Raw genomic sequence first — 472,894 nt, forward strand, 5'->3', positions numbered from 1 at the left:
GAAATGGGCACCTAAGTAAAGCTAATAATGCGTGTACGAATCAATATTCATATGTTTTCAAAGAAGTTAGGAATTGCTCCTGTGATTTTATTTAAGAAATCTAGAAGCTAAATACACAGTGACAACAGAAGCCGCGCGCTATATCAGTCGAAGTGCAGAAACGTAAAGAGTTGTCCCGGTTCGTTATCGAGAAGAGGAATCGATCGAGGTTGTGCAGGTTGCGAGCCGCCGGCACAAGGTGAGGCTTGGGTCGGGGACGGGCATGCGCCGAGACGCGCGGCGTTGGGCGGGGCGCGTGTGGGACAGACGCGCCGCGATGGTGGGCCGCGACAGCCGCTCGGAGAGCGCGGCGCGCCCCTGGGCGCCGCGGCATGAGTAGCGCGCCCGTCAGGCCCGGCCCGTGCGCCAGCCATGGCGCAGGCCGCGCCCGCGCCCCATCGCACCCACTCCTTCGCCAAGAAGACCTTCCACAAGCCCACCTACTGCCATCACTGCTCGGACCTACTGTGGGGCCTCATCGGGCAGGGATACGGCTGCGAAGGTACGCGCCGCGCTTGCGCCCCGCGCGCATCGATACCGGCTCCGCGCGCTCGCCGGCACGACCAGCGCGTTATGCAACCCGGGGCCCGCGGCTCTTCCGGCCCGAGGGCGGAGCGCCGGCCCCGGCTTGCCTTGCACTTGATCGTTTCGAGGACGTCGGAAGTGGGTCGTTCTGGAGCACGCGAGAGTCGGGACGGAAGCGAGCTCCGGAGAGCCGGGTCTAGTTCGCGTCCGGTTCTCGTTAGACGGATCCGCATCGGTCGAGAATCGAGCGTTACGGTGACGAAAATGAGTGAACGTTTTGGAAAATATCGATCGATCTGTTTTGTAAGAGGTTTTTTTTCCGAGAGCATTCCCGGGGCGGGGGGGCCGGGGCGCGGCGCTGCATCCCCCGCTCGTGTACCCTTAGCTGTATCTAGATGTTGCCTTATGTGGTAAGTGACGATCAGAACCGTTTCTTCGGCTGCATCACATCGACCAAACTGTTCCAGGCGACGTTAATACTCTCGACTACTAATAGGTCTAATTAAAAGATATTTCTTTCTGCGCATGTTGTTTTGCTTTACTACGATCAGAGTATATCAAACGGCACAAATTAATTTAGTCAATGAGAAATAACTATTTCGACGAATCGTAAAGATTTTATATGTACACCCAGACCTCATAGACATTCTGATATTCCCCATTTAAATGGCTAATACCTAGATAGCATATGTATAAATATTTTACATATAAACCAAAAAATATGTACAAATAATGAAGATCATTAAAATTAATCGCCGTTTTCCTTATTTTGAAACCGCATTATCACATTTATCCTGGTGATAATAAAAATGAATGAAAATGTAAACAAAATGGACGATAAATTCGTTTCCAATGTTTGAGGACGAAGAAAAACATCTTTATTAAAAAATATTTAGTTCGTGAGAAATATTCGATATATAATAATTTTAGTTCGTGATACATTTATTCTCCTCATAAATAATAGTGTTTTTTTTTTTATTAATTTATTAATAACCTCTTTAATTTTGTTATTTAACAGCATTCCGTGTTTCTCTGTTAACGTTACTATGCTCATGTTCAAATATCCTTAAGATAGAACTCGTAAATTCACATAAGATATCCGACTAAAATCGCATAGAAAAATTCAAATCGTCCATTTTGTTAAGACGTGTTTTCTAGCGTCGTTCGCATTATCAAAAGAGGTTTTACGTGTTTTCATTATTTCAATGTTGGTATTTATTTCCCTTAAGATACCTACACTAGTAGGTGAAAGTTTGCTATTCCGTAATATTGGGTTCTGGTGAGCTCCAAATATTTTTGAAAACACATGAAATATGTTGCCGACCGGTCATGCTCGATACAATGTCAGCATGACACGAGCGACAGATTAGTTCAAGATGACTTCTCAATCTACCATTGTTAATTTTAAAATTATTATTATTATTATTTTATTTAAAAAATCGATTTCAAACAATTGAAATAAAAATCGATTTCAAACGAGTGAAATGAGGTATCATATTAGTTGAAGTTAAGGTTGCACATTATGGCGAGGCTTAGGGAAGGCCTGAGTCTAGCATTGGCTGTCTTTGGACTAATATATAGTTGATATATAGATGATAATATATAGTAAATTAAGCAACTATTAAAAATAACTCAAAAAATACTGATTTAATTTTGAGAAAAATTTGAAGGGGACTACATGACTAGAATCAGCATTCAAATGAAAACTAGCACATCTAAAGAGAATCAATCGAATTTATAATCGCCTCTTTTTTTAAAGTTGGTTAACAAAACAGTTTGACCATCGGTGTGTTTACCTACCAACCTGTCATTATAGACATCGTCTTTAAAGCATTATAAAAAGCTTACTTCAATGATAAATATCTTCAGTAGAAATTTGCGATTACGCACCGAGAAATTTTATCAAAATTCATACTTTTTCTATGTGAGTTTTTAAATTGTTCAAATTTTCCGATTAACACAATATATAACTTTTAGTGAATGTCAAAGCATCCCTATTAGATGTGACACTGGAATACCCAGTATTCTAATAATTTATAAGCGTATTCTTGGGATATGCAATATCTCAATATAATAATAGATATACAAGGGCAATAAAAAAAAACGGAAAATTCGCTAAATTGAGTGCTCCTTAACAACATGAGTCCACAAAACGCCCAAATATCACGCAGAGTTGCAGCTAGAAGAAAACCAATAAGCAAAGTTTATTCGATAAAACAAATTGTAAGGTTAATTATTATCTAAAAGATAGTACGAAGTAGGGATGAGTACTTCGTTCCAGAACGTTGATTTTTATTGTATTTCAGTAATAATATTGTGTTTCTGTTTTTTCTTTTGCATATTTCATTATTATTATTTTTTTCCTACCTACCAAACGATGACCGGTATATTTCATACAAAATTCTTAATCGGCTTGTAAATATTAAGAACTTAAAACAATAACTTAAAGGAGGATATAATCTCTAAAATAACCTTAAATGTACAATGCAGGTATGCCTAATGACGAGTAAGAAGAAAGTATGTTCATTAACTAATCATTCGGTTAAAAAACAGACTAGATTCTGTTAACGAACGCACACAAGACAGTGTTGTAAAGTACAGTAAAGTCGTTTTCTATACAAAACATCTATTAGAAAAATTTCTGAATTTTTAGAAACGGCATAGACCTTATAAAATTTTAAAAACATGCAAAATGAACATCCTTTTTGTAATGCCGGCATACGAGGAATCTTCGTCTTGAAAACTAGTTTTTTATGCATTTTACTTTGAAATAAACGGATGTAAATATATTTGAATCACAACTAAAAATAAACCTTACTTTTCTACCTCACGAAGTAATTCACGAAAAATTTTAAATAATTATCAAAGGTGTTATCGTCGAGATTAAAACATTAATAACTCGTCCAAAATTTAGAAAAAAATGGTGTGCTATTCCATACTTTAAGCGAGATCATACTCAAATTTTTCTGAACATCAAATACGGAATGTTGCCAACGCATAAAGCGCTTTTCTTTTACGGTCGTCTCCCATAACTAAATTGGGGCTTGGGTTTTATTTATGAGAAGGTTGCAACCCAGACTGCAATTGTCAATCAAATGACATTTCATTAATTTTAATTTAATTTAATTTTAATTTGCGTAATTACTGGTGGTAGGATAATTAATTTTAATTTGCGTAATTGCTGGTGGTAGGACCTCTTGTGAGTCCGCACGGGTAGGTACCACCACCCCGCCTATTTCTGCCGTGAAGCAGTAATGCGTTTCGGTTTGAAGGGTGGGGTAGCCGTTGTAACTATAGTTGAGACCTTAGAACTTATCTCATGGACTTTGAGCTCGTCTACCCATCTACGCAATAAAAGAATAAAAAAATTAATACCATAGAGGACTAAGGAGTACCATCTCAATGTATTAAAAAGTGTCCGCTGAAAAGGATCCAATCAAGGTGGCGCCACAGTAGCAAGCGGAATGATTTTTAAACCAGCGCAATAAGCTACAACACTTCACTTCAATCTAGCACACCTCACTCTGTTTGAAACTGCTATCATTCATATCATTTCCACTTTTTACACTAGCGCTATTTCGGTGAGTCTATGATCAATAGATTGCTGTTTACAATTGGACACTTTTTCAACTCGTCCACTGTACAAAATGGTGCTCCTTACCTTTACCCTCCATATTTAAAACAAAGAATTGTCCAACTACTGCAACTATTTTCTTCAATCTTCCGTGACTGAAAATTTTGAATACATAATTAACTTCCACGATCAAAAGTCAGTTTATTGAGGGTAAGTTTATTGGTATCGAACATTGATTATAGATTTAAAATAGGATTCGTATTTTTTTACTTTATCGGACTGATTAAGAACATTCCCGAGCGATTCATGACATTCATAGCATGCCGAAAATTTTCAACTCAAGTTTAATCAGTAATTTTTGCACACTAACACTAAAATAACAAAATAAAACAAATCGGACAACTTTTCTCAACAAAAATCCGTATTTTCTGTTCATGGGTTACAATTTAAAATAAAAAACCAAATAAGCTGTCTGTAAAAAAGAAACCTGTCAACAGAGTGGCATTGATGGATTTATTTCGCACAAAAACACTAAATGATAAAATTACTTTCGACAAGAAACGACTGTTGCTTCTTTCACATGATGTTTTGTAATGTTTTAGGTTAGGAGAGGGACATAGACTACCTTTAATCCCGAAAAAAAACCTCTATCCTACGGGACGCAGTTTTATTATCTCTTGACCAATTAATTAATATTTTAGAAAAAAAAATTAAAGCTATTCCTAAATAATACGCTCGTACTAAATATATTTAGTTGTACAATACCAATCACAAATTTGAACCATATGTCTATTATATATAAGGGTTAATACAAAAAAGAGCTGTTTAATAGCACTATAATTTAAGCACTAAGAGATATTTGCCTGTCTATAATAAAGGTAAGTTGTTAGTGTAGGAGCTATAAATAACTTGAATGACAAGGTAAAATGGGCTCTGTATATCGGTGTTCGTAGCCTTCGCGTAGCCTTCACGTAGCAAGGTCTACGGTTAAAGTAGGGCGTAGCGAGTTTATGCAGACGCGTAGCAAAGTGTTTGCGTAGCTAATGCTACGTGGACCTCAACAACTTTTTTAATATACAAAATATTGGAAGTTCAACTTTTCAGTTTTGGTATTGAAGTTGTTACAAATGGATTAGCTTTTGCTAGTCAAGTTAACACACGGTGCAATGAAATTGGAATGCTATTCGTAAATAAAAAATTACATTAAAACACGTTACGTCTCAGCTGACAAAGCGTTTCAAAGCTATACGATACGCGACTTCGTATTGATTTTAGAATTTCAACGCTATCTCGACACGCGTCCGCTCGACAATGAGCAGTGTAGACTAGTGGAGACAATACGACAAGAACAATAGCCCGGTCCGACGCCTCGCACCAGCCAAGTGGGGCGAGATAAAGCGCTTTGAAATGGGCATTTCCACAGACAATGCACTTTAGAATTTAAACTGACGTTTGGGGATGTATAGCTCGGACTGTTTTGCCCGTTTTACTATGAAGTAATGTGCGCTTTTGATTCGAAGGTTAGACAGTCGTTATAATCAATAAATAATAATAAATGACTGGAAAGAAATCCGGCCCTAAATTAGAATTCCTTGTGTTATGGTTACCAGAGACTGAGGTACGTACTTATTACATCTATATCTATACTAATATTATAAAGAGGAAAGATTTGTTTGTTTGTTTGTTTCGAATAGGCTCCGAAACTACTGGACCGATTTGAAAAATTCTTTTTCCATTAGAAGCCGACATTGTCCCTGATGAACATAGGCTACTTTTTTTAATTTTTATTTTATTTTTATTTTTTGGTTTCATGTGTGTTTTAATGTTTCCGAAGCGAAGCGAGGGCGGGTCGCTAGTTAAATATATATATAGATAATACTCGTAAACATCCAGACAAAGAGAAAAGAAACCTCATCACAAGAATGTTTGCCTGATGTGGAAATCGAACCCACGACTCTCGGCGTAACAGTCAGGGGCACTAATTACTGCACTACCGAATCAGTTAAATGCTATAGGTGATTGATATACATCACGGAGGGTAGGATTGCACATTAAAATCTACCCTTGGCTGTTATTTCATTGACCTAAAATAATAATATTTAACGTTCTTTATAAATTAAATAAAGTCTCATAAATATATCTCTATGACATAACAAACGATAAATAAAAAAATCACGCTTAGCAAAGAACTGTATAAATTCTCAACAAAAAATTTAATGTGCGTATTATTGAGCTAATGACTGTTGACAGTTTCTTTATATAATTTAAAAAAATCCAGACAAACCTTCCAATTCAGTAGCTTTAGCTTTACCTGTACAGAACTAAGGAGTACATCTCAGTGTATTAAAAAGCGTCCACTGAAAGGGACCCTATTAAAGTGGCGCCACAGTAGCAAGGGGAAAGATACTAAAAATAGTTCCATAAATTAACACACTTCACTCTGTTTAAAGCTTTTCATATCATTTGCACTTCCTACACTAATACTATTTCGGTGAGTCTTGATGGTGGTGATGAACTTGCTGTTTCTATGTATATGGACACATTTTTCAACTTGTCCCCTATACAAGATGGTGCTCCTTAATTTTATCCTCCATAAACAAAAATTGGAAGTGTGGTAATGTCACAGATAATATATTACGAAAAAAAAAACACTATCCCATCTCTATAGCATTGTCAACTTTTGACATAATGGCGCTAGGAGAAGACTAGGTACCACTGAAGTAATGCTAGGTACGCACACTGACGCTTCGCATCCCTAGTTGGCTTGGAAGCTATACATTACACATTGAAAAGAACTAGCCGTCAACGTGACAATTAAGTGGCGCATAGACAATGGGTGTCCGGCTGTCCATGGCGTCGCGGCGAGTATGTGGAACATAGTCGAGATAACAGCCTTCCAACGGACATTGTATTGTCAATGTAACAATGTCGTGCCTACCCGAGAAATGTGGGGGCGACTTGTAGACAATTGAATTCTCTTTGATGAACATTAACGGTCTCAGTAACGTAAAGAGCGTTGTTGTAACAATATAAGATCTTATTTTGTTTGTCATTTTTTTTATTGCTTAAGTGATTACCGGAGCCCATAGATATCTAAAATGTAAATTCCGCCACCAACCTTCAGATATGGGTTCTAAGGTCTCGGTATAGTCACAACGGCTGCCCCACCCTTCAAACCGAAACGCATTACTGCTTCACGACTGAAATAGGCAGGCTGGTGATACCTACCAGTGTGGACTTACAAGAGATCCTGCCACCAGTAAATGTCATTTCATAATTTTTTTTGTCTTTTCAAAACCAAAGTACTTAAAGTCATAACTATTGCGTTTCAACAACATGATAGTTTAATTCAATCAAATCCGAATATTGTCAATCTGAATATGCAGTTGCTGAAACACTTTGTTTGTTCAATTGGTTTTCGTGCAATCTATGTAACTTATGGTTTAAAAAAAAATCTTTATATGAACAGTCATATAAATAAAAATAATTTTTAAAATTATAATAATTTACTTATATTGTACTAAACTATATTATATTCTATATCATATATTATTACTTGTAGTACTTGTAGTGTGGTATGGTACGTGTAGTTATGGAGGGTTACCTCTACCCTCCATACTTGTAGTGCAATGTACCTACACAGTATAAGCATAATACTTGCAGTAATGAATTGTTCTTATGCTGCTGTGTTTTTTTTACCGGATTTGATTGAATTTATCTTTATATTTTACTAGTACTCAACAACGATCTAAAATCGAACATAATAACACACTAAAATAATGACGTCACATGATTCAGATACATTTAATATTCGAATCCAATGATTTTTGTTGAGTTTTCCATAGATATTTAAAAAAACTATTTATTTCCCGTTTCTCATTTAACTCGTATTAATCGATGTTCTTTTATTTTGTCAACCACAAACAAACAAACAAAATTCGATTGACAAACAAAAGATAAAAGTATTTTACTGATAATACAAAGTCAATTTATAAAATAATATTTTTTTGGTATTACAGTTAATTATATAATAAATTATATTATAGAATACTTACGGTTTATTTTCTATGAATAATTCGTCATCCTTTAAAAAACAATGTAGGGTATCTAACACATTACTAAACGAAACATCATTTATTGAATTCTCAAAGGTTCACAGGTTGATGTTCTAAAAATAAACCTCCATGGTCTTGTTGGGACGGTAAATGTATAAATACATTCGTATATCGGCAGAGGCGAGGCACCATCCAGGGTTGCCATGTAGGTCGTCGATGACGTCACGCGCTGGTGACCTACTTCCTTGGCCATTGAGAGACGCGCGTCAATGGTGCCTCCCCCCGCGACCTGCATCGACCCCCCTGGAAACATGAACCAAAGGAGGGCACGAAATATAATAACACTATAGATAACGGTGTATAGAAAAAAAAAAACTTCTGTCGGGATTAGATCCTTTGCTATGCTCTATATAAGCTCTGTGGTAACATGGAGGTTTTATTTTCTTATTTTATTGTTTATAGAAAAAACAGTACAATGTTTTTCGCTTCATATTACGTCCTACGGGCACTACAATGTTGCTTTTACTATTTATATAAATTTAAAACTAATTGATAAATTATCTATCCTTTTTGTCACACTCGAGGAGCTAATCGGAGGCATTTAAATGAAATAAAATCAATGGACATGCAAAATAACAGGTACTACGTTGACCTAATTAAATATCAATTTAATTCATGATGTACATGCATGTGACTAGGAGATGTATGGAACTGGTAGTGCAAGGTAGAGGGAGAAGAGGTCGACCGAAGAAGACATGGATGGAGTGTGTGAATGACGATATGAGAGAGAGAGAGAAGAGTGAGTGTTTAAATGACGGCTGATAGAAGAGAATGGAATAGAAAAATTAGTTGTGCCGACCCCATCTAGTGGGATAAGGTGGAGAAAAAGAAGAAGTACATTTATTGTTGGGTGGTGGTGGTACTTACCTGCGCAGACTCACAAGAGGTCCTACCACCAGTGAGAATCTACTATCTTTCTTCCACGATCGCGGTGTAAAGGCGGTAGTGCCATGAACCGCCACACGGGGCCCTTTTTTTTGTTTTTACCATCAACCCGCCAACAGCTTACAAATTTTGCATCTGTTACATTTTTGAAAAGCTTATTCGATATTGAAGAAAAAAAATGTTTTATAAAATGTAATTCCAACATTCCTATAATAATAAGTATTATCTCGTTAATTTATCAGAGTTTTTATAATAGTTCTGCGGGAGTGGGTACAATTAAAAATTAATACACCACGCGTCGCGTTTGAGAAAACAAAATGGCGTAAAAAATGGCGCTAATATTGATTGATATATTCAAACCAAGCTAGACCTGTGAGCCTCAATAGTATTATTACACATTCAAAGCCACTGCACAATTCATATTCAACACACAAAACAGTGCAGTGTGACGTTTCCAGCCAGTGACTGCATTTTAACAAAGGAGTACGGCTCGGTGCCGTCTTTGTTGTCTTTGTTCATTCACTGGCTACAAAGGAGTTCTCTCGCGCAGAACTTGTATATTAGAAGGCCACATATGTATACGTCACGATTAGCGTCCTTTTAGTTGTTCTGGACATAGTTTTCTTTTGAATTTGAAGATTCGATCGTCTAATCAGACAAAAAATGTATTTAATTAAACTCAAATTTAGTGGTGGTAGGACGTTTTGTGAGCGCGCTCCGGTAGATACCAACCTACTTACTTTTGCTTTAAAGCAGTAATGCGTTTCGATTTTAAATGTGGGGCAGCCGTTATACCATAAAAACTGGGAATTAGAACTGATGTGTCAAGGTAGGTGGCGGCATTTACGTTGTTGTAGTCTATGGCTTCAAGTGATCACTTTACACCAGGTGATTCGCAATTTAAAAAAAACGTCTTACACAAAAATGTTTCAGATTTTTCAAATTATTCTTAATCGAAAATCTGATATTTAAGCAATGTTTACAAAACTTCAAGAATCTTTTTGTCAAGGTTTCCTTTTAATTTATATACGGTTGCAGTAGGTCGGACCAACTCGTGGCCTATCTAATATTAAATGATCACAGAAACTCATAGACTAAACATCGCGAATCTGGCCACCCTGTGACGTAGCCAAAATGTTGATTTCCAGCTCATTACATAGTAGTTGTCCCATCCTTAACGCCGCAACTAATCTGTATGGTAGCTGTGTACAATTTGTGCGAACTTGCAATATCAGTGAATATCTCTACTGGCCTATACTCCGACGAATTCTGTAATCGCTTTCACCGACAGGAAGGTACGGTTTTTTTCCTACCTCTTCAAGTACCTCCTATTACTCTGTACTATATCTTTTTTTCTGTGTGTACATAAAGAAATAAATAAAAATAAAATAAATAAATACCTCGAGGGGCTATACTATATTCTCCGGGCGAGTAGGTGAGCTCACGGGGCTCAAACCTGACGACGTTGCTAACACCAACCCTAATAAGAGCAGTGCTTCACAGAGAGGTACAGGTGAGGTGTTATTCTAGATAGCACATCAATAATCGCCTAATAACGCACACGTACGTAAGTCCTTCTAAAACACCGGGTTTAGGTTACGCTTTTGCCGAATTCAAAAATAAATTATCGGTCAAGTGCGTGTAGTGAGTGCGTGCGTGCCGCCCACACACGAAGCGCTTAATTATAAAACGGGTAACAAACGTTCGCGAAACTGGTCCACATTGTAGTGTTTATGTTTAGGATGACCTATTAAAATAGGTTATTGGGATTATCGTGCTTTAATTTTCACTAAATGATGACCGAACTTTGCTCGTTATTTTTCTTTTTTTTTGATAACGCATCGTTTTGTGTCTTTAAAGCGGTTATTTGCCCTCAATTAAGAAAAATAGTATTATTATTCACCAATAGATGTCGGGAAGAGTCATAAAGTTGACTATCGATAAAGTTGATTTTTTAAAACACGATTAAGATAGCATTTTCTGAAAATAAATCGTAGCTAGATCGATTTATCGCCCCCGAAATCCCCTGTATACTAAATTTTATGAAAATCGTTGGAGCCGTTTTCGAGATTCAGATTATATAAATACAAAAATTGCTCGTTTAAAGGTATAAGATAAGATATGGATGTTTAGTGTGGTATGGACAGGAGATGTATGGAAATGGTAGTGCAAGGTAGAGGGGGAAGAGGTCGACAGAAGAAGACATGGATGGAGTGTGTGAATGACGATATGAGAGAGAGAGGAGTAAGTGTTGAGATGACGGCTGATAGAAGCGAATGGAAGAGAAACAATTTGCTCTGCCGACCCCACCTATTGGGATAAGGTGGAGAAAAAGAAGATGGTATAAATAAGCCTCTGCCAATCCGATATGTATACATTGTTTCACGAGTAGGAAACTATCGTCTAGAAAATTAACGAATCTTTAAAAAAAAGTTATGGTATTTAGCTTAATTTTACAAATAATACTTCAAACAGACGCTCACAAAATTATTTGATTTCTTAATTATTAGACCGCGACACGCTAAAAAGAATCACTAAATTCATATGATATCCAATCGACAAGACAATATTTTATTGTACACAGATTCAGTCGATGTGTTCAGCATAAAACATAGCTTTCAATCCAAACTAAGCCTTAATTTCGCAATACCGCAAAACATATAATCCAATATCAACAATGTAAAAATAAATAATAAGAAAACAGATTGAGGACGACAGACCTTCCCGGATTCACAGTCAATGTTTGGCAGTTGCTCATCTAGGTCGAATAAAAGCACAATAGTTCTATTTATAACGACTATATCTTTAAACTGTGATATTCCTTCACGCATGCACCGAAATAAAACTCTAGCGGCGATGAAGAACTCTCTAAATAATATGATCTCCCGTAGTCTATTATTACGTGGTAGTATTTGAATAATGAAGAAATTTATTAAACTACAGACAAACGAATAAAATGATCTTTTTTTTATCTAATAGTATTTGAAAAAAATAATATTTTTTAGTGTAAATGTTTAATTTAGGATTATAGAATAAATTAGAATTATAGAATCAAAAATGGATAATTGTAAAAGAAACATCGAAAGAATAAATAGAAAATTGGTATTATTATATAGTAGTACCGTTGCAATGGATAGATGGAGATATAACCTCAGGCAAGATGCCGGTCGTAAAACTTATGCCAAATCCCTATGCAACATGATAACAGGGCATGCAGAGCCGACCCCACATAATACGGGATAATAATAATAATAAGAAGACGAACTTGAATAATGAAAACACACATTGATGCTATAATTGATATATAGGGGTAAATGTTAGTAAGTACCGATGGTGTGGCGAATATCGTGTACTGTCTCATATACCTGTAAGCTACTAGCAAATCTCTAAGCTATGTGTTTTTATATTCAGTAATAGTAGTCAGGCCGCAGAATTCGTTCCATCTAATCACATAAAAAAGATGTGTATTTTCCCCATATGATGCTGAATTCGACGACAATAATAAATCCAATATTTCGTTTTCTTTATTATATATTATATAAGGCGTTCTTATTTTCACATTGGGATATATATATCAAATAGAATTGTCAGTGCTTGTTGATGTAGATTTCTCATCAATAGAGGTTTTCACTCTTAAAATATTGTTCCGAATGCAACTTTCAAAATACATTAATATGACGCTATCGAAATTGGCGATCGTGCTCCATGCTCCCCCATTTCACAGATAAGTCGATGGACCTTTGCACGGCGCGCGCATTTCTGTGTAAGAACCCCGCTGACGTCATAGCTGACACATTTCCATGGAGCGTTGCACTCGTGACCCGGCCACTGTAAATCCTTTGACATTTAACAAGGCCTCTCTCTCCTCCCTACTTCCTATGAGTAGGATCGGATCCATTGACGCAAACCAGTCATACAAAAATACGGTTCTTTTGTCAGCCAGAAAGAACAGCCAAATATTTTGAAGTTTTCTTGCGACGTGGATTCTTAAAGCGCATCAGATAAGCCTTTATCAAACTGTAATAATAATTAGTGGAAATAATGCCCTAGAGTCTCCGGAATGGGCGAACAAACAGACATACGCCATTTTGTACTTTACCATAATGCTTTTTTTAATTCTAGCTCATGCTTTAGCTATTATCGTATTCAGGTTAAAATTCGCCAAACAAGAAAAAATTGTGCTAGAAAATGTCCGCTTAAACATACATTTAACAAGCCGACTGTGTTACGTGGTTCAAAAAGCTCCATGCGCGTCTATTCTCTTATGCGGCAGTCAAAAACGCATTCTTTCGCACATTTCTATGAGTATGGTCATATTCAGAAACGGACTTTTGTGAGGCTTACCAAGTCTTATACGCACTGTAAAGTAGTCTCAATCTTGCCTCGAAAAGACCTCATCGGTACTGGTTGGAAATACGCCCCCAAAAAAGTCCCGGTAGTCAACATTTTAAGTGTCATCTCAATGAATATTGATATGAAACGGGCAAGAGAAATAGCAACTAGCCTTTCTCCCTTCCGATGCAACCGTAGCTAGTATAAAATTATTCAAGGCGGAGCGTGCGCGACTCGTGACGTCATTCAACTTCTCAACTTGAATGGCGGCAGCCCTGTATTGTATCAATTCAAAAAACGCGACCTAGTTTCAAATCGAATCACTCTTGTCAGCTTTTGTGTTTTAAATTCAGAAATGATATATTTTTAGCAAGGAGCTTTGGTATCTTGATAGCAAGGAGCTTTGGTATCTTGATAGCAAGGAGCTTTGGTATCTTGATGGCAAAGAATATCAAGGAAAAAAGCCGCTTTGTGGGAACGTTTTTTTTTTAAATGTCCGCTACCCGCTCTGAAACACAAGCTTGAGGTTTTTTTTTTTTTATTGCTTAGATTAGTGGACGAGCTCACAGCCCACCTGGTGTTAAGTGGTTACTGGAGCCCATAGACATCTACAACGTAAATGCGCCACCCACCTTGAGATATAAGTTCTAAGGTCTCAATTATAGTTACAACGGCTGCCCCACCCTTCAAACCGAAACGCATTACTGCTTCACGGCAGAAATAGGCAGGGTGGTGGTACCTACCCGTGCGGACTCATAAGAGGTCCTACCACCAGTAAAAATTGCTTTCCATTGGTTTCCATTGCTTTGGTGCAGCAACTGTTCTGACCTTGAAACTGGACTTCACAATTCTTTAGTAGTAGTAGAAGTAGAACTGGACGGTATTATATAGTAGTACCCATCCGAACCCTACTACTACAAGTACCGAGTATTGTGTTTCAGTAAGCGAATGTCATTAAGTTCACCATACAAAAGAAGAATATTTTTCATAATGTTTAAAACACAAAATTAATTTATGATTTAACATGATACTGTGAAAAGTCTCCCTATATTTTACAAACTCGCCTAAACAGCGAATCAAATTAATCTTTGTGTTCCCCTCGGTACCGGTCAGGATATTAGAGCGAAATTATAAAATTATTGTATTGTCGTCGGTACTTGGTGCGTGAGTAAATTGTGAAGTCAATCGGAGGTCTTGAAGTCTGTGAAAATTACGTTCAAATATTTCGTTACATATACCAAGTACCAAGTACCAAACTAATGACAGCGCGTAAGTTTAAATTTGACCAATAAAATTGGAAAGCTTTCTATTATCGTATAGTACAAGATGATATCGCATAGAATTAAACAATCGTATTCTATACTATATGGATTCAGAAAACGCTCCGAAATAATAATATTATAATGTATTAATAATAGTATGGTATTGTGTGTTATTAAGAATTTTTAGTCTCTGTGCCATACCAAACATAATTTTGACTTTTAATTGAAAATACGTTTAAGGAATAACATTTCTGAACAAACTATGTCAGCTTCGATCGTAATTCGAATATATATTATGTCGGCGGTGTTCGTCAGGGATGGCTAAGCGGTAGTTTCCGTTATCACTCGTATTTGGTTGAACTCAGTTTATAAAAAGTCAATAAAACCTTTTGAATAATAATTATTGAAACTCAACACACACAACTTTCACAATGACAGGATAAACCGACAGTTTCGTTGCACATACCGACAGACCGACTGACTGACTGACTGACTGTCAGAGATTCACTGACTGAGATGGACGGAATGACTGTCTGACACCGAATGCCACGACTCTGTCCACGTACCGCCATTTTATACTGTGGCGTTATGGAGTCTACCCTTCATTTTGTGATATTTATCAAAACAACATTTCATCATTTAAAATAATAATCAAAACCACCGTCTTAATATTACTAAAAGTCGTTGTCCACGACAACTAAAAGTCGTTATCCACGACATATATAATAATATATTAAAACGACATTTAATCTATTTGTGGATTAGTCAATGCAGCTATCGAGTTCGAAGTGATTCTTAGGACAGGATCCGTTACCGCTGACCTGATTCTGGGTCGTGCTGTAAATATGCCAGTCTTGACGTCAATGGAACCCCGTAGTTAGAAATTACTAGAATTATTGAAAAAACTAAAGCGTTCGTTTTTCCTTTTTTTTTTTTTTTTTTTATTGCTTTGCTGTGTGGACGAGCTCACAGCCCACCTGATGTTAAGTGGTTACTGGAGCCCATAGACATCTACAACGTAAATGCGCCACACACCTTGAGATATAGTTCTAAGGTCTCATATAGTCACAACGGCTGCCCCACCCTTCAAACCGAAACGCATTACTGCTTCACGGCAGAAATAGGCGGGGCGGTGGTACCTACCCGTGCGGACTCACAAGAGGTCCTACCACCAGTAATTACGCAAATTATAATTTTGCGGGTTTCATTTTTATTACACGATGTTATTCCTTCACCGTGGAAGTCAATCGTGAACATTTGTTGAGTACGTATTTCATTAGAAAAATTGGTACCCGCCTGCGGGATTCGAACACCGGTGCATCGCTTCAACACGAATGCACCGGACATCTTATCCGTTAGGCCACGACGACCACAGTCAATCGTGAACATTTGTTGAGTACGTATTTCATTAGAAAAATTGGTACCCGCCTGCGGGATTCGAACACCGGTGCATCGCTTCAACACGAATGCACCGGACATCTTATCCGTTAGGCCACGACGACCACAAACCTCCTACCTAAGGTTAGATGATTATACCAGCGTAACCTGACTGGTAGGTGAGCTTACGGGGCTCTAAGCTGAGGACGTTGCTAACACTAGTCCTAGCAAAAGCAGTGCTTCGCAGAATGTACCATCGGATCGGAAACGCTCAGTGTGTCTGAGAAGATCCGGCGAGAAACTCAGTGGGCTGTCTCTTTGGATTAATTTACTCAGCGAGCCCTTCGTAGCAAGCGACGGGTTCGACGAAAAGGGTGACCTGTGCTTGAGGTACCTAGATAGAAGCGCCGATAGAACTTAGACACTTTGTAAAAGCGGATATGTGTGAGAAGGATATTAATACAACGATGACGTATTATTGGCTTGAATAGACAAAGAGGACATGCTGCGCCGATCCCAAGCCACTGTGTGGATCCAACTGCCTAGACAAGAAAAATCAAATGCTTACAATAATTGAAGTGAAAATATTCGCGTTTCCCTATGCCCGGACCGGATCATCGTTCCAGATAGTCGGAGTAAAGTGTGTCACGTATGACGTCACAGGACGGCCCCTTGCACAAGACTGAACGCACTGAATAACGCGGATTACGACTGATTAGACACCCAAACTAAATAGGTCATTGAACTGCGGCTTTTATGTAATAAAAATATAAAATTAGGTTACAAAAATATGGCATTTAAAAAATATTAATGTCTTTTTTTTTTAATAAAAGTGATCTTATTTAAGTCATTGACTCGGAGTCTGGATATTGGCTTCTGAAATCTAAGTTTCTGGTTTATGTCATTTCATCCGGCCTAGTCGAAATTATAAAAATGTCGAGCGCGCTCTAAATAAGACCTCTTTTGTAATAATTGACCACAACTGTTGTTCTATTTTGACATAAGCACTTTCTAATCTACGTCAGAGTATGCAGGATACATTTTCCTATTATAACGCAAATATAAAGAATATCGCAGTATCTAGCTGTTGAAGAAAAATACTATCCTAGTTTTAACATTGAAACGGCGCGATTATTGTCAAAGAAATTAAAAATTTGTTCAGTAGATCCCGATAAAGCAACGGGTATCCTTTATGCCATAATATCACAGTGGATACTGCTCGTTTCTTCGAAGTACGAATGGTGGTGGGGCGAACTGTGAGTTGTACCAACATCCTGCCTATTCCTACCGTAAGACTAGAAGGCTAGTTAAGAACTATTTGTTCTGGTCTGAAAGGTGTAATATCAGTTGCACTTGAGACTTCGCTTCAAGATGAGCGGCTGCATTTCCTTCGTGATAACTCTGCTATTTCACTTTAATTGGACCATGATCTCGTTTGCTCATATATGCGATGAAAATTAAATAAGATTTTTTTTTATTGTTTAGATGGGTAGACGAGCTCACAGCCCACCTGGTGTTAAGTGATTACTGGAGCCCATAGACATCTACAACGTAAATGCCCCACCCACTTTGAGATATAAGTTCTAAGGTCTCAGTATAGCAACAACGGCTGCCCCACTCTTCAAATCGAAGCGCATTACTGCTTCACGGCAGAAATAGGCAGGGCCATGGTACCTACCCGCACGGACTCGCAAGAGGTCCTACCACCAGTAATTACGCAAATTATAATTTTGCGGGTTTGATTTTTATTACACGATATTATTCCTTCGCCGTAGAAGTCAATCGTGTACATTTGTTGAGTACGTATTTCATTAGAAAAATTGGTACCCGCCTGGGATTCGAACATCGGTGCATCGCTCCACATGAACGCACCGCACGCCACGACGGCTTATAATAAGGCGACGGGCTCGTACCATGTGTCTCATTCGGTTACCCTGGCATAACCGTCTAAGGTTACAATCTTGGGTGGGAGAAAAAAAAACCACATGTGTTTTGTTATAGGCGTTACGTGACGTATTCCTTTAGTGTTTAACAGATACACGAAAGAAAAAAAACTTATGTGTTTTGTTATAGGCGCCACGTATTCGTTTAGTGTTTACCGGACGCACGGCTGCAGCGCAGGTGTCGCCCGGTCGCGCTGGTGTCCGTTTGATCTGCGCCCACGCACGCTCCGAAATTTATTACGATACACCTTCATTTAACGGCCCAACTATTAATGTCTTTTATTTTCTTTAAGAAACTGGTGTTTAATGAACGTCACACATAGTTTTTCGTTCGCTATCCAAAACATCTGAATTTTTTTGTCGATTATTTCGGTAATTTCATTGTAGGGAACGCGCGTATCGCGAAACGCGTTGCGGTATTTTTTTTAAATCAATTTAAAACTTATTTTTGTGTGATTTGATTTCATGTCATAAAAATTAAAGAGTCTATTAAGGAAGACAGGATGTGATAGACAGAGGACTACATTAAATTACATGATACTTCACTTGCGCTTCTCTATAAATTCTATACTCTATATATCTAAACTCGCATGATGAGTATGGGACATAGCTTGTAATTTCCGTTGAAAGAAAAAGAATTAAAATTATTAGTATCTCAAAAATTTATTGCCAAGTTTAAAATAATACGTCAATTTATACGTTACGATTTTTTTTTTGGGATTATTTTTTGACGTCGTCTCATGTAAACACTACACGCCTCTCCTACTCACGGCAGACCAACGAATTGATGAGTTCTAATTTTATCTTCCATGCCGGTTTTTTTAATTATGTAATTTATTTCATTTCGCTTTTAATCGTGCCTTGTAAAATGTGCATTTGAATTTTCAATTAACTGTTTGCTTTGCTCCACATGTAGTAAATCTGATTGTTTCAGAATATCTTGTGAGTCCGCGCGGGTAGGTACCACCGCCCTGGCCTATTTCTGCCGTGAAGCAGTAATACGTTTCGGTCTGAAGGGTAGGGCAGCCGTTGTAACTATATCGAGATCTTAGAACTTATATCTCAAGGTGGGTGGCGCATTTACGTTGTAGATGTCTATGGGTTCCTGTAACCACTTAACACCAGGTGGGATGTGAGCTCGTCCATCCAACTAAGCAATAAAAAAGAAATAAAAAAAAATCAGTGGAGTCGTTTTTGAAATTTTCCAGGCTTCTTACATGGTACCATAATGGCGCGTGAGTCGCTTTGAGACGAATAAAACGAATTCACTAGCCGATAGTGAGCCGCAGACGGTTTTCCTTCGGTTTACCTTCCGCTAACATTGAAACTGTTTCTAAATAGAATTCAAAAAGCGCCTACACCTCTTCCAATTTAATTTAGTAAATATTTGCATGTAGAACCGATACTGCAACTAAAAGATTGTAGTAAACTACTGAATCGCGGATTATAAAGCGAGGTTACTATAGTAGTTACGTCAGCGTAACACTAATAGGTCCACGGTGGGCATGACGCGGAAGTTCAAAAACTAATTAAATATAGGATTTAAAATTCGATACTTTTTTAAGTACGGGTACGATAGGGTACTAATTGGAAATGTCGATGATTTACTCGAGATGTATTAGCAGTATATCGATGAAATCAATTTTGTGAGAAATTCGTTACGTAAGCCCGAAAAATGTGTCCTGGACAGTTGATTTAATAATATTTTTTTAATTTATTTTTTATATAAGTTTAGGTAATCTTCATTCCCCAAATACAGGTCAAAGGTTTATTCGACGGGTCATTACTGTTTTTTCCTCCTTCAATTTTTAATTGATTTTAAATTTATTTGAAACCGTAAAGCTTTTTTTTTTTAATTGCTTTGATGGGTGGACGATCTCACAGCCCACCTGGTATTAAGTGGTTACTAGAGCCCATAGACATCTACAACGTAAATGCGCCACCCACCTTGAGATATAAGTTCTAAGGTCTCAAGTATAGTTACAACGGCTGCCCCACCCTTCAAACCGAAACGCATTACTGCTTCACGGCAGAAATAGGCAGGGTGGTGGTACCCACCCACGCGGACTCACAAGAGGTCCTAGCACCAGTAATATACGAAATATTGTATTCTGTGCTTAATAATAACGTTTAGATTTCATTAATTTCGCTTATGACATTTCTGGTAGCTATATTAACCGAAAAAATATTGAGTTTGCTTTTGTTTTAATTCCCATTACACACTAAAAGATTCCAAGTTAGGATATCTCGTGTTTTATGAGTGCCATAGACACGAATGTAGATACATTTTTTACTGGTGGTAGGACCTCTTGAGTCCGCACGCGTAGGTACCACCACCCTGCCTATTTCTGCCGTGAAGCAGTGATACGTTTCGGTTTGAAGGGTGGGGCAGCCGTTGTAACTATACTTGAGACCTTAGAACTTATATCTCAAGGTGGGTGGCGCATTTACGTTGTAGATTTATATGGACTCCAGTAACCACTTAACACCAGGTTGGCTGTGAGCTCGTCCACCCATCTAAGCAATTTAAAAAATACATAAGGGACAAGCCTAAGCACAACAGTGACCGAATATCAAATAGTTTTCACAAAGATAATAATTTTAAGCTCAGCTTGATACATAGTTGACGAAGTTTATTGATTGAATTCCACAAATCTTATGATTTTTTTATTATCATTTAACAGTTACTACATAGAACCGAACGGGCTAGTGTTATTACAATGAGAACCAAAAAAAGTGTTAAATTACTACCGGATCACAGATTTAAGTAGCAAAACAGGAACATTTAGTTCGATAGGGCATTTAAAAGTCAATTATCTAGTATATGCATTTAAATTGGAATGAATTGGTCAAAATTCAACTTTAATTAGATCTATACTAGTGTTCGTCCAATGATTGTAAGTACATTAGAGCGGAAATATATAAAATTTAAGCCATTATAGTTATTTATTGCCCATATTCACATTTTATTTCTTTATTTTATTTATTTATTACACGTAAAATTTACATTGGCCTAAAATTTATAATGGCCTAAGGCATTCTCTACCAGTCAACCAAAGGTAGTGCAAAGTAAATAGTGGTAGGTGCAATGAAATTTATATTATGTTACAAATGTTTTCGGTAGGCAGCGGCTTGGCTCTGCCCCTGGCGTTGCTGAAGTCCATGGGCGACGGTAACCACTCACCATCAGGTGGGCCGTATGCCCGTCTGCCTACAAGGGCAATAAAAAAATACATACACAAATACTTTAATACTAGGATATTAAAAAATGTATTATATTTTCTAAATTTTTCCTCTATTTCGGAGCTCGCTCTATTTAAGTCAACGAAATGCTTTCAGTTTCAACTCAAACCACTAAAATATTCAGAACGTTCGTGTTCCAATAGGGGAATTTTGGGGAATTGCGTTTTCGAACCAGGAACATTTATAATACACAATGCCCATGAATTTATAAGGTGGATCATTGTAATAACACGAAAGTTGAGGCCAATTGAGGGCTTTCTGTGCGCACAGTAAACTTTGACGGTTAGCTTGTAGAATCCGGGAGTAAGTCGGGCGCTGCGCTATTGGGCCGAGCGGGATGACGTCAATGCCGACCTCCCGCCTCGCCCCGCGCCCCTCGCCCCGCGCCCCGACGAAGGCCGCGCCGCCACACGCCTCTGAAAAATAATACGATTTTCTAAAACTACACTTTCATTTCGCAAAAAGAATATATGGGTACTATGTATTGAATTAATCAATGTTTTTCTTGTATAAAATTGTAAAAGTTGATAGCGCATTGTGTGAAAGCAAAGGATAATAGTACTTTGGATTTTCAAATAACTTAAACACATCGATTTATTTCGATAGAGACGTCCACTCGGTGTTGCAAATGATTCACCGGCAAAACAAATTCAAAAGTTGCCATTTAAAATTCTTTCGTGCTTAAATTAATACAGTGTTTCGATAAAAATCGCAAGTAAGAGACAATAGTACCTAAAACCCTTAGAACGCAATTTTGAAAACTAATAATAGGCAACCTTATCGCTCCAAGTCTTCCCAAAGAAAGGGGGTATAGCAAGGAGCAAATTATTTCTTTAAATAAATCATCTGTTAAGTGAAAAATTAACCCGAATAGCAATTTCTGTCGATACGTATTGGTAAACAATCCAATTAATCTCAATTACGGGAAGTCAAGCTTCTAAATAAAAAATATATTCATTATGTATGTAGAACAAACATAGGCGTTTATTCGATTTCTTCAAATTCAAATTGAGGCAAAGGAATCCTTAATTTTTGACACTTGCAACTTACAGTCAACATAAGACAAGACAAAAAATATAAGACAGTGAATAAAGAAAAGAAGATTGAGCGGTACCTGTGTGCTAATTATTTTAAAACTACACGAAATCTTCAGAGATCCGATATTTGCAACATATGTATTTAAATAAATAAAATACATACACGTAGAAAAATATAATAACAAAAACATTTAAAGAACTTAAATACATGTGATGAAATGACGCGTATAGGTAACAATTTTAAAGGTAAAAATATAAGACCGATTTTCTAAGATCAAGAATATTCAGAGGAATGACTCTTGAGTATTTATGTAGACTTATCTTGAAAATACGCGCGATCTATTTTTTTAAAATATCTTTTAAGACAGCTATCGCCATCCAAATAACCACTACAATAACTTAGCATTTAAGCCAAAATTACAACGGCAACATGTGAATTAAATTTGGATTTTCAATATTCCCTTCACAGTTTCAATATTCCTATTAAACTTTCTTATTGAAAATTAATCTCATAATTCAAAATCTCAATCATTAATCTATTTATAATAATTAATATGCTTTTTTCAATAATCTTTTTGTCTAAGCGGAACGATTTCAAAACCATTTTGTTTGAATAACTTCATATTTATAACAGAATTAATTGCAGAAATAAGTAGATCATTCATATTTGTTCTTCAAGGATCTTTTTGTCTGAGCGGAACGATTGCAAAACCATTTCGTTTGAATAACTTAATATTTATAACAGAATAATTAATTAACAGAATTAACTGCAGAAATAAGTAGATTAACAGCATTTTATGTTATTAATCAGGTGATGATGAAATGTCAACCAACAATTCTTTCAGCATCGCCTAAAGTCTGAAATACCGTAAATGCACGGACATTTTGACCAAATTGATTTGAGGCAGTTTGCTCATAAAAATCACGTGAACCCTTGACAGATGACATGACATAGTCAAAGTCTCTCTCACAAAATAATTGACCACATTCTCAATAAGATTGTCTCTGGACTATATTAAAAACTAAATACTGGTTAGACCTTTGAGTTCGTTCATCCACTTCTGTACAAAAATAACTTAATTACGATTATAGAGAGAAAACAATATAAATTTTAAAAGATAAATAAATTAAACGGAATGTTTTTGAAATCGATTTTAAAGAATTACCCTCAAATTGGTATATTATCGCATGATTAACGCTTCACTTCGATTGGAGGCGCTTCGTCAGCAATATCGGCAGCGGTCTCCGGATGATGCGGCGGCGCTAGGATTCTGTGCTGCGTCCTATAGGCCGACGGATCTTCTAGGGAATGGTGCCGAAACGCATCTAAAACAACAGACAAGAATTCACGATTATCATTGAACGAACTTCGATTGTCATTCATTCTAGGACAAAATTTTGATACTCGTAATAGTAGATGGTATTGATTAACCTCACCCATTGATGCTAGATACACGATCATATAGCCTATCTTAAACTCATTAATTTATTAAAAATACGTCTTAGATATATTCGCCAGCAAAAACATGTCAACATAGTGGTAGTAGATTTTAATTCGTTAAACAATAAATAAATAAATTTATAAATAAATATAATAAATTCGTTAAACAATAATCTGTAATTGTGATTGAAGGAATGCTTATAAATTATACCCACTGTGTTTCTCGCCGGATCTTCTCGGTAGGTCGTGATTCCGATCGGTGGTAGATTCAGCGAAGCAGTGCTCTTGCTTGTGGTAGTGTTAGCAATTCTCTCAGGTTGAACCCGTGAGCTCACCTACCAGTACGAGCGTAGCTAAAATAGCCACTTTTAGACTACCAACGATTAGGTAGGAAAAAAATATAAGCTATTTATGCTATGTCATCACAAATTTTCAAAATTACCTCCGTATGTAACACGTAAACGATTGTCGGATATTTGATAGACTTATTATAAATTGGCTCTAAATTATAACAATCACAAAAGCTTTTTAAAACCCTTTTATCATGATGTACAAGCTTAAAGCGCATTTTTACTACGTACGTACTACAGTAATTTATACTGAGAGCGTCAAACTAAACCACTTTAATACATAAATCAAAATTAATTGCACCATTAAAAGTGGAAACGTCTAAAGGTCCAAAAATAACAGTTCGGATGAAGCGCATACGACGAATGCGAGGGATAAACATTCATATGTAAACATTGTAATGTATTAAGGTGTTGTAAGTGTGAAAGATTAAGGTTGCCAGCCCTGATTGTATTGTTTATAAAAAAAAACTTTAACTACTAATGAAATATTTAAAAAATTAGATAATTAAATATCTAAAGCTAGACCATCAAGATAGCGCTGGCACCATAATGCATTTTGAATACTTTGGATCACGGTAGATAACATGATTTTAGAAACGTCAGATATAACTCTTTAATAAATAGAACAGTAACTATACATACATATTCGGTGGTTGTTTAATCGACTTGTAGTCTATGGAATAGATAGTGACGTAAAAAATACGAGTTTAAAAAAAAAGTTTACTAATATCTTTGGTTTTCTGGAATCGATTAAATCGAGAAAAAATAATTTTATGATTTACTCTCGTATTTTATATTTTGATGAAATTATTTGCGATGTTCTGAATGCTTTACAACTTTCTTGGTCGTGGGTGACGACGACTGACTGTGACCACGAAAGACAATGAAAAAGCCGAAAGTAAACAGTTAACAGTAACAGTTAACAGTTAACAGTTAACAGTAGTTTTGATTATGTTTAGTAAGTAACACCATTACTTATAGAGTGACGAAAAGGAGTAGTACAATAGACAAATTCGCATAAAATTCTGAGGTATTAGCATTCAAAAATTTTCAACAGGTTTGTGAAAAGGGATTCTCTGTCTCTTCTCCGTAACGTAAAGGTTTATATAGATTGTATTTCTATTTCTTTCTTTCACGCTCCCTCTCAAAAATATATTTCAAACGTTGACATTGCACAATAGTTTATGATAGTGCAGTCTAGTGATCTCTTATCTATATCTATACTTCTATACTAATATTATAAAGAGGAAAGATTTGTTTGTTTGTTTGTTTCGAATAGGCTCCGAAACTACTGGACCGATTTGAAAAATTATTTTTCCATTAGAAGCCGACATTGTCCCTGATGAACATAGGCTACTTTTTTTAATTTTTTTTTAATATTTTTTTTTTGGTTTCATGTGTGTTTTAATGTTTCCGAAGCGAAGCGAGGGCGGGTCGCTAGTAATTTATAAACAGATTTTAATTTTGTTTTTATAAATCTCGTGTTAATTTTTCGCTGTCTTGATAGTGATAGAGTGTATATTGGGCATATATTGTGCTATATATATCTGCAGAAGAGCATTGTCTACGTTTTGAAAGGTGTGACAGTCATGTAACGGAATTCAGAACGTGGTCCCAGGTCATAAGATGAGTGGCGGATCTACATTTACTCCAACGACCACTTAATACCAGGTTCCACACGTCCTAGTCTTGTCTCCATCTACATTAATTATTAATAATATGTAGGCTATGTAGGTATGTGTATATTATGTACGTTAAAAACAAAAAAAAACACGCCTAAACAACAAAATGAATTAACAATTAATTTCATCTTTCTTATCCTTTTGATACTGACGAGAATGTTAGAGCGAATTAATATAATCACTGCATTTTCATCGATTCTTGATGCGTGTGCAAATTTCCAAATTTATTGGAAATCTTAAACAATGAAAAACTGGGATTTCAAGATTCATAAATAGGCTTAAGATATAAATTCTAAGGTCTCAAGTATAGTTACAACGGCTGCCCCACCCTTCAAACCGAAACGCATTACTGCTTCACGACAGAAATTGGCAGGGTGGTGGCACTAACCCGTGCGGACTCAGAAGAGGTCCTACCACCAGTAATTACGCAAATTATAATTTTATCGAAATAAATCTTATCGAAATAATAAATAAATCGACAGATAACCGACAACCCTGCCGCACATGTCCGAGTTTGGTTACGGATATGTACGTGTGTACGCATGTCTACACGAGTCTAAGTTTAGCCGTGTCTATTCGGAGCCGCTCTTACTCATTTCGTTAATTGGCTGACTGTGTTCGGGATATGCTGTTGTTATGGATATTTTAAGAATTAACGTAAACAACGGTTTGTCTTTTACGTACCTAAATCAAATTCAGTGAACGAGATACAGGGTTTTGCGGTTTGATGTTCATTTAAAGTCTATCGAGAAACTTGGTGTCAGGTTAAGGTCAACGGTAAAAGACCTCGTGGACGCCGTGTCCTTAGTGCGAGCTTTTTAACGTTCTCGATAGCGTTAAAGTTAACTTAAACATATATGCAGTTGGAGCAGCGCCCCTAGCGACAAACGTAGGCAAACTTTCCAACTCCATTCAAATTTGAGTTAACTTTTACACTAACGAGAACGTTAAAAAACTGGCACTAGCACACTGAGTGAAGAACCTTACCAAAACCACACTGAATGAGTGCGCCAAGCCTCAGTTCGTGAACCATGGAGAACAGCTGTCAAGGCTATAATAAATAAGGATTCCACATGACCACGACTGGCCTGCTAATAGTAACCGACTATAATGCTATAGATACTATTTACATTTACATGTTGATGAATTCGTAGCGAAGTTAATTCGATTTACGAATAAAAGACAATGCTTATATTATACTGAGCTTAATTAAATAAAAACAATGCTTAATTACATTACAATAATGATCGATTTTTGTAACAAAACCGGTCCCGGCTCATAGGTATGGTGCTGGTAGCACGGAAATAAATATAATATGCATTTTTTTGTTGCACAGATTGGTGGGCGAGCTCACAACCCATCTGATGTTAAGTGGTTACCGGAGCCCATAAATATCTACAACGTAAATGCCGCCACCCGCCTTGAGATATGGTTTCTAAGGTCTCACTATAATTGCAACTACTGCCCCACCCTTCAAACCGAAACGCATTACTGCTTCACGGTAGAAATACACAGGGTGGTGGTATCTACCTGTGCGGACTCACAAGATGTCCTTCCACCAGTAAAGGCCCAGTGCATTCGATAATAATCATTCGTTCTATTGCTATGAAACTTGTACAGTAATTAAAATTTGTGACCTTTAAGAAAAGCATAGTCTGTCATAGTTCCATCAACAGACAACAGGTAACGCGAGTGTAGTTTTAACAAATACCTGAATTTCATATTTGCTCATAGCGACACGAGCCAAAAAGTACAGTCGTAACGAAAACACATAAGCATTATCATAATATACGTGCTGAGTAATATACCACACGTTATTATTTCGGGATTACGTCTCTCGTGTTTCCTATAAAACCTATAGCTTCCTGCCTTCACCATATAAATCGCGTGGCAGGAAATTTCAGACTGCCTCTAAGGTATTTATGTTAGTTTGAGATTACTTCACCTCATATACTATGTGGCTAATGAGCGCTGCAGGAAGCGTGAGCTAGTTGCATCCGGGAAGTTACAAGGACGGAACGAAACGCGTCGCCTGTATTAACATTTATGACAGGAAATCGACGAACAGAAGGAGCGAAGGAAGGAGCACTTAATTTTGCAAAGTCGAATGCAGGAAATTGCTTCTTTTAAGCTAATAAAAAAAGTAGCTAAGCTATGCAATTCTTTTTATTGCTTAGATGAGTGGACGAGCTCACGACCCACCTGGTGATAAGTGGTTATCGGAGCCCATAGACATCCTTGACATGCTCCATACCTTGAGATATGAGTTCTAAGGTCTTAGTATAGTTACAACGGCTGCCCCCCCTTCAAACTGAAACTCATTACTGCTTCACGGCAGAAATAGGCAGGGTGGTTGTACCTACCTGTGCGATGACTTACAAGATGTCCTACCACCAGTGATTACGCAAATTATAATTTTGCTTAGATTTGTTCTACACGATGTTATTCCTTCACCGTGAAAGTCAATTGTGTAAATTTTTAAGTACGTATTTCATTAGAAAAATTGGATTTTGTATGCGGGATTCGAACACCGGTGTATCGCTAGATATGAATACACCGAACGTCTTATCCTTTAGGCCAAGAGGACTTCAAAATTTAATTTTGCTGAGAAGTAAATTTTTTATTACATTGTTCATATTTGTATGTATGGTTTTTGTATACGTATATGCTTTGTGTATGTGTGTATGTGTATATGTACATATTTCAATTGATTAGTAGGTACACCGCGTGTAATTCGTTTCCAAATGATTCTTATCCACCTGATGGTTCTGTGGAAGAGATCGCTCTTAGCGATAAGACTGCCAATTGTACTTTTTTTTTGGTTATGTTTCGCATTGTTTTTTTTTTTGATGTACAAAAAGAAATACCCTCTCTCTGAAAATTGTAGAATGATGTTCCATTTATATTATAACTTAAGATTCACCTTTCTTCGAGCAAACTTTGTTAATAGCCCTTAAAGGCGGACCGTGAATTGAGAATTTTTGCAAAAATCTTAACCGACTTTCGTCATTGACTGTCCAAAATCGTTTCCTGCGTCGTATTAATATTTCCTCTTGAAATGCAGTCAGACATCTGGTTTTCGGAGTAGGTCGGCGGCTATAAGACCGCGGAGGTGCCGCGCTGGCTACCAGTATCACCTCGGCCGAGGTTATTTCAATCACGTCACGTGATCTCACACCAATCGACTTCGCGTTTACAATGCAACCAATATTATTCAGTTTGGTTCATTACGACGCTAACTATAGGTGCATTCGGGACTTTATTCTTGAGCACATACCAGATATAGTCGGCACCATATGTTTATTTAACACGGGCTGTGAAGAGGCGAGCGTGACTTTTAAAAGAATTTTCTTCCAGTCAACAACAAAAGGAGCGAGGTATACTTTTTAATACGCTTTTTTATTAGCTTCAGACGTATGTATGTTTGTAACGGAATCTTTGAACATGATTTTGACCCCCTTCAAAACGTCGGATTAACTCGAAATTTGGTATACTTATTAAGGACCGATGACAATTCAATATATATATAAAAAAAACCTTATACCATGCACCCCACGCTTTTTTTTTTACAATATAATCATTTTTTCTTACACTATTTTTAATTCAAATTTACTAAAATTTATTATCAATTTTTTAGTTGGATTTTCTATAAAAGCGTATGTGCGTTAGTTTTTTTAAACTATTATTTATTTTCCTTTGTCGTGTCGTATCACTCTTGTCAGTGGTCGTCACTCAGTATAATTGCTGTGGGCAAATGTTATGCGCCCCACGAGCAATCGCCACTTCTCCCGGTTTGTGGTGAGCCTGGTACACTCATTCAAAAAACCGCCAACTGCCGACTTGACTTGGACGGTCCATCGCATGGACAACCTTCCACGCGTTCTGGTGCCTTCCACTTTACCCTGAACGACAAGGCGCTCTATGGAATCATTTCCTCGCCGGGAGACAGGTCCAAAATATGATAGTATGACGAATACTAATATTATTAATAATACTGTCGCTAACTTAGCGTGTATTTTAATTTTTTAGAATCTATACTTAATATTATAAAGCTGAAGAGTTTGTTTGTTTGAACGCGCTAACATGTATTGAGGAAGGCTATAGGCTAACACCACGGTAGGACCAATACAAGTGGAGCACCAATAAATAATGTTTCAAAATAGGGGTTTAAATAGCTCCATAACATTCTATAATACAAAAATATTTTACTTTTTATTTATTTATTTTTATTGCTTATATGTGTGGACGAGCTCACAGCCCTCCTGGTGTTAAGTGGTTACTGGAGCCCATAGACATCTACAACGTAAATGTGCCACACACCTTGAGATATAGTTCTAAGGTCTCAGTATAGTCACAACGGCTGCCCCACCCTTCAAACCGAAACGCATTACTGCTTCACGGCAGAAATAGGCGGGGCGGTGGTACCTACCCGTGCGGACTCACAAGAGGTCCTACCACCAGTAAAAATACAATTTCTACATAAATGAAGTGGAGGGTAAAATTTTGCGTTATCCCAAAGTACCTATTCCACACGGACGGATTCGCGGGCAAAAGCTAGTATTATATAAACAAATTTGGCCATAAGCGATTAGGTCGATGTCAACATTTCCTATTTGCTATTTTGGCATGGAATTATTGCTGACGTCCCAGAAGCGTTTCCAAATTCACCAGAATAAATAAGCGAGCACAGGCTCAACCAGAAAGAGTGAGATTTGTTAACATCCGCCCAGACCCCGAATGAGATCCAACAGTTCAAAGGTAGCTGCTTCGCAAACGCATCTACCCACGAATCCAAAATGCAACCCTCTAAGAAGATCCGCCTAAAAACTCAGCGGGCTGATGATATATGCTACGTTTCACATCGGACTCTTTTTTTTTTTACCTAAGCCGTTAGGCTTGAGAGGCTATTTTAGCGTAACCTTAACTAGTAGATGAGCTCACGGGGCTCAAACCGGAGTGATGCTAACACTGACCCTAGCAAGAGCAGTGCTTCGCAGAATCTACAACCGGATCGGAAACGCGACCCACTGAGAAGATTCGGCGAGAAACTCAGTGGGCTGTGTCTCGATGGGTAAACTCTTTGATGAGAGAGTACGTTTACCACTGTGTGGCTTGGTATGCGTAATCCCAGTGTTAGAGTTGCAGGCTTCTAGTAAAAATGTCAACGGATCGAGTGAATACGTAAAGATGTGGTTTCTTATATATTAGGTACCAAGCTCTATTTCAAGTCTACTGCATCCGTTGCCTATCAATATCAAGAAATAGCCCCTAGATTATTATATTTGAATCGTAAAAGATCTCAGTCGCTCGATACATTAATAGGTCCGGAAACCTACGAGCGCCTTAGCGGGTGCTTCGATTTCTGGTTATTTTTAGGTATAACGCACTCGTGTCAATAAACGCACGGTTTGCTTGTCGAGGGGGCTTTAAAACGGAACTGTGGCCGGAAATAAAGATTAAGTGTGAACTCAAGAAAAGTATTCAAGCAAATCGCGATCGTATGATCATTGGCACCTTTTTATGTTAATTATAATTATCAATTAGCTATACTTTGCTATACGTACAATATTTTCTTAGTTAAAGTATCGATAAAAATTAATTTGCCTTTAATAGAAGTGTTTTGTGGCAAAGAAACTAAATCTATCTATACTAACATATAAATCTACAGTGGTTTTTACGGATGTTCCGTTATAACTACTGAACCGTGCATCCGATTGACTTGAAACTTGGTATCCATGTAGAAAATACATGTACTTAATGGATAGGCTAATATTTATATGAATGTTGGACTCCCTAATCATAATGACAATAAATAATAATGTTAATTTTAAATGCGCAGCGAAGCGGGCGAGTACGGCTAGTACTAAATAATAATAAATTTAGATTTGTTTCGATGATGCTGTCAATTAATATTTTAGATGAAAACGTAAACAATTTTTTTTAATAACATTAAAATTCTAATGTGGTAACAGTAAGCAAACGAAACCGCATAAAACAAAATACTACCGTAAATAAAATACACACTAGCAAATACAATGTTTCACAGACATTGAATCCACCAAGCTCGGCATTCGCTTAAGAGCCTCCTCATCTCGTATGGATCGCGTCGGTGATACAGTACGCATGCGCGTCTTTATCGACTCACGCCGCGGAGAACTCCAAACGACCGAACCTACTCTTCAAATTACTGAGATGAATTCATAATAATTGCATTGAGAATACGAAAACAGAAAACACATTAATTTAGATACTTTTTCGGGATTGCGAGATGCTTGATGTGAATTTGTTTCGATACTTTTTTTTTCTATTTGTAATTATTATTTTTTATTGCCCTTGTAGGCAGACGAGCATACGGCTCACCTGATGGTGAGTGGTTACCGTCGTCCATGGACTTCAGCAATGCCAGGGGCAGAGCCAAGCCGCTGCCTATCAGTTTGTAACCTTTCCAAAAAGCCTGTAAATGTTAGACTGTGTTTAGTTTCTCGTAACCGTCTGAACTATGAGCACAAAATAATAATTATTTACGAACATTCAATCGTCAAAGCATTTACTGCCTGTGTCTATTCGACAATTAGCGCAACTTAAACAAAAACAATAATTTTCAGAACACAATAAAATAGAATCTAACACGATTCCGTTTTATTTCTGCAAAAGGCTAGTCACGAAAACGCTTCGAACTAATTTCGTTCTCAAATAAATTAGCAATGACAATGACAATGATTACGTACAATAAAAGAGTGTAGAAATTCACTTATGCACAATTATTCGCGTGAGGCGGCTACTTTCAAATAATTCATGCTACAAGATCTTCATTTGACAATTACTAATTTTTTTTATAGTATCGCTTATCAAATATGGGGTGTTTGACTCTTGCTAATTATCTTATGCTAATCACAATTGTGATTAAGTAAAAATAATAATTTAAGTATTAGGTGTAACTCAGCTCAGTAGACTGTGTCACTAATATTGCTGATGACAATAAAGACTTGTTGTTGTCTATGCTAAAAAACGATCTTTAATTCAATGACTTCCCTATTTATGTGCATATGTTATTGGTTTTTTTGTTTAAATCTAAAAGAAATGAGTAACGTATAGTAATTTCATTAAACTAATGAAATCGTATTCTTGATATCAGGAAAATTCTCATCAGCGAATAAGAATTTGTCTGAAACCTCCGAATTTGCCACGCCGCGTAACAGTATCATAGATTAATAATTTATTTGTACATACAATGAGATCACTCGCCTAAGCCGACGTGTAAATACTCTGAAACGTTCCGATTTTCCTTACAACGTAAATAATTTCCGGGAAGACCAATAACATGTTTCGGTTTTTTCTAAACACTTAGGTAGATACGTTTGTTTCGCCAAACGATTTCTAATGGCTTCGAAGCAAAAATCCGAATCGTAATTCGGTCTGAAACCATGCGCTAAACTTATTAATGATTAGTTTAGTAACTAAAACCACGGACCAATGTGCTTAGCGCGAGTATTTTAACGTTTTCGATAGCGTAAAAGTTAACTCAAATTTGTACGCAGTTGAAACAGCGCCCCTAGCGACAAACGTAGACAAACGTTGGAGCTCTATACAAATTAAAATTAACTTTTACGCTATCGAGAAAGTTAAAAAACTCGCACTAAGCACACAGGTGCTAGTGTCTCAATTTATATGGTTAATAATCTGAAACCTGTAAGTGACATTCTCGGGCCATTACCAACTCCTTGCATATCATTTGCACTCAACTATTATCCTAATCCTGCCTCATATTGAAAGTGTCCATACCAAACCATCGTAGCATGGTAAGTGGTTACCGTAGCCAAAAAATATTATTCCTTCTCGTAGAACAGGTGATAGGACACGAGTATGATATGAACGGTATGGCTACCGGACAATGGAATTGTCTTTTCTGGGCCCATAAAATTTTATTTCTAAATTTAATCTGAAACGTCATCTCAATTATTATTTACAATATAAATATGAGATAAGCATGTAATTTGTATTTAACCAATGCACACAACGATAAGTATAATAATAAGCGTAATGTATAATAATAATAAGCGCACGAGGTACATAACACAATTTGTTTTCAATGATACTTATCAAATTTAATCTTAAAAGTTCTTATTTTGGAAATATATTTGGAACTGATTTATTTTGAAGCATAACAAGAGTGAACCATTTAATACCTCTAACATAGCAATTAAAGGGCAATATAATAATTTTTGTGTCATAAGTATTGTCATTCCACATATGGTGAGAGACACGATTTAAATTGGAAATGTCCAAAAATTTGTTTCCATACTTCATGACATTACAAGCTTAAGTTGGATGTTCAGTATTACAAATTAATTATACTTTAGAAATTTCTATTGGCTTTAATAAAACCACTGATTCGACAGATGGCAACAGTCAATGTAGTTTTCGGTAACCATGAAGTACAATGGTTTGAAAAACAAAAACAACCTCATTTGGACATTATTACAAGCATTTGATGGCCCAAAATAACTAAATCCGTCGAGCCGTAGTCTATCTAATAAACATGTACACAATGATCGAAATTTGATGACAATCATTGATTTGTTTTGTTATTGGCCTCTTGAAGTAATCAAAAACTGAATGTTTCCAAAAATTTTAATGGTAACACTAAAGTTCGTCAATAGCTACTGGAGAGAAAACAATAAAAAAAACAAAATAAATCAATAGACAAACAGTGGAGAAATAGTACCTACGGAGCTGTTCGTGACTGTTATAGAACAATTAATTGTGAACTATGTTTTGAAGAAGATTTCATTTAATAGCTAATTTAAACATGATCTATACCTTAGACCTCAAAACAAAAATAAGAAGAGCCAGTATTAGATTCTGCGAAACACTGCCCTCGCTAGGACTAGTGTTATCAAATTCTCTCAGGTTGAACCCGTGAGCTCGCCTACCCGCCCGCGCGTAGCTGGAATAGTCCTTTACGCCAGCGAATAGGTAGGGATTAAACAGCCGGTTAATTACCACCACTTTTTCAAATAAAATACGTATTTAATTCCACTAATGTCTTCCACGATAAAGAAATAGCGTCGCATATTAAATAAAAAACCTGCCTGTATTCATGAAAAGCCTTTTCTACCACGGAGCAACATGCGTTTTGGTTTGAAGGGTGGAACAGCCAATATACCATAAAACTGCGACTTTGACCTCATATGGTGGGTGTAGGCATTCAGATTGTGATGACTAATAGGAAAAATGATATTTAAAAAATCGGTTGTCTATAAAGTCGGTTTACTGACGATAGTTGAACATGACAACGTCATAAGAAAATACTGATGGAATGGTTTCATTTTTCAATTTCAATTTTAATGTTATTTGTTTGATAGATATTTTGTATGGACAATTGACACCACATTCACTTTTCACTGAACTTCATACTTGACGAAAACATGTAAATGTATTATTGTATAGCAGCTGTCCACGCGGATGCATCGCTCACTCAAGTAGGAGAGAGACATATGTACCTCTTTGTCGCTCGTTGCGCGCTCTCGCTTGCAATTCAAGCCTTAAATGGAACGCCTCAAAGCGAGGTAACGCCGCATGAGTCATGTTTTTTCGTGCATGCAGTCGGGTCCATGGAATTATAAGACGTTGTCACGTCAAAACACCTTAAATAAGAACATACCATAAAATAAGTCTTAAAATGAAAACGCAACAGGACTTTCATTAATGGAACACGGTATTGCGCCAGTTTAATCATGCTCAAGCCGTTTATGTGGCACTCTGTATACGTATTCCCGATCGTTCAGTTGAATGTGCAATTGTGCACACCAAATATTTGTAACTATCGATTGTAAACAGAGCACCGTTTTGGTACCTAGAATAATGCCACTACAGTTCTTCCTGTGCGTGTCGCGACTGAGAGATTTTCAAACGAATATGCGACGATTTCTGAATACTTTAGCAGCGTACCGCGATCCTCATCTAGATTTAGTTGTAGCAAAAAGTATTTTGTCGTCCTCCGCGAGCTAGATATGCTTTCCAGTTTGAAAGGTGAAACAGCCAAGTTAATACAATATAATAATATGCAGATTCTGACGTTTACGGGTTCCGGTAAGGAAAGCGTGCCAATTAAAATGAAAAATGACTACTACTATAACCTCAAGATGAGTTATACCTACATTATACCTATATTTCGGAACCGAACTCTCTAGTTATTAAACCCTAACCTCAAACCTAAGAGGACTTGATGCAAACCAGAACGAATGGTTAAAACGATTCTACATAATCAGGTCCGAGATTTTAAAAAAAACAATTGTTTTAACTCAAACTATAACTGCTACATATAGTCGATAGTTATTTCTCAAACATCTTTTCTAGATAATATATTTGATAATATTATTATGTTTGATGCCTTCGAAGTCTTCCTACCTCGTGGGAAAATAGTATTATTAGTTTTAATGCCGATGGTAATATAACATATGTTAAGACAACATTTTTGATTATCATTAAATTAACTGATCGTTTTTAACCTTGGTTTTTAGTATTTGGTATTCTGATCGTCGCTTACTTTAAGAATAATTTGTTTAAAGGTTATAAATTAGGTAGATTTTACTAAATAATTAATAAAAAAATTAAAAATATATGATTCTATTAAATATTATGTAACTAATTGTATCCGTGGCTCCAGTCGCGTCATTTGGAATAATAAATTTATGAATTTTTACTCAAAATGGAAGATCACCTTTTCTCAGATACGCTTTCTTGTATCAAATATGGCTTCATTTTCATATTACTGATGCAGTTTGCAGTATCTGCGACACGAAATATAGACCAACCGGTTTTCAAAATCATTCATAAGCTTTTAGTCGAAATGTTTTATGAAAATCAATACAGTAAGATTTGTGTGAATCTCGGACAAGTATGTACCTATATATATATAAGAAGCAAATAGACAGAAATAAATAAACCGGTAATTTGTGGTCAGGTCTAGGGTCTAATGAATAATACACTGTCAGATTTTTAAATACCTATAATACCAATAGACAAAATCATGTTACAGTTGTTATTGTTAATGATAAATTGGCCGACAGTTGAGTGTGATTTTTTATTTATCGTTAAGACGCCATTTCTTAGCGGCGACCCGCGATTTAGTTGTGCCAGGATAAGTCATAAGCTCTTGTCTGAATTTGATGGCGAAAATAATTAACCGACAATTAAACAAACAGAAAATACCTCTTGCACTCGAGGTGTGATGATTACCACTTTGTTTGGTGAGCGAGTGTCATCTCTAGAGTATAAATGGATATTAAAAATATGTCTCATTTGATAGTGTTTTGTTTTATATTTTGTACAAATTTCAAAAGCACAAGTTTTTTATATTAATCTAATATTGTCTATGTTCTTATAACATTAAGTAAATAGTTTTCTTAATTCAATGTAGAAAAGCTAGACAATGGACGTTACATTTCCAGTACTGCACGTCGCTACAAGACACGATTTTATTGTATCCGTAGACAAAAGATAATTTGACGTTTTCGATTTTTGTTACAGTGTGCAACTTCATTGTGCACGAGCGATGCGTGGGGCAAGTGGTAACACCATGCTGTGGAGTGGCACCGAGCCTGATCAAGGTAATTTATTACAGCAGCACTCGATTATGTTATCGAGTTTTTTAACTTCTCGACCGCGTAAAAGTTAACTCACACTTGTATGGAGTTGGAACAGCGCCCCTAGTGACAAACGAAGGGAAGCATACAGCACAGCAAAAAGAAGCCAAAGCATAATAAAGCACACAAATCTATATAAAACTATATAAAAATGAAATACTGTTCGTTAGTCTTGCTAAAACTCGAGAACGGCTGGACCGATTTGGCTAATTTTGGTCTTGAATTATTCGTGGAAGTCCAGAAAAAGTTTAAAAGGTAGATAAATATGAAAATGCTCGAAATGAAATAAAAATAACAATTTTTGTTTTTCCTTTGATGTGTCACCCGTCGGACGGATTCCTTTTGTTTGTTTTAAGTTTATTTTATACAAAATGTTAGGTCTTTTATTTATCGATTGAGGCACTACGAAGTCTGCCGGGTCAGCTAGTCAGCTCGTAAGCAGGTCAGCTATTTGTGCAAAAATTCAAGACCAAAATTACCCTCTCGAGTTTTAACGACACTAACGAACAGCAGTGGTTTCAATTCGTTTGAAGATTGCTACTCGTAGCTCTAATTCGTAAGGCATTTAAACATTCAAATCAAATCAAACTTTATTAGCTAAAACACGGTTTACAAAGTTGTTGATAGTAATTTTATAGAACAGCGTGTTTCTACCAGGTCGGCGTGCAAATATTATTCAAAATTATTTACATTAAATGCAGTCAGTAAATATATTAATTAATTAAAATATCAAACAATTGTATTTTATTCAGAACCCGGTGGCTCATTGCTGGTCGGAGCAGACACATCACAAGCGCAAGTTCTGTACGGTGTGTCGCAAACGTCTCGATGAACTGCCAGCCTTACATTGTATGAGTAAGTGTCTTTAAATAATTTATTACATTCTAATTAGTTTTATGTTTACGTTTAGTTTCTTAAAACCCGTTTTTTTCTTTATGGCTTACATGGTGCTAAGTGGTTGCCGGAGCCCATAGACATCTACAACGTAAATGCCGTCATCCACCTTGAGATATGAGTTCTAAGATCTCAGATATAGTTACAACGGCTGCCCCACCCTTCAAACCGAAACGCATTACTGCTTCACAGCAGAAATAGGCGAGGTGATGGTACTCACAAGTGCGGACTCACAAGTGGTCCTACCACCAGTAACTTTACATTGCATGTTTACTTGTTTTGTTGATCTGTCAGTGCGGATCATGCTTCACTTCATTGTAACATGCCATTTTGTAGAACCTAAATGTGATGGTACTCTGTGGCTCAAGTGCTAAATGACCAAGCGGGTCCGCTAAAACTGCTTCCAGTTGATCAATTACAAAATTTCGTTCAGTATGCGAGTACTACGTGCATGCGGAGTGCGTGGACTTCGCAGCCGCGGACTGCAAGGAGAACGCAACGTACTGTGCGGGCAGCGAGCCGCGACACGTGCACCACTGGCGCGAGGGCAACCTGCCGGCCAACTCCAAGTGTGCCGCGTGCCGCCGCGCCTGCTGCTCCACCGAGTGCCTCACCGGCTACCGCTGCGAGTGGTGCGGTACCACAGTACGTACATCCCTTCTATCTCAACACTCACACAACACAATTACATCTAGTTTCAGTGAAATAGACCTAAGTCTGATTCTTCGGTTATAGTGTCACGCGGGATGTCGGGCGCTCATCTTGGAAGAATGCAACTTCGGCATGCTTCAACCAATTTTCCTGCCTCCATCGGCAGTATCCATCCCGCGCACCGAGGTGCCAATGGAGGCCATCATCGGGGTACACGTGCGCCCCCCGCCCTCGCAGAGAGACTTCGGCTGCCGTAAGTGTCTGCTTCACAGCGTTGCGGTACCGTCCGCGCCGCATCGCTTTCTTCCTTCGACATGTGCCTCGCAATTCGCAGCCGGCTTCATTCCTAGGTTAGCTTGCATCGTAGGTCTCGATCTATTACGATTGCTCGACCAAGCCACACACGGTCTCGATATGACAGCCGCACCAAAAGGCCCCGGTTGCACATTTTGGATTTAGCACAGAGAAGCGCGACGGCGGCGACACGCCCTCACTGCGGAGTGACGTAACGAAGCAGGATTGCGCCGCGGTGGCGGATCGTGCGTGGCTGTATCTCGTGTCGTTCTCGTTCTGTACCTTGTCGATCATGTCCGCGTAGAGTATCGCATCATAGCGAGTAGGGAGCGGTAGTATAGAGTTGGGGTAGAGCGAATCGCTTGGCACATGCGCACGTGTGCGGGATAAAGCGTGCGGCGGCGGAGCGTGAGCGTGTGTGTTGGGGCAGCGCGCGGCGCAGCGGGCGGCTGGGGCCCGGCGCGGCTGGTCACGCTGGCGCGGCGCCTGCTGCCCGCCGCCTGCACTCCGCACGGTGGCGCCTCGCCCCCCTACTCCCGAGGTAACGCGCACCCTCCTCACCGACACCCTGCCCTCGCCATGCACGATCGCCTGCCGCTCCGTTTTGCCGAACTGCACTATCGACCGCCCGATCTCTCGTCACTACCAATCCTCTGCCAACTGACATAGGTGCAATTCGCAGTTGTCGACACAATTTAATGTAGTTCGGCAGAATAAAACATTTCGATGCTTTATCTGTTTGCTTCATATGTATTTTTCTCGATCGCGAAACACCATCAACAATAATTCTGCCAAATCATAACTGACTGATGTGATGATGATTCTTCTTTCTAATTTCTATCCGATACATACACTATTTGCATGACATAACTATGTATGTATTTTCTGAATATATATTTACAACGAGACTACCTATAACTATTGCACTATAACCGTTCATTTTATAGAGCTACACTAACGAAATACATTTCTTTCAAAACGATTCATGAAACTGCAAGAATACTTTCTTAAAAATCTAAAAAATAATACAACTGTCTACTTCCCGATTAATAATTTCTCATAATATTCATAACTCTGTTCTTAGCAACCGCCGGTTTAGTGACGAATCACATAAAAAATCACGAAATTAACGTAAGCTATTCTCTTCTGTTACGTAAACATGAAAATCTCTTGGAGTTTGATGAATTGATATATTTCTTCACACTTTTCACATTGAGCTAAATCGACTGGAACTGACCAAACACAAGCCAATGTATGGCGTACCGCCCAAGAGTACTCATGATGCAGTATTCCAACGGCACAAAGGTAACATACATATAGGTACTGTCGTGACGAACATAATATCTCCATACGCTATATGTATATATGCTGCGAGCTTTGATCAGGTTGTCCCAACTGGAGCTTTAAGTTTTAGGTTTTAGCTGGAGTTAACTATATCGGATGTTTGAAGTGTGTAGTTAAGGCAACGGTCGACGTGTGCGTTTTTATCGAAGGACCGAATGTTACAACCATCATTTTCGAACTTAACTGACAGTTTTGACTGATATTTTCAAGGAGTCAGCTGATTTTTTCGTGTTCGTCTTTTGTTTTGAGAGTTCCCTTCAAAATCTTAAACACGATTATAATGTTAATGATTTATGATGATGTTATTATTCAAACAGGTGTCAGTCCTTCGATTCTATTAGATAACAGTAGATTAAAGTGATCGTAAGACAAAGTTGTGTGCGTCGGCAATAGCTCTTGTGTTGTATAAGTAAAATGAAATATCTATTGAACTTTATTATTCACTTGCGATACTCCAAAAGACAAATGATTTATAAATGTTTGACAAACAAAACTTTGTCTAGCGGAATACTATACTAAATGTGTTTAAACAATTGAATATAAATAAGGAGAGATTAATGCGACTCACAATAAAATCGTAGAAGATTTCCATTTAGACTTGGAAGTCTTTAAACGCAATATTAATAAGCTTAAAGGCTTATAGCTACCCTAATAAACGCGGGAGTATAAGTACCCCAAAATAGATCCAACCAAATATTATTTGACAACGAGATTCAAGAGCTTGGGATGACTGGTACTCCCCGGGGTAGCGGGGTGTATGTGAGCGATGTGGGGTGTTGCAGCGCGCAGCGTCAGCGAGGAGTTCAGCTCGGGCTGCGAGGGACGTTCGGGCTCCGGTGGGGGCTCCACTGGCGCGCCAGCCGACCAGGAACATCGGCCGGACCACAAGCAACACCGTGATCGAACACCAGATGACAGAGATGAAGGTGACCATCAACATTTTGTTTTATAAGTGACATTTTATACTTACTATCTGTCATCGGACAGGCCGTGGTTAGTACAGCATGTTGCAGACTGATATTACTAAATATTCTGCCAGCAGGGTGTCAAACAAGATGTCATACATAACATTTTTGGTACGTTGGTATATCAGGACCATTATGATAAAATTCCAAAGTAAACTCAAGGAATCACATAACAAAAACAACACAAAATATTTTCGATACTCAGTCGTAACAACATTTAAACTAATTAAGATCATAAGGTTTGAGCCGGTTAAACTCGTATTTTGGTTTGTAGATTTTCATTATGGCCGTAAAGAATAGAAGTTGTAACAATTTCAGAACTAGGTACATCATTTGGATCGTTCACCGAACAAAGACAAGGGCTCAGCGTAAGCCCTTCCCTTTTTCTTGGAAAATGTTAACAACGTCGTCGTTAAACCTTTAATTGAGATATGGAAGGAAGAAAAAAGAGAAAGGAGATCACCTTCTGAACTTATTATTTTTTGTTTACAGAAGTAGTTAAGGTGTATGATGGCGAAGCGGCGTGGTCACGTCGCCTCTACCGCCCAGTGGTCGTGGGCAGGAACTGGAATGAACGCGAGCTAGTGTCGGCCGCCCTGAGGGCGTTCCACGTGGCTCGCAACCCTGACCAGTTCGAACTGACGGACGCGCTGGCCGGCGACGAACCACCGCTCAAAGATCCAACGCCACTCGCCCATGTCACCAGGCTTCCAAACAAACGACCCGCGCTATTCTTACGCTTCAAGTAAGTTTTTTTTTATGATTGAAGGATTACTGGTGGCCCTGAGACCTTTCAAGTTTACTTCAAGTGAGTAACTCGGCAGCTAAACTACCTTGAATAGAAGCTCAAGTTATTAATTATCAAAGCAGAATTCTACTCGAATGAACGCAAACTCAATCTAATTTCTGGTGATAACATTTACCGCGTAACATTAGGTTTTTAAATGACCCCAGTTCACCATGGTGTTTCCCGAGCGCTATAGCGAGCGATGCTATAGCATACCTTTCTTCGCATGAGGTTCCAAATAATACTGAGCAGTAAGTGGGAATGAGTTGCTCGCTCCGGGCATTTCAATATTGCAATAATTGTAACATTATAGTACCTCTTGTAAAAATGAACATTTAAAAAAAAAATATATAAAAAAAAAAGACATGCCCGCTGAGTTTCTTGCCAGTTCTTTTCAGATTTGATCAGTCTATATAAGTGACGGTAAACAGTTAAGATGAAAAGGTGCAATTCAAACTTAGCGTTATTCTCTGTGTAGATTTTTACAAAATTCTTTCATCAAAGACCACGCAATTATTTAATTATCTTAGAATACAATGAGTATAATTGCTGAATATAAATTTGATAAGAGAAATTTCTAGTCTAGATGCCACCCATCGCTACGATTATACACTCTATGACTACCAAACAAAATGCATGATAGTACAAGTCGAGTTTACAATTCGATCAAATGTAGGTACTGGTGGTAGAACCTCTTGTGGGTCTGCATGGGTAGGTACCACCGCCCTGCCTATTTCTGCCGTGAAGCAGTAAGTAATGCGTTTCGGTTTGAAGGGTGGGGCAGCCGTTATAACTATACAAGCTCACAGCCCACCTGGTGTGAAGTGGTTACTGGAGCCCATAGATATCTACAACGTAAATACCGCCATCCACCTTGTCACCATACTGAGACCTTAGAACTTATATCTCAAGGCGCATTTACGTTGTAGATGACTATGGGCTCCAGTAGCCACTTAACACCAGGTGGATTGTGAGCTCGTACACCCATCTAAGCAATAAAAAAAATGTAGGAGGAAGCCTGAAAGAGATGACCACACAGATATTCAATGAATACGGTCTCTCAGGGAGTCGGAGTTCGGCGGTGGCGAAGTACGCGTGTACCCGGGACGCATCGCGGGCGCTGGGGAGACCTTCGTGACGGTGTCGTGCTGCGGAGACGACACCGTCTCGGACCTCATGGCGGCCGCTCTGGAGCGCTTCGGCCTCAACCCATGCACCGCCTCCGACTACCGCTGTTCCGAGATACTGCTCGATCGCGGCGGTGAGAACTGCAACTGTTCGTGTTATTTTTATATATTTATACTTTATATTTGTAGCATTAAAAATTTTATTAACAATTTTATTTATATTAAAAACTGATTTACATTTGATTCACTGGAACAATGCGCACAAGATTAACGTAGGCTGTAATGCTCCATATACATAATTGCCTTCAGCTCATAAGAGTCATACCAATTATTATCAAGAGGATATTAAGAGGCGCCTATTGTCTTTCCGGTAACAATCTAATACTTAAAAATCAAGCTTTTTACAAAAAAAACTAGTACCTAGTCGGTTCTGTAACATCGTCTAGGCTATTTCTGCCGCTAATCTGCTCCTTTGAAATTTAAGCTTAACAGACCGTAAATCGTGACCAAAATGTCTTGTGAGTCCGTACGGATAGGTATTCGTACTACCACCACCCCGCCTATTTCTGCCGCGAAGCAGTAATGCGTTTTGGTTTAAAGGGTAGGGCAGCCGTTGTAACTATACTGAGACCTTAGAACTCATATCTTTTTTTTTTATTGCTTAGATGGGTAGACGAGCTCATAGCCCACCTAGTCTTAGTGGTTACTGGAGCCCATAGTCCCAGGAGCCCAGCGTAAATGCGCCACCCACCTTGAGATATGAGTTCTAAGGTCTCAGTATGGTGACAAGGTGGGTGGCGGTATTTACGTTGTAGATATCTATGGGCTCCAGTAACCACTTAACACCAGGTGGGCTGTGAGCTTGTCCACCCAATTAAGCTATAAATAAATAAATAAAGTTCCTATTAAAAAACTTTTAACAAACGCCATGAAATCTAATGGCGCCTTCAAACGTTGCATGACGACAGTATCGGAGCGCGTTCTGGAAGAGGAAGAGCGTCCGTGGCGCATCGTGGTCCGGCTGGCGCGCGAGTCGGTGCGGCGCATGGAGCTCGCGCGGTTCTACCTGCAGCCGCGCCGCGACCCGCACGGCCCCACCCTCGCGCTCTTCGTGGCCTCGCTGCCGCCCGGCCTCTCCGAGCGCAACTACGAGAACATCTTAGTCGAATTCCTAGGCACAGGTAAGCACGAACAGACTATAACTCAATACATCAAATTCTAACTTTTTTTTTTAATAATGCCTCAGGAGCTATGACCCTAGGATTGGCTGGAAGGACGTAACATCGTCTGCAATTGGTGGAAATATAATCCTACATCTAAAACAAGTGTGATAGTCATATGTAGTAAAAGACTCCGTATTATTGAACTAAAAGAAGCATGATCCATCAAAGACTTCCCAAATTGAATAAAGAAAGAACCGAGATTGACCGAGATTGAGGAGCACGGCATAATATAGTATTCAAAAATAACAATAATAATTGCAAGAAAAAAAATCCGGTACGAATAAATTTCATAATTTTAAACGATGTATCCTTAGGATAAAAATACCGAGGATAAGTTAATAAATATAAGACAAATTAATAAGGATAAATTAATTTAAAAATACCTTTTATGATAATTAAAATATGCTAAATAAAATTGAATTTATACAACTGACCTCAACCTGGCACAATCATAATGCTCATCTACGCTCGGATCTCGATAGGTATATTACATGATAATATATTAGTGTATAGTATGATAGAAATAAAAAGACAAAAAGAGAGAGAGAGAGAGAGAGAGTCGCATGAATAACGACTATTTGTAACGTGACGATACCTGTCATTTGACTTTTACCACAAGAAGCGTTAAAAAAAATTTTTAATTAAATTTTTTTTTTACAGAAAATAAGTTTACATCGATAGGGCCGATCTACTACGAGTACGGTTCGATGGTGATAACGTATGAGGACGCGAGCAAGGCGGTGCGCGCGTTGTATGCTCTCAGAGAGGCCAAATATGAAGATAAGCATTTATTAGGTAAGAACTTTTTGATACTCGTCTCATTTCTATTGTTCCTATCTTCGTTGCCCCATAAAATTCTAATTTACAACCCAATGGTTAACTCGTAGAGAATGCGCTATTTAGTTACATTCACTAATTTGTACAATATTGTGCATTAAATTTATATTTTCCGTTCTTTATATTTTCATGATCTTTTGTGCGTAAACATCTTCTCCTACGTGAGTGTTCACGGATAACAATCTACTTACTAATCTATTTAACGTCAGCGGCAAGGGTGACAGTTGGATATAAATAGACGCAGGCGACGGGGCAAAGCAAAAGCCGCCGTCGCCCAAAACATGTCTTGTCCCCCGGACTCTTCAAACACCGGTCACCGTGTGTCAAAAAAAAATCCAAGAATATATTTCCAAGAAAAGTCTCCAAAAAAACATTGAAACCAAATAAACTTATTCAAGCATCTGAACAAACGTGTCGTTTCCCAGTTATGCTCCTGCCCAGCATCGAGCCCACGATGGTGCCAGAAGGCGTGAAACCCCTGCTGGTCTTTGTCAACGTGAAGTCGGGTGGATGTCAGGGCCTGGAGCTCATCTCCTCCTTTAGGAAACTCCTCAACCCTTACCAGGTGTTCGACCTTGAAAATGGAGGTCCTTTGCCTGGGTAAGTTGAAAGATATCTAGTCCCTCATTACATTAATCAAACTACATAAATCATACATGACCGTAACTATATTTTAATTAATTTTCGTTGTTATTTGTCTCAATAATACCAGCTTACTTGATTATAATAACTTTTTTTTATTGCTTAGATGGGTGGAAGAGCTTACAGCCCACCTGGTGTTAAGTGGTTACTGGAGCCCATAGACATCTACGACGTAAATGCGCCAACCACCTTGAGATATCAGTTCTAAGGTCTCAGTATAGTTACAACGACTGCCCCGCCCTTCAAACCGAAACGCGTTACTGCTTCACGGCAGAAATTGCAGGGTGGTGGTACCTACCTACGCGGACTCACAAGAGGTCCTACCACCAGTAATTACGCAAATTGTAACTATTCACAAATCATTTTTTTTATTTATCATTAAATTAATAAAATCCGTTTATCAGGCTGTACGTGTTTCGTCACATTCCCAACTACAAGATCCTGGTGTGCGGCGGTGATGGCACCATAGGCTGGGTGCTGCAGTGCCTCGACAATGTCGGCCAGGACTCGCAGTGTTCAAATCCACCATGCGCTATTGTTCCACTTGGCACCGGTAATTTGTGATCAATTCATAAATGACTAGACGTACTGGCCCGCTTCGCTGGGCATTAAAATTAACGTTATTATTTATTGTCATTCTTATTAGGGAGTCCAACGCTCATATAAATATTAATATCTCCTCCAACGCTCATATAAATAAGCCTATCCATTAAGTACATGTATTCTCTACACGGATACCAAGTTTCAAGTCAATCGGATGCATGGTTCAGTAGCTATAACGGAACACCCGTAAAAACCACTGTAGATTTATATATTAGTATAGATACAATTAAAATTAAAATAAAAAGCTGGCAAAAGCGGGATGAGACAATCGAGGATAGTGCTCAGTGGCGAGCAATTGGAGAGGCCTAAGTCCAACAGTGGATTACTATAGGCTGATTATGATAACGATGATTATGAATTAAAATCCCTCCAATCAAGGGTCCCGATGATTTTGACGTGTTATTGGCACTGGTAACACACGAGACAAATACAATTACAAAATCCCGCGATTCAGTTATCAGTAATCACTCGACCAACAAAGCGACCAATTGTCAAGATTTTTTACGATTTTATTATCTGTATTAAACAAAATCACACTATTTTCTTGCATGAATGCATGAACTTTAAAACCTGAGGTTGGGGTGTCAGTTGTATTATTAACAGCGCCCCACCTTTTAAAGCATGGCTACTTCGGTAGAATTAGGGAGGATCTCTGAAAACCAATTAAATACTAAGGCCACGTTCAGATGACAAGTGTTCAACGCGCGTTAAGCGCTTGTCGTGTGAACGTGCCCTCAGCGTAGCGCTAGCGCAGCGTTCAACACGCACTTTATTAAAACGCGCGTTAGCATGTGTACAGCCCAAATAAAATGTGTATAGTTGTAAACGGGCGTTATCAAAAAACGCGTTGAGCGCTTATGTAAGCATGCCCTAAGGCCATTAGCTCATTTCGCGTTTACAACATTTTTGACCTAAGTCCTTATTGTTAAAAGGGCGCTGGTGTAAACCGCATTTTTTCTCTCAGGTAATGATCTAGCTCGTGTTTTACGATGGGGCTCCGGGTACACAGGCTGCGAAGACCCTCTATCCTTGTTGCGTGATGTTATTGATGCCGAAGAGATCCGTCTCGATCGCTGGACCGTCGTCTTCCATCCCGAGGACAAGCAAGACGAACCAAAAGAACTATCCAAACAGCTTCCTGGTAAGTGCAGGCATGATCATAAGTCCAACTAAATGTCTTCAATGCGGGAAGTCATCATTTGAAAGGCTGAAAAGTGATTTGAGAAAGTAGGTACTGTAAATTTTGTCCCCTGAAATAGCATCGTGTAACAAAATAAAAGCCGCAAACATTACAATTTGCGTAATTACTGGTGGTGGGACGTCTTGTGAACCCGTACGGGTAGGTACCACCGCCCTGCCTATTTCTGCTGTGAAGCAGTAATACGTCTGTTTGAAGGATGGGGCAGCCTTAGTGCTTTAAAACTGAGATTTAGAGCGCATGTCTCAAGGTGGGTGACGGCATTAACGTGGTTAAAACCAAGTGAACCCTGCGCTCCTCCATCCATCTAAGCAATATTAAAATAAAATATTTGTATATTATTTATCCTACTAACAATAAGTACTAATCTCCTGAGATCTAAACTAAATTAGACAAAATAATAATATACAAAAAGTAATTTGAAAACCTATAGACTAAAACTATTCTTGGATTTAACAAAATGTACCACCCCTTCCACTTGTATTCTATATATAAGTCCTTCGTGTACCTAAACTATAATAAGCCACGTATCGAATGATTACATCATAACATTGCAGCATCTGTGACCACAGGATCTCAGAGCGAGGACAACTCGCAGATCCTGGTAATGAACAACTATTTCGGGATAGGCATCGATGCAGACTTATGTCTCGATTTCCATAACGCACGTGAGGAAAACCCGAACAAGTTCAACAGCAGGTACGTCGATTCAAAACTAAGTATTTAGAGCAGAGGCGGATTATCCGTAAGGCAAACTAGGCACGTACTTAGGGGCGTGTAGTTACAAGGGGCGCGCGAGTTCAGATTTTTTAAATAAATAGAGAAAATAACATATCGACGATTAAGAACTAAATGCTGATCTATAATCTAAATCTATAATAGATTATTCTTAATTGGCTTATTTCCCAGAGCAGAGAGGTATCATGAATTTCGATGTTCGTTCTGTCGTCCCTCTTGATTTCTTCACAGTTATAACGTCATATTTCATAAGCGTAAGCACAAGGGTCCTGGTCTACTAAAGTCTAGGGTTTGATGATACCACGTCATCGTAATGGCAAAAACAACTAGTTAAAATTTATAGTATTATGATGGCCATTTATGGCCGGTACAGGAGCGCCGATAAAGTGATTGCCTAGAGCATTCTGGACCTTTAATCCGCCACTGATTTAGTAGAAGTAACCCATTATGTTCTAGAAGGTCCGTAAATACGCCAAAGGATTATCTTTCGAGTTATTTTTATTCTAGAAAACGGTTGGCCGAATTGACTAATTTTAATTATACCGTCACGCCGTAACTATGAATAAAGAAACGTTAATATTTCAGGCTGAGAAACAAAGGTGTTTACGTGAAGATGGGCTTGCGTAAGATGGTGGGTCGTAAGATGTGCAAAGATCTGCACAAAGCGGTCAAACTTGAAGTGGACGGTCGACCTGTGGAACTGCCAGCTGTCGAGGGAATCATCATACTTAACATACTTAGGTAAAACGCTATTATGGAAAAAAAATGGATTTGGTTGGCTGACGCTTTTTATCGTACATCTTCAAATACAATTCGTAGAAACGTCTTGGTGGGGATTTGGCAACCACATACCTAAGTATATTATCACGTATATCCTTTCTGTCTATCTACACTGAGTACTGTTGGTAAGACGAATAAGAGCCCAGACGTGAATGTTCACCGTGTAGTCAACTCATAATTCGGAATTATGCTTTCTGCTTTAAATGGAAAATCGGCCACATGACAAGAAAATACGTGCGCAATGATCTTGGTAATCAAGCACTTGGTTAAATGTAGACTCAAGGCAAAAGTCAATTGAAGAACGGTTACAAAAGTATTTGGGCCAGTCGCAGATTGATTAGATGGTTGAAACTAATCTCCTCAACGTTACACCTGGAAAGTTCATCATAACACTGGCATATAACACATAGGTATAATCAAGCAGATACTAATTGATGACTTCGCTACAGGATTGATAGGCGTTTGATGTTTCCTTCAGTTCTAATCGTAGACATCATTAAATTACTTTTACGTTTTGATCTCGGGTATTTTACTGTCATTATTTTATTTCCGACGTAATCATGATCATGAAAACTGTAAAGCATTTGAAACATCGTAATTCGTAAAAGTACTTTTAATTACTTTGTACGTATTTTGAATCTACACACTCTTAAGCCGATGTCGGATACACTAAAAGGCGTGGTGTGGTATAAGGAAACGTTAAGGAACCTATTTTATGAAATTACATTTGGAAAAATGTCTGGTGCAGTTGGGGGTCTGGCGCAAACCCGTGGGGTCCGGAGAAGGACGACCAGTTCAACAAGCCGAACCACTGGGACGGCATGCTCGAGGTGGTCGGCGTCACCGGGGTAGTGCACCTTGGACAGATCCAATCCGGTCTACGCGGGGCGATGCGGATAGCGCAGGTATGTACCAGCGTGCTTTTCTTCCTCTCAGGAGGCACCGGAGTCCGACATAACCCGGTCCGTTACCCCCCTCGAGCGGGTATTCGTAAATGGATTACAAAGCGCTATAAAAAAAAAGGTATGTACCAGCGTATCATTTGGTTCTTAGCATATCATTTGGTCCCCTCTAGTTCTTTTTTTTATTTTATTTTATTGCCCTTGTAGGCAGACGAGCACACGGCCCACCTGATGGTGAGTGGTTACCATCGCCCATGGACTTCAGCAATACTAGGGGCAGAGCCAAGCCGCTGCCTACCGTTCTTTGAAGGCGCCTGAGTCTGACATAGCAAGGCCCGCTATTTTCATCTATAAATCCGTTACTTTTCTAGCGTTGTTTAGTGTCAACCAAATTGCTTATTAACGAAACCATTTCAGGGCGGACACATTAAAATCAACCTCAAAAGCGAGATTCCGGTGCAGGTGGATGGCGAACCGTGGGTGGCAGCGCCTAGCGAAGTAGTGGTCCTCAAGTCAGCTTTAAAGGTATCCATCTCAGTCTGGATTATCCAGTACCGTATGCTCCTGCGAGTTGTTACCTAAGTTTCGCAATGAGGTCTAATTCAGTCATTAGCGAAACAGCTGCTCTTGAGTTATTAGGTCTCCTCTGGAAGCGGTGATCAGCTACTAGCAAATCGCTTCCCTTCTGACTGAGCCTTTGCTCTCCCACCTGTTCTGGTGAAACTGGAAAGGCCTACGGGCCACCAGTAATCCTTCCTTTCAAAAAAAAAATCAGTCTAAAGTCAACAGTATCGAATTTGATTATTCATTCCCCGCTAAGCTATTAGTAGATATTATAATATCTGAAAAAGTTCTGTATCTGCCAAAAAAGTCATATCAAAATTGTAATGTAGTCCGAATAAACAGACGAAGACAGACGAAGAAACAAACCACTACACGAATTCAGTTTTTTTTTTTATTTATTTAGATACTTGCAACGACTCGCGGAGCATACCTACTCTAGTTTATCTCGCAACAATAATGCATGTTTTCGCTTGCAGATGTTTATTTATTGTATTATTTATTAGAATCCAAATCACTTTTGAACGGTATGCGTTTACATATCATTAAGTCAGTCCGTTACGTTCTGAAAACAATTTAATGACTTATTGACCACGCAAACGCAGCAAAACCGAAAATACTTTTTTTTATAAAATATAAATTGGCTTGATAGGATGATTTTAATGCCAGCACAGGCGAGAGACTTCATTTGTTTTTTTAATTACTTTAATTTTTTTTAATCCCAATCTCACCGAACGCCCGAGCACTCGAAACTCCACTCAGCACCAGTAAACCATTAGTACGCATGAGGTCGTCCTACTGAACGCCTAGGGTTCCGTAGTACGGCTTCAGTCCGCCACCGGTCCACGGAACCCGGCGCACGACACGCTCAACCCCACCGCAGGGTCGTCACTCCCCTCGGGTCAACGCGGTTGACGTCATTCGTACGCTTTCAAACTATTAGCCCGGCAGCACATTCCCAAAACTGGCAAAAATTCTGACACGCAGAGTAAGAAGGCCTTCTACTGAAAGTCGTTGTCGGAATTTTAAAATTATTCGAAGACCCGCTCCTAAGCATATTTAAATGGATCTTTCGCACCAAAAAATCTGAAGAAGACTAATTAGGGTTGTCAGATGAGAAGAAAATAATCTGGACATTTTTGTTAAATAAGTTATTGCTGGAAAAATACTTCAAGTAAAAATAACGAAAAATAATAATAAAGGAAGGATAAATAATTTACTCTTGGTTATTAATAAATTATTAATTTGGTAGTTAATAAATTCCCTTTTACTTAAATACGATCAATGGAATTGTATTCGGATAATTTTATTAGTAAAATAACTAGCGGATCTAGTGTTGCCAACTTAGTGAATTTAAAACTAAGCCCGATCGTTTCGACCTTCCTTTTAATATGATAGAGTACCAATATTATATTTAACACTGAATATTCATTTGTAACTTGTAGTGTTTATGGTAAATGAGAAGTTTTACTCAAAAAAGAGTATCTCAATCCAGATCTTTTCTTGTATAAACGTAAAGTTGAAAAGAAACATCTAAAATCCGGCAAAAATACTATTTGCATGATGGATGCAATTAGACATAATTCTAAAAATAATAATATACTACACGTGCTGTACTGAGAATTCAAATTCTAAAACATTGCAGTTCGAAGTTACGGAAAGATAAGAGAACATGTTTCGTTCGTAAAAGGCGATTCGATCTAGAAATTTTAGGTGCATTTGAATGCGTATGGCGTTCTATATATTGCATATTTTACTACTTGAAGAGTGGGCAACACTGATCGGTTGGTTAGAAAGAAATTCCCAACAAAGTGCGAGGTTTGAAAGGTCTTGATAAAAAAACAGGCGATTTCTTGCAATGTGCGGCCGGCCTTAACCCTTGAATTCGCCACATCGCTATTTCAAAGTGCGTTTAAGTAACGACATTAAATAGCAACCTTTTTTCTTATTTAATAATTTCATGTTGTATCATCTATAATTTTGTTTTCGAGAAAAAGAATATTGTATTCGGCAGTTTATGATAACTACGGTTATCTAATTGTTACAAGATTAGACTAAATAGGCGAATTCAAAGGTTATGCTTTCGTGGCTCAATCTTTCCACTCGGCATCGGCACGTTTCTACTAGTTTCGGAATGAGGGTAGGGCGGAGGTGGGTTGGGGTGGGGTGCGGGTGCGCGGGCGCCGCTGAGTGTGTGTGGTGTGGCAGGCCACGATGCTGAAGAAAACGAAGCGCGGGTCGGGCGGCGCGGGCTCGGCGGCCCCGTGACGCCCGCGCCCCGCCCCGCTAGCGAGCCGCGCCCCTTCCGCAGGCCACGATGCTGAAGAAGCGTGCGGCGGTGCGGCGTCGCAACACGGAGCCGGCGATGCCGCCGCGCGCCCGCCCGCCTGCACCGCCGCCGCCCGACTCCTGAATCTGGCTGAGCGAGCGGCTCATCTGAGGGCCGCGCCCGCCTCGGGCTCAAGGCCGGCGCGCGCCCCGCCGCTCGCTGTCCGAACGAACGGACGAACCGCGTGCACTGTACATACATTTAACTACAAAATGCTATTATTACTACAAATTACTTATAATAAAATAATAAATTTATAGTCATAGTCGTTGTTTTATTTTTTTTTGTCTAAACTTTCTCGTGTAAAAATATAAACACTGAACTTATACGTATTCGGTACTTTTCGTTTATTCTTTTTTACCGCGGCAAAGACCCGCCAGTCTATATAGTTCGAATGAGCGTTCGTAATGGTGACGACATAGATAATTAATTGTTAGATTTAAACTTATTAAAAATGAAAAACAAAAATAGTAAATACTCGTTCAAAAAACTCACGTTAGTGTGACATCATTTTTAATTTACTTTGCTTTAGTGTTTTATCTGCATATGCGGAGCTATCTGCTGAATAGTTCGTTTTCTTCGGGAATCATTTTAAATCGGTATCTATTAAGTCATTAAAAGATTAAAACGCATAAACGCATCGCAACGCATATTGGTCATCAAAATTGTTTTTCATTCAGGTAGGCCTTTGTAGGCACTTTCAAATCGTCATAACGTTACCAACAATAGGCAAAAGTAACTGGTCACTTCATTGCTTGACCGATTTTAGTTTCTCTCCTCCAAACGGGATACTCAACTTCGGTAGAACCATACTATCTCACGACCATACTGCCAAACAATCCCAAACTTCACAGTTGAACAGACAATGAAACGCAAATTGAATTTTTATTATTTATTATACGCTTTCCCATGCTTAATTCTAATTTACATAACTCGACATTAAAAACATAAGGTACGGCATCTATAATTGTATTTTTACCGTTTTAAAGTCGTACTGCTGATACATGTGATACAATTTAATGACAAACATTCTTCAAAGAATATTACATTGATCTGAAGAACACGAGTCGAAACTTCCAGAAAAATAAAACATACCACAGTACATATAGAGGCGATATAAAAACAGAATGATCCGACTTGTGCTTCTGATGTCGGGATAACCTAACTTCACTCTTCTTACCTACAAAACAATCAGTGTCTTTAAGACATCTTCGGACTAGTTACAAAATACAAGGAACATCAAATCTATAATATAGTTCACTGGTTCATTTAGATCAATATGTAATTCGCTTAACTTTAATCATACCTTTTTATAACAATATATTACTATTATTATGTCGCCCTGGAACATTAGAGTGAATGATCTAATTGTGTTCTCAAAGGCTCTGAAACCTCGATTTTATAGTGACATCTAGATTTTTAGTAAGCAAATTTTTGTATAAACAATGTGCAGTTTTAAACATACATAGATATTGTTAAATACAGTAATGTGAATCGGTACGGAAGTTTTATTAAAAAAAAAAAATTGTAATTTATATATTAGTTTTAGTGTTAGCACCAAAAATAAATAAATAAATATTTATTATGTACTTTGTAAACAAACGCATACAATAATCAGAAAATACATTTAGAGCTATATTATGCATTACATAAATAATGTTTCATTCCACAATAAATTCCCTAATGTCAAAAAGATAATATGACATTAACATCAACTGACACTTGACATTTACAAAACTCAATGTCAACAATCACGTGTTTACAACAGTGATTCAGTTTTGGAAGTTTTTTATCTTAACTGGAATCTTTCTAAGTCGTGATGACTGTTAACATTAGCCAGTGCGGTTCTAGATTTTTTTTTCTCACTAGATTAAGACGGCATTTAAGGACACTGTCCACATAACGCTAGCAGCTGGTCACTTGTATAAATAGTAAATATTCACAATGTATTACCAAACGTAGGCATAGTCATTATGGATATCTTTTTGAAATTGTAAAATATGTTATTATGAAAATAAAGATTATTATTATTAATGAATGTTTTTACTTCACATAGATCATTATTATTATTTCACATTTTCACATCACATTAATAAGTAAGACTAGTCAAATCAAATTAGTCATAGTCGAGCCGATCCTTAAAATATTTCAAAAGGTAAATAAATGAGAAATTTACAAATATGTAATTTATAGATGCAAACATCTTGACTAAAAACAGTATATATTTTGTTGAAAGTTGATTAACCAAATTACGTCTACAACTTAGAAATATAAGTGATTGTCAGAATACAATAGTTAAAATAGAAAGTTATACTCATTTGTGTCATAAAAGATTAACTTTAAAAAAAACTTTCCTATACTTTGAATTGTGTGTCACATAAGCTTCTCGAAGATAGTTTTTTGCTAGCCAAATATCAAGCTGTCTGTTTAATGAGATGGTATGTCCTTTTTCTTTATATTTTTTATTGGCTACATACAGTTTTCGCTGTAGTTTTTTGCCCTGTAGCGATGAAGTCAATTGCATTATTTTTTGAGTTTAACAACAAGGATACCACTGGTTTTCGAAGTTCATTTTATATATTTTCTGCAAAATAGAGTATTTCATATATGTAGCTGCAATGAGGAATCTATAATTACGAGAAAATTATGTATTTCCTAATAAAAAACAGCGACTTTATGAGGATTGTAACGTGAATATCTCTCGTGTCCCCACATGTAAGTAAATTCACCAGACGAGATACTGCAGATTCGATTGCGAACTTTTGTGTGAAATGCCCACAGCTCTACGCGCGCAAATATCCTACGTATTTTTAATAATGTATGTGTGTTAATCTGATTGTTTGAATGATGAGTGCGGTCGTAGGTAAGAGTTGAAAATGAAAAAAAAAAAATTTAATCGAGCGCGTCAGATTTTCTTAGGGGTCTTAAGTGAACCTAAAAAAAGCTCTCATGCAATAATCTGACGATTTCGATGTGACGCAAACTCGCGGCCATTATTATATAATCAAAAAAATTCGCCATTTTGAAATACTCAAGCGCGTCAGATTAAGATATATATGGTTCATCTTTATGTCCTAGACGTGCTGTCTCATCGTCTGACGATTATCTAGAGGGATTTGCAGACAAAAAAACAAATTTTTTTTTTTTTTAAATCATTAATCTTCATTATGTAATTGAAAAGCTCAGGAAACAGCATGCACATAAAAAAGTTTGTTTTTTAAGTAAAATCCTTGTATTTGCAAGAAAATAATTTAAAAAAACATGTTCAAAAAAAACGCGGAGAGGGGAACATCATAGGCATTACGCAGCTGCACGCATTCAACTTTATCAACAAATTTTTGTTACATCGGCTTGTCGAAATCCTTAGATTATATATTATATTTTCCGTTATCCTTCAATGATTTCCTTCAAAATAAAAAAAATGGGCCACGCTCGAGAATGTCCAGATAACGTTTTTTTTTTATCTTTGTAGTCCTCCCCTTTCTTTACGTCACTCTCAAATTGTTAGATTAGTGGAATATACACTTTTAAGCATGTAATTAACTCACCCTACCTTAATCTGACGCGCTCGAGAATTTCTAATGATCAACTTTTTTTTACTAATCTGATCCATTATCCTGGACGTGCAGCCTTATTTATGAGGTTCATATTTGGTGGAGGTATTTAGCCGGAAACAAGTTATCCCCCTGCATATTAATCTGCCGCGCTTTAGTAAATCCCGAAATCCCCGCTTGGGCTCCCCTACTACGTAGGAAACTCCTATAAACCATCTCAGTAGTAAATCCAGCCGTTTGGTTGACTATAATGACGAAAGAATAACAACGTTGTCAAGTAAAAATAAACACTCATCATAAATAATAATTTGCGTAATCACTAGTGGCAGAGCGTCATGTGAACCCCCGCCCGGGTACCACCACCGGGTAAGACCTCAAGGTGGGTGACAGCATCCACACTATGTCTATAGGCTCGGGTAACCATTTAACACCTGATGGGTCGTAACTTCATTCACCCGTCCATTCAATTAAAGAAACGGAACAATTATTTATTCGACCCAAGAATGAGGAATCAAAGTAGTACGGGACTAAATGATACACAAGGTTAAGAAAACAATAACAGTAAAACAAAACTAGCTGCTTACAGGGGGACACTTTTCAACTTGTCCCCTATAGAAGATTGTGCTCCTTACTTCTACCCTCCATAGTAGGAACTCCTTTCTGTTAGAAATTCTGACAGGTTGACAGTCGTAGCAGTTCCATTTTTGGAACTGGTAAGGCTAAGGTATCAGACCATACGATCTAATCTTTTGTACATTCTGTTTTATGAAAAATGATGTGGAGCGCAATTAATTGAAGTTGAATATGGAATAAAATATAGCCTCAGTAAAATGAGGTTATTTACTGGAACTTTTTGGAACATCCCAAGAAACTACATCCAGCGGTGATAGGTTGACAGTAGTAGTTCTTTGCCAACTGGAAAGGTAAAGGTATCATACCATACAGCCTAATCGTTTATATTCTTGTTTATGAAAAATGATAATATGGAGTGAAATGAAACGAAGTTGATTAATTTGAAACATTAATCAATTGGCATGAAATTAAATGAGATGATATGGGATAAAATACAATCTCAGTAAAATGGTGGCCTGTTACTAAGCTTTTTTCAGTGGACTTTTTGGAGGATCCCGAGAAGTTACGTTCAGCGGCTTTGTTTCATTTTCCCACATTTGTGCACTTTCACAGATACTAAACAGTTAATAAACCACCGTTATTACACATTTAAACCTAAAGAAACACTAAATAGACAAATTAAAACATATCACACAACTTTGCTCCTCGCGTTCCCGCCAAAAAGTCCTGATAGGTTGACAGCTGCCTGCGCACATAGAGGCGCTTTTTCACAAAAAACGCAATGGAGTCATCGCTCTGACTAGGCACAAAATAAATTCATGTTACAATTTGCACACTGACCAGTGTTTGACTTTTAAGATGTAATAAGCATTTCGTTGCAATTAAAAATACTTAAACAGTCGCAAATGCAAATTTTATTTCATTTTGAAAATATACCCTTTAATTCGTCATACACATAATAAATACTCTTGAAATAAATTAGGTACTTTGCAATGTTATAAATAATAAATATAATAACAATATGTACAAGAATAGTGTCCTACAACATAGTACAAGGTAAGTTGCGTTTTAGTTTAAGGTTTGTTTTAAGGTTTTTTTTTTTTACTGCTTAGATGGGTGGACGAGCTCACAGCCCACCGGGTGTTAAGTGGTTACTGGAACCCATAGACATCTACAACGTAAATGCGCCACCCACCTTGAGATATAAATTCTAAGGTCTCAAGTATAGTTACAACGGCTGCCCCACCCTTCAAACCGAAACGCATTACTGCTTCACGGCAGAAATAGGCAGGGTGGTGGTATCTATCCGCGCCTACTCACAAGAGGTCCTACTACCAGTTGAGACCAGTTTCGGCTCACTGGGAATTCATAATACACTATTTACACATTTTATTTTAATTTAAGCGCTTCCTATACAATAAACACTGGGTTTTGTATTCACCCTAAATTCTACTAAATTCTATACATAGGCCGTGCTGTGTCAGATAAAATCATCGTAAAAATAGAATAATCTTACAATTTATTTTGACTCCATCAAACAAAAACCCTCCAGACCGAGTTAAAACGGCTGGAAGTCTTAGAGCAAACAAATCATTTTGAATAATGCTTACTCATAAAATGTTAATTTGTATATGAATAGAAAAGACGTTTTTTTCGGGCGATCATGGTCACCCTAACTCACAAATTAACACAATATGGTGACAAACTTTTATATATCACTTAGAGAATATCGACTGGTTTAATGGCAATTATTAAAAAAAAAAAAAAAAGAAGAAATAAAAATTCTTTCGCGAAGCAGGAGGAACAATTTCGTCCAATGGACCTCTTTACCTACTGACAGTGATCACAAACATTTTTGTATTAAGTACGGTTTACAAAAAATGTATAAAGGAGAAAAAAAAATACTAACTTGTTAAATAAATTATTTTTATTATAATAAATTATTTATTTAGATTTCATATTATAACAGTTATAAAAATCCAGTTACAATCACTAGCTCGGCAGAAATAAAAAAATGAAAATTGAAAAATCAGAATCCGATTCCTTTGTATCGGAGTTACTGCTTGCCTTACTACTCAAAGCCAACACGCAAACAAGAACAAACCTTACAGTCTCATGTAAAAGGTTTACAATCCCTGAGGCCGGCGGTCATTGCATGTGTGCGAGCGAGACTCGTTATATTCACGCGGGAGTGACAAAGACAGGTAACAACAGGTTAACGTACGAAATCCTTCCTGCTCCGCGCTTGTAACAATCTCTTTAAGAATATTCGGATCGTGACGTCACTGTCGCTTGCCTAATTACACACACACGCAAACCGTTCACTGTACACTTGCTGCGGATTTGCAGTGCCTCAATTCTTTATTTGCATTCGTAAACTATTCTATAGTACGAGCCTAGTTAGTTGGTCGCCACGAGAGCGGGGGGAGGGAACGCATCGGAAGATGAGTGCCCGGAGCTAAGGCGAGTCGCTGTCGCCGTCCGTGTCTCCGTCCGACAGCGCGGCGCTTACCTCATCTCTCGCTGCGTTTCTCAGGGCCTATGTGTAGGCGTGCGTGGGCAGCAGCGGCGCGTGCGACTCGGCCGTGTAGGTGCGCACGCGGCTGAAGGCGAAGGGCGGGTACCGGCCGGGCGCCAGCTCGAACTGCGTCCACTGGTCGAGGCGCGCGCGCACCGAGTGGTGGCGCCACTGCAGCTGGAAGTTGCGCCGGCTGCGGACGTCGCACAGCTCCAGCTCCTGTCGCAAGCCACACGTACCGTCAGGATAAACAACATTATAACAAAAAACGGCTTTCAGCGGCTTGGCTCTGCCCCTGGCATTGCTGACGTCCATGAGCGACGGTGACCACTTACCATCAGGTGGGCCGTATGCTCGTCTGCCTACAAAGGCAACAAAAAAAAACTACAGAAAAAAATACAAACTTCATTAGAAAATCCAAGCAAAATAATCAATTTCATCATCACTTTTTTTATTCTGTTTATAGTATTATTTATTTTTTTAGTTTAGTATATTATTTTATTTCATTATTATTTTTTATTATATTATTATTTAGATTATTATATTAGAGCGAAGTTATAACATTATTGTAATGTTATCAGTACTTAAAACATTTGCAAATTGACACTTTAAACGGACGTATCGAAGTCGATTGAAAATAACGTTCAATATTCCGCTACGTTTTTTTTTTTTTTTTTATTGCCTCTGTAGGCAGACGAGCATACGGCCCACCTGATGGTGAGTGGTTACCGTCGCCCATGGACTTCAGCACTGCCAGGGGCAGAGCCAAGCCGCTGCCTACCGCTTAATACTCTCCACAAGCCTCGTTTGAAGAAGGACATGTCATAGCGCTCGGGAAACACCGTGGAGGGGAGCTCATTCCATAGCCGGATGGTACGTGGCAAAAAAGATCTTTGGAAACGCACTGTGGATGACCGCAGTGGCTCCAGGTAGTATGGATGAACTCTACTCCGGTGGCGGGCGGTGCGATGGTAAAAACGAGACGTTGGTATCATCTCGAACAATTCCTCAGAGCACTCCCCATGGAACATGCGGTACAAAATACAGAGGGAACCGAAGTCCCTCCGCAGACCCAGAAGCTCCAAACGATCCGTGAGAATGGGATTATCGACAATCCGAACGTCCAAACGTACAAACTAACGTACACATTAAGCCAATAAAACCTTTATAATGAATGTATACTCATTTATAGTAATTGCATTCGCACTTCAAGAAAAAAGAATTACAAGTACAACCAACGCTAGATGGCGCGCGAGTATAGTAGAATTATTTTGTCCGTGCAGTTTCGGTCATAAAACATAGCCCGGCTAGGGCGGTGAGCATGCTGCGCAGGCGCAACGCCATTATCGATAAAAACAAATGAGTCATCGAAGGCAGGTACACGGCGGCGGGGCAGTATACGAAGGGTGGTGAGACATTGTTATGTTATGAGTCATTTGTTGTACCTACCTGCAAATTATAGTACATATGTCGAAGAGAAAACTATTTTTGTGCATTCGCTCTCTGAACTTCTTTAGTGACACAATGGCTAGTCCTTTGTACCAAAACGGCAGAATTCAAAATAATAATTTCACGTGTTGTTATCAACAATGTGTTAAAATTTTTCACTGAAATGAAAATAGATCCCGAAAAGTTACAAAGTGTTAATTTCTGCCGTCCTAGTTAATTTGCTGCGGCGATATGTGGTGTAAGTGTTCGGTTAGTGATTTTTACTTTCATTTTTATCACTAACCCACAAAGTGACAAAACTAAATACACTATCGATAACGCTTATCGACGACAATAATGCGCATCACTATGCCCGTCCATAAGGCTCGTGAGTGGAAGAGAGAGCGAGATAATCGCTTAACCGCTCCGATTTTTACGTCCCTAACTTCACGGAAAAAATAATTTAACTATAGTAAACGGTAGGCAGCGGCTTGGCTCTGCCCCTGGCATTGCTGAAGTCCATGGGCGACGGTAACCACTCGCCATCAGGGGGGTCGTCTGCCTACAAAGGCAATAAAAAAAATAAAAATTATTTGTCCGTGTTTCAAGTTTCAAGTCAATGGGATGCCTGGTTCAGTAGTTATAACGGAACATCCATAAAAACCACTGTGGATTTATATATTAGTATATGAGTCAACTATTATCAAAGCCGGCAATCTGACTTTTGGACAATTATTGGTAAATCAGAAAAACGAATTATTGACTTTGTATTCCATTGGCAGTCACAAAACTCTTCGGAACGACATCTTAGATAAATAACAGGTTAACTATTAACCTTTATTTAATGCAGGTTTTGTACCGTATTCTTTGAAGGAGACGATTATATTCAAATCAATCCGTATTGAAATATCAAAACATTTTTTTGTCCAAATGCACAGATTGCCACCTTTGTTAATAGACGACTCATATATAGATTACAGTTTTCTGAGTGTCGAGACTCTCACCAGGTGGAACGTCTGTTCGTGCTCGAGCTCCTTCCTGCGCGCTCGGAACCTCGTGTTCGAAGCCATCACCTGCTTCTTCTCGCTGGTCTTCTTTATAACGATCACAACCTAAAGTCAAACGCGTTACTTTAATGAACGTTCTGTTTCCCTTTCGCTTCAGTTATTAAGAAGTATAATATATATTTATTTTATTTACTTATTAGGCACACATTACAAGCTAAAAAAAGATACACAATGAATAACAATAAGTCAAAAATCTGACCGTAACATAAGCCATGTGCGCACGACTAGTCAAAACAAATATGCCTTACAACTATAGACCAAAACAACACGACAACGAAAACTAATCTATCTTATAATGTAGGGAAATAATTCTACTCGCATATAATATGGAATACAGAAATACATACATTATAAATCTTTTATATGTTAATGCATTACATACTGGAATTGAACTCCCTGCCTCTCCCTCTAGCTTATATGGCAGCCATTTTGTTTTTTTTTTTCTAAGAAGATCTCTTCCACAGTATATACTGAGCTGCAGATATTTTATATTTTTGGAACGAAGTTCGTTATGGGACGATGCGGAGGGGTACCCTAACCGGGAAAAAACGTCCGTAACGTAAGATTTTTATTATTTATGTTGATAACTTTGTAAAGTAGTTTTTTTTATCAATAAAAAATCATAATAAAAAATTTATACCCGAATAATTATTTTCTTTATACCTCCAATAGAACTTAAAATTGATATTTTTATAAAAACTTCGTTCCTATCCGGTGTCCCACGACACCACACTTTTATTTATTATTATATAAGGTTTTCAGCTGTTGCTTATAAATGCAGTCGGATACCTTTTGACCAATCAGCCTATAATGTCCCATCATGATCCCGGAACCGGATTTGACATGTCGGTTCTTCAGCAGGCCCACGCACGTCACCGGCTCCTCCGCTGTCGTCCACATCAGCACCACGCCTTCGGGGAAGAATCTGTTAATGACAAATACAAAGTGAAATAGAACATTAAACTGTTAATATTTTTTCTGAAATTCAAGAGTGCGAGATGTGTAGTGCTGTTATTTAGGTGGGTGGCGCATTTACGTTGTAGATTTCTATGGGCTCCAGTAACCACTTAACACCAGGTGGGCTGTGAGCTCGTCCACCCAACTAAGCAATAAAAAAAGCCACATCACCACATATAACTCCTTTTTTAAACACGCTCTTATTATTGACTTGTAGATAATGTATATTTGTTCGTATATCTGGGAATGTATCAACGTCATTTTTATCGACTTAAGATGCCCAATTAATTTGAAAATTTGCACGGGCGTTAAGGGCCCTTAATAAAAACGATAAAATTTATTGTTATTTCGGTTTGCTATTTAAGTCTGTATTTTTAGTTTTTAAACTGCATTTATTATTCCCAGTCAACGTTTTATTTACATTGTTAAAGACCCAGGACAAAATCACATTGAGATTGTTTGAGGTGAGAAGGTGAAACCTACTCACACGGCACGCGGAAAGGCAAAATACGAAGATCTCAAAATTTATGGAAAAGTTCAAGTTATGGCGGGTTTTTTTTATTGCATAGATCGGTGGACAAGCTCACAGCCCATTTGGTGTTGTATGGGTATCTTGAGATATAAGTTCTAAGGTCTCAGTATAGTTACAACGGCTGCCCCACTCTTCAAACCGAAACGCATTACTGCTTCACAGCAGAAATAGGCGGGGTGGTGGTATCCCCCGCGCGGACTCACAAGAGGCCCTACCACCAGTAATTACGCAAATTATATTTTTTCTTCTTTAGGAAGGACCAGCGGGCAAAAGAAGAAGAAAGAGGACGACCAAGGAGCAGATGGATCGACGAAATAATAGCAGCAACTGGAATATAATGGAGAAACAAAGCCAAGGATAGGGAAGAGTGGAGCAAGCTGGAGGAGGTCTATACCCGAATTGGGGTTCCAAACACAAGTTTATATTTAATTTTGTAATTTTTATTTGATAAGGTGTTTTTTATTTTTTTTTCTTTCTTTTTTTTTTGGAAATGAAATGGGCTTATTATTATTATTATTATATTTTTTCTTCTTAGGTCCTTCGCCTTGTTCAATTGAAAATGAAACTTATGTATATTTAAGATAACAATCAAATGAGCCTCACCTGAGGTACCTGTAGTAGTAAATAAGATACCAAGGCCTGTAGAACTGGTCCTGGAAGGAGTTCTCCCCGTGGCGCAGGTACGTGGTCTTGCTGATGTAGCAGCCGTTGAGTCGCAGCCGGGGACGCGCGATGTACATGTCGCGCCAGCTCGACCAGCCGTTAGCGCGGGGGGTGCCGCACTCTATACCCCATGTTCTGTGGGGGGTCGAGGGTTGCTAAGGTTAACTAAGGAACGCGAGTAGTGAAGTTGTGTGATTTGTTTTATTTTATCTATTCAGTGTTTCTTCAAGTTTAAATGTGTAATAACGGTGGCATATTAACTGTTTAGTATCTGTGAAAGTGCACAAATGTGGGAAAATGCAACAAAGCCGCTGAACTGAACGTGACTTCTCGAGATCCTCCAAAAATTCCACTGAAAAAGCCTCAGTAAATTAACAACACCATTTTATTTCATCCCATATCATCTCATCTCATTTCATTTAATTTCATGCCAATTATAAAAATCTTATTACTTCACGCTGGCTAATCCACAAACCGTGCCGGAGGCAAAAAAGAAAAAAGAAAAAGAAATAGATTTGAGAGGACATAAATAAACGTTACGCCCTTCGTACATTGGGCGTGCATTGGTTTGAAGATCTTCTTCTTTTCCTATTACCCTCTGCTGGGGTGTAGGGCTCGAATCAAGGGCTTGGTTTGAAGATTTTGTTATGATGGATAGGATGGCTTTGTTAATGCTATAGAAGGAGTGATATATTTTGGTCGTATTATGTTCTCTCTCCTCCTTTTGTCATAAAAGTGGGTTTGGTACATTCCATAAACATTAACGACTCAGAGCAGAGAGCTTATCTTATTAAGGCCGGATGATTACCCTTAACATCCTAATTTGCAATTAAATTTATACTGGACTATAATTAAAATTATAAAGTAACAAAGTTACCCTACTGACATCATCCTGTACAAATGTTTTGAGATACATTGCTCTTTACATACTAAGCACATAACAACGCGAATGGCGTCACTACCTTAGACATATGGTCGAAGTTACAATCGACTCAATACAATTCGCGAACTAACCCACAGACATAGCCCACTGAGTTTCTCGCCGGATCTAATTTTTAATTTAATTTTTTTTATTGCGTAGATGTGTGGACGAGCTCACAGCCCACCAAGTGGTTACTGGAACCCATAGACATCTACAACGAAAATGCGCCACACACCTTGAGATATAAGTTCTAAGATCTCAGTATAGTTACAGCGGCTGCTCCACCCTTCAAACCGAAACGCATTACTGCTTCACGGCAGAAATAGGCGGGGCGGTGGTACCTACCCGTGCGGACTCACAAGAGATCCTACCACCAGTAATTATTAAAAAAAATATCGTAGAACTTGATCGATTAATTAGATACTTTTTTTATTGTTTAGATGGCTGAACGAGCTCACAGCTCACCTGGTGTTAAATGGTTACTGGAGCCCATAGACATCTACGACGTAAATGGGCCACCCACCTTGAGATATAAGTTCTAAGATCTCAGTATAGTTACAACGGCTGCTCCACCCTTCAAACCGAAACGCATTACTGCTTCACGGCAGAAATAGGCGGGGCGGTGGTACCTACCCGTGCGGACTCACAAGAGGTCCTACCACCAGTAATTACGCAAATTATAATTTTGCGGGTTTGATTTTTATTACACGATGTTATTCCTTCACCGTGGTAGTCAATCGTGAACAATTGTCAGGTACGTATTTCATTAGAAAAATAGGTACCCGCCTGCGGGATTCGAACATCGTTGCATCACTATATACGAATGCACCGGACTTCCTTCTCAGTGGGTCGCGTTTCCGATCCGGTAGTAGATTCTGCGAAGCTCTTGCTAGAGCTAGTGTTAGTAAATTCTTTAGATGGGCGGACGAGCTCACAGCTTATCTGTGTTAAATGATTACCGGAGCCCATAGACATCTACAACGTAAATGCCGCCACCCACCTTGAGATATGAGTTCTAAGGTCTCACTATAGTTACAACGGCTACCCCACCCTTCAAACCGCATTACTGCTTCACGGCAGAAATAGTCAGGGCGGTGGAACCACCCGAGATCCCACCACCAGTAAGCCCATGAGCTAGTTAAAATAGACCCTTAGAGCGAATAAGTAGGGAAACCCAGTTCGAATAGTCGTTCACGGCAAAAATTGACTTAACGATATGAGAGTGAGCTTCGTTGGTAGCGAATAACAGAGCAGTAGGTATTGACCTGACGCAGATGGAGCGCCAGAGGTCGGGCTCCCGGGCGGCCACGTACCAGCCGCGGCACACGCCGGCCGCCGCCTCCAGCGCGCCCGCGTCCAGCTCCGAGCTCACCACCCAGCGCAGCACCACCAGCAACACCTCGTACGGGAGCCACGATATGTGCGCCGACTGCACACGTTGAGGTCACGTTCAAAAGCTTTACTACTGGTGGTAGCACCTCTTGAGAGTCTCTGCTTATTTCTGCCGTGAAGCAGTAATGCGTTTCGGTTTGAAGGGTGGGGCAGCCGTTGTAACTATGCTGAGACCCTTAGAACTTATATCTCAAGGTGGGTGGCGCATTTACGTTGTAGATGTCTATGCGCTCCAGTAACCACTTAACACCAGGTGGGCTGTGAGCTCGTCCACCCATCTAAGCAATAAAAAAAAAGTGGGGCCGATGCGAGACATCAATGCCGTCAAGATGACGAAACCGCTACCCGTCAGGGCGTAGCTTGAATAGCCTCATAGACTATCAGCGAATAGGGGTAGGGGAGAAAAAAAAAGTGCCGAAACAACACACAAGCTAACCGACGTCTGCTAAGTCATCAAAAGTACAAGCCGTAATGAAAATGGTTATTAACTGATTTACTTTAGGTTCATAATTGTATGTTATATATTACTTTTAGTTCTATATAGATAATCTTTAGTTTCATAAATTTATGAATTTGAAACCTTTAATTGTGGTCTTTTTGAGAATTTTTCTGTCTATAACTCAATAAAATTGTCTGTTAAATGATGCACAAAAGAAATGGTGACCAAACGTTACAAGTAGCCTACATGTTTTCTTATCGATTTCACGAAAATAATTACGAAATTATTTATTGGAACAAATTTAACTGAATATTTGAAATGTAAGATTTTCAATTCCATTCTTCTGTCCTTTTCTGTGACAGATGAGTTTCCTTGAATTTCGAATAGATCAAAGCGAGACAGACAGAGAATGACAAATGAAACGACATCTGTGGTCCAGTACTTGACATCTAGTATAATATAATGTTTAGGATAAATTTCCCAAAGTTTGAGAATATCAATACGCACCACCGTGGGTAGTTTCGGTTCACACAGCAACCCCCTCCTAGCCAGAATTCGTTGCAGCCTCGCGAGTAGTTCCTCCCCCTCCACGACCTCCTCCTCCTCATCCTCGGAGGGAGGAGCCTTGTCCGCGCAAACCTCTTCCTCCACCTCTGAATCTAACGAAGCGCCCACACAAATCCAATGTTATGACTAGTATCATGAATAAGATGTAGCGATAGCTAAAATTAATAAATACATATATATTAGATCTTTCAAAAAATTGATGAGAAATGCCTAAGACACAACTCAGTAATGTGTATAAAAAGAGCCCTAAGCACAGCAGTGGACATGTCTGAGTTATTGATGATGGACCATTCAAGGGTGCAGTTTCTCAAGGGATCCAATATTATTATTTCTATTAATTACAATTATTGGATTACCATCAAAAGAGTTGGTGATTAGCATGCAGATTGCCTTATTAATATATTATTGAGGTTTGGTTAATGATTTTTTTTTATTGCTTAGATGGGTGGACGAGCTTGATACGATATAAAAGTAGTAAAAATTGCATACATTGTTTCAGTATAACTATGAGCTGAGTCGAAGTAACAAATGGCTATTAACATAACAAGCCTCCAGATGTACTAACTCATCATTACTTAAATAAGTAGTATAATTAAAACTCTTTTTAGGACTTAATCTAGCGTTTACTACTCTAGTTTCACTATTTCCCACATTTTAATACTGCACAGTTTTTATGGTCGCATAGAGTATATTATTTATGGTTACTATGCTCTAAGTCAAAATAAGCTTATTCTTAAGCTTGGTTGTCTTTCAACAGTAGCAACAACAATTTAAAAAAAAATTATAACTGAAGCGGAGTAGATAATTAGGTTAGAGGGAGCTGCCCTTGCGAGCTTACAACATTCCCCGACTAAATCAAAACTATGGTTGATGTTGAACTATGGTTGATCGTTGGTCGTCGACTATCGCCTCGACGACCCGTCGGTCGGGCGTCCTCGGGGTGGCGCCGCGTGTCTGGTTGTAGTGTTGACCGCGGGAACTCCCCTACTCTGACCGGGTTTTGACCCCGGACGGAGATCGGAGGTCGGGTGTAAGAGTACAGAGGAGTCGTTTAGTGGGTGGGCTCTAAAATTCCTTGGGCCCGCGGTCTGCTTCCAACACCTTGCAGATCGTTGAGTCCCACATACCCCGCCCCCTAGGCGCGGGGACCTCGTAGGAGGTTCAGCCCCAGCCCGAAAAAAAAAAATGGTTGATGGTTTCATCAAGCTTGGCATTACCTTCCGGCGTATCTCCCCTGAGCTCACTTCCCTCGTACAGCCGCGTCTCGACGTCCGGTACGATCTGTATGGCTCGCTTGTAATGTTGTATAGCTTCATACAACTTCCCCCCGCGCTCGAATTCAACGCCACGGAGGAATAGTTGCTTAGCCTACAAAGCAAAAACGACATGTAGCTTCCAAACAAAGGTATCAAATATTCTTCCTTAATAAAACCAAAAGAATTTCTATTTAAGTGTAGAGTATGGTGCTATATGTAAATTAAGTGTAAAATTTTATATTGTGGAATTATCTCGTTTTCTATGAAAGTATAAAAGAAAAACAAAAAAGGGATCCACATAATAGTTGAAAAAGTAATGTAATTTAGAAGCTAACAATTATATTTCTACTCTGCATTTTCTTAATGTTTTTCTGAGCATTAATTCTTAGTATTATTTTGTTTTGTTATAATATATTGGTGAAAAATATGATTGCCCAAATTGCTAATAATGAGATCAGAATTAACCTTATCCTCATCAGTGAGTGGTTCTGCAAATGATTCTTCAAGCTTTGATCCTTTCTGTGTTGTCGGTGTTGATTCGAGTTCTCTCTGCCACTGTTGCCGGAAGACTGAAAGCTCATCCTCACCGTGATTTGTATTCTGAAAAAAAAAATCAATATTTTATTAGGTATCAAAGAATCTGTATGCACTTAATGAACTGTACTATTTATTCCAAGTACTATTTTAGCTCAATTTTAGTTCTCTGATCTACTGATTTAATTCCCTGATTCCTAAATCCTATCTCAAATACTAGCAGCAGAACATATTTCAAATCTCATTTTGCCTTTTTCTTCTACAAATTATTTATTTTTGTTTGAAAAGTAGAAGATAAGACTCCAATCCCATGGCCATAGAATCACTATAAATGAACCAAAATTATCCATTCTTCTTGTTTATTGGCAGATGAACATTATTTTAGTCGTTGTTATATAATATTTAAGTACTTAAGTTATTTGGTAATGAAATGAGAAATATTTACTTGCGCATTGTCTTGTAAACTCAAATTGTCAAGAGTATTGCAAGCTTCAAGCACATTATTAGAATGAGACGAAGAAGAGTCTTCTTGCTCCTCGCCTTCACACTCGCTGCTAGTCTCACCATGTCCTGATGCCTGCAATAGAGGTTGGCACAAAGTTATTTATTGAACACCCGCTGACTCGGCAGACCTCGTAGTGCCTCAATCGAAAAATAAAAGACCTAAACTTTTGTATAAAATAAACAGCAACTCATTTTTATATATAAAGAAGAAGAAGATTCTTAAGCACATTTAAGGTACAATACAAGTTACTGCAATTAAATTTAAGGAATACTACATTTGTTATATATACAAAACCAATTCAATCATGTCCCAAACAGACAATGTGTGCCTCTCATTCTAATGGAAACTTTTTGGTGGAGACTATTTTCTAAGAGATAATTTTCTAGTAAGTTTTATTATTGTTCTTATTGTTCTTCAAGATGTTCATGGGTGATCATAACCAACATTTTATTAGCAATGTATTTTAATATTATGTGTAGCTTGGTTGATTCGGTTGTTTAAAAAATATGTATATTAGGAAATATTATTTAATTCAAAAAGATATTTCATTTAGTTACATATAAGTGTTAGATGATTGAGTGCCTCTGAGAGCAGCTAACAAACTATAAAAAGTCATGAACACAGAATATTTTCATTCAACTATTTATTTCAACTACTTATCATATACATACATATTATCATAGACATCTACAACGCAAATGCCGCCACCTATCTTGTGTGGTAGTACCTACCTGTGCGGACTCACAAGACATCCTACCACCAGTAATTACCCAAATTATAATTTTGCAGGTTTGATTTTTGTTACATGATGTTATTTCTTCACCGTGTAAGATAATCGTGAACGTTTGTGAAGTACATATTTCAATAGAAAAATTGGTACCCACTTGCAGGATTCGAACACCATTGCATCACAATATACAAATGCACCGTACGTCTTATCCTTTAGGCCACAATGACTTAAAAAGTACATATAAATATATAAAATTTTCTTGACATTGCAAAATTCAGTTTAAGCGAATAATACACCTGTTAGAATTTCATTATTATTCTGAAACTATTGACATTGTATTAATCATAAAAGAAAAGGTATCATGTTTGAAAGTAAATAAATTAACCATTTCATTGCCATTCCGTATGTTCAAAATACAGTGAACATAATGAAATATTTTCAAAGTGTCTCAAACATGTTATTTGCTTCTAGTAACAAATTTTCATGGTAAATTTCATGTTAAACTAATACTATCCATTAAAACAAATACAAAAAAGATCACTATTTATTCGATTGGTCAGAATAAAAATTTGGCTCTAACCAATAAAATGCGGGAATAATATAATCTATATTATTCTCAGCTGATATTTTAATTTAATTTCTTTCATAAAATAAATACTGGAACGAGGTTGAAAATATTATTCAATAACTTTTTTAACCAAACTGAACACACATTAAAAACTGTATATGTTAAATCTCCAAAAACATTTAGGTCAAAATTACTATGACAGAATCTTAAAATAAATATTTTGGTGCTGTTTTGGTAGTGCGCTGTAATCTTACCATTTTCACTGATTTATGTGCCTTATTGTACCAACAATTGCAACTACAATTGTGACATAGGTAATATATTAAATTTTAATATACAAATATATTATGTACGTGGTTTTTTTTACGATATTGCTCAATTTTTTTCTCATTAGAGAAAAAGTTCACAATCGCATCGACCCTGAAATGAAATAGCGTTTCAAAGTTGACTTAGCAAAACAAAAAAGTTTTAGGACTGAAAAGTGAGTAAGAATGATTAGAATGTACTATAGTTCAAGTGAGAAAAAAATAAGATATGCGCAAAATCTGAAATGTAGAAAGATATTAGCGTTGACAGCTTTGAGTCTGACCAATAAGAGCAATAGGTAATAGGGTGATTAGGGGTTGAGAGGTGAATGGGGAAAAAACCAGGAAATTTTTCGACACTCAATATTAGTTTGAGGAGATTGGGAAACCTCAAATCGGTCGGACGTGCTTTTTGTTAATTTTCCATTTTATTTTGATTTTCATGTTAATTTTCTTTTTTCTTTTGTTTCTTTTTTAATATTTAGATCAGATAAGTTGTAGTTTGTATATATTTTAGTAGTTAGTTAGTATTAAAGTTTAAATTTTATTTATTCTGTGTAAATTTCATACTATTGGTAAGCTTTATTTTCTTCTCTTTTCCTTCATGACATGATGGACCCCCCGGGTGATCCTGGGGGGACAGCCCCCGATATAGGTCATGTAGTGACAATTTCAAATAATGACGATGGTAGTACCATGGATACAGATGGTTCAGTTTCCCAGATATCTAGTGGCCGTAAAAGAGTGTCAGCTCTGCCCAGAATCTGCAGGCACTGTAATAAAAGACGACGAAAACACCGTGGTGATAAGAAAGATATTAAGGAAAGTGATTGCCAATGTGTAGAAATTAGTAAACAAATACTTTCCAAAGTCGATTCCGGCAATAATTCTTCTATAGTAGTAGAGACCACACAAAACAATAACACAGACTCTCCACCACAACCACAGCCCCCTGTTGCAAGGCTGTTATGTAACTCATCCGATGCTGCTCCTTATGTTGTTCACATTCAAAAACAATTTTCATCTCCCGACGATAATATTACTTTACATCCAGTTACATTTGGACGCTTTCTCAAAAGAAATTCTATTAAAAATATTGTGAATGGAAGTTTAAAAAGGATAGGCCGGAATAGATTATCCATTTCTTTTTCTAAGCATCAAGATGCAAATGACTTTGTTGAAAACAAAAATTTTGAATGTGAAAAATATAAGGCTTTTATTCCATCATTTTCTGTGAGCAGAATAGGAATAGTAAGAGGAGTTCCAGCTGAGTGGTCCGAAGAGGAAATAAAAGATAATGTTTCTGTTCCTATTGGCTGCGGTCCAATCATAAAAATTAGGAGAATAAAACGGAAGATGATGATTGATGGACAAAACCATCTTAAATGTACTGAGTCTGTAGTATTTACTTTTGATGGTCAAATTTTGCCTAAACGTGTTTATATGTGCTACACTGCTCTTACTGTAGACTTGTATATATATCCTACTATTCAATGCTACAATTGTTGTCGGTTTGGGCATGTCAAATCTCAATGCAGATCTAAACCAAGATGTTTTAGATGTGGTCAAGGACATAGTGGTGATAACTGCTCCATTCAAGAAGATTTTATATCTTGTTGTCTATGTAAGGGGTCCCATATTGCAACCGATAAAAAATGCTTAGAATATGAAAGACAAAGAGCTATAAAGGAATCAATGGCTAAGAGCTGTATTTCCTATTCAGAAGCTTCAAAGCTACATCCATTTGTCTCTCAAATTTCTTATGCAGATGCATTGCTCTCATCACCTAACATCACTCCTAATACTTTTCCAACCCAGCATCAACATCCTACATCTAAAGCTATGAACAGTAGTACTTCATATAAAAAAACTGTTTTTGTTAAACCAAAGCCTCCACCTACACTTAGCAAAGGGTATGACAAATCAGCTCACCAAGAAATTTTAAGGGATTTTAATATTCCCCAACCCTCCAATGGATGTGCATTAAGTAACAAAGACAGTGAAAACCCATCGGAAACCCCAGTACTTAATTTAATTATCTCTCTTATAAAATCTCTTAGTCAATCGAATGAATTTATACCGTCCAACGCTGCCTTATTAGTCTCTGCAATTACTCAAATTTATAAACCAAATAATGGACAAAGTTCTTCAATGGAATTGTCAAAGCATCACTCCTAAAAAAAGTGATCTTATTTATTTATTAAATAAATATAAACCTTATATCTGTGCTCTTCAAGAGACATGGTTGAAACCAGGATCTTTATTTAAGATTCGTGGTTATTCATGTCTCAGGGAAGATCGTGTGGATGGGCATGGCGGAGTAGCCATGCTTGTGAAACACCCCCTTTCTTTTTCTCTCTTCTCTACTCCTTCTCACAGTAATAATTTTTCTATTATTGCTGCTTTAGTCGAAAATATCTGTTATGTATCTGTTATGTATCTATTTATATACCTCATCCTTCTTCTGCAATCTTGAATGAAATTAAAGATATCATTTACATTCTTCCAAAGCCTTTTGTGATCCTTGGCGATTTTAACTGTCGCCATGAATCCTGGGGTTACTTATCTTCTAATAGTTATGGTAACACATTAATAAATATATTTGATTCAGTGAATTTGTGTATATTAAATGATGGTCGCCCTACTCGACGTTCTCATCCTGACGAGGGCCCAAGTTGTCCAGATTTAACAGTCTCTACACCTAATCTTGCTTCTTCTTTGTCTTGGGATCCATTGCGATCTACTTTTGGTAGTGATCACTTCCCATTATTATTATCATTTCCAACCGGCAATAACAACAATAAAGTATTACATAAAACATATTCTCCTCGTCTAAAATATAAGCTTAATGATGCTGATTGGGATTTATATAGAGATCTAATAAAAAACAAAATTATTACACTTCCAAAAATTAATCCAGGTACAGAATCTCAGTGTGCAGATTCTTTGGCAAGAACATTTATTGAGGTCGCCAATGAAATTTTTCCTATTAAAAATAGCTCTTTGGGTTTTATTCCTTCTCCTCCTTGGTGGGATAATGAATGCACTCAGGCAGTAAAGAGAAGAAAATATGCTGAAATTACATACTGTGAATGTTCCACTGATGAGAATTTTGAAATTCTTACAAAGATAATGTCAGAAACCTCAAAATTTCTAAAGAAAAAGAAATTTGATGGCTGGAAAATCTTCTGCTATTCAATATCACCTGATGTAAAACCATCTCTTGTCTGGCAAAATATAAGGAGGTTTAGATCTGCATTCAAATATTCATCTCCAAAATCAATACCTTCTCATTTAGTTAATAGCTTTTTAGATAAATTAGCTCCTCCTTTCGTTCCCGAAGACTTAACAATTCCCTACCCTGTAAAAAATATAAATAATCATAACTATTTTGGTCTAAACAGTATATTTTCTCTCACTGAATTAAAAGGTGTATTGTCACATGTTAAGGATTCTGCTCCTGGACTGGACGGTATACCTTATTCCTTTATTTCTCATTTAAATGATGATGCTTTATTTTATTATTTATCTCTTATAAATTCCATAGTGACATCTGGTAACATCCCTTCCACGTGGAAACGCCAGGAAATAATTCCCGTTCTGAAACCTGATAGGTGCTCTTCAGACCATTCTGCCTATCGCCCAATCGCACTTTCTTCTGTTTTGATGAAAATTACAGAACATCTTATAAAAAATCGTTTAGAATGGTTTGTTGAGCATAACGGTCTATTATGTGAATCCCAGTTTGGTTTCAGACGTGGGAAAAGTACTTTTGATAGTTTAAGCATATTCGTTTCTGATATTCAATTATCATTCTCAAATAATAAATGAGTAATAGCTGCGTTCTTAGATATTAATTGTGCGTATGATAACGTAGTGATAAGTATTTTAAAGAGTAAGCTTTTACAACTTAATATACCACTGCTATTAACAAAGTTTATCATAAACATGCTTTCCGAAAGATACATAGTCCTGAAACTAGATGACGGGAAGTCAATTACTCGACTTGTTTCAAAGGGCCTTCCTCAGGGATCAGTACTTAGTCCAATATTATATAATATTTATACTCAAGATATATTAGCCCGGTTATATTAGCCCGGGTCCGATCGTCGTAAAGGGCTGCCCGCTTGAAGCTGTTGATGAATATTTATACCTCGGGCAGACGCTGCAGATGGGTAAACACAGCTTGGAGAGGGAAGTCAAGAGAAGGATCCAACTGGGCTGGGCGGCGTTCGGCAAACTGCGTGGAGTCTTTTCATCGCACATACCACAGTGCCTTAAAACGAAAGTTTTTAACCAGTGCGTCCTGCCGGTAATGACTTACGGAGCCGAAACGTGGACACTCACAGTAAGGTTGGTCCGTCAGCTCAAAGTCGCTCAGCGAGCCATGGAAAGAGCCATGCTCGGAGTTTCTCTGAAGGATAAAATCCGGAATGAGATTATTCGACAGAGAACTAAAGTCATCGACATAGCTCAAAGAGTCAGCAAGCTGAAGTGGCAGTGGGCTGGCCATATATGCCGTAGGACTGACGATCGCTGGAGCAGACGGGTGCTCGAGTGGAGACCGCGCAGCGGAAGACGTAACGTGGGACGCCCCCTGGCTAGATGGTGCGATGACCTCCGCACGGTGGCCGGCAAGAAGTGGATGAGGAGAGCAGCAGACCGGGCTCAGTGGTGTAGATTGGGAGAGGCCTATGTCCAGCAGTGGACGACTGTGGGCTGTTGATGATGATGATGATGATGATACTCAAGATTTAAAATCATCACTTAATAGTGTAAATGTCCTTCAGTATGCTGATGATCTTTTAATTTACTGTTGTGATAAATCTATTGAAAAAGCTAGTTCGTCTATAACACAATCGATGATAAATTTAAAAACTTGGTTGGACCTAAATGGCCTTGATCTATCACCTGCAAAAAGTACAATAGTTTTATTCACGAGATCAAGAAGGCCTCCTCCTATCTCTATATTTTATGAGGGTAATCAGATTCCAGTCAAAGCTAATGTTAAGTTTTTGGGAATTGTCTTAGATTCGAAACTGACTGGTATCCCACATTGTGATTACCTAAATACTAAATGTGAACGTGCTCTTAATATTTTAAGATGTTTGTCAGGCGTTAGGTGGGGTGCTCACCCTTTTTGCATGAAATTGTTATATAATGCACTTATAAGAAGTATGTTAGATTATGGTACATTCTTGCTAGAGCCTGGGAGTGTTAAAGCATTTAAAAAACTAGATCTCATACAGTCCAAAGCTTTACGAATAGTTTCTGGTGCTATGCGGTCAAGCCCTATCAATGCTCTTCAAGTAGAATGTGGTGATCCTCCACTACATCTACGTCGTCAATATTTAGCAGACAAATTTATATTCCGATCTTTTCAGTTTCTTAACCACTCTCTTTATAACAAACTTCAGCAACTTTCTCATTGTATAGATACATCTGCATATTGGAGACATAAAAAACCACCTTGTCTAATCAATAGTATTAAGAAATTTATTAGCATAAAAGCTCCTATTCATCGATCCATTAATTACCCTCTTTTCAATACTAGCTTTGAAGCATTAATGTCTCTTCCAGAAATCCATTTTAACTTTGATTTAAACAAGCACGATATTTGTACAAAATTTTCATTTAATCTTCTTAAAAATACTGTTTGGGTTGATTACCATCATATTTTCACAGACGCGTCTAAACACTCCTCTTCTGATCCTGTTGGTGTAGGTGTCTATCATGCTCAATTTAAAATATCACAGAAAATCAAACTCCCTCCGGAAACATCAGTGTTTACTGGGGAATGTTACGGTATTTTTAAGGCTATTGAATATATTATTCTATTTAAACTTCCAAAAACAATAATTTTCTCTGATTCAAAAAGTGCCTTACAGTCTCTGAATAGGTTCCCATTTAAATCAAAAAATATTTCTTCTGTTGTCATAGAAATAAGAAATCTATTAAATAAATGCAATCATTTTGGTCTTTCTGTGCTCTTTGTATGGATCCCTAGCCATAGTGACATTGCTGGTAATATAAAAGCAGACCAACTAGCTAATGAAGCCGTGGAAGATGGTGACATTTTCCCTTATAAAGTTTATTGCCAGGATCTAGGCGCTCTTCCTGTAGTTCACCTTCAGGATCGCTGGAATAGACTATGGACTGAAACTGGTCAATCAAAAGGCAGGAGATATTTTAACCTTCAGCCAATTATTTCATTAAAGCCATGGTTTTTCCGTGTCAAATGCAATAAGCTAGTATGTTCTTCTATCATAAGAATGCGTTTGGGTCATGTTTGCACTCCTGTTCATCTTAATAGATTAGGCATTATATCTACTGACATATGTGAATGTGAATCCGATAAATGTGATCTAAATCACATTTTCTTTTCATGTCCTCTATACGACCGCTCCTCATTCCTGAATGATCTAATATCTCTTAATGTTCCTTTTCCTCCCTGTATATCCTGTATAATTATGTATCCATGTATATTTTATAAAATATTGTCATCTTTCATCCTTCAGAACCATATTAAAGTTTAAATATTTGATTTGTAAGTGTATATATGTATATTTATGAAATTTTTATTGTCCGTTTCAAACTTCTTCCTACTTATCTGATCGTTTCTCATGTTTCGTATCCTATTTTAACTTGGTTTCCCAATCTTTTAATTTACGTCATTGGCAAAAAGTAAACGCTATTGCCAAAAGAAGAAGAAAAAAAAAAAAAAAAAATATTAGTTTTTTAATCGTTACAAAATCTTCCATTTTTAAAAAATCTATTGTATTTGGGGATGATGGGAACGTCTCAGGTACAAATAACAACGAAAAAGGGGTCAACTGAGATGAGTTAAATGGGAATGACCTACGTATAAGTAGGTACAGGCTTGTAGGGTTGTCTATGTAGTTAGAACAATCTTTTTTAAATGTGTTGGTAAGAATCTGGTTTATTCATGATGTTTTTGTCTAGAAATTTTATTGAAAATTATCAATGCAGTGTTATTTTATTGTTTGGCAAATATTCATATTTATCAGTTACGTATTGTTTTCTATTTTTAGATATGCCTCGCGTGTACGTATCAAAGAGTGCAAAGCCTTATAAGAGATATGATTCCTTAATATTTAAAACAGCAATAAAAGCCTATGAAATTGGGAATAAGTCTTTAGTTGAAATAGCTAAGCAATTTAACATAAGTATAGTCCCCGGCACGTAACTTGACAAGAGTCGTAAGGATGCGCAGAAGTCGTTTTTTAGGTCTCTTTGGTTGTCAAGCGGGACGCGGGGAAAGACGTAGCACCGTTCCAAGCGCACGATTGATGAGTCAGTCGACCCTCCCCTCCCGCACCGCGTTCACGTTCACTTTGCTCCATGATTACACATGCGCCTACTAAATTGTAGGAGCCCTTTGTTTATATTGAGTTTTTGTTACGAGTTGTTATTATTGTTTTAAATTTAGTTTTTGTTACGAGTGTTATTCTTTTAAATTTGTTTGCAATGCCAGGACCAAATACCAATGACCATATAGTCGATTCAGTCACTGAGTGTTTTATTATTTACGCCATGCCAGTGACGACAGCGACTCTTCGTTATGTCAACGATGAGGAGCCAACTCCTTCCACCAGCTCAGGTGCTACCATAATTTTAATCCAAGGGGTAGCACTATTAGAAAATGATAATGACGACGGCGACACATAATTTTTAATATTAAGTCGAGGGGTGAAAGGCTATTTGGTTTAAGCGACATTTTTGCAACTTTACACGAGAGCCATTTAAAGTTTAAAATTTTGGAAAAAATATCCTAACAAAAAAACTTCTTCAGCAATTTGAATGGAGTAAACTTAATTGAAATTCAATTAAAAACATCAAGTTGTTGATGCTAATACCGAATAAAACGGACCTTTAATTACAAAGATAAACGTCGCTTAATACAAATTGCTTTAAGCCCTTATTTTTCAGAGTATGGAATAAAGATTTAAGTGACTTCATAACCACAATTGGCTACAGGGAAAAAAAAATAAGCGACGCTGCAATTTATTTTCAGAGTAAGCCAAAAAGCATGAAGTGACTTAGCCCAAAATTAATAGTAGCAAGCTATTTATCTCAACTACCAATTTAGATTAAAATGACTGACAGGCGAATTTACTTATGTGACATATAATATTGAAAATTTACCGTTTGATGTTACATATCGCAATCACTGAAAATCTCAGGTGCTTATATTGAATAAATAAAGAAATACACAAAACACAACAACAGTTAAAGTATTTATTTAGAAAAATAATTAAGTATATCAGTCTCAATGTGGGAACATCAATTATATTTATTTATTTTTTAGTCTTAATCAACAACATCAGTTAAACTATTAATATTTTGTATAATAATCAAGTAAAATCAGTCTGACTGTAGGAAAATCATCTATAATTATAATAATATAATAAATAATTATAGTTGATTTTCCTACATTCAGACTGATTTTACTTGATTTAATAAATAATTATAGTTGATTTTCCTACATTCAGACTGATTTTACTTGATTAATATACAACATATTAATTAACAACATCAGTTAAAGTATTCATATTTCGTATAATAATCAAGTAAAATCAATCTGAGTGTAGGAAAATCAACTATAATTAATTCATTATACATGATTTTCCTACATTCAGACTGATTTTACTTGATTATTATCACATCAGTTAAAGTATTAATACGTATTAGTATTTTGTACATTATAAAGTATTATTACTTTTACTGATGTGATATTAATCAAGTAAATTCAGTCTGAATGTAGGAAAATCAACTATAATTAGGTATTATTTATTCAGTATTACTTGAGATCGGCTGTCATAAAACTTACTAAGAGTATAATTAATCACAACCAATATTGTTTAATTATAACTTAAACTAATAAAAACAAAATAAAAAATATCAAATCAATAAACAAAACTTGTAGTAATTATAAAATACAGCCAATGCTTGATAATAATCATAATGCAATAAGAAAGAACGTATTTAATAATCATTTTCTTCGACTGTATCTTCTGCATCAGTATCCAGTAGAACATCTTTGGAATTGCAGTGTTGTAGATTTATGTATTCTTTATGAAATATCTTGGGTATAACCCACACACAATTTCTTTAGGTCCATGTATTTGGCTTTGGTAATCGGCAAACTTGAATTATATCTACGATTGATAGCTCTAGGTTTCGCAATAATTTGTATAATCTCTTCAGATGCATTATCTTTCATTGAAAATTTTACTTTCATTTGATTTGGATGAGATTTTTTAAATGTTGCTGTACGGATTTTACTAATTTTACCTACAAGGTTACCCTTAAAATATTTTTCAGACATATCATCAAAATTTAAGAAATCCTCGTGTGTCAGATTTTCAACATTATAAGGTACTGGTTCTTTTCTTGCTAGCTGGCTTATTGTAGCCCATTGCGAAGGGGCCCATACAGTAATATTTCTTACGGATTGTTCGATTGTAGAGTGTATGCTGTCTACCGACATTTCCGTGTGGCCAGGGAGAAGGTAATTCATTTGAATTGCTTGTAAATTGTTCGATTGCAACAAAGCATTATGTATTGTTGGAAGGACTATTTTATTTTTGTTTTGTCCAGGGCAAGAATCTGAATACAAGATAAAAGATGTAATGGTACCTCGAGAATCCACATTCTCTATGTATTTCTGTATAATAGTAGCAATTTCATTTGCGCCCCTCTTTGCTTCAGATTCTCCCCAGATAAAACAAAAACCATTCCTTGTGATGCTTTCATAAAAACATAAATTATAAACAGCATACTTTCTAGAATAAAATAGTAACATGTTATTGCCATGAGGCGTATTGAGAACTTTCTGGAGGTCAAAAGATGTGCACAGAATGGAAGGATTTTCATTACCTAACTGTCGATGACATTCTAACTGCTTCTTTGATGCCTTCTTTTCCTCTAAATGATCTTGAAATTCGGCACAATCCTCTGGCTTCTGTCCTTCAAAACGTAGGCATTTTATGCATTTATCCTTCTTAGGCACATGAAACCCAATGTTAAAATCAGTAGTGAATATTTGACGGAATACTTTTTCACTTACAACATCGACTCCTTTACTAATGAGGTCTTCTTTATAACAGCGGTATAATTTTTTTATATTTTTAAATTCAACAGGCAGATATAGTTTTGTGCTATCCTTTCGGCAGTAGTGCGATGGTATTGCAGGTAACCTTTTGATAAAAGATTTTACTGATTCTTTGATTGCGTTAGATGTTTTGTTGGGGGGAATGCATTTTCCTCTTCCATCTTCTTTCGCCATACCAAGTTCCTGTGTTGTTAATGTATAATAAATGTATCTTTGAGTGACATCAAGAGTACTCATGAGGAACTTTAAACAAACTTGTCGCCGACCCTCTCCATCATTTATGAAATAACAGAATGTGTTATTCCTGTAATTAGAGTCTTTGGATCTCTTCCTTTTTATGGATTGCTTAGAGGACATAGATATTATCCACTGCTTTTTTCTTTCCGGAGATAATTCCCAAAAATGTTTAAATATGGCACTCCTTTTTTCTGAGGTTATTTCTTGACACTTGTAGGGACAGTTTTTTTCTAAGCAAGGATTCGGTTTCATATTTATTCACGTCACTCCTCGATGCACTCTGGAGTTCGACTGAAGCGCCTGCGCGCGGCAGTCCGGTTGAAAGATCACGATTTTTAACTCCTGGGAGATGAAATAAATATGGTATCATGCGACATGAATGAAATGTATCATATTAAAATTTAATGATTGAAAGACCGACCCGTATTTTTATTTATACCGAAAAAATGTTTCATATTGCATTACTTCATTTTATTGTCTGTATTAAGCGACATGCATTTAATAAAATAATAGGACCAAAATGTTTTAACGGCTAAGCAAAATATCTGAAACAAAAGAACTACTTGATTTAAGTAGCACCCTGCATGGAAAATAGATGCAGCTGAAAGAGCTTAAGCGACACTCCATGTCGTATTTGGGTGACGGACAAATGGTTTAAGAGACATCACACCATGTAATTGGTAGAAGTCAAAATGATTTAAGTTACTGCTTAATAAAAAATTGAAACAGGAAACACGCTTTAACTCTTATTGGATTATTTTTCTGAGAAAAGGTAACTGGTTTATGTCTCGTCTCTTAATATCATTGTATGGTTTAAATACATTACTAAAAAAAATATTCAAAATCAACGTTGGATAATACACTGCCACTTTGGAAACAACCCAAAAATAGTATTGTTTCAAACGCCAAAAAAGTGCTCTGATTTTAATAAATCCGGCATCATTCGACGGAGAAAAATTCGCTGATTCCGTATATGTATATAACTCAATATCACCCTAGATGTCGCTTAAACCAAATAGCCTTTCACCCCTCGAAGTATATTTTTTAAATAAACTTCTTAACTTTCAATTGTATTTTATTTATAACACCTAACACACTTCACGAATTCCTCTCTTTTCTTTAACTTTCTTCTAAACACAAAGGCTTAAAAACAAATTACGGCAAATAAAAAATTAAATTAAATTATATGTGGCAATAAAAGTGACCGTTTTTTGTTGCAATGTGCACCATGCGCGACATTACCCCCACTACACCAAAACCTTGCCAACTTACGTGCCGCTTACTATAAGTCGGTTTTGCAAAAACATGTAACAAGAACAATGAAATCTCAAGGTGGACAAACATGTCTAAGTAATACATAATAAAATATATTAATATTTGTCCAGAGTGGGGGTATCCACCTGATTAATCCATGGAATAACCGACACACCTAATCTCTTAACCCAGATAAAAATATCAACCCCTAAGTACTTACTAAGAATGAAGAAATATAAACCGTATATAAGAAAGCCTGCTCGTTCGAATTTAGGTGCTTACTCTCCCTTAAACTGAATCCTTTGGAACTACAATAATTTCCACGGTAGCGCGGTCTCCGTCAACACTCTAACTGAACTAATTTTAAGAGATGAAATAGATATTTTTTATAATTGTCTCACAACTTACAGGAAAAATCTGTCGCGGATAATTTCCCAAATAAATAAAAAATAATCTTAAGTAATTAAATGTAATCAAGTTTTAGTTATATATTTTATATTTTTGTTGTAAATGCAGTGTCGATTGCACCTGTAATTGAGGTAACATCTGTCATGTACTTTTGTCAGTTTTTCATTGTTTTTTATTGATGATCACTTTGTCAGTGCAACTAAATAAATTAAAACCAAGTAGTGACAGCCCTAGCAAAGGGGACGGCCCATTTCAGGCCCAAAGCGGACAATAGATTAGAGAAAAAATACTTAGTGCATTAATTTTGTCATAAATAAATATGCATTTACTTTCTTCCAAATAAGCGCCACTACAGTTTACAATAAGTAGTTTAAAAAAAGTAACTATTGAAAAAAACAAGAATTTTATTTTTGCGGGAAAAATATTGCCAGCTTCAAAACCTTTTACGTATTAAGTAAACATTTTAAGTACATATATAAAAAAAACATATAATTAAATCATTTTAAATATTATCATTAATCAATCGATTTTAATCGATTTTAAGCACATAAAATAACATCAAAGACGTACCCATTGGACTTTAACTTGTTACTATACTTGAGACCTTAGAACTTATATCTCAAGGTGGGTGGCGCATTTACGTTGTAGATGTTTGTGGGCTCCAGTAACCACTTAACACCAGGGTGGCTGTGGGATCGTCCACCCATCTAAGCAATAAAAAAAAACTTGTATTGTTATTTAAATATGTACAACTAAAACAAAAACATTAAAAATAAAATATAATGTGTACTCGTAAAAAAAAGATTAAGAAATAAATCCAATATCGATTATTTAAAAAAATGATCGATATATGAATTTCATGTAATTATTTTTCTTTATACTGACAACACTGATTTTAATCTGACTGACTGAGACTTCGCTTGCTGCTTCAGCTGCTTGTGCTTGCGTTCAAAATGGATGTGTTTTGATTTTTCTTCGATTTATTTTGCTTTTATCAATAACGTTTCATACTACGGCTGAAAACCATTGTGTGAATTGTGGTTTTAACCTGACCGAGATTTAAAACCGTGTATATGCTCTCCTGTGCTATTTTTAGATGATTTACTAATTGTGTATGAAGATGAAGAAAAAATAGAATAATATAGATATTTAAAGAAGTATGTGTGTTTTTTATACCCTAATAACCACAATTGGATAAAAATACATTAGGAACATCTTAAACATTAAAAAAAGAAAAGTTCTTGAGGTATTTATATAGAAAATTAACCTCAAAACGAGTTTTTTATTTTTATTATATTTTTTATAATAGTGGCGTCAATTTCAATTTATTTTTTAGATATCTAGTACATTTAAGAATTTGAATCAGTCCATTTTTAAAGTAATACTTGATGTCCACCTTGGGCCTAGCGCACTATGGAGAGTGGGCATTCCCCTTTCCCTATTAACACTAATTTCGTCCCCATTAACCGCAATTTCTGGGTAAATAGGGATAACACCTATTTTTGCTTTTTTTGCTTAAACTGGAATGCTAACTGTATAGCTTTAAATTGGATAACAAAATACCCTCAAGACTCAATCATTTTGATCCTGACATAGCATTTTAAACATTAACAACTATCTTAAAATTGTTCATCAAGTTGGAATTTGTCTCTTCTTCTCAGTCGTACACTCCTGGCGGAGTAGTCGTGGTTACATATGTCTGCTGGGTTGCGGCTTTTGAGAGACTTCTCCATCTCTCTTTTTGTGGCGGTACGTTTACATTCAGAAAGGGAACACTTCGTAGATGACTTAATCAAGTCTGTCCACCTTTTGAAGTCGTCGTGGCCTAAAGGATAAGACGTCTGGTGTATTCGTGTTGAAGCGATGCTGATGTTGATTCGTGTTCGAATCCGAGAGGAGTACCAATTTTCCTAATGAAATACGTACTCAACAAATGTTCACGATTGACTTCCACGGTGAAGAAATAACATCGTGTAATAAAAATGAAAATCTTAGTAAATGGCCACCATTTTACTGAGATTATATTTCATCTCATCTCATTTCATTTAAATTCATCCCAGTTGATTAATGTCTCAAATTAATCATCGTCATTTCATTTCACTCCATATTATAATTTTTCATAAAAATAAGAATATAAATTAAAATAAGACATGACTTAAAGGTCTTAGTTACCAGGTCATAAAATACTTTTAAAAAAAAGAAGCTAAATTACAAGACTGGCGGGAACGCGAGGAGTGAAGTTGTGTGATTTGTTTTATTTTGTCTATTTAATGTTTCTTCAGGATTAAATGTGTAACAACGGTGGTTTATTGACTGTTTAATATCTGTGAAAGTGTACAAATGTGGGAAAACGAAACAAAGTCGCTGGACGTAACTTCTCGGGATCCTCAAAAATTTCAGTCAATGACCACCATTATACTGAGATTATATTTCATCCCATACCATCTCATCTCATTTTATTTAATTTCATCCCAGTTGATTAATGTCTCAAATTAATCATCTTCATTTCATTTCACTCCATATTCTTATTTTTCATATTTTTCATAAAAATAAGAATATAATTTAAAATAAGACATGACTTGAAGGTCTTAGTTATCAGGTCTTAAATTCCCTTTAAAAAAAAAATTACGTAGAACATTTCATTGTGATAAAACCATAGATTATACACTTAATATATTTGAGAGATAAAACAATCAACTAAATTGCTCTAAAACGTTGGTCTCAGTAAAATGTAATAAAGTATTGCAAATAAATTAAAATAATACATTCCAATTTCTGTAACAGACATAACAGGAAAAATCAGGAGTCAAGATGGTAATTATCACTTAACCAAATATTTTCAGTACATACTCGCAACAATAATTTCCCTAAAATTTAAACGTATAAGGAATAATCACCTAAGTACTACACCAAGCAAAATATACAATCAATTCATAAATGTTTTTTAAAACAAATTATATGAAGTAAATCCAAGTCGCACTATTTTCAGATGCAGTTTATGCTATTATTTAGCCGTCAAGGCAAATTGAGGCTTCAGAAGTGGTACGTGGCTCATCCAGATAAGCTAAAGAAGAAAATAACTAGAGAATTGATTACCACAGTGCTAGCTCGAAAACCCAAAATGTGTTCTTTCCTTGAATGGAAAGATGTTAAAGTTGTGTATAAAAGGTATTTTAAAAATCTTTTTCATAATACAAGGGGTTTCTACAAGCCTGTTAGATGTCTCAGTGACGTGATTCGGCTATTTTTTTAGAATCACTTTATTGCATAATATTAGAAATTTAGCAAAACATTTAGTACAAAACAATTTTCTTTTTCTGGTCGTTCCCTCAATGCTGAGGATCGTGACTGTATGTCAATCTTCTCCACTCGGTCCGGTTCTGCGCCATATGTACCGCTCCCCATATCTGGCCTCCAGTCACCTCCTTGAGTTGGTCAACCCATCTAGCTGGCGCTCTTCCTCTAGCGCGCTTCCCCTCCATTTGTCCGAGAATTGTGAGTTTCTCTAGGCTGTGCAATGAGGATCGCATTATGTGCCCAAAGAAACTCCGGATCCTTTCCTGGCACATAGTCAGCAGGCGCTTGTTGACCTTCAGCTCTTCGAGGATGGATACATTGGTTCTCATAGCTGTCCAAGGAATGCGTAGCAGCTTTCTCCAGCAATACATTTCAAACGCCTCAATCTTTTTGCGTTCCTTTTTCCTGAGACATCAAGTCTCCACAAAACAATAACAAGCTTAAAACGTTTTTTTTATTTTATTAAATGATGTAGCACTCTTTGAAGATCATTCAATCCCGCTTATGGTTTGTAATACTTAGACACCAATCAAATTTTGTTTTTCAAGGGTTATCCTTACTATTGTGGTTTTCTCTTGCTGCCTATCAAAAGAATAAAATTAAATCTCTAGGAGACCTTACTGCTGCAGTGCCAACAATTTATTTTACGGCTGTTTGTTCCTAGGTAGATGCATGACCAGTGGTGACTGTATTTCATCAAGCAAGCAGCTTATATTAAATAATTACATTTTATTACTAAAAAAAATTCTACAATTTGCATAAATTCTAATTACAATAATACTAATTAATTTAGTTAGTTATTGGAATAATTTACATATGACATGAAATTATCCCAAATTAACATTGGAAAGAAAAGTATAGAATGAATTAAATGTTTACAGATATGCATCACTATATTTCTGCTGTGCTATGGAACAAGAAGACAATGAGCTGCTGACCTTGGAGTTGATCCATCGCTATGTAGAACTGCTGGACAAGTATTTTGGCAGTGTAAGTATGTTGAAAAGGGTCAACAACCTCTTTAGAGATTTTTTTTCACATCCTAACAAAAACTATGATTAATATAAAAAAATCTCGAATATATCGATGTGGCTTAATAGGGCAACAATATAAACTCCTTAGCTTCGAAAGACACATTGTCAACATTGACTGCATAGTCTCAAATAATTTTATCAGCTCCTTCAGAAAGTCCAACTTTCCTAAGTTAGTGACTGCTTCTTAAAACTGTGGTATAAAATCAGTAGTTCCTCACTTCTGTCTACTCAAATAATACATGACCAGATTTCTTTCTTTATACCTATGAGATCACTTGCCATGTAAGAGTTCATTGATTTGCCACCAGTGATGAATTCTATTTTTATTTGTTCATGGTCTATTAAATATAAATATAAGTAATTAATATGCTAGTTGTGGTATTTAGGTACTTAGAACCTCAGATATTTATTAGTTGATTTGTTTTATATAATTATACCAAGACCATAATAAATCAGAAAATTGCAGTACAGACTTTCAGTAGGCAGCGGCTTGGCTCTGCTCCTGGCATTGCTGAAGTCCATGGGCGACGGTAACCACTTACCATCAGGTGGGCCGTACGCTCGTCTGCCTACAAAGGCAATAAAAAAAAAAAAAAAACAGACTGCTGAAAACACAAAGATATTGTGTTACCAGAAGGTCATTAATCTAAAGATCTGGAGCAATGCAATATACAAATGATGATCCCTGTGGGAATAGGCCTTCAATAGCAACGAAACAGTTTGCAATTAATAAACCTCTAATTTAAAGGTTTGTGAACTGGACATCATCTTTAACTTTGAGAAAGCTTACTTCATACTTGATGAACTGGTTCTTGGTGGAGAGCTACAGGAAACCAGCAAGAAGAATGTCCTGAAAGCCATCGCTGCCCAGGATCTTCTGCAGGAGGTCAGTAGCCAGGATAATGAACTTGTTTGATTGATAATACTTGAGCATGGTGTGTATAAGATCAGATTAAGGTCTCAATACGGGGTCCAGTAAATACTTTTGCTCATTTCATTTGATGCTTATTTTGAATATTGATAAAGGATTAAATATTAGGAAAAGAGTTTTGGACCGAAATATATCAGGTGTAAGTAGGTTTAGCAAAAATCTTATTTTCTATGAAAAATAAATTTCAGTGAAATAATGAAATGGTCAATTGTCATACATATCATAATTATTATTGCTTTGTAAAAATGTTAATTGCTACAAATAAAAGTAGATTATTAAAACAGTAAATGTGGACCAGTATAGGAGAATAGCCTTAGTGGTGCCTTCTATTTTTTTTAGATTATAAAAGCACTTTATTAGTTAGGATGCACTTTAAACAAAGTACTTGAAATAAAGTATGCGGACCACTTAACTTAAATAAAAAATTAGCATAGTAAATAATTAATACAATATGGAAGCTTAACTAGTGCCTGCAAATGAAAATAAATATATTTAGTAGGATAAATAATATTATAAATATGCTTTCTAACAGAATTAGTAAAAATGAAGGTACATCTAAAAAACTATTATTAAAATTTATTTCTAATTAATCAAAACTCAGATGCTGATATCGGCAGCACCTTTGATTGTCTTTAAGCAATTTCCCTTAGGGGCATCTATTAGTTACGTTAACTCGGAGTGAGAAGAGAGGTTTTTTTTTGTTAACACAGCATGTGCCTTGGAGGATAGTTGATCTAAATCTTATTTAAAACTGTGATTGAAAGTTTGATGTTACCTTTTAAATTCACAATTAAGTAAATTGTTCTGTATTTCCATGGCTTGATAATATAAAGCAAATTACATGTGCTTTCATATGGTTCAAATTATTTCAACAATAGCAGAAAGGACTTTGATTAAAAGTCAAGACACGTAGTTAATGGTTGCCCTCTTAAGAAAAACCGTACAACACATATTGAGCTTGATGTATCCCATCCGATTTGCTAATTATTTTATGTTTTGTTTGTGTGATATGCATGCACTGACCGGTCAGGATCTGAACGATGGACTATTGCACTGATGCACACCCTTGGAACCTGTTGAAAAATTTACGCAATAAATGTCTGAACAGCTAACTTATTAATATTATATGAACAAATTATATATTTATTATTAATCCTATACGCTTCATTTCATTTACGTTTTTAAGTTTTTAGGTTATACTTTTTAATGCCATATTTTTATCCATTTATATTTATGCATAAACAAACTAACAGTATTAATTATAATTTAAAATGCTTTATTTATTTACAAATTTAATTTTCTGCTATTTCACACTTTTCAAGCTTGACACCAATATGAATCACGCATGTTTTTTCTAAATCTAACATAATGTACAGTAAAAAAATACTCATCATATAATAAAGAATTCATTAGAAACGCTTAAAAAAATTACAAAATTCATTACATACTTATGTGGTTCGTATTCGATAGATTGAGGTTAAAAATAACTAAAGAACCAAGTTTTAAGGAATTCGTCGCTTAATATTTGTGTAATGTTTATGGGACACTGCTTTACTAATATTAAATTCTTAGTTAAATCAGATAATCTTAAATGAAGAATAATATTTTGCTCAATAAAATAACCTCGAATTTTATAATACGCATGGTCTATTTTACAATGTAGGTAAAAGTTTAATTTGATATTTTCTAATCGAATAAGTTTACTGTCTGCCTAATAGATTACTAAGCGATATTTTTTTTATAATTCTCTTAATGTAATTTTGATGATTGTGCGTAAAACAGTGTCCTCGCTCAGAATGTGGTGGTTGATTGTAATGAGTTGTCGAAAATACATTAATTTATATGGAAATTCTGTTTTCTTGCATGAACCATTTCCTATCCCTTTCTGTAGCAAGAGTAACTTTTTTTTTTAAAATCATGTTGCATTAGAATCTGTTTTGAATGGACATAATATTAATTAATTTTTTCATAATTTTAAATTGATGAACTCTGTTACTGGTTTTTTAATAAACAGCGGATTTTTTTTGTGTAATCCAAACAGTGCCATGTTTCGTGTTACAAGTCACTTTTTTTTACTCTTGCTACAGATATCCTGTTTTAGTACTTGTCTAAGGTGATAAAATAATTTAATATTACGCTTTGGTGTGGTTTACTTGAATCTAACAGCATGTTATCTCATTGTCAAATTTCCGCATAATGTTTTTACGTCGCAAAAATACAGGTTCCGTGCCTATAATAAATGTATGCGTCTACATAAATAGCTAGTATGCTTTTTGTGTGCAACATCGATTAAGTTTTATGCATCTTGATTCAAAGCCAAATTCTTTATAATACTAACTGGTACATAAACAATCAGTACTAGTTTTGGTAAATGGTACCTATCTGAGTGGTATTATGTGATTGGCTTGTTTGTTTGTCGGTCAGTCTAGTTTATATACCTATTCCTAGAACTTTAAAAAAAAACATTCGGGTGTCTAGGTTAATTTGTCCTTGTCTCGGATGAGAATACTTCCGACACACGTAATATAGGAGAAAATTCTAGCTTCGGTACATACGTTCAGCGGTAATTATTTCACTTTAGATCACATTGAGTTTACCAAAATATATTACGCGTTCCTTAAGGAAATGGATACATTTAGTTTTTTATTCTTGTAAGCAAGCGAACGTTGTTAAATGCTCGCGTGTTTATGGTGGGAGTTTTGTTAGGACGAGACTGTGGACGCTGCGCTGCGTGACGTCGGCTTGCTCTAACATGGTTAACACACGCCCCGCGTCGAAGATCGAAGACTTTCCTGCGCTTCCCAACTGTCCATGCACACTATTTAACGCTAATATAATTGTACGAATTTAAAAAAAAAAACATTTGGTAAACTTTTACTGACAATAGTGCCATGAAACGAGAAAAAATGGAACGTTTTTAGCACTGTATATTAATTTTATTCGTTTAAACATAGGTTTTTAACTTAAGCGTGTAAGTATTAACGTTTAAAATGATTTGATAAAACCTATAATGAAATTATGTTAGTGTCTTTATTTCAATGAACGATGTCATGTGCTTTCCTCAAAATTTTTTCAAAATTAAATGTAATCTAACGTATATAAGTGACTATTCACACGATCTCTTCTATATTTCACAATCTACGTATTCACCTGTTAAAACCTCATCTCTGTTCTAAATTATCATCAATTTTCAAAGACAAAAATTCTTTAGTACTTTTGTACGGTAGTTTATCTATTCAATCTGATTAAACTTGATTCGTTTGGGTAACATTGACAGTCTGAGTTCAACAAGCTTGCTTACCGGCACTTATGGTGGCTAGTAAGAAACATACGTATCGAACGTGATTGAAGAAAAAACGCTAGTGCGGAGAAATTAGAAGAATAAATATTTCAAAAAGTTTCATGATTAAGAACACTATAATAGTGCAGCTCGTCTGTAGAAATGTGAAAATCACAATTTCATGTTTGTTTCGCTAAAACAGTTCTTATTAATGTATCAGATTTAATAATTAATAAAATTAAAAAAAAAATGGAACATGGCCGATCGTTTATGGCAAATATATAATTGCTCTAATGTCATGATCGGGGCGAAATAGAAAAATTGGTTTGTATGCAATAAATACAGCCAGCGTTTCCTCTTAACAATATTTGTCAATTAGGTACAATGCGTTATGAATGACAGATTTTTTTTTAAATTTGCTAAGAAAAAAAAAATTAACTACCGAGTGCCGAGACTAGTACGCAGTTAGGACGACTTTTTAGGACGAATTTTGATTTACTCAACACCAAAATGATATCGAAGTCATTTCAAACTTGAACTGTAAACGCTACCCAAATTGATTGTATTACAATTAATGGTACGGCATTATTATTTTACAGCTATCCAAACTGTGCCACCTATTTCATTGAATAATTTTATTGATAAAAAAAACCATAAATATTTTTTGTTTATTTTTATACAAATAAGTGTTTTATTACATTGTTTTAAATATTATTTTTATTGTTACTGATTTTTTTAGTTTATTTTACGTATTTAATCCGAATTAATATATCGCATAGTAGTTTAATGGTGATTGTTTATTTAATTTTATTTTATTAACAAATAAATATTAGTTTTGTATTCGAAATAATAAAAGCCTTGTGCGCGGACTTAAAAACAAGAATCAATTAAATCTGAATATGTCAGTCCCGAGTATACCCGGACTCCAGGTATACTCCGGGAGTATTCCTGCTTTGGAAATCATCTTGACCTAGTCAACTGAAAATTTAAACTGTCTCATTGATTTGTGGTAATGAAATTCTACGTAATAATACTTGTTTTGACTGATAAAAGCATTAGAAGATTTAAACTACACAAGATAAGCGTGACTGAATCCTAAGTTCCTGACTTTGCACGAAAACTATAATTAATAATAATAAAATTATACTATCAAATAATGTAAGATAACGAAAATTAAACCACATGACTTTCGATTAACATTTTTTTTCATGTCCAAATCATTTCCTAGTTTTGTATGGTATTTTATGTAATAAAATATGATGTCAGCAGATTGAATTTTCATTAAAGGTGTTTTTAGAAGTTGCAGGCTATGACTAAATGGTAGGTATGATTTAATGAGATAGCCCTCAATGGTGTTCAAACGGGCAGAGGTTCGGAGTGGCTTCTCTGATTGTTATTTCTACTAAAATCTAAATTAGAATGTACAATAAATTTTCTCAACAAGTCTCGTGAGTTTTAACGTCTATCATGTTCTATTTACTGTATATTCGTTGCAAGGATTTGTGTTTGGGAATACTCCGTTCTTTCTCTCCAAACATTATTATAAACTTAAATGTTTTTTTGTAGAAGAAAACTAGATTGGTTTTACGTTAATGTGTATGTTTCGCGTTGCCGAAAAGCGATGGGTCGGTCTAACGCGGCCACGAGCGGCTCTGGCTCAGTGATGCCCTTGTTGCAGGAGGAGACACCGCAGGGCTTCTTCGAAGACCACGGCCTCGGATAAGCCGCCGCGCCATCTGTCCTTCGTTCCGGAAACTCAGCAAATTCATTTGCTATATAGTATTAATAATCTTAGTATCTCATTAATTGTAACAGTGGCAGCTCTATTATGTTTTATTATTATTATTGCTCATACATTTAGCAGCCGTATCGATGACGCACGCTAATGTGTTTAAATTTTAATAACATTCCATGAAAAGAAAAAAAAAAAACAATTCGTGATAACTTAACGGTCTTAAACTTAACTTGTATTTATGTGTGTTGTTTTTTAAAGTACATAAAATTCAATGCTTAAATAATGGACCTAATTTCTTGTAGAAAATAGTATGCATGTTATAGTTTAGGGCTGTCACAGTATGTGAGCAATAAAATAATATGTTTTAGTAATGTATAGAAGACTTAAAAACATACTTTCACATTAAAAATGTTAAAAACAGAAAGGATATTATTGCATGGGTGCCAAACAAAAACAGAAAGATCTATCGATATTTTCGCGGGAACGCGTGCGGAGGAATTTTATTGTGTGCCTGTGTTTTATTTTTCTTCAGTTTTAAATGCGTAATAATGGTAGGTTATTAGCCGTTTAGAATCTGCGAAATTGCACAAGTGCGAAGAAAACGAAATAAAGTCATAGGACGTGACTTCTCGCGTTCTTTCAAAAGTCCTCTAACTAAAGTGTCACTAAGTCACTAAAATCTCACATTTGACTGGGACCTTATTTGAATATAGCTTACTCGCTAAATTTCAGATAAATCGTGCTACAATTTACGTTTCATATAAGAAAGCATGGAATAATAATAAATTATAATAATAAATGAAGATTTTGCTAAATCAGTACATTCTAATACATTAAAGAAATAAAAGAAACAATCACACTTACATAAAACAATTTCATTGTTTGGAACCAAATAAATATAAGTATTTGCATAGACAATTAATTTTCCTTTAAGATAACGACTCATACTCGTATACAAACCAAAGCTATTTACGCACAGAACTCCAATCCAAAGCCAAACCTTATGTACAGCACTGGTTACGTTTTCATAGTGTATTTTAGGCTAGAGGTTAGTCACGTGTTGGTACTAGCATTGGCGAAGTCCATGGGCAAATTGCGAGTCGATAAAACTACTTTTATAGTCTATTTATTTTCATTAAATTACTTCAAACGTTTTGAGTACTTTTCATTTTTTGTACAAACACCGACGACTAAAGAAAGTGTTGTCTTTTTCCCCCTACCTATGCTGATAGCCTTGAGAGGCTATTTCAGCTTCTCCTTGACGTGTAGGTGAGCTCAAGGGGCTCAAACCGGGAGTGTTGCTAACACTGGCCCTAGCAAGAGCAGTGTTTCGCAGAATCTACTACCGGATCGGAAATGCGACCCACTGAGAAGATCCGGCGAGAAACTCAGTGGGCTGTGTCTATGGGTTAATTTACCTTTTGCCGCAATCGACGGGCTCGACGAGGACGGTGACCGGTGCTTGTGGTATGTAAAAGCACCGTTAATGGATCGGAAGGATCTGTAATGACGTGTGCTCTAGTGTTGTCGACATTTGATGTCAAAAAAATAAATAATACATATTATCTGACTTATGACTGATGGAAACACTTTAAACACGTTGAACGCTAGACTAGAAACCATGTTTAGCGTAGTGGGCCGAGCCATGTGTCCGTCATTTGAGATTTCTCGGAAAATAGGTAATGGGTAGGCACTGTTATGGTAAGTCGCACATTGTTTCTGTGTTATTAACAATATTTCCAACAAAACACTTAACGATTTTTGGACATTATATATCGGGGAAAGTACTTAAGTTGTGGACACATGGCGTTCAATGTGTTAAATATTAAGTGATATCTATGGTGATATGATGACAATAAAAACACGAACATAAAACGTAAAAGTAGTTTTAATTTTGGTTCACTTGGTCAAAGAAGATTGACTGTCGCAAATGTGACGTGAATTATCGAATGCCAACTTTAGTCATAAGTCAGGTACGTGATTCGCATATTTCTTTATTTTTTTTAGGTTTTTTTTATTGTTTACATGGGTGGACAAGCTCACAGCCCACCTGGTGTTCAGTGGTTACTGGAGCCCATAGACTACTACAACGTAAATCGCCACCAGTAAGGTATTTTGTTTTGTTTCGAAGGGTGGACCAGCTCATAGCCCACCTGGTGTTAAGTGGTTACTGGAGCCCATAGACATCTACAATGTAAATGCGCCACCCACCTTGAGATATAAATTGTAAGGTCTCAGTATAGTTACCACGGCGGCCCCGCCCTTCAAGCCGAAACGCATTATTGCTTCACGGCAGAAGTAGGCAGGGTGGTGGTACCTACCCTCTTTTTATGTTACGTTTTTGTTCGATGCTTAGAATGATGGGACAGTTATGTTAAAAATCAAATTGAGCCGTTCATTATCATTACGTGACAGCTTAAACGTTTTGGAGGGAAATTTGAAGGTTGCATTTTTAAAGCTCTATTTCCGCTAAGCTGTTTATGTATAAAATATTTCGAACTTATCGATTATGTAAATCAAAAGACGATTTTGAAAAACATCAGTACACACATAAAGCATACTCTGGTCGCTCTTGCTTGAAATAAAGAGATTTTGCATCTGAGATATTTTACAGAAAACATTGATAGATTTTGTTCTAAGCCGATATCTAGGTTATTTTCTTTACGCTATCTACATAGCGTGACATCTACAACGTAAATGCGTACCGTAGAACCAGTATTGATCTATACTAATATTATAAAGAGGAAAGATTTGTTTGTTTGTTTGTTTCGAATAGGCTCCGAAACTACTGGACCGATTTGAAAAATTCTTTTTCCATTAGAAGCCGACATTGTCCCTGATGAACATAGGCTACTTTTTTTAATTTTTTTTTTATTTTTTTTTTTTGTTTCATGTGTGTTTTAATGTTTCCGAAGCGAAGCGAGGGCGGGTCGCTAGTATTTAATAATTTAAGTTCATAATTAGTTACGGATATACTCTTAGGCGATCCATAGGTTCCTCCACAAACCTTTAAGTAACTGAATAGCTACCGTTGCCCGTGGACATATTGACAAGTGTACGTTGCAGTAATAACTGCTATCAACATGTAATTTCCATATTTCAGATTTCAAAGTCATATTCATAGTCCGATTAAGCAGTCTTTTATTAATGTAGCGTACTACGACAAACGATTGCCTTAGAGAACCTAAAGTAATGTGTAGTAAGCTGAACAAGTGAGCAAGCAATGTATATAGCGAAGGTAGTTTGAAACTTCTCCGCGTTCATCGTTTTGCGTTCATTGCTTGCAAAGAAACTTTTCGTTTCAAAGTTTTTTTTATATTTTATCGCAACATTTTACGTGTGCTCAACCATTTTTTGGCGGGAACGCAAAGAGTGAAGTTGTGTGATTGTTTTATTTTGTCTATTTAGTGTTTCTTCAGGTTTAAATGTGGGAAAATGAAACAAAACCGCCGAACGTAACTTCTCGGGATCTTCCAATAACTCCACTGAAAAAGTGTCAGTAAATGACCACCTGAGGTTATATTTCATCCCATACCATCCTCATCTCATTTCATTTCATAATATCATTTTCATATTTAAAAAGCTTTCATTAAAATTAAAATAAGACTTGACCTAAAGATCTTAGTTACTAGGTCATAAAATCCCTTAAAAAATCAACCTTGAGTCTTCTAAGCCGGTCAATTTTAAGTTAGAAGTTCGTGCCTGTTATTGCATTGATGGTTTAATCATTTAATGGTATTCAGATAGAAAAACTTAACAGGTATTGTTAAAACTGTTTTTTTTAAAAGACATGAGTACCTACACCTACCACGATACGTAAATCAAACATGCACACAGTATTATCTTGTATTACAAAATTATCTATCCAAATCGTATTTATCATATCTGAAATATCCGAATTTTCGCAAACGACAAACGAATGGCCTAAACAATATTATTCTCCAAATGTATGTAATGTGTAAGGCGATTTAAATAAAAAAGAATATTGAAAAAAAAAACTAGTTTCATTTGTAAGAAATTTTTAATATACTTGAATTAGAAAATTCGTACAAAAATATCCATTATAATATCGTATAGTAAAAGCCATATATTAAATTAGAAAAAAAAAACATTATTTATAAGACTCAATAAGACAGTCTTTTGATAAGAAACTTACAAGCTAGAGCCAAAACAATGCTGGTACAACTAGGTATACCTTCATTGTGGCGAGACACTTAATACAAAACATATCCGTCTTTTCGCATTAAAATTGTAAAATTTCCAAAAATATTCGAAATTTTTGGTATCATCAGTATTTTTCTAATAAATGTTGTCAAAAGAGCGTAGTTCAGTTTTAGTTTTTTTTTTTTAGTTTACCTATGTTTTGACTACTAATAACAAAATTAATATAATACATAATTTTATCTTACTTTAAAATACAGAAAATGTAACTGGTACAAAATAAAAAATAAATGTTACAAAGATGATTAATATTAAAAATATCACATGTTTTAAACCTTTAAAACGCTCTCCTGTAAAATTAGTAAGTTTTGAGATTGTACAGTTTTAATGCGAGAAGACGATATAATGTGTTAGGTTATTAATTAGAAGGATCCACGGATTTCGACTCCGGGGTCGTTTTGACCTCGTTGGAGGTGGTCGACGCCGAGTGCTGGGGGCTGTTGTGCTCGGGGGAGGGGCGGGAGGGTTCCGCCTTCCTCTGCGCCCCTCGGTCCTCCCGGTCGGCCTGCTGCTGCTGCTGGAGGCTGGTGACGTTGGCGAGATGCAGGGCCGCCAGTAACGCGGTTACGTATCGACGCACGTCCAGCTCTATACCTGTTTAACAACAATACACGTTACGAAATATAGTGAAACCTGTTTTTTTTTTTAAAGTATTAGTTTCTTTTATTTTTATTGCTTACATGGTTGGACGAGCTCACAGCCCACCTGGTGTTAAGTGGTTACTGGAGCCCATAGACACCTACAACGTAAATGCGCCACCCACCTTGAGATATAAGTTCTAAGGTCTCAAGTATAGTTACAACGGCTGCTCCACCCTTCAAATCGAAATGCATTACTGCTTCACGGCAGAAATAGGCGGTATTGTTTATGCGATTGGGGAATAACAGCTTAAACGTAAATCTCGCGAGCAAATTTGGGCGCTCGTTTAATTAACCATCGCCGTAAATAATATCGACGCTAGAAAGGCAAACGTGACTAAGCGACAATAACTGCTTTGTACATAAGTGATAGGCAATAACCATATTTGCGCAAAAAAATTATTTCTAGGTCTATTTAAATCATTTCAATCCTACAGCTAGATTCGTTAAAATAGAATTTTTTTCAGGTATTTCAACTTTAGTCTACTGTACAGTTCACGCATTGTCGCTTAGTCATGTTTGCCTTTCAAGCGTCGATATGTAGATTTAATAGCAAACCGAACCCCAATTTAAATAAAAAAAATTTTTTCGTCGTGATACTGTTCAGGTAATATATATTTTATTGCCCTGGAAGTCAGATGGGTATACGGCCCACCTGATGGTGAGTGGTTACCGTCGCCCATGGACTTCAGCAATGCCAGGGGCAGAGCCAAGCCGTTGCCTATCGGAAATATTATAGCGAAGTAATAAAATTATTGCCTAATCTAATCGATCCTTAATGCGTGTGCAAATTATCAAGTTAATTGGACGTCTCAAAGTCAGTGACAATGTCGTTCAACATACATACGTTAACATGATAACGTCAATCTACATATATTACTCGTGGTAGGAGCTCTTGTGAGTCCGCACGGGTAGGTACCACCACCCTGCCTATTCCTGCCGTGAAGCAGTAATGCGTTTTGGTTTGAAGGCTGGGGCGGCCGTTGTACTGTTAAAACTGAGACCTTAGAACTCATATCTGAATGTAGTTGGCTGCATTTGTACATGTCTATAAACTCCGGTAACCACTTAACATCGGGTGGGCCGTGAGCTCGTCCATTCACCTGAGCAATAAATAAAAAAATACGTTAACATACCTAGGCTAATAATGAAAGCATTTCGAAAAGTCAATTATTGCTTAATAAAATTTGATTCTATCCTAAAATCACGCGACGAAGCCGCTGGACGATACAAACCCGAGTTTCTGAGTTCGTTGATCTTGTAGGCGAGGTTGGCCCAGACCCGGCGCGCCGCCACCGAGCTGAGCCTTCCCACGGTCTGAACAGTGTGGAGAGCGGGGTCGTTGCTGGCTGGCGTTATCTCGGCTAGAAGAACCAATCGAAATACTTTAACATTCTTTATCCTCGGGCCTAAATACTGGCCTAATTACTAGTGGTAAGACCTCTTGTGAGTCCGCACGGGTAGGTACCACCACCACGCCTATTTCTGCCGTGAAGCAATAATGCGTTTCGGTTTGAAGGGTGGGGGTAGCGCATTTACGTTGTAAATGTCTATGGGCTCCAGTAACCATTTAACACCAGGTGGGCTGTGAGTTCGTCCAACCATCTAAGCAATAAAAAAAAAAGTGAATACATTTAATTCCTTAGACATACATGAACCTCCATGACCCGTCGCTGCGAAATAGGCAGAATGAATTTAAGTGATATCAACTTCAGGTCATAATTATAGGATGGACTGATATGAGAGTCCGATCAAATTTCTAAGAGTGTAATATCATTAGAGTTACACAGTAAATCATCCTGTATCTCTCCACTGCTGGATGTAGACCTCTAGTCCGCCACAATGAACGATTCTCTGCTTTCCATATCCAATCTCCTCCAGTATATCACCGCAAGTCATCGGTCCAATAGGACAGGGGGACGCCTAACGCTGCGCTTGTGCGCAACACAGTATATATTCCGGTCATCGTCCTCGCCGAACCCCTCGCTTACGACGAAGGGCTCGACGAGTAAATTAACCCACAGACACAGCCCACTAAGTTTCTCGTCGGATCTTCCCAGTGGGTCGCGTTTACGATTCGGTGGTAGATTCTGCGAAGCACTGCACTTGCTAGGGCTAGTGTTAGCAACACTCCCGGTTTAAGCCTCGTGAGCTCACCTACACGTCAAGGCGAAGCTGAAATAGCTTCTCAAGGCTATCAGCATAGGTAGGGAAAAAAGAAGTAAATATTGTTTGTATATTTTAGCCTATCTATCAGCCAGCCACCTAGATGGGCTATTCTAGCTTCACCTTGACTGGTGGGTGACGTCGCAGGGTTCACCCCTAGTGACTTTCCTAACACCACTCCTAGCAAGAGCGATGCTTCGCTGAATTTACCGCGGGGGATCGGAATCGCGACCCACTGAGAAGCGCCGGCGAGAAACTCTGTGAGTTTGTATATTGTACGCAGATAAGCGCGCAATGGTCTTGCTATCCGATTTATAGGATATATAAGACCTTCTCATTGATGCAACAATAGAAGCCTTAACATTAGCTGGGCCGATTGGACTGGACTGGGCTGGACAAATATGAGAGGTTCGCTTTAAAGCTTCGAAGAAGTATTGCTAAAAAAACTGCTAAATGTATTGAAATCAGCTATAGGGGCTTACATCCTGGTTCCTCCTGAGCGCCAACTGGCGGTAGATAGTGGTCCAAAAGCTGCATAGCATAGGTAGCTCCGTAGTCCACCCCGTGCATCGCCTTCTGCCCGTATGCGGTGGAGAGCAGCGCATTCGCTTTGGCCCACGAGAGCTCCTTCAAAGACTTGACCCGTTGCTCAGCGACCGCGCGGGCTCCGTACACCTGCTCGATATAAAGAAACAAATTATTCTTCTATTTTATGAACTGATCCAACCTGCAGTTTTTTATTGCATAGTTGGGTAGACGGCCCACCTGATGTTTTACCAGAGCCCATAGACATCTATAACGTAAATGCCGCCACCTACCTTGAGATATGACTTCTAAGGTATTAGTGTAGTACAACGGCTGCCCCGCCCTTCAAACTGAAACGCATTACTGCTTCACGACAGAAATAGGCAGGGTAGGTGATACCTACCCTAGCACCAGTAATTACGCAAATTATAATTTTGCGGTTTTGATTTTTATTATACGATGTTATTCCTTCATCGTGGAAGTCAATCGTGAATATTTATTAAGTACGTATTTCATTAGAAAAAATTGTACTTGCCTGCGGGATTCGAACACCGGTGCATAGCTAGACACAAATGCACCGGACGTCTTTTCCTTTAGGCCACGACTACGACAGACTTTTACATTCATTAAATAAGGAACATTTTATCATAGCACCCCAACTTTATCGAACTAGTCGCTTCGCGTCAAATTTTTAAACAATATTCTAAAATTCTTCAAGAGTTTCTTCAGATATATGAGGAAGCATCATACTAATATAAACAGAATCATAAACGATATTTTTTTTCTGCTTAGTCACTTAGTTTTTAAGTCAATTTGACTCGCGCAGTGTTCTTGGCTAAGCGACTTTTTTTTTATTGCTTAGCCCATGGACATTTACAACGTAAATGCGCCACCCCCCTTGAGATATAATTTATAAGGTCTCAGTATAGTTACAGCGGCTGCCCCACCCTTAATGCTTCACGGTAGAAATAGGCGGGGCGGACCTTGTCAATTATTGTGATATTTCTCTAAATCATGTAGACAGCTACACAGATTACTACATTCAACTCCCATGTTTGGGTGCAGATATAACTGCCCCGGGTCATCTATACTAATATTATAAAGAGAAAAGATTTGTTTGTTTGTTTGTTTCGAATAGGCTCCGAAACTACTGGACCGGTTTGAAAAATTATTTTTCCATTAGAAGCCGACATTGTCCCTGATGAACATAGGCTACTTTTTTTCATTTTTTTTTATCATATTTTTCATTCAGTCATATTTTTTTATTTTTTTGGTTTCATGTGTGTTTTAATATTTCCGAAGCGAAGCGAGGGCGGGTCGCTAGTCTTAGATAAAAATATTGTGATTGTAAAAATCTTGCGACACACCATGGTGTCGTATAGCCGCGGTTGAGAGCCACTGTCCTAGACTATCTACCCGTCTCTCATCCGTGAAAGTAATATATTCCATTTATATTTTCGAAGACTCATTTTAGAATAAATACTAAGTAAATTATTTGTTTATCATTTAGAAAAATAAAATAGAATATATCATTAGTCTGAATCATTATCAAGCTGGCTGAATTCGATGATAATAATAAAAAAATTATACGCATTATCAAAGTTTCCAGCACATTCTGAAATTACGATAACAATTCAACGTAGCTATATTTAAATAATTTAAAACATAATTATAATTAAAAAAAAAGTTGAATTAACGTTTTAGTTTAAATTACGGTTTGAGTTCATCGTGTTAAGCCTCTGAGCAATAAGACAACACAATGTATATATACCGGACATAGTTTCTGGAGTCTTCTCTTTTGTCTCCACTATGTATGACGCATGGTGGAGACCATGACTATCAGGCATGATGTTGAAATTCCAATCGCACATATAACATATAACATTTAACGGCCGTCTGGTGTAGTGGTAAGTGACATGGTCACTACACAAGGGGGTCGCGGGTTCGAATCCCGCCAAGGGAAGATATTAATATGATAAATATAAATGTATTTTCCAGGGTTATGGTTGTATATTAAATATATGTATGTGTATAATAAAAATCTTACATTTATTTCCGTTATCTGGTACCTGTAACACAAGTTCTTTACGAACTTATCACGGGACCAGTTAACGTGGCATGATTGTTAGTAAATATTTATTTTTATATTTATTATTATTATTATTTATTAACATTCACTCAATCAAAAGAAATATGCGTTTCCTTAAAAAAACCTATTCGTAATTTACGACAATCAAGAGATTAAATAAGGGTGGCGCTATTTACATAATATTCTAAATGTAGTAAGGTGTAATAATGTTAAATTATCTTATTATATATTTTTTTCTAGAACCATACAATGAACCATTTGTTTTACCATGGCATGCTGAAGGTACCTGTAATTGTGTTAGCATTTATTGTCAGATCAATGTACATAATATTATTATGTATATTATGCTACTTGAAATCTTTTGTGCTAATATATTATAGCATGTTGGTACACAATAAATAAAATAGTTGTTTTTAGCGGTAGGCAGCGGCTTGGCTCTGCCCTTGGCATTGCTGAAGTCCATGGGCGACGGTAACCACTCACCATCAGGTGGGCCGTATGCTCGTCTGCCTACAAAGGCAATAAAAAAAAATTTAAAAAAAAATTCTAGGGTAAAATTAATTGCATTAACTTTGTACAGGGGTCATTGCACGAAGTCATGCTTCATATATAATGAAACGCGTGAAAAAAACACAACGATCCGGCTCAGCGTTCAAAGACACTACGTCTTATCGTGCCAAGGATTTTTCTTATCAGTTAAACATTGTCACGACGAATAAAATTACTAAATTTGATAAGTCTCCTTATCGTCTCCTAAGTCGTCCTTATCGTAATTTCGGCGCTAAGCTACTTTTCAATTGCGTGGCCCTTAAATACGAATATTTCATCATGTCTGATTAAAACGTATCGTTATGAAAACATGTCATACGTGCGTCGTACCCAATGATTTTCTAGCCGGATCTTTTCAGTGAGTCACTATTCCGATCCGGTAGTAGATTCAGCGAAGCACTGCTCTTGATAGGGCTAGTGTTAGCAATTCTCTCAGGTTGAGCCCGTGAGACCCACCGGAACGCGCGTATTTGGAATAACCCCTAAGGCTACGCGTATTTGGAATAGCCCCTTAGGCTATCAACGATTAGGTAGGGAAAAAAATGCGAAACCTAATTGAATATGCAATTTCAAAAAGGGCACATCTTTGTAAATGTAAAATGTTAAGGAAATGAAAAAAACTGATTATTTTCTAAAGCAGTGTGAAATTTAAAATATTAACTTTTGCGATATATTTTAGTGTTAATTAGCAATTGAAAATTACTGGAAATTACTGAAAAATGGGTAAGCCTCAAAACTACATGTATATGAAAAAACGTATTTGACAAAATATGCGACATGTGCCCTTTTCGAAATTGCATATTAAATTATAGTTAGGTTTTTATTATTCAAAACTGCACAGGCAAATGGAATAAAAATACCGAGTATTATTGTTCCTATTGCCCGCGCAGTATCGGACAGAATATTAGAAAAATACTTTACGCGCCTTAACCTTCAACCTGCGACATAACACGTGATAATATAGTGTTAGCAATTCTCTCAGGTTGAGCCCGTGAGCTCACCTACCGGAACGCGCGTAATTGGAATAACCCCTTAGGCTACGAATGATTAGGTAGGGGAAAAAATGCGAAACCTAATTATAGTTAGGTTTTTATTATCCAAAGCTGCGAAGGCAAATGGAATGCAAAATACCGAATATTATTGTTCCCGTTGCGCGCGCAGTATCAGACAGAATATTAGAAAAATATTTTACGCGCCTTAACCTTCTTCAACCTGCGACATAACACGTGATATAGTGTTAGCAATTCTCTCAGGTTGAGCCCGTGAGCTCACCTACCGGAACGCGCGTAATTGGAATAACCCCTTAGGCTACCAACGATTAGGTAGGGGAAAAAATGCGAACCTAATTATAGTTAGGTTTTTATTATTCAAAACCGCGCAGGCAAATGGAATGCAAAATACCGAATATTATTGTTCCCGTTGCGCGCGCAGTATCAGACAGAATATTAGAAAAATATTTTACGCGCCTTAACCTTCAACCTGCGACATAACGCGTGATATCATTGAGTTACACAAAAGCGTTATTCCACTTATGTCTTTATCTACACATCGTTACATAGACACACATTGAGACCAATCTAGTACAAACTTTCACTTATCTTTTTCCGTGGCTATTATGTACTTATTTCAATTATGTATTACGTGATATACGGTTATGTAAACGGTATATTTTTTCCGTTTTATTATATATCACAAGAGGAAACGCTATTAATTTAAATTCATAAAATTAAATGAGTTTATTACGTAAAGTAACATTCGAAATATACTTTTATGTTTGACGCGCTAACTTGTGAACTTAGAAAGTTATTATTGAATTGGTCGAAGGGCTTTCATTAGTATCATTATTAATTCATTCACCCCGGACAGGTTGGTAACATTATGCTATCTCTTTCTCTCTTGTAGCAATGCTATATGCTGCAATGCACCGCGTGGGGTGATGATGAGTTGAAAAACATTTTCTACTTATCCTTAAAGCTCTTCGTAAATTGAACATGCGTTTTAAAATTTTGCGACTGGTGGCGTATCATTCATTCTATTTAAATTGTTTAGCGGCATTTTGCAAATTATTTCGTAGTAACCAATAATGGTTTATTTCAGCAGGTAAATGATAATAATACACTTCCCACAGCCCTGGCGTCACAACCTATTACTGTGTCTTATGCTAAAAACTTACGCATGCGCAGCGAAAATAATAAGGTAGTACACCGGGAATACTAAATATCTTTAACAATCAAACCAAGTCCCGGGGTACAATCATTAACCAGTTCAACAAATTGAACCCAGATATAAGAGAAAAAGTACCGACGATAACGCCTGTTGGCATTATTACATGATAGTAATTTAATCAAATGAAACGATATTAATATCAAGATGGGTGGGTAGATGATTTTTTTATAAAATAACATGTTTCAATAATTTCCAGATAAAACTAAAGCTTGTGTTAAAGATATGTACTTTATGTACCTCTGTGCTTAGTGCAACTTTTGGAACAGCTTCCGTAGGGACGCTATTCCAACTGCATACAAATTTGAGTTAACTTTTACACGATCGAAAAGTTAAGAAACTCGCACTAAGCACTGATTGAAGATGTAACATCGAAGTGAGTGTGTCAACAACCAGGGCGTCTAAAATAATAAAGGCAAACTTAAGAATTGATAATCTAAAGAAATCATTTATAGGGACAACTTAAAATTAAAATTTAACACGAAAACTCGCTTCAAATTTCAAAAAACCAGCAATTCTATCTAGGTCGAGGTTATTTTAGAGAAGTTAAAACAGTTATCCAAAGATAAATAAATAATACATAAATCACATAACCGAGATATATAGACATAATCCGGCATAACAGACATAATAGGGCCGGATCTGTTCAATTACCTAAAGTTGATTCACAAGGAATGTATTTATGAACTGAATGTTTATTTATTCACGGATATCCTACGGAACATGTGACACCAGATAACGAGAGAATCCGGTTTCGAATGATCACACGGTCACCGCGTATGTAGTTCGAACCATCATTATCGAATAACCCTTAATTGAATACGAAATAAGTCTAAATTGCGAAAACAAAACTAAATGAAAACTAAAATGCAGTTTTTTTTAATAGGCTCTTGCAATTAAGACTTCAGAACTCAATGGACAGGCGGCAGCTTCGCCACCGAGGAGCTGATAAGAGATTGCTTTTTCTGAACCCAGTAATGCACTTTTTTTATTGCTTAGTTGGGTGGACGAGCTCACACCTGGCCACCTGGTGTTAAGTGGTTAATGGAGCCCATAGACATCTACAACGTAAATGTGCCACCCACCTTGAGATATAAGTTCTAAGGTTTCAGTATGGTTACAACGGCTGCCCCACCCTTTAAAACGAAACGCATTACTGCTTCACGGCAGAAATAGACAGGGTGGTGGTACCTATCCGTGCGGACTCACAAAAGGTCCTACCACCAGTAATTACGCAAATTATAACTTTGCGGGTTTTTATTACACAATGTTATTCCTTCACTGTGGAAGTCAATCGTGAACATTTGTTAAGTACATATTGTATTAATACCGTTGCATCGCTAGATACGAATGCACCGGACGTCTTAACCTTTAGACTACATTACAAACATAGTTATATTGAAAGTGATTCTTTTTATTCTCTATTAAGGCACAAAATCGTGAGGCCGAAAATTATGGATGGAAGACGTGAGGAGCACGATTGGAGGAGAATTCTCTATTGTTACAGAGGCGATGCATAACTAGTAATTGTTAAACATAATATAAAAGATGTTCACGATACGGTCTTGGCTGGTATGAGCTCCATGGATGTTCGAATTGTATGTTGGTTTTGGAAATCACTGATTTTGTATTGCTTAGATCGGTGAAAGAGGCCACGGCCGAATTGGCGTGCAGTGGTCACCACAGCATATAGAAATCACAAGGTGAATACGGCCACCAAACTTGAAGACATGAAGAAGACATGGGCGATTGTATTTTATATCGCCTGTACCAGTTTTCACAGTAGAACAGGTGATAGATTGGCGGCAGAAATAAGCATAACAATGGTATCTACCCGAAAAATAGCTGATCAGTCACCGACAAATTTTTACAACATATTTCATAATAGGGCATTATAACTGAAAATACAACAATTTTTCTACACCAGATTGTGAATGCAACGTTGGTAATATGTTAATCATATAGCCAAATTAGCTTTTTTTTTTCCCTTGTAAATATGCACAATCCACGAGCATGTAGACATCGGCAATGACAGGAGCACAGACAAGTCACTGCCTAAATTTAATGAAAAAATAAATATAATGAAATGTAAAATATGTATAATGATTGCATGAATAATTTAATAACATTTTGTTGGATTAAATGAAATCTATGGACCTATGAATTTTCCTTAAAAATAATAATCTATAGTCTCATAAAATCCCCAATTCATTCTTTGGTTTAGAACATGATATATAAATTTTAAATGTTTTAAGTTAAAAACGTTTATATATCTTGTTGCTTTAGACACTTCTAATATTGCCAATGAAATATTTTTCAGTCTGTAGTAGCGAACAAGTAACTGACAACAGATCGTCAATTAAGAAATTAATTCAAAGTCCTACGAACCTGTAAGCTCTTCAAAAATAGGCCTCGCCCTGGAATAAAATAACTTACCTTGTTCACGTGAGGGGAGATTTTCGATAGCACAGCTTGTTTGGTAGTCTCCACTATGACTTTAGGTTGTTCCGTGACAAGTGGCACTCTGCGTTCGAGATGATCAATGGCTGCAGCAACCTTGGCGTCGCCGACAGCAAGAGGAGCTGACACATACGGCGCGGCAGTAGTTGCAGCAAGAACTACTCCAGCTTCAGCAGTCGATAGAGCCCATTCGAGAAGTGAGTGGGCACCTAGGATTAATTACATTCTTAAGTTTCTTATTAGCTTACATAGGCAGACAGAAGAACAAATAGTTTAAAGGAGATCAGGTTGTTCAATACCTACATTTTTAATGTGAATGTTGCAAACGTGACCACACATATTCAAGGTTATTAACTATTAAAAATTTTACCTGCTTATAAGCTGATCTAATGAATGAAAACAAAACATGATATAACTAGGCCCCATCATTTTATTCATTACAAAGATCCCTTGACTTATATTTCATATGCAGGTTACCATATTGTTTAATTAATGCTCCTTCAGATAAAAAAAACTACAATGATTTATTTTATTACACTTTACAGACACTCTTGTATCTGTGTTTTTTAATAATGGAAAAATCTAAAGGAACTGAATTCTTCTGAACATTTCATTTTGTTCTTTATTATTGATTAGTTATCAATCGTCGTAAATAATTGAAGTATTTTTACAATGTCTATTAATATGTTTTCTTATAATACATCAAGTTTCGAGTCATTGCCTTCTGATGTTAATATTGAGATGGTGGGTAGTTGGAATTTTTCTAAAATAAAATGTTTCAAATAGATACCAGATAAAGCTAAAGTTTGTGTAAAATATATATTATATACTTTATGTGACTGGTATTCAGACAAAATCATGAGTAGAGACAAGAGACAGGAAGGAGTACTGCGTAAAACAAAAATTTTAAATAACAAAATATTTTGCTTTTAAGTAAATACTAATTTGCGATCACATTAAAATGTTATTATTATAATTTATTAATGATGCTATAAGTATAATTTAATACAACAAATTATTTTAAACATTGACTTTTATGGACTTCATAAATATTTTTATCAAGAATTTCTATTTCTTCATAGCTAGGTACTTTCGTTTTTCTATTGACAGATGCTTTTACATGCAGCAACGGGTCTAATTGATGCAAAGAAGCTCTCCCGTTTTTCTTAAACAGAGTTTGACAAACCTTTGACTTTTGAATAAATTGCTCCGACCTGCCCAACAGCAGCTTCAACGGTAGGGATAGCCATTGCCTTCTGCACAGATTGGAGCTGTGGCAATGTTGTGGGAGCTGAGCTTACTTCTGTCGCCATCTTAATGAAATAAAAAAAATCTAATTTATAATTGCTGATCGTGTTTATCGTTATTGTTAGAATGAAATGCTGTAAAAGGTAACAATTTTACTAAATTGTCAAATATTTTCTTTTCTTTTTTAACTTCCTAGTAGTTATGTGCAAATATACAAATGTGTAGGTAGGAGTATTTTAGAGGTTTAAAATATAAAGTAAAGTTTTCAATTCTAATTGAAGCAAATACTTCGCTCTGATAATGAAGACGAATAGAACCAGACATTCTGTTCTGAAACTAAAAAAAAAGAGAAGCATTTTTATATTTTACAATTTTCATCATAATTATGTTTTCACAATTTCTGTTTTTAATTGTAGTTTTACAGTACACATTATTTTTAGTTTTTAATAAAATATAAAAGAGGGTATTTCAAAATTGTTTACATAGGGTCAATCTAGAAATTTCTCTGCAGGCACTGTACATACCTGGTTGTACAAAAAGTAAAATCAAAGGCGGACCGGACCTACCTACTTCGACGGTAATAGTTAAGCCGGTACAGTTACGTTTTTACGGAAGTAATCTTTTGAAAGAATTAAAAAGTGGAAATGCATTATTTTACACCGAAGGTAGATTTGATATTTTATTATAATTAGTTATAATTTGCGACTTACTTTCGAGACCCGGTTTACGTCCTCAAAAAAAACTATTAAAATCTTAACTTTTGAATTTAACAAGAAACTATATTGTCACTACTGATATACGTGATGTGATTTGCTTATTTATTTAAATAGTAGTTGATGAGTAATTTCAGATACTGGACTTTGTACACTGACGAAATAAAACGAAATGATACTAAAATGCACTGTCTCACACACAGACAAAATCCAAACACAACAGATTAATGCTGTGAAACAACATCACGATAATTTTAATAGACTAACATAAATTTATTCTTTCATTGCTGGTTTAGAAATTAGTCGATTTCAAAAATATTTTTTTACAACTAGTTGCTGCTTTTTAAAGTTTGTTTATTTTACATAATTATGTAAATTATTGACTATAGTATTGAACAATTTAGATAATAGTGAAGGGCTTTCAAAATATCTAGTATGGTCCTTGTTATTATAAACAACAAGACAAGTTTAATTGCATCACAAATGACTTCTTTGAATGAAATGTTGCGTATGTAAATACAAGTACATACAAGTACATAAAGTATAGTATATTTAGTCATAATGATTATTTTTTAATATTTATAGGGTAACCCAAATGCAACAGTGAAAATAGTCCTACCATGTCACTGTATAGCTGTTCGTTTAAGTTTTTTTTTTATTGCCCTTGTAGGCAGACGAGCACATGGCCTAGCGGATACACATTCTAAGTCGTCGTGGCCTAACGGATAAGACGTCCGGTGCACTCGTGTTAAACGATGCACCGATGTTCGAATCTCAGGCGGGTACCAATTTTTCTAATGAAATACGGACTCAACAAATGTTCACGATTGACTTCCACGGTGAAGGAATAACATCGTGTAATAAAAATCAAACTCGCAAAATTATAATTTGCGTAATTACTGGTGGTAGGACCTCTTGTGAGTCCGCGCGGGTGGGTACACCGCCCTGCCTATTTCTGCCGTGAAGCAGTAATGCGTTTCGGTTTGAAGGGTGGGGCAGCCGCTGTAACTATACTGAGACCTTAGAACTTATATTTCAAGGTGGGTGGCGCATTTACATTGTGGATGTCTATGGGCTCCAGTAACCACTTAACACCAGGTGGGCTGTGAGCTCGTCCATCCATCTAAGAAATAAAAAAAATAAAAAAATGGCCCACCTGAAAGTGAGTGGTTAACGTCGGCCATGGAGCCAAGCCATTCAGCAATGCCAGGAGTAGAGCCCAGCCGCTGCCCAGTTCATATCGTATAGTTTGTTAGCTGTCGGCCATGGAGCCAAGCCATTCAGCAATGCCAGGAGCAGAGCCCAGCCGCTGCCCAGTTCGTATCGTATAGTTTGTTAACTGATATGTCTTTGTCTTGTAGAACCATTAATAGAGCTCTGACTGAATTCTATTTTATCTAATAGGTCGGGATTATTTAATGAAAATCTCTTGTCCTATGGGTTCCAAAACAAGATACGTGAGATAACAACAAACACTGTTATATGTACACATGAACCTCATATTCTACTTTAAATAAATATCGATAAACAATAAAAATTTATCAATGGACAATGTCATTGAATAAAACCTAAAGTTAGAAGTAGTTAAATATTGGAACGATGTAATAATTAAACTTCATTGCCACAAAAGTTTCTCGTTTACTTACGAAAGATAAATAAAATTTGAATCGCTTAGAATTTCATCACATATGCGATTTGAACGTTTGTCGTATTAAATAGATCAGATTATCAGAATTCAACACACTCGAATTAAAGATTTTTTTAGAAAGAGATGGCGCCAGTTTTGCTCTGCCTTTGTTTACGGGATAATTTTCTTCCTATTGAATTTGGTGTGCTATATGTATTAGTTAGGCGATTTTATTATGTTTCAATCTAAATTTAAGGATTGAAATATAATTACTCTCCAAAGAAAGGTTTTTCACAAAGCTTAGATACAAACTTATAAACACGTAACAATATGTAACAATGATAGCCAATGAGTTTCATGTTTGGCAAATGAAAAAGAAATTGAGCCGAAGTGCAGGCCAGTGACAGCGAATAATCGAGCGTAGCGTAGTGGTACGCACGGCCAACTAAATCGATTTGGTTGGTCGCCAAATATACCAACCCAAACATTGATTTGTGGAACGAGGCCAACAGTGCCAACACCTACACAAATAGTCATATACAAACATTGGACTTGTTACGCTGTCTGATTGGTTAGTGAGAAAAATTATTGTATTTATTAGCAAATTTCAAAGAATGTCGTGGAGCAATGATTTAGTGCTGGAATTTTTGGAACTGTATCGAAGGGAACAGCATCTATGGGATCCAAAACATCCACAGCACAAAAATAGAATCGAAAATAACAACGCCTGGCTCAGAATACAATCATCTTTAAGCATTCATTGCTCAGTCGTCGATCTTAAAAAAAAGAAGGAATCGCTGATGACTTCCTTTAGAATGCATTTAAAAAGAAAATTAAAATCGCAAGATGGATACTGTACGACTTGGTTTGCTTATCCGATAATGGAAAGCTTTCTTGGCGGGAAATATGAATGTGACAACACCAACCAATTGGAACATGAGGTAAGCCATTGGGGATTAGTCCCAATAGTGCCGGTTCACATTGGATCAAGTTCCAATAATATTGGTATTGGGAATTTTGGGTATAAAATCAAAAAGTTTTTTATTTGAGTAGGCCTTGACAGGTAATTTTAAATTCTGATTAAACCATTGATACGCAATATAGTTTCACCACTGAAAAAGCGACATGAAACTCAAGCAATGTTCTTTTCCGAAAATATGTCGAAACATTATACATAATTTCGCTATGTAGAGCAATACTTGGCAATTTTTTACTTTTAATAATATATTTTTTAAATTGGGCATTTTATCGTAAAAAAATATGCACTGGCAAAAGTACAAATTATGATATTTTTTTTCGAAAACGACAAGACATAACGAATATAATTTTCTTTCTGCTATTTATTGAATGTGTGTCACTTCGTTTACTGTAAAACATTAAATTTTGATGAACATACCTACATAATGTTAAAATGTCTTGTGGCGCAATTGAGTATAAATTTAATTCCTTTAAAAGCTTGGCTAACCAAATGTTAGGTGAACGATCTTACGGCCCACTTGGTGTTAAATGGTTACCGAAGCCCATAGACATCCAAAACGTAAATACGGCATCCATGTTGAGACGTCCGCGTCAGTTGTTAGTCTTTTGATTCCTGCTTCAGGATAGGATGATGATACTCACCCGCGTCGGCTTACAAGATTACCAGCGATTTCCTAATTTATATTTATTATGGGTTTGATTTTTTATTAAACGATGCTATTCCTTTACCATGGAAGTCAATCGTAAACATTTGTTAAGTACCTATTTCATTAGAAAAATTGGTATCTGCCTGCGGGATTCGAACACTGGCACACTCGCATCGCTCGATATGATGTCACCGAGCGTCTTAACCTTTAGGCCACGACGGCTTCGAATTATTTTGAAACGAAAAACTACGTAATGTTGCGAAATGCCTACAAAACTTTTTATTTTTTATTATTGCATATTTTATAGATAATATTTTCACACGCGTCACATTTTAAGACATTATGTCGAACCGTGTATATCAATCTTTATGATATATCCTATGATATATATATATTCTACATAAAAACAGATATTCGATCATTAGCGAAGTGAACCTCTTTTTTTTAACTTTCAAAAAATGGACTAAAAAAACGTAAATTAGATCTTATTACAACTATCAGCTTAGGTAGGAAAAAAAGAAATAAAGAGCGTTTACTACGTCTTAAGGAAAATGTTTTCTTAGTTAAAATTACTACCTCGAGTCTGTATGAGTTGAAACATTGTACAATAATAATTTTTGACGCTTTGATTATAAATTAATGTAAAGTTTAAAATTATCCAATCGTTTCAGTTCTATACTAATGACAATCAATTCAACACTCAAACGTTACTTTCCGAAACGAGCACGCCGCGGACCGCGAACCCGACCGACAAGAAATCCAACAAACAAACGGTTCAAGTGAACAATTCGAAAACGAAGAACTTCGACAATACCGAATTGAAATACGCAAAGAAACAAATGGACGATGCTGTAACGTATTTAAAGAACGTTGCGGCTCAGAAACGGGAATCAGACGAATGTGAACTCTACGGGCAACTGCTCGCTAAGAAGCTACGGAAATTAGACGAACATCAACGAGACGTGGCCATGCACGAAATAGACAATATAATGTTCAGGGCGAGAATGCAGACCGGTGGCACGCAACGGAGTTACACGGCTTCACCTTCGCCAGTACCGAGGAAGATTAAGTCCCCGATCTTCATTGTGACGCAGGAAAACGGACAACAGTTCGAAGATGAGAATACGCCTTACCAAAATCACATGCAAGGACTGCAGCAGACGTAATACTAATATATTTTGTTTCAATGGCTAAATGACTGTGATTTTTAAACTAGAAATATGTTAAATCGATCGATACGTGTCAGACATGTCGTTTGAGATAATGGGCTACATTATTTAGGGTTGTTTATAATCGAAGCTAGGGTTGAGCTAAGCCATTGTGACGGATCCGGACAGACCTTTTCAGTTTTTATCGAAACCGAAGCTCGAACTGAAACACAATAATTAAATTTGAGCCCCACAGGTAGCTGCCATCTTAATGCTTATTTCTGCCGCGGAATAGTCATACCTTTTGGTTTAACAATACATTTTTGTTTCCTACCTATTAGCTTATAGTTAAGAGGCTATTTCCAGATACGCGCGGACGTAGGTGAGCCCGCGGGTTCAATTTGAGCTCAATCTAACACTAGCTCTACTAAGAGTAGTACTTCGCAGAATCCACTACCAGATTGGAATCACGGTCCACCGAAGACCATATAATCTAATTGCGAATTCTACAATCTAATTGTGAAATTTCAAATTGCCGTCGTTATTTGATTCTGACCGTTTAATATTAAGTGGGTAGTAAACTTATCTGCTCATTTAGTTCATAAAAACAAATGTCGGATGAGATAAATAATATGGTGGTGGCTTTAACTGGTCTGATGGTGTACCCGGATTGCGGATCGCGATACCCTTGACACAATGGGTGAAAACAATGGGTTTGTGCTTTTTTAATTGTATCTTTTGAGTACTGCTCGCAAAACATTTTTTTTTTTGCATGAATTCTTATAAACTTATGGCAATCGTAATTAGCAGAATTTAGATTCGAGGAATAGAGTGTTCTCTATATACGTAGTGTCTGTAAAAACGTATGATTTTAAGTTTTTTTTTTTTTTTTTTATTGCTTAGATGGTTGGACGAGCTCACAGCCCACCTGGTGTTAAGTGGTTACTGGAGCCCATAGACATCTACAATGTAAATGCGCCACCCGCCTTGAGATATAAGTTCTAAGGTCTCAGTATAGTTACAACGGCTGCCCCGCCCTTCAAACCGAAACGCATTACTGCTTCACGGCAGAAATAGGCAGGGCGGTGGTACCTACCCGCGCGGACTCACAAGAGGTCCTACCACCAGTAAAGTTAAGTGATTAAGTTTTTAAATAGTTAAAGTACTTTTGCCATTTAATCTCGCTTGTTTTAAACTGCACACTTCTACGTACATCCGAAATATTTTTTAAATTGCACAACGTTAATGTTTTTGATACAAGTTTTCAAATATTAATTACACTTATTTTATCTAAATTTATTTGAAAATTCTCATACCCAATGATAGTATTTAAATTAAAATTGAAGAAATTATAATGAGTCTGTCGTATGAGACTCATATCGTAAGAGGCGTATGAGAGATCTAAAATCTAAACCCTACAGTAACACAATTCTACGTGCGTTATATCTTTTTTTTGTTCACAGAATGAATCATTTCTGGCTTACAAAATTAAATGTATGAGATATGGTACACAAACGTCATGTTTAATGTAATTTTAACATAAGTTTATTTTGGACTGTAAAGCTTGTATAAAATACGAACTGTTAAGTGCAATGATTTTGAAATATATATATTTTTAAATGTAACTAAAGAGTTCATTTTAATTTGTTTGTTAAACAATTGGAAACCTGTTTGCTTATTTATTACCTATATTTATAAAAAAAAAATGTTAGTTACGATAAGTAAGAAGTGCCTAAAATAGGTAATTAAGTTATTACTAGGTATAAGAGTACTCGTGGATATTATGTGTGGATAATTTTATTTACCATGAAATAGTTTTGATGAATGTCGAAATAATTCACTAGATCAAGGCCATTCAAGGCAGCGCATGAATGGTCGCGGAAGGCAATTTGACTCTTCACTAGTGACAATGAAAAATTAAATGATTCTTAATCACGCCAACTACCGGCATACTGGTGTTTCTCGATGCTCCTGATATTTGCTACGTATGCTCCTCTGCCTTAGAACGCGAAAAAAAATATCCCACGAGAGTTTGTCTGTAACCATCGCGATTAATACATAAGTCGCTGAAAATTATTAGTTGGGATAAATAGCATTTTCCAACGCAGAATGTTGAATAAAAAATTATCAACCTTAATGTTGTTTGATTGAAATCACAGGATTATGGAGGGTATGGAGGTAAAGGGCAACATCTTATATAGGGGACAAGTTGAAAAAATGTCCACCTCTAAACAGCAAGTCATTGTTGGAGGACTCACCGAAATAGCACTAGTAGAGGAAGTGGAAATGATATGAATTATTCAGTTTTAAACAGAATAAAGTAAGCTGAATTTAAGTGTGGTAGTTAATGGCGCTATTTTTACATCTTTCCACTTGCTACTGTGGCGCCACCTTAATTTTCTCACTTTCAGCGGCCACTTTTGAATACACTGAGATGGTGCTACTTACTTCTACCATCCGGACACAGGATGTCGAACAGGCACACCGGTTTTAGTTACTGGTGGTCCTACATTAGTATGGTATTACCCTGTATGAAAAATAACCCTATATATTTAAGTCATTTATTTATTTATTTATTTATTGCTTAAATGGGTGGACAAGCTCACAGCCCACCTGGTGTTAGGTGGTTACTGGAGCCCATAGACATCTACAACCGTAAATGCGCCACCCACCTTGAGATGGTCTCGGTATACATAGTTACAACGGCTGCCCCACCCTTCAAACTGAAACATTACTGCTTCACGACAGAAATAGGCAGGGTGGTGGTACCTACCCGTGCGGACTCACAAGAGGTCCTATCACCAGTAATTACGCAAATTATAATTTTGCGGGTTTGATTTTTATTACGGGATGTTATTCCTTCACCGTGGAAGTCAATCATGAACATTTGTTAAGTACGGATTTCATTAGAAAAATTGGTACCCGCCTGCAATATTCGAACACCGGTGCATCGCTCAACACGAATGCACCGGACGTCTTATCCGTTAGGCCACGACGACTCATCCGGTGAAGTTAACATAACTCCTCGAGGCTAATAACAATGGGTGGGTAAAAAAATATTCAAGAAGTGTTATGCCAGATTAACGCCATCTATTGTCATACAGCGAAAATGGATATAGAAACGACTGGTATTAACAGAAATGTTCTGGCAGACGGGACATGTCGACGTGTATAATCTATGATGTCGACTATACAAGCGTAGCGAAGACGACATGAAGGCGTTTATAATCGGTTCTATTAGATGCGAAACCTGCGATTATAACGTAGTGATTATATACTCTTTGCCTGCGATGCGAGGGAAGTGAATTGTGATAGTGGACTCTACCTTAAGTGTGGAAATAATAAAATACAGCTTTAATATAAACTTCAGTGAAAGTTTTATTTATCCCGAGCCCTAGCGCGTAACATTATGATGAAACATCTTTATCTATTGAAACATCGCTAAGTAAAGGTACCACATTGGTGCTTGTAATCTTGGTTAGTTAAAGGTTGGAAACTTCAAAAGTTTAAAGTTTGTTTAACTAGGTTATTTAATGCCTCTAGTTTACGAAAGCGGTAAGCATTCCCGTTAGATTTCGTTCATAAAATTCACAAGGCAGTGATCATAGATTATACACTTAATAATTAATATATTTGCAGTGACACAAGGGAGGGATACAAGCCGCTCTCGGCTCTCGCTTGTACTTGGAAAAAATACCTAATTAACAATTTTAAATGGCTACATTATTTATTACAGTTACCCCCAAAATACCTGCCCACAATTCAAAGAGATTTTTTCATGAATTATCCAATATACCACTTTGGATTTGTCTAATTGGACAAGCAAAGGACGCGTAGCCCACATACCTAAACCTTTTGCTAAATCGGGCTGATGCTACGTACGTATTATACAAAAAAGTCTTCAAGACGAAGGAGAGGACGTTGTTACACTTACAAGGTTTTTTACGGTATAGGTTTAGAAAAACCTGATCTAACAAAATGAAACAAAACGAAACAAATGACTTCGCTTCCCCGCAAAAAAAAACATAAAAAGTCCTAGCTCAAAGAGAAGCTCATGGAAGACTACAATGGAATGCAATCGCAAAACGACAGGACAATAAATGGTCGCCATGTAAGTTTCAAAAATCTTCTGTTATTCAAGAATCCGCTTCACAATTTCGCCAGAGACACATCTAGTTCGTGGTACCGGAGATGAGATGAAATGGTTAGTAGGGCGCTTCATATTTTTACTCTTCTTCCCACCCTACGGGACACTCTGTCTTCCGCGGTCTCGGGAACACTGCGAGACTCGACACTACTCGACAGTCTGCATCAATAGGAAACCGTGGGGGCTAAAATTCGTGACAAAATAAATTTAGTAAATGATGATGTACAGATGATGTACATGTTCACAAAATAATAAGAATCATTTAAGTGACAAATTTTAGGTTAAAACGTGTCATAATTATGGCTTATTAACCATTTAGTATTCTGTGAAACGAAATAAAACTGCCAAAGCTAAATCTCTTCTCATGAATCGGCGAAACCTTTGGATCTATGGAGGGTTTCGCCTTTCGGTCATAGTTTTGTTTCGGTTCTCTCCTTATTTTGTACAGTACGCAATGCTCTAAGGAATTGTTTAACATAATTTGGCACAGTGGCGTAGCTATACTATCTGAGGCCTATTATAAAATCATTGGATGGGGCCCCAGTAAAAATAGCCACATTGTAATTTAGTTTCAATAATTACTGGATTAGTTATCCAACAATATGATTAATATTGTGTGCATTTTAGTTACTATATTTCTAATAAATTAAATTTTAAAAAGCTTAAATATTACATATTTATAATAAAATAATGATTTAAACCAGACATTATTCTAATAAATAGTTAGAATTCCCCTAACATCATACGTCGCTAGCCTGCCAACGTCACAAAAAGTACATTTTGGGTCAACAAAATACGGGGATTCCCAGTGTCTTTAGTTGCGCCTCCATACTTGCGCCTCCATACTTCCGTGACAAAAATTGAGCAACCAATGGAAACGTTCAAAATGGAACTTTTTTTAGAAATCTTTGAAATCTTAACAATTTATTTGACCATGGTTTGGTCACTTTTATTTTCAGTTAATAACCAATTTAATTCTACATTATCAGTTAAAATTACAAAATTTGTAAAAATAGACTTGGCTGTACAGGGTGTCTTCTCTCGGTCTATCTAAATTAAGAACCAAATTAAAAAAACAAACGTGATACATGTTATTGTTTTCTCTATGAATGAACTGAATTAAATGACTTCAATTGTTTTTCTTAATTTGCAAAACAAAGGTTTCATAAAAAAATGGTTACCAATTCTTCAGTTTAAAAATATAATAATTTTGGAGTGATTTGCTTTAAACATGGCTACTATGGTAAAAGAAAAACGTCGTGAGGTAATAATTTATAGCAGAAAATACATACATAGTTATCAACATGAAAACAGTGTTGATTTACGCAGTGCTTAGGTTTAGTCATAACATTAAATTCCCTTTATTTTATATTTTTGCTTCTATAAATTGATCAAATTTTATATATTAAATTAATGTAAATATGTACCTTTTGATAGCTTCCTGTCGGTAGTAAACAATGTTCATAAAATTCTCAGACTTACAAATGTTTGAATTTGTAAAGGATGGAAGTCTATAAAAACAAAAATAATGTACAAATGATAGCAATGTCAATATAGAAGCAGCTCAGGATAGCTAATACTGCATATTTGACTTCTTTTAGTACAGTGGCATCGATTGTGATTTGATACAAAGTGATTTTCTTCTGCCTGATGTGATGCTGCATTCCTGCAGAAAATATACAATAAGACAAAGTATATAAAGTCCTTTTTTTCCAGAAAAAGAAAACTAAAGAGAAATTGAGTAGTAAAAGTACAGATATTCAGCTATCAGAGAGTGATGTTGTTGCATGTCCAAGCTCAGATGCTACTATTTCTCAGACCCTCGAATTAGTGATAGACACAAGTGATAAAACTTCAACAGTTCCTATTAAATTTCAAGATGTGAATGTAATAGAAAGCAAAAGTGTAATGAAAATCTCGGAAAGCAAATTGAAAATGGTAGAAAGCAAAAATGTTGAAGAAGCTAGTGAGAATAGTAAGACTATGACAGATACATATAAAGAATTAAATTCAAAATTGGAACGTTTGATTATACCCAACCAGTGTTATGACATCACTGAGCAAAGAGAACTAGCTCATCCAGATGCGTATAATACAAGAGTAAGAGACTGTTTAACAAACGAATCCTCTAACTATTCTGTACATACAAATGAAGAAAGCATAGCAATAGTAGAAAGTGGTATTAATAATATAGGCCTGGCTGAAGCTTTAACACCTTCAGCTCCTATGTTAAAGGAAGAAGTACACAAACCACCTCAGCAGTCAATTTATGAAGTTCCAGAGAAAGTTGAGGAGCCAAGAGTTAAGTGTATTCCGTTAGATGAGGCAATTAATTTATTTGCCAGGAAAGAGTTTGAGCTTATAAAATCTTTGAGTGAGAAGGAAGAAACTATTGTTGAAGCTGGACCTTCATCAGGGCCTGAGCATCCTTTGGTTGATCTGCTGTCTACATTCAGGTTATAAGTGTTATGATTTCATTAAAACTTATATTCATCAAATAGGTCAATTAACACATATATGAAACTAAAATAAGACTTATCACAATAATACTATGTTTGTGGTAGGCAGCTGCTTGGCTCTGTCCCTAGCATTACTGAAGTCCAGGGGCGACAGTAACCACTCACCATCAGGTGGGCCGTATGCTCGTCTGCCTACAAGGGCAATAAAAAAAAAAAAATTATACTATGTATTAAAATTTTATTATTATTTTTATGTACTATCATATTTTACTGAAACCCTCAGCCTTCAAAATGTGAATTCCTCCACCCACTAAACACAAGGTTGAAGTCTCACTTTTATTGTATAACAACTTAACTTTCAAATGGGAACGTCTAACTGCTTCATGGCCAAGAATGGTGAGATAGTATTTATTCCTGAGGACTTACGATATGCCATTTCACCAGTAAACAAATATTTGGATTCATGTACATTTGTGCTATAAGCCGAGTTCAAGTAAGACATTAGGACAAAGACATCCCCAGTTTTTTAGATATTTGACAAGTTTCCTCTGTAGAAAATTAAAAATTATTTTCTAACATTTTTTAGTTCATCACTTAGAGCTGTAGAAAGGGAACGCACGAAAATAACTCTTGGTTTTATCGAAGAGGAGTCCTCCAGATCGAGACTATGGTTGATTGAAAAGCGTTACATAAAAGCAAAGGAGCAGTGCAGATGTGGTGCCAAAGTATATGTGCAAGCGTCATATGAACATGCACAGCTGTTAAAAGAAAAGCTTCCTGCAGCTAAGCTCACACTAGAAGGACTGCTGAGAGACATAACGGATTCATACTGTCATCATCAACATGAAGCCTTGTTAGCACATTGTGAGGTAAGGGTTTCGTAACTATGTTGCCTACTATTTAAATTAAATTTCAGTTTAAGTTTTATAGTTTGGTCTAGAATTTCTCAAATTTAAATAGTGTTACGTGCTGGGGTTCGAGATAAATAAAAATTCTACCAGAGTACAACTTTTCAACACTTTGAACACTTAAAACACTCAACAAACACTTTAAAACTCTCAATTCGCTTCTTCCGCTTCGCTTCAGGTGACCCGTTCGCTGTTTCGCTTCGAGTAATTCCGATTACTAACTGACTGCGTGCCATTTCTACAATGCTTTTATAGCCGATACCTCATCCCTAGAATTATCGAAAATATTCCACACATCTCTAGTAGTAGTTCTCGCTATTTGACAATAGATAGCGTTGTACTTCTCGGGCGTTCTAGGTGCCACTAGGTCCTTCGATATTCGTTCGACTCTTCGGCGATAGATGGCGTTACTCTTACCGGCGTAACAGTAGGAACCTCACTTTTATTATATCAGCAATAGACTTAATGATTATTACTGCGTAAATTAATATTGTAAAAAATTAAAGGATTTATTTTCAATGCAGATTGAAGAACTGCTATCTGAAATAGTGAAGAGCTCTAAAAGTGAGATCCGCGAAGCGTTGTCCCTAGTGCTGCAAGCATTGAAGCTAAGTGACAGTTCACCAACAGTGCTGTCTACTGCCTTACTGCGGTGGGCGAGAGCACTCAGTACTGCATTACTGGAGGGCAGCGATGTGAGGCAGCTGCTGTTTCTCATACATCACTTGTTCAGGTGCCAAAAAGTACTCACAGTTTGGAATCTATCCTGATATAGTAGTTACTAATTGGAGAATGGAAAGGTTTACCCAATATAATTTAGAAGTCGTCGTGGCCTAAAGTATAAGACGTCCGGTGCATTCGTATGTAGCGATGCACCGGTGTTCGAATCCCGCAGGCGGGTACCAATTTTTTCAATGAAATACGTACTTAACAAATGTTCACGATTGACTTCCACGGTAAAGGAATAACATCGTGTAATAAAAATCAAACCCGCAAAATTATCTCTCTTGTGAGTCCGCACGGGTAGGTACCACCACCCCGCCTATTTCCGCCGTGAAGCAGTAATGCGTTTCGGTTCGAAGGGTGGGGTAGCCGTCGTAACTATACTGAGACCTTAGAACTTATATCTCAAGGTGGGTGGCGCATTTACGTTGTAGATGTCTATGGGCTCCAGTAACCACTTAACACCAGGTGGGCTGTGAGCTCGTCCATCCAACTAAGCAATAAAATATATATATATATAGCATTTAAGTGTAAACGTATTCTAGAAAAACTTTTAAGATAAGATTTATTTTCATAATCAATCTGAAAATTATAATGCGAGGGGCGAAAGGCTATTTGCTTTAAGCGACATTTCGCTTTATACGCGATGTTTATCTTTGTAATAATTAAAGGTGCATTTTATTTGGTATAAGCATAAACCGTTTGATGTTTTTAATTGAAATTCAATTAAGTTTACTCTGTTCAAACAGCTGGAGATGTTTTTTTTTTTTGTGATGGTATTATTTCCAAATAATAAACTTTAAATGGCCCCTACAAAGTTGCAATAATGTCGCTTAAACCAAATAGCCTTTCACCTCTTGCATGGTTGATATCACACGAAAATGAGATGATAGAAGCAATGCTAGTATTCTTGTGGATTAACAGCTGTTTTTTTATTTTTTTACAGACAATCTCATTCAGTTGAATGGGCGTCATCGTTCATAAACTTGGCAGTTCGGGACAGTGTGTCGGCTGCACAGATGATCGCCCTCCTGGACATCCTGCTTGCTCTGCCGAAGGCCACTCCGGAGCCTGCTTTGGAATGTACTGAGGGTACGCTTTCTTCTTCTAAGCAATAAAAAAAAAAAAGAAAAAAAAAAAAACATGGTTTCAAGTTTTTTTTTAATTGCTTATATGGGTGGACGAGCTCACAGCCCACCTGATGTTAAGTGGTTACTGGAGCCCATAGACATCTACAACGTAAATGCGCCACCCACCTTAAGATACATAAGTTGTAAGGTCTCAAGTATAGTTACAACAACGCATTACTGCTTCACGGTAGAAATATGCAGGGTGGTGGTACCAACCCGTGCGGACTCGCAAGAGGTCCTACCACCAGTGGTTTCAAGTATTCGTGACTTTGGAAGTTTTTTTACCATATTTGTTATTTGCAACATTGTCATTCTTTTAAGTAAAATGTTTAGCCATTTATTCCAAAATAATATCTTATATACACATGTTTCATCAAAGTCAGGGCCAGACTTGTTTTAAAAAATGCTTTTCAAAGCTTGATTAAGATAAATATGATCAGTATTATGTTCCACTGATGTGAAAGAATCATGGCTCTTCATGGAAGCTTCACTCGGAATAATTGTAATTAATACGTTTTTATTAGCTTCAGACGTATGTATGTTAGTATGTAATGGAATCTTTGAACATGATTTTGGCCCCCTTCAAAATGTCGAATTAACTCAAAATTTGGTATACTTATTAAGCACCGACGACAATTCAATATTTTAAAAAAATATTGAAAAAATTGAAATTCAACTAAAAAATTAATAATAAATAAGTTTAAAAAAAAAAAGATTTTTTTTAAAACAAAATCATTTTTTCTTATACTTTTTTTTATTCAAATTTATTAAGATATATTTTTTATTTTTTAGTGGGAATTTCTATAAAAGCGTTTTTTTTTTAACAGTTATTTATTTTATTTTTATTATCAGAGAGCGAAGATGCTTGGGAGGAAGTGGACAAACATGGCGCCGGTGGTGCGGTCAGCGAGGGTAAGATGCGGGAAAAGGACATGTTGTCACTCCTGAACGCCTTCCCTCTGAGAGACCTGGTTGCAAGGCTGGTGGCCATTACACACGCGGTAAGTATTTGTTTATTGAAATTAAATATTATCACATAATTTAATTAGTACTTTCATACAAAATAGTGATTCGTAATCTATACTAATATTATAAAGAGGAAAGATTTGTTTGTTTGTTTGTTTGTATTAAATTGGCTTCGAAACTACTGAACCGATTTAAAAAAATCTTTCACTGTTGAAAAGCTACGCTATCCCCGGGTGACATAGGCTATATTTATTATAATTTAAAAAAAAATAGGGATCCTTACTGAAACTCCAATAATATAACCCAATGTGTAAAAAAATTACCTAAAATTCTTTACATCGCGTGCACTGTTACCCAAGCAAAGCCGGGGTGGGCAGCTAGTTAATTATAATTCGTTAGTAAAAGTATAATGTAAAATGAGTAGTATGAAGGTTAATTATTATAATTGTTTAGGATATAAAACAAGTCCGCGAATCGGAGTGGGTGGATCGCGGCGGCGGCGGAGCGGTGCTGCGCGCGTGTGCGGGCGTGCGCACGTGGCTGCACGTGCTGCGCCGCGCCGCCGCCCGGCACGTGCACTACACGCGCCTGCGGGCGGCTCTGGCGCACCTCGCCCGCGCCGCCATGACCGCCCTCTGCTCGCTGCATATGCGCTCTAGGTTATTATATTGTTTCGTGATCTTGAAAATGTTCATTGTTTTTGTTTCTCAACAAATCTAGTGAAAAAAAAATCATATGGTATATGATGTTATTGTTCTTTTAAAAAGTTAACTCTAAGATGGATAGTAGATAGAATTCTGTAAGTATTTGAAGGGTTTCAAGAACGGTTTGCCGCGTGCCTCACGCACTAAAAAAATACCTTCATAAACTATAACAGTAGTGGTATAAAAAAAACACAATTTCGTGTACTTTAATGTTTGTGATATTTGTTTTTTATTGCGTATACTAGGTGCATCACAACATGAATACCCCAACCCACCGACTTTGATTGTTGATTGCTCTAATGGCGAATTTATATACGGGGTTTTGGTATCTACATGTGCGAGCTTGTAGCACGCCCTACCACCAGTGAATCGATTATTCTATCGATTCGATTCGATTTCTAACGATTTAATGTAATGTGTATACAGACACCTATATCGGGATGAGTTGAAAGAAAAAATCGATGCCGAGCTGGAGGCGGTGTTCGCAGAAGGGGTGAGCATGTCCAGCGCGTCGGAGCTGCCCGCGCTGCCCGCCGCGCTGCTGGGCCGCCGCGGGGCCATGGACTACTGCGTGTGCCACGCCGTCTCTCTGCACGGTCAGCACGGACTCATGGAACTATATTTTTTTTTTTTGACTTAGATGATTGGAGATCTCACAGCCCACCTGGTGTTAAGTGGTTACTGGAGCCCATAGACATGTACAACGTAAATGCGCCACCCACCTTGAGATATGAGTTCTAAGTTCTCAGTATAGTTACAACGGCTGCCCCACCCTTCAAACCGAAACACATTACTGCTTCACGGTAGAAATAGGCGGGGTGGTAGCTACCTACCCGTGCGGACTCACAAGAGGTCCTACCACCAGTATTTACGCAAATTATAATTTTGCGGGTTTGATTTTTATTACACGATGTTATTCCTTCACCGTGGCAGTCAATCGTGGACATTTGTTAGTACGTATTTCATTAGAAAAATTGGTACCCGCCTGCGGGATTCGAACACCGGTACATCGCTAGATCTAGATGCACTGGACGTCTTGTCCTTTAGGTCACGACGACTTCAAATCTTCGACTTTTGTATGAGCCGAAGTGAAAACTTCCTTAGGGCCGTTTTGTTTAATGCTTATAGTCGCCCCCTCCCCCTTTAAACACAATGCATGACTATTTCGCGGCAGAAATAGCTATAGCGCTCATATGTCTATTTAGTTTCATATTCCGTCCTACCATCTTGAGACATGAGGTCGAATTCTCAATTGTGATGTTCATCTGTGTGCTTCTCGATCGGGGAAAAGTTAAGTCAAATATGGAGTTGGAGTCGGCTGTTGCCGAACGTCGGTGGTCCCGACATGGTGGTGCGCCGCCTCTACACGGGGGTGGTGCGGTCGATGGCACTGTACGGGGCTCCCGTATGGTGCCACGCCCTGACCCGCGATAACGTCGCAGCGTTGCGACGTCCGCAGCGGGCGATTGCGGTCAGGGCGGTTCGCGGGTACCGCACCGTCTCCTTCGAGGCGGCGTGCGTGCTCGCCGGGACGCCTCCCTGGGACCTGGAAGTGGAGGCGCTCGCTGCGGATTACGCGTGGCGATGCGATCTCCGCTCCAGGGGGGAGCCGCGTCCCGGCGCGGCGGAAGTTCGAGCGCGGAAGCTTCAATCTCGGCGTGCCGTGCTCGAGGCGTGGTCTCGGCGCCTGGCGGACCCCACCTACGGGCGACGAACCGTCGAGGCGATCCGCCCGGTCCTCTCGGACTGGGTGAATCGCGACCGAGGACGTCTCACCTTCCGAGCGACGCAGGTGCTCACGGGACACGGCTGTTTCGGTCGTTACCTGCACCTCGTCGCCCGGAGGGAGCCGACGCCGAAGTGCCACCACTGCAGTGGCTTTAACGAGGACACGGCGGAGCACACGCTCGCATACTGCCCCGCTTTCGCGGAGCAGCGCTGCGTCCTCGTTGCAAAAATAGGACCGGACTTGTCGCTTCCGACCGTCGTGGCTACGATGCTCGGCAGCGACGAGTCCTGGCAGGCGATGCTCGACTTCTGCGAGTCCACTATCTCGCAGAAGGAGGCAGCGGAACGGGAGAGGGAGAGCTCTTCTTCCCTCTCGGCGCCGTGCCGCCGCCGTCGAGCCGGGGCTCGGAGGAGGGCGTTTGTCCAGCTCCGGCCCCTATGAGGAGGCAGTCTCCTCCCGGTGATGGTCACGGGGCGACCTAAGGGGGTTGAGGCTGCGCCGCACGCTACCGTCGCTCTAGCGCGCTGGCACCAGGAGGACGGGACGGCGCGTCGGCGGCTGCGGACTGCGATGCGGTCCGCATTTTCGTCGTCGCTGTCGTCGCCGAACATACTGTTGAAGAGCAACCCGGTCGGCGGTGTATCGCGTTCCGACCCGGCAGGCTGGTTCTGGCCCAGCAGGGTATCCCGGAACACCAGCGGCACCGCCCGGGCGGCCTGGTAGGGCCGCCGTACCGCGGAGACCGACGTCGTTGGTCGTCGACTATCGCCTCGACGACCCGTCGGTCGGGCGTCCTCGGGGTGGCGCCGCGTGTCTGGTTGTAGTGTTGATCGCGGGAACCCCCCTACTCTGAACGGGTTCTGACCCCGGACGGAGATCGGACGTCGGGTGTAAGAGTGCAGGGGAGTCGTTTAGTGGGTGGGCCCTAAAATCCTTGGGCCCGCGATCTGCTCTCAACACCTGCAGATCGTTGAGTCTCACATACCCCGCCCTAGGGACCTCGTAGGAGGTTCGGCCACCGGCTCGAAAAAAAAAAAAAAAAAAATGTATGGAGTTGGAACCTAGCGGCAAACTTAGATAAAAGTAGACATTCTAAGTTCTAATTCGTTGAGTTTGTGTCTTAACATATCGACGCTTGAAAGGCAAACGTGACTAAGCGACAATGCGTGAACTTTACAGTAGACTAATTTAAAGTTGAAATACTTGAAAAAATTATATTTTAACGAATCTAGCTGTAGGGTTGAAATGATTTTAATAGACCTAGAAATATATTTTTTTTGCGCATCGAATATGGTTATTGCTTATAATTTATGTATAAAGCAGTTATTGTCGCTTAGTCACGTTTTTTTATTTATTTTTTATTGCTTAGATGGGTGGACGAGCTCACAGCCCACCTGGTGTTAAATGGTTACTGGAGCCCATAGACATCTACAACGTAAATTCGCCACCCACCTTGAGATATAAGTTCTAAGATCTCAAGTATAGTTACAACGGCTGCCCCACCCTTCAAACCAAAACGCATTACTGCTTCACGGCAGAAATAGGCAGACGTTTGCCTTTCAAGCGTCGATATGCATTTGCTCATTACAATGTTCTTCGTTTCAGCTGTGAAACCGAAACCTCTCGAGTCGTTGTCGATGGAGTTGCCGGTGTTGCCATGCGAGAGTCGAGTCAAGATAATAGCGCACGCCGCAATAAATCGCGCACACGACGAGCAACTAGCAAAATTCGTGCTAGAGTTTTTAATTCAGGTAAGTGCGTCAGTGATGAAAGACGTTTCATTTCTGAGACTTTACCACTGTAATTCGACAGAAGTTTTTTTTAATGGATTTTATGATCTGGTAACTAAGACCTTTAGGTCATGTCTTTTAAATTTTAGTTTATATTCATAGTTTTATGAAAAATGATAATATGGAATGAAATGAAATGAAGATGATTTATTTGAGACAATTCATTTTCCCACCTTGTGCACTTTCATAGATATTAAACAGTTATTACACATTTAAACCTGAAAAAACACTAAATAGACAAAATAGAACAAATCACACAACTTCACTCCTCGCGTTCCCGCCAAAAAGTCCTCGACAGAGGTATAAGATATCGGGCAATGATTAACACGTAATGCGTTATCTTAAGATGTCTCGACTTTTTATTGTAGAAGGGCTCATGGTATGCCTAGCGAGAAGCCGAAGTTAAAGTGTCATAACCTTCAAATCTGTACGTGGTAGTCCGTGGTAGGCTAGGAATAGTCAGGGTGGTGGCGGCTACCTAGGCTAGTAACATTATCCGATTCCAGTAACATCCCCTTACTTAAGCATGCTACTGTATCTGACTGGTATCTTTCTCACCGTAGTCTACCAAATTACAGTTTTTTTTAATGCTTAGTTGTGATGTTAAATGGTCACCGGAGCCTAATATGGGTTCTAAGGTTTAAGGTCTTACAGTACAACAGCAGCACCATCCTTCAAGTCGAAACGCATTACCTACGCAGTACCTAACCGTGCGGACTTACAAGACGTCCTATCACCAGTAATATCTTAAAAAGGATCATTTATAGAACAGTGAGATAATTTTGATATCGTCCATGTTATTCGCCCTAATGTAGTAATAGAACTCCTTTCCGGTACTTTCTCTATCAGCCACCGTTGGTTCATACGCTGTAGATCCTATTTACCAATCCTCGCGATATCCGTGACCGTAGGAGGAAGGTGGTAGATCGCGAGTATCCAGCGGCCTAATTGATGCATAACCAGTAAGCTTACAGTAATTCTTCAGATCGGAAATCAACGTAAGACTGAGGAATGTAAAGGCGCCTGCGACAAGGAAGCCCAGAAATGCCTCCCGGCACTGTTGGCCGCGCACCCGCACTTGTACACGACCGCGCTGCACACCTTGGCTCAGTTGAACGAGAGTAAGTATTGCCAGTGCTCAAAAACGTAACGGTGTTGCCGTACTATGTATAGAAAAACATTCGAACAGTACAAAATTAAATTTATGTTTGTTTGATTGTAAGTTTTGTTTACGGCCCAACGCGTGATGTAATTAGTGGAGCTTATGGATATCATGAATACTGAACCCCTTGAGACATAGGGTCTAAGTTTCATTTGTATAACAGCTGTCCAAACCCTTGAAATCTTGAAATATATTCCATATTACTGCTTCGCGACAAATATAAGGCAAGACGGTGGTACCTACTCGTATGGGCTACATTACGTTTTAACCATAGCAATAAATTAAAACTATATCGTTTGGAGCCTCTGGGTCTGCGGAGGGACTTCGGTTTCCTCTGTATTTTGTACCGCATATTCCATGAGGAGTGCTCTGAGGAATTGTTCGAGATGATACCAACGTCTCGTTTTTACCATCGCACCGCCCGCCACCGGAGTAGAGTTCATCCATACTACCTGGAGCCACTGCAGTCATCCACAGTGCGTTTCCAGAGGTCTTTTTTGCCACGTACCATCCGGCTATGGAATGAGCTCCCCTCCACGGTGTTTCCCGAGCGCTATGACATGTCCTTCTTCAAACGAGGCTTGTGGAGAGTATTAAGCGGTAGGCAGCGGCTTGGCTCTGCCCTTGGCATTGCTGAAGTCCATGGGCGACGGTAACCACTCACCATCAGGTGGGCCGTATGCTCGTCTGCCTACAAAGGCAATAAAAAAAAAACAATATTTTTTGGTATTTGCATTTGAATTGGTACTTCGCTTTTATATAACCCTCTGCATCGGTACTGTTATGAATATTTAACGGATCTGTGAACTGCAGTTTGTTGTAAAGCTGACAGAGAGTTGGTCCTGTGGCAGGGAGCCGGTGGACGCGGCGGCGGTGGCGGCGCTGGGGCTGAGCGCGTGGCGCCCCCGCGGCGATGACGTCACGCGCGTGCTGGACGACTGGGCGGGTCGCCGCGCGCCGCTGTCGCTCCTGCTGCTGCAGCTGGACTGCACGCCGCACACGTCAGTCAATTGAGTGTTTTGTTATTGACTATAGTCGTATTTTTAATTAGACGAAGCCAACTAACAGTAGCTAATGTCACTTTGTAAAATAATGTTGCTATATTTAAAGTAATAGTGATGCATTCAGTTCTCGTTCAATCAGATGAATGAACAATGAGTGTGAATAGTTAATCATTTCAAATTATAAAAGAATATTATTTCTATTTTACAATAAAATTGTATTAAGGTGCTCTGATACAAGTTACTAGTAGTATGTAAAACTACAATCAGTTTATTTTTATTTTCATTACCTACCTATAATTGTTATATTTTATAAATCTATAGTTTCAACTACATGATGTATTGAAAATAGGACAGTCTTATAAGTTTCCTCGCAATGTTTAATGTTTAAAATACTCGGTATTCAGTATAGGTAGATAATATAGGAATATAATCGTCGAAAACTCGGTGGTATGTACAAAGCAAGACTAAAATTCGGACCCCGTACCCAATATCGGCACACTAACTATTCACTAGTCACTAGACAATCGAGGTAATTTCATTCATTCAGTTTGCTACAAAGATCCGGCTCGTACAAACTCTTGTTTTCCTCATATTCTTATACGCAGCGGAGTCGTGGACTCTGGGGCAGGTTGTTTGCATGAGTGCGGGAGGAGTGGATTGCTCGTGAGGCGCATAACATCTGCACACAGCAATGATGCTGAATGACGACCACGACCGCTATGACAAGAGTGATACGACAAAAGAAACTAAAACCACAGGGTATACCGGTGGTCGGGCGTCTTGTGAGCCCGGGTAGGTACCGTAGAGCTTATGTCTCAAGATCAGTAGTGATATGTACGTTCTCGATGTCCATGGGTCTTTTATAACCTGAACTCGATCACCCGTCTAAGCAGTTGTGGTGTAGTTGTTCCGTCTATTGTATTCAAAACTGGACCATATTTCCTAACAAGTAATGACGATGGTCTGCAGCGGGATGTCATTAGAGACTCAGCTGAGTATCTGCAGCTGGCTGGTGTCGTATGCGGGGTCCGGTCCGGCGCCCGAGTGGTGCTGGGCAGTGCTGCGGCGCTCCGCCCTGCACGGCGCGCTGTGGGGCCGCGCCGCCGACCCGCCCCCGCCACCCGCCCGACCCACAGAACCCTTCGCTATAGCATTCCAGTTATTATCCAGCTCCTGGGGACACTCCATTCCGCTGGTAAATTAAACTTTTGATGTGAATACATTTATTACATCCTCTGAAACTTTTTCGTCTGTGTAGCATGTCGCGTGACGGTCGGCCGCGGAATAGGGATAAAGTGAGAGGCGCTCGTCAGACCAGCCAAGGCCAATATGGCGGCTTCTATAGTTCGCAGCAGCTGACTGTGTACTGTATCGACTATTACTCATTTGTGCCCGTGCTCCACGCTATTTTGTTTGTGTTTGTCAGTGTTTAATGTAAATGTTGTTTGAAACTTTTTTTTACCGTGGTTTCATAAAACCACACAATCCCTTTTTTAATCTGTGCGACTGTTAACCTGTAGATGCGCCCGTGGACTACTCTAGTCAGGGTTCGACTAACGGTGTTCAGTTTTGTCTCTACCTAACTTCCTAACTGTCGATCGCACGTGTTACCGTGTCGAAGTTATCGCTCGTTTGCACGAGGGACAGCCGATGCAGTAAGGGTCATGTGTCGAGGCGGAGGCGGCTCAGCTGGGCCTGTGTGTCGGCAGATCTGCGCGGAGGGCGTGGGCGCGCTGTGCGAGCTGGCGGCGGCGCGGCCCCGGGACGCCGCGTGCTGTCTGGCGCCGCTCCTGCTGGTCATGGCGCACTCGCCGGAGTCCGTCTCCCTGACGCCCAAGTAACCGAACATATTCACGGACTGAACGAACTGAATGAACGACTGTATGAAAGACTGAATGAACGACCGAATTAACGACTGAATAAAGCTAAACATTAAATATGTCATCAAAAATAACAATATAAGTAAAGAAAACAAAAAATAAACCCAAGAATTTACGGTCTCATATCGCAGGGTCGTTGTAGCACGACAGCGGACGGCTCACGTTTTTACCTCACACCTCAAGTGGGCAGCATTTCCTGTTGCGAGGTCTATGGACCGCGACAACCACTTGACGTGATATGTGTCTCTTTCTCTCTCTCTACAGTTGGACCAAACTGTTAACGTTAAACAATAATCGACTGTGTATTATTACTTTATTGAAGAAATTCTGTTTTTCGAAGATGATTCGCGCCTACGTTATATCTTTTCTTACCTAACATTAGTGTCGATATCTGGTTAATGAAGTTCGGTCCCGAGCCCGTACACGTGGCCGGAGCCCCCTCCCCTTGAATCTACTTGGCTTGTAGTTGTGAAGCCGCAACACACGCAAACACACACACAAGAAGTCGTCGTGGCCTAAAGGATAAGACGTCCGGTGCATTCGTGTTGAAGCGATGCACCGGTGTTCGAATCCCGCAGGCGGGTACCAATTTTTCTAATGAAATACGTACTCAACAAATGTTCACGATTGACTTCCACGGTGAAGGAATAACATCGTGTAATAAAAACCAAACTCGCAAATTATAATTTGCGTAATCACTGGTGGTAGGACCTCTTGTGAGTCCGCACGGGTAGGTACCACCACCCCGCCTATTTCCGCCGTGAAGCAGTAATGCGTTTCGGTTCGAAGGGTGGGGTAGCCGTTGTAACTATACTGAGACCTTAGAACTTATATCTCGAGGTGGGTGGCGCATTTACGTTGTAGATGTCTATGGGCTCCAGTAACCACTTAACACCAGGTGGGCTGTGAGCTCGTCCATCCATCTAAGCAATAAAAATAAAATAAAAAATACACACACACACCAACATTTGAGAATTACAAACACAATAATATCAATAAAATACTAAATGAGTACAACAGGCGTCGCTCAAAGCGCAATTCTTTCGAACCAATAAACAAAATAAGAAATTTGCAAGAAAAGTGGGTAAGTCGATATATTATAAAGGGATTTTTTATAATTTTTAGGTTCGCGGAACTGTTCTCGATCCTGTTGAACGCTCGCCCCACGCTGGTGCAGCGAACACTAGGTCGCGGCGGAGTCGCCGGCTCTGAGATTCTCTTGAGACTCTTCTTGGAACAGCTAGAAAACCATGAGTGAGTAGACCGGACATGTTTCTCTGTCGGCCACGAAGCTCAAAGCAGGATCTCAGTGATTCTAGTGATCCTCAGCAGTCTTCAGAGTGAAATGATGAGAATTCACTGAGGTTGCAATGTTCAGCTATCTGTGACTGACCTCACACTCGTGCTCTTTTAAAGCTAGCACTACAGGTGTAGTTCCCTGGTTGAAAGTATTGACTAACATTACTGAATACAGATAGATAATGAGGGTAGTAAGAAAAGTATTTTGGGATGCACTATGATAACCGGTGACGCATGTTTTTTTACATGTTTATTTATGCAAAACAACCTTAAGGCCGTATGGCTCCAGCGCCCTTTATCTGGCGTGTCAGAGTTAAGAAAAATGTAGTTTTTATTCGGAGCAATTCAAACGTATGCTCCACTTGTATCAACGTGTGTCAACAATCAAATTGTAATTAAATGTAATAAGCTGGATTTCTCAATAAATAATTCTCTAACAGTAAACATAAACATTAGTATTCTCTTTCCCGAATCCGAAGCCGAAATTCAAGCATCTGTCAAATACGTTGTGTTCTGTGATAGTTACCCGTTACAAAAGTATCGTACAAAATCTTTACTGGATAGGGCGTATCGTAAGCCCGCACGGGTAGATACACTCAGTCTACCACGAAGCCTACTTCTGCCAGTGCAAGAACTATTACTGAAGCTCGGTGCAGGTCGTACAACGTGTCCCGCGCGGCCGTGCTGTCGGTGTGGATGCACGCGCTGTGGCGCGGCCCGCCCGCCGCGCTCGCCGTGCTGGACGCCGGCGCCGTGCTGTGCCAGCACTGGGCGCAGCTCGACGACCACGCCACCGCCATGCTGCAGGTGTGGCCAATAACTAATATACTACTTACTACCTATAAAGTGTAGCTTTAGCTAATAGGAATATCTGTATCAACGCCCAATAGTTTCCTAATAATAACACATTTAACTGTTACTATGAAAAATAAAACTATTGTGAATAAAATATGATTCAAACCGTGCTTAGTAATTATTGAAATTAATCATTGCATTATTCAACAAAAAACATATATTCACATGTGACAACATCATAATATGTACACCTGCAGTATAAGCACTCGTTTAAATGTTTCTGTCTACACTGCACTATTATGCTATTTATTTTCTTATGGTACTAATCTCACAATGAAACTGTTTTAATTAATATATATTTTTAAAATATTAAATGAAGTAAACTTAATGTAGGTATGTGAACAAATATTGCACTATGTGAACAGGACGGAAATGCCAAAGAAATAACCGCGAATGCGGTCAGCAACGCGGCGACGGCTCCACTGCTGTGCGAGTGCGTGCTCCGCGCCGCGCACGCCCGCACGCAGCGCACGCACGCGCACGCCCTGCTGCTCGCCGCACTGCGGGCGCAGCACGCGGCCAGACAGCGGATACATGTGGACAATGCGCTGCAGGTATACCACTGCACCAGCCCTGGCTGTCAAAGTCATTAAAAGCCATTAAAAGTCATTAAAAGTCATAAAAATTTTTCTATAAAAGCGTCTTTTGTTAGTTTTTTTAAACTATTATTTATTTTTCTTTTTTTAATTAATTTTTTTTTTTTTTTAAATATTGAATTGTCTTCGGTCCTTAATAAGTATGTATACCAAATTTCAAGTTATTCCGACGTTTTGAAGGGGCTCAAAATTATGTTCAAAGATTCCGTTACAAACATACGTCTGAAGCTAATAAAAGCGTATTACTATATGGTTTCCTATAGCAAATAGGATTGAAGATGAGCTCGGAGGAGCTGGTGATATATCGTGCCGGCAACGCGGTTTTGTCAGCCCCGCCGCAGCATCCCGCTCATCTGACCCTTTGGAGGCTGTTCATGCATCTCTATTTAGAACAAGTATCGGCTAACGCGTGAGTTTATTGTGAAATATGAAACTTCTTCAGTGTTTTTCTGGAACTAGTCCAAAGTTGTTTATAATGATTTTTTAGATGTACATGGAATGAGGTTCTTTAATGAGATCCCTTGTATAGAGCTGGCTTATCTATCTGTTAAAGTGTAGAAAACAGTCCGCCATCTTGAAAGTGCTCACTGAAGGGCCATTCGACTCTGGCAACATCTACAATGTACTTACTGTTGGAACTTTTTGGCGGGAACGCGAGGAGTGAAGTTGTGTGATTTGTTTTATTTTGTCTGTTTAGTGTTTCTTCGGGTTTAAATGCGTAATAATGGTGGTTTATTAACTGTTTAATATCTGTGAAAGTGCACAAATGTGGGAAAATGAAACAAATCCGCTGGACGTAACTTCTCGGGATCTTCCAAAAGTCCACTGAAAAAATCTCAGTAAATGACCACAATTTTACTGAGATTATATTTCATCCCATATTATCTCATCTCATTTCATTTAATTTCATCCCAGTTGATTAATGTCCCATGTTAAACAAATTCATTACATTTCTCTTCATATTATCATTTTTCAGAAAAATAACGAAATAAATTAAAATAAGACATGACAAGGTCTTAGTTTCCAGGTCATAAAATCCCTTAAAAAAAAAAACTTACTGTTGTAGCGTTATAGTGCGGGCTTATTCCGGGAACGACCCCTGTCCGGCGGCCGGGCCCCTTTTCTACAGCGGCATCATAAAGACACGCTCTCTCGGTCACATCAAGAAACGTCTCCAAGAGCTGGCGGCCCACCATAAAGCCGAAGCCGACAAAATAAAGGAGATTTTAAGTGACAAAGTCGAAATAAAATCCGCCGAAATTGCCAGCACGTCGCAGAGGGCCGACGGTGAGCTGTTTAAAGATCTGACCATCGCGGATTTGACCGGAGAGTCGAGCGACAGCGACTCGGGGGAGGGAGAGTGGGGCGACGGGGGAGACGGCGAGGGTGACGCCGCCCCGGGCAACACAACGAGAAACACAGAATTCGATGTCAGTAAAATCGATCTATTGAACTACTACATCGGCGCCCACAAGTAAGTGCACTCTTGTAATATAGCTGTAATTGTTCAAAATTCGTATTCAGTTGGATTTCTCATTAGTGTTTATTGAAGTTATTTAAATAACTGCGACATCGACGTCTTGTGAGTCCGGACGGGTAGGTACCACCACCCTGCCGATTTCTGCCGTGAAGCAGTAATGCGTTTCGGCTTGAAGGATGGGGCAGCCGTTGTAACTAAACTGAGACCTTAGAACTTATATCTTAATGTGGGTGGCGTATTTACGTTGTAGATGTCTATGGGCTCCAGTAACCACTTAACACCAGGTGGGCTGTGAGCTCGTCCACTCATCGTAAGCATTAAAAAAAATCGTATTAAGGACTAAAATAAACAATGCAATGTCACAAGGATTACCCACATATGAGCCATCATGTGTCGTGTATAAAATGTGTAGTTAATAATTACTAAGAACGGAATAGTCGTTTAGATTCTGATATAAAGGGCATTAGTTAGATTACGTTTACGTTTCGCCAGAATGATGCTGATGTACCTGCGCTGGCTGGAGGACGGAGAGCGGGTCACCGCCCGACAGCACCACGCCGACCTGACCAGCTTCATGACGCAGCAGGTAGTGTTCCACCACATTCTGTAAGGCCAACACAAACTGGGTTGTAATTTTTAATAGAGGCTTGGGTTAACGACAAAGGGGAAATCTTCTACCGAGCCTGGTGTTATTTTTTTTAAACTTAAGCTGATGGCCTTGAAAAGCCATTTCAGCGTAACCCTAACAAGTAGGTGAGCTCACGGGGCTCAAACCTGACGACGTTGCTAACACTAACTGTAGTAAGAGCAGTGCTTCGCAGAATCTACCACCGGATCCATAACGCGACCCACTGAGAAGATCCGGCGAAAAATTCAGTGCGCTGTGTCTGTGGGTTAGTTTACTCGTCGAGCCTTTCGTCGCCAGCGACAGGTTCGGCGAGAACGGTGACCGGTGTTTGTGGTACCTAAAACCACCGTTAATTGATCTGGAAGATCCGTAATGACGTGTTTAGGGCGACGTCGACTGCTTACCATTCGGTCCGCAGGATCGGGTATGTAGTTAGCGGCGGTCACGATGAGAGGGTTCTTGTGTCGTGCCGCTTTATCGAATTGGAGTGTTGTATGTCGAGACTTGTGTATATATGTAAGCTTATCTTGAGAAAAAGGTCGTTAGCGGGATTCAGTCATCTGTCAAATAACTTGTGTTCTGTGATAGCTCCCCGCTACACAGGTATCGTACAAAATCTTTACTACACTCATTCTACCGCGACGCCTATCCCCCCTCACCTAACCCTCTGATGTATCAATTGACAAACGAAATTCCAAAACCAAAAAAAAATATTTAGTGTTTAGAAGCCGGCTGGCGTCACGCGCTGCGTCAGCTCCGCCCCCCTCCCGCGCCGGAGCCGGACCCCCCTCCGGCGCCCGTCGCCGCCGACCCTCCCAAGTCACAGTTTGCAGTCGGCCTTGATTCCATACTCAGTATCGAACAGAAATCACGAAAAAGGTATGGTTTTACCGGTGTACTTCTCACACGCCGTGCCCTAACCAATCTGATACATTTATACCAATATATAAATCTACAGTGGTTTTACGGATGTTCCGTTATAACTACTGAACCGTGCATCTGATTGACTTGAAACTTGGTATCCGTGTAGAAAATACATGTACTTAATGGATAGGCTAATATATGAGTGTTGGACTCCCTAATAATAATGAAAATAAATAATAATGTTCATTTTCAATGCCCAGCAAAGCGGGCGAGTACGGCTAGTATTTTTTTAAAGTATTTAGTAAGGTAATTAAAGTATGTACTGTAGTTATATGACCGGATTGATTGAATAACTTAGCCTTATGATTTGTAATAGCAAACTATTGATTTCATTAAATTACAAATAGTAGCATAGTTTTCATAGTTTTTTTTAAATATTAACATAATATAGTATGTACTTATGTGACTTAATTTTTCAATTGTGCGTCTGTAAGTTCTCAAGTAGACGCGTATTAAAAATAATAATATTATTATGAGCTTTTCAAATATTAAGATGTGTTTTTTTTCAGACGCAGAAAAAATATTCTGAAGCCAGTGTTGGAAGACGTAGAGTTCAAAGACACTCACCGTTTGATTTCCGCTGCAGAAAATCATCTGAATAAAATTAAATTACTGGCTAAGTAAGTGTTTCAATGGTTATAATAATATGTAACTATATCGATTTAGCATTAACAATACCTTATGATTCAAAGGGCGCAGCAGTCGTTAAATTAGACAATTGAGATTCAGACCACATTTCTCGAGGTGGGCGGCTGCATGCACTGTGTGATGTTCTCTTTTCCATTCGGTCTCTGCACTCACGCCCTTGCCTCCATATCCGTGAGCTCACTCTCCTATCTATGCAACTAAAAACTACTACAACACAAGGTCCTGGAATAAAGTAATGGAGACTGAAACGATTACATACATTTTTGGGCCCGAATGTAACGTGATGAAACTAGTATGAATTAATAGATTCTGATTCATCAGTACCTTACTGAAAATTCTAAAAGTTTTCTCAATCTGAGAGCAGAGTTAATAAAGATTAAGTAAAAGTTAGGTTATGTTACAATCTCTATAAAAGAGCTGAATAATAACTTATTTAAGCATAAGTAAATGTTTATTATAAACAAATTTTTTTCTTATAAAGGTTATCGAATGGATATATCCATAAATGTCATATTATGAATGAATATCAATGACATATTATATCAGATATGGATTTACCTAAAAGGCGGCGAAAAAAATAAAACAACGTACCTATTGTATACCTTGTGTATTCACCTTCAATTATTATTAAAATGTCGTTCACAAAGTGCAGGGGGAACAATATTATCTTGGTATGTATCTAGCCCTTAGCTGGGCTAGGTACCATATAATACTGTCCAAGGGTCCAACCATATAATATAATCCAACCGTATAATACTGTAACACTGTCCAAGGGTCGACGGCCTATGGAATTGCTATGATTAATTGCTATCCCACAATTCACACAGCGATCCATAATTTCAAAAGCATCCAATTCAACAATTTCAAGACAAACGTGTGAGCGATCTTTAGTGTCCAGTGTAGAAGAAATTGTAGTACAAGTCAGGCAGGGTTGGAATCCGTAATAATAAAGCAGTGATCATTGAAAATAAATAAAAACAGCCAGATACACACTCAAAACGCGTCGAAAATACAAAACGAGTAGAGCAGAAAAAACCAACAAGCGCCAAATATTAAGTGTATAACATAGACCTATATAATAGGGACACGACATATTGTTCTATACGTACAATTGCTTATATAAATAGCACCCATTTTGAAGGCACATACATAAACATATATCTATCTCGTTCTTACTCAGCACTTTAACTCGCAGGAAAACAATATAACAGTATTTCAGTGCGTACATAAAATGAAACATGAGTATACGTAAATATCTCCGTCTCCGTCTAATGAGGCCGAAAATCCGCCATGTTTAGCGCGCCAAATGTCATTGTCACGTCAGTTCGGCCGTCTGTTTTGGGTTGTACATTATTTATTGACTTTGATATCGATTTATTATGATTGATTATATAAAATTTCATAATTTATCATGCTTAAAACATACAAAAATAATAATTAAAACGTATTTTATAGGATCTCCAGAAAGTCGATGCCCTAAAACTATTATCTATATGTATTTAAATTCATTATGGAGCCGTCATCCGAAAAATCCATTTTTCGGTCGGAATCTATTGATCATGACACTAATCATAAATACCACTTTAAAATATGTCATCAAAACATATTTAGACATTCTGTTTAGATATTTCGGGAAAAAGGCTACCGACAAAATCTCTTCGGAACTATTTAAATAAAATAGTTTTATTCCGCAGTGAGTAAAACACTATTGTAAATTTGTTAAATATTTAATAATTAAGTGATTTTAGAGAGGAAGTCACAAGGAATGACGTTTGTAATTAATGAATAAATGTTCTGTAGGTGTTTTTTTTTTCACGCGGTCCCTTGATAAGTTTAAAATTTTAATCACTCTCAAGCGAAAGTCATTCAAATGGTTCCTTCCTTGGGGTGCGCTGCGGTAGTATGTTACGGACTTTAGAGTCAGCAAAACAATTAAAATAGATTGTAATAGTCTAAGAAAAACACGTACTCAAAATACGATAACATTTAGCATGCTAGAAATGGGCTGATGGCTTTGAACTACGCCATATCTTTGTGTTTTGCGACAAACGACAACTTTATAAAATCAGTGTAGCAAATTTTAAAAATCGTCATTTCCTTTACTTGGCAAATTTGAAGCACGAACTCGTCTTAGATTTCACATAATATCTAAATCACATCATCTTTGCACATAACAATATACTTACTTCCTATTAAGTATAAATTCTACAAATACATTCACTCAACAATATTTAAAATAAAATGAGCCAAGAACGTTTATCGATAAAACCTACTAACATTAAAATCTTCTGGGCAGCACTAAAACCGCCATGTTTTGTGGCCAGATGACGTCACAGTGGCACGAATTTTTTGTTGACGTTTCATTTCCATAGGTTTCCTACTTCAGTGGTGTATAATCTATGAACAAGCGTCATGTCAGCTTATTGTCAAAACTGTCATTAAAAATACAATTGATTTAAATCGATTTGAAATCGATAATCATATTATAATAGCCGGCAAACTTCTTGAGCATTTGTTGACGTAGTGGGGGTAAGTTTGCGAATGGTACACTCACGTGCAAAAACATTATTTACTCTGCGTCATAATGCAATTAAATTATTAAAATCAACATATGTATTTATTTATATATTTATTAGAACATCAACAAAAAATATAGGTTAATAATTGTAATAATTTAATCTTGGGGTAAAATAGATATTCCTTCTATTAAGTCAAAACTAGAGCTGTTGCCAGGTCTTCGTTCAGTTGAAGCGAAGCTGGTATTTGTAATTTTTTTTTCGTTATCATAATCTTGACCATTATCATCATCACTGTTTTCATCACCCGAGTCGCCATCATCGTGATAAGTCGACATAGGGCTCATCGGTGTAGTTTACGACTCGGTCGGTTCGATCTTCTTTTTTGTCTATAATTAATTATTTTTTGAAGATATTCGATTCGTAGTAATCGAATGTTACTTTTTTCAATTACCAGCTTCCGATTATTTTCCGTTTTTTTTTCCATCTGAAGCCTAGCTCTTTCATAATTCGTCGTAAACTTCATTCCGAGCCATTAAAATGTATATCTTCTTTAAAATTTTCGAAGCCTTTCTACGGTACGGAGTTTCGCTGCTTGTTATGTAGTTATTATGATTACATCTTTTTATTACAGATTGAACGAAACTATCCATTCCGGTAACTTTCTTCTTCCCTGATATTTTCTTACCCGGAGTCCCGAGCACGATGAGCAAGCCAGAGCCTTTAGCTTCGTTAATAATGCACCTAACAGTACTCACTGATGTTTTTGTTGCTTCCGAAGTCTGTTTTACTTTTTCCATAATATCATTCTTCCCCTGTTTTATAATGAAGCACGATACGTCGTACACAATTTTTCTACCCTTTCTTTTGAATACTACACCAGTTTGTCGCGGCATAGTGTATTTTTTATAAAAAATCAACAAACACTCAACAAATAGCAATGGCAACAAAGTCAACAAGCAATTATAACAAAATATAACATAACGATTAATAACGATAGACTTTTCACTGTACGCAAGCGTACTTTTGGGAGCAAGCGGAACGAGGGCGCGGTGCGGGGCGCAAGGTTCTACTGATCTACCAATAACGCGCTCGATACGCTTTCCCCTGCCGTCGCGCCTCACCCTCACCACCAAAGTGATCTAAAATTCGGTTCTGCGCAGTCAAGGTCATTTGCTCACGATGTTTGCCGGTTACTATACTTTGTTAAGTAATAATAGACTTTTTCTTTATTTATGTATGTAATCCCAATTAAATTCGCTGTATACAACAAGTATAAATAGCTCATTTAATTACTTTGCAATCATTACCTAGTGCAATGTTTTTTTTTTTATAATCGTGTAATCGATTAATTAAATCGATCACACCGCTAAACCGACAAAAACTAACTTTCTCATTTTTCTCCGGTCCCAGGAAAAGGATTGAGGTGATTTTTTATATTCTTATATAAAAAAATATGACAAATTTTTTAGACCACATTCCAAGTTATTACATTTTTGGCCCACTATTTACGTCTCCTTTCTGTATAGCTTCTACTGGTGGTAGGACGTATTGTGAGTCCGCGCGTGTAGGTACCACCACCCTGCCTATTTCTGCCGTCAAGCAGTAATGCGTTTCGGTTTGAAGGGTGGGGCAGCCGTTGTAACTATACTGAAACCTTAGAACTTATATCTCAAGGTGGGTGGCGCATTTTCGTTGTAGATGTCAATGGGCTCCGGCAACTACTTAACACCAGCTTGTGAGCTCGTCCACCCATATAAGCAATAAATAAAATCGTGTCTGCGACTCCTCAGAGAGTGGTCGTCGGAGACGGAGCGCGTGAGGGCGCTGGACGTGCAGCTGTGGGTGCTGCTGGGTTCGCTGCGTGCGCGGCGCCCCCTGCCGCCCGTCAGCAGGCAGTGCGCCAACAAGTGCCCGCCGGTCAGCGTGCGCCTCAATGTGAGCGATGCTGACCACTGTCGTGAGCTACAAATGCCATGACGCTACTTCGAATTACTTTTTTTTTTCATAACTGTTCCAGGCTGAAGAATGGTGTATATCAGCCGGAGTCGAGCGTAGTATCAGAGAAAACAGGTACTTGTGGAATTTTAGTAGAAATTATTAGTTAATTTAGTTTAAACTATATATAGTTATAGTTGAGAAAGATTTTCGAAGTTAAACTACGTGTGAGCGTAGTAGATGTTATAGTAGAAATGAGAAGAGTGCAGTCAGATATTGCAGCGCGACAACATGAAGTTAGCCGTCAATGATAAATTCGGTTGTGCAAGGCCCGATTGTGAATGCAAATAATAAAAAAATCTCCGGTCTCTCAACATTGCATTGTGGTCTAAAGGATAAGACGTCCGTGCTCTCGTATCGATCGATGCGACTGGGCCGATGTTCGAATCCCGCTGGCGGGTGGTACACGTTTTCAACAAATGCGTTTTTGATATTTTAGGCTGATAGTCATTAACAATTTCGAACTCATTGGTTTTAGTGATAGACTAAGATGTCATGGATACTTGTTTCCGTTAACAGGTGCACAAGCCGCAAGAGCGTAAGCCGCCTGTCGAGGCCGCGCCCGCACGCCGCCCGCACCGCCGCCGCACTCTACTCTATCGTCAAGTAATCACCATTAGTTTAGATTGTATAATATTCATTTATCAGTTTGAAATATTAACAAAACAAAAGCTGCCATTGAAACTTTGAAGTGCATTGACGCTTCAGTTTTAAACGTGTTTCGTTTAACATCAAAACTTTTTAAAATTCCATTGTGGCCAATTTCGGGACTTATTTCGATAGCTTAGTTATTTTTTCTATAGTATAGTATAGTACAGTAGTAGTGTTATTTTACTGTTATAAAAAAAGATTCCAATAAAAAATAAGAAATTGTATTACATCGAATGATTCGAAGAAATTGAGGTGTTTGTGATTATTTCGTATGTATAAAATTGTCTAAAGCGAGTATCGCGTTCTAATGCCATACCATTTTTCCACACGTGGGACATGACTCCTTCAGCTCTAACGCTAGGAGCAGGTTTAGGGACCCCGGTAAACCGTACTCGTCGAACTCGGCAAAGAGTTCGCCGGATCTACTCAGCGAGTCGCGATTCCGATCCGGTAGTAGATTCATTCGCGAAGCAGCTGCTCTTGAGTTGTTAGGTCTTCTTCGGAGGCGCTCGGGCAGCTGTTAGCAAATCCCACCCCTCCTGGCTAAGCCCTTGCTCGCCCACCTGTCCTGGTGAAACTGGAAAGGTCTCCGGGCCACCAGTAGCCTTTAATCATAAAGCGTGTTGTGTCCAGGCGGATAGACTCGATGAGCAGCGCGCTGTGCGTGGTGGAGCGCGTGTGGGCGGCGGCGGCCGCGTGCCCGGAGTCGGGTCCGGCGCACGCCGCCCTGCACAGAGCCGCACTAGTGCTGGCAGAGGTAATAAACATATCTTCATATAGAAAAATCGCGTCACGCTATTTGTCCGCGATGAATTTCTAAACTAATGAACCGATTTTAGGTTATCTTCGCACGTTGCACGTAGTTGGATCCGACTTGAGAGATAGGATACTATGTATCGCATTTTTTATTCACAATATTGTTTGTTTTAAATTATTTTGTTTAAAATGTGACGAAAGGTGATTATCATCCGTCGTCTATAAAGTTTCTAACAGGTAGCGCTGTATTCAAAGTGTAATTATTTCATTTATACCACAATTTGTGTATATATATTTTTTTGATTATATATTAACATTTGTCTGCTGCAGAAAAAACATACGGCCTAATTCGAAACTTCCGTTATTTTATTCAAAGTTGGCCAACTGAAAATTTAGTTTATTGTATAAAAGAAAGTAATTAATGTTATGTCTCAAATATAGAACAAAATTCCCGCGGTCAAGATCATCAATCACTAACCCAATAAAGTGAAATCGTTTTCGCGAATGTCAGCATGTAATGGTTAGTAGTCGCTCATGAAGATTGTCAATGCCAGGGACACAGTCGAGCCTGTGTTCTGATGATTATTGTGATTAAGGTAGTAAAGTATGCGTGTACACACCAGCGGTGGGTGTCGCGGTCGGGCGCCACGTGTGCTTCGCTAGTGCAGCGGTGGAGCGCCGGCGCCGGCTCCGCGCTGCAGGCGGCGCTGTGCGTGGCGGTGGTGGCGCCGCGCCTGTGCCGGCCCTGGCCGCCGCTCTACTGCGCCCTGCTCCGCACCTCGCTCCCGGACTATATGCTCTTCAGTGCACTCTCCAAGGTAAACTACACTTGCTTCCATTCCACTTGCGACCATTGCCGACTACTATTCGAACTTACCAAGCTCAAATAGGGTTAGTTACAGGATGAACGTTTACTGGAATTCGTATGCGAATCAACTTTATCATGTATACGTAATTTTGTTAATGAATATCGAGGTTGGACTAGAAATTCTCGAGGCGGGGCATAATTTGATGTTTGTTTACATGTTTTAGTTTTTAGTAGATTTTTTTCGGATTTCAATTTATTTTTATTAAGATAAAATTACAAATAAAATAAAGTGCCATTGTAGTCTTACGTTTTTCACTTACTTGGAAATTCCAGAGAAACAATTATCCTTGAACCTGAAGTTACCTTATTGTTTTCAGTTTGAAATGAACCACTTATCAAAAGATCTGGAGCTGACTGAGAGACGCGAACTCCTGGATAGTTTATTGGTTGCGGCCCAGCGCTGGGGTCCCACGAGCGAGTCGTACCCGCTGAGCTCGGAGCTGCTAGGGATGCACATGCAGGCGCTGATGGAGCCGGGCGCGCTGTGCGGGCACACGGCGCGCTGCATGCGGGCGGCCGCGGCGGGCGCGCTGCCGGCGCCGCACTGGCGGCACGTGGCGCGGGCCGTCGAGACCTCGGCCGGCCTCGTGCCTTTCGATCAGGTTTTTATGATTTTGCTCTTTTGTTACCGACTTTTATCGTAGGCAAACCAACTAAATCATATAAACTAAATAAAAATAAAAGTTTGCATGTCCGTAAAAAGTGATCCGATTGTAGCATTATTGTTCGGACTCTGGAAAGGTTCAAGGTCATAGTCTCATTAACGGACGACTAATGGCGCGCGAGTAGTTTCAATAAAACCATAGTTTTCATGAAAATTAGTAAAGTAACAGTAGAGAATGATAGAGTCATTCGTATGTTAAAAAAAGTTAGCTCTAAGCATATGCAAGAATATTTATCTCAATGTTCGTCACTTAAGGTGCGATTCCTTTTTTTTAATATCTGCACCTGGGTCCATTACAAATGGCCCTCCGCGGCCCACGTCGGTCCCCCTGACGTCCCCCTCGGTCCCCAGCTGTCCCGCCTGCCGCGCGAGCTGGGCGCGCTGTGGTGGGAGGCGCGCACCGCCCCGCGGCCCCGCGGTGTGCAGTACGCCGTGTACTCCGAGGAGATCGCCCGCGTGTACCGGCTGCTCCTGAAAGCGTTAGTTGACGCGGCCGCCGAGCTGAGCTATGCTCCCGAAAGAGGTTCTTTAAAACTTTACTAGATTTCAAAATGAAGGTTTTTGCTTGCCCTCTAGGTCGTGGATCCCAAGCGTCATTCGTTAATTATTAAATTGATTTTTGCTTAGGTGGGTGGACGAGTACACAGCCCACCTGGTGTTAAGTGGTTACTGGAGCCCATAGACATCTACGACGTAAATGCGCCACCCACCTTGAGATATAAGCTCTAAGGTCTCAAGTATAGTTACAACGGCTACCCCGCCATTTAAACCGAAACGCATTACTGCTTCACGGCAGAAATAGGTTAAGGTGGTGGTACCTACCCGCGCGGACTTACAAGAGGTCCTACCACAGTAATTACGCAATTATAATTACGTAATTACGCACAGCACGAGGTCGGAATCGGTCCGACCGTCCAACCAAATCGGACTGCTTCGTCATAGAAATAGGTCGGTTTCCTGTGCGGGCTTACCATACGTCCTTTTCACTAACTGTAACCCAATAACATCGTTGATAACTAAGAACCTGAACGGTTTGCTGGTGGGCAGTGGCTGCGTGCGGCTGGTCGGCGCTGCTGGAGCTGTGGTCGCCCTGGGTGCAGCCCCACCCCGCGGCCCCGCTGCTGCCCGCGCACGCTCAGGACGACTCGCACGCGACCATGCTGAAGAGCTTCGCGGACGCCCTGCTGCAGACCATGCGCGACTGTCCGGGTGCGACTAAAATTATATTATATTCATTAATGCGATTGACGTTCACTGTTCAACCGCCTCGCTCATACGTTGTTAATATAATTTATTTTTAATACGCTTGTATTAGCTTCAGACGTATGTATGTTAATATGTAACGGAATCTTTGAACATGATTTTGCCCCCATTCAAAACGTCGGATTAACTCGAAATTTGGTATACTTATTAAGGACCGATGACAATTCAATATTTAAAAAAAATTTGAAATATTTAAATTCAACTAAATAATGAAAAATAAATAATAGTTTAAATAAACTAACAAAATACGATTTTATAGAAAATCCAACTAAAAAATAGAAAATAAATTTTAATAAATTTGAAAAAATGATTTTATTGTAAAAGAGCGTGGGGTGCATGGTATCAGTAGTTATAAATATTTTATGAACAGACATGAGTAGATGCGCTAGTTTGATAATGTTTTGTTTGTTTTTTTTAAACTATTATTTATTTATTATTATTATTACCTAAAACTCTGTTTGAACTTCGAATGCTTTGAACCTTAGACGTCCGTGACCATGAAAACTGTAAAAGTATTCGAAATGTCTCAAATAATATCGAGGGCTGAAAGGCTATTCGGTTTAAACGCCATTTTGCAATTTTACAAGAGAGCCATTTAAAACTTAAAAATTATGGAAAAAATGTCTATTGTGTCCTGAAAAAATGTATTTACTAAATGTGTATATACATATATATACTTTTTTGTGTATGTATTTGTAACTTAATATAAATTTCATTGCACCTACCACTATTTACTCTGGTTGACTGGCAGAGAATGCCTTAGGCATTAAATCCGCCAATATAAATTTTACATGAGGTGTAATAAATAAATAAATAAAAGATACTATGTAGAGCTATGTATCAGGAAACTCCTAAAATTTAGAATCACAAAGCATATTTCTAACCACAATTATTTTAAACAGGTACAGAAAGCTACATTCTCCAGAAGACCTACGAGTGGATCGTTCACACACAGCTGAACGTTAACGGACAAAACCAGTCCGAGTGCCGCGTCCAGGTGTCGGAGCTGCTGGCGGAGCTGGCCGCGCTGCCGTGGGACCGCCACCAGTGGTTCAGCGGCAACTGCATCGAACTTGCCGTGCAGGTGGGTCCTTGTTGATGGCTGGATGATGAGTGACTGATGTTGCAAATACGAAGTCTCAGTAACACGTCATTATGGATCCTCCCGATCCATTACCGCTGCTTTTAGGTACCTCAAGCACCGGTCACCGTCCTCGCCGAACCCGTTGCTTGCGACGAAGGGCTCCACGAGTAAGTTAACTCATAGACATAGTCCACTGAATTTCTCGCCGTAGTGCAGAATATATTTTTTTTATTACGCATTAAATTATATTAAATAAATAAAAAAACATTACACATACTACCATATATTACTCCTTTGTTTATTGTTAGTCTGTGGTCAATTTTAGAATAGATTAATATTGTTTGTCTTTAATATTATTTGTCTGTAGTTTAGCCTTAGCGAAATTTGTGATTGTAGAAGTAAAGTCTTTGACAATAGAATCATAATGATGTTCAAACTTACAATTTATTACGGTCGAATTTCGTCCACTTGTACCATTAAAATATTGAAGTTATTACATTGAAGAAATCCAGATCAAACCAAGATTTACGTGTAGACATTGGCCACGTATGACGTATGCGTGCGTCGATCGAGTTGTCAGTTTACACGTGTGCGTACAGTGGAGTGCGTGCGGCGACAAGCAGGCGGGCGCGTGGACGGGCGCGGTGACGTCACGCACGGCGGCCGGCACGCTGCTGGCGCCGCACCACGACAGCCCGGTGCGGACGCTGGTCGCGCTGCTCTACTTCTTCACGGCCACAGACGTGCCGCACTCGGAACAGGTCGGTCATACAAACACTCAGGCTACAAACTGAATAACAATGCACTTGTACCAATCGTGACCGAAAATAAACATAAGCCTTGAATGCCAACATGTTGCGTTAAGTCTACAACATCTTTTTTAAAAATTCCGAAAGAACAATTGATAAAATAGACTAAGTAATCTTGTATTTTTATCAATACCATTATTGATTGTGATTTAATCTAATAAATGTTTTTTCAATATAAAAAGAAATTGTGCGTCTCGGAACGCCCGACAGAAGTAATAACTTAAACTAATCTAATTTGAACTATATAATATTGAAATTGTTTAAAACTTGAGAAGGGCTTAGGTTATTACTTGTAATTAGGTATTAATTAGTAGGCGTGAGAAAAAGGTAAAATCAGACAGACTGGCACCGTTACGCGTTATGTAACGAAATGAGAAGTTATCACTTCTATGAGAATCAAGCGATCTATGTATGAAATATTTAAGGTATAATTATTACTTGTAGATATTGGACGAGGCAATGAAGTTGTCATGGTGGAGACTACCGGAACTGGCTTTAGACGAAGCCTGCAGTAGATTCTTTGCTTTCCACCACAATCCCGAGAAGCCATACCACGAGCTACCGCAGTTCAAGTAAGCATTTCTCACTTAATTTTCCGACGAATTGTATCATCGTAAACTTAGGTTTGTAGTTGTTATTAATATGTAGTTAGGCGTATCTCTTGCCTAATACTGACGAATTGTTTCGAACAGGGTATTAGTGCAGGCGTGCGGCGCGGGGGACGGTGCGGGGGGCGGCGCGGAGGGGCGGGCGCGGCGCGGCGTGCTGGTGGCGCACTGGGCCCGCGCCGCCGCCGCGCCCGCTCTGCTGGCACACGTGCCCGCACACGCCGCCGCCATGTTGAAACTCATCACTCAGATTGGTAATTCTCAATGCAGTCCATATTCCTTACACCACCGGAATTGTCAGCTGAGGTATTTTTAAAACGGAGTATCACTTTTAATGGTAAAAATGATGAGCGTTGGTGACTTATATAATCTACTTCAAAGGGATATTGGATGCCAACATATGATCAACATGCATCAGTAATGAATTTATACAATAATATTATATCTGTGTCGGGAGGTTGGATTCGTACATCTGTATTTCCTAAATCTACTGAATAGCCCTCCAAGAGCCATTGCACGAAGAATAGTGCTCGTGCTATTGGATGATACACTAGATTTTTTTTTTTTTTTTTTTTTTTTATTGCCTTTGTAGGCAGACGGGCATACGGCCCACCTGATGGTGAGTGGTTACCGTCGCCCATGGACTTCAGCAATGCCAGGGGCAGAGCCAAGCCGCTGCCTACCGCTTAATACTCTCCACAAGCCTCGTTTGAAGAAGGACATGTCATAGCGCTCGGGAAACACCGTGGAGGGGAGCTCATTCCATAGCCGGATGTTACGTGGCAAAAAAGATCTCTGGAAACGCACTGTGGATGACCGCAGTGGCTCCAGGTAGTATGGATGAACTCTACTCCGGTGGCGGGCGGTGCGATGGTAAAAACGAGATGCTGGTATCATCTCGAACAATTCCTCAGAGCACTCCCCATGGAACATACGGTATAAAATACAGAGGGAACCGAAGTCCCTCCGCAAACCCAGAGGCTCCAAACGATCCGAGAGAATGGGATTATCGACAATCCGAACGGCCCTCCTCTGTATGGAGTCAAATGGAAGAAGCTGGTATTTGGGAGCCCCGGCCCAGAGATGGGAGCAGTACTCCATGCGAGGCCGGACTTGTGCTTTATAAAGCAAAAGTCTTTGTCCAGGCGTGAAGTACCGCTTCGCTCTGTTGAGGACTCCCAGCATTTTGGACGCCAACTTGGCTTTGCCTTCCAAATGACTCCGAAACTGGACATCGCTCGAAATGTCGACCCCAAGTACCCCGATACTCTCGGAAGGTTGCAGGGATACTCCTTGGAATTGCGGCGCCATGACAAAGGGGTCCTTCTTCGCAGTGAACGCGCAAACTTGTGTCTTTATAGGGTTGAATTGAACCAAGTTCAATTCACCCCATTCGGAGACTTGCCCCAGAGAGTTCTCCACTTCAGACACAAGTTTTGATCGTCTCTCTTGCACCACGCTCCGAGAGAGACTCTGATGGCCGATATATCGCGCATCCCCCGTGCTATCATCTGCATAGCAATGCATGCCATCAATAGACAGCATGTCATTGATATACAGGATGAAAAGCGTGGGGGAGAGCACCGAACCTTGTGGAACGCCAGCGTTAATGGTCATGGTATCAGAACAATCACCGTCCACAACGACCGTGATGTTCCGCCCATCCAAAAAGCTAGCGATCCACTTGCAGAGACCCTCGGGGATTCCGTAAGATGGTAACTTCGACAGAAGTGCCCTATGCCAGACCCTGTCGAAGGCCTTCGCGATATCAAGGCTCACGGCAAGAGCCTCGCCCTTGCTCTCCAAGGCTTCAGCCCACCTGTGAGTAAGGTATACAAGAAGATCGCCAGCTGAGCGACCGTGACGGAAACCGTACTGTCGGTCACTGATCAGCTGGCGATCTTCAAGATACTTCAGGAGTTGTGTATTTATAATTCGCTCCATCACCTTGGAAAGCAAGGAAGTTATCGCGATAGGCCTGTAGCTCGATGGGTCCGACCGGTCACCCTTCTTGGGGATAGGGTGGACATGGGCGGTCTTCCATGAAGACGGAACCCTGTTAGTGCAATAAGAGAGGCGATACAAACGCGTTAGCGCAGGTGTCAGCTCAGGGGCGCACGTTTTCAAAACCACTGCGGGGATGCCGTCTGGCCCACTCGACTTATGGACGTCCAGGAGTCGGAGCTCCCGCCTGACTGCACACTGTGTGAAGCAGATATCCGGCAGGGAGCTATCACACCGGGGGATGTTCGGTGGTGTGGCACCCCCGTCGTCCACAGTCGAGTTCGAGGCGAAGAGTTTGACCAGAAGGTCAGCCTTCTCTTTCGCGCTGTGGGCCAGACTGTCATCGGACTTGCGCAGTGGTGGGAGACTAGACCTGCAAAAGTTTCCTTCTGCAGCTTTGGCGAGCGACCAAAAAGCACGGCTCCCGGAGGGATAGCTCTTCAATCGCTCGCCAACTCTAGCAACGTGCTCCGACTTCGCCTTGGCAATTATCTTCTTGTAGGACCTGGAAGCGGCGTTATATTTCCGCCTTTCCCCTGAGATGTTAGGATCCCGACGTCTCCTGGCATTATCCCATGCCACGTATGCGGACCGCTTGAGGTGTGCAGCATCCCTGCTGGCATTGTTATACCAGGGTCTGCTGCGACCCCCAACGGGCACTTCAGAGGAGGGAATAAACAATTCCATCCCCTGGAGCACCACGTCTTTAAGACGGTCCGCACAGACGTCAGGATCAGCAGAGGAAAAGCAGAACCGCCCCCATGGGTAGGATGCGTAAAATTCACGCAATCCATCCCAATCTGCTGACATATACCGCCAAACTCTTCGATACCCGGTCGTCGTTCGACGATCAGGACGAGAGAGTGGTACGGCAGCACGAATAAGGCAGTGATCAGACGATCCAAGCGGAGCGTCGACCACCACACTGTATCCGGCCGGATCTGTGGTCAGCAGAAGGTCCAACAAAGAAGGCTCGTGCCCCTCGATATCTGGGACACGGGTGGGCTGTGTCACCAGCTGGGAGAAGCCGTAGGCCAAGGCGAAATCGTAGGCAGTCCGACCCGGGAGGTCAGTGGTTCTGGACCCCAACCACTCTTGGTGGTGAGCGTTAAAGTCTCCAAGAACCACCACCTCCGCAGATGGGTACTGCTCAAGCACGCGGTTAGTCCCCTCTTGCACATGCTCAAACAGAGCTGAACCTGCATCACTGCTGTGGGACCTGTACAGGCACGCGTAGATTCGGCTACGACCCCCGTGATCTACGCGCAGCCACAAGAGGGACAGGTCCCGTTGTTCGAGGCCCCGAAGACGGCGACAACAGACATCAGCCCGGACGAATACGCACACCCCGGCTTTACGCAGGAAGTTGTGCTCCAATACGTAGCCGGGGTACTCAAGGTATGAGGTATCATCCGGAGCAGATATCTGCGTCTCCGTTAAAAAAAGCAGGGCAGGCTGCGCCGTCTCAAGGTGGTGGTGTACGGCGTCAAGGTTGCTATGTAGGCCCCTGACATTGCTGAAATCCACATTAAATTTGGAATGGGGAACCGCCTGTGAAACCCTTTTCTTTTTTTTTGTCGACTTCATAGTTGTTAAATTTTCGGAGAGTAGGATTAGGAGAGGTAGGATGTTGGAGGTGAGATCGAGGCAACACCTGAATGAAGCGCGGAGCATAGTACGCGCTCGACCACGGATTGCGTGAGAGACCGACGCAGGGCATGGAAGGGCCCCCAGTCCACTCTTGCGGAAGGTCCAACATATAAAAACAAAGGTTGATAAGTCCTCTCTCAATGCGCTTGTCTCAATGCTTGAATCGTTTTATACAACTTGAATTCAACATCCAGCTATATAATGTACCTACGTAAAAATCGTTGTTGCAGCTCTGTACTTGAAGAGCCCCGGAGACGAAGTGGAGGAGCTGGTGTCTCGGGCCGTCGCGGCGCTGTGTGCGGGCCCGGCCGCCGCGCGCGTGCTGCCGGTGAGTGCACCCCGCCCCGCAACCGCGCCCTGGGCCGCTGGATGGCAGACGGGCAAGACGCTAACAATAGTAGAATTATTCTGTCCGTGCAGTTTGGGTCATAAAAAATCGGAGCGGTGACGCGAGTATTTCGTTCTCTCTTCCACTCACGAGCCTTATGGACGCGCATAGTGATGCGCATTATTGTTGTCGATAAGTGTTATCGATAGGGTTTTGGTTTTGTCATTTTGTGGGTTAGTAATAAAAATTAAAGAAAGAATCACTAATCGAACACTTACGCCACATATCACCGCAGCTAGTTAACGAGAACGGCAGAAATTAACACTTTGTAACTTTTCGAGATTTATTCTTATTTCGGTGAAAATTTTTAACACATTGTTGATAACAACACGTGTAAATATTATTTTGAATAAATTCTGCCGTTCTGTAGGCTTAGTGCGAGTTTCAAAAATCGAATCGAATGACTCGCATCGAGTGTACGCTCTTCACGGTGAAACGTGCGGAGCTCTGAGTGCGAGTTACTCGATTTGCAGGACGTTTATTCATCTTTAGAAGCAATAATTTTTTCTTTTATGTTGGTAGCATGCAAGTTTTTTTTTTTAGGCGTTTAATTGAAATGCCAAGCTTTCTAACGATATTTATAATTAGTCGGGTAATGGGTAATGTACCTGTGCTTAGTGCGAGTTTTTTTAATTACTCAGTCGATGTTAATGTTATGTTTAATTTGTGTGAGTTTGTATCAGTGCCACCTAGTGGTAAGCTTATGAATCTCATTTTGTGGGAGAGAGAAGGTTTGTTTATGTTGCTGTCTCATGTATCGAATAGCTTTACCGAAGTGAGCCTCTCGATTATTGTATGTGCGAGTGCGAGTTACAAATTAATGGATTTTGAGAGTATTTCTTCACTTTCAAGCAAGTTAAGTAGTCACTAAAAATTTTGCCGTGAAACCAATACAATATCAAGATTTTTTCTTTCGTTTTTAATAATAATGTTGTTTTTTAAGGTTTTATCTATTCTAATGGTTTATACACATATATTTTTTCGGTTACAAAATTTTATAGACGTCTAGCTAGTTGTAAATACATATTAATTCTTTGCTTTTTCATTTAATTCTTATTAAATCATTGCTTTTTTTTAAAGAGTTGTTTGATGAGAGAGAGAGAGCGAGATAGAGTTGTTTTTTTTTTATTGCTTAGATGGATGGACGAGCTCACAGCCCACCTGATGTTAAGTGGTTACTGGAGCCCATAGACATCTACAACGTAAATGCGCCACCCACCTCGAGATATAAGTTCTAAGGTCTCAGTATAGTTACAACGGCTACCCCACCCTTCGAACCGAAACGCATTATTGCTTCACGGCGGAAATAGGCGGGGTGGTGGTACCTACCCGTGTGGACTCCCAAGAGGTCCTACCACCAGTGAAAGAGTATTCTTTATTGTACACAAAATGAATAAATATTGTGAAACATTTTTTCTTGGTCTTATCGCTAAGAGTGATCTCTTCCAGACAACCATTAGATGGGCAAGAATAATTTCGAAATGAATTGCACACTGTGTATCTATCTATTATAGAAATATATACACACACGCACATACACACGCGTACACACACACACACACACGCGCGCGCAATATACATATTTACAGGTACATACGTACAGATTTATATTTATAAATTATATAGAAATTTGAACAATGTAATAATAATTTTGCTTCTTTACACATTTATAAATAAGGATGGATGCTCGTAATAATTTTAGTATATTTGGGCCACCTAATGAAGATCATCAACACTATTACCGTAAATACAATCATTTTATAAACGTTCAACGGGTAAAAGATTAAACCTATGTAAAACATAATTTCTTTAATTAAAAAAAGCTGATATAATTACCTATTCCAAGATTAATTATGTTAAGTATGTCTAAATATGTAATTACAATTAAATAAATTCTATAATAAACTTCTAATTCTAATACTTCTATTAAAGTTACTAAAAAAATATGTTTATGCTGGGCAGTTTTCGTGTATTTTAAAGGTTACGCCATTACGGCAAAGTTTGTTTACGAAATTGCACCCTTAGAATGGAAGTGGTATAACTAAAAAAATTAAGATTAGTTTTATATTTCAAAACACTTATGTATTATTATTAAGAACCTACATTTTAAGTAGGTAATACGTGCAGCAAAAATGTTGGACTCCTTTTCACGAAAATTGCGCGGACGGAGAAGTATGAAATTTCCCACACTCATAGAGAATATAGAGAAGTAGTGCAGATTGCTATTTTTTTTTTAATTGTGCATAAGCAATATAAAAATAAACTAAATGAATAAAAAAACCTTACACACATTACCATGTATTTGACACACACACACGCACACACACATGCATTTATACTTTTTTTGTTTATTGATTTATCAATCTGTGGTCAAATTGAGAATAGATTAATATTTTTTGTCTTTAATATTATTTTTCTATAATGTAGCCTTGGCGACATAGAGCAATGATTATTATAGAAATGATGATAATAGAAAGGTGACAATAGAACTATAATAATGTTCAAACTTAAAATTTAAATAAATTATGGTCAAATTTCGACCACTGGACTACCATTAGTAGATAATAATAAAATCATTTATTGCCTTTCACACAGATTTAGATTATTACAGGCAGCCTGCAAGGAAACAACAAAAAAACAAAACACTATTATATCATTTCTGGCAAGCAGCTCAACATTTGCACTTGTATATTATTAATAGGAATTTTATTAAGAATATTGACAATTTATGAGGAATTTGACAAGTACGGATTAGTTATAGATATATGTAGTTACATATTGTAAATTAAATTAGTTTTATAAGTGCAATAAAAAATAATTTAAATGATAAAATGATAAAGCCATACCTTTTTCCAATGTGACGATTAGAGAGTATCCTATTATTCTTTTCTATATTATTCTATCAGCTTATAAAATTAAACAGTCTCTTTTAGTCTAGAAAAGGACAAAGTACTCTTTCTGTCTTTTTCAAATAAAATGGCATGCCTTAAAGTGTTTAAACCGAAAAACTAAAAAAATACAATTATTGTATTACAATATTGAAGTTTACCAGAAACTAAGAATTTTGGGTTGAGCCACTTTAATTCTAAACGTACAAAATAGTATTGAACACGTGACATTACCCGAATAATTTTGAAAGTAGTAGGTTCCCATTAAAATGCTGTTAAAATGCGTTGTATTTCATTTAGACGGTCTAATGCCAAAACATCACGTGCTACCAATATACGAGAAATAATATTATTGCTGCTCTCGGTGAATAAACGCCCTGCGAAGCGAGTAGCATATCTCAACTCACACTCACAATTCTTCATTTTTCACCGTATAGAACGTAAACTCGATTTGATTTTGATTTATTCATTACAATTGAACAACTAGGAAAAAAAGATGAAAAGACATTTTGGAGGGACCGCGAGGAGCTAAATTGTGTGAATTGTTTTATTTTGTCTATTTAATGTTTCTTAGTTAATGCGTATTTAATATTTCTTCGTGTATAAGTGTAATTTTGAGACCGTCCTGGCCTAAAGGTTAAGGCGTCCGGTGTATTCGTATCTTGCAATGCACCGGTGTTCTAATCCCGCCGGCGGGTATCAATTTTTCTAATGAAATACGTACTTATCAAATGTTTACGATTGACTTTCACTGTAAAGGAATAGCATCATGTAATAAAAATCAAACCCGCAAAATTAATTTTTGTAATTACTGGTGGTAGGACGTCTTGTGAGTCCGCACGGGTAGGTATCACCACCCTGCCTATTTTTGCCGTGAAGCAGTAATGCGTTTCGGTTTGAAGGGTGGGACAACCGTTGTAACTATACTGAGACCTTAGAACTAATATCTCAAGGTGGGAGGCGGCATTTGCGTTGTAGATGTCTATGGGCTCCGGTAACCACTTAAGATTAGGTGGGCCGGGAGCTCGTCCACCCATCTGTGCAATAACAAAGTAACGTGAGTTTATTAACTGTTTAGTATCTGTGAAAGTGCGAAAATTTAAAAAAATTAAACAAAACCGCTGGACGTAGCTTCTCGAAGTCTTCGAAAAGGTCCACTGAAAAAAATCTCAGTATATAATCAGCATTTTGCAGAGATTATATTTTATCCCATATTATCTGATCTCATTTCATTTCATTCCATGCCAATTGATTAATGCTTCAAATTAATCAAATCCATTTCACTCCATATTATCATTTTTCATAAAAAAAGATTAGGCTCTATGGCATGATATTTTTGCCTCTCTAGTTGGAAAAATAAAACTACTAAAGAAATACTCGATCGAAACGTTAAAATCCACTAATTTGTAACACGCACTCGCACAAATGTCATTCGTAGTACTCATTTCGGTAAAATTACTCGGTTACGAGATCACAACGTTAATATGAACTCGCACTCACAAAATAACACCGAGTACGTTTGCCACTAGGGGCGCTGTTCCAATTGCATACAAATTTGAGCAAACTGGCTCGCTAGTGAGAACGTTACAAAACTCGCACTAAGCACACTGATCCAAAACAAAGGAGTAGCCATTGTGTCACTAAAGAAATTCAAAGAACGAATGCATAAAAACAGATTACTCTTCGACATAATGTACTATAATTTGCAAATGACGTCACCAATACAACAACAATGTCTCACCACCCTAGGTATACCACCCCGCCGCCGTGTACCTGCCTTCGATGACACATTTGTTTTTATCGATAATGGCGTTGCGCCCTCGCAACATGCTCACCGCCCTAGCCGGCCTATGTTTTATGACCGAAACTGCACGGACAAAATAATTCTACTATAAGTAGGATTACCGGTACATGTGTATGTTGCACGCGGGCAGGTGTGGGAGCGCCACGTGCGCGAGGCGTGCGTGCGCGTGCGGCGGGCGTGCGTGCGCGCCGCGTGCTCGTTCACCGCGTTCCCGAACTTCGCCGCGCTGTCGGACGCCGCGATCAAGGCCTTCCTCGCCCATCCAGGTACGAGCCACTCCTATGTCATGACGAAGCCCCAATGCGCAATAATAAATTGAGTTGCTCTGAGGAATTGTTTGAGATGATCCCCTCATCTCCTTTTTATCATCGCAACTCCCGCCATCGGAGCAGAGTTCATTCATATTATCTGGACCGATGCGTTCATCGACAGTGCGTTTCCGGAGGTCTTTTTTGCCACGTAGCATCCGGCTTTGGAATGAGCTCCCCTCGACGGAATTTCCCGAGCGCTATGACATGTCCTTTTTTAAAAGAGGCTTGTGGAGAGTATTAAGCGGTAGGCAGCGGCTTGGCTCTGCCCCTGGCATTGCTGAAGTCCATGGGCGACGGTAACCACTCACCATCAGGTGGGCCGTATGCTCGTATGCCTACAAGGGCAATAAAAAAAAGTTCATGGTTTAGATTAAGCTGCTTTCAGACTACGTTATAATATAATAGCATATGGTATATCGCTCATAGCACAACAATATCGCACATACATACATAGTTATGGACACATTCACACTGTACTGTACTATTATATGTTATTGGCTAAGTATAGGCTGCTATACTATATGGCACTATAGTATAGCGTAGTCTGAAAGCAGCTTAAGACCTCACTATAAAGTGTTATGCACATGATAAAAACCTTATACATTAACACTGCACTTAAAATATAATTTATCATAGTCGCTCAACGCGGGTCGCGTCGAAGTTTGAGCCTAGTAACAGACATCTTCAAAGATTTCATTCTAAACTGAAGCAATTTTGTAATTTTTTCATCGATGCATTGTATTGTACTCTTGCCCTATAAGAAGGAAAATAAAATAAATATTACCGATGACGGTGCGTGAATTGTTCCCAATTATTTATTTATTAATGTGCGAAATATGAAATATGAGTGAATAAATCGTTTTTTGTTCAATTTAATAAGTTTCGCGGATCGCGGTTACCTTTAAATCGATTTAAACAGTTTAACAATGCCTTATGTTACCGTTGCTTAAGAGTTTTCCGCGTCCCGAAGACTTTGTAATTATAGTTCGGTCAACCAAGATCGTGAAATCGAGTGATATTTATATTATTATTTTACTGTCGGTACCATAAAAATGTTAAGACCTGGGTCATTACTTGTCTGCGTCGCGTGATGAAGTCATGTTATCAACACCCGTATCCGGAGAGGATACCTGGAAACTCACTTGACCTCGACTCGATGGAGGATACCATAATGACACGTTTTTCTTTTTTTTTCTTTCTAGTATTTTGTTCGTCCTTTATGGAAGAATGGAGTTAAGTGGTTCCCAGAGCCTATAGACAACACTGCTTGAATGCTACTTACTACCCACCTTGAGGTCTCGAATATAAAAAAGAATAAACAATGATGCTGTTTTTTCGAGTTCTTTTGACTTTCGTTATTATTAGCTCACCTCGACTGAGGAAAAATGTGAAGGTCAGGTTAAATATGTTTTCTCGATAAAAAACAGACATTTTCGGCGACTACAGTGCCCTTTTGTACTAAGTTGGGTGGTAGATATTGTATTGTGGATTGCTCCGAATTCCATTGCCTTGAATCGTTACAAATGATCTTATACATTATATCTAAAATTAAACAGCTATTACTAACTTTATGTATACTCTCTTTTTAAGCAAAACACACATCGGCCCATTAGCTCAGTTGGTTAGAGCGTCGTGCTAATAACGCGAAGGTCGCGGGTTCGATCCCCTCATGGGCCAATCCTCTTTTTTCGCATTTTTATATTATCTACATTTAATTATTGTTGATTTTAAAATTTTTATATTATATTTTATTCATTAAAAAAGGTTTTAATTCAGTAACATCGTATAGAAATATTATAATTGAGAAAATATTGGAGTTCAGAAGAAAACAAAATCTAAATGTATAGTACTTTTATATATTTTTGTTTATTTTTTATACATTTTATTTATTTTTTATATATTTTATTTATTTTTTATATATTTTATTTATTTTTTATATATTTTATTTATTTTTTATATATTTTATTTATTTTTTACGAATCTTTGCCTATAATATTGTGTAATCTTATTGTGAACCAATTGTATTTATAATCAGCAAAAGGAACACTATAATATGTAGGGTCGGTCGCGTGTTATTTATTTCAATAATGAATTAAAAAAATGTTATGCTGTAATTTTTTTCTAATTAAGAATGTCATAGCTTACGTGGCAAAGTTTTACTAACTAACATTACTGTATAGTCTTCATTTCGATTTTACAATAGTAAATACTAGCGGTCCTCCAGTAGTCGAAATTCGAATATAATCAATTAAAATTATAAGTTTGAACATTATTGTGGTTCTGTTGTAAAAGACTATTTATTATACTACTATAGTTACAGTTTTCGCAAAGACTACACTATAGACAAATAATATTAAAGACAAACAATATTCATCTATTCTCAATTTGACAACAGCCTTTAAACAATAACAAAAGTTTGACAATAAACAAAGAGTATACTCGTATGGTGATGTGTCAAATGTATGGTAATGTGTGTTATTCTCTTCTCTTGGTTTAATGTATTTATTATGCATAATTTGAAAAAAAATCACTTTCTGCACTTCTTCTCCTCTGTATAAGTGTGGAAAATTTCATAGTCCTCCGGACGCGCAATTTTCGTAAATACAAAATACAAACATTTTTGCTAGGTACAAAAATTTTTTGCTTGACGTATTAATATATAGATTTGTGTAGAGTCGTCGGGCTGGAGCGAGGTGCGGGCGGCGTGGGCGGGGTGTCCGTGGACGGAGCCGCGCGCGCTGGCGGGCGAGGGCGCCCTGCATGCCGCCTACGTGTGCGCGCTCGCCGCGCCCGCGCCCGCCCCCGCCCGCGCCCTGCACGCGCTGCTCGCCAGGCAACACTCCTTGTGAGTAAATGTACTTAACACTCACAAATGTCCTCCACGTTGTAGGAACAACACCGCGGTCGTCTGTGGGTGGACATGTATAAACGTTTATTTAAATAAAAAAGTTTAGTAGCTTTTTTCCTACCTGAGCTGATAGCCTTGAGAGGCTGTGTCAGCGTAACCTAACAAGTAAGTGACCTCACGGGGCTCAAACCTAACGACGTTGCTAACACGAACCCTACCAAGAGCCGTGCTTCGCAGAATCACAGACCTTTTCAAGATATAGCTTGTATATATACAAGTTCCGAACAACAACATTCAGAGCGTCTCGGTCTGCCAAGCAATATCACCCACTCGATGGAACATGTTCTCTTTGTCGTTTAGCCTTCCACATAGATATTTATTGAAACTATATTAGAATTATTTTGTCCATGCAGTTTGGGTCATAAAACATAGTCCGGCTAGGGCGGTGAGCATGTTGCGCGGGCGCAACGCCATTATCGATAAAAATAAATGAGTGATCGAAGGCAGGTACACGGCGGCGGGATGGTATACGAAGGGTGGTGAGACATTATTATGTTACGAGTCATTTGTACTTACCTGCAAGTTATAGTACATTATGTCGTAGAGAAATGTGTTTTTATGCATTCGTTCTTTGAATTTCTTTAGTGACACAATGGCTACTCCTTTGTTTTGGATCAGAACGGCAGAATTTAATCAAAATAATATTTGCACGTGTTGTTATCAACAATGCGTTAAAATTGTTCACTTAAATAAGAATAGATCCCGAAAAGTTACAAAGTGTTAATTTCTGCCGTTCTCGTGAACTTGCTGCGGCGATATGTGTATTCATTTTTATCACTAACCCACAAAATGACAAAACTAAATACACTATCGATAACGCTTCTTCTTCTCCATCGCTCCCTCATTGCTGAGGATCGTGACTCCGTTTTAGCTTGTCTACTGTCAGCCTCCATCGGTTCCGGTCAGTTGCCTGGTGTAGTGCAGCGCTAAGTGGTCCGCTGGTTTGCTCGGAGATCTGGTCGGACCAACGTTTGGGGCTCCGGCCTCTAAGACGTTTTCCTTCTACTTTCCCAGTGACCATCAGACGTTCCAAGTTGTCTACACCTCTGCGGGCAACGTGGCCAAAGTAGCGCATTATGCGTTGCAGACAGGTGGCAGACAGGCGTTGAGCGTTCTCCATTTTAAGCTGATGTAGGACCGAGATGTTCGTGCGGTGGGCTGTCCATGGAATTCTTAATAGGCGGCGCCAGCACCACATTTCAAAAGCATCAACTCTGTTTCGGTCAGCTGCTTTTATGGTCCATGTTTCTGCTCCATAGAGAGCGATTGGAAAGACCAGTGAGTGCACAAGATGTATTTTGGTCCTATTCGAAATATTACGATCTTTCCAAACTTTGCTCAACTGCGTCATAGCTGTTTTAGCCATTCCAATTCGTCGGCGTATTTCAGGCTCACAGCTCCCCTTATCCGTGATCACAGAACCAAGGTAGACAAACTGGTCCACGGCCTCGTATTCTGCCAAAAGGTCCGTACGCTGAGTGGATGAGAAGCGGTCTACGACTAGAAGCTTGGTCTTGCTTTTGTTAATTGCTAGTCCCATGTTTAGGCTTATAGCCTCTAATCTGTCCAGAAGCTCCTTCATCTCCGCCTCAGATGAAGCAAGAAGTGTGGTGTCGTCGGCATATCTCAAGTTCGTTATCTGAACCCCCCCTATTCTAACGCCTCCTTCCCAGTTTTCTAAAGTCTGGCGCATTATATATTCCCCATATATATTGAAGAGAATAGGTGAGATAACACATCCTTGCCGGACTCCTTTTTGGAAGCGAAATTCACTTGAAGTGGCATTTTCGATAGAGACAGACCCAAACCCCGACTCGTACAGGTTGCGAATCAACATAACAAGATGACTCGGAACTCCTGTTTCACTTAGGATCTCCCACAGTTTCTCCCATTTCACGCAATCAAAGGCCTTCTGATAATCTACAAAGCGCATAAAGACAGGTGTGTTGTACTCATAGCATTTCTCTACAATGAGTCGCAAGTTAAGAATTTGCTCTCTTGTGCCCCTCCCCCTAACAAAACCTGCCTGCTCCTGAGGTATCTGCCAGTCAAGGAACGATTTTAGTCTGCTGTTTATGACGTGGAGCAGGATCTTGCTAGCGTGCGACACAAGGGCTATCGTTCGGTAGTTGCTACAATTGCGCACTGAGCCCTTTTTGTGGAGAGGCAATATAGACGAGTGCACCCAGTCTTTAGGCCAGTGTCCTGTTTGCCAGATTGGATAACGCTTATCGACAACTATAATGCGCATAACTATGCCCGTCCATAAGGCTCGTGAGTGGAAGAGAGAGCGAAATACTCGCTTCACCGCTCCGATTTTTTATGACCTAAACTGCACGGACAAAATAATTCTACTATAGTGGTCCCGCAGTAGTCGAAATTCGTCTATAATTAATTGAAATATGTATACTGTTGGGATCTCTTGGTGAATCTCAACATATACCATTTAATTTAAAACGTTTACTTATAAGGCACTTTACCGTATCATAGTACAGAGGACGAGACAATACTGGCCGTGTGGATATGCTGCGCGGGGCGCGTGGGGCGGTGCGGGGGGCCGGGGGGGCGGGAGGCGGCGCTGGCGCTGCTGCGGGAGTGGGGGGAGCCCCCGCCGCGCTCCGTGCTCAGCGTCGTCACGTTCCGGCCCGTCCACGGACCCACCACCAGGTAACATCTATTATATCAACATTTTGAAGTCGTGGCCTAAAGGATAAATGACATCTACAACGTAAATGCCGCTACCCACCTTGAGATATCAGTTCTAAGGCCTCAGTATAGTTACAACGGCTGCCCCACCCTTCAAACCGAAACGCATTACTGCTTCTCGGCAGAAATAGACAGGGTGGTGGTACCTATCCGTGCGGACTCACAAGACGTCCTACAACCAGTAAATTACTAACGAAGGATACTTAAGTGTACGTCTATTCTTACTATAATTAATTTAATTGTATTGTGTTCAGTGGTATGGGCGTGCAAATGTATCATACAGACGGCGAGGGTCCGTCGATATTTTCCTAGCCCCAGTCTAAGGGCTTAAGTCAGATTCTCTTCCATCGCATCCAATATTAATTAAGTAACAATGTTCTAGACATCGACTGCTGAGTCGGCTCGGCGTGTGCCTGCTGGCGCCGTCGGCGTCAGCGACTCGCGCGTACAAGGCTACCAGTGCCGAGGTGTTCGGTTCGAAGCCGGGCGAGGACGATGGAGGGACCGCTCCTCCCACCCCCGACCAGCTGCCCAAACTCGCGGTCAGATTGTATCCCAAATACGAGAAGTTTTTTGATATAGAACTGGACATGGTGACAAATGTGTCGGTCTGATGTGGACAAGAGATAACCGGCTGATTCTCCGGAGGATCCATCGGGTCTCCGCAGAGGAGCAGCATTTGTGATGCCCTTGGAATTTCAATTTTAAGGTCGACTCTGGTGGTCCCCTGTATAGTCACGCCAACACACACAACTAGCTTAATGTATGTCTTACTTTTCGCAAAAAATCTCGAGAATATATACTTGAAAAAAAAAGGCCTGATTAGTTAATAAAAATAGTCGTTCTAATAGTACGTAAAAATGTTTGTGTTTTTTTGTTCGATGTGAACTTGTTGATTGAAACTTTCACTCCGTGAGGGGAGGGGTTCGGATATAGCACCATCTCTTCTTCAACTACCAAATTCTGAGTGTAGGTTTCTTTGAATATTGTACCTCATTCTCTTCGGTCTCTTGTCTTTCACGTCCAGTCCCTACCAGCCACTTCGATCAGGCACGACGGCATATGTGGAAGGTACCATGACCATAAGACAAACGTGTGCTCTTCCTATAGGTTTAACTACGTTCTGAGACAATCACACTATGATCAGGTTTCTTTGTAATGTAATATCGCGCATCAGGATTTAGAATCGACTACCAATTTGAGATGTGTGAGATGCGATATTGAACTACATACAGTTTGTTGTAAAATGTAGCGTATTGAAATCAGCGTAGATCAATATAGATCAAGTTAAGATGATTAAATAGATATAAAAAAATATATCTGAGTATGTTTAAATAGTTAAAATAGAACAAATATAAATAAAAAACAATACGTCTTTGGATCATAATTTTGTAAATATAATCTCCATCTACTTAGTATAAGAAGGCTAAGAACTCTATAATCTTTATGTGACATTAAAAATAGTTTTGTATGTAAAGTTTTAGCTCTGTTAAAAGCGTAAGAATCCTAGAGGACTTTTAACGGATAGTAAAACAGAATGTAAGGTACAGCATGCACATATTGGGACAGGTTTAATAAAAAATTTTAACTTTAAATTACTTATAAGTACTTACTAAGTACTACTAAGTAAGTACTACTAAGTAATTACTTATACTTTAAAGAAATGCTGTGATGTACTATGTGTTTAAGTGGACTTAATCATAAATTAGGGAGTAATTAAAGAAATATATGTTTCGACTTCCAATGTATCCACACAAATTTAATGCTGCCATGCATAAATAACGGCCTAGATTGGTGTTGCCGGTATATAAAACGATAAATTTTCTACCAAATAATAGAAATTTTTTATTTTTACTTTTTATGACGCCAGCGAAATGTGTTTTATGTTACATATTATGTATGAAATGAAAACTAGTCTATTCGAAAAATGCTCAATATTTTTTTTTACTTAGGTACATATTAGTTTAATGTTTAATTCGTAAAACTGAAGATATTAAATGTAAAGAGTATGTATAATGAAAATATTCGAGTCTCTTGTGTATTGTGTATTGGACTCCCCATATTTCATACGTAATATTATTATTTTTTTCATTCTTGCCACATTCATTTTCTCTAATAACTCGATACTGACTTTGGCGGGAACGCGAGGAGTGAGCTGTTGTGTGATTTGTTTTATTTTTGTCTATTTAGTGTTTCTTCAGGTTTAAATGTGTAATAACGGTGGTTTATTAACTGTTTAATATCTGTGAAAGTGCACAAATGTGGGAAAATGAAACAAAGCGGCTGAACGTAAGTTCTCGGGATCTTCCAAAAGTCCACTGAAAAAATCTCAGTAAATCACCTCAATTTTACTGAGATTATATTTCATCCCATATTATCTCATCTCATTTCATTTAATTTCGTCTCAGTTGATTAATGTCCCATATTCATAAAATTCATTTCATTTCTCTTCATATTTTTTCATAAAAATAAGAAAATAAATTAAAATACGACATGACCTAAAGGTCTTGGTTTCCAGGTCATAAAAACCCTTAAAAATAATGTTTGATATTTATTCTATTTAGTATTGTACATTGTATATTAGTTCTAGAAACGTCGTCAACTTGGAGATGTGGTTTATGCGTGCACATTAAATTTACAAAACGATTCATTTATACATAAATAAATAAATATTAAATTGTCACCTGAAAGGATCAAGATTAGTCGTGCACCAATCACAAGTAAATTGTTTCGTATTGTATTAAGAAAATAATTAAAAGCTATTAGGGAAAATGTCTTTTGTGTTTAATTAAGAAATGCTCGACGAATATGGTGATTTTTAATTTGTGTTTTTTTTAATGAATAAAACATATTTTATATACACGTTTTTTCATTTTAATAATAAATAAATGATTCTAATTAACATTTTAACCTAAGTAATACTTTTTCTTTATTAACGCTAATTGACGTTAAAGCATTAGCATTAAAGTGTTTTTAACATGAAAATAATAGAACGGATATATAATTAGTCACAATTAATTAATTATAAAACAATTTTCACATTCAATGCGTTCTCGAAATTTCGGTGTGCTTAAAATACCGCCATCGACAGGTAGACTGACACAGCGGGATGCTAGAAGCAGACTAATCAATCCGCCCTGTGCTTAGTCCATTTTAAGAGTTACCACTGGGACTCTATGACTCGCCCCGACAAAGTAGCCCACTGAGTTTCTCGCCGGATCTTCTCAGTGGGTCGCGTTTCCGATTCGGTGATAGATTCTGCGAAGCACGGCTCTTGCTAGGGCCAATGTTAGCAACAGATCCTGTTTGAGCCCCGTGAGCTCTTCTACATACAAAAGAGAAATTGAAATAGCCTCTCAAGACTTTCAGCATAGGTAGGGAAAAACACAAAACCGACAAAGATCGCGCTTATCCCAGAACACCTTAAAACCGCCTTGTTTTTTTAATACACCTTTAACTAGTTTATCAAATCGTGAGAATTCGTTAAACAATCATGTTTGAAATGCAGATAGACGAGAGTTTAAAACGTAAATGATTTCACATGATATGCCAAAAATACAAATGTTATTTGTTTTTTGTTTTCTCTAATAAATTGAATAAGCGAACATATATGTTTGGCAGATATGGTATATTAAATAATACATCAAACTTTTATTTTCGTGAAGACAACGGACAGAAGTGGAATATTTACTTGACGCACTAAATCAGTTCGATTTCTGCCGGGTATCTATAATTTTTTTTTTTTATGATTGTAGTATTGCTGTTGGCCCGGAGGCCTTTCCAGTTTCATCAGGACAGGTGGGCGAGCAAAGGCACAGCCAGGAGGGGTGGGATTTCCTAACAGCTGCCCGAGCGCCTCCGAAGGAGACCTAACAACTCAAGAGCAACTGCTTCGCGAATGAATCTACTACCGGATCGGAATCGCGACCCACTGAGAAGATCCGGCTATAAACTCAGCGGGCTGATGCATAGGTTAGGTTGCACGTCGATCTCTTTGTCGAGTTCGACGAGTACGGTTACCGGGGAGCCGGGCATCTATTAGCTTCGGGTGCAAAAACGTTACTCCGACAATTGTTCTTAATATCTGTTGTACTCGTCTAAACAAAAAGCATTTATCCTATCAACAAACAACCAATTAGTATTACGGATCAGGGCTGCCCAAATGACAACTCTCGTCTCACATCTTTGCGGCTCGCGGAATGTATTCCAAAGCCGTAAAACAATTAAATTTATAAAATACATGTGTATAAAATACATATAGAGTTTAACTATTAATGGGAAATATCCGTAGGTTTTGTGTCCATTAAAATTTATTATACAGAACCAGTCAGTTCATGTTGTAATTTTTCTGACCGTAAACGTCTCTAATTTGGACAGCCCTGCTATGTATGTACATGCTATTTTACGTAACAAAATAGGAACTAGATTATCTAAATTGTTGTTTTGTTCTATGCTCAATTCTCATTCATCACATGTTTGATGTTCAACTCTATCTTCGACACGTGCCTATCCATCTGACACGCTTATCACCCTGAAATCTATCTCGGACGTGACTATCTTAAGATAGGAAAAACTTAAGTTTTAATGTTTTCAGCGACTGCGTCGTTACTATCCAAGTTTTATGGGCTGTAAAGTTTACACTTGAATCTTATCTGGCCCCCCGGTAATCTCAACTGAACCTGCTTTCAAAACTTCAAAATTCAACGTTGAAATCTTCAAGGATGAATAAAATTTTGCATGAAGAGAAGCGCTATTTGATTAGACACGAGTTTAAATTACCTTTTCATCCGCTAACCGGCATTAGCAAAGATTTAAATCGCATATTTGATTCTGCACTTGACTTCTGCATTCTTGTTAACTATGAGAGTTTTAATTGAATTAATCGAAATTCATAGATAATTTAAAATATTTAGTTCGATTTTAACCTAGAAGAATACATAGAAGGATTCTTTGTTTGTTTATCGCATTCGTAACTAAATAATACGTCCGATTTTGACGAAACTTTTTTACATTTTTTTTTTGTGTTTTGTAAAATATGTCGAGATATTTCTAAAAATACAGATAATTTAACACCGCAGTTTTATTATTTTGACCAAAAACATACAGAGCATTTTTATGACATAATTACGTAAACCAAATTAAATAATAACTTATGTACATATAGGTAATTCTAATCTAAGTACATTTCTTGAAATATTTCGTATTTTACGATCGGCTACCTACTTAGCAATATTATTTTCTACAAATCGCACCATAATGTACAGAATTGTTTTTTTTATATATGATTTAGCGTGGCTGCAACCTTTTCCCGTGATAGTGAGCCATAAGACTAAGTACAGCTGATGTAGTGGCCACGATACTAGCCTGCTGAGCGCTTAGTTTCCCGCCCCACAGCCACCCAGCCGGCAGCCAGCTCACGGCATGAACTACATCCAGTACAAGCTTAGTTGTAGCCAGAGAAGCTTGTGTAAAGCGCGCCGGTGCACATTTGGGCGGTTCAGAGGACTTCAGGAGCTGGGAGCTGGCTTGAAGACCACGGATCGATCTGTGGATCGATGATGAATATTTTTATAGTCGGATTTTTAATTAGACGAAGCCAGCTGACAGTAGCTAATGTCACTTTGTAAAATAATGTTGCTATATTTAAAGTAATAGTGATGCGTTCAGTTCTCGTTCAATCACATAAATGAACAATGAGTGTGAAGAGTTAATCATTAATTTCAAACTATAAAAGAATATTATTTATATTTTACAATAAAATTGTATTAAAGTGATCCAATATAATAATATGTTACTAGTAGTATGTAACTACAATCAGTTTTTTTATTTTCATTACCTATGTACCTATAATTGTTATATTTTATACATCTATAGTTTCAAATATATGATGCATTGGAAATAGGACAGTCTTACAAGCTTCCTCGCAATGTTTTTCTTAATGTTTAAAACACTCGGTATTCAGTACAGGTAGATACCATAGGAACATAATGTTTCGTCGAAAACTCGTTGGTATGTACAAAGCACGGCTAAAATTCGAACCCCGTGCCCGATATCGGCAGTTCGGCACACTAACTATTCACTAGACAATCGAGGCAATTTCATTAATTCAGGAGTTTTTTCAATCGTTCACTTTGTCACAACACTATTTTTATTTCATCAAAAACTGACAACACAGTAAACGTCAGTTTACTTCATCTAATAAAAAATCCGACTATAGTGAAATTTTATAGTGTTAAAATGAAAGTTGAAATCTCCACATCACTAGAATGGTGGTGTTTGTTTCTGTGGTTTGACCTCTATAATATTGTATCCGATCATTTGCAATTCTAGAAAAAAATATTTTATCTAAAGTACAACAAATTTGAAAATTTCTGATTTGATTAAATTCTCATTGAAACACTGGGCAGAAGTAGGTATAGAGAACACGTATTATTATGGTATTAAGTAGCCGCTAGCAACCTTGAAGCTTGAAATCATATTCCAAAAGCGTCGGTTCGCCATAAAAAACAATACCACAGTTGGTGCCACAATACCAACATTAAAAGAAAATTCCTGTAGTCGTCGACTAGTACAGGAATTAGTGTCTTGGTAAATTATAACCCTGTCCCAGATGACGGAACATAACATGTGCTTTCGGATCCTCTCAATGCACTCTCGGTCCACTCCAAGTATCGATCACCTAATTTTATTAACGCAACCCACTAAATTTCTCGTTAAATAATCTCCGTCGGTCGCGATTTCGATCCGGGTGGTAGATTCAGAAATACACTGCTCTTGCTAGGACAGATGTGAGTAAATTCTTTCAGGCTGGGCCCCGTGAGCTCGCCCATCAGTCAGAATAGCCCTGAAGCTACTGGCTACTAGGCAAAAGAAAAACCAGCCTTCCGATTACTATTATCACTAACCTGATGAGCCCCACGAACGCAGACAATGACCAGAAAAGCTTATGCGCTGTCTTCACTTTAAAGTCAAAGTCCGGCGACACAACCAGTACGCCTGTGTCGATTAACCAGACAATCTTCTCGCACTGTAGGTATGTTAGCGTGAAAGCGTTGTTCGCCACACCGAGGCTACCCCAAAACGAACCATCCTAAAACGAAATAAGGTTTAAGATTCATTGAAATAAAGCAACAAACACTCCAAATTGAACGGCCTAAACTAATTTAAATTAATTTTCACTCGAACGGTGAGTAACGGAACGTAGCTAAATAAGTATAGAGGCATTTTTTTATTTCTTAACAAAAATTCAGATCAAAATGAGAATAATAGTACTCAGAAAATAGTATACAGACCAAACACCGTGAAGTAAATAATTAAAATACAGTAATCCCCCCTATTACATGGTAGATTGGTTCCGTGTTATAGGAAACGCGTTGTTGTATTCGCTGGGTGAGCTCATGGGGCTCTAACCTGAGGATTTTGCTAACACTGGCCCTAGCAAGAGCAGTGTTTCGCGCAATCTACCACCGGATCGGAAACGCGACCCATTGAAAAGATTCAACGAGAAACTCAGTGGGCTAGGGTACCAGCGACTGACGTACAAATTCCTTTAAAATATACATCTATACTAATATTATAAAGAGAAAAGATTTGTTTGTTTGTTTGTTTCGAATAGGCTCCGAAACTACTGGACCGATTTGAAAAATTCTTTTTCCATTAGAAGCCGACATTGTTCCTGATGAACATAGGCTACTTTTTTTTTATTTTATTTTTTTTGTTTCATGTGTTTTAATGTTTCCGAAGCGAAGCGAGGGCGGGTCACTAGTATTATTATATAGATAATAAACGCTTAGACAAAGAGCACACAATCATCATACTTATTGTTCTTTTTTTTATTGCCCTTGTAGGCAGCCGAGCATAGGGCCCACCTGATGGTGAGTGGACACCGTCACCCGTGGACTTCAGCAATGCCAGGGGCAAAGACAAACCGTTGCCTACCGTTAAATACTCTCCACAAGCCTCGTTTCAAGAAGGACATGTCATAGCGCTCGGGAAACACCATAGAGGGAAGCTCATCCAAAGCCGGATGCTACGTGGCAAAAAAAATCTCTGGAAACGCATTGTGGATGAACGCAGTGGCTCCAGGTAGTATGGATGAACTTGATTCCGGTGGCGGGCAGTGCGATGGTAAAACCGAGATGATAATATCAACGAGATGATGGTATCTATTATCTATGTTTAACTATTACCTGTTTACCAAGTCCATAAGCTAGTGCCAGTTTGAGTGCAGCCGCGTCATCGAATAGTCGCAAGGTGGCGCGGGCCGCAGCAATGCGCGCGCTGGCAGTTAAAATGTCTTTTCGTTTGGCCGTTGATCCCCATAGCTTCAGTACGTAGCTTGTTAAGGATACGATCTGTATTGATAACGAACAAAAAAAAATTTTTTTTTATTTTTCTCTACCTATGCTGATAGCCTTGAGAGGCTATTTCAGCTTCACCCTAACGTGTAGGTGAGCTCACGGGGCTCAAACCGAAGTATTGCTAGCATTCGCCCTAGCAAGAGCAGTGCTTCGCAGAATCTACTACCGGATCGGAAACGCGATCCACTGAGAAAATCCGGCGAGAAACTCAGTGAGCTGTGTCTGTGGGTTAATTCGCTCGTCGAGCCGGTGACCGGCATATTCACAATTGAGCTATGGAATATGCAATTTTTTTAAAAACAAGGTATACAAATGTACAATGTGCAATATACAAATGTATTTGCAGATTTTTTTTGATACATACAATAAAAGTTGATTAGGATGCCTATCTAACATTTGCGAAGATGATTTAAATCAATAGCGCAAAAACAGAATAGGTACTTCAGGTAAGTACTTAATGTAAACCTCAACTGATACAGAACTTGCCGAATTCCTCGAAATACCATAAGCATTCTAAAATAAGTACCTTATCACGATTCGAATGGGACTGCAAAAGATCACAGATTTCGTCGACAACTTCCATAGTTATTGCGCGAGTACTTATTTGACGAATTTAATATTGACAGACAGGACAGTTCACTTCCTGATACCCATTGCCTACTGCCATTTCCGAGACAAAATATTCAAGTTTATCTTCTATTATAGATATCATATCTGGGTAAACATAATTCACATTGTTTCATCCTTGGGATTACTACGTAGGTAACCTTATCTTCAATTGTTATGCAATGATAAATCCATATCTAATGATATAGTTTTTGAAGATTATATTTCCTTACTTTTCTCTTTTACTTGTGATTCGAATCTATATGAACTTGTTAAGAAGGCCATTTTAAGTTTGCAGGTGATAGTAATAGCTCACGCGCGAAGGTTTAGTGCAGAAATTGTTAAAGAATTACCCCGTCATTGCTATTTAAGAAGCAATGACGAAGATCTCACACCAAGCGGGTGAATTTGCTCGGTAGATTAACGACCCGAATGATCTTGTTCCGAACTTTTGTGCTCGGTAATTTCATTGTCGAGTTTCAGGCATCTGTCAGATATCTTGTGTTCTATGATAGACCCGACACACTCTGGTCGGTAGATAAGTAGGCTAAACTTTCCTTTATAGTCACTTTTTTTTTTGTAGATAGTACCCACTCACAAGTAGAAGGCTTTTTGCAAAATTTCAAGTTGCGTAAACTCACAGCTTACGAGATATAATGGTTTAAAGTTTCCATACAAATTGGAAAAATCGTCAAGGTAGACGTCAAAGTTGACACGTTCACGTTCCATTCACGGTATACGTGTATTTTATTAAATTTTATGTCATGTTTTTTACCGTGCTTCGGCGCGCAAGGGCGGAAGAGCTGCTCTTCCCGCAGCGCCGGAGATAAGGCGCCTTCAAACTTAAATGATTTAAGATTTTAAGATGAATTAAATGATGCAGGGGTAAACACTTACCCCTCCCTCCCTTCCCCACCCCCACACCGATACTACAATTGACGGAACATAAAGGAAAGATTCACCGATAAGTTTAAGTTTAACGTTCCTATTTACCCAACACAATAACTTTTTTTTCTACCTATTCTAGTAATCTCGAGGGGGGTTATTCTAGATTCGCTAAATTAGTAGGTGAGCTCACGGGTCTCAAGCCTGACGACGTTGCTAACACGAACCCTAGCGAGTCGTGCTTTGCAGAAACTACCACCGGCTCGTAAACTCGACCCACTGAGAAGATCCGGCGAGAAACTCAGTGGGCTGTCTGTGGGTTACAATAACATCGACACCGTAGCCTACATTTCTTCACTCGATCACTTCCTCAATCTCACTGTTCCCTACTGGATATATTGAGGCAGTTACTGTTTACTGGTAGTTTACTGGTGGTAGGACCTCTTGTGAGTCCGCGCGGGTGGGTACCACCGCCCTGCCTATTTCTGCCGTGAAGCAGTAATGAGTTTCGGTTTGAAGGGTGGGGCAGCCGTTGTAACTATACTGAGACCTTAGAACTTATAACTCAAGGTATGGCATTTACGTTGTAGATGTCTATGGGCTCCAGTAACCACTTAACACCAGGTGGGCTACGAGCTCGTCCATCCATCTAAGCAATAAAAAAAAAAGTTATATTAAAACTTTGCGCTGTAACTATTGATCGTCGAAAATCATCACCCAAATGCATCATCATCATCATCAGCCTTTATCTGCCCAGTGCTGGACATAGGCCTTCCCTAATGCCTTCCACAGAATGCGGTCCTTCGCCTTCTGCATCCAACGACTTCCCGCCGTGCGCAATAATTAGTCGGTCCAGCTGGTTGGAGGACGCCCCACGCTTCAAAGATAAATATTCAAAAATCACTACCTATATAAATATTACCCGAATTTATTTGCAAGGTTTTTGATTGTATTATTTTATGAATTCACTTTTAAGAATTAACTATGTAATATACAATATTAATATTAAGCTGCAGAATTGAATAAACTAGCAGCAAGTTTAATCAATTCTTAAAAAAAAAAAAAATCCAAAAATCTTTTAATAACCATGATTTCGCACGTACAAACAACATCACTATTTACAAATATAGTAATTAGGTAATGTACATACCTCATTGTAACAAAATTATAAATATTTACATACGTGCGTATACAATTACATTTTACTAGATACAAAATATACAAAAAAAAGCACTAAAATTAAATATTTTAATATTAAAAATATATATTGGAAGACTATGAAACTAAATCTGTACATTTTCTAAGCTTTGATAAGTACATAACTGCTTGGAATAATAAATATTATTTTACATTGAGGTTAAGTTAGTAGATCGTTTACCACAAGCTTCAAACTGGTTCCCGAACGATTTGGCTTAAATTTGTAGAAAAATTACATTTTTCTTTTATTGCTTAGATAGTTGGACGAGCTTGCTTAGAACGGTGGCGGAGCTCACAGCCCACTTGGTGTTAAGTGGTTACTGGAGTCCATAGACATCTACAACGTAAATGCGCCACCCACCTTGAGATATGAGTTCTAAGATCTCAAACATAGTTACAACGGCTGCCCCACCCTTCAAACCGAAACGCATTACTGCTTCACGACAGAAATAGGTAGAGTGGTAGTACCTACCCGCGCGGACTCACAAGAGGTCCTACCACCAGTAATTTTTTTTTTTGCATTTTTTTTGTTATAAAATCAAGTGTTAATAATTAAATAAATTGAAGGGCCAAATTCTATGGAATATCTGTTTTTAAGTCATTCAACATTCATTTGAGTTTTATATAGGTATCTAATTTAAATACATTTTTAAAGGCTTGAACTATAAATGTAACAGTAAATATAAACAATATTTTTTTTTATAAAATATAGTCTATATCTAAACTATTTTAGTAACAAGAACTGAATCAATCATATCCGAAATAAAAGCTTTGCTCTTTGTAGCTAACGGAAATAGAATTATTCTATTCATATTAGAAGGTACTCGGAAAGTTTTATTTCTTTGTACTATTTTAATTTTACATAAGATACATTAATATCATTATATCTTTTTTTAAACAGAGACTAATTTTTTAATTTTTTTTAATTAAAAACCTGGCTTCAACCGTGTTGTTTGATTTTATGAATACCAGAATCTATACATGGTTGCCTGAGTAAGAAAGAGCTTCATTTTTATGCACATAGAGCTTATTTTATCTTACCATTTAAACAAGCTGAATGAATGCAACAGGCCAGTTGAGTGCTTACTACAATTTTTTTATAGATTTTAGTTTTTAGTTTGAAAGATGTACTCACAGTACAACAGGTGTATACTTTGGCTCATCGTCACTACAGCATATATAAACACAACCTAGATACGTCAACTCCAAGTCCAGGACCAATCTCAATTTAGTATATATTGTTAATCTATTTCAACAGTCTTTTCCTAGCGAAGTACATGGCTATGCCTATAACCGAGGAAGTTGTGGCTATTGCGGCTACTTTAGTGCTTCCGATCTTCTCTCCCCACAACCAGCCTGCTGGGAGGCAGCTGACCGCATGAGTGATGTCCAGGCACAGCTTCCCTGCTACCACAGCCTGTAAGGCTAGTCGGATGTCTAGTTTAAGTTTCGCATCAGCTCCACCGTTTTCAGACAACGTCTGAAGGCAATTCCTGCTCCAACACAAGTGCTGGATGGCGCGAGTTGTTCTGGAAAAACATACATCCATAAACTGGTGGTAGGACCTTGTGAGTCCGCACGGGTAGGTATTGCCCTGCCTATTTCTGCCGTGAAGCAGTAATGCGCTTCGGTTTGAAGGATAGGGCAGCCGTTGTAACTATACTGAGACCTTAGAACTTGTATCTCAAGGTGTGTGGCGCATTTCGATTGTAGATGTCTATGGACTCCAGTAACCACTTAACACCAAGTGGGCTGTGAGCTCCGCCACCGTTCTAAGCAATAATAACAAAAAAGAAAAAACACGGGTAACGAAATTTTCGCACGATCATTCGTATATGTGATCTTGCTGTGAAAATTATAGACCCATTAGTATATTGTCGTGTTTTGCTAAACTGTTTGAGTCGTTAGTATATGTTTATCTTTACAACCATATGAAACCATTGATCTCTAGCCGGCAGCATGGTTTTGTTAAGAACCGATCTACGATTTCTAATCTCCTTGAGTATAAGCATTACCTGTGTCAAGCTTTTGCCACCAGAGGACAGGTTGATTCTATCTATACGGATTTCTCTAAGGCTTTTGATAAAGTTTGTCATCGATTACTTTGTCGCAAGTTGTTTTCATACGGTGTTCATGGAAATTTGTATCGATGGATTTGTTCGTATCTGGAAAATCGAAGTCAACTGGTGGCATTGAAGGGTTTTGTTTCTGCTCCGGTGCAGGTTAGTTCTGGTGTTCCCCAGGGATCCCACTTAGGACCCCTCCTTTTTATTATTTTTATTAATGATTTGATTGAGAAATTATCTTGCAGTTGTCTTTTGTATGCCGACGATCTAAAGGTCTATAATGTTATCTCCCAGACATCCGATTGTCTCGCCTTACAAAAAGATTTGGACATTGTATCGGAATGGTGCAAGGTCAATCACATGCATTTGAACATAAATAAATGTTCCATAATTACGTTCACTAATAAAAAACATAAAATTATTCATACATACACAATTGAGGGCGAGACACTAAAAAGACTATTCATAGTTAAAGATTTGGGTATCTACTTCGATGAAAAACTTTCATTTAGGGAACACTATGAACAGATTACTTCTAGGGCAAATAAGTTGTTGGGGTTTGTATTGAGATCAACAAAAGATTTTAAGAATCCTCGGAGTGTTTTGTATCTGTACTTCAGTTTAGTGAGAAGTGTATTGGAATACGGCAGTCCAATATGGTCCCCTAATTACAGAGTGCACATTAACACTATTGAGCGTGTGCAAATGAAGTGTTTAAGGTTATTAAGTTATCGTATACAACCAGGCCGCTCTGAACTTAAATACGAGCAAAGACTATTAAAGTATAACATGCAGTCACTAGAAGATCGACGTACGTGCACTGATCTGATATACTTATATAAGATAATTCACTCTCTGTTGGATTCGCCTGAACTGTTATCTCAGATTTCACTAAACATTAAATTTAGTGCTCGGAGGGTCAACCAAAACAATTTGTTTGCATTGCTAATTTACAAAAACAATATATCTTACTATAATCCCATTACCCGAATGTGTCGTACCTATAACGAACTGGCAAGGTCGTCACCTGAGTTAGATATTTTTACTTGTAGGTTAGTTTCGTTTAGAAAAATGTTCAAGGGCATCCTCCACTTTATTAATAGGTAGCTTAATGTAATTGTTTAATGTATTATATTGTGAATATTTTTTTTTTCCTTACATTATTCGTTAGATTAGTTTTTGTTATTGTGTTGTTTTGTCATAATTGTAAGGAACATTGTTATACAAATTCAGCACTATATGTCTTGTTTTGTCGTGCGCACATAACTTATGTTGCAAGCCAGATTTTGTTTCTTTTTATTTGTGTTTTTTTTATGTATCTTTAGCTTGTTATGTGTATTGTGAGCCTAATAAAATAAAATAAAATAAAATAAAATAAAAAATATGTATACGAGAGCCGAGTGGTACTCGCGGTTCTTACTGAAAAGGCACGCACTGTCATTAATGAAGACAGTGGGTAGTCTATCATTACTGATGACAGAAAAAAATATACATACAAAGATATTTTAAAATGAATACCTAATAATAAATGTGCAAATAAAAATATAATTATGCCGTCGCCAAAGCCGAAATGGGAATAATACTACAAACCTAACCTTAGCTTTGAGTTGTCGTGGACTAAAGCATAAGATGCTCGGTGTACTCATATAGAGAATTGGAACAAGGCTGGCATTAAAATCTCGTGGACAGGTAGTAATTTTTTTTAATGAGACACACTTGACACATGATCACGATTCATGAATCATGAATGACTTCACAATGAAAGAAAAACATTGTGACATACCCGCAAAATTGTATTTTTTTTATAACTCGTGTAGGCAGACGAGCATACGGCTCACCTGATGGTTACCATCGCTCATGGACGTCAGCAATGCTAGGGGCAGAGGAAAGCCACCGTTTAATACTCTCCACAAGCCTCGTTTGAAGAACGACATGTCATTGCGTATTATGCTTGTTTTTGCGTTGTAATATCTAAGGGCTCCAATAACTATTTGACATCAGGTTGTACGTGAGCTCGTTTAATTATATATGCAGGGATTTTTTTTTTAAGTTATAATTGTTTTCGCAAAGGAATATTGTCTACAGTCTTTTTAGATATATTATGTAAGTAGTTTATACGGTGACATCATTATAATGGCATGGGTGATCTTGATGTAGTGGTGATCTTATTGTCATAGGTTATTAAATATGATAAAACTCACTGTAAAAGTGATATAAATAAACTAGCTGCCCATAAACTAGTGCTGATAGTCTCTAATTTCTCTGCTGTTTCAGGAGTCAGTTTTAGTACTCCTACGTCATAAAGCCAGCATGCTTTTTCCACTGGGAGGAATGCTTGGTCTACCACATTAGCTAGGACACCTAAAGTTGCTGCTATTTTTGATGATTCCTGGAATAGTATAAAATTTGTAGTAGTATCAGCATTAAGGAAAAGTTTACATAATTAAACAAAATTTATTATATTAAATATTTCTGAGAAACAAACTCTTTGGGTATATGGAGTGGCTGGAGTGAATTCAAAATTGTCACTGCGTTATTCATTTTAAATACTATTTGAGTCTGGAATGAACATCCTTCCAGTGTTTTAACATGTTGCTCTTTAAGCAAGGTCTGAAAAGGGTGTACTACCCGGTATTGACAATGGGTGAGAGCAAAATTGACTGTTTAGTTTAGTAAAATACTTTTCCAATGAAAATGTTTTCAAAGTCAACTTAATATTAATGAATAGAAAGTTTTCTGGTTCTTTTTAGTATTTTTTATTGGTTAGATCATTGGATGAGCTCACGGCTCACCTGGTGTTAAACAGTTACTGGAGCCCTAAATGGTAACCGGAACCCATAAACATGTCAACACCCACCTTGAGACATGAGTTTTAAGTCTCAGTTTTTATAGTACCACTGCCCCACACATTCAAACTAAAATAGATTACTACTTAAAGTAACATACTATTTTCGAGGTAGGTAGCAGTGCTGACATTACAGTGCCTATTATGTGAAACCTTACAACATAAGGTGGCTGTAAACCTATTCTCTGCTTATTACAAAAAATAAGTTATTTTATTATTCAATATTAATGCCTCACAATTCTTCCTAAGCCATAATTATATGTGTGTCTGATCATCGGGATGTCATCAAACAGTCGTAGCATCATCCTGGCATTTGAGAGTCGTGAGCCTGCTGTCTGCCAAGGCTTATTGTCGGTAAGGCATCCATACAACTTGAATGTGTAACAAGCAAGACGGACAACCTGGAATTGAAGATTTTTTTCATATAATTCTTAGCAGAGTTGGAGTGAGTGAGCATTAGTGTTTAGTAAAATAAAGTTAATTTATAAAGTTTATACAGCTATTATCTACACAAATTTTAAGCATATTACATTTTAATAAGTACACAATGTAAAGTAAATAATATTAACGTTCAACAACACGTTTTAACAGAACATTATCAATGAACTTTGAAAGTATAGTTTAATGGACAGCTTGCTACAAGCTTACCGGTATTACCGGTGCTGCGTAAATATCAAGGCTTTTTTAATTTCCGCATACTTTACCTTATCTCTGCCATTGTAGCTGTCCAAAAGCTCGCAAACATCCTCAGTTATTGATGACATATCGACAAATTCAATATAATTTTCTATAATTTTTATTATCACAATTATTTCGCTTTTTTCACTGATAACTTATCTGTATTGACTAATAAATGAAGTAACTAGGCTTAGATATCAAAACGGCGTGCGTCCGTACAGATCTTACGCTGATAACTGTTACATTTTAATTTTCACTCGTTTACTTTTACTATTATATTATGTTGTAACCACAGAACACTATTACTTCTAGCGAAGTTGTAACCTTGTAGCTTGAACAATTAGAAAGGCATTGCATTTTGTACCTATTTACGTTAATAATCAACTTAGGACAGCTGTGCCCGTGTGTCAGTACTGACATTGACTTTACACGACTGTCAAATGTCAACTACATCAGCACTCAGCATTTAATTTTTATTTGAAATTAATTTTTATTTTCATCGAAATTGACAGAATTTACTAAAAGTAGAGCAAATTTAAAAACAATTTCATAGCTGCATATGTACATAGGTACTATATCGCATATATATTTTTCTGATTCTGTTTCTAATCTGCTTACTATATTTTATAATATTGTATTATTACATTCTGTACAATTACAAATTGACCTAAACAAACCATAACAAAGAATACACAAAAAATTAAACAAGAAAATGGACGTATACTTATTAGAAAATTAGAAATGTATAACTAATTATTTTAATTAAATAAGCTACAGATTCGGAAAAAAATTAGAAAAAAATGAAGGTTTTTAAATTAAATGATATACCAGAGTTTTCCAAAAGGGAGAGAATAGTAGTTGTCGGCATCATTGGCAAATCTCCTCACCGGTATCCAAACAAGACAACTCCACTACTTTCTTCAGTACAATCTAAAGAAGTAAGTGAATTTATGAAAGGCATTTGTCGCTTACTATTTCAATTTAACAAAATAGAGGCTGCCGCATGCATTTTATATAGGAATATTAAACCAAATGAAGTCAGCATACACATACATTTTGAAATTACTAATAGGCAATTTATATTTTAGATTGGCATCGAATGTCACTGGGATGAACGCCGTGGTGTTCTGTTTCTCCATGCCCTCACGTATCTTGACACAAAACATCTTTCAGCCTTAGCTGCTGACTTAAATGAGAATTCCAAAAGCACAATTAAAGATGCAGATGCCTCAAATTGGCTTGTTGCATCGGGTGAACTAGCTATAGACTCATGCAAGATTATTGGATTGCTTTTTAATTTGTGTCATATTGTGGTGCTGTCATCACCCACCACTGTTTTTGATCTCGGATACCTACAATTATTTAAAGCTATCGATGCTTTTAGGTAAGCTTTTTTTCTTAAGCATTAATTTTTATTTAGGTTCGCAAACAAGCTCACAGCTTCCTCTGCTAACTACACACACTGTGTAACCATACAGAATAAGTTACTTCAATTTATCAACACCTAAAATGTTTTCATTGCTTAGATGGGTATAATTTCTACTGATTTCTACAGAAACTGCAATGATAATACCACACACTTTGATATCTGGGTTGGATGGTTCAATAGTGTTTAAAATTTAACTTAACTTTAGCTTTATGATTTTGGCCAAGAAGAATTCGAATTTCGAAATCGTCGTGGCCTAAAGGATAAGTCGTCCGGTGCATTCGTATGAAGCGATGCACCGGTGTTCGAATACCGCAGGCGGGTACCAATTTTTCTAATGAAATACGTACTCAACAAATGTTCACCATTGACTTCCACGGTGAAGGAATAACATCGTGTAATAAAAATCAAACCCGCAAAATTATAATTTGCGTAATCACTGGTGGTAGGACCTCTTGGGAGTGCGCACGGGTAGGTACCACTACCCCGCCTATTTCCGCCGTGAAGCAGTAATGCGTTTCGGTTCGAAGGGTGGGGTAGCCGTCGTAACTATACTGAGACCTTAGAACTTATATCTCGAGGTGGGTGGCGCATTTACGTTGTAGATGTCTATGGGCTCTAATAACCACTTAACATCAGGTAGGCTGTGAGCTCGTCCATCAATCTAAGAAAAAATAAATAAATAAAACAATTCTTTTTTTCCATATTTTTCATAAAAGGAATTCCCTAGGGAATGTGCAGTATCACTAATTGAGTTTATAAAGTTCTGGACTGCAGAACCATCTTATTCTAAGGAGGTATCTGAGTTTGTTCACCCAAAATCACAATACAAAACTTACCTCCTAAATCCCGCTGTACCTGAATTGAGATCTGATCAATGAATCACATTTGCTACATCACTGGAAAAGTTTTTAAAGCATTTAAAGTTATTTTATTGATGTTTTTTTTCTTTATTTATGCATCAGCTTATTTTATTAATCACACAACTTCAGCATAAAAAAAAGTGCGATGTTGTGGGGCACCAGATAGGAACAAAGTTCCATATATAAAAATATTGATTTTATGTTCTATTCGAGGTATACAGAAAATAATTATTCGGGTATACATTTTTTATTATGATTTTTTTATTGATAAAAAAACTACTTTACAAAGTTATCAAATTTATTTTATTCACAATGATTTATAAAAAACTAGCGACCCGCCCTCGCTTCGCTTCGGAAACCTTAAAACACACATGAAACCAAAAAAAAAAATTAAAAAAAAATTAAAAAAAGTAGCCTATGTTCATCAGGGACAATGTCGGCTTCTAATGGAAAAATAATTTTTCAAATCGGTCCAGTAGTTTCGGAGCCTATTCGAAACAAACAAACAAACAAATCTTTCCTCTTTATAATATTATTAGTATATTAGTATTAGTATTAGTATTAGTATAGATATATAATAATAATATACAAAGAAACAGCTATTTATATGAATAATAATAATTAAGCCTAATTATGTTCTATCATAGAAAACTGTCATCATGTAGACTATACATTAGACACTGTATAGCCATCATACTAAGACTATACATAGATAATAAAAATCTTACGTTACGGATGTTTTTTCTCGGTTAGGGTACCCCTCCACATCGTCCCATAAGGAACTTCGTTCTAAAAATCATTCTTCTTTTCGTTCACAACAAAGATTGTATGAACTAAAATAACAATTAGATTAAAATATGTATATTTAATGAATACACATTGTGTCTTGATAGATTGGAAATGACAAACCGTACCTCAGTGGCCTTATCTGAAGCAGAGTTAGGTGGCACATGGATCTCGCATGGACGTTGCTGTTGCCCACGGCTACTGTTCCACATGCGTCGAGCTCCCGTACCTTTGAAACGTAATCCTGCCGCTTTAAAACGACTCGAACACTCCATTGAAGACCAACTTTATTCTATACTTAGAAAGTCTAGGATCATAACTAATGTTTGGTGAGTTTTTTTTTTATTGTCCTTGTAGGCAGACGAGCATACGGCCCACCTGATGGTGAGTGGTTACCGTCGCCCATGGACTTCAGCAATGCCAGAGGCAGAGCCAAGCCGCTGCCTACCGCTTAATACTCTCCACAAGCCTCGTTTGAAGAAGGACATGTCATAGCGCTCGGGAAACACCATGGAGGGGAGCTCATTCCATAGCCGGATGGTACGTGGCAAGAAAGACCTCTGGAAACGCACTGTGGATGACCGCAGTGGCTCCAGGTAGTATGGATGAACTCTACTCCGGTGGCGGGCGGTGCGATGGTAAAAACGAGATGCCGGTATCATCTCGAACAATTCCTCAGGGCACTCCCCATGGAACATACGGTACAAAATACAGAGGGAACCGAAGTCCCTCCGCAGACCCAGAGGTTCCAAACGATCTGTGAGAATGGGATTATCGACAATCCGAACGGCCCTTTTCTGTATGGAGTCAAATGGAAGAAGCTGGTATTTGGGAGCCCCGGCCCAGAGATGGGAGCACTACTGCACGCGAGACCGGACTTGTGCTTTATAAAGCAAAAGCCTTTGTCTAGGCGTGAAGTACCACTTCGCTAGGTTGAGGACTCCCAGCATTTTGGATGCCAACTTGGCTTTGCCTTCCAAATGACTCCGAAACTGGACATCGCTTGAAATGTCGATCGCAAGTATCCCGATACTCTCGGAAGGTTGTGTACATAATATGAGTTTTATTGTAACTGAAATAGGTTAGTTTCCATTAAAACTAGAAAAAAAAAGCATGTATTATTTCTTTTTAAATTCCTCATATGGAAAAACTTTCTTGGATTTTGTATTTTGAGAAACTCCTGGTATCTGCCAAACTTCAGATCTCATGTATTTATTATCTGTACAGTATTTGAAAGGCATTTTTACTGGTGTTGGACCTCTTGTGAGTCCGCGCGGGCGGGGCAGCCGTTGTAACTATACTGAGACCTTAGAACTTATATCTCAATGTGGGTGGCGCATTTATGTTGTAGATGTCTATGGGCTCCAGTAGTGAGCTCGTCCATTCATCTAAGCAATCTCTATATATAAAAATGAATTGCTGTTCCTTAGTCTCGCTAAAATTCGAGAACGGCTGGACCGATTTGGCTAATTTTCGTAGATGGGTTCTAAGCAATAAAAGAAAAAAAAAAGGCCATATTAGTATCTTGATTTGCCAATCCTAAGCCTATCACTAAGGAGTATTAACTCTCAATTTAAACTATTTTACAGTGCAAAAGCCCTATTTGCAATACCGAAAAATGAAGAGTTTGTGTACATAAGCACCGATGAGGAAGTGTGTAACGCTCGCGACGTTAGCGTGCTGGTGAGCGGGCTGGTGCGCATGTGCGGCGGCGCGCTGCCCGACCGCCCCGCCGGGGAGAGGCCCGGCTTCGCGCAGTTCCTGCAGGGGCACATAGACTTGGCGTTCGCCGAAGGATTCGACGACAACGTCGGGAAATACGCGATGAGTACGTCATTCTTTGAGGTACGACTGTTTTATGTTTAATAACTTTAGGGATGCTTAACGACGAAAGGAAGATCTTCCACCGAGCGGGTGATATTGCTCGGTAGACCGACGGTCCGAATGTTGTTGTTCGGAACTTGTGTATATGTAAGCTTATCTTGAAAATGTCATAAGCGAGATTCAGGCATCTGTCAATTATCTTGCGTTGTATGATGGCTACCGCCACAGTAACCGTTTAGAAACCCATACAATACGAGTTCATGATTGATTCCGCGGACTCAGGATAAAGAAACCGTAATTACTGGGTTCGCTGTTGGACAAGACAAGTTAGTATTGTAATATTGCCCGTTTCATAAGTGAATGATACGTTCCTGATAGGATAAACGTTACTCTAATGCATTGACTTCGTCCTAATATCTATAAATTTTTCCTATCTATACCAAAATAAATAATAAATAATAGTAAATAAATAAATAAATATTTACTAACGATCACGCCACGTTAACTGGTCCCGTGCTAAGTTCGTAAGGAACTTGTATTACAGGTACCAGATAAATGTAAGATTTTTATTATACACATAAATATATTTAATAAACATCCATAACCCTGAAAAAGACATTTTATATTTATCATACAAATATCTTTTCTTGGCGGGATTCGAACCCGCGACCCCTTTGTGTAGTGACCATGTCACTTACCAGTACACCAGAAGGCCGCACCAAAAAACAAGTCCAATTGAATATTCAATTTCGAAAAGGGCACATGTACCATATTTTGTCAAATACGTTTTTTCATATACATGTAGTTTTGAGGCTTACCTACACCCGTTTTATATAAATTCCAGTAATTTTCAATTGCTAATTAACACTAAAATATATGTAACTCAAAAGTTAATATTTTAAATTTTACACTGCTTTAGAAAATAATCCGTTTTTTTTTTCATTTCCTGAACATTTTACATTTTCGGAGATGTGCCCTTTTCGAAATTGCATATTCAATTAAATTAGTAGGCAGCGGCTTGGCTCTGCCCCTGGAATTGTCCTGGAAAAGTCCATGGGCGACGGTAACCACTCATTATCAGGTGGGCCGTACACTCGTCTGCCTACAAGGGCAATAAAAAAAAATTGAAACCAACACTTTTTATCACTGGTGGTAGGACCTCTTGGGAGTCCGCACGGGTAGCTACCACCACCTCGCCTATTTCCGCCGTGAAGCAGTAATGCGTTTCGGTTAGAAGGGTGGGGTAGCCGTTGTAACTATACTGAGAACTTAGAACTTATACCTCGAGGTGGGTGGCGCATTTACGTTGTAGATGTCTATGGGCTCCAGTAACCACTTAACACCAGGTGGGCTGTGAGCTCGTCCATCCATCTAAGCAATCAAAAAAAAAAGATTTCGACTCCTCCATGGCGTTGGTTGTTGAACAGCTGCCGAGCGCAGAATCATGGCGTAAAGCAGCCGAGGTCCTGACGCCGCTGTACCTGGAGGATCCCGTGCAGGTGGACGAGGGCTCGGAAATCGGCCGCACTCTGTTCCTAATACTCGCCACTGACGTACGGTTCTCCCAGGCTCGATGCGCCAAGGTAAAAAAAAAAAACTTCAGATCTATGGTTGGTTTAGTAATCTTCTAGTAGGACCTCTTGTGAGTCCAGGCGGGTAGGAACCACCACCTTGCCTATTTCTGCCGTGAAGCATTAATGCGTTTCGGTTTGAAGGGTGGGGCAGCCGTTGTAACTATACTTGAGACCTTAGAACTCGTATCTTAAGGTGGGTGGCGGCATTTACGTTGTAGATGTCTGTCCGGTAATCACTTAACATCAGGTAGACTGTGAGCTCCGACTTCGCTATAGACAATTAAAAAAAATTATCGATACTAAATATGACCACTGCTTTAGCTAAAGTTAAGAATGTATGAAGGACATTAAGGGCGTGATTTCATTAGAATGTGCTTTTTTTTTTTTTTTATTGCCCTTGTAGGCGGACGAGAATACGGCCCACCTGATGGTGAGTGGTTACCGTCGCCCATGGACTTCAGCAATGCCAGGGGCAGAGCCAAGCCGCTGCCTACCGCTTAATACTCTTTTCTTTTCAGATATTACCAATAGCTCAGGCATCCTACACGGAGGGCATGCCGGCGCACTACTCCAGTCAACACCACGCGCATAAGGTACCAGAATTCTTACGTTTTATATATATTAGCTAAATGTTTCTTATCGAAAAGTAAAAATTTTTTGTTTATTAATCCAAACAAATATATTGAAGGAGGAAAATTGAATTTTGTTTGCTTGTTATTTTTTTTTTTTGAAAATTTGGTACGGTTACTGTCTTTTATTATGATCAGAGCGGAGACCGAAAAGTGCAGTGTGCTTAATGCGAGTTTTTTAACTTTTCGATCGCGTAAAAGTTAACTCATATTTGTATGGAGTTGGAACAGCGCCCCTAGCGGCAAACGAAGGGAAGCTAAAAAGTTTAAAAACTCGCACAAAGCACACTGACGTCACAACGTGATTGACGCCCCCACCGTGACACTTGATACCGAATTCTCAACTGTACCAGCTGCTTGTCCCACCTTTCAAACCGAAACGGATAACTGCTTTTGACAGAAATAGGTAGGATGGTGGGATCTACCTGGGCTACTTCACAATATAAATAAATCATAAAATATGCTGCTTGACTTTGGTACCTAGTTGCTTTACGACAGACACGAGAAGATGTTGTGTTGCTATTCCAGGCTGACACCGCACAGCTATCTATCGACTAGTGTTACCCAGGGTAGCTGAAATAGCCCCTTATGCTACCAGGGAATAGGTAGGGAAAAAAGTTAATACCCAGGAGAGATTCCCTGAGCATTACGAAATTATTGAGAAAGTATATATGTCACAATATAATAAAAAAAAAACCAAGTTATATTTCACTTTTATTATTTGTTGTTTACATATTGTTAGTAAACCCGTCACGCTTCGCTGTTACTATGACTAAATTGTATGAGAAACATGGGTTTCTGGAAAATATTCACGCGCCATGAATTATAAATTGATGATGCTACGGCGGAAACCTTCCTTGGAACGCTAAACACAGCTGTACCAAATTTAATCAGAGTCAGGTCTTTATCTGAGTATATAAATACAAATTATACCTTAATTGTATCGCCATCTATTAATAACCAATACAACTCTATTCTCATCATTAGAATCTAATAGAAACAAATTATTTGAAATAAAATAAATATACACGGTAAATCGAGATAAAAACTATTGTGTTTCTCAAGTTTGGCCAAACTATACACGGTGTGTGAAGTGTCATTAAAATCGGCTCATTAGTTTAGAAGTTCATCGCGGACAAACAACGTGATACAATCTATACTAATATATAAATCTACAGTGGTTTTTACGAATGTTTCTTTATAACTACTGAACCATGCATCCGATTGACTTGAAACTTGGTATCCATGTAGAAAATACATGTACATCATGGATAGGCTAATATTTATATGAGTGTTGGACTCCTTACACCAGTTGCGGGGGCGTTAATGATGAGAATTTTTGTGGGGGTGAGAAATAATGATGTTAATTTTAAATGTCCAGCGAAGCGGACGGGTACAGCTAATTTTTTATAAATATAAGTAATGCTTCTAGGTGAAGGTAGCCCTAGGAGTGCTGGAGACGATGGCCCGTGGTCCGCTGGCGGGCGGGGCTCGCGCGAGGCTGCAGGCCGCGTGTGACGTCACGTGGCGCTCCCGCAGTCTGTGCGAGGCGCTGTCCCTCACCGGACATCCGTGTATAGAACCCGAACAGTCAGTATATAACATATGCAATGTCAATATATAAAGGCCTTTGTATAATTTTCAATTTAAAAAAGCCATTGCTTAAGACATTTTGGTTTGAAAATTCCCGAGCCTGATATTATTATTGCTACGCGCTGGGGTTCGGCATAAATAGAAAATCTACCGGAGTACAACTTAATAACTGTATTCAACACTTAGAACACCTAAAACAAACAAACAAACACTTTAAAATTATCAATTCGCTTCTATTGCTTCGCTTAAGGTGATCAGTTCGCTGTTTTGCTTTGAGAAGTTCCGATTACTAACTGACTGCGTGCCATCTCTACAGCACTTTTATAGCCGATACCACATCCCTAGAATTATCGAGAATATTCCACACATCTCTAGTATTGTGTTTCCGCTATCTGACAATAGATGGCGTTGTACTTCTCGAGCATTCTAGGTGCTACTAGATCCTTCGATATTCGTTCGATTATTCGGCGATAGATGGAGCTACTCTTACCGGCGTAACAATATGATCTTTACCCCAGAACTGAATTTGCAGGGTCAACATTTTTGAGAACATATTTCTAGAATTAAGTCTGTCTCCCGGAGCCATTTAAACCGTTTTACTTATTAGCCACGAACAGTTCAGGCCGGTGCCTCTCGCTCCAGTCTCGTGATAATGAAGGTGTCTGGTGTGGTGTGCAGCGACGGCGGCACGGAGCACTCGTCGGGCGTGCGCTACGTGTCGGCGTGCGCGTGCGGGCGCAGCAAGTGCTCGCGCGACGACCCGTACACGCCGCGCGCCGCCAACCTCGCCTTCTACTCGCTCGCGGCCGACCAGTGCGCGCACTGCCGCACGCTGCAGGCCGTCGCCTTCCCGGTCTTCCAGCCCTCCACGCCCACCTACAAGTACGTACGCGTGTACCTTTTTTTTTTTCTACCTAAGTCTTGAGAGACCATATAAACGTCACCGAGCGAGTAAGTGAGCTCACGGGGCTCAAACCTGACCTTGTTGCTAACACGAACCCTAGCAAGAGCAGTGTTTCGCAGAATCTACCACCGGATCGGAAACGCGACCCACTGAGAAGATCCAGCGAGAAATTCAATGGGCTGTCTCTTTGGGTTAATTTACTCGTTGAGCCCTTGGTCGCAAGCGACGGGTTCGGCGAGGACGGTGACCGGTGCTTGAGGTACCTAAAAGCACTGTTAGTGGATCGGGAGGATCTGAAATGACCTGTGCGTGTAGCTGATCGTTGTTAGTTTATACGATCCACAGATCCACCTCTATATTCACCATGAGACACGAGGATGACACCTTTTTTTTTAATGGTTAGACTAGTGGACTAGCTCTCAGCCCACCTGGTGGTAAGTGATTACTGGAGCCCATAGACATCCACAACGTAAATGCGCCACCCACCTTGAGATATGTATGATATGTAACGACTAAGGTTTGAAGGGTAAGGCACCGTTGTAATTATACTGAGACCTTAAAACTCGTATCTAAAGGTGGGAGGCGGCATTAACGTTGTAGATTTTATATGGGCTCTGATAACCAATTAACACCAAGTGGGCTGTGTGATCGTCCACCCATTTAGATTTAAAAAAAAAGAAGTTTTGGATTTTCCTTTACTAGTATGTTATGCTAAATTCAATATTGCAGAGCGGCATCAGTAAAAGGAGCTCCAAGCCAAGAGGCCAACGAAAGTTCGACGGTCCGCGAGACGGAGGGGAACTCCGCGTCGGGGGGCGAGGGGGGAGAGGGGGACGAGCCGGGGGGCTGGTCCGCGCCGCACGCGCTGTCCCCGGGGTCGGGCGGGGACGACGACGAGGAGAACAAGTCCCCCGCAGCCGAGAACAGATACGTCGTGCCCGTTACCGGGGACTCTAATACTGGTCAGTTTTTTTATATTATTTAAAAGTAACGACCCGCCCTCGCTTCGCTTCGGAAACATTAAATTTTATTTTTGATAGGCGAGTCCCGCTATGTTGCGCGCGGTACGCCAATAACTGCGAGTGTCGCCGCGGGGCGAAGCTAGTCTAAAAAAAGCCTAAGTTACTCCTTATATCATCAGCTACCAGACCTATTAGAGAAAGTCTCATCAAAATCGGTCCGGTCGTTCCAGAGATTAGCCGGAACAAACAGACAGACAGACAAAAATTGTAAAAAAATGTTATTTTGGTGTATGTACTGTATAATTATATTATATTCATATGCATGTAGTAAAAAGCGGTTATTTCAATATTACAAAGAGACACTCTAATTTTATTTATATGTATAGATATATTGAAAGAACTTTAAATGAAATTGTATGCATAAAAAGTCCAAATTTATCAGTGTTTGATGACTCTTGAAGAGATTCGATATAGTACCATCGGTCTACGATAGATGGCGGTGATAATAATGAAATTCACTTAATTATAGAGCAACGTATAAAAAAAAATTTAAACCTAAATAATAATATTTTTTTTTTAATTCAAATTAAATATCATTTAAAGATTTACATAATCTTTAAAATAAGTTCTACGACGAGTAATAGACACAGTCGTGAGAAAAACCAGCGATATTTAATTGTTATAAAATTATCATTTGTGCTACCTACTTCAATTGAGTAAATGATGTAAAATCTAATAAACTAGACGGTTGTTGATAAGTTGCCACTTATGCGTATGCCTGAAGAATAATTTGGAAAAATAGAATAATTCACACGACATCACACTAACAAAAAAATCCCATCTGCTTTAACCCATACAATGTTTTTTTTTTCAAATTCAAATTCAAAATCATTTATTTCAAGTTAGATGCAGTGTAACACACTTGTTGAATGTCAAAATATAAATAACAATGCTAACTCTACCACCGGTTCCAAAAAAAGCCACAGTCCTGAGAAGAACCGACGAAACAAACTCAGCGAGTTTTTTTTTTGTTTTTTCTCAATTTTTTTTTTTTTAAATTAGTCAAAATATTTACAATAACGAAAAAAAAAGTTAAAAAATACAATTTTAATAACTGTTCGAGTTGCGACGTGTCTCTAGCGGGTCTGTTTATCGTTGACAGATAAGATGATCCGCCGCCAGCCGTCGACGACGGAGTACCTGCCGGGCATGCTGCACACCGCCAGCCCGGCCGGCCTGCTGCCCGCTTACTGCTCCTGGAGCCTGGTGTGCGTGGGCGCGTCCTCTCTGTACTCGCACAGCATGGGCCTGCCGGACCACCTGCAGCCCGGCTTCCTGCCCCACACCAACTATCTGCTGCCCTGGGACTGCGCCGTCAGGTCAATTGCATTTACCACAAGTTTAGGCGGTAGCACGAGTGCGACTCGTAAGAGGACTTAACCCACAGACACAGCCCACTGAGTTTCTCGCCGGATCTTTTCAGTGGGTTGCGTTTCCGATCCGGTAGTAGATTCTGCGAAGCACGGCTTTTGCTAGGGCCAGTGCTAGCAACACTCCGGCTTGAGCCCCGTGAGCTCACCTACTAGTTAAGATTATGCTGAAATAGCCTCTCGAGGCTCTCAGCTTAGGTAGGAGAAAAAAAAAGCAAGAGGACATGTGTAAGATCCAATCAGGGTTCGTACCACATAGCTTCCAGTTGTTCCAGAACGTTTGCATAAGCTGAAGCGTGTTCAGATACACCCAAAGCTGGTTAACTTTCGGAAATGTTATTACAATGTTAATGGCGCAACTGATGATTAGTGAATACAAGCTATAAAAGTGCACTATAGGTGACAGAAGTTTAACTTCTTAGATGGGACATGGATGGGACAAAAAATTTGCACCCAAATCTGCCTTAAAAAAATGACATTTATTTATTTATGCTATTAATAATGTAATTTGTATCTTCTAGGATGGAACAAGTGAGCCTGTGGCGCATGGCCCAGGCGTCGTCCCGCGGCCGCGGTAAGCCGACCCCGCCGCATCACCTCACTGTCAAAATCTTCATCGGGTTTGAATATGAATGTCCCAGAGGACACAGGTGATGTCTTTAAAATATCTGTTAGATAGAGCGTGATTAAAGCAAAAGTACATAGAGTTAGTATTTTTTTTATTGCTTAGATGCGTGGACGAGCTCACAGCCCACTTGGTATTAATTGGTTACTAGAGTCCATAGACATCTACAACATATATGCGCCAACCACCTTGAGATATCAGTTCTAAGGTCTCAAGTATAGTTACAACGGCTACCCCACCCTTCAAACCGAAAAGCATTACGGCTTCACGGCAGAAATAGGCAGGGTGGTGGTACCTACCCGCGCGGACTCACAAGAGGTCCTACCACCACTAAAATATTATTCCGAACACAAACATCCTCTGTTGTTGAAGTGGTCACCGTCATGACATGAAGACATAGTTTCATAGCGGTCGGGTCACAGCTGCTAGGCATGAACATTCTATCAGAGCGGAGTGACTATGATGGCTCCGTGCGCGTCGGTCCCCCAGGCTGATGATGTCGTCCCCCACGAGTGCGGTGAGCGGGGGCTCGTGCGGGCGCGAGGCGGGGGCGCGGCTGGCGGCCAGCGACATGCCGCTGTACGTGCCCTGTCTGTGCTCCGTGCCCCTCCCCGCGCAGCTCACCAGGCTGCACGTCGTCACGCCCAAGGCTCCCGTACACGTCACGCTGGATCCCAGGGTACCATGATACTATATTTCGTAGCTACTAAAGTAAGATATTTTTTTCTTGACTTTAGAAACAAATGGTTCAATTTACGTTATACAAAAAAAATATGTAAAAAAAATTGCGGCCGGCGACCGAAGTTAATTTTTTAGATTTAAAATTAATTTAATAAATATGTAAGAAAAAAAAGTTCACTAACATTTGAATCAGAGACAAGTGAGACAGCAACCGTGTGAAAATATAAGTATTCGGGTCATGTCATCAGCACACTCCGGTAAAAGCCTAATAAAAAAGCTGCAAATACCATCTTTTAATTTCTCTCTCGTCACTCAAAGAAGTTTCACTTCTAAAATTTAATCTATTACATCTATGTCTTTGAAATAAATAATAGTGTAATAATTATACATCAGGTGCAGCCGGTGCCCGGCGGGCCGATCTTCGTCCCGCAGCCCGTGGGCTCACCGGCCATCAAGCTGTCGGCGTCCGCCTACTGGATCCTCCGCCTCCCGTTCGTGTACTGCGACGAGCGCGGCCCGCTGCCCCGCCCTCGCACCGCGCCCTCCTCCCCGCTGTCGCAAGGCGTCATACTAGCCCCACTGTTCGGGCTGGCCGACTGAACACATTATTTAAGAAGATCAATGTTAATGTACAGAATAAAATTTTAAAAATGAGCGCGTTACAGAAGTTGCACTTCTTTAGAAGGTAAGCTTCTTTAGAAGTAAAACTTCTTTTGCGGAACAGAGCGTGAGGGTAGAAAGTATTTGATTTCCCTCTAGCAATATATCGTTTTTAAATATTTACACAGACGCGTTGCGGAAAGATTCGGTTCTAAAATATTCGTCTCATGGGTTTCAAAGAAGTTGTAATCAAAAACAATAAGAAGTTTTGCTAAAATTTTAGTGTTTTTTTTTTTTTAGTTTTAGTGTTGTTAATATTATAATATGCCTAAGCGAGAATTCGTTCACCGATGCTGTAATAAAAATTATCGATATCCTATATTTTCTGCCTTCTGTAATCTTAATGGATTTATTTAAAAAATAAATACTGAATAATAATTAAATAGGTAAACAAAAAAATGCTTTTTTCTTTTCTTTGTAACAAGTCTTTGAAAGGAATTTGTATTAATTATTATAAAATATAAATTAAATAGTATCAAAATTCGGTGCTCCAAAGTATTGTTTTGTATCAATTAATCAAGGACTTTTCAAACACATTTAAATATTAAATTGTTTAATCTAAGTGCCATATTGCATTTTAGCGTAACCAACGCATAGGTAACAAATAAAAAATAACAATGTAGAGCACATTATACACTAGTACCTTTATTATCCTGAAGTTGCGATCTGGACTACTATTAAGCTTAGATTAATTAAATTATTTCTGGATTGCTTTCTTTACAAGACCTAATTTTATCATATGAAAAACTTCAACAAAAAAAAAAGCAGTTGGATGAAAAAAATGTTATTATTGATAATCAGTATAGATTGACTAATGGATCAGTTTTATTAGTAAATTGAAATGTAATCATGTAAAATATCTTTAATATTTTATCAATCTTTCACGGAACAGAATGTTTTTTTTTCATGATTGAAGGATTACTGGTGGCCCGGAGGCCTTTCCAGTTTCACCAGGACAGGCAACAGAATGTATGAATTTTGTCTAAATTAAAAGTTTTTCCAATTTTATTTTTGTGAAAGACGGTCTACAGCGGTAGGCAGCGGCCCAGCTCTGCCCCTGGCATTGCTGACGTCCATGGGCGACGGTAACCACTCATCATCAGGTGGGCGGTATGCTCGTCTATCTACGAGGTCAATAAAAAATTAATGTAGATAATTCTGAAATTCTGTCATTATAACAATAACTACAATTTTCTCTTAGAAGTAAAAACATAAACGTTTTGTGTCCATAGTCGCAGTACATATGTTACTAATAATATATTTGAGATAGTTTTATCGAAAAATCCAGAATCTGTCTTCAGTCTTCATTAGAACATCCTATGTATTAGTAATATTTTTTCAAATGATGTAGATATTTAAGTAAGTTAAGATTTAGATTAATAGAAATAATAATATAGTTAATAAAATAAATATTTTTAAATCATCAATGCCTTTTATTTATTTCTTTAAAAAATATGTTTTAATTTTTAAATGGGCAAGTCAGAAATTTTCTTGAAAATTTTAAGACACTGTATAGTTTTTCTTCGAAAAAAATTTCCGACTCGTAATTATTACAAAGCAAATAAATGTAAGTTATTCACAATTCGTATCAATATTAAATTAAATTGACTATCGAAATATTCCTCCACGAAAACTAAAAAGTAATTTAATTTATCATCTAGTTAAAATAGTGCTTGTATTGACCACGTGGTGTATCTCCCTTCTCATTGGGGTGGTTCGGGTGGGGATAGTGGAAGGGGTTGAAGTGGCTTCGTCTTGCGCGGAGCGACTGTGCTCTGTCAGTTCGTTGGGTGTTGTAGCCGCGCTTGGTCACTGAGGGCAGACTATCGGCGAATCCGCACTTTACATCGTAGACTTCGGGGAAAACTTTTTGGCGGCAACATGCCGCTGTTACATCAAGTAAGTTTAGTCAATTCCAATACTATGGAACCTAATTTTACTCTTCTAAAGAGTATTTCTATTTTCAAGGACATAGTTTTCAGATCAAAACTGTAGGTAGTTCGCGAAAGTTTTATTTCATGAAATATGAAAATTTTGATCCACATTGCGGCCTTCACTATTTTTAGAACAGTTTTTCTATTATTTTTGCAAAATTAATTTCTTTTTTTAATCTACTCAGGACATTAATCGCGGCGGGAGCTCTAATGAAAATAGACGCTCATTTGCAGACTTTCTTGGCTTTGACTCTAGTTCTCTCGTAGAGTCTGTCGCTACACCTCGACCTCGGCATAATGCAAGTATTCTATTAAATTGTTTCTGAACTCTGTACCACCACGTACGTTGCTGTGCCCCACGTTGGGTGCCATGTTTGCGTAGAGGATGTGACATAAATATTTTTTATGATCCCTTCATAATAACTTCGAGCTCTACATCCGGTTTGATGAAGTTAATGTTGGAGCCTAGACTTGTGCCAACCCCGCGCCGCGTAATGTGCGATCAGTGCCAAATATTGCAACAAACCCTCTTTACTGCACTTCCATTAGCTTATATGGCCCTTGTATTTGTATTATCCCAAGATATCGTACGAAATAATTTACGGTTTCGAAATTTCAAAAATGAGGGTAGTTTATATTTCTTGTATGTACTACTTATCCTGAAATTTCATCACGAAGTAATCTTGTTCCGGCTCAAATTTACGCGCTACCGTTCTAATACAATTGAGTAGCTCTCGTATTGTGATTTTCGGTAACTATTGCACATATTGGAGATTGCCGGTTCTGTAACGGTCTTAAAAAAACTAATTCGTCTATATACTAGAGCCACACGTTTTTATAAATGGTTAGGCCGCAAGCCGTTTTATTGATTTTAAATGCGCTCTTCCTATTTCGGGGCACTTATTTGCGGAACAATTGCAACTACTCATGTTCAAGTTCGACCGTAATAATTTATGCATCTCTCGCTTATAATCGATTTTAGACGTATTCGCCGTCTAGCCGGTTAATAATTGATAACTGTCTTGGCTGAGATTTCGTTTATTCAACCAGGGGTCCCCTATTAATTTAAAAAATCTAATGTCGTCGCAAATTTACGACCGAAGTAAGAAACTAATCTTGAACTGAGTCTATGCAACCTAATATTGTGTACAATACAACTTGGCAGTCTGGCGGGGTTCGTATTGGCATGGTCCGGGCAATTTGATATTATCGTAGGCTCATGCCAAGGCAAAGCCGGTTAATCGGACATGATCCGGAACAACTTGTGCGAGTACTTTTCACGCTTGTTGAGTTTCGGGCGCATATTTGGATTGGATTCGTTTAATGTTCGATTTCTTAACATAACAGCAGTATTTTCGAAACCCTTTAAAAAAGTATTGTTAGTTTTCCGGTGTAATTGGAATGGTTTACTCTATTAGGAGTACCGTGGTGAAAACACATGGCGGTGGGAAGAGCCTCGCAGTCCGGAGGTGGCCCAGAGCCCCAGGTCTCTCGTACCGCCTGCTTGTTTCCCGCCACGTCATCCACGTGCGTTCACGAGCTACAGGTATTTAGGTGATGTTTTGCAGTTTTCTAACTCTTTAGCTTTTTCTTTGTTACGAGTTAAACTGTGGAAATTTACAGCGAATCTGCTCAGCCTGGTGCGGAGTGGAACCATGAGGAGTCTTCATCGCGAGATATTGTAGACCTCGTAGCGTCCTTGGTAAGTTTTTAAAAGCAAGCGTACGGTCTGGGGGATTATCAGTGTCTTAAGATTTGAGGAACGGGGGGCGTTAGTTCTGTCAGACCTTTGTAAGAATAAACAGTAGGTCTCTTAGCAGCAAATATCTATAGCACCCAATGTTCTAGAAGGCGTTAACGTTGCCGTCTCCGTCACCTCGCTCCATGTTGTCGGTGCCGCCACCAGGCCGCCTCAGCTACGACCACCTCGAACAGATTGTAAGTGAACGGATCTCTTTACTTAGAAGTGACTTCGTAAAACCAAATAGGTTAGATTTCAATCTGCTGACGTCCCGCTTATAGATGGAGCCATCTTGGTCTGATCAAATGGGTTCTGCTTCGGCACGGGAGACCCGCATGCAACTTGCCCAGAGGCGCGCTTCATTCTGTACGTATCTCATTATTTATTATCAAATATAAAGGTACAACAGCTATGTAATCTTCGTGTTCTCTTAGGTGGAACCAGTTCAAACCATGGATCTGGCGCGGTAGTATGGAGTGGAACTCTGCCTGCTCGTGCCCCGGATCCTAACGCTGTATACTCGCCGAAGGTGTTCCTTGGCGGGCTGCCTTGGGACATAACCGAGCACGCCCTGATGCACACACTGAGGCATTTCCACCCGGTCTGGTGAGTATTCGGAGATTTTGTTTGATGAACTGCAAAGCGCCTGGGATGTTATGTAAAATTGTTTGTCAGTGTGGAGTGGCCAGGCCGCGAGTTCGGCGGCACCGCGCCCCGCGGGTTCGCCTACGTGACTCTGGAAAGCGAGCGTCGTGTGCGCGAGCTGCTATCAGCTAGTCGATGCGACGGACGAGACTGGTATTACCGGATCACTTCCAGGAAAATGCGCACAAAGGAAGTACGTATCTATTACTTAAGACTCCTAAGACACTTAAAAACATGCTCTTTTCAAATCATATTGGTGATTGGGGACTTCTAGTCTTTATACCTTATATAGCGTAAGATGTAGTGTGGCTGCTTGATACTGTAGAGTGCGAATGACTGTGCGCTAATCGCGGGGCTTTCCTGTCCATATGGTTCCTTGTCTTCTTATATGGCCTACGTTAAATTAGAATAATCTCCCCTTATTACCTACAGTGGGAAGATATAATAACCACAATGGAATTTATGGAATATATGTATTTAATATACATAAGTATTTAACGATCGGTGCAGTTATGATCCATTTAAACCAGCAGCAACCAGAACACGTCGTAATAACTACTAATCTAACAATAAAATTTAAACAAGAACAGCTTAGATCAGCGGCTCCCAAACAAACTTATTCTGTTTACTGCCCACTTTGAGAATAAAGTATTTTTTAGCGCTAAAAACCACTATAGTGAGGTCGGTCGGTGTGCAAGTCTTCCTAGATGAAATTACAAATCCCCTCCCAAGCATTTTGCTGGGTCTCTTAACGCACCCCCCTTTAGTCCTACAGCGCCCACAGTGGCGCGTTATCGCCCACTTTAGGAAAGGCTCTTAGATGTTGTGATGTGTAAGGTGCAAGTGATCCCCTGGTCGGTGAGCGGTGCGAGCTGGGTGCGCGGGGCGAGCGCTCGGCTGGCGGCGCGCCGCACGGTGTTCGTGGGCGCGCTGCACGGCTGCCTCTCCGCCGCCGCGCTCGCCACCGTCATGGACGACCTCTTCGCGGGCGTTGTGTACGCAGGTAAGAATTTATTTCAATATCAGAAGTGAAACTTCGGAGACTTCAAAGCTTGCGTTAAACTTTTAACTCTACAATACTAGAAAGAGCGAGAGTGAATGCGTGGCTCTCTAACTCATCCGCATAGTATACATGTTACAAGCCAGCACGGGCGTTAGCAACGAGTAGTCTAATATTTTTATGAAGTATTTAAATCTATAATTTCGAGTGTATAATATAAATGTTGAAGATATCGTCTCTTATACACAGCATTCTCTATTACGATAATGAAGAAAACCCCAATACTACATATCGAAAAAGAAGTATAACTTCATTCACGTACATAGTTGCACGCGCAGTTTCTTGTGTTGACTTCTAGAAGCTGGCGTTTCAAGGATCGAGTTCCGAAATTAAAAGTAACTAATATTCTAGGCATTGACACTGACAAAAACAAATATCCGATCGGCTCGGGACGAGTGACATTCGACAACGTGCGATCGTACGTTCGCGCGATATCGGCTGCCTACGTCGAGATACGCACTGATAAATTCACTAAAAAGGTTGGTAGTTTGGTGATTAACTTAAAAGGCTCTACGGCTCTACCGCATCTCTTAAGTTAATTATTATTTATACTTTCCAGTTTTAAAAATAAAAAATTTTGTTAGTAAGAATTCTTAACTACGGTTAGTAACTAAAAAATCTAACACATACCCAACTATTAGACATACATTATATATCATTACATTTTTTTTTCTTTAAATAAATATTACATAATTTGTGTTAAGGTACAAGTGGACCCGTATCTGGAAGATTCGATGTGTTCAGTATGCAACCTCCAACAGGGTCCCTACTTTTGCCGTGAACCGACATGCTTTGGGTGAGTTGACTACAAGACAATGTTAGTTCAAATTTCGGTACTCCCTTAATATAAACTAATCTCCCATGTGCTGTGTGGTTAGTGAGTTTTTAACGTCCTCAATAGCGTAAACTGATAGAGTATTTTTCGTTGTGCACATTAAATATTATTCGGAGGTATCATACCTGCGAGTAGATGTAAGCTATGCATTAAGAGTTGTCTTGCTTATAGCTACTTCTGCCGTTCCTGCTGGTCTTGGCAACACAGCACGGAGCAACACAAACCTTTGATGCGGAGCAGCAAAAACAATAATCGTCAATCGCCGCCGAGCGACAACTCCCCGGCATACAACAGTGCCTCTTCGAACGGTAAGGTTTCAATGATCAATTTGTTCAAAACAGCGTCAGATTTCGCCTAAGTTTAGCCCGTGGTTGTATGCTTCCGTTCGAGATTTTTTTTGTTTATTGTTTAGATAGCTGGACGAGCTCGCAGCCAGTACCCAGTGTTTAGTTAATGGAGCCCATAGACATCTGACGTAAATGCGCCACCCACCTGGAGATATGTTCTAAGGTCACAAGTATAGTTACGATGGCTGCCTCATTCTTCAAACCGAAACTCTTTACTGCTTCACGCCAAAAATAGGCACGGTGGTGGTACCTAACCACGCGGACTCAAGAGGTCCTACCGCCAGTAATTACGCAAATTATAATTTTGTGGGTTTGATTTTTATTACACGATGTTATTCCTTTACCGTGGAAGTCAAGAGAACAGTTGTATTTCAAAAGAAAAATTGGTACTCTCCTGGGATTCGAACACCGGTGCATCGCTCACACGAATGCACCGGACGTCTTATCCTTTAGGCCACGTCGATATAAGTATACTTTTGGAACTGATTCTTACTTAAAATTTGTTAATAGGGACTCCGTCGCCGTCCACGAGTGGTACCAGCGAGCACGAACACTCGGAAAACGTCTGGCCTCCACACTAAATCAACTAACAACGCGACCTCCAACTAATCACTACACGACAGACTACAAAACATAACTAAAGCTTAAAAAAACTTAACACAATATCGACAATCAGACTCAAGCTTCGATTCTCCTTTAACAAAACTAAATTTGACAAATTAAAACTCTCGCACCAGTTGGACGGAGCGCATATGAGGGAGGCTGGGACACTCTGCTGAATAATTAACGATATTATCTAATCGTTTGAATCATTTGAATTTTATTCAGTTGGGTGGTATTATCTATAATATTTAAGGTTGATTTCTGTTAACTACGTTATCTAGTTTAATTTTGTATCATAGTTTTCGTAGTCTCCATCGTGGACACGATCGTGAAAACTTGTAAATGATACTTTTATAGCCTTTGTCAGGCTCAACCGGTTTGATTTTAAATTATACCTTCAGAGGTTTTTAAATGATTTTAATCAGATTTTTAAATAATTGTTGCAATGTATTTAAGTTTTAGGGGGTTTCTTCACCCTTTGAAATACGGTGAAATATGCTTAGAGGCCGAAAAATTATGTTAAATGTACGAGTAGTGCCTAATAGAATGTGATTTTAATCAATTTTAAGATGCCTTTAGGCTGTATGAAAGTTTTAATGTTTTAGGCTTCTGAAATGTAACCGTCACGTAATTTTAAAACCTGTTTAAATCATTGCAAATAAAAATATTTATCATTAGACTTCCTCTTTATTTAAGTGCGGAATCCTCTTGACCTACAGTACCATTTGTATGGTCTTTCACCGTTCAAAGTGAACGTTCAATGGATACTAGAAATTGAAAGAAACTTGACTGTACCAAAATAGTGTGTGGGGAGACATAATGCAATGCACAAGACCCACCCTGGGCTGTGAGGTTTAAGATGATTCTGTCTCTACAGAAAACTCAGAAGGTTAATCTTACATGTTAGGCGGGCTCTGTCTTTGCGATATCCTATTTATCACGCTGGCCTGCAATAGGTAATAAATACTACGTCCATACGGTAGTGCCAAGCATTATCACTCTCGCTCTCTAGTATGGTAGAGTTAAACGTTTAACGCAACCTTGATGGAGGTCGCTGTAGAAGTTTCACTTCAAAAACCTACAATCCAGGAGAGGTTTTAAACTCTAATCGTGGTATTTAACAAGCTTTTCCTTAGTATGTGGTTTTGCATGTAAAGCGTGGGATCAGGGAAGAAGAAAGTTACCGGAATGGATAGTTTCGTTCAATCTGTAATAAAAAGATGTAATCATAATAACTACATAACAAGCAGCGAAACTCCGTACCGTAGAAAGGCTTCGAAAATTTTAAAGAAGATATAAATTTTAATGGCTCGGAATGAAGTTTACGACGAATTATGAAAGAGCTAGGCTTCAGATGGAAAAAAAAAACAGAAAATAATCGGAAGCTGGTAATTGAAAAAAGTAACATTCGATTACTACGAATCGAATATCTTCAAAAAATAATTAATTATAGACAAAAAAGAAGACCGAACGACCGAGTTGTAAACTACACCGATGAGCCCTATGTCGACTCATCACGATGATAGCGACTCGGGTGATCAAAACAGTGATGATGATGATGGTCAAGATTATGATAACGAAAAAAAAATTACAAATACCAGCTTCGCTTCAACTGAACCAAGACCTGGCAACAGCTATAGTTTTGACTTAATAGAAGCAATATCTATTTTACCCCAAGATTAAATTATTACAATTATTAACCTATATTTTTTGTTGATGTTCTAATAAATATATAAATAAAAAAATATGTTGATTTTAATAATTTAATTGCATTATGACGCAGAGTAAATAAGGTTTTTGCACGTGAGTGTACCATGCGCGAACTTACCCCCACTACGTCAACAAATGCTCAAGAAGTTTGCCGGCTATTATACTTGACTCTTGAAGTAGGTTTAATATTTTTCTTATTACCTGAGGCTGCTCTAGCTAATTTAGCTAGCTAATATCGCACCATTAGAATTATAGAGACCATTTCGAAATTTTTGGCTTTCGTCTTTAATTCAAACAATGAACCTAGAACAACCCTTTTCAGCGACTTAGTAATCAAATGACCAGAAGTAGCTTATAAAGGGACAAAGCTATCTATCGGTCTCTTTCACTCCGTCCCCTTCCTCTACGTTTTTTCGGTTTGAGAACTTGAATCGATGTTTTTAAAAAACACATTTTTTGAGTTGGGTCTTTATAATTCTAAAGGTCCGATATATGCTCTAGCTCCCGCGTTGTATTTGTAGACGCCTAGCGATAAACTTATGTATTGTAAGCAGAGTTGAAAATAAATATCTGCCAATAAGTTGCGTGGCCATCTTTCTACCACTGTGGTAGCCGTGCAGGTGATTAGAATTTTTAATCACGACCACAATCAACTGCTAGGTTCTACCTGGAGTGGATCGATAGTGCTTAATCGGTAGTCCTCTTGGAGTTCGATATAACCCGCCCTGGACTCCATCGGCCGAGTATCCGTAAATAGGATTCCTCAATGTAACATAAAAAGGTCCCGCTGACCATTTGCTGCCGTCGTGCGCCGCAAGTATGACGCTAGTCTTTGTAATGTGGAGTCCGTGACCCGTGGTATAGCGACCGCGGTCCAAACACGCAGTTACAGAGTATGTATAATATATCGAAAGGTGATAGGCCACTTGGTTTAAGCGACATTTCACTTAATACTCTACATTTATCTTTGTAATTAAAGTTGTCTTTTTATTTGGTACTAGCTGACCCGGCAGACTTCGTACTGTCTCAATCGATAAATGAAAGACCTAAAGCCTTTGTATAAAATAAACTTAAAACAAACAAAAGGAATCCGACCGACGGACACATCAAAGGGAAAACAAAATTGTTATTTTTATTCATGATCAAAATTAGCCAAATCGGTCCAGCCGTTCTCGAGTTTTAGCGAGACTAACGAACAGCAATTCATTTTTATATATATAGATTAGCATCAACAGTTCGATGTTCTTAATTGAACTTCAATTAAGATTACCCCATTCAAATATTTGAAAAATTGTTATATTTTTTCAAAATTTTAAACTTTAATTGACCCTCCTGTAAAGTTGCAAAAATTTCTCTTAAGCCAATTTTCACCAATTTGCCTAACTTTCAGATAAATTTTCATATATTTTATTGAACCATGCTAAATTATAGAGAGAAAAAAACAATATTAACATGTTTTTATAAATATTTTATTTGATATCATTAATCGAAGCTCATACTCATGTCGGAGGTGTTGGTGACGTCGACGGAAGCGAGCGGAGTCGCGGGCGCGGCCGGTAGCGATATGTTCACCGCTGGGAACGGGAACTGTGGGATCTCTTCTTCTGTAAATGTGAACACTGACATTACGCGTACGGTCCCTCGCAAGTGAGGGGAGGCGGGGAGTTGGGGGGTGGATAGTCGTCGTGGCTTAAAAGATAAGACGTCCGGTGCATTCGTGTTGAGCGATGCACCGATGTTCGAATCCCGCAGGCGGGTACCAATTTCTTTAATTATAATAATTACTGGTGGTAGGACCTCTTGTGAGTCCGCGCGGGTAGGTACCATCACGCTACATATTTCTGCCGTGAAGCAGTAATGCGCAAAGGGTGGGGCAGCTGTTGTAAATATACTTGAGACTTTTATCTCAAGGTGGGTAGCACAGTTACGTTGTACATATCTATGGGCTCCAGTAACCATTTAACACCAGGTGAGCCGTGAGCTCGTCTACCCATCGAATAAAAATAAAAAAAAGCTTGGTGGAAGGTTCCCCTGAGTCGACCCGGCAGGCTGGTTCTGGTCCAGCGGGGTATTCCGGGACACCAGCGGCACCGTCTGGGCGGCCCGACGGGCTGCCGTACCGAGACGGCCGACGTTTCAGAGCCTTCGATTCGCCTCGAAGGCTCCGTCGTCTGGGCGTCCTTGGGGTGAGCCGCGCCGTCTGGTTGTAGTGTTGACCGCGGTAGCCCCCCTACCTCATCCGGGTTCTGACCTCGGAGGGGATCGGACGTCGGGTGTAAGAGTGCAGGGGAGTCGTTTAGTGGGTGGGTCCTAAAATCCTTGGGCCCGCGGTCTGCTCACAGCACCATGCAGATCGTTGAGTCTCACATACCCCGCGCGCCCCTTTTGCGCGGGGACCTCGTAGGAGGTTCGGCCCTCTACCCGAAAAAAAAGGTTCCCCTGAGTCACCACTATGTTGGCGATTGACTGGACTATAGTTGAGACTAAGTTACGACTTGAGCTGCGTGGATCGGTTTGTGTTGTAATGTCGATAGGTTCACTCTACTCATTAGTAATCTCTATATATAAAAAAATAATTGCTGTTCGTTAGTCTCGTTAAAACTCGAGAACGACTAGATCGATTTGGCTAATTTGGGTCTTGAATTATTTGTGAACGTTTATAAGGTAAGTAAATATGAAAATGCTCTGAATTAAATAAAAATAACAATTTTGTTTTTCCCCGTCGGACGGATTCCTTTTGTTTTAAGTTTATTTTATACAAAAGTTTAGGTCTTTTATTTATTGATTGAGGCACTACGAAGTCTGCCGGGTCAGCTAGTGTTTAATAAAATTGGCAGCACTAGTGACCAGTCCCTGGCTTCAAATCGAATAAAAAAAAAAAAATTCAACATAAATGAAAGTACATACTTGTTGAACGTCAAAAGAACTACCGCAAATTCACAAAAACTAGCCTCCGTCCTGAGAACTGGCAAGAAACTCAGCGGGCATGTTTTTTTTCTTTTAAATATTAGATTTTTTTTAAATATTCATGCTCGTCGCAGCGGGGCCGCACCTGCGAGGTGTCGGTCGAGCGTGTCCACGACCAGGTCGAGCAGCGCCAGCGCCACCACGTCGTCCGGGTCCAGCGCCAGCGCGCCGTGCAGCGCGTCCGCGGCCGCCGCGGCCCGGCCCAGCAGCGCCAGGCACAGCCCCCGCGCCGTGTGCGAGGCGCCGCGGCGGGGGCGCAGGCCCAGCGCCCGCTCGTGCCACTGCAGGCCCTCCGCCGCGCCGCCCAGCGCGCGGGACGCGTGGCCCAGCCCGTCCAGGGTCGCCGCCCAGCGTACATTCAACTACAGTGTTGTTTCATATTATTGTACACCAGCAAACCTCATGACCAGGCGCGCGGCGATGCCAGAAGTAATTAACAAAAGTATGATGTAGTGCTACTGATTCAGGCATATTCGTCATTTTGTCTGCAAGTTATATAAATTCTGGTAGGTAGGACGGGTAGGTACCACCACCCCGCCTATTTCTGCCGTAAAGCAGTAATGCGTTTCGGTTTGAAGGGTGGGGCAGCCGTTGTAACTATACTGAGACCTTAGAACTTATATCTGAAGTTCGGTGGCGGCATTTACATTGTAGATGTCTATGAACTTCGGTAACCACTTACACCAGGTAGACCGTGAGTTCATCTACCCATCTAAGCAATAAAAAAATTGTATTAATGCGACTGAAACTCCGACACCTTGCCCCAGCGACGGTAACTCTCATATTGACAGGGGTCCAACAATAAAGTGGTCATGGCTCGTCTCCGCCCACACCTGTCCATCGTGAGCCGCCACATCCAGGGTCCTGAGCCACAGCAGCCTGGCGGCCCCGGGGTCCCCGGCAGCCAGCGCCGCGGCCCCCGCCTCGTGCGCCACGTGGGGGTCGCTGACCAGCCCGAGGATGCGATCCCAGCCGCTCTTGTTCTCCACGTCCCCCTCGTCCACCGCACTCCCGGCCTAGAACCCCGAGCCGGTTTGGACGTTCAGAACTAATCTAAGCTGTTTTTGTATTAATGGCCATAAATAATTCACAGATTCGCTAGATTCAAATTGTTCAGTAATGAATAAATAACTTCGTCGTAATATATAGGTATATAATAATAGGTAATTTATAATAAAATACCTAGTCAGGTCATAAGTATTGTCACACAGTAAAAACTTTTCTTTTAGAATGCTGGCCACAAAAAAGTTTATTGAATTCGAATTTCGAATTGTTCATGAAAATAAAAATGTATACTTTTAGAATTTTACTCATTTTTAAATATGGAGTGGACGCTTAAAGAAGACCGTGTTGCAGTTATTGCGTTGCATCGTTGCGGCTACGCGCCAATTCAAATTTTTAACATACTGAAAATTTTGAATATAACCAAAAGATTCGTTTATCGTACCATCAAACGATACAATGAAGACTCTAGTGTAGATGACATTCCGATAGAGGCACCCGTCACGTGCGGACGTGCTCATCGTCCACTCGATCGCCCGGTCTTTGTTCGCCCGGCTTTTGTTAGCCCGGCCATTGTTCGCGCGGCCTGTGTTCGTGATACATCTGCCGACCAAGTGTGTTTCCTGGAAGCTTTTATTTGTTTTGTTTTAGTTATTTTTGTGTTCGTGGAACATTTGCCGACAAAGTGTTTTCCTGCAAGTATTTATTTGTTTTGCTTCTTTTTGTAATTTCTGTTTTGTTGTGCTTTTTTTTTGTCCTGTAGTAATCGCGCCGCATTGCCACCTGTGTTCAAAAGAACCGCTCAGGTCCGAGAAGTTGGGGCCTCGCCGCAAGGCGAGTGTTTTCAAGACCCGGGGCCGCCCCACCTGGGTACTCAGCGATCATGGACGCTGTATTCGTGGAATTCCTCCGACTTCGTCACCCACAGCTCGCCTCAGAGTTTCTGGCTTTCAAGGCCAATCACACTGCGAGCTCTCTCGAAGACTCCGCCGTGCTCGCTGCTCCTGCGTCGCCTGTACCTGCGTGCAAAGCGTCTACATCGAGCACCGCAGCCTCCGTCGTGCCTGCCGTTCCCGCGTCGCCTATACTGGCGAGTAAAACTACTGCGTCGTCCGCCGTGGCCACCGTTCCAGCAGCGCGATCATCCGCGGCCTCCGTCGCGCCCTCCAAAACTCCTGCTTGTAGGTCACCTGCGCCCGCCACCTCGTCCTCCGACTCTGACTCGGAGATGGAGGTCGACCTCGCCCCCGCCTCATCGACGGATGGATTCACCCTGGTACAAAAGGGTAAGAAGCGTGCCGCGGAGTCTCGAGCTCTCGCGGCCGCTAAAATTAGCAAAGCCGCGAACACGTCGCGCCCCCGCCCTCAGACTCCCGTTGCGCCTCCAGCCCGTGCCACTCCGTCGCCGCGACCGGTGGCGCAATCTAAAACTCAGACCCCTCCCCCGGTTATCCTTCAAGAGAAGGCAGCTTGGGACCGAGTTTCCCTGGCCCTTAAGGCCAAAAATATTAATTTTGCCAGCGCCCGTAATCTCGCCAACGGGATTCAAATAAAAGTAACGACACCCGACGACCATAGGGCCCTCTCAAGCTACCTCCGAAAGGAGCGTATAAGTTTCCACACTTATACGCTCCAGGAGGAGCGCGAGCTCCGCGTTGTCATACGTGGAATCCCGAAGGAGCTAGATGCCGATCTCGTCAAGGCAGATCTGATAGAACAAGGCCTACCAGTAAATTCCGTGCACCGCATGCACACCGGCCGCGGTAGGGAGCCATACAATATGGTTTTAGTCGCCCTCCAGCCTACCCCCGAGGGTAAGCAAATTTTTAACATTCGGACCGTCTGTAGGCTCTCCGGTATTGCCGTCGAAGTCCCCCATAAAAAAGGCACTCCTAGTCAGTGCCATAACTGCCAACTGTACGGGCACTCTTCCCGTAACTGTCACGCGCGCCCCCGATGTGTTAAATGTTTGGGCGATCACGCCACGGCCCTCTGCGCTCGCGACCAAAAAACCGCGACGGAACCGCCTAGCTGTGTCCTGTGCCGAACACAAGGTCACCCCGCGAACTACCGTGGATGCCCCCGAGCTCCAAAAATAAATCGCCGCGTCGCCCGTCAAAACCGCCTCCAAGCTTCCGGCCCAGACATCAAAGCCACGGTACCCTCTGTGCCGAAGGCTAAGCCTGCTTTCGTGCCGGCGTCGGTGCCCAGCGTCTCGGCTTGGGCTAAACCGTTGCCGTACACGAACACGGCTACAACTCTCTCCCCCGCGACTCGTCCCACCCCCGCGATACGTCCCTCCCCCGCGACCTGCCCTCCGACCGCGTCCGAAAATCTCGCTCTAGCGATCGACTTTTTTCAGTCGATCAACTTTGAGCGTGTTAACGCTTTGGGTGACGCCATTCGCGCCGCCTCCACTGCACAACATTTCATCGCCGTTGTGCAAGAATACGCTGACGTATACGCGTCGTTAAATACGTACGTCCTCCCCTCACTCCGCCGGTAATCAATGGCGTACATTAGTAGAATAAAACCCTTATCCGTAACAATAGGATTTTTTAACGCTTACGGTCTCGCAAATCAACGTGATCAGGTTTGTGATTTTTTGCGTGACCATCAAATTGACATTTTCTTAGTGCAGGAGACCCTACTTAAGCCCGCGCGCCGTGACCCTAAAATCGCGAACTATAACATGGTCAGGAACGACAGGCTCTCTGCCCGTGGTGGTGGTACCGTTATTTACTACAGAAGAGCCCTGCATTGCGTCCCGCTCGATCCTCCCGCGCTCGCTAATATCGAAGCATCAGTGTGCCGAATCTCACTGACGGGACACGCGCCGATCGTTATCGCGTCCGTTTATCTTCCACCGGATAAGATCGTTCTAAGCAGTGATATTGAGGCGCTGCTCGGTATGGGGAGCTCTGTCATTCTGGCGGGCGACCTAAATTGTAAACACATCAGGTGGAACTCACACACCACAACCCCGAATGGCAGGCGGCTTGACGCGTTAGTCGATGATCTCGCCTTCGATATCGTCGCTCCGTTAACCCCGACTCACTACCCGCTAAATATCGCGCATCGCCCGGATATACTCGACATAGCGTTATTAAAAAACGTAACTCTGCGCTTACACTCGATCGAAGTAGTTTCAGAGTTAGATTCAGACCACCGTCCCGTCGTCATGAAGCTCGGTCGCGCTCCCGATTCCGTTCCCGTCACGAGGACTGTGGTGGATTGGCACACGCTGGGCATCAGCATGGCTGAATCTGATCCACCATCGCTCCCGTTTAACCCGGACTCTACCCCGTCTCCTCAGGATACCGCTGAAGCCATAGACATCTTAACATCACACATCACCTCGACATTAGATAGGTCATCGAAACAAGTTGTAGCGGAGGACTTCCTTCACCGCTTCAAATTGTCCGACGATATTAGGGAACTCCTTAGAGCTAAGAACGCCTCGATACGCGCCTACGACAGGTATCCTACCGCGGAAAATCGTATTCGAATGCGTGCCCTACAACGCGACGTAAAGTCTCGCATCGCCGAAGTCCGAGATACCAGATGGTCTGATTTCTTAGAAGGACTCGCGCCCTCCCAAAGGTCTTACTACCGCTTAGCTCGTACTCTCAAATCGGATACGGTAGTAACTATGCCCCCCCTCGTAGACCCCTCAGGCCGACTCGCGGCCTTTGATGATGACGAAAAAGCAGAGCTGCTGGCCGATACATTGCAAACTCAGTGCACGCCCAGCACTCAATCCGTGGACCCTGTTCATGTAGAATTAGTAGACAGTGAGGTAGAACGCAGAGCCTCCTTGCCACCCTCGGATGCGTTACCACCCGTCACCCCGATGGAAGTTAAAGACTTGATCAAAGACCTACGTCCTCGCAAGGCTCCCGGTTCCGACGGTATATCTAACCGCGTTATTAAACTTCTACCCGTCCAACTCATCGTGATGTTGGCATCTATTTTCAATGCCGCTATGGCGAACTGTATCTTTCCTGCGGTGTGGAAAGAAGCGGACGTTATCGGCATACATAAACCCGGTAAACCAAAAAATCATCCGACGAGCTACCGCCCGATTAGCCTCCTCATGTCTCTAGGCAAACTGTATGAGCGTCTGCTCTACAAGCGCCTCAGAGATTTCGTCTCATCCAAGGGCATTCTCATCGATGAACAATTCGGATTCCGTACAAATCACTCATGCGTTCAACAGGTGCACCGCCTCACGGAGCACATTCTTGTGGGGCTTAATCGACCAAAACCGTTATACACGGGAGCTCTCTTCTTCGACGTCGCAAAAGCGTTCGACAAAGTCTGGCACAATGGTTTGATTTTCAAACTATTCAACATGGGCGTGCCGGATAGTCTCGTGCTCATCATACGGGACTTCTTGTCGAACCGCTCTTTTCGATATCGAGTCGAGGGAACCCGCTCTTCCCCACGACCTCTCACAGCTGGAGTCCCGCAAGGCTCTGTCCTCTCACCCCTCCTATTTAGCTTATTCGTCAACGATATTCCCCGGTCGCCGCCGACCCATTTAGCTTTATTCGCCGACGACACGACTGTTTACTATTCTAGTAGAAATAAGTCCCTAATCGCGAAGAAGCTTCAGAGCGCAGCCCTAGCCCTAGGACAGTGGTTCCGAAAATGGCGCATAGACATCAACCCAGCGAAAAGTACTGCGGTGCTATTTCAGAGGGGAAGCTCCACACGGATTTCCTCCCGGATTAGGAGGAGGAATCTCACACCCCCGATTACTCTCTTTAGACAACCCATACCCTGGGCCAGGAAGGTCAAGTACCTGGGCGTTACCCTGGATGCATCGATGACATTCCGCCCGCATATAAAATCAGTCCGTGACCGTGCCGCGTTTATTCTCGGTAGACTCTACCCCATGATCTGTAAGCGGAGTAAAATGTCCCTTCGGAACAAGGTGACACTTTACAAAACTTGCATAAGGCCCGTCATGACTTACGCGAGTGTGGTGTTCGCTCACGCGGCCCGCACACACATAGACACCCTCCAATCCCTACAATCCCGCTTTTGCAGGTTAGCTGTCGGCGCTCCGTGGTTCGTGAGGAACGTTGACCTACACGACGACCTGGGCCTCGAATCAATTCGGAAATACATGAAGTCAGCGTCGGAACGATACTTCGATAAGGCTATGCGTCATGATAATCGCCTTATCGTTGCCGCCGCTGACTACTCTCCGAATCCTGATCATGCAGGAGCCAGTCACCGTCGACGCCCTAGACACGTCCTTACGGATCCATCAGATCCAATAACCTTTGCATTAGATGCCTTCAGCTCTAATACTAGGGGCAGGCTTAGGGACCCCGGTAACCGTACTCGTCGAACTCGACAAAGAGGTCGACGTGCAACCTAACCCATGCATCAGCCCGCTGAGTTTCTCGCCGGATCTTCTCAGCGGGTCGCGATTCCGATCCGGTAGTAGATTCATTCGCGAAACAATTGCTCTTGAGTTGTTAGGTCTCCTTCGGAGGCGCTCGGGCAGTTGTTAGCAAATCCCACCCCTCTTGGCTGAGCCTTTGCTCGCCCACCTGTCCTGGTGAAACTGGAAAGGCCTTCGGGCCACCAGTAAACTTTCAATCATAAAAAAAAAAAAAAAAAAAAAAAAAAAATGTAGATGACAGGTCAAGAAGTGGTCTGGTTCCGGGGCACCATGGCAAACATTTGTGATGCCGCCATGCCCCGGGTCGGCCCCCGAGCACCACGTGGGGGTGCGTTCTGGTGGTCGCCCGAGATCGCGAGACTCCGTGAGGAGTGCGTGAGGGCGCGCCGCCGGAGCGCACGCCACCGCCGCCGCCGTCGTCGCGACGCTGCGTTCGCGGAGACGGCGGCCCAGCTGCACGCTGACTGTCGTCAAAAGCAGACGGCGCTGCAGCTGGCCATCGGCGAGGCCAAGAAGCAGAGCATGAAGACTCTCCTGGAGTCGCTCGACGAAGATCCCTGGGGGCGCCCATACAAGATGGTTCGCAGGAAACTGCAGCCGTGGGCGCTCCCGGTGACCGAGCGGCTCCAGCCTCGGCAGCTGCGGGAGATAGTTTCCGCGCTTTTCCCGCCGGCAGCGGGGGGGGACTTTGAGCCCCCCCAGATGGACGCCACGTGGGGCACACCTCCACGTCGCCCCAGCGTTCCCGCTGCCGAGGAGCCCCCTCCCCCTATCACGGGGGCGGAGATCCATGCGGCCGTGTCCAAAATGAGAGCGAAGGACACGGCCCCCGGCCCTGACGGCGTTCACGGCCGGGTCTGGAGCTTGGCCTTCGAGGCCCTAGGGGACCGGCTCGGGGGGCTTTTCGAAGCGTGCCTCGAGTCGGGACGGTTCCCGTCGAAATGGAAGACGGGCAGACTGGTCCTTCTGCGGAAGGACGGGCGCCCCGCGGACTCACCCGCGGGCTATCGCCCCATCGTGTTGCTGGACGAAGCGGGCAAGATGCTCGAGAGAATCGTCGCCGCCCGCATCGTCCGGCACCTGACCGAGACGGGTCCCGATCTTTCGGCGGAGCAATACGGCTTCAGAGAGGGCCGCTCGACTATCGACGCAATTCTGCGCGTGCGGGCCCTCTCCGACGAAGCCGTATCCCGGGGCGGGGTGGCGATGGCGCTATCCTTAGATGTAAGGAACGCCTTCAACACCCTGCCCTGGTCGGTGATCGCGGGGGCGCTGGAGTATCACGGCGTCCCCGCATACCTCCGCCGACTGATCGGCTCCTACCTCGAGGGCAGGTCGATCCAGTGCATCGGACACGGTGGGACGATGTACCGCTTCCCCGTCGAGCGCGGTGTTCCGCAGGGGTCTGTCCTGGGCCCCCTGCTGTGGAACATCGGCTACGACTGGGTCCTGCGGGGCGTCATTCGGGGTTCCCTCCCCGGGCTGAGCGTAATATGTTACGCCGACGACACGTTGGTCGTGGCTCCGGGGAGGGACTACCGGGAGTCTGCCCGTCTGGCGTGCGCAGGCGTGGCACACGTCGTCACTAGGATCCGACGGTTGGGGCTCGAGGTGGCGCTCGATAAAACCCAGGCCCTGCTTTTTCACGGGCCGGGACGAGCGCCGCCTGTGGGTGCCCACCTCGTGATCGGAGGCGTCCGCGTCGGGGTTGGGGTGACCGGTCTTCGGTACCTCGGCCTCGAACTGGATAGTCGGTGGAACTTCCGCGCTCACTTTGAGAAGTTGGGCCCTCGACTGATGGCGACGGCCGGCTCTCTGAGCCGGCTGCTTCCAAACGTCGGGGGTCCCGATCAGGTGGCGCGCCGCCTCTACATGGGGGTGGTGCGGTCGATGGCACTATACGGGGCTCCCGTATGGTGCCGCGCCCTGACCCGCAAGAACGTCGCGGCTCTGCGACGTCCGCAGCGTGCGATCGCGGTCAGGGCGATCCGAGGATACCGCACCGTCTCCTTCGAGGCGGCGTGCTTGCTCGCCGGGGCGCCACCCTGGGACCTGGAGGCGGAGGCGCTCGCTGCCGATTACAGGTGGCGTAGCGACCTCCGCTCTAGGGGGGAAGGGCGCCCCGGCGAAGGTGTAGTTCGAGCGCGGAGGCTCCACTCTCGGCGGTCCGTGCTGGAGGCGTGGTCTCGCCGCTTGGCGGACCCGTCGGCCGGCCTACGAACCGTCGAGGCGGTCCGCCCGGTTCTCGCGGACTGGGTGGGCCGCGACCGCGGATGCCTCACCTTCCGGCTAACGCAGATGCTTACCGGCCATGGTTGTTTCGGCCGGTACTTGCACAAGATAGCCGGAAGGGAACCGACGGCGCAGTGCCACCACTGCGCGGACCGCGACGAGGAAGACACAGCGGAACACACGCTGGCGCGTTGCTCTGGATTCGACGAGCAACGCGCCGCCCTCGTCGCGGTCATAGGAGAGGACCTCTCGCTGCCGCGCGTCGTGGCTACGATGCTCGGCAGCGACGCGTCCTGGAAGGCGATGCTCGACTTCTGCGAGTCCACCATCTCGCAGAAGGAGGCGGCGGAGCGAGAGAGGGAGAGCTCTTCCCTTTCCGCACCGATCCGTCGCCGTCGAGCCGGGGGCCGGAGGCGGGAATACGCCCGTACGTCCCGGCCCCTGTAGGTGGCGGCCTCCCCCCGGTGAAGGTCAAGGGGCGACCTGAGGGGGTGAGGCCGCGCGGCGCGCTACCAGCACTCTAGCGCGCTGCCGTGGAGTGAATAGAGCGACCGGTCGACGGTGTATCGCGTCCCGACCCGGCAGGCTGGTTCTGGTCCAGCGGGGTATTCCGGGACACCAGCGGCACCGTCTGGGCGGCCCGACGGGCTGCCGTACCGAGACGGCCGACGTTTCAGAGCCTTCGATTCGCCTCGAAGGCTCCGTCGGCTGGGCGTCCTTGGGGTGAGCCGCGCTGTCTGGTTGTAGTGTTGACCGCGGTAGCCCCCCTACCTCATCCGGGTTCTGACCTCGGAGGGGATCGGACGTCGGGTGTAAGAGTGCAGGGGAGTCGTTTAGTGGGTGGGCTCTAAAATCCTTGGGCCCGCGGTCTGCTCACAACACCATGCAGATCGTTGAGTCTCACATACCCCGCGCGCCCCTTTTGCGCGGGGACCTCGTAGGAGGTTCGGCCCTCTACCCGAAAAAAAAAAAAAAAAAAAAAGGTCAAGAAGTGGTCGCCCTCGGTCTGTTAGGACTCCAGCAGCGATAAAAGCTGTGAAGGCGCGAATTCAAAGAAATCACAAACGTAAGCAGAAACTGTTGGCCCTTCAGATGGGGTTAAGCAGAACCACGGTGTAAAGGGTGTTAAATGAAGACTTAGGGCTTCGGACATATCGAAGAAAAACAGGACATCGTTTGAATGCTCGTCTAATGGACCTGAGACTGAAGAGATTCCGCGCTTTGTTGAAGCGGTACGCGGGAAAAAAATATCGGGAAATTCTTTTTTTGGATGAAAAAAATTTTACCGTAGAAGAGAGCTACAACAAACAAAATGATAAGGTGTACGCACACAGTAGTGAAGAAGCGAGCAACCGTATTCCGCGTGTCCAACGAGGTCATTTTCCATCCTCGCTCATGGTATGGTTGGGAGTTTCTTATTGGGGCTTAACAGAGGTACATTTGTTGTGAGAAAGGTGTAAAAACGAATGCAGTTGTGTATCAAAATACAGTCCTGACGAACCTTGTGGAACCTGTTTCTCATACCATGTTCAATAACAGGCACTGGGTATTCCAACAAGATTCGGCGCCAGCTCATAGAGCGAAGAGCACACAAGACTGGCTGGCGGCGCGTGAAATCGACTTCATCCGGCACGGAGACTGGCCCTCCTCCAGTCCAGATTTGAATCCGTTAGATTACAAGATATGGCAACACTTGGAGGAAAAGGCGTGCTCAGACTTTTTGGCGGGAACGCGAGGAGTGAAGTTGTGTGATTTGTTTTATTTTGTCTATTTAGTGTTTCTTCAGGTTTAAATGTGTAATAATGGTGGTTTATTAACTGTTTAATATCTGTGAAAGTGCACAAATGTGGGAAAATGAAACAAAGCTGCTGGACGTAACTTCTCGGGTTCCTCCAAAAAGTCCACTGAAAAAATCTCAGTAAATGACCACCATTTTACTGCGATTATATTTCATCCCATATCATCTCATTTCATTAAATTTCATCCCAGTTGATTAATGTCTCAAATTAATCATCTTCATTTCATTTCACTCCGTATTATCATTTTTCATAAAATTAAGAAAATAAAGTAAAATAAGACATGACTTAAAGGTCTTAGTTACCAGGTCATAAAATCTCTTAAAAAAAAAAAAAAAAGGCGTGCTCAAAGCCTCATCCCAATTTGGAGTCACTCAAGACATCCTTGATTAAGGCAGCCGCCGATATTGACATGGACCTCGTTCGTGCTGCGATAGACGACTAGCCGCGCAGATTGAAGGCCTGTATTCAAAATCACGGAGGTAATTTTGAATAAACTTTAGTGTCATAAGAATCTATGTTTTGTTAAGTTCATTTTGGTATATGAATGGTTATATAATGAATAAACTTGTTTCAATTATTTTACATTAAACATGTGACAGAATTTATGACCTGACTAGGTATATAGTAAAAGGTCGGCAGCGGCTTGGCTCTGCCCCTGGCATTACTGAATTTCATGGGCGACGGTAACCACTCAAGATCAGGTGGGCCGTATGCTCGCCTGCCTAAAAGGGCAATAAAAAAAAAAGTGTGTGTGTCCGCTCCGACGCACGACTGGAGTTTACTGGATATAAAAAATTAAACGAAACAATACGAGAAATAGTTCTATATTACGACAACACGATACACAACAGATTATTAACAAATTAACGAGACACAAAACAAACGACTAACAAATATATGAAAATACAATAATGAGAGAAACGCGCGATCAGTACGAGGCTTTGTGGCGGACTGCCGGCGCAGCAGCCCGGCGTCACCTGCGATAACGCGGCCGCGCGTTGGCTCCTGATTGGCGCGCGCACGCATCACGCAATCAGGAGCCAATCAGGCGCATAACGCATTTCGTGTGACATGCTAGGCGCATAACGCATTTCGTGTGACATGCTAGTACGATTTTGGTCCCCATAATTTTCATACCCCGGGCCTATATATGTAAATCGATTCTAAAGGAGTAAACTCCAATTAAACGAAACAATACGAGAAATAGTTCTATATTACGACAACACGATACACTACAGATTATTAACAAATTAACGAGACACAAAACAAACGACTAACAAATATATGAAAATACAATAATGAGAGAAACGCGCGATCAGTACGAGGCTTTGTGGCGGACTGCCGGCGCAGCAGCCCGGCGTCACCTGCGATAACGCGGCCGCGCGTTGGCTCCTGATTGGCGCGCGCACGCATCACGCAATCAGGAGCCAATCAGGCGCATAACGCATTTCGTGTGACATGCTAGTACGATTTTGATTGGCGCACGCACGCATCACGCAATCAGGAGCCAATCAGGCGCATAACGCATTTCGTGTGACATGCTAGTACGATTTTGATTGGCGCGCGCACGCATCACGCAATCAGGAGCCAATCAGGCGCATAACGCATTTCGTGTGACATGCTAGTACGATTTTGGTCCCCATAATTTTCATACCCCGGGCCTATATATGTAAATCGATTCTAAAGGAGTAAACTCCAAAAATATTGTCTGTTATTTTTATTCTTTGAAGTGGACCGGTCAATTTCAACGGTGCTTTCAATACGATTCAATATCTGCTTCGTTCCGGCTTGCGAAGTGCGCTTGCCCTTGTACCATACAGCGGAGACCTCGAGCTCATAAGCAGGTAGCTTATATCCTAATAAATTAATTCATAGACACAGCCCATTGAGTTTCTCGCCGGATCTTCTCAGTGGGTCGCGTTTCCGAACCGATGGTAGATTCTGCGAAGCACGGCTCTTGCTAGGGCCAGTGTTAGCAACACACCCGGTTTGAGCCCCGTGAGCTCACCTACTAGTTAAGGTTCAGCTGATATAGCCTCTCAAGGCTATCAGCTTAGGTAGGAAAAAAAGGTGATTCCAATTAGAAGGCAGAGTTTACTGACCAACCCAACTGTGAATAGACACCTTGAGACATGAGGTTAAAGTCGCAATTCCATTTTGTACCTACTTGTCACCTACTCACTCGGCGAATCTAGTATAAACCCCTCGAGATTACTAGAATAGGGATGGAGAAGAAAACAAAAAGGTATTCCGTGCACCTCGGTAGCGCCGCGGTGCAGCACGGCGGCCTTGTACAGGAAGCGTTCGCACATCGCCACGTTGTTCAGCAGGGAGCACTCCACCCCCACGTACAGGGGGGGGAGGTGGCAGCCGCCCATCAGCTGACTGGCCTGGTGGATACATGCGGGGGGACACCCTCATAAATTGTATATATCGACGCTTGAAAGGCAAACGTGACTAAGCGACAATAACTGCTTTGTACATAAATGATAGGCAATAACCGTATTCGATGAGCAAAAAAATTATATTTCTAGGTTTATTAAAATCATTTAAACCCTACAGCTAGATTCGTAAAGTTCACGCATTGTCGCTTAGTCACGTTTGCCTTTCAAGCGTCGAAATGTAGGGCAAAGGTTTTTTTTTATTGCTTATATCTCACGAGCTCACAGCCCACCTGCTGTTAAGTGGTTACTGGCGCCCATAGACATCTACAATGTAAATGCACCACCCACCTTGAGATATAAGTTCTAAGGTCTCAAGTATAGTTACAACGGCTGCCCCACCCTTCAAACCGAAACGCGTTACTGCTTCACGGCAGAAATAGGCAGGGTGGTGGTACCTACCCGTGCGAACTCACAAGAGCTCCTACCACCAGTAAAAAGGAGCACCATCATCATAGGGGACAAGGTGAATAGCAGCCAGTTATTGTTGAAGGACTCACCCAATTAGCGCCAGTGTAGGAAGTGGAAATGATATGAATGTATGTAGTAGCAGTTTTAAACAGAGTGAAATGTGGTAGATTGAAATGAAGTGTGGTAGTTTATGGCGCTATTTTTAAAACTCTTCCACTTGCTACTGTGGCGCCATCTTAATTGCCTCCCTTAGAGCGGACACTTTTTCCTCACTTCTACCCTCCATTATTGTATGCTCTTTTAACTATCCTTAGCAATAAGCTAGGGATTGTCTATCGATCGATATTCGGTTTAGCGAAAAGCTATATATACTATATAATCTATATATATACGAATCAAGACAATGGACAAAAATAATAGAATTATTGTATTGTCGTCAATTCTCGGTACGTGTGTAAATTTACAATGTAATTTGAAGTGGGATTAAAGTATAATAACAACAAAAAAAATCTCTATAAATATATACATAGATGGATGCGATATGCGAATCGAACTAGTAAGGGTCAGTTAAAACCGGTTACGGCTCCCGAGACATCGCCTCTCACCTTGAAGTAGGCCGCCATGGCCTGGTCGTGCTCGTTGTCGGCCGCGAAGCTGTGCCCGTAGGCGAGCCACACGCAGCCGGCGCCGGGCTCCAGACTCTTCGACTTACTTAGATATCGACGGGCCAATTCATTTTTGCCTAAAATTTCAAGAGCTTCTTCAATACCGCACGATAACTAAAAATATTTTTTTTAGAATTGAAGTATTACTGGTGGCCCGGAGGCCTTTCCAGTTTCACCAGGACATGTGGGCGAGCAAGGCTCAGCCAGGAGGGGTGGGATTTGCTAACGCTGCCCGAGCGCCTCCGAAAAAGATCTAACAACTCAAGAGCAGCCGCTTCGCGAATGAACGTAGTACCGGATCGAAATCGCGACCCGCTGAGAAGATCCGGCGAGAAACCCAGCGAGCTGATTTATGGGTTAGGTTGCACGATAACCAAAATATATACACGGTCTCTATATGAAAACGACTGCCTTTTACTAAATGCAAAATTTATGCAATATAATTTACACAATTAATTTACACAAAATTGAAAAAATATTGGAAACTTTGAAAGAAACTATAATTCACAGATAGAAAAGGCACTTTAAGAATAACTACTAGTCCCACAGTAGTTGAAATTCGACTATAATTAATTGAAATTATATGTTTAAACATTGTTATGGTTTTATTGTCAAACACTTTAAACTTCTTTAATTTACTCACAGATTTCGGGAAAGTTAGACTTTCTTCCCTGTACGGCGGGAGGAAAACCGAACTTTCGGCGTCGGTAGGAGAAAATAGTACATTGTGCACCAAGGGAGAAAAGTAGGACATTTCCTCCAGCGTGTCAAATGGCAAACACGCGGGGTGAGATGTCCTACTTTATTCCTGCGGTGCACATACTATTTTTTCTCCTACCAGGCCGAAAGTTCGTGGAGTACCGAGCCGAGGTCCAGGAGCGAAGCCCTGGCACATACGGGGGGGTGGAGCCCCCCCATACTCATAAAAAAACAATTTAACTGTTTTTTAATTTTTAAATAAACTACTACTAATTGAATAAGAACTATCTGATGAATGTAGAATACAATGTGGGTAGAACGGCCGCTGTTAACTATTTAGTTCAATCGTACTGGTGAGAACGCATACCCACCTATAAGATAGTAGTAGCAGCCCACGGCATACCAAGCCGTCCAGTGCGTGGGGTAGGCGTCCACAAGTCCGTGTGCGAACGCGAAGAGTTCCGGGGCTCGTCTCAGCTCGAGGAGGCAGGCGGCTCGCAGGGCAGCGCCGGTCCCCGGGCCCCCACCCGCAGCCCCCAGCCGCTCGAGGGCGGCCCCCCACCGGCACCCCGCAGCCAGCCGCCGCGCCCCGCACACCGCCGCCTCCAGCGTGCGGGACCTCACGCCTTCCGCCTCGCGAACTATCTGAACGTATCTCAAAGCTTTAACCCTTTGACTTAAATGAGTCGTCGGTGTCCTAAAAAAAATTTACTGGTGGTAGGACCTCTTGCGAGTCCGCGCGGGTGGGTACCACCACCCTGGCTATTTCTGCCGTGAAGCAGTAATGCGTTTCGATTTGAAGGGTGGGGCAGCCGTTGTAACTATACTTGAGACCTTAGAACTTATACGTCAAGGTGGGTGGCGCATTTACGTTGTAGATGTCTATGGGCTGCAGTAACCATTTAACGCCAGGTGGGCTGTGAGCTCGTCCAACCATCAATGCAATAAAAAAAAAAGGTTACGCAATGAAGTAATTAAGTTGATTTCTGTTACTAAGACGCCGGAAAACCTAGTACTCTAAAAAAGACGTATCGGATGTTACTGAGAATGAATCTATTACTAAGAGACCTAAACGACTAAAATTAAAAACTAAAAGAAGGGAAAGTTAGGTACTTAGTAACAGAAAACGACAAAATTACTTGAGTGCGCTACTTAGGGCATCGGTGATCTATACAGCATTCAAAGGGTTAATCAACTCTGATCGTTACAATAGCGATGATTGGATTGTAAATGCTTAACTGTAGAGAGGGAAGCAGATAGAGTGAAGCATCTTCTACAAGAGGCAGAGCAGTTTTATCTTTTTCATGTTAAGCCGGGTTGTCTTAGCGAAGCCCGGTCATCGTTCAATTATTCAAATTAACCCTCAGACAGCCCACTGAGTTTTTCGCCGGATCTTCTCAGTGGGTCGCGTTTCCGATCCGGTGGTAGATTCTGCGAAGCACGGCTCTTGCTAGGGTTCGTGTTAGCAACGTCATCAGGTTTGAGCCCCGTGAGCTCACCTACTAGTTAAGGCGACGCTGATATAGCCTCTCAAGGCTATCAGCTTAGGTAGGAAAAAAAATTTAGCGAAGGTATGCGATGCAGATCACGTGCGAGTTCTCTGTAGTTACAGAGCGACGGGACACAATGACATAAGTATATTTCCACGACCCCAAACGACAAACAATGCTTATTGGGATTTTGCTTATTACTGTTGCGCTCAGACGGTTCTTACGACCTTTATTAACGTGAGCTTTCCAAAAACACGAAACGCCTAAATTGATCTATAAAATTGGAGATAGTTTAGGAGGAGGAGGTAACCGGTATGTGTGTGTGTGTGTGTGTGTGTGTGTGTGTGTGTGTGTGTGTGTGTGTGTGTGTGTGTGTGTGTGTGTGTGTGTGTGTGTGTGTGTGTGTTGAGCGGGGTGTGTGTGTGTGTGCGTGTGTGTGTGTTGAGCGGGGTGTGTGTGTGTGTGTGTTTGTGTGTGTGTTTGTGTGTGTGTGTGTTTGTGTGTGTGTTGAGCGGGGTGTGTGTGTGTGTGTGTAGCGGGGTATGTGTATGTGTGTGCGTGTGTGTGTGTGTGTGTGTGTGTATAGCGGTGTGTGTGTGTGTGTGTGTGTGTGTGTGTGTGTGTGTGTAGCGGTGCTTGTGTGTACTCACGGGGTCATCACTGTCGGGCGGCGGCGGCGCGACGGGCGCGGGCGAGTAGCGGTGAAACCGCTCTCTGTACGCGGACAATAACAACGCGCCCTCAGCTCCACTCAACTGTTCGCTAATCGGTAACGACTCTATTAACTCGCTTTCTGTAAACAAAATTGATTTTTTGGCAACATTGTTTTTTTTTCTCATATTTCGGTGTTACCAGCCGGATAAGCTATTCGACAAGTTTATTTTAAACAAAAAAAAACGTTTCGGCCACTATCGGGACACGCGGTTATAAATACTTACTAAAATATTTTAAAAAAACGCAAGGGCAAATCAAGAGATCAATTTGTCAATCAGGCACAATTTCAAAAGATACTTTGAATTCCAAAGTAAAGCATACCTACAACAGGAAAATCAAATTCATCGAGTACTTGATTACTTTTAAATAATTCTAACTTATTATAATATTGATATACATAAATGCATCCCGATATGAATTGATGAAAGAACCTCACCCTGCCTGGGTGTGAGCGCGTGTTGCTCAAGCAACAGGTCTAGTGCTTCGTAGCAGGCACAGTCCGCCCGTAGGGCCGCGGTCAGCGCCTCGGCGGCCGCCTCGCGTCGCTCCAGAGCGGATAACGCTCGCGCTTGTGTCACTAAAACCCCGGCTAGAGCCCTCTAAATCAATATTACTTTTTAATACGCTTTTATTAGCTTCAGTCGTTTGTAGGTATGTTTGTAACGGAATCTTTGAACATGAGTTTGATCCTCTTCAAAAGGTTGAATGAACTCGAGATTTGGTATACTTATTAAGGGCCAATGACTATACAATATTAAAAAAAAATTGAAAAAATTGACATTCAACTAAAAAATGAAAAATGTAGTTTAAAAAAAACTAACAAAATACGCTTTTATAGAAAATCCAACTAAAAAACAGAAAATATTTTTAATAAATTAGTTAGTTTTTTTAAACTATTATTTATTAACCCTTTGAATGCCGTATAGATCACCGATGCCCTAAGTAGCGCACTCAAGTAATTATGTCGTTTTCTGTTACTAAGTACCTAACTTTCCCTTCTTTTAGTTTTTAATTTTAGTCGTTTAGGTCTCTTAGTAATAGAGAATCGTGTGTGGTTCATTGGTTCCGTATCAATAACCTATTATTGAATTGTAAGAAAACGAAATGTATTAAATTTACTTTAAAATGTATTAAATCATCTTTAAATGTGAGACAAGTAGATAGTAATGTAATTGTTTCTGAGGAATCATTGGAGCTTGTTGAGTCAACCGTATTTCTTGGTATAACAGTGGACTCCAAACTGCAGTGGGGACCTCATATTCATAAATTGGCGAGTAAGCTTAGCTATGCAGCATACGCAGTAAAAAAAATTAGAATGTTAACAAATGCGGACACGGCTCGTTTAGTTTACTTTAGTTACTTCCACAGTGTCATGTCCTATGGCATTTTGCTATGGGGCAATGCGGCCGATGTAGAAATGATATTTATTCTGCAGAAAAGAGCTATACGTGCTATTTATAACATGCACTCAAGGGAATCCCTGAGGGAAAAATTTAAAGAAATTAAAGTTCTCACTATGCCATCCCAGTACATCTTTGAAAATTTGATGTATGTTCGTAAACATATTGAGGAGTTTCCTAAGATGTCGGACATACATAATAGAAATACTAGGAACAAACACAAGCTTGTTGTGCCGATGAGTAGGTTACATAAGATACGAAATTCATTCGGGTGTTTGTCTGTGCGCCTGTACAACAAAATCCCACAAGATGTTCAGAACCTACATATACATAGGTTTAAGAAAACTATTAAAGAACATCTGTGCAATAAAGCTTACTATAAAGTCAATGATTATCTAGAAGATTGCACAAAGTGGGAATGAGTTGCTCGCTCCGGGAATTTCAATATTGTAAAATTGTTATGTTATAATTACTTATTGTAATATGAATATTTAAAAAAAAAAAATATTTAAAATAAAAATAAAAATCTAATATTAAAAAAAAAAAAAAAAACATGCCCGCTGAGTTTCTTGCCAATTCTTCTCAGGACGGAGGCTAATTCTTGTGAATTGGCGGTAATTCTTTTGACGTTCAACAAGTATGTACTTTCATTTATGTTGAATAAAACTTTTTTGATTTGATTTGATTTGATTTGATTCATTCTCAGTAACATCCGATACGTCTTTTTTAGAGTCTACTAGATTTTCCGGCGTCTTAGTAACAGAAATCAACTTAATTACTTCATTGCGTAACCTTTTTTTTTTATTGCTTTGATGGTTGGACGAGCTCACAGCCCACCTGGCGTTAAATGGTTACTGCAGCCCATAGACATCCACAACGTAAATGCGCCACCCACCTTGACGTATAAGTTCTAAGGTCTCAAGTATAGTTACAGCGGCTGCCCCACCCTTCAAACCGAAACGCAAGAAATAGCCAGGGTGATGGTACCCACCCGCGCGGACTCACAAGAGGTCCTACCACCAGTAAGTTTTTTTTCGGACACCGACGACTTAAATGGCAGTCAAAGGGTTAATAACATTTAGCTTATGGTTGCAATCAGGCAGCGACTTGGTTTTTCCCGTTGAAATTGTTGATGTCCATGGGCGACGGCGACTACTTACTGGTGGTTTGTATGCTCATCTGCCTACAATTGCAATAGATAAATAAAATTGCTTTATGTCTCTAAAACAGTAAGCCAGTCATCTGCTGCTGCTTGTGTTGCTGTTGCCTACGTATTACTTGGCCCATCTCAGCCTCAGATACATAAGTACCATGTTTATGTGCAAAAACACCAAAAGCTTTTGATTTGACTCTGTGTTTTCATACATAGTGATTGCCTGGTGTGTCGTTTTTATCAATAAAAATTCAATTCTAGAAAACCTATCGGAATCTCGCAAACACAGTCTTATAATGGTCAGAATTTAAGGTTGGAGGCACCATCAAAATATATTCCTTACCGAAGTGTGTCTAGTTTATGCATCAATTTGGTTAGCAATATTCCCTATTGTGTTTCACAATATTCAATTTGTTAATTTTGTCAATAGGTAGTTGTTAAGCAAATGCAATTCTAAAGTATTATCATAAAGGCAACATAGCTCTCTTCCAATAATATGAGTTGAACCAAATCAAGCAGTTCTTGACTCCTTTTATCTGATACAGGCCACAGAACATCAAAATAAGGCCACAGAACATCAAAATAAACAACCAAAAAAAACTAACATTGTGAGTTTGGTCAGTGTTTCTAGGTTCAAGCAGCATAGGATCACAATCCTCCAGTAAATTAAGAGCTGTTGAGGATTCCTTGGCTGCCAAATGTGCACGCATCGCCACCCCTAAGCACAGCAGGTGTCGTCTGAAGACAAATAACAATTGTCATTAATTGTTTTTTTACTGTAGTTTAAAAATATACAGATTTGTTTTATTGTGATTTCTGCAGTATGTAGTCAGAATCTATTGCAAGACTGCCTATTTAAATATAATTTTTTTCACTATGAGTATGTTCTATCAGACTGACATTGTTGAACAGGCTACTATACCAACAGATTAGCACCATTAAATTAAATATTTGGAGCATTTGCTATTATTTTAAATACAAATAAAATTATATGCAGTATGCCTAAATAAAAAATCGCAGAGTTAATGGGTAATCAGAATAATATTGACAGCGTCTATAGTCACGCTCATATACATAAGTTGTTGCTTGGTCATATAATATTAAGCCAACACTCATAGCAAACTGGTTAAGAATTATTGCTCAATAGGATTTATGCATAGTTGTTTGAACAAACTCACAGCCCAACTGGTGTTAAGTGGATTCCAGAACCCTTAAATATCACCATGATATCAACACGATATGACCATATGAAAAACTATTTTTTTGCTACTGTTGGAATCTATTAAAAATTCGCACTTATGTAAATTCCTAGAAGTGACAACTTCAGCAGCTCTGTGGAGTTCCCCTCGAGCTAGCATGGCACTAGCAAGAAGCCACATATCATCACCACTTGGGCCTTCGGGGCCACCCCCTGCTGCAGCGGCTGCAGCATCAGCCCAAAAGAAAGCACTGGTCCACTGTCCCTGGGTTTAAAAATGCAACATGTGAAATAACGTCAGTCTAGAAATAATTTCAGCGATCCAAAACCCAAAGGGTCGTAAAACTAAAAGATTGACTCACCAATTCCGAATATTGCTTTACAAGAGACCTCATGAGATCGATATTCATAAATTCGTCTGTGCTACTTCTACCAGTGGTAGCGGGTTTTGCCATTTTAAATAGGTAATCAAATCTGTGTTAGTAAACAAATTTAACTTGACTGCTTTGAGATTTCTACCTCAAAATCCGTTGTAATGAAGGAAGAAAGCCCTGAAAATATTTACATACGATTCTTAATTCAACATTTGTAATCTAGTAGTTTTTAAGAATTGTTATTTCGTTTACATTGTTGTTTATTAATTTTATTTAGTCGTTTATGTAGTAATATGTACCTCATAATTTGAAATTCAAAACCCAACATTCAAGTAAAATTGTATGACAGTTGACAATTGACATTGGACATTCGATATTGCTAGTTTCTTATTAGGTACATACCATATTGAGCACCACGTAGCACAATATTATTTTTTTACATCGTCATCAGACTAGCATAAATGGCCTATCTGGTGATGAATTGTATTTTAATTAATTAAATTTCAACTGGAGGATTTATTTTAAACATTTTAAAGCATTTAAATTTTTCAAGTCTAGCAATAAAGTACTGACTATTATAACCTTGCCGGTTTTAGAAGCCGCTACAGAAAGATCCTTGTTTCTTTCTAACTACAGCAAAACACGGCCTTGTGTAATAAATATCAAATTTCATCAAATGATCTCTAAACTTTGTGATATTCTCCCATGCTGTCAAATGACAGATTTGAATTTTGATGACGGAAAGAAAAAGGTTAGACACAGAAAAAGAGGGAATAGGCTGAATAATTATAAATTAAAGCTAGTAAAAATAAATTAAAGTTAAGGAAACTGTATATTTGATTATTAAGTGTCATAGTAAATATAGACTATTATTTACTAAATAGTCCGATTGTCCAGAGAACAACGTGTCCTAGGTTAGGCCGTTCTTGAAACATGTTAATATTGTTGGAATAACATGACTGAAAGGAAAATGTGCAAATTCTACAATTTGAACGTGCCCGAGCGACGGTCTGGTGAGGCCCAGGGAATAGCGCAGAACCACGGCAACAACGAAGATGATGATAGGAATCCCGACGATCCGTTGGTTCCTTACGTGCCGCCGCACGAACACAAGCTGGAATATAGCTACTGGATGTGGTTTTCAAGGCGGCCCGCCCGAGATCTTACCACAACACCCACTGGTTACGGCCAGGTCTGTTTACTTTGCTTTATCAGCAGCATATTGTAGTATTTTTTCGTCCTTCGTAAATTATCACTACCATGATGCGTTTCACGACCAATTTCACTCAATACACTAGTCTATATGCGTAACTTTATCTTGATAATTTTCAGAAAGTAGAAGTTTACTTTTGAAAATTGAGTTTTATTGTTTTGTATAAATATTTTTTAAACAATGTTTACTAAAATCTGTTCTTATTTGAAAACCACTTTAATTTGGAAAGATTTAATAAGAATACTTAATTTTCATCTTTCATTTACAGCTACAATTGAATGTAAACATATATTCTTTAGTAATTAAACTAGAATAATGTTAAGTGTGTGATACAAGCACTATTGAAGACATACAGTGCTTGAGAAAGGGGTTTTCAAATAGTCTTCAAGATTGTGTCTTTTTAAACTTATGACTGACACAGACTTTTTTCAAGAGTAAAGTATGTTAGTGCTATCTGTATAATGAGGCCCAAGTATTCAAATTTTTTTTTCTAAAATCTATATTGAAATTAAGTCAACTTGAGCGATAAAAGGTATCTAGTTATGTAGGGTATTTTTTTAAATTATTACAGGCGTTACGTTTGGTGGGTCGGGTGGGCAGTGTGGAACAATGGTGGGGTCTATATACACATCTGGCTAGACCTTCAGAGTTACCTCCACTCTCTGACCTTCATCTTTTTAAGTTGGGTATTAAGCCAATGTGGGAAGATCCGGCCAATGTTAATGGAGGGAAGTGGGTATGTAATCAACTATTAAGTTTAATGACACACATGATAATTAAACTTGCTAAGCTTTATTTCACATACACAATTAGACTAAAAATAAGTATATATTAAATTTCAGTTCGAAGTACAGGATTTTTCTAAATTTCATTAATATTTATAATCTTGGATAAGCTACAGAGAGTCCATTGGGTAGTTACTGTAATTACTTTCATTGAAAAGAGGTCAAGCTTACTAAGTTAAAGGTAGCCATTTTATAATGTAACTTCTGTCTATGGATGATCACCCACCTTGTAGGGCCGAGCCTTACGCACCTCTGTATTATGGGAAAAAGATTATTGAGCGACACTAATAGGTTCTTGTCTAATTTGGTGAGGCAGGGAGAGCTAGTAGTGAAAGGGTTACAATTAGTGAAGATGAGCTGTGCCCTTAAAAATTTAAGAACTCAAACTTAATCAGGATGTCGTTGTTCAGAGACTATATAAATTTTTTCAAAATAGTTCCAAAGATAATAATATTAATAATCAATAAAATTATATCCCCTCCATTACTACTTAACTAAATAAGTTAAAAAAAAATCTACTGAGGCAAAGTGTGAGAGTACATATTTTCTAAAAATGGTTTTCATATGTTTAAGGTGGTCAGATTACGTAAAACACAGACGGGTCGTGCATGGGAAGACTTATGTATGGCAATGCTGGGCGAACAATTTATGGTTGGACCAGAGCTGTGCGGTGTGGTACTCTCAGTACGATTTCAGGTAAGCTTTTAAAACAATCAGCTTGAACAATATTGTAAGGGTTATTTATTATTTCACAATCTTGTTGGGTGGAAAAAGAATATATGGAAATCTAATTGGATATTTTGAATGATTCAGACTTACATCATTTTATATTGCAAAGAAAAGCTTGTTAGTATTTAAAAATATATTATAATAATATTGTTTAAAATAAGATATTATGGGCTTTAAATGTTGTTTTCATATTTATATTACAGAAAACGCAGTTAAGTCTTTCATTGTCTGAAGTATTTCACATCATTGTACTAATATAAGAAAAAACAAGATTTGATCAGAGTTGATTTTGTTTTGCTCAGTGATAAATTTATACTGTTCTATATATATAAGATATAAGTTAAGTTTTACTGGTGGTAAGGACCTCTTGAGTCCGCACGGGTAGGTACCACCCTGCCTATTTCTGCCGTGAAGCAGTAATGCGTTTCGGTTTGAAGGGTCTGGCAGCTCTTGTAACCATACTTGAGACCTTAGAAATTATATCTTTAGGTGGGTGGCGCATTTACGTTGTAGATGTCTATGGGCTCCAGTAACCACTTAACACTTGTTTTAGGACGACCACCTGGCGGTGTGGCATCGGACGGCGTCGGACACGGCGGCGGCGCATCGCGTGCGGGACGCCCTGCGCCGCATCCTGCAGCTGCCCGCGTCCGTGCCCATCGAGTACAAGGCGCACGGAGACTGCCTGCGCGCCACGGCCTCGCGGGCCCCGGACCACGAGCACAGCGAGCCCCCGCCCCGCTCGTAGCGCTCCGCCCCCCTCGCCACTCGTGTGTTCGGTACTCTAGTGCCTCCGGTGACCGCGCGACCGACGCCCGCGCGCTCTCGTCTCTGACCTGATATTCTGTTTGCCTCTATTTTGAATTTGTGACGATTTTATTCTAATGATTTGCTCCTTCATAAAATTTGACCGCCAGTATTCGGCGACACGTGCCGCGCGAGGGGACGCCCGTCGCTCCGATGCCGTGTGCGAACTCGCCTATTTTAACATGTTCGACTGTGAAATTGAGTGAGATTACGAATTTAAAGATTAATATGCAGTAATCCTGACCGCGAGACTCGCGTCGGTGTCGTCGGGAGCCGTTGTACATAATAATATAGTGAAATATTGAGTGCAGACGTTTGTTGCAAGGCTCTCGTGAGTATTGCGCCCCGTACACCTGTAACAGATTTGTACAGTTAATTTTTAAATTTCCCTCAAATGTGCAAACAAACAAACAAAAGCAATGATAAATAAAGAATCAGAACTTTTGTATACATTGAATTTTTGTTTTCTTCCTCACTTCCTCTTCCGTGTCGTTCGTGTTCCTAAAAATATGTAAACGTAAATAAAAATCAACTTTTTATCTATAAAATATATTTTAATTTGTTAAATTTCAACAGACATCCATGTTTATTGATTAAAAAATAAATGATAGTTACATCTATATAACACATACCTATTACATTACCCGGAGAACACAACTCACATAACGTGATACGTCGTATTATTCTAATAAAAGAAATTCTGCGCTACAAGTCTAAAAATTTCAACTAACATTTACTCAAATAACTAATACGTTTTTAAATTAACCATTGAGTTGCGAACACACCCGACAAAAGTTTGTAAATAAAAATCTTTACTGGCAATGAAAAATTAACAAATTTCCGAATCGATGCTATTTGCAAATGTAATGAAATTAACACTAGTACTTAATAACTTCTTACATCTACTTATAATTTATTTTACGTATATATTGCAGTGTGTTCACAACCCGATAAATTACAAACTAATATTTACATTTGGCAACATTGCTTAGTCTATGCGTACGGTGATATGCTGGAGGCATCAGTTCCCTTCACTGAAGTTAGAGATAAAAAAATAAAAAATCATACCATACATTTATCATATCTTGTTTTTTCATTTTCATATAATGTAGTTAAAAATGACTTGCATTGTATTTTCAAAAAGTATTCATAACAATAACGAGTAAATGAAAAAAATTAAGACATTTTTTGTGGGTAGTTATATGTTCAATGAAAGTGATTTATTGTGGTCAATTCACACGATACATAATATTCACAAAACAAGAGATCATAATTTTCCATTTTCGTTAGGTATAACTTAATGATGTTCTCAGAAAATTTAGAACTTTCGATTTTAGTCTTTGGATTATGCTTTACAGAATGAATATACGAGAAAAGTGGCGGTGGTTCCAATTAGAAGGCACAGAGTTTACTGACCAACCCAGCTCTGAATAGCCACCTTGGGGCATGAGGTTTAAGTCGCAATTCCATTTTGTAAGCACCTTGTCACACTTTTTACTGGTGGTAGAACCTCTTGTGAGTCGTCCGCGTGGGTCGGTATCACCGCCCTGCCTATTTCTGCCGTGAAGCAGTAATGCGTTTCGGTTCGAAGGGTGGGGGGGCAGCCGTTGTAACTATACTGAGACCTTAGAACTTACATCTCAAGGTGGGTGGCGCATTTACGTTGTAGATATCTATGGGCTCCAGTAACCACTTAACATCAGGTAGGCTGTGAGCTCGTCCAACCATATAAGCATTTAAAAAACAAACTTAAAACCGGAACGCCATTTATTTATTTATTTTATGGCTTGGTATATATTGGTAATTTCTGAAAAGCACATAAATATATAAAGCCCATAATGTCCTTCATACATTCTTTACTTTAGTTAAAGCAGTGGCCATACTCAGTATCGATAATTTAATTATTAAGTTTTTTTTTAATCGCTTGTAGGGTTGTACGAGCTCATAACCCACCTGGTGTTAAGTGGTAACCGGAGCCCATAGACATCTACAGCGTAAATGCCACCACCCACCTTGAGACATGAGTTCTAAAGTCACTTTTAACAGTACAACGGCTGCCCCGCCTTTCAAACCGAAACGTATTACTGCTTCACGGCAGAAATAGGCAGGGTGATGGTACCTACCCGTGCGGACTCACAAGACGTCCTACCACCAGTATACCACAGTATGATACGAAGTTCTTCATACACACGCATTTCTTTAGAATAAATTGGTATCGTCTGCTGAATAAGAATGTCAACATAAAGAGGTCGGTGCGAGTTCATTAAGGGCATTATCCTTTAAGCTACACCTATACGTTCGAATGCTTAACCTTTATCATTAAAATCCGTTGTTCGTAGTGTCTCAACTATTAAATTGGAAACAATTGCTATTTGATAGATAGAAATTAAACATACAATCGATCTTGAGGAACACAATCCAAAAAATCCAAATCTACTAGACAAACAATAAGATAAAGATAATAAGTCAGAGTATCTGTATAAGAATCTAACGAAAATAGTTATTGCCTCCAGAGAAAGGGGGGCGCAGATAGGCTGATAAATAAACATTAGACATTCAGTGTTAGGTTACGCTGGCATAGTCATCCAAGGCTATCAGCTATGATAAGAAGAAAAAAAAACACATTCAGCGCTACCATGTGCTATTGGAAACTATTGGAATCCACTATCACTATTGGAAACACGTGAGAACGAGATAGTAACACTCGTGAAGTAACAAAGTACCTATACTAATACTTGAACTGAAAGTTGGTATTAAGATCATAAAGTTTATCCAGTACGTCAAGCACGAAAGTCTATCGAATTCGTAATGTAGATGTATCGATACCAAAACGGATCATTATATTAGACCAGCTGACCCGACAGACTTGGCCTACATGTAATACACAAAAATTTATTCAGGTCGATCCAACCTTTTTTTTCCCTGCCTAAGCTGATGAGTCTTGAGAGATCATATCAGCGTAACCGGGCGAGTAGGTGAGCTCACGGGGCTCAAACCTGACGTTGTTGCTAACACGAACCCTACCAAGAGCAGTGCTTCGCAGAATCTACCTCCGAATCGGAAACGCGACCCACTGAGAAGATCCGGCGACAAACTCAGTGGGCTGTGTCTGTGGGTTCATTTACTCGCCGAGCCCTTCGTCACAAGCGACGGGTTCGACGAGAACAATGACCGGTGCTTGGTGTACCTAAAAGCACCGTTAGTGGATCGGGAGGATCCAAAATGACGTGTTTTGGGCGACGTCGACTGTTTACAATTCGGTTCACAGGATCGGGAATGTAGTTACCGGCGGCCACGATGAGAGGGATCCAGCTGTTTATTTGCAGTATAGATAAATAATCTAGATATCGACTGCAGCGCCATCTGACGGGCTGATTTGTGAATCTAAACCAACCAAGGCGTTACTCAAACGCATACAAAAAATTTATTCAAATCGGTCCAGCCCTTTACGAGGAGATCAGTGCCATACATACGTACAGTAGAATTATATAAAGATGGTAGTACTCGATAGCCAGCCTTGGAGGTTTACGTACCCTATGTCAAAACATTTTTTGTGCTCTCGATTATAAGTTTCGAGTTTCGAGAATGAGGCGATTCGATTTTGAAACCAAAGTAATTAAATTCATTCGTGCTGGTGAATTTTTTTTTTTTATGGCATCTCTCTGTGCCTATTGCCACAGACAAAGGTAAGGAAACGGAGTAGTAAAGGAAAAGAATATTACATCGGACGAAATTTACATTGGATAAAGAATAGGATCAGCAGGATAAAAAACTATCTCTAATACAAAAACTGGTGAAATTAATTCTTTTTACGGACGGTAGACGGGGCGCTGTTTAAATCCTATACGTTTTTCTCGACAGCGATACGAATACTTTTCTGATAGTCATTCGTGCTCGCCCCTCAGTTCTGAATCTTCGAGGCTCGTATTGAGAGACACGCGCAAGATACCGCTTTTTACCGCTTTAATCAAATCCCCTAAAACTAACTTCAGCGAAGCGACCATTAAAACAAATACGTTACAATTCCCCACGCTGATATACTTTATTATTAACGCTACACATAAATCACATTTCTTTTCATTCTCCGTGATATACTCCGCGGTAGGGCGCGACCACGTATAAAACATTTAAAAAAAAAACACGTCGTCTTTAACATTCAGTTTAGTCTGAACTAGAAACACCTGTTTTTCTTTTAAAGTAATAAATCAAATCTGTCAAAATAAGCTGTGACTCAACACAGCGCTTGGCTTTTGAGTGCTTCCATTTAAAATTGAATACTATCTTTAAAGACAGACGACTCATTTTTGAATGCTCATCACAAGTATAGGCGTATTGGTCAAATAGATATTTTTTTAAATATCAATTGTTAATTTGACGTTTTCAATGTTACCCACATATAATAGAGATACAGAATTTATATATAAACTAAATATATAGGTTTATTAGGTACATTTAGAATTTTCAATCATATGAGGGTTTTTAAAATTCTAACTTAAACATAATTGTACCACAATGTTAGAGGGATGTTCCGAAATTAAAGTATCTAAGGAGGAGAAATCTGAGGAGAGTATAAAGCGCTAGGCAGTGGCTTGGCTCTGTCCCTGGCATTGCTGAAGTCCATGGGCGACGGTAACGACTCACCATCAGGTGGGCCGTGTGCTTGTCTGCCTACAAGGGCAATAAAAAAAAAAAAAACGGCAGTAAATGGAGACGAAACGATTTCATTTACTATAATCTACTTGTCGTTTTTGTGTTTTCATTCAAACCGCAATACAATATAAAGCACGTTTGACTGAGAACATGGTTCCACAACAAAAAAACTTTTATAATTAGTCTTTTCATTATTGTAATGACATCAGCAAACAAAACACATTTGATTCAAGAAAAGTTGTTCAAAGTTTTTTTTTATTATTCATATTGAAAAAATCATGCATGTCCGTCACCATGATAACAGATGCATTCAAAAATGTAACCGCCATTAGATGTTTAATGTTTTATTCTTCTATTATGCATAAAAACTCCAAATCCAATCACCACCAGGTACGTGATAGCGATATAACCATGTCTCTGTCTTTCATTGATTGCATCAAGCGAGAACGAAACGCAGCCTACATAACAGATTAAATTAATTACAACTATAGATTATATTAAGCGTGGTCGAGCCCGAATCATAATAAAACAAAGTCCAAATAAAAAATAATAATAGACAATTTAGTTTGTGGATCGGACTTGTTTTGATAAAAAAAAAAAACTTAAAGCTGAAATTAAATTGTTTATGGCACGTTTCTGTACGCCACTTAAACTAGGTACAGACACTGATATATTATTTATTACAAATAATGTAATATACATCTCCATAACATGATTTTTTTTAAAGAAATTATTTATTAGGGAGATGTATGTCACTTGAAGATTTTTACTAGTCATTACATACATTCATCAAATCGTTTTTTCGTCCTAGAAACTAAAGAAAGTTAAATGGGTTGATAAATTTTAAGTTGCCATTATTATTTTTACAAACTCAATGTTATTCGAGTTTAAAAGATCAGTTCGCTGGCTCAACTTTTAAATGCCAAGCGATTTGAAGATGCATTATGGAATCTCCTCAATCATAGAAAAACTTTTTTTTATTTATTACATTCGCAAAGAATTAAATGCAACAGCATCATATTAAGGGATGAATGGCTTTTTGGTTTACGACATTTTTGCAACTTTACAGAATAGCCATTTACACCACCCCAGTATTCGAGCTGTGCTGTTATTATTATTCAAATAACAAAATAATATTTTTTTAATTGCCTAATAACTCTGAACAAGCATTTTAAACTAATAAGTTCAAGTCATTAAACGTATTTTTAGAGTCACTCTAAATAATTTCTTTTCAAAATATGTTTATGGGGTTCATATATATTTGTCATTGTGTAACACAGAATTTAGTACCATACTTCTTTACATATAATCAAGAAACTAAAAACAGTGTAAGGCCCGACATTCAAGTTGTTATTCAAAATCGGTTAAAGCATACATATTGAGGGGTGAAAGATTATTTAACTATGACTAATTGTATAAGCAACCTTTTTGTAACTATACAGGAGAGCCATTTTAAGTTTAAAATTTGTAAAAAAAAATCATTACAAAAAACTTCTTCAGCTATTTTAATGGGGTAAGCTTAATTGAAATTCAATCAACGGACCTTTAATTACAAAGTTAAATGTTGAGTATTAATCGAAATGTCGCTTAAACCAAATAGACTTTCACCCCTCTATATATTACATATCTTACAAGCAGTTTCAAATATCAATTAGAAATTTAAAGTAACTGCTGGTTGCGTAAAGTTAATTTAAAGTAGATAACTACTTTGAATTAACCTTACTTAATCAAATTCAAAGTTTTACAAAGATTAAAAAGTGTTGGATACATTAATGAGACCCAATAAAAAAAAACAGGAAATACAGAAAAAAAAACCGTGTAAAGCTTAAAACATACATACTATTAGGAAATAATGATTACGTTATCAATTTTCAATATTATTTGTAAAAAACAAATATAAATTGAGTGTCAGAGAACTAAAACTACAAAGTAATTATTTTGTAAATTTACTACTAATTTAAAAAAAAAGACATCAAATAATAGCAACCCTAGAATGGGATTAAAAAAAAACATTCAAAATAAATGATTTATATAAAAATATATAGTACAAAAATTGAATATGTATAACTTTATCACTAAAATGTATAAAATATATTTGGAAGCTGAATACTTTAACCATTTCATACAAAAATTATGCCTAAAGATTTCGAATTACAAAATAACGACAGGAATAAGAAAATATATTATAGCGCATCGAAAAAAGTTACCACAACAATACTTCTCATTAAATACTAATGCCCGTATCTTTACACGTTTCGTAAAATAGTCCTCCACTCTTAACTCATCCGATGATGCTCGAGAATTCCCTCCAAACTTACTCGAGTTTGGTATTTTTAGTCGACCATTACAATATTCCTAACTGTCCTCGAGTGAGGTAATATTTTTGATCAAGCTAGCATCAAACCCATAGAGTTCTGTAGTCTATGGTCATTGTTTAATGTCAAAGTCAAGCTGCCGCTGTCTGTTTGACACTAGATGAACTTGTTTGATGTTTTAGTTGCTGAGTTATTCGTAAATATGTCTGTGTGCGGTAAATCTGAAAGTGTATTATTTATTTTCTAACCTATTATTATTTTAGATTTCGGATCCGGCTTTGTATTTTTATTCGCCGCTTTTGTGTGATTTTGGTTGCATCGTGTTGTTGAAGTGCTTTTCCACAACCACCAGTTTATTATTATATAAATAAAACTTATAATCGCATTGACTTTATTTATCAGGTAGTAAGCAAAATATGTCTCTTATGTAGGTAAATAAAATAAAGAGTTTCAAATGTCTAACCTCGAACTATTTACTTTATTAATAAATATTATCAAACTTAAATTATCAAAATATGCGGGAATCATGCACAGATCCAGGCCATTGCACAACAATATCATATATTTCCATTTGCGGTCCACATACTATTTGGACATTGATAGAAAACCAGCCTTGAGGAACGTTCGAGGTACGTCGCGACGTACCTTGACTTGACAGTTCGGTCACTTCACTCCGGTTAGGAAATTTTTCCAAGGACGTTTGAGTGGAGTTTATTTTTACGACTAATCATACCAAAACGCGCGTTGGAGGTTGAGTCGAGTCGAGTTAAGCTCGTGTAAACGACTAAAGATACGGGTGTAAAGTTTTTATTCATATTTCGGGATATTTGAGGATTTGAGAAATTGCGAATCGTCTTTACTGTGATAATCGATTCGATCTTTGGTTCCTAATGTTTATGGAATAAAAATTCTGCACTTATTTCTGGTTCACTTTCCCAGCTATATGTTCGAATGTTACTACTGCCTGATATCAGTAGACTGTTAGGCGTTTAGTACTATTCAAGTGACTATCGCATTATAGGTGTTATGCATAGAATTTTTTTATTGGCTGCTCTTATTTCGGTCTACACAACTAAATGCTTTATGTTAAAAGAGTTTCTCATTGATATTGATAAAAATTCGACAATGTATTGTTTTCTTATTGAATAGGACAGATAGTCTGTGCGTGTATCCATGTTAGCGCACTTACTCACACGTGACGTCAGGAGGGGGGCGCGGGGGTGCGGCGGGCGCGGGGTCAGCAGGGCGGGGGGTGGAGGAGCAGCGGCGCGCTGTCCGAGCACGGGGCGCGCTGGGCGGCCACGCGCTCCAGCACGCACGACGCAGACAGCCGCGCCTCCGCGTCGTGGTCCCAGCACTCCTCCATGGTGTCGCACAGCACTGACATGCCCTGCGCGTATCGTTTCATTACAAAAACTTTTTTTAAACATTTTTTTAAGGGATTTTATGACCTGGTAACTAAGACCTTTAAGTCATGTATTATTTTTATTTATATTCTTATTTTTATGAAAAACTAGCTGTACCTGTCCGCTTCGCTGGGCATTTAAAATTAACATTATTATTTCTCACCCCCACAAACATTCTCATCATTAACGCCCCCGCAACTGGTGTCCCCTACACCAGTTGCGGGGGCGTTAATATGCCACACTCATATAAATATTAGCCTATCCATTAAGTACATGTATTTTTTTCATAGATACCAAGTTTCAAGTCAATCGGATGCATGGTTCAGTAGTTATAACGGAACATCCGTAAAAACCACTGTAGATTTATATATTTTTTTATTTTTTATTGCTTAGATGGGTGGACGAGTTCACAGCCAACCTGGTGTTAAGTGGTTACTGGAGCCCATAGACATCTACAACGTAAATGCGCCGCCCACCTTGAGATATAAGTTCTAAGGTCTCAGTATAGTTACAACGGCTACCCCACCCTTCGAACCGAAACGCATTACTGCTTCACGGCGGAAATAGGCGGGGTGGTGGTACCTACCCGGCGGACTCCCAAGGGGTCCTACCACTAGTGATAGTATAGAAGTATAGACTAGATGATAATATGGAGTGAAATGAAGATGATTAATTTGAGACATTAATCAACTGGAATGAAATAAATTAAATGAGATGATATGGGATGAAATATAACCTCAGTAAAATTGTGGTCATTTACTGAGATTTTTTTCAGTTAGCTTTTTGGAGGATCCCGAGAAGTAACGTCCATTAATTAACATTATTATTTCTCACCCCCACAAACATTCTCATCATTAACGCCCCCGCAACTGGTGTAGGGGGCGTTAATATGCCACACTCATATAAATATTAGCCTATCCATTAAGTACATGTATTTTTTTCATAGATACCAAGTTTCAAGTCAATCGGATGCATGGTTCAGTAGTTATAACGGAACATCCGTAAAAAACAATGTAGATTTATATATTAGTATATATATATATATATTTTTTATTGCTTAGATGGGTGGACGAGTTCACAGCCCACCTGGTGCTAAGTAGTTACTGGAGCCCATAGACATCTACAACGTAAATGCGCCGCCCACCTTGAGATATAAGTTCTAAGGTCTCAATATAGTTACAACGGCTATCCCACCCTTCGAACCGAAACGCATTACTGCTTCACGGCGGAAATAGGCGGGGTGGTGGTACCTACCCCTGCGGACTCCCAAGGGGTCCCACCACTAGTGATAGTATAGAAGTATAGACTAGTATAGATGATAATATGGAGTGAAATGAAGATGATTAATTTGAGACATTAATCAACTGGAATGAAATTAAATTAAATGAGATGATATGGGATGAAATATAACCTCAGTAAAATTGTGGTCATTTACTGAGATTTTTTTCAGTTAGTTTTTAGGAGGATCCCGAGAAGTTACGTCCAGCGGCTTTGTTTCATAATTTTCCACATTTGTGCACTTTCACAGATATTAAACAGTTAATACACTACCGTTATTACACATTTAAACCTGATGAAACACTAAATAGACAAAATAAAACAAATCGCACAACTTCATTCTTCGCGTTCCCGCCAAAAAGTCCCGTTACAATAACTAGTGGTCTCCACCGGGAGACCACTAGTTATTGTATTGATTGTATTGATTTACCTAGTACGACCAATCTCTACCACCGGGTAGAGATTGGTCGTACTAGGTAAATCAGATACTAGGTCCACCTGTTCCTAATCTTAAGAAATACCTAATCTAAATACCTAATCCACATAATCTTCCTAGTCTCATTCACAACCAATACTTTACTTAGCAAGCAATCTCAATCTGCCTATTACCAATCTCAAGTTCTGTTAGGATTTATTTAGTGTGATCATTGGATCATTATTTGAATTATTAAGGTTAGGCATTTAGGGATTGTGAGATACGTTGCAACGTGTAAGTGAGTGAGATAGCGCAGGAACAGGTGGGAGCGGATGCTGAACATTCGATTTTATGTTTTAAGAATACGAAGATTAGGTGAAACAGGTGGATTATAAAAATTGACATAATGGGATTAGGTGCAGCCTAAGCTCGTAAAATACCTAATACTCGGGTCTGTTCTAATAAATCGAAAAACTTCATCGATTTCTTTTTTATTGCTTTCATGGGTGGACGATCTCACAGCCCAGCCGGTGTTAAATGGTTACTGGAGCCCATAGACATCTACAACGCAAATGCGCCACCCACCTTGAGATATAAGTTCTAAGGTCTCAGTATAGTTACAACGGCTTAAGCTTTAATAATTAGTTTAAATTACCGGGTGGTCTCTCCAGTGCTGCGGTATGTGCGGACGGAGTTTCCTTTGAACGACCGCTTCCTGCATCTCCTCGAGGCTCGGATGAGATCCGACTTCTTCTTCCAACGGCAAACGGTACTGGGACGTATCGTCTGCGCCTACGTCACTGCATCTGTTCCGAGATACCACTTTTTAATACACATTTTTGAAATCTTAATAAAAATCTCACCGGTAGACCGTCTGATATTGCTAATCTCTTCTTGGTTTTGATTAGTAAATAGAAATTAAAAGTTTGAAAGTGGATTAATAAGACCCTACGTTAATGAACACTAATTAAACTTGCAACCGCTTTGTTACACTTTATATATACATACATATCTTTTGTTAGAATAAAGACCCCTCCCTCCATTATTTGTTTTATTGCTTAGATGGGTAGATAAGCTCATGACCTATTTGCTGTTAAGTGGGGGCTGTCCGCGCGGGTAGGTACCACCACCCTGTCTATTTCTGCCGTGAAGCAGTAATGCGTTTCGGTTTGAAGAGTGGGGCAGCCGTTTAACTATACTTGAGACCTTAGAACTTATATCTCAAGGTGTGTGGCGCATTTACGTTGTATATGTCTATGGGCTCCAGTAACCACTTAAAACCAGGTGGGCTGTGAGCTCGTCCACCCATCTAAGCAATAAAAAAAAGGGGTTACCGCAGCCCATAGACATCTACAACGTAAATGCCGCCATCTACCTTGAGATATAAGTTCTAAGGTCTCAGTTTTTACAGTACAACAGCTGCCCCACCCTTGAAACCGAAACGCATTACTGCTTCACGGCAGAAATAGGCAGGCTGGTGGTACCTACCCGTACGGAGTCCCAAAAGGTCCTACCACCAGTAAAAACTATTATTAAACTAGTATTAAAAAACTATTGCACAAAAAAAATTTAGGAAACAGTATTTTAATGGTTTTTTAATTTTCAATTAGCCATTTCATGAGTTTAAATCATCAACCGAAGCGGTTACAAATGCATTTTCGAATCAAATACATGTTTCACAAAATATCACAGGCTATATACCTCGAAGCTATTTCCCATAGCACTAGCGCGCACGCGTACATGTCAATCCTCAAGAAGGCGTCTTTAGTGAAGTTGATAGCCCCGTCCAGGACCTCCGGAGCCATGTACCGTCTTGTTCCGACCTGGCCGTGAGCATCCCCACAGCCTCTTGCCGGCACGAATATCAGAGCTAGGCCGAAATCAGCGATGCACGCGCTCAAATCCGCTTTCAACAGTACGTTCTTGGATTTAAAGTCCCTGTGCGCTATTGCGGGTTTGCCACCGCCTTCTTCGTGTAGGTGGGACAGGCCCCGAGCTACGCAAGCTGCTATACGCCACGCTTTAGCCCAAGTTAGCGTGTTAGCTTTCAGGTAGTCGCACAGTGAGCCCTGAAAATACAACAGGAGTATGATTTGGCCAAATTTTGTAATTTGTACACGCTCTGCCCTACTATAGTAAATACAAAATAAAACAAAACTATCAATGCATTACAGTATTATTAGCAAGTAAAGTAAAAAATGCGTTGGTTCATCTACAGGAAACGTATGATAATGACGGATTATCAAAATTAGAATATTTAAAAAAAAAATACATTTCACAATGCTTGGCATTATCTTATCAGTTCTGTATTTCTCTGTGAAATAATACACAAGATCTATTTACGAATGTAAGGTTATCAGTTTATACGTAAAAACAGCCCACCATCGATCGTCATTAGTAATTAATACGAAAATATTTACCTTCTCATGATAAGCTGTGATGAGCCAATATTCTGCCTGTAGATTATCGCCAGTTTTATCAACGCCGATGTACTGCAAAATGTCGGGATGATCCATCCTGGGCAGTCGGAACACCTCTTGCTCGGCTAACCACGACTGCTTGTCCTGTAGGGGAAACACTTTAACCGCCACGTCCTTTTGTCCTAGTCTCGCTCGCCAAACCGCTCCAAATCTCCCGCGGGCTCTCACTTCACAGAGCGCCACCTGAGTGACTAACACGCCGGATTCATTTTCCATACCGCCGCCCGCCGACGGAGGCCTGGACAGAGAATTCTCGCCGCTGGCTAGTTCAGCAAAAGAGCTGCCTTTACGTTTCCTGTATAACAGGTAGCATCCGACTAACACAGCGAATAGCAGGAACAACGGTGTCAGCGTGTACGCAATGACGTCCGGCATTGCAGCGGGAATTGGGGAGGCGACAGTACTGTGTTCTTTGGGATTATCTGTTTGTGTCATAAATGATTTCGGATTGGGGAACGTAAGATTTTTGTTGCACATGTCTCCTTCGCAACAGCAGTGTAGAAGTGGCAGTAGCGTATTGTGGAGGGTGCAGTTAGATGCTCTGTCTTTACACGAGACTGTATCGACGAAACATCCTTTAACTTTAGGATATGCGGTGTACATTTCGTTATCAAACTGCCACAATACAAAGCAGTGTACACTTTTTTCCGCTTCGAATGGATGGCATTCCTCTATAATTGTTTCAGGTACGCATGAAGAGTTCGTTGCTGGATTACAGCTAGGAGTGGAGCTATTGTAGAATTCGCAGTATCTGGTGGTTACTCCGCCTTCTTTCGGCCTCGGTGGGAGGTTTTCTTGTGATGGCGGAGCTGCTAGTGTTATTGCATGCATACCTAGAAAACACGAACATTCATGAAGGCTTTCATTCCTCACTCCACCTTGTGACGTGTTGACGACATTAGGACGTCGCTAGAGTAATAACATAAAGCTTATTAGTTTGGTTGGACAATAAAGTAATGATAGCATTGTGTGACGACCATTAGTTTGATATTGTAAAATAAAACGCCAGTGGCCTTTTTATGTTCAGGTTTTAGACAAAACTCGAACATGATGGTATTTATTACTTAAAAAGATTCAGATCAAACCATGAAACTCAAAATGCATCATAATTCAGTGCAAGGTTAATTGATTTTTGCAATAAAACTTGAACTATATTTGACGAAAGAATTAACTTTAGTAAATTGACAAGTTTTAAAAATTATGCCCTAAAATATATACGCAATTACATTTGTATTTTCATAATCACATAGATTTCATTGGGTTACTTTACTTAACTTGGTATTCATTATAATTTTGACAACTGAGTCATCTGTGACTGAAAACTGTAGAGTATTTGAAATGTCGAAAATAATATAATGGCTGTTAAAAATGCGAGATTACATGGCAAAAGTAATTTAAAGTAGACATAAGTCTATGAAAACGAAAAAAAAAACTAAAAGAAATATATATTTTTTTGTTGTAAATAAAATATCTATATCTAATATAAAAACCTTTCTTGGGTAGTGTTTCAAATTAATGGTTAACTGACAGATAGCATAACGCGAGAAGGAGCTCGAAACTGTTTTATTTGGTTACCTTTTTGTAATTTTTTATTTAAAATTCTATAAGTTACTTTAAAAGCAAATAAGACCACAAATACAAAATAAGTAACAGCTATAAAAAAAAGACTAGGTTGTACTGTTTGTTTGTTGAAGTATAATGATTTATTTATAACCAGTGGTAGAGATAACGTGTTTTGATATTCAACAAGTATGTTTTGATGGCATTTAGGTTGAAATAATAAATTTGAATTTCGTAATTGTTTGGTTTATAAATTACATCATATTACTAATAACCATTTAATGGTTCCATCCACTTTCCAGGTTCATCACCATATTGATGACAACATACTAATACCACAATATCCTAAAGTAATAGGTCATAAATATCTCTTTTATGTAATTACGAAATGAAGGTAAACCTTGAATCACGGAAAGCAGGAGATTTTCTCTACGAATCTGACTAATTGGTTCCTCTTTTGGATGATAAGGAAAGTAAATTTTACTGATTTTTTTTCATTTCCATGTCTAGTTAAATCAGTACAAATGATTGAACTGTAAAATCTAAGTCACTTATTTTTTCTTAGAAATTGTAGGTGGTAGTAGTGAATAATTCGTATTTAATAATCCCTCTTCTTCTCTGGAGGCGCTGACATAGCCCAGTCTGTTACCACCCTCGACCGGGTATCAGTAAACGGACTCCCCAGTGTTGAAAAAAATAGTAAGTATTAAACTAAACAATTTGATAACATTATTTTTATCATAGTTTCATTTAATCTTGTTTGCTTGTAAGGGTGAACAAGCTCATGGCATATCTTATCTTAAGTGCTAACTGGAGCCCTTATCCATCACAACACCCACATACACATAGCATGCATGAACACATCCACCCACCTTTTGACAAGTGGTTGAATCAAATCAAACTTTATTAGCTAAAACACGGTTTACAAAGTTGTTGATAGTTATTTTATAGAACATCGTGTTTCCACCAGGTTGGTGTGCAAATATTATTCAAATTAATTTAAATTAATTGCAGTCAGTTAATATATTAATTAATTAAAATATCAAACAATAAAATAAACTAATTGAATAAGAATTAGTTATTTATGTCATAAAAAGAAAACAAATAACAGCAAGAAGCGAATTTAAAATTAACATACTTAATGATTTATCATTTAAAAAATTGTTAACTGTATAATAACATTATTAATTGAAGTCTCAATTGTATTTAATAACAACTGTAAAATAAAACACATGACTACTTTGCAGTAGAAATAAATTCCTGAAATACTATTCTCTATAATCCAGGTATTATAATTATCTGAAAATACTTCAAACTGTAAAATAGAAGAATAAATTCCTGATAGATGTCATAAAATTTACACACACACATAATACAGGACAATGAATATAAGTTATATATAAAAACTAATTTTATGAAAATACATACTTATTAGATTGTACATTTTTTCTTTTCAAAAATACTGTTTTAGCTTTGAACATACCTATAAAAATAACTGGGTATTTCAACAAATAACCTGTTTATTGTTTAAACTGTCATGTTTTATGAATTATTTGAGGAACTTGTTTATCTCTAGAAGAAGAGAAAGAAGAGAGTTGCACATGTACCTATAGTATGGAGTTTGGGTGTGTATTATTAACCTGTTGACAACCGTCATTGGAAAGCAATCTTACATTCTCATTAACTCATTTAGAATCTGTCAAATCAAATATTGTTGGTTGCTTAAAACTAAACGTTTCATGGTAAGTTTTAGTGGTTTCAGAACATGATGGATGTAGATGTTGTGAACACAAGATCAGTGAAATATGCATACTTGTTTAGGTATCAGAAACATGTTTGAATGAAGCTCCTTTTGTAGAATAAATGATACGAAATCGGCGTAAATTCTGCTTCTCTCAAATGTTTCGAAATTTGAAATATACAAAAACAAACTTACATCCTTTATTAATTAGATACTCACCAAGCACAAGCAAGATTATGTGTAGGAACTTCATTTTCAGTACCATGGCGTGGTTGAAATCCCGAACTTGATGCGACAAACCAATGTTATTTTTGTACGCGTCCCCGACATGTAATGCCTATTCTATTTATGAAATCACGACATAAGTATGTACACAAAAGAGCAACCCACTTCTGAATACGGTCAGAACTAAAACTAACACTGCAATTAGTACACTATTAAAGTTTTAAAAGAAAAACAAAAACATTTATTAAACTGAATCACTTCATTTAATTACACTGATTTCAATAGTATTTTTTTTAAAAACAAACATCACAATTCTCACATCTATTAGACACTGACACAGATAACACAATTTAGACACTGAATATTATCAAGTGGATTTTTTTAAGGAGATTTTATGATCTGGTAACTGAAACCTTTAAGTCATGTCTTATTTTAATTTATATTATTCATATTTTTAAGTAAAGTGATATTATGGAGTGAAATGAAATGAAGATGATTAATTTGAAACACTAATCAACTGGGATGAAATTAAATGAAATGAATTGAGATGATATGGGATGAAATATAATCTTAGTAAAATGGTGGTCATTTACGAAGATTTTTTCAGTGGACTTTTTGGAGGATCCCGAGAAGTTACGTCCAGCGGCTTTGTTTCATTTTCCCACATTTGTGCACTTTCACAGAAATTAAACAGTTAATAAACTACCATTATTACACATTTAAACCCGAAGAAACACTAAATAGACAAAATAAAACAAATCACACTTCACCTCGCGTTCCCGCCAAAAAGTCCTTATCAAGTGTATATTATCTATGGACACAGATGATATCGTGCACAGACTAAAAAACTTAGAGAAACAAGACTACTTTTTTATGAAAAAATATTTTTAGCCCGAAGGCCTTTCCAGTTTCACCAGGATAGATACACGAGCACGGGCTCAGCCAGAAGGGACTCCAAGGCTACTATGCGTTTAGATGTTTTATTTACTTTATGTAATCTATGGTGTTTTTTATATTTTTTCTGCGCCCAAATGATTCTTTTACTTTTATGCCTATAGTCGGATTTTTAATTAGACGAAGCCAGCTGACAGTAGCTAATGTCACTTTGTAAAATAATGTTGCTATATTTAAAGTAATAGTGATGCGTTCAGTTCTCGTTCAATCACATAAATGAACAATGAGTGTGAAGAGTTAATCATTAATTTCAAACTATAAAAGAATATTATTTATATTTTACAATAAAATTGTATTAAAGTGATCCAATATAATAATATGTTACTAGTAGTATGTAACTACAATCAGTTTTTTTATTTTCATTACCTATGTACCTATAATTGTTATATTTTATACATCTATAGTTTCAACTATATGATGCATTGGAAATAGGACAGTCTTACAAGCTTCCTCGCAATGTTTTTCTTAATGTTTAAAACACTCGGTATTCAGTACAGGTAGATACCATAGGAACATAATGTTTCGTCGAAAACTCGTTGGTATGTACAAAGCACGGCTAAAATTCGAACCCCGTGCCCGATATCGGCAGTTCGGCACACTAACTATTCACTAGACAATCGAGGCAATTTCATTAATTCAGGAGTTTTTTCAATCGTTCACTTTGTCACAACACTATTTTTATTTCATCAAAAACTGACAACACAGTAAACGTCAGTTTACTTCGTCTAATAAAAAATCCGACTATAATATTAATTTTTCAAGATGTAGAAATTCTCTCGTAGGGAAATTCCAAGCATAGCCCTCTCCATAGCTCGCTGTGCGACACTGAGCTTCCTAAAAAGTTCCCTTGTGAAGCGCCACGTCTCCGAACCGCAAGTCATCACTGGTAGCATACATTGGTTGTACACCTTTGTCTTCAGGCACTGAGGGATTTTGGACGAGAACATATTTTTTAATTTACCGAACGCTGTCCAGCCGAGTTGGATCCGCCTACTGACCTCTCTACCGAAGTTGGACTTACCTAATCGGACTGCCTGTCCCAGGTATATAAATTCGTCTATAACTTCAAGAGTAGAGTTTCCAACAGTTACTGGGGCGGGTTTAACATGGACATTGAACATGTTTTTCGTTTTATCAATATTCATTTTAAGGTCCACTCGTTGGGAAACTATTGAGTTCACCGAGCATCTGCCCCAAATCTTCCAGCGACTCAGCTATGACTACTATATCGTCAGCAAATCGAAGATGTGTGATGTATTCGCCGCTTTTATTGATGTCGAGTCCTTGCCATTCCAGGAGCTTGATTTCCTTCGTGCAATGCTCTCCCCTTCGATAAAGCGGCACGACACGAGAACCCTCTCATCGTGGCCACCGGTAACTACATTCCAGATTCTGCGGAAAGAATGGAAAGCAGTCGACGTCGCCCCAAACACGTCATCTCGGATCCTTCCGATCCACTAACGGTGCTTTTAGGTACCTCAAACACCGGTCACCGTTCTCGTCGAACCCGTCGCTTGCGACGAAGGGCTCGACGAGTAAATTAACCCTCAGACACAACCCACTGAGTTTCTCGCCGGATCTTCTCAGTGGGTCGCGTTTCCGATCCGGTGGTAGATTCTGCGAAGCACGGCTCTTGCTAGGGTTCGTATTAGCAACTTCGTCAGGTTTGAGCCCCGTGAGCTCACCTACTAGTTAAGGTTACGCTGATATAGCCTCTCAAGGCTATCAGCTTAGGTAGGAAAAAAAAAAGCAATGCTCCTGTATTCGAACTATGGTATCAACTGCAGAAAATCGTACCGTACATCAAAATGTCATATTATCTTTCAGGCTATATGTCTTGAGGTCGTGTTTGTTTTTGATCATATAGCCTAAATAGTTATAGCACAGTGGGAATATGGCACTGAAGTATGAAAGCATAGACAAGGCTGTATGGGCTTAGATCCTTTTACCTTTCCTCATAAGGAAAAATTGTACCAAAAAAGAAAAAGGTCTATGGAATATGGCCACAATTTTACCTCAAATCTTTATGTTGTCTGTGCTTACTTTTTCGTTTGACTTTCATTGACTTGATATTTGATTAAACATTCAATCAAAAATGTACCGACTTATTTCATAAACTTAATGAGCTTATTTTTAATTATAAAGATATTAAATTAAGTGCCCACTGCACAGATACCTAATAAAAGAACTTGATAAAAAAAAACATTTTTTTAAATTAACATCTATTGCTTTATTTATATACTAGTAAAGTAAAGCAAAGAAAACATTTTAACTAAGTTTTCACCGAAATGGAATACTTGTGATTACATATTGTTTGGATTAATATTTATGTATAAGCACATTATGATTATTATTCGAACTATGTAATGTAAGTGCAAGTTTGTAACGATGTCTATATTTTATATGACCCCAGTAAAAGGAGAGATACCAGTACATTTATTAGAAGTTATTGTGGTTCAACGATTAGAATATTTAAAATTGATATTGAAGGGTGAAAATATTGCTTATAATGAGTACCTGATTGAAGACAGCCTTTACGACAACGTGGGACACTTTACGCTTTGTATAGTCGCTATATTAAATGGCAACAGAGAATTCTTAATGTTTTTAAAAAAAACAGAAACAGAGTTATTTCGCCTACGGACAAACTTATTTTCGACTTACGAGTTAAGATGTTTTGCTAAGAAATTACTAAAAACCATCAAAAAAATTGTTACTGAGCTGTCATTTGTTAATTCTTTGGAGATCTTATGCCAACATTTAGTTCTCAAGCATATGGCAAAGCACATACTTACACATGCCAAAAAATGTTGTGAACATAAAATTAATATACCTTTCAAGCAATGCTTGTCGTTTGTAGCTAATAGACAAGTTGAGTTATCAAATGGCGTAGCTTTAGTACCATGTAGTAAATGGAAACAGTATTTGGTGTCTTTATTTGAAGAATATATGAACTACAAATTGAAAACAAATATTAGACGGGTTGGTGTTGACCCACGAATAAAGAATTTAGTTAATAGATTGGACAAAGAATTCATACCGTCATTACTTAATCAAAGTAATATATTACTTTGTAAGGATGTTGATAATGTATCAAAATATTTCCCACTGTGTATGTTGAATCTTCATCAAATTTTAAGACAAAAGCACAGACTATCCCATTCTCAGAGGTTTTATTATACTCTATTCTTGAAAAGTATTGGAATGCCTGTTCAAGAAGCGATAGAATTCTGGAAAGCAGAGTATACTCAGAGTCCCGATGGCAATCACAGATGTAGTCATAGTTGGGAACAAGATGAGAAAAAATTTGTGTATGGTATTAGGCATATGTATGGCTTGGAAGGTGCCCGAAAGAATTATGTTTCAGTCAATTGTCATAGAATACAGAGCATGGACAATTGTGCTGAAGGAGGTTGCCCATTTAAATATTTCGATGATAAAAAATTATTTAAACTATTAGAGAATCATTCACAAATTTCAATGTCACAATTATATGAATTAAAGAAAAAAAAACAGTACACATCAGCTTGTATGTTGACTTTAAACAATTTTGAAGAATGTGATAATTATAGATTTAATTTTACACCAGTTAAATACTTTTCATTGACTGTAAAACAAAATCTATTACATGAAATAAATGAATAACAGATAATAATATTTCTCATTTGAATAGAGAGGAATAGTAGAATGAAATACTCATAATATTTTCTTAAATTGGAATTAAATGAAGTTAAAAAATATACTTGTTTTGTTATTATAAAAATATCTTTTTTTTTTTGTGTTGCTTAGATGAGTGGACGAGCTCACAGCCCACCTGATGCTAAGTGGTTACTGGAGCCCATAGACATCTACAGCGTAAATGAGCCACCCACCTTGAGATATAAGTTCTAAGGTCTCAAGTATAGTTACAACAGCTGCTCCACCCTTCAAACCAAAACGCATTACTGCTTCACGGCAGAAATAAGCAGGGCGGTGGTACCTACCGGCGCGGACTCACAAGAGGTCCTACCACCACTTACAATTGCTTATGTTTCAGTTTTCAGAAAATATTTTTTACAAGTCAATAAGAGGTTATTGCTGAATGTTTACAGGATAACCGTCGGAGCCCCGTGGTTCGTCAGGAACATCGACCTCCACGATGACCTGGACTTAGAGTCTATCAGTAAGTATCTACAGTCGGCATCAATGCGCTACTTCGATAAAGTGGGGTAGTCGTTGTAACTATACTGAGACCTTAGAAATCATATCTCAAGGTGGGTGGCGGCATTTACGTTGTGAATGTCTATGGGCTCCGGTAACCACTTAACATCAGGTGGGCTGTGAGCTCGTCCACCCATCAATGCAATAAAAAAAAGCCAACAAAAACGTACATACCGCCACTCACACTGAAACATGCGTTATAAGTCTCAGTTCAAAGTACAACGGCCGGCCCACCCTTTAAACTTACTTTGCGACCGATATAGCTATGTGTGTGCCCACAGATAGCTCACAGAACCTAGTACGATAGGACAAAAAAGGTATGCAGCGGCTTGCCCCTGGCATTGCTGAAGTTCACGACGGTAGCAATTCACCATCAGATGTGCCGTATGCTCGTCTGCCTATAAGGGTAATAAAAAAGCCAGCCAGCGTAGCAACAGTCCAGTGCAGAGAAGTCGTTGAACTTGCCGTTTTCCTGGTCTAATTTCACTGGGAGCTCATACGCAGCATTCTACGCAAGAACGTCGCTGTGGCCCTTTATCCTAATTCTCAATTGTATATTACACTTCTCTCCTTTTCTCCCTTTCTTTTTCTCTATATTACATTACTTTCTAATAAGGAAGTGTGGTTTGCGAAGCTTGGTCTTGATATGCGGCCGTTGCCAGCCTATGTGGAATTATAGGGGTGCGGGAACTGTGTTAGTCGATATTCACGACGCGCTGATGCCCTAATGATAATACTTGGATTCTTCCACAGCAAGTCACCTGTTTCTATAATAATATTTATAATAATATTTATAATATAATTTTCACTGGTGGTAGGACCTCTTGAGAGTCCGCACGGGTAGGTACCACCACCCCGCCTATTTCCGCCGTGAAGCAGTAAAGCGTTTCGGTTCGAAGGGTAGGGTAGCCGTTGTAACTATACTGAGACCTTAGAACTTATATCTCGAGGTGGGTGCCGCATTTACGTTGTAGATGTCTATGGGCTCCAGTAACCACTTGACACCATGTGGGCTGTAAGCTCGTCCATCCATATAAGCAATAAAAAAAAAAAAAAAAAAAAAAACAAAATTAAAAATCCTTTTCAAATTGATTTTAACAGGTCATGATCTTGCCGATTGCTATAATATTATGTAAGTATTTTCGCAACATGGAATCGACAAAATTACACATGAAAATAAATAATAGTTGGCACCCCAAAAAGCACTCCACGCTTTTTTGCAATAAAATAATTTTTTCTTACACTATTTTTAATTCAAATTTATTAAAATTTATTTTCTATTTTTTAGTTGGATTTTCTATAAAAGAGTATTTTGTTAGTTTTTTAAACTATTATTAATTTTTAATTTTTTAGTGGAATTTCAATTTTTTCAGGTTTTTTTATATTGATTTGTCATCGGTTCTTAATAAGTATACAAAATTTCAAGTTAATCTGACGTTTTGAGGGGGTCAAAATCATGTTCAAAGATTCCGTTACAAACATAGGTACATGCGTCTGAAGCTAATAAAAGCGTATTAAATAAAAGCATATTAATGACATGATTTTCATGACATGAAATTCGAGGAGTTATTCTTTTCGGTGATGCGTACATAAAGTTGCAGTACTGCAAATGCACCGCAAAGCCTGCTGTTCACCATCATACAACAAATTAACCTTTGCGGTCGCTAAGCTGCTAATTATTTCGATCCGTTCAAGGTTCTTGGACTTGTATCGATCTCAAATAAATTGTGTGCTTATTAAATATACACAGAAGGACAAGGACGCTAATGTGCAGTGCATCGATCACACATGGTTTTTTTATTACTAGGTACGGTGTACTTACTGCAAAGGCCAAGGACGCTAATGTGCACTGCGCCGTTCACACGTGGTTTTTTATTACTTTTTTTTCCTACTTATGTTGATAGCTTTGAGAGGCTATTTCAGCTTTACCCTAGCGTATAGGTGAGTTCTCGGGGCTCAAACCGGAAGTGTTGCTAACACTGGCCCTAGCAAGAGCAGTGCTTCGCAGAATCTACCATCGGATCGGAAACGCGACCCACTGAGAATATCCGGCGAGAAACTCAGTGCGTTGTGTCTTTGGGTTAATTTAATCGTTGAGCCCTTCGTCGCAAGCGACGGGTTCGGCGAGGACGGTGACCGGTGTTTGGGGTCCCTAAGCCTGCTCCTAGTGTTAGAGCTGAAGACATCTAATGCAAAGGTTATTGTGCTGTAAAGTAAGTGTGCTGTTTTACTCGTATATTAACACCACATAGCCAATGTAGAAGAAAAGAGACCCCGCGGCCGATTACCTAGCCGTTGGTGTGATCAAGTAACCGCTCTAACTGGGTTGTCAGTCGCAACCGCCATTCGAGCAGCTGAGGACCGGACGAGATGGAAACAGCTCACGAGACAGGCAACGGTCAAGTTTCAGGGACACGACCTTCAGCAATGAAGAAAGTGAAGAAGAAAAAGAAGCCAATGTATATTATCATTTAATATTCACCCTAAAACAAATATAAAGAAGAATTGAAATCGTAAAAAATAATTGACAGAAATCGCGTGCATGGAAATCGTATTAATTGTTTATCCATAAATGCGTAATGTTAATAAATGATTCTTATATATTTTGATTAAGACGGAAGCATATAATCAACGAAAGCTGCAGGATTATTATATTAAATCATTCATTACCCTTTTTTTTCATTGAACGTGAACTTGAATGAGTGCCAAAACGTATCAGTGCGTAAATGCCAGTCTGGTGCTGGTGTTATTAGTGCGAACGCTTTTAATTTGTGATGTGGTAGGTAGCCGCCGAGCAGCATTCTCGTCGCTGTGCCTACTCACTTCTATCAATTAGGCGTTCTAATTTCTTTCACATTAACTCAGAGTGCTAAACTAATTGTCAAGGTAGCGGGCTGCGTCCGTGAAATGTAGCGTACAAGCCAATAGTAAACGAAACATCTGTGGTATGACACGAACGTTTGCTGATAACGTTTTCTTTCAGTCATACCGCATGTCGATGCGGAGTTGGTCGTCGCTCCTGCCCGCATCATGGCCCGCGAAATTTTCCCGGTAAAATTCAAGGAGGAATGTTACGACTTGCAAAAGTTCTTGCGCGACCACCCGGGCGGGGTGAACACCCTTCAAATGTACAAAGGGAAGTCTATTTTGCAAGCGATGCAAAAATTCGGGCACAGCACCAGTGCATATCACTTAATGAAGGATTTAAAAGTGGACGGTGATGTGTTGAAAGACGTGAATTTAACAGGGGGTGTCAGTGAAAATGGTAGGATACTAACAAACGAGGACTCCATGAGGGATCCAGAAGAGATTGAGTTTTTGGAAGAACTAGAGGTATGGTGAAACATTTGTTATTCAAGTGCAAAATTAAAAGCATTTGATAATATTACAAACGTAGGTACTTGTAAATCGCTAAACTATGAATCAGACTAATCAGTGAAAGCTTTTAATGTGTTTGCTTAAAAAATAATAATAAAACTTCTAAGCATTCTCGTTGCTTACAAAAGTCAAAAATGACATGACGATAAAACTAATTAAAAACGATTTAATTTTCGGTTCGCTTGCGAGCAACAGAATGTTGAGCCCGCTAAAATATAATAACATTTTATAGCCTCTTAAAGAGTTGAATTTTTAGAGATATATCTACTATTCGCCAGGTATTGGTTATATGTATAACGTTTATCCGAATATTTAAGCCGAAATGCAATATATAGTCTAGAATATGGTTTCGTCTATCCTTACTTGATTTTATATCGATGGTTCCGGAAATAATCTTTTTTTTAGAACCAAGTCTTCGTTCTTCGGGTAGTAACTAAAATGTACGAATATGACGAAACCTAAGGAGTCCACTGTCAAAATATTTAAAAAATGATTACAAGAATTTAAGTGTGATCGACTGTTTCTTTCTATAAACATAAAATATTTTAATTACAAGTTTTACATTAACATTCACGTAAAAGAGTAATGGTATGTTATGTGGTCTCATGTTTACGCTAGTTACTATTAAGGCTTACGTAAGCATAATTGTCTATAAAAAGCTCACCTATACAGAAAGCGTAAACAATTGTGTTTACAAGACAGAAGATTTTAGAGCGAATTCTATCTACACCTTGAATACTTTCGTGATTTTTTTTTGGTTTATCATTAACTCATTTATTATCACTATATTAATTACTTAAACTGAATTTAGGTGAAGCACACCTTATTCTCAAATAGGTAATATATTAGTAATATACATGATTATTAATATATCAAAGACAAGTAACGTTTTATTAAATGGTGCAGACTTAAGAGTATAAACGTGACTATATATATACATTGAAAAAACTATTTTGTTATTTTTATTATACATAGTTGCAACCTGCATGCTCAAAGTACGTTCGTTATTTAAAAAGAATCGTACATTCTCCTTTTCTAACAGATTACATATTTTTGAACAAAATGAACTCTTTTTTTGGTTTTGCTTTTTTTTTGTTTTACCCAAGCGCTGTAATTACAAGATCTTGATTAAAAACTTCAACCTGCCCCTACCAGCGCACGATACTCTGTACTTTTTTAAAGATTTGTCTGAATTGTCGAATTATAAATTCGACCGTGAATTGACTTGGTTTCCCAAAGTATAATTTTAAACCAAACTCACAACCTTTATGATTATATAGGTATTATCAATGCTATTTATGAAGCCATTTAAACTTATATTATAAAAACAATACAGTGAAATTGGCAAAACGTATAATCATTTAATAATACCTAAAGACATCAAGCGCGGTGATCAGTTGAAATTTATAGAACGTTGATATTAATGACCTTAGCCAAAATTTACGAAATTTGGCTGCCAGTTATGGCGCAAATGAAGTTTTCATTAGAAATATTTATGCATAAACTTCAAAACAGATTCAATTACATAACCGTACTACGTAGGTTGACGGACTCATGTCCATAGTTCACTAACGTGAATGATAATGTAGTGTAGTTCGTGAACCATAGACACTTACTAATATTAATTGTAATGGGATCGAGATCTGAGGTCGTAATTATAATTTTTTTTTATTGCTTAGATGGGTGGACGAGCTCACAGCCCACCTGGTGTTAAGTGGTTACTGGAGCCCATAGATATCTACAACGTAAATGCGCCACCCAACTTGAGATATAAGTTCTAAGTTCTCAGTATAGTTACAACGGCTACCCCACCCTTCAAACCGAAACGCATTACTGCTTCACGGTAGAAATAGGCGGGGTGGTAGCTACCTACCCGTGCGGACTCACAAGTGGTCCTACCACCAGTAATTACGCAAATTATAATTTTGCGGGTTTGATTTTTATGTTGATATTTATGATTTTTATTGCTTGAGATGATTCCATCATCTCGTTTTTACCATCGCACCGCCCGCCACCGGAGTAGAGTTCATCCATAGGTACTACCTGGAGCCACTGCGTTCATCCACCGTGCGTTTCCAGAAAAATCGAAAAGTGTTAAGTATTAGATAATAGCTAAGTTGTACTTCTCCAGTTTAATATTAATTGCGCTCCTACGCTCCGACCTCTTGACTTAATTAATGCATTTTTCTGTCATGATCGATGCTATCATTTGTAAGGCATTATACACATGACACAAGTGTATTGAGTACATAGATTCAAAATCGACCAGTTGCTAGATATGGCATGTGGTGTTGTTTTTAACACGGTCTTATTAGCTACATACTTATGTTAGTATGTATTACACAGTGTTATATATAAATAAATATGTAAGTGTAATTTACACTTCATATAAAATTTACATTGGCGGACTTCATGCCTAAGGCATTATCTACCAGTCAACAAAATGTAGTGCAGAGAAAATTGTGGTAAGTGCAATGAATTTATGCATGTAACGGAAACTTTTGACATGTGCCCCTTCAAAATGTCGGATTAACTCGAAATTTGACATACTTATCAAGGACCGATGTTATTACAATATTTCGTAGGGTGCTTTTTAAGATATTATCAAAATGATAATCCTTCTACTCATATCTGTCAATAAAATATTTATGACTATTGATATCATGCACCCCAGGCTTTTATAATACAACTAGTGGCCCGCCCCGGCTTCGCTTGGGAAGTAGCGCAGGCGATGTAACGAATTTTAGGTATTTTTTTTACACATTCGATTACATTATTAGAGTTTCAGTAAGGATCCCTAGTTTTTTTGAAAATATAATAAATATAGCCTATGTCACCCGGGGATACCGTAGCTTTCCAACAGTGAAATAATTTTTTAAATCGGTTCAGTAGTTTCGGAGCCTATACAGTACAAACAAACAAACAAATCTTTCCTCTTTATAATATTAGTATAGATAATAATATAATATTAGTATAGATAAATTTATTTTCCATTTTTTTATTGGATTTTCTATAAAAGCGTGGTTTTTAGTTTTTAGAACTATTATTTTATTAGCCACCTCTTCCCGACAACACCATGGATAGGCACTGTCATATGCAAAGAGAAATGTTGTCATAAGCTTTGATACTTTACTATGCATAAGTATCATTTTATATCTATACAAAAGTCTTTTTTTTTTAACTTAAGACAAAGTTAAGTATAAATAGAATAGTAATTATTGAATTTAATTAAAAAATAATTAAATAACAATTGAGCCGCCTGTGGCCTACAGGGTTATATTAGATGTCCGGTATGCCTACTTCTAGTTATGTGAAATGGCCGGGTCAAATTGGCGTCCCCCTCTTTGAAATCCTAAGCCAAAACATCAATTTCGTGTTCTATATCCGTTTTTCGACTCTTTAAACAAACGTATCACATTGGTTTGCGGTAGAAATAGTCAAAATTGTGGTACCTATCCGTGTGAGCACTAAACACGCCCTGTTAATAGAATATGATTATGGTATGCCAGTCTATTGTAGGTTTGGCCCGCCCTGCTCGGCACTTTCTAGGGGTTGGCAAAATTTCACAATAAATAATAAAATATTTGAACCATTTCATATTTTTATCGTAACTACGATATTTCAAGGTGTGTGGCGCATTTACGTTGTAGATATCTATGAACTCCAGTAACCACTTAACACCAGGTAGGCTGTGAGCTCGTCCACACATTTAAGCAATAAAAAATAAATAAAAAAATTACAAATTATTTGGACCAATTGAACAGGCGGCACCGTCTATACTGACTCGCGGGGATTCCCCGTTTTTATAATAGTAAAGAATGTACAGTGGGAAGTACGTGATGCTTTAACCATTCAAAGAAAGTTTTATTGGTGGATTGTCCATTTCACATTGACGTATCGTAATTTATGTTACGCTTTAAAACTGTGATTTTTGTGCAAATAAGTACCTACGTGTAGTAGTTGTGATTCAAAATTGTGAAAAATTGAATTTTTCCGCTCCGTGTACCCGAATTACACTGTGTAAGTATTAAATATGTATTTTATTTATGTAATTGTATGTTGGACTGTCTGAAATGTTGTTCAAGCTTATATAAGCAATAAATTATTATTAAAATAAAAAAAAACCGCCAAGTGCGAGTTTTACACTCTCTTACTCACGGTTCTGTACAAATGTTTACGGTTTTCAGATTTTTCCCTATAGATAGATGTGTTGTAAGATATACCTACCGAGATTCCTGTCAAATTTTATGTTTATGGGTCAACGGAATAGAATATTTTTTGTATTAATAAACGCGATTGTAACACTTAGATAAACTTTTTTATTTAAAGTCTTACCTGTAGATATAATGCAAAATAATGATGACTGCTTTTGCCAAAAAAAAATCTAGAATTAATGTATAGTATGCATCAAAGTGAAATATTTAAATAAAAGGGCGGCAAAACTGTCTTCCGCCCCGGGCGGCTGACACCCACGCTAAGCCACTGATTCTGATGTTGATTCCTTACCTTTGCTTAGATAACTTTATATGAAGTTAAGGTGAAGTGTTATTCGTATTATATGGATACGACATATAATATTATAACACTCTTGAAATTCGAGTTTTAAACAGAAACATTAATTTCTATTTACAGTTGACGAATATAATTTTAAAAGGCCACATTACTCATATTTCGGCGTTTTTTTATCAGCGTTCACACCTGTAGACAGAACTTATCGGGATTGCGATAGATAAAGCAGATATCGGCCGTTTACGACGAACCAATAAAACATGACAAATCATGGAATTTATAAAATAAATGTTCACGAATACAAAATAGTTTTAATATAAATTAAGGATAATGTGTATTACGTATTACATCGTTCGTTTTATAATCTTGTTTGTTTGACTTGTCGGTTATTTATAGTTTTTAATAGCCACAATTATCCAAATGTCGATTTAGATTTAATGCACCTTGGTAATAGGTGCCGGTCCAAGAATGGACAGCTATGTATGATATATCCACGCTGGTCATACGATTCGCATGTTTGGATACTGATTGTTAAAGCTTTCAATCCAAAGAGCATACCCGCTAAAACGTTAGAATGTTGCGGTGCCTACAGTGTGACATCCCGAACAGACTGATCTTCATCGTGTATGAGGATTGTTAAGACCTTGGTTAAACTCCTAGACCAGGACGGGTCAACTTGATTAGAACCATGGCCTACAGTCTACTGACGAAGCACTCTGCGATCTACCAATGACCTTTCTTGAAATTTAATGAAACAATGTAGTTCAGTATACAAATAAGTAACATATTTTCTTTTATTAAAAATGTTAAAATAAATCAGAAATCTATATGCATAAAAATGAATTGCTGTTCGTTAGTCTCGTTAAAACTCGAGAACGGCTGGACCGATTTGGCTAATTTTGGTCTTGAATTATTTGTGTTAGTCCAGAGAAGGCTTAAAAGGTATATAAATATAAAAATGCTCAGAATTAAATAATAATAATTTTTTTGTTTTTCCTTTGATGTGTCGGACGAATTCCTTTTGTTTGTTTTAAGTTTATTTTATACAAAAAGTTTAGATCTTTTATTTATCGGTTGAGCCACTACGAAGTCTGCCGGTTCAGCTAGTTATATAATAAAATAACTATTGTGTAGAAGAGAGGATAAATAATGTAGCGTAATGGTCATTAACAAATGATACAAGATGAAGATGATGCGTGCAGCAATGAATGAATACGTTGCGCAGTATTTTCTATGTATTTATATTTTTGTCTTGCCACGATCGACTGAACTAATAGCCACGATCGACCGGTCGATCGCGATCTACCGGTTGGCCACCCCTGCCCTAAACAGAACCGTGTTCCAAAATCAGTATTATCCTTGAGATTCAGCAACGGGTTATAATCAGAAATGATTTCATCAAAGTAGACTGATCGACTAGTTCCGACCTAAACACGCTTTACGTTCGCTGTTGAGAATTTAGCATGATATGGGCCAACAATAGTTTGAAGTACCCACAACATTCAATAATATTGGCAGTGGCCACTGTTTCTATTGAAAGTGCATATTTCAATCGATACTTTGGCCCACGTTTAAGGTATTATTAAGTCCAATGAATATTTGAAAGAGCTTCATTATTTTAAAACGCTATTAATTAAATTAACAAATAACCTAGTGCACGTTGTGATGGGAAATGTTTCGTGGGGAAGAAAAATGCGACGTTTTCCTGGCAACAATATTTATGGTAAGACTACGTATACACATCTGTCACTACGCGAGGCGTTAGGAGTGGCCGCAAATAGAATAGTGCCTTCCCACTTGTAATCACGATCTTCACAATTAAGGGAACGGTCAATTAGTTCGGAACTAATTTTAGATATTACTTGATCATGCTTTTGTTAGATTGACTTATCCTTTGTAACGAAAACTCTCAGCGTAATTTTGACCAACGTCAAGACGTTCAATAAACTTGAAAGTTCATTTTCTATTTATAAAAGCTTTATGCTTCATTTACAAGTGTGCTTATCAAGTACCAATGAAAATGGTGTGGCTGTCTGAGCCCAAAATATGTTACATTAATAATAATACTAAAACATTAAAATCAGAAGGCGAGCGCGATCGTGTACTTACTAATCGTAGGGTACTTACTGGTGGTAGGACTTCTTGTGAGTCCGCACGGGAAGGTACCACCACCCTGCCTATTTCTGCCGTGAAGCAGTAATGCGTTTCGGTTCGAAGGGTGGGGCAGCCGTTGTAACTATACTGAAACCTTAGAACTCATATCTCAAGGTGGGTGGCGCATTTACGTTGTAGATGTCTATGGGCTTCAGTAACCACGTAACATCAGGTGGGCTGTGAGCTCGACCATCCATCTAAGCAATAAAAAAAAACATGGAAGTTTCATATGTCTTCTTTGAATGTTTTTTTTTGTTCGCTCTCAAATATAACTGTAATATACATTGCAGGCTGGATCTCGGCGGCGAGGAAGCCGTTCACTACCTGCAGAATCTCTTGGATTATTTAATAAAAATACTTGTATTATTTAGACTATTGTAACAAGACTAGATATTTTTTATGTGTTTCCTATTACCTAAAGCATTTTTTTTAAACTAAACTAATTTACTTTCGGTTAACAAATAGGCAGCGTTTAATGAAAAACATCACTTATCTATAAATCCACTAACTGGACTATTTTGTTCAAAATAATATTAGTTGAATATAAAGAGAAGTGCATCGTTATTGCGTCGAGTTCGTGACAGTGGCAACAGTCTTTTGAGAATCATATCGAGCAAGATCGAGGGACTGCTGATCAATAGCCTTTGCAGTAGGCACTTGGAAGGAGAAAAAAAAAAAAAAAATGTAATGGTATAAAATGTATATAATGATAGTTATGTGTTAGATTTTTTAAGTTAAACATAGATTATATGTAATTACTACTAACAAAATGTTATGGTTTTAAAAAAAAACTGAAATAAAGTATTAATAATAATAATAATATTTTTTTATTCTATATTTATCCTCTGTAGTTTTCGCTTATCGTGTGCTTAATTAGATCTGTTTTTACGTTTTAACTCGCTAGTTTAAATACAATTTCCTGAATAGTGGAGTAATAAGTACACAGTTAAAGTATTAAAATTTAACCACATTCGAAACATTTGAAATAATATAATTTGATGAAGATTCGTAATAAATGAGAGAATTTTTATTTATTGTTTAGATGGGTAGACGAGTTTACGGCTCACCTGGTGTTAGGTAGTTACCGGAGCCCATAGACATCTACAACGTGAATTCCGTCACCCACCTTGTGACATGAGTTGTAAGGTATCAGTTTTAACAGTACAACGGCTGCTTTGCCGTTCGAACCAAAACGCATTACTGCTTCACGGCAAAAACATTCAGGGTGGTACCTACCCGTGCGGACTCACAAGAGGTCCTACCACCAGTAAGTAGAAAATGAATTTTCAAGTTTATCGAATGTCTTGACGTTGGTCAAAATTACGCTGAAAGTTTTCGTCAAAAAATATAAGTCACTAGTAATTACGCAAATTATAATTTTGCGGGTTTGATTTTTATTACACGATGTTATTCCTTCACCGTGGAAGTCAATCGTGAATATTTGTTAAATGCTTATTTCATTAGAATAATTGGTACCCGCCATCGCGGGATCCGAACGCCGTTGCATCGCTAGATACGAATGCACCGGACGTCCTATCCTTTAGGCCACGACGACTTCAAAAAAGATAAAAAATTAAAGATAAACTATTGTCGTTAATGAATTTACGCGCTCAGACTTAAAAATGGGTGACCCATTTCCCTCGGAATCGTTATTCGTTTCTAAATTAAATTTATAAGCCGCTAAATCTCGGCGATATTTCATAAGAGTTTTGCAATTGTTTTTTTTTGTTTTGTCACATTGGATTTGTTCCAAACAACTTCGGACATGTTCATTCTGATGATTTTATGTTTGTTTTCACACAAGATAATTATTTTTTTTTTTTTTTTTTTTTTACCTATTTTACTTTGGCAGACAAGCAAGCCAATTAAACGCTGGTTACAACAATGTTTAGTTTAATGAATATCAGGTTTTCAATTGTTAATATTGGTTGTCACGAAAACTGAACAAGTATTGACATGGGTACGGTTCCGAAACAGTTGCCTTCCAATGAGAGAAGCGGTCCACGACTGATGCTTTTCCGGACTGGAATGTTGAATAACCAGATCTTTTTTTATTGTTTAGGTGGGTGGACGAACTCACAGCCCACCTGGTTTTAAGTGGTTACTGGAGCCCATAGACATCTACAACGTAAAATCGCCACCCAATTTGAGATATAAGTTCTAAGATCTCAGTATAGTTACAACGGCTGCCCTGCCCTTCAGACTGAAACGCATTACTGCTTCACGGCAGAAATAGGCAGGGCGGTGGTACTTACCCGCGCGGACTCACAAGAGGTCCTACCACCAGTAATAAATATTAAACGTTAATGTCGTTAATGACGTACGAGAGTTAAACCCACCTCGGTTGTTTTTCCCCTAGGCGACTGATCTATACCCGACGCATGTTTAAAAGGCTGTCACCCACAGACAGAGCCAACTAAGTTTCTCGCCGCATCTTCTCAGCTGCGCTTACTGGTCTAGTGTTAGCAAGTTCTCTCAGGTTGAGCCCGTGTGCTCACCTACCCATCCGCGCGATGTTGGAATAGCCCCTTAGGCTACCAACGAATAGGTATGGGGAAAACCTTTTTTTTTTCTACCTATGCTGATAGCCTTGAGAGGCTATTTCAGCTTCGCCCTAACATGTAGGTGAGCTCACGGGGCCCAAACCGGAGTGTTGCTACCATTGGCCCTAGCAAGAGCAGTGCTTCGCAGAGTCTACCACCGGATCGGAAACGCGACCCACTGAGAAGATCCGGCGAGAAACTCAGTGGGCTAAAAGCTTTAAGATGCACATGAGACGTTGGATCCGCCGTTTCGATCGGAATACTCTGATGCGCATAGGTTTCATTTTTTAAATACGAAATATTAATAATGTTTCACTAGTCAATATTAATAATGTTAATAAAGCATGATTGATAAATAATATTTTAGATTTTAAACTTATATAAAACAAAAAGATTATTTATTAGATAATAAATAACTATATATAACTATAGATAACTATTTTATATAAAATGGAAAGAAATTAATAATCGTAGGATATATTTGTACTTATTCTCAAACTTTTAAAATCTGATGATTTGGCGGTGGGTAGTTGTCATGATTTTTTATTTTTATTTTTAGGTGAGTGGACTAGCTCACGGCTCACCTGATGTTAAGTGGTTACTGAAGCCCATAGACATCTACAACGTAAATTACGTCACCCACCTTGAGACATGAGTTATAAGAGTCACCTTTTAACAGTAGGACGGGGCAGCGTCCTTCAAATCGAACCGCATTACTGCTTCACGGCAGAAATAGGCAAGGAGGTGGTCCCTACCTGTGCGCACTCACAAGACCACCATGTAGTTCAAAAAGAAAAGTAATTAAAATTTAGACAAGCGAGCGGGATACCGACTTATTTCGCCCTTTTCGCATTAAGCTGATCTAATTTTTTTTTTGTCTGGAGGAAATCACCGGACTTCCGCCCTTCACTGGGGATGGAGGGCGGGGCATGTCGGAGTCGAACCGACTAAAACCTCCTGTCTCTCAACAACCAACGTCCAAACCTCGCATGAGACAAAACTCATGAAAAGGCAAAGGGGGGAAAGAGAAGCGTTTAGTGCGGAGCACATCTCTCCCATCACCCTCCCCCTCGGGACGCCGGACTGGCGGTCGTCGGCGCCACGACCACCAGCCCTCTCGGTCGGCAGGCTAAAGCTGTTTTTGACTAGAACGTTCTTTGTAATTTTATCTCTTATGCCGATTGAAATATTGGGCGAAACATAGAACATCCCTCTCTATACTTATTATTAATATTATAAAGCTGAACAGTTTGTTTGTTTGAACGCGCTAATCTCAGAAACTACTGGTAAGATTTGACAAATTCTTTCAGTGTTATATAGCCCATTTATCGAGTAAGGCTATAGGTTATATAACATCACGCTAAGACCAATGCAAGTCGGTTAAAAAGTGTGATTTTAGGACCTTAAATAACTCTTTAACATTCTATTATTCAAAAATATATTTTCACTTTCTACGTAAATGAAGAGATGGGTAAAATTTAGCGTTATGCCAAAGTAACTATTCCACGAGGACAAAGTCGCGGGAAAAAGCTAGTTTCTATATATAATTCCGATTCATTATTGAAGTATGTAGTTACAAAAGGCAAACGTCCAGTTCGTTCCAAGACGGTAGTAAATGTGATAGAATTAATAATTTTGGCCCAACGCCGCAAGGAGCCGATCTAGGCAACAGGTACAAACCGAACGGCCAAACCTATTAATAAAGTTTTAATCTATGCGCAGCTGTTTATTTTTGGTACATTATTTATAGCTTCGACGAACTTGGAAGAAGCTTTGTCTTGGTTAAAAACTTTTCTATAGTCAATGTTATGATTAGCGGCTTACTTGTTATAAATATAAATGTGAGACGTTAGAGGTTAGAGGATCTTAGATGGTAATCCACCATCCAGACCCAGAGTCGTGGTTCAGAAGATACCAATGGGAAAATAGCACATTTATCGCTCTTATCTCTCAAGATTCCGTCCTAGTCATTATTTTAACAATATCATTAATCTAGAATATATAAACATATTTATCATTCGAAATTCAGAGGTTGAAATCTAGATTATTAAAAACTGCATTCACACTTGTTGTATCTTATACATGTTTTGTTTTACAGAAGATCGTTTCGTTATCTATCTATATATATAAAAATGAATTGCTGTTCGTTAGTCTCGCTAAAACTCGACAACGATTGCACCGATTTGGCTAATTTTGGTCTTGAGCTATTTGTGGAAGTCCAGAGAAGGTTTAAAAGGTAGATAAATATGAAAATGCTCAGAATTAAATAAAAATATCAATTTTGATGTGTCCCCAGTCGGACGGATTCCTTTTGTTTGTTTTAAGTTTATTTTATACAAAAGTTTAGGTCTTTTTTTTCGATTGACGCACTACGAAGTCTGCCGCGTCAGCTAGTTTAAAAGAAAAAATAAGGGGTACGATAAAAAAGGTAGATTGTGTTTAAAATTACATTACATACATAACAAGCAAACGTAGTGTAGGACGCCCTCCTGCTAGATGGAGCGACGACCTGCGCAGGGCAGCTGGCAGTAACTGGATGCGTAGAACCGAAGATCGGGTTCAGTGGCGAGCTTTGGGGGAGGCCTATGTCCAGCAGTGGACTGCCGCAGGCTGATGATGATGATGATGATGGATGATGATATACAAATAATGTCGTGGAGACACCAAATCAATTTATATGATAATCGTTGATTGATCTTGTATGGGAAAGCGCGGACATTATATTGCATACGGATGCATTTTATATCGAAATCATTCATTTTTGAGTCAGTCCGTGTGCCGTCATCAGCAAGGCATGGCGTACTCGCATTGTATCATTTAAACATAGATCAGTTACTACATATAAGCTTATCAATAAGCAATTAATCAAAACATTAGTGTTGTTATCATCACTAATCCCATCAGAGGGTTTTTTCGACAAACCATACATCGCTTTTTGGTCCTACGAGCAACTTTTGTCTCAACAACTAAGGACCTCGCGAGTGGAACAGCTATACAACATTTTGTGATTGTGTTTTATATGTGAGATGAACTAGATTAGTAAAAGAATGCAAATTAACAGCAGCATTAAGTAAACTCTTCATTACCGGCTTCTATGAGTGTGAGCTAGCAGCATTATTCTGCACCAGCCAGCGCTTCTGTTCAAGTAAGATCGTTTCATCTGGAATTCAAATACAAACATAGAAGGTATCTTATACACCCAGCAACAACTGCTCGTGACAATAGAGCAGCTTTATACATATTTCCAAAAAAATAGTTCCGATCATAAGACCTCCGACTACTTCAGGCGAAGGTTGGAGACAATTAATTAATACTGGCAGGAGTTTCAGATAAATCATAAAAAGTTATTAAACAGAATACATGAAGTCTCATTCGAACCATATTAGCAAACAGTACCCACGGTATTTTTAAAGACAGATACGAAAATATCCGCGCTGTATTAACTAATTATCAGCCAAAAGATGATAGGCCGTCAACACCGGTTTTAAAACCAGCAACGCCACTATCAGTTTCTGGAACATCTCAACAGTTGTGAGTTTAATACGTTGGTACAAACAGTACAACCGACAGCTGCAGCGAAAACAAAGTAGCTTTTTTTTCCTACCTATGTTGATAGCCTTGAGAGACTATTTCAGCTTCACCCTAACGTGTGTAGGTCAGCTCGCGGGGCTCAAGCCGGAGTGGTGCTATCACTGGCCCTAGCAATAATCTACCACCGGATCGGAAACGCGACCCACTGAGAAGATCCGGCGAGAAACTCAGTGGACTGTGTCTGAGGGTTAATTTACTGGCCGAGCCCTTCGTCGTAAGCGACGGGCTCGACGAGGACGGTGCCGGTGCTTGTGGTAGCTAAAAGCACCGTTAATTGATCGGGAGGATCCGTAATGACGTGTTTTGGGCGACGTCGACTGTTTACCATTCGGTCTACAGGATCGGGTATGTAGTTTCCAGCGGCCACGACAAGAGAGTTCTCATATCGTGCCGCCTTCTCAAAGTGGAACGTAGCAACTACAAGACATTCGAACATACCGTTGATAACATCAACTTGGACCTTATTACCGAAAAGTGGGGATTTGACAATCTCCTACGTAACATTCAGTCTTGGTGGGCATTGATCAATGCTTTGTATTTGAAGTTGGATACTGAGCTCGGAGCGACCTACAAAGAAGAGAATCCGGTGAACATGCAGTATGAAAAAACCTTTAACGATATCATTAAGGCAGTCAACAAAAAGATGTGATCGGCCGCCCACAGAGAGAAGTCTAATCCTCAAGTAGAGATACCAATTTTCAGCGGAATTTTACCATAGCTGGACATCGTATAAATATATTTTTACGGAAACTATACACAGTAATCCGTCTCTTTCGTCTGCTCAGAAAATGCAGCTCCTTAAAACAAAGGTTAAAAGTGAAGCAAAAAACTAATCCAACATTTATCATTTAATATGTTGAGGTATATTGAACCACATATTTAATAATGAAAGACTGATGTTCGGTATTTGTCTAAGGGACATAATCCGGAACGAAGAAATTCGACGGAGAACCAAAGTCGACGACATAGCTCTCAAAGTTAGCAGGCTAAAGTGGCAATGGGCCGGTCACATCTGTCGAGCCAGCGCCGCCAGGTGGGGGAGGAAAGTCCTCGAATGGAGGCCACGGATGGGCACCGGGAGCGTGGGGCGTCATCTAACCAGGTGGACCGACGACTTAGTGCGCACGGCGGGAAGTCGTTGGATGCGGAAGACAGAGGACCGCATTATGTCGAAGGCATTGGGGAAGGCCTATGTCCAGCAGTGGGCAGATAAAGGCTGATGATGACGATGATGATATTCAGCGCGCACATCGACATTCCAATGACCATTCCACAGGGCAACAACCATCAATTACCCATATGAAATGCATACATGAAATAACATTAGAAATCCTCAACGCTATAAAAAATTTGGTTGTAAGCGAAGAAACTTGGCACCCGTTGATTCCTTAACTTTTAGCAAAAAAAAGTAGACGTGTACGTCTACCCTGTAGGGACCATATTTTATTCGTTAAAAATCCGAAAGAACTAGCCAAATTACAAGAACTCCTAGATTTCTTTGGAGGGCAAATTTAAGAGTTTGGGGACCTTGCGTAGATGACCGGAACTCTCATTGCAAAAATTCAACAATCAAACAAACACGAACGGAAATTAACTGGAACAAAATATCACAAATCATATTATAATAATAATATAAAACAGTCATTTTCAACACAGAGGCAGGACATTTCGCAAGTAACAAATTGCAAAATCGCCAACAAAATAAATTCCTTCAAGTGTCGGGTTTGCAATTCCAATGAACACAGTTTATTCTATTGTCATCAGTTTTTGCAATTGTCACCGACGGCTAAACTGGCAACAGTATCAAAGTTTAATTTATGCAATAATTATGAGCCGATGTTATTAATACCTACGTTTTTCCACAGTGATATAGTTCAGTAAATCCTTGATGGGCTAACACTGTCGCTAGGACGGATAATTGCAAATTTTATACCCTATTAACTAATTGAGAAAATTCTGTAGTTCTTTGAGCATAAACTCAGTCATTTTGTCTATTAAAATGTGGCCCAATCGGAAAAAAAAACGTCAGTACTATTTTAAATTATTTGTGATTGTTGCGTTTTGCATAATGCGACCTTTTCAATTTTCTATTCATTTTAAAATTATTAATAAATGCACATCTTCTATAAGCTACAAATTTTGAAGTCATCTTCTAAAATATATTACTACTGTACATGGATCTGAATGCGATGTTCATTTCTCCTAAAAAAAATCGAAGACCAATTGCGACCGTGTCTCCTGTAACTAGTAATTTTCTGTGCTATGGGAGTCTGCAAACCAAACTCACAAATGTATCTGTATAGTATTTTCTTCGGTTCTTACGAGTCGTAGCCGCGTAGGCGTAATTAAAGTTAATTTTAAGGTGTTGGTAGTTGTTAGACTAAACGCAACTCCACATCGTATGACGCCTACGTCATCTCACCTGAAGTTCTATTAACATCCAGTAAAATTGTCAATTAATTTTATTACTAGCCAGTATTATTGTCGCTTAGTTTTGTATATAAGTGCTGTGTTGTGTTTATATTCATTCACTCATAGACATAGTCCACTGAGTTTCTTGCGGGATCTTCTCAGTGGATCGCGGTTCGGATCCGGTGGTAGATTCTGCGAAGCACTGCTCTTGCTAGGGCTAGTGTCAGCAAATTCTCTCAGGTATAATATTCGTTATGTAATGAATCATAATAACATCTCTAGTCTTTATTAATTGACCTTGTAAGTTCGTTTTTTAATTTGAGACGTCATTGTGCAAGAATGCAAGTGTGTTAGTATTTTTCTCATTTTTTATTTATTTATTAAAATCTTCATATTTCGGTTGAACTCAGGCGACTATACTGGTGGTACAAACAAGGTGGTATTTTTAGAAGATTATTTGTTATTTAAATTCACTGGAAAAAAATCTGTCTTTTTATAAAATCTAAATCTTATATAAATATTTTTTAAGCATAGGATTGTTGTGAATCCTTTCAATCTTGTCCACTGCCATAACTTCATTTAAAAGCCTACGGCTCTTGAAAACAATATCTAAAATAAAATGAAGTATTTACGAAATAAAAATAACAATTCAATTTAAAAACATTATTGTGATTTGTGTTTGTAAAACAATATACATTAAACTATTTAACCCGTGTGTTTTTATGACTAAACTTTTATCAGAAAGAATTTCTAGCGTTTATGTGTTCTGTTGTCGTTAAACTTAAGGGATTTTTTCTATTAACATTCCTGAAACTACATTTAATGTAACACGAGAATGTCTGTAAACGATTCTATAAAGCCTTCGATCAATAATAGTACTATAAAGCGAAGTATGTTCATATTTGTATTTACTAGTGGTCCCGCAGTAGTCGAAATTCGACTATAATTAATTGGAATTGTAAATTTGTACACTATTATGATTGTTTTTTATACTTCTATAATCACAAATTGCGCCAAGGCTACACTATATTATAAAATATTAATAAAGACATACAATATTTAATCTAGTCTCAATTTGACAACAGACGCGTAGACGTCAAGAACAAAAGTTTGACAATAAATATTATGCATGCAATTTTACTGGTTGTAGGACCTCTTGTGAGTCCGCGCGGGTAGGTACCACCGCCCTGCCTTTTTCTACCGCGAAGCAGTAATGCGTTTCGGTCTGAAGGGTAGGGCAGCCGTTGTAACTATACTGAGATCTTAGAACTTATATCTCAAGGTGGGTGGCGCATTTACGTCGTAGATGTCTATGGGCTCCAGTAACCACTTAATACCAAGTGGACTGTGAGCTCGTCCACCCATCTAAAAAAATGAGTTAACTTTTACGCTATCGAGAACGTTAAAAAACTCGTAGTAAGCATACTGATCATCACACAATGTTTGCCCTCGACCATCCTCGGCGCAAAAGTCTGAGGCGCTAACTGCAGCACTAAGTCACTCAAACACTGCAAAATTTCATCAAAATAATTCGTGTTTCATTTCAGAGTCGTCTAGACTGGTCGAAGCCTTTGCTGTGCCAGCTCCACGCCATAGCGCCGGACTACGAGAAATGGGTTAACAGCGCGGTTTACCGGAAATGTAGACTTTTCGCGAGCCCATTGCTCGAGAGTCTAACATATACGCCATGGTATTTCGTTCCTATGTTCTGGATACCTGTAATTTTATATCTTGGCTGGACGCAGTATTACGAGCAAGTCGCTTGTGGAGGTGAGTCATTATGCAATTATTCTCTTTAGTTTATCCTCTATTAAGACGATAATTAAAAAAATCATAAACTTTTAAGTAAGCCTAATCATTATTGTGAGTCAATTATAAATTATTCATAGCGTATAAACATACACTTTTCTTGTAGTCTTTTTTTTAAATTACGATTTAATTGAATAGTGTATTTTTTTTAATTGTCTTTGGAACTTTGAAGGTTCCTAGAATTAGTGTATCGGTACAGAATTTTCTTACATTTCATTTTTTAAAGACTAAGAGAACAAGAAAAAAAAAGACTACCACGTAGACAGATATCTGTTGATTTGTGATTAACAAAAGAAAGCAATACAAAATCTCGCCGATTCCTTTTAGGATCGTCCATGTGTTGTGAGACCTGTAGGAGAGTTTAGTTGGACATCTAATAAGAATGCAAAAACACTGAAAATGATAACTGATTATCCTATACCTTTTAACGAGCAATTCTATATACATATATATCCTAGAACCGTTTCGGCGTCCAATATGGAGTTAATTGCATTTCAAATGGCGTCCACCTGCTTTTGGCGTCCCATATACGGACGTCATTTCGATTAACATTGCCAAACCACGCGTCTTGGTCTAAAGTAATAAGTGAACTTTGTAATATAAAAAAAAAAATTGGACATCACTTTACAGCCTCAGTATATGAAATTGTATTTCGATTAGTTCTTGGCGATTTCGTTTGAAACGAGTGGCGCTGTTGTAGCGCGAAATATACGTTTGACAACAATGTATAGTAACCGGCAAACTTCTTGAGCAAATGACCTTGACTGCGCAGAACCGAATTTTAGATCACTTTGGTGGTGAGGGTGAGGCGCGACGGCAGGGGAAATCGTATCGAGCGCTTTATTGGTAGATCAGTCGAACCTTGCGTCCCGCACCGCGCCTTCATTCCGCTTGCTCCCAAAAGTACGCTTGCGTACAGTGGAAAGTCTATCGTTATTAATCGTTAATTATTTGTTATAATTACTTGTGGACTTTGTTGCCATTGCTATTTGTTGAGTGTTTGTTGATTTTTTATAAAACATACACTATGCCGCGACAAACTGGTGTAGTATTCAAAAGAAAGGGTAGAAAAATTGTGTACGACGTATATTGCTTCATTATAAAACAGGGGAAGAATGATATGGAAAAATTAAAACAAACTTCGGAAGTAACAAAACCATCAGTGAGTACTGTTAGGTGCATTATTAAGGAAGCTAAAGGCTCTGGCTTGCTCGCCGTGTTTCAGACTTCGGGTAAGAAAAGATCAGGGAAGAAAATTACCGGAATGGATAGTTTCGTTCAATCTGTAATAAAAAGATGTAATCATAATAACTACATAACAAGCAGCGAAACTCCGTACCGTAGAAAGGCTTCGAAAAATTTAAAGAAGATATAAATTTTAATGGCTCGGAATGAAGCTTACGACGTATTATAAAAGAGCTAGGCTTTAGATGAAAAAAAAGAACAGAAAATAATCGGAAGCTGGTAATTGAAAAAAGTAACATTCGATTACTACGAATCGAATATCTTCAAAAAATAATTAATTATAGACAAAAAAGAAGACTGAATCGACCGAGTTGTAAACTACACCGATGAGCCCTATGTCGACTCATCACGATGATAGCGACTCGGGTGATGAAAACAGTGATGATGATGATGGTCAAGATTATGATAACGAAAAAAAAAATTACAAATACCAGCTTCGCTTCAACTGAATAAAGACCTGGCAACAGCTCTAGTTTTGACTTAATAGAAGGAATATCTATTTTACCTCAAGATTAAATTATTACAATTATTATAACCTATATGTTTTGTTGATGTTCTAATAAATATTAAATAAATACATATGTTCATTTTAATAATTTAATAGCATTATGACGCAGAGTAAGTAATGTTTTTGCACGTGAGTGTACCATGCGCGAACTTACCTCCACTACGTCAACAAATGCTCAAGAAGTTTGCCGGCTATTATAACGAATGTAATGAATGAATGCGACCGTTGACATTGTTTATTACTTAGAATTCGGCTTATCTACTTCCTGACTATCTGGCGCGATATGACCTAGTGAACTATGCCTTGTGCAAAAATATATCTAACATTGATTTAACTTATTATACAGTCGATATCGAACAAGTCACACCGCTCGACGTGATATTCGCCGTCCGTCAATATCATAGAATATCCTGCACATGTGTAGTGTACGATATTCTATGATATTGACGGATTTTAATATTATGCTTATGGATCCGACAAATCCATAAAAATGATATTTTTTGTATAATAGGCCATTAGGCATTTAAAGAAAATTTAAAGAAAATGAAACATGAGCGACTAACTATTTATTTATTTATTAGGAAAACCAATAGCAATACATTTTTTTTATTACATTTTCGTATGAAAATCCTATAGCCAATAACAGGTTTCCCTTCATTTTAACATATTAGTCTATAACAGAGGATGCCAATAGTAATTCTAGTTATATATACACTATTAATGCAGCGCAAACGAATATTATTATAAATATTAATAAAGTCTTGTAATAAGGTTGTCATCGTCAAAAAATCGTTAAAAACAGTAACAGTAAATCAACATTGAATTATTTTTTATGTTGATTATTATCATCAATACTATTAATCCAAATTGTAATAATGAAATTGTCAAAGAAGAAATAATGAATAATAATTCAATGCGCTGGAGTCCTATAGTCACAGTGTTTATAACTGTTTTAGCTGGCTCTGGCCCACCTGCGTCACCACTGTTTTGCTGGGTGATAGATGCTGGGTTTGAATCGTCACATTCCCAACTAATATCATTACAAAGTATTTTAGCAACAAATGCTTTAAAATGTTATTGTCGAAACTAATATTATAAACAGGAAATATTTGATAGGCTCCGAAACGATTTTGAACATTCTTTCACCATCAGAAAGCTACATTATCCTTGAGTAACATATGACTATATTCATGCAATGCCAAATGCCAACGTAAATGTAGTGGTTGGTAGCAGAGTGCTCTGAAAAGAGGGCAAGGGAGAGATTTTTTGTACTGAAAGCGCACACCTGTGTTTTGTTGGCGTGAAATCGACTAGATTCTTTCACTCCATCAAGATTTGCGACTTAAGATCCTGTCATCAACCCCATATCCTTATAGTATACCCTTTCCAATAAAAAAAAGAATCATTAAAATTGGTTCGCGAGATATTGAATTATTCGTCCATTTTTCGCTCACATACGTAATTTAAATTTAAGACTTATATAGTTTTGTCACGGATACCATTTTTTAAATTAGACCCAATTGAAATGGGACTACACTAGTAGCACCAACTTTCAAGTATAAAAAGAATTATATAAAATCGGTCCACCCAGTCAAAAGCTCTGAGGTAACAAAAATAAAAATATAAAAACACAGACGAACTGTGAACCTCCACCTTTTTTTTATTCGGTTAAAAAATACAACATTTGATAACAGCACGCAACAAAGTATGCACACCAAGGACGTCAATTGTATATAAAAGAAGGGGGAATAGTCGAAATATACGATGACGCCATATAGGCGTAAATATAAATGTGGTTCTAAATAGGTACCAGAATGAACAGAAATAGAATATTGATGTATATCTATAATCTTGTAATTTGAAACTCATCACACAATATTTTATAGAATTATAAAGCAGTATATGCAAAGATATGAAGACAAATGTCATTGAAACACATGGACGCAAAACTAATGTAAATTGGGAGGACGCTGAAATGGAACTGGGATGTATATATCTCGGAATCTTTAAATACCTTTAAACGAGCAAATCTCCGAAGCGGCTCCAACGATTTTCATAAAATTTAGTTTACAGGGGATTTCGGGGGCGATAAATCGATCTAGCTACGATTTATTTTCAGAAAATGTTTTATTCGTGTTTTCAATAATCAACTCTTCCCGACATCTATTGGCGAATAATAATACTATTTTTCTTAATTGAGGGCAACTGACCGCTTTAAAAACACAACAAGATGGCGTTATCAAAAGAAAAAAACCAGTAAAGCTCGGTCATCATCTAGTAGTAATAAAAGTGGGGAAAAAACAAGGTTAAATAACATTAACAGATGAAGATAAATAGAATAATTGTAGTGTCATCGGTCTTTGATAGGTCTACAAATTTTCCAATCCCGGACGTCCTCTAGTTGGTAAAAATTGCTTTAGAAGATTACGTTACATAGATATATTTAAGTGAAGCTAACAAGAGCGTGTTAAAAGTGACTTTGCCTGAAAACAAAAGCCTTTGGATATTTGTTATTCAGACCACGTAAAGACTATTTCTCTTTCTTTCAGAACATTGCACAGATGCGAACATCACAAAATTCCAGTACGTGTATTATATTTCATTAGGAGTGCTGTTGTGGACGATACTGGAATACTCGCTGCATCGGTGGATCTTTCACTTGGACCCGGGGTCGTCGCTCATCATGATCAAACTGCATTTCTTAATACACGGCATGCACCATAAAGTAAGTGATTTGTCTTTTTTTTATCCCACCTACGCTGATATGGTCTCTCTAGACCATATCAACCTTAACTAGTAGGTGAGCTCACGGAGCTCAAACCTGACGACGTTGCTAACACGAACCCTAGCAAGAGCCGTGCTTCACGGACTCTACGAATCTGGATCGGAAACGCGACCCACTGAGAAGATCCGGCGAGAAACTCGGTGGGCTGTGTCTGTGGGTTAATTTACTCGTCGAGTCCTTCGTCGCAAGCGACGGGATCGACGAGGACGACGACCGGTGCTTGAGGTACCTAAAAGCACCGTTAGTGGATCGGGCGGATCCGAAATGACGTGATTTGTCTTAGTCACATCTTACCAAAACAATTTCGTTATTTACGCTTTAGGATTTAAACATCGATTTTTCGTGTAAATACTGTTTAGTGGATTCATGTAATTTAAGCTCGATAATCGTTTAGAAGTTCAGTATTAATCGACACAACTTAATCTATGGTTTCTTTATGGTAGTAATACACCATGCACATTTGTGCCTCACTCACTTTGTCGTCGAACAGATTATCGGATCTTTACTATCTGTAGCTATAGTATAGCGTTATATATTATATAGTAAGAATTTTTTTATTTAATTCCATACAGTACCCATAGACACAACTCATTGGATTTCTAGCCGGATTATCGCAGTAGGTTTCGAATTAATAATAGTGGATTGGAAAAGCCGTTATACTAAACTAATTAAAAAAATCGATATTTCGAAGTTATATACCTCACGGTGGATTGCAACGTTCACTTCTCTTCATATTGCTTACGGCCCACTTCGTGTTAAGTGCTGACACCCAATTTGAGACAAGGATTCTACGTCTCAGTATTACAGTACAACGGTTGCCCCACCCTTCAAATCGAAACGCATTACTGCTTCACGACTCCTATGATGGTAGGTGGTAGGGCCACCAGTTCTCTTATCACATCATGTTTTGGAGGGGATGAGTATACCCGCCTTTGATGGTAATGATGATGACTATCTAGATCTTTAGAACAAAAGTGTGGTTACATTACAGACAGGAAAGTGGTACTGAACTCTGCGAGATTATTACTGACTTAAAGGGAGTTAGGCAGACAATTAAGATGAACTACGGGTAAGGTCGGCAATAGTTAGGTTTAGCTTTGTTGGTCGAATTATAGGAAGATATTATGAATTGTATTAAATATGTTTCAGATTTGGGACAATGTTATCGGATATTTATCGGCTGCTATCATACGTTTACGCATTCTGACCAATATATTATTGATTTGATATCAGTTAGATACGCGTACCGTGACTCATATCGTGTAGGGTAATTTTGTTGGTTTCCGTAAGTTATGAGCCTACGAATTTGTGGTTTGTAATCGTTTTGATCAATTGAAATAAATTCTTGACTTTCTTCTCTTTATAGGCAAAGGGTCATTAAAACACACATCAATAGATATCGCCCTCGAAGGGAAACGATCCTCGTTTTATATGATTTTAGATGGTCATAGTCGTTCATAAGCATTAATATGGCGCAACGACCTTAAAGCAGTGGTTGGCAACTTTTTGATTCCTCAGCTAAATGCTTAATTCATGCACGGAATATTACTTATTATCTTACCTCGTAAGAGACGAAGTAAACATTTTTGAAAAACAAAGCTATAAAAATATATTTTACGAATAGTTGCTTTTGAAATAAATTTTAATTGTGCGTTATCTATATTTGCATCTTTGGTTGACAACGTTGTTATTTAAGGAAGCGTCGGAACGCTACTTCAACAAAGCGGCTTGATACGAAAACCCTGTTATCGTGGCCGCCGCTGATTACTTATCCGACCGCGACGGGACGCTCGAAACATGTCTTGTCGGATCCCCCGGATTCACTCTCGGTGCTTTTAGGTCCCTTAAGCATGTCGTCGTCGTGGCCTAAAGGATAAGACGTCCGATGCATTCATATCTAGCGATGCAACGGTGTTCGAATCGATGTCTATGGGCTCCAGTAACCACTTAATACCAGGTGGGCTCTGGGCTCGTCCACCCATCTAAGCAATAAAAAAAACATAGCTATCGCAACCAGTAAGTCTGCGGGCCAGCATATTGCATCTTACTATCAACGCCCTACGCTCTCTATCTATATCACAATCGTCCGTACCATCCTCTGTTACCCAGTGATCGAGGTACTTGAAGCACTTGACTTGTGTAAGCGTTGCGCCTGCTAGTCAGATTGGAGGTACTTTCTCGTAAGTTTTGTTCTGCGCTTTGAACACTAGCAGTTCACTCTTCTTGGCATTCTACCTCAGCTCGTGGGACTCAGCTTAGCTCTCACAAATCTTTAAATGTTTCCTGAGTGCACTCATAGATGGGCTCAGCAATACCATGTCGTCTGCATAACTAATGTTCTTAAAAGAAACTCCATCGATCATGCAGCCGACACCCGCACTACTGAGCTCATCGATGAGCTTATTCATATATATGGTAAATAGTAAAGGTGAGGTTAGACCCCGGCCTCACACCACATTCTAAAGGTGCGCATCAGAGTGCGCACCGGCCCATCGCACACTGTTGTTATGATTGCCATAACAATACTGAAAAGTTTTAATTAATTCAGGCCGCAGCTTTACTTCCCTAGCTAACTTATTCCATAATAAGCCATATCGAACAAGATCAAAAGCTCTGGACAGATCCAGGAAACATGCGCACACAGGTGTTTTCCTCCCAATATAATACTGCACAGTACTCTTAAGTGTCATTATCGCAGTATCAGTAATTCCTAAAACCAAACTGCCTATCATTAAGATGCACGTGTTTATTTAGGCACCTATTTAGTAAGCTATCCAAAATTTTAGCTGCAATTGTGGCCAAAGAAATCAGCCTGTTGCTATTGATGTTTGACAAATCACCTGTTTTGTTCTTAGGAATGGGTGTGACCATAGTCTTTATCATTTCCGCCGGGAGATAAGAATGACTTAAACATAAGTTAAACAATAAAGTCAAAATTCTAGGTAGGTGAACCCGCCTTTTGTACATGTTCAATACTAAGGCTATTATGTCCTGGGGACTTACCAGAGAGCCATATTTTTGACCACCGCAGTGATGTCACGGGCTCAAGAAACGCACCTCAAGGCCACTGACGTCATAACAATGCGCTCGAGTAGATGGACCTAACGGTGATGAGATTTTACAATGTTCTAAAAACTGATTGGAAATGTCTACCGGCTCTTTTGTCCCTTCAACATTCGATGGAAGACTCGATCTAGGACTCAACCTATTCACTTACCTCCAAAAGCTTCCGAAGCTACCATATGCATGATTGGACGCGATTAAGTCCATCTTAATCTTACGCTCGTTGTTTTGACACTCCTTTAATTTGGCTTTGAAAGCTTTCCGAGATTCACTCATTTGCGTGTAAGTCATGCCAGAACTGGGCTTACCTATATCGAGCCTCCGCGTGAGATTTCTTTACGTACTTATTCCATCCCGTGACATATTTCACTTAAAATACGTATCACAGATTTTATATAATAATATATAATTTATCAATATGAAGTCTATACCTATTCTACGTTCTCACACATCTTATCACAGCACTACCGAAAAATAATAGGGAAGTCAATATCTCTTAATTTACTATGACACCGTTTTTGATACTTATTAATATGAAAGGAATACCTAATACCTATACCCTATATAGTATTCTTTGAGACTTGTTTGAAGAAGAGCCTAGAATGAGTTTTTAAGAGTTTATAAGTGTATTTGCATTATGTATAATATGTGTACTAATTTAATGATACTTTAATTTTGTGTGCGATGTACATAGGAAAAAGTAAGCCTATTTATTTCCCCTTTATTGAGGAGTTTGGTTGGATGTCGAGTTTATAGTATCTTTTTCAGGTTACGCGAGTCGTAATCACAATTAATACTATGGTTCTATACGGTTCTATATTTTATATTTATATATTTTTTTGTCATTTCAAATACTTGACAGTTTTCGTGGTCATGAGCTCCTTTTCAGTGGTAAAACTACATTGCGAGTTGTTGGTGAAGTGATGCTTAAAAAAGAGCATACGAAAGCATATATAGGAATAAAAATACATTTTGATTTTATCTGTTTGTTTACGGACGAGGTAGAGTTTTTAAAATATTGATTGAATTTAAATATTGATATTACACTTTTAATTTTAATACCAACATCTGAGATAGTTGTGAAGTTCGAAAAACCAACATTCTTAAGATTACGTCACGATAAAGTCACGATAACCTGCCTGAATCTGCTTACTTGCAAATCCGACCTTCTGACGTTTACTGTATGTTCTTGATTGTATATCTATAGTTTTACTTCCAGGTTCCCTTCGATGGTTTGCGCCAGGTGTTCCCCCCCATACCGGCTCTAGGTTTAACCACAATAATATACTCAGCACTTCGGCCGTTTCTGCCCTACCCAGTGCTAGTGCTGACCGGAGGACTCATTGGTGAGATTTAAAAAAGAAAAACATCAATTAATTTCTTTAGTAGTTATAAGTAATAAGCGGCTTGGCTCTGCCCCTGGCGTTGCTGACGTCATTGGGCGACGGTAACCACTCACCTATCGGGTGGGCCGTATGCTCGTCTGCCTACAGGGGCAATAGAAAACAAGGCAAATAGAAACAAGAGTAGATGTGATGTAGTGTGATTACAAGACAATGACATATAGCTTCATTTGTACTATCTTTGGGTCGTAATGTGGAATGTATTTACTGGTGGTAGGACTACTTATGAGTCCACACGGGTACCCTCACCACCACCCTGATAATTCTGCCGTGAAACAATAATAATGCGTTTTCTGTTTGAAAGGTGTTGAGTTTGGTGAAAAGGTGAAAAGTTTAAAAGGTGGGACTTTTCATACTACGTTCCTCCCAAATATTAACATCGCCTATTATAAGGATTGAGCCATCACCAAGATATGAGTGGAAAAGGTTGGAGGAGACCTTTGTCGATTGGCAAACAGATCTGCAGAAAATAAGAAAAAAATCAAATAATAGGCTAGATTAAGGTTTAAATAAAATTTAAGTTTTCTATATAATATTATATTTAGTCATATAATTGTAATATGGATCTGAATAAAAGGCTATATTATTATTATTATTATTATTATAAGGATGCTTGATGTCACCGAAAATATTCTAACAAGTCACCTACAATATATCAAATGTTTGCCGAAGATTATTCCAAGATTAGATATAAAGGGTTATCAAATATATATAATATTATATAAGCGTTGAATCCTTGAAGCATAAAATATATCTTATTCGATAAATAAACATAATATACATTGTTTTTGTATTGGATAAATAGGTGGACGAGCTCACGGCCCATTTAGTGTTAAATGGTTACCGGAGGCCGTAGACATCTACAACGTATATGCCGCCACACACCTCGAGACATGAGTTCTAAGGTGAGACCTTATAGTAACAACGGCTGCCCCGCCCTTCAAACCGAAACGCATTACTGCTTCACGGCAGAAATAGGCAGGGTCGTGGTGCCTACCCGCGCGGACTCACAAGAGGTCCCACCACCAGCAATTACGCAAATTATAATTTTGCGCGTTTGATTTTTATTACACGATGTTATACCTTTACCGTGGAAGTCAATCGTGAGCATTGGTTGAGTATTTCATTAGAAAAATTGGTACCCGCCTAGGATTCGAACATCGGTGCATCGCTCAACACGAATGCACCGTACGTCTTATCCTGTAGGCCACGACGACTTCAAACACTGTTTAAGAATGGACCGCTATCAGAGAAGCTAGCTTATCTGGTTTATCTTTACTGATAAAGCTTTAAATTTATTATGTTTTCAGGCTACCTAACTTACGATATGATACATTATTATGTTCATCACGGCTCGCCAAAAGACGGAACCTATCTGTACGCGATGAAGAGATACCATTCGAACCACCATTTCCTCAATCACGACAAAGGTTCGCTTTTGCCATTCTTATAACACCTACATATTATTGAAAGGTCAAAATGTATTTGGCTTTAGCGAAATTTTTGTAACTTTACAAAAGAGTAATTTAAAGTTTAAAAATTGCTAAAAATATCATCATAACAAAAAAACTTCTTCAGCTGTTTGAAATGTGGTAAACATAATTGAAGTTCAATTAAAAACATCGAATTGTTAAGACTAATACAAAAAAAAACGGATCTTTAAATAAGCATTTTTTTCCTACCTAAGCTGGTGGTCTTGAGAGACCATATCAGCGTCACCGGGCTAGTAGGTGAGCTCACGGGGCTCAAACCTACAAATATAAATTGTCGCGAAACCGAAATGTCGCTTAAACCAAATGCCTTTCGCCCCTCTGTATTATATGTAGGTATGTATATAAATATTAGAAAAAATATAAATATCATATCAAATCATATGTAGGTATGTATAAAACAAAGTCGGGTTTGTTCGAACACTTATAACTCGAGAACCGAGACTGATTTTCATGTTTGTTTTTAATTTGTTTTGTTGTATTTGTCTCCGTCCCAAATAGTAGGATAACTATTAATAGTATCGGAAAAAATCACGAAAATAACTAAATAAATGATGAAACATTTTCCCGTACAAAATGTTCATTGGTCAAACATTTAATGCCGTTATCGTCAGGTTTGAGCCTCGTGAGGCTCACCTACTAGTTAAGGTTACGCTGATATGGTCTCTCTAGACCATCAGCTTAGGTAGAAAAAAAAAGCCATTGATACGGTAAGCTCTCCTCCCCTCAAATTAAAGAACCTGTTTTAAACAAGAATTTCAAATAGACAAGATATTGTATATCCACATTATTCGGATAATGGCGTATTTTAGATTTTAGAAATTCAATACGGTACCGTAATGAAAAAGGATTGACATATATTTTGGTTGTTAAATATTTATGCGTGCGTTCAGAAATTTATTTCCTGTAAACTAAGGAAAATATTATATATCATACGTGTATATACATAAACATATCACTTACGATACGTCTGGATAATGCTACCTTAATGGCAAAGTGATATTTAGTTCAGCTAATCTATAACACGAACTTCATTGACTGTTAGGTACATCGATTTATTATCATCGTGGTAATAGATCGATGGTTAGGTGGTACGAAGTTCGACGGGTCAGCTACACTCGCGAGCAAAAGTTTGGAATCACTTACTTGAAATTGATTCCGCGCGATCTTGTGTACTAAATATTTTTTTGATAATCATAAAAATGAGATCATTTTAAAGGTTGAATTCCTAACTTTAAACTGATACCAAATTCATTAAAATCAAGCCAGTATTTAAGAAGTTATCTTGGATTAAGTGAAGGAATAACGAAAAAGACGTGTTTCAATTGCTTGATACGTCGCGAGTTGCGGCCTACTGACCCCTATAAAAGCACCTGTTATCGGATTTTCTTTATCAGTCGACTTTCACACGTTGACTGGTACATATCTCGGCTACTTTTGACCCTTTACCTTGTACGACAATTGGGACAACACCTACAGAAGTAGCACAAATCGTAGCCCTATTGCAAGAAGAGCTCAGCCAGCGGATTGTCGCTCGTCGGCTCCAAATAAGCCATTCCTGTGTTTCAAAAGTTTGCAAGCGCTTTCAAGAGACTGGTAGCTTTATCCCGAGACCAAGATCTGGACGGCGCCGGGGCACATCGGAGAGGAATGACCGTTTTATCGTGTTAACCTCTCTCCGAAATCGGCATTAACCTGGTGTCGACGTCCAACAGGAGCTCCGAGATGTTCGTAGGGTAGCAGCTAGCAAGTAGACAGTTCGTCGACGACTCAAGCAAGCGAATCTGACTCCAAAAAGGCCTGTCACAGGCCCGAAACTCACGGTAGCTCATCGACAAGCACGCCTTCAATTTGCTCGTACCAATCTTAATTGAGAGGTTGAGCAATGGAGGCAAATCCTGTTCTCCGACGAGAGCAGGATGTGTTTGCATGGTAGCGACCGAAGAGGTTGGGTCTACAGGCGGCCTGGGGAGCGATTTGCGCAGTGCTGTTTCGCTGAAACAGTGGCTTATGGGGTCGGCTCTTGTATGATGTGGGCCGGCATTTCCTTCGACGGTAAAACCGAGCTTGTTTTCGTGCCTGGTGGGGGACGAGGAGGCGGTCAACTTCGGACGGGTACATTTCCAATATTCTGCTGGAACATGTCGTTCCCTATGCGGGATATGCCGGTGATAGCTTCCTCCTTAAGCACGATAACGCTCGTTGTCACACTGCCCGTGGAACAACTGAATACTTCGAAGAAGTCTATATCGCCACATTGGACTGGCCTGCGCTCAGCCCTGACTTGAATCCTATTCAGCACGTGTGGGATGAACTGAAGAATAGGGTTCGTTCCAGAACTTCTGCTCCTTCATGCCTGAATGAGCTGAAATCGGCGTTGATTGAGAAGTGGGAAGGTATCCCACAAGAATCAATTCAAAAGCTGATCAGGTCTATGAAGAATCGTCTTCGAGGAGTTATTGGGGCAAGGGAAGGGAACACAAAGTACTGACATTTAATTTTAAGGCTAAATAAATTTTTTATTTATTAATTTTTGTTGTTTTATGCATTCATTATTTTTCCATATTTCCTTTGTTTCCTACCTCCTTCACTTAATCCGGAATAGCTCCTTAACTACTGGCTCGATTTGAATGAATTTGGTATCAGTTTAAAGTTAAGAGTTCAACCTTTAAAATGATCTCATTTTTATGATTATCAAAAAAATATTTAGTACACAAGATCGCGCGGAATCAATTTCAAGTAAGTGATTCCAAACTTTTGCTCGCGAGTGTAGTTTAATTAAAAATAAATAACAAAAAAAGACAAAAAACCGGCTTCAACACACTGAAAATGACAATCTCGTTAACGTAAGTGAAGTCAATTAAATATGCATTATTAAAATATATCTCAGAAACTATTACGGATATTTATAAAACTTAAATGGAACCAGTTTTCAAATAAATATAAAAAAGATTTATCATAATCGGTTTAATTAGACAAAAGTTCTGAGGTAAAACACATTTCGAATTGATAACTTAATTTTTTTTAAAGTCGATTGTGAAAAGATTGTGGTATAAGAAAGTAAAGTAGAGAGAAAGTAAAAAAAAAGTAGAAGATAGAAGAAAGATTGTGATAGTTTTTGTTATCTATTTCCTTAGGACTCTCTTATTAAGAGCTAGAGCGCGTTGCAGACCCTTATGATTTGGTACCAGTTTCTTGCATATTTTTGCTGCGACTTATACATGCGTTCGAGCTCAAAGATAGTCCGTTTGACCGAAAGAATCGAATTCAAATAACTAAAACAGTTTCAACGTAAGCCTGAATAATCAAAATTCGGACTTCGTCGTCACCACTTATTCAATACCTGGGAAATGTTATATTTTGGCTGATAAAAATGATGTAGGTATCTCTTCGCTCACGCAAATCGATTCTGACATAAAAAAATATTTAAATGACATTTCGGTATATCGCAGATGTCACACCTACTACTTTGTCCCTTGTATTTTAAGCTTATCTATAGGTATAGGCAACTAATATGCAACTATGTAGTAAGATTGAGGAGAAAAATTAATAGTATATTTGTGGGAATATCGGTACGGTTCACACTGGCACACTCTATTTATTTTAAAAGAGAGATGTCAAAGTCAGTAGTCGATCGATATTACAATATTATAATCGAGATTCCGATCGAGGTTATTATACGAGTGTTTTTATGAAAATAAGATTTTAAAGTACCTAAAAATTCACTAGATTTCACCCTACAATCCCACATAATTATATTTTCCGTGATTCCTTCAAACTATTGTCTATACTATAATAATATTATAAAGAGGAAATATTTGTTTGTTTGTTTGTTTCGAATAGGCTCCGAAACTACTGGACCGATTTGAAAAATTCTTTTTCCATTAGAAGCCGACATTGTCCCTGATGAACATAGGCTACTTTTTTTTATTTTTTATTTATTTATTTTTTTTGGTTTCATGTGTGTTTTAATGTTTCCGAAGCGAAGCGAGGGCGGGTCGCTAGTATTGTATAAATTGGTAGTAAAAGTAGTGTCCGGTATACCACATATTTGCTCGGTTGAGTAGATACTATTTTCTCGTCTACTCTTCATATGCCGCTAAGCAAACATGTGAAGAGTAGGAGAGAGGCTTAAACTAGAAGTTATACAGAGATTTCGCCCTAATGTCTCAAATGAATATTAGATCCTTAATTGTTCATTTTCTTCGAAAAAACAAAACAAAGAAAGAAAGATGTAATATAATAGCGCATTTAAACGCTATTATCTACGGTACGGTGAAGGCGGTCACAAAAAACTCATTATAGTCGAATGAAACTAAAACCTGTAATTCTTGGTATATGAATTGTATTTTTTTTTCTTTCAGCATACGGCATAAGCTCGAAAATGTGGGACCATGTGTTCAGGACAGTTGCTCACGTAAAAAAATTAAGTTTTAGCTTACGTTGGTAGGAAGTGTTTATTTACAAAAAAAAAAAAACAATCACTGAATGTTTAACAAAGGCTAAGTCAATTAAAGGTGGTATTTTTTGATGTATTACTACTAATTTTATTTAATATCAAAATCATATTCTTTTAAGACATTAATTTAGTATTTGCTTTGAACGTTTACATGCCGTATCAAAAAAAAAAAGAAATATTTTTGTAATAATGTATGAATAATGTTCCTTGTAATGATTTGTCATTTAGTTTTCGAAAGCATAAAAACTGTGGTACTTGTATTATTTTAAATTGTTCTGTATTTTATTTTCTAGTTTAATGTATTTTTTTATTTCTTTTAATGTCATTGTTCTATTATAGTTGTGATGAAAATGTGATTAGTTTTCGTATATATAATATAGATGTTTAATATAGGTTTATGGCGCAGTTAGGTTATTTAAATGTGCTATTGTGATTTTAAGAGAAGTCGTCGTGGCCTAGAGGATAAGAGAGCCGGTGCATTCGTATCGAGCGATGCGACTCTGCCGGTGTTCGAATCACTCAGGCAGATACCATTTTTTTAAAGTAATACATACCTCGCTTATGTTCACGAATGACTTACACGATGAAAGAATAACATTGTGTATTAAAAATCTGTCATAAAAATTATTGTTTAGTGTAATTATTTAGTGGTAGACCGTATTATGAGCCCGTGTGGGTTGTACCCGTGTTGTTGTTGTAGGTACTGCTATTTTACCTATTTCTGCCGCTGAAATATAATGCGGTCTAGATTAAAGGGCGGCGCAGCCGTTGCACTAAGCAGTTAAGCATCAGAACTCGGCATTTACTTTGTTGATGTCCATGGGCTCTGGTATCCACTAGGCACCAGGTGAGTTCCGAGCTCGTTCCACGGAATATATAAAAAATGAATGAATTATCAAAATATTTTTGGGAACAAAAAGTATTTTTAGCTTTATTAATAATGTTATTTTTATTATATAATTGTGTACTTATATATAATATGTAATTGTGAACTTATATAATGTAAATCTAGTTTGTTTCACAGTTGTCAAATGGGGAACAATTACCGAAACACTAAAATTATACTAATTAATTTCAGATATATCGTGAATAGGTCGGAAATTATTTTTTCATATTTCATTTACATACTTATGATATTTTATCATACTTTCTTTAGATTTGATAATAATATGAGATACCATTTCGTTCGATAACTCGAGGCCTTTTTTTCATAGTAATATTAACTCAGTAACTGCGAGCTAGTCTGTGGTGCTTGACGGCCCTTTGGACATGATCTTTTTCGCACGTTCTTGTCGTGGGTAAACAATCCACTTTTCATCACGAGCGATCAATCTTTTCGTAGACGGTTCTGTTTCTTTATAAATAAGAATCGCAAAGGAGTGACGAAATTCATTAAAGTCGCTTTTAGTCAGCTCGTGTGGTATCCAAATACGTGCCTTTTTTATTTCCAAACCTATCGAATCGGTCCAGACTGCTTTGTGGTCAAATCGTAGCTTTTCATCTCTGTTTCATCCAAAGCATTACGGAACCAAGTCCATTAAACTGCTCTTATGTATTTTTTATGAAACTGCCTTTGAAATTACTCGTTAGATTCATTCATTTTATCGAACTTTAAAAGGCGGGAAACTGTTTTTAATTTTTTAATTTTCCATTTTGAATAGTCTATTTAAATAGTATCATAACATGCCAAAAACAAACAGCACAACTAAATAAATTTTCTGTAACTTTTTGCTCATAAAATACGAAAAAAAAACTTTCCCTTGCCTCATATGTTATAATATTTCGTCAATGAAAACTATTTAGGTTGACAGAATAATAATAAAAAATGTATAGAAAATTAGTTTATATCAAAATAAATACTCGTGATGCCTCTTTGATGTAAATATCCGCGGTCATTTAACGAAAAAGCACACTAAGTAATGTTGTATTGTAATGCTTTGGATTATTTGGATTTGAAATCGCGTTTGGTTATTTTCGGTAAGGCTGTGTTAAATTACTAAACTAACGTCCTCGTTCTAGGTAGTAATAACAAATAAGATCGCCGAATTTTCATCGTTCAGAAAACGAAAACAATACATTCATATTCAAGGCACGTTCAAGGACGAATGAAATAATAATAACCTAAAAGTGAAATCTCTGGTGTGAATTTTTTTTATATAATACTTCCCTATTGCATTGCACATTAACAAGCAATTAAAAGACATATTATGTAGTTACAATAAAGCATTGCAAGGTGAAATTTTGCAATCACGAATCACTGACTGTTTTAAAAAAAAAACCTTAAAAATGTTCACATTTCGGAATTAAAGCGTATTCTTAAATTGCAGTTTTAATTTATGCAAAAATATATTATCTGTGATCCGACATAAACACAATTGTATATTTATTTATGTTACATAATAATAATAATAGGTCGTAGCTTTGAACTCGCAATTCCAGTAGTGGTGGAGAGTGTTCTAATTCTTAAGTAAATTAAAGAAGAGGAAAATATACAAATCAAATGTCAATTTACAATCTTTGAATGTAATTTGTAATTATATAAAAAAAAACTTTCGGTCATGCCTATGAGCAATGATGTTATAGTAAAAAATTGTTCGGATGGTGGGCTGATTTACATTGATTTAGTGACTGGCGACAGTGAAGAGCATCACTGGACCGTGCTATTTATACGCGTCTATGAGTTGTTTTTTTTTGTAGCGGTCTAGAGTACCACCACGACACTTCAAAAAGGTACCTAAAAAAATATAAAAAAATTGTTATTATATTTTTAGCTTTTTGTTTGTATGAATCATAATAAAAAATGCGATAATATTAAATATTATTTTTGTAGCGTATGTTTTTTATTTCATGTTCTGTTTTTCTGGCTGTTAGATAATTATAATTAATTAAGTATCGATATATTGTGAAGCGAAATAAAAAAATAAGAACCGGTCTCTGTCTAATTGAGTTATAATGATTGGTCAAAGAATCACAATTCTTCACTAACAATGGTTTGCATTAATGTGAGGTTTTTTTTTAATTGGTTAATTTTTTTTTCATAGGATTAGTGAGCTCACTTGAGCCGACTTTAATGTAAATTGCTTGCCGAAGCCCATGTGAATGCCGTCACCAATTTTGAGAAATCAAAGGTCGAACTTTCAATTGTATAATGGCTGTTTCACTATTTAGACTAGCTGATTAGACTACCTGAAATTTGTATGCAGCGGGAACAGCGCCCCTAGCGGCAAACATAGGCAAACGTTCCAACACCATACATTGACATAAACTTTTACGCTGTCGAGAACGTTAAAAAACTCGCACTAAGCACATAGAACGCATGACTATGTACTTCGTGATAAAAATAGGCGGGATGGTGGTACATACCCGCGCGGCCGTGCGGGGGTTGCAAACGGTTTTGCTACATATCACGGATATGTGTTTGTGGTTTATAGTTAAAGATTAAATATTAGTAATCATTTAATTTAATAGTTAAGAAGATGTTGGGTAGCAAAGTCGTATTTCCCGTATTTCTATTTCCTTGCCGCATCATTTCGTAAATAGGCTTTACGTTGAAGGATCAGGCTTTTTGGTAGAACCTAAGAAGTCACGTTCAATGATTTTGTTTGATTTTCCAAAACATTCCACCTTCATAGATATTAAACAGTTACTACACGTCTAAACTTGAAGAAATACTTATTGCAGTTAGGAGATAATAACAATTCATTTAACACCCGCATTGTTATCGTCCTAAATACAAAAAAAACAGATGAATAATAATCTAACAGGTGAATGAATAATTGTCAAAAAATTACGTAATTCATGATAAATACATGCGTTATCAAATTTAGTGATTTCTATTAAAAAAAAAAAAACAGTGCAACGCAATGAACGTGATTTGATTAGTCAAACTTTTAGATAAAAATCTTTTTGTATAATTTGAACGGTGATAAGACGAGCGACTTTTGTTGATTTTCGTACTAGCCGTTACTATGAAGCGATGTTTTCGACTCTGATTTCTTTATACGTATCATCATAGACAAAGTTTTTTTTTTTAAAGTAACCGATTTGGATGCTCATACAGACAATAATAATGTATGTGAAAAAAATGTTCTGTAAATTTAGAAGTGTTTTAAGGGTAGTCGTATTGTTTTTATTGTTCGTGAATGTAAGTGGATGTAACTTAGGATTGGACTTCCTAGCAGAAGATTTACTAGCAGCCTTGGGTCCAATATTGACCTCTACATCAAACATATTTGGTGATATATTTAAAACACATTCCATAGGTAAGTCGTTTTATATTTAAGTGATTTTCAAGTGTTGTATATAATATTTGTTCGGATTATGAAAAACTACTTCTTTTTTGCTTACTTGGATGGTAACTGACGCATCACCTTTTTTTATTGCTCAGATTGGTGGACGTGCTCACGGCCCACCTGGTGTTAAGTGGTTACTGGAGCCCATTGACATCTACAACGTAAATGCGCCACCCTTCAAACCAAAACGCATTACTGCTTCACGGCAAAAATAGGCAGGGTGGTGGTACCTACCCGTGCGGACTCACAAGAGGTCCTACCACCAGTAATAACCTGATGCTAAGTGGTGGAGCTTATAAAGGGTGGTGGTATCTACCTGGCGGGGTGAGAAGACGCTCTAGTACCAGTAATTTATGTAAACGTATAGATTATGTATATTTAAATGTAAGATTTGAAACCTTTGATCTCGTATCTCGAAGTTAACAGCGGAATTTATGTTGTGTTCTCTGTGCAATGTACATTTCTAGACATTTTGCTGTGAGGCGAGGCTAACATTCATTACCGTATACAATTTATTAAAATAAAATGAACAAATACAGTAGTTTCTTATTGGTAGTAGGGCCTCTTGTGTGGCCCGTACGGGTGGGTACCACCCTTCTATCTATTTCTGCCGTGAAGCAGTAATGCGCTTCGGTTTCAATGGTAAAACTGAGACTTAGAACTCCTGCCTCAAGTTTGGTGGCGGTATTAACGTGGTTGATGTATCCTTGGGCTCCGATGAGTAATGACACCACCTATCCTGACAATTAAAAAAAGCCATGAAATTAGAAGTTTAAATAAATTTAATTTCTTCTCGTTTCCTTTCATCATCATCATCATCATCGTCAGCCTATAGCAGTCATCTAACTACGAATTACGCCAGCAAAAAAAAATTATGACTGGTTTTAAGAAAGAAAAAAAAACATAAATTTTCGAACTCAATATATTATCTGTGCTATCAATATCTATTTTTTTTTTGTCAAATAGAAGAAGAAGACGGCCCTATTACTCCTGATCTGATCACCGAGTGTTTGAAATGTGGTCACGAGCTGGCCCGCAGTTCGAGAGAGCGCGGGAACAAGCTCGTGAAGAATGGTATCAACCTGGAGGCGTATTCACCATCGCTGCTACACTTCTTCTCTCCTTCTTACTCAGCTGATATAAACAACGCAGTGGAAGTGTCCCATGAGATTCTTAGTTCAACGAAAGTACTTCAGACGAAGTTATGTGCGTGGTAAGTTGTCTTGAACTGTTCTATTGGAGTTTACTCCTTGATAATTGTTTTAATTTATAGCTTTGAAATAAAAAGCGTTAGGTAAAAATTTTTTCAAAAAGATTTACCTCGTAACACTTAAATATCAAATTAATTTTTTAATAATATTTTATTCAATGATCACACCACATTTAGTAAAACGTCTACTTAAAATTTCTGTGTTCTTTGATGTCTATTGAAGGTGAGATGGATGGCAACGATTTTATACATTAAGGAGTATTATATTATTAACAAAGAGTTATGAGTATACATGTCATTTAGATTAAATTAATGTTCATTTTAATTTATGAATTCTGTTAGAACTATTTAGTCAGTACCTAATTCAAAATTAACAAAATTTTAGTAAGATAGTAATTTACGTTCTTAAAAATAGATGGCAGCACATGTTTAATTAAATAACATCGAATTCATATAATTAATTATGAGTATGCTAAATTTAGAGACTTTGCACACTAAGAGCATTTATTAAGAAACCAAAAATGGTTTAGTGATTTTCAAAATATTATATCTCAATAAAAAAATGGTCACATAAAAAATAAAAGTTTTTGTAGCTTCAAACCCGATCATTGAGAAAAACAAATTTGAAAGTCAAGGCCATGATATGATCTACCATCATTATATATATATTTATTTCCACAGCAGTGATGTTACGCCAAACACGTTTATGGCATTCTTGGAGAACCAGGTTATTAAAGTCCAAGATCCTACCCTCGGCATGCCCTCAACCATTATCTGCGGGAACGCCAAGTACCGCACAACAGATGGCATTTGTAACAACGAGCGACACCCTTACTGGGGCAGGAAGGGCGCGTGTTTTACTAGAATAGCTAACCCTAGATACGGCGATGGTATGTTTTAGTTTTTAATGGTTTTAAGATTGTTTCCGAACAAAATGATTTCGTGATCAAAATATTGTGGGTAGAAATCTTAATACGCGATTCGCTTTATATGTATCGTTATGCCGGTAAGAGTAACGCCATTTGTTATCAAATAGCAGAAACGAATATCAAAAGAACTAGTAATATCGAGAACGCTAGAGAAGTGTAACGCCATCTATTATCAGGGGGGAAAGCATATCGAAACGACTAGTAAGTACTACCGGGAATGTTCTCGGTAATTGTAGACTTGTCATGTCGACTATAAAGCGTTGCAGAGATTACATAAAGGCAGTCGGTAATCGGTTCTACTCGAAGCGAAACAGCGAACGGATCACCTGAAGCGAAGCGGAAGAACTGAATTGCGAATTATGAAATGTGCCCTAAGTGTTCTAATTGTTAAATAGAGTTTGTACTTGAGTGAAACTTTTATAAATCCCGAGCCCCAGCGCGTAACAGTGTATATATTTCAAGAACCAAATCTGTTTTTTAACTTCACTTGGCTTTCATAATTTCATGATCACTAGTGAAGCAATGAAATGATGATCTATGAAAAGCAATGAATTATTTTGTAGTCGTAGACTTTTTGAGATCGCGCTATTTAAGTTTATACTTATTGCTATTTCGAGTTCAATAATTATAACTATTTCGAGTTCAAAAAACACAATGAAACTTTTTCAAATACACAGGGTGTGTTGAAACCGTTCTCGAAAACGAAGATATTTTGCTATTGGTTAGGTACGTTTATATTATTATATAGGCGAATGGTGAACCGTCGACGTCGCCCAAAGCACGTCATTACGGATCCCCCTGATCCATTAAAGGTGCTTTTAGGCACCACAAGCACCGTTCACCGTCCTCGTCGAACCCGTCGCTTGCGACGAAGGGCTCGTTAACCCATAGACACAGCCCACTGAGTTTCTCGCCGGATCTTCTCAGTGGGTCGCGCTTCCGATCCGGTGGTAGATTCTGCAAAGCACTGCTCTTGCTAGGGTCAGTGTTAGCAACTCTCCGGTTTGAGCCCCGTGAGCTCACCTACAAACGTTAGGGTGAAGCAGAAATAGCCTCTCAAGGCTATCACCATAGGTAGGGAGAAAAAAAATTTATATAGGTACACATTACTGACGTACTTATTAACTAGGTTCATATCTTTAAAATGTTAGCCCTTTTTGTACTGAGCTTACTTTGATATATTTTGCAGATATCGCTACGGGATTTTTGAAAAAAGTATCTTTTAATTATTTTTTTTACCTTAAATAAATATAAAAATAAATGGTAAATTCACAGATAAAATAGTTTAAAACGGTCATTTATAAATGTTTTTAACTTATTAAAAGCGTTATACATGCGCGCCCTAAGATACGTCCGTACAGGCTCAGAGTGTATTCTGAGTGTACAGGTTTTTTTTTGCTTAGATGGGTGGACGATCTCACAGCCCACCTGGTGTTAAGTGGTTACTGGAGCCCATAGACATCCACAACGTAAATGCGCCACCCACCTTGAGATATAAGTTCTAAGGTCTCAAGTAAGTTACAACGGCTGCCCCACCCTTCAAACCGAAACGCATCACTGCTTCACGGCAGAAATAGGCAGGGTGGTGGTACCCACCCGCGCGGACCCACAAGAGGTCCTACCACCAGTAATTACGCAAATTATAATTTTTGCGGGTTTTTTTTTAATTTTTATTACACGATGTTATTCTTTCACCGTGGAAATCAATCGTGAACATTTGTTTCATTAGAAAAATTGGTACCCGCTTGAGATTCGAACACCGGGTGCATCGCTCAACACGAATGCACCGGACGTCTTATCCCTTAGGCCACGACGACTTCAACGACGGTTTATACGTAATACCTATAATCAAACTGCGCAATAGTCGGTATTCCGTAGGAGTGGGTGATATAAACCGTATATAGATTCAATATCTATATATCGCAGCAATATCGTTGAATCCGATATCGCCTTATCAGCCGATACACTATATTGCTCGACGTGACGCGCATCGGCGCATCGTACCGACCGATACGTATATCCGTGATCAGTGTGCTTAGTGCGAGTTTTGTAACGTTCTCACTAGCGAGCCAGTTTGCTCAAATTTGTATGCAATTGGAACAGCGCCCCTAGCGGCAAACGTACTCGGTGTTATTTTGTGAGTGCGAGTTCATATTAACGTTGTGATCTCGTAACCGAGTAATTTTACCGAAATGAGTACTACGAATGACATTTGTGCGAGTGCGTGTTACAAATTAGTGGATTTTAACGTTTCGATCGAGTATTTCTTTAGTAGTTTTATTTTTCCAACTAGAGAGGCAAAAATATCATGCCATAGAGCCTAATCTTTTTTTATGAAAAATGATAATATGGAGTGAAATGGATTTGATTAATTTTAAGCATTAACCAATTGGCATGGAATGAAATGAAATGAGATCAGATAATATGGGATAAAATATAATCTCTGCAAAATGCTGATTATATACTGAGATTTTTTTCAGTGGACCTTTTCGAAGACTTCGAGAAGCTACGTCCAGCGGTTTTGTTTAATTTTTTTAAATTTTCGCACTTTCACAGATACTAAGCAGTTAATAAACCCACGTTACTTTGTTATTGCACAGATGGGTGGACGAGCTCCCGGCCCACCTAATCTTAAGTGGTTACCGGAGCCCATAGACATCTACAACGCAAATGCCGCCTCCCACCTTGAGATATTAGTTCTAAGGTCTCAGTATAGTTACAACGGTTGTCCCACCCTTCAAACCGAAACGCATTACTGCTTCACGGCAAAAATAGGCAGGGTGGTGATACCTACCCGTGCGGACTCACAAGACGTCCTACCACCAGTAATTACAAAAATTAATTTTGCGGGTTTGATTTTTATTACATGATGCTATTCCTTTACAGTGAAAGTCAATCGTAAACATTTGATAAGTACGTATTTCATTAGAAAAATTGATACCCGCCGGCGGGATTAGAACACCGGTGCATTGCAAGATACGAATACACCGGACGCCTTAACCTTTAGGCCAGGACGGTCTCAAAATTACACTTATACACGAAGAAATATTAAATACGCATTAACTAAGAAACATTAAATAGACAAAATAAAACAATTCACACAATTTAGCTCCTCGCGGTCCCTCCAAAATGTCTTTTCATCTTTTTTCCTAGTTGTTCAATTGTAAATGAATAAATCAAAATCAAATCGAGTTTACGTTCTATACGGTGAAAAATGAAGAATTGTGAGTGTGAGTTGAGATATGCTACTCGCTTCGCAGGGCGTTTATTCACCGAGAGCAGCAATAATATTATTTCTCGTATATTGGTAGCACGTGATGTTTTGGCATTAGACCGTCTAAATGAAATACAACGCATTTTAACAGCATTTTAATGGGAACCGACTACTTTCAAAATTATTCGGGTAATGTCACGTGTTCAATACTATTTTGTACCTTTAGAATTAAAGTGGCTCAACCCAAAATTCTTAGTTTCTGGTAAACTTCAATATTGTAATACAATAATTGTATTTTTTTAGTTTTTCGGTTTAAACACTTTAAGGCATGCCATTTTATTTGAAAAAGACAGAAAGAGTACTTTGTCCTTTTCTAGACTAAAAGAGACTGTTTAATTTTATAAGCTGATAGAATAATATAGAAAAGAATAATAGGATACCCTCTAATCGTCACATTGGAAAAAGGTATGGCTTTATCATTTTATCATTTAAATTATTTTTTATTGCACTTATAAAACTAATTTAATTTACAATATGTAACTACATATATCTATAACTAATCCGTACTTGTCAAATTCCTCATAAATTGTCAATATTCTTAATAAAATTCCTATTAATAATATACAAGTACAAATGTTGAGCTGCTTGCCAGAAATGATATAATAGTGTTTTGTTTTTTTGTTGTTTCCTTGTAGGCTGCCTGTAATAATCTAAATCTGTGTGAAAGGCAATAAATGATTTTATTATTATCTACTAATGGTAGTCCAGTGGTCGAAATTTGACCATAATTTATTTAAATGTTAAGTTTGAACATTATTATAGTTCTATTGTCACCTTTCTATTATCATCATTTCTATAATAATCATTGCTCTATGTCGCCAAGGCTACATTATAGAAAAATAATATTAAAGACAAAAAATATTAATCTATTCTCAATTTGACCACAGATTGATAAATCAATAAACAAAAAAAGTATAAATGCATGTGTGTGTGTGTGTGTGTCAAATACATGGTAATGTGTGTAAGGTTTTTTTATTCATTTAGTTTATTTTTTTATTGTTTATGCACAATTAAAAAAAAAAATTAGCAATCTGCACTACTTCTCTATATTCTCTATGAGTGTGGGAAATTTCATACTTCTCCGTCCGCGCAATTTTCGTAAAAAGGAGTCCAACATTTTTGCTGCACGTATTACCTACTTAAAATGTAGGTTCTTAATAATAATACATAAGTGTTTTGAAATATAAAACTAATCTTAAATTTTTTTGTTATACCACTTCCATTCTAAGGGTGCAATTTCGTAAACAAACTTTGCCGTAATGGCGTAACCTTTAAAATACACGAAAACTGCCCAGCATAAACATATTTTTTTAGTAACTTTAATAGAAGTATTAGAATTAGAAGTTTATTATAGAATTGATTTAATTGTAATTACATATTTAGACATACTTAACATAATTAATCTTGGAATAGGTAATTATTTCAGCTTTTTTTAATTAAAGAAATTATGTTTTACATAGGTTTAATCTTTTACCCGTTGAACGTTTATAAAATGATTGTATTTACGGTAATAGTGTTGATGATCTTCATTAGGTGGCCCAAATATACTAAAATTATTACGAGCATCCATCCTTATTTATAAATGTGTAAAGAAGCAAAATTATTATTACATTGTTCAAATTTCTATATAATTTATAAATATAAATCTGTACGTATGTACCTGTAAATATGTATATTGCGCGCGTGTGTGTGTGTGTGCGCGTGTGTATGTGCGTGTGTGTATATATTTCTATAATAGATAGATACACAGTGTGCAATTCATTTCGAAATTATTCTTGCCCATCTAATTGTTGTCTGGAAGAGATCACTCTTAGCGATAAGACCAAGAAAAAATGTTTCACAATATTTATTCATTTTGTGTACAATAAAGAATACTCTTTCACTGGTGGTAGGACCTCTTGGGAGTCCACACGGGTAGGTACCACCACCCCGCCTATTTCCGCCGTGAAGCAATAATGCGTTTCGGTTCGAAGGGTGGGGTAGCCGTTGTAACTATACTGAGACCTTAGAACTTATATCTCGAGGTGGGTGGCGCATTTACGTTGTAGATGTCTATGGGCTCCAGTAACCACTTAACATCAGGTGGGCTGTGAGCTCGTCCATCCATCTAAGCAATAAAAAAAAAGCAACTCTATCTCGCTCTCTCTCTCTCATCAAACAACTCTTTAAAAAAAAGCAATGATTTAATAAGAATTAAATGAAAAAGCAAAGAATTAATATGTATTTACAACTAGCTAGACGTCTATAAAATTTTCTAACCGAAAAAATATATGTGTATAAACCATTAGAATAGATAAAACCTTAAAAAACAACATTATTATTAAAAACGAAAGAAAAAATCTTGATATTGTATTGGTTTCACGGCAAAATTTTTAGTGACTACTTAACTTGCTTGAAAGTGAAGAAATACTCTCAAAATCCATTAATTTGCAACTCGCACTCGCGCATCCAATAATCGAGAGCCTCACTTCGGTAAAGCTATTCGATACATGAGACAGCAACATTAACAAACCTTCTCTCTCCCACAAAATGAGATTCATAAGCTTACCACTAGGTGGCACTGATACAAACTCACACAAATTAAACATAACATTAACATCGACTGAGTAATTAAAAAAACTCGCACTAAGCACAGGTACATTACCCATTACCCGACTAATTATAAATATCGTTAGAAAGCTTGGCATTTCAATTAAACGCCTTAAAAAAAAACCTTGCGTGCTACCAATATAAAAGAAAAAAATATCGCTTCTCAAGATGAATAAACGTCCTGCAAATCGAGTAACTCGCACTCAGAGCTCCGCACGTTTCACCGTGAAGAGCGTACACTCGATGCGAGTCATTCGATTCGATTTTTGAAACTCGCACTAAGCCTACAGAGCGACCAGCAATATTCGTTTAGTTCGTATCGAATCGGTCAGAGTGAGTGAACGCACGATAGGGAGCACGTGATGAATGAAACAGAAACAGGCATTATCCATACAATTGTAAATCTTATATTTAAGTGCATATGTCTGAAAATTATTCTTAGCGTATCAGCAGGATACAGTTTAGGAAAAAAGTTTCAACTTTCGATCCTAATTTGAATGCAGTATTGCCTATTTGCACTGTTGCATTTAATTTCACGTGGCTTAACCTTGAACTAAAATTTTTGGACAAGTATTTATAAATAGTTAAAGGTTTTTTGCGTTTGATTTTTAACGTTAAAGTACACATTTTTCTATTTTTAGTTGTATCCAAATAGTTGAGTTTATTTGTTGTGTTTGTATTAAGCTTTTGAAAGCTTAGAAACTTTTATTTTAACATAAACTTTGTAAATAATTTATAATAAATTTTCTGACTTAATTTTGCAGTGTGTGATGTATTTAATAAAATAGTTTAACACCGTGACTTTATGTATAGCTTAAATGTGTAAATAATAACAGTGCACGTAGTAATTAATAAATAGGTACTCAGTTATATTCAAGTAACAATAATTGTGTGACAGTTAAAAACGATTTTCATAATGGCGCCTACAAATTCCAGTGTTTTATGGGAATTTTTTGATAAGTCAAATGTGGTTGATAAAAAGGCCAAATGTCGTGTTTGTGGTTGCTTATATAGCTATAAAGGTACTACGGGGAATTTAAAGGCACATTTAAAAAAGAGACATTTGGATGCATATTTAAGTCTAACGAGTGGACAGCAAGAAATAAGAACACAAAATATTGCCGATACTACACCATCAGTGCCACATGTTACAATAACAAGTACTATAATATCAACTACCACCACAGCCACCTCAACAGGAGCAGCAGTGTGCCCATCAGGGTCCCATGTGTCTGCTGTAGCCACAAGCCAACAAATACGACAGCAACAACAAATTGAAAGTTGTAACACCGAAAAACAAATTTCAGGAGAATTAAAAAGGAAAATAGACAGTGATCTTCTCGATTTGTTTGTCGATAGTTATCAACCTTTTACCTTGGTAGAAGAAAGATCTTTTAAAAAGTTTGTTCGTTGGATTCCTGGCTACCAGCTGCCTACTAGAAAAACAATTTCGAACGTCATGATTCCAACTTTATTTAATAAGACAAAAGAAACTCTTAAAACTGAATTATTACAAATAGAATATATTTGCCTTACCGCAGACTTATGGACGTCGAGGGCTAATGAATCCTATTTGGCTGTTACGGGACATTTTATCACAGACGATTATGAGCTGAAAACATGCTTACTCGATTGCAGTAACTTTCAGGAGTCCCATACGAATGATAATATTCAAACAGTTTTGATTGAGATGGTAAAGGAATGGAACCTGACTAATAAAATAAATTTCGTTATAACAGATAATGCTGCCAATATACAGAGAGCCATTTCTAACATCGGTTGGAAGCATTATGGATGTTATGGTCATACTTTGAATTTGATTGTGCAAAACGCTATTTCTAATGATGAGACACTACAGAATTTATTAGAGAAAGTTAAAAAAATTGTACGCTTTTTTAAAAGTAGCAGCACTGCCTTGGAAAAACTTTTAAAAGCCCAAACGAATGACCAGCCAAATTGCATCCCAAAGCGCTTAATTCAGGAAGTTCCGACATGCTGGAACTCTACCTTTCAGATGGTTAGGCGATTTGTTGATCTCGAACAGTGCCTCAGATCGACAGTGGCAATATTAAAAAAAGATTTACCGATAATTACAAATGATGAGTGGTTGTTGCTTGCCGAAATAGCAAAGATATTAAAGCCCTTTCATGAAGCAACTGAATCAATGAGCGGTGAAAAATATATGACTGCTAGCTCAGTCATAGTCATGACACGATGCCTGACAACAGCATGCGACAAATTATTAATAGAAGATTATTGTGAGCTTTCGAAGGAAATAATTTATAAACTAAGATCAGGACTAGTAATGAGGTTCACAAATGTTGAAAGAAGTGAAACATTTTCTGTGTGTACATTCCTAGATCCAAGGTACAAACTGGCCGTATTTTCTGACGAAAATGAAGCAAAAAACACCAAAAAACGTGTGCAAGATCTTTTGATGGGAATCATACTACAGGAGAATCAGGAGTCTGCACAAGATCAGGTTCATGCCTCGATTTCCGAACACCACGAAGCCGATAAATTCTCTCCGTGGGCCATCCTTAGTGAAATAGTTGGTCAAAAACAGACCGTTGGAACTCCACTATCAAAAGCCATAAAGGAAATTGACACATACCTAAAAGATGATGTCTTACCCGTTTTCAAGGGGACGACTTGGAGTTGTCCACTGGAATGGTGGCGTAAACATAAATTCACATATCCTAATCTAGCGAAACTTTTTAAAAGATATGGCAATATCATGGCAACGTCGGTTCAATGCGAGAGAATTTTTAGTAAAACTGGATGGATTATAAATGATCGACGAACTCGGCTCTCAACATCAAAAGTGAAGCAGCTTACATTTTTAAATGTAAACCTTTGTACAAAAAGATTTGAATTATAATTTTAGTCATGTAGGATCTGTAAAAAATTAACTGTGTAAAAAGATTTTATAAAAATGTAAAATATGTAAACAGAGAATAATATGTAAATATTATCAAATGAACTTCTAAATACGCCTGCAATGTTTTCTCGAGACTTTAGCTAGGAAGTACTCACTCACTTTAAGCTAATACACGCGGACGAAGTCGCGAATGTGACCTAAAATATATGTATTTAGCAATATGAAATATTCTACATCAGTCTTCTAATCAACACTCATTTTGGTATATTTTGTAATTTTAAGTTAAGACACGCAATACTAAAAACTGAAAATAATGTAGCCTAGCAAAAGCCTAGTAAAAGTATGAAGGAAAGTATTTTTGATATTTTTATTTTCACGTTATTTTTATGACTTTAAAATCATATAATAAAATGATATCAGAAACAGAAAACTAACCGTATGACGTTGACTTGAATCTACTAAATCTTCGTATCGTTTCAAATCTCAAATATCATGAATCAAGAAAATCTACTAGCAGCCATCCAATAAATTCAATATCCGATATCGAGTCGATACTTGATATCAGATATATATCGATATATAGATACGAAGTAGAATAAAGCCCCTATCCGTAACGATAGGATTTTTTAACGCTTACGGTCTCGCAAATCAACGTGATCAGGTTTCTGACTTTTTGCGTGACCATCAAATTGATATCTTTTTAGTGCAGGAGACCCTACTTAAGCCCGCGCGCCGTGACCCTAAAATCGCGAACTATAACATGGTCAGGAACGACAGGCTCTCTGCTCGTGGTGGTGGTACCGTCATTTACTATAGAAGAGCCCTGCATTGCGTCCCGCTCGATCCTCCCGCGCTCGCTAAAATCGAAGCATCAGTGTGCTGAATCTCACTGACGGGACACGCGCCGATCGTTATCGCGTCCGTTTATCTTCCACCGGATAAGATCGTTCTAAGCAGTGATATCGAGGCGTTGCTCGGTATGGGGAGCTCTGTCATTCTGGCGGGCGACCTAAATTGTAAACACATCAGGTGGAACTCACACACCACAACCCCGAATGGCAGGCGGCTTGACGCGTTAGTCGATGATCTCGCCTTCGATATCGTCGCTCCGCTAACCCCGACTCACTACCCGCTAAATATCGCGCATCGCCCGGATATACTCGACATAGCGTTATTAAAAAACGTAACTCTGTGCTTACACTCGATCGAAGTAGTTTCAGAGTTAGATTCAGACCACCGTCCCGTCGTTATGAAACTCGGTCGCGCTCCCGATTCCGTTCCCGTCACGAGGCCTGTGGTGGATTGGCACACGCTGGGCATCAGTCTGGCTGAATCTGATCCACCATCGCTCCCGTTTAACCCGGACTCTACCCCGTCTCCTCAGGATACCGCTGAAGCCATAGACATCTTAACGTCACAGATCACCTCGACATTAGATAGGTCATCGAAACAAGTTGTAGCGGAGGATTTCCTTCACCGCTTCAAATTGTCCGACGATATTAGGGAACTCCTTAGAGCTAAGAACGCCTCGATACGCGCCTACGACAGGTATCCTACCGCGGAAAATCGTATTCGAATGCGTGCCCTACAACGCGACGTAAAGTCTCGCATCGCCGAAGTCCGAGATGCCAGATGGTCTGATTTCTTAGAAGGACTCGCGCCTTCCCAAAGGTCTTACTACCGCTTAGCTCGTACTCTCAAATCGGATACGGTAGTAACTATGCCCCCCCCTCGTAGGCCCCTCAGGCCGACTCGCGGCGTTCGATGATGACGAAAAAGCAGAGCTGCTGGCCGATACATTGCAAACCCAGTGCGAGCCCAGCACTCAATCCGTGGACCCTGTTCATGTAGAATTAGTAGACAGTGAGGTAGAACGCAGAGCCTCCTTGCCACCCTCGGATGCGCTACCACCCGTCACCCCGATGGAAGTTAAAGACTTGATCAAAGACCTACGTCCTCGCAAGGCTCCCGGTTCCGACGGTATATCCAAACGCGTTATTAAACTTCTACCCGTCCAACTCATCGTGGTGTTGGCATCTATTTTCAATGCCGCTATGACGAACTGTATCTTTCCCGCGGTGTGGAAAGAAGCGGACGTTATCGGCATACATAAACCCGGTAAACCAAAAAATCATCCGACGAGCTACCGCCCGATTAGCCCCCTCATGTCTCTAGGCAAACTGTATGAGCGTCTGCTCTACAAACGCCTCAGAGACTTCGTCTTATCCAAGGGTATTCTCATCGATGAACAATTCGGATTCCGTACAAATTACTCATGCGTTCAACAGGTGCACCGCCTCACGGAGCACATTCTTGTGGGGCTTAATCGACCAAAACCGTTATACACGGGAGCTCTCTTCTTCGACGTCGCAAAAGCGTTCGATAAAGTCTGGCACAACGGTTTGATTTTCAAACTATTCAACATGGGCGTGCCGGATAGTCTCGTGCTCATCATACGGGACTTCTTAACGAACCGCTCTTTTCGATATCGAGTCGAGGGAACCCGCTCCTCCCCGCGACCTCTCATAGCTGGAGTCCCGCAAGGCTCTGTCCTCTCACCCCTCCTATTTAGCTTATTCGTCAACGACATTCCCCGGTCGCCGCCGACCCAGTTAGCCTTATTCGCCGACGACACGAATGTTTACTATTCCAGTAGAAACAAGTCCCTAATCGCGAAGAAGCTTCAGAGCGCAGCCCTAGCCCTAGGACAGTGGTTCCGAAAATGGCGCATAGACATCAACCCAGCGAAAAGTACTGCGGTGCTATTTCAGAGGGGAAGCTCCACACGGATTTCCTCCCGGATTAGGACGAGGAATCTTACACCCCCGATTACTCTCTTTAGACAACCCATACCCTGGGCCAGGAAGGTCAAGTACCTGGGCGTTACCCTGGATGCATCTATGACATTCCGCCCACATATAAAATCAGTCCGTGACCGTGCCGCGTTTATTCTCGGTAGACTCTACCCTATGATCTGTAAGCGGAGTAAAATGTCCCTTCGGAACAAGGTGACACTTTACAAAACTTGCATAAGGCCCGTCATGACTTACGCGAATGTGGTGTTCGCTCACGCGGCCCGCACACACATAGACACCCTCCAATCTCTACAATCCCGCTTTTGCAGGTTAGCCGTCGGAGCTCCGTGATTCGTGAGGAACGTTGACCTACACGACGACCTGGGCCTCGAATCTATCCAGAAATACATGAAGTCAGCGTCGGAACGGTACTTCGATAAGGCTATGCGTCATGATAATCGCCTTATCGTTACCGTCGCTGACTACTCCCCGAATCCTGATCACGCAAGAGCCAGTCACCGTCGACGCCCTAGACACGTCCTTACGGATCCATCGGATCCAATAACTTTTGCATTAGACGCCTTCAGCTCTAACACTAGGAGCAGGCTTAGGGACCTCGATAACCGTACTCGTCGAACTCGACAAAGAGTTCGCCGTGCAACCTAACCCATGAATCAGCTCGCTGAGTTTCTCGCCGGATCTTCTCAGCGGGTCGCGATTGCGATCCGGTAGTAGATTCATTCGCGAAGCAGCTACTCTTAAGCTGTTAGGTCTCCTTCGGAGGCGCTCGGGTAGCTGTTAGCAAATCCCACCCCTCCTGGCTGAGCCTTTGCTCGCCCACCTGTCCTGGTGAAACTGGAAAGGCCTCCGGGCCACCAGTAATCCTTCAATCATAAAAATAAAAAATAAAAAAATTTAGATACGATTAGATACGCGTCACAACCGATATTACCCACTCCTAGAATTCCGACGCTCCGCACTTTATACTCATTAATTGTCGCTCAATCAACTTATAACGTAGTGATTATATACTCTTTGAATCGACTGTTCGCGCTCAAAGGGTTAAATATTTAGAATGGTAATTTAATTATTTAATTTTATTTAATTAAGGCTATCGGTGTTTTATTTCACATTAAGCATAAGTGGATTGCTGCACGTAAACTAATATCTCAATTAAGCCAATCTTTGCATATGCTCTGTATGATTATAGACGAAAATAAAAATCTCTTTATATAAAAATGAATTGCTGTTCGTTAGTCTCGCTAAAACTCGAGATCGGCTGAACCGATTTGGCTAATTTTGGTCTTGAATTATTTGTGGAAGTCCAGAGAAGGTTTAAAAGGTAGATAAATATGAAAATGTTCGGAATCAAATAAAAATAACAATTTTGTTTTTCCTTTGATGTGTCCCCCGTCGATCTTTTATTTATCGATTGAGGCACTACGAAGCCTGGCGGGTCAGATAGTACTTAAATAAAAATTAAATCGTTGTTAAAGGAACTTTAATAAACAATTTTAATGTTAGAGTTAATGTCTTATTTTTTTAGGTATTTATTCGATGCCGCTGGCGAGAAGTGGCCGAGAACTTCCCAACCCTCGTACACTCTCAACTCGTCTCTTCACCGACCGATGTATCCCTAGTCGGGTATTCACCCACGCCAACATGCAATGGGGTCAATTTATCACTCATGACATGGTCTCTAAAGCTATGGAAGTCACTGGTAAATTATCTCTAAGTTTTTAGGATGGCGGCTGATGGGGCAGAAAGATCCTCGAGTGGAGACCATGTATTGGCTAGCGCAGTGTTTTTTTGTTTTTTTTTTATTCCCTTTGTAAGCAGACAAGCATACGGCCCATTTGAAGGTGAGTGGTTACCGTCGCCCATGGACTTCAGCAATGCCAGGGGCAGAGCCAAGCCGCTGCCTACTGCTAGAACGGTGTGGAACGGCTACCTTTACTAGGCTAGATTTACCGACGACCTAGAAAAAATTGATGGGTCACATTGGATGCATTTTGCAACGGACCAGCCGCACTCAAGATCTATTGGACAGACCTATTTCAGCAGTGAACAGTGGACAGGCATCAACTATGATGATGATGGTTTGGGATGACGAAAATACAGCTAACTCACCACTGAGTGTTTATGGAACTCATAGACATCGTTACGTAAATATAGATGCTTACCTTATGATTATAGTCTGGTTCATTGTTTAAGGTTGGGGGAAAAGTTTTTTCGCATTTTTTAAGAAAATTCACAACATTTTTTAAAATGTTTTATTTACATTTAACTAAAGTATGTAGGTACCACTTTGTTCGATAACTTTTTGCCATTTTGTAGGTAGGGACATGATCCCATTGCTATAGAGATTTTGGGGCTTCTGATCAAAATACCGCGACAATTGGTTTTGGCAGTCCTCTCGTGATGTTAACCTGACACTGCCTAAATAATTGTGAAGAGACCGGAACAGGAAAATCTGAAGGTGCAAGGTCAGGGCTATACGGCGGATGCTTAACACCTCCCAGCCAAGCTCTCTCAATTTTTGCTGAGTGGCTAAAGATGTGTGAGGTCTAGCGTTATCATGACGAAAAACCACACCCATTCTGTTGATTAATTCCGGCCGCTTTCTCTCAACTTCTTGCTTTAATCTCATCAGTTGTTCGCAGTAGTGTTCAGAATCGATAGTCCTGCTTGGTGGTAACAGCTCATAATGAATAATGCCCTTCCCATCCCACCACACACACAGCATCACCTTGTTGCGAGTTAACCACAGTCTTTGAAGCCTGACCGGCCTTTGACCACGACCTTTATCGCACGTTCTTGTCGTACGTGATCCACTTTTTATCACCAGTTATCAGCTTTTTCAAAAATGGTTCGGTTTCATTACGTCGTAATAAAGAATCACAAATGAGTACATGGTTCATTAGGTTTCTTTCAGTGAGCTCGTGAGGTACCCAAATAACGGACTTTTTTTTGTACCCAGTTTTTTCAAATGCACCAAAACTGTTTGGTGGTCAATTCCCAGTTCTTTAGCCACGTCGTAACTACTGATATGCCGATCTTGCTCCACTTTTTCAAAAATGGCATCCATTTTATCCGTAATAGGGCGACCAGAGCAACGTGCATCTTTGACATCAAAATTTCCGGATTGAAAACGCTTGAACGAAATTTGTGCTACTCTCACAAACACTGCACGAGGTCTAAACATCGCAAATTTTTTGCGCAGCTTGCGTTAAATTTTTACCTTTTTTGTAGTAAAATTTTAAAATGTACCGAATTTCCTAATTAGATTCACTCATCTTGACAGTACGAAAAATAAATAAAAATCACACATTTTCCTAATTTGTATTTGGAATTATCTTCTTTAAAATTTAAACTTTTAATGATACCAAAACCAGCCAAATACAAATATTATAGCCAAAGAGATTTTATTACAAGTTCATACATACTATAATGCGAAAATACTTTTTCCCCAACCTATTATGACCCATACGACATATTGTGTACTATGTGAAGTTCAATTACTTATGTTTGTATTATTGTTACTTGCATTAAATTAACTCTTTGATGTGAATATTAATTCCGCAATATTTAAATCAGATGATTTCTACATAAAATATTTATATTCTACATAGAACTGGGACCGTGGCATATAAAATAAGACTACATTACATGCATAATGTATTCCTTTTTTTTACATTTAATGTTCTTTTCTCAACTCTTCTGTATTATGATAATAAAAAATTATCTGACACCTTTTTTAGGCTTTGCTCGTTCAATCGTCTTCGCCATCTTGTTTTTCTCTGCCATGTCTGTCTGTCATTCTCTTTTCTCCTTCTTACCGTTTCCTCTCACTCACACTTTAACGTTTCGTTCCACACTCTTTCATTACGTTCCGTTCTTACCAATCCTATACATATTTAAATACCTAAAAAAGGTTGAATAACAATTTGTTAAAGACGAAGGCGGTATACAGTGTTGTCTTGGTGACGGACAAGGAGTCCTACCACCGGAGTGGCTGAACGATAAATGCATACCGATCAGCGTGCCCGACGACGACCCATTCTACCGTTCTTATGGCATTAAGTGCTTGAATATGGTGCGCAGTATCACCGCTCCAAGAGAAGACTGTACATTAGGACCCGCTGAACAGGTGAGCCAGCGCGGGTAGGTACCACCACCCTGCTTATTTCTGTCGAGAAACAGAAATGTGTGAAGGGTGGAGCAGCCGTTGTAGTGTTACTGAGAACCTATAGAACTCTTGTATCAAGGTGGATGGCGGCACTTATGTTGTAGATATCTATGAGATTTGGTAACCACTTAACACCAGGTGGCCCGTTAGCTCGTCCACCCATCTAAGCTATAAAAAACGGACGCAGGAGCTCATGGTACAATAGGTGATAGGGATATAAGTCTGCGACCTGAATGGTGGATCGCCCGTTGTACAATACCTGAAGTCGTCGTGGCCTAAAGGTTAAGACGCCCGGTGCCTTAATATCGAGCTGTGTCCATGTTCGAATACCGCAGGTGTCGATTGCTATTTACACACTTTCCTCCCGAATGACGCTCAAGGAATAAAATTGGGTACAAAGAAAAATATAATTCGAAAAGAATATAGGTAACGAGGGTTTTAACTTGTGGTAAGGCGTTCTTTGAGTCCGCGCGGGTTGGTACTACTATTCTGATATTATATGCCAACCATTGATCACCAGGAGGGACGTAAGTTCTTTCCCCCTTCCAAGCAATGTGACATTGTGACTTAATAACCATTTCTAATGAACTCAGATGAACGCAGTGACCAGTTTCCTAGACGGCTCAACGATTTACGGTTCGGACAAGAAAACCTCAATGAAGCTTAGAAGCAAGAAAAACGGAAAACTTCGACAAGTCAACAAGAAGGACTCTTGTCGTGGATTTCTCCCGTCGGTCGACGACAAATCGACCGCATGCGACTTGAGGAACTCCTCGGAGCCGTGCTACTTTTCAGGTTTTGTATTTATGATTTATTGACTCTTTGAAAGATATTTAATAATGATGCAGCGGCTTTACTGCGACCCTGGCATTGTGGACGGCGATAACTATTCACTGTTAAGAGGACAGTAGACTCGTCAACTGACACTGACAATTAAAAAAAAAATTGTGTGCGTGCAGCTTCGTGCACGTGAAATAAGTGAAACTTCTTTTGTTTATAAGAAACGACATAGCTCGCCTTCTCCTCGCTCTCTCCAAGGTCGAGTGGTTCGCGAGACGCTCTGCCTATTTTCTCACTCTCGCTCGTCCTAAATTATATGTTTTCTCTCTAGCCGTAAAGAATCTGTCGCAAGTTAAATTTTACTCTCAACAGGACTTTTTGGCGGGAACGTGAGGAGTGAAGTTGTGTGATTTGTTTTTTTTTGTCTAATTAGTGTTTCTTCAGGTTTAAATGTGTAATAAACCGGCCGTCTTATCCTTTAAGCCATGACATCTTAAGAAATTATAATCATAGAATTTTCGGCAACTCGATTATCAATTGCTTTAACAGGTGACCTCCGTGTAAACCAAACTCCCACCTTGGCCATGCTTCACACACTATTTCTGAGGGAGCACAACAGGATAGCGGATATTTTAAGCGAACTAAACCCGCTGTGGAGCGACGAAAAACTGTATCAAGAGACGAGAAAGATCGTTATAGCCGAAATACAACATATCACTTACCAGGAATGGCTGCCTGCTAATTTAGGTAAGTCTTTGTTAAGCTAGTAATTTAATCCGTGTCCAGGCAAAATGTTTAATTAGAGTTAGTGTCGCTTTTTTTTGTTGCATTATGATATTTATACGTTAAAATTGCTTATTGATTTTTATACATAATTTTTTTTAGTAAAATTTTCTATCTTCACTAATTTATATCTCCCTTTCAACTTCCGTTCGCCTTTCCCGATCACATTTTTCGTAACGCTTTCGTCACGCATTCATCAGCTTACTTTAAGCGTGCGTAAAGATGTTTAACTTCAAAATACTTTAAAAACATTGTTTTGTTTATTTATTTCACATCCAGGTGAGAACTACGTTCGATATTACCGCATATCTCCGTCGAGCCTTTACAGCAGAGACTACAACGAAGACGTGAATCCCGGTATTATCAATAGCTTTGGAGCGGCCGCATTTCGTTTCATGCACTCTGTCGTACCGGACACGATCATGGCCTGTCCCTCTGGCTATAATGCCGCCTATTTACACAGGTTCCGAATGAGTTTTTGCACAATTAAACTACATTAAATGTCCGACACTGAACTCCTATGAGTCCGCACGGGTAGGTGCCACCACCATGCCTATTTCTGCCGTGAAGCAGTAATGCGTTTCGGTTTGAAGGGTGGAGCAGCCGTTGAACTATACTGAGACCTTAGAACTTATATCTCAAGGTTGGTGGCGTATTTACGTTGTAGATGTCTATGGGCACCAGTAACCACTTAACACCACGTGGGCTGTGATATCATCCACTCATCTAAGCGATAAAAAATAATTAATTAAACTGCCTCGATCTCTGTGCTAAGTGCGAGTTTTTTAACTTCTCGATCGTGTAAAAGTTAACTCAGATTTGTATGGAGTTGGAACAGCGCCCCTAGCGGCAAACGTTCCACCTCCAAGAAGTTAAAAAATTCGCACCAAGCACACTGTTCTATTAGGTTAGACCGTACGTCCCTTGATACTTGCACCAGTAATAAATAATCATAATTTTTTATTTCAGTACAAACCATACATTTTGTTAATACCTACTACTTGTATTCTATGTCAGTTTCATAAAACCTTACATATTTATTAACTGACTATAAAGATTATTATTTTTTGAATCTTTCATAAGTGCCTAGTGCAAATGTTAATAACTAGCAGTCCTTTGATCTTGCTCGATATAACAATCAATATAGTAGTCGATATAAGATTTATCTCAGACATTTTAAAACAAATAAGAGTAATATTTGTAGTGTCTTCTAATTTTACCTACATAAAGAGAAAACACTAAGACTGAAGATCAAAATTTTACCAGAGAGAACATTAAGACTGAACATGAAAAGACGTAAAACAATAATTTTATAATTTAACACGATATCGATTTTTAAGCGTTTTTTTCTTATTTTTTCTTTCATCGAGAAGTAATCATAATGAATAATGAATGCAGTCCCGTTTTTGCAGATTAAGTGACCACTATTTTAACCCAAGCATTCTAGAAACATCTTCGGAGGCCTTCGACGATGTCGTCAGAGGCTCAGTGTGTCATTACTCGGCCGAGGCGGACCCTTTTGTCAGTGGCGAATTAACTAATTTAATGTTTAAATCGTATAATCGATGGGGTCTGGATTTGATTGCTACGGATATACAGCGCGGACGGGACCATGGGCTGGCTTCTTATAATTATTACAGGTTTGTAAACACGTTGTAAGCTTTAGACCTACCGGTGGGCCTAGCGTACTATAATTATTCGGGCCAAGCCAAAATCAGGAAATCAGTCATTTTTATAAACTTGAGATTTTCATTATAAAATTTATAAAATGAGTTAATAGATGAGAATAATATGTAAATCTATATATATAAAAATGAAACCCGTTTTTTATTTTTTTTTTATTGCTTAGCTGTGTGGACGAGCTCACAGCCCACCTGATGTTAAGTGGTTACTGGAGCCCATAGACATCTACAACGTAAATGCGCCACACACCTTGAGATATATGTGCAGGACGAAATAGGATTTTATCAAACAAATAGAAATAATATAGTTAATAAGTAATTATGTAACAAAAATGTATAATCTTAAATTATTTAATATGCAATATGTTAGTGTATCAGATCAGAGAATGTGAATAGACCAATAGGAACAATTCGTGGAGCGCTTTCACTACGGTAACATACAGATCAAGGGACCCTCCAAAAGTGGCGCGTCGATAGCGCGTCGCGAGATGGGGTACTGAAATAAATATAAAAGGATGGCCATTTATAGGCAAAAACAGTTCCCAGTGAATCTTTGACAAAGAACCATCAGCAAGATAGAAACAGTTCTCAGCAGATCATCAAGACAGAAACAGTTCCCAGTGAATCTTCGACAAAGAACCATCAGCAAGATAGAAACAGTTCTCAGCAGATCATCAAGACAGAAACAGTTCTCAGTGGATCTTCGACATAGAAACATCATAGAAACAGACAGTTCTCAGCAGATCATCAAGACAGAAACAGTTCTCAGAAGCTCTCGGACAAAGAAACATCAGCAAGACAGAAACAGTTACCAGCAGTTCTCCAATAGTACAGTTATCAGAAAACCACCAGTGAATCAGCTACCAGTGAACCAGACAGTTACCTGTGAAACCTCGCTACAGAAGCCGAAACCCATCGAAAGAAACAGCCGTCTTCTACCAGCGCACAAACAGACAGCAAAAACCATTATTACACGACTCGGAAACAGCCATACAGACCGGGTCGTGTACATTTCATGGTCTATTCGAGCCGGATCGAAGAAAATTTCATTATTCTTTCGAGCTGCGGGTAAAGGATACATTTTGAAAAAAGGAAACTGGAACAATGCCGATAACGCGGTCAACAGGAAGAGGTCGGATCGAAACTAAACAATCGCCGCCCTCAGAAACCACAGCTACAACACAGAGCATGTGGACAGAAACAACCGCGAATACCGTCATGAGTCTGGTAGCCCCCACAACAGAATCATCGTGCGCAACAGCCAACACGGAAGCCACGACGAAACTCGCAGAGAAACCTGGGAACTCAAAAACAGAGGCCGTCAAACAGTATATAGTCAAACAGAATGACGTGCCAACAAAACAGCGCGCCGGTACAGTCAAAACTGACCGGTCGCGAAACAGAAAAGAACAGAAGATAGCCAAAGCTAGAGAAGAGCTCGCCCGCCTACAGGTGGAGTTAGCAGCCGCCCGATTGGCCACGCTCGAAGCTGGATCTGATGACGAAAACAGCGAATCAGAATACAGTAAGTCAGAACTCGACGAAAGAGTGGGCACGTGGTTGGAAACCCAACCCACAAAAACGGAAAATCACGACCGACATAAGGAAACACCGGCGGGAGCCTGCGACAAACAAGACTTCTCAGATCTAACCGCAGCAATAACACTCGCCGTCAAAGCCGCCCGCGAACCAAGATACACAGAATTGCCATTATTTAATGGAAATCACCAAGACTGGCTATCCTTTCGTGCAGCCTATCACGAGACGATGAATTCATTTACAAAAACAGAAAATATAAACAGACTCAGAAGGAACCTGAAAGGAAGGGCAAAGGAAGCCGTTGACGGATTACTTATAACAAATGCTGATCCGTCCGACGTCATAAGAAGTCTAGAAGCGCGATTCGGAAGACCGGAAACGATAGCCATAACGGAGTTAGACACGCTACGAGCTCTGCCAAGACTAACAGAAACACCAAGAGACATTTGTATATTCTCCAGTAAGGTGACCAACGCCGTAGCTACGCTTCGTGCATTAAATTGCACACATTACTTATATAATCCGGAAACTACCAAAACAATGTTAGAAAAACTCACACCAACACTGCGTTACCGATACTACGACTTCACCGCGGTACAACCGAAGGAGGATCCGGATCTGATTAAATTTGAAAAATTCATGAAAAGAGAAGCCGAACTGTGCAGCCCTTATGCACAGCCCGAACAGGCGGGGCACTACTCGCAGCCCGCACAACACAACAGACGCACACAGAACGTGCACATAGTCAGTGAGAAGCCATCACGAGCTAAATGTCCGGTATGTAGCAACACTGAACACACCACAACAGGCTGTTACATCTTCAAGAAGGCAGACTCAAACACAAGATGGGACATCGCTAAGAATAAACACCTGTGTTTCCGATGTCTTAAGTATAGAAATAAAACCCACAACTGTAAACCGAACACGTGTGACATTAATGATTGCAAATATACTCACAACAAGATGCTACACTTCGACAGAAAAATTGAAAAAACAGACAAGAGTGACAAGGAAACAACAGAGAACATTAATTCCGCTTGGACCGGAAAACAGAAACAGTCCTATTTGAAAATAATCCCAGTCCAAGTACAAGGACCGATAGGCACGGTTGATACATACGCGCTGCTTGACGATGGATCAACGGTGACACTCATAGACGAAATCATTTGCAAGAAGACTGGAATAACAGGACCAATCGATCCGTTACACATACAGGCGATTAACAACATAAAATCAACGGAAACAAGGTCAAGAAGAGTCAACCTCACGCTCAGAGGCCTCAACAGTCGAAAAGAAATAATACAAGCGAGAACAGTTAACGACCTACAAGTAACAGCACAAAAAATACCAAAGGAACAGATAGATGAGTATTCGCACTTACGAGACATCAGTGACATCATCACGTACGAGAACGCGAAACCTGGAATCCTGATTGGCCAAGACAACTGGCACATGTTACTAACTTCAAAAGTTAGACGAGGCAACAGGAATCAGCCAATAGCGTCACTGACACCTCTAGGCTGGGTACTGCATGGAGGTCGCACTCGTACCCTAGGCCACCACATAAACTACATAAATCATGCTAGCGAAACCCAGGAAGATGATAAAATAGAAAATCTGGTAAAACAGTATTTCGCTATGGATGCGCTATGCATCACACCAAGAAAACCAAAAACAGACCCAGAGGAACAGGCGCTTCGCATCCTCAACAGCAATACAGTCCACACAACAGATGGAAGATACGAAACTGCTCTGCTCTGGAAAACAGATAATGTCAGTCTACCAGACAACTACAATAACTCGTTAAAGCGACTGATAAATATAGAAAACAAACTCGATCGTAATCCGGAACTGAAACAGAAATACACAGAACAGATGGAAGCACTCGTCGCGAAACGCTACGCCGAGCTCGCTCCGAAAACAAAAACAGAGAACAGAACGTGGTATCTACCTCACTTCGCCGTCGTGAACCCCCTAAAGCCGGAAAAACTCCGAGTCGTCCACGACGCCGCCGCCAGAACAAAAGGGGTAGCTTTAAATGATATGCTGCTTAAGGGACCGGACCTACTCCAATCACTACCAGGAGTGATAATGCGATTCAGACAGCATAATATAGCAGTAACAGCAGACATCAAGGAGATGTTCATGCAAGTGAAATTGAGACATGAAGACAGAGACGCGCTCCGTTATCTCTGGCGCAAAGATCAGCGTGATGACAAGCCCCCAGAAGAAAACAGAATGACCTCGTTGATCTTCGGGGCGTCAAGTTCTCCTTCCACAGCAATATATGTAAAGAACTTGACCGCCCAGAAACAAGAAGCCACGCACCCGGAGGTGGCAGTCGCAATACAGAACAGACACTACGTAGATGACTACTTGGATAACTTCAAAACTTTAAAAGATGCAGTGCACATAACAACAGACTTTCGTCGAAAACACGAAAGAAAGCCGACCTCGAAGACCTTCTGGACCGACAGTGAGATAGTGTTAAGATGGACAAGAACGGGATCACGCTCGTACAAACCATACGTCGCCCAACGCCTCACAGCTATAGAACACAGTTCAACAATAAACGGGAGGCGATGGTTACCCACGAAGCACAACGTAGCCGACGACGTGACCCGAGACGTCCCAATGTCGTACCAAAATGAACATAGATGGTTCAGAGGGACAGAATTCCTACGCCAACGAGAGGACTCCTGGCCGACGGAATCGGCGTCAGAAACAACAAAACCAATGGATAAAGTAAATATAGCAGCTGCAGCACCGGCGGGAGCTTCATGGCCGAGGCGTCGCCATGAAAAGTGGAAATGCCTGCCACGAAACACAGGCATGCGAGGGAGAAGTGATAGCAACATATCCAGGTCCCGACAACGAGGGGCGCACCGTAGACATCAAAACCAAGTTCTACGGAGACCAGTAAAAAAAACTACTGATCCTGCCTGCCCATCGAAGAAGACCATCCTGCACCGAGAATAATGCGACGGACTCGCACGGCGGGAGTAATGTGCAGGACGAAATAGGATTTTATCAAACAAATAGAAATAATATAGTTAATAAGTAATTATGTAACAAAAATGTATAATCTTAAATTATTTAATATGCAATATGTTAGTGTATCAGATCAGAGAATGTGAATAGACCAATAGGAACAATTCGTGGAGCGCTTTCACTACGGTAACATACAGATCAAGGGACCCTCCAAAAGTGGCGCGTCGATAGCGCGTCGCGAGATGGGGTACTGAAATAAATATAAAAGGATGGCCATTTATAGGCAAAAACAGTTCCCAGTGAATCTTTGACAAAGAACCATCAGCAAGATAGAAACAGTTCTCAGCAGATCATCAAGACAGAAACAGTTCCCAGTGAATCTTCGACAAAGAACCATCAGCAAGATAGAAACAGTTCTCAGCAGATCATCAAGACAGAAACAGTTCTCAGTGGATCTTCGACATAGAAACATCATAGAAACAGACAGTTCTCAGCAGATCATCAAGACAGAAACAGTTCTCAGAAGCTCTCGGACAAAGAAACATCAGCAAGACAGAAACAGTTACCAGCAGTTCTCCAATAGTACAGTTATCAGAAAACCACCAGTGAATCAGCTACCAGTGAACCAGACAGTTACCTGTGAAACCTCGCTACAGAAGCCGAAACCCATCGAAAGAAACAGCCGTCTTCTACCAGCGCACAAACAGACAGCAGAAAATATTATCACACGACTCGGAAACAGCCATACAGACCGGGTCGTGTACAATATAGTTCTAAGGTCTCAGTATAGTCACAACGGCTGCCCCACCCTTCAAACCGAAACGCATTACTACTTCACGGCAGAAATAGGCGGGGCGGTGGTACCTACCCGTGCGGACTCACAAGAGGTCCTACCACCAGTACCTATAAAGTTTTCCGTTGTCACGACATAACATGAAAACGGCTTGACCGATTTGGCTAATTTTGGTCTTGAATTATTTGTTGAAGTCCAGAGAAGGTTTAAAAGGTTAGATAAATATAAAAATATTCGGTATTCAATAAAAATAACAATTTTGTTTTTCCTTTGATGTGTCCCCCGTCGGACGGATTCCTTTTGTTTGTTTTAAGTTTATCTTAAACAAAAGTTTAGGTCTTTTATTTATCGATTGAGGCACTACGAAGTCTGCCGGGTCAGCTAGTAAATAAATAAAAATAAATAAATAATGAAATAAAATGAGATACATGCAAGATAAAAATTAGCGACTTTTACCTTCTAATTTGGATATTTTAAAAGGCTCACCGGTGAGCACCGTGGCCCTAATGAAAATAATTGATTTTTCACATGGCGTTCAACGTCTTAAGAATGAGTTACGGTAGGCAGTAGGTTGCTGATGTCCATGGGCGCCGCTAACCACTCACTATCAGGTGGGACGTATGCCCATCCGTCTACAAGGGCAATAAGAAAAAAAGAGTATTAGCTTTCGCAAGATGCTCGTAATTGTGTGCCTATATTCATTATTCCTGTAAGCATTAGTATCGAATGTAATGTGAGAAATTTTGCTTTTAAATTCGCCTGTGTTCAATGTGAATAGAGAAAAAGATACAAGTGATGTTATAATTTATAAAACTAATCGTAGTTTTGTTTGTACGTAATTTATGCTTTTTGTAAATAACAGTTGACGTTGTCACTTTAAAAATAAGTTTTCTAGCATAATACATAATGTGTAGCTAGCTAGTGCCTCCAGTATTAAAAAAAAATCATACCTACAAAATTAAATATTTTACCAGAATTACAACACATCGCACCCGAGTTTTACAAATATTTAGAAAAAATTTTTACAGGGAAATCTGTGGCCTTCGAAAGGCGAGGTGTTTCCAAGATTTAGCTGGAGAAATCACACAAGACGTAAGTATCTTACGGGGAGGTTGGATTGATTTATATCGTTTTTTTTTATAAATTTAAGTTTACAAGTTTCCCTTTATTCCTTTGATCACTTTCTACTTATATGTCATTTTGGTGGTGGAAACTTGTTTGGTTATTGCTTTAACTATTTTTTAATAAAAATAAAAGGTTGGTTTGTACTGTCGGTATCCCAAATAAATAAATAAATATTACATATCCTTGTTCAAATGAGGCTTAACTATACTTGAGACCTTAGAATTTATATCTCAAGGTGGGTGGCGCATTTACGTTGTAGATGTCTATGGGCTCCAGTAACACCAGGTGGGCTGTGAACTAGTCCACTCACATAAGCAATAAAAAAAGAGTAATTAACTGTAGGCAGCGGCTTGACTCTGCCCCTGGAATTGCTGATGTTCATGGCTGACGGTAACCATTTACCATGAGGGCCGTATGCTCGTCTACCTACAAGGGTAATAAAAAAGGTTGAGCATGTAGACAGCCATCCTGCCTGTTTATGCCGCGAAGCAGTCGTGCCTTCCAGATTGAAAGGTAGGAAAGCTGTTTTAGAATACAATTAACGATTTGACTCCAATTTTTTTCTTTTTTATTGGTTACATTCTATTAGATTGAAATATCTGTTAAATTGGAGTATTTTTTTACACTTGTAGACAGACGAGCAGACGGTCCACCTGATGACGGTGACTCGTTACTGTCGCCCATGGACTTCAGCAATGCCAGGGGCAGAGCCAAGCCGCTGCCTATCGTAAACGTAAAATGATGTAATTTCCTAGCGTATCAACGCCCTGGCCCGTCTCTACGAGTGCGTGGACGACATAGACTTGTTTGTCGGCGGATCTCTGGAACGCGACGTTCAGGGTTCGATATTCGGTCACACTTTTCACTGCATAGTCGCTGAACAGTTCTACAGAACGAGGATCGGCGATAGATTCTTCTATGACAACGGAGAAATGCCTCATTCTTTTAGCTCAGGTTAGTATGAAAGATTCATCATATCGAATATGTGACTAAAGTCCAATGGCTTAACATTGGTTTCGCGCTGCAAACAATACGTCACTACGTTTACCGCTAGGGGCGCTGTTCCAACTCCATACAAATTTCAGTTAACTTTTACGCGATCGAGAAGTTAAAAAACCCGCACTAAGTACACTAGTCGCAAAGAAGGCTCACAAATTAATTTTTTTGTCTCAGAATCGACATCGAAGTTGACGTAAAGACTTGTAAGACGATTTTTTTATAACTAGTTTCCTTAATATAAGTATTGTTACGCGCTGAGGGTTCGGGATAAATAAATGTTCCACCAAAGTACAACTTAAAACTGTATTCAACACTTAAAACACTTTAAACCACTCAACAAACACTTTAAAACTCTCAAGTCCCTTGTTCTCTTTCGCTTCGAGTAGTTCCGATTACTGACTGACTGCGTGCCATTCCTACAACGCTTTTATAGCCGATACCACATCCCTAGAATTATCGAGAATGTTCCACACCTCTCTAGTAGCAGTTTCCGCAACCTATCAATAGATGGCGTTGGAATTCTCGAGCATTCTGGATTCGTCGATATTCGTTCGACTATTTGACTTAACGGCGTAACAGTATTATATTAGTGAGATTATGTCATTTTTCAGATCAACTGAAAGAAATAAAGAAAACTTCTCTGGCCCGTGTAATTTGCGACAACACCGACGGAGTCTACTACGTTCAGAAGAAGGCCTTCGAGCTGGAATCTACGTACAACTCCAAATATAGATGCGACGACTATGAGGCCATACCTTACGTGGATCTGACGGCGTGGAAGAAACAAATTTTAGATTTGTTCGATTGAACTATGGAGGATAGAGGTAAAGAGCACCATCTTGTATATGAGACAAGTTGAAAATATGTCCATATGTAAACAATAAGTATTGTTGGAGGATTCATCGAAATAGCACCAGTGTAGCAAGTGGAAATGATATGAATATCGCAGTTTTAAATAAAGTGAAGTAGTCGAACCCGTCGCTTGCGACGAAGAGCCTAACGAGCGAATTAACCCATAGACACAGCCCACTGAGTTTCTTGCCGGATCTTCTCAGTGGGTCGCGTATCCGATCCGGTGGTAGATTCTGCAAAGCACTGCTCTTGCTAGGGCCGATGTTAGCACCACTCCGATTTAAGCCCCGTGAACTCACCTACACGTTAGGCTGAAGCTGAAATAGCCTCTCAATTATATCAGCAAAGGTAGGGAAAAAAAAAGAGTGAAGTGTGGAGTTTATGGTGCTGTTTTTAAAATCCTTCCACTTGCTACGGTGGCGCCATCTTAATTGGCTCTCTTAGAGCGCACACTTTTTAATACACTGAGATAGTGCTCCTTAGTTTTACCCTCCGTGGATTGAAAATATTAATTCGATCGATTAGCGCGAAAATTTTACATGTTTATTTGGAATGGTGGTAGGACCTCTTGTGTGACGGCACGGGTAGTTAGCACCACCCTGCCCATTTCTGCCGTGAAGCAGTAATGCGTTTCGGTTTGAAGGGTGGGGAAGCCGTTGAAACTATACTGAGACCTTAGAACTAATATCTCAAGGTGGGTGGCGGCATTTACGTTGTAAATGTCTATGGGCTCCAGTGACCACTTAATGCCAGGTGGGCTGTGAGCTCGTCCACCGACCTAGCAATAAAAAAAAACAAAATTATTATTATTAGTATTAGAGCGAATGAGAGTTTTAAGTAGGCTTTTCAATCATTAGTGAGGAGAGAGCATGGACGAGAGTTGCGGTCTACCTGGTCATAAGTCACCGTCACTCGTGTCCATCAGAGGCCCAGAGGTCCAAACGTTTTTCGGTGATGAGAATGTCATCATGTCGAAGAGGCCCCTCGAATTCATTTCCGATTTTGATTGAATAAAGCAGCATCATATTAATTTATTTTTTATTTTTTTCATTTACTGCAGATTTTGCATCCATATTACATTTATCAATATTTCATATAGTATACCAAAATTAAATAAAAATAAGAACTACATTCTCGGAATAAAACAAAAGCAACAATAATAATAAAAAAACAAATCAAATAATAACAATAATAAAACAAATACTCAAAATCAATATAAAAACTACCTTAATTACCATTACAATTACCATTCCTTGTTTCATAGGATTTAGAAGTAAAAACAATTTAGCGTTCCTCAGTAAGGGAAGCGATGGTGCAAAGAATGATGACAATCACAGGACCCGTAAAGTTGGCAATGATTCTTGCAGTGTGTCTATTTTAAGTAATGGATTAGGCTCTTTTATTACGTAGTGAGCGAGACCACAGCCAATACGGTGTTAAATGGCCGCCAGCGCCCATAGATTAACCAATAGATATTAGTTTTAATTAAAAAGTTATATCTGAAATAGATTTAAGCTAAACTAATTATTAATATAATTAAAGAAAACAGATGATATTATTAAAATGCATTTATTAATATAAAGGACTTATTTATTGACATATAAAATACATGTAGGTAAGCACCGAGCTTAGCGCGATCTTTTTAACGTTTTCGATAACGTAAAAGTTAACTCGTATGGAGTTGGAACCTTTGCCTGCGTTTGCCGATAGGGGCGCTGTTCCAACTTCATACAAAATTGAGTTAACTTTTACGCTATCAAGAACATTAAAAAGCTCGCACTAAGGACACTGAAGTAATGATGGTTTCAATTAACCTTACCGAATATTTTAAGTAACAATAAATTCACAACCTAACTTGTAGTATTTGTTTTATTGCTTAATAAACGCCGCCACCCACCTTGAGACGTGAAGTTTTACAGTACAACGGCTGCCCCACCCTTCAAACCGAAACGCATTACTGCTTCACGGCAAAAATAGAGAGGGTAGTTTTACATACCCAAGACAAATATTTTTTATGCATGGAAACGAGCGACATCTTGTACCGGATGCCCCTAAACTTATATGTTGTTAAAGTTAAGGCATTTAATTATTGTATAACTAAACACAGATAATAAAAACATAATAAATCATACAAGTATTTATTTATGTATTTGTTATAGACAAATTGACTAAACCTGATTAATTTGTGGTTTCTGAAAATTTGTAAAATTCTTCATTAAAAATAAAATATAGTATAAGTAATATGTTACTGTCATCTACAGGAGCAATGAGAAACTAATCGAAGCGAAGCCATCTAGTGGCCGACGCCCGTAAACATTTTATCTTATCTAACTAATTTATGTGTATTATCTATGACATACCCGTGCGGATTTACAAGAACCCTCCCCCCCAATCAATTTTGCAGCGAATCTATCTTTTATCATTAAAAGTAAAATATTTTGTTAAAGTGTACATAGACGCTCTTTAACCTTTAGATCACGATCCGTCAAGATACATCGTTTCTCTATTAATGGGTATAAAGTGCGGAGCGTCGAAATACCGACTATTGCGCAGTTTTATTATAGGTATTACGTACAGACCTGTATGGACGTGTCTTAGCGCATGCATGTATAAGGTTTTTAATAAGTTAAAAACATTTATAAATAACCATTTAAAATTATCTTTCTGTGAATTTAACATTGATTTCTGTTTTTTTTTTTAAATTAAAGTTTTTTTGTAATGTACTTTTTTTCAGAGATCCATCCTTTAGCGATTTCTACAAAATATAATAATGTGAAAATAAACTCAACACTAAAAGGGTTAAGGCGCTTGTAATGATTCCTGTAAATTAATCAACTGTCCCACCCATTAGTTTATCCAGGCAGAATTGTTCGTATAATGGAGGAGCTCACGATCTACCCGTTGTTAAGTGGTCACTGGAGCTCATAAAACCACTAACTTTATATCAAAAGGTTCCGATTCTTGGCCTTGCTCCACAACGAGTTGAGTTTCCCGTGGACGGTGTTCCATTTAGCCGGGGCTTGCATCAGCTGTGATATACCACCTGTGGAGCCGGGCGACACTAACCTTTCCAAGAAAGGCCTCTTGTACAGCCTCAGGGCTTCGGTCCTTTGGTCGTCGGTGACCTTTCTATCGTCCAAATGATTTAACAATGGAAACTGAGATATAATGAAGAGTCTGGAACAATCCATTACGATTTTTATAGGTTTAAAATTGACCATTTAATATTCGCTTATATCATACACATTATCAAATAGAAATCCAATGGCAAAGAACACAGTCAAACGGATTTTGACAGTGTATTTAACGACCGCCTTTAAACACATTTTTACTGGGCTTTAGCTCATCTTGTCTATTAAAGAATTAAAGTAAAGTAAAGTAACCAAATATGCTGTTTTATTTTTAATTTTATTTTCTAATTATCACTAAGTACATAGTATAAAACAAAGTCGCTTTCTCTGTCCCTATATCCCTATGTATGCTTAAATCTTTAAAACCACGCAACGGATTTTGACGCGGTTTTTTTTAATAGATAGAGTGATTGAAGAGGAAGGTTTATATGTATAATAACATCCATTAAATAGTGGAGAAATACTGTTATCAATAATAAATTACAGTTCCCTAAGCGAAGCGAGAGCGGGTCGCTAGTAATTTTATAAATTTGACTGACTGAAGTACACCAATTAAACTTAACATTGGAGCCTCATTGAGAGCACATGGTTCTATGAAAAGAAAATCGTTCCACAAATATCCATTCTATCGAACACATAGCAAGCCTTTTAAATTTATTAATAAACATTCACGTATATTTTTTATTGTCTTCCAAAGACATAAGTGAGGGGCAAGCCTTATGGTCGTTGGCCACGGTCCCTCATAGACGTTAAGCCAAGGATACAGCCAGGTTAACCCATAGATAATGTGGAGGATAATTCATTCCAAAGCATGATGGTACGAGGACCAAAAATGCACTGTGGACGAACACAAATTCCGGACAGTGTACATGAAATTCGCTTCGGAGGTAAATTTATTACAACGCATATAAAATTGTATAATTTATTCTTTATTAACATAATAAAATAAAGTTAATCCTTCCATCCTGCTTTGATATTGTCGTTCTGAAAAAATATCTCTTTTTCTTTTCTAACTATACTACAAAATCTAATGAAAGTCTTACCTATACTGCAAGTATTCATAGAAAGTTCCTCCATTGAAGTAGCTGGGCGCAGCAGGATTACCCATTAAGCATAGATACTGCAAATTTGGGCAGGATTCCTTTAGTTTACCCACCCATGGGTACAATGAGGCTATCTTACAATGATTTAACCTGAAATGAGCAGTTTTTTTCTATGGAAAATGGGCAGAGGAACCTACACGATGTTAATTCATTACTGGAGCTCATCAAGAGGGGAATAGTAGTAAAAATTACATTACTACATTGGCTATCCCATCCTTGAAATCAAAATGCATCATTGTTATATTGTTTTCATAGTGAAAATAAGCATGGTGGTCACTATTGATGTAAGAATTCAATACTCAATCTTAGGAATTACTCCTTCGTTGTTTAAAGATCAAATTTTTTACTGGTGGTAGGACCTCTTGTGAGTCCGCGCGGGTGGGTACCACCACCCTGCCTATTTCTGCCGTGAAGCAGTAATGCGTTTTGGTTTGAAGGGTGGGGCAACCATTGTAACTATACTTGAGACCTTAGAACTTATATCTCAAGGTGGGTGGCGCATTTACGTCGTAAATGTCTATGGGCTCCAGTAACCACTTAACACCAGGTGGGCTGTGAGCTCTTCCACTCATCTAGCAATAAAAAAAAATCACAAAAATCACCACAGGAAAATACCATTCCAGTAACAGAGATGTTCTGTAGTAGGCAGCGGTTTGGCTGTACTCTTAGCATTCGTCGTAAATGTCTATGGGCTCCAGTAACCACTTAACACCAGGTGGGCTGTGAGCTCGTCCACTCATCTAGCAATAAAAAAAAAATCACAAAAATCACCACAGGAAAATACCATTCCAGTAACAGAGATGTTCTGTAGTAGGCAGCGGCTTGGCTGTACTTTTAGCATTTATAACGTTAGGCTAATGAGCATCAGTGATCAATAATAAATAACATAATGAAATTACCATAATAATTCTAGTTTCGGTAATGGTGGTAGCGCACAGTTATCCGTGATAGGATTGTGGTCGGCTATCAATGATGATAAGTGGAAGAAGTGAACTAGAGGATCTAAATTCCTGTTAAAATGAAAAACAGACATGATGTTAGACACAAACACAGATTAACAATTTATTTTAGAGTAAGCACTACATAGTTTAACTCCTGAAATCTTTTCTACTAAAGTAGAAAGTAAAGGACTTGAATAATCTTTGATATTTTCATTTAGCTAAAACATTTTACAAGTTTTAACATTAGAAATCTCTACATTTAAGTTATTAATATAATAATAATAATAATAATAAACTTTTACAGAAAAAATGACAAAATACACAGAGCTTAAAGAAGAAATAGTTAGAATTTGGAAACAGAAAAAAGTTTATATAGCCCCAATAATAATCTCAACCAGTGGAGTTGTCCCAAACCACATCCACAACAGCTTAAAGCTTCTAGATTTAAATGATAACATATTTATTTCACTACAAAAAGCAGCTATACTAAATACATGCAGAATAGTGAGAAAGTTCCTGCAGCTTGAAGAATACTACACATAATAAAAACTAGCCTAATAACTCATAGCTACTGTATGTTACTTTGCCAAAAGCCCGTATATACAGTTCTGCCGGCTCTGTCGACAGACTGGGCTGAGAAAGGGGAAACATAGAAAAATAACAATAATAATAATAATAACAAAATCTTTGCTTGAGTCACAATTCCTCACATTCCATCATATTTCAAGCTATCAATGTGAATTATAATTCGAACTTACGTAATTTTATTGTGGCTTATATCCAAATATTTTATGTGATTGGAAAATTTATCCACTATTGTCCTTGGCACTTCATACAGCCATTCATAGGCCAGAGTCAGTTTTGTAGAGTCCTCTTCATTGTCCACACTGTAGTCAGTTGAACTGGTTAATGAATATTAGACATAATACTTACTTATACACTCTAGTCATTATACTAAAGCACTAAGACTAGTTTAGAGAAGAGTAGAGAATAATTTAGAGAATAATAGTAGAGAATAATTTCTCATTTAAGATGAACAGCAGCAATTACATTGATGTCGACTTTAGGCACTGGTAAACACTTTATCCCAGGGAGACTGTGACCTTGCCCATCCATGTAAGTAATAAAATAAATAAAAATTGGTTAGTAGCTCATACTTAAGGGAGAATCTCCCTGGTGCAATATCAGTTTGGAACAAGACTCCCTAGAAAATATATAACATGAAGTTTTTTAAAAATAGTATTTAATATTCCCATATAAAGATAGTAATCTTAGCATAGTCTAAGGCAAAGAAAAAGTATAATAAAATGAACTTCTTACATGGTATTTTTATTATATTCTAAAGATGCATAGCAACCTTTCTCCAAGTATGTTGTATGTTGGTCTAAAGGGAGGGATAGTAGTTACTCTGTGGCAACTTAAACTATGATCTAATCTCTGTAAATGGCTAGTGGCATATACCTGGTATTGAATATTATTTCTTGCTCATTTAAATTAATATCAAACCTTACATTAAATTAGGAGATATTATGGCCTCTGTCATGTCTGTCATTGAATCGACGACTATATCTCTAGACAGGTCCACTGAAATCACTCCCTCATCAGGGACACTAGAAGAACTTGCATAACTGGAAGGCAAATAAAAAATTTGAATAAAACCTTTCTAAACTAAGTTTAACTATTCCATAATCATTATATATGTCCTGCCATGTATTCTTATTGGTCAAATATCATTGATGAGTTGTGTCTTGAGTTTTATACTATACATCTTTTGGTATATATAGTAGTACACGAAAATTAAAAAAAATGTACACTTCTATTTAGTACTTTTTTTTTTTTAACATTTTGTCGGGTCTATTATACTACAGTCCCACGTTTCCACAATGAACCCGACTTTTTGATCATAAACCACATAGAAAAACCTTATTTCACGACAAATAATATATTTTAGGTTCTACGAAATTAGCTCATTTAATAATAAGTTTAAATTCTAATTATCTAACATTAAATAGATGAACTTACATTGAAAGTTACTTGTATTTATTTGCCGACGCTTGAATCAAGATGGATATTGCATTGCACCCGTATTGTAAGTTTTAGCAACAACTAGTTATGTTTTTGATAGTCTCAATCTATCTGCCTATACCTACCGATGTAAAAAAATATTGTTGGGTGCGGTCTTTCGTTAATTATTTCAAAATTAAACCTGTTTTGAAATGTTTTGCAAAAGGTAAATATTTAGTTTTTTGACAATGGCACCTAAAGTCTGCTGTCAAAAGTAAAAACAATCCAACAACGATGCCATTAAAATAAAAGTAGCTAGTCTCATAGGTAGCTCTTTTATCTCAAGTGGTTTTTAACAAAAAACATGCTTTGCATTAAACAATCATGTAAGTATTGTACATAATTAAAAATAATTTGTTATCATTCACAATCAACTAGGCCATATGCTCGCTCATAGATATACTAAAATACATTTAATATCTTTTAATATTATATTATTAATACATACTATTATATATTAACTACACGCCCATAGAATAAACTTAATATTTGAATGTTCTAAATGCAAAAATTGTGTCTAAAGGTAAAAATGAGCATATAGCCCTTGGTATGGTAAAGCGGCTACCAGTGCCCATTGAATGAAGGGAATTACGTCACGTCGAAGTTTGAATGGTTATACCATGGCAGTACCTCTCTTCTAACTGGAGTATAAGACTCCTTTGTGGTGTAAATAGTCAGTTAGGTACTAAACCTATCCATACGGACTTACTACCTACAAATGCCAGTTCGAGTTCACAGTAAATTTAATTTTATCCCTTAGCTGTATTCACGGGAAGTTGGAGTTGTGCTATTCTAGGCCTACACCAAACAATCAATTAATATTATATTCCACTCTTTAGATTAGAACGATTACTTAACAATGCCAATAAAAAACCATAAAGTATGTACATAATAGCAATATATAAATAATCTACTTTTCTCTTTTAGCTAGAAATTATTAAATTTGAAGTGTGAAGAGAACTTAACTTAATTAGGAATAATTAGCGTAGTTAACTGTCATCATGAGATGTTAGATGTGTTTTGTTTTGGAATCATTAACAGAACTAATCTACTTTAAACTTTTAACGTATTCTGTTCATGTCCCAGTTAAATTTATGAAAGCACTTACTTGTTTATTTTGTCATCCATTGTGTTCAGAACTTAGTTTTATAATCATTAAAATGCAAATTACATGACAAGTTGATTTGATGATGATGACAAAGTATTGAGATTAGACAATAATTAAAAGTTACTTTGTCTCATCGATACACCAATTATTCACATCTTATTGCTCACAACACAGCTATCACAACAAAGCTTGTAGTCTTATCAGTTTGGTCACGTCGACACGAGGGCGACTTAGAAATGATAAGAACTAAGATACTTATGTATCAAATAAATCTTTATGAGGAAAGCGTCTTGTTAATTGAATTTATCATCAATCTTCTATTCTATTTTTTTATACTTAAGCCATAAAATTTGCACTTTTAAGAAGCCTTACCATAATTTTTTCATATTTTCTATTTATAAATATTGCAATAATGTAGATCATTGCCGGCCACCGTTCGGAGGCCATCGCACTACCTAGCCAGCAAAAAGTGGATGGGAAGAGCCGAAGACCGGGCTCAGTGGTATGGATTGGGAGAGGCCTATATCTAGCAGTAGACGACTGTGGGCTGGTGATGATGTAAATCATTAAATTTGGAAGTAGGTAGTATTTCAGGTTAAAAGTTTGCAAGGACATTTCGACAATTATTGTAATAAACTGGAGGCTCACTAGCGGGAACGCTAGAAAACTATTGTAATCAGATGTAAATCTGGACAAATTGAAGTTTGTTGAATGAAAAAATGAATCATTTAGTATTTATGAAGGTATATAAGCCTGGCGGAATAGAACGAGATCGCTGAAAGTGGCTTCTTGGATCTTTACAAAAAGTCCGGTAAAGTACCTACCTACTGTAAATCTCAACCATGCAACTGGGAGTTGATGTCATTTCATCTAATCTAACACGTACATACGGTCTGGTCTTAATATTTCAGTTCATTAAATTTCATTTTAAACTAAATTGATTTATATAAATATTATAAATCAATTTAGATAAATTTGATTTCAATCCACTCTGCTTAACTTTTCATACAAAATAGTTTTTTTAAATTTTGGTTTTTATTGCATAAGTGGGTAGACGAGTTCACGGCCCACTTGATGTTAAGTGGTCACCGGAGTCCATAGACATCTACAACGTAAATGAGACCTAACCTACCTACCTAACCTTGAGACATGAGTTCTAAGGTCTCAGTTTTTACAATACATATATTATGCCTTATGCTTTATGCCTTTTAAAATACATAATGCTTGCCTGATAAATAAAATTTGATTGTACCCTTCACCTAACCAATAGACAAAATCAAACATACATCGTAATGTGAAATTAACAAATTTTTTCGCCGATATTCGAGGAGCATTGTTTAAATTAGTGTTTCTTAGTTTTGGCTTAAAGATATGATAATGATGGTTTATTAACTGCGTAGCATCTGTGAAAGTGCACAGATGGGGTAAAGTTAAGCAAAGTCACTGGACTTGACTTTTCGGAATCTGTCACAGAATCTACACACAACGTGGTCTCGCCTTGTCGCGGCGGTGGGGCTTACTTAAGCCCCACCGCCGTGTGCACCCCGATACCGTGGAGCAGCGTTGTCTGCACAGGGGTGCCGCGAACTAAGAAGACTGCACACCGTGTTCCATTTCCCACCTTTGCTGGACAAAGGGCGCGTGAAGCGGGAGAGGACTCCCTTCTGGAGCCCTCTTGGATGCTAGGCCATGTCCCCGGCAGCTCTTTGGCTGCTAAAGGGGAAGGCCCTCCAGAGAGCCTTATTAAAAAAAATCATTTTACTGAGACTTATTTCATTTCATCTTTTCTCCGTTAATTTCATTAGAATTGATTAATGTCTCAAATTGATCAACTCCATTTCATTTAATTGCTTATCATTTTTAATAAAAGAGAAAATACCAAAGATTAGGTTCTATGGAGTGATACTTTCGCCTTTCCAGTTGGAAAAATACAATTACTAAACGTTGTTTGACCACTGAAGTCGGAAACCAATAGGTCTAGGCTCTGTAAATTTGGCCCCCTTTCTTTTATTTTCGGATTTTTTTATTTTTAATTATTTGTTCGTCGTTTGTTCGTTAATGCTCGAATGTAAAAACTGTTTGTTCGTCTTTTGTTTATTTATAATTAATTAAATAAATGATCACCGTTAAGTGGGCCCCTTTTACTAGATATCTTTATTTTTATCGCTCAGATTAATTCATTTTGATCAATTATCGTTTGTTCGACGACTATTGTTGATTGTTCGATCATAAAAATAATTAAATTCCCAATTATTAATTATTTTATATTAATGTAATACCGAAATACTTCACGAGATGGCGTTACAAAAAATCCCTTCCCAAAACCATAAAACCGTTGTGATTGTCTACTGAATAAATAATATTTATTCGTAGGTGATTGTTTAAGTTGTTATGAATATTTCAGTTTTGATTTCATCAAAATAATTTGAACTTTACTACTGAATTCCGAAAAAAATTCTATTCTTTAGGCTGAGTTAAGTTCAGCTTTTTATTTAAGCCTCTTACTGTAGTTTTAAAATTACATTTATGCGGATTGATGTTTCAAAGCTTTCAGATTTCAATTTTAAAATCTGAAATAATTAAGAACAGCGTCATCTACCGTTCACATTTGAAACAGAATTTAATTCGGTTTAAATTTGTAAAAGTTGATGTTGATTATTATTACACTAATTAATTGAGCGTTTCATTAGCTTTTAAGCTGAGGGACTATTTATAATTTATTTTTATTCTATTGTCTATTTTTGTTAAGTAATAAATGAGCAAAAAATAATACTTAACAAAAAGATATGAAATCCGAACAAAAACAGTTTTACTGTAAAAAATTGCGCCAAGTCCACGTTTATAAAACTCATCTCAATAACATTTGCACTTTACAAAAAAAATAAGACTTCAATAACTTTCATTCTCTACAAAAAGATGTGAAATACAAAAAAATACCAAGAAACCGTCATAATGTTGAAAAAATAAAAAAATATATATTTGAAAATTTAAAAATTAAAAAAAAATATATTTATCGTACTTGGCGCGCGTCATTGAGTACCCCAAATTTTTTCGGAAGAATTTCAACCCGAGAAAAAAACCATTTTGCTATAATATACAGTGAAAGCTGTAAAAAGTTACCCAGGTTGTCTTTTTCGCTCTTGTTGGCGTTTTATGAGAAATTGAGACAGAACTATTTAAATATATATATATAAATACACACAAATTTATTCAATTAACATCAAATTATGTTAGCGCTTCTGTTTCTGTTGGTATTAAAAGTAGTTAGCGTGATATGTGATGCGTAGGGAGGAGATGCATTTGACTAGATGTGTGGAAAAGGTAGAGGGGGAAGAGGTCGACCGAAGAAGACTTGGATGGAGTGTGGGAATGACGATATGTGAGAAAGGGAGTGGAGTGAGTGTTGAGATGACGGCTGCTAGAAGGGAATGGAAAACTAAAATTCGCTGTGCCGACCCCACTTAGTGGGATAAGGTGGACACAATGAGGAGATTTTTAAGGATATATCTATCGTGTAATAGAAACTGAACCCGGAAAAATATGGATTTGCGGAATTACTCAATTGATACACATACATCTCAAGTATCAAGATTGGTGGCAGCATTAACGTTGAAATTATATCTATTGGTTTCGATGTCTGCTCAACACCGGACGGGCCGTGAGCCTGTTCAGAAGTCTAAGCTAAAAAAAAGGACTTGTGAATCTACTTATTGTTATACCTAATACGTTTCGTAAACAATTCATTCTAGTTATTTTTTCTTACCTATGCTCATAGACTTGAGAGGCTATTTAAGCTTCACCGTAGCGTGTAGGTGAGCTTTCGGGGCTCAAATCGTGTTGCTAACACTGGCCCTAACAAGAGCAGTGTTTCGCAGAATCTACCACCGGATCGGAAACGCGACCCTCTGAGAAGATCCGGCGAGAAACTCAGTGGGCCGAGTTAATTCTATACGAGTTCTAAGGCCGCCACATAAACAAAATACAAAATACTCGCCAAAACAAAGACTTAAATGCCCCTAAAATATATTATTTCGGTATCGTTAAATCATTAGGTCGTGCCTATCGCCGGGTGGAGAGCCGCCGGGTCCCGGGCGAGGCGATGGAATTAAATCGCACGCACGACACTTCCTCCCTCTCCCTCCCACTTAAACTTAGGGCTGCCTCCCTTTACTGTTATTTTTGCATATTAAAAGCCTCTACAATTTCTGCCGCTGGGGGCTTTTACTGCATTCCTAGGCGGATCGACAGTATATGCTGGTTATGCTGGGCTTGAGATATAAGTTCTAAGGTCTCAAGTATAGTTACAACGGCTGCCTCACCCTTCAAGCCGAAACGCATTACTGCTTCACGGCAGAAATAGGCAGGTTTTTAAGTCGTAAAAAAAAAAAGTCGTTTTCGTTGCAAACTCGCACTAAGCACACAGGACGGCGGTATCTATCCGTGCGAGCTCACAGAGCCCTCCACCGTTAGTAATTACGTAAATTATATTTTTTGCGAATTTCGTATAAGTAACACGATATTCCTTCATAATCAAAGTCATTCGTGAGCATGTTCTAAGTAAACCTGGTGGTAGGACCTCTTGTGAGTCCGTACGGGTAGGTACCACCACCCTGCCTATGTCTGCCGTGAAGCAGTAATGCGTTTCGACCTATACAGGGTGGCCGGATCATTGACGTCCAAAAAAAAAATTTTGGTCTCTCGTGTCGTGGGGTATCCGAATCACCCCCATGTATGTTCCGCGATTTTTGATAGTTTTCGAGTTATGATATATGTTACCTTTATGATTTTTTACCTTTATTTTTATGATAAATAAAAATAAAGGTAAAAAGCGGCTAGCTCCAGCCGCTTGCACCAGCCGCTTGCACCAGCCGCTAGCTCCAGCCGCTTGCACCAGCCGCTTGCACCAGCCGCTAGCTCTAGCCGCTAGCTCCAGCCGCTTGCACCAGCCGCTAGTTCCAGCCACTAGCTCCAGCTGCTTGCACCAGCCGCTTGCACCAGCCGCTTGCACCAGCCGCTAGCTCCAGCCGCTTGCACCAGCCGCTTGCACCAGCCGCTTGCACCAGCCGCTTGCACCAGCCGCTAGCTCCAGCAACTAGCACCAGCCGCTAGCTCTAGCAACAAGCCCCAGCCGTTAGCGCCAGCATTTAGTACCAGCCGCTTGCACCAGCCGCTAGCTCCAGCCGCTTGCACCAACCGCTAGCTCCAGCAACTTGCACCAGCCGCTTGCACCAGCCGCTAGCTCCAGGCGCTTGCACTTTAACTTTATATTATGTTTTGACTAAATAAGAACTAAGGGTTTATTTTAATACCTTTATATAATTTATATCATAGAGATTATGAAAACAGTGTACAGTTACAGATTATCAGTAAGAGGCTTAAATAAAAAGCTGAACTTAACTCAGCCTTAATTAGAATTTTTTTCGGAATTCAGTAGTAAAGTTCAAGTTATTTTGATAAAATCAAAACTGAAATATTCATAACATCTTAAACAATCACCTACGAATAAATATTATTTATTCAGTAGACAATCACAACGATTTTATAGTTTTGGGAAGGGATTTTTTGTAACGCCATCTCGTGAAGTATTTCGGTAGTAATACCGAATTACTAATATAAAATAATTAAAATAAAATTAATATAAAATAATTAATAATTGGGAATTTAATTATTTTTATGATCGAACAATCACCAATAGTTGTCGAACAAACGAGAATTGATCAAAATGAATTAATCTGAGCGATAAAAAGAAAGATATCTAGTAAGAGGGGCCCACTTAACGGCGATCATTTATTTAATTAATTATAAATAAACAAAAGACGAACAAACAATTTTTACATTCGAACATTAACGAACAAACGACGAACAAATAATTAAAAATGAAAAAATCCGAAAATAAAAAAGGGGGCCCAATTTACAGAGTCATAGGTCTATGTGTTTGACACACTGAAGTAGGATCACAGAACACTATTACTTCTAGAGTAGGATGGTTTGACACGCTATGTTGACACGTCAATGACGTCAAGTTAAATGTGGCAGCCGCACAGTCCGTCAGCTTTCTTAGCGGCCAATGCCAACAGTGGCAATATCTGCGAAAATGAGAAAGCGCTCTACAAAAGAAGCAATCAGCTATAATTTTTTTTAAGGGATTTTTTGACCAGGTAACTAAGTTTTTTTAATAATGTCTTATATTTTAATTTATATTCATATTTTTATGAAAAATGATATTATGGAGTGAAATGAAATTCATGCCAGTTGATTAATGTCTCAAATTAATCATCTTCATTTCATTTTACTCTATAATATAATTTTTCATCAAAATATGAATATAAATTAAAATTTTATAAGACATGACTTAAAGGTCTTAGTTATCAGATCATAAAATCACTTTTAAAAAAAGCGATTGTCCCGAAATTTTGGAGTACATATTTTTTTAAACTTATTCGATTTACATACTAGCTCGATTGATTGTTACTTTTCGCGACATTTACGCTGTTGTACTTTGCCAAAACATGGTAGGGAAAGGAAGTGTAAAATGCTCAAAATGCGGCATAACATCAAAAGAAGATTTTTCCTTAACCTTCCATAGGTTTCCTCTTCCGTCCAAGCATGGGTCTCTGAGGTAAGTAGATGAAACATTTACTTTAGATATACGTCCTCCTGATTTTACAAGTTCTCACTTTTTGCACGATTCCGACCTGAATTATGCAAAAAGTGTACTTACTTAATATTATTTTGAAGATTGCTTAGAACTTTGTTTTTTAATTTTAAGTAAAACAACTTCATACTTTATACCTGTGTACAATGAAAGCATTATTTTTTAGGGCTAAAGTTTGGGCTAAATTTTGTTTTCCTGATGGTGATTGGACATCCAATGAATCATTAGAAAAGTTGAACGCGCAGCATAAGATGCTATGTGGCAATCATTTTGATGATTCTGCATTTACCAGCAGCAACAGGAAAAGGCTTAACAAGTTTGCTATTCCATTTGAAGCTCAAAGTATACTTTCCCAATTAAGAGATGAACAGTGTAGTCCATCTAGAGCAAGTCATGACATCCAAGTGAGTATTTAAGTACATAGTTTACTTTATAATCATAAAAGTATTGCTATAAAAATTATAAAACAGTTTAAGGGCATTAAACTTCTTATCTCGTGATAATATTCCATTACAAATAAAAAAAAAAATATTTGTATCCTTTTCATATTGAACGAAGTCTTCTCCCAAGTAAAACATATTCACTTATCCTATATAGACTAGGTAGATATGTTAGGATAGTGTTGGGGGATGTAGATAGTTAATTTATTCTGATCTAGTTATATCACATTGGTTATCTTGACATAGTAATTGAATTTCAAATTGTGAAAAATAAATGAACATTACTTTAAAGAAAAAAAAATAACCAAAATAATAATAACATGTAAATCTACATAGAGGTAGACAGTACGGTTCTGAGGAAGATTAAAAGTTTTCAATTTTCTCCATCTACTTATTGGATTTATTACCTTCTTCAAATTTGTCATTTAATTATTTTTTGTATATTTTCCAGGAACCATCAACGAGTAAAGGTATTTTGAAGGACTTGGATGTGAAAAAGATCACTGAACTTACACCTAAAAAGCAAAAACTGTATAAGAGATGCAGAAAAAATCTAGCTGAAATAATGAGGCTACGAAGAAAGTTTAAAGGTGTTAAAAAGTCCAAAAGATCTATATTAAGTGTACTAACGTCAAATGAACATACTAATGAATTATTAAAAAGCAAATTAAGTAGTTCATTTTGTTTACTATTACAAAGCCAACTGAAAAACGTTCCAAGAAAATTAACTGGACGAAGATGGACACTGGATGATAAAGTGTTAGCCTTAAGCATTTATAAGAAATCAAACTCTTGTTATAAATTATTGAGTAGGTTATTTTGTTTGCCTAGTGTCAGCTCTCTCAAGGCATTATTGAACAAAATTCCTATGATATGTGGAATCAACAGCCAAGTAATACAGACTTTAAATGAAATCACAAAAGACCGAGATGTCAATGATAATTTATGTATATTGGCTTTTGATGAAATGTCAATAAGAAAAAATTTGACATATAATGTAAAACTCGACCAATTCGATGGCTACCAGGATCATACAAGCCAAGGCCGTACTAATGTAATAGCAAACCATGCTTTAACTTTCATGGCTATTGGTGTTCGAAAATGCTGGAAACAGCCAATAGCATTTTACTTCTCAGGAGATTGTGTCACAGCAGACAGATTAGCAGTTCTTGTCAAGGAGGTAACTCTTTTTTTAGAATATGATACAAAATGTGTTTGAATATTATTTTTTTACAAATTTTAATTTTGCAGGTTCTGAGTGCTTGTTTCTCTGCTGGATTGACAGTTATTGGCACAGTATGCGATTTGGGTGGTATTAATATACGTGCTATAAATTCATTGGGGTCATCAAATGATCAACCCTACTTTTACCATGAGGGACATGAAATTGTTACTATTTTGGACCCACCCCACCTATTAAAATGTTTTAGAAACAATTTTTTAAAACATGATATCCAATTTACACAAGATGTACAAATAGACGGAAAACGAAACATAGGTTGGTATAATTAATAATTTAATTAATTGGGCCACCAAAAAACATTAAAACTTTTTATGACCTGGCCTTGAGCTTTATTATCTGCATGCTATAATCCTTTGAATGGCAAGTGGCCATGTCTCAACTGATCGATATACAAATGTTTTGCCAATTATTTCCCTGCAACAAGTAGTTCTATTGCCTTCCCAGATTCACTCAAGGTAATTTAAATTAGTGATAATTGCTGCTCTCCCTCCCCTTGAGGCACCTCTGCTGCGCCGTATTTTTTTTCTTATTGCCGCCGGACCTCTGCTTGGTTAATATAATATATTAATCATTTTGAGAATAAGATTATAATCTTCTGTTGCAGGTATAGCAAAGTGGAGCCACATAGTGGAGTTTTATAATAAAGATCGCGAGAATCCGAACTTTGTGTTTGCTCCAGCTTTAACCCAGCAACACTTACAGCCGAATGGCAAACAGAAAATGAAAGTGCGTCTAGCAGCTCAAGTTTTAAGCCATTCAGTTGCAGCTGGAATATTTGCAAAAGTAGCCCAAAGTAAGTTCCGAAATTCGCACATGCAATTTTTTTATTCCCAAGAATATATAATATACAGACACGTGAAATTTATTAGTGTATTATTAAACTTGTCGTTTCTAATTGTAAAATTAGGTACAAAATACTGGAAAAATGAAAAACAAAATCAATTTACTGTCATTTATTTTACTTTCAGATGAATTACCACAAGACGCCATTGGAACAGCGACAGTTGTTTCACATATAGACAAGCTTTTCGACTGTATGAACGGAGATACGCCCGACAGGAAAAGAGGAAAGCAGTACCTTACAAACATGTCGCCAACCAGTTCTCATGTAGATTTTTTCAAAAAAATTAAACCTTTCTTTATTGAAATGAAATTTTTAGGGGCAAGAAGTAGACCCCCATCTCAAGACGGCTGGTTGAGAACACTCAATGGGATAGAAAGATTGTACAGTAATTTAAAGACATATAATATTATTACCTTATCTGTGAGAAGACTTAACCAAGATCCACTTGAAAACTGTTTTGGGTGTATAAGAAGTAATTGTGGATGTAATCCAAACCCCACATCAGTCCAATTTATTGCGGCATTAAAAACTAGCCTAATAACAAATTTAATTAATAATAATAAAAACAGAAATTGTCTGGATGTTAATAACGTCATATTAGACAATTTTAAAATATTTCTCACCCAAAAGTCTGATGTAAATTTGGATATTTCATCACCAAATCCAATACATATTTTATGTGAAAGTAACGAAGAGTTAGGAGATATGCCTCCTCAGTGTTCTGGTGAAATGCAAGCATGTGGTTATGTTTGCGGATTTATTGTAAAAAAGATGGCACTCAATTGTACTCTTTGTAAAAGTATTATGCTAGCAGATCAGAACACTGAGGTATGTCATTTGTTTACATCGTTCAAAGAATATGACTATATTCAATGTAGTTTAAATTACGTTCAGTACAGTTTTTGTAAAATGGTTGAAAAGGCTGCAAATTTGGTAAACAATTACCTAAAAGATCATAGTCACACAGAAAAAATTAAATTAATTTATATACTTTATTATCTGAAAATTTGGACAAAGATTGGCTAAAGGGATGTGAAGAACATTACGCAGTCAATATTGAAACAATTATTAAAAGTACAATTGCTATATGTTTAAAAAGATTTTGTAAAATAAAAAATGATGAATTTATGGAAGAAGCGTCCAAAAAATCATGGAAGAGAAAAATAAATATATTGAAAAACGTTTAATATTAAGTTGTGATGATGTATGTAAAGTGTAAATCGATTAAATATTCAACCATTTCATTAAATTATAAAAAATGCATTAATTTTATTGCAATTAACTTATATTGCAACTTAACTATTAATTGCAGTCCTAGTTAGTGGTAAAACAATTGCAGTTAACTCAGATTGATGTCAGATTATTTACAAAACATTTATGCTCAACACATTTGTAAATTTAAAACAATACTTAATTGTCAGATAACACCTTTTCTAACTCTACAAGAAACTAAAATTAGTATGTTTCGAGTTTAGGAGTCATTACTTATCAATGATAGGTTTTTATGTTTATAAGTCATATTTCTATTCTAATTCTAAATCTAAAATCTAATCTAAATTTAAATTTTATATCGGCCGCCACGCGCAGTGCTGTTTATAATAAATACTTTAATTGTTAATAAGAACATACATTAAGACTTTTTTGTTTTTAATTGTTGTAGTTTAATAAAATTGTTACCCATGTACAATCCTTGTTTTATTTCTCTACACGAAATCAAATAATTCCTTAAAATTCTGTACTTGCATACCATTTTAAATTCTCGCGCCATACGTTAGTACCGATGGCATTAACTGGAGCGTTGGTGTAAGCATTTTTTTACTATGAAGTTGTTGTTCTTCTTCGCTAGAAGTAATAGTGTTCTGTGGGCAGCCGTCTCAAATTGGAAACAGCTGATGATTGTTTGTGTGTTTTGTATCAAAATTTAAGGCCTTATTCAATTCAAATAACATGGATGTAAGTATTAATATAGTGTAAAGGTTGAAATACCGTACATGTTTTCATATTATTAATAGAATCAATTATTAGGAAAGCAACATCCCCATCGATATAAACATAGGAAAGCTTCAAGACTGGTTGATCAGTCGTAGGCACGTCTCTAAAGATTGGCAGAAGAATGTCATAGCTGTGAGAGAGAAGATCAACAATGCCATCCAAGACATGCCGGCTCACCAAGACATAGCTGCTTTACTCTCAGGCAGCTACATAAATTATTTCCACTGCTTAAAAATCATTGAAATACTAAAAGAAACTGAGGCTGATACTAAAAATTTGTTCGGGAGATACGGGTCACAGAGGATGAAGGACTGGCAGGATGTTGTGAGGAACTATGAGAAGGAGAACTTGTATTTAGCAGAGGCAGCACAGATGCTGGTCAGGAATATTAGTTATGAGATTCCAGGGTTGAAGAGGCAGATTGCCAAAGAGGAACAGGCACAAGCGGTAAGCTCAGATTATTTTATTTATATACAGATTCAGACATGATTGAGTTGACCGTAAAGTTTTTTTCCCCACACCACTACAATGGCAGACAGAGTAGATTTGTAAAGCTAAACTACCTTGTAAAATGAGGAAAGCATTTTTTAGCTTTTAGTCGAATTCATGTATATTAATTTATGGCACACACTAGCTAATGAAGAGTAGTGTAATTTTCATAGTTACTATACAATTGAGATAATAGACCTGAAGTTCAAGGTTAGTGGAGACATTCATGCTGTGATCTCTGTGGGCTCTGGTAACTTTCTTACTGGTGGTAGGACTTCTTGCGAGTTCGCATGGTTAGGTACTAACATACTACCTATTTCTGCCGTGAAGCAGTAATAAGATTTGGTTTGAAGGGTTTTTTTTTATTGCTTAGATGGGTGGACGAGCTCACAGCCCACTTGGTGTTAAGTGGTTACTGGAGCCCATATACATCTACAACGTAAATGCGCCACCCACCTTGAGATATAAGTTATAAGGTTTCAGTATAGTTACAAAGGGTGGGGCAGCCATGGTAATTAATTATCAATAATTTAAAATAAAACTGCTAAACATGGTATGGCCGAGATTTTGTTCACCTTTATATGAGTCGTCTATTATCAATGGTGGCCTTCTGTGCATTTGGACAAAAAAATGTTATTGATATGTCAATACAGATTGATTTGAATATAATCGTCTCCTTCAAAGAATACGGTTCAAAACCTGCATTAAATAAAGGTTAATACTTAACCTGTTATTTATCTAAGATGTCGTTCAGAAGAGTTTTGTGACTGCCAATGGAATACAAAGTCAATAATTCGTTTTTCTGATTTACCAATAATTGTCCAAAAGTCACATTGCCGGCTTAGAGAATAGTCGACTCATATGCAATGTTTGAGGTTAAAAAGCATTTATACGTGACTTATGGTAAGCTAAACAAACAAAAACATTATTAAAATAAAATAAAAATTATCAATTCACAAAAGTAATAACCTAATATGATGTAGTATTAGTATAATAGTGAAGAATTTTTGAGGGTTGCAAATTGCGAAGGTGACCATTGACTTACATTTGGAGGCTTCCGAAATCTAGATACAAGACACGAGTTTTAGACATTGTACATTCTGTATGATGCAATGACATAGAAGATGAGATATTCCATTTAGTTACTGTTTTGGCTTGGGTTCCTCATGGAATGACCCAGATTTGAACTCTTTTTTAACTTTTGGGATATTATAAAGTGATTAATAATTAATAATTTACTCAATAATAATAGTTGTTAAGAAATAATTCTAGCAACCGTAACAGTCATGATTCTTCAAATACATTTGTTGCAGGATTTTGAAAAGAAGCATGCAGACTATCTAAAGAATGAAGCATCAAGTAAATCAGAGTTTCTGGCTTTGTGTAAACAACTTGGTATCCAAGGTGAGAAGATCAAGAGAGAATTAGTGGCGAAACTGCAGGAGCTGCCTGAGATATATGACCAAGTGAGATATTATTAAGTATATTAAAAAATTAAGAAATTTTGCCAATGTTTATCCTGTTTTGTTGTCATTCATGATTAATGTCTATGGTAACATAGTACACATTCTTCACAATGTTGCATAAATTCCTTTTTTCCATCTAAGTTAATATTCGAGTGCTATGCTATTCTATTCTATCAGCCCACAGACTTCCACTGCTGGACATAGGCCTCCCCCAAGCATCGCCCTAAAGATCGATCCTGCATTGCATGGATCCAGCGGATCCCGGCGAACCTTTAAGCTATGCTATAAATTTCATTAATTAGTTAAAATTAAGCTTTTGTTTCAGATAGGGAAATCACTAAAACCACTCCAGCCAGGTATAGAGTTATACAATGCATTCACAAAGTATATCCTCGGTGAGGATTCTCCAGAAGCTTTACCAATTTTGCAATATGTGATTATTCACGGCAATACTACAGTGTATGAATGGAGTTACGGAGAACCTCCTTTGAGCTTGGAGCCAGATCCTATACATATCGAATTAGATGATGACGAAGAACAGGCTTCTGGAGATCAGGTGAGAAATGTTTAGTTTGCCAAATTGAGAAATGTTTAGTTTAGGGATTGCCAAACACATCTGTTTAGTCGACCTTTTCACGGTATTGCTCTAGAATTTTCTTTACTCATATTCTTGTGGACTCCAAATTATATTATTCCTTTAATAAAATAGTATAAACATGAAAATTAACTTCTTAGTGATCCTTTTACAAATTAACTGAATATCATGAAAAGCCATTGCCAAGAATAGAGAAATATTTTTTTCCTTTAACCTGTACTACAAGTAAAAGCTAGTATTTTATTAAAATTAAAAAAGAAAAATAATAATTTACCTATTTTAATTATACAATACACACCTTTCAGCAATTAAAACAACTTACTATTCTAGAGAGATACAATTTTATTTCTGTGTACACTAGATATATACCTTCATAACACTATTTCATGATGAAATAGGTAACAAAACAACAGAGTTTAATAGTTTGTCATTTAGTAGTTAGGAATTTAGTAGTTGATGCCTATTTCTGCTATGAAGCAGTTTTGCATTTCGGCTTGGAAGGTGGGGCAGCCGTTGTAACTATACTTGAGACCTTAGAACTTATATCTCAAGGTGGGTAGCGCATTTACGTTGTAGATGTCTATGGGTTCCAGTAACCACTTAACACCGGGTGGGCTGTGAGCTCGTCCACCATACTAAGCAATAAAAACCCTTCTTTTTTTTTTTTTTTCGGGTCGAGGGCCGAACCTCCTACGAGGTCCCCGCGCCTAGGGGGCGCGCGGGGTATGTGAGACTCAACGATCTGCAGGTGTTGAGAGCAGACCGCGGGCCCAAGGAATTTAGGGCCCACCCACTAAACGACTCCCCTGCACTCTTACACCCGGCGTCCGATCTCCGTCCGGGGTCAAAACCCGGTCAGAGTAGGGGGGTTCCCGCGGTCAACACTACAACCAGACACGCGGCGCCACCCCGAGGACGCCCGACCGACGGGTCGTCGAGGCGATAGTCGACGACCAACGACGTCAGTCTCCGCGGTACGGCGGCCCTTCAGGCCGCCCGGGCGATGCCGCTGGTGTTCCGGGATACCCCGCTGGGCCAGAACCAGCCTGCCGGGTCGGAACGCGATACACCGCCGACCGGGTTGCTCTTCCACAATATGTTCGGCGACGACAGCGACGACGAAAATGCGGACCGCAAATCAATAAAAACCCACCTTAACAAAGTTTCATAAGCCAAGTGTGACGATACATTCAGTATGTAAATATTTTTCAGATAGATTTTGGGGACAACAATGATATAGATTTTTCTTCTATCGACGCTTCAGGCGCAGGGATTGACTTCGGAGATGGGGATGGAGCTGCTGAAATAGATTGGGGCAATATTGATATTGCTTCGGCCGATGAAAATGTAAGTGTTTTTTTGTGCTATAGACAGCCCATTCAGTGATAAGTGAATGGAAGTTGCAGGAGAGTGTTTTGTGATTAAACAGGTTTGTACAGCCCAATTTCTATTGCGTAGTAATAGTCTTGATTTAAATATAGAGAATAGCTATAAGAACGATTATCCATTATGATTGTGAAATACGTGAAGCAAAAACTTTGTACCCCTTTTCACAAAAATTGCGCGGACGGAGGAGTATGAAATTTTTCACACTTATAGAGAATATAGAGAAGAAATGCAGAATGCTAATATTTTTTTAAAATCATGGATTAAAAATACATTAAATCAATAAAGAAAACATTACACACACTACCATGTATTTGACACACACACATATACTCTTTGTTCATTGTCAAACTTTTGTTATTGCTTAAAGTTTGTAGTCAAATTGAGAATAGGTTAAGATTGTTTATCTTTAATATTACGAGTATTTGTCTATAGTGTAGTCTTGGCGAAATCTGTAACAATATAACCATAATAATGTTGAAACTTATAATTTCAATTAATTATAGTCGAATTTCGACTACTGCGGGACCACTAGTGATTGTGATTGGACCACAGCCCTAAGGCGACTCCTATTATGACTAAAATAATACAGCCTTTGTTTTTAGAGTTCCAATAATAAACCAGTGTGTGGTCTCAAGAAGTTACACTTCAATGAACTTCTCTTTACAGAGTCTTTTGGCTGATATAGAAGCTGTGTCTTTGGAAGGGGCGGGGATAGTAATAGAGGAACAAGGGATGACCGGTGGAGTTGCGAGGGGCAAAGATGCTCTGACGTTATTGGACAACCCCTCTACTAGGAACCAGTTCATCGATCAACTCGTTGAGGTAACACAGGTTTACTAATCACAAATTCTAGTTGCAAAAATGGCTTAATGTAGCTTTGCAGTATTCACAAAATGCAGCTTACGTTCGAGAAAATAAAACTACTGAATTTATATATACAAAGTTGCGTTGCGAATGGGAGGGGGTTTCAAATATTTTTGTTCTGAATCTAAATTTACTTCCGTGTACAAATTCATTCATTTTGTGTAAAAGACACTAAGTTTCTATACTATAAATTTGACATTCAGGACTTAAATTTCGTTCCACCATCTCAGTGAGAGTTGTGACGTCACCACTGATGACGTCACTCCATTTTAAAACGAACGGGTGCCGTCTATAATAATCAAACATACAGAAGCGCAAAGTTCAGCTGTTTCAACACTGTATACATATGTTTTATATATATAGCATAAGATAACTTAAGATATGTATATCTATATTTATGTATATTGAAATAGCGTGCATTTTTACTGGTGGTAGGACCTCTTGTGAGTCCGCGCGGTTGGTTATCACCACCCTGCCTATTTCTGCCGGGAAGCAGTAATGCGTTTCGGTTTGAAGGGTGGGGCAGCCGTTGTAACTATACTTGAGACCTTAGAACTTGGATCTCAAGGTGGGTGGCGCATTTACGCTGTGGATGTCTATGGGCTCCAGTAACCACTTTACACTAGGTGGGCTGTGAGCTCGTCCACCGATCTAAGCAATAAATAAATTCGAATGTTTCCCAGCTCGAGTCGTTCCTGAAGATGCGCGTGTACGAGACAACGAGCGCGGCGGAGTCCCACACGCTGTCGCTGCTGCAGCAGCTGCCGGCGGAGAGCGAGCCGGCGCTGCGGGGCATGCTGGGCGCCGTGCAGCGCGCCGCCGCCGCCCTCGCCGCGCCCGACCTCGCGCACCTGCACAACGTCAAGCACTCGCCCAGGTCAGGATAACTAACAACCTACCAACAAACGATCAGGAGACTTGTTATCTATACTAATACTAGCGACCCGCCCCCCCTTCGCTTCGGAAACTGTAATTTATTATTGATTTCTCCACTATTTAATGGATGTTATTATACATATCGACGCTTGAAAGGCAAACGTGACTAAGCGTCAATAAATGCTTTGTACATAAATGATAGGCAATAACCATATTCAATTCGCAAAAAAATATATATTTCTATGTCTATTAAAATCATCATCAGCCTCGGCCTTGGTCTGAGTACTCGGGTATTACTGTCCTTGTTGTCTTTCTGTTTTTAATTTTTTATTATTATTTATAGTATTGTTAAATCTCTATTAATATGTTAATGTAATGCATGCTGTGATTGCCTATAATTAGAGTTGCAGTTATCAATTGCTCTATACATGTCAATGTTATTGTATGTCTTACTGTAAACCCTGTCGGTAATCCTTAAATAAATAAATAAATTTCAATCCTACAGCTAGATTCGTTAAAATAGATTAGGTATTTCAATTTTAAATCGGTCTACTGTAAAGTTCACGCATTGTCGCTTAGTCACGTTTGCCATTCAATATAAACCTATCGATATCAACCTTCCTCTTCAATCATTCTATCTAATAAATAAAAACGCATCAAAATCCGTTGCGTAGTTTTAAATATTTAAGCACACATAGGGATATAGGGACAGAGAAAACGACTTTATTTTATACTATGTAGTGATTATAAAGCTGAAGAGTTTGTTTGTTTGAATGCGCTAATCTGAGGAACTACTGATCCGATTTGAGAAATTATTTTAATGTTAGATAGCCCATTTATTGAGGAAGGCTATAGGCCATAACATCACGCTAAGACCAATACAAGCGGAGCACCAATAAAAAATGTTTCAAAATCGGGGTTTTTTCCCCTTTTTTAGAGCTTCCGCTGTGTGCGCTGCAGAAACGATTAAAGTTTCGCTAAAATAATGTATGACAGAATTGTTCCCCTTTAAAAGATCTAAAAAAAAAAGTCCGCGATAGCACAGTAATAATATAAGGTTGGCTCACTTTAACATTTTATATGCTAACCAAATTTGTTCTAAAATAAAGCATTATTTGTGAACTATTCGACGCAGACGAAGTCGCGGGCAAAATCTAGTCTATTGTATAAGCTGGTGAACAGACCCGTGACGTAACTAGTGTTAAGCGGTCCCCGGAGCCATGGCTCGCCGTCCTCATTGGGAGTGAGTATCACTCATAACGCCCTCTAGGCTGTACCGTTCATCAAACCGGACCGGTTTTTTTTTTATTGCTTAGATAGGTGGACGAGCTCACAGTCCACCCGATGTTAAGTGGTTACTGGAGCCCATAGACATCCACAGCGTAAATGCGCCACCCACCTTGAGATACAAGTTCTAAGGTCTCAAGTATAGTTACAACGGCTGCCTCACCCTTCAAACCGAAACGCATTACTGCTTCACGGCAGATATAGGCAGGGTGGTGGTACCTACCCGCGCGGACTCACACCATCCTGCCACCAGTAAAGCGTTGTTGAGATCTGAGCTGAAGTCAACTGGCGTTTGGCTTCGGTGCCAATAAATAAATATATCTCGTACAGGTACGTGGACGTGCTGACGGCTCAGCTGAAGCAGAAGCTGGTACTGTGCGAGAAGCTGTCAAAGCTGGCGGCGCGAGCGGCCGAACAGCGAACAGCGGCGAACGTTCGCGCCGCCGAACTAAGGCCGGTGCTTTCTAAAATCATAGAGAGAACTAAACAGTTGCAGGCGCAGGTAAGTCTAACGGGATTTTGTTTTAATATGTTCTCACTGGTGGTAGGACCTCTTGTGAGTCCGCGCGGGTAGGTAACACACCACCCTGCCTATTTCTGCCCTGAAGCAGTAACCCGTTTCGGTTTGAAGGGCGGGGCAGCCGATGTAACTATACTTGAAACCTTAGAACTTATATCTTTAGGTGAGTGGCGCATTTACGTTGTGGATGTCTATGGGCTCCAGTAACCACTGAAACACCAGGTGGGCTGTGAGCTCGTCCACCCATCTAAGAAAAAAAATAGGAAGGATTTGATTCCAGCCCTACACCCCAGCAGAGGGTAGTAGGAAAGAAAGAAGAAGACACTAAATTATCTCGAAACTTATCGATCAATGAAACATCGACATTACTACGATAATGTCTAGTTTGTGTCACGTCGATGATCTTCATGATTGTATATTAGAAAATAAAATTGCAAGTCCGCTTTTTATTGTATCATCCGAACCTTAGTCCCCAAAGCGGTCCAAGTGGTCTACGTTGGCCTGAAAAAAAAAAGGGATTTTGACAATATGTTAGCGGGGCTCCACGCGAATTTATTTGCTTTCAATATAGTAAATTATATGCCGTCAATGCTTCCAATAGGTACGCCTCTCCTATTATTTATATTATCATTCTAATCTCTGGAAGAAGTCATTCGTGAACATGTTCAAAATACGTCTTTTATTTATTTCCATTAGAATTACGCGGGCGTTGTCTATGAGTTTGAACGCTGATTATGGATAAAGTGCGCAATTTTGTTTTGTCATAATATAAATTTCCGTTTCCTATTTTCAGATCGAAAGCGACATATCGAAGAAGTACAAGGGCAGACCGGTCAACATTATCGGCGGTGTTAAATTCTTGTAGTCGTAAGCTTTATAAATGCATCCGGGGAACATCAGAACTCAAGAACGCAGTTCAATATTGGAACTGATACTGTTATTGGAACTATTATTGTGCGCGCGGAATTAGTTGGCCGCACCTTAGGTATGTGAGCGGGGGACGAAATCATTATAAACTTAAAAGCTGATTCCGAATCAAGTTCAGAGAGTTCAGAATCAAGTGATTCAGAGGATATGTCAGAGTAATTTCATATACTTAATTTGTTTTTGGTTTATTTTACTATTGATTACAATATAGGTACAATATAAACTTTTAAAAGTTCAATTTTTTTAAATTTATTTATTATTTCATTTATTATTATTATTTTTAGTTAGACATCACTGTCTAATCTCATGTGCGTTACGAGCAGGAGGCAACCCGCCCCCTCACCCCTGTCGCCAACTATAGTCTGCCTATTTCTGTGACGAAGCAACAATGCGTTTCGGTTTAAATAAATAACTGGAAACGAATCACGCACGGTGATCCGGACCCAAATTAAGATTCCCTTGTGTTATGGATACCAGAAACTGATATACATAGTTGTATATGTTTAAATATTTACACACATAAATAATAAATACCCAGAGTAAACAAAAAATGTTCATCACACAATGTTTGCCCGATGCGGGAATCGAACCCACGGCCCGCAACAGTCGGGGCTGCTAACTATTGCACCACCGAGACAGTCTTCAAGGGTGGAGCAGCTGTTCACAGCTGTTGTAAAACAAAAACTGAGATTTAGAACTCATGTCTCGACGTGGGTGACGGTTTCGATGTTGATGTCTATGGGCCCCGGTAACCACTTAAAACCAGGTGGACCGTGAGATCAATCAGCCAACTTAAAGAATAATAAAAAGCATCATCACATGGGCATATAATATCTTCTTGGCTAAAATATACTAGGGTGCTTAGTGCGAGCTTTTTAACGTTCTGGATAGCGTAAAAGTTAACTCAAATTTATATGCAGTTGGAACAGCGCCCCTAGCGGCAAACGTAGGCAAACGTTACAACTCCATAGAAATTTCAGATAACTTTTACGCTATTGAGATCGTTAAAAAACTCGCACTAAGCACACAATTCTTATATTGGAATAAAAAAGCATACAATGATCTAACGCGAACATACTTTTAGCTTTAAAGCTCAAATTAAGCATTCTTTTGTCTTTAAAAATATATTTTTTGCAAATTCGACTCTAACCTGTTGCGGTGAAAGTTTATTTTTGTACAGTCTCATATGTAGTGCATTTGTCCTTGTTCTGATCGAAAGATAGTTTTATATACATGTTATGTATGTTTAAATATATATTATGTTTTTATAAAGTTTTTTTGTATTATTTATAACAATAAAAAACATTTTTTTAAACCCTTAATTTTATTTACATTAACGAGTCAAGTAAACGAGTCTATGATCAATAAAATTGATTTGAGGTTGTTCATGATCGCGACTTTGTCATATTCGCGAACTCATTGTCATAAAGCAAGGTATATCTATAATAAATAAATAAATGAAGACTAAAGAACAAAAATCCAAGGCATTAAATAATTGAAAAAAAAAAGAAATCGATTGCCATAGTGAAAAAAAGAAGAAAAAAAGTTATAGATTTGAAGCTTGTAGTAGGGAAAAAACAACACCAGCTGTCTAAATGATAGATTTTAACATACGTAATACCTACGTATATTTTTGTAAAACGTCGTCATAGAAATTTTGGAATTAAAAAATAAACTCCCGAAGAAATACTACATCTACAATTCTTGGTTGGCGAAGTTAATCAACCGCGAGTCTGCAACAGTCACATTACAGGGACGTATTTAGACAAAAAAAAAAACAAATTTCTAGATTTGAAAATTAATAGTTTACGTTTGTCTATTAGTAATTTGATGAAGAAATTATTTAGAGTTTGTGATTAATGTGAGTGGCTGCAACTTTTTCAAAACATTTACGTTTGCAGTCTTTTATCTGCATCTCTTTCTCAACCACCAGTCTACCCAATGCTGAGTGTAGATCTCTTGATATGCACTCCGTTCTTTATCCGCATAAATACTCGTAATCTATGAAATCGTATACAGCCGTACCTGATGGAGCAGTGGTACTTATTGGATATCAAAATAAAAGAACCGCTACAAACATATTCATATCTAAAAACTTTATCAATAATATATTTCTGAAATAGTATTGGATTCATATGATATCTGGCTTACAAATCAATTATTTTAGACATTATTCAATTTCCACGTGATGGTAGTTGCTCGGCTACTTATCAGAGTGTACGTGGCTTCGACTTGATTGAGCTGTTCCTGTTAAAGGCGCTAATTCCATAGTTATCCGTAGGTATCCGTTTGAAGCATCGTCATTTTTTCATTGTCATTAATATTTTAAATGATGGTATTTGCTTTAGTGTGGGTTTATTTGGACTTGAGAACCACCTAACTTCAGGGAGGCCGTGCTCACATCTGCTTGTTTAGGCCACTAAAAAAATACAGCATCCAGTCATTTCAAGAGAATTTCTTAAAGTTTTATAATTGACTCCAATTTGTTTCTGAGTGCGCCCCAGCGTTAAAGTCAAAGTTATTTCATGCTTTCCATTCTCCGTAAATTAGTTACTAAGATAGTGGAAGTTAGTAAACTTTATAATTCAATTGACTGTTTATGACATAACGTATTTTAGATTTAAGATTAGTTTACGATAAAGACTACAATTTCACTTAGTCTTAAGTGATCATCATCGTCAATGACCTTTAGCAATATCCCTGACATTTACTTCATTATACAAATCTGCCCTGAGTTTTGATGCAATATCACTTTTTGAGCCCATATCGTGAGCTCACGCGGATTGATTCCCAATTGGCTTTTTAGGAATGAAAATGGTAGATTAAGGTAGGTAACGAAAATCGGGAAGTTTGATAGTTATAAGGGTAATATATCGATGCTTATGGTTATAAGATATTACTCTGAGCTAAAATTGTATAACTATGAATCTGTTTACTGCTGCTATAGCTGTGGTCGCCTATACAAAATAAAAAATAAACTTCACTACTTAATGACTTTATAAATAAATACAAAACGCAATTCTGAAATCATTGCAATGAACATTTTATTCGAGAAAAAGTAAATAGAAAAAATTACGATACAGTAGAATTATTGTAAACATAAAATGGATAGTAATATGGATAAAAATAGGGGTAATAATTGTATGGATAAAGATAATAAAACGCTGGATAATAATATTGCGGATAAGTCAACAAGTAAGAGCATTGTGTTGTATCAGCGTTTCGTCTTGTGCATTTGATGGGATAGCTCCAATTGTATTGAATGTATAATGCTAATAATGCCGTTAGAATAATTAATTTCTGTGATGGATTCTGAAAATAAACATGATTTAATCATTTTTAAAAGGATTGCGAGCAGATTTTATAGCGGAAGATAAGTTACGAGTACATAAATCTTCATAAGTCTAATAATAGACAATCTGAGCACTAACTTAGCATTGGATAAAACAGAAACAACAAAAAAAATTAAAATAAAAGTTCTGGGCCCTATCCATTCCACTCCAGTGCGCCGCCCAAGACTTATGACATAAAAGCGACCGGTTAGCGGGAATTTGGTTCTGAGCTCGCGGGTTACTAGCCGGCACATGAACGTCACCGCCTGGGCGACCTGAGGGGCTGCCGTACTGAGACGCTCGACGTTCCAGAAGTTTCGTTGCTCTTCGAAGGCTCGGTCTGCTGGGCGTCCTTGAGGTGCCCTTACTCCGCCCGGTTCTAACCTCGAGGGGGATCAGACGCTTGGGCGAGAGAGCAGGGGAGTCGTTTAGTGGATAGGGCCCTAAATACCATCTTTGAATCCGCGGTCCGCTACCAACATCTAGGAACCATCCAGCATCAATTAACGCGCTCGCCCCCTCGTCACGGGGACCTTGTAGGAGGTTATACCCACCAGCTAATAAAAAAAGATAGAAAAAAAATACATCGTGAAAGTCGTTGCAGAATGGCGGAATGCCGAAAACGTTGACCTCCGTAGGGCGTGGAGCATTTTGACCATACTCCTTTGACCTCTCACTAGTCAAAACATGGTAAGAATTTTAAAAGGATCCCCATTGCACAATTTCCACTGAGCACTTGATTAGGCGGCGGCGTGATTAGAACAATTTTCTAACTCATCACAAGAAAAGTTGGTACCTAATGAAAAAAATATGCTTACCATTGCACTCTCTGTCCACTGAAAATGTAATTGTAAAAAGATGCAAGATTAATTGATTAATTTCCACTTAAGCCCTTACGCTAAAAAAAAAAACGATAAACCGAAATGACCGCAGAACCTTCTCTAATCAATTAAAATCTTAATTATTTTGAATTCGCTGTAAACAAACCGTACTTAGAATCCGAATTTTGAATTCAAGGATTCCAGTATCGCATGTGTTGTAATCTTGTGCATATAAAAAGTAGCTGGTTGGGTGTTCTCTTGTTTACTATGCTCAGGTGCGCCGTTTTTTATAGTTAATGGAAAATTTCTTACTACACTTTGACGAGTAGCTGAACTCACGGGCTCAACCTGAGAGAATTTGCTAACACTAGTCGTAGCAAGAGCAGTGCTTCGCAGCATCTACCATCGCATTGGCATCGTGACCTACTGAGAAGATCCGGCGACAGTAAGCTGTGTCTATGGGTTAGTTCACTCGTTGAATTCTTGGTCTTAATCGACTAGTTCGATGAGGACAGTGACCGGTGCTTAAGGGGCCTAAAAGCACCCAGATTAAATCCGGGGGATCATGACATGTTTCAGAGTATGGCGGCTTTGCGTTTCCCCATCGCCTTGGTCAGATAGGTAAAGTTTCTTCAATAGTTAATTGAAGAACAAGATTATTTTGGTTGTCTCTGAGACATGGCAAATTTTGGATTGCAAGTTAAACATTTATTTTTAATTTACAAAAGTGTTCCCAATTATTTAATTTATACCCACAGGAAAAAAAAGTAATTTCCATGGATCTGTAATATTACAAAATTTATTGACAGCTCTTTTAATATATAGTAATAGGATGTGAGCGTACTATCTCTCTTACATTCTGTATCTACGGGTTATCGCAAAACCTTGATAATATAATGAATGCGGGCGAAAGCTGTGTGCGATCCTAGGGAACGGTAAGGATATTCTTTCCGTGTTATCTCAAAAGTGGATCGGAAGGAAGGAGTATATTGAGACGATGATTTTATATTGAAAACAAATTTGATTAAGTTTTTGATATGTTTTTATTGAAACTTAAGGATTAAGGATTTTGGTGTTGGGTGGTTACCGGGCTCTATAGACCTCATAACGTGAATGCTGCTGTCCACAGCGCCACATAAGCTCGAAGTTTCATTTGCCTAGTATATCGGCTGTCACATCTCGCACCGGAACGTGTAACTGTTTTACGGCAGAATCTATATATTAATACGTGAAGCAAAAACTTTGTATCCCTTTTTACGAAAATTGCGCGGACGGAGGAGTATGAAATTTTCCACACTTAAAGAGAATATAGAGAAGAAGTGCACAATGCTAATTTTTTTTTTTAATAATGCATAAAATATACATTAAATCAATAAAGAAAACATTACACACACTACCGTGTATTTGACACACACACATAATATACCTTTTGTTTATTGTCAAACTTTTGTCATTGCTTAAAGTCTGTAGTCAAATTGAGAATAGGTTAATATTGTTTATCTTTATTTATTTATTTATTTATTACACTTCATGTAAAATTTACATTGGCGGACTTAATGCCTAAGGCATTCTCTACCAGTCAACCAAAGGTAGTGCAGAGTAAATAGTGGTAGGTGCAATGAAATTTATATTAGGCTACGAATACATACAAAAAAAAGTATATCTACATATATACAAAATCACACATACATATACATATACATACATATATATATACATACATACATACATATAATAGTTTATACAGTATTAAAAGGAATATATGAATAAATTTCCTTAACAAATAACTTCATCTTAATAAGTTTATGACGATTCCGCTAACTTTTTCAACAGCATTCGCCGAACCCTTAACTTGAACGTGCAGTGGTTAGTAATAGTCCTGATCTCGAGAGGAAGCGCATTCCATAGCAGAACAGATTGCACGACGAAAGAGTTACGAACATAACTAGAACTATGTGTGGGACAACGAATTAATAGGCTATTGAGAGAACGTAGGGCCCGCTCATGGCTGGAGTGAAGATATTGAAAATAGGAAGTTAGATAGGAAGGAGGTTCGGGAGACATAAGTAAGGAATGAAGAGTCGTCAGTGCACGTAAATTACGACGCTGGCGAATCGGTAGAAGTTTGAGCTGAGCACGATAGAAAGATATATGATCATATTTACGAAGATTAAAAATAAATCGAATGCAGTTATTAAGAAGACGATCAAGTTTATTAAGAAGGTCTGCATTCAGGTCAAAATAACACACATCACCATAATCAATAATAGGGAAGATCAAGGCTTGTACTAGCATAGTCTTGGTCGCTGATGGTAAGAAATTCTTGAGGCGATACAGAGCACGAAGAATTCCAGAGGTTCTTTGTCCAACGTAAGATACTTGAGCTTTCCAGTCGAGTGTGGAGTCTATGTAAAGGCCTAGGTTCTTAACCACGGAACTTAGGGGAATTGCTGTACCATTATAGAATATAGGTGGGAGTGACATAGTAGTTAAGCGTTGGATCATACGAGGACTGCCCACAATAATGGCTTGGCATTTAGTTGGATTAGATAATATCTTTAATATTACGAGTATTTGTCTATAGTGTAGTATTGGCGAAATCTGTAACAATAGGACCATAATAATGTTGAAACTTATAATTTCAATTAATTATAGTCGAATTTCGACTACTACGGGACCACTAGTTAGATTTTAATTGTTGGGCATTCAGTTTGTGAACAATGTATAGTAAAGGTATGTAAGTAAGCTGTGTATGTAAGGTATCATAATTGTATGTCTAATCTATCGTTCTGTAATACGTGCTGCCATCTGGTGTTTCCAAAATAACCTTCATTTAGTTCTCTGAATGTTATTAAGCTTTTTGGAAGTGGCTAATAGGACAAGACATGTTGTGTTTTCGCTCAGCCGACCTTTGTCTTTGTAATTATGTGAATAGATTTGCTTTTTGTTTCAATCGTAAGCCCTTTGGGGATAGCGGGGCGTGGCATTATATTTCACCTCAAATAAGTTTTTGATTGAGAATAGCTTGAAGACATCTAGAATAGCGTATTTCATGTAGCGTGAAAATGTATGCTATTTTAAACACTTTTTTTATTTTTTTATTACCCTTGTAGGCAGACGAGCATACGGCCCACCTGATGGTGAGTGGTTACCGTCGCCCATGGACCTCAGCAATGCCAGGGGCAGAGCCAAGCCGCTGCCAAATTTACGTCACACTTCAATTCTATATTGATTTGTCTCCAGTCAGACAGTAGTTTTCGTTTAGATCACTTTTAATTGTGAAATCGAGCGTTTCTAATCTAGAATAAATAATCTGTAAAGGCATGACAATGAATTGGACACAGAACATGAGAATCGGTAATTTTAACGTTTCAAACTATCGTAACTTACGTAAAATCCGATGGTAAATTCATTGAATTTTTATTTTTATTTTTATTGCGTAGATGAGTGGACGAGCTCACAGCCCACCTGGTGTTAAGTAGTTACTGGAGCCCATAGACAACTACAACGCAAATGCGCCACCCACCTTGATATTAGTTCTAAGGTCTCAGTATAGTTACAACGGCTGCCCCACCCTTCAAACCGAAACGCATTATTGCTTCACGGCAGAAATAGGCAGGGCGGTGGTACCTAGCCGTGCGGACTCACAAGAGGTCCTACCACCAGTAATTAACAATTACATCGTTTACGTAAACATAAGTTACTGATGACACTAATATCACACGGGAATCGTGTGACTAAACACAACTTAAAGATGTATGAATTGGTACGTGTGAACCTATTGTTGTAATTTGGCTTAAATTATGAACAGTTTTGATAAGAGCAATGTTTTTTTTTAATAATATTAACGTGTTCAAGTTTCGTGAGGAGGCGGCGTCTTAAAAAGACTTTGATGGCCTAAGTGAAAGAGGATATGCGAGGTACAGGTGTGAGCGCAGAGATGACGCATGATAGGTCCGAATGGAATAAATAATAGTTTAAAAAACTAACAAAATACGCTTTTATAGAAAATCCAACTAAAAAATAGAAAATAAATTTTAATAAATTTGAATTAAAAATAATGGAAGAAAAATTGATTTTATTGTAAAAAAAGCGTGGGGTTCATAGTATCAGTAGTTATAAATATTTTATGAACAGACATGAGTAGAAGGGTTATTTTGATAATATCCTGAAAAGCACCCCGGGCTCAAACCGGGACTCTTGCTAACAATGGCCCTAGCAAGGACGTGTTTCGCAGAATCTACCACCGGATCGGAAACGCGACCCACTGAGAAGATCCGGTGAGAAACTCAGTGGGCTGTGTCTATGGGTTAATTTACTCGTCGAGCACTTCGTCGCAAGCGCGGGTTCGGCGAGGTCGGTGACCGGTGCTTGAGGTAACTAAAAGCACCGTTAATGGATCTGGAGTTACCGTAATGACTCGTTCAGGGCGACGTCGACTGTTTACCATTCGGTCCATCGGATCGGGCATGTAATCACTAGCGGCCACGACAAGAGGGTTTTCATGTCGTGCCGCCTTCTCACAGTGGCACAGTGGTGATAGACAAAATTACATCATGAAATTCGTTTAGTCCGATCTAACATTTTTTGCCCAGGCAACATTTTGTTTTTTTTTACATTAAGCCATGAATACCCTGTCTTATCGTGGAGACGACTAGAACCGATCTTGATAGGCCTGTATCGAGAATGCCAAATTTTCGGATCAATGGGCAAATCTGCCGGTTGTTCCCTGTTCGAATCCGTTGACGTAGAAGGGACTACCAAAATTCGAGCAAAACAAGATAGTAGCTGAATAACAGCATTGTTTGAATGTATTCAACATACGATGAAAGCCAACGAACCTTAAACGGAACCTGTAACGAAAATAATTGAATATACTTTACTTATTTAATTAGTGTTTGAACAAAACATATAGTTATAATACAGAGCTATAAAATATAATAAAAGTAAAAAGATCATATCACATCTTGAAGAAATCTCGGTCAGCAGCAGATGTTTGGAAATAATGAAACAAAATATGTTTGTGTGTTGTAATTTTATTATTCATTTTACTTTAAATAATTATCTCTGTAGTACAATTCGAGAAGATCTTGTTATCTTCTTTAGCAATCGCATCGCCAGTCACTGCGGGAATTTTGAACAGTGATTCTTGTACACGACGTTTCTAGAGATCATTTTTGCTTAACACCACCTCTGCCTAAAATTCAGGAGATACGTCCATTGCCGCTGCTTCTCGGCACAGAAGCAATGAAATACGTCCACGTATTTACTCATTTTGGTGCCCTAAGCACGTTATTACGGATCCTCCTGATCCATTCACGGTGCTTTTAGGTACCTCAAGCACCAGTCACCGTGCTCGCCGAACCCGTCACTTGCGATGAAGGGCTCGACGAGTAAATTAACCCATAGATACAGCCTACTGAGTTTCTCGCCGGATCTTCTCAGTGAGTTGCGTTTCCGATTCGGTGGTAGATTCTGCGAAGCACTGCTCTTGCTAGGGGCAGTGTTAGCAACAGTCCCGGTTTGAGCCCCGTGAGCTCACCCACACGTTAAGGAGAAGCTGAAATAGCCTCTCAAGGCTATCAGCATAGGTAGGAAAAAAACATCTTGGTATTAAATACGAACACTTACATCGTGTTACTGGCTTACAATAGTAATTAATATAGCTGTTTCAGCGGACAAAAGCAGGTGAAATATTAAGTTTTAATGTACCTACCATAGAACTCATTAAGATCCAACGGCGTTAACGGTGCCGTAATGAGCGATTGAATAGCCTGCCTGGTTCACATTGTTCAAGTACAATGGCTTGAATACTATAAAGTTTTTTTTTAGAAATATACTATCGTTATGTTAGGTAGTCGTGCGTTCGGATGAAGCGCGTCTTCGTCTCATTGTAATGAATGTCTTTGGTGAAAGTTCAAACAGCATAATTTTGTTTGTGTTGGTATTTTTATTATTTCCATATTCTCCTTCCTGGTTCAAAAAAATTGTTATTGTTGGTCTCTAGATATGCCCGTTGCGTCCGAAATTCGCTGTTGAACTTTGCCAAAATACTCTGAGTTGTTGCTATTTTTCGATATGAAGTACAGGTAAATATTAAATAAAATTCCTTGGACTAGATTTTTTGCATGGCTGGCAACAACCTTTTTATAAGTAATCTGAAGATATGATCGAACTATAGCCAATATTTGAATTGCGTGCTATCCACTCAATATATATATTGGTCTGCTGATGCGACTTACCCCTACGGCTTTAAGATGGGTACTGAAGCAATTTGAGAGAGCACGATAAATACGAACTTTTCCGAAAAATTACGAAGGAAAATCTTTTCTCACTATAACTGTATCATGACTTTTCCGGATATATTTAGCATTTTGTCGTTAAACGCAAACACCCTTGCTTCTTCCTGAACAATGGACACTTGAACAAATAATTTTGTAGCTATTATCTATCTATATAATATAATTATATAAATACATTGCTGTTCGTTAGTCTCGCTAAAACTCGAGAACTGCTGGACCGATTTGGCTAATTTTGGTCTTGAATTATTTGTGGAAGTCCAGAGAAGGTTTGAAAGGTAGATAAATATGAAGATGCTCGAAATTAAATAAAAATAACAATTTTGTTTTTCCTTTGATGTATCCCCCGTCGGACGGATTTCTTTTGTTTGTTTTAAGTTTATTTTATACAAAAGCTTAGGTCTTTTATTTACCGATTGAGGCACTACGAAGTCTGCCGGATCAACTAGTAGAATATAGAAATATGTCGTTTAAGACAAACTTGTATATGTACAAGTTCTGAACGAGAACATGAGAATAGAATGTGCGTATCAGTTTCAACACGCGACTGAAGATTACTATTCAAACGTGATTGGCATTGAACAGACAAAGTATTAAATATATATGTAAAAGGAATAAACAAATAATATTATCATACTGAAAGAAGTGTTTAACATAGACGAGGGATAATAAAAAACCTTGGATACAACAATAATTTATTAACTAATTTGTACTCAAAATATTTATATACATCTTTTAAGGGCGCAGACTTCTATCAACCACCACTATTCTTCAGTGTTAACATTGATGTTTTAATATATATTTCTTTCCTATTTTCCACTCCAACATATACGCCAGTTTGTAGTATGTCAGTATAAGTAGAATTTAGTATATTGAAAATTTGAAAATATCACATTTTTCTCAGATGACAATGAAATAGAAATCTTATCTTAGAAAATATGCTTTCAAGTTCATTCTATAACCTGGTACTATTTTTGTATATCTATTAAAACTGTTGCTATGAAGACATTGAGTATTATAGTAATTCAAGTAGTGAAAATCGCTGGATTACTTTGGATGCAGATAACAACGGACCGGCCGCAATGGAGATCGATTGGAGAAGTCTATGTTCAGAACACCTATAGGTTGTGATGATGATGAAGACAGAAAAATGCACAATTTAAGTCAGCGACATCAACAACTACCGGAAAGCTAGTAAATTTTGGAACAGTCTGACGGGTGACGAGTAACAGAACGATCTCCCTCTCGGGCAAGAGTATCTTCTTACGCACATCGCGAATAATCTGTTGGAAAAAGAAAATGTTTTTATTTATTTCGTTGAAACTTTGCCGTTAGAGCCGTTATTTAAATAATTTGCGAAACGATAAACCTTGATTGTGGTCTATAAGTTCTAACTATAATAAACGTACTGGGTTATGGATATTTAGGAAAAAAAAAAAAAAAAAAGGTAGACATAGGGACTGCCTATAGACCGGGGGCCGGAGGCGGGAATACGCCCGTACGTCCCGGCCCCTGTAGGTGGCGGCCTCCCCCCGGTGAAGGTCAAGGGGCGCCTGAGGGGGTGAGGCCGCGCGGCGCGCCACCAGCACTCTAGCGCGCTGCTGTGGAGTGAATAGAGCGACCGGTCGACGGTGTATCGCGTCCCGACCCGGCAGGCTGGTTCTGGTCCAGCGGGGTATTCCGGGACACCAGCGGCACCGTCTGGGCGGCCCGACGGGCTGCCGTACCGAGACGGCCGACGTTTCAGAGCCTTCGATTCGCCTCGAAGGCTCCGTCGGCTGGGCGTCCTTGGGGTGAGCCGCGCCGTCTGGTTGTAGTGTTGACCGCGGTAGCCCCCCTACCTCATCCGGGTTCTGACCTCGGAGGGGATCGGACGTCGGGTGTAAGAGTGCAGGGGAGTCGTTTAGTGGGTGGGTCCTAAAATCCTTGGGCCCGCGGTCTGCTCACAACACCATGCAGATCGTTGAGTCTCACATACCCCGCGCGCCCCTTTTGCGCGGGGACCTCGTAGGAGGTTCGGCCCTCTAATCGAAAAAAAAAAAAAAAAAATGGGACTGCCTATAGAAGTGAAAACTTATATTTAATTCATAGAAATAACAATTAATATACCAATCACTTTTTACTGAGCTTTTTTCCTATTTTATTTGTGAAGATATACACAGCACTAGTGCTGCACAATACGTCGCCTGTATAGCTACAGGTACACCGCTATTACGCATGTCGGTGACGCGAACCCATAACATTTTCCCTTGCTAAAAAGTACTATTACCATATAGATTAGTATCACCGGTACAATCTGAGCGAATTACTACACCAGCCCTAACATCAGCAGGGCTTCGCTGAATCTACTACCGGATCGGAATCTTACTGGTGGTAGGACCTCTTGTGAATCCGCACGGGTAGGTACCACCACCCTGCCGTGAAGCAGTAATGCGTTTCGGTTTGTAGGGTAGGGCAGCCGTTGTAACTATACTGAAACCTTAGAACTTATTTCTCAAGATGAGTCGCGCATTTGCGTTGTAGATGTCTATATGGTCCAGAAGATGATCTCATGTATCAAGATTTTAGGCTTATAGGGTTGATGATAACGCTTTTTTTATTGCCCCTGTTGGTAGATGATCATACGGCCGTCAGCAATGTCAGATACACAGCCAAGCCGCTGCCTACCGCTGAATCTAAGTGAAATACTAAAGAACTCACAATGAACATTATTTATAGCGAACTCTTTCCATAAACAAAACGTGTACAAACTTTATCTATATATTAATACGTGAAGCAAAAATTTTGTAGGTACCCCTTTTTACGAAAATTGCGCGGACGGAGGAGTATGAAATTTCCCACACTGATAGAGAACATAGAGAAGGAGTGCACAATGCTATTTTTTTTTTAAATAATTCATAAAACATACATACATTAAATCAATAAAGAAAACATTACACACGCTGCCATGTATTTCACACATACATATGTACCTAGTCAGGTCATAAATTCTGTCACATATTTAATGTAAAATAATTGAAACAAGTTTATTCATTATGTAACCATTCATATACCAAAATGAACTTAACAAAACATAGATTCTTATGAAACTAAAGTTTATTCAAAATGACCTCCGTGATTTTGAATACAGGCCTTCAATCTGCGCGGCCAGTCGTCTATCGCAGCCCGAACGAGGTCCATGTCAATATCGGCGGCTGCCTTAATCAAGGATGTCTTGAGTGACTCCAAATTGGGATGAGGCTTTGAGCACGCCTTTTCCTCCAAGTGTAGTCATATCTTGTAATCTAACGGATTCAGATCTGGACTGGAGGAGGGCCAGTCTTCGTGCCGGATGAAGTCGATTTCACGCGCCGCCAGCCAGTCCTGTGTGCTCTTCGCTCTGATGAGCTGGCGCCGAATCTTGTTGGAATACCCAGTGCCTGTTATTGCACATGGTATGAGAAACAGGTTCCACAAGGTTCGTCAGGACTGTATTTTGATACACAACTGCATTCGTTTTTACACCTTTCTCACAAAAATGTACCTCTGTTAAGCCCCAATAAGAAACTCCCAACCATACCATGAGCGAGGATGGAAAATGACCTCGTTGGACATGCGGAATACGGTTGCTCGCTTCTTCACTACTGTGTGCGTACATCTTATCATTTTGTTTGTTGTAGCTCTCTTCTACAGTAAAAATTTTTTCATCCGAAAAAAGAATTTCCCGATATTTTTTTCCCGCGTACCGCTTCAACAAAGCGCGGCATCTCTTCAGTCTCAGGTCCATTAGACGAGCATTCAAACGATGTCCTGTTTTTCTTCGATATGCCCGAAGCCCTAAGTCTTCATTTAACACCCTTTTCACCGTGGTTCTGCTTAACCCCATCTGAAGGGCCTACAGTTTCTGCTTACGTTTGGGATTTCTTTGAATTCGCGCCTTCACAGCTTTTATCACTGCTGGAGTCCTAACAGACCGAGGGCGACCACTTCTTGACCTGTCATCTACACTAGAGTCTTCATTGTATCGTTTGATGGTACGACAAACGAATCTTTTGGTTATATTCAAATTTTTCAGTATGTTAAAAATTTGAATTGGCGCGTAACCGCAACGATGCAACGCAATAACTGCAACACGGTCTTCTTTAAGCGTCCACTCCATATTTAAAAATGAGTAAAATTCTAAAAGTATACATTTTTATTTTTATGAAACAATTCGAAATTCGAATTTAATAAACTTTTTTGTGGCCAGCATTCTAAAAGAAAAGTTTTTACTGTGTGACAATACTTATGACCTGACTAGGTATATATATACTCTTTGTTTAATGTCAAACTTTAGCTAATGCTTAAAGTCTGTGGTCAAATAGAAAATAGGTCAATACTGTTTATCTTTAATATTATTTGTCTATAGTGTAGTCTTGGTAAAATCTGTGTTTATAGAAGCATAATAATAGTCTTTGATAATATAACCATAATAATGTTCAAACTTATAATTTAAATAAATTATAGTCAAATTTCGACTACTGCGGGACCATTAGTGTGAATAAATGGACAAGAGTTAATTCGATGAAGAAGTTTCCGAGATAATATTTGGAAGTTATGTGGGTAGCGGTCATCTGATTTTGCGCTGAAAGTCGATAATTTTTAATGGAATTTAAAATTTTCCCTTAACAGGATTATCCTTCCGTAGGCAGCCCTCTCCGCGGATTAATGCAAGACAAACACCATTGTCATTAAGCGCCACCAAAATAATTACATACTTTACTTTAGTCGTTTATATTAGATTCAAAAATCAGTGTTTTTTAATGTAGTTACATGAGATTTTTTTAGTTCAATGTGAAGTAAATTTTAGTTAAAATAAGTACAAAGGCATCGTTCATTAATGAAATTAAGCAATAGATTAATAAATAGCTACTGGAAAAACAGATTTAGAAAAAGTGTATACAAAAATAAAACACGAATTTCTTCCCTAGTTTTTTAACTTATTACCTTTTACTTTATTTTTAACTTTTTTTTTCTAGAACGTCGAAGCGTTACAAAATCAATTCTTGTGAGTACCCAATTAATGGAAGGTTGTAAGATAGATTAAGAATTGCTGCTAAAATCGAATAATTTAAGAAATGTCCAATTATACCTTACGTCACTTTACTTTAGTAAAAAATAGATTAACAAAGAATAAATTGAGTTGGTTATAAGCTCATTTAGTTTTTAAGGTATTAAAAAATGTGACACTCAAAACGACACAGCACTTCAGAAAAGAAAAGAGAAGAAAAGAAGAGAAAGGAAAAGAAAATTACCTGTCGCATTCACAAAGCCTCGCGGCGCATCCATTAACATATTGGTCCTGACTCTGATAGTTCTCCAAAGCGCAGAGCGGCTCTCCTCTGTAGCACTTCCAGTAGTACGGCTGGAAGTATACCGTGAAGAAAGGGCAGTAGATATTCTCGTAGCACTGGTCGTGCATCTTGCAACACCTGCATTTTAAATAATCACCTAAATTTAGTAAATTTTTACATTTTCGACATTTTTAACGACACGTGTCCTGGTCTCAAAAACAAATTAGTATCCAAGTTCCTTTGTTTATAATTGATGAGAGAAGAGTTAAGTAGTAAACTCTTGCTTTCATGTTCTTTTCAAAACTTTTTTTGTCGTACTTCTAACATTTAAATTTAGCCTATTTTTCCGCTGTTTGTAAAATTGCTGTAACATGTCATAGTGTGTTATAAGAGATTGCTGTACATGCCTGTAACTGGCTTACATACCAGTACTTAATTTTAAGCTTGAATGTTTTGTGTGTATTGCTGTTGGTGTGTCTAAATAAATAAATTTTACAGTTTCATGGCCAACAAAGATAGACCCCTCCCTTTAAAAAATACATTGCTACCTGTCTATACCATCTGTGGGTCTTCCAGTTCCAAGAAATCCACAGTAACAACCATACCCCTTATACGACAGAGGCTCACATCCAGTGGCGCACTGTATCATATTATACAAGTGGAAAACACCACGTTTACCTCGATTATCCATTTTATACGAATTAGGATTCACGTATCTGAAAAAGAAAGAGGTAAATATAAACATATAATAGGAAAATACAATTTGGATTGATTTTAAAATTTACAGAAGGCCTCATGTAACAATATTTTTTATTTTTGTTTTGTTTTTTATTGCTTAGATGGGTCAATGGGTGGACGAGCTCACAGCGCATCTGGTGTTAAGTGGTTACTGGAGCTCATAGACATCCCCAACGTAAATGCGCCACCCACCTTGAGATATAAGTTCTAAGGTCTCAAGTATAGTTACAATTTGGTCAGAAGATATAATAGTTATGCGACTTCAGTTTCTCCCCGTTGTTAAAGCTATTTCTTCATTAACCGACCATATTTTCGTACCAGATATCATGTCTTGATCCTGGGAACAGAAGTTTGGATATCCTGCCTATTGTTATATTATAGCCATAACCAATCGCTTTAGTTATCATTTTCGAGTTTTAATGGTCAACAGGTGTGAGTAATGAGGTTGGTAACGCATTGGATTGTTTGTTTGGATGCGAAAGAGTTAACGTCGTTCATTAGCCCAACTAGTACATACACCTTTTGTAAATATTTTATGTGAATATGTTAACCAGAATAACATTAGACTAAAGTTGTTTGTCCTTACTAACCTTCTAACAATATGTTTGGTTATATAATATTGTTTGTCTTGTTTTAGGTAAGTAATTCAACAGTCGATTACTTTGTAAAATAATAATAATTAAAATTGGATAATGGAAGTCCACCCAACAAACAAGAGCCCAAACTACACCTGAAGACATCTGGGCACAACCAAAACTACAAACCAAGCTCTATAAACTGGATTTTGGCGAAATCAAAAAGGACCGCCATTATAAAAGAAATTGAATTGAATCATTAGCCCAACAGCTTGGTCTAAAAAGTGCTCTTAAAGAATTTAGGTAATGCTAACCTACCTCACACCCTTGGCATAATCCTCGTGAGGCACTGAATACCTGAAAGGATCTCTCGCGAAGCCGACAAGCAGTTTCGATTTATCTTTATAAAATTTCCTATAATCTATTTCGTTCCTTTTGGCTGTGTCATCGTAGTTACTACGGTTGCTACTGCTAGTTTTGACTTGATTTTTGTATGGCTTCGTTATATACCTGATTTGGGCATAATGTGAGTTGTTGTATATTTTATCATAGGTCAATTGACGTGTCCAATCTGTAACAGAAGAAAGGCAGTTATATTTTAGAAGATCAGTAAATAATTATAATGAAGATGTGGTAATTAGGTATGTTTTAGTTTTGGATCTCTTTGTTTGTAATGTGTTCGTGTTCGATTTTTGTATGATCCTCACGTCGAATTATAGTGCTAATCGTGGGATCTCTTCTACCTAACCTGACTTAAGTTTCGTTTGAGGCGGGGAATTCGACATCGGGAAGGGGTGATTGATGGGGTTTAGTTGGTAGTCGTCTTGGAGTTCGAGTAAATTAGATTCCCTAACATAAAGTACTCCAAGGACAAGAAGCAAATGTGAGAATTCCAAAATAATCAATGATCAGTATAAGCACTTTAAAAATACTTTTCCAAGGCCAATGAAATTTTTAGTTGTTAGGATAATTTATTAAATTACATTGTAAAGTTTACCATTCAGGCTCGTTGCAACCTGTAAAGTTATTGCAAACTGAAATTATTCTATTCTGGAATAAATCCTACTTACGCAGTTACAGTTACTGAAACGCAATACTGCGTCAAGGCAGAAAAAGGCAGGGAACCACAGGCGCGGACTCATACCATCAGTAATTATGCAAATTCAGGTTTTGCAGGTACGATTTTTATTACATGGTGTTATTCCTACACTGTGGAAGTCATTCGTGAATATTTGCTAAGTAAATATTTCATTACAAAAATTGGCATCCGCCTGCGGGATTCGAACACCGGCACTACATCGCTGTATATAAAGGAATCGAGCCTCTTATCTTTTAGGCGACCAATTCAGATGACCATATGAATTTTTTAGAGGATTCTTACAACACGAATTGAGGAATTGTTCGAGATGATACCGGCATCTCGCTTTTACCATCGCACCGCCCGCCACCGGAGTGGAGTTCATCCGTACTACCTGGAGCCACTGCGGTCATCCACAGTGCGTTTCCAGAGATCTTTTTTGCCACGTACCATCCGGCTATGGAATGAGCTCCCCTCCACGGTGTTTCCCGAGCGCTATGACATGTCCTTCTTCAAACGAGGCTTGTGGAGAGTATTAAGCGGTAGGCAGCGGCTTGGCTCTGCCCCTGGCATTGCTGAATGGGCGACGGTAACCACTCACCATCAGATGGGCCGTATGCTCGTCTGCCTACAAGGGCAATAAAAAAAAAACACGTAAGCATACAACGCGAAGGGAGTGAAAGGCCAAAACTCTAAGTAATACTAGTTTTAGTAATATAGGTTGTGCGTTATATATCAGTGACTCAGGAGAAGTAATTATGTAACGAATGCAGACAAGGTTTCCAACAATCGATACTAGAACATCGGAGTCTGATCCTTTTCAATAGATACTGAATTCTGAAAGAATGGCCGCATTTAATGTGATAAAATCTAACCTAAATAAAACAATAATTCATTGCTTCACGCACTGGATGGTTTGTAACAATGATACTTAATTGAATTCGCGATACAATGGCTGTTTGATATGTTTAGGTACTTTCGTGTTTAAAATACGGATTAGAGAATAGATTATGTGATTCTGAATGCAGTAGATCTATCTACTCTGGGATTACACGTGTTATAACAAAATTTTTGTTCTTTACGTCATAATTACTTTTTGATTGGGCCCGGAGTTTGAGGTCACAAGGTGTCGACTACAGTACCTAAGTGTGTGATCCCATGGGTGGACTTTGATAATACAACACAGAAACCGATATCTCGAAGTTTTCGAAACTACAAAATTTGCAAAACGCGACGGTTCTTAAATTTGCTGCCTGTGACGTCATTTGGGGCTAAAATATAGATTGAGCTGACCATAGATTACACATTTAATCACAAATGACGTCATGCGATACGATTCGGCTTATGTGCAAAAACTATTAAAGTTACTCAATTTTATTTTGTTGCTTCAAATGTCAAACATTTAAATACCAAAATAGAAAGACCACTTCGAAGTAAATAGTGTTTGCCAAATTATCGAAATTAAATCATATTATTCACTGCCAATACAAAGTATAAACTTCTTAATGACATTTATAAGGAAGCCTTAGCTCATATTTTTGGATCAATGGAACATCGTCTTTGAATTAAGTAGAAAAAGCTATACTTGGTTAATTATGTCAATGAACAATATAAAAACAATTACATAACGCTCATTGTGTTGGAATCATCACGCAATCACCCGAGGTTAGGTCGGAGCCTAGTTAATGACGAATCTAAAAATATAGCGTGAGTTTTATATACGCAATTCCTGATTTTTTCATTGACAGCGAAAAAAGTACAGTTAATTGATATTTTGATCTGCAGCTGTTAATTAAATCCTTCTATTTGATCAACACGAGTGCTGGTGTATACTTTGAGAAGAATTCTCATTTATTTGTTTTTTATTTCACAGCCAAAAACGAGCTTTATTGATTTCGCTTAAATGCGATTTTCTTTGCCTAGTATCAAAGTTATAAAAATATCTTATTTAGCGAAACTCAATTTCTTTAAAAAATTGTCAATAGAATACAAAAAAGATAACGTAATGTTTACCATGTTTTTAAACTATGAGTGTCAGTGGAAATAGTCAAATGCAAATAATTGGTAATCATTTAGTTCTCTGGAAATAGATTCGTTCTGCAACTCAAGGTGGATTAATGTTATAACATGACGTGCAACCTAACCCATGCATCAGCCCGCTGAGTTTCTTGCCGGATCTTCTCAGCGGGTCGCGATTCCGATCTGGTAGTAGATTCATTCGCGAAGCAACTGCTCTTGAGTTGTTAGGTCTCCTTCGGAGGCGCTCGGGCGGTTGTTAGCAAATCCCACCCCTCCTGGCTGAGCCTTTGCTCGCCCACCTGTCCTGGTGAAACTGGAAAGGCCTCCGGGCCACCAGTAATACTTCAATCATAAAAAACCAAAAAACATAACATTCAGAAAATACGTTCAGAAGTAAGTCTTCAATAAACAGATGCAACTTAAGTGTTAAATTGCAATACAAAGCAGTGAGTAAGGTCAATAGATGAACCGTCTCAAATCAATAATACTCGATCGTAAAAGGTCATTGAACAGTGAAAGTATTGTTATAATCATAAACATCAGTGACTCAATGGATCTGTATTCGGTACAAGGTTCAAATACCTTAAGAGGATATGAATTATTATTATTACTATCGTCTTAATATCTGTATTTTGCTAAGGATTGCTCTGGAAATTCAACGAAACTAATGAATTTAATATATACGCCATTGAGCCATAGGTTACAGACCAAAAAGGAATACCTTGTGTAAGCTTGAATTGCTTATATGTGATAGGTATATATTCGCATCTAATTCGCATTATTCGCATCTAAAGGCAAAACATAAAAATGTAATGGGGTCTAGATTGCCCAAGACAGAAGAAAGGGGATGATTGGTGGAGTTTTATACTCAAGATGGGAATATAAATTAAAATATGGTTTGAGTCTCCAGGTGGTATAGGCGTCTTGTGAGCCCTTACGGATACGTACCCCCACCCTCTATTTCTACCTTGAAGCAGTCGTGCGTTTCGGTTTGTTTCGGTGGGATATCCGTTGTACTGTAAAACTGAGACTTAGGACTTGGGCCTGCAAGTGGGTGACGTGCGTTCCCAGATATGTCTTCTGCCACGTTCTGTCTGCTTTGTCTGAATGAATTCCCCTCCACAGTTTTTCCCGAGCGCTAGGACATATCCTTTTTCAAATTAGTAGTAGGTAGCGGCTTGGCTGTGCCCCTGTCATTGCTGACATCCTTGAGCGACGGTAATTATTCACCATTAGGTAAGCCGACTGCTCGTCTGCCTACAAGGTCAATAAAAAAAAGCCCACCTCGGGTCTTAATCTGGGTGATGCCACTCACTTTGTCCGTGAGTTTCAGTATCCACATGACAGTGGGTAAGCCGTAAAGTAATTAACTGTAAAAAGCCGTGACGAAAATGCTCACGCTGTTGATGCTGCTGAAGTTAGGCTTCATGAGGTCAAAGTCACAATTCGATTGGAATAACAGTTAGCCTTACTATCAATACGGAACACATGACACGACAGGATTAGGGACGATGTGTCATGTCTAAAAGTCGGTAACAGTATGTGGTCTACAGTGCCTCCTCTGCATGAGTTAGAAGCTTCGAGATTAGTTACGAAAAATTTGTTTTTCTGACGACGCAGGATGTACTGTTTTTTTTTTTCATTGGACCAAACTCATTGACGAATATTTATATCGGCTGTGTCTTTTCGGCCTAGAATGGTACCACTCTATCTCTTCCCATGGCTGTCGTAAAATATGGTCAACTGACGGAGTTCAACGGAGTATGGACAGCAGCTTTCTTACAAGAGGTTCTACCACCAGTAAAATAAATAGATAAAATAGCCTGTAACAAATTTTAGTCATCAATATCGTGTTCAATGATTTTCACATTTGCATAAAAAGAAAATGCTTCATTGACGGAAAGCGATAGGCCGAGCACATGTGATAGATGTTTCAAAGTCCACACAAGCAACTCACCTACTTAAAGTTCTGACACGTCCAATGCATGTACATACAGCGCCTGTCAAAGATATTGTGCTGTGAAAATGGTCAATAAAAAGGTTTTTTTTTGTGTCTGATTGAATTTGCCATGGAATTTTTGCCGTAATACTACAATGCTTTCTTAAATGTTTTTTTTTTTCACGCACGATGTGCTCGTACCAAGCGTTGCAGCTAGGTCTGTTTTCAAATGCTGTAGGTATCCCTTTTTCTACTAATTTTTTTTATTGTTGTCTACTTTGTAACATTAGGCGGTCTAAGAGAATAAGAACCGATAGCCATTTTATTTACAGAGATTTCGAAAAAGATACATCAGGTATGTTGCGGTTTACTATTAACAAACAACATCTAGAGTGATCTATTAAGATATATCAAACATATTTATATACGAGTTCAAGAAAAATATCGTGTGATTTAAGATCGATTCCGCAAATTTTATAAATTTGCTTAATGAGTGGTGATATCATATTAGAAAAATAGCACACAAAATTTGTTTGTATTTTTTCCCGTACCTATTTACTGGAGCCTAAATCGCTATTCCAACTTCTCGCGGACGGGTAGGTGAGCTCGCGGGCTCAACCTGAGAGAATTTGCTAATACTAGCCCTAGCAAAAGCAGTGGTTCGCGGAATCTACCACCGAATCGGAATCACGACCAACGGAGAAGATCCGGCGAGAAACTGAGTGGGTAAACTGTTCGTAAAATATCTCGTGATGAATGTTTAAAATCTGTGAGACCCGCAACAGCACTTGACCCGGTTCTGCTCGTGTAATTATGAAATTCATTTGATAATGTTTTCATTGTTCGGCCTTCGGAAGCGGTCGCATTGCTAAAACTTCAAGTACACACAGTTAAAAGGTCGTGCTTAAGTATTCATAGTTAAATGTTTAGATAGAGCTGGTCTTTATTTAATTTGTACGTGTCGAAATTGACACCGAAATTATGTTCGTTTATTGAACGTTAATACGATCCGTGTTTGATGATGTTGTCATTTCTCGTAAGGAAAAAAAAACTAGATCAAAAACGGGTCTTAAAAAAAACTTGATTTACCAAAATCAGTTTGATTTATCTGATCTAAAAAAAAGGATTATTTCGACAATCTATTCATCAATGAATCGACCTTGTGACAGTTTTGACGAATTCGTCTTTTTTTTAATTTTTTTTTATTGCTTGGATGGGTGGACGAGCTCACAGCCCACCTGGTATTAGTCCACCCACCCACCTTAAGATATAAGTTCTAAAGTCTCCGTATAGTTATAACGGCTGCCCCACCCTTCAAACCGAAACGCATTACTGCTTCACGGCAGAAATAGGCAGGGCGGTGGTACCTACCCGCGCGGACTCACAATACGTCCTACCACCAGTAGAAAAAAAAATTGATTTACCAAAATCAGTTCGATTTATCTGATCTAAAAAAAAGGATTATTTCGACAATCTATTAATCAATGAATCGACCTTGTGACGGTTTTGACGAATTCGTCCTACCTCTATACGTCTCGTTTGGTCCGATCGTGCTGTTAATTGACATAATACTCGTAAACCTGTTTACTTTCGTTTGTAAAATAATAAGCTAAATAACACGCTTTTCTTAAAGAATACTTTGTAATTAAGGAGCATTGCGAAGTGAAAGTGGTCTCCGATTCGGTGAAGCCGCCGTTATTTGGAGATCAGCGCGAATCGTGAACCGGCTGACCGCTAACGAAAGCAGTTCGCGTTTTCACGATACCACGATAATCGATTGTATATTTTTAAATGTTTTAATCGTTTCAGTTGAAAACGTAATTTATATAACACTAGCGACCCGCCCTCGCTTCGCTTCGGAAACTGTAATTTATTATTGATTTCTCCATTATTTAATGGATGTTATTATACATATAAACCTTCCTCTTCAATCACTCTATCTATTCAAAAAAACCGCATCAAAATCCGTTGCGTAGTTTTAAAGATTTAAGCATACATAGGGACAGACAGATATAGGGACAGAGAAAGCGACTTTGTTTTATACTATGTAGTGATGATTCATTCATTCTGGGTTTGTCTGAATTTAAATTAATAAAAAACAAAATAAAAAATACAAATATATTAGAAGAGTTGATGAAAAATAATTTAAATAAACTACCAGTTATATGAGTTGTAATATGTATATAATTATATCAATTAGTTCAGACAATGAAAGACTTAACTGCGTTTTCTGTAATAAAAATACGAATTTATGGACAATATAAAATTAAAATAAATTCACCAAATAAAATATTCACTCACCTGTAATTTAAATACGAAAACAACATTTAAAACCATTAATGTCTCTATTGAATTATTTCTCTTCATTGAATTACAGATGAGAGTACTTGCCTAAGAATTTTTTCTTAAAACTAATGGTGTTTTCTTTACGTGTATAAGTAGAATGCTGACATAAGAAGCAGGGAGGTACATATAATTAACAAAATAAATAACTGGTGTACTCATCTCTGCCAATAAGCAATACTGCATTCTTGTTTGAATAAATAATATGGTATATTTTCGTGGGTGGAGGCTTTTATTTTATGACTAGCTGACCCGGCAGACTTCGTAGTGCCTCAATCGATAAATAAAAGACCTAAAGTTTTGTATAAAATAAACTTAAAACAAACAAAAGGAATCCGTCCGATGGGGGAGACATCAAAGGAAAAACAAAATTGTTATTTTTATTTAATGTCGAGCATTTTCATATTTATCTACCTCTTAAACCTTCTCTGGACTTTCACAAATAATTCAAGACCAAATTTAGCCAAATCGATCCAGCCGTTCTCGAGTTTTAGCGAGACTAACGAACAGCAATTCATTTTTATATGTATAGAGATCTGAATGTTGGGCGGCGGAAGTAAAGCATGAAAGAGTTGAAAAACTCATTGAAAGAGAATGTTGAGATAGATGTGTGGAGTGACAAAAATGGACAAGATAAGGAATATGTGTATCAGAGGAAGTGTGAAAGTAGCCCCGGTGATTGGAAAATTAAAGAGCGGATGGTTAGCGTGGTTTGGACATGTGATGCGTAGAGAGGAGACGCATGTGACTAGTTGATGTACGGAAATGGTAGTGCAAGGTAGAAGGGGAAGAGGTCGACCGAAGAAGATATGGATGGAGTGTGTGAATGATGATATGAGAGAGAGAGAGGTTTAAGTGTTGAGATGACAGCTGGTAGAAGAGAATGAAATAGAAAATTTTGCTGTGCCGAACCCACCTAGTGGGATAATTTTTCCCTGAGGGATAAATTTAAAGAAATTAAAGTTCTCACTATGCCATGCCAGTACATTTTTGAAAATTTGATGTATGTTCGTAAACATATTGAGGAGTTTCCTAAAAAGTCGGACATACATAATATAATACTAGGAACAAACGCAGGCTTGTTGTGCCGATGAGTAGGTTACTTAAGATACGAAATTCATTCGGGCGTTTGTCTGTGCGCCTGTACAACAAAATTCCACAAGATGTTCAGAACCTACATATACTTAGGCTTAAGAAAACTATTAAAGAACATCTGTGCAATAAAGCTTACTATAAAGTCAATGATTATCTAGAAGATTGCACAAAGTGGGAATGAGTTGCTCGCTCCGGGCATTTCAATATTGCAATAATTGTTACGTTATAATAATCATTGTAAAAATTAATATAAAAAAAAAAATTTCTATTAAAAAAGACAATATGCCCGCTGAGTTTCTTGACAGTTCTTCTCAAGACGGAGGCTAGTTTTTGTGAATTGGCGGTAGTTCTTTTTTACGTTCAACAAGCATGTACCTACTTTCATTTACGTTGAATCAAAAAAAATTTTTGATTTCATTTTGATTTGACTTAACAAGGTAGACACAAAGAAGAAGAATATACTAAAAATTCGACTTCACGTGTGAAGGTAAGCGTAAAAAATACAAAATAAAAACGTTTAAAGATTTCTAAACGATTATTTAAAATTATCGTAGGGAGCAGTGGACAGCCTCTACAGTGACATAGCATTCTGATAATGATCGAGCGAGGTTGTCATAGCAGAATTTGTGAATTTTATTCAGCGCTTACGAGTTCAGTGGAAAGTGAGAGTATAAGCGATAATTACGTGCGCGTTTTAATTTAAATACATAATTTTCGGTTTTGTCACACATGTATTTATTTATTGCATATATGGGTGGACGAGCTCACAGGCCACCTGGTATTAAGTGGTTACCGGAGCCCATAGACATCTATAAGGTAAATGCCACCACCCATCTTGAGATATGCGTTCTAAGGTCTCAGTATAGTTACAACGGCTGCTCCACCCTTCAAACCGAAACGCATTACTGCTTTACGGCTGAAATAGGCAGAGTGGTGTTACCTACCCGTGCGGACTCACAAGAGTACTCCCACCAGTAAATGTCTCATGTCTTAGAAGAGCAGTAGCATCCGCGGACTCCGGCATCTACTGGCATCATCTTTGGCCATATCTAAAAGGCCACGGACACTTTGAAAGGCCTATCATTATTATAAGTTCCTTGGGCATACGTAATAGGCCACAGACAGCCCAACTTCACATAAATAGAGAAAATGAAATTTCATTCAAAAATCAGATTTAAGTTTCTCCTATAGTGAGATAGCAATATCGAATAGACATGCTATTCCATAAATAATGTGGAAATTGCAAGATCATCAACTTTCATTTCACATTTCGCTTTATAACCAACCAAGTGAAGATCATTGGTGCTCATAATTTTATTTGGTAGCTTACGTTGACAAGTGTATTTTAGTTATAGCTAAAGGTACCGCAGTATAATTAATTGGAATTGTAAGTTTGTACACTATTATGATTGTATTTTATACTTCTATAATCACAAATTTCGCCAAGACTACACTATAAAAAAATATTAATAAAGACAAACAATATTTAATCTATTCTCGATTTGACCATAGGTCTATGATTTGACCACAGACGTCAAGAACAAAAGTTTGACAATAAATAGTATGCATGCGTGTGTGCGTCAAATACATGGTATGTAGTGTGTGTAATGTTTTCTTTATTGATTTAATGTATCTTTTATGCATTATTTAAAAAAATATATTAGCATTGTGCACTTCTTCTCTATATTCACTCTAAGAGTGGAAAATTTCATACTCCGCCGTCCGCGCAATTTTCGTAAAAACGGATACAAAGTTTTTGCTTCACGTATTTTAGTTATAATTTAGTCATATCGAAGGGTGAAATGATATTTGGTTTAATCGACATTTCGCTTAATACGCGACATTTACTTTTGTAATTAAAGATGCGATGTTTTTAATTGGACTTTAACTAAGATTGTGTAATAAAAATCAAACCCGCAAAATTATAATTTGCGTAATTACTGGTGGTAGAATCTCTTGAGTCCACGCGGGTAGGGACCACCGCCCTGCCTATTTCTGCCGTGAAGCAGTAATGCGTTTCGGTTTGAAGGGTGGGGCAGCCGTTTGAACTATACTGACACCTTAGAACTGATATCTCAAGGTGGGTGGCGCATTCACGTTGTAAATGTCTATGGGCTCCAGTAGCCACTTAACACCATGTGGGCTGTAAGCTCGTCCACTTATCTAAGCAATAAAAAAAAGATTACGTCATTTAAATAGCTGAAGAATGTTCTTTTTGTTATGATATCCAAATTTTAAACTTTAAATGGCTCTTCTCTAAAGTTGCAAAAATTTTGGTTAAACTATGATCTTCAGCTAATCAGACAACGCCGTGCACAGACGACATTAAGAATGTTTTGAATATATTTTATAATTATTACCAGTAATTTTGATTCTTTATTTCTATCTATCTACTTATCGCTCGAACCATCTGTCTATTATTATTATGGTCTCCACAAATTTATTTCCGTAGTGGAGTTTATGTTATATTATATTCGTATATGACGAAAAAAATTTAATTAAAAAAATAGTCCCATCAGACGCGATGCCTAGAAGACCGATGCATTATTAGCTGATATGATTAGCCGGCAATGCACTCACGGCCTAGCGGTACTAGGAATAAGAAATAAATAACTAGGAATAAATTCCGCACGGTCATTCAGTCCCAAATTAGGATTCCCTGTGTTACGGGTACCACAGACTAACATATACATAAGTGTATATGTTTAAATATGTACATCTATAGATAATAAACACCCAGACAAAGACCAAACAAACCTGTTCATCATGCGAATGTTTGTCCCATGCTGGAATCGAACCCGCTACCCTCGGCACAACAGTCAGCTTTCAGGCATTTCATTTTGTTCCACATATATGCATGTTAATAATTATTTTAAAAATGTACCGTGAAGATTACATGAATGTCATTTATTTAAGAGTTTTATTTTTACACTAGCCGTACTCGCCCGCTTCGCTGGGCATTTAAAATTAACATTATTGTGTATTGTCATAATTATTAGGGAGTCCAACACTCATATAAATATTAGCCTAACCATTAAGTACATGTATTTTCTATATGGATACCAAGTTTCAAGTAAATCGGATGCATTGTTCAGTAGTTATAACGGAACATCCGTAAAACCCACTGTATTTTATACATTAGTTTAGATTTATATATTAGTATAGATTACAATATTTCCATTGGTTTTCGCGAATCATAATTAAAACTTAATTTACGATTCACGAAAACTGTAAAGTATACGAAACGTCAAAGACAATGTCAATGAAAATAACAAAAGTGAGAATTAGAACTTTTTAAAGTCATTTAATTTATTTACATATTCAAATACTCGATACGAGTAATGGTTTATATAAGCAATCACGTCCGACGATATTATAATAATGTCGTCTCAAAAATACATACAGGAAGACATTTTATTGCCATTTATTTTATATAATGGTAAATCCCTTGAGGAAACAGAACACCTATCACATACGTGATCGGCCGTGATGAACACGAACGCATAGTAATGACCTTTATTAAGTTTTTATGCGCCATAATGGATCTCCTTAAAATCAGTTACTTTTGTGATATTTCATAGAATTAAACCTTTGCACTCGAGAGGGAAGTATGGCGTACTACATGATTTAATTACAAACGACAAAAAGAACTTTAATTAACGGATATTAAAAACATAAACAAGACGTCTTTTTTTTTTTCCTATCCAAGCTGGTAGCCTTGAGAGGCTATTCCAGCGTAACCTTAACTAGTAGGTGAGCTCACGGGGCTCAAACCTGAAGACGTTGCTAACACGAACCCTAGCAAGAGCCGTGCTTCGCAGAATCTACCACCGGATCGGAAACGCGTCCCACTGAGAAGATCCGGCGAGAAACTCAGTGGGCTGTGTCAGAGAGTTAATTTACTCGTCGAGCCCTTCGTCGCAAGCGACGGGTTCGACGAGAACGGTGACCGGTGCTTGAAGTACCTAGAAGCACCGTTAGTGGATCGGGAGGAATCACAAGATGTCAATCATAAAATAAAGCAACATAAATAGTTTGTTTACCAGCGCACTGAATTTCCGCACCAAACAAAGCCGTGAACTAGACTCACCTCTCGAGTGCCAAGGGCTAAGATTGTTATTAGATTGTAATACATTTTTTGTTTTGATCTGTAGATTGATGTGTCAATGAACAGCGAGCGACTCGTTGACAATACACTAATAGTACGAATGTCTCGTTATGGAGTTACAGTTGTAGGCAATGTAAATGAGTCGTTCATGATTGAACGAACCAAATGAACTTGTCGCAAAAATTACGACTAGGTCAATTTGGTGAAAGTGATTCATTCGTTATTCGTTCACTTCCTGTCGTTCCTTCGTAAATCATCGCTATATCTAACTATGGGATCTTCCTATATTACGTTTACTGTTTCGCGACCTCCAGTTAAGACTACACAACCTATGAATTGATGATGAAAAGTGCCGTATAACGAGGTCATTTTTTTCACAGGTTATCAGAGCTTCACAAATTGAACGAATGATAGAATCGAGCTCGCACGCTTAGCTATATATAGTCTTTGCGAAGCAGTGGTGTATGGTGTATTTCGTTCATTCAGTGCAATTGAGACACGTTCAGGCTGCAGTAAGAGATTAGTTACAGGTAAGTCGCGACCTCATAGATCGCGCAAATTCGTATATTGAATACAAACTAAGTCAGTAATACAGATTGAACGAGTCGGTGGAGTGACCGGATAATCAACTTCAATCGAATCGCGAAACGAATTGTGCAATCGAGTTGCTGAAATCGATTATTGATATTATCGAATCGTTAGGAATAATATTATTGGATTTTTATCAAATCCACTTAGCTGCCAAATGCCTTGTTAGATACATTACATCATTAGAATTTCTAAGTATTGTAGCAATGAAATCTAGTATGATTTCTTTTGTTTATTAAGTTCACGTAAATTTTTTAGTTACTTTAAGCATTTTTGCAATAGTATAGGAGGCAGCATTGGCTCTGTTATTGTTTATGAGCGACCGTGACCAGGTACCATAATAAGCTCGTCTGCCTTAGAAGATAACAAAAAAGGCGTTTCGTAATGATGCAAATTTGGCATTATGGACTAGAATGGAGACCGCGATATTGGAATGTAGAACACCGGTTTTAATTAATCTAATCTGTACTAATATATAAATCTACAGTGGTTTTTACGGGTGTTCCGTTATAACTACTGAACCATGCATCCGATTGACTTGAAACTTGGTATCCATGTAGAAAATACATGTACTTAATGGATAGGCTAATTAATATTTATATGAGTGTTGGACTCCCTACACCAGTTGCGGGGGCGTTAATGATGAGATTTTTTTTTTTTTTTTGTTTAGATTGGTGGACGAGCTCACAGCCCACCTGGTGTTAAGTGGTTACTGGAGCCCATAGACATCTACAACGTAAATGCGCCAACCACCTCGAGATATAAGTTCTAAGTTCTCAGTATAGTTACAACGGCTACCCCACCCTTCGAACCAAAACGCATTACTGCTTCACGGCGGAAATAGGCGGGGTGGTGGTACCTACCCGTGCGGTCTCCCAAGAGGTCCTACCACCAGTGATTACGCAAATTATAATTTTGCGGGTTTGATTTTTATCACACGATGTTATACCTTCACCGTGGAAGTCAATCGTGAACATTTGTTGAGTACGTATTTCATTAGAAAAATTGGTACCCGCCTGCGGGATTCGAACACCGGCGCATCGCTACACACGAATGCACCGGACGTCTTATCCTTTAGGCCACGATGACTTTGTAGGGGTGAGAAATAATACTGTTAATTTTAAATGCCCAGCGAAGCGGACGGGTACCTACAGCTAGTGCTTAATATATTTACAAAATATTATATAAATGTGTATGTTTATGTGTTCCTAATCTACACGATTGATTTCCATCTTTTTACAGTTGATTTTGTCACTTCTGGGAAGGATTTTTCAGTAATTAACAAATTAGTGCTTTTCACATACTATTATATTATTATATTACATACATACAAATATTTATTCAATACGCGATTCGAATTGACATATTCACAACAAGGTACTGCTGTCTCTCATTAATATTATAAATAATCAGTGAAAGGCGAGGAAAGATCTACTTATCAAATAAGATTTGAAATAATAATGATCGTACAAAATGATTTAATGTATTTAACTAAATTTAAATGCTCAGTGAATTTTTTCAAATACGTTTTTATAGAATATTCAGAATACTTTCTCGTTTTTATCATCGCACCGCCCGCTACCGGAGCAGAGTTCATCCATACTACCTGGAGGCTGGAGCCACTGCGTTCATCCACAGTGCGTTTCCAGAGATAATTTTTGCCACGTACCATCCGGCTTTGGAATGAACTCCCCTCCACGGTGTTTCCCGAGCGCTATGACATTTCCTTCTTCAAACGAGGCTTGTGGAGAGTATTAAGTGATAGGCAGCGGCTTATCTCTGCCACTGGTATTGTTGATATCCATGAGCGACGGTAAACACTTACCGTCAGGTGGGCCGTATGCTTTTCTGCCTACGCGGGCAATAAAAACAATATTGTCATATCTCGAGTTATAGAAAATTGAATTTTATTGTGTAACAATAGATTATCAAAACCGCTGTGCCATTTCGTTCCACGTATCTACAATATTACCGGTACTCTTTACGTAATGTTCTTTTCGTCTACTATACGCTTATAATGTGTAATTATGATTTTGAATTGTAAACAAACGTAAGAATGTAACTGTTTGATTGTTCAATTGAATGTATAAGCGTGATATCTCTCCTATTGTTGTTAGGATAAGGCACTTTTTATTTATTATATACACGTTGATTGCGGGACTATTTTAGAGGGACTCCAGTTAGTGAGTATGACGTCTTTTTGAGGCAACGAACCTGCTAGACCTCACAAAAGCCAAGTCGATCTATCCTTATCTAAAAAACACCATCTTGTAGTGCCAATCAAACGGTATGAATGAAAGTCATTACAGAGCAGTACTTGATCAAACGTGGTAAACGAGGTAGTATTAGGCAGGTCTACTCTGGGGTATGGTGGTGCGATCATTATTAGCAGCTGATGGGTCTCTATCAGCTGCTAAGCAAAGCAAAGCAAAGCTTTTGTAGTGTTTAAATTTAAATGTATTATAACGCAAACACCCCTAATTGAATCGAATTAATTTTTCACCGTATCTGGCGAGAACGAGCTCTGGAATGAAGCGTGGGATTTGCTATGCTAAGCTGTCTGAGCGCCTTCGATGACCTAACAGCTAATGGGCAGCTGCTTCACGAATGCATTTACTATCGGATCAAGATCGCGACCCGTTGAGTTGTTCCAGCGAGAAACTCACCGGGATGAGGTAATGGATTAAGTTTCAGTCAAATACGATAACTTTTCTCATCAAAATGAGAACGAGTCCCTTTAACTAGTGTTAGAGTTGCAGACATCTAATAGCTGAATGAAAAAATCGGGTAAGGACCGTAAGGACGTCTTCTTCTTCTTCCTTTTCTCCACCTTATCCCACTATGTGGGGTCGGCACAGCTAATTTTTCTCTTCCATTCTCTTCTATCAGCCGTCATCTCAACACTCACTCCTCTCTCTCTCATATCGTCATTCACACACTCCATCCATGTCTTCTTCGGTCGACCTCTTCCCCCTCTACCTTGCACTACCATTTCCATACATCTCGTGGTCGTATTAAATTAATTCGCGGCAAAAACTGGTGCTGTCCTTCCATCCCACCGATATTATGTTTGTTAATTTAAATGATGCCATTTTTTTATAAAACCATTTGATAGGAATCGATATCGCAGTGTCGTTTGTATAAAGCGTATCCCTTCTTCGCGATGGTAGTATCCGTGGCATAGTTTTTTTTTTATTGCTTAGATGGGTGGATGAGCTCACAGCCCACCTGGTGTTAAGTGGTTACTGGAGCCCATAGACAACTACACCGTAAATGCGCTACCCACCTTGAGATATAAGTTCTAAGGTCTCAAGTATAGTTACAACGGCTGCCCCACCCTTCAAACCGAAACGCATTACTGCTTCACGGTAGAAATAGGCAGGGTGGTATTATCCACCCGCGCGGACTCAAAAGAGGTCTTACCACCAGTAAATACGCCATATATCCAGTAAATATAATTGACCATCAATTTAATAGTATAATTCTAATTTAAACGAAATTATTGCCGATTTTTCGCAAAAAAAGAAGCTTACTACTCAATCATTATGTTAAATTTACATCGCATCAAGCTGTATTTAACTTCAATAATAAATAGATACAGACATAAATTCGATTGGGAAAATGTGAAATGCTACATTAATTTGGATAGTTTACCTGGCTCACAAAATACTGATGGCGGTGATGGCACTAAAAACAAAATAACACCCGCATATACGATCCAAATAATAAATTTCCGATAAAATGTATTTAACTTCAATAATAAATAGATACAGACATAAATTCGATTGGGAAAATGTGAAATGCTACATTAATTTGGATAGTTTACCTGGCTCACAAAATACTGATGGCGGTGATGGCACTAAAAACAAAATAACACCCGCATATACGATCCAAATAATAAATTTCCGATAAAATGTATTTAAACACGACAAAGTCACAATCACACTGCTTTTACACTCCATTTTTGTTATTTTATTTATACATTGTCTAATTACACTTAAATATATTTAAATTGATATGTTATGATTTACGATTAATTGATTACATATTTATTTTATGGAGATTCAAAATGGCGCCAAAACTGTGTACATCAAGACGCGCGCGCAGCGTTCGTCGATTGCATAGAATGATTTTTTTTGAACGAGTTCTGATCTCCCGCCAACCGAACGCATTCTTTTGTAAATAAAATTTGCCTTCATATGCAATTTTCCGCTTGGCATGCATAAATTAACCGGAAACAGAATTCTGTTTTGTGTCTGGTGTGCTCAGAGCGTTTTGTTACTGTTGTTTTAAGAAACTAATTTTAGTTTGTCTAGATTGTGTTTAGATATAATAAATTTTCTATTACACTATAGAAGGAGATTGTTTTGAAAAGTTTTTAAGGAAATTTAATTTTGATTCTTACCTCTTCTTCGAAATTCAAACCTTCTAAGTTTTAAGTTATTGCGTTCCAAAGCCCGTATTGAAAAAGGATGTATGTTATAAAGAGTTATTTACGTTTTTCTAACATTTCGTGCACAGTTTAATTTAAAACTTCATTTAGTATAATTTTATCACATTTATGTAATAATTAAAATATAAAACACTCCGCATTAGTTGTGGAAATTTGCTAATTTTTTTTCTGTATTTCTTAAATTATAATATTTTTTCAATAGGTATAACCTCAAATATGTAGTTTTGTGTTTCTGAACAAGTTTACATACGTATTTTATCTCGAGCTGAATTTGAATGTGATCCCATTCTCCACATTCGTTAAAAATTGATATTCGTTAATGATATGGTGAAAGTCAACGTCTGTTATGTATGATACGTATGAACTTTTATAGTCACTTATAATCAGCCGAGCCACGATCTCGCTTACTCATCTAAGCCCGTAAAAAAGCTTGTTCCAAAATTTCAAAGTAAAATATAATTGTACATAATATATTCTTTTTCGACCGGTTTTTGGCTTTTGTTTACCGAAGCGTCGATCTGATATGCTAAAAATATGACATAGATTATATCATAAAATTTTACGACATATTTTTCAAGATGGTCAGCCAGTTTTGTGATGTAATAAGGTCACATATGTAAATGTATGTACATGGTACATTTATCTAGATAATATGGTAAATTGAACGGCTTTAATAAAAAATCACAATAAAACATTGAGTACAGAGGTATATAAATTTATTTATGGTACACACGAATTTGACAGGTAAAAATATTTTATTTAAGTAGATCATCGTTCCCTTCAAACATAATTTAATTAAATAATAATAACAATTTATATGTATTATGATTATTATAATTATAGATTTTAGTTTTATTTTTAAAAGCGGTTAATAAGACGCCGTTATTATACATTTAAAACAAGAAAAACAGTAAATTAACGAAACAGCTCAAGCAACTTCGCTCCTCGCGTTTCCGCTAAAAGTCCTAACTAAGTTCGAAAAGAGAAACATTTTGAATTCACTCACTCCCTGAGTTGCCATCTCTCAAGGTATATGCAATGGCAAAGGAATCAAGGACTCTACTTTAAGCTAACACAAATGATATATTAAAAATCGTACGGCTGAAAAGGAAAATTCCGAAGCACATTCAGAACTGCAAGTGGTATACCCAACGGTGTGTTTTTTTTTAAATGTTCCGATTTATTGGAACTTAGAATTGCATACCAAGTTGAGTTTAAAAACGAATATTATTTAATTACCACCCAATAAATGGTTCCGGGAATGAAATCACGGTAAGTGATTATTGGAAAGTGCTATTTCTACAGCTATTTTTATGTATTCACCAAGAATGCGCGTGAAACGTCTTTTATGCTTGTTGTTTTAGTTCATAAAAAAAGTATTACGATATTTATGTTTCGACTTCCGTTGAAAATATTATTTGAAATACGAATATTGTGAATTGATTCAAATTGGTTGTGAGATTGTGTTTTTGTGTAAAAAAAGTGTAAGTAAAGAAAAAGGTGAATTTAAAGATTTAATTACGATATTCTGCAATACAAATTCTTGTTTGATTTACTAAACCATAAGACAATAAAGTTATTATCACAAAAAAAAATTTTTTTAGTTTAATATTATTGATATATCTTAAGTCAAAATATTGGGTAGACCCACCTCCACGTCCGTGTAGTCATTTTCCACCTCCATGACGCCGGGTTAAAAATATGTTATCTGTTCACTTTAAAACGGAATGGAGAAACGCTTACGGGAGAACGCTTACGCTTACGCTTACTAAATGGTTTGGAGAGAATTGAAGATAGATTAATTCTATCACTGGGTTAATAAAATGCATGGCAAAAGGCGACAGTTTGCTTTGTCATAATCGGATTAAACGATTCAGCTTTAAAGTAAACAGAAAATAACGTTAATTTACTAAAATACACATAAAACACTCCCTTGAGAATAGTTAGCAAATCTCGCCTCTTCTGGCTAAGCTCTCGCTCGCCCACCTGTCCTTGTGAAACTGGAAAGGTCTTCGGGCCTCCAGTAAGCCATAACGACGTCTTCAGGTCTAACACTAGGAACGTTAACCGTACTCGTCGAACTAAACAAAGAGGTCGACGTGCAATCTAACCCATGCATCAGCCCGCTGAGTTTCTCGCCGGATCTTCTCAGCGGGTCGCGATTCCGATCCGGTAGTAGATTCATTCGCGAAGCAATTATTGCTCTTGAGTTGTTAGGTCTCCTTCGGAGGCGCTCGGGCAATTATTAGCAAATCCCACCCCTCCTGGCTGAGCCTTCGGTTGCCCACCTGTTCTGGTGAAACTGGAAAGGCCTCCGGGCCACCAGTAATCTTTCAGTCACAAAAAAAAGTAAATAATAAAAAAAAAGAATACGTATTCCACGTTTTACATTGCTCGTAAAAAAAATACAGATTTTACAATATGAATGTTTTTTTATTGTACTAAGAGAATATACGATAAACTATAATAAATTCAAGATACACTTATTTGAAAATTCTGAATCTGAGCGAGCGTCCCAATCGGTTATGCTTTGAATGAAAATAAAGTCAATTTGTGTTTGTTTTACTAAAGAATAGAATCCAATACCTACTGTTTTTTTAAATTTATTTTAAATTCGAATCAAATAATTTAAAGCAGTGTAAGTTTTTTATGTGGATCGAAGTGATTCTGTTAGCTATCACTCTAAGCTAATTTATTGGCGAAGAATATACTCGTAGAAGATAAAGCTATATCACAGTATGGTGCCAGCTATTTTCAAAGAATCCTTAAGTTCGTTTGGAATTTAAGTTAATCTCTCCAGTCTTTAATCAGAACGATGGTATCAGTATGGGACGCCAGCCTCTTAATCGGTAATTTGAATTTTATTGCCAGATTTTTGTTATTTCGGAAGCCAATTTGTAAATAATCTTTTCTTTTTTCAGCATGCTTTTCATTTTAATTGCCGTTGTTTTAACAATGATTCTTGAAGATCGCGTAATTAATTGTATTCCAACATCCAATGTCGAGGCATATGCAAAGAATATTTTCTGTCAACTGAAGAAATCGGCAAATAAATCTTTAAATAAACCAACACCTATTTTTGCATATCCTGTTTACTATCCTTTATATTTTCATGTACCGATTTATATGCCATCTGTGTATTTTTTAGGATAACTAATTAAATCAATTTTCGCTTAGTTTCGTATTGTGTTATTTGCCTTTGATTTTACATTCAGTTATATATTTTTTATTAAATTGCGTATGTAAATTATGTAATGTAATAATTATCAATTACCGTGCCTACCTCGGGCCAACAACTCCTGAATAGGGTTTAAGTTCAAGTGGTCGAGAGAGAGGATGTCGTCGTGGCCTAAAGGATAAGACATCCGATGCATTCGTATTTAGCGATGCACCGGTATTCGAACCTCGCAGGCGGGTACCAATTTTTCTAATGAAATACGTACTTAAGAAATGTTCACAATTGACTTCTACGGTGAAGGAATAACATCGTGTAATAATAACGTGTAACCTTTCTTGGGGTTTGTATTTTGAGAAACCCCTGGTAACTGCCAACCTTCAAATCTCATGTAATCATTATCTGATTCTGTACAGTATTAGAACGGCATTTTTACTGGTGGTAGGACCTCTTGTGAGTCCGCGCGGGTAGGTAACACCACCCGGCCTATTTCTGTCGTGAAGTAGTAATGCGTTTTGATTTGAAGGGCGGGGCAGCCGTTTTAACTATACTGAGATCTTAGAACTTATACCTCAAGGCTCAAGGTGGGTGGCGCATTTACGTTGTAGATATATATGGGCTCTATTAAACATTTAACACCAGGTGGGCTGTGTGCTCGTCCACCAATCTAAACAAATAAAAAAAAAGGTATAAATATATCTCATTTCGCAAGCCAAAGCCTCATTAAGTCGGAAAGTACCTATGTGGAAACCAGCAAACACAAAACTGGCCTTTTTAAATTCTTGATTACAATATTTCTGCAACCAAAACAACCGGTATCTAGGAATACTTTTGATGGTGTTTTCATACTCATCAGAGTAATGGTAGGCAATCTGCATTAATATAAACAAAGCATCAACTTGGTATCACCCCTTTGTTTGTCATTTAAGAGAAACAGTACAAAGGGGAGCGTAGATATTTATAGCTATTTTTTTTGTCCGTTTGGAAATGGACTGTGCAGGATAATCAAAAGTATACCTTATTGTAGGTTAGTAGTGTCTGGGTTCCTTTATTCGTGTGTTTATACAACGTTTATGAAAATGAACGAGTGAAACCTGGAGCCACTGCGTCCATTCACCGTGCGTTTCCAGAGATCTTTTCTGCCACGTACCGTCCGGCTTTGGAATGAGCTCCCGTCCACGGTGTTTCTCAAGCGCTATGACGTGTCCTTCTTCAAACGTAGCTTGCGGAGAGAAGATAACAGTAGGGAGCGGCTTGGCTGTGCCCTTGGCATTGCTGAAGTCCATGTGCGACGGTAACCACTCACCATCAGGCCGTATGCTTGTCTGCCTACAAGAGCAGTAAAAAAACTGTGCATTGTTGGTGCCTTAGTGAGGTTTCTGACATAGCACGTAACGTAGAAGATTTGTGAATCGTTTTGTGAAATATAATTCGCTTCTAACATTGGATGTGAACAGAACGTTCTGGAAGCCAAAACGGTATTACACAACTAACTTAAAGTCAAAGTTAATGTCAAGCAGTCTTTTTTTAATAAAAATTTGACGGTAGCTAGCACAATACTCAAATTTCGATGAATAACATCTTAGTCGTCCGTGATCATGAAAACTCATAAAGTATTCCTAACGTTAGAAATAATAAATCCAAGATTAATCCGTCAAAATAGTTTTAAAATTGTGTTTAAAGTCAGTTCAACATGGAATTATTTTTCAAATTGTTTTAAAAGTTAGGGGCAATCTTTGATATATCATAAATATTATCATTTATCAGATTATAACTGGATAATAATATTTGGAACTCATTAAAATAATCGTGGCCTTTATTCCGAAAGCAAGTTGGACAAAGGATAAGACGTCTGGTGCATTCGTGTTGAGCGGTGCACCGGTGTTCGAATCCTAGGCAGGTACAAATTTTTCTAATAAAATACGTACTCAACAAATGTTCACGATTGACTTCCATGGTGAAGGAATAAATAGCATCGTGTACTAAAAATCAAATCCGAAAACTATAATTTGCGTAATTACTGGTGGTGGAACCTCTTGTGAGACCGCATGGGTAGGTACCGCCACCCTGCCTATTTCTACCGAGAAGCAGTAAGGCGTTTCGATTTCAAGGGTGGGGTATCCGCTTTAACTATACTGAGACCTTAGAACTCATATTTCAAGGTGGGTGGCTCATTTACGTTGTAGATGTCTATGGGTTACCATTTAACCATTTAACACCAGGTGGGCTGGGAGCTTGTCCACCCAACTAAGCAACAAAAAAACGCATTATCCAACAATTTGTTAGAGCATTCCATGTTCTGTAGTGGGTAGCTATCATAGAATACAAGTTATTTTAATTCTAAATCTTGCTGCCGATATTTAGTTCCGAAGAATGGCATTTAGACCACGGTCTACGGTTATGTTTGCGCCGTCACTACCCCCAAAATTCAATTCGCGTCTTCACTGAGACGCAATGTATATAAAATAAAATAGGTACTTTAATAATACGTATGTAATGCGAAAGAATTCTCTAGAGCAACAAAATCCCAATTCTCTATTCGAATAACTTTATCATGTTTCGATAAAGATTGATAAGAACTTATGCGAGAGGAGTCGTTTTCCGAATTAAAAAAAAGAAAACAAAGAAAGAAATAGTGTGTGCGTATTTTTTATTTTTATTTTATTGCCCTAGTAGGTAGATGAGCGTTCGGCCTACCTGATGGTGAGTGGTTACCGTCGCCCATGGACCTCAGCTATGCCAAGGGTAGAACTAAGCCACTGCCCCTGGATTGCTGAAGCCGCTTACACATTTAAATAAACAATAATGATATGTTTTGAGTAAGACCGGCGACGGACAGTCTGACACGTCCCTCGCGATATTGTATGCGCATAATAATCCGTATTGAAATTATTTTTCAGTCTCATATAACTTCGATAGCTCTGAGATTGTGAGCACGACTTGTTTTTATCGAATATGTTAAAATTATTTATTTTGGTAAGAATTTCATTCGCTTTATGGTATAAAGTTAAAATTAGTTTTCAAAAGAATATTAGGTCGTTTTTTGAATCAGGTTTTGTACTATTATTTTTTTTTAATTATTTTTTATTGCTTAGTTGTGTGGACGAGCTCACAGCCCACCTGATGTTAAGTGGTTACTGGAGCCCATAGACATCTACAACGTAAATGCGCCACACACCTTGAGATATAGTTCTAAGGTCTCAGTATAGTCACAACGGCTGCCCCACCCTTCAAACCGAAACGCATTACTGCTTCACGGCAGAAATAGGCGGGGCGGTGGTGCCTGCCCGTGCGGACTGACAAGAGGTCCTACCACCAGTAATTACGCAAATTATAATTTTGCGGGTTTCATTTTTATTACACGATGTTATTCCTTCACCGTGGAAGTCAATCGTGAACATTTGTTGAGTACGTATTTCATTAGAAAAATTGGTACCCGCCTGCGGGATTCGAACACCGGTGCATCGCTTCAACACGAATGCACCGGACGTCTTATCCGTTAGGCCACGACGACTTCATATTATATCGTATTTTAAAACACAAAACAATCGTGTCTGTTGACAATGGATTACAATTTACTCTTTACGCATTTTACTCTTTACTTACTCAATTTACCTAAGTTTTGTCACTTATTTTGGTTTTCTGGTTGTTATATTATTTTATTTTGATAAAAAAAATCTGATGTACTTCGCGATATAAGTACGCTCTTTCGCGTTACCGTTCTATTATTATTGATTATGAATGGGAATAAAAAATAATGAGATGCTGGCTAGCTATACGACTTTTTGTATTGATGATGTTTTTTCCTCTTTTGCCCCAAGTTCGAGTTCATAGTAGGTGCGTTTATTTCTGGACCGAACAATGTCATAGTGTGTGAACTCTTCTTCTCCTTTTTCTCCATCTATCCCACTAGGTGCGGTCTGCACCGAGAATTTTTTTATTCCATTTGCTTCTATCAGCCGTCATCTCAACGCTCACTCCTCTCTCTCACATATCGTCATTCACACATTCCATCCATTCAACTATAAGGGTGACATCAGAATATCATTAATTTCAAATAAATTGATTTGGCTTTCAGCTTTTCGCCTTGCTCGCTCCGACACGACCTTATTTGTTACCCAAACGGCGTTCGCAGCTTCAAACGACCACCGCTCAAGTATATTTCCCGCCGGAGTTGAGACGTAAAGGGCAAAAGGCATTAATAGATTTGAAAATTCCCAACAAGCTGTTCTGTGCGGAGATGCAACTGCAACCCTCGAGGCAGTACATGGTGTTGCCCTGGTGGTACAATTACTGCCAACAGTTCGAAGAGATGAAGGAGAAAAAGTACATGAACAGCGTTTACTATTTACCAACGTACAGGAATATTTTGAATCGTGTTAAAGTTTATAAGAATTTGAAACGTTTGAGCGATCAGAAAATGAGAGATTTGCAGCGTTTCGAGATGAAAAATTTATTATAGATTCCTGATTAAGCATTAATGTCTTTTCTCTGTTTTTAACGGATTCCTGTAAGCGATATTTGGATGATATGATTGTTTCCACTATAGACGCTAAGTGATAAAGACGTATTTGCGCGAATCCATGCTCCGTCATACGGTTTTAAGTGGACTGTTTGTTTATTACCGCATAATAAGAGAGGATTAATAAAAGGAGAACGTGCACTAGCTTGGTCAGCGTCTTCTTTAGGCTTCAGTTTCTGTGGACGGCTCTTTTCAACACTCGACGATTCTCTGCGATGGGGTTGATTGCGAACCACAATGCGGATGGCGGTTATATGTATATCGTCGTTGCAAATTAAAAATCTCCTATGTGACATTTGGGGCTAAAATTATGTTTTCATATATTATGAAAGTTATTTTGAATGCCTATACACAGCAAAAACTGCCATGTGCATATCTTAACATATCACTATTACGCTTCAATCTTAAAAGATCCTAAGCGTCGATTTGCATTTTTTTCAGGAGGTAGTTTTATTAGATTTTCTCGAAAACTACATTTAGATTTCAAATTTGCAACCACGATATATTGTAATACTCGTAATGTTTCACTCTTCATCATCTTTTGGCGATAATTTAATAATGTTAGAGATTAAATATCATATTTTATTATTAAGCGGTCTCAAATAAGTCACCGTCTTCGTTGAGGTGTCGATTTCGACGAAGAGTTCAATGTGCGAACTGGCCCATAGACACAAGCCACTGAGTTTCTCGCCGGATATTCTCAGTGAGTCGCGATTCCGATCCGGTAGTAGATTCAGAGAAGCACTGCTCTTGCTAGGGCCAGTGATAGCAATCTCTCTCAAGTTGGGCCCGTGAGCTCACCTACTAGTTCATGAGTAGCTAGCACCTTAGGCTACAAGAATTTAGGAAGGGAAAAATTGCTTGCTATTCTTTTGCAATATTACCACGTATTTCTGAATAATCAGAGTTTCAGTATCATATAAGAGTAGCTTGTAATAGGTTAACGAAAAAATGTTATTTGAAAATTTCTGCATCAAGTCACCATATTATGTTGCCAATCCATTTGACGTGTCGTCTATATTCTATTTAGAATGCCGTTGGTACGCCATCTCTAATTCTTTTCGGTTTAGTTATTCTCAAAGTAAGAAATTGCTCGTGTAATTTTTGTAGGGGCGATTGGCGAGACCTCTTTTGGAAGTACATAGTTTTCTAGACGCTTTCAATGCTACCTTATGTATCTGATTACCTCATTATTGTTTATTATAATATTTGAGGATCACGTGAGACTTTGCATAAATATCGGGCACCGTTATTAAATTAAAGCATCTTTTTAATTGTGCACATTTTCTAACTTGCTAACTGGGAACAAATCACGCACGGTCATCCGGCTCCAAATTAGGATTCCCTGCGTTATAGGTACCAACAAGAGACTGTTAAACATACTTAGACATTTTGTGCTTGATTTTCTACTAGACACTAGACACAACAAACCACTTGGCACTGGAGATATCTTTTGTCCTCTTCTAACGGTAGAGAGAGATGTATGGTGAGAAATATACCTAAATACATTTAATTCGGACGCTTTTTTTTACCAAATTTTATACGTGGATATTTAGGGAGTCGTTTGATCTACCGAATACTCTAATATACATTAGACACGAGCTAAAGTGAATCTGAAGAGTTCACAAGTTACATGAAAACATTTCATTGCGGAGGCGTTCACGCTAATAAATTATTTTTGTACAATCACGCACAAAATCGTTTTGAATTTTGTTTAGTTATTTTCAAAATTAACATGATGAATTAACCGGCCTACCGCGTAAAGACCGAAGTGAGTTTTGTGAATATACCGGCCTACCGTAATAAGAAATCCGTTTTCCAGTTTACCAATGTTTAAATTATAAAGTAGCTACGACAATGGAAGGGTGCGGTCGTTAGGTGTGAATTGCTTTGATGCCACAGCGTGCACATGTGTTAAATGCATGAAAAGAAAATTTGATATTTTTTGGTGTAAGCGACTATTAAGTGATTACAGGAGTTCATAGAGATCAAAACTTGATGCCACTATTCATCTTGTCAGAAAGCTTCGAAGACTTAATTGTATTGCTTAACGGCTGCTCCATTTTAAATTTAAAACATATGATTTCTTCGGTAGTCACAACATGTCTTTCGTCGAGAAAACTTCGATTGGGGATTGCATAATGTTGATATTGTCTCTAGCTGGCAGTAATGATGAATAAAAAAATCTTTACCGAAATAAATGCTAATTAAAAATGAATTTAATTATTACGACAACGTAGACTACCTTATCACAATGCACTTTTTCGCATTCTCCAGGTGATCCTTTGGTCAGATGATTTTGCTTCACATGTCGCCTATGCGATACTTTCACAGTCGTTTTCAGAACATTCCAGATGGAGCTGGAACTTTCGATACAACTGAATCATTCGGGAATGCTCTAATTGTTTCGATGCCTATTTTTTCCTATTTGATGTTAGTTGAGTTGAGTAGATGAGTTACTCGTACAGTATTAAAACGTTGACTACCATGTAAGTCGTCGTTGCCCTACGCGGCGCACTGACGTAACTATGTCGATTTCTGTTTTGCGCCTTGGCCATCTTTGTTTTTAATGTTTGTTTTAAACATTTAGGTCTCTTAGAAATATCTAGATTCATTTTAACTAGATATTCCAGCGCCTTAATAAGAAGATCGAAGACAGAAATCGATATAGTTATTTCAGTACGCTGCGTAAGTGACCGTTGACCTAAGTGGTAGTCAAGGTGGTAACAATATCAGAGATGGTTGTGACCCGGGCTTCGATGAATCGCACCTTTTACGTGCATTTCTGAATCGGTTAGGCGGTGCCATTTGATTATATTCTCAACTAGCTGACCCGACACACTTTGTAGTGCCTCAATTGATAAATAAAAGACCTAAACTTTTGTATAAAATAAACTTAAAACAAATTCAAATTCAAATTCAAATTCAAAATCATTTATTTCAACTTAGATGTCAGTATGACACACTTGTTGAATGTCAAAATACAAATAACAATGTTAACTCTACCACCGGTTCCAAAAAAAGCCACAGTCCTGAGAAGAACCGGCGAAACACACTCAGCGGGCTTTTTTTTCTTTTTGTTTTTTCTCAAATATATTCTTTTTTTTAAATAAATAGAAATATTCACAATAAAAGAAAAAACAAGTCTAAAAAAATAATAATAATAATGAAAAATGAAAAGGCCAGGAGCGAGCGCCTCATTCCCACGTAGTGCCATCTAGTAAATAATCCTTAACTTTATAATATGCCTTGTTGCACAAACGTTCCTTAACAGTTTTCTTAAATCTATGAACAGGTAGTAGTTGAACGTTTAGTGGGATCTTGTTGAAAAGCTGTACACCCAGCCCCCTAAAAGAGTTGCTTATTTTCTTAATTCGAGCCGCCGGCAACGCAAGCCTATGTTTGTTCCTAGTGTTCACATTGTGCAAATCGCAGACTCTGGGGAATTCTTCAATGTTTTTACGCACGTACAATAAATTTTCAAAAATGTATTGGGACGCTAAAGTTAGAATTTTGATTTCCTTAAACTTGTCCCTCAAGGATTCCCTCGGGTGCATATTATAAATAGCACGAATAGCCCTCTTCTGCAGGATGAAAATCGTTTCGACATCGGCAGCATTGCCCCATAGCAAAATGCCATAGGACATAACACTATGAAAATAACTAAAATAAACCAAGCGTGCCGTATCTTCATTAATATACATTCGTATTTTTTTTACCGCAAACGCTGCAGAACTAAGCCTACTCGCTAACTTGCATATGTGAGGACCCCACTGCAGCTTAGAATCAACTGTTATACCAAGAAAAACTGTCGAATCCACAAGCTCCAGTGTCTCTCCACTTACAGTAATATTAGTGTCAACTTGTCTAACATTAGGTGTAGTAAATTTTATACATTTTGTTTTTTTGTTATTTAATAACAGATTATTAACACTAAACCAATGTACCACGCGCGAGATAGCATCATTCACATCGTCATAATCTTCCAAATGTCGTTTAATTTTAAACAATAATGATGTATCATCAGCGAATAATACGACCTCGTGACGGGTTTCAATAAACTTAGGTAAATCATTGATATATACAAGAAATAGGAAGGGACCCAATATGGAACCCTGAGGAACACCCATATTAAGTAAGACACCGGAAGATCTCGTTCCTTTAACGTCTACCTTTTGGATTCTTCCGGATAAATAAGATTTAATAAGTTCTAATGAAACGCCCCTAATACCATAATGGTGTAATTTCCTCAACAATGTATTATGCTCAACACAATCAAAAGCTTTAGATAAGTCGCAGAAAACCCCAAGGGCATTATGCGACTCTTCCCAAGCCTGAAAAATATTTTTAATGAGATCTACACCTGCATCAATAGTTGACCGACCTCTAGTGAATCCATATTGTTTGTTATGAAGCAGGTTATTGGAATTGAAGTGGTTCAAAAGTTGTTCCAGAATATTTTTTTCAAAAATTTTACTCAATGTAGGTAGTACTGAAATGGGCCTAAAGTTAGAGGGGTCAAAAGTACTACCAGATTTAAATAACGGTATTATTTTACTATATTTCATTAGATCAGGAAACACACCACCATCAATACAGTCATTAAATATTGTAGCAAGGTAAGGTGCAATTATATCAATAATGGATTTTATAACATTAATTGAAATTCCCCATAAATCACCAGTTTTCTTAATATTAATGAGCTGGAAATTAACAAACAAAAGGAATCGGTTCGACGGGGGACACATCGAAGGAAAAACAAAATTGTTATTTTTATTTAATTCCGAGCATTTTCATATTTATCTACCTTTTAAGCCTTCTCTGGACTTCCACAAATAATTCAAGACCAAAATTAGCCAAATCGGTTAAGCCGTTCTTGAGTTTTAGCGAGACTAACGAACAGCAATTCATTTTTATAGATAGAGTATATTCTCAATTTAAACTAATTCCATAAATTGATCCTCAAATCTCAATGCTTAGCTATTAACGCAGTTTTTTTTTTTATTAAATTATTATCGACACAAGAACACAAACACTTAATGATAAGCTTTTACTAAATATTAACACTAACTACGAGTGTCTACCGCGCTTACAAAACACTTGAACTGGACACCTGAGCATTCCGTATTGATAACACTTTATTATTTTTCATGATTAAAGTAATATTGCACATTATTTGACTGTCAAAATACAGTGTTATTGTACACATGTGCTGAGAGCGTTATCTTTTGCTTTTTGTTTGCTTTAGGAATGATTTGTTGACGCTGCTTCAGTTTTCTCTTTAGCGCTTAACTTTTGTTACATTAGGTTGGTAATTTAGCTCTTAAGCTATTCTGTTATTCAATGTTATACGTCCTTTAATATAATAAATACTTTATATAGTCAATCGTTACTGACGTAGAATTCATTTTCAAATTGAAAGCTATGTATTATTCCCAGTGTTAAAGTATTATCTATCTTTTTAGAAAAAAAGTCCGTAGTCCTGAAAAGACCAGCGAAATCATATTAAGAACTCCAAATGCCATAGAAATTAATTATCTGGATATTTTTTATCGCTAAATATGACAAAAATGCAATCAGAACTAATCAGAAGTATTTAGACCTGTAGCAATCCCCTCATTTAAAGGATATGTCATTTAGTAGATAGTCATTTTACAGCAACAAAACAGTGTCTGATGTTTATGACTTCGGTCCTTGGTTTTTTACAAAACATTGAATTATTTTTGGTAATCTTATCTACATCTTAAAAAAGTTTAAAAATTTAAAATTTTGAACGATAACGCCTTCTAATAATTATTATTTTAAAAAATATTAAAAATAGCACAGGCACTTTTCTTTTCGGATGTACCAAGTGAAGACGGTGTCATTAAATTGATTAAATTAATTTGCAAATGGCCGCCTTATAGTGAGAATTTTACATGTGTAAGAATAATTACATAGTAATGTGTACGTATATATGTACATTGTACGTGTATTTCTATTAAATTCTGTCATAATTTTAACGTAGGTATGTTTCTAGGAATTTAATTTGTAAAGTTAAAGTTCGAACCATTTTCGAAATACAGTATCAATAGAATTACTTTACATAAATGGAGCTATATGATTGTGGCGATTTAGATGGGTGGACGAGCGCACAGCCCACCTGGTGTTAAGTGGTTACTGGAGCCTATAGACATTTACAACGTAAATGCACCCACGTTGAGATATTAAGTTCTAAGGTCTCAGTATAGTTACAACGGCTGCCCCGCCTATCAAACCGAAACGCATTACTGCTTCACGGCAGAAATAGGCAGGGTGGTGGTACTTACCCGTGCGGACTCACAAGAGGTTCTCCCACCAAATTTCAACTTAATTTGTTTTAATTAGTTACCCAATAGTGCTAATGGTGCTAAATTGAGTACCCACATGAGTATTGCTTCAGACAGCTCGGATTGAAGTCGCAAGATTCTTCTCTCGGAAGTTTTTAGCCACGAAAATGACCGTCTGTAGATGTTGGTATAGACTAATGTTTGGTATTTGGTTATAGAATCTGGGTATAGAACTATTTTCGTACGGCAAGCATTTTCTTTGTTTTTTTAAAATTTATTTATTGAAATAGCAATTAAAAAAATAAATTTAAGAATAATTCATAAGATGAATGATAATAATATAATAAACTAGCGGCCCGCTCCGGCTCCGCTCGGTTCTTTAACAAAAATTTCAACGATATTTGACGTTGTTTTATTTTTTAAATAAAAGAACACTTATTGCGTCATAACTATAATAGTTAGTCATATGCTGTCGCGTAACTTTTTGTATATAAAAATGTGTTCTACTAAGTCGTAGTATATTATTTTATTCTATCATCAATAGTTTTGGCAGGGCACGCGATGTAAATAATTATTTAGGTATTTTTTTACATCTTGGGTTACATTATTGGAGTTTTACTAAGGATGCCTAATTTTTTTCAAAAAAGATTATAGCCTATGTCACTCGGAAATAGTGTAGCTTCCAAACAGTGAAAGAATTTTTCAAATCGGTTCAGTAGTTTGGGGGCCTATTCTATACAAACAAACTAACAAATCTTTCCCCTTTATAATATTAGATGAATACATTAGCTAATATTAATTTAGATTAACCACTTTTGAATGTACATACGTTTGCAAGTATCGTATATTTTTCGTTTTGCTGGCAGATAAAGATTTAGAATTCAGTGTATCAAGTAAAAACCACTTCTAATTCAATGGTTTCATGGTACACAATAAGACAAACGATATTCGTTAGTTTTGTTAGAATGTTTACAAAATAAAGTGCACAACCTGACTAACTGCTTAGTATTGCAAGGAACGAGTTAGTGAGCTGTTCAGAATCGATAGTTGGATATGAGTGATTTCTTGAAGATTATATTTGTGAGTAGATTGTTTGGCAATGTATTATAACGTAATATAAATATAAGTCATTAGAAGCACGAGGTCACAAATCATGGTTGCAACTTCTCCCATCGAAAATTCAAATTGCCTCAATATATATATTCAATAAACATCTCTTTCACCACTTATTAGAAGTTGAAACCCCAAGAAAAGAACTACACACTGATTAGTTTAATTGTGTCTATTAATACAACCATGTTGGACAAGGTATTAGCGTTGAAGCGAAAATAATATTTTGGTTAGTAAAGGTGCCTAGGGGCCGCTATGAACATAAAGTTTTTATTAATACGAGTAATCCAGGAATCTTTCGTTGCTTTATAAATTAAAACATTAAAATTATCCACTACTTTTAACAGATAGCAATCAGCTTTCAAGCAACATCATCCAGGAGACATGATTCGTCATCAGAGGAAAGCATCGAGAACCTTCTCTACTACAAGGACTGCCAACGTCCAAAAGAAGAAACGACGACAGCTTCCTTAGAGCCTTTAAGACTTAGAGTTGCCGAGGAAAGAGAAGAACCTCGCAGAGAGCCAGAGTGTCCTTTCCCGAGAATGTGCTGCTCGATGACATGCGGCAACGAGTGCAATCAGCCCTTTACAAACAGACCTATTGAACCGCAAAACACGTCACCAAATGTCAGGCAACCGAATAAACCAGTACAGCCCCAAATCAATCAGCTACGGAAAAAGAAAATAAAACCTATGGGAATGCTGCCGCCAATCGGCGGACGAAGGAGTTTTGGATTGACGAAAGAGAAAATCAAAGGCCTGATCTCGCACGATGACGACATAAGGAAGATATTGAGGGACCTAGTGAGGGTGACAATGCAGAAGGTGGAGGTGTTAGACATGATACATAATAATAAAAACGGTGTTCGTGCACGCAATAATGACGATGATGATAATTTTGAATACGATTATGCTTACAATAAATAATTGGTAATACCGAAATCTGGGTTCTTTATGTATATATTTTTATGAAGAGATGACAACAGCCTGTAATTTGTTATCTGTCACTAAAGTTCATTGACACGAGATCATGAACGCTACCAATATTCTTATTGTTACGACGAAGGAACTATAATACATAGTTTAATGTAAAGAAAATTAGAAGGATTCATTTATATTATGAATTCGTTAGCAAATTCAGTGTTTTGGTTTTTAAGCCATTTATTTTTAGTAGTTTTTTTTTCCGATAAAAATTCGGATTTATTCAAAGTCACAGGAAGATAATCCTTTGCATCCGGAAACTCAAGAGGAGTAATAATCATGTATTATACGGCGCGGCCGTTGGAATTGGCTTCTAAAAACAATGGAAATTACTAGAATCTACTACATCAACTGTATTTTAGGTACAACGTTTTTTGCGCTCGTGTTTTACGTTGCTTTTTTCTTTTATTTTGCATCTTTTATTCGCTGTTTGTAAGGAACATTTGGCTGAACCAAATGTTCGTAGTGTGTACTTGAACGGAATTTGTCGTCCGTGACCATTAAAACTGCAATGCATTCGAAATGTTGGAAGTTTTTTTGCTGATATGAGTGGACGGGTTTATGGCCCATCTGATTTTAAGTGGTTACTAACGCCTATAGACATGAAGAATTTAAATGCTGTCACCCTTAGACATGAGTTCCGAGTCACAGTTTTATAAACTGTGACTCGTGAACGTGTGAGTCACAGCTTTATAAACTGTGACTTGGTAACTCTTGGTGGCGGCGGATTTCTGCGTAGTGAAGAGAGCTTTGCCTCACTCGCCCCGCCGTCTCCTTCTGCGAGATGGTGCACTCGCAGAATTCGAGCATAGCCTTCCAGGACTCGTCGCCGCCAAGCATCGACGCCACGACGCCAGGCAGTGATAACTCAGGTTCTATCTTTGCGATCAGGACACGGCGCTGCACCTCCCAAGCGGGGCAGACAGCGAGCGTATGCTCCGCCGTGTCCAGGTCGTGTCCACAATGGTGGCACGTCGTTGTCGGCTCAGCTTCTATCTGGTGCAGGTACTTCCCTAAGCATTCGTGCCCAGTCAGCACCTGCACCAGATGGAAGGGGAGGCGTTCTCCGCCACGATTCACCCAGTCATCAAAGACCGGGTAAACCGCTTCGACGGTCCGTAGACCCCACGTGGGGTTGGCCAACCGCCTCGACCACGACTCGAGCATGGACCGCCGAGAATGGACCTTCCGCGCACGCAACTCACTATTGGGGAGATGCGCCACGCCCAGAGCGTGAAGCTCGCTGCGCCACCGTTAATCGGCAGCGAGCGACTCCGCCTCCAGCTCCCATGGCGGCGTCCCCGCCAACACACACTCTGCCTCGAAGGAGATGGTGCGATATCTGCGGATGACGAACTGAGCCATAGCGGCCCGGTTGCGCGGCTCAGCTGGACGTCGACAGGTGGCGCTCTCCGCGGCTCGTGAAACCACAGAGCCTCGGATTTACTGTGCGCCGACGACGAGGGCCACTTCCGCTGTGGCGAGACGGGCAGACTCTCTTTAATCATCCCCCCGGGCCACGACCAACGTATCCCCGGAATTAGACACTTTCACTGATAGGTAGCTGATGATATAAGGAGTAACTTAGGCTACTTTTTTAGACTAGCTTCGCCCCGCCGCACCACCCGCAGGTAACATCGCGGGACATCAGCTATCAATAATGTTTCCAAAGCGAAGCGAGGGCGGGTCGCTAGTATAAAATAAATAAAAACGAAGTAAGTTTTTGATTAAAAAAAAGCAGCAATGAAAATTAATTCTCTCTTTTAGTTTACCGATAATGTTTTTCGTTCATTTATTGTTCTTGCATTAAGAAATATTGTATTTTTAAACGAACGCTACTGAATTGTTTACTCAAGCATCCGGTTCAGCATTTGCATAGTGGAAGTGTTTTATGTTTACTGCATTTATTTCCTCAATTAGAAAATGTAGGACAGTGAAGGTTTGTCCTTTTTTTTTTTGAACTTATTCGTCGAACCTCTATGAAAGAACAAAATAACAGATATAGTTCGATCGAATTGCTAAACTGAAGTTAGAATTTTTTTTTATTGCTTATATGGGTAGACGAACTCACAGCCCACCTGGTGTTAAGTGGTTACTGGAGCCCATATACATCTACAACGTCAATGCGCCACTCACCTTGAGATATAAGTGCTATGGTCTCAGTATAGTTACAACGACTGCCCCACCCTTCAAGCCGAAACGCATGACTGCTTCACAGCAGAAATAGGCAGGGTGGTGGTACCTACCCGCGCTGACTCAGAAGAGGTCCTACCGTCAGTAAAAGTGGGCTCATTGTCTTGCTGCTACAGGCGAGCATAGGCTTCTCCTGAGTCGGATCAACGACCGATCTTTTGCTGCCTGCATCCAGCGAATTCCTAACAGGTCATCGATCTACTTTGTGGAAGGTTTTTCCACGCTACGTCTACGTAATGTGACTAAATATTACTGGCAACGTTTGTAATAATGCAACTTACAATTTGAATACAATTTTTCAGTTTGCCGGAATGCAACTACAAGTTTCCGACAGAAAAGTTTCCTAGTTCACTCGCTGAAGTTAAGTTAAAGTTAACGAGGTGTTTTACAAAACGTGTCGCCTTCGACACTACAAATATGTATATTATTATATGTATATTATTATTTCATTTTTTATATGCAGTGCATTGTGCATTCGGACAGTTTTCAAAAAGGAAGCCAAGTGAACCTGGTGATTCCAAAAACAATTCGAACTTTACAACAAACAACAACAAAACAACTTTAGTCAAAGTACGTTTATAAAAATGTCTTTACGAATTCGCATTGAAACCAATCACAGACAATTTAGAACCATATCAATATCTCAGTTTGAAAACGTGTTGTATCTGAAATTACGACAAAACATGTGGTATTTTTCCATTAATACCAAAGTGCAACAAGGAAATTAAAAAATTAGCCGAGGCTGGTTTTGTTATTGATTATTTTTTAGGAAAGAATTTAGGTATTTAGTTCTTTAATTGGTATTAAAAAAAACCTATAACAATGAAATCTTGAGCGTCTTAAAACAGATACTCTAATTTTCAGTCAATTACGTCGTCTTATGACTATTCATAGTTATGTACGTATGTAATATTTCAAAATTCGTAGATATTTTGGAGTCCGCGGGGTCTAAAGGATAAGATATCCAGGGTGCTTGTTTGGCGCATGGCGATTGTGTCGGTGTTAATAGCCAACAGGCATGCACCAATTTTTCTAATGAAATACGTACTTAGCACACGAATAACTTCCTATTCAAAGGCATAGATATAAAAACATAAAGTTATATGAAAACGTTGCCCTCACGGCGCCAGTTATGCAAATAATTTCAATTCTACCGATCGTTCTACCCAACAAAACATCAGGGGATAGGTGTATCTGTTTACCGCAATAGCGATATTGGAGATTAGAATAGTAAGCGGCTTAGAGGTCAGCAGGGGTAAGTATTGCGAATATAAATCGAACGAGGAATACAAATCTTCTTTAAATGTTTTTTTCTATGTGTTATTTACGTGATGAGCGAGAATGGACTTTGAAAAAATAATTGAATCTCTTTTTTGTAAATGTTTGACATGGGTCAATCACATCAATCGATCCATGGATGATCCAAGGTCTCTCTTACCACGATTATCAACTTCACAAGGTCACAATTGGACTTTACTAGGATTACTTTACTAGGATTTACACATCCATACTACCTGGAGCCACTGCGTTCATTCACAGTGCGTTTCCAGAGTTTTTTTTTGCCATGTACCGTCAGGCTTTGGTGAGCTCCCCTCCATGGTGTTTCCAGAGCGCTGTAACATGTCTTTCTTCAAACGAGGGTTGTGGAGAATACTTAACTGTAGGCCGCGGCTTGGCTATGCCCTTGGTATTGCTGAAGTCCATGGGCGACGGCAGCAACTCACCATCTGGTGGGCCGTACGCTCGTCTGCCTGTAGGGAAATACAAAAAAATCTACGTATAATTATGGTTTTTGCTACACGCCGAAATATAAAGAACACCTAAAATATGAACATCGTGGTAAAAACTCTTTAAATAATAAATAGTGTGCATAATTTAGATGACAGCGACATTTCATCAATATTGTTTAGTTACATAACTACACAAATAAGCTATTAGTTTCAGTACAAAAATAATAAAAAAAAACAGAATAATACACTATAGTTTATTATGGAACGAAAAATTCTAGATATGTATATGTATGCATAGGTACACATTTTTTGTTGATCACCGACAACTTTACGATCGCTATGCGCAAACGATGTTTAGTTTTTGAATTAATTTGTCACATATGAATGCAGTTTGTCAGAGGTTTTTCGGATTAAAATTTTCAACAGCTTTATCTTATAGCTCTAGCTTCAAACGCATTCAAGTTTGGAGGATTGGAATGAAACATTGAAAACATTAACATTGAAATGTAAAATGAAATGTGATGTCATGAGTCAATGACAATGAGTGTCCCTGCATCCTTCCAATATGATTGGGGTTATTGTGATATAATGGGATGATATATTTGGGTAGAATTTTCGAGCGATATTCAGTATCGGAATCATTTGATGACTAAAGCCAAGTTAAGTTGGCAGTTATGAAGTTGGGAGTCCTTAACGGAGCGAAGCGCCTAGACAAAGACTAATGCTTTACAAAGCATTGGTTAAGTGTCGCGTGGACTTCGGTTCGCTCATTGTTTTTTTATACCGTATAATAATATCTCTCATGACTTTGAGTAAATGTTTCGAATGATCCTATCATCTCGTCCAATCGCAATGTTACCACCGGAGTTGGGTTCATCCACACTAAATAGAACCACTGCGTTTATTCACAGTACATTTCCAGACATCTTTCGGCCACGTACCATATGATCCATCCATATCCATATGATCCATCCATATCCATATGATCCATCCACTTGAGCGCTGTGCATGTCCTTATACAAACGAGACTTGAGAAGAGTACTTAGCGATAAGCACCGGTCTTATTCCATGCATTGGTGATGTCCATGGGCGATGGTAAGTTAAGCAGTTCAACCTAATGACGAGTTAAATCTTTCATCGGACGCAAAAGTAGAAAACGTTTTTTAACGGGAAATCCCCGTGCAAACGCTCAGTATATTTTTGTTCAAAAATGAAATATTACCTCGGGTGTTACACGTGATTGTCGCAATTTATCAGCTACTCAAAGGCACTCTATTTTTAACGATACAACAGGCACATATGTTAAGAAAACATGTAGCGTAGTGTGTTCATTGTGCGATGGAAGCTTAATTTGTCACGTGACCGATTGAGTAGTGGAAAACGGTCTGCGATTGTGAGCAGATGTTGGGCAGATTTTTTCATATGGTGTATAGTGAGCTGAATAGTATTTTTTGGTATTTGTTTTTCTTTGCTCATCCTAGCGTGGACATCTGAGGATGTTCCTTCTAAGGACGAATATATTGAAGAGATCGAACGGTCTTCCAGCCTTTCCTTTTTGAGGTTTTTGAGATGCTATTGAATAAGGTACAGCTGTCCGCGATAAGGTACCAGTCTATATTCCTACTATTTGTTGCATAGATGGATGAACGAATTCAGGACCTACCTGGTTTTAAATGGTTATCGGGGCTCATAGGTATCAATACGTGGATGCTACCACTCACCTTGAAACAGAAGTTCCAAGTCTCAATTTTATATTACAACGACTAAACCCACCATTCAAAGCGGAACGTATGGATACTTCGCGGTAGAAATAGGCAGAGTGGTAGTACCTACCCGTTCAGGCTCACAAGACGCACTGACACCGGTGCGAATATAAACAAGGTGTCCTGAAAGCCATGAGAGGTAGATGGTAATTTGAGAAAACACCATCCCACAAATTCGAGACCCCATTATATTTTTGTTTAATTGCATTGTATGGATAGGCAAGCTAACAGTGTGCCCATCTGGCATTGAGTGGTAGTGAGTATCATATACACGACACTGGGAACACGGTGGGATATGACATTGACATTGTTGAACAACTCTTTTATGTTTTATACGCTTATTAAATGTACTTACTTGCATAATAATATACGCATGTCTGCGGAAATTGGATAGCGGTTTCTCAGGTAAGACACACAGCACTCGCCTTAATCAATTTCTTAGATGACTTTTGTTCACTTGATCTGATCACTTAATTGTCCGGAAGAGATCGATATTATGGATACCTATCGTATTTTGTGTTTATCTTTACTCTGTAAGAATTTGAGAACATATATGAAAATTTTCAATACTTCATCTCACATACGAATCAAAAGTGTGAACTTGCACTGAATACACAAGTCCGTTCCCAGTCCGTGGCAAAAATCGTGAGCCACGTTTGCTCAAGTCAGTGAAACTTGAATGAACTTAACTGACCGCGATGTGTGGATGTACTTGGTCGTCACTAAATGAAAAATAGAACGCACTCTTGTTTTCTATTACTCCTTTACCAAATATGAATAGTCATCGTGGCCTACAGGATAAGACGGTTGGTGTATTGGTATAGAGCGATACAACTGCGTCGGTGTTCGAATCCCGCAAGCAGGTATCAATTTTTCTAATGAAATAAATACTTAAGAAATGTTCTCGATTGACTTTCACGGTGAAGGAATAGCATCGTGTAATAAAAATCAAACCCGTAAAATTATAATTTGTAATGTAAAGCAGTAATGCGTTTCGATTTGAAGGGGGGGGGGGGCAGCCGTTGGAACTATACTGAGACTTTAGAACTGATATCTCAAGATCGTCGTAGATTTCTATGGGCTCCAGTACCCACTTAATACCAGGTGGGCTGTGAGCTCGTCCACCCATCTAAGCAATAAAAAAAAATTACGAAAACAAAACCCAGATAGATATTGGCGTAGTGACGCAATGACAGAAAGGAGAAAGAGGAGGAAGAATTAATAGTTTCCATCCTGTTTTCTATTTGTACCGCGTAGCAGTAATTTGCTCTGTTTTGGGGGAAAGGTCACTCGTTAAACTATACAATTGAGACTTGACCTCATGTATCGAGGTGGGTGGTGGTATCCGCGTTGTGAACTCAACCTTTCAGCATTCATATTGCGGTGACTATGGTCTCCAATTATCGCTCAATGTCAATGGTCCGTGAGCTCGTGTGTTTAGTCAGTTAATAAAAGTAACGATTCTAGAATGTTCATCGCACGTGTATCAGCATTTCGCGCGGAAGCTTTTCCATTTAGCGCTTCACCGAGAAAACTTTATCGGTTACAGAAGCAATCTATGTTTTTAATTTCGAATTGAAATTTAAAACGTTTTCGCCTCTCACCTGTTCCCTCCCAATTAGAAATAACGTTCGTATGAGAAAGCCGAGTGCAGAGTTTCATGGAGCTTGAGATAAATCTATCGTATCTTTTTTATTATCACACCATATTTTGTCGAAAGTGCCATCCCCATTGTGGGTTATGCATTTCAAGATATCAAATGCTGCATACCATTCCAAAAACATACATACTGTTACGCGGGTAAGAGTAACGCCATCTATCGTCGAAAAGAAGAAACGAATATAAAAATAACTAATAAAATCGAGAACGCTCGAGTAGAGCAACGCCATCTATTATCAAATAGCGAAACATATATCGAAGCGACTGGCCTTATTGAGAATGTTCTTCTAGGGATGTCGTATCGACTATAAAAAGGTTGGAGAGATGACACGAAGGCAGCTAGTAGCCGGATCTACTAGAAGCGAAACAGTGAACGAATCACCAGAAGTGAAGCGGAAGAATCCAATTACAAATTGTAGTGCTCTGTGAGTGTTTAATACATTTTGAATTTATACTTTGGTAGAAGTTTTATTTATCCCGAACCACAGCGCTTAGCAATACATATTATTATACAAAATACACACCCAGTATTTGAACAATTTTAGAAACTGAAATTGCTATTAACCACTAACTTATATAGTAAGCGGATAACATATATTTACTAAACTAATCATTGATAATTGCTATGTTAAGTTCATATTTCGTGGTCCTATATAATTCGATGACAGATGCGTCCTCTTCACACCCTCGAGAACTCAGGTTACGCCCGTCAATTGTTTTTAATTGTTACTTAATAGTAGGAAGCGGCTTGGCTCTGCCTCTGGCATTGCTGACGTCCATGACGGTAACCACTTACCATCAGGTGGGCCGTATGCTCATATGCATACAAAGGCAATAAAAAAATGTATAAAAAGGTTTTTAATACGCTTTTATTAGCTTCAGACGTATGTATGTTAGTATGTAACGGAATCTTTGAACATGATTTTGACCCCCTTCCAAACGTGGGATTAAATCGAAATTTTGTATACTTATTAAGGACCGACGACAATTCAATATAAAAGATAAATTGAAAAAATTGAATATCAACTAAAAAATGAAAATAGAAATAGTTGAAAAAAACTAACAAAATACGCTTTTATAGAAAATCCAACTAAAAAATTTGAATTTTTTTTAATAAATTTGAATTAAAAATGATATAAGAAAAAATGATTTTATTGTAAAAAAAGCGTGGGATGCATGGTATCAATAGTTATAAATATTTTATGAACAGCTATGAGTAGAAGGGTTATTTTGATAATATCCTGAAAAGCACTCCACGCTTTTTTACAATAAAATATTTTTTTCTTACACTATTTTTAATTCAACATTATTAAAATTTATTTTCTATTTTTTAGTTGCATTTTCTATAAAAGCGTATTTTGTTAGTTTTTTTAAACTATTACTTATTTTTTTCGGATATCATACTAGTACATCGCGTAAAAAAAAAGCGAAAAGCGATGAATGTCTCTTTATTTTATATGATCATCATCATGATATAAAACGGCATGATATAACTCGGCTTCTCTCATCCAGCTCCTGCCAGCCACCCTGCACAGATCACCACTCCACCGAGTCTGAAGGCGTCCTACACTGCGTTTTCCAACTCGCGATCTCCACTCAAGAACGCGTTTACCACAACGGTTATCGGTTGTCCGGCTAATATGGCCAGCCCATTGCCATTTCAAATTACTAATTCTACTACTATTTTATACTAGTGGATCCGGCGAGGTTTGTTCCGCCACACGGTTTGTTTCAACTTCTGGTCTGGTCTGGTCAACTTAAAAATTTTTTATTTTTTTTTATTTTATGACCTGGTGACAGAGACCTTTAGGTCACTTCAAAATTTTACTATAAATAACCATAGAATATATTACGTTTAGCTGTCAGTTGCGTTTTGTTATTACATATCAGTTGCGTTTTGTTATACCACGTTTTATGACACGTCCCAATGGGAACGTGATAAATAGTATCCTATGTCCTTCTCCTGGTTCTAAGCTACCTCCCCACCAATTTTCAGCCAAATCAGTTCAGCCGTTCTTGAGTTATAAATAGTGTAACTAACACGACTTTCTTTTATATATATATAGGATAACTTACCTATTCTATACCTATATTATCTAACTAGCCTAACTAAACAACCCAACTCAGTATTTACGAGTAAATGCTTAGTTAGGTTGTTTAGTTGTTTAGTAGACAGGCCGTATTCCAGTTCGTCTATTTATATAGGAATTTAAAAAAAAACCTTTATGATCGCTTCAAAATTAGAAACTAAAACTGCCTATACTAATAATGAAGAAGGAAATACCGAGCTTTTTATTGCTCAAATGGGTGGACCACTTCACGGCCCACCTGGTGTTATGTGGTCAACGGATCGCATTGACATCAACCCTTCTAAGTTTTATGTTTCAGAAAAGTGCTTTTCGTAATGATATTACATTCGACCCGTGGGTTTCAGACAATTACGGGAACTGTAATTTATGTTTTAATCAAATAAAAATAAAAGATTTATTGGTGGTAGGATATGTTGTGAGTCCGCACGGGTAGGTACCATCACCCTGCCTATTTCTACCGTGAAGCAGTAATGCGTTTTGGTTTGAAGGGTGGGGCAGCCGTTGTAAAAAGTCAGACTTTAGAACTCATATCTCAAGGTAGGTGGTGGCATTTACGTTGTAGACGTCTATGGGCTCCGGTAGCTACTTAACACTAGGTGGGCCGTGAGCATCCATGTAAGCATCGAAAAAAAGAGATTAAGAAAAATTCACCAGATTGTTATCCTATAAATGTTGAAGGTGTGAAAATGCTTTCTCCTCCTTGCCTTGATAATCCTTAATGCTAAGGGTCGTGGCCTCCCTGAATAACTGTCTCTTGGACTATCTTGCGCTAGCTCAGTTTATCTTCGGCTGCGTGAGTGATATCGTAGATTGAGTAGTGCAGGGTATAGCATATCTGTTCCGACCGGCACATTAGACTCCCGCCTCTGTTTACAAAGTATTATAATCGTCGTAATGAACAGTAACTTTGCAATTACATTACGATCATTTTACAGATTTTTTTTGTAACTGCTACCGTAGTGTTTATTTAATAAAAAATAAAGTAAATGAAATTGGTTATTTAGTATTCAACCGTCACCCCGTTCAACACAAGAAGACTGATCAATTCAATATGAAAGTTTTCCTCCGATTCGCTTATTTTTTTGAGCGTGCGTGGAAAATGTACTATGAAATTTGTTTAATACTTTCAATATTATGATAATTCAACATTCTAAACCTACTATTATTGTTGAGAGTTTTTTTTGTAATCTATGTCGGATAGCTCTTTTACAATATAATTTAGTTTTTCATCTCTTTTCCCAACGTTTTACTAGATTAGCAAGCTCATGGCTTATCTTATATTAGGCTAAAAGTACTTTGACGTTTCAATGTTGCGTTTTTTTAAATTGCCATTATAATAGTCACGGACGACTAATCTATATATTAATATGTGAAGCAAAAATTTTGTATCCCTTTTTACGGAAATTACGCGGACGGAGGAATATGAAATTTTCATGACATATTTTTGCTATTAATGGGTTATACCTGGTATCGTAAAATACCTAGCTAGTATTTTTATTTGAATGAGCACACCGCTAACGAAGTCGTGAGCTAAATTAATAAATCGCTTACTTGCTCTGCGAAAATCTATTCTGCGTGGTTATACTATAATATATAGAATGTAGTATTTCATCATAATAAATAATAGTTTAAAAAAATTAAAAAAACACGCTTTATTTAAAATTCAACTAAAAAATTGAAAAAAAAATTAATAAATTTAAATTGAAAATAGTGTAAAAAAAAATTTTTTTATTGTAAAAAAGCGTGGAGTGCTTTTTAAGATATTTTTGAAATAATAATTCTTCTACTGATATCTGTCAGAAAAATATTTATAACTTATAACACCATGCACCCCAGGCTTTTTTTTGCAATAAAATATATATTTTTTACACAATATTGAATTTAAATTTATTAAAGTTTATTTTCTACTTTTTCTTTGTATTTTATATAAAGCGTGTTTTTTTTTTTGAACTATTATATATTTTTCATTTTTTTATTTAAATTCTTTTTGCAGATTGAATAATGGAATAATCTTATGAAATTAGTGTATTGTCATCGGTCCTCGATAAACCTACAAAGTTTGAATGAAATCTGGCCGTTTAAAGTGGGTCAAAATCGCGTCTAAAGGAGTCAGTTACAAACATACATACAAGTGAAGCTAATATAAAGCGTGTAAAATCAGTATTTACTAATTGAATTGCAATGGTTTTATGATATGAGTCCAGAACAGAACAAAAAATGTAGATCAAAGAAATCACTAGACAAATCAGCGTAATCAATGACTACCCCGCAATTATTTCACTATGCAAATCAAAAGCCGAATTACAGACCGACTCTAAGCCATAGTCTTCTAATTGAAAAGATATGGCCAAAAATATTTGAGTCCATAGTCGACTACGACATGTCTATTGATGTCGCTGTCGACGAAGACGTGTCCATAGTTGACTAAGACATTTGTATTGAGGCCGTTGTCGACTAAGACATATCTATTGAGCTCATAACCCACTAAGACATGTCTATTGAGCTTATAGTCGACTAAGACATGTCTATTGAGCTCATAGTCGACTAAGACATGTCTATTGAGCTCATAGTCGACTATGACGTATCTATTGAGTTTTCTTCTAGATAAACATCAGGTGGGTAAGAATCGTCTAAGGCTAGAAATTAAAACGCGGTGTACTTACTGATTGAAAAAATATATTTTTCTGTACATATAATATTATTTGTGTTATATTATGTATAGTCATTAGAAGTATAAACAAATGCCAAGTTTCATAATTATTAGATTGATTCGGTGGTGTTTTAGCCCTTCTAACTCGTCGGTCGAGGGAGCCTTGCTCTGTGTCGAGTTTTTTAGTAAATCTGTATTATTATATGTACATACTAACAGACACACGTCTTAAATCCGTTTATTCTGAACTTTTTTGAAAAAGTCGTAATAATCTGGACTATTTTGTTACTATTTTTGGACAAATGTGAATCTAAGCCATTCTCGAACCGACTGGAACACACATAAAAAAATTCAACAAAATAGGTCCGGCCATTTAGGAAGAATTCACTAACATACACACGGAGAGAAGAACTTTATATATTATTATTAAGATACAGGATTATAAATAAGTATATCAGTCTCTTGCTTCCATAGTACAGGGACTCCTAACTCGGAACCAGATGACCATATGAGTCTAATCATCGATTATATTTTTACTGTGTGATTACATTCATAAATAGTCACATTTACATATAGAAAATAAATCAAGAAAATATTTGTATACATACATATGTAGTCGTTAGTTACAATTTTTTTTACACTAGCGTAATTAAGGCATCGCTTCGCATCGCTATAAAAAAATAAAACAACAAAATGAAGTGATTGGAGCTTTAATAACTTGATGCGATAAGTTTGAGTGCGAGCACGACGAGTGTGACGGCGAATGTTTGCGTCTCTGTCTAACGTAGTTCAAGTTGAAATCTGTGTTGCGAGTGGCCGACAATTGTTGGGCGGGTAAAGTAGGCTTACTGATAAATAGATACGGCAAGGATTCATTGTTTGTTTTTGTAATTCGTTGGTTTTGGTGAAAATATTGATCGAAATATGCTGTTATAATGGTACGAAAGGTATATAATAATTGGATTATTTTTACTTTTAATCGGGAGGTTTCGTGAAATTGTATGGTTGCCATATTTTAACTAGCTGACATTGCTTCGTCGGAAGGGACAAAGGGAGTAGGTGAAATGGAAAAAACATGTAGAAAAGTCTTTTAGGCAGCGGCTTGGCTCTGCCCCTGGCATTGCTGAAGTCCATGGGCGACGGTAACCACTCACCATCAGGTGGGCCGTATGCTAGTCTGCCTACAAGGGCAATAAAAAAAAAAAAAAAAAAATATCTGACGAATTATTTTTTTACCCTATTCACTCTTTAAATTATTAACAACAAAAGCTCTTACTTATATATATGGAAACATAATATGGACTTATAATAAGTAATTTTGTCATAATAATCTTTTTATAACATTTTGAATAAATAAGTTTTTTTAATAACGTTCCAAATATCCATCAGACATTATATACACAACAAAAAATTTACAAATAATGATCATCTTATTCATACAAATATATACTATAGTTGATTTATGTACTTTTGTAGTAGTCGATTTTGTTATCAGAAATAATTTCCAGCGGGTCTATCAGATTGCCGTAACTGTACAGAAAAAAAAATACAAACAAATATAACACAAGTAAATTTTCAGTGGACCTGAACGATACGAAAGTGACGTCATTTGCGTCCCACGCCCGCTTCTACCACCTCCTAGCTCTGTGGACAACATTTAAAAACCGCCGCTAGTTGCCGCCGTAGCGCACTCCACTGCAAAACGCGCCACAACTCATATACTCAGAGTTTCCTCACGGTGTCCTCGGCTTACGGAGTATCTTTGAGGTGAGTTATCTGAAATAAAATATTTTTTGCACTAAGTATATTTAGGACCGAAAGTTTACCTGAATTGGACACCTGAAGCTTTTGGATTGAAATAAATAAATAAAACACCTTTTAAACTTTATTTGATAGTAATAAAGAAATTTGCCATTGGTTTTCGCTGCTACGAATACTTAATAAAATCACGTTGCCATTTCAACATTTATTTTTATTGTTAAAACTAAGAAAGTTAAATTCGTAAGCGTTGTAATGAATAGTCATTGATTTAAAAAAAAAACACCTCATTAAAACCAAATAATGACATTAACACGAAAATCGAAAGCATTATCGTCTCGTCTAATATAGGAAACTCATACGATTATTCTACTTACCTCAATCTTCTGAGAAAATATCCTGGTTCCGGTATGACAGACGGGATATCCGTTTTTTTCCGGGTAACCGATTGGTAACAAATAGATGGTGATCTTCACCTGGTAAATTCGTAGAAAACACCAATAATAATAATAAGAAACTTTAGGTGATATTTACTAATTACTTTACGCCACTTTTCCGCTAGAGTCATTTTCATATTATTGTTGTTATATTATTTTCATGTACAACAACTTTTTTGATGTAGATCATAGATCGCCATCGCCCATAGGGTTTTTCGTCGGATCTTCTCAGTGGGTTGCGATTCCGATCCGGTGATAGATTCTGCGAAGTCCTGCTTTTGCTAGGGCTAGTCTTAGAAAATTCTTAAGTTGAGCCCGTGAGCTAGGGAGCTAGCTAGAATAGGCAGGGAATACCCATACCGAGTTTGAGGCAAAAATAGTAGTCTCATTTTTATAGAGGCTCTATCATATGCCAAATCCAGAACGCATAGGAACTTCATTCCGTAAATAGGCAGATGGGTGTTTATGATAAGTTCTAAGTGCCTCTTATAAATGATGCGTAACTAGACGTAGTATTCATAGCTTAAAAAAATCTAATACTAATTTATAGTTCAGCTTGTCTCAAAGTGAATATATGTAAGTTTTATGATGTACATATTTAGATTCCAGTAAAACCTTATGATGTGGATTCTGAAAAAAAAAAAAACAAAAAACAAATAAAAACAATTCACAAACACAGATACACTTTAATAGCAAAACTAGAACAAATATTACAATCTTTTTTTACCTTGATTATCCAGGATATTAGGTTAAAAAAAGAAGAAAAACAAGTTTCCTTTATATACTTAGATAGATATATAACGGTCAAGCTAATAAAATTCATGCATACTTATGATTGTGCACCGGGAAAAACTTGGTGAAATAAATTATATTATAAATAGGTAAATGTACAGAAAATATAATTAAGGATACTTTTCTGTTTGAAAATAGATTATCTTTGCATACTATTTATCGTGTCAATCAGCGGGCGAAAACAAGTCGCCTAAATTTTTTAAATGTTGCCATACTAAAGACATATTTTATAATATCGTATATGGTACGTACCTTGGGAATAATCGACTTGTTTGGAATGAATTATTAGAGCAACATTGCAAAACAGGGTTAACAAATTTTCGCGTTATTTATTAAGGATAGTTTCAAACTTTAGTCACAGAAGCCGTAAATTTTAATTAAGCTGTAATGTTACTGTTATTTCACCTAATGTCTGCGTAATGTGATGTGTTAAGATACATTAATACGAATCTTCTCATGTTCATATAACCTCATTATGTATTAAGGCAACTCTCCCAAAACTCTTACAATAACTTTAATTTCTTAAGTACATAATTGTGCATTCTTAGAAATAAGAAATTATGCACATGACGAGACCATTTAAAAAATGTAATTTTCTTATCAAATAATACGCATAGTTATTACGTACACTGTCCTTTTCCGTCTATTTTAAGGAAAAGGAGGTGTTTGTGTTTTCTCCTGTAATGCTTGAGACGATTCCATCATTTTTTTTAACATCATACTAATCGCCACCGTGTTCATCCTTGTAACATAAATCACCTATAGAGCATTCCAAGATATAATTATATAATAATATCAACAAAATATCATGATAACACCACACATTAGTATCTACTTTATGAAGAACAGAATATTCCAATTTCCTCAGTATTTGTCGAGTGTTATGGCTTGTTCAATAAAATCATTCACGTTTTGAAAAGAAGCCTTACTATACAATCAGTTACTTAAGTGAAAAAATATACTTCTATACAAAATTCTAAAAATAAATATAGTTTATACCATGCATAGTTCGATTAATTACTTATAGGTCATTTTAATAGGTAACATTTGACAATTGATCAAAATTCAACAACGCAACCTTGTAGCGGTGGGCAAAATAATATATTTTTTCGTTTTGTTAGAACTATATGATTACATATTTATTGTAACTAGAGGACCCGCAGTAGTCGAAATTCGACTATAATTAATTGGAATTGTAAGTTTTTACACTATTATGATTGTATTTTATACTTCTATAATCACAAATTTCGCCAAGACTGCACTATAAAAAATATTAACAAAGACAAACAATATTTAATCTCAATTTGACAACAGACGTCAAGAACAAAAGTTTGACATTAAATAGTATGCATGCGCGTGTGCATCAAATACATGGTTTGTAGTGTGTGTAATGTTTTCTTTATTGATTTAATGTATCTTTTATGCATTATTTTTAAAAAAAATATTAGCATTGTGCACTTCTTCTCTATATTCTCTATAAGTGTGGAAAAATTTATACTCCTCCGTCCGCGCAAATTTTCGTAAAAAGGTATACAAAGTTTTTGCTTCACGTATTAATATTTATTGTAATATGACCGATACGAGTAATTTTACGTTTTACTTTCACTAATAAACCGTTCTAAATAAATAAAACTGACAGACGTCAAACGTTACCTATTAAAATGACTCAATATTACGCGAACCTAACTACGCTTTGAATCGATCGACTGATACTCGTAGTGTCGTACATACTACGAGATTATTACATTTAAATTTAATTATTTCGCGTCGATCAGAAGAAACATTGTTTTGATAGGTGAAACTCGAAAGTTAAGTCTCTCTTGAATGATAAATTGCTGTGATTGTAATATTCTAATAGACGCCGAGAGGGCGGAGGGTTGTGGTGTTTAAAAAAAATAATAAATAAAATATTTCGTTTTAGATTGAAATTGTTAAAAAAGTTCCGATATCTGAATTTAAATTGATATAACAATGTTAAAAATCAGTTAACACTTACTTAGGTTTTGCTTTTAAATACCGCAAATCAATATTAATATAAATTAAAAGGTAATATTTTGGAACTAGCTACAGAAATAATACTAATACATAATAGGCTATAGAATATAGGGAAGCGTAAATGTCGTTACTTACATTTTAGGCTGCACCACTTTTTAACATATGGTAATTGACCATTTGAAGACAATTTTAAACGAGAATATTCTTGTATAAAAAGAAAATTGCTTCAAATGGTCTGGGTCTTGTTTACTTACGACTAAATTTTTCATATTTTTTCTTTTTTCACTAAATTTCATAGCAATCTTCAACTTTCTATAGTATAATATAATATGTATATATATATAATATAATATGTATAAATATAATATGAGTTAGGATCTTTTTGAATATTTTTTGTCTCCGGTGTAAAGTTGGGTATTTCAAGTTACTACTTTTCTGTTTTCTTCCGTCGATCTAAAATCTTTACTGATTGTAGAACCTCTTGTGAGTCCGCACGGGTAGGTACCCTCACTCTGCTCATTTCGTGAGACAACAATGGTTTTCGGTTTGAAAGGTGGGGCAGGTGTTGTACTGTAAAAATTAAGACTTAGAACTCATGTCCGAAGCTGGATGGCATTTACATTGTCAATGTCTATGGGCTTCGGTAGTCACTTAACACCAGGTGGGCCGTGGCTCGTCCGCCCATCTAAGCAATGAAAAAAATATTTTCTAAGAGGAAGAACTTTTTGCAATCCAACATACGGAAGAAAAATAAGTAAAATGCCTTTTACTGGGCAACCATTCAAGTTTTTGAATTTTTCAAGATAATAAGCATGTTAAGGAGTGTGTTCACTTATTATTTTGTAGCTAGTTGTCCGTTGTGCAATGATGAACTAAATCCAGTTCTTACGATGATGCTTTAATGACATAATCTATATATTAATACGTGAAGCAAAAACTTTGTATCCTTTTTTACGAAAAATGTGCGGACGGAGGAGTATGACATTTTCCACACTTATAGAGAATATAGAGAAGAAGTGCCTTGTCCTGGTGAAACTGGAAAGGCCTCCGGGCCACCAGTAATTCTTCAATCATAAAAAAAAAGAAGAAGTGCATAATGCTATAATATTTTTTAAAAGAATGCATAAAAGATACATTAAATCAATAAAGAAAACGTTACACACACTACCATGTATATTTGACACACACACGCATGCATACTATTTATTGTCAAACTTTTGTTCTTAACGTCTGTTGTCAAATTGAGAATAGATTAAATATTGTTTGTGTTTGTTAATATTTTTTATAGTATAGTTTTGGCGAAATTTGTGATTATAGAAGTATAAAATACAATCATAATAGTGTACAAACTTACAATTCCAATTATTTATAGTCGAATTTCGACTACTGCGGGACCTCTAGTTTTTTTAAAAGAATGCATAAAAGATACATTAAATCAATAAAGAAAACGTTACACACACTACCATGTGTATTTGACACACACACGCATGCATACTATTTGTTTACTGTCAAACTTTTCTTTGCAATCTGTCAGTTATAGTCTGTCAAATTGAGAATAGATTAAATGTTGTTTTATCTTTATTAATATTTGTCTACAGTGACAGTGTCTACAGTGTCTACGTGACGAAATCTGTGATTAAAGAAGTATAATAGTCCTTGACAATAGAATCATAATAGTATACAAATTTATAATTTCCATTAGTTATAGTCGAATTTCGACTACCAGGGGACCACTAGTTACGATAATAATATGAAAGAAGCCTCTTAGACTAATACAGATTTAACGCGTTGATGGACCCTTTAACGGATTACAACCATAACAAAACAAAGCATAATTATATTATCTTCGATTTCCAAAACCTAAGAATTCGTAAATAGATGAGAAAGTTTTTTTTTCCAAAATATAAATACAACATGACAAGGTAAATACAGAGAAACACGGAACAATACATGTTATAAAACAGTAGTAGTAGAATTCGATGTACCTTGATGTACATTGAGGAAAACTAATCAAAATGAAAAGGAGGTAGGTAGCTTAAGTAAAACATAAAACTAGTTTTTTTGTTTTTGGTCTGTGTGTTTGTTTGTAATTAATTACAATAATGCTTAACACGCTGACTGCCATGTAAGTCACCGGTGCACTGAAGTAATAATGTCGATTTCAGTTACTAAGGATCTGGATTGTCTAACTTTGCCTTCTCTTGTTTTTAAAGTATTGTTACGCGCTTTGGTTCGGGATAAATAAAATTCCACCGAAGCATGAACTTAGCACTTAGAACACTTTAAAATTTTTAATTCGCTTGTTCCGCTTCGCTTCAGGTGATCCGTTCGCTGTTTCGCTTCGAGTAGTTCCGATTACTGACTGACTGCGTGCCATCTCTGCAACGCTTTCATAGTCGAGACGAAATCCCTAGAATCGTCGAGAATATTCCACAAATTTCGAGCATTGTGTTTCCGCTATCTGACAATAGATGGCGTTGTACTTCTCTAGCGTTCGATCTTCGATCCTTCGATATTAGTTCGTCTATTCGGCGGTAGATGGCGTTACTCTTACGGGAGCAACAGTATGTTTTAGTTTATTAAGTCTCTTAGAAGCAGATTCATTCTCAATATGTTCGGATTCATTTTCCCATAATCTACCAGACATTCCGGCGCCTTAATAAGCAGATCGAAGAAAGAAATCGACATATTTACTTTAGTAATCCACGTAGGACACCGGTGACTGACACGGCTGTCAGCGTGTTATGCATTAAGTTTTTTTTTTATTTTTTTAGTTTTTTTTTTTTTGTATTATTAGTATTACTTTAAGTAAGTACTCAGTGTCTAAAAGGGACACTGAGTACTTACTTAACTTATTTTCACGCCGTATCATCAAATCGATCCCGATCAAATTCGACATTGGAATAGTTTGAAAATTGGGAAGAAAATAATTGTGTAGGAACTTACAGTATATGTTAATTTAGTACACGCGAGTGAATCTGCGTATGACGAGCTAGTAAGTTAATAAAACGTACAAAGGCAGTTGTGAAGTATCCTTCCGGTCCTATGAAAATGTTTTTGTTGAAACAAAGTAAAATTAGAAACATATTTCGTGCCGAATGAAATTTGACCCTTTTTTGGAATTGATTCCATTCGTCGTTTGGCTTCTCTCGTGGGTATGTTTTCTTGTTAAATTAATAAATAAAAACTTTAACAAAATATCTGATATGTTGTTTTAAATAAAACTAGATGATGACCGGTTCTTTTTTTTGGTTACGCCATCTTGTTGTGTCTTTAAAACGGTTAGTTGCAATTAAGAAAAATAGTATTATTATTCGCTAATAGATGTCGGGAAGAGTCATAAAGTTGATTATAGAAAACACGAATAAAACAACATTTTCTGAAAATAAATCGTAGCTAGATCGATTTATTGCCCCCGAAATCCCCTGTATACTAAATTTTATGAAAATCGTTGGAGCCGTTTCCGATATTCAGATTATATATATACAATAATTGCTCGTTTAAAGGTATAAGAAAGATAAGATAAGATTTTGTTATCATTACGTAGTATAGATGAGCAAACGGGCTTTAGTTTTTGTGCGCAGGAAGAACTCGAGTTAGCAACTCCGAGAGGCTGGATCCTTTTGTTTCACAGCCGGAAATATAAGTTAGTCTGAGTTATCAAAAACTAGCGACCCGCCCTCGCTTCGCTTCGGAAACTGTAATTTATTATTGATTTCTCCACTATTTAATGGATGTTATTATACATTTAAACCTTCCTCTTCAATTACTCTATCTATTAAAAAAAAAAAAACCGCATTAAAAGCCGTTGCGTAGTTTTAAAGATTTAAGGATACATAAGGATATAAGGACAAAGAAGGCGACTTTGTTTTATACTATGTAGTGATAATAGTCCACTAGGGACACTAAATAGTCTTTCGTCATCTCAAAAACTATAAAGTATCCGAAGCGTTGGAAGTAGTAACACGAAAACGACAAACGCGATACTATAAAAGTGATTATAATTACACAACTGTACGTTCATAACAGAAAAAAAACTATCTTTGTTTCCTAAAAAGGATTTGAGGGTGCCACTTGACAGATTTCGAGTCGTCTGCATCTGGCGCGAATTTGTGGTAATGCGCCAACAAAAAGATTGTCGGGACGATACAACAACCAAGAATCCCACGAAAAGAAAAAAAAATATCGGTTGTCTGTAAAGTCGGCTTACTGACGATAGTTGAACGTGACAACGTCATAAGAAAATACTGATGGAATGGTTTCATTTTTCAATTATCGCAATTATCGTTGCTATAAACAAATGACACCACATTCACTTTTCACTGAACTTCATACTTGACGAAAACATGTAAATGTATTATTGTATAGCAGCTGTCCACGCGGATGCATCGCTCACTCAAGTAGGAGAGAGACAGATGTCGAACGCTGCCGAACGCGAAGGCCGATTTTGCCTCTTTGTCGCTCGTTGCGCGCTCTCGCTTGCACTTCAAGCCTTAAATGGAACGCCTCAGAGCGAGGTAACGCCGTATGAGTAATGTTTTTTCGTGCGTGCAGCCGGCTCCATCGAATTATAAGACGTTGTCACGTCAAAAACTTGTATATGTGTTTGAAGAGATTCAATCTTGTCACAAATCGCGTAAAGGACCGTTTGAATTATCGAAACATATTATAAACATTTTGTTAGAATCAAAACCGTGCAACAGTACAAATAAAATCCGATACTGAAACTGTCCGAATACCCAGCGAGCGCTCACGACGTAGTCTGCATGCAGTTTTGTTTTTCATACGAATTCCTGCTGATACATACTATTCGATTCATTTTTGGATTCGTTTTCGACAGATTGTGTTTTTTTTTGCTATAATCGATTATATGAATTCCTGTCAAAATTGGTGGTAAGCTTTTGCTCTTCGTCGCCATGCTCTTAGAAAACTGATTGTGGCCATTACCTGCTTAATGACGAGTTTGTCAACTCTACCTTTCCCTGTTCAACCAGTCACCCGAATGGAAGATTCTCACACCGCGACACATGTCAAGAAATGTAGAGAAAGAGAGGTGTTCAATTATTTTCAACTCTTGAAGAATGGACCCGAGTGTATACTAACTGCAATGTTAATGCCGATGCTTACCTTGAGTTATTGGGTGGAAGTTTTCATTATATTCTTATAAAAGGTTTTCAACCACAAAATATGACTATGTCGCCCCGAAATAGCCAAAGTAGTGGTACCTATCACTGCTCGCTGACAATACCTGTAGTGATTATTCAATTTTTAACCATCTCCATATCAATCAACCCCCAAACTGTACGTGTATGAATTGAATCTGTTTTACGAACATCGTAAAACGCGGTAAGTACCTACTCATAATGCATAATACCTCGTGAATAGCACTTTCCCAAATTGTCTTTTTCCTCATTACGTTACTGTAATGCAAATTGAACTATTCTTATGGCTGTTTATATGGCTGTGGCTATCTAACGAGTAGAATAGAAGAAAATCTGAACCGCTCTAACGACAATTATAATTTTTAAGCTATTGCATAGCTTTTATCGAGGGCCTTGAGCGCGGCGACCGAATCATGAAATTCCGTAACGAAAAAAACCTAACACTCCTCACTCCGCCTACCATGTAGCTCGCGTTCAACACATTCACACGTTGCGCTTGTGTAGTGTTGGCGTGACGTCACACTGCATGCGCATCATGAAAAGTCTGCCCGTCTCTCTCTCGCGCGGTCTAGCTTATGAGTGTGAAGGGGACAGTTAATGTTTTGCTTTTATTAATGTTTAATATAGCGTGGTCTTGTTTTATTATTGTTTTAATATTAAATTATCATTATCTAATTATAATTGCATAAGTTGATAAAAAATGCTATGCATTACTATGCAATAGCTTTACCGCGGCAGTTCCCGAGTGCCACACGTTTTTTTTTTGGGGATGTAGGGATTATTTTGACCCGAAAACCTTTACAGCGTCATTAAGACGGACGGATATATTAAATAAATAAATATAAATATTTACTAACAATTGCGACACGTTAACTGATCCCGTGCTAAGCTCATAAAGAACTTGTGTTACAGGTACCAGATAACGGAAACAAATGTAAGATTTTTATTATACACATACATATATTTAATATACATCCATAACTCTGGAAAATACACTTTATCATACAAAATATCTTCCCTTGGCGGGATTCGAACCCGCGACCCTCTTGTGTAGTGACCGTGTCACTTACCACTACACGCACCCGAGGGAATAACTGCTCAAAAGCAGCTGCTTCGCGAGCTTATCTACCACCAGGTCGAGATTGTGACCCGTGTATTAAATCTGGCGAGAATTTCAACGGGCTGATGTGATGAGAAATATGATCTTACACATAATATGTTACGAGTTCCAATCGTCAACAGTTGGAGCGTCAGGCTGCCAAGCGTATGCATCCGACGATTTTCGCGAGTCGTAAATTAAAACAATTTTTACGTTGTAGTTATACGTCTGACGTTCTTAATGTCATTTTATCAGAGCCGATTTTTGGATTGCTTTGAAGTTTTCCTTTAAAATATTATCTCTTAATATTATAAAGGAAAACACGAGATCAAAATATAGTTTTAATTACGTCATTGTTCATTCTATCATATTATACCATACTAGTGGTCCCCTTGTAGTCGAAATTCGACTATAATTGATTGAAATTAAAAATTTCTACACTATTATTATCTATTGTCAAAAACTATTATACTTCTATGATCACAGATTTCATCAAGACTACACTTTAGACAATTATTAATAAAGACAAACAATATTACTCAATTGTTTTTTTAAGAGATTTTATGACCTGGTAACTAAGACCTTTAAGTCATGTCTTATTTTACTTTATATTCTTAATTTTATGAAAAATGATAATATGGAGTGAAATGAAATGAAGATGATATATTACTCTATTTCCAATTTGACTACAGACTAAAAGCAATAAGAAAAGTTTGACAATAAACAAATAGTATGCATGCGTATGTGTGTGTGTCAAATACATGGTAGGGTTTGTAATGTTTTTTTTATTTGATTTAATGTATTTTTTATGCATAATTAAAAAAAAAATACATTCTGCACTCCTTTTCTATATTCTCTATAAGTTTGGGAAATTTCATACTCCTCTATCCGCGGAATTTTCGTAAAAAGGGGTACAAAGTTTTTGCTTCACGTATTAATATATAGATTATGGAAACAACAAAATAATTCATTAACACGAACAGAAAATTACATTGGCAAGTGTCAAGTCTTAAAAGCCACTGGGTCGGCTCTCACCAAAAGCTAAACGAGTCTATATTAACAAAGTTACATCCTGTCAAACAAATTCATCCATTAATGACCATAACACAATAAGCGCGAGTTCAATTATCACGCGCTCAGTAACTAAAGAACGTTAATGTATTAAGTCAATTACTGAACTTGTTCATTCGCGCACGATTGTGTTGCGTTATAACAGTTTAGTTGGTTTGTTTTTATGAAATTACTATCCGATCTAGTTAGAGTAGAATCACGTGCGAATAATCGAATAATGATTTGATTTATTTTGATTACATTGCGGACAAATTTGTTTTGTTATAGGCCGCGGCGTGACTGTGATCAGACGGCCAGGAAGGTTTTATGCTCGTCGTTGTAATAAAATTTGAATTGAACTAAATGCTGGTGGTTTCGTGTCATGGCTTTGTTCTTCCTCTCGATCCACTGACGGTGCTTTTAGGTACTTCAAGCACCGATCATCGTTCTCGTCGAACCCGTCGCTTGCGAGTAAATTAACTCACAAACACAGCCCACTGAGTTTCTCGCCGGATCTTCTCAGTGGGTCGCGTTTCCGACCAGGTGGTAGATTCTGCGAAGCACTGCTCTTGCTAGGGCTAGTGTTAGCAACGTCGTCAGGTTTGAGTCTCGTGAGCTAACCTACTCGCTCGGTTACACTGGCATATCCACTCAACGCTACCAGCTTAACTAGGAAAGAAAAAGAAAGCTTCTTAAAGTAGATGTCTGCTCTATTAAGTAGTGAAGGGAGTGGAGTTTTATTTATTTATTTTTTATTGCTTAGATGTGTGGACGAGCTCACAGCCCACCTGGTGTTAAGTGGTTACTGGAGCCCATAGACATCTACAACGAAAATGCGCCACCCACCTTGAGATATAAGTTCTAAGGTCTCAATTATAGTTACAACGGCTGCCCCACCCTTCAAACCGAAACGCATTACTGCTTCACGGCAGAAATAGGCAGGGTGATGGTACCTACCCGTGCGGACTTACAAGAGGTCCTACCACCAGTAACATTAGTTAGGAGTTATTCTGGAGACCCATTATTATTAGGGCATTAGCCCCTAACCAGGGCACGGAATAAGAGGATCAGGGCTACTGCCCTGACTAAATATGGCAGCATTAGGGTTTGTAGGACTTAGGAGTTCGTTGATTTTTCGTAGTTTCCCTAAGCCGAATTCGCAAACCAGATCACTTTTTATGTCGCATAACAAAAGAGTCCTACTGTATCTTAAAACTCAATTGAAATGAGCTTATGCTGTTACATGTTTCAGAATATGCAATTAAACATCGTTATTTAAATAAACAACAAATTAGTTAAGTTTCGCGGCCTGTCGCAGTCTTATAACGTGCCTTGCACTTAAAATTGAAGTTAGAGGAAGCTAGGTAATTACTACGAACTAAAGTGATTGAGGAGTATGGCCTTGTAAATAGGCCATAGGCGAGGAAGACTACTTTTTTTTTGTCTCTTGTCACTGTTGTGAGTCCGCACGGGTAGGTACCACCACCCCACATATTTTTGCTGCGAAGCAGTAATGCGTTTCGGTTTGAAGGGTGGGGCAGCCGTTGTAACTATACGGAGACCTTAGAACTTATCTCAAGGTGGGTGGCGCATTTACGTTATTGATGTCTATGGGCTCCAGTAACCACTTAACACCAGTTGGGCTGTGAGCTCGTCCACCCATGTAAGCAATAAAATAAAAAAAGACTACTTTCATTCGTCTGTTTATTGAGGCCATAATGCAGAGCAATAAGGGAATATTTCAATATTTTATTTATAAACACACACGAAAAACGATGCGTTACGTTCGGAGAGTTGAGAGCAGCTCGCGGGATTTGTTTGAAATTGAACGTACCGGGAGGCGAGATAACGAGATTTTAAGTCGCCCCGTTCACAAAATTTCAAAGTTCGGAATTGTCTTTTTATTGGTACAGATAAAGTGTTTTAATAGCTCAGAACGGTAAGCCATAGAGAGAACGTCCTCTCGAACCGGAGCCAATGACTCCACGGCTTTAAAATTATACGTTTTTACTGGTGGTAGGACCTCTGGTGAGTCCGCACGGCTAGGTACCACCACCCTGCCTATTGCTGCCGTGAAGCAGTAATGCGTTTCGGTTTGAAGGGTGGGGCAGCCGTTTTAACTATACTGAGACCTTAGAACTTGTCTCTCAAGGTGGGTGGCGCATTTATGTCGTAAATGTCTATGGGCTCCAGTAACCACTTAACACCAGGTGGGTTGTGAGTTCGTTCACCCATCTAGGCAATAAAAAAATAAAAAGTAAAAAACGTGACCAAAGAACGGATCAGACCAGGTTTGGCCCCATATTTTATGTTGGTAATACGAGAGATTCTACATTACCAAAATATTTAAAAAAATAAATAAATTTAGCCAATGTTATTATACTACGGCAAAACAGAACTTCGGATTCCGTCGAAAAAGAAAATATTTTATTTCCCAAAAATGATCAATTTGGAAATACCCCCTAAAGTCAAAGATTTACTCGAAGGGATTTAAGAATAAATTTTTTTTTATTTTTTTTATTGAAGAATTGGTTTATAAGTAATGTGTTACGGTTGTGGCAGATATTGTGTATATAAGTATTCTATTGTGTATATAAGTTTTCTTTAGGAAAAAACAACAGCTATGTTCTTTCTTCTCCTCTGTCGAGAGATTTTTATTTTCAAGCGTATCTGTTGACAAACCAAAATTTTAAAAGTAAACATAGTAAACAATAAAGAAAATATAATTGGAAATAGTTTTCCTCATCTTTACAAAAAATTCGATGATAAAAGACAAGACATGAGTCGCGTTCTTGAATTACGATTATTGGACGAACACTAACTAAATCTTGTAAATAGTAAAAATAACCGATTCGTTGCAAGGAACTTGTTTCCTTAAATAATACCAACTTGACCATTGTTCGTTTGCTTCTTCAAAATCACTGAAAGGAAACTGGTCTGTGTGTTTTTTATTTTATGCAATATTTTAATATGTAGCAATTGACTTATAGAATCTGTTTGTGGGCACTTCGAAATTTACTAGTAAAATGGTATATTTTCCTCTCTTAAAAATTTTTTCAGATAGGTAACTTCGTTGTGAAGTAAAAATTAATGCAAGGACAAGGCAGTAGTCAATACAGATCGTAGATTATAAATTGTTAACGTATTTTCTCTATTAATATTGTTCATAGCAAAATAATGTGCATAAATATAACAGTGTGTATACAATAATGACAAAACTCCAAGATAGTTAAGATGTCTCATGCCTTGAATTCTCTAATTTTAAGGATGAATATTTCTAAAAAAAGGGGGATAACTAGTAACAGTCGGAAATAGTTTTATCAATCGATTGACACGCAAACTCTCCGTGCAAACATGGTGAACCACAAATTCGATTGTTGTCGATGAACTTTAGAAGTACCAGCGTAGATTGAACTCTCAAGTGTAATCGCTAACCGTTTGATTAAATCAACTAACATATTCTTTATAATCATATGAATTGCTATTGAAAAAGTAATGAGCAGATGAGTTCAAAAGATGTACGATTATCTCTGTTGATCTTGATAGATGAGATCAAAGCTTACGACAAAGTACTTGGCGACAAAACTGACACTACACCATAAATTAAATCTAATTTAAATTAATATTGTAATAATCATATGTCGGTTTTTATCAGTCAAGTTTGGTCATATTTCATGACCAAATCATACCGTCTTGGGTTGTTAGTGAATCTATCTATCTTTGTCTTTAACCACCAAAGTATGTAGGTTCGATATTCCATTGATCAGACATCAATTTAGAATGAATACGCTATTTATTTCATGAATTGTCAACCATATGGGCATACAATAAAAAAGATTTCCTCGCAAGGGCTGTAAAATAAAAATAAAAACGTGAGGCACTCGTGAACTGCCGCGGTAAAGCTATTGCATAGCATTTTTTATCAACTTATGCAATTATAATTAGACAATGATAATTTAATATTAAAACAATAATAAAACAAGATCACGCTATATTCAACATGAATAAAAGCAAAACCTTAACTGTCCCCTTCACACTCATATGCTAGAGAGAAATGGGCAGACTTTTCATGATGCGCATGCAGTGTGACGTCACGCCACGCGCTTATTCACAAACACTACACAAGCGCAACGTGTGAATGTGTTGAACGCGAGCTACATGGTAGGCGGAGTGAGGGGTGTCAGGTTTTTTCGTTACGGAATTTCATGATTCGGTCGCCGCGCTCAAGGCCCGCGATAAAAGCTATGCAATAGCTTAAAAATAAAAACAAACAATTCTAAATTTCTCTCGGAGCTGAAGCAACATTGGCCTAAAACTCGTTTTTAGTACAAAAGAATGTAAAATTACAATTGAAACACAAGAAATTTTCCTGTACGGATCAAGTTTATCTGGTCAGTTATGTTACCTCCGGTCCGGACGCTCGAGTGAGGCTAACGAAGTTGCTTCCCCGGTAGGGACGCACTGATTACATTGAACTGAATGTATTTAGTCGCCCGAAGCTGGTCGTGTTCGCTAAAGACAGATACTGACTCCCAAGTCCACATTGTAACAGTTTTAGCTTAGAATTAAGTTCTCCTGAATTACATAGTATGCTCAGTTAAGGAATAATTTAGTCAGAACTGTGAATTTAATTTTTTTTGGAAAGAAGTTCCTTATGGGACGATGCCTTATGGAGGGGTACCCTAACCGGGAAAAAACGTCCGTAACGTAAGATTTTTATTAGTAATGCACACAGTGTACGACTTATCTTTGTAATAACGTACAAAAAATAACATATTTTTTTATCATTCATTGACCACGATCTCAGAGCGTTCGTTTGCGCAATACACTAACTCATAATTATGCAAACAACCGTGAATGAAGTGTACCACAAAAAGTTCGCACGTTACCGAATGACCGTGGGTTGTTGCGAAACCTCCAGTTTTATTTTCTTTATACCTCGAATAGAACTTAAAATTAATATTTTTATAATAAGGAACTTCGTTCCTACCCGGTGTCTCACGACACCACACATCTTTTTTATTTTTGTTGTTGTAGGAACTAGAATCAAGTGCTTATATAAATAGATGTTCTTCTTATCGTCTTTATCCCACATTATTCTGGGTCAGAGCTGCAAGTCTTCTTATCATGCTGCATCCGGATTTGGAATGAGTTTTACGATCGACCGCTTTTATTGTTTCTTTGTTCAAACCAAACTTATACTATTACTGTGTTTCTCTGGCTTCGTCCGTTTTTGGTTATATTATTTCCATTTTATCATTATATCAGGTCTCACTTTTAACAGTAAAACGGTTGCTCCACCTTTCAAGCCGAAACGCATTACTGTTTCACGGCAGAAACAGGCAGGATAGATAGATACCTACCCGTGCGGACACACAAGACATCCTATCACCAGTAAAAATAGTCAAAATACTAAATTTATATAACTAGTCAGGTCATAAGTATTGTCACACAGTAAAAACTTTTCTTTTAGAATGCTGGCCACAAAAAAGTTTATTGAATTCGAATTTCGAATTGTTCATGAAAATAAAAATGTATACTTTTAGAATTTTACTCATTTTTAAATATGGAGTGGATGCTTAAAGAAAACCGTGTTGCAGTTATTGCGTTGCATCGTTGCGGTTACGCGCCAATTCAAATTTTTAACATACTGAAAATTTTGAATATAACCAAAAGATTCGTTTATCGTACCATCAAACGATACAATGAAGACTCTAGTGTAGATGACAGGTCAAGAAGTGGTCGCCCTCGGTCTGTTAGGACTCCAGCAGTGATAAAAGCTGTGAAGGCGCGAATTCAAAGAAATCCCAAACGTAAGCAGAAACTTTTGGCCCTTCAGATGGGGTTAAGCAGAACCACGGTGAAAAGGGTGTTAAATGAAGACTTAGGGCTCCGGGCATATCGAAGAAAAACAGGACATCGTTTGAATGCTCGTCTAATGGACCTGAGACTGAAGAGATGCCGCGCTTTGTTGAAGCGGTACGCGGGAAAAAAAAATCGGGAAATTCTTTTTTCGGATGAAAAAATTTTTACCGTAGAAGAGAGCTACAACAAACAAAATGATAAGGTGTACGCACACAGTAGTGAAGAAGCGAGCAACCGTATTCCGCGTGTCCAACGAGGTCATTTTCCATCCTCGCTCATGGTATGGTTGGGAGTTTCTTATTGGGGCTTAACAGAGGTACATTTTTGTGAGAAAGGTGTAAAAACGAACGCAGTTGTGTATCAAAATACAGTCCTGACGAACCTCGTGAAACCTGTTTCTCATACCATGTTCAATAACAGGCACTGGGTATTCCAACAAGATTCGGCGCCAGCTCATAGAGCGAAGAGCACACAAGACTGGCTGGCGGCGCGTGAAATCGACTTCATCCGGCACGAAGACTGGCCCTCCTCCAGTCCAGATTTGAATCCGTTAGATTACAAGATATGGCAACACTTGGAGGAAAAGGCGTGCTCAAAGCCTCATCCCAATTTGGAGTCACTCAAGACATCCTTGATTAAGGCAGCCGCCGATATTGACATGGACCTCGTTCGTGCTGCGATAGACGACTGGCCGCGCAGATTGAAGGCGTGTATTCAAAATCACGGAGGTCATTTTGAATAAACTTTGTGTCATAAGAATCTATGTTTTATTCAGTTCATTTTGGTATATGAATGGTTTACATAATGAATAAACTTGTTTCAATTATTTTACATTAAACATGTGACAGAATTTATGACCTGACTAGGTAAATACAACCATTACTACAGTATTTTAATCTCCAGACGTCAATTAAATACATATAAATAAAATCTTTATTGGTTTAATTCAAAGGAAAACCAATAAATATTTTTGGGCTTTGATGTCAGAGAGCCAATACAAGTGTTGTTTCCCTTCGATTATAATTGAGGTATTTTCGGCGGATTTTATCAAAGCCATTCACAGTTATGTTCATATTGTAGTATTTATTTGTGTTTTTGTAAGGAGACCGATTTTTTTCTTTTGTTTTACTAGTGCTTAAAATACATATTCTTTAAGATTTTGCACGGATAAAAGGTGAAGAGAGTAGTAAGGAGTGTATAAAATTAGCCGTGGCGCAGTTTTAACTGATCAGATACCCAAAGGCTGTAATGACCGGTTTATATGCGGCGAACCTCCTTATCTTCCATTGTCGAAGTCGTCGTGGCCTAAAGGATAAGACGTCCAGTGCATTCGAATCCAGCAATGGAACGGTGTTCGAATCCAGCAGGCGGGTACCAATTTTTCTAATGGAATACGTACTTAACAAATGTTCACGATTGACTTCCACGGTGAAGAAATAACATCGTGTAATAAAAATCAAACTCACAAAATTATAATTTGCGTAATTACTTGTGGTAGGACCTCTTGTGAGTCCGCACGGGTAGGTACCACCACCCTGCCTATTTCTGCCGTGAAGTAGTAATGCGTTTCGGTTTGAATGGTGGAGCAGCCGTTGTACTATACTGCGACCTTAGAACTTATATCTCATGGTGAGGGGTGGCATTTACGTTGTAGATGTCTATGGGCTCCGGTAACCATTTAACACCAGGTGGGCTGTGAGCTCGCCCACCCATCTAGGCAATAAAAAAGTAGACAAGGGCGCCATCAACGTTATAAAAAAAATCACCATCCCCTCTTTCTCTGCTCCGAAATATACGTCAGACAGAAAACTGTGGTGGTCGTGGCGCCGACGACCGCCGGTCTGGCGTCCCGAGGGGGAGGGTGATGGGAGAGATGTGCTCCGCACTAAACGCTTCACTTTCCCCCCTTTGCTTCTTCATGAGTTCTGTCTCATGCGAGGTTCGGACGTTGGTTGTTGAGCGACAGGAGGTTTTGGTCAGTTCCAGTCTGACATGCTTCGCCCTCCATCCCCAGTGGAGGGCGGAAGACCGGCGATTTCCTCCTGAAAAAAAATTATATTACGCAATATTAACGAGAATATGACTTTCGTCTCTTACGAAGCGTCCCAGGGACATTGTCATGTCCATTGGCTTCGGTGACGTCTAAACTTTAAGCGGGCTGAAATTCCTTTGCTGATTGTAGCGGAAAAAGAAGCGAATCGTTGTCACCAGTTTAATTTCAGTACCACGTACTTAAAAATATAAATGGTATGAAAAAATTAATACATTCGTTTTATTGCAGTTTCAACAATGGCTCAGATCTGCTTAGCGGTGTCGATCGCAGCCTTGCTGATGATGTCACAAGGAGTGAGTGCTAAACGTGAGTATTCCACTTCTAACTTATAACTATGATGATGCATCATTGGTAATGCAACCATTTTAAACTATATATTTTATTTCTTGAATATCTACTTATATACTTATAAACATGTCGCAGAATGGGCCGATATGTTAATTTTCTTTGACATTGTGGGAACACGGTGGTATATATTTTTTTGACACTGCGGGCTCGCGGTGGTCAATCATGCAGAGATTGCGAAGCAGGAAACGATGACAATTCCGTGACGTCTTCAGTCTTCCAAAGTCAGGCCATAGATAATACACATAAATTAGGTATAGATAAGCAACTCAAGCACTCAACAAAAATGTTTACGGGCGTCGGCCACTAGATGGCTTCGCTTCGATTAGCTTCTCATTGCTCCTATAGATGGTAGTAACACCTATCTAACACCTATCCTACCTATCCCATATTTAATTTTAATGAAAGATTTTGTATATTTTCTGAATTTACAAATTGATAAAATTTCATAATTTGTCTCAAATAAAAACTTGTATGAATTATTTTTATTTTCTGTGTTTAGTTATACAGTAATGAATTAATGGCTTAACCTTAACAACATATAAGTTTAGGGGCATCTGCTACAAGATGTCGCTAGTTCCCATACAAAAAAAAAATTGTCTTAAAGAATCGCAATTTCAGGGCCCTGAGTCAGGCAACGAATGTATCTCGATTCCACTCTAGCGACGACCTCTCGACTCTGTCGAAGCTCGCCACCCGAACTGGGTCGATATTTGACGAGTAGTTGCGGCTCACACCCACTAGATGGCGCGCTTTCGTTTCGTTTGTCGAATCCGGATGCGACATACATATATATTTATAAATATACATTTGTATTTATGTGTATACATAAATTTCATTAAATGTTTTAATAATGTTTTTATTTATTGCTTAGTTTGATGGACGAGCTCACAGCCCACCTGATGTTAAGTAGTTACTGGAGCCCATAGACATCTACAACGGCTGCCCCACCCTTCAAGCCGAAACGCATTACTGCTTCATGGCAGGGTGGTGGTACCTACCCGTGCGGACTCACAAGAGGTCCTAACACCAGTAATTACGCAAATTAATTTTTTTTATTTAATTAATTTTTAATAAAAAATTATAATATATAAATATATATACAGTCGTGGTCAACTAATTAGGGACAATCTCTAGTTAAGCTAAATTGTGAATATTTTTTTTATTTTCCAACGAGTCTTAGCAATATTCCATATTTTTTACATGTAAGTGTAATTAGTCATTTATGTGCGCGATTATACAAACAATAACAACTTCTTAAACATTAAACCTCTTTACAGTATAGCTGATACAATATCATAGTGCCATTGGTTCAAAGAATGCTGGCTGGCCATTTAATTAGGGACACTGAGGTATTGCGTTCTAGTTTCAAAATTGGAATTTTAATACTTTTTTGTTTCTTTTCTTATTGTTTAGTGGTCGTTTTGGCGGCAATCCAGATTTTTTATTTTAAGTTTTGAGAATTATTTTGAAGAAAAATGGGCATAAATAAAAGTTGCGATCCAACACTTCGAAAAATTATCATGAAGTTTGTCGAGCGTGGTTGGTCATACCGAAGGATAGCACAACATTTAAATTGTTCAAAAACTATGGTATGCAATGCAGTGCAACATTTCAAGCACTATAACACAGCTTTAAATGTGTCCAGAACAAAAACATCGAGAAAAACGACTCCGCAAGAAGATAGAATGATAACCAGGTTAGCTAAGAAAGATCTGTTTCTAGGCTCTATTTTAATTAAACACGAAGTGTTTGGGGCAAACGAAATAGCCGGTGTATCTGCGAAAACCGTTCGACGACGTTGGGTAGAAGCACGGTTGTTCGGAAGAGTGGCTCGCAAAGTACCGTTGTTGAAGAAAGAACATAGAAATGCTCGTTTGGCATTTGCACGTAAATATGGACATTGGACCTACGCCCAATGGCAACATGTACTTTTCTCTGACGAGACCAAGGTTAATTTGATTTCTTCAGATGGTAGGCAATATGTACGGCGTCCTGTAAAAGCGGAAATGAATCCAAGATTCACAAAAAAACAGGTGAAACATGGCGGTGGAAACATTAAAATATGGGGTTCATTTTCTGGACGTGGAGTGGGACCTGTGAGGAAAGTTCAGGGTAACTTAGACCAACATCAATACAAGGCAATATTGGAAGAAACTATGCTTCCCTATGCTGAGGAGCATCTCCCTATTATATGGACGTTTCAGCAGGATAACGACCCGAAACATACCGCCCATTCAGTCAAGTCGTTTCTTACCAGTCAGTTTGTATCGGTGCTATGCAGCCCAGATCTCAACCCAATTGAGCACCTTTGGCACGAAATCAAGAAAAAAGTTGCCACTTATCGTAATACAAATTTGGATGAACATCATGAAGCTTTTTGTGAGGCATCTGCAAACATTCCTGTCGAAACATGTCAGAAACTGATAATGTCTATGCCACATCGGTGTCAAGCGGTAATTACTAACAAAGGTTTTGCTGATTTTACACGTAATAAAATGGAGCTGTTAGAGATATTATAACACTGAAGATTATAAGTTTTTTGTAACTGTATTTTTCATTATACTTTACTGTCCTTAATTAAATGTCCACTACAGAATTGTACCTTAATATTTAATACATGTTTAATCTTTGATATTAAATACTTTTTGTATTTATTAAATGTTTTATTTACAGCCATTTATAGCATAATAATCGGACCACATTATGCAAATAATAGGTGCTGAGAAATCAATAGGGTTTTATATTTAAATGTACATAACCGGTTATAGCTCTTCACTATCTTGAATGTCCCTAATTAGTTGACCACGACTGTATATATAAAAAAATAATTTTTGCGGGTTTGCTTTTTATTACACGATGTTATTTCATTAGAAAAATTGGTACCCGCCTGCGGAATTCGAACACCGTTGCGTCGTTAGATACGAATGCACCGGACGTCTTATCCTTTAGGCCACGACGACGACTAATAATGTATGTGTTTATTTTATGTGTTGTATTTATTTTATTCTTATGTTGATTCGTTGTCTAAGTAGTTCATAATAAACACTACTTAAAAACAACATGACTGTCGGGTTAAAGCAATCGACACGAGTTGTAATTTGTTGCAAAACATTACCCTAAACTTCAATCCGAGATATCTTGGTATATTGGTTTGATTGTTAAATATTTCAATTTATTCGTTCCACGGCGAATAACTCCGGAATCCACGTTTTTGGGTCTTAAACGAAAATCCCAAACAATGACCGATGAATGAAGGTCCGAAAATTGAGCATTTGTATGTGTTCCACTCGGTCTCACATCGCATCTTGAATATCAGGATTGCCTTACTGATCGACGCGTTTTCATTTGTGGCTATAAAGGTCTAATTCATAGAAAATTTTCGGAGTAGAAATGTTAGAAAAAAAAATTGTTTGCGATATGTTACGATACTTTTCACAATCTCACCACTCACCTGGGAAAATTAAATTCAAATCTCCGATACGTTGGAGTAAGAGTTGACCTTTGAAACGGTGACTGTTTCAAAGCGTATAATAGGTATAACAGTAAACCAGGGCTCGGGATAGGAATCGAGGATAAGAAAGAGGAGACAGTTAAAAATTAAGGATTTGTTGCTGACGAATGGTAAAGAGATGGTAGGGAATAAATTAGTGAGCTGGGTGATGTCCAATTCCCCTTTTCTATTCATCTCAGAGAAAAGTAGCCTCATATCATTTTTGACCCACTTTCAAGAATATTTGATTAATATTTCTCGACGTTATTGGTGGTAGGACCTCTTGTGAGTCCGCACGGGTAGGTACCACCAGCCTGCCTATTTCTGCCGTGAAGCAGTAATGCGTTTCGGTTTGAAAGGTGGGGCAGTCGTTGTAACTATTTTTTTTTTATTTTTTTATTGCCTTTGTAGGCAGACGAGCATACGGCCCACCTGATGGTGAGTGGTTACCGTCGCCCATGGACTTCAGCAATGCCAACGGCAGAGCCAAGCCGCTGCCTACCGCTTAATACTCTCCACAAGCCTCGTTTGAAGAAGGACATGTCATAGCGCTCGGGAAACCCCGTGGAGGGGAGCTCATTCCATAGCCGGATGGTACGGCTATACTAACTATACTGAGACTTTAGAACTTATATCTCAAGGTGGGTAGCGCATTTACGTTGTACATGTCTATGGGCTCCAGTAACTGTTCTCTCAGTTCTGAATCTTAGTTTTGGTTTAACAACGACTTTCGGCACCAAAAACATATGTTAGATCAAAATAATAGTGAATGTTGTAGTAAGTAGAATAGTTACATAAAACACACCGAATTCGAGACCAGGCAAAGCAACTAACAAAATAAACAAGGTTCGGTCGATTCCACAACCAATACCCGCTATCCATAACTTAACTTCAACCATATTGTTTAAGTTACAACTTTGCAAGCCGATTGTTGTTTTAACGTTTAAGATGAACAAATGTGAAAAGTTTTGTGACGTTCCTACTAAGCAAATTGGCCTGTGTTATAACGTTGTAGCTGTTTTCACGTGTCTGCTTTATTTGATCGTTATTTATTACTTCCGCTCTTAGTTTTTGTTTCGTTTTTCAACTTTATTTATATTATATAAAAAGTAACACAAAAGTACAAAATTAACTATACTGAGACCTTAGAACTTATATCTCAGGGTGGGTTATTTTTTAATTTATTTTTTATTGCTTTGATGGGTAGACGAGTTCACAGCCCACCCGGTGTTAAGTGGTTACTGGAGCCCATAGACATCTATAACGTAAATGCGCCACCTTGAGATATAAGTTCTAAGGTCTCAGTATAGTTATAACGGCTGCCACATCCTTCTAGCCGAAACGCATTACTGCTGCAGGGCAGAAATAGGCGGGGTGGTGGCACCTACCCGTGCGGACTCACAAGAGGTCCTACCAGCAGGAGAGCCATTTAATGTTTAAAATTTGGAAAAAATATTATAACAAAATTTATACTTAATTTAAACTTATTTGAAGATCAATTAAAAACATCGAACTGCTGATGCTAATTACAAATAAAAAGGACCTTTAAAAAGATAAATGTCGCTTATACCAATTAACCTTTCACTCCTGGATAATGATGAATGACAAATTGAATGGGTGAAAAGAATTCACTGTTTTCAAGTCTGTCTGCATTCGGCTTGAATCTTATAGGATTTTTTTGACGTACTGTCTTTTTAGCGCATTTTGATTGTTATTTTTAGGATGAATTAAAAATAACTTTGTTAAAACAGATTAAACAAGATTCTTCATGAAAGCTCCCGACAATGGTTCTTGCGGTTGATAAATAATTTTCGAACGAACTGAACGAAATTTAAAAGCTCTGGCTTAAAAACAAACTTAATTTACGAAAATGAAACGTAACAAATAAGCTCGATAAAAGTTTGTGATCAATCAGTGGGTGTTATGTTGTTCAATATTTGTATTTGTTAAAAATGTCAGATTGGATAAAATTAGCGACTGACTGGTATCGTTTGAACGTTATTTATGATATGTTATATTTCCATTGCTGCACCTTAATTTTCGGGACCGGGGTTCGAGTTTTCTCACAACATACACACGCCGAGAGGGCGCGCAGTGTATGTAAATACATATGCCTGCGATACCGCGATTCCGATCTGGTGGTAGATTCAGCGAAGCACTGTTCTTGCTAGTGTTAGCAAATTCTCTCAGGTTGAGTCCATGAGCTCACTTACCCGTCCAGGCTTAGCTGGAATAGTCTCTTAGGTTACTAGCGAGGGGGAAGGTGATGGGAGAGATGTGCTCCGCACTAAGCGCTTCGCTTTCCCCCCTTTGCCTTTTCATGAGTTCTGTCTCATGCGAGGTTCGGACGTGGGTTGTTGAGCGATACGAGGTTTTTAGTTGTTTCGACTCCGACATGCCCCGCCCGCCATCCATAGTGGAGGACTGGCGATTTCCTCCTGAGCAAAAAAAAGGCCACCAGCAAATAAATAGGGAAAGGTAAAAGAAATATGCCTACTTTAATATATGGATAAAAACACTTAATTATTACATTTAATAAGCATTATTTAATATGAGCATGCACTTAACCGAACACTTAAGAAAAAGATAAGAGGGAAGTTGAGTAAAGAGCGAGATAGCTACATTTTAGGATTACAGGTGTCGAATGCGTTTAGAAACTAGTTTGATATCTCACACCTACTGTAACTACTATTTGCTTTAAGTAGTGCTTTGTATTATTCTGGTTTTTTGTCTATTTCATGAAATACTTTACAAACTACATACCCTCAGATATCGCTTTGAATATAAAAAAAAACCTATTAAGCAGTTGTTAAGTATTACGTCCATTTCGGAATTTATATTATAAAGTCAATAATATTTGGAACAACCCTTGTTCTGTTGAAGGGAGTCTTAAAATTATGAGAATTAACTAAAGTGGGAAGCGCCTGTGAACTATGCACGCAATTTTACGCTTTCGTGTTAAGTGGAGGTACCCAATTTTTTATTAATTTCGATTGCCAATCGCAATGTATCAACTTTGGGTAGACCTTAGCTTACTATTGAACGATAAGTATCACAAAACTAACTCCAAAACAATGAAATCGTAAGTAATTCTGTTCTGATCTCTCATGAGTTTACGTGAGATAAGTGTCATAAACTGATTCAAGTACACAGGATTCTCACAACAAAGACTCGAGAGACGAGAGGAAAAAATCCGTGAACCCAGAGATGGAGATAGAACACGGCGTATGTAACTTTGGTTCTTAATTCAATGAGTTCGGTACGGAGTTATAATGAGCACATCGAAATATCGGAGTTTATCACAATAAGACTATAATATCTATATCGAGAGATGAAAGGTTATGAACGACATTTCTGAAAAACTACCGGAGAGACATTTAAAGTTTGAAATTTGGAAAAGATATCATGTTAAAAAAACTGCTATAACTAACGGAGTAAAACCTAATTAAAGTTTTTTTTTATTGCTTAGGTAGGTGGACGAGCTCACAGCCCACCTGGTGTTAAGTGGTTACTGGAGCCCATAGACATCCACAACGTAAATGCGCCACCCATCTTGAGATATAAGTTCTAAGGTATCAAGTATAGTTACATCGGCTGCCCCACCCTTCAAACTGAAACGCATTACTGCTTCCCGGCAGAAATAGGCAGGGTGGTGGTACCCACCCCGCGGACTCACAAGAGGTCCTACCACCAGTAATTACGCAAATTATAATTTTGCGGGTTTTACTTTTATAACACGATGTTATTCCTTCACCGTGGAAATCAATCGTGAACATTTGTTGAGTACGTATTTCATTAGAAAAATTGGTACCAGCCTGCGGGATTCGAACACCGGTGCATCGCTCAACACGAATGCACCGGACGTCTTATCCGTTAGGCCACGACGACTTCCAAGTTCAATTAAAAACATCGAACTGTAATACCAAATAAAACGCAACTTTAATTAAAAAGGTTAATGTTGTGTTTTAAGCGAAATGTCGCTTAAACAACGTTTCACCCCTCGATATACGAGTATAAAATATAAAACCTGCCGCAAAACAGTAGATAAATTCATTACATTTTACATTTACAAGCAGCTTTTGCTTTATCCGATGCAATGTTAAATATACTAGAGGTCCCGCAGTAGTCGAAATTCGAAAAAAATGATTAATTGAAATTGTAAGTTTGTACACTATTATGACTGTATTTTATACTTCTATAATCACAAATTTCGCCAAGGCTACACTATAAAAAATATTAATAAAGACAAACAATATTTAATCTATTCTCAATTTGACCATAGGTCTATGATTTGACCACAGGCGTGAAGAACAAAAGTTTGACAATAAATAGTATGCATGCGTGTGTGTGTCAAATACATGGTATGTAGTGTGTGTAATGTTTACTTTATTAATTTAATGTATCTTTTATGCATTATTTAAAAAAAATATTAGCATTGTGCACTCTTTCTCTATATTCTCTATAAGTGTGGAAAATTTCATACTCCTCCGTCCTCGCAATTTTTGTAAAAGGGATACAAAGTTTTTGCGTCACGTATTAATATATAGATATATAGTTATTTATTTATCTTTATTTATTGATTTAGTTGCACCAATTATTTATTATTGGCAATCCGATTTATTTTTTGACTCCACTACGCAAACATTGTGGTTTGTTGCACATAAAAAGAACTTTGGATTATGGAAAACTAAAAATACAAAGGTTCGGATTCTTTCATTATTTCAAGATTTTCCAGCGTCCGCGCGGATGAGCAGTCGCGTATAGATGGATTTGAGGTTCGTTAGCTAGTAATCCTATGCAGTTGCACTGTTTGTTTAGATTGTTTATGTCGTACATGATTTATAATCTTTCCTTTTGAGTTAGAGAGTTGGAGAAAGATTGGTAATAGGCGCTGCGGACTTTAATTGCGACTTCGATATTGTGTGTGTGTGTGTGTGTGTTTTTATTTCCTCTAATACTTCTTATACTGAGACATTAGAACTTATATCTCAAGGTGGGTGGCGCATTTACGTTGTAGATGTCTATGGAATCCAGTAACCACCTAATACTAGGTGGACTGTGAGGTCGTTCACGCATGTAAACAATAAAAAAATATTAAAAAAATGGTCTAGAGAGACCATGTCCGCGTCACTGGGCTAGAAGGTGAGCTCACGGGGCTCAAACCTGATGACGTTGCTAAGACGAACCCTAGCAAGAGATGTGCTTCGCAGAATCTACCTCCGGATCGGAAAGCGACCCACTGAAAAGATCCGGGGAGAAAATCAGTGTACTGTGTCTGTGGGTTAATTTACTCGTCGAGCCCTTCGTCGCAAGAGACGGGTTCGACGAGAACGATGAACGGGATTGAGTGTTAATGGCTCCGTATGGCCATTCTTCGGCGTATAGAATTAAGGGGGGTATTAGGTATTTTGGACGTTTAAGGATCGCGAGCTCGCCTGCTTCATATGCAACAGTTAAATAATGTTACCCGCTAAGAGGATCTGGCGAGAAACTCAGTGGGTTTTATCAATGGGCTAGTTAGTCTATTGGAACGTTTGAAAGTCATTCTCATTGACTTCACCGATTAATTTGAAAATTTGCACACGCATCAGAGACCTAGCTGAGAAATGGTCATGATATTTTTACCAAAAATTACATTTTAAATGGCTCTTCTGTATAGTTGCAAATACGTCGTTTAAGCTAAATAGCCTTTCACCTGTCGATATGATGACTATATCATTAGTGGTAACAGATTTGCTACTAATGCATTAACTACTCCTCTCTTAATATTATACCAAAGTAAAGTATTGTAAAAATTTATGATTTGGAATAAATAAATCCTCTTGTCCTTAACATTAAACGGACTTATAGTGACCAGATAGATAATATTATTCGTTTTTGATAAGTTGCATATAATTTTTTTTCAAGTCACTTGAAAACATAGGTAATATAGTTATGTATACGCATTAAATAATAAGCATGAATCATAAATGAACAATTGCAAACCTTGACACGGCTTCGAACAAAAGTGCTCCAATATTTATATTCAATGGAATTTATACTTTATCGATTTTGAATGAACTCGAACTATAATTGGATGTACGTCATTGCCATGCTTATGTTACGCCGGTAAGAGTAACGCCATCTATCGCCGAATAGTCGAACGAATATAGAAGGATCTAGTAGCACCTAGAACGCTCGAGTAGTACAACGCCATCTATTTTTTTATTTTTATTTATTTATTGCCTAGGTATGTGGACGAGCTCACAGCCCACCTGGTTTTAAGTGGTTACTGGAAGCCATAGACATCTACAACGCAAATGCGCCACACACCTTGAGATATAAGTTCTAAGGTCTATTGTCAGATAGCGGAAACACAATACTAGAAATGTGTGGAGTATTCTTGATAATTCTAGGGATATGGTATCGGCTATAAAAGCGTTGCAGAAATGGCATGCAGTCAGTCAGTAATCGGAACTACTCGAAGCGAAACAGCGAACGGATCACCTGAAGCGAAGCGGAGCAAGCGAATTGAGAGTTTTAAAGTGTTTGTTCAGTGTTTTAAGTGTTGAATACAGTTTTTAGTTTATATTTCGGTGGAATTTTATTTATCCCGAACCCCAGCACGTAACACTTATAATAACACTAATATATATTTTTCTAATTCGAAGAAATTTTAATTTTCGCAAAATCGCCTGTTTTTTCAAGCAGACAATGAACCTTTTTGCGGTTACTGTTATTCTTTGGTAAAGATTTGTGGTGTTTATATTAGCGTGCGCCACGTGAATGATCACACGTTATATCGAATCCTCCTGATCCAGTCTCTCCGATTTTAGGTAGTCCAAGCACCGGTCACCGTTCTCTTCGAACCCGTTGAATGCGAGGAAGGGCACGTCGCGTAAGACTGGTTCAGTGAACTGGTTGGCTAGTTAAACATTTAATGGGTCATACATCAGCTAATGTTAAGAGTGTTACAACGCGAATGAGATAATCGACCTCGAGAAGTGGGTTCGAAGTCTCAATGCGGATAACACGCACTCACACCCACGCACCCACGATATCATAGGTAACTTCATTCAACCCGCAGAGTTTCCGGCGGATCTTCTCAGTGGGTCTTGATTCCGATCCGGTGGTGGATTCAGTGAAGCACTGTTCTTGGTAGGGCAGATGTTAGCAAAGTATGTAACTGACTGAAACCCATGTGCTCGCCTATACGTTCGGTGAAGCTAGCATAACCGCTCGAGGTAACTAGCAATAGATAGGCAAAATAAAAAGTGATTTGAACATAAAAAGATAATTTGACTTTATCGTTCAACTATTCAAATCCGGCCGGCTATTTTACACTATATTTCTGAACGAGTTCTCGGCTCGCCTTAGACACTATTAACAGAACCCATAGAAAAACACAACGTTCACACGCATCATACGAGAGCTAAGTCACCATTTTACCTTTAGCGCCTATATCAGCCTTCAAAGCGCACGCTTGACAGTTGGTACTGCCAAGATCACGGTTCGCCTTTCCATCAATGATATCAGAGATTCAAGTAAATATATCAAGCGAAATCCATTGAAAGCAATAAAATGACTTTTTTAATTAAATCCCGTTAAACTTCGTTTACAAAATACAAAGTCTATACCCGAAACATTTGCACAAAACTCCGCAAAGTCGTTGTGGGACGATCAACAAAATTGAACACAGTTCGCTCCCATGTGTATATGAGGATAATAAATTATTATTCTATTCTAATGCACGAAGGATTTAATACACACTGGTTACGTTAGGGCCAGAGTATAAAGCAATTTGTTGTTGTTCCCTAATACAGTTTTTATTTTCGGGGACAATCAAATTTTCTCAAATGAGTTTTCAGAATTATGGCTTCATCATATCTATATCTGTGGCGGGGCTTGGGGGAGACATATGTCCAGGAGTGAACGTCTGTGGGCTGATAGAATAGAAAAAAAATATCTATATAAACACGATGTAAAATATAAAAATACAATACTGGCATATGACAATTTAAAATTTAATAAATATTGTTTGCTAGTTACCATTGTCGGAGATGGGAAGAATGGATTTTTTGCATCTAATCTAAATATTAAATTAGACATCAGTTTACTGCCATTTCAGTGTCAGCATGCATATCATAATGCATATCATTAAGGCATCAGCGATCTTTGACGGGATATATTTGTTGCAGGAGGCTGTTCAGCATTTGGGCACTCCTGCTTCGGCGGGCATGGAAAGAGATCAGGCGAACCTGCACCGATGGATGTAAGTGTTCTTAAAAAACTAAATTTTACCACCATTGAGCATCCTTGAGTCCTTAAGACTGTATAAATAAGTTCAAACGGTAAAAATATGAAAATAATAAACAAATATTAAATTAGTGTAACAAAATCATTAATTAAATTTAAAAAATCAAGTGTTTTTCATCCTTTAAATTCCACGCATTGAAAAAATTACCTACAACAATATACCTAAATTGTAATGTCTGGTTTGTATTTAGGAAATTTTGATAAGAAAAAGTATGCTATGAAATTTGATAAGAAAAATATTGTCTTATTTTTCTTTTCTTCATCCCACAACGTGGGGCCGGCGCAGCATGACCTTTCTTTCCATTCAAGCCTATCATACATCATCTCTGCACTCACTCCCTTCATCACATATCCTTTTCCACACAATCCATCCAAGTATTTTTAAGTCGCCCTCTACTTTGATACCTTTAGTCGTCTTTCGTTATATTATGATGTCTTTGCAAACACAAAAGGACACAAAGAAAGGTTTTATTTAAGACGAACACAAAATATACAAAGAAGGAGAAAGTAAACAAGATAGTCTAAGTAACACAAGCGGTACACGAAACAAAAAGCAATAATTAATAAATAATAGTTTAAAAAAACTAACAAAATACGGTTTTATAGAAAATCATGCTAAAAAATAGAAAATAAATTTTGATAATATTTGAATTAAAAATAGTGTAAGAAAAAATGATTTTATTGTAAAAAAAACGTGGGGTGCTTTTCAGGATATTATCAAAATAACCCTTCTAACTCATATCTATTCATAAAAGATTTATAACTACTTATACCATACAATACATGTGAGTCACCCACAATACCCATAAAAAAATAAAGTATCTAAATATAAAGAGAATGAACAATACGAGAAAATGTCTGGACGTCCCGTTATCTTAATCAAGCAAATTAAGTACATTCCAATGGCGTTGATATAGTAAACAAATTGATTGCTTGCAAATAAAGGTGATGGTTGGAATAGACATGATAAAAAATTCGTATCGTGCCGACAAAACTCTGGAATATGAAATAGTAAATGATAAAACTATGCGTATATTTTTATGAATTACCATGGAAAGGGGCTTAGGTTCAGTAGCGGACGTCGGCGGGCTGAAAGATATATAGGAAGATTAATTTGAAAAACAACAAAAGACAAGATCTGATTCGCTCGCTTTCAATTATATAGTTTTATTGCTAAACTTTGTGACAATTGGTAGTCGACTTTAATTTTTTCAGCAAATGAAAATTAGAACAAACTGGAAGATAAAATGCTCAATAAAATTTTTCAAATCTCTGTGTTAATGCGCTTGTGGTACTAACACGAGCTTGAGTTTAAAAAAGTCTGACGGTGATGGACCTGAAAGATTCAGTCACGATTGACAGCTTGACAGCAATTCATATCAATAACGATAGTAGAACTGTATTTAAGACCACAATAGCCAATTTCAGTATAGCTCAGGCAAATAGATTATTAGATAAATTATAGATAATCTTAAAACATTCGAAGTTTCATATAACCATCATATAACTATCGTAATTGTTTGACAACAAACTTTTAAGAAACTTCTTACTTTAAATTAAATAAAGTCCTTAATGGAAACTTAGGGGTGTTATGACGTAAATAAACTACATGTAATGTATGAACTACTTACTCGGTTTGAACTGGAACCCTTGTATGGGAACTCGCCCCTAATTACATGAGACATTTCATAATGCGTTAGACCGGTTGAGAAAACAAACCTACATAGTCAGATAGTTTTGATTCCTGGAGTTAACGAAAAAAGGGTATATTTTAATTGAACTTTTAACACTAACATATGTATATATCTCAAAGCTGTGTAACTAACTGTGTTAATTCGTTAAGGTTCTGTATATTATTTATTAGTCATAACAGTTTTATTGTACGTCACCAGTTAACTATAAATTGTATAGCCTCTGACTAATAACTAAATGTAATCTAACTAACTAAACCGATTAGAAGAAGGTAAATATAATTTATTTATTTACCAGTATTGATCGTGTCTTTGATAAGCGTGGTACATATTTGAATAAATATCCAAACATAAGCAGTTCTGCATTCTGCATACGCACATATACAAATATTCTTTAAATATAATAATTAATATAACAAGGCGATGCTGCTATATTCGTAAATGTTAACTTTAAATTAGCGGTTCTATAAGGAAATATAATGAAAAAGGTCTGTTTGTTTATTGACAGTAGGAAATTCGTTTATTATCTATCTTCTATATATATATATATAAATGAATTGCTGTTCGTTAGTCTCGCTAAAGCCCGAGAACGGCTGGATAGATTTGGCTAATTTTGGTCTTGAATTATTCGTGGAAGTCCAGAGAAGGTTTGAAAGGTAAGAAAATATAAAAAAGCTCGGAATTATATAAAAACAAACAATTTTGTTTTTCCTTTGATGTGTCCCCTTGATGTGTCTTTTATTTATCGATTGAGGCACCACGAAGTCTGCCGGGTCAGCTAGTATAAAATTTTAATTTTGACCAGATTAATTAATTATATTTGTAGCAAATTAACTGTCGTTTTCATATATAATTACGTTTGACTCTGTCTAGATGGCGAATCAGGATATGATGGTGCGTCATCAGCTCGGTCAAGAGGAGACTCCTCCGCACCCAGGGTACCCTCATTCCAGCTACAACGTGCTGCAGCCTGGCGACGACATCATTCCTATTAGGGATGGAGGTTCGGATAAGAAAGAATTAATAATGAATAAGCCTTTATTACTGTTTTGCTTAACAATATTTTTGACTTATACCTTATACCTTAAATTTAAATCTAGCTTATAATTAAGTATTACGTTCGCCGCTCACTGTTTTGTTTTTTGAAAGAGATTGTCTCTTGACAAAGGCCTCTTTTAAAGATTTCCAATATATATCCGGCTATACTCTTTATATCATCTTCCTAACGTTTTGGTTGCTGTCCTTTTTTTCTAAAATCGTCCCGTGTGTACGCTCTGTAATTATTTTGTGCCATTCTTCGTATTTCTCTCTTAAGATACATATGTCCTGTTCATCTCCACTTCAGTGCTCTACTTACTTTAATTGCGTTTTTTTAATTTACTTAATCTCTAAATTTAAAGAAAGAATAATAATTAGAAGTCGTCAAATACAACTTTTAATTATTAATTTTACGGTTCCAACGCATTACCGAGAAAACTCTTCCTAAATATGCTTAAAGTTCTATAAACATTACAGAAAAGAGTTTTACTGATGATAACAAGTTACCTGGAAAGCCTTTTTTACTTGGTTCCATTATCGGTGTTTCTACACTTTCCCGTAGCGGAGTGACCTCGCGTTTTGGTCTAAGAGTTGCTCTTTAAAACGGCAGCGAAATTGCTTCTTCATGTCTTAAAGCTATCAGTTAGAATCATTCACGTTGTGGTAGCCAATAATGTCCAGCTCCAGTAGCCGCGTCACAAAAAACCATCAGATAATTCAATAGGATCATGTTCAAGATATTATCGTTACAAATCATTCACTAGCTTCAGTAGTTGCGTACCTAAGTCCCATGATTTGCGTAGAGCTCATGTCTCAATATGGGTGGTGGCATTTACTTTCCTGATGTCTAAGGGCTCCGGTAACCGCTTAACACTAGGTGGCCAAGAGATTCTGTATCCATTGAAACAAAATGAAAGAATGATTATCAACGAAAATTTCCATCAGCCTTAGTATGAAGCTATAGTGAAATCACACGATAAGGTCCCTTGGAAATTTGGCCATTGTACCACAAATAATTAATGTAAATCTGTTAAGTTCTTTTGAATTTTTAAGGCTAGAATTTTATCGTTGTTCAGGTGTGTACGACCATGACGCCGCTGCCAGAGACGTGATGAAGTACAAGCTTAGGAATATCTTCAAACATTGGGTAAGTGTGTATGTACACAACATAAACGATATTCAAAAGAAATGTAAAACAAACTTGCTCGTTGCTTTGATAATGTATATATTGTAAACTTTTATATGAAAGACCAAAATATAAATATATTGGAAGGTTATACGTATAAGTTACCTCCAGCTATTACCACTACTTCTTCGTCATTCACATAGCATCCTTTACTGGTAGTAGGACCACTTGTGAGTCCGCGCGGATAGGTACCACCGCCCTGCCTATTTCTGCCGTGAAGCAGTAATGCGTTTCGGTTTTAAGGGTGGGGCAGCCTTTGTAACTATACTGAGATTTAGAACTTGTATCTCGAGGTGGGTGGCGCGTCTACGTTGTAGATGTCTATGGGCTCCAGTAACCACTTAACACCAGGTGGGCTGTGAGCTCGTCCATCCATCTAAGCAATAAATAAATAAAAACCCGGCCTCTAAATTCTGTATCGGTTTTAAGGTATGTTGAGAATAGTGTTAATCCTTGGAACTTACCATTGAAACTTCAGTTGTGATTAATAGCGGTTGCTTGATGCCCCAAACTGAAGCGTATGGCATATACGCGGCTGAAATAGGCATGATGATGGTATATATACGTGATGATTTGGAGAATACACTATATTATTGTATTTTTTCGACAGAGCATTATACCGCTGTCTCAATGATCCTAATTGGGGCTATAGGGCGATATGTCGCCTTTACATTCGAACCGAAAACATTGATCTGTTTGTCTTCAAAATATATTATATCTTTTATTAAATTCTGACTGATTGATTTGGTATTAGTTAGTGCAGTAGTTAGCGGGTCTGACTGTTGCACCAAGGGTCGTGGGTTCGATTCCCACATCGGCTAAGCATTCGTGTGATGAACAGGTTTATTTGCGCTTTGTCTGTATATTTATTATCTATTTATGTATATATTTAGACATATATAAGTATGTTTATCAGTCTCTTGTACCCATAACACAGACCAGGTAATCGTAAATTAGGGCTTAATGACCGTATGCGTGATTTGATCTCAGTTATTAAAGTCTCAGTTAAATAATATAATGGTTCTTTATTAAGAGCCAATTATTATTAAGTGACGTCACATCTGTACAGGTATAGAGTTTGAAGTTAGAAGCATACATGAGTCTTGCATTATTCAACAGTTTGCATCTCGACGAAGGTGCGAAGATATAATTAGTCTGAGCTAACTTTGCTTCACGACTATGTGATTAAATAATATGAGAATGGCTTTGTTTTTGATGGGTATTTGATATTTATTAACTTGAAAAATCTATGCCATTATTCGAACGCAGTATCTTCGACGCGTTCGTTTCACGCTGTTAATTTTGTATTTTTTTCTGTTTTTTCTAGTCTTTTTTACTATATCCGATATTTTTGGAATACTTAACATTTATCGTATCGTATCATATAAAAGTGTATTAAAAAATATCCGAAATTATTCCGTAAAAATAGTTTAAATTAAAGATGTACTACTGGTGGTAGGACCTCTTGTGAGTCCGCATGAGTAGGTACCACCACCCCGCCTATTATTGCGTTTCGGTTTGAAGGGTGGGACAGCCGTTGTAACTATACTGAGACCTTAGAACTTATATCTCAAGGTGGGTGGCGCATTTACATTGTAGATGTCTACGTGCTCCAGTAACCATATAACTCCCGTTGGGCTGTGAGCTCGTCCACCCATCTATATATTTTTTTAATTGCCCTTGTAGACAGACGAGCATACGGCCCACCTGATGGTGAGTGGTTACCGTCGCCCATGGACTTCAGCAATGCCAGGGGCAGAGACAAGCCGCTGCCTACCGAATCTAAGCAATTTAAAAAATAGTGAACGTTGTCGACATCAGTACGAGTATATTAATATTTGTTTTGCCCACAGATGGACAACTACCGACGGTCGCAAAACACAAACGACGAGTATTTCCTAGAAACGATTTAAATCAAAAATTCCCCCAAATAATTCTTAATCATTGATGACGTAAACAAACAAAACACACACGTGACGTTATATATATAGAGTTTTTCTATTACGATAATACTTGTTAAATTACTATAATATATATATTCAGACTATATTACTATACAAATTTCAATGTTCGTCAATTATAAAACAAGTTTAAATTATAATGGTTATTTAACACCTTCGCTGCGGAACCGGCCAACATTGAACTATTGGTGCGGACAAAGATAGTTATGTCCCTCTCGCTGATGCGGACCGATTATTTGAGGTGTTTGTAAGAATTTGACGTTGACAACTATGTGCTACAGATTGTATACAGTATGTTTTCGCTATGTTATAACATTATAATCTACCTTAGTGCTGTTGGGTGGAAAAAGACCTGCAATGCACTGGCGGAAATATCTTTGGAGGTGCATTTCAACCCGCCGCCGCAACAGATTAAGGCTTATGATTTTACTCGCCGCAGCCAAGGTGTTATCCAATCTCTGTGTAAGGCTGGAAGTATATTGTAAGTGTGAACTATAAATTAAATAGGAGAAGACCCCTTTGCCAGTTAAATCGCAAAATTTATAAACATCGTTCATTGAACTTTTATTATCTTCAAAAGAAATCTTAATTTAAAGTTCCGTTGTTTTTGTTAAATGTATCATTGATAAATTACAATTAATGTGAATTACAGTGAAGGCTGTCTAACTATTACCATAAAAACCATCCAAATACGCTTGGTCGAAAGAAATAAATTTGCGAAAAAAACTCTGATGTTTTTAATAGAGACAGTCTCGATGCGTGGAAATTAATATTTTTTAATGTTTCTAATTATATCTGGACTGTAATCGAACATTTAAATAATTATTTGTATTATAGAATTATATTAAATGGTACATGTTATATCGAGAATTGCTATTTCTCAGACGTAAGTTTACCATCAAGAATGTAGCTGTAATCTTAAAATACGAAAAGTTTTATGTACCTAAATATTAAATGGTTAGTACAATATGAATGACGTGTTTTATTTAAGAAACCTTTTCATAATCTGTATTTTGTTTTTTGCTGAAATTATGTAAATCTTGTGTTCAGTATCGAGAAGATTTCAACATAACAAAAATATTTACCAAAAAAGCAATCGCCTTTCACAACATACATTTTTTTCCTACCTATTCGTTGGTAGTCTAAGGAGGTATGCCAGCTACGCCCGGACGTAGGTACGTGAGCTCACGGGCTCAACCTGATAGAATTTGCTAACACTGGCCCTAGCAAGAGAAGTGCTTCGCAGAATCTACCACCGGATTGGAAACGCAACCCACTGAGAAGATCCGGCGAGAAACTCAGTGGGCTGTGTCTGTAGGTTAATTTACTTGTCGAGCCCTTCGTCGCAAGCGACGGTTTCGACGAAAGCGATGAACGGTGCTTGGGGTACCTAAAAGCACAATTAGCGGATCGGAAGGATCCGTAATGACGTGTTTTGGGCGACGTGGACTGTTTACCATTGGGTCTACAAGATCGGGTATGTAGTTTCCAGCGGTTACGACAAGAGGGTTCTCGTGTCGTGCCGTTTTCTCGAAATGGGGCAATGATACCGACTGTAGATACATAATGATGGACTCTAGTTCTATGTCGTCCTGGAGGTCCACATTTCTGACATACCATGGGGTTCCGGCGGCTATACTGCAAAAATAGGATTGTATTATTTGAAGGGGTTTCAAGTTAGTACGGGCCGCGTAAGCGAACATTACACTTGCATAGGTCATGACCGGACGTATGTAAGTTTTGTAGGGTGTCCTTATTTCTACGGGACAATTTACTTCGCTTGCAAATCATCGGATAGGTTCCATTTCAGTACTCTCTGTATCGTCACACTTAGATGGTGGATGTTTTAATATCGTGTAGAAAGGTTTAATATTTCATTACGATTATATAAAAAATGATGTATCAGTCACTATCGCTGTCCGAGAAAAGAATAAAAAAATCACGTGCTACAAAAAAGGGTTACGGAAAGCTCTACTTGAATAGCAGCGACCCTCACTGAGATTAGCACCTGGGGAATTTTTTGAAGAACATTTGTGTGCTATTCATGTTGGGGTGTTATACTATTAGCAGCGACGGACAGAGGCTGGCAGACCCGGGAAGTACTCGTCTTAAGCATTAAATAAACATTTAAGGTCTTAGATGTAATAGTGACTGGACTTTACTTATTTACAAGCGGCCCGGTCCGGCTCCGCTCGGGTCTTTAACAAAAATATCAACGATATTTGACGTTGCTTTATTTTTTAAATAAAAGAACACTTATTGCGGCACAAAGTAGTTAGACATATTATGCTGTCGCGACACTTTTTGTAAATAATAATGTGTTCTATAAAGTCGTAGTACATTATTTTATTCTATCATCAATAGTTTTCGCAGGGCCCGCGATGTAAAGAATATTTTAGGTAATTTTTTTACACATTGGGTTACATTATTGGAGTTCTAGTAAGGATCCCTAATTTTTTCAAAAAAGATTGTAGCCTATGTTACTCAGGAATAGTGTATCTTCTAAACAGTGAAAGAATCTTTCAAATCGGTTCAGTAGTTTCGGAGCCTATTCAAGACAAACAAACAAACAAACAAATCTTTCCTCTTTATAATTAGTAAAGATAAAGATTTATTTATTTTTATCGTAGTTACCAAAACTTGATGACACAAAACACGAATTTGAAAGTTTCAATTGCATTATTTAATGGCATTCCAACCTTAAGGCCATGATTATTCCACATTAGAAACAGACCGGTCCAAGACATCTACCCGTCCCTGAAAATACGCTGTGCCAACAGCAAGGCCTAATCGAGAATGAACGCTCCAAGCAAGAACTTGGAAACGAAATATCTACTATAAATAAGGTAACGGGTTCTGATAAGGCATACCGGGATCTGGACGGACACATCAGCTGAGGCAAGCTACCCCAATTCTATGCCATCTCCATCTTCATCCATTCATCTTTCTCATCATATATCCAGCCAGCCATTCACTCACTCGTTTTTTATCAATTTCATCTTTAATCTTGCATGCAGTAAAATCATCATCCCCGAAAGAGCAAGGAGTTCAAGTTTGGGCAGAGGGTGTTTTCCCGAGGTCCGTGTCATGCCATCGTAAGGGATCATGAGGACCCAGAACCGATAAGGCATAGTCAATAAATAAATGGAAAATAAAAAGTTAAACGATTTCTCGATTATGAAGCAAACTCCTAAATGTATTAAAGCGTTTATTTCGCAATCTGGCACACATTCCGTTTAGTTTGTTCAACAGGGTTGTTACGTCGTAGTTTTAATGAGAGTATAATAAAATTCGGGACGTAACATTACACGGGCGTGTGCTATAGAGATGAGCTTTATTTAGAAAAGTATGTTTGCAAAGTTAATTTTTGCAACGTTTTACGTTCTATCAGGTTTTATTGGCTCATTTTGCGTATTGTCTGTTCAGGTTGGGAATTTCGTAAACGATTTTAACTTTTTGATGGGTACATGAATGCGGAGAATGAATCAAAGAAAGAAGTACATAAAAACAAAAAAAAAAACATAGACATAACATTAGAAATGCATACTAAAATATGATAATACTAGCGACCCGCCCTCGCTTCGCTTCGGAAACATTAAAACACACATGAAACCAAAAAAAAAAAAATTTTATTTTTTTTTTAGTAAAAGTAGCCTATGTTCATCAGGGACAATGTCGGCTTCTAATGGAAAAAGAATTTTTCAAATCGGTCCAGTAGTTTCGGAGCCTATTCGAAACAAACAAATCTTTCCTCTTTATAATATTAGTATAGATAATTGCGAGCATACTTTGTTGCACTCACTCACCAGAATTACCTAACCTAGAGTCATCTAGAAATTTTGCATACACGGATAGGAATCATCGGAGACATAAGGTATCTTCATCCTGAATAATATACTAGCTTCCTTTAACGCGAATCAAGCCGTGAGTAAAATATAGTTTTAAAAAAGCAATCAATATATTTTAAGTGATAGCCTTTCATTATAATTAATTTAGTTGGTATGTGTTTAACTGGACATATAATATTTGATTGCAATGTGAAATAGTAAAATATTTCGTTATTCAAAGAATGACCTGAAGTTTTCTAAATCCTCGCCATTTTCCAGGCTTTTTCACGGTATTTTTACCACAATATATGAAAAGCCCTTCACAATAATTACGCAGAACAATGGTCCTGTCGAAATATCAAAATTTCGCTTTTGAGATAATTTCATTAATAGGTAGGCATTACGCGGCGCATACATTAAATTTGACAGTTTCATATTTGAATATGGATGCGTGTGCTGCTGCCCTGAGACAACATTCAAGTCTCTATTACTTATAGAGCTGTTATACTCAAAAAATTGGACAGAGAATAGGCAAAGTGAAAATGGTTGATCGTATATCTAATACTATATACTAATAACAGAATTTAAAATTGGAAACATCCTCCAGTTTTGATTTCGGACTGCTACGACGGAAGGTCTACAGCTAAGCAGTAGCATCAGTAACTGGAGATCAGAATCATATGATCATAATATTTGATGAATCATTATCGCTATCAAATGAACTTCTAAACCTAAATGTTATTGAGGTGTAACCGAAGGATAAATTAGTTAAACCCCTTAGAAATATCTTGATCTGCTTAATTTCGTGTGGAATTATCGTTATAAGAATACGTCATGCGAAATACGCATTACAGCCGCAGTGGAGCACGTCTTTTGAAAGAGCAGACAACAATCTGATCGAATAAATAGTTTCTTTTTGTTAATAAAATCTGTCCATTAGGTGGGTCTTCAGTTTCTACCAGCATCGGATTAAGTAAAATGAATGAACTTAAAAACTATAGTAATAATAACAAATAGTTTGGCAAAAATTAACTCTGCCAATGGCGGTCCCAAGCCCAAATGAGAAAAGAGGAGGGTTGAGTTTGAGTTCGACCTTTCTACCGTAAAACAGTCAATGCTGAATGTCGGGCGGCGATTAATTAGTCGGACCCAAATAAGGCTTCAAAGGCCTCGAAGAACTAAATCTATTCCAAAAGCATTGCCATGGAAGGACGCGGGACCCCACCATGTGTATTTTCCCAAGAAAGCTTCATGAGGCCATGAGGCATTGAGGATTATCGATGCAAGTATGAGGCCACAAATCACGCAAAAATTTTGTCTTCCACCCCCAAATTAGGGTTCCCTGTGTAATACGTACCAGAGACTGGCATAAATAATTATGTATATCTTTAAAAAAAAACGGCTCATCACACACGAATGTTTGCCCGACGCAGGGAATCGAACCTACGACCCTCGGCGGAACAGTCAGAGCCGTTAACTACTGCACCATCCAGTCAGTCTGGCTACGGTTTCATGACGTTTTTGTTTTTGATTTCCTCGAGCAGATTTTCAAGTAATTTTCCGCGATGCTCGAATGAAAGGTTAGCAGAGCGATGGGACGACGCTTCTTGTACTCGCTTCGAGTGTGACTCAATATGATACTGTAGACAGCCGTTACATGGCACAATTGAGGCTTCGACTTAATGTCTCATGGTCCACCTTGAGACTAGCGGAGATACTAAACATAGTGACAGTCTGTAATGTTATAGTGAAGGGTCTAGTAATCTTTCAATTATGCTTGTACGAACAAATGTAAAATTTAAATCCCTACATAGTATAAAACAAAGTCGCTTTCTCTGTCCCTATATCTGTCTGTCCCTATGTATGCTTAAATCTTTAAAACTACGCAAAGGATTTTGATGCGGTTTTTTTAATAGATAGAGTGATTAAAGAGGAAGGTTTGTATGTATAATAAAATCCATTAAATAGTGGAGAAATCAATAATAAATTACAGTTTCCGAAGCGAAACGAGGGCGGGTCGCTAGTAATATTATAAAGTTGAAGAGATTGTTTGTTTGAACGGGCTAATCTCAGGAACTACTGGTTCGATTTGAAAAATTCTTTCAGTGTTAGATAGCCCATTTATTGAGGAAGGCTATAGGCCTATATAGGCTAAGGCTATATAACATTACGCTAAGACCAACACAAGCGGAGCACCAATACATAATGTTTCAAAATCGGGGTTATTTTTACCTTTGAGAGCTTCCGCTGCGTGCGCTGCAGAAACGGTTAACGTTTCGCTAAAATAATGTACGACAGAATTGTTCCCGTTTAAAAGATCTAAAAAAAAGTCCGAGACATCATATGCCTATATGTTAAGGGTGGCTCACTATAACGTTTTTTATGCTAACCAAATTTGTTCTAAAATAAAGCATTATTTGTGAACTATTCCACGCGGATGAAGTCGCGGGCAAAGGCTAGTATTTCATAAAAGTTGATTAATTGTACGAAATGAAATTACGTTTCATAAATTGAATAAGACAATGCTCTAAACCGCTCGCGTTCATATTACAATTGTTTCTCTTAATTTCTAAGAAGTAATATGAAATCACAACGAACTTGTTACAAATGAGTTTCCTTATAACAATCACTTGTTATTTCAGTAAGCCTTTAGTCGCGTAAAGGAACGTGCTACAGATCTATAGTTGATTGATTTTAAATAAAAAAGTATCGAGAATTGTTTCCAAGCTTAATTCTATGTTTTTTTTTGTTGTTGTTAGATTGGTACTAATGTTTTCCATTTTGGCGAGAAGGTTGAGTTGCATCTGTTATTTAGATGAAATACAGGAAGTATGAATGAATGAATGAATAGCCATTCAGATACATATTATAATTATTATATAATCTAGTCTTTTATATGGATTTTCCTTAGTTTCTGTAGATCTGTTTGTCAATAAACAAAGGCCTCCTCCAACTAGTCTAGTGTACATACATAATAAATATATTGCAAATTTAATAACGGACGCAAACATTGAATAAAGAGTTGGTCTTAAATATTCCATTGCCAGTGAAATTTCGTGTTAGGAGTCCCTGAAAACGTTACAGAATAGTGGCACAAAATGCTGGAGATGTGATGGAAGATTTGCCTTGTTCTAATAGGCCATTAATTGATGCTAGTCTGTATAATATGTGGTAAAGTTGCAGTCTATTCTGTTCTGTAAATTAAAGATCCACAGAGCCTAAATTGCCATGCTTCGAATTCAAGTCAAAGTCAGATGGTGGACTTACGTTAGTTGTGGGTTCTGCAAGCTGCATATCTTGCGTCCGATGCTAAAGGCAAAAGCAATTTAAATGAACGATAATTTGATTGTCGATCCATAAAATACAACACGAACTAAGATTTTTTTTGCCGCGCACAATCTTAAAAACATAATAAGTTTGCTACGTACCATTTGGTTCTGGTATGAGCTCCATTCTGTAGTAATTTTGAATGCTAATACGTCCCACTTTAAATGAGCTTTGAATTTAGATAGTACTAGCTGTACCCGTCCGCTTCGCTGGGCATTTAAAATTAACATTATTATTTCTCACCCCCACAAAGATTCTCATCATTAACGTCCCCGCAACTGGTGTAGGGAGTCCAACACTCATATAAATATTAGCCTATCCATTAAGTACATGTATTTTCTACATGGATACCAGGTTTCAAGTCAATCGGATGCATGGTTCAGTAGTTATAACAGAACATCCGTAAAAACCACTGTAGATTTATATATTAGTATAGACATGAATATATCTTATACAACATAATTGAGAATTTGCCCTCGAATCTCAAGGTAGTGACCGTATTGTGATCTCTATGGGCGCCGGCATCTCACTCACCTATCTAATAAACCAATAATAAAATACGAATGAAACGAAATCAACAAAATTATCTATATATACGACCCCTGAATCGTTGATTCCAAATCAAGACTAAAAAATAAAGTTTAAAAATCTGTTTTGAGTGTTCACTCTCTCCGTCCCGGGAAGAGCTAAACTATAGATTACGCTCGCAATATATTTAGTAAATGAAAGAAACTTAACTCACTCTCAAAAGAAACATACATAAGTTTTAATTGCAAAGAATAATACGTCTACGACTCTTTCGGGATTGGATGGCGTAATTCTAAATGCTTACGACGTGTGAAGTGAACTTGTTAAAATATATATTGCTTAGGTACTAAAAATAATTAGATTGACTGATTAGAGAATTTAATTGATTTCACGTTGATTTATAGGAAGGAATAAAGAGTTAAATGGTAGGTAGACCGGTGTATCAATTAATCTCATACATCTGAACTTACAAGAAATCATATTCAAAGCTCCAGTAAATATTAAGTCCTTACCAGATGTATTTACTGATGGTAGGACCTCTTGTGAGTCCGCACGGGTAGGTACCACCACCCCGCCTATTTCTGCCGTGAAGCAGTAATGCGTTTCGGTTTGAAGGGTGGGGCAGCCGATGTAACGATACTTGAGACCTTAGAACTTATATCTCATGGCGGTTGGCGGCATTTTCGTTGTTGATGTCTAGGGGCTCCGGTGACCACTTAACACCAGGTGGGCTGTGAGCTCGTCCACCCATCTAAGGAATAAAAAAATGTATTTACTTAATGCAGTGAAAAAGAAAAAATGAGCACTTCTTTGTTATTGTAGTATGAATATTTGTCTATGTGTTGTATTGTACGTATTTATTGAGAAAACGATGGCGAGAGTTTCATGTCGATGCCTCTCAGCAGCTGCATTGAATTCGCTGCACTGAACGAAAAGGTTTTTGCTTTTCATTTTGACGGGAAAGACAAAGAAACACCTTGACCAACTTAAAACCAACTAGCTCCCTGATCACTGCACTGGACGTCTTTGCTCAACTTGCAAGGCTTGCCATACGACTGACTTCCAAAGTGAAGGAATAACGTCGTGTAATAAAAATGAAACCCGCAAAAATTATAATTTGCGTAATTACTGGTGGTAGTTGTGAGTCCGCACGGGCACCTCCACCCTGCTTATTTTTGCAATGAAGCAGTAATGCATTCTGGTTTTAAGAACAGCCGTTATGCTGAAAAACTGAGACCTCGTGTCTCATGGCGGTTGGCGGCATTTTCGTTGTTGATGTCTAGGGGCTCCGGTGACCACTTAACACCAGGTGGACTCGTCCAAAACCAACAAACTTTGAAATTTAATTTATGAAGTGTAAAATATCATAGCATTTCACTTTAGACGATCCTTTTAGAGTTTTCACGGGCCTGTTCACGTATTGATTGCAAGATGACATGATTACAGATGCATTCGTTACGGAGTTGAACTCAGACAAAATATTTCTGAGAGATGCCTGAATCTCGAATATACAAGCTTCGAACAACAACATTCGGACAGTCGGTCTAGCGAGCAATAACACCCGCGCGGTGGAAGATCTTCCCTGGCAACCCCCCCTGATGAGCGCTTACAAAAGAGGAGGAGCCTTTTGTAGGGGCTCATTTCCAGTAGTGGAAGTCTTTATCAATCCGTGTGGCTATTAAGAAAACTGTTACTAAGTTACTTATATTTTATTTTTACCACGACTTTCACATTCAATAAGTTCTAAGATATTTCGGCGTTGTTACAACCGCATGATCACGGGTTGACTGGCAACTAATGTTCAATTAGATATTACGTATATTAATGATTGTTGCCAGAAGGTTGTAGAATGAAAGGTTGCCAAAAGAGTTACGGGACTTAGATATGTAAACATGTAACGTATATCGAAGGGCGAAAGTTTATTGGTTAATTTTTGTAACTTTACAAGAGAGCCAATTAAAGTTTAAAATTTGGAAAAAATATCATAATAAAAAAACTTCTTCAGCTATTTGAATGGGGTAAACTTTTTGAATGGGGTCAACTTAATTGATGTTCAATCAAAAGCATCGAATTGTTGACACTCACACCAAATAAAACGGAGTCTTACTTCCAAAGATAAATGTCACTTAAACTAAATAGCTTTTCGCCCCTTGATATGGATACACACATCGATTATTAAGCCCTAAAACGCTGGACCGATTGTGATAAAAGTTTCACGAAATCTTCAAATTGGCCTCTGAAGTTTGGTAGTGATCGGATCAAAGTAAATTATAAGACCAGTAAATTAATAATCGTGGTTGTAATGAATCCGCAAATGTTTATTAGGAAAACACAAAAAAATACTCAAAATTTGTTCAATCAATCTCGATAGGATTCCAAATCCGCCTCTGTCTTATCGTGAAGAACGTTGAGGCTCATTTTCCGGTATTTACGATCAGCGAGACATTTACACGCTTGAAAGAGGAAATGAGGTGACGTTAGCATCGCCTAACGAACTCTCTTTTAACTTTCATTTTTATTGCAATAAGATAGTTCGATTTGACTCAAATACGAGTAATTTAATACAGACGCTACGAGAATGTTGCCACGCCTATTTTAGAAGAATTAGCATTGCGCCTCCAATTGGAAACGTATGAAGCTATAATCATCTTTTTTTATCGCTTAGATGCTGTTAAGCGGTTACCGGAGCTCATAGACATCCACAACTTAAATAGCGCCACCCACCTTGAGATATGAGCTCTAAGGTCTCAAGTATAGTTACAACGGCTGTCCCACCAGTCAAACCGAAACGCATTACTGCTTCTTGATAGAAATAGGCAGGTTGATGGTACCTACCTGTGCGGACTCACAAAACGTCCTACCACCAGTAATTACGCAAATTATAATTTTGCGGGTTTGATTTTTATTACACGATGTTATTCCTTCACCGTGGAAGTCAATCGTGAACATTTGTTAAGTACGTATTTCATTACAAAAATTGGTACCCGCCTGCGGGATTCGAACACCGGTGCACATGGCTAGATACGAATGCACCGGACGTCTTATCCTTTGGGCCACGACGACTTTAGCACGCCCTAAAGCTTCAATCGATCATGCTTTATATCTTTTACGATTCAGATTTTTACTAAACGTTGTTATTGTCTCATCGTTGAAGTTAGGATCGCAAGCCACTACGCGACACTAATAAGTGAACATTAGTGATAATGGATATAATAAAAAGCAACTTCAAACTCATGATCACATTAATATAATAATTAGTTAGTTTTTACAGTTTAATGGTAAAGTTAGATGAGCGTTTAATGCGCTACTCATTATTTCGGTATTTTACGATAATGCAACGGGAGTGCGTTGCGATCATAAACATACTTATTGTTTCAATAAAATAATTCGTTAAAATATTGTAACGCGCTGGAGTTCGGGATAAATAAAAAAATCTACCGAAGTACAAGTTAACACTGTATTAGCACTTAAAACACTTCACAAACTTTTATAGCCGATACCACATCCCTAGAATTAACGAGAATATTCCACACATTTTGAGTATTGCGTTTCTGTTATGTGACAATAGATGGCGTTGTACTTCTCGATAGTTCTAAGTGCTACTAGATCCTTCGATATTCGTTCGACTATTCGGCGATAGATGGCGCTACTGTTACCGGCGTAACAATATGAACCTCTAATAACTGTCGATGTTAAAAAATTAATTAATATATAACAAATAACACTTACACAATTATAGACTCAAAAATATGTACTTTTTTCCCCTACTTAATCGTTGGTAGCTTAAGGGGCTATTCCAAGGGGTAGGTGAGCTCAAGGGCTCAACCTGAGAAAATTGCTAACACTAGTCCAAGCAAGAGCAGTGCTTCGCTGAATCTACTGTCTCTGAGCTCTTAGGGGGCCGGGTCACGGATACGACCTCAGTCCCGACCCCCTACTCGGCGGCGGCGGATTTTTGCGTAGTGAGGAGAGCTTTGCCTCACTCACCCTGCCGCCTCCTTCTGCAAGATGGTGCACTCGCAGAAGTCGAGCATAGCCTTCCAGAACTCATCGCCGCCAAGCATCGACGCCACGATGCCAGACAGCGACAAGTCAGATCCTATCTTGGCGATCAGGACACGGCACTGCACCTCCCAAGCGGGGCAGACAGCGAGCGTATGCTCCGCCGTATCCAGGTCCTGCCCGCAATGGTGTTATATTTTAGTTACACAAATTTAGAAAGACATAATAAAAATAAAGTTTGTGTGAAGTCAACAACCGTTTCACTGGTCCAAACTTAATAGAAATCCCCACATTTATTAGGTACGAGTAGTTCTCAGTTTTTCTATAGCCGATGCATTCAATTACGTGTCACAACTGTCCTTTACATTTCTTTTTTTTGTTACCAAGTCAGATATGTCAGGTATTCAATACAATGAAAATTCAATTTGCATGAGTACACATTACATAGATGTCCAATTTGGAAATCTACTAGAATCTACACTTTTTTTTAGCTTTAAACATTCGAACTTCGATTTTTTATGTTTTTTTTATATCCCTTGTAGGCGGACGAACATACGGCCCACCTGATGGTGAGTGGTTACCATCGCCGATGGACTTCAGCAATGCCCTGGGCAGAGCCAAGCCACTGCCTACCATTAAGTACTCTCCACAAGCCTCGTTTGAAAAAGGACATGTCATATTTGAGACCTGAATGGGGTGTGAACGTGCAGCGTGCAAATGTAATTCGTTTTGGTTATGAGAGGAAAATAACAAAAGCTGACCTAGTACGTGTAAGCAGATTGTTTATTTAGCTTTGAGTATTTTTGACGTGACAGCGTCTTATAATTCGATGGAGCTGGCTGCACGCACGAAAAAACATGACTCATTGAGGCGTTCCATTTAAGGCTTGAAGTGCAAGCGAGAGCGCGCAACGAGCGACAAAGAGGCACAATCGGCCTCCGCGTTCGGCAGCGTTCGACATCTGTCTCTCTCTTTTACTTGAGTGAGCGATGCATCGAGCGATTCGTGGACAGCTGCTATACAATAATACATTTACATGTTTTCGTCAAGTATGAAGTTCAGTGAAAAGTGAATGTGGTGTCAATTGTCCTTACAAAATATCTATCAAACAAATAAAATTAAAATTTTCTTTTGAAAAATGAAACCATTCCATCAGTATTTTCTTATGACCTGGTCACGTTCAACTATCGTCAGTAAGCCGACTTTACATACAACAGATTTTTTTTATAGCGTATTCGACTAACCCTTTCACTGGTAGTAAGGTGTTTTATGAGTTCGCCATTCAGGTATAAATTAGGTATCAGTGCCCCCATTTCTGCCGTGAAGCAGTAATGCGTTTCGATTTGAAGGGTGGGGCAGCCGTTGTACTGTAAAAAACTGTGAATTACAACTCATGTCTCAAGTTGGGTTGCGGCGTTTATGTTGTAGGTGTCTATGGGTTTCAATAACGACATAACGTGCCGTGATCGCGTTCACTGGTTTAAGCAATAAAAAAAAATCATTACCTACTTTATGATAACACGACATGAGTTCACGAGCTGTCCATCTCCGAGATTTAAATATCAATGACATTCCTACAGTCTCCACTAATCTATTAAACTGGTGGTAGGACCTCTTGTGAGTTCACACGGGTAGGTACCACCGCCCTGCCTATTTCTGCCGTGAAGCAGTAATGCGTTTCGGTTTGAAGGGTGGGGCAGCCGATATAACTATACTGAGATCTTAGAACTTATATCTCAAGGTGGGTGGCGCATTTACGTTGTAGATGTCCATGGACTCCAGTAACCACTTAACACCAGGTAGGGTGTGAGCTCGTCCACCCATCGAAGCAATAAAAAAAAAAACTCATTGAAAATATTTAAAAGAGGAGCTTATCCTAACACATGCATTTAAGAAACGAATTTGGGGCTTCTGTAGAGAAATATAAGTGAAAAACATAATAAAAATCTTACCATAGGAAAAATGAACAAATGTCTTTTTGCTGAAATCGAGACGAGGTATTATGAAAAAGGAAAAATTATGTCACTATGAACGAGAATTAAGTAAATAAAATATCTGCTAACTAATACACAAGGTTTAGTTTTATTACATGAAACGTTGTTGTTGAGAAATCCGAAAGACAAAATTTGTTCGTATACTTTATAAAATACGTTTTGCATACTAAAACAATTCTAGTTATCGTATATTTTATGAGTCGTATGAATGTATGTTCGTTAAAAATTTACGATTGGTTCATAGTACACCTGTGGCTGACTGATCAGAATACTGCACAGTGAGATTTCTACACATATTCAGCCAGAATCATAATATGTTTTAATTCATTCATTACTTCTTTCTTTCATCTTTTTCTAAGACTAATTTTTACGAGATTTAAAAAAAGAAAAATTATTGCCTTTGTAGGCAGACGAGCATACGGTCCACTTGATGGTAATTGGTTACCGTCGCCCATGGACGTCAGCAAAGTCACGGGCAGAGCCAAGCCGCTAAGCCGCTGCCTACTGTACCGTGATAAAGCAAGTTTTGTTTCATAATCACTAGGTCGTTTAGGCATCTGGATGTAATATGCTCTGCGTATGCCCTGTCCCGCCGTCCGCCATCTCAATAACTCCGACTGGGCTTCGGCCCGGTCCGGGGTAGGGCGCCGGCTGTGAACGGAAGGAGTTTTTAGTGAGGTTCAACTCCCACATACCTCACCCGATGCACGAATACGGACCTGGCAATTTTCTCCGATCCGGAAAAAAAAGGTCGTTCGGGCATGCATGTTTTGTTAATTATCATTATTAGTCTGTTATTTATGTAAACGATTAATGATACACACGCCTTCCTCAGTCCTTTATTAAAATTTGTGAACGCTTCCATCTATGCATTATCTTTGGCAGATTAAGTACAACGATTGGTTCGTTCTTAGAGGGTAGACAGACGCTACTTTTTAATTACCATTAAATCTGCGGTACTATTGCATTGGGCTAGAAGATATCACTAGTCTGCTATTATCTTCGTTACGTGGTTATGGAATTCAGATATATGAGACTAGGCTACTGAAACATTGGAATGCAATTATCACAAACAGTAGCGCATTAAAAGATTGCATTAGAAGTAAGCATCACTAACGGAGGAAAAGTGAGGGTTTTTTTTTAAATATTCACCGCAATTCTGATCTCATAGTTAGATTCAGTGAAGCATTGCTCTTATCAAGGTAAATATTGGCAAACCCTCTCAGGTCTGGTCTGACGGGTGCTCACTTCGGGGGCACGGGACTTATTTTAGAATACTTATTTTAGTGCGGCCACACTTATTTTAGAAGAATCAGCATTGTGCCTCCAATTGAAAACGGATAATGCTTTAGTCACCTTTTTTTTATTGCTGAGATGGGTGTTAAGTGGTTACCGGAGCCCATAGACATCTACAACGTAAATGCCGACACCCACCTAGAGATATGAATTCTAAGGTCTCAGTATAGTTAGAACGGCTTCCCCACCCTTCAAACCAAAACGTATTACTGCTTCACGGCAGAAATAGGCAGGGCGGTGGTACCTACCCGTGCGGACTCACAAATCGTCCTACAACCACGTATTTCATTAGGAAAAATTGGTACTTGCCTGCGGGATTCGAACACCGTTGCATCGCTATATACGAATGTACCGGACTTCTTATCCTTTAGGTCACGACGAATTCACATTAATTTAACTTACAATAGATTTCGTGTTGTTTTTTCTTATAAGCCTTTAGCTTTTTTACATTAAACACACACACACAAGAAAATTTTACCCGGAATAAATTTTAATAAGGAACGAAAAAAAGAAAATTTAATTAACATTTTAAATGGATCAAGAATATTTCAGGGATTTAAACGTAAGCCGGTAACTTTGGCTCTTAGCTTTATCATTATCCCTTACTACGTAGTTTAGTTAAAACCAGATTATGAACCTTCCTCCGAAGGAATAGGATTTAATAGGATAAACCTATGGGAATACTTTTTGGATAGGATTGGAAACTGCTTGAGAGAATTATCGTAACTTAAATATTTCGAAATCAGAAAGTTAAAGTTCAAATTCGTGAAACTCTATAGTTTTTTTTTTCCTTGAGAGGCTATTTCAGCTTCACCCGTGTGTAGGTGAGCTCACGGAGCTCAAACCGGAGTGTTGCTAACATTGACCCTAGCAAGAGTAGTGCTTCGCAGAATCTACCACCGGATCGAAAACGCGACCCACTGAGAAGATCCGGCGAGAAACTCAGCGGGCTGTGTCTATGGGTTAATTCGCTCATCGAGCCCTTCGTCGCAAGCGACGGGTACGACGAGGACGGTGACCGGTGCTTGTGGTGCCTAAAAGCACCGTTAATGGATCGGGAGGATCCGTAATGACGTGCTTTGGGCGACGTCGACTGTTTAGTCTCTATAGTATTGTCTAAGCAAAGGATGAACAAAATTCATCATTGGTCACTTTGTATTGCAGTAGGTAGAGTTCCCGACTGTTGGTAGAGTTCGATTCCCACAACAAACATTCGTGTAATGAACAGGTTTGTTTGTTCTTACACTGTTTGTTTGCTATGTATACACAGGGTGTCCCAGAACTAAACGTCAAGCCGAAACCTGGTGACAGGATTGATTGTAAGCATCATGAGAAAAATCAGAAAAAAATTTATCACGTGCAGTTTGGAAATTATGGCCATTTAAGAAAAACCCAGAAATTTGGTCAAACTGTAACCATTTTTCGGTTATTGTGATTAATTTTTATTATTTTTGTTCATTTAAACTTTGGAACTGTAACATTTTAAAATTATTTTAACACGGATCTCGCATGCCCACGATTTCATAACATTGAATTGAAAACAAAAAACTTCATCACACTTATTGGATCTACTTCTTTTAGGAGGCAGAACAATTCACGTCTTGTTTTTCAGGAATATTCACAATAAGCTCCGTATAAATTACACAATTATTACAATCTATCTGTTAAGCAGAAATGTCTGTTATATGTTACAATTTAGAAGTAAGAGTAAGTAAATGTTTTTCATCTGCAACCTCGGGTCTGGTGCAATTCACGGGCTAAACTGGAATGTGGTAATTGTAATGAAATTATATTAAAAAATATGGTACATTACAAAATAGAAATCTTTAAAAAAAGTCACTATAGACAAAGCAGATCATACGGTAGACCTGATAGTGAGTAGTCACCGGCGCTGATAGACGTCAGAATACCATGCTACAGTCAAGTCGCTGCCTACGATTTCTTTATAAGATTTAGACTTTTGATTTTTATTTTTTTATTGCATAAGAGGTTGGATGAGCTCACAGCCCACCTGGTGTTTAGTGGTTACTGGAGCCCATAGACATTTACAACGTAAATGCCGCCGCCCATCTTGAGATATAAGTTCTAAGGTCTGTATAGTTACAAAGTTAAGTTTGAACTTCAAATTTTGTTATTTACGTTAGCTGTGCTTCTAATTAGTCTATTTGAAAGAAAAAAATCCGTAAAAAGCGGGCTATAACTACAAAAGACTTTTGGTTAGTAACAGTAACAGCTTCTGACTTGCACCAGATTACTATAGACATTGTTATAGGTTAGAACGATTAGCGTATGCCTCTTTGATGGGTTGATACTGTAACGCTTTTAGCGAAAAACTTTTACGTGAAGACATCTTTTCGAGAGCTTGACCTCTAGTAAGCTTAGAAATACATAAAAGCTCACGTTTTTTCAGTGGAATGTTTCACTTTAAGAAAGACCCGCTAAATTATTCACTCAATTAATCAGATAACATTTTTTCACAAGTTTTATAGCCATTGTACTATATAAATTATGTTAATTAAAGACGTGGAATAAAATGTATTCATTATGTTTTTATTTATTGCTAAGATGGGACGAGCTCACGGCCCACCTGGTTTTAAGTGGTTACCGAAGCCCATAAACATAAATAACGTAAATGTTGCCTGATGCTGCAGCAGTCATCAGGTTTGAGCCCCGTGAGCTCACCTACTAGTTAAGGCTACGCTGATATAGCCTCTCAAGGCTCTCAGCTTAGGTAGGACCACACCAACATAAAACAAAACACACGATGCTGCACGGCAGAAATAGGCAGGGTGGTGGTACCTACCGTGCAGACCCACAAGACGTTCTACCACCAGTAAATCTTATGTATAAGTAAAGACAAATTTTCACAGGTCTAAAAGAGGAATAATTGAGGACGGCTCGACGACTTATTTGAATGATTTCATTCTCATTGTGTTTGTGATTGTCGGATCAAGGTTTGTGTGAAAGTAAAAAAAACAAAACACTATAAAAAATCAATAAGGTGTCTTTCTTAGAATCCTCCTCCGTGCGTCGTATTCCTCAGTGCTGAGGACCTGCGTCGTGACCTTTACGGAGCACTTTTATTAGGACTATATTCCTCCATTCACTCCTGTCCTCCGCGCAGTGGATAGCGACATTGACGCTGGATTCCAAAGTCATCTTAATCTGATCGGACCAGCGCATGGGACTACGCCCCCTAGGCCTCTTTCATTCCGCTTTGCCGGTAATGAGAAGGTTTTCGAGATTGTCACCCTTTCTTAGAATCAGCAATAAAAATAATTGTCAGAGCAAGCGGCAAAACTAAAAGCTAAGATTGATCTTATTGTAACATCCCGCGATGCAAAATCGATGTATTTTTTCCCCTACCTAATCGTTGGTAGCCTAAGGGGCTATTCTGACTTCGCGCGTTCTGGTAGGTGAGCTCACGGGCTCAACCTGAGAGAATTTAATAACACTAGCCCTATCAAGAGCAATGCTTCGCTGAATCTACTAACGGATCTGAAACACGACCCACTGAGAAGATCCGGCGAGAAACTCAGTGGATATGCCTTTAATAAGCAACAGTCAAAAGATTATGTTAAAATGTCTTTTGTACTATACGTAACGTGTGATAGAAGTATCGAATCTTTGAAGACAGCCGTTGTAAAGAATTTTTAACGTTGGAAAAAAAACCGGATATTAATTCAACCATTGGTTCGTTCTCAGATGACAGACAGATGTTACTTTTTGATTAACATAAATTCCGCGGTGCTGCTTCACTGGGCTAGAAGAGATTTTTAGTCCGCTACCTTCCTTCTGTACCTGCACCACTACTTCCATACATCTCCTAGTCACATGCATCTTCTCTGTACGGATCACATGTCCATACCACGCTAACCGTCCGAAACTTAAGGTAAATTGGAATAATAGCTATCATAAACTATAGCGTGTTGTAATATTGCAGTGGAAGTAAGCATCAGTGGCGGGCTAACTAAAATACATATACATATAAATATTTACTAAGAATCACGCCACGTTAACTGGTCCCGTGATAAGTTCGTAAAGAATTTGTGTTACCGGTACCAGATAACGGAAATAAATGTAAGATTTCTAATATACACATACATATATTTAAGATACATCCATAACCCTGGAAAAGACATTTATATTTATCATACAAATATCTTCCATATCAAATAATCACTGCTAAGGGAAATAAAATAAGGTATCAACAATTGTTTGGAAATTGGTAATTATCAAATTTAATATACCAGATTGGCCCCAGGCTTAATATGTCGTAGCCTCCCTAGATTACATGCCCGATGTCGCCTTAAACATGTCATTCCGGATCAATTCCATCGGTGCTTTTAGACATTCCAAGCACCGGTCACCGTTCTCGTCGAACTAATCGAAAGCGACGAAGAGTTCGACGCGCAATTCAACCCACAGACACGACCCACTGAAATTCTCGCCTAATCTTCTCAGGGAACTGCGATTTCGATCCGGAGGTAGATTCAGTGAAGCACTGCTCTTGCAAGGGCAGATGTCAACAAATTCTTTCAGGTCGAGACCCGCGAGCATGGCTGCCAGTCAGGGTGAAGCCAGAATAGCCCTTCAAGGCTACTGGAAGATAGGTAGGCAAAATAAGAGCGTAATTTATAAAATTTAGACAACTATTAGCGTAGTGTAATCCTGCCCGGATACGTAGAAATATCCTCTCTATTTCTGCCCTGAAACAATCATGAGGTCCGGTCCGAAGGTGTATCAGCGAGTAAACAACACAATTGAGACCTCGTCTCTCAAAGCGAAATTTACGTAGTAACATCTTTGGGCTTTGGCAAACACGGCCCGAAACGTTACATTTTGTTCCCGAACAAAATTATACTTACTGCTTATCTTTGTTCAATTACCATAATTATGTTTTATGATAGAAATAAAAAGGAATGTTAAATTTATACTAATATCCCTTGTAAGAATTTTTATGAATTATGCGAATGTTATTGTGTTTCTTTTTTTATAATCGTCCATTATCGCAAAATTATAATTTGCGTAAAGGGTGGTAGGACCTCTTGTGAGTCCGCGCGGGTAAGTACCACCACCCTGCCTATTTCTGCCGTGAAACAGTAATGCGTTTCGGTTTGAAGGGTGGGGCAGCCGTTGTAACTATACTTGAGACTTTAGAACTTATATCTCGAAGTTGGTGGCATATTTACTTTGTCGATGTCTATGGGCTCCAGTAACCATTTAACACCAGGTGGGTTGTAAGATCGTTCACCCATCTAAGCAATAAAAAATAAAAAAACACATTTCGTTCCTTTTTCGCTCTCGTCAAAAAATTTTGATATTGACTAAGTACCTAATCAGCTAAGTTA

At 38.2% G+C, this 472,894-nt stretch overlaps 22 protein-coding genes, 1 non-coding gene and 1 pseudogene across 42 annotated transcripts; 15 read left to right on the forward strand and 9 right to left on the reverse strand.

Moving 5' to 3' along the window:
• Positions 1–309: 309 nt before the first annotated feature.
• LOC114239891 (diacylglycerol kinase theta) lies at positions 310–53,593 on the forward strand. Of its 7 annotated transcripts, none has more exons than XM_028170311.2 (19): positions 310–541; positions 37,338–37,417; positions 38,206–38,308; positions 38,781–38,992; positions 39,083–39,251; positions 39,723–39,833; positions 41,419–41,562; positions 42,094–42,346; positions 43,453–43,664; positions 44,484–44,696; positions 45,399–45,533; positions 46,001–46,175; positions 46,622–46,770; positions 47,785–47,961; positions 48,576–48,717; positions 49,342–49,497; positions 50,285–50,441; positions 50,856–50,963; positions 53,311–53,593. In XM_028170311.2, the coding sequence occupies exons 1-19, from the start codon at positions 412–414 to the stop codon at positions 53,410–53,412; spliced, it is 2,928 nt and encodes a 975-aa protein (XP_028026112.2). In that variant the 5' UTR covers positions 310–411; the 3' UTR covers positions 53,413–53,593. The 7 variants fall into 7 exon arrangements, with proteins under 7 accessions (XP_028026112.2, XP_028026114.2, XP_028026113.2 ...); XM_028170313.2 differs by having other exon boundaries at positions 48,591–48,717; XM_028170312.2 differs by having other exon boundaries at positions 43,453–43,649.
• Positions 53,594–54,205: 612 nt separating this feature from the next.
• Positions 54,206–72,102, reverse strand: LOC114239995 (F-box only protein 9). Its single transcript, XM_028170445.2, has 10 exons — positions 71,788–72,102; positions 70,176–70,307; positions 69,662–69,796; positions 69,158–69,308; positions 67,881–68,032; positions 66,808–66,971; positions 64,561–64,755; positions 63,258–63,393; positions 62,406–62,513; positions 54,206–60,192 (listed from the first exon to the last, which is right to left on the reverse strand). Exons 1-10 carry the CDS (start codon positions 71,788–71,790, stop codon positions 59,995–59,997), a joined length of 1,374 nt encoding a protein of 457 aa, XP_028026246.2. The 5' UTR covers positions 71,791–72,102; the 3' UTR covers positions 54,206–59,994.
• An 8,489-nt stretch (positions 72,103–80,591) lies between these two features.
• Positions 80,592–82,482, reverse strand: LOC149502780 (uncharacterized; annotated as a pseudogene).
• Positions 82,483–86,555: 4,073 nt separating this feature from the next.
• Positions 86,556–95,303, forward strand: AP-1sigma (AP-1 complex subunit sigma-2). 3 transcript variants are annotated; one of them, XM_028170309.2, is made up of 5 exons: positions 86,556–86,686; positions 86,862–87,040; positions 88,051–88,159; positions 88,952–89,089; positions 94,093–95,303. In XM_028170309.2, the coding sequence occupies exons 1-5, from the start codon at positions 86,684–86,686 to the stop codon at positions 94,135–94,137; spliced, it is 474 nt and encodes a 157-aa protein (XP_028026110.1). In that variant the 5' UTR covers positions 86,556–86,683; the 3' UTR covers positions 94,138–95,303. The 3 variants fall into 3 exon arrangements, with proteins under 3 accessions (XP_028026110.1, XP_028026111.1, XP_089584148.1); XM_028170310.2 differs by lacking the exon at positions 94,093–95,303 and adding an exon at positions 91,841–93,682; XM_089728022.1 differs by lacking the exon at positions 94,093–95,303 and adding an exon at positions 90,165–90,983.
• Positions 95,304–98,151: 2,848 nt separating this feature from the next.
• Positions 98,152–111,228, reverse strand: Lsd-2 (Lipid storage droplet-2). Of its 2 annotated transcripts, none has more exons than XM_028170418.2 (6): positions 110,979–111,228; positions 110,207–110,333; positions 108,997–109,229; positions 101,657–101,849; positions 100,244–100,372; positions 98,152–98,964 (listed from the first exon to the last, which is right to left on the reverse strand). In XM_028170418.2, the coding sequence occupies exons 2-6, from the start codon at positions 110,331–110,333 to the stop codon at positions 98,729–98,731; spliced, it is 918 nt and encodes a 305-aa protein (XP_028026219.2). In that variant the 5' UTR covers positions 110,979–111,228; the 3' UTR covers positions 98,152–98,728. The 2 variants fall into 2 exon arrangements, with proteins under 2 accessions (XP_028026219.2, XP_028026217.2); XM_028170416.2 differs by having other exon boundaries at positions 101,657–101,852; positions 110,979–111,210.
• Positions 111,229–113,080: 1,852 nt separating this feature from the next.
• On the forward strand, positions 113,081–117,518 carry LOC114239947 (uncharacterized). The gene is made up of 2 exons (XM_028170390.2): positions 113,081–113,549; positions 114,905–117,518. Exons 1-2 carry the CDS (start codon positions 113,223–113,225, stop codon positions 115,397–115,399), a joined length of 822 nt encoding a protein of 273 aa, XP_028026191.2. The 5' UTR covers positions 113,081–113,222; the 3' UTR covers positions 115,400–117,518.
• Positions 117,519–120,614: 3,096 nt separating this feature from the next.
• LOC114239878 (uncharacterized) lies at positions 120,615–169,149 on the forward strand. Of its 2 annotated transcripts, XM_089728024.1 has the most exons (38): positions 120,615–120,792; positions 121,245–121,984; positions 122,574–122,856; positions 123,420–123,628; positions 124,565–124,710; positions 125,601–125,749; positions 126,168–126,373; positions 126,845–127,014; positions 129,753–129,898; positions 130,923–131,057; positions 131,949–132,100; positions 133,073–133,298; positions 133,813–133,940; positions 135,109–135,237; positions 135,939–136,089; positions 136,503–136,691; positions 136,997–137,142; positions 137,800–138,207; positions 138,706–138,799; positions 139,560–139,720; positions 140,275–140,385; positions 144,723–144,867; positions 144,950–145,002; positions 145,447–145,533; positions 146,212–146,335; positions 146,958–147,152; positions 147,520–147,804; positions 148,218–148,389; positions 148,914–149,075; positions 150,032–150,213; positions 150,813–150,974; positions 151,467–151,594; positions 151,715–151,884; positions 155,515–155,612; positions 160,495–160,630; positions 163,349–163,520; positions 166,074–166,250; positions 166,672–169,149. In XM_089728024.1, the coding sequence occupies exons 1-38, from the start codon at positions 120,760–120,762 to the stop codon at positions 166,901–166,903; spliced, it is 6,792 nt and encodes a 2,263-aa protein (XP_089584150.1). In that variant the 5' UTR covers positions 120,615–120,759; the 3' UTR covers positions 166,904–169,149. The 2 variants fall into 2 exon arrangements, with proteins under 2 accessions (XP_089584150.1, XP_089584151.1); XM_089728025.1 differs by lacking the exons at positions 120,615–120,792; positions 121,245–121,984; positions 122,574–122,856 and having other exon boundaries at positions 123,509–123,638.
• On the forward strand, positions 162,279–162,352 carry TRNAI-AAU (transfer RNA isoleucine (anticodon AAU)). The gene has a single exon. It is a non-coding gene; the product is annotated as a tRNA-Ile (tRNA).
• LOC114240014 (peroxisomal membrane protein 11C) lies at positions 169,097–175,559 on the reverse strand. The gene is made up of 4 exons (XM_028170470.2): positions 175,176–175,559; positions 174,479–174,643; positions 173,195–173,379; positions 169,097–171,834 (listed from the first exon to the last, which is right to left on the reverse strand). Exons 1-4 carry the CDS (start codon positions 175,230–175,232, stop codon positions 171,576–171,578), a joined length of 666 nt encoding a protein of 221 aa, XP_028026271.2. The 5' UTR covers positions 175,233–175,559; the 3' UTR covers positions 169,097–171,575.
• Positions 175,560–177,050: 1,491 nt separating this feature from the next.
• LOC114239944 (peroxisomal membrane protein 11C) lies at positions 177,051–183,356 on the reverse strand. Its single transcript, XM_028170387.2, has 4 exons — positions 182,953–183,356; positions 182,485–182,649; positions 181,605–181,792; positions 177,051–178,866 (listed from the first exon to the last, which is right to left on the reverse strand). Exons 1-4 carry the CDS (start codon positions 183,010–183,012, stop codon positions 178,584–178,586), a joined length of 696 nt encoding a protein of 231 aa, XP_028026188.1. The 5' UTR covers positions 183,013–183,356; the 3' UTR covers positions 177,051–178,583.
• LOC114239979 (nonsense-mediated mRNA decay factor SMG8) lies at positions 183,357–197,062 on the forward strand. 2 transcript variants are annotated; one of them, XM_089728026.1, is made up of 14 exons: positions 183,357–183,495; positions 183,698–183,864; positions 184,015–184,310; positions 186,109–186,330; positions 187,591–187,846; positions 189,253–189,408; positions 189,918–189,992; positions 191,461–191,618; positions 192,300–192,503; positions 193,255–193,487; positions 194,650–194,866; positions 195,439–195,567; positions 196,032–196,221; positions 196,617–197,062. In XM_089728026.1, exons 2-14 carry the CDS (start codon positions 183,727–183,729, stop codon positions 196,821–196,823), a joined length of 2,481 nt encoding a protein of 826 aa, XP_089584152.1. In that variant the 5' UTR covers positions 183,357–183,495; positions 183,698–183,726; the 3' UTR covers positions 196,824–197,062. The 2 variants fall into 2 exon arrangements, with proteins under 2 accessions (XP_089584152.1, XP_089584153.1); XM_089728027.1 differs by having other exon boundaries at positions 183,364–183,495; positions 183,704–183,864.
• A 1,461-nt stretch (positions 197,063–198,523) lies between these two features.
• On the forward strand, positions 198,524–204,725 carry orb (polyadenylation element binding protein orb). 2 transcript variants are annotated; one of them, XM_028170415.2, is made up of 13 exons: positions 198,524–198,782; positions 199,003–199,116; positions 200,236–200,363; positions 200,441–200,519; positions 200,666–200,755; positions 200,840–200,924; positions 200,993–201,164; positions 201,234–201,396; positions 202,041–202,206; positions 202,615–202,742; positions 202,968–203,059; positions 203,270–203,406; positions 203,956–204,725. In XM_028170415.2, the coding sequence occupies exons 1-13, from the start codon at positions 198,765–198,767 to the stop codon at positions 204,024–204,026; spliced, it is 1,443 nt and encodes a 480-aa protein (XP_028026216.2). In that variant the 5' UTR covers positions 198,524–198,764; the 3' UTR covers positions 204,027–204,725. The 2 variants fall into 2 exon arrangements, with proteins under 2 accessions (XP_028026216.2, XP_089584388.1); XM_089728262.1 differs by having other exon boundaries at positions 198,527–198,782; positions 200,669–200,755.
• A 2,486-nt stretch (positions 204,726–207,211) lies between these two features.
• On the reverse strand, positions 207,212–230,159 carry Cdc16 (cell division cycle protein 16). The gene is made up of 12 exons (XM_028170450.2): positions 230,022–230,159; positions 229,711–229,899; positions 229,447–229,613; positions 228,756–228,888; positions 226,034–226,196; positions 225,534–225,676; positions 223,765–224,038; positions 222,635–222,771; positions 221,436–221,567; positions 209,559–209,741; positions 208,811–209,087; positions 207,212–207,362 (listed from the first exon to the last, which is right to left on the reverse strand). The coding sequence occupies exons 2-12, from the start codon at positions 229,801–229,803 to the stop codon at positions 207,241–207,243; spliced, it is 1,824 nt and encodes a 607-aa protein (XP_028026251.2). The 5' UTR covers positions 229,804–229,899; positions 230,022–230,159; the 3' UTR covers positions 207,212–207,240.
• Positions 230,160–230,189: 30 nt separating this feature from the next.
• eIF4EHP (eukaryotic translation initiation factor 4E homologous protein) lies at positions 230,190–233,713 on the forward strand. The gene is made up of 4 exons (XM_028170392.2): positions 230,190–230,914; positions 231,507–231,671; positions 232,294–232,416; positions 233,003–233,713. Exons 1-4 carry the CDS (start codon positions 230,678–230,680, stop codon positions 233,195–233,197), a joined length of 720 nt encoding a protein of 239 aa, XP_028026193.1. The 5' UTR covers positions 230,190–230,677; the 3' UTR covers positions 233,198–233,713.
• A 76-nt stretch (positions 233,714–233,789) lies between these two features.
• On the reverse strand, positions 233,790–249,741 carry LOC114239987 (receptor protein serine/threonine kinase put). The gene is made up of 5 exons (XM_028170434.2): positions 249,321–249,741; positions 245,741–246,633; positions 245,022–245,389; positions 243,976–244,126; positions 233,790–241,611 (listed from the first exon to the last, which is right to left on the reverse strand). Exons 1-5 carry the CDS (start codon positions 249,364–249,366, stop codon positions 241,459–241,461), a joined length of 1,611 nt encoding a protein of 536 aa, XP_028026235.2. The 5' UTR covers positions 249,367–249,741; the 3' UTR covers positions 233,790–241,458.
• A 2,603-nt stretch (positions 249,742–252,344) lies between these two features.
• On the forward strand, positions 252,345–254,037 carry LOC114239952 (uncharacterized). The gene has a single exon (XM_028170396.2). It carries the CDS (start codon positions 252,669–252,671, stop codon positions 253,923–253,925), a length of 1,257 nt encoding a protein of 418 aa, XP_028026197.2. The 5' UTR covers positions 252,345–252,668; the 3' UTR covers positions 253,926–254,037.
• A 3,168-nt stretch (positions 254,038–257,205) lies between these two features.
• Fa2h (Fatty acid 2-hydroxylase) lies at positions 257,206–292,760 on the forward strand. Its single transcript, XM_089728265.1, has 6 exons — positions 257,206–257,813; positions 274,615–274,837; positions 279,179–279,354; positions 283,697–283,823; positions 285,191–285,310; positions 289,735–292,760. The coding sequence occupies exons 1-6, from the start codon at positions 257,511–257,513 to the stop codon at positions 289,818–289,820; spliced, it is 1,035 nt and encodes a 344-aa protein (XP_089584391.1). The 5' UTR covers positions 257,206–257,510; the 3' UTR covers positions 289,821–292,760.
• A 147-nt stretch (positions 292,761–292,907) lies between these two features.
• On the forward strand, positions 292,908–326,711 carry LOC114239933 (immunomodulatory peroxidase). The gene is made up of 12 exons (XM_089728263.1): positions 292,908–294,091; positions 295,088–295,334; positions 296,013–296,221; positions 309,346–309,519; positions 311,756–311,949; positions 312,582–312,783; positions 313,318–313,515; positions 313,831–314,014; positions 314,964–315,191; positions 321,585–321,648; positions 322,437–322,635; positions 323,292–326,711. Exons 1-12 carry the CDS (start codon positions 293,878–293,880, stop codon positions 323,486–323,488), a joined length of 2,310 nt encoding a protein of 769 aa, XP_089584389.1. The 5' UTR covers positions 292,908–293,877; the 3' UTR covers positions 323,489–326,711.
• On the forward strand, positions 303,040–305,344 carry LOC149502781 (E3 SUMO-protein ligase ZBED1). The gene has a single exon (XM_089728264.1). It carries the CDS (start codon positions 303,040–303,042, stop codon positions 305,002–305,004), a length of 1,965 nt encoding a protein of 654 aa, XP_089584390.1. The 3' UTR covers positions 305,005–305,344.
• Positions 325,086–332,103, reverse strand: LOC114239932 (leucine-rich melanocyte differentiation-associated protein). 7 transcript variants are annotated; one of them, XM_089728268.1, is made up of 7 exons: positions 331,880–332,101; positions 330,730–330,853; positions 330,219–330,335; positions 329,466–329,609; positions 328,666–328,776; positions 327,707–327,856; positions 325,086–326,709 (listed from the first exon to the last, which is right to left on the reverse strand). In XM_089728268.1, the coding sequence occupies exons 3-7, from the start codon at positions 330,257–330,259 to the stop codon at positions 326,472–326,474; spliced, it is 684 nt and encodes a 227-aa protein (XP_089584394.1). In that variant the 5' UTR covers positions 330,260–330,335; positions 330,730–330,853; positions 331,880–332,101; the 3' UTR covers positions 325,086–326,471. The 7 variants fall into 7 exon arrangements, with proteins under 7 accessions (XP_089584394.1, XP_089584392.1, XP_089584393.1 ...); XM_089728266.1 differs by lacking the exon at positions 330,730–330,853 and having other exon boundaries at positions 331,880–332,103; XM_089728267.1 differs by lacking the exon at positions 330,730–330,853 and having other exon boundaries at positions 329,466–329,594; positions 331,880–332,099.
• Positions 332,104–337,883: 5,780 nt separating this feature from the next.
• LOC114239991 (CDK5 regulatory subunit-associated protein 3) lies at positions 337,884–352,738 on the forward strand. 2 transcript variants are annotated; one of them, XM_089728261.1, is made up of 10 exons: positions 337,884–337,910; positions 342,926–343,014; positions 343,087–343,500; positions 344,856–345,008; positions 345,334–345,564; positions 346,816–346,950; positions 347,659–347,814; positions 348,540–348,733; positions 350,350–350,521; positions 351,333–352,738. In XM_089728261.1, the coding sequence occupies exons 2-10, from the start codon at positions 343,009–343,011 to the stop codon at positions 351,402–351,404; spliced, it is 1,533 nt and encodes a 510-aa protein (XP_089584387.1). In that variant the 5' UTR covers positions 337,884–337,910; positions 342,926–343,008; the 3' UTR covers positions 351,405–352,738. The 2 variants fall into 2 exon arrangements, with proteins under 2 accessions (XP_089584387.1, XP_028026242.1); XM_028170441.2 differs by lacking the exon at positions 337,884–337,910 and having other exon boundaries at positions 342,886–343,014.
• A 9,897-nt stretch (positions 352,739–362,635) lies between these two features.
• Positions 362,636–387,850, reverse strand: LOC114239978 (uncharacterized). The gene is made up of 6 exons (XM_089728491.1): positions 387,818–387,850; positions 385,368–385,464; positions 368,862–369,114; positions 367,779–367,946; positions 367,192–367,368; positions 362,636–363,201 (listed from the first exon to the last, which is right to left on the reverse strand). The coding sequence occupies exons 1-6, from the start codon at positions 387,848–387,850 to the stop codon at positions 363,099–363,101; spliced, it is 831 nt and encodes a 276-aa protein (XP_089584617.1). The 3' UTR covers positions 362,636–363,098.
• A 13,316-nt stretch (positions 387,851–401,166) lies between these two features.
• LOC149502782 (uncharacterized) lies at positions 401,167–402,254 on the forward strand. The gene is made up of 2 exons (XM_089728203.1): positions 401,167–401,251; positions 401,629–402,254. The coding sequence occupies exons 1-2, from the start codon at positions 401,225–401,227 to the stop codon at positions 402,208–402,210; spliced, it is 609 nt and encodes a 202-aa protein (XP_089584329.1). The 5' UTR covers positions 401,167–401,224; the 3' UTR covers positions 402,211–402,254.
• A 13,673-nt stretch (positions 402,255–415,927) lies between these two features.
• CCHa2 (neuropeptide CCHamide-2) lies at positions 415,928–453,539 on the forward strand. The gene is made up of 6 exons (XM_028170407.2): positions 415,928–416,116; positions 434,789–434,866; positions 446,576–446,649; positions 449,258–449,387; positions 450,499–450,569; positions 452,462–453,539. The coding sequence occupies exons 2-6, from the start codon at positions 434,797–434,799 to the stop codon at positions 452,519–452,521; spliced, it is 405 nt and encodes a 134-aa protein (XP_028026208.2). The 5' UTR covers positions 415,928–416,116; positions 434,789–434,796; the 3' UTR covers positions 452,522–453,539.
• Positions 453,540–472,894: the final 19,355 nt, after the last annotated feature.

The sequence above is a fragment of the Bombyx mandarina genome, chromosome 06 (genome assembly GCF_030267445.1).
Source record: "Bombyx mandarina strain Sakado chromosome 06, ASM3026744v2".
Classification (NCBI taxonomy): domain Eukaryota; kingdom Metazoa; phylum Arthropoda; class Insecta; order Lepidoptera; family Bombycidae; genus Bombyx; species Bombyx mandarina.

Bases quoted from the DNA above. Each gene is read 5' to 3' on its own strand.
- LOC114239891 (XM_028170311.2), top strand. From the start codon at position 412: ATGGCGCAGGCCGCGCCCGCGCCCCATCGCACCCACTCCTTCGCCAAG. The intron at 542-37,337 runs GTACGCGCCGCG...TTTTTGTTACAG, and splicing joins GCAGGGATACGGCTGCGAAG to TGTGCAACTTCATTGTGCAC. The intron at 41,563-42,093 runs GTGACCATCAAC...TTTTGTTTACAG, and splicing joins ACCAGATGACAGAGATGAAG to AAGTAGTTAAGGTGTATGAT.
- LOC114239995 (XM_028170445.2), bottom strand. The intron at 66,972-67,880 runs GTGCGTATTGAT...CAACGTGTGCAG, and splicing joins AACCGAAACTACCCACGGTG to TCGGCGCACATATCGTGGCT. The intron at 62,514-63,257 runs GTATCCGACTGC...GTTTGACTTTAG, and splicing joins ATAGGCTGATTGGTCAAAAG to GTTGTGATCGTTATAAAGAA.
- AP-1sigma (XM_028170309.2), top strand. The intron at 87,041-88,050 runs GTATTTTAAAAA...AAATGTTTACAG, and splicing joins GTTAAAGTTGTGTATAAAAG to ATATGCATCACTATATTTCT. The intron at 88,160-88,951 runs GTAAGTATGTTG...TCTAATTTAAAG, and splicing joins TGGACAAGTATTTTGGCAGT to GTTTGTGAACTGGACATCAT.
- Lsd-2 (XM_028170416.2), bottom strand. From the start codon at position 110,333: ATGGCGACAGAAGTAAGCTCAGCTCCCACAACATTGCCACAGCTCCAA. The intron at 100,373-101,656 runs GTAAGCCCCTAT...TGGTTCTTCTAG, and splicing joins CGCTCAGGAGGAACCAGGAT to CCGAGATAACGCCAGCCAGC. The intron at 98,965-100,243 runs GTTTGTATCGTC...GTTGTTAAACAG, and splicing joins CAACGAACTCAGAAACTCGG to GTATAGAGCTGGACGTGCGT.
- LOC114239947 (XM_028170390.2), top strand. From the start codon at position 113,223: ATGTCGTGGAGCAATGATTTAGTGCTGGAATTTTTGGAACTGTATCGA. The intron at 113,550-114,904 runs GTAAGCCATTGG...CAATCGTTTCAG, and splicing joins CCAACCAATTGGAACATGAG to TTCTATACTAATGACAATCA.
- LOC114239878 (XM_089728024.1), top strand. From the start codon at position 120,760: ATGGCTACTATGGTAAAAGAAAAACGTCGTGAG. The intron at 150,975-151,466 runs GTCGGTCATACA...TATTACTTGTAG, and splicing joins ACGTGCCGCACTCGGAACAG to ATATTGGACGAGGCAATGAA. The intron at 166,251-166,671 runs GTAACATCTATT...ACAATGTTCTAG, and splicing joins GTCCACGGACCCACCACCAG to ACATCGACTGCTGAGTCGGC.
- LOC114240014 (XM_028170470.2), bottom strand. From the start codon at position 175,232: ATGGAAGTTGTCGACGAAATCTGTGATCTTTTGCAGTCCCATTCGAAT. The intron at 174,644-175,175 runs GTACTTATTTTA...TTATCAATACAG, and splicing joins CCCATTCGAATCGTGATAAG to ATCGTATCCTTAACAAGCTA. The intron at 171,835-173,194 runs GTTAGTGATAAT...ATCGATCCACAG, and splicing joins GCGTTCGTGGGGCTCATCAG to ATCGATCCGTGGTCTTCAAG.
- LOC114239944 (XM_028170387.2), bottom strand. From the start codon at position 183,012: ATGTCATCAATAACTGAGGATGTTTGCGAGCTTTTGGACAGCTACAAT. The intron at 181,793-182,484 runs GTGAGGCATTAA...ATACTATTCCAG, and splicing joins ATTATGGCTTAGGAAGAATT to GAATCATCAAAAATAGCAGC. The intron at 178,867-181,604 runs GTGAGTTTTATC...ATGTTTTTCCAG, and splicing joins TTATTTATATCACTTTTACA to AACAACTCGCGCCATCCAGC.
- LOC114239979 (XM_089728026.1), top strand. From the start codon at position 183,727: ATGAAGGTTTTTAAATTAAATGATATACCAGAGTTTTCCAAAAGGGAG. The intron at 189,409-189,917 runs GTAAAAAAAAAA...TTTTCTTTTCAG, and splicing joins CCCAGGCTCGATGCGCCAAG to ATATTACCAATAGCTCAGGC. The intron at 192,504-193,254 runs GTACGTACGCGT...TCAATATTGCAG, and splicing joins CCCTCCACGCCCACCTACAA to AGCGGCATCAGTAAAAGGAG.
- orb (XM_028170415.2), top strand. The intron at 199,117-200,235 runs GCAAGTATTCTA...TTACTCTATTAG, and splicing joins CACCTCGACCTCGGCATAAT to GAGTACCGTGGTGAAAACAC. The intron at 202,207-202,614 runs GTAAGAATTTAT...CTAATATTCTAG, and splicing joins CGCGGGCGTTGTGTACGCAG to GCATTGACACTGACAAAAAC.
- Cdc16 (XM_028170450.2), bottom strand. From the start codon at position 229,803: ATGGCAAAACCCGCTACCACTGGTAGAAGTAGCACAGACGAATTTATG. The intron at 222,772-223,764 runs GTGGGTATGCGT...TTGAAATTTTAG, and splicing joins CTGCTACTACTATCTTATAG to GCAAAAATGAATTGGCCCGT. The intron at 209,088-209,558 runs GTGTGGGCGGAG...ACAACACTGTAG, and splicing joins TGGCGGCTCACGATGGACAG to TTGAATGTACGCTGGGCGGC.
- eIF4EHP (XM_028170392.2), top strand. From the start codon at position 230,678: ATGACTGAAAGGAAAATGTGCAAATTCTACAATTTGAACGTGCCCGAG. The intron at 230,915-231,506 runs GTCTGTTTACTT...AAATTATTACAG, and splicing joins CACCCACTGGTTACGGCCAG to GCGTTACGTTTGGTGGGTCG. The intron at 231,672-232,293 runs GTATGTAATCAA...CATATGTTTAAG, and splicing joins ATGTTAATGGAGGGAAGTGG to GTGGTCAGATTACGTAAAAC.
- LOC114239987 (XM_028170434.2), bottom strand. From the start codon at position 249,366: ATGGTACTGAAAATGAAGTTCCTACACATAATCTTGCTTGTGCTTG. The intron at 245,390-245,740 runs GTAAATATTTTC...TTGTATTTTCAG, and splicing joins TCACAGCTTATCATGAGAAG to GGCTCACTGTGCGACTACCT. The intron at 241,612-243,975 runs GTAATTTAAACT...CGATACGCGCAG, and splicing joins AGCACTGGAGAGACCACCCG to GGCATGTCAGTGCTGTGCGA.
- LOC114239952 (XM_028170396.2), top strand. From the start codon at position 252,669: ATGTCTATATTTTATATGACCCCAGTAAAAGGAGAGATACCAGTACAT.
- Fa2h (XM_089728265.1), top strand. From the start codon at position 257,511: ATGGCCCGCGAAATTTTCCCGGTAAAATTCAAGGAGGAATGTTACGAC. The intron at 274,838-279,178 runs GTGAGTCATTAT...TCTTTCTTTCAG, and splicing joins CGAGCAAGTCGCTTGTGGAG to AACATTGCACAGATGCGAAC. The intron at 285,311-289,734 runs GTTCGCTTTTGC...TTTTTCTTTCAG, and splicing joins TTTCCTCAATCACGACAAAG to CATACGGCATAAGCTCGAAA.
- LOC114239933 (XM_089728263.1), top strand. From the start codon at position 293,878: ATGCTCATACAGACAATAATAATGTATGTGAAAAAAATGTTCTGTAAA. The intron at 295,335-296,012 runs GTAAGTTGTCTT...TTATTTCCACAG, and splicing joins CAGACGAAGTTATGTGCGTG to CAGTGATGTTACGCCAAACA. The intron at 296,222-309,345 runs GTATGTTTTAGT...TTATTTTTTTAG, and splicing joins TAACCCTAGATACGGCGATG to GTATTTATTCGATGCCGCTG.
- LOC149502781 (XM_089728264.1), top strand. From the start codon at position 303,040: ATGGCGCCTACAAATTCCAGTGTTTTATGGGAATTTTTTGATAAGTCA.
- LOC114239932 (XM_089728266.1), bottom strand. From the start codon at position 331,899: ATGGATGACAAAATAAACAA. The intron at 329,610-330,218 runs GTAAGGTTTGAT...TTCATTAACCAG, and splicing joins ATAATATCTCCTAATTTAAT to TTCAACTGACTACAGTGTGG. The intron at 327,857-328,665 runs GTAATTTCATTA...TGCTCATTTCAG, and splicing joins CCGAAACTAGAATTATTATG to GTTAAATCATTGTAAGATAG.
- LOC114239991 (XM_089728261.1), top strand. The intron at 347,815-348,539 runs GTAACACAGGTT...AATGTTTCCCAG, and splicing joins TCATCGATCAACTCGTTGAG to CTCGAGTCGTTCCTGAAGAT. The intron at 350,522-351,332 runs GTAAGTCTAACG...TCCTATTTTCAG, and splicing joins CTAAACAGTTGCAGGCGCAG to ATCGAAAGCGACATATCGAA.
- LOC114239978 (XM_089728491.1), bottom strand. From the start codon at position 387,850: ATGGAGGTGGAAAATGACTACACGGACGTGGAG. The intron at 385,465-387,817 runs GTGGGTCTACCC...TTATTATTGAAG, and splicing joins ATGACTACACGGACGTGGAG to TTAAATACATTTTATCGGAA. The intron at 367,947-368,861 runs GTAGGTTAGCAT...TTTCTTTTTCAG, and splicing joins GATTATGCCAAGGGTGTGAG to ATACGTGAATCCTAATTCGT.
- LOC149502782 (XM_089728203.1), top strand. From the start codon at position 401,225: ATGAGTGATTTCTTGAAGATTATATTT. The intron at 401,252-401,628 runs GTGAGTAGATTG...TACTTTTAACAG, and splicing joins ATTTCTTGAAGATTATATTT to ATAGCAATCAGCTTTCAAGC.
- CCHa2 (XM_028170407.2), top strand. From the start codon at position 434,797: ATGGCTCAGATCTGCTTAGCGGTGTCGATCGCAGCCTTGCTGATGATG. The intron at 449,388-450,498 runs GTTCGGATAAGA...ATCGTTGTTCAG, and splicing joins CATTCCTATTAGGGATGGAG to GTGTGTACGACCATGACGCC. The intron at 450,570-452,461 runs GTAAGTGTGTAT...TTTTGCCCACAG, and splicing joins GGAATATCTTCAAACATTGG to ATGGACAACTACCGACGGTC.